At 40.8% G+C, this 576,716-nt stretch overlaps 8 protein-coding genes and 1 long non-coding RNA gene across 12 annotated transcripts in view; 5 read left to right on the top strand and 4 right to left on the bottom strand.

The window, feature by feature from the left end:
- ARHGEF7 (Rho guanine nucleotide exchange factor 7) overlaps nt 1–6,773 on the bottom strand; it is a 113,557-nt gene extending 106,784 nt beyond the window's left edge. For both annotated transcript variants that reach the window (XM_088538510.1, XM_088538517.1), the window contains exon 1: nt 6,592–6,773. In XM_088538510.1, the coding sequence (XP_088394636.1) occupies nt 6,592–6,756 (165 nt within the window). In that variant the 5' untranslated portion in view covers nt 6,757–6,773. The remainder of the gene's footprint in view (nt 1–6,591) is intronic.
- Nucleotides 6,774–42,051: 35,278 nt separating this feature from the next.
- Nucleotides 42,052–75,818, top strand: ANKRD10 (ankyrin repeat domain 10). The gene is made up of 6 exons (XM_088538559.1): nt 42,052–42,284; nt 47,007–47,159; nt 52,405–52,496; nt 67,447–67,682; nt 71,379–71,474; nt 74,140–75,818. The coding sequence occupies exons 1-6, from the start codon at nt 42,084–42,086 to the stop codon at nt 74,598–74,600; spliced, it is 1,239 nt and encodes a 412-aa protein (XP_088394685.1). The 5' UTR covers nt 42,052–42,083; the 3' UTR covers nt 74,601–75,818.
- Nucleotides 54,713–61,137, top strand: LOC148595925 (uncharacterized). The gene is made up of 2 exons (XR_015914250.1): nt 54,713–55,250; nt 61,013–61,137. It is a non-coding gene; the product is annotated as an uncharacterized LOC148595925 (long non-coding RNA).
- A 38,582-nt stretch (nt 75,819–114,400) lies between the features above and the next one.
- ING1 (inhibitor of growth family member 1) lies at nt 114,401–119,577 on the bottom strand. The gene is made up of 2 exons (XM_010227247.2): nt 119,424–119,577; nt 114,401–116,035 (listed from the first exon to the last, which is right to left on the bottom strand). The coding sequence occupies exons 1-2, from the start codon at nt 119,563–119,565 to the stop codon at nt 115,332–115,334; spliced, it is 846 nt and encodes a 281-aa protein (XP_010225549.1). The 5' UTR covers nt 119,566–119,577; the 3' UTR covers nt 114,401–115,331.
- Nucleotides 119,578–120,608: 1,031 nt separating this feature from the next.
- Nucleotides 120,609–164,297, top strand: CARS2 (cysteinyl-tRNA synthetase 2, mitochondrial). Its single transcript, XM_088538594.1, is given in 17 exon segments — nt 120,609–121,005; nt 129,430–129,567; nt 129,570–129,678; nt 129,772–129,822; nt 132,895–133,012; nt 134,721–134,792; nt 135,435–135,540; nt 136,256–136,339; nt 138,826–138,955; nt 141,692–141,825; nt 146,419–146,486; nt 149,367–149,433; nt 153,603–153,741; nt 155,265–155,388; nt 157,406–157,504; nt 161,077–161,337; nt 164,146–164,297. Coding segments are annotated over 17 exon segments (2,172 nt in total). The 3' UTR covers nt 164,221–164,297.
- Nucleotides 164,298–166,783: 2,486 nt separating this feature from the next.
- On the bottom strand, nt 166,784–210,478 carry NAXD (NAD(P)HX dehydratase). 2 transcript variants are annotated; one of them, XM_088538450.1, is made up of 11 exons: nt 209,930–210,478; nt 208,481–208,852; nt 205,414–205,564; nt 204,171–204,216; nt 202,537–202,625; nt 192,793–192,901; nt 179,881–179,931; nt 179,696–179,800; nt 179,215–179,335; nt 170,889–171,009; nt 166,784–167,198 (listed from the first exon to the last, which is right to left on the bottom strand). In XM_088538450.1, the coding sequence occupies exons 1-11, from the start codon at nt 210,444–210,446 to the stop codon at nt 167,048–167,050; spliced, it is 1,833 nt and encodes a 610-aa protein (XP_088394576.1). In that variant the 5' UTR covers nt 210,447–210,478; the 3' UTR covers nt 166,784–167,047. The 2 variants fall into 2 exon arrangements, with proteins under 2 accessions (XP_088394576.1, XP_010225548.1); XM_010227246.2 differs by lacking the exon at nt 209,930–210,478 and having other exon boundaries at nt 208,481–208,870.
- Nucleotides 210,479–242,313: 31,835 nt separating this feature from the next.
- RAB20 (RAB20, member RAS oncogene family) lies at nt 242,314–266,886 on the top strand. The gene is made up of 2 exons (XM_088538568.1): nt 242,314–242,509; nt 266,280–266,886. Exons 1-2 carry the CDS (start codon nt 242,338–242,340, stop codon nt 266,810–266,812), a joined length of 705 nt encoding a protein of 234 aa, XP_088394694.1. The 5' UTR covers nt 242,314–242,337; the 3' UTR covers nt 266,813–266,886.
- Nucleotides 266,887–272,620: 5,734 nt separating this feature from the next.
- On the bottom strand, nt 272,621–402,945 carry COL4A2 (collagen type IV alpha 2 chain). Its single transcript, XM_088538579.1, has 47 exons — nt 402,736–402,945; nt 402,526–402,586; nt 363,275–363,355; nt 318,756–318,890; nt 318,630–318,674; nt 316,345–316,461; nt 315,565–315,636; nt 313,840–313,875; nt 313,693–313,755; nt 311,388–311,423; nt 310,687–310,728; nt 310,085–310,159; nt 308,830–308,874; nt 307,602–307,664; nt 306,781–306,825; nt 305,127–305,180; nt 304,794–304,860; nt 303,392–303,493; nt 302,841–302,996; nt 301,029–301,121; nt 300,547–300,713; nt 299,912–299,984; nt 299,721–299,827; nt 298,372–298,573; nt 297,599–297,658; nt 297,393–297,455; nt 294,520–294,627; nt 293,224–293,445; nt 290,749–290,910; nt 289,892–290,062; nt 288,718–288,861; nt 287,231–287,356; nt 286,684–286,865; nt 285,750–285,813; nt 285,189–285,263; nt 284,459–284,566; nt 283,748–283,855; nt 282,405–282,476; nt 281,877–282,002; nt 280,816–280,932; nt 279,933–280,094; nt 279,709–279,807; nt 278,848–278,994; nt 278,150–278,266; nt 277,137–277,328; nt 276,536–276,822; nt 272,621–273,541 (listed from the first exon to the last, which is right to left on the bottom strand). The coding sequence occupies exons 1-47, from the start codon at nt 402,777–402,779 to the stop codon at nt 273,287–273,289; spliced, it is 5,148 nt and encodes a 1,715-aa protein (XP_088394705.1). The 5' UTR covers nt 402,780–402,945; the 3' UTR covers nt 272,621–273,286.
- A 289-nt stretch (nt 402,946–403,234) lies between these two features.
- On the top strand, nt 403,235–515,948 carry COL4A1 (collagen type IV alpha 1 chain). 2 transcript variants are annotated; one of them, XM_088538494.1, is made up of 52 exons: nt 403,235–403,431; nt 452,175–452,225; nt 468,807–468,896; nt 468,987–469,031; nt 470,586–470,630; nt 470,723–470,785; nt 470,872–470,925; nt 471,068–471,094; nt 472,434–472,517; nt 472,624–472,686; nt 473,629–473,664; nt 474,256–474,297; nt 475,884–475,973; nt 476,527–476,562; nt 476,709–476,768; nt 476,954–476,998; nt 477,232–477,285; nt 477,793–477,834; nt 479,433–479,526; nt 479,949–479,984; nt 481,446–481,610; nt 483,004–483,099; nt 483,490–483,570; nt 484,289–484,359; nt 486,554–486,745; nt 487,819–487,987; nt 488,299–488,391; nt 488,488–488,592; nt 489,908–490,005; nt 490,224–490,374; nt 490,686–490,799; nt 491,226–491,393; nt 491,685–491,774; nt 493,070–493,222; nt 496,053–496,151; nt 496,237–496,326; nt 497,148–497,287; nt 497,941–498,071; nt 498,173–498,249; nt 498,901–498,999; nt 499,548–499,598; nt 501,467–501,652; nt 502,316–502,449; nt 504,211–504,283; nt 504,903–504,974; nt 505,285–505,413; nt 506,417–506,515; nt 507,758–507,970; nt 508,379–508,556; nt 511,429–511,543; nt 512,502–512,674; nt 514,405–515,948. In XM_088538494.1, the coding sequence occupies exons 1-52, from the start codon at nt 403,357–403,359 to the stop codon at nt 514,484–514,486; spliced, it is 5,019 nt and encodes a 1,672-aa protein (XP_088394620.1). In that variant the 5' UTR covers nt 403,235–403,356; the 3' UTR covers nt 514,487–515,948. The 2 variants fall into 2 exon arrangements, with proteins under 2 accessions (XP_088394620.1, XP_088394627.1); XM_088538501.1 differs by lacking the exons at nt 487,819–487,987; nt 488,299–488,391 and having other exon boundaries at nt 403,236–403,431; nt 486,554–486,674.
- Nucleotides 515,949–576,716: the final 60,768 nt, after the last annotated feature.

Raw genomic sequence — 576,716 nt, 5'->3', positions numbered from 1 at the left:
GTCGTTACGGTGGGAATCATATTATGGGCAAGATGCCAAGATCTTGCTATGGAACTCGTTGCAGAGGAGGAAAACGGAGACTTCGTGTATTAGACCTGACTTTGCCTATCAAATATCCAAGGTGTGTGGCGAGGAGCATCACTACGAGAACTCCTCACAGAGGCAGCCAGCTACCTCCCCTCGACGTCTTCATGCCAGTCGGGGCAATCATTGCAAACACTTTATACCAAGCGGCACGGAGGGAATCTCGCACTGCTCCACTGAGCAAACCACGAGGAGCCCCCAAGTGTCACTCTGGCTGAGGATCAGGGAGTAAAGCTCAGCCAGCCAAGCTAAAGTCCAGCCAGCGTGCAAGACTGACGCGGTTTTAATGTTGCCAACTATAATATTTTCGCAAGCCTTGCGGTGTTTGCTATTTTTAAGGCTTCTTCTCTTCAAATCACAGGCACTGGATAACCATAAATTAAAATTGTAACTTAAGAAATACATGTTTTGAATTCCCTTCAGAAATTCGAAGCCAAAATTTAAATACACGTATGCATATATGTGTACAAATGCACACATTTATATACCTATGTAATTTGTAAGCTTCAATTTTAAAGCCATACTTACAGTTTTCCTAAGGGCTTGAATTACAGCCTTAAGCATTTCCAATTGAATAATGTGGTGTGCTCCACCACTGGCATGTTTCGGTAACCAGGAGGAGATGGCTGATGCCAGCCCCACAGCTCCTGCCTTTGCTCACACAGGCAGTGTGCTGAGGGCTCACGGCAGCACTGCTGGGGCTTGAAAAACTGCCCTTTCTGATGGCCCTGCTACACACTGATGGAAAAAGAACATATACAGCAACTGTGGAAAGGGCATTAAAGAGAGTCAGACCAGCAAAATGATTTTTTTTTTCTGAAAACAGATTCATTAACAGTAATAGTACTAACAGTACTGATTCCTTCCCCTGCACTCGGGTCTGGCATACCCTTTTTGATCTCAGCGTAGACCCTTCTGCATTAACAGGGTCTGATGTGCAAGGAAAAAGAGACACCAAACCCAGACCCAAGCAAGCCCTCTGCTTCCTTGGCATACTTCTCTAGGTAAATCAGTCACCCAGACTTATGAAGCAAGTGAATAAATGGGAAAGACAACACTATTTTCCTTCCGTGTTGCCTGCTGCACTCCTGCGCACACAACATGAAAGGATGAACATGCTAAGTAACAACACCTTAACAGCCCCAGTGATCCCCTGAAGTAGCCAATGGCAACACTGATGAGAATAAAATCTAATCTGGGAAAACACCTGCTGAACAACTTTGCTCTGCCTGTTCTTCCAGGAGTGCCAGCCCCTCGAGTGCCTCCATCGCTGAACGACAGCATTCGCGCACAGCGGGGCTCCCTGAGCACGCACAGCTGCCCAGCACGGATTACTCTTCCCAGAAGCACAATGATCTCCTTGGGAGCTTGTACGCAGGGACTGCTGCTGGAGGGAGAGAACACATGGGCATTAAAACGCAGGTTTTGCTTCCTGGCTCCCAGGTCTAGTCCTGCGGTGACCTTTTGCTGCAATGACAGCTTCTGCAAAACCTTCCCTGTGGATCCAAATGGGCGAAAGCAGCAGAGGATCCTCTGATGGAGCCTGGCAGCCTCGCCAGCCGTGCTGCCTGCAGCGCTCCCCAAATTCCCACTGCTCAGGTGCCACCTGCTCCTGGCATCACGACCTGACGAGTGGCTGCTGTACTAGCAGCGGGGCGCTCACCATGGTCTTGATCTCTGCCCGTGCTCCACAGTCAGCCCTCAGCTAACGCTGCCCTCTCTGCACAGGTAGCAGGCGATAGGCTTGTTACTATCGCTAACTCCCAAATACCCTCCCTTCCCTCTTCCTCTGCAAAGCTGGAGGCACCACACTGAGGTCACCCTCTCGCCAACAGAGGCATTTGGCCCCGATATGTCAATGTGGCATCAGGGACACGTGAACATAATTACTCCTCTGTCAGCATGATAAGTGTTCATGCCCATTGCAAGCACAAAGATAGTGGGGCAGCTGCCTTACCTACCAGCCAGAACCTCCCTTCGGAGAAAATGAGCCTTTTTAAGTGTTTGTGCTCATATTCAGCAACACATTTGCCTTGTGAGTTATGAACAGTTAATGTCTCCCTAAATTAAAACTCAGAATGTGTCTTTGGGCCAAAGACTTCAGTCGTTTAAAAGAGAAGGATGATGCTAATATATAAGGTATTATATATTTTATATTTTTATATATATTTATATTTTAAAAACACACTGATCTTCTCTCTCGTCAGTCCTGATGCTGCATCTTTAACCGGCCAAATTAAAGCCAACTTTGCTGCTCAGCCTCCAGTCGAAGACCAGCTTTGTTACAACCACACGTTGCCCCGTAAGTCTCAGCCATCAGGACAGTTTTAGTTGTTTTCCTTAGGCCAGACTCGCTCCATTCCTCTCACGCATTCGCGACGCAGGAACCGCCAGAGGAAACGGCTGTGTTTGGACGAGCCTCCACGCGCAGCAGAGCCGCTCCCGGGTTGTTTCATCTCACGTGTGGCCCCACGGCTGAGGACGGAGCGTCCTGTGGGGACAGCCGGCCACGCTGCACGGTGGAGAGAGGCCCTCAAAGGGCAACGGCAGCTGCTCCCGGCCCCCCTGTCACCTCTTCAGCCGAGGTTCCTCCTCTTCCCCCAGCGCCTTTTCCTTAGCGCGGCTCTCAACTGCATCAAGCCCTCCTCAAAACAGGGCTTTTTTGGCTGAACGACTGGCCAAAGACGAACTTGCAGCAGAACTTAATGGAGCGCGAAGTCTAATATGACAAGGAAAATTCCCGCTCTAGTTTTAATCTCTATTTACAACGTCAAAAGTGGGTCACACTGGATGGAGGCATTTATTTGGGGAACGATCTCTGCCATGGGAAGCATCTAAGATGAGAGCAGCTGCAGTGCGATGCTGGCGCCGCGACCCTCTCCCTGCCGTCAGAGCAAAGGGCTTCAGAGCGCAGGGCTCAAATGCCGCAACGTGAAATCGGAGCCTCTCACTCAAACAATTTTTAGTGCAATCCCCCGGCCCATGGAATGGATCATGTGACCAGCGCGTTTCAGCGCAAATCTCTGTGCTTTAAAAAAATGATACCAAGCTGTCATTTGTTTTGGCTTGCTTTGGGGCTGCCTTTTTAATCTCCTCCTTTCAGTCCCATCCCACACTCAGGGCGACGTTGCCCAGCGCTGCCATCATGCTGCCTAATGCAACTGCGTTGCTTTACTGCGTCATAGTCTCTCTTGAAATGCAAAGGGATCATAATGATACCAAAGGGAACCAAAAACAGAGAGAAAAGCTGTACTAGTATTACTTTCCAAATTATTTTCATTCACCATTCTTGGAATCTGGTGAATTTAACACCTGTCTTTTGATGTTGTTTACAACAGAACTTAATATAAACAAATTCAGTCGAAACTTCCTGACAGGTTGGCTGTTATTCTGCACAAGAGATGCTGTATACACAGCAAACTAAAGGAAGAACATACTAACCAGCTTTGAAATCCACCAGTTTTTCTACTTTAGGAAAATCTGTTCTTTGACCTTCAAGTGCTGTATTCCTTTTATGGGCACTCAACCTTTATTTATTGAAATTCTTCTACTAATTACTCTCATGGTGCCCAGAGGCTTTGGAAGGACAAAATGCCAAACAACAACAACAAAAAAACCTATTGCAATACCATACATATAGAGTCCTTTTTATAAACAGACTTTAAAAGAAATTTATAGTATTTTCTAAAAAGCATATTTTAATAAAAATAAGCTTAATAAACTTCCTTTCTTGTTTATAATTTGCACTATTTATGTTCTATTTGGTTTTATTTGCTACAGTGTATTTACAGGAAAATGAGCTCTGTGAGTCTTCAAAGAGTTAGTCTGCTCATGTCAGATATTTATAGAAAGTTAGGATCTTCAGTGATTTTGAGAACTGAAGCAGACTTAATCTGTGGACCAAATTTTGTATCATTTAGACTTCAAAAATGTCCAAAAATGTCCTGGGAACTATTCCCAGGTGAATAGGGAATAAATGGGTTTATATTTAAAATGCAGCCAGTAAAAAAAAAAAAAAAAAAAAAAAAAAAAAAAAAAACAGAAATGAAGAGCAGCAGCAAAAAGGGCATTGCAAAATAACAGAAAAGCAAGGAGGGATGTAAATGTTGGCTGTTTTATTAGTACAAGAAGAATAGAAAAGGAAGCACAATAGAGAATAGTTCGGTCTTGTGTTTCTTTCAGTCTCTTACCTACGGTTACATGGCACATCTTTATAGAGGAGAAAATGTTCCTTGGAGGTGTCTGAGAATTAGAAAGGGCAGCGAGAAAGGCACACCAGAGCCAACAGGGTTCTCCTCGCAGCCGTGCCCAGACAGCCGTGTAAAAAGCGCCATTTCCCGCCGCGTTTCCCTACGGACAGCTCCTCGCACACCGCGCCGCGAGCAGGGCGGCCTGGGCACAGCCTGTCCCGGCACAAACCCTCCTCATCTGGGCCCGTCGCCAGGGGATCCCTGCATGAACACCACGCATGTTGGTTATCCTGATACATATATAGGAAATCATTTACAGCAACAAAGCCATTCCTAGTCATACTCCTGTCAGGAACATATACTGAGCTGAGAAAACACTATTCCAGCTCTACTCTATTCACTTACTTCCATCAGGTCCTCTTAATCCCGTTGTTGAACGGTACAGCCTGTCTCCCAAGTTGAGTCCAGGGTCCCATTTCTCTAGCTCTGGCATCCACAAGCAGGGAGAGGTTTTTGCTGCCCCAAAGTTTGGAGCCCACACGCGCTGGAGGCTCCCTCAGCAGCTGCGCACACTGAGACGCTGTGCTGGGACTTCTCTGTGTTAAGACTTGGTGCTGGGCAGAGAAGAGCAAGCCAGGGAGAGGAATCCCCGAGGTGCCCTTGCCCTGGGCACCGCTGCTCACGCAGGTAGCTGAGACGGCTCCTGCCCGCAGTCCCATGTCCTCCTGCTGCCAGACGTGTCACCCCGGGCAAACAGAAAGGACATTCACGCACCCCGGAGCCGCGGGTCGCAGGGCGCTGAGTGGAACGGACGGCGGTTTGTGTGAACCCCGCGGCAGCGCCGGCAGCGCGTCCAGCTCCTCCAGCTCCCACACGCGCGGACGCCCTGGGCAGAGCAGCAGCGGCTCTGCGCGTCCCCACTGGCTCCGTGCACAGCCCGAGGCGCCCACGCAGCCCATGCGCAGGGGCCTCTTGCTTGGACCCATCAACAACACCCCGGGCATCCCAGCTCTTGCACATTCCGGCGGACGGGAACGGCCTACTCAGTCCCGGGGAGCGGGATCCCCATCCCGGAGCAGGGTCTCTGGGCTAGAGCACAACTCGAGGCAACAGCTCCGCCAGCACAGCATGAATTCAGGAGCGGGGCCGCAAAGCCAAAGCCAGCACTGCGGCCAGTGCCCTACTTAGCTCCACGCACCCGCTCTGCAACTTTGTGGGTCAGTGGGCTACTGCAAAACGAGACACCGAAGGTAATGAAAACCCACTGTCAGCAGCCTTAAACGTCTGCGGCGGCACGGTCTACAACGCGAAAAAGCTGGAAAATACTGTATTGTTTTCAGGGAAGGAATTTTCCTGTCAGCGTAGCCGATGACCTTCATTCATCTCTTCCTCTCCACTACCTTGTATGGTTCAAAACGAAAGTTTTGCCAGCATATACAGTTCAAGTGTATATATTAAGAGGTTAAAAAAAAAAAAAACACAAGTGCGCTGCATGTTACATTGCTGAGTACTTCTTTCAGCAGGCGGAATGAGAGCTGGTGGGACCCTCTGCCCAGGTGAGGCAATTGCATCACTCCCAGCCTTGAGGGACAGTATCAAAAATCAGAATTCTCTATATGGAAAGTTTATATATATAAATAGATTTTAAAAAAGAATCACCTGGGTATATAACACATGAAAGCTGTCTGAAATACTGTATTTTTTAAAAACACAACACAGAACTGTGTGTGTTTTTTTTTTCAAATATGAAAAAGACAGTTTTCTGTTCCCGCCACAAAGCCCTAACAGACCTGGTCACCCCTGAAGCAGCCGCGCAAAAGCTGAAGCGCAGCCTCACGAAACCAGAGGCACGAAGCCGAACGCGAGCGAGGCCAGACGCTGGCTATCCCAGGCAAGTTTCCCTCCAGCTTTACAGCACCGGCTTAAAAAAAAAAAAGCTCCACTCGCAGAAAACGCGCACTGAAATGCAAGGGCAGGGGGCTTCATATTAAAGAGTGAAGCTTTTTTTCTTTGTTGTTTCCTTCTCTTTCGTTCGTTCGTTCTTTCTCCGCGCGGAACCCTCGCAAGCCGGGGCGGGAAGGGGGGACGCAGGGGAGCCCTTCCCGGCGGGGCTCTCGGCGCCCCGGCTGCCCCCGGCCTCTCCCGCGGCGGCGCGCGGGGGGCACCGGCAGGGCCGAGCCTTCCTCGCCCTCCTCCTCCTCCTGCTCGTGCTGCTGCACTTCGTGCCGAGCGCCGGGGGGCTCCCGGCGGCGGCGCCGCGGGCCGTGGGGACGCAGGCCCGGGCGCGGCGGCACAAAGCGGGGCCCGCGGCACTTACTTTCTCGATGGTGCCGGGCAGCAGGCGCTCCAGCAGCCTGCACAGCACCACGCCGTCCTTCAGGGACGCCTGCAGGAAGCCCTCGGGGTCCGAGATGGTCTTTTTGGGCGACTCCAGCACGCCCAGGGTGATGAGCCACGTAACGGTCTGCTCCGCGGAATTCATGGCCGCGGCCAGGAGGCGCCGCGCTGCGCAGGGCGAGCGGCGGCAGCGCCGCAGAGACCCCCGGATCGCTAATCTTCGCGATGCCGCCGCGCCTCCTCCCAGACCCGCTAGTTGTTGTTTTTTTATTATTATTATTGTTATTATTATCACGGCTGTTATTGTTGTTGTTATCCCCCCTCCTCTGCGGGCCGGCGCTTCACGCGGAGGCCGCGGCGCCCGCCGCTGCCCCCGCCTCCGCCATGTGAATGCAGATGACGACGCCCCGCGCCCGGGCGGCCCGGCCCGGCCCCGCCGCCGCCGCGAGACGCCCGCGCGGCCGCGGTGCCGCCCCCCGCCGCCCCCCGCCGCCGCCCCATGACATCAGCGGCGGTGGCGGGAGCGACGCGGGCGGCGCGGGGCGCCCCGGGGTCCCCCCATTCCGCCGCCGCCGCCGCCTCCCACCGCGCGCGGGCTCTGCCCCGGCCCCGGGGCGGCCGCCGCTGCCCCCTGGCGGGCAGGGAGCGGGGGGCGGCACGGGCAGCCTTGGGGTTCGGGGGGAAAACGGCGGCTACCCGGGCAAGCGGGTTCGAAGCATAAAAAGAATAAATATATATATATATTTTAAAATGCGGTGCATTTTGGTGATATCAACATCCACAGAGACGCAGGCGGCCCATCCTGAGCCCAGCACCCGGGCATCCTCGCGCATCCCTGGCCCGTGAACCAGCGGCGCCGGCCGCCTCGCGTTGTCCTTGGTGGCAGTCGCCATGTCGGCCGCTCGCCGCGTGCTCCAGCGGTTCGTGTGGCGCGTGGCCGCCAGCCTCGCTCAGGGCTGCGCTTGGGAAGCCAGGGCGAGCGCCTAGGCACACTGGGAAGGTCAGTCTGGCAAAGGGCTAACGCTCCGGTGCCCTTTTTGTTCCACCCCTTACAGCCTTGCTCAGGCGAGATCCTATGTGAAATGGGAGTTTCTCTGTGTTAAATCCCTGCCTGGGGCAGGCAGAGCATCGCGGTGGTGGTGCGTGTGCCGTGGGGTGGGATGCGGCACAGGGTGCAGCCACTTCTCGGCCACCCAGGGCACAAAACTGTGCTAGAAACTGCCTTAGAGAATATGTTTTCAGCCCAGAATTATTTCACCAGGCAGCTACTGTGGCAGGTTCTTCCAGCTTGGCTCTTAGGTGCACCAGGATTATGGGGTAGCTGCCCTGGCCTCTGACTGGGTGCCAGCACCAGCTGCTTCTCCAAAAGACGCAGGTGCCTTTGGATTTGAGAGGAGATAATCCGAACTCCAACATTAAATCTCCTAATCCGTAATATTAGCACCTTGCACTAAACTCTGACGTAGAACATGTAACAGCCCTTCCAGAATTTATTCATACTAATCATTTGAAACTTGGGCTTTCCTGTTTGCATCGTCAATGTGAATTTTGAGGGTAAGCTTCCCAGCTTTCCCTCTCTTTTGTCGGTCTACTCTTCAAAGGCCAGCAGCAGCACAGCTATTTATTGAAGTCCCTAAGCAGTATGTATGGCCTCACTGGAGTGCCTCAAAAAAGTTCTTATATCTTCAGGGGAAAAAGTGACCAAAAGATTTCAGAGCATGCCAATGTCTTCTTGGATTCCTTTCTTCTCAAGCTGCCCCTGTATCAAACAGATCTAATGCAGACCATCCAAACTCCGAATTTGGTCCCATTTTTGTTTCAAAATAATCCGTAAACTGATAGTAAGTTTCATTTACACACTCATTGTGATAATATTTAAGTCATATGTTATTTTAATTCCCCTTTTTATAAATCATTTTTTAAATATGTATGAAGTGGAAAAAAAAAACTTTGGTATTGAGCTCATACATATAGGATAGAAATGGACCACATGTAGGTTTAAGAAGAGGCAGGACTTAAATTTCTTTTCACAAGGAAGAGCGTCATATTTTTATTTGGGGAGGGAGTTAATAATGTCAGGGTCTCTTTTTGAACAAGAGAAAGAAATACGGGAACCAGATTTGACAGAGATCTAGTAGATTTTAGAGCACATTGTTTTCTGCAAAAAATATTTTACATTCTCTTAGGACTTTCAAAAGCTTTTGCCATATCCTTACAAGAAGTTACTAAGGAAATCAGGTAGTCATCAGGTAGAAGGTAAATTCTGCTGTGGATTAGGAAGTTTTTGAAAGCAAGACATACAGTAGAAATAAACTGTTGGTTCTCAATATGACAAAAAATAATAGAAGCAATGTTTCCTGTTTTCTGTAGTATAAACTGAGTTGGCAGCAGTATTTATTTGTCACTAACTGAAAGTGATCAAGTGGAAGTTGTACTTCTACATTTTTATTTCGTCTTGTAGCCCATGAGCAACTTTTTTTTAGAGGAGGGAGAAAGAAAGAGAAAGGAAATAGCAGGTGAAGAAAGCTTCTGCCTCAGTTGGGATTCTCATTTCCCGTTTTTCATTTTCAGTTATTAATATCTTTTCTGTCTGCTTTCGGAGCTGCAACAAGGTACTATGGCCACATACACAACCCTCTGTTTTCCTCTTGCCAAAACAAGGTCGGGACTTCAATGGGCAGGAGACTAATTAACTGTCAGTCCAGCTTAAGCAGAAGTTGCCTTGACAGTCAGTAATTAGCCATATAGGGGTCATACTGGATCAATCACTGTTCCGGGATTCCCGACCAAGATGTAGTTATCTCCATAGCTTTAGCTGAGGGACACTTATATCCCTCTAAGAAAAACCTCACCCCAACGGAGCTCTTGTATTAACCTCAGAGAGATATTTCTGCATCTGAGGATGGTGTTTGTGAAGTCAGAAAGCAGCTTCCTGAGCAGCATGGTACCACCAAAGATTTCAAAGCAGAAATATGGAGCAGAGCAACGTTGTACGTGGGTAAAGCAGCACGGCCGCCTTCCCCGTGTTCCCACTGCAATCAGGAGGCTGCTGCCTCTGGCAAAGGGAGGGGAGGCTTTCTGAGACCTGCCCATCCCTGCATCTCCTTCCAAAGTGACCCCCTAGTAACTGCAGGAGTGCACAAGTCTGCAGCAGGCACGACAAGATGCAATCAGCCAACTTGAGCATCTCTTCTCCCGAAACATCCAATTTAGAGTTACATTTTCCATGGGGACCAAGATTACGCTTTCTTCAAGCTTGAGCTATGCCTTGTTTTCTAGTGAGTGCATGGAAGAGGGAGAGGTAGAAGAAGTAATACAAGAAGTGGATCAATCAAATAAAATAAACATGAAAGGAAAAACAGATAGGAGAGATGAGTGGAAAAAAAAAAGGGAGAACAAGGAGCAATTGTTTGATTATCTGTGAAGCGCCAAGGTGTTTTAATAGGCAAATGCAAAAGGCTCTGGTCCTGAGAAGCTTGTCAGCCAAGCATAAATATAAAAAGCATAGAAAGCATAAAAAGTGCAGCTAAAGTACTGGTGCAGCAACACAAATACGGGACTCTCAGAGCAGGTCTGGGAAAACAGGACACAGGCAGTGTGAGGCTCCGGTGCCTGGAAACTGGGTGCTCAGCTCCAGGGCAATGCTACGGGGCACAAGCTGCATGGGGAAGCTCAGGCAGCTGCCATGGAGCCCACACGTGTGCCAAGTGCAGCGATGTCCAAGGCAGCCTCGATAAGAAAACGCAAAGGAGAAAGTGTCTCCGCATGCGTCTCTTCTATGAGGGCTGCAGGTACCTGGCTCAGGGATGGAGGGAAAACAGGGATGCCTGAGCACGGTTAGGCCTTTTCACTGTGAGAAAGAACCCCAGAGCCTGTTTTATCTCCAAGACACATTTTCCAGCTCTCCCCTTACTGCAGGGCAGCCACTAACAGTGAAATCTCATCTCCGGTATCACGAAGAACCCGTGCCTGGCTGGCCATGTGTCCAGCTGCAATAGGAAAAATGCAGCATCTCACCTGGAATACCCAAACCTTCCCCTGGACCATGATTTCAAACTGCCAGGGCATCAGGCTTGCTTGCTCTGATTCCCAGGCATGTGCTCCTACGCTATATGCAAAAGCAGAAACACTTTCCACAGGTCTTTATTTTAAATCAAGGCAGCCCATTAACATCATGTTGTGACTGAACTCGGCATCTGGGATGCTGCCAGATCCTTAGAAATCTTAATCTTAACAGCCAAAAGTCTTACTAATGTCTCCTTAACTCTGCAGAGCAACTTAGACAATTCTGCGTGGTGGAAGCTTTATCACCCTTTACCACACACATAGCTGCTTTTGTGGCTTTTATCCTGGATATCATCTTGAGATGGAAATATCTGCAGGGTCCCTGGCAAGGCTGTGACAGTCCAGACTGTAGCTCTGCATCTGTGCCCCCGAGAGCATCAGTTCCCCAGCTCACATCGCCTTTGTCTTCCACAGGCAATTCAGGATAATGACATTGATTGGTTATAGTCTTTATTCTTTGAGAACCCAATAATAAGCATCTCTGCTTTAGGCAGAGATAAGCACAAAAAGACGGTCCTTGCCATGAAAGGCTTAGTCTAAATCATATGTGATAGAAGATGAAGGATAGACCAGAGAGAGGATGAAATGAGGAGGGACAGTAGTCGCAGCAGTGCAGTCACACATGGGCTCCTTTTATACCTATACAGATCTTGTCTTTCTGCTCGGATAGATTTATTACAGAAAGAGGTCGATTTTAATTGCAATTTTTAAGTTTTTATTCACCGCTAATGAGGACTGAGATGGAAATGAAGGACAAGAATTGAATGGCTAGAAACGGTTGAAAATGTTTTGCATTTAAACCAAAAAAAGGGAGGTAAGTTTTTCAAGTTTTTTTTTTTTTTTAATGTGTACGTACCCAAGGAATGGCAAACGCTGAAGTTTGCACTGTGCTTTGTGAGGAGGAGGGGGAAGACATGTGTTTTCCTAAGGTTGCAGCCTGGGAGGAAGCCGATCAGTGGTTCCCCTGGGGAAGGTCTGGGGGGAGGGGAAGTTGGCAGCGAGGGCCGCGTTTCAGGCCGGTCATGGAAAAAGCTGTGTCCTGCAAACTGAAATGTCAGCGGCAGATCCCCAGCTGGCAGAAGCTGTCACGGCTCCCGTGCGGTTGATGAGCCCGGGACATTTTTTAAACAGCAAGTCTAAAACTTTAGCTCTCTTCTCTGGACATGGACCGTGGACATGACTATCCATAAAAAGAACAAATTGGATCCCAGTATATATCCAATGAAGAATTTAGGGCAGAGTAAGGAAAATCTTTTACAGTCATTAGTAAAATCTCATTTTGGATATAGCAGAGAGTTGGACGCCCATGTTCCAGAAAAATCACACCAAAACAGAATCAATAGGAGACTGAAGGTGATTGTGTGAGAGCTTGGCTTTGTTAGCATAGCAAAACAAAGCCAGAGAAAAGGGATATGATTGCAGTCTATAAATACATGAGTGAATAAATATTGCAGATAGACAAGAGCTATTTAAACATAGGGACAATGCTAATACACAGACAACGATACAAACAGGTCCTGAATAAATTTATAGTGGAAATCTAAAAGACATTTCCTTCTTCTAGCCACTAGATTCCTCAGTGCTGTTCCAAAGGAAGAGTGAGGTGCGTAACCCAGCGGGTTTTCAAGGTGGGTACAGCAAGTCAGTTAAGGTGATTATATGGCCAATCGTAGTAGGGACGGGGCCACTCTCAGATCTTCAGCAGAATTTCCATGATGCGAAGCAGAGGCAAAGGGGGCGAAACATTCATCATAACAGATGATGAGGGAAAAGTCAAGTAAGCAGAACCATGGTCAAAGTTGTTCGTTCGCTCAAAGTGAATGCTAATGGTACTCCCTTCACTGCTGCATAGTAAGTTCACTTAGAGAACCAGGTTAAGGGAAAAAAATTCTCTCTGAGATACAGACCCATGGAGTTGGAAGCTACACATCGTGACCCTGGCATGTATTTTGTAAAGAGTCTTTTTCTGATTTTCATGTAATTTCCACACCTTGCACCTAGTACAGATTGCAGGTCAACAGGGTGAAAGGGGTCATTGGAAGCAGTTGGTAGGTAGGCTTCTGAGGGGATTCTCGTTGACAGTTGGACCCGTGGTCAACATACCAGGTGCCCTAGACAAGACCCCAGCACAGGTACGGTGCCCATGTACCTGGGAAGGCACCGTGCCCTGCGGCACTTCAAGGAAGGCCCCTCCCGGGTGGCTCCTGCCACAGGCCGGGCGCTGGGGCCGCGTTCGCAGGCGCTGACTGAAGGGAGCATGTGGGGAAGCTGCTCCCTTGGTGCCCAAGTCTGGCACCAGCAGGGCTCAGGGCAACTTCCATCTGTTTGATGGAGCTTTTAAGTGCTCTCCGGGCTATTTTTTGCAGTGGGCCACGTGAGTTTGTGGAGTTCTTATTTTTAGCCCTACAGTGGGATTTGTTGACTCTATTTCACATGCGGCAGGTACTGAAGTGCCGCAGTGACAGAAGCCTTTTAATGATCAGTCAATAAATGTTACAGTCAATAAACGCTGCAGTCAATAAATGTCACCGCCTGCCTTACACTTAGCATCTGCACCCATCCAGGCCTCATGATCCCATACATTTCCTTACATCCATTTAGATTATAGATTTTCGGTTCATCGCTGGCTCTCCTCAGACTCACTCCCGACACGGTGAGCAGCAACGCGCGCTCCAGGCGCACCCTGGGAAGGGCCTGAGCGCAGAACAAACAGGACGTGCAGAGGAAAGAGTAGCTGAAGTGTCTGCCTCTCCTCAGGGTCTCTGCGCACCCCTACCTTGTTTCTTTTTTTTTTTTTTTAATGCTCTTTAATGAACGGTTGCAAAAGAAAAGGCTCGCCTTCTTGTTGCTGACTAAAACTACAACCAGCTGAAGGTTTTTTGGTGATGGTTTTTTAGCTCAGACCTCTGCCTTTTTCTCTTCAAACTCTTCTCTTCAAACCTGGAGTTAAAAACCCCACTCTTTTGTATCCTTTCTCTGTTTTTATAGTCCTGCTCACTTGCAATTATCATTTCCATTGCCTTTAATTCCAGCCAGATAAAACTACAAAGTATGAGCTGATAAATTAATAGTCACATGCCAAGCAACTCAATAAACAACAGCGTCAAGCAACATTAAATCTTAAAGATATGAAAGTTTACAAAAGCCAAGGTATATTCACAGGATCACACCATAGCTGATTAGAAAGGAGAAATAGGGCAGTCACTAACATGTTTGATTTCCTAGAATTCCCAAGCTTGGGTAACATTGTCATTCCAAAGAATGACATGCAAAGAAACCATGCCTGAGGTCTGCCCTTATTTCATTTCTGCTGGCATATTTCAGATATGAGGAGATACTCAGGCCTTCATTACACAGTGACCTTATGTTAAACTTCATATTTCCAGCAAAGTAATGGGATATTCTCACCTTTAGACACAGGAACTGCCTTACAAAACATTGTAAGACCCCTGGGCTGAAGATTGTCTGAAGTTTTTGTCTCAATTTTCCTTTGTGAATTGAATATTGTTTCTTAGGCTCCCAGTGGAGAGTTTCTGTATTTATGTAAGGCTTATTTTAAAAGGCAAATCTGCAGTCATGGTATCCACATCTTTTAGCTGGTGTCAGAAGTTATATTCCAGCTTAGTAACAGAAATAGCTACAAAATAGAAAGACACTGAATAGGTAAGATAAAATCTCTTTAATTAAGCAAAGTAGTTTTTTTTTTTTCATGGTTCATCATGGATTTTTTTAGGGCACCCTCAAAGCACTGCAGATCTATATGTATTTTCACAATGTTAGATATGATGACTTGGTGTGATGATAGTTATATGTCTATCTTATATTCTTCAGTAACTGATATAATGAATTAGTTCTACATCTAGGTACTTTTTGCTTTGGAGAGTGTTCAAGTTATCTCTACTAATAATCACTCTGTCCAGTGAACCAGACCATGAGGGAAGCTGTGTAGGAAAGCCTCCTTCTTCACTAATTGGACTAGGCTTGGAAACCAGAGGCTTTCCCAGGAGCATTGCCTATTTTTCTCATAATTACTTGCATATTCAGTTCAACAGCAAAACAAGTCCATAATTGTTCAGTTCTGAAGTGAAAAGTTTCTTAGCATGTATGTTTGTCAGGAAAAAAAAACACGTGCAGTTCCTAGATCAGTACTAAATCAGTACTCTGCACCAATTTTTCATTAGGAAGTGCATAAAACAATAACTAAAGAAGTAAAGGACATTAAGGGAAGGAAACTGGGTAGTGATATTGCTTAATGCATCCTTGTTAGAACACGGGAAGTAGGATTTTTTCCACTGTTCAACATACAAATTACATTTACTTTCTAATCACACCAATTTAGATAATCTGAGGTGGTTTAACATTCAGATATGTTTTGCAACCAATTTTTGTTTGATGTGCAACTCACAACAGCAGTGACATCATCTTTAAATTTAACCACACGGGTGGGGTCAGACCCAAATGAAAGCCTCCCACTTTGCTGCCTGACATAACTAATGCACGCAAAGATCCTTAAACGCGGCTTGGCTCTGCTGCCGTGGATTGAATGTCACTGCTTAATGCCACTGTGAAGAAAGAGCACCACCGAAATAACTCGATCTACTTATTTAACCTTGCAAATATATACAAAGCCTAGTTAAAAAAAAAAAAAAAAAGTAGGGGGCTAAAAAAAAGCTGAAATTGAGAATAGTCCCTGCAAATCTAAACCAGAGTTTTCTCCAGATTTCATCCCATCCAAACTAATAACACTGCCCAGATGTTAAAATATGTTAAAATAATTATTTTAACGTGATTTCATTCCAGCATATACACATTTAGGTTTTTTTGAAAAAAAGGGATTATTTCATTATTTGATATAGAATTCAAACACTAAATTTATGTACAAAGAAAAAGGACTGACTAAAATACAAAGTATGAAATTATATGTTATCTTTTTTTCAAAAGACATCATCATACCAGACCAATTTCATTTGTGGCAACGTCAGGCTGCAGCTTCTATTGACAAGATGAATAATCTATCAGTCTTGAGACAAACCATATGAAATATGCACCCTGTTGGCTTTTATGCAATGACTCAGGTTCAGGAATTGGTCATAGAAATCAGGACACATGCAGGACACAGACTTCATCAGGACTACGCTAGCTGAGATTCCAAGCTCTGGCAACTTCAGCAATATGAAACAGATTACGTCAGCCATGAGAAAGCGGATCTTCCTCCACACTTCCAATTGCAACTTTTTGTTCCTGACATTAAAGCTATTTGAAAGTTTAACGTAAATTTTGTGCTATTTTCTAGATTTTTAAGGGAAAAATGCAATCAGCCACTGTCATGCTGTATGGCTGCACTCCTTGTGCTCAGACTAACAAAGAAATAAGTCTTTTGGGTCTCTTTCATATGTATACGGAATAAAGAGAGAAGGCAAACATTTCAGAAAGTTAGGAAGGTCAGGAAACAGCAACATCAGATGAAAACTCAGATAAACCATCAAAGGTTGCTATTTCCTTAAAAGTGGAGTTCAGCCATTTACCACCTCTCTGAACCTTCACGTAGCCTCTTTGCAGAAAAGATGTTTCGCGCTTGCTCTCCGTGCCCCCTATGTACTGCACTGTCCTGACTACTTCTGTTCGATCCATGTAGAGAAGAGACCCAGGGAGGAAGCTGAGGGTAGAGGAAGAGTCAGAGCAGCTCAGGAAACACTGAAGCAAAAGGACCTTTTGTCTTCCAGGCTCCAGACTTCACTTAATTCCTCCCACATGAAAAATATACAGCAAGAACTCCAAGGGGAACCTTATTAGGGTTTTCCTCCCAAGTTCTCTCCTACTGATTTTCAGAAATGAAGAAATAATTCACATGCAGGGAAAATTGTTCTGAATCTCTCAGGACTTTGAATATTGATGTCAATAAAGATTAGTCTTTAGACAGAAGTTGCAAGGACTTCATTAATTTAGCAAATGCGATATGGTGTTTGGACCAGAGTTAAATATTTTGCATACTTAAAAGTTAACAATTCATTACTAACAAAGTAATGAATTTTGCAATTACTTGAGGTCTTTATTTATGCTCTTTCAGCTAGCATCCAAGTTTCTTCAAAGGCTTAAGCAGGACTCCAGCTGGTGAGAAGTATGGATCCAATAGTCTGTCACCATATATGCTTATTTAAGCATTCCACAGCTCAGCCTGCAGCACATTTGACTTAAACATCAAGCAGCTAGAAAACTGACCTCATATTTTTATCCAATACCTATACATATTCAATGAGAGCTTTGCCTAAACAACAGCAAGAGCAGAACTTTGGCTCTTAATTTTAATAGCATTTTAATATAATTAAATATTCTGTGTCAAAATTGGATAATCTTATTCTCATGGAATAGTATGTCTTAAAAAGGCACAGCAGGACTACTTAGGGAACAACTACTATTCCCTATAATGAGAATGTCAAAATCTGAGCCCAGGGCATTTTTACTTAATACTTTGTACCTTGTAATTTACAAAGTACAAGACGGGATTTGCTTTAATTTGAAGTATACTTTAGGCCTATATTTATTAAACAATATAGTTTTATCTGAAATTCACATAGAATATACAGCAAAACAACCTCATAAAAACACCAAGAGAAATGATGGTAATTCACACCTACAAGAGTACAAAACTACATGTAATTTAGCTTCCTCCCTCAAAAAGAAAAACAATGAAAAAAAAAAACCAACAAAATAACTTAAGAGAATTCAACTTTTTGTAATCAAAGTGTCCTTTTATGAAGTTTATAAACACTGGATCTATCTCTCATAAGCAGATTTAGCTTCAACAAAGATATTTGTTTACCGTAAAATACAGATGTATATAGTTTTGGCATTGTTTAAAGCCAAGAAAGAATTGTTTTAAGTTAGGGACCTAAAAATAAAATGACTGTCAAGAAATGTTCCCTTTTTGACCAGTGCCCTTTGGTCTGAAGTCTAAAAATAAAAAAAAAAGCCTTATGTGCTGCAACTGTATTTCCTGTAACATATGTTCCTGATTGAAGTATTTAACTAGCACAGGATGTGCTCAGATGAAACGGAAACTTCTCCTCTAAAACAGCCAGTTGAGCTCCCAAAATAAAGTATAGACGAGCTTGCCAACCGCAACGCCATTAAGCCTCAGCCCTTCACGCAGGCAGGGATGCATTAATGCACTGACAGGAGGAGCGCTGCACTCCCTTACCTAACCAAATAATCTGGATATTCAGTTAATAATGTTGATGCATACCATAGAATAAAATGGCATCTGCAGACCGTTACTCTTTTAAAGGGTTTAAACTATGCAGTCGGGCAAATGGCTCCATTTCGACATAGGCATTAGTTAACCACAAATTGTTTAAAAGCAGAGGACGTGAATAACACAGGCAGCATGAAGGAGTGACAAAGGCTATCTGGGAGAGGTGCTCACAGGAAGGGGTTATCAGTCTCGCTCTTGCAAGGCTGTTATTCCCATGGGGGAGGCCATTTCTGGAGCACGGCATCTTGCTTGGGGCTCCCAAAATAAGTCTACAAGAGACTTACTAAGGATTACTAATGAGTTTTTCAGGACTGAAAACTTAAATCAGTATTTAGATAAAGTATTTGAATGCCAAGAATTGGGCAAAAATCATGGCCTCAGGTTGCGCCGGGGAGGTTCAGGCTACATGGAAAGCGTAGTCAAGCATTGGAACAGGCTTCCCAGGGAAGCGGTGGAGTCACCATCCCTAGCAATGTTCAAGAAATGTGTAGATGAGACATTTAGGGGCACGGTTTAGTAGGCAAGGTGGTCGAGGGCTTACAGTTGGACTCAATGATCTTGAAGGTCTTTTGCAACTATAATGATTCTATGAAAAATTCTTGGGGTCTTCTGAGAAGTCTTGCACCTTTCCGGTATGAATTAAAATAATCCAGTTGAAATATAAAAATAAGTCTTGATTCACTATCAATAACTTATGCATTGTGACAAATCTAAATTTAAGTATTTGAGTCATTACTGAAAGAATATTAAGAATAACAACTACTGCTAATAGTAAGGGGAAAGTGAGAATACAAGGAAGGAACAAGATCCAGTAAAAAAAAGCATACAACCTATGAAAAAAAATGTTTCAAATCTTCAATTACATAAAAAGTATATAGCAAATATTTTAAAATCGTGGAAATAATGTGTTTTCCATGTCCAGAGCATTGATGAGAAATAACAAGTTTAAACTGTAGCAAGGAAAATTCAGATTAGCCAGTGGGAAAATGTATTTACAGCTTTCCCGAGGAGATAGGTGCAATCTAGCATTATTAGTAGTCTTTAAGAAAACACATGACAAATACCTGTCAGGAGTAATGTATCTAAACATGTTCCTGCTGGGAATAAGAAAATGAACTAGATGAACTTTGATATCCCTTCAAGCTTAATGAATTCATAAAGAAACTTTCACATTTCAAACATAGGAATAAAAATATATCATACAGTCCAAATACAATCTGAAATAGAATTACAGCTATGCAAAGCTGCAAAGTCAGATATCCGTAAGTTTTAGAGGAAAAAATAGCTAATTGCTTTTATTGTTGTGTTGTTATTTGCTAAAGAAAATTCATTGTAATCACCTTGACATTAAAAAACGTATAGGAATAAGCTCAAGGCATTATATTGCACAGTACTGAATAAGCAGATGAAACAGCAGCCAGTTATGAAATGGAGCCTCCATGACTATGCTTTAAGATGTGGCCTGCCTTATGGAGAACGCCAAGCTAAATAATCATCACTCACTCCTGGTCTTAAAATGCAGAAAAGAAACGAAATTTCTCTTTGGCCATCCAAGGTCAGAAAAACCAAGACAACTACAATAATTATATACATTTTTTTTCCAGGATTAAAGGTTACTTTTCAAAAATTGCTCTGAAGAAAACCATATTGCCTTCAATTCTTCAGAAATTTTCAGGTAAAAAAATAGAAACAGAAGAATCCCAGTGTGCTGGCATATATTTCCGGATACAGACTCTAGCAGCCCAGGCTGAATCCCCAAATGTTAGCAAGAGATTCCGTTATTTCTTTAGCAAAATAATTTCAGGCAATCCGCGTCTTCTTTCCTTTCTCTTCCTGTCAGCTATTTGAAGGAATGACCTCACCCATGTAGCTAATAAAATCACAAAAGCTCAAAAGCTTGGTATGCTGAGTTCAGTGATGTTCTTAGCTCCATCCCCCAGTAATCATTTTCACAGTGTCTCCCCTTACCAGTAAGATGAGCTAGATGGAGTTAACTTCATTATATAGCTCAGCCAGAAATGGATTCTGCTTCCTGTCACATTCCCAGCAGTGAAGGATTCTGTCCAACTTCTAACTGCAGAGTTCAGACCAGGGCATACATACGAATTACATATGTCTATATGCAGGCAGAATGATTTTTATCAATCCATATCTGTGTAACAATAGCTAAAACTTTCATTTCTAAAATTCAGTATTTGAAGGCCAACTAAGAGTGTATTAAAAGGAGTAAGTTGAAAACTGCTTATATAAAGGTCTTACAAAATATCCAAAAATAGCCAGCATTCAAACAAAAAGATTTTTTTTAATCATTAAAACAAGTTAAATAAAAATAATTGTTTTTGCCCAAAGTTACTGTCTGTGGTACCAAGTTTTCGGCAACACTTCACATTGACTTTTCCCTAACTTTTAGCTATGCATATAGCCATCTTGTTTGTATACACTAAAGCTGTGGCATAAGTCAAATTTACTCCATGCATCTATTTGCTTATGCACAATCAGAGAAAATCTGTGAAGAAACAAAAGCCTTTCAGTAAGTTGTAGCAAACTCTCTGATGGCCGAATGATCGCTGCCTTTAAGAATATCCCATCTACAAATAGCTATTATTTCACTTATTTTGTTCAAAGGTGAAATTGTATCTACAAACTATTTCTATATTAGGCATTTTACACAGCACAAGTACATGTAGTAGCTAGGCACCAAAGTCAGTCAGTCAGGAGAAACCTCAGAATCAAGCCCAAAGTATGTTCTTTACCTCCTTAATTTCAGCCACACGAAACTTGACTTTTCGTCCTTCTCTCTTTCTTGATGCTCTCTCTCTCCTTCCTCCATATTTATCTTATTTACCCTGTGGCTTTATTTTTTTTTAATCTCCTTTTCACTTCTTCTCTTGTCATTACAGGTAGTTACTGCAAAGTTTTCCTTACCAGAGGATTTTAACTGTACACAGAATTCAGGAATTAGCACTGCCAAAATCAATTATGTACCCAGAACAGAACCTTCCTCATAGGTACGTATCTCATATTTTAAGGGATACAGAATGCTGGCAAAGAGTAAATGCTAATGCACACCTTGGCTTCTTTTGAAAAGAGGTTTAGGAGGAATGGGATGTTTTCTTTTGGCAGGGGAGGAGGGAAAGGCTGTTGGTATTTGGTCTTGTCTTTAAAACTGAACAATAAGACTAGAAAAAAAATCTTCTGTGAAGAAACCATGACATTGAACACGTACAAATTTCCTTTGCTCATACATTTCGGGGAAATCAACACCTGAAGAGATGTATTGTCTAGTTTCATATAGAAATTATATTTAGTTTTTTGGAAAAGAAACCTGAGCTTTTGGTTCTCATTTCTTCTCTAGTTGATGTTTCCATGCCTTTTTTACCTTAATGGTAATCAGAGGTCTTATTTTGATGTAATAGCTGAAACATGTGCTCAGCTATACTTCACATTAAGGGAACTACATTCTTCTGGTTTTGCTCCATATTGATATGCTTATGATACTCTGTTTTATTCAGCAGTGGTGGTTTCTGCGACAGGTAACTTTACAATCATAGCAGTTGACTAATCAGAAAGGTATTTCAGACAGTTTCTAAAATCTAAGGCTCTCATATCACATTAAGGGGGAAGAAAAATGTCCCTATAAATGCTCAGAATACCAAGTGCGGAGACGGGAGCCTGGAAATCCCTTCTGCAGCACGGCCGTACTGACTCAGCACATCCCTGCGCTGCCGGCAGTCCCCGCCGCGTGCAGACCTCCCGCAGCAGTATCTGGAGCTAACGCAGGGCCGTCGCTGGGCTCTGCGGCCACCAAGGGTGCTACAGGCTCGGCAGCTTCCTGCCCTGAAATGCTCAGATGGGCAGCGTGGGAGCCAGGACTGCAGGATCCTGCGCAATAATAAAGCCAAAGAAGTGGGAATAGATACAACAACTGCAGTTTAAAAAAAGAATGGTCTTGTGATTGCTGGACGTTGAGTTCCACACGCCGGCACGAATGCCTTACGTTGATTCATCTTTAAGGCTCTAGAGTGCAAGAATAAAATACGATCAACAGAGTGCAAGCAGGCAACATGGCTGTTTAATACACAGTTGAAAACAATGACAAAAATTTGACATTTGTCATTGATTTATTGTTGATAGAGCAGCTTAGGAAAAAAAAAAAAAAGCATGAATGACTTTACAAATTGCTGTTCAAATACAGCAACAACACTCAGCTGTTTAGGTCACTCAAATAGACATTTAGTCCCACCTCCGTGATCCTTCAGGAGAGTAACATGAACCCATGACAAAACATTATCCTAAAGTGTCAGCATCCAGAAATGATTCGGTCCTTTTGCTACACTGGAAGAGCTTCATATCTCAGTGGAAATACAAGCAATACAATAAAGTTTATTTGTAAAGTGGCAATGGAATGGAGAGACATATGGCCAAAGTCAGAATATTTGAAGCAACATATAAAACAGTTTTTAGCAAGTTTGCACTTCCTCTTTTTCATACGAGTTCCTCAGTCATGTGTTAAGATATAAAATATCGTAGAACATATAGTGCCAGTATACGTCAGCAGCCCTTTCTAAGCAATATATTAATCTCTTCACATAACCTTATGACATCCGCAGATCTGCTTACAATTTTTAAATTTACATAGACTTATGTCTTAGTCTTCCAAATGAATTTATGAATTGCAGCCTTCACCCTTTTTAAAACACACGCCTTCCATAAAACACCCTAAAAATGAAATTTGCAACTTTCCAAAGGCCTCCCACAATAATATCAGCCTTTCTATGCACTGGCAGAGTATCATCCACCTCTGACCTAGATTACAAGATTTTGCAGTCAGGAACAGAGTCCATTCAATGCTTAGTTCCCTTTCAGCACGCAAAGAGACATAAAAGACAGTTCTCCAGAGGAGAGAATAAGGAAATGCATAGTGTTCATAAACACTGCTGTAAATCCTCATCAGCGATGAATCAAGCTTTAAAGAAAACCACGAGGCTGGCTTAAAAATCATGAGATTTGAAATATGAATAAATTTGGAGTAATTTACCTGCCGTTGAGTTTTTGAGCCTCTAGAGTGTGCTCCAGTCATATTTTCAAGCTTTTCTTTACAAATGGCAATGGGTAGGAACTTTATTTCTAAAGAAAGATGAGCTTCAATTACAGTCCTAAAAATTCAGAAGGCGAGGCCTTCAGAAGGACATCAAGTTTTACAAAAAAAAAAATCTAACATTATGTGATTAGCAATTTTGTGTAATATTAGCAATGTAAGAGAGGGAAAAAATAACCAAACTGACAGCAGAAGGTCTGCAAATGCATAAGCATTTTTGCAAAGTCAAATTTCATGTGTTGCCAAACAGCATAAACTCCAAAACATAGGGCACTTTTTTGTGAGCCATTTGGTATACAAGTTCAGTGACTTATCCTCTCAGTAGGCAGACTAATAACCAACCTCAGCAAAAAGAGATTTTTTTTGTTAGGTGTATTTTTGCAATTTTGAACCCTCAGTGCTTTTATAAAATCTGAATTGAGTTCTCAATATAAAGAGGGCTGATTGGTTTTCTAATATTTCATTCTCAGTTCGTTTGCCCTCCAAGGTTCTTCCTACATTTTTGTTAACATTTGCAAATATCTGCAGATAAAGACTTATCCTTATTTAAAGGAAAACAGATTTTTAAACGAGAGCTGAAGTTTTACAGAAAAGCCAAATATTGAAATAGAACCACGCAAGTTATCAACCCCACATCTGTCTAATTTGCACATTAACTCAAGACCAAAGTGACATGAGACGGCAGTGCCTGCTGGCTTCCGCAAACCCACGCTGACTCTCACCTGTTCCACATACAAATAAGGAAACAAAGCTCTGTATTATGCATTAGATGTGGCATATATGCTAATAACCTCCCAATTTATCCATCAGTTCTGCAATAAATATGTAGAATTAAGCATGTTAATATGCCTAAGTATATCCAATTAATATTTGTTCATTAACATGACACATTGACCAAATGAATGACTATAGGGTTATTTGATAAACTGGAGTTTCTAAGCAGACTAGATCTTGTGCATGCTGTTCTTATGAGTTCAACCTCAGAGATGATGATTTTATTCTTTAGGCCAAATCCATGTAAATCTGCACTCACACATGTGAAAACTGTCATTTATCCTCTCATGTGCAACCTGACAGGATAGCGCTTCAGATTCTCCTCACGCTTTCCATACCACACATAGAGTGATGGAAGCTTTCGCTTTCCTCTTGGCCTACAGCCCAAAGGCTAAAACCCTCTCATACGTGTTAGATGCTTGTCTGAATGCTCCTGCGTTGAAGTGCATGTTGAATTTGGGTCTGTGACTGGCCAGGTGGGTGATGTAACGACCAAGCTACTGCAATGAATTCCTTCTGATGACTTTTAAAGTCATTCTTAAAACTATCAGATTAACTTTTCTGTAACTTACCCCCATAAATAGGCCTATTAGTGAGAGCAGTATTTAATTTATGCCAGTAAATGAGGACGAAGGACCCTCCTTTCTTGCACAGCGGCGGGAGAGACTGCTCAGCAAGGGATGCGAAGGCGTCGGGGCAGAGACGGGCAGGGGAGCAGCCCCAGCACAGGCAGCCGCATCGCTTCAGGGTGCAGGACGAAACACCCAGAGCCCAACAGGAGCAAATTAATAGCAACTTGCATTGGCTGCCACTTTTCCATTCACAGCTGGTGCAGGGCTTAATCAGAATAGCAAACACAACGCTCAAATACAGCACACAATAGCCCCACACCAGGCCTGTCTATCGTAGGGAGCCTTTGGCTTCTGTAGTCTCTTGATTAAGTTCCCGATTAAGGCCTTTTTCAGAGCGTTAACACAAAGATGTATTTTTCCACCCAGCAAGGAGGCTATGTCCCCCCTTCCTTACACCCTCTGCAAAGAGTGCTTTCAGCGTTAGGAAGAGAATGAGCTTAAGCACCCTTCAGAAGCAAGCTCTATAATTCAAGACAGTTGTGAATTTCATTATTAAAATAAAATGCTACTAATAAGCAAATCCCAAGTCAAAGCAATTTTTTAGCTGGGCTACACGAGAATAGAAAACAGGCATTTAGAAAGCTGGTATTGCCTTCACAATGCACTTCATACCAGTATGATGTACAGAGAACTGAAAAAAATACACTTTTATGAGCCATCTAAAGGAAGGGTCTTACTTGCTACTGAATACAAACTGCTAATGGCTTACTCAGTGACTGGCCTTTTAATTGTCATCAGCTATTTACATGCATTCTGCTAAACTACCTGTCCATAGAGAAGGAAGTTTTAGAAAAAGGTGTACAATTTTGTCGCTCTGAAAGATGCCAGAATTTGAAATGCTCAGTGGAGGAATCAATACAGGGCAAAATCAAATTGGTTCTGAAAAGTGTAAGTGAATGACAATATGGCATTATTTTTCAGCCATTGATCTTGCTAATGAATGAAAATAATTATTGCCTGAGAGCTGTTAATTGTTACTCATAAGTGAGGCTTCCTAGCAATATTCATCCGAGTTCCTGTGGGAAAGTGCAGACACTATCAAATTATTGTTGCATTCGTCGGTGTGTCTGCCAAATGCAGTGGAAGTCAGAGCATGAACTGCCTAAAGATTAACTTTTCCTTCTGCCACACAACCTGTTCTCTTCAGAGCTTGTTCAAATGCAATGATGACGCACAGCAAAGACTTGCATCTTGTTGCCTCTGTTTTGTATTGCTTCCTTTTCCAGAGCTTGCACTGTCCTTCACGGGGCACTGCAATGAACAAGTCAGTTCCTTTAGCTTCTCATCTCACTACAACATTCTCTTCTTCCCTCAGTTCATAATCCCCACATCTCTTTTTTCCTTCAAAGCTAAAGTCAGCTCCCCCCTTATACACACACACAAATGCATTGTGCATCCTTCTGCCTGGACCCACATATATCTTCATCAACATCTTAATATTACCCAGAAATAACTTACAAGGTTTTGTTGTGGCTTGTTATGTTTTCGTCTAACGCACCAGACAACTGATTTAAGCCTGACTGATTTTTAAGTTCAGATGTCAAAAGATAAAAGGAAAAGTAGGTCACGACTAGACTGCAGACTGTATTACTGAACATTTCCATCTGCAGAAAATTTAGGGCAAAAGTCCTGACCTAGTTATACATTCTTGCTGCAATATATATTTCCTTGCCCAATCATAGCAGCATAAGTCACTGACTTTCTCCTAAAAGCAAACAATAAGCCAGTTTCTTAAACATGATTATAAGTCCACATATAACAAAAGGCTGCATAGCAGATTTTCTTCTGTTTCATCCATGTGATAACTTCTTTATTTTGTGAAGTGCATTTCAGAGAATAAAAAATGCTCTGATTCTTGAAGTTGCTGGGGTGAATACAACAAAACCATAAAAAAAAACTCTTCAACCGTCTACTAGAATACATTTTAGTTGAAATTGAAATTCTGTTCTAGGTCAATTTATACTTATCTGAGCAACTGTACTGCAGATTTCTCTGATTTCCTGATCTATTCTTCTGAAATTCAGCCTGCAAGAACTTTGTTTTGGCCTTTTACCAGATATGCCCAATAGAAAGAAACCAAAAATGAAGCAACTTTTCTAATATGCTGAATACCCCATGATCTCCTTTTTCCCGATCTTCCCATAACTATCAGCATCTCTAAACACCAAAGCAGCCATATGCTGAGGCAGAATGTTCTTTTCTTTCAAAAAGATGTCCTTTCATCTCCACTCACTGTAGACACAGAAGTTCAGCCTAAAAAGCTAGTTCAACATTTGTGTCTAGACATACACGCTTAAGCATATTTCATGTCCATAGATGGGCTCTTGGCTCTCTGCACTTCTGACCATCTGTTTGGGAGGGCACGATGCCCACTTAGAAGTTGGTCAGAATTTCTTTCAGTTGCCAGGGGAAGGGGATATATAGTCCTTCAAGCGACATCTGTTCTAGCAGAAGCCCCTTTCTCTCTGAACAGTGTTTCTGTTTAATCTCAGGCACACTTGTTAAGAATAATGTTTAAAAGAAAAACTAAAAGAATGAAAAAAAGAAAAAGAAAAAAAACAAAAAATATTGGCAGAAAAAAACACACAATTACGGTGAGCTTAAGGGTACATTTCACAGACTCATTGAAAATTTTTTTAGTATTACAATGTTGGGAATACTGAAAGAAAATTGCATGCAGTTGGGCTACATATCCATGGCAGATGAAGATACTGAGGGGTAAAGTGAATTACAAAGCACTCACTATAACAGAACCAAGACAACAGCTGTGCTCTTAAAAAAAGTAAAAAATAAATCAAATGGTTAATAAAATAAATATATAATGCCTTTTCATGTGGAAGAAAGATAGGAGAAAGCACAAGCCACTCCGCAGTCTTAAAAAATCTTACTGATTTTATGAGACGTTTGGCTGGTGGAGAGGGGACGGGGAAGAAGGGACAGTAAATGATGTAGATGGCCTGTCTTCTGCCCATAGCCTCAGAGTACTAAGCCAGAGTGGTTCACCCAGTAGCTGAATCTATAATGCAGAGCCAAAACTGTTAAATCCACTAACACTCCTTCCTCCAAGAATCTACAGAAGTTTCTAACAGATACCTCCCAAACAGACTTCAAAAGAAGTGTCAATGAAACCACAACAGAAGAAGAAAAGAGACAGGGATCATGGAAAGAGGCTTTAGTACCTGTAGAAATAAATAGATGAATATGATTCAATGAGTGTTCTTTCTGACATGGCTAATGAAAGGAGAAGATACATTCCAAAAATATATCAATTTAGTCTCAAGACCCCATTGACTTATGGTTGAATCTTCTGCACACTAACACAAACCTCACATGTAAGGATTTACACTGCAGACATCTAAATTTAGGTCTCTGAATCAGGAACTGATTCCCATTCTTAAAGTTCTGATTCATGATCAGAGATGACTCATCATGGAGGGGTGTCTCACCTCAGCCTGGAGCTGGATTGAAGCTAAGGCGTGCACTCACACCCAAGAGCCTGCAAATGCTCCTGCATTTCTCAACACAGGCACAACCCGTATTCATCCGGCATCCTGACCCTTTGGGGCCATTGATAAAAGTCCTGCCTCCCCTCAGAGATTTTTGATTCTGTTGCAACAAGGGCTCGGTTGGTTGGAGAACAACTGTTGAACTACTACAGCTGGTAGCTCAATTTTAAGGTAAGCCAAAAGTGTTTTGAGGTTACCTTAATATGCTTGGTTGCAAATTGCAGAAATTCAGCAGCTGCTACGTGAGCAGCTGAGCAATCTCTGCCGTGGGGGCAGAAAATTCCATGTCATGGAGGGGGATGCCCACAAGGTGGGCACCACCCTGGAGTCAGGGGGCCTCACTGTTCCTACTCCTAACATGCTGCCATTATAAATACCTAATTCTGAGCAAGAGGGTATCCCATTTCATTTCCTGCAATGTATGTTTAATAATAATTTTGAACTTTAGATATCACTATATCACATGTATAACACAAGAATTACACCAGTGTTGAAAAAAACTAGCGTAAAATACAAGCTCCTGACACTTATGAGTTCTTTCCCACATAAGACACAGGGGAAACTGAATTACTCTCAGTTAAACATATCATGGTAAAGCCATAAAAATCCTGAGTAAGAGTGAGCTAACACATCCAGGAAACTAAAGATGTCCCAAATCTAGACTTGAGAGTGTTGAATTAAACTTGAATAACGACGTAATAGCTGCCCTAGCAGAGCTCTTTACTGCATGCTTTGAATATTGCAGAAAGGTGTCTAGAGGCGAGAAACATAAAGATGGACTCGAATAAACATTAGGATTTTCCCTCTCGATGCCCATTTCCAGAGTGCATCCCATTCATCCCAGACTTGTACTCTCATGCCTAAACTCTCTAGCCAAATCTACTTTCAGCAGCTCTGCTGTTATATTCCTCATGGACATAATTGGACTGGTTCTCTTTCCAATTGCCCAGTGAATTTCTGAATCAATATTCTTAATCATTCAAACTGAAGAGCTTAAATATACCCTCTCTTTAACCCAAGCCCTACATATTTTGGGTAAAAATCATGAAAATTCTAAGATGAGGTTCCAAACACACACAGTACATGCATATTTTTAACTTCTGAGTTCATACACTTCAACACAACTAGTCTAGAGATGTTTAAAAATACCAGCAGTGGCATGCATCCATTTTGTCTCTAGCATTTTAATGGAAACTGAAGGTTGAACAGACATGGAAAATGAACTGCCAAGTCTTTGGTCAAGACTGAGACAGACTGGAAGCACACTGATTACGAACACAGTCTCTCTGCTGCTGTCTTTGCCATTTCTGTTGTTGTAGAAAGAGCAAATTTGATTCTTCAATCTGGTACCATCACAAACCATATGCTAGTTCTAAAAACTGACTGTGATATGAAACACTGCAAAATCTAACCTTTAGATGTTTTAAGCCCCCCAAACTGCCTTGACTCCTAGATAGCACAGCTTGAGGGGGAATTCCAAGTCAGTGCAAGTGGTTTTAAACAGCAGAGTTTTCCCCCACCATCTCCCCAGCAATTACGGATGTGGATCCGCTTGGCCTACGGTCATGGCAGCTACGTATGAGAGAACTAGATCTAGTTTTTCAGATGGGAATTTAAAACACCCAATATGCTGAATTGAGGCTGCCAAACGTACCCAATAGTGATCCTGGAGAAAGGAGGGCACCTTACACCACAGCTGCTTCTGAAACTGGTGGGCCTTGCTCTGAGCTTCCACAAGATGAGTGCTGGCAATTAGTTACCTGTATTGTTCCTTCAAAGGACAGCAGAAACTCTTCCCATAAGGAAGAGAGAGAGTGAGAGTGTTGCTACTCTTTTGAAGAATAGTAGCAGTACTCACCTGGTAAGAAAGTAAGAATTCAAGGTCATACTCCTCATTATATATATATATGTATAAATATATATGGTTTTAAAAATGAAAAATATTCCATCTGATTTATGGGTCAAAAAGTAATCATGTAGGTTATGCTCTATGAAAGCTTCATTATAAATCATAAACTGCATCAACATAAGAAGACTCACTGGAAACAGGTTAGTGAATGTTACATGTTACATTTTATTGCCAAAATTTTACATAATTTTACAGTCATAGAAAGTAAGGAACTATCATTTCCTTTCTTTTTGTTTCCATTCCTTTTGTATAACTGTATCTGTCACAACTCCCTGATTTTTTTTCAATACCAAATTGCTTATAGCACCAAATTTCATAGAATCATAGAATCATAGAATCATAGAATGCTTAGGGTTGGAAGGGACCTCTAGAGATCATCTAGTCCAACCCCCCTGCATACGCAGGGACACCTAAAGCACGTGGCACAGGACTGCATCCAAGCGGGTTTTGAAGATCTCCAGAGAAGGAGACTCCACAACCTCTCTGGGCAGCCTGTTCCAGTGCTCTGTCACCCTCACTGTTAAGAAATTTTTCCTTAAGTTCCTGTGGAATTTTTGATGTTTCAGTTTCCGGCCATTTCCTCTAGTCCTATCAGTGGCCACCACTGAAAAGAGACCATCCCCGTCCTCTGCACTCCCTCCCTTGAGGTATTTATATACACTGATTAGATCCCCTCTCAGCCTTCTCTTCTCCAGGCTGAACAGGCCCAGCTCCCTCAGCCTCTCCTCATAGGGCAGATGTTCCAGGCCCCTGATCATCCTTATAGCCCTGCGCTGGACTCTCTCCAGCAGCTCCACATCCCTCTTGTACTGTGGAGCCCAGAACTGGACACACTACTCCAGATGCGGCCTCACCAGGGCTTTTGGGTTTATTTGGGCTTATTTGAGCAAAATGTCTCTCCTCCATAGGTACAGCTTTATTTTCCTAGCATTTCCTTGAGGAAAACCAAGGTATTTCTCAAACATACAGAGAACTTCTTGTAGCTTTTGGTATTTTGTATCTTCTTTATTTTAACAGCTGTGTTGCTTGCTTCATGATAGGAATAAATGAGTTTTAATATCAAAGAATTATTGAGGTTCATAAATCAGACAAACTGATAAGCTTTTGTTTATATACTCCCGTGTCCCCAGTATGGTAGTAAGCAGTTCATTACAAACCCTGGGAAATCATGGACTCCCAGCAGTTCTCCTAAACTTGGTTTTCCCAGTAGATTTGGAACTAAGGCCGGACTCATAGAAGTTTTTAAACAACTAACTTCTATTTGAAGTGAATTTCAGCTGCTGTCAATAGGAGCAAGAAGCTTTTGTGGATCTGGCCCTAGGTCTTGTCCACCATAACATAAGAAGTCTGTGACAGTGGAGGAACCAAACATGACCTCCAATAACCCAGGCTGGTATCCTATTTACTTGGATACTCACCAGGTTCTCAAACGCTTGAAAGCTGAGGCTGCTTTGCCAGCCTGGTCATCCATCTGCATAACATGCTAGGCAGACAGTTATTCCCCACAAACAGAAAAAAAATATGTGCATTTCAAAAAGGTAGCACATTTTAGACACTTAATGGTACTATCCATCATTTTAAAACCTGGTGTGGCTAAAGATTTCAGCATTAACCTTCACGCCAGCATGTGATGTCAGACGGTCTCTTATGTCCCATCTGACTGCTTAAAATATCCCACTGCCATTCCTTTGGGGTTACACAATTACTTTATGTTGGTATAAATAATGGTTGTGGTTTAAGCTCCCCTGTAAGATGCTCCATAAACCTTGCTAGCTCTAATTGCATAAACATCTTCAGCATGGCCACACAAAAACAAAAGAAAATGCATCTTTTTCCTTCAAAAATGTCAGAATATTTGCCATAAGAAGTCTAGTCAATAAAAAGAATATCTGTATGTTAGAATCCCAATCTTAGATATAAGCATGCCACCACTCCAGCTGGAGCAATAGCATCTGCTAGAACAAATACTGTCATATGGGAGTACTTAACCTAGAGTTTTGCTTAGCCTAAGGCTTTTGCTTTCAGGCCAACTTTTATTCTCTGTATTTTCTGCTCAAAATTGTATTATTTCAGAAAGCAGTCTAATACACCTAGCGGGTACCAGAAAATGTGCTTAAGTTGCAGCAAAGGCAAAGTCTCCATGGTGACAGTGTGTACAGCCGGATTTGTGCCCTAGCCACCCCTTCAGTCCGGCCAACCAGCTGACACAGATTTATCTAGTAAAAATGACCAAACTAACTAATAAAGCTAGCATTTTAGTCTAAAGCTGTTTATTTGGGGAAGATAAGTGAAATTTCAAACTAATTAGATCAGAACTTGAGTACTGCCGAGATGACACTGGTGAAGGACAAGATGTCTACAAAAAGTGCAGCTGTTTAATAGGCTTTAAACAGTTGTTCAGCATTTAAAGTGTTTAGCATCTACTAGAAATTTCAACAAATACACTATGGTTCTCAAGATTAAGTGTAATTTTTTTGTAGTAGGAAGAAGGAACAAATATATGCCCAAATAAATGACAAAAAGAGACAATAATTATGAATACACGTGATCTTCAGATAGCATCCACTAGACTCTCCCACTCAATACTCAGTACCATGAAGATGAGACCCAAAAGCTTTTCAGGGTACAAAGAGAACTTGTATTTCTGCACAGATGTATGATATGTCTCTCTGTATGAAAGGGATTTTATTTTTAGTAAGCCAGTAGTTTACTACTGAAGCAAAAGGTCTTAATCAAGAAAATTAGACATTCATTTAATATGCCAGAGTAGGGGAAAAAAAAGATGTGTAAGACAAAAAGTTACTTGTTTGGATGAATTTCCAAATGACGGCATTACAACATTCTCCTCCTGCTTCTGCCATTTAACTATTTCATAGCTAAATGAACCACTAATATATTTGACTATTTAACATAATTAAATACATTTTAAATAGTTTCCTTACTGTTTTGAATAAAATGATTTCTGACTGTAGACTTAATGTATCCCCATTAACGGTAGCAAAAAAAAAAAAAAAACCTGCATGAAGTACAAGGGTGCCTTTAAGTCTGATCTGCTATCAATATAAACTGATGGGCAATGGACAACAGTGTTTTATACCCAGGGAAAATCTTACCCTACTCCTTCTTTACAGAAGTGATGACTTGCGTAAAAAAATGTATCTGTGTTTGTAAATTCACCTAGCAACAAGGAGTCTCTGGGAGCTGAATTCAGGTTATTCTAATAAACCAGACAGGGAAGAAAATGACTTAACTCTGTTCTAAGTAACTACATATTGGTATTTTTCTACAGTTTAAGAAACTTAAAAAGAATGGAATCTTCTAAAATACACACTCTTCCATGCAGCTCTTTCTCACATTTTGCCTTCTTAAACTTCATTACATTCCATGTTTCTTATAACACATATTTACTCTGCCCAGAATATACTACCATTGCCAAAATTCTTACAGTTTGTAGCTCTTAACATTAAAAAACAAATACACAATTAAAACAGTCTGGGACCTAAGTCTGATTTCATTTTTTTTTCCAAAACAAAGCTACATTTTTGTGGAAGTAAGTATAAAAATAGCTTTTTATTTCAAGTCCCACCCGAATATATGACACATAAGCCAGTCTGTGACTCCCAACAACTAGCGGGATTGTCTTCACAGATGCACAGGAGTTCAATTTATCAAGGGAGACTCTGCATCAGAGATAGGGAAATGAGCCAGGCTGACTATGAAACAATTATTATTTTAATAATTATATTTAATCCTTTATCTTTGAGAACACTGCACGTTTAAAGACTTTCTTTCCTATATAAGCAGCATAATGTCAAAAATAATCCCGTGTGTATTTTGTCTCCATGTTATTCCAGAGTTCAGAAAAAGCCTCACCGTCACACCACGATCACTTGTGGAGCGAAGGTATTTTCATTCACTTGCTTTTAACCGATTTTTCCGCCAAGAATCCTCATGGCAAAGGTGGCAAACGGTGCCCTGGGCAGCATCAGAAGCTGGAAGGACTGTTGCCAGCAGGTCCGGGGGTGCCTGCTCAGCCCTGCTGAGGCCACCCCGGGAAGGCTGTGTCCACCTCGGGGCTGCCCAGCACAAGACATGGACCCTCTAGACCAGGGGGGGACTGGATCAGAGGGTCTCCAAAGGTCCCTTCCACCCTCAGCTATTCCAGGGTCCTCTGTGTAAAAATCTAGCCCAATTCTAGATCAAATGGAATCTGCAAAAATGTCTATACTTTCAGCAAATCCTTGTTGATTTCCATTTAGTTGTAAACAACTGTACTAAATAGACAACTGTCCAAGATGAATCAGACATAACCTTATTCAGTATTAATAAGGATATATAACTCCCCAAAATATGACTACAGATTCTGTTTATGCATGCCGCTCAGTTTAACCAAGCGTTTATTTTAATGTTTTTAATTAAACTCATACAAACATCCATTAGCTACTTCCACGTGAAATAAATTTGCTATTATCCGCTCAGGATTGTGCTAATGACAACTCTAAAAGTGTAAGTGGGAGTATGAATCAGCAAAGAGGCCAGAAAGTAAGAGCGATTTAGCATCTAAAGGTTGGCTCTCCGAGTCAAGATTAAAGTCTAGGAGCAACATATTGGGATGCTTTAGTTTTGTGCACAGTTCCCAAGGATTCTATCTTTATGAAGATTATATATAGATTTTACTTTATATGTTACATATATATATATATATATAAAGAGAGAGAGAGAGACTTAACATTCATTAAAAAAGCAGTTTGAGTAAGATGGTCACATTTCAGAGAATAGTCTGTTCATTACAAAAAGAACTAGAATTTAAAACAGATTAGAGAATCTCAAGAGATCTGAATTTTGGTGTGGATCAGCTAGTAGAGTAGTATATTATGAACAGATTGAGTCTAATTTGGTATGAATAGACTGGAGACTTGGTAAAAGCAGAAATTTGATACAATGAAAAGATATTTTGAGTAATACCATAAACAATGTCCATTTTTATTCAAAAAAACAGAAGTAGAAGAAAAGTTATCAAGAAAAATTATCACGGCAGTAGAGATGCAGCTTTAAGTTCAGCTTTCGAAGGCAATGTTATAGCAGCATGTTATTCACAGAAGAGACAACCACAAGATGGCTCCTTTCATATTATGCTGGCTAGAGCAGAAACGTATCACGATAACGCGGGCTGCTTGGTCTCTTCACCGCCCTTCACGAGCAATTTAGACCCCCAGGCACCACCCTCTGACAAAAGGATGGTGCTACAAGTCCTTGCTTCAACTACCCTTTGCAGAGGAGCTTGTTCTCTCCGAGTTGCAAGAAACCCTCAAATACAAGCAGCGAATCTCACTTTACGTGGTGAAGGTTTTGCGAGCGCTCAGGCTCAAGCACAAAGCTCCTCACACCCTTCACCCTGCTCAAAACGCCTCTTCGTTGTCTCCGTGTGAGGAAATAGCAATTTCCCTCTATTAAACATTTTCCCCACGATTTCTTTCCATTTTTTCTCCATGACTTCTGAGTTATTTAACTGTGAAATTATCGGAGGATACATTAACTCTACATCTGTTTAAATGGAATGGCTACAGATGTGATTGCTATTTAATATCTCAATAAATGCCACAAAATATTTTCCATTTCAAACTTCCATCTAAGCTCAAAACAAAGCAGTGCAAACTATAATCATGGGTAGGGTGATTTTTAATGGATTTTTATGTGTTTTTAATGATTTCTAATGTATTTTGTTTGGCATAAATGCGAGGAACCAGAATGTGCAATGCCTCACGTTTTCCCTCCCCAGAACATGATGGCTAAAAATGTTACGGTATTTAACCTGGTCTTTGATTACTTAAATCCTCAAACACTTCAAGGTACGACACAACACACACCTAAGTCACTTCTGCCATCCTAATATTGCAAAGAACAGGTCAGCTACTTAGCGCTGTGTAAGAGTTTAAGGAGACAGGATCTCCAAGGACTTATCAGGAGAAATTGAAGGAGTCATCATTATTTGAACCCAAATGGCTCCCTACTGGCGCGGGTCTCCACACATACGTACAGGTTTTCAGATAAAAGTTCTTTCATGATTGCAAACAGTCAGGATTTCTGGGTTCTATTCATTTTTAATGTAAAGATAAATGGAGCCATTGTGAGCATCCTTGTAACTATACAGAAAACTCCCAGCTAAAATAAAAAAGGAAGAGGACACAGAGGACCTTTTTCTTGCCGCGGTCTATGCTCAGCATAAATGGAAATGGTTTGATACTGATTTCTCGCAGAACTGTTTTCTAACCACAATGCTGGTATTTCATCTCCAGAAAGGATAATTTTCAGCTAAAAACTGGTAAGGCATGTAGGAAAAAAAAAAAAAAAAAAAAAGGTAGCTTGTCAGAAGGCAAACAAGTAAAATTAACTCGCAGTTTTCAGTACTGGACTGATGCCTTCATTAAGCAGGGCCCGGATGAATCACACAACACACATCCGAAGGGATCAGCTGTGCGGAGACACAATTCACAAAGCCTTACCATGAACACGGTCACTCTCCCCAGCCTCATAAAAGACGGCAGTTTTACAGCTGTCGTGTAACAAATCTAGTTCTATTTATTGCCCACAAAAAATCACATCGTTTAGTACAAAGTGGATTTAAAAAAAAGTTTCTTTATATCCGAGTAAATATTTTTCTGGTGCAATCTTGGTTTGCCTTGCAACCCAACCCTAGTTTGTTTAAGAGTGCGATAGCTTTTCCCTGGGGAAGGCAGTCAGGAATGGGGCATGGCAGAGGGAAAAGTTGGCTCTGGCTGCAACGAGAGGCAGCTGCTCAGTGCGCCTAGGCTGCAACGGAGTCATACATCAGTAATTATTGGAAAGTCAGACAGATTTCTTGCTTTCCTTGCCAGACAAAACTCTGAGAATCGAGGGCTGGAAAGGAGGATAAAGGACCTTCAGTTTACTGTTTTTTCCACTCTTGGCTCTTTTCCCCCATATTAGCAACTACTGTTGCTATTCATTCTCCGGGTTTTGTGCCTTGAGAGGCCTCCGACACTGCACAAATGTAGTTTTAATACATTTGTGTCAAGCAAGCATTAACGCTTTGATGTTAATTAAATTAACTTTTAAAACCTTTCAGCTGTCTCTACCAGTAAGTTCTGTGTGAAAGAATCATCTTTATTTCCCATTCTCTTTTTTTAGGAGCAATCACAACAGAACAGTTGGTCTTCCCTCCAGAAAGGTGAAGACAGCAAAAAATACACGTAAGAAGAACACATTTTAAGTGGTACATCACTCAGTCGTGGTTTCAAGGGTATCCAAAAATAGGAAAGCAATCTAATCTTTGACCTCGTCACTGAAGATGGTGAGTCAGACACCATTTGCACCAGCAGAATGAGGGAAAGTTTGTCATCATTGCTAAAATTCATGCTGTCTAAAGCAATGGCACAATTTTGTCACAGTACACTGGAAGTTTCAAAACAAGATGAATGATGAATATCAGTTGAATTAGTTTGATTATCACTAGCCTTTTCGGGGAATCCTCCTCAAACAGGAGGTTTTGGTCTCCCATGTGCCCTGACAGCTCGGTGCAGGTAGGGCAGAAGCCTGCCGAAGTGGTGTCCGTGCGGCGGCAGCTGGTGACAGGGAAGATGCTCTTGGGCATTTCCAATGGCACTAGGCATATACTAGGCTGTAACTCAATAGAGCCCCAAATGTCAAGGAAGCTAGCGAGGAAGAAAGCATTTGGATTGCTTGTGCATGTGATGAGATTCTGGAGAAGTTATTCGAAAATACTGCATGTTCAGCCAGTCTGAAAAGAAAAATGGAAAAAAGGTAATTTATGTGTGTCAGCGTCATGCAGGAAAGATGCTGAATATGTTACAGAGTTATATAACTCAGCATATTCTTTTTTCACAAAATACCATTTTAAAATAATGTATTTACTTCCTATATTTATGCTTATTTGACTCTGTTGACTATACAAGGGGTCCTCATTTACAGATTTTCTTTCTCACCTTTTAGCCCAAAGATAACATGAAAGCCAACTTAACTAAAATAAAACCAATCTCTTCCTCTGTGCCTGTTTTGCCTATAAGCTCTTCTGCATCTTTTAATGTTTCTTTTTTAAGCTCTTTTAAACTTCTCAGCAAAATAAAAGGTCCACCTTTTTGATCTGAATCAAACAAACTCTCACTTCCCTTAAAGGACCAAGAATAGAATGGAGCGTTACAGGAACACACATAGGTCTGCAGAGAACTATTTCTTACAAAACCACAAAAATAAGGACTTCTTCATTTACTAGATGAACTTTTCTGAATCAAGAGAAATCAGGAACATATTTTAGTGCAAACACCTAATGCTTTCTTTTAAAGAATTTTATTTTATAAAGCATATTGAATGGTAAAATCTGTCTAGCTAATCTGCAAACACTTATACAAACCACAAAATGCAAAGAACCTGACACGTTAGTAAGTTATATATTACTGCTTCCTTTTTTTTTTCTCAAGACGGTGTAAATTACAGTTTAACCAAACACTTTCAGTTTTCTGATTTACACCATATGCACATGGACTACAACAGCAACTGCATTTGTCTAGGAACCAAATATATCATCTAGAAAGGAGCTACAACCATCTATCACAGACGTATAGTCTGTGTATCTGATCTTTAGGAGCGAAAGATTGTAGAAGGTATCTTTTGAGATTAGTGTTTTTTCGGGACAGAGGCTAACATGGGTAATGAGAGAAGGAGGTGCAGTGTAAATCTAATGAATTGTAAAAAAAGAAAAAAAAAAAGATTAAACCAGAATCCCTGTGTCCATGGTTTCAAAACATATAGGAACACATAAAGAAAACATTTTTAATTAAGATTAGATTGCATTTTAATTAAAGTTAATTAACCTGCAGTACCCATTGCCAGAATATATCAAGGGTGCCAACAGAAAAGCAGAATATTAGGAATATATATATAGAGAGAGTATATATTTTTGTTTAACTGGATAGCAGTATCATTCACAGTTAAAAAGAAAGGGGAATGAGAGTCTTCTAAATTATATGCCACCTACAAACTGATTTAGGAACCCACATCACAGGGAGAACAGTGTGATTGTCAGTTTTGGCATACTCAGTGTAGATTACTATAAAGGAAATAAAAATAACTGGACCTCCTATGTAGGAATTCAGTCATGAAACTCCCTTCCCTCACCTGCTACAGCAGTTTGCATAGCCCAGCAAGAGAGGCAAGAGGCACGTTCTGATTCTGAGTAACTCTTTAAATCTTGTTCACCTTCACCACAGCCCACTTTTTAATATTCATTAGGTTTTCTGATAATCACAAACAATATGTGAATGACTGTGCATGTTGGTGCTTACATACAAAGAGTTTGCCTGTTTTTAACCTAACTGCATTCTTTAGTACCAAGCATTCTGGTAATGACAATTTTTATAAAACAGAGTAATTTGCTTTTGCTTTCAACTATTCTGTTATATGGGATCCTAATTATTTAATCCTACACCCAAGTATACTGATTTACAGAGTTAGCATCTGTCTACAAGTCTGAAACGTGCAAAAAAACCCCACTCAACCCAGTTGCAGACATGCACACAGGATGATAAATCCTTAGGGCCTGTGAACCTAATGGCCAGACGCACAAGAATTTCATTGTTTGTGTAAGGCAAAGACCACCAGTGAATAAGGAACTTGACTGAAGCTGCTGCATCTGAACATACTCCCTCCCCTGGCCAAAGCATTTAACTTGTCTCTTCCTCAGTGTCACCATCTATACGAGCGCCTTCCTATAGCCCATTGTTACTTTTAAATCCATAGCTTGCAGAAAGCTGAGCATTATTTTATTTTGATAAATATAAAACAATAACTAGTGGACACAAATATTAGTTGAAGTAACTCCTGTTGTTGAAATCCCTAATCTGTGTATTTACATCGCAATGTTCTATTTTTGTCTCAAAGTACTTTGCAAACTTGATTAACTGAGCTTCACACCGCCGCTCAGGATTTGTTACTCCCATTTTACAGATGAAAAAGCTAAGTAAGCTTATTTCACTTACCTTGCTTGGCTGAAATACAGACAGACATCTTTTATTACTTGACTGCCAAAATCCAACTTTGCAAACAGAAGACTGTAATAAACTATTTCTGTGTCTATTTTTGATTTTTTGGGAGGAGGGGTTTATTACATGAACAGTAGTTGATCACCAAAAAACAAAGGAACCTACCAAAGATAACTGCGCTGTTATTTATTCCTTTCTGTTCAAGAGCTTTCCATGTAGTGCTTTCCCTTGCAGAAACTTGTCAGAAGTCACCTTTCATACAGTATAAAAATTAGGTAGCAAGGTAATCACAGAGTCAATTCTCATGTGTAGGAGTGTGCTCAGCCACAGCAGGAGCATTCCTGTATCACTGCTGAGGCATCAGGCTGGCAGGAGAAAGAATAACCAGGAGGTCTCCATGCCTTTTTAGTTGAATTTTGTCTTTACAGAGTAAAATTTTGGAAAACTAAGATGCCCTTTATAGTTTCTTTCTCCCATAATACAAAACAGACATCTCTCATGGACAAAATCTAATCCAGGAATAGTTAGGAGTGTTTTGTTCTTCCCAGTTCCTCGGTTTTGCTTCCATATGAGATAGAAAACAATATATTGTCTGAGAAATCAGAATTCCTATGTGAACCAAGGGGTATTTCACAGTACCTTAAGTTACACTTGATGCTAAAGGGAAGCCTTTAAATTGCCTGGATCTCTTGGCATTTTTGACAGAAATGGCCCTATGCTTTGGATACCCCAAAATATATAATGCCCAGCTTACATTATTTAAGAGTGTATATTTAAAAAAGCAACATCCCTTCAACTGTTTGGGTTCATTAAAATACTTAATTTATACAAGCACATTACAGAGTACCATTGATTTATGTTTACTACTAGAACTTAGACTTCTCTACATCTTGCTTACGACAGAATAGTAAATATCTTTGACATAATGTGGTGTACTTTTATAGACATATAATCACATTTTTAAGCATCTGTCCATCAAAAGTGGCATGAGAGATTTAAAACAACATTCATTTACACCCTCATCTTCACCTCTTCCATTAAAAAAAAAAAAAGGGTGGCCGTATTGTGTCAAGATCAGGGACAACAAGCAACGGTTTCCAGAAGGTTCCGTGGAGTCATTACTCCAAGACAGATTCATCCAAGCAGCGGGAAGTTTGTTACAGCTGGGGGCGGTGTATTGTGAGAAGTGCCAGGCACCAGGCCAGGGTCTCAGGCCAGGAAGCCAGGGACAGGCCAGGACAGGGACAGTCCCCTCGCTCGGGTGGGTCCGCGCTGGCCGGCGTGTCCTGGCACCAAGAAATCCGGGGCGGGGTTGGCGCCGCTCGCGGAGCTGGACGCAAACATCCCGCCTTATCTAGAGCCCGCTCCCGCTGCCGACCGCGGCTTGTGCGGGAACTTCGATACTGCGGGTGCTTCGAGGCAGCGCTACCTGACCAGGCTCCAATGCTCCAAGGCTGAAAACCCTGGAGACTGAGGCTTGCTTAAGAGCGAATGACCTCTCTACTAGCTTCCTAATAATCTTGGAGTAGTATTTACTTGTTTTTAATTTACTTATTAAGACTAGAAGCACATCCCTCTGGAGACACTGCCTCCCTCGTTGCCGCCGGAGGCTGGGACATCCAGCGACACCTTTCTTGGGCAGCCCTCGCCCACGCACCAAGGGGAACAGAAACACAGAAACATCCACTCCCCTATTCCCGGAGGCAGGAGCACAAAAAAAGGGGGGAGGGCGGATTAAAAAAAAAAAAAAAAAAAAAAAAAAAAAAAAAAGCAGACAGCAGTGCGGCGGCCGCTAGCTCTTTCCCGCCTCGCGGAGCCTCCGGGCGCGGCAGGGAAGGGAAGAGGCGGAGGTTCCCGGCTCCCGCCGCCGCGACCCGCCCGAGGCAACGGAAAACACGGAGCCGCGGGCGGGCGGAGGGAAGGGGCGGCCGCGCCGCGCGCCTGCTCCGCCGCCGCCGCCGGGGAGGAGCGTCCGCGCGGCGCCGCCCCGCTCCCTTTGTGCTCGGGCAGCGGGCGGCAGCCGCAGTCGCCGCTCGCAGCCCGGGCAGCGCGCGCCTCCGCCCGCTCCTCTTCCTCCCCTCCCTCTCCCTGCTCCCCTCCTTCCCCTCCCGCCGCCTCCCCCTTCTCCTCCTCCTTCTCTCTCTCTCTTTCTCTCCCTCTCCCTTCTCGCCGCGCTCCCCCCTGCCCGCCCTGCCGCCCGCCATGTCGCTGGGAGCCGGCCCCGAGGCGGGTTTCTCCAGCGAGGAGCTGCTCACGCTGCGCTTCCCCTTGCACCGCGCCTGCCGCGATGGGGACGTGCCCGCCTTGTGCGCGCTGCTCCAGGGCTCGCCTCGCTCCGACCTGGCGGCCGAGGACTCCTTCTACGGCTGGACGCCCATCCACTGGGCCGCGCACTTCGGCAAGGTGGGGCCCGGCCCGAGGGCGGCCGCGAAGGAGGAAGGAGGGCGCGCGGGGAGGGAAGGAAGGAAGGAGGGCGCGAGACCCGCGCGACGCGCCGCCATCTTTGCCCCCTGCGCGCGCTGCCCGCGGGCGCCGCCGCCCGCGTCCCCCCGGGGCGCCCGGCCCGGCCCGGCCCGGCCCGGCCCGTGAAGCTGCTGCCGCCGCCGCGGGCGCTCCGGAGCCGTGAGGGGGAAACGTGCCCTGCGCCGAGGCGGCCGCGCGAGAAGGCCCGCGCCGCTTTAAAAATAGCGCTGCGGGGGATTAGCGGGCTCGCGAGCGGGAATTAGCAGCTATTGAGGAAGGAGCCAGGCGGAAGGGTTACCCGAGTATTTTTCTAAAATACCTTTCTTCTGTGGCTTGTTCGTGCATCCTAATCTTAAAATGGGCGGTATTCTAACTCATTGATTTTTATCTAGAGCTTTCCCATCTGTTAATTCTATTAATATTATTTTCATTGCAGAATTTTAGCCTAAAAACACATTTTTTTTTCTTTCATTGATTTTACTTTTCATTTTAAGGGCCTGTTTTTGTTGCTGTTGCTCTTCCTCTCTCCCAGTATATTTTTATCTGCGTATTGATCGTGCTGGGGAAGGAAGATGAATGTGCTTTTTCGGTCACGATGATTTACGAACGCAGCAGGAGATGGGCTCTGTGTTAGAGGATGGGCCCTGCGATGCTTGGTGGGGAAGCGCGTCAGGAACGACGCTGAGGTGCCCGTTTACCTGCTCGGTAGCTGCTCCGCTTTTTAAAAAGAAAGCTCGGCATGAAGCTCATAGAAGCTGCTGTGATTTGGCATTATTTGGGCTTCTGCCGATCCTGCTATTTTAGGTTTCCTTTCTCCATCTTGCAAGAATTTCTGTTCTTGTCCGTGCTTGCGGCAGTCGTGCCTTTGCCCCTCGGACGTGGGGCTCGGCTTTGGGGGCATCTCCCCTCCCCAGCCAAGCCTTTCAAGCCTCTTTTTATCTATTATGCTCGGGTATATGAGGCTTTTGTGTACGTTAGCATTCCTGTCAGACACTCTTAGAATCACAGCTGCCAAAGGGAACAGTATAAACACGGTATCTTGCAATATTCGTTTCAGATGCCCACAGCAAAATGTACTTCGGTTTGCACTATGTTTGGAGTGTTTTTTTTTTTTTTTCCTCCCCCCCCTCCATGTGGAGGAGGGCAGCAAATCTGTCAAGAGAAATGAAACTTGCCTAGATGACACAGGTTACACGCGTTCTTACGCTACTCTGCAAAAATGTGCCTTTTAAAAAGTCTAGGGACAGAGGTGACTTCAGTTTGTGGAAGTGATGTGCATCTCTTACGTTTTTTTGTTACATATTATTTCTTTGAGAAAATGTCTAGCATCTCTTGAAAAACGATGCACTAATGTGATTGGATCCTAAATTTGACTTATTTCGTGTTCATTAGGGGCAGCTACAAGCAGGTGAAAGGTTTTCATTCTTGGCTGTTGCTTATCCTTTTACAATAGCTGCTTTCAGCAAACGTTTGCATGTGTGGCTTTTATATTTTTATTTGTATTTACCCCTCCCCCCAAATTTAGACTGCTCATAATTGCAAATGGAAAGTTCTGCTCTTTCTGAAAGTATTGGTGTTTTAAAATGTTTGGTTTTTGAAGTGTTCATTAGTAGTTACTAAGCAAGATTCTCTCTTTTGATACATTTTGTTTCTCTAGATTTTGGGAAAGCTTTCCCCTTTTTTGTTATTCTTTTCCTGAAATAAATTAGCAACAGAAATGCATGGGCTGCTCTTCTAACCTAGGCTAAGTTAGGGGCATGGTCCAGGAGACATGTCTTGGTTCGACTTCATCTCTGCATGAGACTGGAATGACAAAATTGCCCTGGTTCCTTTTTGGAGTGTGTTTGGTGGACTCACTTGCAAGCAGCAGAACCTAAAACATTTCGGACCTGTGCGCGCATAAGCACACGCAGCACCAGCCCAGGGTTGTTGAACTTCAACCATATGCAAACCTTTCACTTCCTTTAGTCGTCGCACAAGCTGAGCATGGGAGAAAGCCTCATGTATTGAAGGGCATTACAAAATTGTTGCGGAATAAAGCTTTGTATAATTACCTCCTTGCTCACAATTGTAGATCCATTGCAAGAAGTCAGCATCCATTATGAATGGGCATGCGAAAGAGGAAATTTTTCTCTTCTAATTTGGAAATACTGTTCTATTTGCAATAAAGATATGTTATCTTAAGAATTGCACTGTTCATGGATTGATAAGCATGGCTTATTTTGTTGAGACATACCTGAAGAGCTTACAAATAATAATTAAATTATGAGAAAAGCAAGCTAAAAATGATAGGTGAGCATTCTTGCTTGTAATATTTGAAATTCTAATGAAAGTATGCCTTTTTTTTTTTTTTTTTGGTCCTTTGTTTGTACAGTGTATTTTCAGGATATTCCATGGCAGCAGAGAACTGCGTATAGCTTGCAATCTAAATGGATTATTGTTAGAGCTGCTGTATTCAAACTGGAGTTAATTATGTAGTGTCTTATATTTTCCTGGCATTACGTAGATTGTAATGAAAAGAAGATGGATCAGAATGTAAAATTGTTAGTAACCTGAAAAGCTACCGTACAGGTTAAAAATGAGGCCAGAGTACAAATCAAAGCAAAAGATAGATAAGAAAGATAAGAAAAGAGATAAGAAAAAGGACAAGGAAAAGAATAAGGCAATCTATGTATGAGGTTATATACTTAATGATGACATGTATCTTCTGTTTTATAAAGCCCATTTAGAGTGTGCTAGGAGGTAGTGGTTCACCAGCTCCCCTAGCTCCTTTTTAAATTGGCAGGCTATAATACCTGCCTCTTTCACCCCAGTTTCTGCGCAGGAAATGCTACTCTTTATAATGAAGTATTCTCAAATGAATTCTATTGAAAATCTGTTTTAGAAACTGGCTGAACTTTGCTTCTTTTTGCAGTTACAGCAAGGGAACCTCTGGGTGTAGCTGCTGCCTTCTCCCATCCTTAATAATTAATTATTAGGAGTTAATGGCCATATTGTGATGGGGAGTATGTAGACAATAAGGAAAATCTTAGAAAATACAGCATTTATTTGGGGAAATTTAACATTAAAATTATGTTTTTGTTGCACCTATCATCGCATTCTTGCAATACAGGTACATGTTTATTCTTTAAAAGATGCTTTCTGTTGGGTTAACGTTAAGGTTTATAGGGATGGGTTCATTAGTTTTGTGATATTTCAGTTACCCTCGTCCCTGGACATGTTCTTCATGGTGAGTTAATGGTACTTTTTCTGTATCTAAAAGTCCACTGCAATGTTTTAAGTGCTTTTATATGCCAGGAAATATATGGTTCACATTTGTTTATTTGAACTATACAGAGAAGGAAAAGCCATTTGCAAATCTAACAGAAAAATACTTTGAGAGTGACTCGTCTTTTTATCTCATTTATGTAACTTGTCAAGCTCAAGAATTTGTAAATTAAAAAAGATAAATGAGCAAGACTTGGCCATAGGGGAGCACAGAATAGCACTGGAATTTGGGTGGTTGTTTTTTCGTCTTAATCACACTGCCAACTGTCTTTCTGATGTTTTCTAATCACTCATTTATGAACAAATTATTTCACAGCTGGGGTATGGCTAGTAAGCATCATCTTTAATTATGAGAGACTGACCAGTAGATTTTGTTTTACATGACCCAATGTCCTGAATCATCATGGTGCGTTATTTTCGTCTTGTTTTGTTTTTGTGTGTGTGTGTGTTTCCTAACCACAATAAACTGAAGCCTAGACTAAATTGTTTGTTTTACAATAGTGCGTTCTTTTTCCTGTCAACAAAAAGGCAAAGTCACAATATGACACAGGAAGAGAGTACTTTTTGACTATTTTTGAAAGTTGAGGTCATCATGACTGTGGTTTCCTGGTGTCTACAAATGTGATGTTATGAGCGTTTAGAAACAGCAGCTGTTCTGATATCTGACACTTTTGGCTAGTATGATAGGAAAATGAAAGCCAAAATACAGAGGGGCAAAATAAATAATATTTTGAAGCAAAGAGCTTTTCTATTAGTATTACTATAGACTTGAATTCTATTTTATTTTAACAACTCTTCATCTGTAATATCAGAAAAATGATGAAAATCATTAATTCCTCATTATTACAGATTAACTTTAAAACTGTTAAGTTCTCCTTAAAAATATGCTTCAGTTCCTTCAAGAAAACAGCAAAGAATTTTTTTTTTCTTGCATTTTACAGTTTACTTTCCTTTAAGCTTTATGAAAAGTATTTCTGTACATCTAATGAGGTTTTGTTATTTTAGCAAACATTAGCTATAATGTCTGCTTATTATCATGTTTTTTGCAGTTTTGATATTTCAGAAACTTTTTCCCCCCTCTCTAACAAGTGAACCACGTATTTGTTGAAGTGACCTCCGAATTATTTGTGTCCCCTTCTGTCCTGTTCCCAAAACTAATGTTGACGTTCAGTTTTGAGGAGGAGAATTAAGTAGTTCTTGGGTATAGTCTCTGGTCAAAGAACGTAGGGAGAAGAGGAGCAATCTTAATGTTTCTGTGCTCACCAATTGTTTTGCATCAACTTCGCTACATGAGTCATGTTAGTTTTCTAGGATTTTTTTTTCTTTGACCTGTGCTGACTGTGTCATAGAACATCTTTATAAAACTTTTATTTTTGTTCCCTCCTATCTTTAAAGCTGGAGTGCCTAATGCAGTTGGTGAGAGCTGGAGCCTCTGTCAATGCCAGCACAACACGTTTTGCTCAAACACCAGCCCACATTGCTGCTTTTGGAGGACATCCTCAGTGCCTGGTTTGGTTGATTCAAGTGGGGGCCAACATAAACAAACAGGTATGGACTGATGCGTGTTTCGTGTTTGCGTGTAATTTTGAAATAGTGGTTTCAGTCCCTTTTTACTGCATGTATCTACATATACATGTAAAGATTATATCCTAGACATCGACAAAGTCAAATGACTTTATAAAGAAGGCCTGTGAGTGACAGTTGGTGTAGAGATAGAATGAGTAAGTGTTCTTTAAGCCTCTAAAGGCTTGGAGATTATGCTTATTTCTATCAAGAATTGATCTCTTGCTGCATCTTGGAACAAAACGGCTTCAGGTTGATCCAGTGCTGACAGCATTAGCAATTATATTGGTATTGTTATGTGTCTATAGGAGAAAAGAAAAAGTAATAAGAAAGGTCTTATTTAAATATATAATTAATTGAATTAATAAAAAGATTAACTTTACCATTATCTACTGAATCACAAGAACTTCATGCTTCTTCATGATGCAGTCATAAATCTAGCTTGTACTAATGAGACCTGCCGTGGTTTATTTTAAGTTATATTTGGTTTCCTACTGTTTCCATTTTTAGATTATTCTGGAAGTTCTGCCAGTAACTTATTATGAGTAGTTACTACCTTGCTGACAAAGTACAAATGAATGATTTTTTTTTTTCCTCTGATAATTTTCCACTGTTACTGCTAATACTGTTACTTGGTAGCAGAAAGTGGAATAATATAGCAAGATACATGGAAAGGACTCCTGTAATTTGTACAGTAACAGAATCAAGTGCTTAGAACTTAGTCTTTTGCAGAATACATTCAGTACTGAGAGAATTTATTTATGTCCTGTACATATATAGTATGTACCTCTATATCAGTACTGAAAAATTATAATGTTCTATAATAGTAAATGCATATATACTGATATTAATACTAAAGCTGTGTACAGCACTGCAGGCATAAAATCTCTGGCCTGAAGCATTTCCTTTTATGTATAATATACAATAGTCAAGTTGTATTTTATATGCAATAAAGTTAAGCTAAGATTGCTGAAGAAGTTTTGCATTTCTAGATTTTTTTTTAATTATGCAAAAATAAGAAATGGGGAAGCTTGTGTTGAGTTTCAGAAAAGAAGGCTGATGATGCATTGAGAACAGCTGTGAGAGACACCAAGAGAGTTGTAGAAACAATGGAGGTGATTGGATGCAGAGGCTATAAACATCCTGATACCTGAAGCAAGTGATTTATGCAATAGCTGTTATTGCATAGCGGTAGAATTTTCCGAAAAGAAAATGCAAGAAGTAGGAATGCATCTGGAGTCTGCGTGAGAATGTAAAGAAATGATGATGAGAAAGCAGACATGGCATGCATGGACTAAAGATCTACTTCTGTCTGCTAAATGAGAAGAAGAAATGCAGAGGAATGATTGAGAAGAATGAAAGCTTCAACTAGGACCAGTGAAGTTGGAATGCAGTTAAAGAAGTTTGCTGTCCTGAAACATGGTGGAAAAAAAACATCCATTCTAGTGGATGAGGATGTGACAAAGAAGAGTGTGGAGAAATCCTGCTTCGGGCTCAGGGCAACAAAGAAATCATCTCAAACGGAAAGCGCAAGCCAGCGTAGTCTGCAGTTAAAAGCAGATTGGAAACTCATGACTTGAAAAACTGATGGTGTGTCGCGAAAGCAAATGCAAATGCGAAAGATCTGTGGTGCTTCACAAGAGGAAGTGATATGGTCTTTTTTTTTTTTTTTTTTTTTTTTGAGATAGTGATGATCATATCCTACAATTTCCAACAACTTATGTTGTGACTTGCAAGGGAACGAACTCCAGTATATTGAATCAAAGACCAAAGTCCTGAGTCAAACACCAAAGTCACTTTATTAAATATCAGATAAAACTTACATACTGTACTATTCCAGATGTAATACCTTATTTGTCTAAAGGAATGCAAAGCACCGTTACCAGATAGTTTCAGTATAAACCTTTAGATTACTGGTCTATCCAACTTTTTGGTCACATAACAGCCAGATAGTTGCTTTTACTCCCCCTCTGCTGATAGAACACCTGCACTGCTGTCCTTGAGGCTGGCTATCTACTAACAAGACATGCTGTGCTACTGTTCTCAAAATGGGCCTCCACAACTTAGACACTGGATCCATTTATCCACTGTTAGCGGAGATACTAACATAAATAACACACATCTTCCACAATGTAACCTACCAATATGTTGTTCATAATGGTAAGCTCAAGTTATAAATTTATACTTGAGTGTAGAAGGCAGCTGCTTTTTTGTTTGTTTTGTTTAAAAATAAATAAAAAACACTTTTTCCATTTGGACTTAACATGCTATTTTTTTCCTTTTGGAAATGGCCTCTGTTGATTTGCAGAGAACGACTTCATGTGGCCTTACAGCAAAGGGATAAGAAGTATTGCTTCTCTAGAGATGATGCTAATTTACTCTTCACCCAGCTAGTTACCAACATGTGGCAGTGGGCATCAAGAAAGAAGACTAAGCAGTGTAGGATTGCCCATACTGGCAAGACCTGTATGTACATTGATATCTCTGCTGGGAGAAAAATAAAAGAAATGACATGATGTGTTAGAGGTTTGTGTTTTCAAACTACCTATTCCTGCTGGATTGAATCTAGGTAAGCAAAAATATTCCATCAGCTTTCATCTGTCCTCAGAATCCAGAAGGAGAAATGGCCATGAATTTGAAGCATTTTTAACAAAGAACTGGAATCACACTGCAGTCATTTCCACCTTCTTTGCTTCCCAGCCTCAGAAAGGAGAGGGTATTAGGTCTAATGAATCTGAACACCTTTGGGAAATGTGATCAGTTCATAGAACTTGGAATTCTATCAGTCGAGTAAGGAATCCAGTTAGTTTGTATTTATTGTCAGAAAAGGTGGTGTTTCCATGTCTCAGTAAGATCTCTATACTGGAAGTATTTTTAAAGTGCTCACATTATTAAAAACCTCTAGTGTTAATGTTTGTGAGGGCATCTTGTATCAAAAGGAATAGTTACAGGTAAGCAACTTTCCTGTTTCTTGATAAAAGGCAGAGCATTAAAGCTAACTAAAGCTAACTAATTAAAAGCTAACTGAATCATGCAGGCATTTAGAGCAGTTTAATGTGTTCTTCTCTGAGTTCAGTTGAAAATGCTAAAAGCTAAGAGAAATTGGTAATCCCCAAAACAGGAATAGGGAAATAGACTGGGCTGAATAAATTACCATCTCTAAAAGAGGAATAGGCAGAGACTTCAACATAGAAACAAAGAGAGAATAAAGAAGGAAGCTAGGTAGCTGTTTAGTAAAATGAGGCACAACTCAAAAGATAAGTCATAAGCCCAAGCTAAACAAACTGCCACTGGCCTTCAGAAAGGACAATGATCCTTCTCCAGGGGAAACTGGAATGCAGTTTGCTCTGTGTAACCAAAAATAGAGTCAGGAAAGAGGTGAGCCTTAGGCCTGAAAATGATGCCAAGTATAGTGCCAAGTAATCCAGCCACTGAACTATTCCTGCGTGTGGCCATCCATTCCAGTAATTGTGTCTAAGCTGAAGTGTTCTGAAGCCCTATTTTCTTTCTGGCCTGTGACCTAGAGAGAATTTCTTTGCAGAGCTAGGAAAATATTTCAGATTAATAGAAGTGAAATAGATATATTCTCACAGGAGAACTTTCAAAGAAGGTAACAAATACTTGGGATAACTGAATTTTATGTGCAGTAACATATCCCCTAATTCTCTAAATATTTCTTTGATTTCGTGGCTTCAGAAGAGGTGTTACTGGCCTTTTTGGGCCAGCAGTTGAACGAAGCCCTCCTTAAGGCAAATATTCTCATCTGAGGTTGTTACCTTTTTTCTTGATATTGGTGGGGTGATTAGTAGTTGCTGCAAGTTAAGGTTAATCCTGTTGGATTAGTGCCTTGGTGAGGAGCTCATTTGCAAAGGAGGAAATGAAGTTGGCAAGTAGCAATTTGAGGCTGTGTAAAACTGTTAAAAAACACGTTCAAATTATATTTATACAGACTAGAAAGTGTGATTGAATTTCTAAGATGCTTAGCAGAGATTTTAAAACACCTGTTACCTTCCAAATCAAAATGGTACTAAGATTATATTTTAAATATGTTTATAATTCAAATAGCACTAAAATGTAACTAGAACTGTAAGGTTAGGTGGGAAGACCCCTTTGCGTTAAGACTGGCAAGTCAGTGAAGATAGTGAGTTTCTTAAATAACTCCTCTTGGCATTATCTTAACAAATGGAATGGGAAAGCAAAAGCGGGACATATGCAGTTAGATTTGGTTTAATGCTAGTGGAACAGACAATTGGTCTCTGTCAAATTGAGAGAGGAAAGAAAGGCTGGAGAAGAAAAACTTGCTAGGCAGTGACACTTTTGAGGACTATGATAATAAATCCATATAACAGAAGAAGAACTGAACTGAATTTGACTTTTTTTCAAGGCCATATCCTCTTAACAGATTCTTCATGATTCCTGATGCTGATCTTTGGTTGCGCATACTGAATTTCATCTACAATCTGTGGATCATGACACTGGAATTCACCTGTTCCTTACGAATTTCACTTACACAATTGTAGATTCTTTCTCTTAAATGAGAAACTAGCCTGCAAAGAGGGACTTTCTTGAAAAGCAACACACTTTGCCCAGTATATTTGCACATGTTGTAAGAAGGCTAAAGGATTAGAATGTAGGTGGATAGTCCCGGAACAGAAAGTCCGTGGCACAAAGGGATTAAACATACATGTCTCATTAGTGATCTGGCCTGTATATTTCTTGTGGATCCTAAGGTCAAATTTGCAGTGGAGACAGGCCTGGGTACTCCTCACCTGGTGAGTATTGATGGTACAGTACAGCAACGTTTCAATGTGTCAGCAAGGCCTGGAAGCTCTAGTCCCCCAGAGACGACCGTACTGCTTCTAACCTCATGATGACTTGCTTGGTACAACTTACTAGGAAACAAACATGCCAGAAAATGAAATACAGTGGTGTTAATATCAATTGTTATTGTAATATGTGCTGATTTTTAACAGATTTGCTCAACATGACTGTACTTACTACCAGGTTACTGTATAATGCTCTTCTCAAGAGTTACTGCCCTGACTATGCCTCCTAATGTACCTCACAGCCAACTGTCGTATTCAAAATGTTACCCCGAAGTACCCGGGGCATTTGCTAGTTAATAAATGCTGCATTTATATATCTGTTTGCTTAATAAAAATGAGTAATGTAAAACAAGATTTTACGTTTTAAAAGATTATACTTGACAAAATGCAGTTTGTCTTTGCAGGATTATGTTGGTGAAACTCCTATTCATAAAGCAGCACGGTCTGGTAGTATGGAATCCATAAGTGCCCTTGTGGCTCATGGTGCGCAAATAGAGTAAGTGAGGTTTTTTGCTTTGTTGCTGTTGTGTGTTTAGCTAACTAACTTAGACGGGTAAACACAGATACTAATGTTAGAAAAAAAAACCCAAAACAGCAGGCACCTGATTAGAAGACAGCTAGACATGTTCAACTGTAATAATGCCCACGATGCGTTGCATGTCTGGTAGTAAAGCATATTGTCCTTAAGTAGTATCAGTGTGCTACATTCCTGTTGCATTTATATCTGATCTATTAAAATGTTTAGCACGCTTTTGTGAAATGCCCCCAAATTGTACATTTTATAAAATGTATAGTTGTTTATTACAACAAATTGACACCTTATGCTGGTGAATAAATTTAGAAAGCAATGCAAAAGCAATGTTATGTGCAAAATAGCATTTCACTCACTCTTAGCTGTTAGTTAATACTGTTTGTTAGTATACTCTGTATTTGCACTGTTAACTTTTTTCTTTAAAGGTTTATGTACTGCAAAAACATTCAGAAAATCTCACAAACTTTTGAAACTTACAGCATGGACAAAATGGATGCAGTATTCACCTAGAAATGTTGAGTATAAGCTCTATGGCTTATAATAACGTAAATACTTTAGCAATTTGTTTTTAAGTAGAACTAGCCTTATTATATTAAATGATAAATAGTTTGTTGTATTTTAACCTGCAATACGAAACTTTTAAGTTGTAAGTGAAATAAGAATCATATAGTTAATTTATTGTTTTACCCTTTGGTTTCCATCTTACTGTTTTTGTAATGATGTCCTTAAAATTTAACTTTTTCAATGGTATCATAGAGTATTCAGGAAATATAGTAATTTTTAGGTTAGCTGTAACGAGCGAATTATTTTCTATGAACAAAATATTTCATGAAAAATGACGCTGAAGTAATTTATTCAGCTGTCAAGGTCAGTTAATGACAAGTTCATTTAAATCAATCTTAATTTTGTAATTCCCATTTTGCATTCACTTTCAAATGTCTTAACTTGGATTTAAATTTACTGTGGAATCGAGCAAACCTTAATTATCATCATCAATTAGTGCCTAATGTAATTTTTGGAAAGCATTCAATTGAAAGAGAAGTTACAGAATTGCATAAACAATTTGAAATTAATGTCTTAAGAGTGAGAAGAGGAAGTGTTTAAATGCCTTAGGATTTTCAAGATAAGTGGCTGAATACTTGAGGTTGAAGATATGGCTGCAACTTTAATTTATCGAGTTTTTTTTTTTAAACATATTTGCAAGACTTGGAGGAAACATTTCTGTAAAATTTTGAAGAAAAGAATGACCAAAGCTATTTTTGATCATTTTCTGATAGAAAATTCAGCAGAAATAGTAATAGGCTTCTAGTAGTTTTAGCGAACAGAAAATAATTTGGATTCTCTGTTTAGTAACTTCAAATTTCATCTGCATTATGGTAGCATACACTCACCATGAGTGTTATAGGTAAACAAAAGCCTGTCCAGTAAATGAAGCCAATGCAATAGGCATTTTAGTCATTTGGAGGTCAGAACTTTTCACCAAGTAGTTTAATATTGGGTGAAATTTTGGACCTTTGACCTGAGTGAGAGAGCACTATTGACTAGACTGAGATCAGGATTTATTCCATTGATTCTGTTTTTTCAGATCCCATTTCTTAAATTTGATCAAATCCATGTGTAACTTTTTGACAGTGATACTTTTTTGTTGTCACTCAGGTTCTGTTCTAGTGATTTAGTTGATTTCTTGATTTTTTGTAACGTCTTTGAAAACGTCAAACCTGAAAATTTTATCTCGTTTATTTTGTAGCTTCTGCTAGGGGAGTAAAAAAGGAGGGTGAGCTTATCCATATTTGAGATCTAGTTAGTATATCTTTACCAAAGTTATGATTAACTGTGGTGTAAGATTAAGACAACAGTTTTATTAAATACACAGAACTGATCAGTAGAACTGATGTGCTGATCTGTAACGATGATGAATTTGGCTTTTTTATGGGAGTTAGGTCTTTATAAATCTTTTATTTCTTTATTTCTCTATACAGCTGTTACAGTGTCCAAAAGTAGTTACATGAAGATGCAGAGAATATTCCCTTTGACTGCAAATAGTCAAGCATACTCCTTACACCTGATGATATAAAGTGTTGAACCATTATCTAGGTTCATATAGAAAGTGAAACAGGAATGTTAAGATTTTATTACTACACTAATAGTAATCAGCAGTGTAATATTACAATAGGTGTATTTTTTAGTAAGCGATATTGAAATATTGCTCTTTACAGTAGTCCAGGGTATTACATTTATCTTTCATGTCAGCATTCACTGTGTCCCTGCACTATTCAGTGATTAGGCTATACTGGAAGCCAAAAGAATATTGCCAATAGTCCAGTAAGGCTAAAAGTAGGAATTTCAGTTTGAATAAATTTGCCTCATTTGAATTGTTCCAATCTGTTGCAGGCTTGTTAGTCTATTGCTTTTGCAGAGAAATACAGTATGTTGCAGTCTCTAAATTTCATTGTGTTGCATTGTTTTCCTAATTGATGAGAGAGAATTTGGGTCTCTATTCCTTTGTAAATTTTTAGCAATATTAAACAATAATAACTGTACCCCAGTGAAAATATTTTGATTTCTTTTGTGGTATTTACCTTCTCATTTTAGCTGAAGCATATTCTGTGCACAGTATGTCCTACAGCCATAAAAATGGTTGCTCCACTAACTATGGTATTCATGGACCCTTGAAGAGGGGGAAGCAGGTGGTCACAATGTCCTCATATGAGTGAAAAGGTTTGCTGTGTAACTGACTTTTTAATGTGGATAGTACCTTTTAAAAGTATCCATAATATTTGCTGGATTTTCACTAAAAAGGCATAATGATGCAGTTTATGTATGATTGATTGTGTATTATTTATAATGGTGACAAACCAAGTGTCCACAGCTCTTTACAGAGGTAAAGCCGTCTTGGTGCCATGTTTTGTTTTGCTCTTTTAGTACATTGTTTTTCAAATAACTGGATATTACACGATTTCAAAGATTGTATCAGAGTTTATATATAAACATAAAATTCAGATATAAGTATAGGATGTTGTGGAATAAATAAAATTAAGCAGTTGCAGCTGTTAATTATACTTACTTGAACTGTTCTCATGCATTTCATACCTGCAGTTTAGTGCAACTCAGTTGCGTATTTTGTCCACTTGTGAGTAAGAATTCTTCTGCAAATGTAGTTTGGACAGTTGTAGATTCCTAAGTGGCTTGGCCTTCAAGTAAGGGAGAGACTTTGAATACTAGTTTTTGTTTCATCTTCTGAGGTAGAGAGACATGTAACTTAAGGCTACAAAGTGGCTTAATATGTCTCCATCCAACTGAACACAGAAAATCTTGATGATGAACTTTTCTGTTTGCACTGATAAAATAGTATCACTGCTGCTTGCTTACTACACAATTAGATTGATAAAGGTGCTCGAATACTGGGATAGAAAACCTTTCATTTTTCCCAAGCAAAAATTGTACTTTTTTGGAAAATCGACTTGTCTACCATGATGAGATGCTGCGAGAACTTGAAGAAGTATTTTCCTTTCTGTTTTCTTAGACTCTGGTCTTCACGTTTGGGAAAATGACTGACATGCTGGAATAAATAGACCAGTACATCTGTTCGTACCAGATTACAGATTCGTATCTTGACATTCATTTGCGTCTTGTTCGGGTAAACGTTTCAGCTCCTTTCTTATTAAAGCATTCACTCATTATAGCATTCACTCATTTCACATTGCCAGAAACATGCATCTCCATGCCCCCCTTTTTTTTTTTTAAAGAACTTTTCTCTAATTCTTTGACACTAGTTTAATTCATCTTTGCAGCTGATGTGCTGTGAACTGCATTGTTTACAAAAAGTGATTTCTTTTTTCTTCTTCACAGCTGCTTCCCTACCCCCCTGTAACACGTAATCTGTCTAGTATAGATTCTCTTTAGCATCTTTGGATCAGCCCTGTCTGAAATTCTTGTACTTGTCTCGCTCAAGTGAAATCTGATTGAAGTTTGAGTTGCGACCTCTGCTGTGATATCTCAGCATTTGTTCTTGCTTGAACCGTTGCGACTTCCTGACTTTCTCAAATTCGGCTATTTTTAGTGAACAGAACAGTAGACAGAGGTTTCATGATGCTAAGCAACAGACGCCTTAAATAATGTGTCATTCCTTTGTTATGCAAACAGTCAGTTCCTCTTAAGTCTGTGAGGGAAATTCTTATGGCCTGTTCTTTTCAAGGGGCTCAGGATTTGCTGTCTCCTTCGTTAGTTGAGGTGTTTCTTACTTGGAAGACAGATGTGGCTGCACCTGTCTGGAATTCTTCTTGCTCTTTAAAAAAAAAACTCTTAGCAGATGGGGCAGGGTCGTATATACACATACACATATATTTATAGCATTTGCTTGTTTTCCTTGCCTAGGTAACTTAAGTACCAAACTTCTAATACCGAATTGCAGGTCCTTTCTGGTGTTGGGTGCTCACGAGTTGACATGCCATTGCTGTGTCATTTCTTTACTTTGGATTCCGTTCTGTTACAGTGATTCACTGTAGAAGAGTCGACTTTTTACTTTATTTTCTTATGGTCATTTACCCCATCATGACAATAGTACTTCCAGTTCCTAAGGATTATTTGCTTACAAATCAGTTGGTCACTTTTTCGATAGAATGGCACTTACAAAAATCTTTATATACTAATATGTAATGTTTAATACTTTTCTACTCTGAAGATCACTTCCTAGATCACTTCCTAAATCGTTCCTTTTGCAAACCTGATTGCCTGCTCTGCATATAGCAGCTAAAGAGCCAGATTAATTCTGTTATGTTGTTAGTGCTCGATAGTTGATGAAAATGTGACTTTTTCTTGTTTGTTTCTTTGTTACAAGTATTTTAAGGCCCTCATAATAGTATATTTGTCGTTAGTCATCCTGCAAAATGGAGGCTGTTGGGATACTGGCTTCCTTTGCCATTGTATGTAAATTCCTACAGAAAGGCAAAGTTGAAGTGGCTTCTGTTTTTCAGTATAAACGTAGTGAAACTCTTAAGTCTTCTTCAAAATAATTACAAGTGTAGCTTGCTAGTTTTCTGCACATTAGGTTTCACTCTTGATATGACTGTGAAGTTAGGCAGTATCATGTTTTGTTTAGATTAATAGAAGTATTTGGGAATACTGAAGCCAGTCATACCTATATGGATAACTGGTGAGTTGAAGAGGGGAAGCGAGAGACTCGGTCTTACAGTAAACCCGGATAAGAAAGGAGAGTTTTTTCCAGCCATAGGTGTTTCCAGTAATTGTAGGAAACTGGGACAAACTCTCAGCACTCAATTCTTGAGTCTGAGAGTGGGAATGAAATAGCAGCAGTGGTTACTGGCATCAGTTCAGAAAAGGGAGAATGTGAGAAGTTTGTACTTATTATGGCAGAAGTTAAATCTCTTGTTAAAGCAGTGATATTCTGTGACCTTCCTTGAGGAAAGGATGCAGGATATGGGTCAGCTTGATAGGGAGGCTTAGTCATTAGCAATGAGGCTTTGTGATTTATAGCACTGGTTTCTCTACTTCTCTTCAATCTCGAAGAGCTGGATAAAGGACGGTGAAATATTATCAACGCTTTTCAAGTATGTTAACTAAAATTTCTGAAGGGAATGCTAGGGTTTGGGCAGGGCGAGTTAGGGAAAATAGGGGAAGAATGATCTGTCTTCTCAGATGATATGTTCACTGTACAGTTTCCTTTAGGATAGCTCGTTTCCCAGAAAAATACATTTTTGCAAGAGGAAGTGCAGTGTGGTGTGCAGTTAAGTTAGGTGGAGAAATGGGGGCATTACAATCCAGGAGTTGGGTTGAGCATGTTCGTACAGCGGCAGCAGCAGGGACGCCACGTATCGATAGATAGACTTGTCTGGCGTGGGGAGATGGTTGTTTCAGATGGGGCGGTGATGGTGCTCCGTGAGCACTCTGTGCTTCATCTGTTCCTACCCTTGGCTGGATACATGAGTGGAGAATTGGGGATTACAACCCATGCTGACCTTTGCGGGTAGATTGGCTGCTTCGGGTGGTAGCGCCTGCCCTAGCTTGTGTGTTTTCAGTGGAGTTGACCCCAGCTCAGCTTGGTATCTTTGAATATGGACAGAAATATTAGGCATATTATGGTCTGTAGCATGTTCAATTTGATCAGAAAAGATCGTGGAATGTGTGACATGCTGCAGGTTGAGAGATGTGTCTCCTTGCCTGGAAGCTTAACAAACCCTGGGGTAGCTTCTGCAGCTGTAGTGTTGGGAGTGTGATCTAGAGGAGAAAGTTCTCTTCTGCTTTGTATGTTCTTGCTAATGCACAGTAGGTAAATTATCTTTTAAAATGAGTGAATCTTAAATTGAGGAAAAACTCTTTTAAGATCATTTAAGGTGCTTTCATATACTTTACCGATTTCTTAATCCAAAAGATCTTCTATCCGCTAAGGAAAAGATAATGACATATAGTAATCTTTGTTGCAAAAAAATACGATTTTCTGTGATTTGAAAGTCTTTCTCTCAGTCCCTGTTAGTCTTAGTCTTTTTTTTTTTTTTTTTTTTTTTTTTTTGCCTTTTTTGCCTTTTTTCATGCTTTTTTCTTCTGTTAGTATAAAATAGATAAATAAACATCAGGATTTTTTTTTAGGTTTTTTTGTTTGTTTTGTTTTTTAGTTTTTCTTCCAAATTTTTTTTTACTATCCTTTTTCTATTAACTCTGAATTTTGTCTTGCTTTCATATTTGGTACATTTGATAGTCTTCTTTCTTAATTTTTCTAATCCTAGGTTGTCACTGTTCTCCAATTGATATGTTGAGGAAAAATACGGTGATTGTGTTTGTTCTTGAAAGCATCTTGGCAAATCCGTGTTGCAAAGCCATTAGCTTCCCAAGTCAGGGTTTGCTCGGTGCTCTTCCTTAATAGTCATCATAACACTTTCTGCATTGTAAGCAACTTGACAATTTCTAATCTGTTTCTAGATGTAGCTTAAATAGCTGCAGCAGTGAGAGTTCTGATTTTCTGAAAGTCAAATAGCTAATTAACTCTTTTCTACTGCTTTTGACCTTTAAATGGTTGTATTACGAAGATGCGTGTTTGAAATTTGTTCTTGCTAGCTACCTAGGGAACCTTCATTCTTGTTTTAGCAGGAAAGGTCTTTTCTGTTACGCTATATTGCAAGCAGAGTGTGATTTTAAAAAGAAAAAAAAAAAGAGTTATCATATCCTTCATAGACTTTTTTTTTGTGAGCTGTATTTAGGAATCATTTTTATGTAATTTTAAGTATAAGTTCAAATACAGTGTTGATTGCTTCTACCAGACAAGGTTTGATAGTGGTATATTGTTGAGGTAAAAGTTTACTTAAATATTAATATTTTTTTTACAAGAGAAGGTAGTTGTCCAAGTCCACTCTTTAAGGCCTTTCTTAAAGCATTAAATTAGAAAACAGATGTAGCAGTAAGTTGCTGTCTAAATCAGAAAAAAAATCCAACTATATAAATTAATCTAGCATCTCCATTCTTAGAGCCTCAACATTTTAGTGATGATTCTAGTATTTTAGTGTTGCATACTATGGTGAAAAGATTCTTTCTTGTGCTCAGATGTAAGTTGAAGGAGTTGGCTATATCTGTGTGATTCTTGGTGAAGCTTGCTATGAACAAAGAAACTTCACAATTTGCCTGTTTATTTTCCCCCAGATTCCTGGTAGCTTTATCATTTTGGAGGGCTTGTTATTACTCTTGACAGTAGTTTTAAAAAGTTCAAAATAATTCCAGCTGCCACTTGTTTTGTTGTAAAATAAAAACTTGGCACCAACTTGTGCTTTTGTAGAGATCCAGAATGTAATCCTGGCATGAATTTTCATAGCTGTCCCCTGCAATGACACCTCTTTAGTTAAGAATATTTCTTCTCTTGGTATCTGAAAAAAAGTATGTTCTAAAAAAACTATTTCACAACTTCTGTATTTGGACACCAAAGGGTTAAAACACTTAAAGATTAGTATTTTTAAAACACTTGACTTTAGAAATTTTAGACTAGTATACTGATGTTTATAGGAAACGTTTTTTTCTCATTGTGGGTGTATTAGTGTTCTGATCTCTTTTTCTTTCTCCTTTTGTTTTGTTTTAATCCTTGTATCTGCTAATTTTTGTATAGGAATAGTTACTAATTCTTTTGAAGTACAGCATACTAAATTTAAAGTAATTGAAGCCATGAGTTGACCAGTAATTTTAATCCATTCTGTATAAATTTCAGTGAAGAGCTGACGAATTGGTTTCAGGCTGAAAGTAATGATGCTTAAAAGGCATAAAAGGCTTAGTGTCTTGTTGTTAAGGTGGTCACATGATAATGGCTTACATAATGAATAATGTGCTACAGCACTTTATGTATGTTAATGTAACTTTGAATCTTAATGTTGCCTGCAAATATGTGATCCCTTATGATATAAGTTTCCTGTTTATGCACCATTGCCCGTTTAAATCAAACAGAAGATTCTGAAACTGTAAAAACTACACATGTCAATGTTTTACAGCTACGTAATTCGAATTGACTTGATTTTTTCAAGTAATCCTAGAAAGGGGGAGCATTCCATATAGAAACTGCTGAAACTGCCACAGGTGCTTCTCCGAAAACCTTACAGTTGTGGCATTGAATGTTCAGTATCGCTTCCTTTCTGCACACAAGGCATACTGTTGAGGTATTTGTTGCGGTGATTGGTTTTAATGCTAATCTAGGAATTCAGATATAGAATCTATAGATTTGCATGCTTTGCTTACCCTAATTTACAGTTTATCTACATTTTTATTTGTAAACTAACAATAGATAAGTTGAGATCAGTATTTTTAACAGATATTACATTGATATACGAAAACTGTGGTTTATTTTCTTAGATTGTCGCATGGCATTAACAAAAACAGAGATATAGGTGATGTAATCACTATTTAAAATTATACATTTAAGGGATTTTATATATATATAGATACATATATACATGCTTTTTTCCCCCAAAGATTTAATGTTGACTTTCCAGAGAAATATTTGTTTTGCTTTTCAAAGTATGTGACATTATAACTGGAAGGTAGTGTATTCACAGTAGTAAATCATAAAGACATGTAGAAATATGCTTACTCTTTCGTCCAGAAAGTATAACAAATATGAGCAAGTGAAATACTTAGAAATCGGATTTTTTACCTAAGTAAAATTCCGTATTATTTAAAAATTACTTTAAAATTACGAGAAGCACATATTTTCTTTCAACAGATCCTTTTAAGAGTAAGTTTTTTTAAGGTTTTTTTTCGTATTTTCTATAATTGAGTTATAATGGAAGTATCTTGCAGATTTCTGCGAGCTTTCTTCAGATTTGTCTTCCTTTAGAGCATTTTTCAAAACAACAAGCTGCAGCTAGATTTAAATAGTAATAAAATATCCTGCTTAACTTAAACTAAATTGAAAATTAACTTCCTGTTTCTACACGCCTATTTAGTGAGATAGTGTATTTTTCTCTTTTTTTGAACAATAATTGATTGACTGAGTGAGTTAGACTCTCCGTCGGCGTTTTAAGCATTTCGGAAGGAATTACCTGTGCATATACTTCATCATCATCCTCTTAGTAGCTGCTTTGATTTGACACCAGGGCTCTCAGATGAACTAGAACTGCTTCGGGTCATTGCGATGATGTCAACTGAAGGGTGAAAATGGAATTAGGAAAAGAAAAAGTCCTCTTCCTACCAGGATTATGCAAAGTTTTGAAGACTGCCTGTGGACATCACTTGATGCGTGAAGAAAATGGATTAAGAGTATTGTTTTAAGCACTGTGGAAGGTACATGGTTTGCAAAAAGTCAGATCTTAAGCTCTTAATAACAGTATGTGTTTTTGAATTAATTTTAAAAACACTTGTCACTAAAGAATAATCCAAGTGTAATATGTAATCTGACAAGGAACTTCAAGATCACCTACTTCTACTTCTTCATATCTAGACATCTCTGAACTTTTTCTGTGTTGTTTATTTTTAATACTATATGTTTTAGAATAACTTCATAATGAGGAAAAAAAAAGTATAATTTCAGTTACATTTGTCTCTTTCATTTGCTCTGGAATTATCTTCTCATACTTCAGGATATCAGGGAGAATAATATGTCTTTATCTTTCCCAGCTCCTGGATTTTAGCCTACATAGAAGGATGGGGGTAAATACACACTTCACACTTCTGATTTCTCTGTAGTAATAATAAGTGCATGGAAATAATGAATAAACTGTAAAACAAAAATATTCTCAAGTAAAAGAATCTTAATAGAACTCCTTCTCTCAAAAATATGAATTGATTTGGAAATGATACAAGGTGTGTGTTTTCTAGGTGCAGAGTGAATTGACTTTCTGATGACTTAACAAAAACTGCATTTCACCTCGGATAAGGTGAAGGCAGGGATTTTTCTCTTGTTTGTCCATTCAGCCATTTGTGTAACCCTGTTTGGAATAGATGCTAAAAAAAAAAAAATTAGAGCTATAGTTTTCAGTGTACTTTCTTCAATTTCTCCACTTAAAGAGGACTGATTAATCTTAAATTTTTAACTTCTCAAGGCTTAGCCTAATTCTCTTTTCTTATAATAAAATATTCCTCCATCCTTTCTCATCTTTATTACTGGCTGCCCTTTCAGATCATTCTTCGAAAAATCTCAGTCTCTGTTGGTTGTTACTGGCTTAGTCCTGTTTCAGGTAGGTAACCTAACTTGGAGAAGAACGCTGAAAGAAAACATAACCTTTTCTCAATTTCAGGATTTTTTTAATGGATTTTCAGGACATTTCTCATTGTAGTTATATATTCTGGGCAATACAGCTGCAGAAATGGAGCTATTGTATTTGCTTATATGATTAGCTTGCCTTAAGGTTTAATATCCAGTAGTGTATTCTTAGCTTCCTTGGACCTTCAGATATCTCAAGGTTACATTTAAAATCGCATGTCAACTGACACGGAAGGGATTTTATCATATAAAAAAAACTATAGTGGTAGATATATTTTTTGATAGCTGTATGAAACTTTTCACACACTCCTTTTCACAGCAAGTCTTGGGGCTGTTTTTTGTTACAGTATTCTTTAGCTAATCAAAAACTTCTTTTAAAAGAAATTGTGAAAAACTAAGAGAAATATCTTTCAAGGGACATCTCTCATAGCTTTAGTAGTTGACAAGTTAGCTTGTACTAATTAACTCCTTGACTTTCCTACTGGTTTAAAAAACGTTACCCTTTGTAGTCCATGGCATATCATATAATCCACCTAACAGCCAGACGAATCTTCCGTTACTGCCGCCTTCTTTTTGCTTGGCACAAGCGCTGGCGTGTGGCCAGATCCCTTATAGGAGCCGGCACTTCCCGCTGGGAGCCGCGCAGGGCAGGGAGCTGCTGCTCCCCTCCGTCCGACAGTGAAGTCCGTTAACGGCCGTGGCCTTTGTGCTCTTAGCTCGGGGACCGAGCCGGGCTGGCTGCTTTACTCTCAGGTACTGGTGGTGTTTGAGGTAGACCACACGCTGCAGATCCTGAAAGGATTTAATCACAGATGTGTTCCCAGTCCCTTGGAACTGCTGCTGTGAAAGGGTAGCCTGAAACTTAGCACTCAGTTCAGATCAGTGCTTTTAAAGAAGGTTGTAATAAACATCCAGCTTTTTATTTCATTCAGCCGCTCCAGTTCAGGGCTTCTAGAAGACAATATCTTAGATCTTAGAAAGATAGAATCTTTCTGTTCACTCAGGGCCCTCAGGGATGGTAGTATGTCTTATTTTGGAAATATTTTTGATGAATTTACATGAAAACATGCACACGCCAACACATGCGTACTGTGTGCCAGAGGTGTTTTTGTTCCTCCCCTTTGTGCATGTGGCTAATCCGAGTTTGTTGTGCTTTTTTTTTGATTACTTGCCGTTTGTTAGGACGAGATAGTATAGTGTGGCTAGTTCTTGCTGCCACTTTCTGTTTTTCTCCTAAAGAAAGGTAGGGAAAAAACAGCTGAAATAACGAACAAACAACTGTCTCAGTTTTTCTAGCAAGCTTTTCTAGGGAAGTCTTGTGAGGTTGTTTCCTTTACCCACCTTTCCTTTTCTCTGCAAGCCAGTTTCGTTGAAATTTGTAAGGATTGAAATCCCAGACCAGCCTAAGTTTCTATTAATTTCATGGAAATCAAGAGCTGGATATTGAAAAGACACTCTGATTAGTATTCACGTCAGAGAAAGCAGCCAGCACTTAACAGTTCTGTTGATCATCTATAGGAGTATGTAGTAGTATATATGGTATAGTAGTTTACCATCTGTATTCATTTGCCTTGTGAACCCCTATTTAACGTTGTGCTTCTCTCTTTCCCTCTCTTTCTAATAACAAGCTTTCTGCCACAGGAAATTTCCTCGGACCTGAGGAGTTAAATTCAGATGTAGATTTTTGAAGAATATCTTTGAGTCTCCCTCTGAATCAGGAATGTTTTCTCTGATAGGCTCAATCCCCTTGAGAATTGAGCATCTCTGCAGTACTACTCTTAAAATGTGTTCTGGAAGGGAGTGTCTGCCTAGTTGTTAAAGAGAAGCTGGTCAGGAAGAGAGGAAAGGGTAGAGGGTGTGTTGGGTTTGGGCTTTTGTTTTTTGCCCCCCCCCCCCTTTTTTGGGGGGGGGATGTTGTTTTAAAGCTTAATTGCATCTTAGTATCTGACAAGCACTGGCTTAAAGCTTTGCTGAGGATAACTTTCCCTTGCACAGAATGTCTCCCTGTAGTATTGCACACTGCATCTTAATATGTACATCTCCAAATGCCTCCAGCAAGTCATTTCTGCCTGGCTTTGGGAGAAATGAGAGCGTCATTGTGGTCTGTCTTGAAGACCACTCTTCAAGGCAGAGAATGTTCCGTAAGATTTGCTGAGTAATAGTATGATTTATTCCTTGTTGATTGCTTAAATTAGGGGGTCAGTCAACACCGTATTACACTTCTTTTAATCTTCGCATAACTTTGATTTGCTCTTACTTAGATTTCCTTCGCCATCTTTTTGAGACTAGCAAATCGAAAACAGATTTGAGAAAACTGAGCTATTCTGTGTTCAGGAAGAAGACACTGAAATTTCTATTAAAGTTGCATTGTTGCTTTGTATTCTAAATATAAACTAGACTAAAAAATAGCATTGAATAGTGGTTAGAGAATTCAACATCGTATCTAGTTCAGCACCAGAAAAGACTGACTACATTTGCAAAAATTGTCAAATTATCATCTGTTCTTAAAAAGTAGAGGAAAGAGGGAAAGCCCTAGAGATTCATCGGTCTTAACTAACCTTATATTCTGAAACATTCTCTTAAGGTCAAGCTTAAAATGTCCTTCGCTTCAGTTAATTTCATTACATGTTGTCTGCACCAGACACAAGAGTTTAGTCTCTTTCCAGATTAAATTTTAAAGTATTTGAAAATAACACCACAATTGTGAGATTTTACTTCTCTTGACTGAATAAATTTAGTTTCTTCAGTAGTGTGAGTATTTGCTCGTATTGTTTTCTTAATTCTTACTTTTTAGACCAATCTTTGTTGCTGTTCTCTGGATTTTCACTAGTAGTCCAAATAGGCCATGATAGTCTTGTATGGAATGAAATTATATTAATCTTCCCCAGTTAATGAATTTTCTAATTCTGTAGCATTTCTACTTCTAAGTTCTACGTAGTCCAGCTGTATCCATTTAGAGAATTAGCCTTCCGGTAAATTTAAAACAGTAAATTTATGAAGCCTTTTTTTAGGGTCTTTTATAGCGATGAAGTTGCGGTGTTCTAGGAAGCAAAAACAGTCTTTGCGCTTTTCCTCCATACGAGTTGCAAGGAGCACCTCTGCACTTCATGTGCATTTCAGCAGTGGAGTCTGGTCTAATAATCTTCTAAACTCTTACTCTGTTAGTAGGTCTGTGCCTGGATTTTAAAGTAATGTGCTCATCTAAACTGCTGAAGCCAAGAAACAGAAATCCAATTTTCTGACTAGCTGGATAAGTCTGGAAAGGGGAAGAAATAAAACACTGAAAACCTGATTTATCTGATTTACTGGTATCTTGTTATTCGTAATCTAGTTTTCCTTTTTTTTTTTTTTTTTTTTTTTTTTGGTCATTTCTAGCCCTCTTGTCTCTTTTATGCTCTTCCTAATGAAATTACAGTGTTTATATTCCTAAGCACAGACTTTGTGTATGGCTGTGTAGATGTTTTTGATATAGTAGAGCTGTAGAGATTTCTTTTGAAAGACTAAATGTCCTACTTGATTCAGTTCTTAATCTCTTTGATACATTAAAATATTAAAAATCCACTGCCATTTGTCTTCTAAATGGCAAATCTTGGGTCAAATAAAGCAGGTCTTAGCATTTATGATGTCACACACTTTGAAATGAGAAACAAAAACACGTATAAGCAAAGCATAATTAATTATGGCATTTTTATCTATCTTTTTCTATATATGTATATATTTTATTGCTGGGAAGAACAGTGATGTTGTTACCTTAGAAATCAGAATGCCATGGACAATTACCAAGTCATGTTAAGTTTGTTTTGAGTATTTAATCTTTTACTCAAGATAAAGAAATAGATTGAAAAATAAACTGCAGAAGATGGTAAAATTAAAGGCTTAAATTAGCCTGAAGGTTGTGTAAAGATCAGATACTTCAGGCTATTTCAGAATAAAGCATTTTGAGAATTTTAAATAGGAAGATGCTTTTTTTTTTTTTTTAAGGCACATAGTTAGTATATTGATTTTATTTGAAAGTGTATTGTCTTCCAAATTTTGCTTAGAAGACAGATGTATGTGCGAAAAGTTAAGTTAGTTATAAAACTAAGATTGATAACTAATTCCTTAATGGAAGTTTGCTAAGTGTATGTTTTTCTCTCATCACCAACAGATAGTTAGTCAGTAAGAGCAGCAGCAGCAGCCAGGCTAGGTTGATGAATGAGTGTAATTCAGTTTCTTTGTATTGTACAGCTTGAGAAATGCCAGTGGCCTGACAGCAGCAGACCTTGCACATACCCAGGGCTTCCAAGAATGTGCCCAGTTTCTCTTGAACCTCCAGAACTGTCACCTGAATCGTTTCTATAGCAATGGCACCTTAAATGGGGTTCATCAGAGTGCGGGTCCCAATCCACTCAGTGGTGGGACAAGTCGAAAGAGATCCTTTGAAGATACGGAGTCTGCTGGAGTAAAGAAGGCTAGAACTGAAGGTGAGACCCCAGAGGTAAAAGGGGAAGGGTGATGCTGTTGCCGAGAAAGGAAAATAAACATTTTAAAGCAGTTCAGAGTGGATGTTGAGTATTATTGACAAACCTACTCACATATCTAAAGTGCATCAAGTAATTACTCCGTCTTTTGAAAAGTGTACGTATACACAAAATCCTGATTCTCCCTGTCATCATCTTGGTGTTTTCCTGGATTTCTAGTTCCAGAGAATGTTGAAGTTGCACGATGCTAAGGATAATGTCCTGAAGATTAGGAGCTGGAATTGGCTTCTAATCCTTCCTCGGTTTTGTGTTATGGTACCCTAATAATGTAACATTAACTCACAAAGATAGCTGGATTTGCTGATGGGAACTTGCCGCATCATGATTAATTTCCATTTCAAAAACTGCTTGGTATAAGAGATAGATGAAAGAAATTTGGCTTGAAAAGCTTTATCAGTCTGGAAGGGTTGGTATGTCTACGATGTTAACAAGCCTCAAATTTCCAGGATCATTAGCACTCTTTAAGAGATTATAGGATGATGTCAGACTAAAATGAACGTTAAGAATTCCTAGTCAGCCTTAATATACTATGGCCTTCATTTCCTGGCAATAATGAGATAGTGCAACACTACAGATACTTTTTGGTGGTGATAGAAAGAAATCCTTTTCAAATCTTGTGAACTACCTTAAGTAATATGAGAGAGAATAATATTCTCTGCGCCCTTTATGGGGCCATCCCAATAAATTTTTATTAAAGGGAATGCCACGATTTGTGCTGAGGCCTCTCAGTCCTGACTCCAGTGTCAGGAAAGGGACTTTCTAGATCTTCATTGAAGATATTTTCTTCAGTCAAAGTTTTTGTTGTAACAGATTACTTCTTATTCAGAAGTGACTTTCAGTGAGCCACGGGAGTTCAGCCAGTGCTTTGCTCCAGATGCAGGAGTGGAACTAGAGTGAAATGCTGTTGGCAAATAGGATGTGGACCATATAAATCACATGGATATTGACAGTCATTCCTATTTCCTTTAGTACTTACTACCAAAATGCCTCAGATTCCAGCCAACATTCCAACTATTCCAGCATCAGAGGTTGGAATATTGAATTAAATGGGATTTGCTAATTTATGAAATTGGTCAAAGTCATGAATAATTTCATGATGGAGAAAAGTTTATTTGCAATGAAATGTAAGACTGTTTTTCAAGAATAAAGCAATTAAGTAGCTGGATAGTAGGAGGATCTGTAGGCTTTAATACATACAATTCATATTCTGTTACTAGGAGGCACAGCTCAAAGTCACAAATAGACATATTGTGTTCTGTGGAGCTATTCCTTCTGAGTTCATGGCCACTAATTGCATAGTTGGAGAAAATGACTTCAAGCTTGTTAACAGGTAGTGTTTCCCCAAAATCTGTAGGTATGATACTGGGCTGTAAATGAGATAGTATAGAGAGTATGTTTAAGTGAATGAGCAATTATGGAGTATGTTAACATACTCTCTCCTTTAATTATGGAGAGAATATGTTAAGTCTCCTAAGAAATTAGAGAGGTGTCAAAGGACAGTATATGTAACCAATTGGAGTAGGTAATTTTTGAGCTATTTACCAGTAGGACTTCTATGACCTTTGTAAACAAAGCAAAAGATGTTGCTTGAAAGTTTTTACGTTTTAGAGATTGTTCCAAACTGTTTTAAGCCAAAGTTTCTGAACTGTGTCCACCCTCAAAGGCATCAGTATCAGTAATATCTCTCATGTCATGTAAAAAGTCTGCTGGAGTGAGAGTAAATCACTCTTCTTGAGACGCTTTGTAAACTACAAAGGTGAGTTCTGAGAAGTCATCAGTCTGTGCTCGTCCTTTCCTAGCCATTTTAGAAAATCCTGCCCTATTTTGTGGTGATGATCTTCTTAAAAGCATGCTAGTGAATTGTCTTCTACTTTAAAGACTAGTTGCACAGTAGATTCGGGAAATGAACATGGGGAGAGTGTACTCTATCAGTGTTCCCTGGGAAGGATAGGATTCTGATGGCCTTGCACCAACTCAGTATAATCACGCCCTTGAAAAAAAGCCCACGTAGTGGGACCAGGCACTGTATGTAAATCTATATATATATAGCTTCTTGGAATGAGACTGAAAGCGATTGAGTTGGAGTAAGAGAAATATTTAAGCTGTGCTTCACCTTTTGTCCTCCTTTTTGGAGTGGCTAAACAGGGGGAAGGGAGTTGCTTATGTGTATGCATATGTATCTGCTCTCAGATAAGTTCTTAGATAATTTTAAAAAGCTTAAGAAATATATAACACCAATACAGGATATGCTGTGATACAAAGTAATTATCATCCAATTCAATAAAAAACTGAGCCCTTGAAGGTGAAGCTGAACCAAAGCACAATTAAAATAAGCAGCGGCCGCTGTTGCAGAGCCGCATTCAAAATGTGTACCAAATATTTTCTACTTTTGACGTGGACGTGCTGGCTGGAATTCCCATCCATTTTTTGTAAAATCGGGTATCCAGGAATTCTTGATTCGTGGACTGGCTGCCAGAGGGTGTTGCCTATGGTCACGTATAACGAGGATGCATACGAGGCATTCTCACCATTAGCCTGCTACAGACCAGGCTGATCGCACAGGGCTACATAGGGCAGTTCTGGTCTTAATATCTACCTCACGGCCCTTGGCACCAGGGGGTTTGCAGTCTCCTGTATATTGTACACGCAATACTCCTCGATGCAACAGGAGACTGTATGAGTAGTCATGGGCTCCATGTGGCCACTTTCAGGTGTTTGTGGGATGGGGGGTGCCTAGCCCAGGTGTACTCTTGCACTTCGTGTTTCTGTAGGCCGACAGGAAAAGTCCTGGTAGAGGGTGTTTGAAGCTGCTTGGTATGAGGGCACATGGCTTAAGCCCTGTGTAATTCCTTTGGTCCGGAAACAGCACTTCAGCAGCTGCTTAAGTTTCTTTAGAAACTCGCAGTTTACTGTGTCCCAGCTGGTGAGAGCCCTGCCGTGCGCCTCGCAGAGCTCCGTCGCGCGCTGCTACGAGTGCGTGTGGCGAGGCGCGAGGCTGTGGCGCGAGGCCGCGCCGGCTCCGCGGGGCTGCCCCTGGAGGAGGCCCTGGGCCGCAGGGTGCAAGAGCCAGCGAAGCCAAATCCATCCCGATCCTGAAAGCAGTTCCCACTGCGGCGTAACCACCCACCCGCTTTTACCAGAGGAGAGGCCTAACTTGAGGTCCCTGGAAGAGCCGAGGGTGAGTGTAGCGCACAGTATTGGGAACAGGAACCTGGAGGGACAGCGCGAGCAGTCAGGACTGACCGAGGGTGTGTTTTCTGAGGTAGAAGCTGCCTTTTTTTTTTTTTTATCAGGTGTGCTAGCTGTAAAGCTTACATCCTGGTAATTTTTTTCATTCTCGTGGTGCATCAGACTTATAGTTGCTTGATAGACAATGTCCGATAGATAAATTGGTCATTTTTTCCACCTAAAATGAATGAAAATCAAAAATGAATAAAAAGTGAGCATGCAACTATTTATTTGCCCATTCAGAATCTCAGGTGCGGGTATATTTGGAACTTTCAAAACTGAAAAATATGTATTTCTTTATAAAAAAGGTTTTGTTATAGTAACAGAACTATTTAACTTTTTTTGTTTGGCTGCGTTTTCAAATATACAGTAGTGACTAAACACAATTTTTGTTGTTTTTGTTTTTACCAGCTTATAGCTTTGATGGCTTAATACCAATGATGAATGGAGGAATTGAGGATGATGCTGACAATATGCACGTTGATAGAGAGTTTGCTGTTGTATCAGGTGGGAGTGGACAGTTTCAAGTTAACTGCAACAACATTCAAATGGTTGAAGACACGAAACAGCAGGAGAGTGGTTCTGTTGGACCAAAAGAAATTGAAATATACACTGTTTCTGCCATGCAAACTCCTTGTTGTTGCAAGAATCAATATGCATTTTATTTTTAATTTGAGCATAAAACTTAATTCTTTATTTTTGCACATCGCTGTCTACAGTCTTGAAAACTATTGTATTGCTGTAACACCCCTTAGTTGGGGTTTTAGTAGTTATCTAAAATTAGCTGTTTTATTCAACATATTGTAACAGTAAAGGATAAGGCTTATTGGTAGTTCTCAGATAAGCAGAAATCCACTATGGCTGTTTCATTTTTAACCTGAGGCTTGTATTGCGTTGTGCCTTGTTTTCAGTTGCTGTTATTTCTGGCTAAAGGAAATTCAGGAATAATTTAAATGAGTGATTTCATTTCCATTAAATAGATTTAATTGCTAGCAAGAAGATCTAATGTGGAAACATCCTAGTGCTTACATAGAGTGGCAAATAATGTATCTTAAAACTAAATATATTCAAATTAGTTCAACTTATGCTATAAAGAGTAATCTAGACATATAGGTGTTCAGAATTTGTTCAGACAACAATATAAGTGCAGTATCCTGCTATGAACAACTTCTGATTTTGATTTATGCAAATAAAAGACTGAATTTTGCAAGTCTTAAAATTGGAATTTCGAACTAAAGTACCTTGTAAAGAAGTGTTTGAATTTTGTACTGATTTTCATGAAACAGTCATAATGTTAGTACTATTAGTGAATATTAATTCTTTTTTTAAGGGCTGCTCAATCAAGCGTGGAGTTACTATGATAGTGCTTTATTACATTTTGAAATGATTCTCTTGTTTTAATTTGTTCTGTGATAAAAAATGTTTATGCTTCAGATTCACCAAAGGGAATGATAATGAATAGATATTTTAATATATTAGGAATAAATATATATACACATATATATGTACACCCAGTGCTTTAAAAGTGGATTATGATGTTTGCCAGTGATAATTGCAAAGTGTTTATGGAAAAATGATTGTCTTTCATAAATATATCCTATTAGTTTAGGTACTATTTTTTAACAAATAATAACACTCTGTAATTATCACTAGAGCTATTCATTACCTACTTTCACCTATTAACTGAGTGCCATTTTTATTAAAATTGGTTTGGCAAAGCCAACCTAAGAAGAATTTATTTTTAAACAGTTAAGTTTTTGCACTTTTCAGTTAATAAAATGAAATACATGAAATTCTTTCTGTTCATTTTCATCACCGAAATAGTCGGGCAGATGTCTTGTTTGTTTGGGTGTTTTTTTTTTTTTTTTTTTTTTTCCACTTTCAGTAAGAATCTGTGGTTAGTGAGTTGATTTGATGTGGTTTCTTTAGAGTAGGGATGAAACAGGAAGGTCCAGCAAGAACTTCGGATTCTTCCTTGTGTGGCATGGTACCAACAGACTTATTCGCCGGCTTGAATTGTAAATAAAACAGTAAATACAATTCTGTTTTGCACATAGGTTTATGCTTTCATGTGTACATAAACATATGTGCATATATGCAGGGATAATAACAGAATGTAAAACCTAAATGTCACCATGTAGGCCCAGAGTTTCTAGGTTTGCCTTACTAATCTTTACCAATATAAATGTAAATTTTAGATGGCCTTTACCACTCAGTAATTTTAAGACAGAATCTATCATCCTTTTTTTGTGCTAGTGCTTTGAGTATCACTGCAGAAACGCACCTTTCAGACATACTGATGAAATCCGTTTATGGAAATAAAAACATTATAATAATTACTAAATTCAAAAGAGAAATTGCTTTAAAACAGTTTTCAGTGTTTTTTGCATGCATCTTTTTTGCATTTTGTATCCTGCTACTAATCTTTTTTAGTCTTCTGTGCATTCTGCTGTTGCTATTGTATATGGCATTTTGCACGTGGATTGTACAGATGTTATTACAATATTATTATCTTATCTAGCTGGCTGCTACGTATCTAGCAGATATTATTATCTAACGGGCTGCTAGGTAAATTGAGATTCTTTCTGAATAAAAGAAACTTGAAACATATTTTATATTAGCACTCGAATATAAACATGTGTTTATTTGACCTGTTTCAGTGTATACTGTGCTCTGTGAGTTACCACAAGAAAGGAAAAAAGAACCACATTTTAGTTATGACTGAAATTTTAAAAATCCTTCATCTTTTCACGGATGCTAAGTTCCTCTCCATGTATAATACTTCATCCCAAGTGGGCATTACTGTTAAGATGGAAAGATGTCTTTTATTCCACTTTTCAAAACACTTAGAATGCTGTCTACTACCCTGCACTTATTTCCTGCAGTTCAATAAAACACTTTCTGAAGAGTTACATTGTCTTTGGAAAGATTAATATGGGCTTATTTACACAGTGAATGTGGATAGATAGTTACATTTGCAAAATGAGAATCTATGCTTGAAGCTTGCTGATCAGATTTCATTACTTTGAATTGTTATGAATAAAGAAAGGGTAGATTTGTTTTCAAGGCTGTATATGGAGGCATTTTTAAAGTAAGTGGAGCTTAGTGGGGACATTTGGATGTATTTTGCTTGATCCTTGATTTTTGGTGACAGGTGTATTTCTTAATGCAGATATGAGTAGCAGTAGCTCCATATTGAATGCACTGACAAATGGATGCGCCGCCAATGGACATTTGGACCTCACCGCTGCACAACAGCTCAGTGGAATGGAGAACAGGCAGGAAGGAAGCTTGACACCCAATGGAATAATTCCTGGCGTAGCTTCTCCCAGCCGGCATCGAGTTCATGCCAGCAGTGGCACCGAGGAACCCGAAAAAGCCCTGAGCGGTTCCACGGAGATGTGTGGCTCTCTGCACCTGAATGGGAGCCCGAGCAGCTGTGTGTCCAACCGGCCCTCGTGGGTGGAAGACCTGGGAGATACTTTGCACTATGGACACTATCATGGCTTTGGGGATACTGCTGAGAGCATCCCAGAGCTCAGTAGTGTTGTGGAGCATTCCAATTCTGTTAAAGTGGAGCAGAAATACGATAATACTGTCTTAGGCACAATGTATTTGTATCATGGTTCCTAGATCAATGACCTTTATGGCAAGCGCATATTGAAATTGCTACCAAAAGAATCCGGGGGGACAGAATCCCCACCTAGCATTAAATTTGAAGATTGCAACTTATTGCTATTTTTACACTTTGTTTATATAAAAAGTAAACCTTTAATTTGACAGCCTTATACGATAGTTGTAGATTGTTGCATGTATGGGGCTTATTTAGTGATAAAATAGGTGCTGTTACGATGGAATGTTTATTATTTTCATTTTTTTATTATGGAATGTTCTGGTTTTGTATTTTTTTATTTCTAAGCTTGTGAACACTATCTTTCCCTTTTTAGAACTGTTTTCCCTTTTACTGAAGTGATTAACCGCGTTTTGTGATGAAAACGAGCTGTATGTTACACATGTGCATCCCTCTGGAGTGAAGATTTTCCTTTCTCATCTCTCTGCTGAAGCTATGGTAGCAATATCAATGCCAGCTGTCACTATGCAAGGTTTGAAAAGTGGCAATCTTACGGAGCTTCTCTGACTTTCTGATTTGTACCTCTGTTCGGTATAATTAGGTGTTCACCGTTTCGGTTTGTTTCGAAGGAGTTGTTTAAAAATGCAAGGACAAAAATCGAAGTTGATGTTTCACTTGCTGTAGCGTAGAAGTGCTTGTTGTTGTTGCTGGGCCCTTTGCGTTATCGAGTGGGAAAGTGGGTGGCCTCGTTCGTTCAGTTACAGTTGGGTGCGTTGAGGTTAGTTCTGGGTTTGTGGCGTTTTTATTTTGCTTCTCTTCTTTATGTGAATGCTTGATATTTTACCATAGCTCACAGACTGGAGGCATGTTCACACTGTTCTGCTCTGTACGCAGTTTTAAATTACTTGTTAGAGAGTTTGCCAGGTCAAGATATTTGAGTTTGACTGTCTTTGATATACATTTATTGTTCCTTTTTTTGTGTTTTTTTTTTTTTTTAAACATATGCTTTGAAAATGTAATGCTGTGTAGTCTTTGCGCTATGCTCACAGGAAATACATTGTATTTAAAGCTTAATACACAAATCAAACTTCATGTACGTGCACTATATGAGCACTAATAATATAAGCTACTGCTTTGTGTTACGATAAATGAAGAGTGGGGAAGAAAACGGTAATTGAGATAAGCCCTCTGAAATGTGTTGATTTTTTCTTGTTTTGTTTACAAAGGGACCTTTACAAATTGGATTTAAAAATAAAGAATCGTATTACGTTGTATCTGGATATTTTGTTTAGACATGGTACTTCCAGCGGCAATTTTGAACAAGTCGTTCATAGTTCTGCAGTCAGCTTTCCCCGTGGTCTTTCTCGGTAATGAGAAGGTGGAGCAGCAGGTTGCCTTGGGCTACCTCACAGGAACACCTAGTGGGGGCTCTGGGTCTAGAGGCCGGATCAGCCTGGGACTCCAAGCTAGGTTTAAAAATTTTGGCTGTTTGATTTCCTCTGAAGCTGAACTATCCTTTGAACATTTTAAGGAAAAATGCTACAGGCTACAGAAAAGTCAGGATTTTAAATAGACTTTACAATGCGTGGCACACACCGTATGACCGGAATTGATGGAAGCTGAGAGTAGCATTGCAGCTTGGCTGCGTGAATCGACCGGTGATTTTGCAAATTGTCGGCTGGGCCAGTGAAGCGGGATCCCAAGTGCCCTCTGCAGACCACGGAGGTGACTGATGGCAATGGGAGCTGCATGTCAGCTGAACCCGCCTGTTCCTGGCGTGCATGGGGCCATTTGCTTGCACTCCAATAACTGCACTCGTGCCCTGTTCTTACAAGTTGTAGTTTCTTGATGTGCCACTGCTATCACACTAACAAAGAAGTAAGTTCTGGGTTTTTTTTAGTTTGATTTGGATTTTTTTTTTGGTAGTAACATCCTTTTTTTTTTTTTTTTTTCCCTTCCCCTTTGCATTCTGCAGAGCTTGCTGCATGTGCTTTTTAAGAGGGCCTGCTAGCTATACTTACAAGCACTCTCCTCTTAAGTACTTGCCTATAAAGCAGTTCCCAAAGGATTTTCTTCTTTGGTAACAACCAAGTTTGCATGTGTTTGTTCAGATGTTCCAATTTTAGGTACGTATTTTTTAGCTTGACAAGATTTGTATTTGTATGTTGTATTTGTATATTGTGAGAGTTTTTTTAATATATACATTCAATTTTCATTCACTTGCTTTTCACATCCCTCCGCCTAAAACTGCTTTAGAAGACACTGTATTTCAAAGAGAAATACACTACTCATTCAAAATCCTGCTGCCCGGTTTTACACATCCCTGCTGCTTGTGAGCTGGTTGGGGTGCGTGTGCAGGCACAGGCTGAGGGGCAGATTTCCGGGTGCGTTTGCTCCGTCAGGCATCGTGGACGCTGCGTATTACAGCCTGGCTGAATATGGGAGAGCAATGAAGCAACAAAGATAACGTGGTTTTGCTAGTTAGCTTGTTTTACTGGTAATGTTGCAGAAGAGAAACTGTCTGACAGCACTTCAGCCGGCAGCTGAGACGTAAGATTTTTATCCGTCAAATCATTATTTTATAAGAATTCTGAGACAAACTATTTTTTATACGGGTGATTTTTGAGACAGTGCCACTGCTTACAGCAGAGCCATAAGCCTTAGGCATTACCTTGCAAGCCACGCGGGGAGTTAATATTAAGCCCTGGTGGGGAAGTTGTCCGGGCCCCCTCCTGTCACGCTGGTGCTGCTCGGGTTCACGTGCGCACCCCGATGCCCCGTTGGCCCCTGCACCTCTGGCAGGTTTTGCTCGGGGTGGTTGCCACGTTGGCAGTTCATCCAGTCCTGCTTTCCAGGCACCTGTGTGACCAACCCCTGTCGCCCACATAATCCACATAAGGGTAGGAAGTCCCTGAGATGCAGCTGAAGCGGGGAAAGGAAGAGCGCCTTGGGCTGAGCAGAGCTGGCTGTTCGGCGGTCAGTGGTTAGATTTGGGTTCAGCCATGTAGCGACTCCGGGTATTTCACACCTCTCTATTCCCTGAGCTTCCTGGCTGCAAACAGGGCCGGGCTGGGCACCAGCAAGAAGCACAGAGCTCCCTTGTAAGTCAGGTGGTTTATTTTAAAAGCATTTCTGTTGGTAATATTAAATATACATACATATACATATATGGTTTAGACATTCAGAGCAGTCCCATACCCTTAAGTGTATGTATCCAAATGGGAAGTTTTGCCACATTCAGAATATATTCTTTTCTCTCGCAAGAGCAGTCTCCCCAAGACCATAATGAATACTACCTGTGGAGAATTTTATTTTGATTGGAATAAAAATTAGCCCATCCCTCTTCCTCAAAAAAAGCACAGGTTTTAATGAATAACTTCTTCTTTTTCCTTCAGCGATTCCCCTGCGCATACAGGATTTTGTTGCCGTTTCCGTGTTAGCGTCAGCTACCTGAAGTGCAAGCAGGAAAGTCGTGGCTTTGACACTAAGGTCACGAAGCCACTTGCTCTATCACTGATCCAAACAGTATTCCACAAGGGAAAAACAGACTATCTACAGCCAAATAGAATACCAAGCTGCACAGTATTAATTGTGTGTCCTCTTGCCAGGCTGGAAGTGTGAGTTAGAAGTGCACTAAACTGAATGTCTCTCTCTGCAAATGCTCGGTCTCATCAAGGACAAAAAGGCTTCCTGGTGACTGCCGCAGGCTTCATGGTGTCTGGTTTTTGCCAGGCGTTAAGTGTGGGAGGAGAGGTTGGGGTTCATTTGTATCTATGTCATTCTCACTGTTCCCACACACTGCTGTGAGTGGGATCAAGTCATCGATAACATTTGATGTGTAGCTTGGAATCCCAGTCTTAGCTATTCGACTATTTCGCATGTTGTGTAATATGGCACACGGTAAAAATAGGTACCAAAGAGACAAGTTATAAAAAACAGGCAGGCCCACCATGTAAGAGTACCAAGCAAAAGATATATGCATGATGCAGAAAAACACTTATTTAAATGGTAGTTCCTGGGATCAAGCAACTCTTCAAACAATAAGATACCCAATCAGAAAATTCTGTAAATTATAGGAAGTATAAAACCTTCAAGATTTTGTTATACATAATGCAGCTGATAAAATGCCTGGAGGTTTGTTTATTGGAATATACCTTTAATTAGTTTTAAATCTGCAATGTTTTAGCTGAAATTCTAGTCCTGATAAATCATGGCACTGTCTCCCACTAGCTGATGGATTGGACACGGACATACTAGAACCTGTCATCAGGTGCTAGATGGATTTTCACTCTTCATCTTGGAGCCTCATCTCATGGGTCCAGATTGGCTTTAGTGACAGTTGCCAAGAACAACATTTGTGTAAAGAATTTATTGTCCCTGGGGTGGAGGGGCTCGTAGCCTTCCTGGATGCCTCGCAGTGCTTCCGCTGGGCACACACATAGTGCTACATCCATCCGTCAGGAATAGTGCTTGTCCTGCGGCATCTGGCCGCTCTCCAAAAGGCCAGCGCATCAGAGCTAAGGAAACACGATATCCAAAAATCCACTAATAATTCAAAGCAGTGGAGATTTCAGGAACCGGTAGAGGCCAAGCAGCACAGTGAGATGGTGCAAATACTCAGCATTTCCTACTAGCCTTAGATCATCGTAGTAGCCTCTTTACCATGAATGGCACCAATGATTTTATAGTTGACGTAAGTTTTAAATTATTATGAATAGAATAACCTGCTCTCACCAACCATATTATGCAAAGCAGTGAAGGATTTCTGTACGGCCATGCTCCCAAGCTGCAAAGTGTCAGATGCTGGGCTCAGATTCATTTGTAGGGAGTCTGAGCCATTTATCCTGGCACAGGCATTTGGTCATGTTATATCATCACCCTGGCTTTGTCAGGAAAACCGCTTAAAATTACTAAGGCTGAAGCGTGCAAAAGGCAAAGCCATTTTTGAATAAATGTTCCCAGAAATGGTATTTAATGGCGTTCCAGGATGATGCCTGATAGCAATTTATGCATATGCTCCTGAGCCTGTAACTTCAGGTACATTTCTTCCTGAAGTACTAGAGGGAATGGCGTGCAGAAAAAGACAAATGCATGGATCCATGCCTACGACCATCAGTGAGACCAAATGTTTCCAGAGTTACAGCTGGGAGGCGATTTCACAGCAGCGCATTTCCCAAGCAGCAGGAGACACCGATGCCATGTCTGATGGGAGATGCTGCGAGGAGAATTATCACCACAGACCTTTCCCACTGTGGCCATGAGGCAAAACCTCATCCTGTCCTGCTCCACGCTCCCATCTAGGGGTGAGAAGAGGAAAGTTGGCGTTGCCCGAGCAGGCGCGAGCGCTGCGGCCGCACACGAGCGCCCTGCGCGCCTCCAGAGCAGCGCTGTGAGGAAGGTGGTCCGCACGGCGCGGGGTTACGTGCACTTACCCGGATCCCCTTTCTTCAAGCATTGCCTTTCTGCATTCTGCTGGAAACCAAAATCTGGTCTGAGGGAAGCATGGTTGTCTATCAGGATCAAACTCCTTCATCTATACATGCTTGCCACGTCTCTCGCCTGCTGCTTTCTCTTTCTTGGTTCCCTGTGTAAATAGGATGCCCAAACACAAGATAGGAGCTGAGTTCTCAAAGGAGAGCAAAGGAGCAGGCAAACAGACATCCTCCGTGTGGATCCGTGCGAGAAGCTCCACGTCCTTCCAGAAAGGACGCAGAGGGATTTTCAGAGACAAGCTGGCCTCCTTCCTTGAAATTTCTTATCAACACAGCAGTAAAGGCCTTCCACAGTAAGGGTCAGCCCCAGTGCAACTTATAAATTAGAAGTCTACTTTTTATGTGCCTGCTAAGGTCCCTGCTGAGCTTGACTAGCTTCTTCAACTCTCCCCTCTCTGTGGGCTCTCCCAATCACATCGCACATTAAATCTTGATAACACTTTCCTGGTAACATCTCTTTTCTGATAATCCACACAACTGCAGTGATGCCCTCATCTTCTAATCTTCTCATAGTTCGGTTGTTTTTCCATACCTTCTGTATTTTTGACTGTGAAAAATGAAACTTAACCTAGCTGAGTCCCAAACTCATGCTGCTGAAAAACCATTGCCTACACAGCTGGTCTGGTCTGATTGCCACCCTCTATCTTATTTCCATCCTTGGGCTCTTTCATTAAATATCCAACTTGAGCAAATTCACTTCCAAGACCTTCGTTTGCTCCCACCCCACCCAGCACTCAGTGCCATCTGCTCATTTGCCAACTCTATGAGGCCATCCTGTCAATTCCATCACCCACTTGCTGCATTTTTAAGCAAACAGTTTTGTGCTTTTCCTGTGCTAGCTGCCAGAGTTGGGGAAACTCCTCTCCAGTCTATTAAGTTGTTCCACTTCGCATGCTCTCTTGAAAAACTACCTTAAAACCAAACCAAAACACCTTTCCCTATTTTGGGGAATTAATACAAAACCCTATCTTGCTGTCCTTTGATTTCTTGTGCTCCATGCCTTTATCTACCAGTCATCTGTTATCCTACCTATATATTTTTAAAATCTATTTTGAGACAAAGACTGATTATTTAAATGCTGTGTTTAGGTGGCATCTAGCACAGCAAAATTCTAGTCTAGCTGTAGGGCTTCCAGGAACTATGGCAATAATGACAACAGCAGCAACAACAGTAATAAATGAGGAATATAACCAGGGACCCATCTACTCCATGGTACAATGGGACCAAATGCCACAGCGCACAGCAGCAATTCCAACATCTGGTGGCAGCAATGCTATAATGTATTCTGTTCTCCTCCTCTTTGATATGTTCTCCATAGAAACATATTTGCAAATACCAATTAGTATGAATGCTGTGCATGGGACACATCCCATTATGATTATTTGCAAGAAAAGGTTGATTTATTATGCATTTAAGGACATCTTTTCTCCACATCTTGCTCTTATAATGTGTCAGACTGAAAATCCCCTTTCTTTACCTTCCCTGAGGTATCATTTGCAGGTTCACTTCTGGCTTTACAGTCACCATGAATGTTTAGGGAATGTTTCCCCAGAGTTCATGGATGGTTACTCTATTTCTTGTCTGCAACCAGGACCCCAGCTCTGCTCTCACCCTCCTTCTGATTCTCACTTGTCTCCCTCCATGAGAGTGTGCAGAGCATGTCCTGTGTCCTAAAAGTAAAGGGGAAGAGGCACTGACAGAGAGTCAAAAAACAGAACTGATTATTCCAAATCTATTGGAGATAAACATGGAAAGTCAACAAACGCAAATTTGACAGCTACAGGGCTACAGGCCTCATAGGAAGCTAATGGATCAACTCTCCAGAAGTCACTTGCAACAGCAGTGAGGGCTGGAAATGCCCTTCTCCGTGGGAGCCGAAAATCCCCAGGGAGATTTTGGATCCAGAAGTAGATTCTGCACCCAGTCCCCCACCCAAAGGGGATTAACCCAATCAAATAGGAATGCAAGTGATGTTAACTTGCTAAGGCTTTGTTGCTGAGGGGCAGCAATCAGCTGCTTTGTCCCAAAGCTGGGACATGGCTCTTCCTAGCAAGGTTGAGCACAGTTTCTTCTTCACAGTTGCCTGTGGTGTCCCAGCTTTTCCTTGGGTAAGCAAGGAGTCTGTTCAGCAGAAAAGCAGGGACTGCAAGAGGAGAATAATAAAGTCTTTTTTTTTTTTTTTTTGTACCAAAATAAACAATCTCCAGTCACTCCCATAACCTCCACTACTTCAGGAGCTGTTACTCTTACAATGAAACCAAAACCCTTCAGTAATATCAGCTTCCTCAAAGTGTGGATGAGGGGAATAAGGAGGAAGAGGGTTGTGGGGAATGCAGAAGAAGCTGAGAAGGGACAAAAGCAAAGTGGAGAAGGCATTTAATAAAGTCCCAGCAAAACATTTTGCTGCAGGAGAAAGATGTGCACACACCCACACAACACCTTGCATGCTTCAAATGTTAAGAGGTAGGTTATGGTGTTTTTAGGAATCTCTGAAGCATTTTAAGCATCGCACATCTTGAGGAATGGACTACTCAGCATGCACCTTGTGTGACATTCACAACGTGGGAGGTTTTCGTCTTGCAGGATGCTGCACGTTGAGTATACTGGTTGAGTTGATCTCTGGTGGCACCTGCTTTCCCATGGTAAATACCAGCCTTGGTGCCCTCTCAAAAACCTTCTCCATGAGACTACTTTTTATTGTAAATTGTGTCATGCCAAGTAGTTCATTCTGGCGTGCACAGAAGACTACAGAATGCTTTTTCTAAATAGTCATTTGCTATGCTTTCCAGTACGTGGAATACGGGAACATATGGGGCCCTCCACAGAATTTGGATTAGCAAAATGGCTCTTTGTAAAGAAGGGAGTAATGCTGTATTGAGAAAGAGAATACTGTGCCAGATTATCAAAGTAGGGTGCTACTGAATGAACTGCAACTACAGTGAAATGAGAAAAAAAAAAAAGAAAAGAAAAGAAAAAAAAGCAGAATCTCATCAAATACAGACTCAATAAATACAAACAGCAGGCGTCAGTTGAGTTGCACATAAAAGCCAAATCCAGAGAGAAATGAACCACAATTAGCTGAAGGGAATGAAGATAGAAATGTCGTTTCTATTTTAATGTCCAAAATGAGAGCAAATGTGAACATTTATTTCCCAGAGCCATCAGGAATCAGTAATTATTCCCCATCTAAAGCGCTGAAGCCAGTCTGGGTAGCACTGTGTGAAGAGAGGCTGCACGTGCTGCATGTCCAGGAGCAGGCAGGAAGGGCAGGCGCACACCAGCAGGCAGGCCCCCAGGTACAAGCTTTTGCAAAGTGGTCAGGTAATGCTGACTTTGGACAGCTCACTGAGGAAGTCTGTCTCTCATAGCACTTACAGAGCTCTCGTGAAAGGCTGGATTATCTTTTCTTACTGCTGCGATTAAATCAACCGAAGGAAAGCTCATTGGGAATCTACCCAATCCTCTGGCAGGTGGCTGTAGTAAAGGATCAGAAAAACATTTTTGCCTCTTCAGCAAGCTATTCACACAACTGGCTTACTTTAAACATGCACCTAAGTTCAACCATGTATTTATTTGTTATGCTAAGTGATGACCACACAACCCTGTTACCTGAACCCTTTATTGGCAGCTTAGTTGACACCTGTGTTTCACTTAATGATTTTTCACTTTTTGTGTTTCACTTTTTGAATATTTAGTACAGCACATGTGAAACAATATAAGGACACTTCAGTTTGAAGGTCCCTTTTTTCTTCACAGGATTTATAGAGTATTCATGTTTGCAGGCTGCTCTGCCCTCAGATCTTTCTGAATAGTTTCAGCCACCACCTGGGTCAGTCCTGGACCTCCAATTCCCTCAGTCCTCCATTATCTCCTCACAGGCATTTACAGCTCCATCCTCTGAACGCTTTCTAATACTTGAATCAGTTTTTTGAAGATGAAAGGGAATTAAATATCTGCCTGAAGCAGCTAATGAAGAAGCTTTTGTAGGGTTTCAATATCATGTCAGCTATTCCTGCAAACTGAAGCAAATATTTTCTTAGCTAAATAATATTGGAGTCCTGACACTCAGAGCTATCATCAGCTGGCTTAGAGCAGCTACTGGAGATGGCCTGAACAGAAGCCCACTTGTGCAGCTCTCATGTTTATTTATGGGGAGGGAGTTTGTTCGTTTGTTTTATTTTATTTTTGGTATATGTCCTTCTTGCAGAATGTGTAAAGAGGTTTTAGTCAATTCTGAGGTAAAGGAGACAAAAAAACTTCAAGATAAGGGTAGAACATAGGATGTATTTCTGTTACCTGTTGCATATATTTGTTGAAGAGAAAGTTGGATGTGAATTGACGACATGAAGGAAATTAAATTACTTGAGAGGGTACTGTAATTGAAAAGCAGAGAAATGTGTATGCTTGAAACAAATTCATTTACTACCATGGGAGACCTGTAATTGAAAAGTAAAGAAACTTGTAGAGCGGAGCATTGGAAATTGGCTTGAGAGAAAGACAAAGTATGGGACTCCAGCTCTCTGAAATGAATTTCTTGCTTGATTTGTGCTGCTAAACTTTGGAAACATCTATACCAATTAACTTGAAAGTGCCTTGTCCTGGGGATTACCAAGTAGGAATAGAAAAACAATATATTTTAAGGTTGTTCCTCAATCTTAGACAAAGTGAAACGAGACATTGACCAATATAGCTGATGGCAACTTTAGGTCTAGATTTCAGATGCAATGTTACCACTATTCTCTTCTCTACAAGTGCTTTCTAAAGGCCAAGCTGTGTTTAAAAGACACTGTGGGAAGGGGAAGGTACAACTGGATTTGCATGGCCTTGGAATGACGTATGAAGACAAAATTACCTCATTAGATGAGCGAATTGCAATGTTTGCTGGTAGCTGGCTAGTCTTCGACAGAGGTTCCTTGTCCTTCTTTTACCAGAAGATAAAAAAGAGAGATGTCGCTGAGCACTGTAGGGACCTCTCCATAATCAGAAAGCTTCTCCACAATCACACCCTTCCTGACACGAAGTCCCAGCAGCGACTGCTTTTAGCTTTTCTTTCAGTACTGTGGCAGTGCTGAGAGCTCCATTGCTGTTCCCACAGCCACCGTGTGCCTTGCTCTGCACTAGAGCATGTGAAAGCTGTGCTACAGTCTGTCTGGGACCTGAGCCATCCCCTGCTCCATGACCAAGTGTCTCTATGAAACCTTACTGCAGGACTTAAAAATGGCCAACAGCTCTTTCTCTTTTCCCTCTCCTCTTCTCTCGCCCTCCTCTCTTCTCTCTCTCGGTTGCTGTTTGGCACCTCTTTCAGGAATACGTTCAGTACTGAAACACGGTTCTAGGCTAAAACAGTTGTAAAATTGTCATTATGAAATTTGTGCCTGTTGTTCTATAGATTCAGTAACTCAGTTCACGATGGAAAAAGTCTTTGCTACAAACTCATCCTAGAAGTGTACACTTGAGCTTATTTTTTTTTCCTACCTCACATCTTACTGAGTGCATTAAAGACTGTGCAGGTACCAAAGGCTTTCATTGACACCTCTGCAGCCTCGAGGCTATAGCTACAGGCAGCTGTGATTCATTGGCCCCGTAATAGGAAGTTGCTGGTCAATCCAGCTGATGATGCACAAAACAGAGCTGATTCCTCGAACTACTCTCTCATCCCCGCAGTAGGTTGGTAAGGTAACCATGGCTCAAAGGTAGCTACAGTTTCATTTTGTCATTAAATTTCAGCTTAAGCTAAGACTTCAGTGCCTCTTCTCATGGTATTGTGCTCTGGCAACCTAGCTCTGAGGTCAGACCAACCTGCTCAGGGCTTGGTCTGGTCTCTCTTGAAAACCTCCAAGAATGGATCCTGCTCAGCCTCTCTGAGCAGCCTGTGCTCTGCCTGGTTGTCCTCCTGGTGAAAAAAAATCTGCTCACATCCACTTCAAACCTCTCTTGTTTCAGCTTACCAGCTTATCCATCATCTCTTGTCCTCTCACGCTGCTTCTGCATGAGGAGCCTGGCACCGTCCTCCTGATGCCCCCATCACAGTGGGGCAGCAGACAACTGCAGCCTTCCTTTGGAGCCGAGCAAGCCCCACTTGGCCTTTCCTTCCACCCTGGTTCCCCTGTGGTGACCTGCTCCAGTCAAGTGACAGCTTTGCTCTACTGGGGCTCAAATGGGACGCAGAATCCATCTGCGGCCTAGTAAGCACTGAGGAATGGGGCAACGGTCACTGCCCTTGATCTCCCGCTTCTCTGAAAATGGTGAATACATTTTCTCGTGCAGCACACAGTTCTAGAGAGTTGTATCATATTTCTCCTCAACCCTATTTTCTAAGCATAGGAATCACATTCTCTTCACTATTTTTAGGAAAGTGCTCTCTGTGGAAGAGTCTACACATGACTTCAGAGTTATTCTCTGCATTTCCTTTTCAGTCCTACTAAAACCTTTTGAGATGGGAGTGACACAACATGAAAAAGGGACGTATCGTAAATTTACAGTATAGTCAAGCACCCCATTTTATCCTCCATTCCATTTCTAGTAATTACCATCAGTCTGTTTACTACTTAACATTGAGGTGAGGTTTTTGCACAGCTATTCACAAGCACTACAAAATTTCTTTCTTATGTGGTAGGAAATGGATAGCCCATCATTATGTATATGTATAAACCTAGGATTGTTTTCTCCATGTGAATAACTCCGAACGTAACAATAACAAATTTCATCTCTGACTTTATTGTGCAGTTAATCAGGACCATGAAAACCTTCTGCAACTCCTTGTGTAGCTAGTTTTTTTTTTTTTTTTTTTTTTTTTTTTTTTTGCTGTGGTTTTCTTTTGGTTTTGGATCATTTTTTTTTTTCCCAAAAAAAATCTTCCCTATTTTTTTTTTCTTCAAAAATCCTTAATAAAGGACCTTATCAGGAAACTTTGGAAAAAATAGTTGTTTCATCAAACAAGCTTACTCCCTCTACAAAATTCACATTGCTTTTCTCATTCATCTACTCCTTCTTTCTTTGGCCTTCCAAACAGATTGTCTTCAAGGAAGTCAGACTGACTATTTTGTCATCTCCACATTCTCTGGTGCAATTTGAAAACCAGATACCACCTTAGCCAAATTCATTGTGTGCATTGAGGCCTCACTTGCATGGCAGGCTACACTCCGCAGTGATATGGCAGATCCACATCTGAATACCTTTACTTTCCCTGCCAGAGCCTCAGCTATTCCTTACTGTTTGTTTCTTTCAGCTTGGTCTATATTTTCTTCCAATGACATGCTAATTTGAGACAGATACATGGGCTTGTCATTTGAAGAGAAAGAGTGTTTTGTATGAATACCCCCAAGGGCCTCTATAATTTTTATGCTCTTAGACTGAGGAATCTTTTTTTAGGCCTGTCATACTGTGGTTTCTGATTTAGTCTGCCAGAGTTTATGCTTTCTCATGTTATCCTCATTGGGAGATGTCTTCCATTTTCTAGAAGGAATTTATTTACATAACTTCCTGTAGTCTCCTTTACTGTCTAAAAAGCATAAAGTCCATCTTTGGGAATTCCTTTTAGATATTTTTTCTCATGTATGTTTTCGCTCATCTTCTGTGTTCATAAGGCATCTCACTTCTACTTGCAAATGGTCTGTCCTTTTGGCTGCACCTTTAAAAATACTTACTCTTTTTTTTTGCATGGTTTATATCCCTGCAGTTAAACATTACAGTAATTAACTTTTTTTTTAACCTCTCTGTTCCTCTAAGGATGTTTAAATTGAATATAAGTCTTGTCCAGTGTACTGTTTGAGACTAAATCAAGAATTGCTTCTTCTGAGTTTTCTGATACCTGGTTCTGACTGACTGGCCTTGCACTAACGTTGTCTAACTTTTGTCTCCACACGGTGCTCTGCTGTGGTGTTTCACATGTGAACTTGAGGCTCACTGAAATATATTTTATATTCTTTCGGCAACTGTAGCCTCCCTTGGCTTTTCAAAGTCCCTGTCACCCTCTTGGCCAGACAGCAAAGCCCTGAAGTTGTTCTCCTCCTATTTAGATAGGAAACTTTTATCCACAGCTACTTGCTGAGACTGTATCACTTGGTTTTCCTCTAGAATATTTTTTGAGGGTTACCCAGCTGGAGTGAGCTCTTGCTTAGTCCACCACTGACCTCCCCTGAATGTGTCGCTTGCATGTCCTCGCTCAAGCATTTGTGGTACTGTGATTCCCATTGACTATAGTCCTTCCTTCCAGTCTCCAAGATGCCTGAAATGTCCTCGCTAAGGACATTTTAATGCCATACTCTCCCTATTTTAGAAAGTGTGGCTCAAATTATTGTAGCTGTTCTTCACCATTTTCTCCGTGGATTTTATCAACTGCTGTCCTTTCTTTTGTTCCCTCAGGGACACAGAATTTTTGATATACTCATTCCTGTAAGTTGCATTACCTTAACCTCTGCACTTTTCCGTGCCTCTCAGCTTTCCGGTGGCCTTTCAATTAAATTGCCCTTGGCCTGTCTCCACTGTGACTTGAGGAGAGCAGTTTTCTGAGCTGTGCTCTCTCTACAGCTAAAATTGAAATGAATACTTCTGGAGCCACTTTACCATAGAATATCAGCAGCTACAACTTTCAGTATTTACATGGGACAGTTCTCTGCAGTGGAAGATACTCTCATCAGAACAAAATCCAGACGCTCTTTGGAAGTGATTTTAAAAGAAGCAGCCTACAATGTTTGTTAAGGGTGATCAGCTGATCTTTCTTCCCAATTTACCCCCTAACGAACTGTACATATGTGTGTTGCACAGCTTGGGACACTGGAGCGTCTGTTCAATGTGAATCTTTCAGGCGGAAAAACTGTTCCATTAAAGTAACAGCTGGGAATGGCACATGGAATGGATATTGGCATGGAGTGTAGTTTATTTTAATGCTTCTTTTCTTTCTTTCTTTTTTTTTTTCTATCTGCTACTGAAATTGTTAATAAAGTAACAAGTGGTCTATCCTAAACTGCTCTGCAACTTCTGCGGAGAGGATGGATTTCTACCCATTAAGGTAAGAAAGATGCTATTTTCTGCAGAGAAAAGCTGCTGTTTTTCAACAAGACTACTCCTGTTTTGCTGCTGCTCTGAAATACATTTTGCATGACTACATTGCTCTTACCACTGCCTTGTGTTTTGTTAGCAAAGTGATAGTTTGACTACACTGGTTAGACCTCTTTCACTGAAATATCAGCACTCCTTAAAATCTTTCCCATAGCTTATTTGAACTACCTAGGGGAAAAACATAATGGCACTACTATGCTGGCTTGCACTGAATGACAGAAGAAGACCAGTCTATGTGATTAGATGCCTACAGCATAAACTTAGGTCACTTACTAGGAAAATACACAGCCTTTTTCAAGTAGAGAAAGCTAGGGAAAAAAGTATTTAGAATTCTTTTGGGCAAATCAGAAGTGGCATTACATCGTGTAAATGCTGTAGGTGGATTGTTGCTGGCCTCCATTCAGCCCTTGCATGTAGAAAGGCATTACAATAGATACAGCAGTTAAAAACAATGACACTAGATAGAACAGTTAAAAACAAAACAATCAAAATTCTTCCTCAGTAGGCTGGAGCGTGTGCTGTTGTACCATGCCTTGACACTGTGAAATGGCTTGCAGTAAAATTGAGGGTTCTTATTCACCAGATCTGCAAGGAAAAATGATCTTAACCTCAGAAAGGAAGGAGGACAGTTCATACTGCTTTGTGGAGACACTAGGCTGTACAATTTTGTTCGGGAAAGCACCGCAGGGAGTCTTATTGCATTCCTCTCAGCAAGCAATTGAAATGTACAGCTTCATTAGGGAAGTGAGAGGGTAACCTCTGTCTGGAACAAGCCCAATATATCTGTAACCTATCTGAAGATGAACCTGGTGTAGATGTGTCACTTGTGTGCCTTTTACTGTAACATTTCAGGATTATTTTCTATACGAGGAGATATATCATTTTAGAAGGGAGAAGTTGCAGGTTTTAATCGAAAGCTATCCAGGTAATTCACCTAGAGGGGCTCTGAAACAAGCAGGAAGAGGCAGTAGTTAGCTCTTCACTGACACAGCCTGGAACCGTTTCTGAAACACGCAGTTATTACACTGGGGGTCATGCTAATAGCCCAGCCCTTCCAGTACGATTCATGCTTCCGTGCCTGGCTTCCTTAAGATTTGTTTCTGTAAGTCGTAGACGCAGAATACCAGCAAATGTTTATTTTTCCAAGGCTTGTAGTCCTTTCAAAGATCGATTCCTGCACTTCACACGTAGGGAGTGTCTCATTTGCTACTGCAGCTTTTCCCCCTTGCCTTAAATTGTTTTTTATGTTTTAGCTAAACATAATCATATCCTGTAGAAGTATTGCTTAGGAAGTTACATGTGGGCTATGGAATCAGCACATCAGGATCTATCACTCCAGCTTCTTCCTCTTGCTTCTGTAAACAAAACCTGTAACTCAAGGACTCTGCAGCCCAAGCCATTTGGGTGTGAATTACCCTGTCAAATAATACTGATCCACACATGCAGCAGAGCAAGGTGCTGAGGATAACACGGGAGTTGGAAGGTCAGAAATACAGGCGCTGAGGCCAGCACGCTGGGTGCTGAAACCGCTCCTCTTTCAGACCTAATAACTCTGTGGTGTAAGTACAGGTTACAGATTTGCGCTTCGTCAGTACTTTGGTGCCTGTTAAGCCATTAAACTAAAAACTACAGATCTAACTATGGAGAGCTTGGCCCGTCTGTGCACATTTTTGCTTTCTTGCTATGTTTTCAAGTCCAAATCCAACAATTCACCACTCAGCTTCTGCTGTGCTCTGCTCCTGTTTGTGCTGACTTGCTCCTGCACATGAGGCTGGGCACTCACACCCTATATAGCAATACATATTGAGTTAATTTCTCCTGCCTTACTCTAAAGGCCTTGCAATCGCAGTGGGTCTCGTGGCCTCGCATGCCAAGCCTCAGCACTGTGAGGGACCACATCCAGTGTGTCTAGCAGGCTGGCAAGCTTTGTTTTCAGTCCCAAGTCATGGTAGGTGTTCAAAAAGAAGCCACCTCACATGCTGGAAGAAATCAAGGTGCTAACCAGTGTGTTCAAGACGGACAGTCCCCAACAGCTGCTTGAGGCCATTGGGAAGAGGGATGGCCCAAGCTAGCTCCCGCTGCACTAGAGGGAGCCTCACCTCTGGTCGGAGGAGGCAGTTTGCAGGATAGGTCCCAATGGCCTGCTAAACACAAGCCATCCCCTCCCCTGATGCTTGGGAGCCTGCAGAAGGTCTGCAAGAGTCACCCTGTCTAAAGAGAGGATGGGACCTGAGAGAGGAAGGACCCCTGAGAAATGTCTGCCACAGCTTACTGGGGCTGTCAGCCCAAGGACAGTCTGTTTTCCAGGAAAGGATCAAGCACGGGGTCTAGAAGCACATCATCCAGCGACACTCTCATGCAAACCCACCTCCCTCAGGTGCCCTGTAGGAAGACAAAAAAAGAAGAGGGAGATTTGCTTCTTCATTGAGAACATGCTGGACACAAAGAACAGCTAAATGAGGACTGGGAAACCAGTCCCATTCCCCCACCCTTTATCTTAGCATGGGATATATAGGCCATCTCTTTATTAGACTCAAAAAAAAAAAAAAAAAAAAAGGAGACCAGAGCATCCCCACGGTTTATACAGCACTCTTTGGATGTGGTGGGACACAGCACCTATCCTGCAAACACAGCCGTGGCCCAGAGGAGCACTTAGAGTGTGGGGAATGTCTCAGGCTACTCTTCACTTCGATCAAGCTACCAAAAGCATAAGGAAACTGCTCCTAAACCCGTGTCTTTTGCAGCAGAAACAGAGCAGCTCATCCCCTCCTTTCTCTCTTTGTAGGCTGCTTTTCTGCAGCCTAATCTAAGGGCTGCAGAACTTGACTGAAATGTTGCCTTCCTCCCAGGCTCCTCGATGTTTATCTGCAGCCACAAGCCAGGGCAGCCGAGTTCCTCTTCATACAGCCCTCCTTTGAAATGCAGGCAATGAAAGCTTAGCAGGCTGACTTTCTATCTACTTTTCCAGTCTCAATACTCAACACAAGTACTTATCTCAGAGAGTAATCTGCAACTCTCTCAGTTTTGATCCTTTTAGCAAGGGCATTTAACATGTAAGAGGGATAGAAATCCCTTTAAATAGAAAACAGGTTTTATTTAACTTTTTTGTTTTGTTTTGTTTACTTGACTCAAATTATGCTAGCATTAAATTTTAAAGGTTTGAGCTGGAGTAATATAACAGATCAGCTATGCCTTTGTTAGCCCACTATTGCCTCAATTTCAGAAGGAGAAATCTGAAAAAGAAATTATTGTTGGAGATCAAGACTGGGTTGCTAACAAAAAAGTTGAAATGAAACAATATGTGGCTAATTACAATGGTCAATTTATTACTTCTCCCACTTCCTCCTAAAGCAAGCTTCTCCCATGAAACTTAATTCTCTCTGCAAGAGAATCTCCTGGCACTCGTTGTGTTGGGTTGGGCATCCATGCCATCAACAGGCACGTGTGGCCTCAGCAGACACTGAGGGCATCACCTGAACTGTGGGAATAGAAATGTGCTGTGAGTTAGGCATTTCAGAAAGCCTGTTGTAAGCTTTTATGTGGTTCACAAAGAATGTTCCTGTGGTGAACTTATCTGTCTAGGAAGTCAACCCAAATTGTGCTCTGTGTAACTTTGGACCTGTGTGTTGAAGGTTGTCAAGACCAAGGGTGCATGATGTTGCCTGGGAAGTTAAGAGCTGGTACCATTCGGTGATAGCCAGCAAAGAAATACTTTATCTAACGCTCTCTTTGGAAAACATAGCTTCTTTTCCACATCTGCGAAGAACATGTTCAATGCTCAATAAAATAATCACCTAAGTGAAGGTCGCAAGAAGCAGAAGTCCTCGCACACATCCTGTGCTTGGCTCCTTGATTATGTGCGTGCATTGCCTTCCTGTCAGCTCTATACTCTGCATGCTGCATGCTCAGACCCTCATCTGGCAAAGAGCTGTGGAGGCCAGTCCTGAGCCCTTGAAGAAGCCCGTGATGGAAATCGTGAAGGTTTTTTGATTTAACAGGATCATTTATAATCTCCTTGGGTCTAAACAGGCTGATTTGTACCACCCAAGGATTTGGAGTTTGTGTATGTCTGAAAATTGCTTATAATACCTTTTGATGGTACTTGATTTTGATTGATTTGATTTTCATTGGTATGATTTGATGATGGTTAATAGTCTGACCTTGATACCCCCACTATTGGATATCTGACTGTGATGCATTCAAAGCACTTTCCTAAACCCTCCCCTCTCCTCCTCCCCCCCTTTTTTTTGGTAGATAATTTGAAGCCTTGAAAGATGACTGAAATATCACAGCTTTACTTTTTCCATTTTTCCCATCTTATGTCAGGTGCCTTTGGCACTCTACTGCTAACAAATTGCTAAATTAAAACATCATAACTTCTGAGCCCCAGCTTTACAAAACATATTAGACAAAATCAGAACTGTGTAGTAATTCCTGATGATGGATTCATGTTGCAATATTAGCTGTATCTAGTTCTTTCTGGATCAACTTTGAATGGAGTTTGTGCATTTGTAATGTGGGAATGGCTGGTTAAAAATGGAGTGCCGGATTTTTAAATGACTTGGCACAGCCTTCTCGGCTTGAATGTCAAGTCTAGCTGAATGTGTCTTCAGGGATTAGATTTGAGTTTTCAGTCTTCAAAAACATGTTCTAGTATCAACATCCCTTACATTTTTGTTTCCGGAAGTATTTTGAATGAGGTTGCCTTGCTAGTATGATATTTTTTCCTCCTAAAAAGTTTCAGAAGAGATAATTTCATGAAAAGCAAAGGTATTATTCCTAGGTTTTTTGAATATTATTCTGTGCAAGTTCACTGTGTAGGGACTACACTGCAAAGTAACACAGAACTCATTCAAGATCTAGTTTGAGTGGTAGCTTTGAACCTCTTTCCAACCCATTCAGGCCAGAAAATCTTGTTAATCTTATTTTCATTGTCAAAATCTGAGTATATTTGGAAATATTGTATATTTGATCACTTAATAGGTGGTATTGGGGTGGAAGAAATTATTTGATTTATGATTTTATTTATTATTTATGATTTATGATTTTATTTTATTATGATTGACTATTTGCGAATAGTGAACATATTGCATCACATTAATTATCCTATGATTTTAGGTGTATTGCATAAGTCTTAATAATTACAGGCTTTATTCAAGTTTAACATATTGTGAAATGTACTATATTAAGATATTATTTGTGGCAAAAGGAGGAATCAAATACAACAACACTTCTCTCTATAACTTTAGAAAGCTAATCATTTTTCTTCCTCCTAGATGACCTACTAAATCATCATCTTCATTGCTTCAGTCTTGATACTTTCTGACTTTGTTGTGAAGTCAGAGGGCAATAGGACTGCATAAAGAAATGCATGGATTGAATGGAATAGTGGGTTGAACAGAATAGTTATCAATGGAATGACCTAATTTGGCTAGAATGATTCTTCACATAAGAAAGGATACACCAGTGCCTGTATAGGTTTAACTTAGATTAAAAATAAAATAGCAGAGTTGATCTCTTTTCAATGGTATCTTTGAACAGAAAGCTATTGTTATTACTTTACTTAGGAGAATTAAAAAGAAAGAACCATATTTCAAAATCTGGGCATAGGATGAGTACTTTTCAAAGTTGCCCAACTCTTCATTCATCCTTGTTGTTTGACAAAGAACTTTTATTTTTGCACGGCTGAGTTTTAATAGTAAATGTAGCAGTCTTTGCAAAAGGGGGAGCCCTCGGTTCTCCCTCAGATTTCTCCGGCGACCTCAGGCACCTGGGTGTGTAACACGGACTGTGTGGAAGTGCAGGCAACCCCAAAGACGGTTTGCCCACTAGCAGCTCTTCAGTTCTGCACAGACAGACGTAGGTGCAGGAGGCAGAAGGCTGAGTGAGGCTCTGGTGAGTGAGGCTCTGGTGAGTGAGTGGAGGGTTCAGGGCAGCTGAGCTCGCATAGCTGCCCGCTGCGGCTTGGAAGGAGCTGGTCCCAAGGCCTTCACGAGGTCTGCACCGTCCCACTGCCCCCTTGCGTGACTGGTGCGGTTCAGAGTCTTTCCTGGGCCCACTTAGTGACCAGAACAGCAAAACCTACCCACTATTTACTATTTTTTTGCTCATAGAAAAGTCCAGTGCATGACTTAACTAGCAAATTTGGCGAGGAAATTTGGCCCAGGGGTGGGAACCATCCTTTTCTGGCAGCAGTGAGCTGCTATGTTGGCTCAGGCCATCTTTTGAAACCTTACCCTAAGACAGCTGCAAAAGGAGGGATAGCATGAAAGGAAACCTGAAAAGGAGAAAGCAAAGCCGCTTCTTTTATTTCAGTGTGATTTCTTTCTTATGGGGAAGTCTGGTTTAAGGAGCTGCTCCAAATGAGGAGAGTAGGAAGAAGAACAGCACTAAATACACGTGTTTGATCAAGGTGTAGAATAAAGATGAGCAGTTTGGAGCCCCACATTGCATCTCTAGTGGCTTCAAAGGGAAGTGATCAGGATACAAAAGAGAAATATGATTTCCTGTGTGGAGAGGGAGGCATGAAGACAAGGCCCCTACATGAACAGGAGGAACTTGGACTGCCCGGGGCAGGATCCCTAGGGGCTGGAGCGCTGCTTGTAGACACGGCTTTGCTGCAAATGCTTGTTTTTCCCCTTCCTGGTTCACGAGCAGAGCCAGGGCACCTGACTCCGGCATGGAAATCCTTGCACTGCTGTCACTGTCGCTACTACATTTCACTACTCAGGAAAACAACCCATGGGACTCCCTTGACTGGAAGGGCAAATGAAGGTGCAGGTTCCAGGCTAGTCCCAAAACTGCTGAACAAAGTTTCACTGTAGTTTATGAGACCTGCATTCTGTAGCAATGGACATTTTAAGGATTGAACCTGTCATCTGAGGACAAATATCAGACTTTTTTTCTTATTCTAGCTATGAAAATATTAGTCTCTGAAATGTTCTTTTTCTTACATTTTTTGAAAAAGAAGTTGTCAAAGGCTACCTTAATATCAAGCTGTTTCATGCCAAAGAAAAGAGAACCACTTTATTGTACCTTTTAAAAGCAAGCTTTTGAAAGTAACTGGAAAAGCTTAGCTTAAGGGTGACAGTTTGGGTTTCGCCTAAAGCATCTGTGCCAAGTGCAACTGCATCAATTCTACCCAGGGTTCAAGGGCTGGTGAGGGACAAGGTTGCAGTGAGGTTAAGGGAAAAGACTTGAGTCAGATTTAGAAATCCTTTAAGATTAGAGATATACTGGTGGTAACTTTACTCTCCTTTGCTACCCTCCTGATATTTCTTCAGTTGATATTGATCTGTTTAGGATGAAAAGAAGTTGATATTGATCTATTTAGGATGATAACAGACCTAGTTGTGAACAATCAAAGAGCTCTTCAAATTCCCAGGATGTGAATCTACAATGTTTACCCGTAGTCAGGGATGCCGTTAGTAATTTAGGCTGTCCATATGCAATTGGATAGTAATGGTAATATGCATCTACAATACACACAGTTGATCTCTATTATGGATCTCTTCTTCTGGATCTCTTTGCACTGCTGAAACAAATTACACTGTTATATTCAATGAGGTCTGAAAAAAAATGTAATTTTTCTCTATGGTTCATTCATAAAGTTTCATACAGTTTTGGGGAAAAAAAGCTCTCATAATGGACTTGCATTTCTGCCACTTGCCTTGCACAGCCAACAGAGTTGCTGTTGGATTGTCCTACACATCTGATGCTTCCCAAATGCCAAAAGCTTCAGGAGCACAAGCTGCTGGCTTCAACCGAGCATGGGATGTGGCTTTGTGAACAGCAGTGCCAGATCCATACAAAGCTGGATCATCTGCTGGGTTGAAACTAGGGTGCAGTTAAATAGCAAACCAAAATATAAGGCTCAAGAGTGCAAGTTCACATGAGGTAACACAAGCTTTCTGCAAGAATCACACGGTCAGGACTTCTTGCCAAGCTTTGGGCATAGATACCCCAAACTGCTGCCCTCCAATCTACCTTTCAGCAGGATGCGTGGCCATTAGCTCTGCTGGGTAGTGGCATCTGAGGGGGCAAACCCATGATGGTCCCACTGTTGGAGTCAGTACCTTTGTAGGAGACATCTCCACTGTATGAGGCTGCCTCCCCACCACGGCTGGCCTTGACCACCACATGCTTCAAGAGTCCCAGCTGGGTAGCAGCAGTGGCATGACGAGGCACCAGTGACCTGCGGACAGTTGTTTTGGCTGGTGACATGCAGGGCAGAGATGGTTCAGCTCTCAAATGCTTTTCACAGTGCCTCTGCTCTACTGGGCACACACAGACTGCAGGTTGCCTGTGCCAGGCAGGTTGCCCCCTTGACACCAAAGTTCGCTCTTATAGCCAGGAAAGTGTCATTTATCTAACTTGGCAGCTGCAATGGGAGGACAGGTACATCCACAGGACCATAGAGAGTAGACTGTGCCAGGAGAGGACCTTGCAACTCTATTTCCCTTGGATTTGTTATTCAGCTGGGAAGCTTATTGCCTGAGGAAGACTCTTTCTGATTTCTTTCTGAAGAAAAAGAAATACGGTGTATGTCTAGGGTTACAGTCTTTTATTACTTCAGAGCTTTTAGTAACTGGTGTGCAAGGGCAGAAAATAATCCTCTACTTGCACTTTTATTTGTTTTGGCCTGATAATTTTTCCTTCTGCTCAGGCTTTCTCAGGCTGCAGCTGCCCTGTGCAGCCTCTGGTCTTCCCCTTCCCACCCTCCCAGGGAGGAACAGGCATGTAGATACAGAAAACATTCAATCATCAGGCTAAAAGAGCAAAGCGTATTTTAAGGAAGGGTAACAATTATGGAATCAAGTAAGGAAAATATGAGTGCAAATAAACTCTACGTGAAAGTAACAGCTGTAAAAACAAACAGTGCAAGCACTGCCCACAGGCCAACCAAAACAGGTAGAACAGACTGTGCCATGGCACGGTGCAAGTGGCACCTGCACTGCTGCCAAGATAAACAGGGCACTGGTTTGTGTGAGAGCTCTAAGGCATCTCTTCTTACTGTCTCCCTGGCAGACAGGCTGGGGGGCTCTTGATTGCCTTAATTTCCCCCTGTAATATAGGCTGTGCTTCTACCTACTGTCCTGCAGGGCTTTGTTTCCCTACTGCCCGCAGCTCTCTTTGGCGTGGGAGGTGAGGATGGGCAGTGAATAAAACCCCTCCAGCCAGCAGAGCATCTCCTGGAGGGGCCCGAAGTCAGAACCGCCGCGTGTGGCGGCGGCTGCAGCGCTGCTGCCCCGTCCGTGCTGCGGCGCGGCCGCCCCGCGCGGCGCTGCGGGAGCTCCTGCACCTCCTCTGAGAGCCTGTGGCGCATTCCCCCACACCTGAGCTCTGGCAGCTCTTCAGGCTCCCAAGGAGATGCCCACTGCCCAGGTTTTATAGGCATGGAAGGATATTAATTAGGGCAAACTCAGGAGTAAAAGGAGAGGAGGTGCCAGAGGCAGCTGGTGCATAGGTTGGCAGAAGCTGTAGCAGAGCCAAGGCACTGATGGATGTTACACCATCGGCTGCAATTTCTGGTGACTCAGAGCTACACCGTCAACATTTGTGGAAGACATTTGAGCCAGCAAGGAGTGTTAGACCTTAGCAGGGATTTTCTCCATTTGTTTGTGACAGGCTTTGATCCTGGTTATGCCATGATTATGGCTTTACCATCCTTTGAATCAACATCTCATCAACCAGCTCATCACTGGTCTTGGGAACAGAGAATCCCAGAAAAAAAAAAAAAAATTCCTACATCAGTCTGCAAACCAAGAAGCACATTAAAAACAGCACCTTGAGCTATCTGCACTGTTTTATCCCCCACTGTTGGTAGGACACTATACAGGCAGAGACATGAAGAGAGAACCAGGCTGTTTGTCATGCCTCTTCAGCAGTAGCAAGGAGCAGGTCTGTAACTAGTACTCATTATTTGCAGTCACAGGCTTACAGGATGTTCAGAGTCAAATACCAAACACCTGCCCAATTGCTGCTACTACAGAAAGCAGAGGATTGAGGGGGAAAAAAAGTCATTCATTAAAGCTAGTGCCAGAAGAAACCCTCAGGCCATGATTTCTGCGCAGCACAAACCAGGGAATTTTACCCAGCAATTGCTGCTGCAAACCACCTCCATACTAAAACTACAGCTTACTTTCAAGCAAGGCATCTAGTTTTGAATAATCTTTTCAGGCAGTGACTTTCTTTCTCCCATGGGCTGGAGGAACAAAATTGTAGTGGAGTATATGAGAAGGTTATTGTTTCGGCAACCGCCCTTCCATAACCAATTAGGAAGGAATGTGCAAAAATATTGTAGTTAGAGATAAGAGTTGCTGATAAAAGCCTTAGGCAGGTGCCACTGAAAGCTGTACATTACCTATGAATTTACCGAACTGATTTTAATTTAGCAGCTTAGCGATATAAACCAGGTAAGTAAAAGGGTTCAGAGAACATGGGGTTTCCGTGTCAGGACTGATGGATTAGTCTTGAGGCAAAGCCATGGATAGCTGAAGGTCAGAGTTAAACAGTTTGCCGAGTGGTTTTCTCAAGGTGCATTGTGCAGCTTCAGGGAGATCTGCAGTGCAGCTGTCACAAGAGCCTGGCCATGTCTCCATGAAGGTGCTTCTTGTCTTCATTGGGCTGTGCTGCCTCCAGTGTACAGGGCTCTTGGGCAGGCTGAGAAGCTCAAGTGCAGAAAAGCTCCAGCAGAGACAGATCTATCAAAGTTACTCTGGAACACAGGCAAAAAAAAAAAATCATCATTTAATACCTTTGCCCACCCTTATGCAGCCCCAGTTGGGACCCTTAGCCTGGAAGCAGCATCACCTAATGTCTTTTCTGCAGGGCAGGACACACATCCTGCTCCCCGGATTATATATATTTACCAAACCTCAAGCTATTGGAAAAAATAAGAGAACCATTTTAAAATACATTGGCTGACAAATCGTAAACCTTCTTTCCCTCTTTCCTCCTCTGGATACACTGAAAGCAGCTCACAGCTTGTTCTGTTCATGGCCTTCCACTGACCTGCTGTGTTGCCTTGAACACATTGATACCATCTCTGTACTTCAGGTTTCTCTTTCAAATAGAGATGGATGATAAATTTATTTTTCCAGACTGCTTGGAAATTCTCAGGTAACAAATTGTTGGTCTTTGAAGACAAATACCAGTATTTTTCTTCTGTTCTAAAAAAAACAGTGGATTTTTTTAAACGTATTTTCCTAGCAAACTGTGGAGGGAGAGAGAGGCGAAGGCATGAGAGAAGCCTCCTGTGCAGAGCTGGGACAAGGACATCAATATTCAGAAGGGAATCTAGCTGTTCAGCCAGACACTGGCTGGGGCATATTTCTGCAGAGCGCTTCCCTGCACACTGCCTGTTTGCTGTACTGTTCATTACTGAGACATGGAGCACCTCTCTAGAACAGAACTCTGACAGAAAGGCTACCCCGAGCATTCATGCCAAGAGAACGGACACCTCGGTAGCTCAGCTCTGCTGTGTTGGGGGTTACAGACTAGCCCATCACATCTCCTGATGCTCATATGGAGTAAAAGCTGTCGTTGAAGGAAAAAGCATCAGTGATCTTTCTTCCTGGAGCCTCTCTGAGGTGTTACAGATGCCCTGTGTTGCCTTCAGGCAAGTGCAAGGAGCAGTGAGGTGGGACAGCGGGGCGAGAGCGGCCCTGCGCCTCCACCAGCCTCCTGCCCTCAACTGCGTGTCCTCAGCTGGGGCTCGGCTTTGGCCTCTGCTGGAACAGCCTGCAATCAGGGCAAAAACAGAATCCAGCCTGGAAATTAAAGATATGCCTCGCAAAAGCATATAGTCATTGTGAGATATCTTATCACTCAGGTCCAAAGTCAGCTCTATCTTCTGTATGGAGGGGCAGGAGCTGGAGAAGCAGGAGCTGCAGGAGGTGTGCTCTATGAATTAAAGTTGTCAGGAGACTTCCCCACGAAATCCTTATGCTGTCTGATGTTTCTATTAGTAGCTCTGGCTCAATGGCAACTTGCTGGTGCTTCAGATTTACTGCATTCCCTTTTCAAAAGAGCATCTTTGATGCCATAGTGAAGTGGCGTGCAATTAGATATCGCCTCTGCAGCACCTCGCTGGGGAGGTTGGCAGTCCCTGGCAGTGCTCAGGAAACGTGTAGATGAGGTGCTTAGGGACGCAGTTTAGAAAGTATGGTGGTGATGGGTTAGTGGTGGGACTTGATGATCTGGGAGGTCTTTTCCAACCATAACGATTCTATGATTCTCTGCGCGCGCCGCAGGACTGCGGCTCAGCCCCCTTGCAGCGGTTGTCCCTGGGTGACACCCTGAAGGTGCTGCTGCTACCAGTTGCCGCTTTGCCTTGGTGTGGTTGCCCATGCTGTGCCTCAAGGGCCGCAGCTTTGGGGAAGGCCAGCAATGCTTTATTTCCTGCTAAACCTTCTCCTCTCAGCTATTTCATCTGTATGAACCTGGAGGGCTGTGGCAAGTGGAAGGCTTGGAACATAACAAGCCCATGCTCAGAAACATGTGCTATCTACTCTGGAGCGCCAATGTGCATTTCTGAAGCAAGACAGACACTCCAGGAAATCCTAGGAAAAAAATATGGAAGGTAATACTAAGTATTATCAACAGGCATTATCAGTAACAATGCTGTGACATTGTTCCATGACTTATGACAAATACAGCCTTTTTTATCTTCATTTCTTCTTCCTTCCTTTCTTTCCTTCTCTTTCTCTGCAGCTGGCTGCTGTTTGTCCCTTTTACTTCATAGGTTTTTTTTTTTTGGGGTGTGAGTGAGATATAACCCTTGCGGATCTGGTTCCTTCACCACGGGGAGGCAAGATAACCTTAGCTACTAGCGCTGCTACCCTAGCCGCTAACTCTATTCCTTCACTCTCGTGCTGAAAGGAACAACTCATCACGTGCATATAGGCTGTAAATGCAAGGTCTATAGGAACAGTGGCAATGTGCAACAGCAGTTCTGCTCTGCATGCTCTGTGCCACTGCGTCTCACCTGCGCTTTCTCATTCAGTTTGAGGGGAGGAGAGTGTGGGTGGCCCCATGGATAGTTCCTGTGGTAGGAAAAGAAACTTCAGGTGCTCCAGATTTTGTCCTAAGTTTGTACATGAATGGGAACTTCCACATAGGCAATATGGATTGCAGCAAGTTCCATTTTAGCATAGGTCTGCCCTAAAACTGCAAACTGCAAAGCAAAACTGCAGCTGCAGGACAGTGTCGTTCCCCGGACAGTGTCAGGGCAGAAGTGCCACCATGGCTTGGAGATCCTTGAGCATAGCAATTTGGTGGATAGGTACATAGTTTTAGTAGCAGGTAATCTAGGTCTTGGATCATAAAGAGGGATAACGGGAAGGATTTTGAAACTGATATTGGATTTTAATCTGACATAAGGTAGGGGTATGTAAAAGAAAAGGGTTTTGATATAAAAGTATCAAGACATTTACCTGCCTTTATGCAATTTGATACACTGTTTTTTAAATTTTTAGATTTTTTAGGAGCTAGCATCCGACAATATTCAGACATTTTAATCAGCAATTCTAACCTTTATCAAATGCAAATTTATTTTTTCTTGTTGCCATATTTAGGAATTGTTTTATGCTTTATACAATCCTTGGTATGGTTAACAAAACTACACAGACCTGTGGGTAAGACATTTTACAGTAAAAGAGGGAATTATATGAAGTAATTTCATGTGTCCAACCCCATAAAAACCTGCTGACATTTGCATCATGAAAACCCTAGGAAAAAATCAATTCCCACCATTACAACAAAATGAATCTCTAGTTGTATTCTATTTATTCTTGAAAATAAGAATCACTGACTTAAAACATCATACAAAACACACTAAAATTCCAACTGACTTTCACAGAAATTGTAGGGATTCATCTGAAAGCAGAACTGGAAACAGAACGATGGGGAGGGTTTTATGGACTGGGTAATAAGATATGGTGCATGCAGATAATCGAAGATGCGAGATCAATAGAAATTGTACTTATGTGTGTAAAAAGCAGTTTAGTCCTAATTCTAAATCTTCCTCAGCAGCACCTATTCCTTTGGTGTATTTATGCTCATCTTCATTCTTGCTTCTTATAGTAGGCTTCCAGTATGCAAAAGAACTTGCTTTGAGTTAAATAAACTTAGAAGTTGCAAAAACAGCTATGAACATAAAAGAGATATAATCTAATAAATCACTAAGTTGTGGTTTTGCAGGAACACTGTCACGTGGAGGGAACACCAGCTGCCCTTGCTCTCCCGCTGGGGCCAGGCAGCTGCTGCGGCTTTCGGGAGCGCTCTGTCCGGAGACCTCTCGGAGCGCACGGGTACAGCGGGATTCTCTCATTTGATCCGTGGCTCATGCCACCCTGCCACACTTCTCATGGCTTCTACTTCTGTGACACCATTAAAATGCCCCTCTCCCACCTGAGAGCTTTGCCAGCTACTTGTACTTCCCATCTGGGGAATGGCCAGCACTTTAGTCTTTCATGTCAGGCTTCAAACAGAGACAGGAAATCTTGCACTTGAGCAAACAACATCACATTTGTCTATTGGGATGCTTCAGGTCTGTAGAAAAGGGGCTTCAGGAAGGGCTTCTGCCCTTCACTTCTCCTTGGTGTCTAGCAGTATATGTGGTGCCATGCAGATGTGGCTGTCCTGCTTCGATGGCCAACTGCAAGGTACCAGGGAGCAATTGCAGTTAGCAGAAAATGCAACTGGGAGCACCAAAACAGTTGACCTGAAGTGGAGGCACAAGCTGAAATGAATGCGATGCTCCTGACATAGGATTTCATTTGGGAGTAGATTTCCCTTGAAAGCGGCACTCGTACACTGGTGGTGGGAACTGTTTTTTGTGTCTTCTGAGAGAAGCTGGTCCTCTTCTTTTGCTTCCTGCATCATGGGAAGAAGCCGACTCAACTCTGCCTCCTTCTTAGAGATCTCTTAGAGACACTCCAGCACTCGGTTTACAGGGGAGTTGCTCCCTCCCTCTCCTTCATCCACTGTTTCGAAATTGAAATTCATCTGCTCCTGAGGGTTTTCCTTCTGTTATTTCAAGTGAGAGATACTCCCTTTCTTCTCTCAATTTCTTTCTGAGAGTGTCCCAGGGCCCTCCATTTACTCTTAGGACAATCCTTTCTATCTTAGTGAGACAAAAACCCTGACCTTGAATATAAGGATACATATATTTCCAGCCCTGTTCTCCAGCTGTTTCCCCACCTCAGTATATAGGAGCCTAAGCCATGGATCTCACTCCTCGGGGATGCGGGAACCTTCTGCTGTCCTCCTGCTGGCACAGGAACTCCTTCCTTCCAGAGAGACCATTTGAGAGAGGTGCCAACTCTTGACTCTCAGAGATGGGCCTATGTGGACAACTTAAGCTCTTTTCTCTCATCCTTTTCATCAAAAGCTTCCTCTTATTTCAGATAAATACAGCATCTTCACTTTGAATCTGGTGTTTCCTGAGTTATGGGACTCCATCACATGAACAGCTAAGTTCAGAAAATCCCATTGCTATGAAAGTCTATTTAAGAAACTCAGTACTGTAGAGTGTTTCAACATCAAACTTACCTTACTGCCGTATTTCAAACAGGAGGGTTCATATTTAAATGCTTAAGCAGAAATAAATAAATAAATAAATACAATTTTAAAAAAGCAACAGCCATAAATAGATATCAGGTTTTGGATTGCCTGAACTCAGCAAGAAATGAGATGTGGGAAGCTGGGTAGTTAGCTGAAGCGCAGCAAAAGCAAAATGTAGATCACCAGATAAATTATGTAATCCAGAAACTTATTTCCCCTGTACCCTACCCTGACTAAGGAAGAGTTTTAGGAAATGAGGTGATATGTTTTCATTCATTTGCAATGGACAGAAATCACCACGGGATACCTTTCACTGAGGAAAAACAAACAAAGCAAAGCAAACCCTGCAGATTCCGGAGCTGCAAGCTTGGGTCAAGATCCTGTGTGAGCCTTCTCATTTTCTTTTGCCTTATAGCACCACTTTTGAGAGGTGAAGCAAGCAGCTTGCCTCCAGCAGATTGCCCATGTAGATTCTTATATCCGCAGAAAGTGTGAGCAGGGATTTCTCCAGGAGTTTCTGGAGCCCACTGTGAGGAGCAGGTTGGGGCACATAGGAGTCCTTGCCAACACTCAGGCCTTCGGCTAGCACTGGTTCATCTCTTCCTTGGGTTACTCTTCCTGTATCACCTGTGCCCCATTTCAATCAGCTCTTACTGCTATCTCAGCTCTTTCTGTTGAATCCAAAGTCTCAGGTCCATCCCTGTTCCACACTCATGTAAACCAACAGCATTTAAAGTCTTTGGAATTGAATAGGGAATGTCTTTCCCCAGAGGCATGCATGAGGAGGTCACAGGGACAGCCACAGAGACAAAGTTCTTGAGGGAGGCCCCCAACTCCTGCAGCCAAGGAAGAAAAAGAGGAGTTTTCATGGGCACAAGCAAGCACTGACATCTAGCCCGCTCTGTGGCAGACTCCTATTCCAAGAAACATCTGCTTGACCTTCTTTGCAAAGTCCATATGGAGCTCTCTGAACTCCTTTCCAAGGAAAAGCGGGTATTGTTACAGGCCTATTGGCATATGCAGCACTGTAGATGTGGCAGTTCAATATCCCAAGCCAAATCTGCCTGCCAAAAATAGCATCTGTTGATAGCTTTGGGTGTAAAATTTTGGATATAGCTTTGATGCAATTCTGCTACATGACTTCCAAAGATTTTGGTATGGCCATATGGAAAAACAACAGTATAGAGTTACTGCCTACTATTGTTTTCTCCTCCTGGACTCCGCATGATTTAATTTGTTCCCTCAATACAACCTTCTACATTCCCATCCTTCTGAGGGAAGAGACCAGGTTTTGTCATATCCCCCTTGTGCTGTTCCCTGAGTGAAAAAGTGAGAAATCTCTGGGCCACCTGATTCGATCTGCTGCAGCAGCTCAGGGCTCCCCTCTCTCATGCAGATGGTGAGTATCGGATCCCATTTCTGTGATGTAGCTCCTCTGAAGGTTACACCTTCCTGCAGCAGCTGGGGCTCCGTGTAGGTGTTGTTGCTCCCTGCCCTGCTCTCCACATAACTCTTATCCATCTTTGCTCGTGTTCCAGCTCACTGGAACTGTGCTGGAGCTCACTGGTCTGGTTTGAGTTACACACGGCAGCCTGGGTCTCAGCTTCTCTCCTGCCTGCTCCCAAGGGAAGACCAAACTAGTAGGGCACATTGGTTAAATCACTGCCCTGGTATCTTTCTCACAACTCCTCTTGTGCTCAAAATCGCAAACACGTTTTCCCATAATTATGGGGAAATATCATAAAGGCGCTTAGTGCCGCCCACCGCGTTTGCTAAGCACTGCAGCAAGCTCCTCTCCTGCTGGGTGGTATTGCCAGCAGTTGCCAGTCACCCCCTCTTCCGTGGCGATCCCAATCCACGTAAGGTACTTCTGATTTTAGTAGCACTCCATTCTGCATATGTTTTCCATTCCACTGTGCTTCTCTTTCCATATGTTTTTTCTTCTGTCTTACCTTCTGATACCAAGAGCAGGAGGAAGTCTCATAGGATTGCCATATGACAGGTCCGTGACATTTCATTTTCATCTCAGCTATCATATTAGAATACGTTCTCTTCCAACACAGTCAAGTCTGTAATTTTTATGGTTTTGAATTCCTGCGGCTTTTCAGCATTTTCTTGTGGCATCAAAATATGAAGGTTTTGAGGTTAGCTGGAGTGCTCTTCTTGCACAGCTAGTCCTGTAAAGGCATGTCAGCTGCACCAAACATTAACAATTTTAGTCTCAGCCCTAGTTTCATTCTGTGGCAGTGAAGCTTTCTCTTAAGGATATTGAATGAAAGTTTTGTGTGTTGAATTCTCACCCTGATCTTGGTATTTTGTTGACTGTGGCTATTATGGAGTTCCCAGATAACAGATTCACAGAATAATTTGGGTCAGAAGGGACCTTTGGAGTTGATCTGGTCCAAATCCCACAGTTGCAAGAAGACATTTTATCCACTGCAAGATTACAACCAATGTAGCTCCAAGGGCTGCTCTTATGACCCCCCAAAGTCTTCTGTGCTCCAGGCTGAATAAGCCCATGGGGGAACGTCCAAGCCCCTGTAATGGAGAATTCCCTGTTGGGAATCCCAATCCTATGCACCTGTAGCAGAAACCCAATCCTGTCCCTGCCAAACCTACTCGAGGTCCAGTGACACTAGACAAGGAAGAGTGGCCCTGTAGCCAGTATAGTCATCTTGTCTTGCAAGCATGTATAGAGTTTCCCAGTTCACTGAATGCATACAGTACAATAGCTCGCCCAGCAGAGACAATTAAGCAAGATGTATGAACTTTCAGATCATTCAGTATATTGCTGCGAATTAAACACAATTCATTCATCACATGCATGAAATCCATTTGAACTACCCCCACCAAAGTCCATAGGAACTACACCAGAAAGTGCCAAAGGCAGGGTGTGTGTACAGATCCTCATCTATCTAGGCCAGTGAGACCCAGCCTAGAGATCTTCCAGAAGACAAAGGACAGAAAGCTCAGAAACAAAAAAATATTGTTCACCAGCACATCATGCACAAGGTTAACATGTATGCTCAGACAGCCTCTATCAGCTGCTTGATAGAGTGGAGGTGCCTTACCGTATTTCCAGTGTACCTCCCATCCGGGGTCCTGAAGTAGCTCAGTGAAGCTGCTCAGAAAGACCGGATGAAGGAATAGCACGTAAATGAACACCCTGTACTGACAGAACACCTCACCCTGGGTCCCTCGTTTTCACTTAAAGCACGAAAATGATCTTTAAAAGGTACATTTTTGCTATTGCTCACGAAGGCTGCTACCCCAAGCCTCCTTCTCCTCTCAGCACATTTTTTCTCTGCTTTGTACAGATATCGGAAGTAATAGTCATTGGCTCTTCAGGTTGCTCTGAGCACGAAGTTACACTAAACCTTCAGAGAAATCATTGTCCATTTTCAGTCATTGACTGCATCAGGAAGAACAGGAAAACAAATGCTTCTTGGTTTAGATACATCTGGGACTGACGCGTTTAAAATAAGATTTACACTAGTTCTACAAATAAAAAAAAAATCCTGAGCTTTGGTCCAAATCTTTTCAACCAGCCTCCAGAAGCTTTCTTGTCTAAACCTTTAGTAAGCTAGTGACATCAGGTAACAGATCTCTCTGCTTAATTCTAGAAGTATTTGCTAAAATATAAGTAGAGTATCAGTTACCTATGCAAAATACTAATGAATTACATATGGAAATTAATATTCAGTCTTTTCTGAGAAACTTGCTCAGCTATAGGTTGACTGTGAGTTGAAATCAAAACCTCTGGTTTGCTCAAACAAGGTCTAATACTTCCCTTATAACCTCTGTAAAACATGGGTGATATCTTCTCGTCAGCACTGCCTCCTATAAATTAATATTTATATATAATATGATTCTTTAGTAACGCACTTCTAATTATTTTGCATTTCTCTTGTATAGCATGACACAGGTCTGGCTTTGTAAAATTTTAGTGCTGGCTCTGCACATAGACTCCTTTTCATCAGTCCTTTTCATCAAAACTAGCAGAAGTGAAGAAGCATCAGCATTCTTTGTATTTAATCTTTTCAGGAAATTCGATGTTCTATATGCCTTGAACTAATTTAGATATAGCTCCTTTAAATTTTTATGGTCCAGAAATGTTTACTTTTATTGAAGAAGTCCAGCTGTTTACCTTGGTATTGTTGTCTTCTGTTCTTCACAAGGCCTAGCTTTCCTTTTGCAAGGGTTTCTTTGTGCTGATTTAAGAACTCAGCAAAAGGGAGGTCATAGTGACATCTTCTATATTCCCAGGCAAAGTATATATTACATATTGAGATTGACAGCAATGTGAATAATTTTAATTTAAAAATACTACTTTTGTCTTCTTGAAACTGCCTCCAATCTAAACAGAAGCAGCCCAGCAAATAACACAGACTAAACATAAAATAAATCAAATCCCGACAAAGCATGGAAATGCAAACCAAGGCATCCAAGCAATTCTGTTTTGCAGTGACATTATGCCAAAATTATATGATTGTAATATAAGTTTTTAAGTAATTGGGATCACAGATGAGAATTGATTAAAGTTTAAGACATTACATCCATTTCCTCCTACTTTTATTGTCCTCAAGGGATACCTACAAACTAAAGCATCCAAACTCAGGGAGTGTTTCTGAAAGAACTGCCCTTAATCTTTTAATTGTAGAATAAAATCACTGTGTGGAACATGCCTCTACCAATTCATGTTTTACTGATATGGCTCTAAGTAAATTGTCTGTTCTCAAAGTTATAAGGCTGGGGAAATTATTATCAGAATAGAGCATTTTCTTTCAGATGAAACCATGCAAATCTCAAGGACAGGGGAGACTAGCAAAAAGTCCCCTGATATATATCTAATAATTAACACAGCAAAATATTCCTTTCTGAATGCAGGTAAGTCATTTATGCACAACTCACTTGGGTTTCTCATCTTTATCACCACATTTTTTTGTTTTGCAACCTTGATTCGTATTTTAAAAATTCAAAATAGTTAAGGGTATTGTATGAGGAGAGCGTTCAGGATGTATTGCACCAAGGGGACGAAAGCCGCATTCATTTAGCTGCATCAGTTCTTCCACAAGGTGAGAGTATAAGACAATCTATCTTTATCAAATTCTACAAGATTCACTAAAAGATCCAAGTTCATGTTAAGCGTACGTATATTTTTTACAGATGCTGGGTTAGCAGCTCTAGATATGTTAAGCTCTTGGGGACCTACTTGACTGTTGAGAAAGCCAAATGCAAGATAACATTCTGTTTTCTTTGTCATTTCCCCATGGTGAGAATCAAAAGCAGCTGTTCAGTTTGGCCAGGGTTGACGGGGAAAGCTGACCAAGCATCAGCATATAGTCAGCAGTGTCTTCTGCTGCTCCTGCATATTCCTTCTGAGCCCTCATGCTGGCTGATGGCTATATGAAAAAGCTGAATTAGAAAATTAAGCTGTTGAAAATAAAAGTAACACACCAGCTTAAACATGAATAGCACTATCAATATTCATAGGCGCACGTTTGATAAGCAATCTGAGAAAATGCTCCAAAACCCTTTTTTTTTTTCTATTTTTCTTTTTTTGATAGATTCAATCCACAGGCAAACATTCTACATCCCAGAGATACAGCAACTCTCTTCTGCCATTTCAGATACGTTTTTTGCTCAGTGCTTCAGTAGGTACTTGAAGTTTAGATGGGAGTTAGATGTTCAGTAGACCAAACCCCAACCCTGGGAGGAATTTTGACTTGTACCCATCTCCAGTGCTCTCCAGGATGATGGCACAGGCTGCCCAGAGAGGTTGTGGAGTCTCCCTGTCTGGAGATCTTTGAAATCCACCTGGATGCCACCCTGTGCCACATGCTCTAGGTGTCCCTGCTGGAGCAGGGGGGTTGGACTAGGTGATCTCTAGAGGTCCCTTCCAACCCCAACCATTCTGAGATTCTGTGATTTTGACTTGTATCTATCTCTCTGATCATAATTCACTTCCGTGGTCTTCATTGTAGCATCTGAGACTTCATCACCTTATACTGGATAGATATTGTAGGGCACCTCTAAAAACAGCTTCATGAATCAGCAAGGTATTTCTTATAAGGAACCAAAGCCAGCAGTCCTTTTCAGGAATTTTAGGACACAACATTTACTTATACTTCTAATGTAAGACTCTGATATTTAAAAAAGGCACCTGCTTTTCCTCCTACTTCCAATAGACCTGCAAGAGCAGTAAGGTGCTAGCCAGGCTCCTGACATGAGGCAGAGATGAACGAAGGCAACTGCCCTTGGCAAAGCTGTTTATATTGTGAACCTGGTCGGAGACTGAGAGATCAAATTAACCCTGTTACACAAGTTTGTGTGCTGATGAACAGCAGCCCAAAACTGAGGAACTGAGAAATTGCCATCTGCCTTGTGTTCTTAACCTGGTCCTTAACGTGCCTTCTCCTGCCCTAACAGCAGCACAGAGGTATGTGCTCTTCCTTACAAAGTCATTCCTAAACTTGTTAGATACAGACTTCAGCAGTATCTGGGAAAAGAAGAGGTATTTTCTCTATTTTTTTTATATTACTTTGAATGCTTGTACTAGTTTTGATATTAAAAAGAGAAATCATTAGTTCTTTCGGACTATGACAGGGTGTTATTTTACATATATAGATTAAATGGGCTATGAGGACAATCCTAATTTTAACTAAAGTAACAGAATGCATCCCAGTGACAATCAAATTCAGTTTTAGACATGTCTGTTACTGAGAAGCTGGTAGGGTTTTTTTCATTTCGTTTTTTTTTTGTTTGTTTGTTTGTTTAGTTATTTTTTTCATTATATTTTGTAAAATACTGCTTACTGTATCTTTATTACAATTTTGAAGAGTTACCTCAAAATATTCTACCAAAAAATGAAACCAGTGGAGCAGTCCAGTTCAGTTGTATTTCTACCCACTCTATGAAGTTAGGACACATTTAATCAGCAACTGCACTTAATTAGTAAGAAACCTACTCAAACCTAACACTACACGTGGCCAGGGTTGCTGCGGCTTAATGGAGGCAGTAGCTTGGCTTAACCAGGCAGCTTTCAGGTGATATAATGGTTGAAACTGATATTTTGTTCTGCTATTTCTGTCTCATGGTGGCTCCACCTGTGCGTCCCTCTAGGACCACTTTGCACTTACAACTGAAGCAACACACCAAGGGCTCCCTCGCTGCCTTCTCTTACCTTCGGACTCGCATCTCCAGGGCCAGCTCTCGCCGCCCTGCGGCCGGGCAGCTCCGTCACCGGCAGACGGCACCGCTCGAGGGCAAGGCTCGCTTGACACGGGTGTTGAAACGGTCGCAAGGGTTCGACCGTGAGGGAAAGGGTCCAGCAGCACGATGCAGACTCGCTGATACCACTGCCGCAGATCAGCGGTGGTAACAGCTGCCTGAACACCTCCAGTGAGAAGCTGAAGCAGCTCGTGGTTTGTGCTGCTGAGGCCTCCTCCCTCGCCGGCATGCGCTGGCTTTTACACATTATTTCCTTGGCCCGAGGGAAAGCAGCCAGAAGGCAGGAGCAGAGAGCCCACCTGGCCGTCTCTTGTGGGCGATGAGCCCCCAAGTCCGCTCGAGGCTGTGAGGGTCTCCTCGAGTCGGAGCGCGGGCACCACGCCGGGCAGCGCTGCGGCGCTCACAAACCGGCTGCGTCGGTCACGAGCAGAAACACAGAAAGTCGGCTCGAAGATTTGGTGTCTTGTGGTTCACCCAAAATAACCAAAGGAGAGGTACTACATTTGTAAGGACAGGTTTTTTAAACAGTATATGGAAGCCAGAACTAAGTTGTCAGGATGCGAAACATTCAGCAGTGTGTCAGTATAACATGAGATGCCCTAATTTCCACCAACCACAAGTTTCCCAGCGCGGTACCTTGAACGGGAGCCAAGCAAACACCTGTGCTCACTGGCTGCAACGGGCCCCGCTAACGGTGCAGCGCCAATCCAGCCATCAACAGGGACCACAGCTAAGTTGTAGCCTACATATAAATATACATATATATATATATGGTGAGCAGGGAAGATAACATAAATCATGTCAAAATGTGGAGCAGGACGGCATTTCAGGCCACTTAGCGGATCTGCATCTGCTTTTCATCAAAGCCTGAGATAAGGGAGGGCTCAGCAAGCCACCAGGAGCGGGAAGTGTGTTCATTTAAGGGCAAGGTAAATACTGTTCTACTGATCTACCTCCAGCTGAACTTTCTGACCATGTTCCTTCACATCCTTTTTTTTCCTCTCTGGCTATTCACATGTAGGAAGCGCCACAGAACCAGTGCAGACACTTACTGAGACACACAGGGTCCAAAGCCTCGTATAAAATTGCATTGTTCAGTTTTACTGAGCGTCTCTGCCCTCTCCCTCAGCTGGTGGGAGGACAAGCGAAGAGTTGAGATGGAAGAGGCCACAATCCCTGGGATTAGCCGTGACAGCAGGAAGCGGAGAGAGGAGCAGGAAAGATGGGCAAGTTTGTAGGAAGAATGGAAAAAAGAGACATTAGGGGAAAAGGGGAAAGAGAAGAAGAAAAGAAAGAAAGAAACACAGAAAGGCTACGTTAACCTTAGCCACCCGGGGAGCAGGAGACTTGACTCTGAGCGGACATTTACCTAATGCAAATGTGACTCAGGGTTAATTTGCCTGTCTGCAGCGACTGCGAACATAGACAGGTAAGCACACACGCTAGGGTGCCTCTTTAAAGCTAAAACCTCACTTTTACTTGTCTCGTATATATACACATGTACACAGCGCGGTATGTATATGTGTGTGTACATATATATACACACACTTACATGTACATCTGGCGGGAGCTATCCGTACCAGTTGGGGCATCTTGGGGCTTACTCTTGAAGCAATACCTAGTCCCTTCAATTGGCCTGTGTTCAGCTGGCTCCAAAACCCTCGTCTTCCCTATTTCCAACAGCAAGACTGGCTAGGATACACTGGGAAAGAGGGGGGGAAAAAAAAAACAAACATCACTTTAGTTTTTATTGTCCTAGAAACAGTGCAGTTATGGACAACATCATGTCCCAAAAAATCCCCACCTCTAATCTTGTTCTCACGACTCTCTTTCCTGACCCATTGGTTTTCCCAACCTACTTGCATTTTCCTGCCGTTACCGTTCTTCCATTCCCGGCTCCCACTCCGTGCTCGCCTACAGCCAAGGCCCCTGGAGCGACGCCTGCAAGAGAAGGCGAGGAGCCAGAATCCCCACAGCCGCAGGGGCTGCTCCTCCAGCTACACAGGGGAAGAAAATAACCAGCCAAGGGCCACTGTGAAACAGGACGGGGAGTCCCAGGATAAAGCACAGCACTTTCACCAGAGCTAAAATACTTCATACGTGGCGGCCACAAAAAAATAAAAAAGCCTCCCCTGGAATAGCGGCAATAATGCTTTAAAAATAGTGTAATGCAAGAGCATTTTCTGCAGATAATGAACGTGGAATAATTTATATCCATACTGTAAAAGCATGAAAACAACTGAACAGGACCACTTTCATACTATTGATTTTTAGATAAATGGCAGATCTGGGAGTGACTGCACACACAAGGAGGGTAGAGTTGCATGGCAGGTTAAAAGCTGTTTTAACTCCCTTACACTCGTGCTGGTCACACACTCCATGAAGATTTATTATCAGAACTATAATTTGGCTACCACTACAGCAGGCTCAGGCTTCTTAGGGGCAGCTTGCTGGAGCTGCGAAGGTTAAAGAGATTTTAATTTTTTTTTTAAAGGAATGATCATTAAGCATGATTGCTAAAGGAGCAAACTGTCAAAGCTGTTTCATTTATTTCTTGATATCACAGCTGTACAATTTTCATACATACAGCAGGAAATGCACATTGGTTACACAATGGCATTTGGCTGCATTTCCAAATATAATACAGTAAGTGCAACTCCACTTAAAAATGTACATTTATACAACTTATACAAATTAAGGATTGCTACTCTACTATCTGTGACAGTATAAAGCTTGATTTATGTTAAGTTTCATTACTAAACCACTTCCTGGTTAAATATAAAACATATTCAATCATCTTAAAATGGCCTTTGTGGTACTTGGCCAGCATATAAAATATTTGTTGTGTAAAATTTAACCATTTACCTTTTTTTAAAAAATAATCTTCTAAGCCTATTTAAACATTTGCTATTGAACTGTTATACTGACACACTTTGTAGCAGAACCCAAATCTTACTTTCCTTTTGTTCGATCTTGCGCTGGTTATCACTGAAGGAAGTTATATTTTTAATGTACTGTAGCTTTATTGAAATACTGCCAGATGGAGAAACTATTTGACAATTTTGCTCAAGAGGCAAATAAAATTATTCATTAAAGAAAAAGAAATTACATTGCAGAAATATTTGTCATCAAAATTTTAATGGGTTGAGTGCTACCAGCACCAAAAAAAAAAAAAAAAGTCTTTTAAGACCCAGATGAATATTCAACTTAAACTCTTATTACTTCACTTTTTGGAATACATTGGTCCACAGACCACATTCTTGTTACAGCTTACCAAATGAAAAACAAAATTGCTTTTATTGCCGTCCCTAGAACAGGAATGGTTCAGTTTTAAACCTCCTTTAAAAATATACATTTTACAATCCTTTCACCTCAACAAAGGTGACACTGACAATAAATACACTGGTTTGGTGGTTTTCTTCTTCACTACGAAAAGTCTACAAACTACCTGTTGTAGGCCCTTTCTTTTTTAGACTTCTCCAACGCCTTGTCCATAGTCTTCTCATTTTCTCCTCTACATTTGGGGCAGTACCATTTGCCCTTTGGTTTATGATTGAGTCCCACGCAGGAGAAGTGAAACCACTCAATGGGGCACTCGTCGTTATCGCATCCGATCATTTCTCCATAGGAGACCTGGTTGCACAAGCAGTATGTTGGCTCGTTTGGATCGATAGGCAGATCCGGGGGAGAAGCTTCCCGCTCTGCTTTAGCCTTGGATCGCTTCTTCTTCTTAGATGTTTTTGCTTTCTTCTCCTTTGGAGTTCCTGAGGTGATGTCATCGTGATCGTGGTTATTCGAAGCGTTTTCTCGGTTTTCATTATTTCTTTGCCGCCTCGATCTCTTGTTGTTGGGCTTCTCGGCCTGAGCGATTGACTCAGTCTTTGATTTATCTTGGCCGGCCTTCCCGCTACTTCCCGTGGTGTCGTTAGTCTCTTGGCACGTCTCAAACTGCTCCACGTGACTGTCCACTTGCCGCGTCCTGTTCTCCACCAGCTCCACCATCTGACTGACGATTTGGATCTTCTCGTCTCCCAGTTCCTGGCTCCGAATTAGCGCTCTCTGGATGCAGTGCAACATCCTTCTTTTCTGCACCGCATCTGTCTCTCGCTTAAATTTCTCATAATAGTCATCCAGGTCCTTCAGGATCTCTGCAAAGGAGAAATAAAAACTATAAATATTCGGGGCAAAGAGAACGGCCAGGGCCCTCACTTATTTTCCCTTCTTTACGCAGCAAGACCGTTCCATAATGCACAAAGCTGGTCAAAGGCAGATACCCCAAAGCCAAAATCTGACACCCAGTTTGTAGCTCCAGGGGAGAGTCCCTCAGAAACAGACTGCAACTACTATTGGTTTAGATTTAGAAAATAAAGTTCATTTAAATCCGTTAAAATCTGTATTTGCACGTCAGTGAGAGAAGCAGGATTTATGAAACTGTTTGTCACAAAGAACGAGCAGCTTCAGACTGACAGGTAAACACTCAGAATGCTGAAAACATCTTCCCTTTAAAACTTACGGTAAATTTTGCCTGATACAACTAAGTTTCCTTTTCCTGCGTATGTGAGCATATTAAGTCCTCCCAAAGGAGAATGTTATTCTTTATAAATGATCTGCACTTTGTTCTCTGATTTTTCCCTTTGCGTGCAGCTTATATTCGCGCAGCAATATTCGACCCCAGATGATTTTAGATGTTGATATAAAACTAATCAGAGATGACCTAATAAAACTCAGAACCTCACAGACATGCAAACATGATCCAAAACTGTCTCTGATATTCACAAATATGAACACTTGTTTTCTATGCTAACAGACTGCTAATATACGCAACTGAGAGCAACAACAATCCTGTGATTCAGGCTTTGCCTCACCTAAGTAGGTTTTTTTAGAGCACACATATTCCGAACGTCTTGTGAAGACATGCAAAGTTTTGCAAGTTTTGCTTTAGCTGCTGGAGATGCAGCGTGTGCTTCTCATGATAGTCAAACATGCCCTGTGTTATAACCTATCTGGTCAACATAAACATTTTAAGATGTCTTGAGTGGCACCCCCTCCCGGAGCTGCTGTGTCGCACATGAGCAACACCCGACCGCAGCGCCCCGGGGTTCTGCAGCGCCCTGGGCACTTCCCAAGACACACGTCCAGCCACGCCAGATGGGGAGCAAGAGGCGCCTGCCCCAAGCCTCCACGACGGGAAGGGCTGCTGAGTTTCAGAGAGCCCCTGGGTAACGGAAGGGAGTGCTTAGTTTCATCGGGGCTTTGGCACAAATCGGCAGCTGGTACCTGAGCGGGGTGTCAGGGGAAAGGCGCAGCCGCGCGCCTGCTCAAGGTGCACCTGTTCAGCACAACCTGCTCGCATCGATGAGGATAATTGCCGGAAAGCCAGGAAAATAATAATAATAATAAAGCCTTCTGCCAGCGCTTTTAAACACATCTTAGTCCTGTGCGACTTGCACGATGTGCAAGAGCCACCCAGCTGCGAACGCTCGCTGCTCGACATCGCATGCGCCGTAGAAGTGACAAAAAAGCGCTGCATAATGTTTAAGCTTTAACCCAGAAGAGGACCCCAGCTCTCCCCGCGGCAGCCCGCGCGGGGCGGGCGGCGCCTCCCCGGCCCGCCCCTCGGCGCGGCCGTTACTAACGGCACTAACGTGCGGCGGCGGCGCGCGCCAACCCGGAAGCGACCTCCCCGCGCCCCGCCAGGGCCACCGCGCGCCTCCTAGCAACCAGCGCAGCGGCGGCCCCGCCCCGGATGTGACGCCCCAGCCATTGTTCTCCGGCAGGAAACCGGCGGCGATACCGCCGGCTCTGCGTGTAGCCGACAGGCCAAGAGGAAGCGGGGGGGGAGCGGGGCGGAGACCGGCCAGGCCCCGCCCCTGCCCGCTGGGCCAATGGGAGCTGGCAATGGGGAAAGCCCGCCTCTGCCGGCCCCGTGTTACCAATGAGGGCCGGAAAGAACCAGAAGAGTAATAATAATAAAACCGGGGGGGCCAATCAGCATGGGCGGTGCTGGCGGGAGCCCCGCCCCCAGCGCTATCGTCCCAACCAGAAGCAGGCGGGGGCGGGCAGAGCGGCTCTCGCATCCTGGAAACACGTCAGTCACGCTCGGGAAGCCCGCGGTTGGCCCGCCCCCGCCGCCGCCGCAGCCAATCAGCGCCCGGAGGCCAGGGCAGGCCGAGATATTCAAATCAACCCCACAGAAAAGTTGTTGCTCGAAACGTCACGAGGGGGCGGGCCGCGAGGCAGACTTGCCCGGCTACGGAGCCAATCAGCGCGGGGGGGCGGGCCTTGGCCGCTCCGTGGGGGAGGCTTTTATCCTATGAAGGCGGCCGGGGGCGGGGTGAGCCGCGCTATGCTAATGAGGGGTGTTTATAAAAGGCGCAGCGAAGGCGATTCCTCAGCAGAGCGCGGAGGCGCCGCAGGCTGGGGCGGCGCGTGCCCGGTACGCGCGGGAGAGGCGCCCGCCCGCCCTGCCCTCAAACCGCCTCCTCGCTTCTTCCGCCGCGCAGCCCCGGGCCCCCTGCGGCTGCGGGGACCCCCCCTCCCCCCGCGCCCGGCACCGCCGACTCCCCGCGGGGCTCCCTGTCGGGCCGCGCCGCGGAGCGCAGGGCTCCCTGCCCCGCAGCCGCGCGCGCCCCAGTGAAAAGGGGCCCTCCCGGCGCGGCACCCCAATGTCAGCGCTGCCCGCGGCGGCGGATAAAGCCCTGTCTCCCCTTCCCCCGCGCCGTGCCCCCCTGCTCCCTAAGCGGACGTGGCCAGCGACAGAGCTGCGCGGAGCCCCGCTCTCCCCAGCCCCGGTGCCCGGCCTCCCCGCGGGGCACGGGGACGGCGTGCCCGGAGCGCGGCGCCGCCGGGGACACCTCGCCATTCAGCACATCCGCGAGCCCGGCCGTGCCCCCCCTCCACACACATATATACACACACACATACACACAGAGAGCTGCCCCCCCGCCCCACGGAGCCTGGCTGCGCTACGGGGCGAAACGAAACCCGCCGAAGAGGGAACGAGGAGCGCGTACCCTGCCCCCCACCCCCACCTACCCCCTCTCCTCCCCCCTCCCCGCCTGCCTCGCCGCCTCGCTCCCCTACTACAGCCATAATGAATACTGTACATTCCTAAATGTTGTGCTGTAATCTCTCCCCTCGGTGGCCACCCAGCACTTTCTCCCGCACCCTCCGCACCACAAGCACCCCCGGAGCCCTCGGCCGGAGCCCCGCGGCCGCAGCAGCCCCCCTTTGTGCAGCGCGCACCCCGCGCCCCGGCCCCCGCCTCCCCGGCCGGCGATTTACACAGAAAAAGCCGCGTCCTGGCTCCGTAGGAGCAGCCGGAGACCTTTTGTTCCGCCCCATGACAAGAGCTAACGCTGCGGATCGGCCCCTCTCTGCTCGGATCCCGGCTCTCCCCCTCCCGGGAATGCAGCCGCCACCCCCGCGGGGCGCAGGGGCACGGGGGGCGAGCGGGGAGCCGGGGCTGAGCCGCGGCGGGCGGGAAGGGGAGGGCAGCCCCGCACCACGCACGCACCGCGCGGAAAACACTCTTACCTTGGTATTTGGCGTCGATTTCCCTCATCAAGGAGACATTTCGCTGCAGATCGAAGGGCATAGACTCGATGGAGTCCAGATAATCCTCCACATAGTTCACTAGGTGAAGCTGGTCTCCGTTTGCAGGACTCAACATTTTCATCCGGCGAAAAAAAAAAAAGGCGGGGGGGGGGGGGGGAGAGGAAGGGAGGGAAAGGAGAAAAAAAAAGAAGAAAAAAAGCGCCTTCCCCACACCTCTCTCCGCCCGTGCCCGGGCGAGAGCAAGTGCTGCTCCCTCCAAACACGGCAGCCCCGATGCACGGCTCGCTCCTCTCGCTGTGGCTCCCCCCCAAAAAAAAACACACCGAGAGGAGCTACATCTGACTCCTCTTGTGTGAAACAGCCACACGCACACCCTCCGCCAGTCCCCTACACCCGGCAGCAGCTGATTGAATGGCTGTCGTTGTGGGTAATTCACCGAGGAGGTGGTAGGAACAATCAGAGGGATTTGTGTGTGTGCGGGGGGGGGAGGAGGAAGGCGGAGGAAGGAGGGGGGCTCAAGGCAGCTCCTCCGAAACAATCTGGAAACAAAATGTGCTCCGCGAAGAGTCTGTCAGAGGCAGCGGCCGCCGCTCTGCCTGCGCCAGCGCCCTCCTCCTCCTGCTCCTGCTCCCCGCCTCGCCTCTCCTCACCGCCGCCGCGGCGCGATGAGCGCGGCCGCCCCGCTCCTCCGCGCCGTGCCGCGCTCGATCCAACGTGGAAAACCCAAATACCAGTTTCAAACACTTGGGAAACATTCAGCGCCGCCGCGCACGGCGCATGCGCACCCCTCCCAGCGCCGTGTATACACACACACGCACACACACGGACACACCGCGCACACACGCGAGCACGGAGCGCGCACACGCGCCCTCCCCTCGCTCCCGCAACAGCGCCCGGCCGCCCATTCCCCGCTCCCCCCGCCCGAGCCGGGCAGCGGCCGCGGAGCGAGCGTGGTGCTTGAGAACGGCCGGGGCGCGAACTTTGTGTGGAGTCCCTCGCGATCTTATGTATTTATTTATTTATTTATCTATTTTATTTTATTTACGCTATTCTTTCCGCGCGCCGGCGGGGAGGCGGCCGCGCGCTCACGCGGGCGGGCGGCCGCGCCGGGGGCGGGGGGGAAGCGCGGCCCCCGCCCTCCCGGCGCGGCCAGCCGCAGCCATCATGCCCGCGGCGAGCGGCAGCCGCCGCAGCCAATCGCCTCTGTGCTCGTGGCCCGCCCCGCCGCTCTCGCGGCCAATCGCGGCCCTGCGCGAGGGCGGGCGCAGCGGCGACTACGCTGCCTGGGAGACCGGCCCCAGCGCGCCGGAGGCGAGGAGGCGGCGCATGCGCGATGGAGGCAGCACCAGCAGAAAATGGCGCCTTAGCGTCGGGGCCGGAGCTTGGACTACACTTCCCAGCAAGCCACGGGGCGCGGCGCATGCGCGCTGGCGGCGCCGGCTGCCCGCGACACCCCCCCCGCTTGCAGAGCGCCCTGGGTGGCGGGAGGGCATGGCCGGGGCGGGGGAGGCCGCGCGTGAGCGTGGGGGAGAGGTCCGGGGAGGGGGCAGTGGCTCGTGGGGTGGGATATGGGCCGCAGGGTTGGTCCGTGGAGCTCCTCCATGAGTGAGGCGGAGCGCACCCCCTCACGACCCGTAAGGTCCTGGGCTCGACTTAAAAAAGGGAGGTCTCGTTTTCGCGGGTGTTACCCGCGCTCTCGCCTACAGACTCGCCCGGAGACTGTGGGAAGCCCTCAGTTAAAAAGGCACGAGAATGGCGTAGTCTTTTTTTTTAAGACACTGTCGGGTTCACTTTCGCCCTTCCCCCACGTCCGTTAGCACTGGCTTTTAAAGCAAGAGGAGGGGGCAGCGTTTCGCGCTGAAGACCAATCGTGTAGCGGTGCCTTCCCCTGCAAATTGCAGCTCGACTCCCTCGGCGGCGGCAGTGCCGTGAACCCGCCGCTGCTCCGGGCTCTTTCAGAGGGGCGGAGAGAATAATAAATAAAGACACGAAAGAAGCGAGGCACGCTTTAGCTCCTGCGCGGCCGGCAGGGCACGGGGAGGAGGCTTCTCTCCGCAGGGCGCTTTTAACTTGGGCTTAACTCGGGCGGAATGTGCCCGTGTTCGCCCCCGCTGCCTCCCTGCGAGGCTCCCGCACCGCGCTACGCCCGTGCCTGCCATGGCGGCCGCCTCCCTCCCTGCGCCAGGCGGGCGCGCTGAGGAGGAGCCCCGGCCCGGGGACACGCCGCGGTCCCCCCGGCTCCCGAGCCGGCGCCTTGCGGAAGAGCCGCGGAAGCTTCGTTTTAACTCCAGCCCTTTCAAATAACGTGGCGTGTGGCAAATACATGTTTTATTTATATATTTAAGGGGTGGTTTTCCCCCGTTCCTCCCGGGGCTTGCCAGCGGGAGCGAGAAGTGTTAAACTCTTCCTGCCGTTTAAAAAGCTTTTTTTTTTTTTTCTTTTTTTTTTTTTTAAATCGGTAAACCCAGTTGTCACGACAACAGCGCCGTTGGCAGCCGAGGCGCCGCCTCCCGCCGCTCACCCCTGAGGCGCCGGCTCGGCGCCGACGCCCGCCCGAGGCGGGGGGAAGCGGCCAAGGCCGCCGGCCGCTGTTTCTGCCGTTTGCCCTCGCGCTACGGGAGGCAGACGATGGAGAAACGGCAGCAACGTTGCCGCCGTTGTTCCCCCCGTCCCTGCCGCGGCGGCGAGGGCGGCCGCGGGGCGGGGCGCGCGGAGGGGGCGGGGCGCGCGGAGGGGGCGGGGCGCGGCGGCACTAACGGCTCCTTGGGGCGCGTCAGCCGGGGGGACTCATTTTTTATACTTTTTTACTTTTTTGAGGTGTGGGGTTTTTTTTGTCTTTTTTCCTTCTTTCTGCCCCCCCCCCTTTTTTTTTTTTCTTTACTTGCTAATGCAAGAGCCTCGCGCTTCGTTTTGGATAGAAGCAGAGGAAGCCTGGAAAGGGTAGCCTGAGTCAGGAGAAGCAAAACAACAGGGGCGCTCTACCTCTCGTCAGCAATCCCCTAATTTAGGCTTCCCTGACTCATGGTGTCTAAATGCTCGGACTTGCTGGTACAGTTGTTTGTTAGGCGATAATGTGCTGCTTACTACAGTACAGAACAGAGGAAGTGACGGGCTCTGACTAAGGACCTTAACATCCAACTATTTCAGTTATTCCTGCTGCTGTCATCCATTTAGTCCCTGAACACCGAGGGTGGGATTTTCAAAAGAGCACAGGCAGCTATTTCCTGTGCTCCGACCTGTGGGGAGTTAAGCACCTCAGCACTCCTGGTGGAGTAGATCCTTCATAGCATAGACTAAGGCCATGTTCGACCAACTCTATCCTGTTTCTGTGGACCAGCTTCCCCAAGGCTTACCTTCCAAAGAAACATAAATATTCTCTGTGCTCCTTTTCCCCTCAGTTTTGTGTTTGTGTGAGTTGCACTGCTTCCCAGTGTAAGCCTTGAAAGGCTGAGATATGCAGTATGTAAAATGCTGTGAGTACTGCAGCCTCTAGGTAACGCTCCAAGCATTTCTGTGCCTGTGTACTCCAATTGGGAGGGAACTGCATAATGGTGGCACTAGCCTGGAAACACCTATCCTAAATGACTGGCAGCACACCTTGGTAGTTACAAACTGTTTTACTATTAGCTATATGTATTACTATTACAGAAGCCGAGCCGCTGCCAGCAATGACAGGGAGTTAATAGTACTCCTGATACTGTAAGATTCAAAGCCAGTAATTATGGCTTGGTGGAGGAAGGGCATCTAAAACGAATTTAAATGAGTCCAAAAAGAAAGTTGTTCTTGCAAAGAAGTTAAGCCACCATTCTAGACACAGAATAGTAATTATACATATAAGAAATTGGTTCACAAAAGGATCTGCTAAGTTATTGAAGAATTCCTGTCCCTTCTTCTAGACAACACCATTTAGGAAAGTGCAATTTTCAAGAGCAGTTGTGGCCTGCCAAGCTTGAGTAATTTACTCAAAAGTACTAAGAGGCTCAGATGCAATGAGCAGAGAGGACTTGGTATCATCTGCCTCTTAGTAGCAGTGACTACTAGATTTGCCTCTATTATTCTCTCATGTTTTGGCCAAAAGACTGACAGAAGAAACTGCAACATAACATTACCCGTGTCCTGCAGTGAAGAACTGCCCTGAGGAGTCTTGCACAAAGGATGGGAACGGGGTCATCTTAAAATGTATTTGGTATATGCTTTGAAAATCCCTTTTCACAGTTCCCAAATACAATTCTTACTGCTTTACATAGTGCTGATTAAACACACCTGTACCCAGCAATACTTTTTTTTTTTTTTTTTTAAATCACATCCTGGGCTTAGTTGTATGTTTGTCATCTTTTAAAGAAGAGGAGAAAACAGGTAGATATGTTCATCTCCAGGTAGGAAAGTTTCAGAACACATGGAGCTGAAAGGCATTGCCTACCTCTGCTTCCTTTCCTCCTTTTCTGCATTCTTTGTCATTTTAGCCTCCTCTTTCCTCTGACCTGCGAAAGGTGAAAGATGGGAGATCTCGAGTGAAGTTTTAGTTCATTCTTAGTAGAGCCCCATTCCTTGTTCTGGCAGAGGAGTTGCAAGTAGAAACATAGGGAATGATACTCGTGTCAGAGGAGGCTGGTAGATAAAATTTTCTTATTTTCTAAACTTCACTGGAGTGCAAGGTATCTAATTCCCCTCCTTTGTGTTCTGCTCCCAGCTGCCAAGCCCTTTTGCTTTAAGAAATCTATTTAGAAGCCCAAAGCTGAGTCACATATTTTCAACACTTTCTTGCAGCTGTTACCTGCTAAAGGTTCCCAGCAATGGGAATCAAGGGAATCAGTTGCTACATCGACAGAATCATGGTATAGATGAGGTTGGAAGGCACCTCTGGAGACTGTCTGTTCCAAGCACCCCTGCTCAAGCAGGGCCAGCTACAGCACCTTGCCCACGTGTGTGTCCCTTATGGTTTTGAGTGTCTCTCAGGATGGAGGCTCCTAACTTCTCTGGGCAACCTGTTCCACTATTCAACATTCCTCCAGTGAGGAGGTCTTTTCTTCAGCTCAAATAGAGCTGTGTTTCAGTTCATGCCCATTGCCTCTCATCTTGTCATTGGGCACCACTGACACCCCATCCTTGGCCCCTTCCTCTTGCCACCCTCCCAGCAGATATTTATACATATAGGTAAGGTTGCCCCCAGCCTACTCTTCTCTAGGCTGAACAGTCCCAACTCTGTTAACAGCTCCTGTAGTTGCATGTTCCACTGTTCCAGTAATATCCAGCTCCTCCACATAAAGTTCAGAATTCCTAGTATGCGCAGAATGAAGTCCAAAACTTCCCTATATGTTCCATAAATGCAGATGCTGAGTATGTGAGGATAGATTGGATAAGGAATCCAGGCTGCCTTTTTTCTTTTTTTTCCCCTCGTGCTTAATTGAATATTGTTTTATGAAATAACACTGTAACAGGTGTATCTCTGTTATTAGACATATTAGAAAATACATCTTCTGATCATTAGTCATTATATTTTATCCGAACAGACAATTCAGATATGAATTGGACCTTTTAATGAATGGCTGTTTCTTGACCACTGAGTAGCGGAATCATTCCCTTCTCTGGTTCCATATGTCTTTTATTGTTGTTGTTTTTGTCTTTTTGCTTATCACACTATAATAATCTATGCTTACCTGGGAGATGGTAATTTTACAACTTTAATTATTTCCCTTATGGCTAAAGGTTTTGAAGCAAAACTGCAAAAGGTTAACACAGAAGCCACGCAGAGCTGAAGTTTGCAAGTATTAAGACTAGCAGACAAAAAGTCATAGTTCACACTTTACTGCAGTTTGCACTGGACAGTGTGTAACATTTATGGACGTTTGGGCCAGAAACGCCTGTTCAAGTCAGGAAATGAGATGGGACTGATAGATTAACTAATTCGGCATCCTTTTTTTTTTTTTTTTGAAGAAAGTAAGTGCAACCCACTGGACAATACAAGAAAACTGTTAAGCATTATAACGAATGTATCTCCCAAAAACGAAGAGGAAAAAGTCATTGTCCAGAAAGCTAGGAAATGTTATCACCGTTCTTTCTCCTAGTCGATCCTAAAATTTCTTCTGCAGTTTTGTGCATTTCTCCAGAATTAGTCTTTTTAAATAGGTCCCTGAATATGATTTGGGTTTTGTAAATCATGCTATTTACTTCTTGAATATTTTGGAGATTGGCCAAAGAAAATTTACAATGGAGTTAAAAAACAGATTTCTGAGTCAGACATCTGTATTAAGCACAGAGATAAGTTGTATTCTCCCTTTTAAAAATTAAATGAGGTTCCTAGAAATTGATGTACATTCAGGTTTTGAAAAATAGAAAGAATATAAAGGATAATTCACAAAAACATGTCTGTAATTACAGGCTATTAGAGATTGCTACAAGAGAAATGCAGTTCTGTGGTATGGATTTAGCTCATTTTTACTTTTGGTTTGTAGTTTGTCTTTTAAGTTTTTTGTTTTTTTTCCCCCTTATTTCTTCAAGGTCAGTTTCCTTGCAGGTTTCTGAATAACTGCAAGGGCCAGGGATGCTAGAATCATGGTCTTGATAACACAACAGATACTGCTTTTCTCTTTTGTCAGCAATTCTGAGATAGGATCTTTTAATTTTTAAAAAGAGCAGCCAGCAATTAGGGGAAAACTGCCAAACCTCATAAAAATGGGTCTTCAAATAATGAATAAAAAAAAAGGGAAATTTTAACTTAGTTTTTATGTGCTTATTTTTCTTATGCTACAAAACACACTTTGGCATTAGCCCAGTGATGATACTTAACAGATTGGGAACAAATCGCCCTGCTGGTCTGCACACCTGGGACTAGAAATTTAAAAATATATGGTGGGCCAGGACACCCTGAGATGCTCCCGCAGAGGTGTGTAGAGTTGCTGTGCATGGAGCTGTACTTCAGCCCTAGTCCTTCATCACAGAGCAGCCTGGGCCTGCTACTCACCCTACCAAACCCCTGCTCTGTGGTTCATGGGTCTTGGCCCTTCCATGACTTGCCTTAGGCAGATCACAAAGAGCATCAACCTGGGCAGCATTCCCTCTTTTGCAATTAACAGCTTTTGTTGATACCGGCTTGAACGTGCACTTCTAGAGCACCGTGGACCACATGCATGTTGTTCAGTTTCTCCTCATTTGATTCCTTTTTGCTAGTCAGACAGATGGCATGGAAGAAAAGCGATTGCTTTGAATATGCTGGTAGTTTCCATTCCTATGCACTAAACTGATCTGTGCAGAAATGGGTATCTTCTCAATGCCGTGACATTTCTGTTTATTAAAGTGCCTCTTCAAAGGAATGGTTCTGCAAGTATTTCCTTCCGAAAATGACATGTGAAATTATTCTGTTTTCCCTTCTCTCAAAATACTACCTGAAAGGGAATATTGTCTTTGGGCTTATGCAGATAAACAGTGAAATGATATATAAACTCATTCTAAGGAGTTCTGCAGTCATGTCCTTACCTTAAGAGTTTCAGCTTTTTATTTAAGAAAAAGAAAAGGAAACCTTGATGGCTCCTAGGGAACACTTAAAAATGTGACCCAACAGTTTGAACTAAAGATGTGTCCCTAGTGGTCTACCTGAAACATAAACACTTCAATGGGGTTTTGAGGAGAGATTTACCTCTCTGCATCCTGCATCCCTGGAGCGCAGAAGGAGGTGACGGGAGGACAACAGCCCCAGCGCTGGCTCTGGTCAGGCGACCCCAGCTCCAGCTGCGGGGAACCTCTTGGGACGCCTTCTCCTGCTCCACATGTAGCCATAGCCCAGCTGTTCCTGGCGAGGCCTACCAGTGCTTTAAATACCCTACCAGTATTTTAAGATGCATAATAATGGTTCTAATCCACCAGGATTTTTATTGCTTTTCCTGTGAAATTAGATTTAACACTTTTTTTTTCCATTTTTAGAGTTTGTAAAATACTTTTTACTGTTCCACTGAATTTATTTTGCTGCATTAAAACTAATCTGAAGCGTGAAGGATGTTAATTGGTTGTTTCAAGCATTTAATGATAACTAGCCTTTCCTGCCATTAGAAAATAGCATTTTATTGCAGGACACGGAGGTTTCTAGCCTAAATGCTAAATTACAGCCTGCCTAGATACCACAAGACACTAAGCTTTCCAAAGCTCAGGGGAAAGAAGAGCTGCATTCCTCTGATCAGTTGGCACTTTCATCCATGACAGCTAAACCTGGAAATAAAGCTAAAAAAATTCCATTGTTATTTAGTATTGATTTGAACTCTGTCAAAGTGCTTGGCGCTATACAGAACAAAAAAGACAACAAAGCTAATGACAGCCCTTAACAAGATGTGTGTTGAACGGTAAAGACATCAAAAACAGCTCACTATGGAAACTGAAATAATTGGCTGGTGAAGCTTCCCGAGAAACATATCAAGCAAACTTTACAAAGGTTATTGGATGGTATCTTCAATCCCATCCTAGCTAGCCTCAAAATAGCAAGCATGTAAAATAGTTTTCATTTGATCAAAAAGCTAAGATTTTCCATTGGTATATTACGTTCTCTAAAACAAAGTTGTAAACAGCCTATATTGATGAAGACAGATTTCTGTCTTCAGAAATCATCAGACACAGATGCTTGTATCAAATTTGAGGGAAATCCACCAAACCTGTCTCCTTTGCAGATTCAAGAGGAAAAATCCTGCAGGACTTGTAGCAGTCAGCTCGCCGCGGCCAGGCCTGCCCTCCGCATGTCCGGCTGAGGCTCCCGCCTCAGAGGCCAGCGAGGTGCGTTAGCAGGCACCAACTGCAGCGCTGCAGAGAGCCGAGGAGGCTCCGCGCTGACCAGTCTCCTTAGGGGTCTGTGCGGGAAAACTCAGCAGGGAGCAGCAGAGGGAGCCCCCGTGGGAACTGACTGCTCACTCTCTTCCAAGGCAAAAGCAGCAAAGGAGCTAATAAACCCCAGCTTCAAAACACGCCGAGAGGGGAGATCCTGAAAACAGCAGCAGACCTGGGGTACGTGCCCCTGCCAGAGGATGTTGTAGATGATGAAAGTTGATGGGTGTTTGTGGAGGCTGGAGGAAGTAATGGAAGCGCAACCCACAGAGCGTTCCTACACTGTAAAAACTGCATCCAATTCCCTGGTCAGAAGCTGGGGGAGTAGTAAGGAAAAAATTATATTTGCTTGTACTGTTCTCACTCTTTCCTAGGTCTCCGCTCACAGCGACTCGCGCACACAAGCGCTAGTTTAGAGACTCCGGGCAGCCCGTACGCCCGCCTCGTTGCGCTGTACTCACCGCGGCTGCAGCTCACAGTTTCCAGCGTGGGTCCAGGCGCTCCAGCCAGTCCCGGCACCGCCGCGTTCCCGCTGCAGCTCTGAGGGAGATGCACAAGGAGAGGAGGGAAGCGTTACCCACAGGAAGACAAACACACACAGACACAAAGCAGTCTTTGCTTAAGGAAGGCAAACTGGAAAGGAACTTCAGCATCAGCTGATTAAGTACAAGTTACTGAGTGCAGTTATTAATTGGGGTCCCAGTAAAACATGTAAGTGGAGCGCGGCTTTCACAAAGACCCCTGGAACTAAGTGAGGGTGGGAGGGCGTGTTTTTTTTTTTTCCTTCTTTTGATAGACTTTTGATGGATTAAACCCGGTTTGGGAAAAGTGCACGTGTTTCCCCTGGGCATGACAAGGTCCCATTCCTCTGGCATTCAAGGCGCAGCAAACGCACCCACCACAGTTTAACCAAGCCAGCTTTAACACAGAGGAAAAACAACAATGACACTAACAACAAGGACAACAATAATAATAAACATTACAAAGCCTCACTAAAAGCCACCTGCGGAAGGGGCGGCCTCGCACCCGCAGCGGCAGCACCTCCCTCCCGGGCCGGGTCCTGCGGCGCCCCGGGACGGGACGGGACGGGGCGGAGCGGGCGGGGGCGGCTCCCGCGCCGGCCCCGCCTCTTCCTGCCGCTCCGGCTGTAGCTACCCCGCTCGCGGGCTGTTTCCCGGCACAGGCGGCGCGGCTGTTGCAGCAACAGCCGCCGGGGTTGGCCCGCGCCCTCCCCTTGCCCGCCCGCGCGGGAGGCGGGGCGGGCGGCCATGCTGCGCCCCGCGGCGCTGCCGCTGCTGCTGTTGCGGCGGTGCCGCTGCGCGGGGCGGGAGTGGCGGCCCCCGGCCGGGCGGCCCAGCGGCCTGGTCGCCTACAACAGCCGGAGCCGGCGGAAGGAGCCGCTGCTGCTGCGCGAGCCGCGAGTGGCGACATGGTAGCGGCGGGGCGGGCGGCTCGGGGCGGCCCGGCCCGGCCCGGCTCGGCTCGGCTCAGCTCAGCTCAGCTCAGCGTGTCGTTCTCTCGGCAGGTACAGCTGCGGGCCCACCGTGTACGACCACGCGCACCTGGGCCACGCGTGGTGAGTCGCGGGGTTGACCTGCCCTCCGCGCCGCGTTTCGGAGGGGCGGGGCTCGGGGCTGGGGGAAGCCGCGCGTGGGCGCCCTGGCGCGAGCGTTGCGCGTGGGGCCGCGGCCGCCGCGGGGGCCTCCACGCGTGCCCCGTGCAAGGAGCAAAGTCCCACGGCTTATTTCATTTTCTTTTTCTTGACCTCGGGGAACCGTGATGTAGGTAGTTGCTCCCAGAAAGTGGCAAAACAACCCGGAGAAAACTCTTAAGAGTGCTTTTATTTGTGAAGATAGGCAAATCGTACACGCAGCGCTTCATCGCTGTGTGTGCAGCCTCCAAGGGTAAGACGTGCATCGCTTCTCTTGCATTTAGTTTGGATACAAGATGTTCTTAAGGTTAAGTTTAAAAATAAGATGTTCTTTTCAGTTCACCTGCATTAAAAGAGTTCTCATGTGGTAACAGCTTAGTAAGTCTTACCAGGTGGAAATGACCAGTAGGTCATTAGAATAACTGCAGTGACCAACGTACGGCTTTGTGAGTTGTTTTGCAAACACCCCTTACCCGGCTCAGCGAAGGCCGAGGCTGCCGGTTGTTCAGACCTGCCTGGTGTGCAGAGGCTCCTTGTGCAGCAGCCCAGCCACTCTGCAGCTCCTGTCCTGTAGTCCTTGAAAGAACAAGGTTCGCAGGAACCGTGTAAAAATAGTGTTGGCAACCTGTCCTTAAATGCCACCGGACCATTGCACACATGTATTGTTGTCTTCATTTTCCTTTCTTTTGTCTGGTCTTATCAGAGAACTCTCCTGGCTTTATAGTAGTGATCTAAGAATCAAGAAAATCATGTCTTGGAAACAACATCCCTATTTCATTTATACTTTATACAGGGGAACTTTAATAAAACAACAACAACAAAAAAAAATCTTAGCAGTACGTGCATTTCACAGAACAGCAGAGTTTGGAGGGGATTTCTGGAGATCATCTAGTCTGATGCCACTGCTCAAGCAGGAATGTCATGGAGTATTTACAGCTAGTATTACAGTACTCTTCATCTTGAAATAACTGCACTTTAAAATCGTAGCTTGAGAGCAATTATATCAAGGCGACTAAGTACCGTTCTTTGTTTAAATTCTCCTAGAACCACAGACCCCGTCTTCTCTGTTACCTCATAGCACTGCAGGGGGAAGACCTGTGGAAGCGCTTCTATCGCCAGGAGTTTGTTCCTCAGTGCTCTAAACTTGCTTTGAATTTACCAATCCTGTGATTTTGATCTTGAGAGCAAGTGTGGAGGAGAATGCTACATGAGACTGCCCTGTAAACAGAAGTATTTAATACCAGAAGGGGCAAAGTGGAAGTGAGCAGGACGAAGGATACTGATGTTTCCAGAAGCTGGGTGCTTCCCTTCTGTTTATTGCTGTTCTTCAGTGTTTTATGTTAAGAATGAATCAGTGGTTATGGTCCAGTGGAAGCTACTTTCCAGTACTCTTTTCTTTTTATATTGCTATTTTACATAGTTTCAGCACAGTGAATCACACTTAAATATTTATATTACAGCTATTATTTCTCTCTCTCTCTCTTTTTTTTTTCTCTCCTTACTCATATTTTTCTTTCTCCTGTTGGTATCTCTGCTCTTTGTACATGTTCTTGATGCTCTTTTAACATAAAGTCTCATTAGTCTGACTTTGTGCCCAAGCGAGGGAGCTATGGACAACACAAGCTGTGCAGGGCAGTAGCTTATATGACTTTTATGTGTTCTGCTCATTTTTCTGTTAGCTATAACAGATATTAAACAGTATAGTGGATCTAGAATGTAATTTCTTTTAAGTCTGAGGTTTCTACCTTTTGGCCTTGCTTTTTCTTTGTCTCTTGAATATGTCTTTGTTGGTGGTTCTTCTTGCTTTTTCATGTTCAGATTCTTTTAATTAAAAGACCTAGCTCTGCCTGTTCTTTTATCCATTGCTTTTTATCCTGGGTCTGAATTAACAATTTTAGGCTTTCCTCATCTGGAAGCTTCCCACAGGCCCGTGGCACCTGTTTTTGTCATCTTCGTGTACTGCTCTGAGTAAGAGTAGCTAGGACTGAGTGCTGCATGGCAAGCAGTGTGCCACACAGATAAGTAGGTGTGTTATCATCTCTGCTGCTTCTTTAGTGTTTTCTCATACTGTGTTCTTAACCGCTGTTCAGCGATACGCCTGCAATAAAGATATTCTTCCTGCTTTACCTAAGCAGTTAAACCCTCCAGTGCCTGAGGAATTAAGAGCACCTTTCCTGTGTGCGTGGTGTGGCCTGTATCAGTTGCTGTTGCTCAGTTTCTCTCTCAGGCCTAACTCGCTCGGGACGCTGGAGCGCCTTGATCCCCCCACCGTGGGCCGAGCTCAGAGCACTGTTTGAGTTGGGGCAGCTGAAATGAGTGCTCCTGGCGGGGGCCTGCAGACCAGGGAAGATGCCGTGCAGATCATGCATTGGGAAAGAGCCTGGAATTGAATGGAGTGATTAGCGTGGCAATGATTGCTGCGTTATCTCCTGTTTGTTTGTTTGAGAACAGAATCCCACTTTATCGCTAAACTTTCTGTTTTTTCTTCTTTTTTTTTTTAAAAAAAAATTGAATCATGACAAACACCACAAATGTAGAAGATAACAATGCAGAAATGAATAATGGAGATGAGCTGGATATCCTTATAAGAATTTAAGAGCTGAATTATCTCTTCCTTAGTTCTGTATTTCTGTCCATAAACCTGCTTTCCTTAGCATGCTTCTTTCAGAATTTGAAACAGAGTGTCAGTGTGCTTTGATCCACATTTCTTCAAGTTCTCTTTGAAGTTTTGCTCAAGAGATGCAACAGAAGGAAAATCAGAAAATGTGATGTAATGTGTTGCTAATGCCAGAAGAGGGTAGACCAGTTCAACTGAAATTGGCTTGACTTTTGTGCAGCTTGTAACTAGCTTTGGCAAAATATTTTATCTACTCAAGCCCTTGTTATTACAAGAATTGGCTCACTTTATGTCTGTGGGTGTTAGTGGTGTTGGTAACCTTTATTTGAATTTATTCTCAATGATGCATGTCTAAAAGCTCTTTTTTTCTTCTTTTTCAGTTCCTATGTTAAGTTTGACATCATCCGAAGAATAATGACTAGATTTTTTGAAACTGAAGTAATCATGGTGATGGGGATTACAGATATAGATGACAAAATAATTAAAAGGGCCAGTGAGGTAGGTATTGCTTATCATCTCTCGCCCAAGCTTTTGGTGTTTTCTGTAGCTATTTGTGTAGTACTATATAGTTCAAGAGACCTAAGCTTTGTTCTGCTTTAATTAATTAAGGTTAAATTTTGAAAGTTCCAGTCAGTTTTGGCTTCGGAGGGGCTGGCGGTTTGGCACAGACAGCCGGGCAGAGGGACAGTGTGCAGAGCCGCAGGGCTCCGGGCAGGTGTCCCTGCACCCTCGTGGTGTATCGGGAAGGCCAGCGGGAAGCAAGCAGCCACTTTAAACCTTCAGCAGAGCTGGAGAGCGTCTTGTCTTATCCCCGAAGCACACCAAAATGTATTGAGCAAGGTGTTTTGGATTTTTTTTCTGAATAAAAGTTTTGTCGTTGCTGCTGTTCGTTCAGCGTTGGTCCCTGAAGAGGTGCTGCTGATGTGAGACGTTAGGATGTGCGGAGTGACACCCATGTGCTGTGTGTGAGGGCACCTCCTGGCCGCTGCTCAGCGCCAGCTGAGTGTAGCACCAGCTTCTTGGGGAGTTTGTTCCATCCTGTGCAAGTTCATGGCTTGCTTCAAAGTTGACATTGAGTGTATGGGTCAGTCTTGGCAAGAGTGTGCCCTTAATGGGGTTGAATTAATTTGCAAGTGGTAAGGTTTAGTAAAAGGATCAACTCGAGCCTTCTAGTGAGGTCAGCAACCCTGACAATTCGGTAAGTTTTACATTTATAAGCAGCTCCCAGCTCTGTTTGTTATTCCCTGGTGCTCATCTAGAAAGTCTAAAAGTTGGGTGCCTTGTCTGTGATGATCATAGTGTGTTCTCTCTGTAGTCATCCGAGAGGGAGATGAATCTGCTCACAATTCGAACATCTAAGGATGGGAGAAATCCCCCTGTCTCCCGCTAGGTTCCTTTCTCTTCCCATTAATCAAAGCAGCAGCTTAAATGGGTAGCGAGATGGCCCTGGGTGCTGGTGCTGGAGGAACACTGTGGTGGGCAGGCAGAAGCAGGTCTCAGTTCTCAGCATCTGCCTCGTTGCAGGATGAGCATCTCGTTTGTCTGCACCACAACACCTGGCTGCTGCCCCAGTGGCTTGTTCAAACTGGGGGTGAGGGGCACCTGCAGTCTGAAAAACAGACTCCGTGGCTATGCCCCCGTAGGGAATGGGGAAACTGAATTTATTTTGTTAACGATTCAGTTACCTGAATGTGGAAAAGGCAGATGAGAACTACTGTACTTGGAAAAACATGAAACTACTTTTCAGTTAGTTTTCTTTGGTCATATTGATATATACGAGTGACACTGACTAGCTGAAGTATCTTAATCACCTAAAATGAAGGTGCTGCCCGGTCCTCCAAGCTGATGTCTTTCTGACGTGCAGGTTGTATCAGTATCCCCTGCCAGGAAGTGGAGTGCATCTCGCACCCTGTACTGTAGTGGAGGACCATCTCAAGAGAAACACAGTAGGGAAGGGGTTTATTGCTTCAGTCTTTAGTTGCTTTCTCTTTAGAAGATTGATAACAAACTTGTTAACTCAAATGCTGCCTGTATAATCTTCTCCCAGAATGTTTGATTAATAAGACTTTCTAGCCTTTTACTGTGAGTCTTTGTAAGTCTTCCAATTAGTTATTAACTGCCTGATTAAAAGATTGCAGTGTTTTGTATCATTGCTTTGATTTGCAGTTTATTAATCTTCTCCTTTTTTTTCCTCCTCTTCTCTCAGATGAATATATCGCCAATAGCTCTTGCTCGTATTTATGAAGAAGAGTTTAAACAAGATATGGCTGCCTTGAAGGTATGGATAAATGAACTTCTAAATTTGAGAGTATTTTAAAGCTTTTATTTTGAAAAGGAATCTGACTTTGACAGTTCGAGCTGAAGAAATAAATAGATTGTCTGTGTGATACTGTTTTATTCTTTTCACTCTTTCGGGGGGTGGGAGCAGGGAAAGGAAATGGCTTTTGAGTAAGGGAAGAGGAAAAAGAAATCAAACCCTGACTATCATGGGAGGCAAGTGGGTTACACAAGACTCTTTTTGCCTTATGCAGGGAAGCTGTGGTTCAGTAATAATATGTATTTACTCAAACACAGAAATAGCCTGGTGTTGAGCATGTAAGACAAAATATGGTGCTGCTGACTCCAGATGGCTTTGCTTCTAGTTCAGGGTATTGCCGGAAACTGCTGGAAAAATGTGTGGATTTGTGTCAGTGCATGTGTTTTGTTTTTTCCTCCTCCTCAAACTTTTATTTATTATTCTTTTTATTACCTATATCTTAAATGCTGTCTATGACTTTTTCTGTTTGCAACATTTTTTTTTTTTTGAAAGATGAAATTGAGCAGAAAATAAAGAAGCATCAAATCTCTTAAGAGCCAAGTGGCTTATCAGCAGCATATTTCACACGCAGGCTAATAAGCTGTTACGGTTTCTTTGCCTAAGGTCCTTCCTCCTACAGTATATATGCGAGTGACTGAAAACATTCCTCAGATAATTTCCTTTATAGAGAGAATAATTGCTAATGGACAAGCTTACGCAACCGCGAAAGGTAAGACTTGCATCAGGGCAGCCCCATGTTAGCACAGGGGCAGGGTATCGGTGCCCTTGGTAATCCTGTCCTGTGATCACATGAGGTGCCTGCCCCAGTGTTTCCCCCTGTTGATTAACAGACCAGGTGTGAGCGACTCATCTGCAGTGATGTGACTGCCCAGAGTGGCTGTTGCCCAATTGCCAAGTTAACTATGTTAGCGACCAGTTACATTTGTTTACTGTAAATCCTGTGGGGAAGTCCTGGCCGGGGTGCTACAGGAGAGCTGGGGAAACCTGTTAACCCTAAACAGGGGATGGACATCTCCTGTGTAGCTCCTGCCTGCAAGTCATGACATGTGGAAGCTCTTAAGCAGAGCTGGTGGCTGCAGGAGGACTCAGTTGCACTTAACTGGAATAATAAGAGACTACTCTTCATCTGTGGAGGGGATTGCTGGTTGTGTGTGGATGGGAATCTCAGGACTCACATCTCTAGGAAAAGGTGTATCTTCATGTGCAAAATGAGCAAATGTAATGAAGTTACCGGAGAGCAGATAATGTGGGAATGTGTGCTGCTGTTGGGGCAGTAATTCTGAATTTCTAGAGCAGAATTTCAAATGAAAGTTCAGTGGCATTTTGTTTTGGTTTGCTTTCAGGGAAGTGTTATCGCTTCATCATATCAGCAGAGTGAATGTACCCCATTTTTGATATAAAACTAAACATTTATTTTCTATTAGGCAATGTTTATTTTGATGTTAAGTCTTGGGGAAAGAGATATGGAGTGTTAACTACTATTTATCCCGGTGCAGAAGATGAATCAGGTAAGTTCATGTCAATGATTTGTGTTTTGTATTTTGAACTCTTTATTTGTGTAAAGCTTCCTAGAACAATATGGAAAAAAAATTTCAACCTGCTGTGTGTAGCCATCTTTTTGGTTAATTAAGATCACACTGTTCTAATATATATTTGTTATTGAAATGTTCACTGTTTGCCAGTGTAAGAGAAATTTCTACCTCTCTGGTCAGGTGCTTGAGAAAACAATTCTGCTGCTTAATAAACTGGATATGAGTGCTGCATGCACGTTTACCAGGGAGGTTAGCTGGCTAGCTTCCCAGCCTCCGTGCCAGCCAGCAAAGGGGCAGTCAGGAGCAAATGCAAGAAACGGCATCTTACCGTGCTGCTGTTTGGGCAGCTGCACCCTTCTGATGTACAGCAGCACGATGACTTTACTGCTTTCCTTACAAAATTGCTGCTGAGTGTGAGGGATGCTAGGGTGCTCGGTAGGCTGTGGTGAAGGCAGGCGTGTAGCCCTGGCTCTGAGCTCTCTGCTGCTGAGCCCCTTTGCTGAGGCTTCCTGCAGCCGCCTCCAGCCGTGCGGGATCAGCTCCCCGCGCAGCAGAGCTGGGGGCAGCTCTGCATCCTTTGTGCTCTGAAGCTCAGCTCTTCTCCAGTGGAAAGTCTGTTTTGGAATTGCTGGATGAACTTGATGGGATGCTTGGGAATTGCAGACAAAAAATTTTCACAGCTCTGTTCTGGAGTTATTTCAACACAGGCATTTGCAGAGGGTAGGTATTTTTGTTGATAATTCTTTAGGGAAAGCTTATTGATAGGCTGTAATGGCCCTCTTGATGAGTCCTTAGAGTGGTCCCTGACGGAGTGTAGCTAGAGATGTGCTGTGACTTACTGTGCTGTGTCTTGTTGTATAAGCACAGAAGTTGTTTTAAGCTATTATGCCATTTTTATTTGTCCTTAACTGTTGTTAGTAAAGGTTATGGAATAACTACTGGAGCATGGTATTTTTTGTCTGTGTCTCTTTTTGTAAATGACTATTGTCATTCAAGTGGAACATTAGAATAAGATTTTTTTTTTCACCCTTCCTTTCTGTGCAGAAATTAAAAATAGGTATTTATAGGTCAGTCTCCTTCTCTGTGCATCCAGAATGCTTCCATTCCAAAACCCAACCGGCCAAGGTCCTGAACAGCCTTTTCTAGGTGACCCTGCTTTGAGTCAGGGAGTGAGGGTGGACTAAATGACCTCCCTGGTACTGTTACTATTAGAGATTTTGTGACTGCTTAGTCTGTAACCCCCCAAAATGAAATGCATCTTTTAAAATAATACTCAGGAAAGGCAAGGATGAGAGGGAGTCACCAGATCCTAGTCAGTCAGAGTGTCAAGGTGAAGGTTCAGTTCATACGACTTAAAGGGATAGGAAGGTAATCCTAGTTTTTTATCAAGTTTAACTGATGAAGGCGTAATAGATATTTTTGTAGGGTGCTTTATTTAATACTGCATGACATTCTGAATAGAAATTAACTCTATCAATAATGAACAAGCTGAGGGGATCAAGAAAAATTATCACTTACCAAGTCTCAAAAAAATCCCCCAACTTGTCAGCGAAGAATCATCATTAAAATGTGCCTTTATCGGAATTCTACAGGAATTGGTTTAGACCCAGTAATACAAAGTAGTTTCACTTGTGGTCTGAAGGAGAAAAAAAAATGAAACAAGTCTAACATCACTGCAAATTAAACAGATCAGCAATGTTAAATAATTAAGAACAGGGAGCTTAGAGCAATGTGAGTCAAGGCTGTGTTGGATCCCTCCAAACCAAGTCAGTACTTTGTTGTATCAAATACAAGATCACGTGTTTATCCCCACAGCGGTCGGGAGCAGAGGAGCCCATTCCGGGGCTCCTCGGCAGCCCTGTCCTGGCTCCGTGCTCTGCAGCGCTGCGGCCAAAACGGCTGGTGTCGTGCGAGGCCGTGGGGCGAAGGGAGCAACAAACGTGACCAGGGAGGAGAGTTCTGCCTTCATCCAAAACGTGGGTGAAAATAATCCTGGAACATTGCTGCTACCTGGGAACAATTCTGGTGTTCTCTGCATTGCCCTTGATTTCACAGAATTAAAATGAGAAATGTTTTGTGCCGCAGAGGAAAACTTTTTTCCCCTCACTGTAGTGTAACCTGTTTATTGTGTTAATCTGACTGATAAGTAACTAAAGGAAAGATGTAAAATGGGCAAAGGGACTCAAAGGATCAGAAATAATAAAGAATCTTGACCTCCTTTTTTTTTTTTTTCAGCTTGCAGTAGTCTAATTCCAAGTATTCCGCCCCCCCCCCCCCCCCCCCCCAATCCTCCTGGATTTGTTCAACAAACTGGAAGTCTTGGGTTAGGGGAAAGGGATGAAAGATACAGGCAAACAGCAGCTGGGCAAATGAGAATAAATCTGCATGTGCATTTTCTTTTGCTTTCATTTGTCTGTCCTTTCTGAGACATACCCCAATAACAAATCACTTGTTCTTGGCAGCTGGTGCTGATAAACGGCATGGTAAAGATTTTGCCCTGTGGAAGGCTGCCAAGCCTCAAGAGCTGTCTTGGACTTCTCCCTGGGGAAGAGGAAGACCTGGATGGCACATTGAGTGCTCCACAATAGCAAGGTCAGATGTCTTGGGTTTTAAATCCAGTGCTGATTTTTGATTTACGTTGCAAAGAGTAGCAGCGATGCTCAAAGTATTTTGCCTGGTCAGTAGAAAGCATCAATTTTAATCTGAATACTCTCTGCAATGCTGGATGTCATGTGTGGCTCAAACCAGCTGAGCTCTACCTTAGCAGAGCAGCTGTCTTGTTACATTTTAGTTCTTTCTTTTAAGAAAGACCTGGGCACTTAGCCATGCCTTGCAGGATGATGCCTTTTGACTTGAACTGAGTAATGAATGCTTTAGCAGAAGCTGTAGTACTACTGTCATCTCCTTCCTTCCCACTTGCTTCAGTCCTAGCACGTGTTGTCAAGGGTGCAGTGCTGCATTAAGAGGACAGAGTATGGGCTTCCATCCCAACTCCAGAGAATATGTGGGATTTGGTTGTCCTTATCACAACAACTTTTATATGGATATATATGCTAGTGATCAAAATGTTACTTAGCTTTCTTCACAATTCAGCCCTAGTCTTAGACGCTGTGATTTCTCTGTGGCACAGTGTATTGTGTGGGCAGAGCATGAATCGTGCCTAGTAGCATTTTGCTCACGGTTGCTTTAAAGTAATTTGCTTTTAATTTAAAGTTCTATTTTGTTTTCTTTGCAGAATTATAATACTTTGCCTTCTGCAGTAGCCTTATGCATTTATGTATTTTGGAAAAAGATACTTTAGCTCTTCTGTCCTGGAAGATCTGTAGCAGTACGTTGTTTTGCATTAGTCTCAGACCTTTCATATATTAAGAACAAATGGCTGAGGTCTGATCCTTTTTTATCTCGAGAGTTGAGCCCAGGCTCAGTCAGTAGAACTATTGCTTTAGGTTTCTCTTTCATGTGCTATACTGAGGCACCTGAGGTTGTTAGTCATTAGTTCCTGGTTGTGAAAAGCATTTGTAAAGATGATATTTATGTCACTAAATAGTTTCAGTACTGTGAAAGAATAGTTAAAGCAACTGAAGTGCATAAAAACATGCTGTTTGAAGTGTGACCTGAGACAGACATGCACGTTAGGCCATTTCACAGTGAGTTGTCATTTCTTACCTATCTGCTAATGTGATGCTGTTTATATTCTGTATTTCTGTAAAAATTCATTTTACAGTGACTGAAGGAGGCTCCTGTCATGCAGATAGGACTTGATCTGTGACCTGTGAGAGCACAAATGTAGTAATTTTGGACTGTGTAAAAAGGAAAACTTATTTTTGTAAGTCATCTAAAATGTCTTACTGTCAGTCAGCTGTCTCATACTCGCTTTAAACAATAACAGCTTGCCTGTCTGTTTTACTAAGGGTCTGAAAACATTGAGGTCATTTAGGTGAATTAATTTTAGAGTATGTTCGAGGTGTGTGGCAGGAGGGATCTGCAAGTAGCAAAGCTCCTCTCTGGCAGGGGAGTCAAGAGGAGGGGGTTGCTCTTGAGAAGAGCTGTGCTGAATCTGGCTTTGGAGCACATGGGAAGAAGCAGGTGGGGAAAAGACCACCAGCCAGTTCATGTTTGTTTCCTCCCTTCCACCACCCTGAGCAGTTCTGTCACAAGCCTGGGTGTCAAAGCGTGGTTGTTCCCCAAAAGCACCAAAAAGTGCCCGTGTCCAGCCAGCTACCACAAGAAGAGGAGCAACATGTTGATAGGACACTTGGAAAGGTGATGTGTGCCTGTGTGCACGCATGTGTCCTGTGTTTTATTTTCTACTTGTATAGACAATATTTTTTCCTTTCTTTTCCAACTCATGTGTCTGCAGTTACTGGACATAGCACTTGGTGTAGACTAGCTCTCCTGTGAGAATGTAAATATTATCTTTGCTTAACAGAAGGGCAAAACCAAGTTATCAACTTGTCCCAGGTGAGGTAGTAGAGACTTGGTGGGGTGCTGAATAGTACACGGCTCCTGGGCTTTAACCAGGAAGCCTCTAGGTCTCTTATGTTACCACATGAGCCCCTTACATAGCCCAGGGTTCCCTGTAAATACTGGTGGCTAAAGGTAAGTACTGGGCTAACCTGTACAGATGCAGCAGTGTTACTGGGATGAGAGGAGTGAGTTTGGGACGTCACAGGCAAGGGAGTCGGATTTCCTTGTCGTTGACCCCCACACATGTATAAGTCAGAGGCGCCTGAATTTGAGGTTTATCAACAGATCACTCGGGGAAAATTCAACTGCACATGGCAATCTGGTTTCTCCTTCCATTTGAGGATTTATGCTCTTGCAACTTGGTAGACTTGATTCTTCAGTCTCAGTAGCATAAACTCTGAATTAAACTCTTTCTTTTGCTATTGTAACAGTATAGGGCTAAGCATTTTCTCTTGAGACTGTGTAGAGCATTGCCTGTTTTCTTTTAGAAATGGTACAAGGTAGAGTAGTGATGCCAAGTTTAAAGAAATGTATGCCACTTTGAGGCTGCTTGGTTTGCAGGTGAAGACTGCTGTCTGATACTGATTCAATCACTCAACAAGAAAGGGAATGTCCTGCTTGCAGTCTTTGAATCTAAGTTACAAAAATAATTGTTCCTAGTCAAATAATAATTGTAGGCAGATATGGCCTCGTAGGGAGGCTTTGCTGCCATTTTCTTGTCTGAGATCTGTTTAAAGTCCTGTTCTGATATTGCAGTAATTATATATTTGTATTTATGATGTTCCATTTTGTTTTGTACATTTCTCTTACAAAAAAAAAGTCTGTTGTGTTCTACTATTCATCAGGAAAATGTTGTTACAGCGCAGTGTTTGGAAAGCATCTGGACATCCATACTGGTGGAATAGATCTTGCATTTCCTCATCATGAAAATGAAATTGCACAGTGTGAGGTGTATCATCAGTGTGAGCAATGGGGGAACTATTTTTTGCATTCTGGTAAGTAAAATATTAGTCACCTGAGAGCTGTGTACAAATTCAAGGGGCTTTTTTTTAGGCACAGTATTTGTATTGTTGGAAATCTAGGGGAAAGCGGGGAACACTTACAAATAGATTCTCTCTTACAATGACCAAGTTCCTGTTGTCCCAAAGTAGGTAGTAGGTCGAGTAACATAAATGAGAATGAATTCTGAAAAAGTAGAATGGTTATCTTGTAAATTAGTAAAGCAATTACAGTGGAATACTCCTAAATTTCATTTGGGAGAATCTCTAATTAGTAATGCTATGTGCATCTCCGTATGTAATGTTTAATCCTAACTAAAAAAATAAGGAAATAAGATTTCTTCACATAGAATCTTATTTGCCCTTTCATGTGTGTGTGTGTGTGTTTTTTTTTTTTTTTTTTTTTCCCATGTGTGTGGTAGTTTTTAATTTTATTTTGCCTGCAATAGTCTTGCAGGAAGAGGGTAAAAATAATTGACCTTTTCTATGCGTGCTTATGTCCTCTTCCTAAAAGTAGAAACTCTTACTGTCTTGGAAGTTGAGCCTACAAAATCTGAAGGCAAATAAGTGAAAGGGGCAAGTAGACAGGTAGTTGATGGTAGTATTTTAAAACATCAAAAATAAACTATTCTTGTACTTGTTTAAGCAATAGTTTTTGTTAGATTGCTGGGTAAAATGGCCTTTGTTTGTAAACACAGTGAGAGGCTTTTAATCATGAGAATAAGACATTTACATTATTGGAAAATGAGAGCAAGGAGAATGCTATGGTGTGTGAGCTTATGAACCACCAAAGTTCTCGTCCTCAGAATAACATCTGAGCTGAGGATCTCTTATCCTTGCTCATGCTTAGACCAGTTGCTTTGCTAGCCAAACATTGGTGATGCTAGTATGGTTACCATTGATAGGAAGTTACCATTGAAATTTTGTCCTTCCTATTGCAGTCCTCACTGTTCTGGATGATCTTGAGGAAATGAAGTTGATTAAATTTTGCTTCAATTCTGCAGTCTCTCTTCCTGCTGAACACTTTGTGCAAGATGCCTTAGTGAACTCACTGAGCTGCTTGTCTGAGTAACGACTGCAGAATTGAGCCTGTGTCCACTTGGGGAATTGCTCAGGCTTTCCTTTTAAAACAGTTTGCAGTGTATGAAAGGAATACTGAACCCTAGCCATGGCTCCAGTTCTCAGTGTAGAGCCTGTCATAAATCAACAGAGATTATCCAGAGGCTGATGCATCCTCTAGGGTGTCCCAGCATTCCTCAAGTGCTGGGAAATTCTGTGCCCTCCTCACTGAGATTAACTGTTTTTTAGTGAAAAGCTCTAGCTGGCAGTATCCAGTGCGTTTCATTTTGCTTTTTTAATGTTTGGCATGAAAACTAGAGGGAGAATGTTATTTGAAAATAAATAAAGAGGATTCATGCGTTTTTCTCAAAACGGAAGGAACTTTATCTCAAGGGTAACTTAAAACTTGGAGATCCCTAGAAGCTGATGGATTACATTCATTAAGTCAAGAAATTTTGCTGGAGGACAATGTGAATTATTCAGGGCAAATGATTCAGCTTGAGAAACAATTTATTCTGGTAACGGACTCAGAAATTTTAGCACACTCAGAATTGGAGGAGTGATCCCCATTAAAGGAAGAAAATCCCTGCATTGAGGATAAATCTTTTTATAAGGACTTTATTTTTAGACTACTTGTACTCTGGGAAGAGTGCCAAGCCCAAGTTATGAAAATCCTTATATTTTGTGATTCTTCAATGAAACCATTCACTCCAAGCGATGAAACTGAGAGAAATGCTTCAAATTCAGATGTTGCTGATAATCTTAGGAGGAAAAGATGTGGTCATATTATTTGAAATTTAGTTGTCTAAAGTTAATCAATACCAAGGCATGTTTATAAAAGAAAAGAAAAAAAGATCAAACCCAAGTATTCCCCTTTTTTTTAGAAAAGTTTGTATGGATTTCACTCAAGTCAAATAACCTGCCAGTGTCCAATCATTCTGACAGCCTGAGCGACAGGGCCTTGTACTCCATTGCACAGTGGTGAAAATGGCCTCATCTGTTAGGACAAACATGATGACAAGAGGTTTTGCTTCAGTGCTTGACTTCTGTGATAGCTGTTTCTGGATCCACAGATCTGTGTATTGCATAAACCAAAATTTACACGTGGTCAAGGATGGGAGTGAAGATAGCTTTCTCATGCTGATTCAGATCACTGTCAGAAGGAGTAAGAAGTGAAACTATATACTTTTCACATGCATTCGCCAGGTTTGAGTATGTTGCTTTCGCGTCCAGAAGAGGATGGGAGTTTCATCTGCTCCTGAAAGTTAAGAGACTTCCAGACGGAGCTTTGGAGAATGCATAGCATCCAGGCAGCTGGTTGAACTGTTCATCAAGAAATTAAACCTTTGATACTCTCTATGAAAACAAAAACATAATTGTGTGTTAGGGGCTGGCCCTTTTCAAGCACAAGGAAGCATCACTCGTGGGTTGTAAAGTCTGAGTAAATGCAGAGTGCTGATACGGTATTAAACATACCAACATTGCGGATTTCCATGCTGAAGTGATGGATTCTGCAAGTAACTGAACATCTGAAAACTGTTTAACTTACAAGGTTACTCTTCTAATAGAAGAAGCCGTTTAAGGCTTTAGTCTGCATTCCTGAAGGGGTACCGAGTCCTCTCCGGGGCTGCGTCTTCTGCAAGGCTCCCGTTCTGAGCTCAACTGGTGTTTCCTCTCGGCAGTGGTGCCGTGGCTGGCGCAGAGGGCGCAGGCCCGTCCGCGCTCTGAGGGCCTCGCCAGGCCTGTCCGTGCTCCGCGGGCTCCTCCCTGCTGTAGCTCCGAGCACTTTCAGGCCACGCTGGCTCTGCAGCCTCCCAAACCTGATGGAGGTGGCTGCTTCCCTTTCCAGTACGCAGCCCTGCATGTTCCGGGTGTGCAGCTACTGTGGAAGCTCTAGCAATACATATAAACTAATTCAAATTAGGCATCTGAGTCATCTCCCTCCCTCTCCCTTCCTTGTCTCAGCCTCCCAACGTCTGCCCAAATGAGTGGCCTTTAGTAGGCAGTTAGGTCAGGCACAGCAGCCTGAGGTAAGGAAGAGACTTTCCTAAATATTGTACCTCCTCACTAACTCTTTAAACACCATCACAGCAGTGAGGAGTCCAGAAATAAGTTCTTTTCTTCAAGCAGAGCTTGTTCATAATTGAGCGTGATCTAACTTGAAAATCAGCCTTGCTAGGAGCAGTGGGGTTGGTCGGATGACCTAAAATTCCACCCAAGTCTCCCTGTGATTTCTCTGTTTACCTGGTGAACCCACCAAGATGGCAGGAAAGAAGCCAGTCCTGATACAGGACCAGGACAGCCCTGATCACAGCAATGCCTGTGTCACGGGGCTGTGTTGCGAGCACTGATTGTGCACAGCTCCTTGTTGTGGGAAGGAGCAGCACAGCAGTTCTTAAAATGCTCTAAAGAGAGAATTAATAGCCATGTGCTTTCAGCATGGCACAGGGTATATTGCTTAAGCTGTGCAAGCAGACGTGGTGTAGGAGGTCTGCAGGGTGCACTTTTGCTGCCTGGACACTCCCCGTTGTTGTTACTTGCTCCACTTTGGGTGGAGAAACCCCTGGAGAGCACATATGACTATTTCCCAAGTGCAGTCCTCTGTTTTTCTCAGTTCTCCTCACTGACTTTTCTGTGGGACTATAAGCTCCTGCCAGGTCTTTTCATCATGAATGAAATGGAGAAGTGAATGAAGAAATCATGAAAATGAATCAAGAAATTCAGCATTCTTTTTCAGAAAGTTCCTTCTGACAAGCTACTTGCAAGATATACCAGTTGTCTTCCAACAACTTTGACTTGCTTTGCAGTAACTTTTCAAGAAGATCTTCAGAAAACCTCACCTCTTCCTTATCCTCTCTAATTCCTTCTGGCAATCTTCTAGTTCTGAATTTTTAGTTGATTGAGTTTCAGGATAGGGAATGCACAAAAAAGTCAAGGTGGTGTTCAACACAGGTGGTGTCTTGAAGCCATCCAAAATGTATCTTTGGAATAAAAAAAACAGGGCAGGACCTGCCAACAAGTAATTCAACTTTTTTTTTTTTTTTTTTAAATTGTTTAGTTGCAAGAGTATTGTTCTGTAAGATCACTGAAAGATCTTTAAAGGCATTAAAATGTTTATGGAGAGTCAAGAGAGACAAATAAGAATTTTATGTGGGGATTGAAAAGTGTTTGCTTGTTTGTAGTTTATTTTATCACCCCGCTTATGATCACGGATACTATTTTTTTTTTTCCTGAATTAATGGCTGCTGTTTCTTTCTTTTTCCTTTTTTTTTTCTTTTTTTTTTTTTTAATAAAGTTTTCTTATGTTTTAAAATGCCTCCAGCCAAAGTTGAGGATGAAGGAGTGTGTAAAATTGTAGGCAAAGTTGTGGAAAAATGGGTGTTTCATTGATACAGTTGGCAGATAGCTGTCTCAAGGTATGCTGCTTCCAGTGACTCCAGTGTCTCAATGTAGGGTATTTTTTTTCTCCTTCACTTCCAGTTCAAAAGCATGTTTATTTATCCTAGTATGTATATTTTTTTTTAATTCTAGGTCATTTGCATGTTAAAGGAAGTCAAGAAAAAATGTCCAAGTCATTGAAAAACTACATAACAATTAAGGTAATTTATTGTTGTGAATTGAACAAATGTTTTTAATTGGTGGATTTTAATCATAGCCCTCCTCTGAGAAAAGACTTGAGTATGTGCTTACACTGCAATGACAGAACTAATGACTAAGTGAAATAAGAGTGTTTTTCTGGCACAGGTGTATGTGTTATTCTGTTATTTTGAGTATAGGAGCCTTGCTTTGACTCAGCAGTTGTTTGTAACTTCGGAGTTGAGGAGCAAAGGATGCAGTTTGATTCCCTTCATAAAAACTAAGGAATTTAATGAGCTGCCTCTGGCACTCGGTTCTAACTGAAGTGAGAGCATTTATAGAAGCAGCATTTGTGCCCAGTACTGGACTCTAGCATTACAGAAATGGCTTCTCTTCCGTGTGCTCTTGCTGTTGGTATGTGCTTTTGTGACTTGTAAAAGAGAGGGCGTTTCTCCTTGTCCTGGAGCAGTCTTAGTGTTTTGTCTGGGTCTTACTGGCTATCCTGCAGCGGTACCATGGCAGCAGTCCCTCGTATTCCCCTTTATTCTTTACTGTCACCTTCTTGCTGATGCACACAGAGCTTTGTCCTTTAGTATCAGCAAGTGGCACGAGTATGTCTTGTTTTACTATATCAGAGAGGGGAAGCTTTTAGCAGAAGCAAGGTGTCTTAAGTTCACTGAAACGGTGACTTATGATATTTCCTTTTTTTTCCTCCTGAAAGAAGGTTCATGAAGAGGTGGAACCAAAGGTTTTGTAGCGCAAAGCAGGGTTTCTCTGTCACAGCGGTACTTAGCGCTAACTCGGTCCTAGCCATGACTGACACCTATTGTTAGAAGAGGGTGATTTTCTCCTTCCTCTAGACCAAGCTGAAGAGGCTGTTGGAGCACATATGTTCCCCTTTGCCCTCTTGGAAGACTAATTAAAAATCCCTTTAAAAACAGAATGCACTTTGAGCTGCTTTGCCCTTAATTCTCCTGATGCTGTTTGTGTGCAGTTAAGCCTCGTCTCCCCAAGGAAAGTTGTCTGTCACTCCAATTTTGAAAGAAATTTCCTGAATCTAAACAGATCTTGTAGACAGGGTGAAAAATGACCATTAATGTCATACATGCAGTAGTAAAGTATGGAAATGTTCTCTGATTTTTCTAATGGGATTTCTTTGTGTTGAGAAAAAAAAACCTTCGAGGTAAACGAATTTCTTGATAGCAAATAGTGATACGCTCAAGAATAACAAAAAATCGGGGTCTGCGTTCTGTTGCAGCTCTGTCCTTTTTTTGATTTCTGAAGTTAGATGCAGTTAATGGAGATTAATCCTTTCCTATAAGTAATTTTCAGTCCGCTGAACCTAATTTCTTCCCGTATAGTTTGTCTGCATCTCTAACTTTTACACGCGCTCTGAAAAAGCGCGAGGCCTGGCTGGTACGTGGGGCCTTTCCTCTGTCCCCGCGGGCACTGGGTGCCTCCCAGGCGGCCAGCAGGCCGTGGATTTGCTTTCCTGCAGCCGTGCTCCATGTTCCTAACCCAGCTGTGCTATTTTCCTTCCCCCTTGTTCCCTTCTCTGATTTTTTAAAATAGCTGTGAAGTCCGACCCCCAGAATGGAGTGCGGAGGCATCATGCGCTGCCACCCAGCTGGCTTTGAAAGAGTTGGGAGACTTTCCTTCTCTAGACTCCTTTATTCCCTAAATAAAAATGTGATTTTTCTGATTTTAGATCATCTCTTCCCAAATTCAAAGTTTGCCTCAATAGAGTGTATTTCCTTGCTTTGTTCATATTGTATTCATTGCTCTGTATACCAATAAAAAGCCTCCAGGCAGGTTGAGTATATTGACAGAGTTTATTGAAAAATCTATTTAGTTTCTCAGTCTGTGTCTTGATTTAGCTTGTCTTGATTGCCTCAATAACTTTTATTTTTGTTGGAGACACTGCACATTGCTGACATTGTAGAACTTTCAGTGTTCAGCCCATTTAAGTTTGTAGTTGAAGCTAAATTTAAGATGTGTATCCATAAATTCACAAAGTTTTCGGTATTTGCTTAAATGTACTGACTTTTTATGCCTTTCTGTTTCAGTGGCAGTTTTTAAAATCAGCAAATTAGTGATGGCAAATTTGTAGCACTTAATATCACCAATTTTCTAATTAAAAGAAAAAAAAGGAATAAAGTGGTCACAGTTAATTTGCGCGTTGTCCAACCTTCTGGCTGCAAGTGGAGTTGTCAAGTGACTGAATGTTATAAATGTGCATCCCAAGCTTTTAAAAAGTTCTTTTGAGTAAATGAAATTGTTTATAACAATAACAAAGTGTTGTAAAGCTGGCCAAGTATTAAGCTGAAATTACTTAAGCGTTCATAACTTACACAGCTAAATTAAAGGAATAGAGAAAATACTTCTTTTTCACCATTTACTCCATGATTTTGTTCATGTCCTATTCTTACAGGAAAAATGTCAGGCTTAACTGTTTCAAGAAGTTTAATCCTCCTCCCCCCCACCCCCCCCGCTAAAATTTGCAAAACTTGGGAGTTTTCCTCTGCCAAATTATACCAATAATTTAATAATTAGTCCAATAATAATAATTAGTCCAATAATTTAGGTCTGCTTTTTCCAATAGTCTTAAGTCAGTTTACATTGATCGTAATTGCAGAGTATTTTTCTGCATCATGCATTTGTGGATGACATTGTTTATATCTCGGGTATATGTGTGTTTGTATATTTATATACTACATTTGTATGGAATTAGATTCCGTTCAATTCAGAGTTTAAAGTTTTAATCTTAAACTGCAGATGTTGGTTATCTGTAATGTTAGTTGATCTGAAATAGTCCGTGAAACTAATAAGAGAGGGGAGAACAACTCAATAAACCATTATTTAATATAATGATAAAGTTGTATTTTTTTGCCATTGGATTTTAGGATTTTCTGAAGAAGTTTTCATCTGATCAATTCAGGATGTTCTGTTTGCGCAGCAGATACAGCTCAGGTAAGAGTTAAAAAGATTTCTTACGATACGTGTGCCTTTCCACACAAACTTCCCTAAGCACAGGGGATCCTGTGGTGCAGTGAAGTGGGTTTCTTCCTTGCGGTGCCTTCAAGTTTCCATTTGTAAGAGGAAAGGTTCCCCGTGCCCTGTAGGGTGGCTCTCAGGCTCTCCTTTACAAAAACGTCTCTACCAAGCACAGTGCTTAAGCATGTGTCTGATTTCCTTCCTGAATTTCAGTTAATTGCAGCTCTCAATTAATTGCACTTTCAGTTAATGAATTACCTCCATGTCTGATTTGCATCTGTTGCAGTTGGTTGTGTTTCAGTCACGATCAGCTGTATCTGGAGAGATACCTGGGTAGAGCTTTACCTTTTCTTCCTGTGGGCCATTACAAGGGCTTCCTATATATATATGTGTGTGTGTATATATATATTTATTTCTGTGCTGTTTTGTGGCTTGCCCTGTGGAGTTGCTCGGCGTTCGGGGAGTTCTGGGGTGCAGGGAAGCTTGCTTAGGTGAATCCTTGATGAGCTAATGGTCATCTTAAGTTGGCAAGAACTGCAAGGAGGCAGAGGTAAGAGAATTTTGTTAGCTTCTCTGTCCGCACCAGAGTGCTTCCAACAGGCAACTGCTGCTTTTAACCGTAAGACTCTTTTTGTACAGATTGCATTTTTGCTGGCTTATTGGTACTTGGCAAGAGAGGATGGCAGTTCCATAACTCTTTGGATCATCTGTTTGTTGACACCCTTAGTATTGTACTGAGCTTTAAACAGGTGTCTGCTATTTAACAGGCCTCAAAGAAAGCCCCTCACAGTAAGACGGGGAGAGCTGCTGTGGTCAGAGTTCTGTTGCTTTGCTAATACCTCCTGGTACGTGGCATGCTGTGCATCTTCATGGACATGCAGTCACTCATCAGCACCTCGAGCTGCTGCAGGAACTACCCAGTGCGGTGATCTTGTGGATCCTCACTCTTACAAGCCACATGGGGACATTGGGAAGGCTGTGCACTTCTCAGATACCTCAAATAACGAAATAGGGAGAAGCTGCTGATTCCTGACTGCCAACCTGCACCATCATGGAAAGGGAAGGGGAAATCTGAGTGGGAGGTTTATGGCTGTGCAGGTCCCTGTTTCGGGTGGCAGAGGGGCCAAGTGGTGCAGAGGTCCTGCGGGGAGAGGCCTGGCTCTCCTCAGGGTCTTTCAGAGGACAAAATAAATTGAGAGCGCATAAGCAGAGCTCTGACTGCAGCTGGAGGCACTTGGGAGACTTGAGCAAATGTCTTTTTAAAACAAAAAGAGAAAAGGGTCAGACCTACAACACTATCATATATGTTTGTTCTGTAAACAAAAGTTGAAGGGTTGGAGATGTCTAAGATTGTCCCCAGGGCAAGGAACAGAATTGAGAGCTGTGAAACTGAAGAGCTGTCTGCACACTCTTTGCTGCTGCTTGTGAACTATCTGCATTTGAGCCTAAGGAGGACATGGTAATTTTCTGCTTATTTACAGGTTAACCATCTTCCTGCGATTAAAAACAGAGCACTAGCTGTGCAAATGCAGGTGACTCCAGTGCTCTGGCAGAACACGCTGCCAGTAATAAGCCACCGAGGGGATAGAAACTGCTTGAATCTGCTGCTTGCTGAGGCAGGATGTGCTGGTGAATACAGGGCTCCTGTCAGGAAAACAGCTGGGGCCGGTCCCCTGCCCCGAGCCAGGCCTTTGCTGTGCAGTGTGTGCTCCTGCTGTCTGCTAGTGTGCGTGAAGGGTAAAGGCTCGCTCCTCTTCGTCTTGCCTTTTGCTGCCTAAATGCATTTATTCAAAGCAAATACCTGAGCACCTTCTGTTGCCCCTAATTATGGGATAACTTCAATCACAGGTGGAGCACCTAATTGTGCGATCTGTTGGCTCAGCAGGTAACATGAGGATTTGCTGAGGAGCCTTTCCACGTGGATGGGGCTGGGATGCCTGAGGAGCAAGGCTGGGGGCAAAGCTCTGCGCCCCGTCCGCGCGGAGCCAAGGCCGGTCGGAGGCATCGATGCCGATGGCAGAGCTCCATGCAACCCCCTTGTAGGTCCCTGCCTTCCTACTCCTGCCCCATCAAAGGGGGCTTTGCCTTTGCAGTTACATGGAGGGGCTGTAGACTTGCTGTGGAGAGTGGGTTTCTGTCCTGAAACACTCTGCTCGTCTCTGGAGATAGGCTCAGTGAATTGGGGATTTTCAAGTGAACCGTAAGATTTTGGTTGTTTTGGTCTTTAATTGCCTGTAGATCCTAAGAAACATTCTGTTATTTTATTTGCTGATGTCATGTTTATGCATTTGGTAGTGAAACATTAGTGGGTACAATGAGAATTTCTAGATGTGTTTGTGCTGGGCTGTGCATTTGCAGAGACTGTAAAAGGTAGCTTAGAAAATGCCATAAATGATTGAAGAAGAATAGCTTTAACCATAGTGGCCTTCATCAGAGCAGACTTCCGTTTGGGTATTCCTGTTGGAGCATCCATTCTTCCTCTGCTCCTTAGAGTGATCAGTTCTGTAATCTTAGCGGATATAAACTCTTTAGAGTGGATATTCATCTCTTTCACTATCTTACCATTTTTAAAAATCGGTGCATGAATCTTTTAAAAACCTTAGTGAAACTTTAATTTTAAAACTGATGTTAATGAAACAGTGATGCACATTTTTAGTGGTGCACAAGTGGGAAACCTGACAAACACAATTTCCCGTTGGTGGCTTAGTTACGCAGGGTAAATCTCACGGCAGCTCCGTTTAAGTAGTTATGCTCTGGGATTTGCCGGTGGCGCTGAGACGAGGCGGTTGTGCCAGCAGCTCTCACGCGAGCAGGACGGAGGGGGCTGTGGACGCCAGCGGTGCTGCTCGGTGCTGCTGGCGTGGGGAGCACGGGGTGAGCTGCGAGCTGCGCCAGCGCGAGGGCGTGCGAAGGGGCCCGTGTAAACCTGGGCCTGGGGGCCGCCCCCACAAAGGCCGGGTGAGTTGTCCTGTGTGAGCTCTGGCGCGTGCTCTGCTGAGGGTCTCTTGCAGTAAGGTGTGCGTTGCCAATAGCAAAATTGTGTGTTTGTGATGACAGCTCTCAGGAAAAGTGGCAGTGGGCTAATCCAGTGCGTGCACTCCTAAGGGCATGGGCAAAATGAGGAGTCCTGCTTGAATCTGAGTCGGCAGAAGAAAATGTTGGTAGTCCCTTAAGCTTAATGGGGTAGTAAAGCTGGAATCCCTTTGAAAGCAGTAACAGCATCCACAGCAAGGGGCACGGATCAGCGCTGTGTTAGCAAAGGGAGCCCGTGTGGTCTTTATAGTTACGGGGAAAGAGGACCCTAGTGTTAGGGTCGGCAGGTCTCGGTGCAGTGTCGTGCTCTACATAGGTTCAGGGCAGCGTTTTGCGTTTGGTTTTCTGTCTTACCCCTGGCTGTAAAGAGAGTCGAGATCAGCTGGGCTGGTCTAAGCTGTGCAGTGAGCCCCATTCCCGCTATGTGCTTGAGCATCTTCTGTTTTCTTTAGAAACTGCCTTAAAAAGCTGCTGTGGCAGCTCAGCCGTGGTGCTGAGCACGGGTTGTACAGCTGGTGCTGGATCTCGGCTGTGGAGTTCAGGGGTATCGTGCACTTTGGATGCTGGTAGAGCAGTCCTGTAGGAACAGGTGACTGCATTCCTTTTGGAGTCACTGTCAAGGGTTAGATGTCTTTACAGGTTTCCAAAGACACATCATGTCCTCCTAAATTAGGATAGCAATGAAGTTAAGGGGGAGATGAAAAGTATATCTTCCATGCTTAAATCTGAGGAGATGATTAGAAATATATCTGATCCAAGGTACATTGGCATAATGACTAGGTAGAAAGATGCAGTACTGAAAAAGTAAAAAACAAAAAGCCTTGAAATAGCTTTCCTGTTGCTTCAGTAAGCTTCCAAGCACTCTTTGAATTAATCTAATTGCTTTTCACTAGGTTGTACTTTGTCATATTTAATGATTGTCCTTTTATATTCATTATGTTTACCTAGTGTGCCTGAAAAAGTTAAATACACAAGTAACTTTTCTCAAAGTTTGCTGTGACAAATAACAAAGAACTCATCCTGGGGTTATTATTTCTTAGAATATTGTTCCTAAATGTGACAGACAACATGCTCTGTGTCATAATGCCTGAGTACAGTTTTTATCTTCCTAGCTGTTGAATTCAGTGACGACACCATGGATGATGCAAAGCACCTTCTTCAGGCGGTTTCCTCCTTTATTAAAGATGCAAATGCTTATATAAAAGGCCAGCTGGTATGTGACCCTGTTAGGGAAGATGTGCTGTGGGAAAGGTAAGTGCATTTCCTGTGCCTTAAAGACTGTGATTATGTGAGTGGTAATTTGCAAATTGCCGCCTGGCTCCGAGGGCTGAACTTTGCGCTGATCTGGCTGCTGTTAAGAGGCAGAACAAGAGGAGGGACTGAGCAGCAGTGCTCCTTGCCACCCAGCACCAGCAGTTACCTCTTGTTTTTTCTATTCAGCTGCTTTTCTTTAGTCACAACTTGCTGTCAGTATCTTTAAATTACATGTGTGCCTGCCTTAACTTACATGTTTTTGCTCCTCTTGTCTGACTGACGGGGAGGGAAAAGCTATGACTGATGTTGTAAAGTGACTCACGATGTAAATAAAATTGTATATGAGTAATTGGAGAAAAAATAGGGCACTTGTAAAGTAATATGCATCAGATGTGTAATCAGACTGACTGGCATTCTGGCGTGGAGCAGAGGATGGGGGTTACCAAGAAGCTGGCCAAGGAGGCACAGGAAAGATGAAGTTACAGTTGGTGGGACCCTTGCAGTGACGAGGAGCATCTTTTTTTTGAGGGGGGTCCTTTCCTCAAATCAGATGTTTTTTCAAAGCAGGTGTGGATTGTATGGGTGCACGGCTGAGAGGCTGAGGGTAGCGCTCTGGAGTTGAGGTAGGAGAGGGCTTGGATCCTCTGCAGTGACGCACAAGCAGCTCTGTGCGTGCTGTTAAATTCCCAGGCAGAGGGTGTCGTTGCAGACAGAAACACTCAGTGTCGAAACAGGGTTAGGAAGAGTCACGGAGCTCCTAGGCTGGTTTCAGGTTCCCCAGGTAACTGCACCCCGTGGGTTTTACTGTGGGCCTGTGTTCTCGAGCCAGCGCCTCCGGCCCTTGATTCATCCTGCTGTGTGCAAGAGTCTCCAGCAGCTCTTTGCTCCTTGCCATTTATTCCCTCTGCTCCCGCTTTCCAAGCCCACGGCAGAGGTAATAAGTGGTTCCCTGATGATGAACTTGAGCTGCCGCCGGCTCTCTTGCGCCAACGTTTCCGCTGGAGTTTTGGCCTCGGCTGCTCCGCTGGGATCGGGCCAGGCTGGGAAGCGCGAGGGCAGCAGCTGTGAGCTGGCCCTTCCCGGCGTTCCTGCGGTGCCGGCTCCGCTCTCCGGCCAGGCAGCCCGCGCAGCCGCAACGGCCCTGGCAGGGAGCAGGGCTGCTCTGCTGGGGAAACTGGAGGGGCTCGGTGAAATTGTTAGTGTGCTCAGCGGCAGCCCCATTTTCCATCTGTTTTTAACCGACCAAGGCAATGTGGCTCTTGCATTGCTGGTTTCTGTGATGAAGGATGTAGTTATTGGACAGACGCAGCACTTCGCATCTGGGCAGGTGTAAGTTTTTCCCCGTGCAGCTGGAAAGCGTGTTCTGTTGTGCTCAGCACAGTGCCTCCTGCCACGGAGCAGCTACGAGTGAAATGGCAGTGTCCTTCAGATGACTCCCTTTGGCTGAGCAGCGGATGAATCCAGCTTCCTGCTGGCATCTGGTTTGTCTTATCCTGGCCGTTATCTTTTCCTCCCCGAAGGCTCGCCAGCACCGAAGTGACCGTGAAGGCGGCATTTGCAGATGACTTTGACACCTCCAGGGCTGTTGCAGCAATTATGGACCTCATTCACCATGGCAACAGACAGCTTAAGGCTGTTACTAAGGTAACCCATTAGGATACAGAGATCAGAAAATGGCAGCTGTCCACGGGCCTACTGCTTAATGCAGGCAGATTAGGTTATTGTTCGCACAGGAAGCTGGCGGGAACGAAGCTCCGTGGAGCGGTGACCTCAGCGGTGCCCATTTGTCCCAACTGTGTCACAGGAGCAGCCTCCTGCTCTCGTCTTGTGCTCCGTTGTGTCCGAAGTCGGTGTCTTCCCTGCTGCCCTACATTGGGCAGCTCTTTGAAAGGCCCGAAGCCGTTGCAACGTGTTCTCAATTTTAATGCTGGCTTTACCTTCTTACTGCGCTCGTATGCTTAATACCCAGGCGGAGAAATCGGCTTAAGCAGGGAAATGGATGGCGGCCGCTTGTGGCGGGGAGGAGAGGGGTCGGTGGGTGGTCACAGCCGCAGGTGCGTGGGGCAGTCCCGGCGACGCCGCTCCAAGTGACCCGTGCTGGGGCCGAGGCCTCAGCGGGCTGGCGCGGGCGCCCGTCCGCAGGTGCCCTGTGGTAAATCGAGACCTGTCAGCATCTCCTGGTGCTGGCGCTGAAGAAGCATCTGCTCGGGACAGGGTCCGAGCAATAAACGGTGTCGAGAACTTCTAGTTCTGCTTTTGCCCTTTTAGCCCAGGGTAAATTGCTTGGCCTTGTTGCTGTGCTCCTCAATTGCTGGTTCTGTGATGGTCCACCATTTTTGTATATAGTACATATTCTATATAGTAATAAGTGATTTAAAGATAGAATTTGCTCACTGGCTTAAAATGGTCTTCTGCTGGTTATGTTTGGCACTGGTTTGAAATTCTGTCTCAAGCCTAAGGAGCAGCTTTCCCTTTCCTTTAAAAAAAAAAAATTTCCCTGAGCAAATCCCTGACTCACACCAGTTGCAGTAGGGGACTGTAATACCATCACCACTCTTTAAATAAAAACATCATCATTTTGCTGATCATTTTTGCATGTTTTCTTTGAGTTCATTTTGTCAGTCTCCTTACTAAGAACTGGAGGGAGTATTTGAAGTGCAGTTAACTCGGAGTTGGATCTTGCCTGGCTGTGATGGAGCTTGCTTTTTTTTTTTTTTTTTTTTAATGAAGTCCAGCTTTCCATGTTTTACTTCTTACTGAACACAAATGTGCTTTTTCTCCTTAAGAGCTGTTTGAGTAAATTTGTGTAAATACAACACACTCCTACTTTTAATTTTCTTACAGTTCTTGTCTTAATAGTATTATCCATTTCTATTTCTTTTCCTTAACAGTTCAGTTTCTTCCGGATCAGGTCCTTTGCAAATGCTAGTCTTGGTGGCTGCTCTCAGACACTAACAGCAGTATCAAATAAAATGCAGCTCCTAGCTTGGTTGTGACAGTGTCATTATTTGCCTCCCCATCAGTGCCTTAAATCTCTTCATAGAGATTTTTCCTTTTTTTTGGGGGGAGTAACTACGGATGAAGCAGATAAGCACATATGGTCTTGAAAATGCTGTTCAGCTGCTGGCAATGAAAATGCTGTTCATGGCTGGTGCTGCCAAGACATGGCCATACACCATAAGCTATCTCAGTGCAGAGTTTACAGTGTTTAAATAAAACACTCAAAAGTGGCTTTTCTTTTTTCCTTCTCCTTATTATGCAGATGCCCTTAAAGCTGTGATTTTTCTTCCCTTATTTTGTTTGCATCCACACAGCCCTTTCCTATGCGGGAGCGTTATTTTTAGGTCTCACTTACTGTGGCCATGTAATGCCTTGTGGTTTCACACATCTCTCCACCTTGATGTGCTTGCTGGTAATAAGCCCCTCCCCTCCTCCATTTACTTAAATCTTTTTCCTGAGTGCTGTGAGAGGAATCATTGAAAGGTGCTTTTTAATACCTGTGTAAAAGTTCCCACCTGGACCAATTTTACTGGTTGAAGCAGGTAGTAAGGTAATAGGTAGTAAGTTTTCCCTTGTGAACTAGTCTATAGATAGCTGCTCAGTTCTGCAGTGTTTTAACTGGGCATCTCTTCTGATTTTTTTTAAAATTGTGTTTTAACAGGAAACTGGATCTCCTAGAAGTTCTGTTGTATATGGAAGCATCATTTCCTATATAGAGGGCTTTTTTAATGCCCTTGGAATGTCTCTTGGGGAAAAACAGGTATGAAACATCTCTGTACTGTGGAGCAGTAACAGCACCAGCATTATATTTTATAGAACACTTTGCAAAAGTGTCAGGTCTAACAGTTGTATATGAATTTAGTACATCTTTCTGCATCACTTGCAGCTTCTGCTACAGTATCTTAGAGTGTTTGAGCAGGTAGAACAGGAGAAGGCAAAACATGGGCTTATTTCTTGTAGATGCTCCCCTGCAACTTGCTACTGCAATGGTGTTGTGCAGATGAAAGCGGGAGGAATGAAGCAAGAAAACGCTAGTGGTGGAGGCCTCCTATGCTGCTGCTGCCACATGTCTGTTGTGGGAGCAAAGGGTAGTGCGGGGAGTGCTCTGGGATCCTCTGGGGTTTGGGCTTATGGGCCTGGAGCAAGAAGTCTTGGAGGTCTGTGGGATGCGTGGGGAGGTCCGCACTGTGCACTGGGCTTCAGGGAATGCTTCTTGAAAAGGCAGGACAAAATGAGAGAAACGTCCACAGCCAAATTCTGGATGGTCTGAGTGATAAATACAAAGGAAATATCCCAACAATATATGGAAGAGAGGCAGTTTAAATGAGGAAAGGTGTTGGAGACCAGCAAGCAGTGCATTCTGTGCTAGTCTTCCGTGGATTCGTGACTTTGGAATTGGATGAAGGTTGAAAACTTTCTTTAGAAAAACTGTTCTACAATAATTTCTTGGTGGGGTAAGGAAGGTAGAAGGGAATGAGATAATAAGTAACTTTATTTATCCTTTGGAAATCAGGCACTGTATAATAATGAATGCATTTATTCCCTTTGCCTTTGTGGATTTTTAAAAATTTCTTTCAAAACAACTGCTGCATATGATTTTTCCTACTTTTTACTTCTTACCACCCATGCATTTGTCATGTTCAGTTTTCTGTGGCATACTAAACACTGCATGTAAATTGAATGTAGAAGTCACTCTTCCAAGTTATGGGCTGCCTGAATGTGGAAATAAGAAATCTTTTCTGTACAACTGTGATAGTTTTTCCAGGGTGTCAGGGTCAGTGGAAGATACTGGTGTGAGAAGAGTTAGACATCAGAAGGTCCATGGGCTTCCATGAGCTAATTAATAAAATGGTTCTGCATCCTTAAAACCTGCTAGAGCAGCTACACTCACAACCAGACAGCTTTTTGACCTTCAATACAAGGTTGTTGTGGATGATTCAGTTCTGGGCTCTCCAGTGCTAGAGGGACATGGAACTTCTAGAGAGGGTCCAGCGTACAGCAACAAAGATGAGTAAGGGACTGGAGCGTCTATTGTATGAGGAAGGATTAAGTGAGCTGGGCCTGTCTAGCCTGGAGAAGAGAAGTCGGAGAGGAGATCTCATCAATATGTATAAGTACCTGAGGGGTTAATGTAAAGAGGATGGAGCCAAACTCCTCTCCGTGGTGGTCTGTGGTAAGGGGTAACGGGTACAAATTAAAACACAGGAAAATCCATCTCTGCATGAGGAAGAACTTCTTGACTGTGACAGAGCCCTGGAACAGGCTGGCTGGAGAGGTTGTCAAATCTCCTTCTCTGGAGATCTTCCAAACCTGCCTGGATATGACCCTGTGCCATGTGCTCTAGGCATCCCTGCTTGAGCAGGGTGTTGAACTAGGAGATCTGTAGAGATGTCTTCCAACCTCGACCAATCTGGGGTTCTGAGATATGAGCCCTGAATCCCTGAACTGCCAGACATGTCGGTCACCTGGAAGAGTGCTAGCTGTCCTGCCCACTGTTGTGCTTGCAGTGTAACGTAGGGGCTTCAGGGACACAGTATTTGGGCCCTCTCTAATTGGGTATGTAGATATAACCTATGGTCTGTTCTATTTTAGGATGGGATTCATGTCAACTAATAAGCCTTATGCTCTAGTGTAGCTTTCTGTGCTTCTGCAGTGGTTTGTGGAGAGAGAAAGGTGCCTCTGGAGGACAGTTCATCTCAGCCTGATGACTCTGTAAAGCGAGATCACCCTTCTCTTTCTCCTTTGGTTAGAAAGGGAGCCCAGGCAATAGGTAGGTGAGACGAATCTGTCTTAAATTTCTGAAGGAGACCCTAGCAGCGTGTAAGGCAGTAGGATGTAAGGCTGGGTGAACAGCAGGGGCTTTTGAGGCAGTCTCAGTGGTAGCCGCTGGGCAGGGTGGCTGACGAGCGGAGGCCGTTGGAGCTGGTGGGCACAAGCAGGGGCTTTAGCTCTGCTGAGCAGCTATTCCAGGGCAGCAGGGAGCAGGCGGGCTCTTACCTTGGGGATAGGCAAGGACCGTATTTCCGTACAGAGTGTGTTATGCTCGTTCCTGCTCATCGTTGATCTTTGCTCTCCCTTCTGCAATGATGTAGTTAGCGAGCCCATTCCCCCATCCCAGCTTACAGCGGAGCACTTGGGCGCATGTGTTTATTACCTTCAATCTCGTAAACTTCTTCAGCAAGTTTGTGGCCCTTTATGATTGTCCAGACCATTGGGACCTCAACCCGCAGCCCTTGGCTGCTCCCCGGTGCCTTCCCCTCGGCTGCGTGTCCCCCTCAGCGCGCGGCCCGCTCGGCGCCGTCCTGCTGCTCTGTGAGCACCTGCGCGAGCGGCGCCCCCAGCTGAGCCGCCCCTCCGGCACTGCTGGGCTTGGCACCTCGCTGCTGTGTTGTCTGCTCCCCTGCTCGCGTCGCAGTGATAAAATGCTGCGACCCCCTTTTCTTGAATGCTGTAGGCTTGTCCTTTTCCTCCCCTTTGGGAGTTTGGCTCTAGTGAACCTGGCTGTGGGCAAGCCAAGTGTTTCTGCTCTGGTAGCGCCTGAGCTTTGCATCCCGGCAGCGCCAGGAATGGAGAGGCAATTTGCTTCCTGTGGTGATGGCACTCCAGGCTTCTGTCAAGATGTGGTAGGGCAGAGGACACTGAGGCTGCCCGGGGGAGGAGAGGCCTCTCTTGGCCTGAGGAGAGCACCGAGCGAGAAGCCTGCGCATTGGCCGCTTCTTGGTGCAGTTTTGCTCTGTGGCTGAAACTTAAGGAGGATCAGAGGAAGTTCTACACGTTTGGAGTGGTTTTGCACAGCCTTCTGAGGTGTGAAGAGAAGGGTTAATCTGGGAAGTTAAACTAAATGGTCTTCCTGGCTTGTGTTTCATGAGGAGGATCTGGAGTTCCGGATACCAGGCTGGTGTGCTCCCTAGCTCTTCAGAAGGCTGCAGCCTCAGGCCTGTCTGAGCCAAAGGCTGCATTTTCTTTCTTGTCTGACAGCTCTTGCCAGGCCTTCCCTCCATTAATTTGTCTAATCCCTTTTAGCATCCAGGGGTTTCCTGTGGCAATGACTTCCACAGCTGAATTATGCAGCACGCTATATTGGCATGAGTTTGCTTCAAGATAGACATTCCTGTATAAGAACATGTTGTTGAACTACTTTGCATGTGCATACGGTCATACTGTACCATAACTTCTCAGTGTTAGCAGGGCCTGCCATGTTTTAATCATATCGATTCAGTATAAAGGTGTATAAAGGAATATGAGGTGAGAAGATCTTAGCATGCACTAGTGAGTTGTGATTGATTTTTAAATCTTTGTCAGATGGTTTTTAAAACAACATTTGATTTATAGGTTGCTCTGGAAGGAGGAAATTCAGCTCTTCTCTCTAACGTGATGGATGAGCTGGTAAACTTCCGTACGAAGGTGCGTAATTACGCTCTTGCTCTGCCTGAAGCAACAGACATTGCGCAAATGGAAGGTACCGCGGGATCAAAAGAAACAAAACAAGAACAGAAAGAAAAGAGACGGCAATTAATGCAGGAGAGAAGAACCCTCCTGGAGGCTTGTGACCATCTGCGTCAAGATCTTGCTGCCTTTGGGATCCATATAAAGGTACAAGACAGTTACTGTCTTTGTTGTGTGACTTTTAGAAGTGTGTGTGGTGGGTTTTTTTTATTTTGCTCATTTGTTTAAGATAGGATTTGATTTTGCCCTTTGTCAGCAGCTTTCAGTGTTCTGGTCTGCTCCCTGTGTGACCGCAGTAATTCAGCTCTTGCCTGATGGTACCGCGAGGCTTCTCTTCTACGACCCCTCAGCCACGTGTCTCCATGCAAACCAAACCTACTTTTGTAATCACTAAGGGAGCATTATGTAGCCACTGAAAATCCCATCGTGTTCAGAAATCCTTAAGTAGTAGCCTGGATTTAATCCAGAAGAAAAGCTAGCAGTAATGTGTGAAGTTTTGAAAGGATTGCAGTGGAACTGCAAAATAAATGAGGTTATGAAAATGTCATTTCTTCCTCATATTTCCCCTCCAAAAAGCAAAGTTCACCCAGTGAAACCTCTCTTTTCTTTGATAGGTTCATTCTGAATTGATTCTAATCCATAATTACTTTGCTTGATTCCCGTTCGAATCCTCTTTCCACTCTGCTCTCTACTTGTAGTCTGTTGCTGACACAGCTGTTCCCTTTGCTCTTGCATTGCCCCCACCGTGTCTCTCTCACAAGAGCCCTTCATCGGTCACCATCTCCCCCTGGTCCCTGGATGCTCCGTTACCTCCTCTCATGGGGGCTGCTTCTTCCTGTGGCCCCGCTCACCTTCAGCCTGTGGGGGCTCAGTGTTGCCCCCATGTGCAGGATCATCCTCCGCTTTCTGCCAAGCGTCTTCCTCCCTCTCTCCAACTTGTGCTGCTCGTTTTTGCCTTGCTCTTGACCCATGCTGTGCATAGTCACTTTGCATCATTTTACCGAGGGGAGTATAAAAAGCACAGTTACATCAAGGAGTAGCAGTGCCCATCTCCTGTAATTGCTGGATGTGAGAGCTGTCATTTCCCAACACATCTATTAAAAGCATGTGTGAAATGTGGTCGGATGTGTCACGATTTCACATAATGCTGATATTAGAGTGGGTTAAGGGCCAGAACACGTTGGCAGCAAGCCGCAGCTGGGAAGGCCAAGCAAGGCCGTGGGACGTTACAGCAACTGCTTCCTTAACGTGTTTGTGCGTCGCTAGATCCTCAGCTCCACTTAGCTGTCAGGAAAATTCCCAAATCCAAGCAGAACTTTACTGAAATAAAGTATTGCAGAAAAGGAATCTCTTTTGATCTATTTGGCAGAGAAGCTGCAGTCCCCTACCCTCCTGAGGATTTCTTTGCCTCGTTTAGTTCTGAGAGGATTTACAGCTATTTAATAACCTCCTAGAAATTGGCCTTAGCTAGGAATCAGCATCTGTAGGTTATTCCAGCTTTTATTTAATAGTCTGGGGCACAACGTAATCTCTCCTGCTTGTCCAGCACAGCGTAGGGCCAAGCTCTGCTGGCCTTGCTGCTGCCACCCAACAAATCCAAACCCCCGAAGCTCTGCTGTGAAGGCGGCCCAGATCTTGACTTCCCTGGTCCCTCAAGAGCTCTGTGGGCTGAGGGCACAGCTTGGGTGGCACCTTCAGTTCCCTGCTCTGTCCTAGAGCTTCCCAACCCCTCTCTGGCCTCCTGTGTCCCCCGCCTGCTCGTCCTGGCTGCACTGGCACTGCCAGGGCTGTGGTGGCCACAGCTGGCTCCTGTTTGCCTCGTAAACAGCAAAGGAAGCGATTCCAGTTGCCCTTTTTCGGCTCAGCCGCTGATTTTCATGGCACTCTCAGGAACGCCAGGGCGCACGTGCTCCAAGGCACCTGACACCCGCCGTGTCCCACAGCTCACGGAGGGCGACCCGCAGAGGAGAGGAACGAGCCTCGTTTCTACAGGAGCCCCATGGATCCGGGCTGGTGGGAAAGGGCTGGCTCCTCCAAGGTGCTGGTGTCAGTTAAGAACGGGAGAGAGGCCGCTTGCTCCTTCAGCTGACGGCTTCCTAATTTCCTTTTACACTGATCTCCTGTCCTGCCCTGGATGTAGGTGCTGATGGGTTTGTCTGAAGCTACCAGACTTAACGAGATGATTAAACTACCCTTCGGTCTCTTCATGTGGTTATAGCTCTGCATTTAAATGCAAGCTTATGTAAGGTGATGTGTACTGATAAGAAAAATGGAGTAAGGTATTAATGTATCAAAAGTTTTCCCTTTTTATATATATATATATATATATAAATTCCCTGCATTCTACCCCCATCACTTTTGTAAGTCAGAGCTCATTTAACATTTCAACACATTAAACATCTAATATTCAGAGTAACTTTTTCATTTTTGGCAACTGAAGTCAAAGGGCTAGATTTTAATAGTGAAAAATGACCGGTTTGGCTGTGTATGCAGTCATGCAGGTGACAGCAGTCCCTTAGAGATATTCACAGCCACGGAGTATTCTGTCATTCTGAAAGTCAGTGAGACCAAGTATGTTGGTCAATTTATTCTCATGTACTGGCCTAGAAGAGAGATTTTTCCATATACAGTGGAAGATTTAACATGAAAATTCACTGACTTCTATGGGAGTTTAGCAGAAGTTACTCATTTGAGGGAGCATATACACCTGATGCAGCATTGTGGTACTAAAGAATTGACTTTTTAATATTTTTTTTTTCTAAATTGAATAGTAACTTTGCTGTATGAAACTTGCTTGAAAACCAATCTTCCACATATATTTAAATACAAAAAAAATGTTTTATACTCATTTAGATCTATTTGGTATGTTGCAGGGCCCATGAACAGGATTGAGCCAGACACAGGTACCTGCACAATCTTGACTGCTGAGACTGACCCACTTACTTATTCTTACAGGACAGAACTGCTGCATCAACCTGGGAAATTGTGGAAGGGGGACAGGCAGAGCAGAAGAATGAGAAAAAAAACTGATCCTGCATCACTGGACTTTTTGGTTGCAATTACATTCAGAACAGTTGTAAATATTACCAATAGACAAATAAAATCTCTGTGGCAGAATGGCCAACAACTGTAATATAACCTGAACAAACTCCTGTGAAGCATCACGACTGAAAGCAAAAGGGCTGCTACACACTGTATGTTAAAAATCTATACAGCCAAAAGCATGCCTTAATTAAGGCACACCGAGAACAGCAGAGCATCCTTTTTTTGATTCTCCCTCCTTGTTCTGTTTCCTATATAAGATGAACAGGATGATGTGGATGCCAGGAGATGCAGAGCATCCTGCCTTCCGTGCCAGGAGAGCGAGGTGCTGGAGGCCGAGTGGAGCAGGGGGCTGCGTGGTAAATACTGCCTTATGGGAGCAAGTACTTTGGTCTAATCTGTGTGAAAACATGGGGAACACGAGAACAAAGGCTCATAAATAAGCAATCTCTACTGAAAACATATTTTTTATATGGTTGAGAATAAAAAGCTGTAGTTAGTTGTGTTTCTGCTGTCTTTGTGTTTATCAGGGGAACTCTGTTAGGAACACAGAGGTAGGTGCTTATTCAATACTATCTGAAATTAGTTAGTGACTGTGTTGCTTACACCAGTAGTAAACTAGAATGAATGGAAAACATTTTCCTTCCAGAAGTTGGGTCAGCTTCTGCGGGAACTAGAAATTCTGTGAAATACACCACCACCCCCAGGCTGGTTAAATATAATCACACCAATAACACACCACACTATTCACCATCGTTTATTTGCTAGATTTTTATTTCCTATGGAAAGAAACTGCTACATTTCCAGAATGTTGTAAAATTAAATTTTAACAATTTCTATACATTAGTGAATAACAAAGTTACAACTTTTGTGTGGATTTAAAACCAACATGGCAGATTGAAATCTGTACTGATTTCAGTTAATTGATTTGGCTTTGCCTACAAATGCAATTTTGAAATAATACCATTGATGTTCCACATACAAAAATGCTCATTTTTAAAGGAAGTCAGTAGCTGTTTTAAAATCAGTTTTAACCTTGATTTTATATAGAAGGACTCAGGCTTCTCAAATAGTTTCAATGGGAGAAACAATAGGAGCGTGTTTTCCCTAAGGATGTAGCCAGTTTACAAAACTGTTTATAAATTAAACACTGAAAATCCAGCTTTTTAGAGTAGACAGTTGCGCTAATCTAAAAAGTCTATGACTCCTCCTAGATCAAAATGAGCACATATTTAAAAACCTATTTTAAAAATAGGCAACTGGTTTTAAAAGAAAAAAAATGCATTGGGGTGAGGTAGTAGTCACAGTGCATCCAGAAGTATTAATTGTAAGGGCAGGAGGGAAATATTAGGAGCAGCCTTCATGGTTTCACAGGTTTCTTGTGGGAAGCTAGTGCAAGGTGTGAAAATGCAACCTGAGGAGCATGCACAGCACCCTGCTGCAATCTAGAGCTAGATCACGGGAAGAGTGGGTGAAATGAGTAACACCTACTGTACTAACCAGACACTTCATATGCTTGCTCTGTACTCAGAGCCAGACGGGGGCTTTAAGGGGTAGTATCCACTTCCAGCCCTTCCTTGAAGTTTCTGTAAATGTACTTTGAGTGAATGAGTGAGTGAACTCTCTCCGCCTTGGTTGAATCTCTCTTGCCTTATACTGAATTTCCAAAAACACAAGGAAGGGGAGTGTGCAAGAAGCCCCGGCCGTTCCCTGCGGGCACGGAGCCGGCAGCGGCGCTGGCCCTGGAGCGGCGGGAGCGAAGCGGCCGGGCAGGAGGCGCTGCCTGTTCCCAGCCGGTTGTGCTGCCGGGACCGCACGCACTGGGCTGTGCAACAGGCGCAGCCACCTGCCTGTGCTCGCTGAGCGGGTGTCCCCTGCGGGCTGACACGTTTACACACAGGGCTCTGGTTCAGCCGGCGACTGACGCTGCAACAGCGCTCGGCGCTTCCAGCATCAACCCGGCCCAGGTGGGAGCACCAAGCTGCTCCTCATACCCGGTACCCACCTCTCCAGAGGGTAATGTCACAGTTTATCATACTCAGTTCCAGATGAGTTGAGAGCAGCTGAAGAAATATCAAGTAAAACTTGCCCAGGTAAGAACCATTATCAGTTAATACTAGTACACCTACAGCAGATCCTTATTCTGCAATTTTTTTTTGTTTGTTTTGGTTTCAAACAAACAAGACAGTCCATATTGCAAGGAAGGGATGTACTGTCAAAATGAATGCTGCCTCCAGGGCTGGGAATGGCCAGAGGCAACTAAATACATTCAAAAACCTAAAGCAACTCTCATGCATTCCCTTTCCAAGGAGGCTTTTCTTTTCTCTTTTTTTTTTCCTTTTTTTGAAGTGAATATATTAGCATGATGAAAAATGAAGTGCAATAGCTAATTCTAGACACAGAGTCTAAAAATGAAATCCTGACAACCTTGGTGCGAGCCAAGAAATTCAACTGAGCTGGTGGAAGTTTTACTTTCATCTAAATATCAAGTGCATTTTTCTGCAGTTCACAATTTTAGTTATTGCTCAATAACTATGAAAAAACAGAGGAATACTTTAAGTTTAGTTTTATTATATTATAACAGATCTGCAACTACAGCTTATTTCAGCCAAAACATTTTTGTATTCCAAACTCTTAAAAAATATCTACATTAATCATATTTTCTATTCTTAAAAATAAGAAAAAAAAAATCTACCTAGCATACCAATGCTGCTACAGCACTTGGAAGGGTGCATTACTTATGTCAATTCTACTGTAAATATAATCATTCTTGCAGTCATGGTTCTTGCTTTTCTTCCTGTTGGCTGCTTTGGCTTCAGGTTTCAAAAAGTTTGCTAAAAGCTGTTCCAACTTCTGAGACCATGTCAGAGGCAGTCATTGAGCGTCCGAGTTTTTGGAAGGCTTGGTTGTTACATTGCCTCGTAAGGGAGCAAGCTCCAAACGCAGCCACTAGAAACGGATTTAGACTAAAAGAAAAAATAATAATAATAATGACAAACAAAACCTAAACATTTTTGTTTCGAGCTGAGTTTTGTGTAATTCGTAAGGATAGTAATGTAACAGAGCTGCAGGGGAACTCGGTTCAGCTGAAACATGCGCTGTGTTTCAGCCTGTCAGTCAGCACTGGCCCCTCCTGCATACACAAAGTTGGCCACTCCGCTACTCTCCGGCCCTCTGCTTTTGGTGCCGTGGGGGAAGTGATCTTTGGACCCAAACGTGCTTGTCAGCATCAGAGAGAAGGTCTTTGAGGCAGAAGTCCTTCTTACTGCAGAGTATCTTTGACTGATCTTTTTTTTTTTTTTTTTTCCCCCTAAAGCATAAGCCACGAGTAAGAAGCAATACCACAGCTGAAGGGTGCAAACAGAAAAACAGACTTGTTTGTTAGAAATGGGTACACAGACTCCCAGGCCTGGTTTTACCTCCTCTTCCTTCTCAGCAAAACCCCTTCCTTCCCTTCAGAGGACACTGAAGAATCACCTCACAGTCTTTAACTCTCTCTCCTTCCCTCTCACCGAGCACCTCAGTGCAGTTTCGTAGGGCACCAACGTGGACATGAGGTAACGCGTCCCACACGGGGCTGCGTCACCGCGCGGAGGCAGGGCAGGGCGGCCAGTGCGGAGCCTCGAGGTGTCTCCTGCCTCAGGCCACACCGAGTCCCTGCCCCTGTGCTCTGAACCCAGCACTTGTCCTGCTTCCCCACAGGGAGCTGCTGCGGTGGCTCCGAATCCCTCACGCACCTGCACTGGGGTGAGGGCGCTCAGAAGTGGGGTGGCCCAGGCCTGTTAGACTTCTCTGTTGCCTTCGGCCTTCACTGCTTCAATCCCTGTCACCAGAGGCAGCAGAAGCGGCCTGGTCTCAGAGGAGGTGCTGGGCCCAGGGAGCAACCGGCTGCTCCCATACGTGGTCAACAGCAAGATGCACAAAGAGTCTAGTGCCCGCACTGAGGTACTTCATCTGATCAGCTTTGCAGAGTGCAGACAACAACGGACATCCTTGGAAATTAAGGAAAACTACGGAAAAGGGCGGCCCGTTCTCCCTGCCACCCTGCAGTGGGGAAACGGGGCCGAGCCGCCTGTGCTGCCCTTGTGGCACCGCAGCAGAGTCAAAGAAGGGCAGAAGGAGCCGGAGGGCAGCCAAGGGCGTCAGCCCCACTGCTCCGGGCTGCACAAGAGCTCGGCCCGGCTGGCTGCAGTCGGCTGCTGGGGACCCACTGATGAGGGCAGGTTTGTGAGGGCTCCCTGTGCAAAGCACAGGCAAAGCAGCACGTGGGGTTAGGCTGAGGTGGTAGCAGGGCAGCAGCTTTTCCCCTGCAGGTAGCACCTGCACACCCTCGCCCATGTGCGGGAGTGAATATTTCAGACCCCTTAGGATCACCATCCTGCATGCCCAAAACCTGCCCTGGAACAAGAATTACACACCGACTTCTGGGCTCAAGACAGCTTCGGGCTTTGCATCTAAGGCTATGAGATACCAGTTCATTACATACCGTAGCCTATCACCTTAGCATCCTGCCTACTTACTAAGGTGAATCCTTCAGGCTAACGCAATCTTAACCTATTTTAAGACCCTACTCCATTCAAATCCATTTTGAAGCAGCCCAGTGGCTGCAAGTGGGGAAGGCCGAGCTGGACTGCCCGCAGTGCAACCCGGCAGCCGCGGCCACGAGTCGCCCCAGTCCAGCAGCTCCTCCTTTGCTGGAGCAGGCGGGTAAGAACGGGGTTTGAGAACGGCCACCTGAACACCAGCACAGCACAGCGCGGGTGCCAACAGATTCTCCCACCTTCCTTCACCTACAAAGTAAAGGGAGTTCGGAGGGGACAGTTGTTTGGAAAAGCCACAGGAGCCCAAATCCAGCTAGCGGCACCAAAACACCCTGGAGAACACGAGCTTCGTTCGGTAACCCTCCGACAATCTCAGGCACACGAACAAGCCGGGCTTCATTCTGGGCATGTCAAACTCCTCGGCACGGCTAAGTCTGGATCCAGGGTCCCTCAGGCCTACGGGGAGAGCGAATCCCATGCTCCAAGGGTAGCACGAACACTGACTAGGCAATTCCTAGGGACGCACGGACATATCTGCATGGAGCATCTCAGAGATCACAACACATTTCCTCGTTCCTCTAACAGCAGCTAGAAATCGTTCAGGTAAAAAGAACCATCACAGAAAGAACAAATTATGGTGAGCAAAATGCAAATTTAGAATCAGAAGAAAGTGCAAAAGTTCAGGAATACAGACAGAATTAATTGGAAAGCCTATGAGAGAATTGAATTAGAAGGAGAAAGGGAGCAACTGTAGAATGTAAAGATGTTACATAATTCTCAGTTTATCTTCTGGGAGCAAGGAGATGATCCTTACATTTGGAACAAACCAACCAAAGAACGATGAAAAGAAGGGCAAGGATCGAGACAGCTGCACAGAGCCACGCTCAGCCGCAGGCCAGCACACAAAACTCAGGTGCACAAAGAATTAAAAACTTGTGATAAACAACGGCCCCAACGAACCCAGCAAGCCGGCCATACGCCTTAGCCTGAAGGCTGTGTTCAGCCCTGGGTATCTCCTCACGAAACAAATATCCCTGAAAGGACTGAAAGGAAGGAAAAGCTACCTAGAAAAAAGAGAGAAGCTGCCATATAAGCAAGTAACAAAAAGAAAGCCTCAGGAAGAAACAAAAAAATGGTAGTAACAAAGACAATGTTTTCAGAAAAGAAACAAAGCACTCCAAACTGACTTCTCATATAATCTATGATCTCATATAGTTTAAAAAAACAAAACCAAGAACCCCACAACAACCTAGAGAAACATGCGATCTTACTAAGAGTTGTCATATTTTAAAGTTACACGAGAAAATATTTTTACTTGGTGAAGACTTCTGAATTGACAGATGTAATAAGTGAAAGACAGCAAGAGTGAAGCAACAGGTTTTTTGTTTGTTTTGTTGTTTTTTAAACAGGAATATTTAGGCCAAGGAGAACACCTACAGCTCATTACTTACTTGGACAGAGACCGTTATTCCCTGGTTGCCTGTGCCAGGCTCCTTGATGATTTCCTTTAAAGCAGCTGCTTTCACAGAAAAGCTACAGGACTGTATGGACCAACTGTTCCAACAGGGCTGGATGTCACTTAACACGGGCTGACAGGCAGCTGCAAGTGCAAGGCTGCTTTATACATGAGCAAACTGGGGTGACACTTGTTCCTTTAAATAGTCACCCTCTTTGAAATTACATTTTATCTGCAAGTCTCATCTTACATGACTTAGGGTATTCCTTGGCTACAAGGCAAGATAATTAATCAAATTACAGATATAAAAGTAAATTACAACTTTTTTTTCTGTAATATATGAATATTACTACCAGTGGCTGCCATTAATTTTTCTTTGTGTTTTCTGCCTAGATCTAATTGTTTTGAAAATATACACCCCACACCTTGAAATTGAGCCACATTCATATTCTTCTTCTGCCTTAAACTTGGGAGACATTAGTGAAAAAAATTGTCTTATTACAACTGGAACTGTTACACCGAGTCCTCTAGAACCCACATTTGAAGCAGTACCTGTTTACCACCATCCCAACTACTCCCATTTCATTTACGTTTATAGCAGTTGCCATAGGGGGACACAGACTGACAAGAATTAAGAAGTTATGTATTGATATCCATACCCATTCGTTTTTTCTGCTCCGGCAAGAAATGCCCAGTGTGCTAAGACTCCAAGGGAACCCGAGAGGAGGTCCCCCTGTCCGCCGCATCTCCGGCTGCTTCCTTCGTGACTGCACACAAGAACTACGAGCAAACACACCAAAAAGAGTCACGTTCGTTTCCATCTCTGGGCACAGTGACAGCACCGGAGCTGCGAGGTCTGACGTCCGGAGAAACCCGCAGAAAGCGGCACATGCTGAAAATCCACTGTTCTTAAAAAACAAAAACATGTCAGCATTTTAAAAATACTTCACCAACCATGTGTCAAGCCTTTATGAATAACTTCACAAGGTATACACGTTACTTTTTCCGCTTTACTTACGTACACTCCACAGAAGACTCGGCCACTAAGCAATTTAGTGATTTATCTTTACAGATATTATTGATACTGCCACAGTAAACATCAGCTTCACACTCGACCCCATACCTCTACTAGGCCCTTGTACAAACATGGCTCTTTAGAGTCTCTGACCTTCAGAGCTTACAAACATGAGAAAAGGTGTTTTACAAAGAGCAAATGCAGAAGAATACAACTAAAAACGCATCAGAATCAAACCTCACTGAAAGCTGTCTGTTTTCTTTGGGCCTTATAAAAGCAGTAAGTAATTTTAATTGCTTATGAGCAATGTCATCATTACACATGTGTTTTCATCAGCAATATCACCATGGACAGGCTAGACTACAGCATCAGATGTTGCATTTCTGCTTTGACTACACAAAGGTTCTTGCTCAAACTGACCTCTTCGCGGAGCTTAAACTATGAAGCACATGGAAACGGTTTCACTAAACTTAATTCTCTTGTCCTTCACTCTCAACAGGCCCGAGAGGAAGTCACAGGGAGGAATGAAGCGTACAAAAAGAAAGCAGCATCAATTCTGCTACCCTTCTCCAAACTCTCTTGTGAGCACATTGTATTCATCTTTAGCTTTCCCTCTTGCTGGCTTTGAAGAAAAGCTTATTTTTCTCTCCTACCAGAAAGGAAGATGTGGTAGTAGTGAACCTCCACATCTCAGCTGCTCGGGTCCCTCATGTTTGCAAGCACACGAACAATCCTTTCAAATAGGAGAGCAGTGTCTTGGGACCAGGGCTTCTACTCCAATTTTGTCAAGGGGCTTAGATGAGGCTGCTCCAAGGCACATGAACAGGGGAGCCCAGGTGTTATGGAGGGAATAGGATTCTTACTTTTTATTCAAAGACATTTGGGTAGGCATGAAAAAATGAAGGGCCTGCAGGTAAGCCTTCTTAAAAAGCAAGACGCAAAGCAGGACTGATGACAGTCAATCCGCTCCCAGCCCATCTGCATAGTTCAGTGCTGCTTTTTCGTTACCGAGCGCGGCAGAGAGCCTGCCTGTCCTTCGCCCCTGTCTCCTACCAAGCCCCCAGCAGTAGCTGCTGCCTCATGGGCCCAGGCACTCGAGCGTTCCTGCTGCCCCTGGGAGGGTGAAGATTCACCGGCACCGCGAGCGCAGCAGGCGCCACGGCGGGATCCCAGCAGCTCCTTTTCCCCATTGCTCTGCCACCCTCCCCACCCCCACCTCCAAATTAAGATTCTAGACGTGTCTCTCCGTGAATGGTAGTTAATGCCAAATTTCACAAGTGCACTGCTCTTCCCAGTTAGCTATTTGAAAAAAGGTATGTCTGTTTTTTTTTTTTTTTTTTTTTTTTTTTTTTAATAGAATGCATTGGAGAAATTACCTCTAATTCTGCTACTTTGAAGATGGTATCTCACAGGATTTTCACTTTGAGGTCTTGAACTCCTGGCAGGAGGCAGGATGGAAATTCTCTGTTCAAAGCTTTGAGGCCTCCTGAGTGACGGCTGAGCACAGGCCCCTGCTTATTAGCTGCATGGCACCATCTGCCTCTATTCTGCAGCCCCACAACCTTCCCGTCAGTTTTGAACCATCTAAGGAAAGCAACAGCTCCTCAAACTAGGCCAACCACAAAACCCTGCCACAAAAAAGTGCTCTTTTGTTTGTGTGCGTGTGTGTATTGTGTGTGTGTGTCTCAAATGTGTGCAAGGCTACCTCACCAGCAGCAACAAAGGCAGATCTTTGTACTGCGCGCAGAGGCCAGGAAACTCCCCGGAAGGAGGGGAAAGGTAAAACGCACAGAGGCTCAGTTCCTCAAAGAGCATCTCCAAAGAAAAGGATGATGGACACTGCAACAGGCAGCGTGAAGAGCAGTGAAACCTCCTCTGAACAACAGACACTGTTAAGGCCTTTTAAAATAAAAGAGCAATTCCATACAGCCACCAAGACAAAGTGGCACGCTGCCAAATCCCTGAAGGACAAAGACTCCGTGATGCTTTTCCCAGCGTTTTCCCAGGACAATGAAACCCAGCTGCTCTCCCACCCCTGCATCCCCTACGGGACGCCCGGGACCTGCTGGCTGCACCAGGTGGCTCCGCAGGGGCTGGGCAGCCCATCTCCTCCCTTGCTGCTCTGAGGCACCTTTTCAGGACCGTTACTAGACAGGGAGGACTCAGTAGTCAGTGATGATGCCAAATAGACAGAGTTCTTTCCTCTGGGAAGAAGAATGATGTATTTACATGAGGATGAAATACTTCTCAGTCCATTGCTCAGCAAGGTAATACCACATTAAAGTAATGATTTAAATCAAAACGCCTTGAAAATTTGACTTTTCAAATTCCAGGAGAGCTGAGGAGATGGAGGCGGCTGAATCCAGAGCAACAGGGCAAGAGCTAAGACAGAAAAGGCCACAAGGAGAGAGCAACCAGAGCCACCCTGGGTTAGGCAGGCTGACACCAATCCCCACCAAAAGCAAGGAGAGGTTCAACCCAGTTCACCAGAGAGACCTCAAGAGCCTGCGGCACAGCCAGTGCCCACTCGCATGGCCTGGGCAGCGCTCGGAGGCGGCTCCTTTTGCTTTGGTTTTGATAGGTCTTGGCAAGCAAATCTGATGTCATTATTTCACAAGGTGATGAGTTGAAAAAGTAACCGAGTACTGTTAACAGTCAGGCTTTTCATGGAAAAAAAAAAGCCAAACAAAAACTCAAAACACAACTCCCGAGCAGCTGTCCCCAAAGCCTACATAAACTGTAAGAAACGGCCCGCTCAGGTACAAACACGGTCACGCAGGAAACGACAGATGAAGAACAGCAAGTGTCACCTGGGCTTCTTGGTCACCTACGTTCATTAAACCAACTTACACTTAAGTATGAGTGACACAGAAACAAAATGAAACAGAAACAAACAAAGAGCCTAATCATAGTGCCAGAATTCTGGAAAGCAGAAACTCAAGAAATCTCAGTTATAATGTACTAAACAGTCCAAATGCTGCCCCAGACTTCTTGAGGAATTATGAACAAGTCATTTAGTTGCTCTATACCCAGTATATTTCAGGTCATAAAAGAGAAGATCATCACTCCCTTCTCAGCATGCCTTGGAGATAACATGAGTGTTAGCATTCAGGGAAGCATTCAGACCACAACATCCTGCTTTGCTGCCACTACCAGCAAGTTTTAAAACAAAGGAGATCCCAATGTAAACTGTGCTGGCAGATCAAAACCCAAAAGAAGGACACATGGCTATTTTACGCTTAAAAAAATACATAACTGAAATTGCTGGCTTCTCTTTAAATTGGCTTCTAAACATGTATTACAGTCAGAAAACCAAATGCCTATGTACTGTAAAAGGGAACAGATGTCCACATGTTCTTGATTAGCAATGTGCATAATAGTAAACAAAACAGATTAATTTTGAATGTTTCTATTTAGATCATAAAATGTGAAATATGGGTAAGACTAAACACTTAATACTGCTGATGCTAAAGAGGGAAAAGCCTCCTGAACAAAATAATACTTTTATTGAGGCTGCAAACTAATAAAGTTCTGCGAGAAGATTAAGCTTTGATACCTAAACCTTGGATGTCCTGCACAGGTTCTCTGTACTTGTTTCCTTCCATCCACAAAGCAGGACTAATGACTCATCCATCTCCCAAGCGCTCAAGGATCCATCCATGAAAGATGCAACCATTCTGTGACCCAGCTAGAGTACATGGCTAACGTCAGCTATGCCTCAGCACCCCAAATTATCTCTTTTTAATTAAAAGGCTTAGGACTACAACTTTTATGCAAAGTAGCACTGCAGTCAAGGACCATTTTGCTTCATCAAATGGAAGATCCAGGTTTAGACCATTATCAGATCTTGACTAATATTTTGTATGGATATACATCCCTAACCTAGGAGCTGCTCATACTGGTAGAAATTTATCTTTTTCCTTTTGCAAGTTAGTTCAGAAAACTAGACAGCTGGAGACTATGGACTCCCAGACAGAAACATGAACCTGAGTGCAATGAGACAACAAAGCCAATATGAGGGTTGGAAAAAATCACTCAACTGATATGGAAAATATAAGTTGGCTTTCATATACTGTTATATTATACTCCCTCACCACACTTTTAAAACTTAGCTAGGTCCTTGAGTGTGAGCCATTAGGCAACTAAAGCAGAAAGAGAATAACCCAAACCTCATTTTCTTTTCTTGGATAGGTACGAGAGCCTATCCAAGGGGATGAGAAAGGATGCAGAAGACACAAAAGGCCGGGCAGTGCCGGGAACGGGGCGACGCCGTGGATGGGGCGCGCGACCTGCCCGCCCCGCTCCGTCCGCACAACGGAGCCGACGGTGCCGGCGGCACGTCCGGAAAGAGGCAGGATGCACCGGGCACCACGACAGCTTCCCTCCGGGAAGGGCGATGGCAAGCACTGAATAGCTTCCTCCCCATTTGCAGAGGGAATGAAAGGTTGAAATTATAAGCACTGCCTAGGGATTTATGGCAGCGGGCAGCTTTTTACCCCCTATTCAGCAGCAGACGCTCCCTCGGCCGCTTCTTTGCTTCTCTTGACCACAGCTGCAGCTGGGCAAGGGAAGAGAAGCTCCGTTTGGCTCCTGGCTCCAGGTAAAAGCAGTTGAAGGTGGCTGCTGGCTGGTTACCCCTAAAAACTGCCTTTTGGAAGGGAGAGGAGAGGATAAACACAGCCGCTAGGGGGAAAATAAAAAAAAAAAAAAAACTCACTTTAATAAAAACAAGCTAAAAGACACATAAAAACTAGCCTATTCCAAGGACCTAACCAAATTTTAAAAATGTTAGGAACTGAGATTTGTATAACCACACTTCATTATTGACCAGTTCTCCAAGGAATGATATAAAGAAAACCTGAGAGAGCTGAGTCATAGCGAATAAAAGCTGACTTACCTTTTACTCATAGGCTGAGTACTCATTTCTACCCTGGTCAGTGATGGCACTGATATCACCTACCAAGAACATGGTGAAGCTCATCTTTGTAGAACAGGGAATCAACAACTGTAGACCAAGCTATAATGTGAAATTGCAAAAGGAAAGAGAAAAACAGTATATAAAACTTTTTAAAATCTTTCTGATTATGTTTACAGGGCAGTTGGCAGGTCATATCTGAAACTGAGACAGATTTTAGAAAAGCCTCCTTTGTATTAGACCATTATTACTGATTTCACAGAGGCCACACAGGTCATCCTATACTGATGGTAGAGCCATCAGGAACTATTTCATTCATCTAATCTGCTCTTCTACAAAAACAAACCTCATAAGTGTTCAGAGAGTTTACAGTTTGGGAATCTGTTCCCAGTCTGAGCCATGCTGTTCTCGTAGCTGATCTCTTTGACTGTAAACAAAATCTGTCTTATTTTTAATTTGAATTAAGCTTCAGTTTTCAAAAAGAATTTGTTGTGCCATTTTGCTCAGATTACAGAGCTCCCTGCTGATGGGAATCATCCACCAACACCTGTACTTTTAACCCACTATCGCATTGCTTTATAGCCTTCCTGGTCCTAAACTAATTCCACTGAATTCCCTACAGCCATGTGAATGTAAGTACTTGAAAATAACCACTACAACCACTATAAACTATAAAGAAACCAAGTCCCAGCTTTCCTTGCTACAAAATCCTGTATCCTCAAAAAAGCCTCCCTTCTACAACAGCCAAGCACACAGCCTTAAAGTTACATAGTCCAACTTGCAATTGCTCCTTCTTCTGTAGAGCACTCAGACTTTCTCTTTCCAAAACTATGCATGCCTTATATTCCTTAGGGAGACAGTTTAAAAGTGCAGTTAACTGCAGTATTAGTGCAAAAAGTACATGAGGTCAAGCAGGAAATGCCTGAAAAAAGGTAAGGCTTAAGCTACAGATGGATGATGACATTAAAAAAAAAAAAGTAATAAGCAGACACAGATCATTTCATAGTTATGTGTCAGAGGACATTGGCCTGATCCAATGATCTGGGCTTCCCCTCATACAGGAATCATCATGAATGTTGTCTCAGCTGAAAAACAAATGACATTAGATTGGAAGAACAAACAGATGGAAAGAAGCAGAAGTTAATAGTGAAAACCCCCTGAGACACTTCAAGGTCAGTGGCATGAAAGATGTTGCAGCACAAAGCAGAAAGCAGGATCCCTTTCTCAGGGTAATTCTGTATTTGAGGAACATTTCAAAAATTGAGCAACAGGACAGGCTCTGCTGTGGGACTCAAAGTACATCTTTGTCAAAGCAGGCTGAAGTCTTTAACTTCTACAAATTTCTCAGGAATTAACTTTCTTACAAGCACCACAAACCCCAAAACCAGTATTTATAACAGACATTATAACCTGTATGAAACCCAACAACTGCTCCTTTATGACTCAAGAATGTTGCCTTTAATATCTGTAATCCAGGACAGAAAAAAAACGCTAATGACAGAACCAATGTAAGAGACAGGAAAGTAACCTTAGTTGGACATCGCGCAAGTGCCTGAAGGTGCAGAATTGTTTATATTTCAAATCAAACACCTACTTAACTAAACTAGAACAAAATGAGAACGGAACAGAGGCAGGGCAAAAATTGAGAGGAAAAAAAAAAAAACCAATGAAAAGCTGAAAAAGCACACATAAAACCTGTATCAAACTTGTGCCACACCTGAGCTTCCAGTTTCAGAACAGAAAGAGCTGGAGTTGCTCCCTGTTTTTGGGTCCTGCATGCCAAGAGACAATGAGGAGGAGTATCAGCTCTCTCCAGTCTCCAGCCAGTGCTGGCACTACGTTCACCTCAAGAACAACAACAACACTCAAAAGAGGAGCGGAGATACGCTGAATCTCGTGCTCAATCTAAAGCTCTCCAATTTTCCCGAATTTCCTTCAGGAAAGCAGGAGCCCCACAGGCCAAGAGCAGGGGCCGAAGACCCGAACCGCAGGCGCCGGCAGGGCGCTCCGCAGGCGGCACAGCCCACGGGGCGGCTGTCGCACTGTCCCCCCGCACGCGTGGGCCGACTGTGCCAGGGCACAATGCGACCCTGTGGTGTTGTTCCCTGGCACAGTCGGCCCAGGCGTGCGGGGGGACAGCACTGCCCGTGTCTGACTGACCCTGGCGGCGCCGGTGTCGTCGGTGCTGCTGACAAACTCTGCACAAACTCCCTGCCGTATTACAGGTATTTTTCTAGTTTATATAAAAATCTCCCATGGCTCCAGAGAGTGTAAAATTGACACAGACACAAAACAATTTTGAAGTAGCACAAATGTTTGTCAGATGTTAGTGTTCTAAGTAGTTATGGGCAGAGCTGCTGCTTATGGGAAACAAGACCATGTATCAAAATGGGAGGAGGGCACTCAAGAATTCCTGTTACACTGATCAGAGTGAGTGATGTTGGCCTCTGACAGACGGCCAGTTTTTTCAAGTGTGCTTTCACCATACTTACAAGAAAACATTTTAAGAAATGGCAATCTATAGCTAAATTAAAAAGAAAAGTTGCCAGGACTAATGTACAAGACACATGCTAATCTGCAACCCAATGGTGATGGACAATACTCAAGGAACTGAGTAGTCCATGAACCTTTAGACATCTTCCATTTTCAGACCAGCAACATATGGTGAAACAACAGTGCTATCCTCCATTAATTTAGCAATACTATGTGCACTTGCATAGACCCTCTCAACTAAGGATTTTCAAGACGTTCACACACACACACACACACACAAAAACCCTCAATACTTGTGTAATGTAAAAAACATTATAGCCATTTAAAAGAAAAATAACCACATTTTTTCATCAAATAAAACAAGTTACACTTAATGCCCTTTTAAAATATCACCTTACACAGAGCACCTGAAGGTTATCCGCAAAGAGAACCCTCCCTTCCATTTCCAGGGGAATACAGTCAACCAATTACTACTACACAGTGCACTTACAGTCCAACCATTGAACAAGAGAAGGCAAACAAACAAAACCAGCACACTGCTGAAAGCAAAGGCTTCACTTACCCTTCTCTCCATCTGAAATTAGATCTCGTTCTCCCTTTTGAACCACTGTCAAATTCCCCATGGCTTGGCTCAGTCTTAACACACATCCATGATGATCACTACTGTCTACAGGGTCTCTAAGCTACAACACAAGAATTCCAGACACAGAACATATTTTACTACTAGAACAAAATAATCCAACACATGTGACTTCTGTGAGCAAAAAACAGAAAGTATTGCCATCTCTCTGTCCTGCTATTTTTATACTATACTCATTCTGAAATGCCAAAAAAGCTTAAGAAAGGGTCTTTTTAAAAAGAGCTCAATTTAAGAATGTGCACTGCTGTGGTGGCAATTATCTCATGGAATCAAAACCTATGCAATGTTTCTCTCAGATATAAGAAACAGCATATAATATTTAACCTAGCAAAAAGACGTTTACTTTTAAAGACTACAAGATTAATTTTGCATGTTTTAACCATCAAAAAGGAAAATAGCTCACCATGGCTTCATATAGTCTGCTAAACTCCATGTAGTTTGGAGTCAGAATAGCTCTCTGGTAGCCTTGAATAAGAGAAGGCTGCTGGGAAATGAGCCACAGTCCATCCTGCAAAAACCAGTAAGACAAACATTTACTAAATAGATTCTTAAATGACAAATTACTGAATTAACCAAAAAAGTACTTACAGCATCAATAATGATTGGAATTCCTTTGATCTTCGCTTTTTCTATAATACCCTGCAAGAAATAAAGATAACTAAGTTGTTTGCTAATTTAACTCTCAGAAGGTCCAGGAGAAATCTAGCCTTTTCTTCTTATCAAAAGGGATCTCTACAACAAATCTAGTCTTTTTTTTTTTTTTTCAAAATAAAATAAACAGATCTTTTGCATACTGCAGAGTAACAGAAGATATTTCCATATCATCTGGTAATTTTACAGTTACATTGCTCTCTTCCTGGTTTAATGTGAATAGTGTTTCTACACCTGACACCTTGTTGATTCACATCATGAAAATAATCTAACTCACTCTTCCTGCTATGGGAGTCATGCGATGTGAGTGCAAGCAATATACAGCAAACACACATACCTCCAATTAAAAAAGAGAAAATCCAAATAAATATCATGGTAGAAATCTACCAATAACAACAGTACAAGTTTCAGTTGCTTTTCTATGATAGCCCCAATACTACATTTGCATTCCTGTGCATGCATCCTGAGACCAGGAGAACACGACACGTCATTTCAGTGTGATGCTGGAGGTTTTACACCTACAAAACAAACCCCAAAAAATCCAGAGTACAGACTTTTGCAAAGTTTGCTTTTAGTGAGCAGTATCTGTCAGCAGACTCTTTGCTTTTGTTTTCTCCTAACTGAACAGCAACAATGACTAATGCACTTTTTTTTTTCTTTTTTTTTTTTTAAATGAGCTGTAACTGATATTCAAGCTTTTTCAATGTTTACAAATTTCTATATTTTAAGATGGAGAGTATCATTCTTTTTTCTCTGTCTATGATAACAGAATATGTGTTCCATCTAAAAGCTGAATTATTTTTCAAAGCTATTAAGCTCTTCGGATTAGCTATCACATGGCTTTAATTAATTTTCAGAGTACTGAATATATCTCTGTTCTTGCACTGTGGACAAGAGTAACGCTCTCCGCCTTGCCTCCTTCAAATCATTCATCATGGAATGTACACATCCTCACTAACTCATTCCCACACGATTCTGATTTTTCCCACTGCAGTAGGAACCCTGCCCTTCCATTCTGACCGCGCCGCACGCTTCAACTCCAGCTCGTTGTGTTTGTGTGGGCACCGAGTGCACACGGTACACGCGAGACTGCAGTGCTGCCCACAGCAACAAGCAGAGGGCTTCTCCTCCCAGTACTCAGCTGGAGCTAGATGAGAGGTCCCTCAGGACTGCAAACCTTTCTGTTGTGCACAGGCATTTGGGCTCCTGTCAGCCTGGGCTACACGTCACACGGTGCCCGGTGCCTCCCGCTCTGGGCATTCCCACGGAGCAGCACAAGTTACCTTTTATATTCAGCAGCTTAAGTAATTCTGAACAACAGCAAGTTTTACACAACTCACACCATTCAGTCACTACTACATTATTCAGATTTATGAATAAGAACATTTAACTGCAGTGCAAGGATGGAATCTTAAAATAAATGTAGACTTAGTTTTGCCATATTAAAAATAAACAGCTTTCCTTTCGAAGATTTTAAGAAATCTATGAGACAGTCATTTCCTTATTCATTATTTATCTGCACAGACCTGTCATCTTAGTTTCCCTTCAGAGAAATATTACTGATTTATCTCCATTGCACTAAATTCATTAGCAATTATGTTTAATTTGAGCCACCTGGTAACTAAGAATCAAGGCAGTGGGCCTATCACACAGGTTCACATCTCCTTCCCCTGTGCAGATGAAAGTTATCCATCCAGAGGTCCAAGCATTTTGAAATCTACTCAGCTTTTCGGATATGGTATCATCTGGCTTTGAGGTCCAGAGGACGTCAAAGATAGCACGTGAAGGAGGCATTCAGATCACGCCCCACAATTTCTGAGAGCACAAAATATCACTTTCTGCAACCAAGTCTTATAACCAGATTTTATCAAACAGAACTTTTTTGTACATTAGCAGCAAACTCCTCCAGTATGCTTAAAATGATTACTGCCCGACTTCTCATTAGTTTGAATCTTCAGTTTATTCTCTTAACGTCATCTTTCATAATAGTTCATTTTTAAATGAAAAAAAATCCTCTTCTTATTCCATAATAAAGGTTGATGGCAAACAACGTATCTCAAATGTTCGTAACCCTTCCAAACTATTCTCTTAACTTCCTTATATTAATCCAGTGAATTATTTTGCTTCAGTGTGCTGTTTCTGAAGCAGTTACATTTGGGCTGTTGCTACCCATCTATTTATCTTCTCATTTTAACTCATAATTGTCATCCTGATTATTGGTTAGAATTTCAGTATTTTTCTACACATACACATATACATATACATGCACACACACAGACATATACATAAGTATATACCCAGCAAACGGCTTTATCAATAAATTCTGAAAAACCATTAGCCACAAAATAACGTATGCATTAAAAAATGCGAAAACAAGGCAGAAGTTACAAAGCCTAAAAGTACAAATAAAGGTAAAAAGCCTCTGAAAAGCTATATCTCTGCCACACTCTAGAGAAATAAGGCCCTTCTTCCCAGCAATGCTTTGAGTCCCCTCTTCTCTACTATGGTCTCCGCAACTCTCAGAGAAACATTTGACCTCTGCTTTGAAGAAAAATTTCATCTTGCTAAGCAAGACTTACTGGCAAACTTGTATTGTGCAGCGAGTCTCTGAGGTACCAAATTCTAATCTAAACTACTGAAGTGATCTTTGCTTCTCTTTCCTCTTATAAAACAAACAATGAGAGGATACAAAGTCCTTTATCGTATTTAGAAACCTCCCTTTTGAGCCAAAGCAAAACAAAAAAAACAAGCATTTTCCTTTCCTCCTCATTCCCTGACCCAGGAGAGAAATTACCTGGAGACAGACAAGGCTCCTAAGAGAGGAAGTACCAGGGTTGTGCATGTGTATGTGTGTACTACACCTGTGTAGTAATCTAGTAAGCAAAATAAAGCAACAACAGGGGTAAGAAAGTCCCCTTACGATAAGACCCAGTGGAAAAGAGCCTTGGCCTCCTATTGCTTGAGTGAGGATTCATCTCACCTGCTGCCATTTAAGGGCCAAATGTCTCACGCTGGGAGGGTGAAACCTCCCCACGGGGCTGGGCACCTCTCCTAGGAGGGGCTGAGTCTCTGTGCAGTAACCACAGAGGATCTGAGACAACTTACGGCTTCGTTCTTGGAGACCCAGAGCTGGGCAAGGCAACTTCCACTTTTAAACTCGCTGTTATTCCAAGAATTTCCTTGAAAAAAAAAATATTGGAATAGTAGGATATTCTAACAGCAATACTGGATTGAATGTCTTTGCAGGGTATTTTGTTTCTGGAAAGCACAAAAATTAACTTTTAGTTGAATCTATATGTCCACACTTTCCTCTGCTATTACTTGTAGTCACTACATGCAAGAACCTTTGTTGTTAATTATACCATCAATGCAGTTGAGATGAGCTCTGCTTTCACACCAAAGTGTGTTCAGTTCTACCCCCTGCAAAACTTACTTATATGGGAAAAGGCTTAGAAGAGAACATTGACAATTAAAGATACTTTAAAGCTTTATTAAAGAAAAAGCCTGAAATCCAAAGTTAAGGTGGGTTTTCAAACACCAAAACACCAAGCCAAATAGCAACATATATGAACTCTATCCACAACAAAACCAAGACACAGTCCCTTCCCTTCAAACACCGCTCAACTATTAACACTTTGGATGCTCCCAGCTCCAGCATATTCCTACGCACCGCCCTCTTCTGCCCAGAACACATCACACTGTGACAGGAAAAGCTCTGCTTGGCTCACGGAGGCAGGAATTCTTCCACTTGCTTCACTCAGCTCAGGAGCACTCAAGGACATCCAGAAAGGAAGGACCAGACTCTCCAGGCAACCTTGGCGGCAGCCACACAGCAGGGAATGAGTGAGGAGGAGCCCCTGTGCTCCAGCCTCAGGACCTACAGCCACATGGGTTAGACACGTTATCCCAGACGGAAATTCAGACCCTTCCTCTGGCAAATTCTCCTCCGCTAACACACTGGAGACCCAAGTTCAAGGTCCTACGGCAATTAAGATGAAAAGGAAATTACCTGTGATTTGCACATGCTGTGAATGCACCGTAACTACTGGGCAACATGGGAAAACTTCCTACAGGGTGAATGCTTGTTAGGGACATCAAATAAATACTCAACATTTACGAATGTCCAAAATTATGTGTTGAGAATTGCAACTTTTGTTGGGGCAACTGAAGAGAAAGAGTCAGAAGGGATAAAATTAGCCTGAACCTACATTTGTACTGCTCATGAAACAGAAAATTCCCTGAAATTCTTTGCTCTGTGACTGCACATCCTGGAATACAATGCAAGGAATCTACTCGGTAAGAACTAAGAAAGAAGTTGTGTCACAAAAGAATGTAGAGTTGCATCTGAGCAAAGATAGCCAATTTTATTGTAACTATAATAGAGAAAAATTATAGTGTAAGGGTAAATAATTTGGTTTTTAATTAATTATTTATCATTGAAGCGATTCCTCGAAATGCAATGTGTTAATTTTAATAGAAATCTGTGTTTGCTGTCCCAACTTTCACACAGGAATTATAAAAGAGACAAAGAGACTAGCCAAACTTCTTTTTTTAAGTAAAAGAAAGAAAAAACCCAAGAGCACACGCACATGAAATCAGAATCATTCAGGTTAGAAATGAACTCAGGAGCAAAACGCTTGAAGGAATGAAGACACAAGTTAGTGCTGAAAGGTGGCACAGCAGCGCAGAAAAGCACGACAGCTTCTGCAGCAGACAGACCACAGTCTCGCTGTGAAACACAACGTTCCCGTGTGCCGCCCTAACACCGACATCCAGGGCTCTCGCAGAGTTTCCCTGGCAGGGTGCAGAGGAACGGAAGGGGCGGGGATGACCTGATGCAAGAAACTGCCTGCTGGAACAGGAGTGGGAGAGAGGAACATCTTCTTGGGGCACTGTACATGGTATTACACTAGGAACTGCTATCCAAGGACATCTGATCAGCAATGAAGCCTTCATAGAGTGGCCACCCTAAGGTCGCAAGGAGCAGAAATTGGTTAATGCCCCATGTGAGCATCCCCAGACTCCTGCATAAGCCAAGCTCTGCGCTCAAGCTGGGCTTGTCCACCCAGCCCCGCCAGCTGCAGGCGGCCTATGTGTAACGACCACCTTAAGAGCACTTTTTTTAGCTTTTAATTAGGCATGGATTGGCAGCAGGAGGATTCAGTGATTTTCAGTATGTTCCTAGTTGTATCACAGTTTGTGTTTTGAACAATAAATGGGCCCTGCTACACAACAGTCTTAGCATTCAGTATTTACAAAAAGAACCACCGGGAAATTATAGCCGGTGCTTTTAATAAAAGAGAGAATTTTAATGAAATAGATAGAAAACCACAATAGCAGAATATAAAGCAACATCTGTCCCAGAACACTAATTCATTTTCACATTTTCAATTATGTAGTTCAATCTTCTGCTAAATGTTCTCAAGTTAAGATACAGTGTCTTAGGAGGACTGTTAAGGGGAGGCGCTTTATAGAACAGTTCAAACACAGACAGCTTATTTATAACCATATTTCTAGGAGAGTAGTATCCTTGTCTTTCCAGAGGCAACTGCCAGGCCTCCCTGGGCACTATCTGCCCTGCCAGTGACACCCCATGCCTTTATTCACACAGTGTCAGGGAAGCACCACTTGCAAACCAGGAGTGACCGAGAGGCCCCCTCCCTGAAAGCTCCATTACTATTTCTGTCACACTGGCTATATTAAGGTGATTGCTACTGTAGTTCAGCTTCAGTGCTTCAGCATCTGCTCCTGATCTGGGCTGCCCCATGGTCCTGAGCCAACTAAGGTGGACACTGGGGGCAGCAACAGCCACTCAGCCCTGGGCTGGTGCAGACACCCAGAGGTGTGTAGCCTTGCACGGGTTATACACAGACCCCCTTAAATGATCAGAAAGGAGTGGAAGCCCCTCCTGGAAGCTGCTGCTGCTGCTGACCCTCAGAGGGTGAGAAACTGCTGCTGAAAACAATCTATAATTGCTACTATCTCCCATACGGCTCCTGCTTTCATCCAGAAATCCTGAATCCATAGTTAAATCCATAGGTAAATGCAGAGTTAGCACAGACACAGCTGCATGTAGGTCAGGATGCAGCTCTGGGCTGGGAAGATGTGCTAGGCAAGCAGAAATCTGTAATCTTGCACAGCTAGAGGTAGGCAAATATATTAAGTCCAGGCTGTACTTAAGGCTACAGTTGGGTAGGGTGGGAATAGAGATATGTTCCCCAAACAGACTACATCTGGTGCAGAAGGCTGTTCAGCGCATTAAAATGCAGCTCCGCTGTTTGAGATTCTTCTAATTTGAATCATCTTTGTAATAACTGTTTTCCACCTAATGATGGAAAAATACAGTCTACCGGGAGAGGTACTGCCTTTGCTTTCATTAATTCTCACAAACTGACCCAAGAAACCATCATTCTTTCAAAACCCAGCAACGACAGGCAAATTCTCACTTTGTGGACAAGATTTACCTAAGTCACCTGTTAACTAACCTAAAATTGCCTCAGTTTTACTTCATATATTCCTGTATGCATAACTATCACTGGCTCATTAATCGCTCCACTCCCCTCTCAAACCTCACATAAGAAATGATTAACAGCAGTTAATCACCACTGATCTCCGATCACTAATCACCACTGATCAGCACTCTGAAATTTTGATTGAAAGTCACATAACAGCAGAATATCCTTTATTTCAAACAAATGCTTCTGTACCTCATAGTCTGCACAGTATCCAATGTAACTAGAGCTTTTGTACTTTAAATTTAGCACCGTGAACTACACCTTGTTTTACAAAAACAGTTTGCAGGTGCACATGAAAATACTTCACCTAAGCCAGGCAAGAAGAGAATCTGACTGAAGAGCCCCTCTACGCTCCCAGGTTCATCAGGTGCTTTAGGAAATATTAAAAGCTGCTGTTACAACCAGTGAAGCTGAAAGCACTACAGTGCAGCTACTCAGAACAGTTCTGTTCCACATAAAAAAAAAAAGTGAGCATGATCCTCTTGCAGATCCCCTCTTTGAACTCAGAGCAGATCATCTCCTGACAAATTTGCAGGAAAAGGGCAGATAACAGTTTCTTAGCATTAGCCTCAACCATATTCTTAAAGAGGAAGTGACATAATGCAGACGAATGCCCGAACTCAAAGAATCACAAGAGTAGTAGAGCAGAAGCCTCAGAAATACTTCCCTGGTTATGCATTAAAAAAAAAGCCATTCTTTTTGGTTATCCTCCCAAATCCATGTACAAATCTACATCATCCGGAAAGATACACTTAGACACTTGCATTCTAAACCCATCCAAATCCAGTTAGAGCAATAACTCTGTTTATTACCATTCACAGTGAGAACCCTAAATCTGAACAGGTGCACAGAGCAAGCTTAAAACCTTTCCAACTTATAGTCAATTATGTTAATGACAGATTTGGCTTATGATAAGATGTAGGCATTTTATCTTAAGTTGAAGTAAACATAAATTTAATACTAACCTCATAAATTATGCTCACCGATTTATTTTTATGATTTCTAGCTGAATGATGCTCACGAGAGCTGAAAAGGTACCCAGTTCCAGCATTTTGCTCACAAATGCCTTCAAATATCAAAACAAATTTAAACAACATAAACCTGCACTCCAATAGCATATAAACATCCAGCTTCATCAAGAATGATTTTCATCCAGACCCATTACCTATGATTAAAAAAAAAAAAATCTGCTTGCAAGCTGCATAAACCTCTACTGAAGATCCTGTTGGCATATTTTCAAACACTACTTTTCTAATCAGGACGTTTGTGAGAGCACCCCAGAACACCAACAGTTCTTAGCATGTTCACAACTAGTCTTGTGAGGCGGTGCGAGAGCAAGGAGGCCTGGCTAGCGAGAGGGCTTTTTCCTTAGATCCCACCTGTGCTGCATGCCCTGACCTTGGCGGTACAGAACCACGCAGCCCACGTGTGCATGTGCCCGACGGATGCACATCCATGCCCCCCGTTCCTGCCTCTGCAGGGTCACTCACAGATCCCTCCTCCCACCTCCCAGGGCTGAGAGCAGCAAGTGGGGCTACTTCAGCTGCAGAACACCCATAATGGGGATCTCCAGGGGACTCCTTGGAGGGGGGGCAGCAAGGCAGAAAGCAAAGTACATGTGACCTATAGACCTCAAAAAAAAACATGGTTTTGGGGTAAACAGCTTCATGCTGTCCTGAGTGCACGTGATCGCTTACGACTGAGTGATCCCGAACAGTAACCCTGTTGTTCATATCCATCCCGCTGGTCACAGGTGTCAAAAACAGAAATAGGATTTCTGTGATTACCCTGGGAAGCCTCTTGGACATCCTGCATCACCTCACGTTTGGTACAAATGCAACCAAGGGTGGCTGCTCACATGGCAAGAAGAAAATGCTCCTCCAAGCCCTGAGAGGCAGATTTAATATTAACAGCACATGCTCTGACGACAAAAGGTAGCTCTGCAATCTGTAGGCTGTACAAGCTGATGCAGATGGTGTACTGGGCTTCTGGAACTTACTTTTTTTTTTTTTTTTTTTTTTTTAAGCTGTGAAGCGTTGCCTATATCCTGAATGCAGGAGGTCTGAAGGATGGGGGGTGCAAATTTCCAAAGCAAGCTCAAAGGCTGATACCTCAAGGAGAGATGAAACAGAGAGCTCATCTGAAACAAAAACAGGCTGCTCATGCTCTCTCCTCAGGCACATTATATGGTTATATAGAGGTGATCTGTGTCAATGGCCCAAGCACTTCCCATCCTTTCCAAGTAACCACTGCCAGGGATTTTCCTTGCAAGCCTACCACAACATCAAATACTTAATGCTTCAACAGGGGTGGAAGATAAGGTTTCTGAAATTGTCCTCCACAAGGGATCTCTATGGGAAAAACACAACCTGACTGAGTGCCTCAGAAGTTCCAGGACAGTTGGGTTTGGAGGAGCAGGAAAAGAAACAGACCTTTTTTTTCTACTAAAGGCAACGAGCAGAAAGAAGGGTCAAGCAGGGCCTCAATCACAAGAGCAGCCCAGGCTGGAATTCAGGTCATCTTGGAGCGAAGACAAGGACTAATAATTGAGAGAAACAAGTGTGCGGCTTGAGAAAACAGTCAACTTTACTGCGTAATCCGAGCTGCAAAGAGCCCTTCTTGCTATTAATTACCTCATTACCTCTGCTTTAGGAGAGGACGTGAGCACGCCAGACAGCCATCCAGCACTGCTCCTGCAAGACGAAGCAGCGAGGCTGGAGGGGCAGAGCCCTGGGCTCGGAGAGTCCAAGAACCTGGGGGGCTTGCGAAGGAGGTGCCACTCTCAACATCTTGCTTCATTAAGGATAGGAATTTTCAGAAAGATGAATGATTTTTTCTTCTTTCTGACCCCAATGATCATGCTACTGTCTGACCATAAATTCTGTATCTGTCCATCGAGCCAGTTACGTACTCAACAAAGATTCACCAAATTCAGCAGCAGAAAAAGGGGCAAGACCCCCCTGCCCCTTGTAGCCTCCAAACCAGGACAATGGAAAGTTTCCAGCAAGAGGTTGGAAACCAACATGGGATGTAGCTAAGTCTGTAATTCCGTAAGGGAGGAGAAGGGCCACAGCAGGCAGAATGGGCACATCCCAGGCCTTAGGCTGCATTCTGCCTGCTCTTCCAAAGGGCTATGCAAGGAGTAACATATCCCTTTCCAAAGAGCTTGCAGGAGAGCATTCATCCATCACGCTGCAGGACAGGAATTTGGCTCTCATAAAACCGAGGAATGGCTCTTGACAGTGCAGGTGAGAATTCTTCTAGTTCCAAATCTCAGGTTACAGGAAAAATCAGATTAGAATAAGATCTGAAGCATGAATAGCCCTGGAATGGTTGAGCGAAGCGAGATATAGTAGCGAGATATAGTAGGAACCTAGTATTGCTGTTTAAAACAAACAAACGAACAAATAAGAGTAAGAAAGTGAGAAAGGGAAAATAGCTGAATAGATTCAGGAAGAAAATAGCTTGAGCTGCCTTGCCTCAGCGCGGCAGCTAAACTCTTTACTGGATGAGTCTAGATCACCACTGGCCGGATACAAACTCTGAGGTGAACTTAGTTAATGTGGCTTTTATCTTGTGGGCAAAATCAACCACGGACACTCAAAGCAAAAATCGGATGACTCGGTGGTGCCTACAAGGAAATGGTTACGGGAGCCAAGTTCCGCACCAGCTATGGTGACCACATTTTGGCAGACTGCAGCAGACCAGCGAGCAGACACCTCAGTACGTACAGTCCGGAGCCAATAAGTACAGCAGAAATATGTTTTGTTCCTTTCCATTCTGTGGGAGTAGTTTGGGCTGCTTATTCGCTCCCAGGCTGGAGGGTCTAATCAGAGCCAAGCCCAGAGCTGCCCTATCTGCACAGGATCCAGCTGCACAGCTCCAACAAGCCGCATCTCCTGCTCCTGTGATATATTTCACAGCTGCGAAGCCCCGACAGAGCGACTGACCTCACGCGGGTGACAGGGCTTGTGTGTGGAGTGCGACTTGCACACGTGGCACAGGACAGGGGGATGCGGCTTTCAGAGTGGCTTCTTGTAACACGGCTTGGAATTACATGCAAAAACAAACATTCACAGGAAGCCAGAAAGTTTGTAGTTAGGAGTATCACTACCCTCTCAGGGAAATCACCAAACCACCCCCTGATCACACAGTGCTGCTTTTCCATCAGGCTGCTGGACAAGCACCTTCCCTAGCGATGTCCTGGCAGAGTAACGACGAGACCCAACTCAGAACAGGATCAGGGCTACAGCAGAGCACGAAGCAGCAGGGGCAGAGGGGCAGCTCTCGCCCATCGTCCCACCAGGTTCATGCAGAGCTCTAGCCGGAAAGCAGACACCAATCCACACCAGCCCTGCACTCACGTGACAGCCTGCTGAGGCTAACTTAAAGGGAAAACAAAATTACATAAATATAGGCATAGATAATTATATAATTACATAAACTAGATATACAGAACAAGTCATTCCCCTATACAAGTTTGAAATAGCAATGCTATCACCACTTGCTTTCCTTCCTGAAGTTTTACAATGTTTAAAAATCACCACAGAAGCAAGAGAGAGATGCAGCCTTTCCTCAGTACAGAGAAATACCAGCCCTCCTTGGGCAGACAACCAGGGTTCACCTGTCCCCAGCTATCTGCGCTTGTCAAAGCTTCTGGATGGGGAGTTTAAATGAGCCCAAGCGAGAAAGACAAACCAAAAAGAAATCAGAGAAAGAGGAAGATTCTCACAGAATAATCAAGAAAAAGTGATGAAAAAAACATGTAATGCCTTTTTTAATGTGCTCCTGTACCCAAGTTAGCACAGTACAGCTTGTACTCTGTTAGGTATAGTATTCACTACATTAACTTTTTATAAGATTATATCTGTTGGATTTCTAAAAAGTACTGTGTAACTAATGAACATCTAAATAAAAATATCTACGACGAGAGCAAAACACTTTAATATGACAAAAATTAACAAGGTCAGACCTACAGTTCTTATAAGTTGGCCTTAAGTTTTAGCATGAAGTGACTTCCAAATGCCTTGTCTTCACTGGGTGGGTTAGTTCTTGAATTTCAGAAAAGCTTGTATAGGCTAGCCAGGCTGAAGTAAAAATATTTTCTATTACTCATTCAAAAAGCAGGATTATTTTTAGTAATGCAGGGGAGAAGGAGGAAATCAAGGACTCTTCTAGGTATTTCTTAAACATGAGTAAGTATACAGACAGATCTTTTGAAAACCAAGATTCACATTAGGCAATATTTTAAATATTAAAAAAAAAAGGGGAAAGAAAAAAATCACTCCCTCCACTAGCAACTTTCTCTAACTAAAGCCTAGCCAAAAAACCATCCATAGCTCCTAAAGCATTCTGAACTTCTTGGATAATGTCACCTCTTACCTCTTCTACTTTGTAATTTTCCTATGTGACTGTCAACATTGCTGTAAATTCTATTAATTACATTTATTACCACACCACTATTAACTCAAAAATTCATCTAGGAAAAAAAAACACAGAAAAAAAAATGTACCATGAGTAAACGAGTAAAACCTGATCTTAAATTGAAGCATGTATTTTGACTGTACAAAGATGTCAGTAGCAACACAAGATGTTACTAGGAAGACTTTATAAGTGCATATTATTCAGAGTACAGAGCTATCTAAGGTCCTGTTTTCAGTTGTCTATTGAGGCTTGAGAAAAAAACAGAATTACTTCTTTATGCAGAGCTGAAACCGCTAACACTTAATAACCAACAGTATTACTTACTATTGCAAGGGGACAGAGTCTTTGTTCTTTAGCACCTCTCCTGACTGGATTTACCAAATAGACTTCCTAAAATTAGCAACTCAAATTCATCTCTATGTTTTTACATAACAGGTGCTCATCACCTAAGAAAACACAGAGCTCCTTATCTAGAGATGCCAACATCTCTTTCTTCATTAGCAACTTTCACAATCAGAACAGAAGCAAATCCAAACAACCACATGGCTGCCAGAACTTCAAGTCTTATTCTGAATTTTAATAGTGAAGACCATGGCTGAAATCATCAATTTCAGTCAACAACATCCAATTAAAAATATCCCTTTAAATTACAGTTTCTCCAATTAATGCTAATCACACATAATAACAACAACAACAAAAATCGGAAAGTAGGTGCCAATCATTTATAAAACAACTATTTTACTGTAGAGATTCCTTTCAATCAAGCAAATATACTGCAATGATTTTATTAAATCTATTATTCATCAACAGAAATAAAAAACATTAGCTTAATCCCATAAAAGATGTGAAATTGGTGGATAACATTCAAAATAAAGGCACAGAATAAAATATTAGTATGTACATACATTACCTTAGCATTCTCAAGCAGAGTATCATCTCTACCTAAGCCAGGTCCTATGACAACTGAGTGCAGTCGTGGCAACCATTTTTCCACCTCGTGGACAGCGTTGGGACTATCACTAAATGGAATTGGAAAAATAAATAAATAAGTAAAGACAAGTTCAAAACCCCAAGTTCCAGATCAAAAACAGAAGGAGATATCAGATTTTCAGTGTCAAGCAATTTTATCTTCCAAATTACCAAAAATTTGCAGCCTTGGAAATATGAAACGGTTGTCCAAAAAGTTAAATTGCAACATTCTTTAGCAGCAATCACATGAAAGTGAGGAAATATTTACAAGTATCTACTATAGCTATTATTAAATGAACACACACAAACAAGCAGACACGAAACCAGCAATTGTTACAATCTGACACAGTTCTCTGTTTCTCTGTAGAGATGACAGGTTTTCTTGAAAAAGATCCACCACCTCCCAGGCATAAACTGCAATTTGCTGAAATGATGCAACTATTTATTGCTCCGCATGGTGAAATGATGAATCTCCTCATAGGCGTTTTTTGTCAGTTGCTTCATAAGCTTTCGTTCCAACTGAATTACAGACAAATTGTCCCCATTCCCCAAAAGGCAACGGAAGAATCAAGCTATTCAGCAAGGATATTATCTGGCTGTAATGCTTAAGCTTTCTGTAGCATTTACGTTTTGTCCACGTCGAGATAAATGACCGGAATATTCGCTGCCAAACACAACTGCTCCAATAGGCTATTCAGCAATTGATTGGAGCAGCTTGTTTAGTTCTGATCGGTGCTGTTGTGTCAGTAAGTCAGAATATTTGTCGAGTGCTGCACCCCAATGTTAATATATCCTTACCGGCAGCATGGACGGCAGGATTAGTTGTGTGTCTCCCCTGACACAGTGGTTGGTAATAGATGAACATTTAACTGAAGTCTGGGGGGGGAAAGATCCCTAATCCTTGAGCAAAGCAACACTGTACGACAGTATTACTAGGAGTATTTTGAGCCCACGATCCTTCAACAAAGCTTTGTTATTCTGGGTAAAAGCCTTTGGGGGTTTTTCATAAGCAGCAGCTGTAAAGATGGGACACGGCAGCGGGGAACAAGTGCCTAGCTCGGCTCTGGCAGGATCAGCAAATTCCACAAGGATTTCTGCGAGCGCGAGGCCGGCGCCTGGAGCGTTTGCAGCTGCACCACGCGGGGCTGCGGCAGCACCTGCAGCTTAGAGCAGGTTCAGCCTTACCCGAGCAGCGCGAATCCCTCCCGCCTTCTGAGCCGTGAGGAAGCAGCAGCAACGGGATGCAGCGGGAACCGCCGCACGGCTCGCTGCCTTCTCCGCCACGGCCGCCTACTGCTTGTTTGGGATGCAGATATGGGCTGGCCGTAAAAATATTTCAAGAAATATTGAAAGCATCATTAATGTTTTTCCTTTTTTTTTTTTTTTCCTCCTTTACGTATAGTAGGTCAAGCATGTGAAAAATCTCCTGAAATATCCCATTTCTGAATGCTGGTGACGTTCTTTTCTTATTCCCATATTGAAACAGATTCTAGCTGGAGAACAAGAAAGGTATCTATGGCAAAATCCTGCTCTTTGACTTTCAGTAGTAGAAGCCTAACATATTAAATACATTAGTGCTACTTTAAACACAAGCTAAGAGCAGAGCCAAGCAAGTACCATAATTTTCTCCGCTGTTTTTCAAACAGCTCAAGAAAACAATCTCAGAGCCGGAAGCTTGTTAATTTATTTATATTCAAACCTGAGATAAGGTAATTTTGTCTCCAGCCCATCGATAATAGACACTCTTCAGAACAGAGCCACCTCTTGGGAAATGAAGGGCCCAACATTGAGTCGCTGCGGCTCACTTTGCCTCCGGTGACAATAAAAGCCTACAGGAGAGCTTTTCATCTTCAAAGCGTTTCTCAAACATGACGTTTCACATAACTCCTTCGCAGTTTCACATCAGGAAGCGACCCAAGGCACACGAAGGGCCAAGAGATTTAAAAACATGATTACACTGCAAAATCAACGCCAAAAACAAGCTGAAAAGTAACCGATGGAGTTTGATCTTTCGTAAGGCAGAAAAGAGTACTAGCTCAGAGCAGCATCACGACAGCTTCCCTCTGAGATGCCTGATGCGCAGAACAGCTGTGATGATGCAGGGTAGGGCCCTCCCCTATCTCTGCAGCTGTCCCAAATACAGAAGGGGTATCACGGTCTTATGCACAAACATTAATGAGCAATATTTCTAAGCTGATAAAGTAAAAATGACCAATGAAAAACCTTCAGGAAAATAAACGGATATGACCTTGAAGGGCTCTGACCATGAGAGGGAGTGAAAGGCAGGACCTTTACTGGCTCTTCATATTCATAGCTACAAAAACAACCTAAACACATTCAGAATAGTCTCTGCCCAATTACCAAACTGCTACATTTTAATATCACTTCCACTGCTGAATGCGTGCATGCAACTGAACCTATCACTGTATTTTTTAAGAAAGTGTTTAGAGAGGTATGAGATATGAAGCCAACACTCCCTTAATCAGAAGAGATGCAGCATTCAGCTTGTGATGGAAAGAAAGATCAAGTAAAGCAAGAATCTCTACAGATGCAGAGCCAGGAGATAAGCAACTTGGCTTCTTTTCCAAAATGGAAATCTCCAATGCAAGAGCCCTACTCCCAAGAGTAAAGCTAATATTAACATAAAGAGGAGTCACAGACTTCTTGCAAGGTCAAGAGAAAAAAAAAATCCACTTCTGAAAAGAGACAAAATTCTTTAAGGAAGGTCTGTTTTCTTTCCTCATGGAGAAATTGATTAAATAAAGATCAGGAAATTCCCAAAGTAAAAGCAAGATTTTTTTGAAGGAGGTGGGGCTGGAGATGGAACAACAGCCTGGCTTTCCCCTACCACGAAAAGAGAAACTCTGCACCATGAACACATACAATGGGAATAATTCGGGACGCTGAATCCAAGCAGCAATATTTTGTAAACTGGAGAACAAGCTACAATACCATTGTGCAAATGTGTACAATAAAAGATGCTGGTGACAAACCACAGTTGCAGATTTGCAGGGAATAAACAGATGAGGAAAGATCTACTTAGCTTCCAGTTAACCACTAAGATCTACCACGGGAAAAAAAACACGCAGATAAAAGATTGCAAGAAAGCAGAATCATTAATAAAGAAGTATGAAGGAGTTTGCATAACCCTTCTCATTCCTGTGAAGTCTACTGCATAAGGAGGAGTCTACAGATAACATCAAATATCAGAGAGATGATCTCCATAAAACAGATGAACAACCGTGATCCAACTACCTAAGCCAGCAGGCAGAGCAGCTCACAGGGGGGCACATCCTCACATCGGACCCCACAGACGTCCATCCATCTTCATCAGCCACTGGACAGAGGAAGGGGAGAGCTACAAAGCTCTATTCAGTAGCGTCCAAGAAGACTGAAAGAACTTCTCGGGAAGCCAGACACAACGGCTTTATCATTCACCTTCCCCAAGTCTCCTGCACACAAGGTGTACAGTGTGCTACATGCTTATCTTTCTGCTCTTTTCTCTGCCTCCTCATGTATGTTAAGACATATTTTTCAATCCTAACTTAAATCCTAAAAGGAAATAGCCTTCTTGCAAACTGAACAGCACCTGTTCTCTGAAACAGGACAAACTTTCTGCCCGAATTCTTGATGACTTTAATGAGCATGAACACTCAGAAAAAGGAAAGTATCGCACAGTCATCAAGGAAATAGGTTTATACTGGGAAATTTTGCATGGAAACAAAGAACTGCAGAGCAGAATTAGCAAGGGAAGAACTAGGAGCTGTATAAAGGGCAGATAACCAGCCAGGGATGGCAGCAAAGACAGCAGGCAGCAGCATGGCAGATTTTCATGTTTGTTTTAGGCTGACTCTTAACCAAGTTAAGAGATTTGATACGGACTTCAGAAAAGGATCATCAGTGGGATCTCCTGCCGCGAAAGGAAACTGGTAACACAAACAAGGCTGCTCCCCAATTGACTGTAATTCCCAAAACTAGAGAACATGTTTTTCAAATTCTGCTCATTATCAGTGCACACTAGGAATGACTGAGGCAACTCCTCATGCATTTAAATGCATCGTTGCACAGGTTTGTTATGTAAACTGAGACAAAGCAATTTCAAGTGGGCAGTTTCAGAACTCGACCTAGAGTCTTATCTTCAAAGTTAGGGAAAAGCCTCTGATCTGAGAATGAAAGAGTTTTAGTTTTGTTTGTCCAAGTAAGTGCCGCAGGAATTATATTCCTGTGAATCAAACGTTAAGACCTGCTGACATTTAGATCCTGTCACGTCACACAGTACATCAAAAGAGCGAAAGAGAGCACATACTGTGTAGTTCTAGAATTTAAGTAGCTATCTTAGAAAGCTAATTATTAACTATTATGGTAAAGCTCGGGTGAGGTCACTATAGGAAACTCAGTAAATAAGATAGGGAGAGAGATTATTATGGACAGGTTAGGCCAAAGGAATTAAAGGCAAAACTAAATAATGCAAAAAAAAAGTCTAAACATTAGGTTACAATACAAACAACATATATGCACGCACACACACACAGATATATATGGGGGAAAAGCTATATTCATCAAATGTGTAAATCATCGTTCTTGTAAATTAACTCCAAATTTCTGAAAGCTCGAAGTCTTCAGAAAGCAGCACCTTTCAATCCCACGAACAGAATTATAAATCATTAGACTTATTCTAGAAGTCTCCTTGATCTCATTATCAACTCAGAGGTCTCTGACCAAGCATGTCAGCCAGATCAAATCGCAATGACCACACTGACATGCAATTTCCTGGATACTATTAGTGACCTAAAAGAGACACTTGGTGAATTAAGATCGGTGTATTAAAAATAACAAAAAGAAAGTAGGGAAGGAAATGGGTATTTTCATCTATGGGGTTGTTGAATGATCCTTATGCAGAGCTTAGTTCCCAAATGCTAGGTATGATGATTGTCATTTTTTCTGCTGTAATCAGGAGCAGCGCTGCAGCAGGCAGGAGGGATGCGCAGGTGCTGCATGGTCATGGGAGGAGCGCGCTCTCAACGCGCAGACACCGCAGTCTTGACTTGCTCCACGTTCTAACTTCAAGATGTTGAGAACACAGAAGCTGTGTTCCCACAGCTACCCAGGCGTGAGTTTGGGAAAAAAAACATACTAAACACCGATAATAATGGCAACAAGGCCTGAAATGTGTTGCACAGCCACTACTTGGACACCACTCTTATTCAGGTATCTAAATTGCTTCACTAGGCACCAGGCAAGGATATTACTAAGATGCTACAGGCACCTGGGCCAACAAGAGCTCCCTCAGGAATGAAGCCACACGCATGACAGAAATGCAGTCACCTCTTCTGCAGGGCAGAGCCTCGCACTGCCTGCAAGAGCTCTGAAGGAGAAGTTCCCACCGCAACCTGCTTCCCGAGCCTTCTCAGATGGACATGACAACAGCACTCAAGCACAACTCTATCCAGCCTTGTAGAAATTTCACAACTATCAACAGAACCATTTTATAGCCTTCACTTACAGACATCCAGCTCTTTGAAGCAGTTACAGTGCGTTTTGATCTCAATCACATTTCCAGCGTGTATTATGATAATCTCCTCCAAAAGAAAAGTGATAATCAAATGTCTTGTTGTTTTCATATGTTGGAGATCATGGAAGAGGTCTGGATCTACTAATATTTCCTACAAACTGGCTTGATAACTAGAACCTCTCAAATGTCCTTCCAAATGAACAGCCATTAGACAAAACCTATGATTTTAAAAGCGATAAAATAAGGCTGAAATGACAATGGAACTGAGAATGTAAACAATAAGAATGTAAGTAAATGACTTGAAATGTCCCTGAAAAACTACTACAGATTATTATGTTTTAACATTAAATCTAATAAAGTGATTATTTTTTTTTATTTTATTGGTATTGCCCTCTAGATTACATTTGACTTTTAAGGAACAGATGATGGTTAAATCAGTACACACAAGATAGTATTTCAAGCAGCTTTGGACATAGGAGAAGACAGAACAAGTCTCAGTCCAAGTATCTGTTTTGCTGGTTGTCAGCTGCGAGAAGGAATGAGACCCTAATCACTTCAGGGGAGAAAAAAAAAAAGGCAAAACCAAGTTTCAGCTATGTCTTCCCTTTGCTCAAACTCTAAGATTAAATATCATATAAACCTAATGCTAATGTCAAGTCACAGCAGTTTGGCCAGTGCTCAGAGGATGAATTTGGCCAGGATTTAACGCGAGTGCAGAGTTTCTGCACCTTTACACTTGTCTGCCCGACACACCAGAAAGCAGCAAGAACAGAATCATTCTCCACAGTGAGGCCAAAATGTCTTGCTGCAACTTCCACTTTGAGGAGGTGGTAAAACCACCTGCTGGTGTCACCTGGGTAAAGATCCCTGCAACAAGAGGAAGGAAGGCGCTACAATACAGGCCGCATGTACCTCCCTCCTTCGTTTTGGCCAGCAGCATAACACAAAGCAGCAGCACCTCTTTCCAAGGAAGCTAGATCCAGAAAACGGGTCCACAACCAACTGTTGTCCAAGATACTGAATGACACGAATAGAAACCACTTAAGTCTAATCCTCTGAGTCAACACATACAAACCGATCTTTATCTCTCCTGGAGTACTAAGTAAGAAAAAAATCTCTGTGTGATTCTGAACTGCACTGCTGACCACAAGAGGTCTGGGAGAAAGGTCACAAAATTCTGGCTTGCTTCTTCATTGCAGGTGCAGTAAGGTCACAGCAACCAGGTCACCTGGGCAGCATCATTTTGGTTATCAGAAGAACCTCATTCTTTACTCCTTCATTTTACTTGGTGACAAGAGTTTTTGCACCAGAAAAAAATTGTCACAGCTGATCCAGAAGGGGAAAATTAGTTCCAGGTTGTGCAGAAGTGTTTAACAGCTACCCTTAGCCAACACAACTGAAAGGTATAAGCTTCATCCCCCAACAGACTCATGTTTTTGAATCTCCTCTCCACACATCAAATTAGAAAGTGCCAAAAGCAAAAATTGTTTCTAGGCTTTTGCACTGTTTAGAAGTATTCAAATAATTTATCAGAAGCTCGATATTCATGCTTCACTTTTATGATATTCTCAAATTATCAAAAAGGAGACAAAATCAGATACGAGTGGGTAAATATGTTTCAGCAACCCTGATCTAAGCAGAGCTTCTTCATTAGCAGTAGCTAACCTCAACTTATCTAGAAGAGTGAAAAGAAACAATCTCAATTTAAATCCAAAGTAACATCTGAATTTAGGATTAACTAAAATACTTCCAGGAACACCGGCAATCTTTCCCAGGCTACAAAGACCCATTACTGTGATCAGCTGGGAGAAAGGTATCCGTGTCTAGGTCAAGGATAGGGCTTTTCTTTGAGACACAATGGACAAATAAGAGCACTTTCAGACTACAGAAGATTCACCACCTGACATCTCTGTCTGCTTCTCTAATAAATCTTAGAAAATCAGGGAATATACAGACTAGTGATAGTACAAATAAATTATCTGCCAATCAGGTTGAAGTGAGATACTCAGTAGTACTTCCCTCTCTCTATGCCTACAGAGAAAGACAAACACAGTAAGATTATGAAGAAGTCTTCATAAGAGGAGATCTAACAGAAGTGATTATTCTCTCTTCATTGAAAATGGAGCCAGCTGGGTTCAGATAGCTCATTTAATTTTGTAATCAAGGACCCATCAAGGTAGGATAAGCTAATCCAAGACACCTATTCAAGCCTATTCAACCTGACCTGAGCCACTGCATAGAAATGTCAAATATAAAAATGTTCCTGAAAACTGTTTTGCAGATAATTTTAACCACTAATGCAAAAAAGTGGGTACAGATCTACAGCAGAAAACACAGACAATGCCTACTAAAAAATTTAGTACCTGCACTTCTATATGTTTATCTTCTCAGTATTTGTGTAGAGTTTACAGTAAGAACACATTAATAGAGAAAACAGAGAAAAAAAAATGTAGCAAAAATGGGTATACTGCTGATGAAAGCAAGACAGCTATGATCAAGACTTTGTATACTGCTCTATTCAGAAGACCCCAACTTCTGCACTACAAACTTTTAAGCTGTTCACAAGAAACCCTCAATCAGCAAAAATATTGAATAGTTTAGTTAATAGATGGTTAACTTTTAATTAATATTTTCTTAATAGCAAGTCAGCATTGAAAGTGAAATTATGTATTTAATAGCATCCTTGGATAAAAAGAAAAAGCCACTATTGATAACATTGGCTATTTATGGTCCCTAAAGATAAAACTCAGATGGTGAGTGCACAGAGTCAGGTGTGACACCACGATCTTTCCAGATCCCAGACTGCAATTTGCAGTTCTGGCTCCCCTATCTTTACTCACATGAATGGAGAATAAAGTTACAAGATAAAAAGTAGAGAACTTGTGTTTCGGGCATCTCTAGTACAGGATGTTATGCTAAAAATTAATCCCAGATTGACCTGCAGGCTGGGACACACAGAATTGCCCTTCGCACTTGTAACTTCACAAGATGGATGCCAGGTTTCGTAACTCCCTCTGCAACCCTAAGGAATTCCTCTCACATAACATACTTCACATCCTTGAAGTGACAGAGGTTTGCCAAGGAGCTGAGACTCAACAGCCCAAGCTCTCGCTCTCACACACCTCCTTTAATCACGCCGCCGCAGCCAGCCTGAAGCAGCTCTAATGAGCCAGAAAAGCCCCTGCATTCAGGAAAAAGAAAAAATTGTTCTTTCCCTAAGGTGATCCCCCTTGAGGTGAACACCGTGCTGAAAAGGGGCTGCAGCCAAGCGGCAGAGAAGAAGACAAAATGTCAGGCCCCTGGCTGCACAAAATGGCAGCTGGAGCCTGGCATGGCGCCCAGCCGCTCCAGCAGCGAATCGCGACGCGCACACGAGGCCGGTAACTGCCACTAGCCCAAGGACACGTATGGAAGGCCCACAGCTCCGTCTGCACCTACAGCGCTCATGCTGAAGCACCCTCACACCCAACGGAAACAAGTTATCCTGTAACAGTTCACCAATCAGTGCCACATTGCAGGACAAACCAGTCAGCTCAGCATACACAGATTTTCGCAGTTAAGACTGTGGCTTATTAAACTTCTCATCTTTTCAACAAACCTTATGTTTTAGATAAGAACATGTATTTACTCCGCTGCTGTGTATCCAGTGCAATTCTTACACACACTTACAAAGGAAAATGAGAATGTATATGTCTCCTGGTAACTTCACATTGATGACTATATACAAAGCAGTGAGAGGAAAAAGATACACTACTATTATTACGAGCATTAAAGACATGCAAGAATTGGAACGTATTCTACATGTCTTTTCAAATGCAGAATCTAAAATGCTGACTTGTAGTGAAGCTTAGTTCTGGATTTTGCTACTGTTCTCATCTAAATGTATTACAATCAAAAAAAAATGTCAGCAGGTAGTGGGAACCAATCTCTTGGCTTTTTTATTATTATTTAAAAAAATGTGATCTGCTGGTAATGAAAAAAAATGCCTCTCACAACTGTCTGTTCTCCATCAAAATCTCTGTCTTTAAGGACAAACCATTCATTTTTGTAATTTCTGTCTCACCGGTCTTGTAACTCCAGAAAAGCAGTAATGCAAACTAATCAGTTATCAGACTGAAATGTTCAAACTAGCCACCCTGACTTGCTCATTTAAACAAAAGACAAGTCACTTACAGAACTGGATGAACAATCAGCTCTGGACTATATGATTTAATTACAGTTGCTGCATCTTTGGTACAAAACACGTGGGATAAATCTGCACCCTAAAAAAGAAAATTTGCAAACAGAATTATGAAGCTTATACTTAATAATGACATAATCATTCCAAAGCTTACTCACCGAACAACTGAATTCCTATCTGCTAGCAGTTAAAGCAAACTTTACTACTTTTTCCATTTTGGCTTAACCTATCAGACAATGTTTTGCAAAAAAAAATAAAAGCATTTTCTCCATCTTTTAACATAAACTTAAAAAAAGATAGGATGTCTAAAAATGAAGATCTTCAACGTTTTACTTATTAGATAAATATTTCAGATGGGCAGAAGAAAAAAGACTAAAGTGTCACACAATAAGAAAAAATACAAAAGAACAGCTGAGCAAGAGAGAAACTACATTAGAGAAGAAAAATAATACTGTAATAGATCTGTATAATGTAGATATGACAACCTGTGACAACTTTCCAGTCCCACTATTTTTTTCAATGGGCCAAATTAGTACCAGCTGAAGGCCTGCACAATTTTGCCAACTTCCCTTCAGTTAAAAAAGCATTAAAGCTGGGGAATTGAGCTACAAAGGTTCCTTATCAACTGAGGAAATCAAAAGTACACACAAGGTTATACAAGCAGAGATTAGGGAAGTGGATTTCATTTTGCTAAAATGCAGATTTTTCTGCCAAAATTTCCAAAGGTAAGAAAAGTGCCTCCTCTGCTTTATTACTTTATACAAATTTAACATTTCAAACAGCCATGCAATTCAGAGATATGATCCTGTGGCTCTTTATGTGAAGATGTAATGACCAATGAAAAAGAAACTTCAATAAGGGTCTGCTTAGTGCACTACTGTTTTGGCAACTGGTGAACAAAAAAATGGAGCAGCCTTAGTATCTTGTAAGATTATTAAATTGTCATGTTCCCATTTGAAATCCCTGAGGGACTGCATCTAGAGGTGCAAAACTTCTGAAGGGCAGAAAAAGAAACTGGGAGTAGGGGAAAGAGAGGAGGAGATACCTGGATTGGCTAGCTACCTATTGAAACAAATCTTCAAAAAGGAAATAATTCATAATGAACAAAATGTACTGATAGACATACAGAGCAGATATATGTAAGTATATACATTATTATAGCAAGTATAAGTATTAGGTAAGCAGGATTCACTTACATTTGAATAATCATAACTGTATTTAGTTCTACTGTTAGAGATGGGGCTGTAGTATGCTCTAACTATAATTTTAGCCACTTAATACGTTACTAACATAAGGAAGTTCACACTTATGCTATTAAATAATTATGTTAATTTCAACATATAACTTTTAGATTTATGGTGTGCAATAACTTTATCAGCCTATAACTGATTGAGGAAGGATACTTCAGTTGATGTACTTATCAGGTGCAGAACAAAATCTGGAAGGATTGCAGCAGTGAAGAACGTAACTTTAACTATTAATCTAAAGATATTTTATTATTTACTTTCTAAGAAAATATGTCATCAAGTTTTAAAATATCCCACTCAAGTCTCTGAAATTTTCATTTTTTTGAAATAATATCTCTACCTTATACTGGGAGAATATGTACAAAAAGCAGAACACGTACCACTTTCAGAGCTGTAATTGCAGCAAAATACGGTGCTCCGGTGTATCTAGAATGAAACACAATTTAGGTTAGGAAACGTTCATAAGGTTGCCTAGTTTGAAAAGCAGTCTGCCATAATGACGCCTCAAATTCAAAAGCAGATTAAAAAAAGGCAGGATAAAATTCTGTGATGCTGAAACCTTGGTTTGATTTCAGAGGAGCCAGAATTTCACCTTATCCACCTGATCCCTTGACAGAAATATTTACAAAGATCATGCCATTAAAAAAAAATGTAAGCTCTTCTCAGGAAAACAGCTTATTAGTCTGGAAACAAACAAAACACAACAAAAATGTTTTGCTTGCAAGCTGTTTGCAAGCCAAGTCTGGGATCCAGATCAGTCCCATCTGGTTTTAGATACTTAACTGAAGAGACTAAACCGTAAAGAGAATTTGGGACAACTGGAATGACTGAAGAGGAAGACACAGGCAGAACGCCCTCTGCTCTACAGATATCTACCTCTGGCAAGACATAAGAGCCCCGGCCCAGCACACCAGGAAAAAACTGATTCTGGCCAACCAACCCAGAATGCCCCAGCTGTAATAAAGCACATTTTTTTCTCTTTATAGATTTTTTAATAATCATGGATCTCTCTTACGGGGAAAAAAATCACCTCTATTTTGAAAGCAAAATTTTTAAAAAAGGGAAGATTTAGATGATTACTAAACATGGCTAAGAAACAGAATCCAGGCTGTTTTATTTCTAAGTGAGCACTGAAGTTATTTATTTCTATTATTCCAGAACATGAAGCAAGATACTTTTATAGTCTAATAAACACTGCAATTCATCAGCATAAAAAAAACACGAAGAAAAACTGGCTTAAGAGACACAGCTCTCGTGATATCAAAATAAAGCAAAGATTATCCTAGAGCAGATGTGCCATTCTATTCACCTACTTCTGCAAGCTTATCACATTATGGGAAAAGACCTTAATATCAAAAGGAGAGAGAGCGAGGCTGCCAGACAAGACAGCAGACACAAGCATTGATATTCAACGGTTTCAGCTATGCCCACTAACAATATTTGGCATCACTATCTTGGGACAACATGCTCTTTTACAAGCATGCATGATCACCATGATGCACTAGCAAAGCTCCCTGGAAAATATCCATTATTTTAAGTGTGGAGTGAACTTAAATGGTTTCCACACGTAGTAATGACATACTCAAGTTCTCTCAGCAGCACTCAGATTTCTTTTTAACTTACTCTTGACATCCTCCAACGATGCCTATGCGCCCATCTTGACCTTTATGCCTTTTTCCTGTTAGAGGAGGGATAACGTTGCGCACCAGTTGAAAAATATTCTCCATATCCTTTAGAGTGTGTGTTTTGTGCAGTGAAAAAGACCTCTCTATAACTGAAAAAAGAAGAAAGTATTGCATTAAAATGCGTTCTTTCTTAAACAAGCATTTATTTAAGCATTCAAAAGTCAATAAAAACACTTCAGGGTGCACGAAGTGATATATTTCTAAAAACAGATACTTTATCACTTAAAAGCTTTAAAAACACCGAAATATTAGGAAAGGCCATTATTAACTTAAGGTCCAAGGCAAAAATATTCGCACTGACTGATCGCAGTCCTAATTTAGGGCTTAGGTACAGAGATAAACAACCCAAAGCAGCTATATTGACATTTTGGAACTAGAAACACCTTCTCAGCTCAGTTTGAAATCATTTCCACAATTCAGCTCAACTGAAACAGACACACTTGGTAAAGACTAAACGCATCCGGACTGGGAGTGAGCACGGAACAGCTAAAAGCACATTTTAAATTTATACCCTACCTTATTTTTGCTTTCCCTTAAAACTTCCACATCTAAGCAGAGTCAGGGCCTATCTCACTGCTTTTTGTTTTGGCAAGTGCTTAAATAGAAAATGAAAGCCTTTCCATAAAACTGCAATCACATACTAGGTGCAAACATTACAACAACCACACAAAGAATTTTTACCTGTAATTCAACTACAGATCTCTGATGTGAAATTACACTTCAAACTATGTATTAAAACAACTTCAGATTCAAATTACTGTTTCAAATGACTGAGAATGTAAAGGAAAGTATTTCAGTGGATACAACTACAGAGAGGTAAACAGTTACCTAAGATCAGCACCTCACACCAACGATGTATTAATTAGAAATTACGGTAAATGTACTGAAAGAATAATTTCTTATCCTTGTATTTCAACAAAACTCATTTACTGTACAAGTCCACTCAGCACAGTGGTTTCCATGAATGCTAATATTCAACTCCTAAACCACAGTCACGCTCTCTTTCAAACAGTCCTTCCAAACAGACTTGCTAAAAATCCTTCCATGAGCTGCTACACATTAACACAGAATTATGTAAACAGTAAACCCCACAATACCAAGACCCCACAGACCCCAAGTCTGTGTAGGACTTGGTAGTCTCCCCCCGCCGCCAAATCCCAACAGGATAAATAAGATGAGGAAAAACAATTCCAAAAAATTCGGACATAACAAAGAAAAGATAACCAACAAGAAAACTCATCTGTGCCCTGCCAGCAAAAAGCATCTTTTTCTCCATCCTCCACAGAAACTAACCTTACACCAGGCACACTAATCTTCAGTTATAAAATGTCTTATTAATGACAAATGCTCCTCGTTGGTCTTTTGCTTTCAAAAACCCTTCTATAGTATAGGCATTCCGTTCCTACTGAGAATAAAGGAAAAAAAAAAAAGGCTTTGGAATATGGCCAAAAGAGCGTTGCAGTCACCCAGAGTAGAACAAAATACTCATCTGCTCTGGAAATAGGGCAGATGATTTTCCTTAAATAACACTTCACACATACGCTGGTTTTCAACCACACACAGAAACCCCATACATTTCATACACCTTGCAAGCCTTAAAGTGCCACAGCTGTTAAGGAAGACCTCTGTTTCTTTGCTGCTGGTTTTTGTTCATTTGTAAATACAAAGCAATCATATGAAAACAAGCAAACAAACAAAAAGAGAAAATGGAGAATTATGCAGAACACAAATCTAAACAGAATCCCCCTTAGCTATGGAAATACTAAGGCAGCTTTAACTATGAACAACTGACACCCTAATTCCTTAACAGAAAGTATCTGGCCTGCAATGTCATTTTTTACACTTAGCTATAGACTGTTTGTTAGTCCTCCACCAGATAAAAGACCAGACTCCTGAGTTTTTCTTACTGCATTTGAATGTATGTAACACACTTTTGCACAGTGTGTTAACTGTGCACCTGCGTGACAAAGCACAACAAGAGAAACTGGAGCCTAGTCTCAAGTCCTTACAGATAATAATTCTTCCAACTCCTAGCACGAAACATTTTAGAATTAACAGCAAAGTACCATCGCCCCAATCGCAAACAATTTGCTAATGGATTTTCCAAAGCACTTCATGGTTCAGCACTGACAGAGGACCCCAGTTCTCCTCTTGCCCCTTGAGTCTGCCTTCATACGTACAAATAAAGATAAATGACACGGGACCAACCAGAGATCTGTTTAGAAGTCAGTTAGGGAAGACTAACACCTAATTATCAGCTTCAGGCCCACGCATAACATACAGAAGGAAAAGCCTGTGCATAATTACCAACTCTAGAACTCTTTTTTTTGTTCCTTTCCCTTCAGAATAAATTCAGAACCACCCACCCCCACAAAATGTATATATGAACTGATACAGAATAGCAATATACTCAAATACTTTCCTTTTATACTCTGCCTACTAAAGTAATATGATAATTAAAAGATAAGATTCAGAATTTTCATGTAAAGAAATTTATTTTGAAGAAGCTGATTTTTAAACACGTGACTTACTTCAGAGTAGGCAAAATTCCACTCTTTTCCCAACCCTGAAAAAACATATGCACATCCTTAACTTCACATGCTGAGTTAGGCCCATTAACTTATACAGCAGCAGAATCTCTGCTACAACATATCTAATGTTTCCAGGTCGCATTTTCAGGAAATTCTCTACTTGCCTTTTATATATAAAACTTCTGCTACCTTCCATTAACGGAGACATGAACGTGCAGAGAACTCCCAGTGTTTGCAGGGTATTTTCAAAAGTGTTATTTCATTCATTAAAATTTGTTATAACCAATATATCTATATTTAATAATGAGTACAATGCACGAATGACATTTTACTTTAATTTTACATCAGAGAGACACCTTCAGCACAATATTAAGTAATTTCAACTGCCTTTTATTTTCAAAAGCCGCTTACTACGAGAGCTTCCACATAAAACTTTTAAAAAAGAGCTTTTATTTATGCTATAGAAGGAAATACCTATCGGTGGAGAAAGTGCAGCTGCCATAGCATTATAATTAAAGTTATCCCCATATGAACGATGGTTTGCTCTCTGAGGTGGACTTGCTGGTATAGACTGCGACCTTTGTGACACTGTAGAAGAAATTCCTGCCAACATCTGTCCCAACATTTGTAACATCTGGAGCTCTCGAGCGTGCTCAGCTTCTCGACGCTTGTCCTCAATTTTGAGCCTCTGCTCTTCATATTTGTAAAACTTCTCTTCTGTATCCACACTTTGCTGCAGGAATTTTTCCATCATTTTATCCAGTGTTAAATTTGTATGGCGCTTTTTTGATCTTTTGGGCTGGCTGAGAGGTGGGGTAATAGTCGGAGCACCGATTTCTTTAAAGCCTAAAACAAGAGGAGATAGGATTATTTTCCTGAAGCGCCAAGAGGACAGCAGCAAAAAAAATCTGCCTATGAGATGCGGACCTAACACATCACGAAGCTCTTCTTTTTCAATGAGAAGTGAAATTACTTCAGATATTTTTATTTCAAGCGCCACAGTACAGACCCAAGCTTCGAAAAAGTTGCAAAGGTAACACAGAAGCCACAGAGGCCTCTTTTAATTGTTGTAGTACTAAATTTTAACAATAGGTGTCCTTTTGATCTTCTAAAAAGGTTTAAGTGAAGGCTATTAAACAGTACAGCCTCGTTTGTGCACTGCAGGTAATTACACTAATCTAAATTGAGTTTCAGTCTGTTGGCACCCAGGATTTGCATTTCAAAGGGCACCAGTGTAAACAACTCTTTGACGGGGTTTATGCGTAAAGAGAAGGCTGGACAGGTTGGACTTGGACGGAGGTCAACCCAGTGGCCGAGCCCTCAGTGATGCCACCTTCCGAGCACGGGTTCCCCATCGAATGGGAAAACCTGGCATTAACCTAGGCTTGAAAGTAGCAAATAACGGTGGCCCCCATGCCCACGGTGCGTCGGGCCAGGAGCAAGGGACGGGCTTTACAAAGGGTCCACGAGCGGGCTGAGGCGAGGAGCAGCGTTTTGGAACCGACAAGCGGTTTAGAGCAACTAATTACACAAACACTACTCCCTCGCTTTGCGGCCCCTCCGCACGAACGAGCGGATTTGTTATTATCATTATTGTTATTATTGTTGTTGCTGTTGTTTAAGGTATGCCCATCAGCAGCACGCTGATTGGCAAATGAGCGCGTAACCTGAAGGGAGCCGAGAATAAGATATAAATAATAAAAAATATAGTAACAACATTAAAAATAGCAATAGCATTAAAATAGCATGAATAGTAATAGCAATAATAAACAGGATAATAAGAAAAATAGCAGTAGTAATAGCAGTAATAACAAAGCCCTCGTCGGGAAGGGGCCGGGCTCTCGGGGCGGCACCTCCCGCCTCTCCCTGTGGCCAGGGTCACCCCGAGGAGGCCGCGGGACGCGGCCGGGGCCGGGCACTCACCGTGGGCGCTCGGCACGGGGATGGCGAACGCGGGGCTCTCCACCTTGACGCCGATCTCGCCGTACGAGGAGCCCTCGCCGCACTCGTCGGCGCGCGGCGAGCGGCGCGCGGGGGGCTCGGCCGCGCGTCGCGGAGCCTCGGGCGGCGGCGGCGGCGCCTCCTCGCGCGGCGGCGGCGCCTCCTCGGGCGGCGGCGGCGGCTCCGCGCCGGCCGCGCGGCCGCTCAGCACGCGGTCCATCTCGTCGTAGTACTTGCAGATCTTGCGCGCGTGGCCGTTCTTGCGCAGGCCGTCGCGCGCCTGGTAGTACTGGCGCTTGAGGCCCTTGATGCGGATGCGGCACTGCTCGGGCGTGCGCTCGAAGCCGAGCGCGCCCAGGCGGCTCGCCACGTCGCGGTACACATGGCTGTTGCGGAAGTTGCCGTCCAGCGCCGACTGCACGTCCGCCTCGCCCCAGATCTCCAGCAGCGCCCGCGTCTCCAGCTCCGACCACAGGAAGCCGCGCGTGTTCGTGATCATCCTCGCCCGGCCGGGGTCACTGCAATGGCCGCGCCGCGCCGGCAGGGAGGGAGGGACGGAGCGGGGCGGAGGGAGGGAGACAGGGAAGGGAGGGGGAGGAGGGGGGTTTAATGCCCGCGCTCCGCTCTGCCCGGCGGCCCCCGCCCCGGCCCCGGCCCCGGCGCGGCGGCCGCCGCCGGGAAAGCGGCTCCCGGGCCCCGCATCCCGGGAAAACTTTCCAGGCGCCGCTTTGCGGTGCGGTCACCTGCGCCGGGAAAAAAAAAAAAAAAAAGGAAATATAAAAAGGGGGAAAAATCGCTTCGGGGAGAGGAGGAAAAAAAGATACAGACGGACAAATAAAGAGGCTCCCAGCTCGGGAAGGGCGGCCGCTCGGGCTGGACGCGCAAGCCCCGCTCGCCGCCGTGCGCCCCCCGCCGCGGAGGAGCGCGGTGCCCGCGCGGACGCCGCACACGCAGCGGGCACGCGCTGCACCGCACCGCTTACACGCACACACCGTGCACACCGCATACGCGCACACACCGTGCACACCGCTTACACGCACACACCGTGCACACCGCATGCGCGCACACACCGCACCGCACACACCGCATACGCGCACACACACCCTGCGCGCACCCTGCGCGCCCCGCGGCCCTACCTCGCGCAGCGCCGCGCCGCTCGCGCGGGCAGGAACATCGCGGCCGCCGTGTGACGGGCCGGGCAGCGCCGGCTCCCGCGCACACGCGTGGCGGGGACGGGGGCGGCCGCAACAAAAGCCCCGCGCTGCGGCGCGGCCCCCCCCGCTTCTCTCCTCCCCTCCTCCCCCGCGCTGTTTCGCCGCGGTCGCCGCTGTTTTGTGCCTGACCCCCCGGCAGGCGGCCCCCGCCTGCACCGTGCGCGGATCCGCTCACGTTTTGTTTTATTTTCCCTTTTTTATGTATATATATATTGTTTCTGTACGTGTGCACGCGTTTCGCCGTGCAGACGCTCCTCAAACCGAAACGGCGCAGCGCCCCCTTCCTCCTCCTCCGCCCCCTCTTCCTCCTCCTCCTCCTCCTCCGGGAGCAGCCGGGCCCTGCCCGCCCCCGCTGCCCCCCCGGGCTCCCCCGCCCGCCCGCCCCGCGCAGGGGGCCGCTCGGTACCTGCGTCACAGCGCGGCCACCAGGCCAGCGCCGCGGCCAGCGCCAGCAGCGCGGCGGCGGTGGCGGCGCCGCGGCCCCGCATGCTCCCGCCGCCGCCGCTTACCTCGCCACAGCGCGGGGCCCAGCGCGGCGCGCATCGGGGCGGCTTCCGGCGGCCTCCGCGCCTCCCGCCGCGCCGCCCAGCGGCGCCGCCGCGCGGCCTCCGCGCAGCCTCCGCGCAGCCTCCGCGCAGCCGCGGGAGCCGGCCCCGCCGCGCGGCCCGGAGGCCCGGACGGTGCCCGGCGGCCGGGGCGCCTGGAGGGAGCCCGTGGAGGCTCCTCAGCCCGCGCCAGCCAAAGGCTCGCGGGAATTAGAGATTTTCCAATTTACTTTTAATTATTTTATTTCCTTATTTATTTATTTTTAATATTTTATTTACAGTTTTTTATTTGATGTTTTTATTTATTTTTATTTATTTTTTATTTATTATTATTATTTATTTTACTTTTTAACTATTATTTTACTTCTTCACTGCCCTGACACACCGCTCTCCTCCATCCCACCAGGCGTTTGTGAGCGCGCCTCGTTGCTTTATGAGTGCAGTTCGTTTCCTGAGCTGCTGTTTATACTTCTCAGATACACGTCGTTTCGCAGCAGTATTCCCCTACTGTTTGCTGTTGCTCGTGCCGCAGTCGGTGGGAATACCAGCTCATGGTCACCACCCGGTACTAAAGCAGCTATTTAATCGGCACAATAAATCAAAATGGAAGGCTGCCCAAGAAAAACTAATGAGGTTGGATGCGCAAGAGATCAGTAACATTAAGGCTGAAACTGTTTTCCTTTCTGTCCTAGACTCATAGGTAATTCAAGCAAAGATTATTAATCACCATTCTTGACAACTTCCAGTGTGATTACAGAAGTAACACATTGATGATTTAGTCAGTTGATATTTTGATAGGGTGAAAAAAAACCCACATTTTTCCTTTACTATTCCTCTTTAAATAAAGGTGGACACTGTCAAAAAGACCTGCCGGGTTCACCTGGACCCATTGGATTTTTTGCTTCTGGAGGTGTCACTTTGAAGAGCCATGCTACCTGCGAGCTTGAGGCCAGGCAGCCCGAGCTGTTGGCAATCCAGCTTGAACAGTGACCCAGCTACCCGACTTGGGTGCCTGGCGAGTTTACTGTCAGGTATTAACTTGACTTTTGGAAAGCTGGGTATGATTTTAAAGGCAATACCAGGTCAGTGACGTTCGTCTTGTGTTCATGCAGGCCCGTCTGGCTTTTTTTGTTTTTACCTTTGCTCCTGATGGTGCAGCAGCCCAAATGCAAGATCTGACCACTGATCTCATGTAGCTTGTACAGGAGTTTTAGCCCAAGGAAAAGAGTTACCAGTTTTTTAACTATTGAATGTCTTGCGGACATGTTTTGATTCCAACTGAAAGGTTGAAGACTGTGGATTTCTGTCACTCTAGCACTGATTTAATGTCTGGAAGAGACACAGAAAGAAGAATGCTTTTTTTTTTTTTTTTTTTTTTTTGGAGAGATAGTATTAATAGATGGCAGCATTCAGATGGTGAAAGTAGATGCTTCCTGGGTATAGGCAGGGTGAGGTCTGGACCTGAATGCCTTTAGGTGAAGACCTAGAAATAGTGACCACTGTGGTCTCTTGCTCTCTTCTGCAACTTCCTGCAACTCTTTGTTTGCAATACACTGGGTTTTGATTACTTTGTACCTGGTGAGTGCTAAAGTTTGAGATGTTGCCATTCAGTAGATAACTCTGGTGCACTCATGGCTACCCAAGCCACTCCAAGAGACAGAAGATTAAAACTTTAGATCGGACTTAACATCCACATAGAGTGAATGAATGAAAGATATCAAAAGTAATTACTAGCCTTGATTAAACTGCCCATAGAGTATGTCTTAAGATTTATTTTGTTGTTGTTGTTATTAGAATGGGAATGTTAAAACACTTTTCCCCAATGCAAAAGAAGAAGAAGTGGACAGTCTTGACGTAATTGCACGCTTACCTAGACAGATGGTAGGAGATGGGTTTGAGGGAGGTAATAGGGAGGGCCGTAGTAGTGTAGATGTTAAGATAAAAAAAAAGGGGGGGTCAGAAGTTATTGTCATTAAACTGGAAAGAGCATGTTCTATACGAAATATTATGCCTTCTTAAGAACACACACAAAAGGGTTTTTACATACTATAAATTTTAGTCTGATAATTTTAATGTTTCAATAGGCTGTAGAGGACCTGAAAAGAGAATTAGATGACCCGAAGCTGTGTCGCTACTCATGTCACTGCACTTCTGTGCATTATGGCATTCAAGAGAGAGCACAGAGACAAGCAATTACGACAAGCGACTACCAAATGATCAACACACTTGGGCTTGCTTTAGCTTATGGTGCTACTCTGCTTATCATGAATGTCACGGTGGCGAAGGAGGGACCTGTAGGCGGGAACAAGCACACCCAGACCAGATTAACTGCTCCGTCGTGGCGCAGTTCCTACAGCTCCTTATAATTGTTCGTTTTTATATAAAAGGGGTAAAGATACTATGAGTCCTAGATATTTTTAGTGTAATAACATTTGCTGAACCCCATGATAGATAAATTTTGTTCTGAAAAGATGGTAATTTTGTTGTTGTGGTTGTTGTCGTTAATAATGAAAAAAAAAAGCAGAAACCAAGGAAACATAAAACATATTATAAAATAAAGAGAATGTTTCTGTTTGCTATTGTTCCTAATTGCTACTTGTTTCTAATTGTTATTTTGTCCTCTTCGTACAGCAGGCGTTAAGAATGATATTTATACTGCAATAAAAGTGAAGTTTTTTGAGAGGGGGATTCATCCAGCTCCTGACAAATTCCTTATGCCTACTGTGAATACACACAAACTTGCACACTTCTTAAGCAACCTCCCAAAAATTAAAACAAATGCTCTTTTTTTTTCCCCATCAATGTTCTTTTTTTCCCCATGCCTTGTTTGCACTCAGCCCCACCTTCCATTTGCACCTTGCGTTTGCAGTTAGGTCACAGGATGCCGTGGGTAATATCTTTACCTCTAGTTGCTTCTAGTTTCCTCCATAATCCTGTTGGCCAACGGAAAACATTTAATTTTCTTTTCTCGCTATGAGAGCTGTTCATATGTCCGAAGGTCTCATATGTGAAAAATCTACTCTAGTCCTTAATATACCTGCTTTTTTGATATAAAAGTGTTAAAATTTAATACATACACCTGAGTTTGATTATAGCATCCTCCCCTTAAAAGTCAGCATTTATGCATGTAGATTATTTCTTTCTGTTGTTGCCACAGCTGTATCCATGCATGGGTAGCAACGATTCATTTTCTTAATGCCAAGGCCAGCTCTGCAGGTTTTACTGGTCTAATTAATCCCACTGGGGGAAGGGAAGGTCATGTAAAAATAAAAGGCAAAATAGGATAGGAGTTCTAGGGTGGATGTAACTATGCTGTTATAAAGATGATCCAGCAGGATGACAATTTTTTCTTGCTGTATGGGAATAGCTGCCCCAGTATAAAGCACCTTTATAGATATAGAACTGTAGACATAATAAGAAATAGAGTTAGCAGGGGAATTGTATTGCTTTAGTTCTGTCATGATAATTAAAACAGCACATAGTTCTGACAGACAAGACCCAAATAACCTGTAGCAGTTTTAAATTACTTCATTTGCCCCATGGTATTTTGCAGAGAAGCACATCTCCCATGTGAGGAAAATAAACTTCTCAAAAGTGCCACCAAACTGGTGGGCAGACCACAACTTACCCTTTTAGCAGTGCCTCCTGCGCTCCTGTCACACTAACCTGCCTCACACTAACTCCATGCTCCCTTTTTACCTTCCTTTCCCTCCTCTACTCAGCTCTGGTGAGGCTGCACCTGGAGTGTTGGGTGCAGTTCTGAGCTCCCCAGTACAAGAAGGACATTGAACTTCTAGAGAGGGTCCAACGGAGAGCCACGAAGATGATTAAGGGACAGGAGCATCTATCGTATGAGGAAAGATTAAGTAAGTGAGCTGGGCCTGTGTAGTCTGGAGAAGACAGAGAGGAGATTTGGTCATTATGTTCAAGTACCTGAGGTGTGACTGTAGGGAGGATGGTGCCAGGCTCTTCTTGGTGGTGGCCGGTGACAGGATGAGCGGTAACGCGTGTAAGTTGAAACACAGGAAGCTTAATCTCAATATGAGGAAGAACTTCTTTACTGTGGGGGTGACAGAGCCCTGGAACAGGCTGCCAAGAGAGGTTGTGGAGTCTCTTTCTCTAGAGATCTTCCAAAACCGCCTGGATGCCACCCTGTGCCACGAGCTCTAGGTGTCCCTGCTAGAGCGTGGAGGTTGGACTAGATAATCTCTAGAGGTCCTTCCAACCTCAACCATGCTGTGATTCTGTGATTCCTTTTAACCCTTCTCACTTACTACCACTCCCCAAGTTAGGACACAGAGTTGTTGAACTTACCTTACCCCTTCTTTAAATTTACATCCTATTACCTTGAAGAGAACCTCTGAGCACATCCCCACTCTCCTTTTCTCCTGAACACTTCCTTGCCCCACTGCAGGCCCTACTTCATTCCTCACGCTGCGTTTTCTCTGGAAAAGTGTTTCCGCGTGTGGTATGTTGAACGTGAGGGGGCCCCTTGCAGTGGAGCAGGCACCGCACAGCCGGGAGCCAAGCCCCAAACACTCCTTGAGGTTTACAGTGCGTTACCACACATACACCCGCAGGTCTGCAGGTCTCCTCAGAGTGCCAGCGAAACAGCGTGCTAGCTGCCTGCTGCTCTGCTGCCTGCTGGTGAGTTACCTGCTGTAAAAACGTCTTTGAAGGCACCACCTTCCAAGTGGCTGCAAAGGCTTCCCCCCATTACACGGAAGCCAGATTATTGCTGAACTTATCTGATCCACTCCTAGGGAGAAATAAAATACACATTTTGCTCACTAAAAATTCCATCTGGTCTCTGAGATATATTGGCGTGGCAGGTTTCCACCTTCGCAGTCCCCATCCAGCCGCTTATCAGTTCATCTGTCACAAGAAGCAGAAAGATTTCCTTTGCGTAGACAAGAAGTCACCTCCCGATGGCCTCTCGTAACTGGTTTCGCACCTATTCTGGCAACTGAAATGGCACAATTTTTTAAGGCTTTAGCAGCCTAAAAAGTATTTAACAGACTTCCTCACCTATTCAGGCATTCAGGACTTCTCTCTACAGAGAAACTGTGTGATGGGAAGGGGAAGCATGAGTTTGCAGGTTAGGAAAAGCAGTGGAATGACATTTTTTCAAGATAAAACCTGATGCTTTTTTATTTGCAGCTGTGCACACAGAGTCTTAATCCACCCTGCATTTATCAGGTTCAAAAGCAGTATTATCAAATTTGCTGAGGAGACAAAAAGTGTCTGGGCTTAACTATCCTTCTGACACCTCTGGGTCAAGTTTGAGACCTTAGTTTCTTCTTCTTCTTTTTTTTTTTTTTTTTCCTAAAAGCAGGCACCTACTCCTCTCCCTCTTGGCTGAATTTCTTAAAGCTGCTGCCCTGTTGCAAATCATTGTGGTTACGCAAGTGGCTCAATCACCTTTCGAAAGCACCAAGTTACTTCAAGACAAAAGCATTACAGAGTAATATCATTGCAATAAATGTTAGAGGGAAAAATAATGTCTGTCTGGTTTAACAGTGTTTGAGGTTATTAGTTCTTCAGTCAAGTCTGTGTTTCCTCATGTGTTTCCCTGACTCTGTTCAGAGCTGCCACTTCTTCTTTTCTGTTTTTGGTTTCTACCTTAACTACTCTCCAGTGATTCTAGGATCTCAAAGATGGTAAGGAGGACTATTGGTACATCAGTCTATGCACATCTCATGTGTGTAGTGCTGGCCGTATATCACTTGGGGTCATTCTGGGCTTCCAAAATCTCACATCTCTCACACACATATTTTTTTTCTTCATGTGATTTTGCTCTCACAAAAAGGCACTGAGACTATTCAGTATGAGTAAAAGGACTCAGAACTGGAGGTCGAAGTGACAAAGCACAAAGATGACCTAATTGTGGAGGTGTGTAAGGGCTGTTTCAGACCAGCAGAAAAAAAATGAAATTAAAGGAGGTCAAAGAGTTTGAGAAGATGCTTCTGGCTGAGTATTTTTTTGCCAGGTCATGAGCTGTGAAGGGAGATATGGAAAGTAATTCAGCTCCAGATTGTACGTATCTAAATTTAGCTGTTAAATGTAGGTAACTACCTGTGAACTACATACCTAAACTTCCATTTTAAGCAATGGAGATCAAATCCTTAGAATTAATAGAGCCTGATGCTCCTTCTTTAACTTCAGTAAGTCCCTTTGGCATGTACCCAGAGGGATACTTAAGGTGCTGGAGGATCTGCTGGATTCCCTGAAGCCAGGCTAGGCATGCATATCCCTCTGGTAACTGTGTCGGCAAGAGAAAACTTGCCAACCTGTTTGCTCGCCCAGAAACATGCCAGATGGCTAGGACAGCCTAGTGTAATGCATCCCTCTGTGCAAGCCTCCTTGAAGGTCCCAGAAGGGCATGAACATAGAGGGCACAGGGAGCTGCTCACAAGCTTGCTTGTCTCACATGGTTGACAAAGAAATGCATAAACATGATGCCGTCATCAGCTGCTCCCGGGAAGCTCAAGAACTTGATTTGTTCAGAGCCTCTCTGCCAGGCTTACTAATATGGGCACAGTCTTGCAAGCATGACTCTGCGCCTTTGGACTGGAGCTGTTGGGCTCAGGACTGTCTGGTAAGACAGTCGAGATATGTTTGCGATAAACACTGATCATCAAAACGAGTTGTGTGACAACCTTGGTCCTTTGTAGGTATGGAGTATATGTGGAACAGACAGACATAGTGTAGTATAGAAACAAATTCTGTGGCTCCAACACCAGCACCTATAGCTCAGTTGTTTACAGCAGTAAGGGCACTTTCCCCACGTGTTTCTGTCTTATCCTACCTTCTACACAACCTAAGAGGTTAAAAAAAAGAAAAGCCTAAACAATTCAAAAATGACATTGTCACAGTTTCTTTTAATGTCATTCTTGTCAGACTTCACTAACAAGGTTACAAATCTTGGTTATTGCACAGCGTTCAATTATCAATGCATTTTCACAGTAGAACATAAGTTGAGCAGAAAACATTTCTGGAAATACAGTATGTTCACGCGGTTCAACATAGTATGTGTGAACACATGAAACTTTACAGTGGATATTAAGAAAAGACACGGTCAGCTAGCGTAGGAGGATGTGTGTGTAGATGATTGACTCACGCTTCATGAGAAAGTTCTTGATCCCTTGCTGGTTATTCCACATTCCCATCACGAGGAATTCCTGTTTTGCCTTGAAAGCATCATCAGCTTTATCTGTGCCACTGTTTCTACACGGTCATGTCCTCTATTGCTGTTAGGCTTCTGTTTGCAACCGAAGGCTGTTGCTTCCATCTGCTCTGGGCAAAAAATCTGCCTCTGAAAGATGCTCTTTCTCCTTTGGCATTATGCTACAGAAATGCTTCTCCACAAAAGTGATAGCAGACAGTCCTGGATTTTAGGGGCTGCAGGGTTACCTTTAGTACTTAACAGCACACTTTAAATTAGTTTTTTTAGGACTCTCCAATAGACAGATTTGCTGGGGCAGGACTTCTGGGCCTCTTACATTCCCCAGACAGGCAGAACAGTTGATATACAATGTTAAGCAAACATAAAGCAATTTACTGAGTTACAGTTCTATGAATCTTCTCTCTTTTTCTTAATCATCGAGCTCAAAAGGAAAGATTCCTGCCCCCTGCCCCATATGTATCACTGTGCTGTACTGCCCACCCAAGAAAAGATTTCCTCTCTCCCTTGTCCTTTGTAATCATTCCTGACAGCGCTACTTTCTGGCTGTTGATCAGGCTTATAACTTGTGCATCCTCTTCAGACTGGAACTTGTCTTGACTTCCTTGTATTTAAAACATGCTTAAATCTTGTGGGTGATTTTTGTTTACTGTCCTGAGGAACAGATCCTCCCTATCTACTCATGCAGCAAAAAGGTTGTCTATCACGGTCACTACAGTATCCAAAGAACAATAAGAAGTGCTGCTTTATGTCCTATTACTGTAATGCTCAGGATCCCAACTCCCTGAGCAGAAGCCCATTTCACTAGGCATTCTATAAAACCTGTAAAAAGGAAGAAAAAAGCCCATTTTTCCCCAGAAAAAAAATCCAATTAAAGAAGAAGAGGGAACAATCAGGTAGATGCAAACAAGCTGGTGGGAGAATGCCAAGAATTGAGAAGTCATTATTGGTCAAGTCGGGGTGACAGTAGTCTCAGCACACCTTTAGCACAGGAGTTTCAGGATTTTTTTCTGAAAAGCTTTGAAAGGCACATTTATGGAGTTCTGCAGCATGTCATGTAAAGCATTACATGAGCATACATGCTGGGCAGGAGTACCAAAGGTAGGCGCCAGGAAATACGACAACTTGGTGGCTGGAGTCAACATCTTTATTCAGAATGAGGGATAACAGCAGTGCTGATATGAGAGAAAGTTGCTTGAAAATGGAGAGAATGACGTATTTGATGTGAGAGAGAAAAGGCCAGAGAATGGGCCTGGGTTAAAAGACAAATTGATGAGAGAATTAAGAATAACTAATGGAGGGCAGGAGCCCCGTGAGGGTTACCTGAGAGGGTACAGATGCAACCTTTAACTCAGCACCTCCCTAAGTTGCTGACTGTGAGCGGAGAGAAAGGGGCCCTCATTTTGGGCTTTCTGCCTGTGCCCTGAACGTGACGGGGACTCCACAACTGATTTCAACAGGTCTGAGAAAAGGTAACTAAGAAAGATAAGTCTTCTAAGTAGAGTTAGGCAATTAAATTTGTGTTGAAAAATGTTTTGAAAACTTCAAACTGGGAAGTAATGGTCTATCCATTCCTTATTCTTTTCCCTAAAGACTACCTAAAGACCAAAAGTAGGGCATGGATACAGGTGGTATGATTTGGTTACCAGGACAGACCGAAGAATATTGCACATATGCAGCATTCAGCTCGCCAGACAGTTATTTGTATTACCTTCATAAAATTCTCAGCTGTATGCAGAGGATTAGAGATAACTGCGATGCCTGAGTAAGATGCTAATATCCAAGTGAATTTGGTCAGTGCCCAGTTCACATCAGAAGATTTGGGTGGTACAAGAACCTCTTAAATTTGTTGAGTTCTCTCTCAAGCTGCTCGGCACATCTTACAGTAAAATTCTTCATCCCTGGAACATTTCTCTGCCTTCACAGCCTCTCACCTTGTCTCAGTCTTTGTCATCCCTTTCCTCTGCTGATCTGAGAATCATTTGTTTCATTCTGAGTGCAGACTGGAACTGGAATTGCTGAGAAGTGGCAATTTTTACAAGTTTGAAGGTTTCCCTATTTTGGAATAGAAAAAAAATGAGAGCTTGGAATCTTTCTATCAAAGGAAATTCTGAAAAAAAAAAGGTGACATTTCATACCTCTGTGTTTTGAAGTGCAACCTTTAATTTCCCCTATTGTAAAATAAAAGAAGCTTTGAAACCAAACGTGACTTTCCCTAACTTTTGTCATTTAAAAGTTAGCTTATTCTTGGAGTATATATCTACTTGGAATGAGCAAATCCAGGGAGTGGTTCATTTCATCTGAATGTCAGGGAAATAAATCACTTCTTCAAGGTGATTGTCTGCCTGCATTACCTGAAGAGGGAGTCCAGGACATCGAGAGTAAGCAGCAAGCCTAATTTCCAGATGACTCTGACTTCCACAGGCAATGATACCCAGCTGTAGAATGGGATGTTTGTGCATGTGTTTTTCCTTCCCATTAAATGGAGCTTCATTGAAATCAACCATTTTCTTCAAAAAGCCTATATCTTTTGCCAGGATTTTCTAAAGCGAGGTGTTGCAGCAGAAAATCTGGCCTGTTTATTCCTTCACTGATATTGTCACTGTTTCCCATGTAGTCATTTACAACTTTAGATAACCTGCCTGGACATGATCTACATGCTGCAGGTGTCCCTGCTTGTGCTGGAGGTTTGAACTAGATGATCTCCAAAGGTCCCTTCTAACTTTAATCATTCTGTGGTTCTGCAATCTCTTCTTTTTCACACAGGAGCTTACAAAACCAACACATGACTTGATGAACTCTTGGTAAGTCAAATGTCTCCAGTGAAACTGCTTCACTGTAAAAATAAGCATATTGTCTATGTATGCACATATATACTTATGTTTACAAAGATCAGACTCGAAGTTCTTTAAGGTATGGCTCCAGCTTTTTCTTGACTTTGCTGTCAAGTGTTAGGTGCACTCCAAGGTACATCCTGTCTTTCTAGCCACTGTTTGTGCTGACTAAGAGACCTGCTGGAATCCATCACTGTTCTCTCTTGCTCCTCTAGGTCTTCTTCCAGTGGAAACCAGTTTCAGGGAATGAACATTTGGCTTTTCTCCCAGGATGTAATCCAAGTAGATTCAGGGTGAGTGTCTGGACCCACCTATGACATGATATATATAATATTTATTCTGTGACATATAACAAATAATCTCTCTTGATATTTCAGAGTGACTGGATCTTTAGAGCTGTCAGACATGGTATCTGAATCTATAAATATCTTACAAAGCAGGTCACAAAATCCAGGAAAGGAAGTTAATAGTGCTATATTCAAAGGCTTTTAGCAGCCACTCCTGAATTTTATGATGATCACTTGAAATTTTGTGATGTTCTTTCCTTATGTGTTTTTCAATTTTTTTATCCTTTATTTATATGAGACATGAAAATAATTATATGTTATTGTTCACATGCCCTTGGTGATTAGTACTAATTATTCTCATTTTAAAAATGCCCATTAATAAAAGAAGCACGCACAATAATGCATAGACATGGCAAATTTCAGAAAGATTGCTCATTGCCCCTTTAATGTTAGCTGAACACTTAATACTGATGAGAGGACAGCTGGTTGTTCAACATGGATGTACCACATCTGCTAGCTGCTGTATAAGCATGAGCCTTGGAACAGCTTCCACTTGCTGTGCACCTGACTTTTTTGAAAATGGTCCAGTTCTTGTGTTTATGAACTGATTTGGTGTCTTTGTTCATGGTAGAGTGTCTCCTCATCCCTCCTTTATGTATTCTTGAATGTGTGCCATGCTAACTGAAAGAAAAGATTGAATTTGAAGGAAAACACTTGTTTCTTTTGCAAGGATCTTCCAATATGTCTTTCTGTTAAAACAAAGAGAAATGATTTTTTGGAGTGTCTGCATGTCTGTGTGACTCTTTGTCTCCCTTGTCACAGGTGACCCAGGTGAGAAAGTAAAATTACTAAATGCTTGCAAGCATGCAAATGTCATCCTGTGCTGCTGCATCTGCCCTCATACTGTTTGCTGTTGCATCTTTTACATTTATGGGGCAAAAGGGGAAAGGGGAAGGGAAAACTTTACTTGCTGTCAACACAAAAGCTAAAGGGGATGTATTCAATTGTTTCTTTCCTCTTCACCTTAGTTGTGTTCTCAGAGCACGACCTGCAGACACGCTTACCTGTATAACTTCCAGTGTACAGCTGGGTTTCTGGAGGGTGTTGATGTGCCCCAGGTTAAGCACGTGCTTAAGAATTTGCAGACACAGAGTGGGGAACCTCAATTCTCTAGAGGGAGAGAAACATCTTCCTAGGTAGGTAAATATACACATGGTCTACAGCATGCTGCAATCCAAAAGCCTTGTGACAGCATTTTGTGGCATGACATTTGAAACTCTCAGCACTGCTTATTAACCAGGGCTAGTACCTTATGAATTCAGACTGGGTGAAATTAGCTCCCTGGGCTGAGGGTGGGGTGAACATGTATCTGCCCAAGCCCTGGTCTTGCCAGAACCTGTGGGTGCTTATTGCTAGATAAATACTTTTTGACAACTCTTTCAGTATATGAAAAGATTTTATGCTTATTAAGGAAGGAGGGAATTTGTTATTTAGGACTTTAAAGATATGTAAGGGATAAAATTATATTCTTCTTGGTTTTAGGTTCTGTATTTCAACTCTGAGCAAAAGTATGTTCACTGCATCATTTCCTCCTTTCTTTCCAAGCATTTCTGTGATTTTTGGCAAGAGATGTTGGTCTTTTTAAGTCTGACTCACCTACAAAGAACCACATAGCTGTGTGATTTAAGCTATTATCATTTAACAACTGTATGCTCTTTACCTCTACTAAACAGAACAGAATATCTTCTTTTGTCTTGATACTGTAATCCGTAGATTGGGGGAACAAACCCATCTCATGTTTTTTAGCTACCATGAACACCAAACTGGAGCAGTATAAAAGCATGTATTTGATTATACTATTACTGTTATATATATTGAGTGTGGATGGACTAGAAAATTTCTTGGTGGTTCCTTGTCAGGACTCTTCTACACAAATGTCTTCTGGGCTGAATATGGACACACCAATCTCAAATTTGGATTGTAGATAGAACAGTTTTGAATTTACACTTCTAGGTCTGAAAAGGCTACTGTGTGTTTGCATATGCACCTGCCTAAAATCTCTTGGTAGCTGCTGAGAAGATTAAAAGACAAGGGTAAAATTCATTTGCAATAATTCACGTAACTGAAAGACGAGTATTTAGCCTTACATTTTTGTCAATGGCCACATAAATGCACCATCAAAGATGACATATCATCCTTAAATGAGTACTTACAAAAAGCATCTACAGAAGACATTCCTCTGCTTCCTTCCACTATATTCAAAAAGAAACAGAGCATGAGCTTAGACTTCCCAGGACACCTGCAGACTTTTAAATATTGGTGGCAATAACTCAATTAATTCAGCAATTCAGTTCAATACTGTACTTAGACATCTCCCTTTACAAGTTACAAAAACAGAGCACAAATTATGAAGGCATTAAAATAAGTGACGAAAGAACTGGAGATACACATTTATAGTACCCATCAGGGCAGCATGGCACTCATCCAGGACTGCTAAAGAATAGAACAGCTGATTTGCTAATAAATATCTACAACTGATCATCTCACATATATTATGCCACGCAGAGATGAAACTCTAGCCCTGATCCTAACTCTATCCCTAGAAATAGCAGTTAAGTTATACGTGCTTTATTTTTGTATTATCCTGAAGAACAAACATATTGCTAACACTGAACTCATGCTAAAAACATTTCCAAAGAAATACGAACCAGTAATCTGAGTCTCATTACTTAGAGTAATAATTAGTAAAATCATTATGAACCACAAAGTTCCAAGATGTTCATAATTTAATGGCAAATTGACAGCATTCATGAAGATAAATTCTGACTGGTTTTATATGTACATATACACACACACACACACACATACATATATATATATATATATATATATTTTGTAATGAGTTAATAAAGAAGTGCAGACAAATAATATACCGGCTGCAGCTTTACACAACAACTTGGAAAAGAAACTTTAAAACCACAGGATCGGAGGTATTGTTCTATCATTAACTGAAACCTGCAGGAGAAGAAAAGCGAAGGGTTATAATATCAGCCTGGAATTAAATTAAATCTGAATTGTTCCAGTAATCAGTACAGAAAAAGTTCCTAGTTTACTATCAAACACATAATTAGTGAGAGAGTTAGACAATTATGCTGAAGTGTCTGTATAATTAGTTAGCAAAATGCTACAAATCTGATTTTTTTTGCTCCTAAATTTCATTTCATCTGCCTGTGCTGCAAAATCACCCTGCAGTATTATTTTGTCCAAGCACCTCATAGAGTGAAGAAGGATCCAGTTTCTTCGTTCAGATCCCTGGAATACATCCATTTGCTAAGTTTCAAGCTCTGCATGTTTTTGTGTCCATGGCATGGGGTGGGAGCGCAGCTGGCCACAGTTGCTCATGCTCTTGACATATAAGAGCCTGGAAAAAGCTGTGAGCGTGTCATCATGAGCATGTTGGCTTGGACATTTGGCCAATGATGTAGAAAATATAAACTCTAATGCCCATCCCCAGAAGCAAAACGTAGACTCAGAGTACTGCAATGGTTCAGCTGCTGAAAAAGAAAGGTAGCAATAATGTAGTATTATGTCATAATATGGTTAAATGTCTTGTTTGAGATTTATAACATTTCCTGGGCTTTCACAGAAGTTCACCACCAAGGTATTTTGTGTGCCCTGGTGGTAATAGGAGCCTTGTAGAACTGCGCAGAGGATCTTATTCACACAACATTTGCACTAGCCAGGTGGCACTGAGGTTGGCTGGGGACACAGATGCCTCTCTTTTCACTTTCTAGGAAATGTCCAGATGCAATTAAATGAGCCATGGGAAAAAAAATCTGAAAAATTCTGTTCTTCATTCCTTGGAAAGCTGAAGCATATGGAATAGATACTTAGGCTTTTCCAGAACGGACTGCTAAAATGGTTTGGTGAAGAAGGCTGTGTCACCAAACTCAGACAACGCAGTACTACCTTTTTGGAGTGTCAGGGTTTGTGGGGGGAACGCTTGCAGTATGGACACAGCTTGGAGTTGCTTATTGTTGCCTTCTGCACCTTTTGACACTATGAAGGTGTCACACAGTGGGACCACAGTGCTTGTCACCCCTCTCTGTCACCAAACTGGTGAGAGAACTCAAGTGTTGCCTGGAGAGGGTCCAGGCGGTGGGAACAAACTTATGGTAGAAATATTTAGCTGTCTACAGAGGTCAGCCAAACATGACAGCAATCAGTTCAACTCAGTTTTTGAAAATCTCTTAGCTTCTTTTGAGTCCCACCTTATCCGTTCTTCTTGCATGAATCTATCTTTAACACTTGGAACCACAGTGGTTTTCTGGACAATATATTTTTCTGTAGGTGAGGAAGAGATGACTAAGCAAATAAGCTTTATGAGAACTTCTGTATTTAAATATATTACAGAACAATATTTAGCTTCATTAATACATTTGTAAAAGTATGTTAAATGTGCACAAGTTTGGCTTATGGAATATGATTGTCATTTTCATGTTTCTAGCACCTCCTAGGTTGTCAAATAAATTTTAGAAGATTGGGGCTTTGTTATTCTCTTTACTGGAGATATGAACTGAAGCATGAAATAGTGAAAGAATATGAATAATAATAGAGTAGAAAGTCAGTTCTAAGAGTTTGTCCAAAATGACAGATATTCCCAAAGACTCAATAAAGACTTTTCAACAACCCTTTTGTTTTGCCTTTAGCTCAAAATGCCAACCGAATGAATCAAAATTAGGAGTGTTCAGCAAAGCAAGAAAGAATGCATAGGACTGCTCCCACTTAATTTAATAGAGACATTTGGGAAGTCTGGCTCAGATGCATGAATGAGTCTGTAACCCGAACTATCGTGAATTCGTTATATGTGTAACTTTGGAGGATTTAACAAGCTGTTGGAGAGATAGGAGACTGAAGGTGAAATGACAAACAAATGAAATATGCTAGTTACAGGACCATTACTTCGTTTTGCCCTCAGAAATTGGTGTGTGGGATTTGGCTGAACTGACGTAGAGCAGTGTTTCTGATCAGGATGAACTGCAATGCATTTTGCACTGCTGCATAGTCGCTTGCTTCTTTAGCGGCTCAGATCACACACCGTTTGAGTAATGTGCATGCTTTACACAAGGTCATTTTTATTCCTTACCGTCACACTTATAATTATGGAAGAAGACAGCATCTATCCTACAACTGAATTTCCTTGTTAGAGGAAATAGTCCTTCTTTTCTGCTGCTTTTTTGCTTTACAATTTTCAAGCAAAATGACTTTGAAGTTCATCATTTCAGCTCTCTAATGAACACAGAAACCTCCATCAGTCCAGGAAGCAGACACATTAAAATTAAAAACTCAATAATCAGCGGGAGTTGCTTGCAGAATACTGTTGGCTACAAATTTGGCCTGATGGAAAATGTTTTTAACAGAGCCACAATAAATACTCCAACCACCTCATTGGTCCTATCAAGAACTCAGTGGGCACCTATCATCCCTAAAACTGAAGCCATTTTATTTAGGCATCTAATTTGGGGTGTTCAAGTAAAAGCAGTTATGTCTATCTTTCTTTTGGTGTTTGTGCATTTTAAAAGTAAACAAAATTTAGACCAATGGAAAATTATTGTCTGTCTGACTTTGCAAAATGGCAACTTGAAACAATAACCCTTAGATATTTCTGTGATTCAGGAATCTTATGGTAATACAAAATGTTATAGTGTCAAGTGTTACCTCCTTTGTTTCTCGTTTTTTAATGGAAATAACCATTAGAAACTCTGCCACAAAGCCCCATGACAGCTGTGGAGAATTTTGTAATTACCACAGATCATGGAAATACATTTGTCATATACCATCATAAAGCTTAAATGAAATGAATATAAAAGCCCCTGAAACTTTCAGCATCACAGGTTGTATGTTTGGCCTGTGTTAGCAAAATAAGAATATCCAGATATGATTTAAAACACAAGAGTGAAGATCACAGCTAATTTGTGATTATTTATTTTCTTAACATGCGAATGCTGTTATTTTTTCAGCTGCCAAAGTACTTAGTCCAGACAGAAGGTAAGATCTGATGTAGGTAAGGAAACAAAACATACAGGCAATTTGTTACTATAGGTAAGGTGACTTTGTGTAAGAATCAGGAGTAAAGAGGTGATCACCTTTTTTAGCTGTTGGTAGAGTATTTTTAAGCCCACTCTATGACTTTTGCTCACAGGAGTCTTATTCAGTACTGTATGCCTGCTCAGTCCTTAGCTGTACACCTGGGTAAGGTGGAGCTTGGTAAGTCTCTGTGAGGCAAACCTGAAGAAATTGGCCCACTCTATGGCCCATGTCTGTCACATTTTGCTCTAAACAGGCCTCAGCAAGGTACCTGCTTGAATAGGAGGGGGCAGATGGATGTGCGTTGTTGACACATCCATGACAGTGCAAGCAAGGAATATAAAGTATGCTTTAAAGGAAGTTATTTATTTTCATGTCTCTAAGGGATTCTGTCAGCCTTTATGCTCATCGGAAACAAATAACAAACAAGTTTTCCAGGGAAGTAAGTGTGATCTTACTCACATCTGACTGCACAAGCAAATATTTTCTGAATGCAATTTATATTGCATTTTATGTAAAGTATCCTCAGGAAAAGTACTCCATGACAAGGAGAACTTTCTGTAAAAGCAGGGCAAAAAATGACTGAAGAATGAAAATCTTCTCATTTCAGTGTCATAAACGCTTAGGGAGACGTTTGCCTCTAGGCTGAATCCCCAGAGACCTCCTGTGATACCCATTGCGAGTAGGAGTGAGGAGGGCTCTCCTGTCAGTCTGCAAACCCCCGAACACACCAGCAGGCTCCTCGTGCTGTCATGACAACCATGAGGCTACGGTCACGGGCTTTGGGTGTTCGGACACACGTTTGGGCTGCTGCGGTTGGATCTGTGACTAATCCTTTACTATCAGCTGACTATTGCCTCCTGCCAATACTTCTTCCAGTTTGGAGATCATGAGAAGTCATTTCCACTAGGCTGTTAATTTATATGGCTGACTTAATGGTAATTTTTCTGACTAATGATACCAGATTATTCTGGGAAATCATAATGTATCAAATAGTCATTTTATCAATGATCTAAAAAAATGGTATATCATCTTTTCTCTCTTTCAGTTCAGCACTAGCCCCTAAACATTTTCTCTCCTAGGTTCATGGTCATTCTTAATTATAACAGCAGTGGTCTATGGCGTGTGACAGAGAACATGAACAGCAATATCCTGAGCCCGTCAGCATCTCACTTTAGTGTGACTGCAATACAGATGATTCTGGGACTCATGCTGTGGCTCTTCAAGGGAAGAGACTCTCCCTCTCCCCCACAGCACCTTCAAAGCTCTTATCAGCAGACGTTTTCCAGAAGGTGAATAATCTGGGTAATCTCTGCTGTTTGAGTCATTAGTTATCGTCAAGTATTTCTTGCTGTGATAAGCTTTCAGTTTAATTTTCGAATAGGATCGTTCATATTCAAGCTGAGCAGTGGTAGCAGATTTGTATCCAAATAGGATAAATGTTAGTCCTTAATTATCATGGTTCTACTGCGGTTTTACAAAAGTGGAAGGTGTTGCTCACTGAATTAGAAAGGGGGCAGAGGGTCAAGAGTGCCATAGTGTCTCCATTGGAGCACTCCAATTAGATGCTATAGGAAAGCCATATAGTCATGCTGCAACCCCTGCACGTCTCCTTGTGGCCTGGCCAGCACGGAATTGCATCAGTGCCGGGATGCATTAGGCTCACTCAGCACAACCATATGAAGGTGGTGTTATTTGGGCTTTCTGGCTAAGTAGTCAGAGAGCAAACAGCAAAGATATATGTAAAGACAGCCAGATTGCTGAGCCCTTAAAGTCCAGGGGGTTCCCTTGACTCTTTGGAGCTAAATCCTCAGCAGCTGCTGGGCAATAGCAATAACCACAGACTTTCTGTGGGGGCTCTGTGCAATTACAGGTGTGGCCTGAGTCATCCCAAGGACAGTTTGTATTTGGGACCTGGTATTGTGCTGGAATGCAATGTGGGGGAAGCAATAGAAAACCACAGACAGCTTGGCTGTCTCCATTTTATACTGCTGTGAGCTGTCAGGATTTAAAAGGTTGTTTATTGACACACTCAAACAGACATGTGATCAATAAAAAAATACTCTTTCTAGACTCTCCACAAAAACACTTATGTATCTGGCTGCTGAGGACACTGACCAGATTTTCAGTGCGCGCACTGATATTCCTCCACCTCCTCTGCAGTAACTCTGATTCTTGATAGCGCAGCTCTTTGAAGGGGTTAATTTGCTCCAAGCGCAAGGGGGAAATTCACTTGATTTCGCTGGTACAGGAAAGTCAGTGGGCTTGCTCTCATGCAAACAAAAGCAAAACTGGAAGGAGCAAAGAGTGCAGCAGAGTCGAGCCCCACAGTAACTCACAGACCACAGCAGCTCCCATCACCAGGAGCCCTAGCAGAGGGGTGAGCGCTCGCTTTTAATTAACGATTTCCCATTAGCAAGCAGGTCACCTGCTCACTGACGGCTCTTTTTAGAGGCTGCTCGGGAATCCATAGGAGAATACTTGCTGCCACCATGTGGAGGCTCAGCTGAGGCAAAACACGATCTATATGCAGAAATTGACAGTGAGCTGGAAACTCAAGCAGGAGAAGCCCAGCAAGGGTGGCTGCCAGCTCAGGGCATTTCTCCTTGGATCTCATTTGCCTTACCTGGTGAATAAATGATTTCTCACTTTCCAACCTGTTGATCTTCTGGAATGCCCCAAAACAAAACTCAGCCCCTGCAGAGAGCCGTCACCTAGAGGATCTTCCGTATATTGCAGGACATTCTTTTTTTCCCCTTAATAGCTCATACAAAAAATCCATTTTCCTAAGCTCTCCTCTGCTGCTGCCTCACAGCATGGAATTTCACTGGTTAGAAGGAGTAAATACTCTTCTGCTCCCTGGCTTTCTGCTCACCACATGCTTAGGCTACACATTAGCACTGCAAATGTCTGAAGTTATCCTCCATTTGTCAAGCTTTTTTGGGACCATGCATATGCCTGGCATTCATAGAACATCTACAGTTTTTTATCCTATTTTGCAAAGTAAATAATAGTAATGCATACAGCTTGTCTGTCAGGTGTGCTTAAAAAAAAAAAAACCTAAGAGAAATGCTAATCACTTTTTTTTTTTTTTTTTACAGTTTAGGCTGTGGAAAAGCTACGAGGCCACAGGTGCCCCACAGACTGCCCTCAGCTGCCTTCAGCCTTGGTTTCCCTAACTGCCCAGGCCAAGGCACCTGCCAAGTCTGCTGTGACTCCTTCTTGCCTGAATATGGGATTTCCTTTACTTGGAAACCTGGACTATGTAGGAACAGGTATGGTGTTTCAAGCATGAAATAACCGCTCAAGATTTTAAGCACCCAGGCTGCACAATACCACCATAATCTGAATGTATGCTGGATGTTTTTTTTTTTTTTTTTAAGACATGGCAATAAATTTACACAAGTCCCCATGCACTGCTGTGGATTAACACACAGCGTATCTTCTCAGGATGATCACTACAAAGCCCTTAAAAGTGCCAAATTTTAACTTCTGAGCTTTACTTCTTCATAGTTTTGAGGATATGATTTGGCATCATCACAGAGGAAGCAAGGATCCTGGCTTTCACAGTCACTGGTCTCCCATGATTTTAGGTAAAAACCTGAAAATTGTAAAGTGTCTGCTAGGCGTGGTACATTTGACTGGAGAGCTTCTGCTTTCATCCTCTCACGCAAAATTTTCTTAGTCAGGGAGAGGAAGTTGATGCAACTTGTTAAAATTCTCACTTTCTCAGTCAAAATAGCAACGCCTCTCTGGGTATGCCTACACTGCAGCCAAATCTGTAACTATAGCTCCAAGTAGTTCAGATTCTCATAATTCCCACCCACAGACTTCTGCTGTGCTAGTAAAGATAAGGAGTAAAGATGTATTGACTCAGCTCGACTCAGCTCTCCTCTCTCTGACACAATTTGGGTCAAATGGAAAGGATTTTTCCTTCATCTTACTGGAAAATATGTCAAGGACCATTCAACCATGAAACTATAGTATTATGAGCTGCTTTTAATTCATTCCAAATTAATATCTTACTGTACATTTTTAAACAAAAATCCCTGGAATTTACAAAAAGAAAGCTATGGATATGGAGATGCACAACTGAGATTAGCAAAAACCCTATTCTGTTAGTTAGATTTTTGGCCCCTAACTTCAGAATTTTTAATAACCTCATATAAACAGTCTCGTCAAGTCTTTTGAAAGTCTGGGTAAACCATGCTAGTTTGTTCTTTCCCTGCTTAGGAACACATTTAAAGAAAGATAATAGAAGAGGGAGAGATCATTTTCCAGGGTGAACACTGCTTAATTAGGCACTAGATTGGGACAACAAAGTATTTTTATCGATCAAAAATGTGGCTAACAAGCAGAAAACACATTAGAAATGAATGCCACATTTCTTCATAATAAAAAGCTAGAAGGGGGTTGTTTGAAGCTTCCATATTAGGGCATGATGTGGTATCATATGAAAAATAAAAGAAGATGAAAGGTCAGTTAAAGAAAAGAAATGAAAGAAGTAACAAATCTCATAAATGATACAAAATGGGGGATTTTTTTTTCTTTAACATTGGTCATCTGCAAGTTGTGTCACCTAAACTGGTTGTTTTATCCTACTCCTTTGGGAAGATGGAGTAAATGGCTGTGGTGAAGTTCCTGCCTCTCTCCACTCACCATCTCTGATATCCTGGCTCTCTAGTTACTCAGCTTTCGATGTGGCAAGTTAGCACTCCCCCTTGAAGTTCTTTAGGTTAGCCATGTCCAGAAAAAAACAAAGCAGAAATTCAGAGAATCTTAGCCCAATTTAACTGAAAGGGCAACACAATAGTAGATGAGCTTAGTTGTCAATAAATGCAAAATAATTCACCCTGGAGAAAACTATGATTGGCAGACAAAATCTCTTACAGAAGGCCTTCAAAAATACCTTCCTTCACTTAGTCTGCAAATGAAGATGCAAACTGGGAAAAGGAAGAATCCTGACTCACAGGCTGAAAGAAAGCCACAGGCCACTCCAGTCAAGTGGCCTCAGTTTTGGAATAAGCTGTGCCACATATCCCGTGATTGGTTTAGATGCAGTGACAGGAACAGGAGTGATGAATTTAGCAGCTAGTGGCATGGTACCTGCACTTTGCACCTATGATACAGGTAGATCACGTCCTTTGCATGCTAGAGAGGACAGTGTCAATGCCAGGTTCCCCCAGGATGCTCTCATAGAAGATGGAGCATCCCTGGGTGCCACCCATGATCTTGGGAGGGCTGCACTATAGTCTACCAGGAGGGTGATGATACAGCATCCCCCACAAGGAAGATGATACCTGCCTGGCTCGTGGCCCTACCCATCCCTCCATCAGTAGTCTTGGATCGCATAGCAAAAGAGCACTGCTCCTTGCCACACAGAAAATGCAGAAGGCATGAGCCCTCAAACATCTCATAGGGAAACAGGGCTAGGTTTGTGTTAGGATTATTGCCAACTGCTAGTACTTCCAGGGGTAGTAGTTCCCCAGCTTTAACATTATTCTACTCAAAGAATCCCTCCTATGTTGGTTCACCAGCACTGTAAAGCTACCCTTTACTTGTCAAAATGGTTTTAGCTCTGAGCTGTGACCAGTTTGAGGGAAACAAAGGACAGGGTTAAATTAACATGTTTGAGAGTGGTATTTAAAAGATGCTACTGAGAAAGTGTATTGCTGTCAGAATGCTTTTTCCTGGGCATTGGTTTCTGCAAAAAAAGGACTGCAAAGGGCACTAGAATGCATTTCTGCCAACTCAGATAAACTTTGTCAAAACTGAAGGCTGGATTGCTAGTCCCTGAGTATGCACTGGGGAACAACTGTTTCTATTGGTATATCTGTTACCAGATTATATTAACTTAATTGATATACACAGATGATGGAAATATAATGAAGAAGCTAATTTCTAGCTGCAATAGGAAACCCAGTTTGTCAAGGTCATGAATCATTTTTCCCTAGGAAAAATCTCTAAATGTGACCATAAGCGGCCTCCATTTACTCGTTAATAGTTAACAGTTTATTTCAAGTGCCTGATAAGTTCTGGGTCAGTTCTCTTGAAAACATTTGAGGATTCAGGGTTAATATTTATTTTAGCTGAGTGAAAATATGAACCACTTATTCCTGTGGCCTCTTGTGGTTTGATTTTATTTCCAGCATGAAGCAAGTGGGGCACACACTGCCTTATCAGGGAGACCTAATAAAAAAGCAGAATAGAAAAATCTCTCAGAAAGAGAAGACTAAACGCGAGGAAGCTATGAAAACCAGAAAAATAAGTTACAGTCACTGTGAACTGAATGTTCCATCTGAGAACGAACATCACTTCCAATCTCAGGATTGCCTAACTCCTTCCAGTTTGAAAAGGTCTTCAGTTTCAAGTTGTTAGGGTGCTGTGCCTTCCTACAAAGGCTTGTTATAAATCTTTCACCATCACAAACTGTACTTGGAATACACAGAAATATGTGTGAACTTATATGCTTTATCCATCAGAAAACAGACGTTGATTTAAAATTCACTAAAATTGATTTTTTTCCTACTTTTGGCTCAAGACCAAAATTTGAAGCAGACAAGTGCTCTTTGTGGTTTCTCCGTTTGACCTGTATTATCTTCTATTTCCTTCTCTCGCTCTCCATTTTCTGTGTGACCAGAAGTTAGCTAATGATGAAACCCTGAAGAAAAACTTGTTACAGAATGTGGAATCATGGAACTCCCTCTTTGCAGAAGATTTTTTTTTTGCATATACTTCATTTAAATAAACACTTAGGTATTAATAGAATTCCTAATAGGTAAGAAAATACTAAACCCTGCAGTACTCAGTTGACCAGCAGCAGGCTATGAAACCAGATTGGTAATCTCCTGTATTGACATTTCACTGAGAAATGATGACTTCTATAGTCATTGATGTCTTCTAGCCATAGTGGGTATTCTTAGTTATTTTCCTTTTACACATTTCCATTCTGATTTTCTATGTATGTATTCTACAACTAAGCTTTCATTTTATACTTTGTATTCTCTCCCTTCTCTTTTGTACAAAATCCCTTTTGTTTCACTTTTTAATACCTCCCCCAACCCCAAGAAAGACAGAAAACTGCAATTACATTTAACCTCCATTGAGCATTTCAAATTAAAAAAAAAAAAGCAAAATTTGAAATAGTATTTTCAGAGCAGATGCTGGAATAGGAGACACTAAAGTAGTTACTTCAGCAATTTGTTTTTATACAGGGAATCACCAACAACATGTTTCATTTCTAGATAACTTCCCAGGCTCCCAAGAAACTCAGCAGCATCTACAGCCTGGAAAGATGTCAAAACAGTAGCACTTCATAGCAACTCAGAAACAAGGTGCCAAAAAATACACTGTATGAGCAATCACTGTGTGTATCAGAATTTCCCATAACAGAGCTACATAGAGGATGATTCTATTATAGCAGAGGAAAAAGTTTCAGTTTCAGCTGCAAACACTGGACACTGTTGGTGGAAATTCTTAAAAGTATTTGTGTTCTTAAATTTAGAGCAGAACTATGTAGATATAATTAGATGGAATAATAATTTTTGAAGTGGTCGAAGTTCAAATCTCGTCGTGCTTATTTATATCTTTGCTATGAATAGCTCCATTGATCTCAATAAGACTTCTGGTGGCATACTCAAGGTGAGTAATGATGGAAAATCGGCTGTTAAAAAAGGAAGGACAAAAGCAAAACAGTACAGTTTTATAAAATTCATCAACAGCAAGTTTTTAGATACCGCAATTAAAAATGCTCTCTATAGAATAACACAAAAATGAATTCTCAGATACATTATTACATGAAGCAGTGCACTGAGGAGTGATGCACTCTATTTTAGCCTTAAATATATGGTTAAAGGCACAGAAAAATAGGACATTCTGAATGCAGCGTCATTATATGACCTCCCTACAGGATATTACATACTATGAAATTTCAAATGTAATGATGCTACCCTGATGCTGCATTTGAAATTAGTTTAATAAAACTTGAAGTTATTTTAGTATTGTCTTGAATGCATATATATAAAAATACATTTTTCTTTGTCTAATATACCTATGTGATTAGTGAAAATCTGACTGATTATCTATTAATCCAAATCTGAAATAGTGGCATATCTCTTTATACAACCTGGAAAGCAGCTAGAAATTTTCTTTTAAATTCTATGAGGGAAAGATTTTCTGTTGCAGAAATAATTGTTAAAACAGTCATAACATTTTTGACTTGAAAAATTTTGACAATAAGTTTCTAATTTGAAATCTAACATCTACAGCAAGCTTCAAGTACTACTGCCCCCAAAAATACACTAGGGCAAAAAAAATATACTGAAGTCCCACTTTGATCATTCTGTCTTCCCCTATCAGTAGGTCCCACCCTCACATATGTAACTATATGACTACTCCCTTTGTACCCTTCATTACATTAACATTTCCTTTTCCTCTCTGAATAAATGCTATTACTCACTAACATCTGGTGCATCCATAGCCCAAGCACCAGACCTAGGCAGAAGAACCAAAACCCAAGAGTAAGTTCCGTACTTTTAGGAGGAATCATTTGCTTTCACAGAGATCACTTTGCACTTTGAAGGTTACGGTGCTGTCTTTGTATATATAACGAGGACACCTCGTTCTGTCAAATTCAATCAAATGCTTTTGACCTTTGTGCAGTCCCACAGCTGTGATGATGCCTATCTCTGATACATAAAGTGTGGATGGGGGTGAAGTCCAGAGGATGCGGGGAAAAGGGATCACAGCAGCACTTACAGTCAAGAGAGAGAGGAAAAAATGTGTAGCAAGATGACTACAGGCGGGACAAAGTATAACTCGTGACTAGATTTGGTTTTGATATAGTAGTTGGTTTGTGACATTTGGCAGTGGCCTTTTCCGCATAATCAGGAACAATATTGACAACTTGGCATCACGTGGATTTCTACACAGAGAAGTAGAGTGGCTGTAGCTCAGAGCCCACAGAAACGACTTAAAATTGGGATATAAAATGCAGAAGATACTTGATATGCATGGATTTAAAAAGTGGCAGGTGGACTCACTTGAAAATACCTACTTATTTTGGAAAAAGGGTTACTGTTGCTTCTGCTTCACATGATCAGTGCCAGATCAATACTGTATTGAACTTGCAAACAAAGACTGTCTAACTGTCACAACCCTGTGTTGTGAAAATAACTTCATATTTAAAGGTCACAAGTGGTCTTCATTTGGGCTTATGTGCCATTATCATTACTAGGATTGAAGTATCAGATTCGACCAAGTCCAATTCACCTGAGCGTGCTGCTGCAGGCAGCCAGCCTGCAAGTAGGCTTCATGTAGGTACACAGATCTATTCACGATGAGCAAGCTGAAAGAATCTTGATGATTTTCGATGAACAAGACCAGATTCTAATTTACTACCAGCTTGCTTACTTGATCTCCTTCATAATTCTGCAAATCTTATAGGCATACAAATTTCACATTCATGCACAGGACCCTATTAAATTCAAGGAGCATAGGAGAATAAGAAGGTAGGCTTAGAAAGTCCTGCTTTGGTGGAAAGTGATTAGGCCTTAAAATGCTGTAGTTAGAAAATACAAATCTTTGTAAAACTCACTTTTTCCAGGCTTAACTAGAGCTGCCTACTTTGTGATTATTTTAAAACATTATTTCTTATTTTGTGATTAAGGCCCCAATCCTACCTTTTCCTATTATCTGGGAAGCAAAACCCAAAGAAAATCCCACTGAAATTTAGGAAGAAGTTCTTTTGTTCTCTCCTTTACAAACTAAAGCCAAGGCGGTTCACATATTTTTATAGTAGATACAGAAGAAAGTCTAAAGAAATTGCAAAGTGCTGATCCCTTCATATTGTAAAACATATTGATCTATCTAACATAAATAGTGCAAGAGTTGAATTATTTTGGAGAAGTTGTAGTATCGGTAAGGAGCGAACTGAGCTGGTTAGTTGAGTGGACCCAGCACACTTGGTCCCTCTGCTCCATGCTAGCTGCAGCTGGTACAGAAACAGATTCCTCACTGAAGAAAACTTGTTTGAGACCTCTGTTCACAGTTTTGCACCTAAAGCTAAGCTTACTTTCTGCTGAAGACTTGGATGTGGGGTACCTCACCAGCCCCTGTGTTCCTCTGCTTCTCTAGTGTCTGTGCATCCGTGACAGCTCAAGTCTTGACGGCTGTGTCTGTAAAGTTGTCTAATAATTTCTATCTAAGACTTTGTTTTCAATTACCTACAAAAGAGGCAAATTCTGTTCATTCAGGTCAGACTTTTCCGTGATAAGGATGTCTCAAGCAGGTTGATTTTACCTGTTTCATTCTCAGTGTACTGTTGCTTCAGGCATCTGCCAGGCCCAGTTAATAGAGCGACACCCTTCAGCAATCCCTGTGAAAGAAAGCAGCCCTGCAGCTGTTTCTCTAAGCAGCTCTGAAAGCTCTGTGATCTGGGGAGGGAGCAGAGCAGGGACACTGGCCAAGGGGAAATGCAGGTCCAAGTACCTTGCTGCTGTTAGCCTGGCTGAAGCTCCAGGGAGCTGGAGCTAAGCGACTCCAACCGTGGGCTGCTCAATCCGCTCTTTTGCACTGGCTCTACACTGATCTCTTCCAATCCATAAAACTATTAACTTTCACTGTTGAGTTAGTTTTTCCATTAACTCATCAGACTAAGTTGGCTTGGGGAAGGGTCAAACAAAAGTCAGCCCAAGAAATGGCGTGGGAAAATATTTCCAGAGCTCAGGGAGAAAGGGGAGGAATTGCAGTCTGAGGAAAAAAAGGACTAGCTCTTGATTTGAAGTGCAGTATAATTTCCCTCCATTAAGGAACCCAGGCTATGAACTAATCCATGGGGTGGAGTGGAATAATCTAGGGATAAATATGTAGCCAGGACAGTGGCAATACGATTAGCATTTCTTTCAGACTTTGCAGCTGTTTGAAGTGTCTTGAGAGAGAGCTGTAGTTAGGGTTACCTAGATGCTGAGGAGTGAGAACGTTCCTGTTTAATGAGCATACTCACTCACTTGCTCATTTAGATAAAAGGTGTAATAAAGGAAGGCATTAAGCAGAAACAAAACCAGATATTGCCACGAGGCGTTCGTTCCTTTTGCAGTGACCTCATACCTTATTAAGGAATGCAACAAATAAGTCATTCGAGCGCCAGGATGCTTTCAGGACAAGTAATAAAACTTCCTAGTGCCCTTCCGTTTTATTATGAGGCCTGACCTGGCCATCATTGCATAACTACCTCTATTTTACAGAGGTACACACCCCTATTTTATGGATTTGTCTGTGTTTAAAAAGCACTGTGCCTATGGTTTGTACCTCCTTTGCTATTACAAACAGACCCAGTCAGATCCCTGTGATATTTCCTTGAAGCCCTAGTCTGGCTCTGGAGATTTAATATCTCTGAAGACAGAGACAGCATCAGATGACAAAAAAAAGACAGTTCTTAACAGCAAGGCCTCAGCAAACTTGTAACATATAGTGGTAGAAGTTAGGTTAAGGTACGAGGCTTAAGATACAAGGCTGACATTCCTGTTCCTGGGAGAATTTTGCACAGAAATTTCACCAAAAATCCTAGGAAATTTTGTTGTTCCTCTTTCATAAATTACAAAATCCTTGTATAGTTTCTTCCAAATCCTTGTATAATTTATGGAAGATAGACAACACAATGCTGTCTGAATTCCAGACATCTGGAACCAGTGTGGTGACCATGTAGCCACACTGTCAAGAAGGCAAATGAACACCCTCACAGTAATTAAACTGTGTCCTCACATGCTCTGAAACTAAAAACAAAACAAAACAAAAACAAAAAACAACCCAAGGAATGTGTACACCCTGCATACAAGTACTATTCAAACAGTAAATTATTCCATATCCCTTCCACTTTTAGGTCAACAGATTTCTCACATTCTTCATGCTTGTACTTGCTCCCAAAGAGATGTCTCTCTATGGATAGATAGACCTCAGTGATTTTGGGAAACTCTCTCTTGTAAAAAGTCTATACATTTGAGGGCTTGGGAGTAAATTGCAGGTTCTCAATGTTTCCCCCCCTTCTTTTTCACATAAGTTATTTTCTGTATTGCATTACAGTATATCATGAGCTATTCGACTTCACCAACATACAACTTTAATTGTACACTAAAGATGGGGAGCACTTCTACACAAAGATGCAGGCAGTAATAACCAAGGGCACAGTACTGTGCCTGGTGAACTTGTGCCCTTGCAGTCAACAGCAACATACACTGCTAAGGATTTCACGACCTTGAGTCTTCGGCTAATCCTAGGAAGATGTAACTGTTCTCATGAGGTTGACATTCTACCACTTTGCCAACTATCTGCCTGAATTTCAGGATTCCGTTCTATCTCCAGGCCTATACTATTTTATTCTTAGGGGTAAGTTACTATGAACTAAGTAAGTGGTGACGGGAAGGGCCTGGCTGAACCAAAATCCTTACGTTCTGTGGTACCCGACCAAAGAGAGCAGATGGATTTGTGGTCTAATCTAGCTAGGCTGTGTTTAGTACACTGCAGTAAAACATTGCCTTCACTTAATGGTGGCTGGTGACACTTTCAGGAGACTCCCCAGCCGGACTGACTGCTGTTAGCCTGAAGCGCGCCTGCTCGAAAGTGTCTGTGGAGGAGCTGACACCAGCTTCAAGCAACTGCACAAAATGTCTATCAAGGGAGCAGCGGTCTCCTTTTATAGCATATGTAATTTACTGGCAAAGCCTAAAATCCCAGTTGCGTTTTCACCATGTTATTGCAGCTATTTTCTGTTTTAGATTTTCTGCACCACTCCTAAATTTCCTGAATCACTGTTGGAGATTATTGATATTCATGTTTTGGATGCCCCAAATGGCTACTTTTCAGTAGAAAATGAAAACAAATCAAACAGAGCAGAATCTTAGTAACGTAGGAAATAATTGTTTTAACTGCCAGGATTCCATAGCAGAAGCACTGCTGTAAATCAGTACTCTGATTTTTAGCTTTTAGGCGTTTTTTTTATTACGTATGTATGTTTTTTATTATGTAATCAGTGCATGAGTAAGGGTGTACACTGTATATATTCTTATTGGTTTAGATCTTCAGGGTATAAACTCTGTTATACAGGATTCTTGTTTTCTCACCTTTCTGTAAAGGTGTCTGTCATTTAAGAGTAATTTTGCATGTGGGAACTTGGAAGTGTATCCATGCAAAGAGAACCTCTACCAGTTTTATACTTCCATGTTAGGCCTTCGGGGGAAGCCTACTTGCACTGCACTAGCAAACCGAAGCATTTTGATTCAGCAAGTTTCTCTTTCCCAACTCTGGGATTGATGGAATCCAGGCAGGAAGCAGGAGACAGGGAAAAACTACATACTCCAGAGCCAAATAGTGCCATATAATTATTAAAGTGAAACAAAAATCCACCACATAGTACTTTGTGCAGCCCTGAATCATATTCACTATTATCTTGGAGTTTATTGTAAAAGAAAAAAACCAACAACTCTCTTCAAGTATGTTCAAAACTTTGTTCTTCAGAGCCTATCTAATTCCTAGGTGAAATTATCCATCTGTGGGGAGCACTGTAGCACCTCAGCCTTTGGGCAGTAAAAGCAGAATAAGCAAAATTAACTGCACGGGGCTTGAAAAACAATTATTGTTAGAGAACTGTATCTTTTTCTAGCAGGTAAGCAAAATCAAAACATCTCATAATACTTTATATGCTGTTAAAAAAATGTTTTCCCAAAACTCTTTTGGCACGGATAAGATTCATGGGGAAAGAAAAAAAAAAAAAGGCTCTATCTCGGGGCAATTTAAACGGATGCAACTTTGATGCTGGCGGAGCTGGAATTAAGTTGAGCTCGAGCAGCTGGTCCGGGGACTCGCGGGAGGGCAGCCCCGCCGCGCGCACGGGGCCGCGCTCGCTCCGGGGCAGCTTCTCCCGGGGGCGGCCACGTCGCCCGGTCCCTCCGCGCCGCCCCCGGCCCCTTCCCCGCGCTCCCGCCCCGGTGCCGCGGGGGCCGCGGCGCCGCCGCTCCCGCCCCGGTGCCGCGGGGGGGCCGGGCCGGTGGGAGGAGCGGGGCCGGGGCCGGGGCCGGGGCGCGCGGCGGGGCCGGCGGCGGCGCCGCTTCCCCGTCGGAGCGGCCCCAAGTCGCCGCTGCCCGCGGCACCGGGGCCGCCGCCGCTTCCGGGGCTCCGCCGGGCGGAGGGGGCGGGAGGTTCCGCGCCGAGCGGCGGCAGGACGGGCCGGGCCGGGCCGGAGCGGCGCGATGAAGAAGCCGGACGGGAAGGTGGTGCTGCTGGGGGACATGAACGTGGGCAAGACCTCCCTGCTGCACCGCTACATGGAGCGGCGCTTCCAGGACACGGTCAGCACCGTCGGCGGCGCCTTCTACCTCAAGCAGTGGGGGCCCTACAACATCTCCATCTGGGACACGGCAGGTGAGACCCCCCCCGGGCCGGACCGGCTCCCCTGCGCCGTGTCCCGCCCCGCGAAGGGCGGCGGGTCCCGTCCGAGGCTCCCCGGGGGGCTCCGCTGTGGCACCGCCACAGGCGGCCCCAGCGCGGCAGCCTCGTCCGTCCTTGTTTCTTTTGCCCGGTTCTGGCTTGGCCCTCACGTAGAAGCCGCTGGCTGAGAAGAGCGAGGGAGCAGTCACTTCGCTGCGGGCGGCCCCGCGTTTGGGCACGGGGGGCCGCGGGCGCTGCCCGGTGCGGCCGGCAGCAGCGCCCTCCCCGCGCGGCCGCCGCTCGGCGCGTTGCTTCAGCCTCGCTGTGAAATAAGTTGCCTGAGGCGAGTGGCCTGGCAGCAGTCTAAAGAGAAACCTAGTTTGGATGGGTCAGAAGGGACCTTGAACTTGCTCGTCTCGTATTTTGGGCTGGCTTCGCAAAGCCTGGTCTTACGCGGAAGGCTCTGGTGCCCGATTGTTTTCCTTTGCCTGGGGAGACTTCGGGAAGCACTTAGACAAATTGCACCTTCTCTAGTTGCTCCTGCTCACCGCAGCTTGTCACTCCTTGCTGCCTGTTTTCAAATGTCCGATATGTAACCAGTGCTGTCAGACCACAACTTCTGAGTGCCTGCAGCTTTCCAACAGCTTGGATGTGGCTGTTTGCTCCACCGTGGCAATTAAGAGCTTGCACGTAGGGATTTAATGTGCGCAGGAGCAAGGCCTGTAGACTGTTTCCACGCGGGACTGCTGCTTGTGTCCCAAAGCACGGGAGCGATTCCCAGCTCCGCTGAGCCGCCGTCGGCAGCGCCTCCCGGGTCCGGGAGGGAGTGCGGCTTGTGGCTCGGAGTCGTGGGCTGGAGGTGTTGGAGGGGCATGGGCTGGGAATGTGGCTTGTGGTTTTGATCATATGAACATCCAGCTCTTGGTGTTTAGGTCAGGAAGTTTTGCTCTGCTTTGGCAAAGACCAGATGACCCCGAAAAATGTCTGAGCACTGCAAGTGTTCTTGCTTATTTAGCTGGTCTTGGGGGAAATGCCTGTCTCGGTGTTTTTCTTGTTTTTATGCTCTGCAGAATTTTGGCCGCTGCAGACATGGCCATTGCCTTAGTGGCAACATAAAGAATGCATATTATATATTTTTGCGAGATCTGGGGAGCTGCACTTTCATGTAATATCCCGTTTTCCTTTCGGTGACGTTTGGGAGGGAAGTTCACTCGCTGTGTCACTTTGTGTCACAATTTAGCCCAAAGTGGCTTTTTTGAACCAAGAACTGAGAAGGAGGAAGAGGGGGAATAAAACTGCTGAAAAGTCATGCAAGGGGTGGGGGAAGGAAGCAAGGTAGGAAGGGGGATGGGGAAAAAAGTTTGACTATTTTGTTACTGCTTTTTGTACTACTTGTTCTGTTACTGTGGTAAATATTCCCTAGCAGTCCCCCCACCAATGTCCTTGGGGTACTTCTTTAAAAGTAAACTTTCTATAATGGACATTTTTGAATGTGGGGATTTTTTTGGTGGTCGTTGCTGTTTGTTTCTAGAACACCAGGCTCATGTAGGTGACTAGTGGCAGGCTCTGTTTCAGTAGAGGAACCTTGGTGAGGTTGGTCTTCAGTTGTTTCCTCCACAGCCTTCTGCCTTTTTACCATTTTGTGTAAAATAACTCCTTCACAGGATTTCTCTGCAATATTTAAACTTAAAAAAAAAATCAAAATTTTAATAGTCTTACAGTGCTAGTTCATCCACTGTTAATCGAGGACTCAAGTTCCAGCTTTATGTGGCTTTCTAGATGCCTCCTAGGTTCTCTTGTGATGCCAAGTCTTGTTCTCCATACGCCAGGTGACACACGTACCAGGTAACCTTCATCAGGACGTTCCTTTCATGTGTGTTCAGAGCTCGTTGCCTCTGTAGCACGTGGAGTTCCCTCTGGCACCTGGAGATCAGGTCAGTTTAGAAGGTGCTGCCTTCATAGCCCCATAGCGCCTAGCTGGGGCCTCTCGTACTGCTGGTTAACCATGGGCAGGCTTTGTGCAGCGGCCTTTCCAAAGTGGTGTTTGCAGCAAGCCAGTGGCATAGAGAGAGGTGTCCCCCCGCTCGCCTTTCAGAGGCAGAGCCCCTCTAGAGTGGTCTCAACCTGCCCTCCTGCAGAGCGAAGGCGAATCCTTGGTCTGGGGGTGTTATCTCTCCGTGGTGTCATATCCCTACCAGGAGGGTGCCAAGTAAGCTTTGGAAGTTTGTAGTAAAAAGGAGTTTAAAGTTTAGCTCATCTGTCTGTTTATTAACCTGGCATGGCTTATTGCCGAATTCTCATGAAGCAATTCTAGGATAACCGAAGGGAGAGAGAATGTTTTTATAGCTGTGTGCACAGAGATGTGAGAGAAAAACAGAAAGAAATGGCCATCCAGGAGGCTAAAAATTCTCAAGCACACTCATATGGCAAAAACAGTTCATGCATCACATTTTACTACACAAATATGTAGTGTCCCTAATAGCACCTTACACTAGTAAAATGCAGAAATTCGAACGTTTTGGACTAAAAATGAGGAGAAGCTTGAATGTAGCTAGTACACTAGTTCCAGAAACAAGAGCAGTTACTCACGTTTAATTTCAATACATGTCCTTTTGGGATTTTTTTCTGTTCATGCTGTGTTGAACATGTAAATGTATACTTATTTTTGTTTCTCTTTGCCTTTTTTTTTTTTTTTTGGTTTTAGCGCTGTAATCTCTATAGAAGCCTATAGTGTCAGTATCCCCTGTTCAATGGGTGGTTAGTCGTTAGTCTGACACGAGTTAGACAGTTTGCTGTAACAATGTAAGCCAATGAAACTTCATTTCTTTAATAGGGTTTGTTTTTACAGGATTAGACTTCAAAGACTGATGAGCGTGGCTGCAGTAGTAGTGATGGATCAAAAGTAATTGTGTAAGGATGTTACTGCTATATCGAATTCATTCCTGATGCCCTGAATCACTTAAAATATGCATCACTCTTTCTCATCAGTCTGTAAATCTTGCATCACTTCTCACTCTGTTACTGAAAATATCTCTTCCAGAGATATTTTCTTCCAGAATTAAATTTGCCAGAATACTTAGAATGTGTGTTGCTATGTTGTTGCCATTTGCTAAATCACAGAAATGCACACATTAAATATTCAACTGAGGTCTGCAGAACAAATGAATTGCTCTGGGTAGGGCTTCTCTCTCTCGCCTGTACTTTCATGCTTATCTTTATCTAGGAAAGATCAGTTGCCTGATCTACTCTAAACCTTACCTGCAAGTCTTGTAAAAGAGGAGTACAGAAGTGTCAGATGTAACTTTTTTTTTTTTTGGAAATGCTCAAATAACTTAGCATTTATAGTTTTCCCATCTGAAGATAGTGGAAGAAGTCATTTGGTAACTGTGTTCAACTCAAGGAAACAGATGAGCTACAGATGGAAGAATACTTGGGGAAATATCGTATATGCTTGCCATGCTTTTAGCTTTTTTCCTTCCTGACCATATCTGCTTTTGACTGTTTTCTCCATTGTCAGAGACCTGGCTACATGATGGTCTTGTGTCTGGTCCAGTGTGGCTGCTCCTCTGTTCTTAATGCGAAGAATTCTTTATTTGTCCCTTGGATTCTGATTCCACAAATGATGTTTGTTTGTCTTCTATTTGGCTCAGCTATTTCAAAGGAACTAAAAAACTCCATGTGCTTAAACTGTACAAAACAGAGAGGAAGTGTGAACTTTTAGAATATTCAAAAGAACTAGTCTGCTGGATAGACAGCCTGTTTTCTAAAGTGCACATTCAAATGCTTATAGACTCTCTTACTACTATGTTTAAAGTAGTATTTTTCAGAACTGAGGAACACAAGCAACAGCATCATCAACAAAAGGAACCTTCTCACTCCAAAGAACCGAAGCTTGGAGACTCAAGGACGTCCAAGCCACGTATAGATATACCCTGGGCAATGCTGAGAGCAGCTATGGAACAAACTCCAGCTTCCCGCAGGGTGTTGGTTGCCTCCAGCACGGAGCTCACACACAGCCTTTAATCTCTGGCAGCACAAACGTGCCCTCTAGTTTGGAGGCCCCTAGGCCTCCTTTTGAACGTGGGATACCATTGCACACTGCCAGCAATTACGGAGGCACTGGCAGTGTTTTGGGCTCCTCCTTTTATATTTCAGGAGGAAGAACTTGCAAGTGTGTTAGATTCCAGTCTTTTATTGGGCATTTGTTCACCTACAAATGAGCTGTGCCACCAGCACCAGGGTTTTTTGGCTACTAGCAGTCGGTGTCCCCTCTGTTGTGGGCTTAGTGTCAAAGCAGCAGACCGTTACATTAATGAAAAGTCTTCTGTAAAGTTTGCTGTGTGATGCTGAAATAGTACCCTAAGGTTTGGCTATTGAATTTGCCACCATGCAGTGTGGTAATGAGGAGACATAAAGGTTAATCAAGAAAGCAGACTTCTCAGCTGCTTTCACTTCCTCCCAACTTCAGATAGCTGACCTTGGAAGAACAGGCTTGATTTTTTTTTTCCTTTCTATAGATATTCAGTTGTGAATTCATAATTTTAGCCCATTTCCCACCTTTATTCTGCATCTTCTGACTTCTTTCCTTTTTCCTGTGACTTTTGACTTTGAGGTGCTAGTAGGCGTGAGGATGATAAGCATGTCCTGGAGAATCCTTACGCTACTGACCCAAGTCACAGGGATGGGTGCAGTGAACACTTACATTTTTAGCCTGTTTTGTCACTTCTTGTGGTGGATGGTCTGATGGGTCGGTGCTCGTGGGCACGTGCAAATTGTTCACAGTTTGTGACCTCTGGCATCCCCTGGTTCACTGGCAATCATGCAGGCAGCTACCCGCACTGGTGCTCTGAGTGTTAATTGCTATTAATTGTACTGGCCCATAGTGATATTAGAGTTCTTCCTGAGGTAGGTTTTAATTACTTCACCTTTTGAGTTTTCTTCAGTAATCTTCCGTGTGATTTTGCACTTCCTTCTGCACGTGTTTTCTGCTGGAAAGCACCTTCTTGGGGGGGAAAAGGGGGATGGGGAGGGACCCAGTCTTTCCCAGCCCTGGAAGATGAGTGGGAAGGCTGGTCTCCTTGCTGCCCTGGAGTCACTAGTTACCCTTTGTATAATCTCCAATCTGGCTGCAGGCAAGAAGGAACTCGCATCCTCCATCATGTTGAAACAAAGTAGAAGATGAAAAATGGACTAAATGGTGTGTCTTCCTCCAAACTGAGTCACAGCTCGTAGGCTATTTGCCCGCAAGGTCCTCCGATTTTTTTGCCTTTAGCCTTGGGGAAAGTTATGATGCAGGCTATGATGCTGACCTCTGTGAATTGGTGGTTCGTGCTTGCTGCCTGCAAAACGGTGGCAGCTGGGGACCAGTGCCTCGTACACAAACAGTGCAGCTTCCCCGGGACTGCTGTGTGCAGCCATGGTCCCCATATCTTGAAAGGGAAATGCAAGAGGGGAGGCTTAAGGAAACAGAATGGTTGAGTGCCTAGGAAGATCTCTTGGATGTGGGTACTGACCCCTTGAAGTGCATTTGCTATCAGTGAGCATTGTGTCTACAGCCTGCAAAGGGGATTCAGAGGCAGGAATAAAGATAAAGCTTTCCAATGTCCTCATAATCATAGTGTTGTGTGCTAGGTGATCTTCCTGCAACAGACATTTTCTGAAAAGGGCAAGATGGGAGGGGTGATTTTAAAGCATGACTAAATAATGAATTGTCTAGAGAAATTTCTGGTTTTAGTGCCTCACAACTCGAGAATAAAAACATATATAGTTAAAGTCAAAGATGGCAAATACAGTGCTCTTGTGCATACAGGTAGTTAAAATATGGAGATCCCTTTTCACAGGAAATGGTGGAAAAACTAGAACCGTCAGAAAGGAACAGGAGACAAAATTTGTGCATTTTATTTGCTCAACTCTGGGTAACTAACTTTCTTAAGAAGGAATTTTGCTTCTCACGTGTAATCTTGGTACCAGACGTTTCGGGAGAGACTGGAATGTGGAGGGCGAGCGATGTCGTTGTGAGTATTTGCTACATGGCAGGTGTGTATGAACCTCCGTGGTAGCTTCTGTATTTCAACTCCCACGCTAAATCCATGCTTTGTGCGGTATTTAATAATAGCCTGCAAAGGGAAGGCGCAGCTCTAGCCAAAGTGGGGAATTTCTTGACAATTCAAAGGGAGGCTCTGTCTCGGCTGTAGCAGCCGGCCGAAGCTGCTCAGGGCTGTGCTTGTGTTCCTCAAGGCATGGCTGAAATTCGCAGCTTCAGGTGCTCTGTAGCCCTTCAGTCACCAAAGGTTACCAATTACTTCCTAATTTTGGCTTGGGGCGAGGTCTGGAGTCTGAGAGTACGACGCCAAAGGCTGTGAGAGGGGGTTAATTTTGACAAATTTCAAGTATATATCAGTGGACAGAGGAAAAGCAGAGCAACAGTATATGTTAGTTGGGCTTGTAGTGTGTGTTTCCGTTTTACTGCGAAAATTTTTCTTTTTCGCTTGGCTGGTATGAATGAGTTCATAAAAATCCTTGAACTGGGTGAATGTGTCAAATTTAAAGCCCTGAGATAAAGCCCCAGATCCCAGGCTGAAGAGATAACTGAGAAACTTTGTAATGAAGAATTTGTGCCTTCGGCATCGTATCTTCTCTTCTGGGCTTACTGAAGGAAGAAGTGTGTTCTCCAGATGCCTCTGCCAAATTTAATTAACAGATAGCAGAAAGGTTAGCTTAAGTGCTGACTGCTTTATGGCCACGTTGAAAATGGAGCAAGAGAGGGGGGCACGGTAAAGAGATCAAGTTAATCAAACAGTGGGCAGCAAAATGCTTTGTTTTGATGTTGCTGATAAAATTTGCAAACATAGGGAAGTTCAGCTGCTTTGTGGATCAGGAGCCAGGTGAGGGAGGGAAATGTTGATGCAGAAAACTGCAGAATGGTCAAACACCGGATTATTTACCTCAGTAAAATTAGTCTCCTGGTAGGGTACTTGCAAAGGCTTAAATAGGTGTCTGCGCACACAAGCAGTCACTAATGCCTTGCTGATCGCTTCAGAATGAGTATAATATTTGCAAAAAGCAGACTTGAGCTGTCTGAGGAATGGCCACCCTTTCAACATCAGCTTGTGTGCAAGTGTGGCCGGTTATTTCCCCACATCATTCTCTTTCTAGCTGGATAATTAATGCTATGGAAGACAACAAAAAGCTTTGTTATCTGTAGCACAAAGATGAATGTGTACAGAGTAACTCTTGTTGACACTGGTTCTGGTTGTTCATGGGACACCAGGCACATTCTAGAACAGAAAACAAATAGCTGCCTAAAATAAGTACTGTGTGTTTAGGTGCCTAGGCTTGAGCAAGCTGGATCTTGGTGTATTTTTCCATTGACTGTGTACTGAACTTTCACGCTTTCCTTCAAAAGATGCAGGGTAGGTAAGTAGCTCTGAGTCGTGCAGTTCTCCAGTGACTGCTTTGTTGGCTCGTGCATGCTGAGTACTCCTCTTGTTTCATCTTCAGCTGTGGTGCAGAAGTGACATAGCTGGACTCAGCCTGCCCCGCTTCGGCAAAACTGCGCCTGATGCTCAGGCCAGTTAGGGTATCTTCTCGTTGCAATTGCTGCTTATCACATAAATAAGTTGCCTGCTTCACAAGAAGAGTTTTTTTTTTTTTTTCTCCCTCTAACTTGCAACTGCAACTTTCTCAAACTTCACTACTTCAAGAGACCCAAGTATTTTCTGCCATCTCATGTTGAAGCCATTAGCCATGTGAGCGCCCAAGCAGTTTTTCCCATGGCAATGTTTTCTGAGTAATCTGAAGGTGAACTTAGTAATTTCCTGCCTGAATCACATTGTGGTATTGCAAAGCATTAAAATAAGTAACCATTTTTGGGGGATCCATAAAGAAAGACATTGAAACTGTGATGGACAGTGATATGTTTGGAGCTCTTAAATTTTAGAATAGAAAGAATCTGTTTTTTCTCCCAAGCCTGAGTGATTATCTTGCTTTATAAGGAATATGGGATAGAACATCCTTGGATTTGATCAAAATTATGATAAACTCATTTTCCTGCTACTGCCTTCTTGACTATAAATTAATATGGAGTAATTAAAGATGTGCAGGCCTAGGAAATGAGATTTGAACTTGGTGACTTGCATAAGCTCCATTTATGGAAGTGGAACTGCTGAGAGCAGAGCGGGGAAAAAGGAAATGAACATTTTTTTTTTCCCCTTTTAATTTGAATGAACTCTATCAATACAGGTAACTTGGCAGCCTTCACCACAGGAGGTTCAGACTAACATCCTTCAGGACATCCAATTTGTTAAGCGTGCAAGGTTAATCCAGTGCTGTTAATCCATTTGAAGAAGCAAATCTAGATGAGTTCTTTTTAACTCTTTCTCTCTCTAATCTTCCCCCTTCCCTCTCTAATCTTCCCCCTTCCCTCTTAAAACAATGTTATCAAATGTGTTTGTGAATCTTTCAGGGTATATTTATCGCTCTCTTGGGCAGCAGAGCTTCACATGGGCTGTCAAAGAACTGGAAGAATGGAAGATCTGTGGTTGCTGCCAGTCTAGGGTCCTATGTAAACTTTAATTTATGCTTTAATTTATGTAATGCTTTACATACAAACTAAAAAGAAAATTGTTTTTGAACTTCCCCCCCTTTTTTTTCCTCTATCTAGTACACTAGATCTATCTTGGTCTTTCTCATAGCAGTAGTATTTTTGTGCCCTGGTTGAGATGACCTTATTTTGAGTTCTTGCTACCCACCCTTTCGCCAAAGGTTCAGCGTGACCCATTTCCCTCTCCCATTGTGTGAGTTGCTTCGCTGTTGGGACTAAGCTGGGGGCAGTTTAATGGTTTATGCTGTGAAAGTGAGTTTAGTTTCTGTCCTTCATCTGGGATCTGCACGTACAGATGTGTTGCTTCTCCTATTAATTGTCCAGGTTAGAAATACGGCTCTTGATTTACAAAACTGCACATTTAGTTTAGAGGGTTTTTGTTTGTTTGTTGATTATTTATTGTTTCTGCTGTCCTACTGTCCTTGTCTCTTTTTGGGTACAGACAGAAACTGAAGAAATGTTTCAAGAAACAACCAACCCTCCCACCCTGCAATGAAGCTGAGTCACCTTCCAGGCTTCACAGCAGGGCTCATCACATCAAATGACTTCCCTTAGGTCACTGCAAGTGAGACTTACTAAAAATATCTTGTATAATGATATGGAAGTTTTCTGAGACCCCATTATAGCCTGTTGCTTATTTTTAAGAAGTAAATCTCTAGTTTTTTTGAACCTGCAAACATCTCAAGCTGCTCTTTCCCCCGCTTTCCCGGCCCAGCCTACTCCACCCCAGCCAGGGTGCTTGCTGCTTTGTTTTGCCAGGAGGAACAAACACACCAAAGACTCACTTGAAGATATCAGCACTCTTCTTCCCACAGGAGACAGCTATATGTATCATATTCTTACTGTTTTCTCCTTATCTTCTTTCCTGTTCTGGCATTGCATGCCCTTTCCACATTAGCCTGTTAATGTTATTTTTGTGTGTGTATATATATTTATTACTTAAACCCTGGAAATATAGCGGAAGTGAGATTAGTTTCTGTCCCCTTTCTGAGTGGTGGGGCACTCTGACCTAGAGCTGCTGCCTCACTCTGACCTAGAGCTGTTGCCTCATCTCCTGTTTAATTATGAAAGACAAGGATTTAATGCATGGGGATCCGTAGCTGGTTCCCCTTCCAGTAAGCAGCTTCTGCTTGCGGTGTATGAGCTGAATGGAGATACATGCTGCAGTGATAAGAGATTGCTCCTCTTAGTTTATTCAGCATACAAAGTTCAAAACGGAATTTTTCATGATTTTCTGTGATAGTCCCATTGTGTCAGGTTAAGGAACATTCATGAAACAGGATCATTTTTTAACCATGCCTGTTTTGTGGCTTGCATTTCTTTAAACCTCAAATTAAGGCCTCCAAATGGTGAATCCTAATATGCTCTTAGGACTGCACGTAAAGAAGCCAAAAGTAGAATTAAAAGGGAGAGCGAGTGCTAGAAACGTAAAAGCCGTGTGTTCCTCTTGGTACAAGTTCTGAACCCTGAGCCGCGCATCCCATGATTAAATGATCTGAATGACGGAGTGTCCCCCACGGAAACCAGCAAGCTGAGGTACGTTTGGCTCCATCTTCCCTTTTTGGAACTCGCTAAAGGCAACTCGCACATCACTAGGAATTTGTCCTGCTTTTGCAAAGAGCTAACTGTCCAGGGGCAACGAGTGGGCATCACTAGGAATTTGTCCTGCTTTTGCAAAGAGCTAACTGTCCAGGGGCAACGAGTGGGGAAGACTGTAATTGACTGGAAACTTGTGGCGAGTGGTAAGATGTCGTAATTTCCTTAAGGGTAAATTATGGATGAATGAATTGTGTGTGTTATTCTTAGTTGAGGATCTGCCCATTAAAAAAAAATGGTATTAAAACAAGTCGTTAAAGATATCTGTCTAGTAAGTGATCCCAGATTTATGTCCCTTGTTATTAATGTGTGTTTGCCTTCAAAAATTAAAAAGATTTTTTTTTTCTTATAATTGAGTCTGTTACATCTATAACCTTCACTTCTACTCAATTGGCAAGGTTTTAATCTTCTTAAAATTCCTTATGATGACTGGCTTAAAAACCAGTTTAAGGGTTCCAACCTGGAACTAGCATATATTATCTATTACAGCAGAGCTGTATTTCACCACCTGATAGTTTAACCTAAAATAAGAGGCATTTAACGAGTGTCTGCAGTAGCAGGCCATCTATGAGTGCCTTCTATTGATCTCATAGCATGTAACTTCCTAATGCTTTTCAGATGTCTCTGTATTATTCATTATGCTTGCAAGGGCCACTTCTCATTTTTAAAACGTGCAGTACAGCAAGTCACTTGCTACACCAAGACTTGCCAGAATTTTGGTGAAGCCTGGTCTGGGGTTTCCCAGAATGTGCATGCTGTGTTTTGTAAGGCATGTTTTTTCTTCAGTGGTGAAGAGTGGTGCATTCAGTTGCTGTGTTGGGCTAACTTCTTTCTTTCTGATTTTTGCAAGATTAGATAATTTTGAAATCTTTTCATTCCTCTTCCTGTCTTTCACTCCCAACGAACTTTGAAATGTATTGGTAGGTTGAAAGATTTTTGGAAGTGTTGCTCCATCAGGAACCATGGCCGGTACCTCCAGGGCAGAGCTGGCACTTTCTATATGTTACAGGACTGCAGTCCCTGTGCTAGATAAAGCCCCAGTGCTGTTGTGGAGGAGCATGAAGGTCTCTGGCCGTGGTGAAGGACAGGAAGATGTGTTCTCATCCCTGATTGCACTGCCCTAAAATTCTTCCCAGCTTATTCCCGAAGGCTGAAGAAACTGTGGCCTCTGGTATAATGACTGCAGGGATCCCTGAAAGAGCCTGTGGGTTGAGCGGTGCCTTGAGCAAGGTCTGGGTGCATCTTGGGTTGCGGTCAAGCAGTGTCACTGCAGCTGGAAATAGGCACTGGCAGCTCACTGGTGTTGGTGGCTGGGTTATACTGGTGCTTGCCATAGCTGTTCTTGAGAGTTCAATGCAGATATTTGTGCTCTTTGGTGCGTAGCTGAACTTTGCTAGGCCCCTGGGAGTCAGCTGCGGGACAGCACTCGCCCACGGGCTTGACTGCAGAGGACCATGTTGGTGGGTTAGTTTTCTGTGCTCAGATAGGGATTTGAAGAGGGAGAACTAGGAGGCAGAAATATCTTATTTGTGGTTGCAGTGGTGATACAGAAATGAAAATAAAGGTCATGAATTAGACTGTTTAATCTTGTTTACAGTTAGATACAAAACTCTCCACCTGAAAATATAATTCACAGAGGGTATTCTTTCAGTAACTGTAAAAACTTTTTTTTTCTTTAAAATGCTTCAGTCACTTAAGATGTTATTATTTTATGGTGTTCTTGCTCAAAAAATGTTATAATGTTGGTATGATGTATTGCACTGAGTGTGTGTAGTTACCCTTCTGCAAAAAAAAAAAAAAAAAAAAATTATAGGAAGCTTTGGTTTAAAAAGTTCTGAACAGATATCTCACATGCGAGCAAAACATCTAATGAGGAAGTCAAAAACCCTAAGTAAGCTTAAAATAGGAATAAAAATGGATAAAAGCAACAGGAAATGTTCTCATCTGTGAGGGAATGGACAGACGTGGACTTGCTGCCTCTCTCCACAGAGAGCAGGAAGGGTAAGCGGGGCCTTAGTGTTTCAGAAGGGTTGTACCCATACTGGTTCAGGAGGGCACCATCAACTAGCAGGGCCCTATCCTTCCCTCTTTTTAATCGCTCCCCTGTATCAATGTTTGCTTAGAAGCCAGATTAACTTGCTGGTTCCTCATTGAGCAATATGACACATCCAATAGGTGCTGTGTGATCTACCAGGCCCCTCACAGCTCCTCAAAAGGCATTAAATTAAACCAGGCTGTAGGTTTCGTTCAAAGCCGAAGACCAAATTCTGAGTTTGAAGAGCAAACTTCATGAGGGAAGGCAAACGGGCTTTGACAATCTGGTGTCGGAGTGATTCTAAAGGCTGTAGATGAGGGCCTGGTACAACCTCTGCTTAGCAGTTGCCCATGTAGATGTGGGGTCATCATCATCCCTGCCAATTCTCTTGTGGGAAAGAGCTGTATATTTAAGGGAAAAGTATTAGTTTTCGACTAGTGGAAAGAGAAATAAGTTTCCTTTAAAGCTCTGTGTGTGTAAAAGATGAATTCCCTTCCTGTTAAGTGACTTTCTCCAAAGAAATGGGTTGGTGTTCAGAGGGCTGTTTGCTCCACCTAGGATTGAGTGCCCTGCATAGACATAAACACAGCTCTGTAACTAGTCGTCTAACTCTTCCAAAGTAAATTCTAAGTTTTCGCTTTTTTTTTTCTTTTTTAAATTCCACAAAGATTTTGTTCCAATAATTCCTTTCCTTAAAAGGACAGCCATTTGCCACATGACAGTTTCCTTTTAAGTGGCCATTTAAAATTGTCAAACATAAAGCTGCAGAAGAATTTCATGTTGCTGCTTACATTCTGATTACAAAAAAAAAAAAGTTTTCTAAATCTTAAATTTCTAAATCCTTGCACCTCTGCTCCTATTTTAGTTACAGGTATAACTTAATTTAATTCTCAAGTTCTGGGCCACATCCAGTTTTTGGCAGGGATGGTGCTTATGCCAGATTTCAGCTAAAGTTCTGGTAGAGAAAACCCTCTTAGACAAGATGATAACATCTTGCAGATCTGACGTCCCCTTCCTTCTTTTGTGAGACTTTGATGCTTAGATAAAACCTCTTCCTCTGAAACCTCACTGCTGTACAGAGGAACAGGTAAATACCAGTGGTTAGTGTTGCAGAAACACTCGGTGTGTTTGCGGGGCTACAGGACTAAGGTCAATGCTGTTTTTCTTACGCAAGGGCTTTGCTGCTTTCAGACAGCTTAAAATGCCGTGAACTGCTTGAAGCTTCTGGGCCTGTTTCCTTCTCTTAAAAACAAACAAAGCAGCTCAAGAGAGCTAAACAAAACGGGTGGTTTGGATCAAAGCAAGTCTTGCCTCACTAAATGAAAAAGGCATTCAGCATGGTGGGAGTGGTCAGTGGGATCTTTAACTGTAAGTATATATATTTTTTGTAGGTCTACTCAAAGTTTTTGTTGGCAAAACGCATGCCGGATAATGTGGTTAGGTACATTCATCCATGTAATGCCTTGTGTCATTGGGCATAATATCATAGAATCATAGAATGCTTAAGGTTGGAAGGGACCTCCAGAGATCATCTGGTCCAACCCCCCTGCTCACGCAGGGTCACCTAGAGCACGTGGCACAGGACTGCGTCCAAGGGGGTTTTGAAGATCTCCAGAGAAGGAGACTCCATAACCTCTCTGGGCAGCTTGTTCCAGTGGGTTGGAAGGTTATGATATGGTTGGAAGGTTAGGAGTATCTGCCAAAGAATTTGAGTATAGAAAAACATATTTCTTTGGCCTAACAAAAAGGAAGTTAAGTGACACAATCTCCTTTCCATGAGTGTCCAACAGGACTGTCCTTGAATGGGTAGGTGGAAGTCTCCATTGCCAGTTATGGAATGAAAATTGAGTAACTGTTTGTAGGAGCTGAATGAAAGATGTCTCTGCGACTATTTGAACTAGTTTGCAATTCAGTAGTGCAGAATTGGAAAAGATAAGTGCTCTATTTGATGTTTGCTCTATTTGAAGCCTGGGTGAGAGAATTTGTCTGCAACGATCAGCTTGTTTGATCCTGCTCTGACTCTGCATACTCTAAGGGCTGCGGCAATGGGGATGGATCTGCACCAATACAAGATGAGCTGCCAGGCATGTGCTGCTTTTAAAAAGTGAAAACTCTGCTTAAAAATCACATTTCTCTGTGAACTATCACACACTGTTGACTGTTGAACAAGCACAGCAAATTTTTAGCTGAACCTTGGTTCAGTTCCTGCTTTTTTAAAGAAGTGATTTACGTCTGCCTGTCTTGAGTGATATCTTTAGCACAAAAGAAAAATTTGATGACCAAAAATTTATTTTGGAGTTTCTATCAATTTGTGTCTATAAAGAAATCCTTTTTTTTTTTTTTTTTTTTTTTTTTTTTTTTTTTTTTGCATCTGAGTTAAGAAAAAATCCCCCTTAACTTAAAAAATCCCATTCCCTCAAGCCCCTCAAGCAATCATGTTATAATCTATTTTGATATTTTTATTAAGCTGACTTGGGTGGGTACCCTTTTGCTGAAGAAAAAGCATCCCAGCTTCAGATAAAGCTCAGAGGATCTTGCAGATCATTAACCGTGTCCTATGGAGTTTGGTGCGTGGTTGTGCTGCTCTGGGCCCCCGCTGCCCCGGCACAAGTTGAAACACAGGAATTTCCATCTCCACGTGAGGAAGAACTTCTTTACTGTAAGGGTGACAGAGCCCTGGAACAGGCTGCCCAGAGAGGCTGTGGAGTCTCCTTCTCTGGAGATCTTCAAAACCCACCTGGATGCCACCCTGTGCCACGTGCTCTAGATGTCCCTGCTGGAGCAGGGGATTGGACTAGATGATCTCTAGAGGTCCCTTCCAACCTCAACCATTCTGTGATTTTTTTCAAACAAGTGTTCAGTTGGCTGCTGCTCCTGCCTGACAGGCAGTAGAAGTACCATTGCAGTGAACTTCTTTGGATGAATTGTTTCATAGGAATCTTGCTTTTTCTGAATGTTAATTGAATTGGTGTCTGTATATCTAGCATTAAAAAGTCAGTTACCAAGCGGCAGAGTCGCAATTTGGCAAGGGAAAGCTGTATGGTGACACACATGATTATTTTCCCAGTCTCTTTGGGCTGTCTTGGAAGGGCTGTTCAATAATTGCTCTGGATGTATTTAGCAAAAAAAAAACAAAAAACAGAGCCAAAATATAATTGTGAACACTTTTTTTAATTATTATTGATGAAAAACATAAAAGGAGAAACAAATCTAATGACAGTTACTACTATCATTCATTTCAATTTGCAGCTTATATTACTTTTTTTGGGGGGAAAGCTGTAACTAGAAATAAACTTGAATCTAGAAACTATTATTTTTAGAAAAAATATTAATCCCCTTTTTAAGGGAAGGCTCTTCTTTTAAAAGATAGATGAAGTGGCTTGGATTTTAGGACAAAATGCTTTACCTACTTCTAATTTGATGGTCCCTGCTGAAACATGTCCTGCAAACCTTATTTATGAAGTGCCAGTTATTTATAGCTTAGCTATTTTATTTTAAGAGGAAGAGGTAGAAGTAGGATAAGATTTATTTTGTTAAATGTATTAATATTCTTAGGTATACAGAGTACTGTTGTTTTTTTTTTTTTTTTTTTTTTTTAATTTCCACCAATAATGGCTCTTTTGTTTATTTCAGACACTTTCCAACCTAACGTATCTTCCAGTGGTTCCTTTTTGTAAAGATTCTGAATGGACTCGCAGCCAGGATTGGTGGTATTGCAACTCAATCGTATGCTGTCTTTGTATTAGAATAAGTGGAATGAACAAAACTTCTTAGATTATGTGTGTGTGTTTTTTTTTCCTATAGCTCGTCTTTCTTTTAATAATTTGTTCTTTTCAAACCTTACTCTTGCTTCCTATATTTGTTTCCATATTTTTCTGAAACATAGTAGAGGACAGAAGTATGTGACTCGGGCTCTTAGAGCCCTAACTAGAGCAAGGGAAGTAAAAATGACCCATTTTTTAATGAAAGATTGTAGTTCCTGGTGTGGGGTAGCCTTCCAGGCACTGTTGGCAGAATGTGAATTGCTTGTAGAGATGCTTGAAGGGGTTTTGCTTTTGTTATTTAAAGGACTGGGAATAAAAGGCAAGTTTTATTTTTTCCCTTCACGTATTACATTAAAGATAAAGCCCCAATAATAGCCCTTGGTGTTTGGTTAAGCTAATTGTTCCATCCATCCATCTTTTTCCGTATCCTATTATAGCTTCTCGTCTTTTTCCATAGAGCATATATTAATATCTGTTAAATATGTGGGCACAACTTGCAAGGGAAAAAGTTATATAAATAGTAGATAAGATTTATGATTTACTTTTTAAAATTTGCTTTTGAGAATTAATCTTTTGAAGAGGGCATTCAGTTAGACTTCACTGTATTTTTCTTCTTTTTGATTTCTCCCAAGATTTACATTTCTTAATAGCAAAGTTTGCCTATGTTACGTACCCCAGACAGTGCTGGATCACGGATTCTAGTTTAGCAGACATCTCAAAAGTGTCTCTTCTAATACCTTTGTTTACACAGAAGGTACAACCAGCATAAATTTGGGATTATGATCCCAAAGCATTTCATGATTTATCAAAACCATTCTTTTCCCCATTTATGTAACTAGTTGGGTTTTCATGAATAAAATTATCAGATTTTTCATATTCAATTTAACAGACCTGATTTTGGTTATGGTATTTGGTGGGATGCTATTTTGTATGTACTAGTCTGTTGTATAGGATTTCTTCATGTCTATGGAGCCTAGGTTTTATCAATATGACCTAATGCCATTTAGAGATCAGGAAAATAACATTTCAATCCTCCATTATAATAATGCACTTAACTTACTGTGAGAGACCTGCAATTAATTCAAATGTGCTTGAATTGCATCTGTTAGAAAGTATCTCCTGTTTAAGTATGTATGGTTAGTAAGGCTTTCTTGTGGGTGATGGATTGTTTCAATATATCGCTTGTTTGGTGGAATTTGGGACTTGTCTCCATTTGACTATTGTGTTCTCTTTTTATGTGATGTTATTCATATGCTTGCAACACATGTCCTGAGTATGGGACCTTCCTCAATGCTGGCCTCTAGCGAAGGAGGAGGACTGATGAGTGTAGCTCCTTAACGTAAATAAAAGCAGTGGTGTAAACCTCTAAAAGCCGTCAGGCTTGAAGCTTGGTAACTTTGGACACGAGCTAGAAGCATCCTCTATGATAGACAGCGCACCTGTGTGTGTGTGTAAGGAGGAACATAGCTACACCTTGGTGGTGCTTTTGAGTGATGTCAGTGGTTTAAATTAGGTGCTTTACAGGCTAAAGTTGTGTGTTAATTTTTGTTTTATTAAAAGGGTGTTTTGAAGTGTTTTTCCTACCCTCAGATCTGACTGTAGGGAATTTAAGTAATTTGTAAAGAAATGTTATGCTAAGTTCTAGCCTTTCTAGTCTTGGTGTGGTGGGGGGTGTGTGTGTGTGTTTTGTGTGCGTTCAAATAAAGTATTGGTTAAAGGGAGGTGACAGGAAGCTGTGCCATTGTGTGTGTGATAATTTCAGCACACTGAAGGATGGTGCTCAGTTTGGTCATGGTTTCCTGTCTTAGCTAAGTGAGAGGTCGCTCCCTCTGAACTGAAGGAAATTTATAAGCCTAAAATAATTCATGTTTGTGGAGTGGGGAAGTTTAGGGGGTCTGGGGAGTCTCTGACTCCTTCAGAACTCAAAGTATTTGCTCTTTAAGTCAAAAATGCGTAGATTTCAGGGAGAGACGATCTCTTTTTCCATGTAAATCTTCTGAGGTGAGGTGGAGATTCTTGGCTTGGAGACTGAGCGCGAGTTGCTTTTGGAAGTAGACTAGGCTTGTCTGAATTGCATCTTGCCTTGAGGCTGCTCTCACGACGGGTTTTGAAGGTTTTTCTTCAGAGAGGCGTGCTCCAGAGCGCTCCTTTGTTCTCCCATGGCTTGGCCCATGAGGCGGTGGTGGTTTTCTTCTTCCATGCGCTACTCTTTCTACTTCGAGTTGAAAGGGAAGCCCTTTGGGTAATAAGATCAGTGCTCTCCGATGTTTGTGTTGCAGCTTTTGCCAAGGCGTCCCCGCTTCAATAACTGCCTCACAAACTCCTGAAGAGCAGCACGGTGTGGCACAGTCAGGCACCTCCAGTGGTGATTCATCTCTGAGTAATGAGCATAAATAAAATAAGCTTCTCGATTATTATTTTATTTTTTCAGTTGAGCCGGAGGTCTGTTGCATGCTGAAACATCAAAATACACAAGTGTATTTTATACTGTAACATTGTGTGTGTCCAATATTAAAGAAAGGCTAGGATGGAGTTTAAAAATATTTTCTAGTTATTCAGTGTTTTCTTGGCATGCCTTTTTTTTTTTTTCCCCACTCTCTCCTTCCAAGCACTTTTATTCTATAGGAAGTTTTGCCTTGGAGCAAAAACAAATGTTGGCGTTTCTTATGGATCAGGAAATCATTAAATTCAAACAGCTTCTGGGTGTATATAAAAAAAAATTGAGTGGTCTAGTGTTTTCATTCTTTCCACTAATTCCTTCTTATGCTCTCTGTTTTAATCCTTTGGGGTGGGGAGCTTTATTTTTATCCCCAAGTAACCGCAGGCCTAGGCCAGCCCTCCTTAATTTAGTGCCCGACTTCAAGGGAAGTGGGATAAAGCCTTCAGGAAGGAGTAAGTACCAGCCTTGAATAAGCAATGAAGAAGCCTGTTGACCTTGTCAGGGCAGGGCTTTAAAGCCCCTACTCACCTGTGGGGAGGGGAATTTTCCTGAAACCTTCAAGGACTTTTATTGCTTGTTCTCTGATAGGCAGCCGGGTGGCTTAGTCTGCTTGCACAAATAGAAATCTCCCCCTCCAAGTTGCGTGGTTTCCCCCTATGTCTTTTAAAGGATTATGGTTTTACTGTTTTACCTGTAATCGGAGGGAAATGCTGCCTCTTAACAGGGAGCTGCTTTCGAGACTGCTCGTGTGCTCCCCTGGGTGTTCCCACTGGAGTAACCCGCATCCGCCTCGTGTGGTGAATGCTCATTACAGGCAGCCACGCCACCCTGACCTGCAAAACGTCCCCTTTCTTCTCCTTCACCCCGACAGGAACTGCAGCGCGAGCTCACAGTGAGGTGACGGAGTGACTAGAGCGGTGCTGGTACCTGCTTGTCCGGGCAAGGCGCGCCAGCGGGAGTTCCCTCTTCAGCCTTCATCTCACTGCAGGACAGCTCTGTTTTAATGCTGTTCTCAGTGCTGTGTCACGGGTGTCTATTTTGGTTTCATTTCCCCCCTCCCTGTTTTGGCTATCTTCCGAGGGCACAATTCCCATCTTGCTCTGCAAGCGCTCGGGCTCCAACTCTGGAAGATAAGATTAGAATATGGAAGGGAAAACCTTGCTGATAGCTCCCCTTCCAGTTAATTCTTCTCTAATCCTGTTCAAATTACAATCCTGTTGAAACCACAGTGAAAAGCCCTGGAAGAGACCTTGTTATGTAGGGACTATCTCTAGGGCTTTCTAGGCAATTTTGGTGTTCTCTTGCCTACTTTAGTACAATACTTGGTTCTTTCTCTCTACTTTACATACTTTTCCTTACTATGACTTTAGAATCCGAGGTCCCCTTTCAAACTTTAGATCCTCTTTCAAACAACGTTTCTCCTCCAGTGTTTTCTGGAAGAGGTTTTTTATCGCTTTAGCATCTGCAACATTTTATTCCCTCAAGGCGTAAAGAGTCTGTTCTGCATTTTTGTCTATTCTCGGTATTGAGACGCTTCAAACCTGTTCTTCCTGTAGAGGATTTCTTGAAAGTGTGTATGTGTGGGAAGCAGTGCTACTACTTCAGATGCAGGGAAAGCCTTTGAAGAGTTGGGGGAGAGGGAAGAGATTCAAATCTGAACATTTCTTGTTCTCCTAAGCATTGAGCAGCCTTATTTGGGCAACTGAGTAGGTTTCTTTGAGTACCTTCTTCTGGGGATGGAGGGCAGGAATTGCTCCAAGAAGCAGGTTGGGAGGGATGTTTGGCATCGTGGCTACGTAGCAGGTCCCACAGCCTGTGCTGTAGGAGCGGAGAAGGGCCGGGGGAGCCTGCGTGGGGCTCTACTCCCATTGCTGTTAAAACGTTCACGAGCTCCACGGCCTCGCAGCAGAGAGCTGTGGCTGAGGTCAGAAGGGACCTCTAGAGATTATCTAGTCCAACCCCCCTGCTCAAGCAGGGACACCTTGCTCATTTATCAGATGTGCTTCTTACAGGGCTGACTACTTGGTTCACCTTTGGATTTCTTAAAAACTTTATAGTGCTGAGGTCCATATGGCTCCATATTTGTTTCGCCTGGCAGGCCATGAAAGGATTTTGAGAAGGCCTGTTGGCTGCCCTGTCCAGGATGGGTGACATCTCTCTCAAGAATTCATATTCCTGCTGGAGGAGCCTTTGAGGAGCTAATGGGAGCCCTTGGGAATGGTGAATGTTGCAGGCAGTGGCAGGGCTGGAGGGGTGTGGAGTTGTTTCAAATAGAGCATAATACAGAGATGAAAAGGGAATGGAAACTGGGCTTGATAGTTTGGCTTTGAGAATTTCCTTTATCTTATGTCTCTGTAGTTGATTCAGGTCTTGCATTTTTTGCCTCTATTGCATGTTCCCTTTCTTTTTGAAAGGGTGGAATTGTTTAATTCTTTGGATTTAGGGCTTACTATATAATTTAGCCAACAGTGGAAAAAGGCATGTGATTGGCCTAGGACCAGAGAAGAAGGAATAACTGGTCGTAAGAAGGGGATGGCAGTCATCTTGTAATATTTTTTTTCACAGTAATACCTGATATGTTTTTGCCTGTCACCCTAGCAAACAGGCAAGATATTAACTTAGATTATTTGCATGGTTTTGATTTTATTTTTCCCTACAACCAGGATTGTTCCAGCTCTTAATTGCTATAAGTGGTCTGTATAAGAAGACTGTGCAGCCAACAATAAATAATGCTTTTTTTGCATGTTTTGAAGTAAGGATGAGAGACTATTCATAATTCCTCTGATATAATTAATTCTTTATTCAAATTCCTCCCCAGTGTTTTTTTCTTTTTTTCTTCTTTCCAACAATGTATAAATTGTAGAGTAGACAGTTTGTAGGTAGGATGTGAGTGTCCTGGTTTGTATTATGCTGTGCAAGGGAACTGATTAAATTAGCATCCAAATTCCATTAAACAAGTACTAGTATTGTTCTAACATTTGGTTTCTGCAGTAAATTATTTTGGGGGCTGGATTTTATGGCTTCGGCATCTGAAGCGGGAGAATTGTGCAGAATATATGTTCCATTGTGGCTTCCAGACCACAATATACTAAAGAATTCTGATGAAAACAAACTGGGTCATGACAGAAAATGCCTTTCAGACTGTAGGGACTTTCAGTGCAGCTGAAAGCACAACTTTGAACATTAGATTTAAGCAAAAGTGTAAAAACAGCACTCTTCCCCCTCCCCTTTCTCCCAATCTGCCCTGACTCTGAGTCAGGGGATACCTTGTTTTCGTTAGCTTTGTTCTTTTCCCCTTTTTCCTGCCTTCCACATCCCTGCTTAAAGAATTTGTTTTGCTGGAGGAAAATGAATCAGAGTACATATAAAATAGCACAGATGCAGTTTTCCATAACGTTGCTTTTCTGAACTCCATTCCGTGAACTTTTGACCGACTTAACATCTTGTAACGCTGATTGCCATACTACAAGTATTCATGGTGTACAGAAAATAAAAATTAACCCCATGCATGATTTTTGATATATTATCCTCATTTTCTGTGTTACAAGAAAGAGTAAATAACTGTTTTTTGGTTACTTTCTCTGTACTAGGTATGAATTTTTAGGCTTCTGTCTTGTACCCTTTTTTTCCAATCAGCTTCTCACTAGCCCTAGAGGTACTAGAATCTTTCCTTGTGCAAAAGTCTTTCATATTTCTGAGCATCCTCTTCACCTTACTTTATACCTCTTTATATTGTACTCTGTGCTATGTTCCTTTTCAAATGTATTTCTTTGTCAGAATTTCACACAGTTCTCAAGAAGCAGCAAGCTGTGGCTTAATGTTTTCCATTTTGTTTTTACTAACAACTATGAATACTTCTGGTCTCTTCTGACTGACACTGAGAAGTGTGCTGATGGTTTTCAAAAGACTGTCTACAGTGAGTCAATACCTATATTTTTATATATAAATATTTTATATTTATATATATATTTTCTCACAGATTGGAGATAAGTCTCTAAGTTAGCTGTCATTGTGTGTTTGCTCATGTGTGCTGATGTGTTGCTCCCATAATACAGAAACCTGTATTTTTTCAGCATGAATTTATTCCATCTTTATTATTCCACATGTCCACATGTGGAGTAACATTGCACATATTCCAAATAGTCATTTACAAGGATTTCATGGTACTGTAACTTTTGGTAGTTTGTGCACCTGTGCAAAAAAATAATGTAACCAGATCACTTCTATAGTTTCCAGAAATAGAGGCCATGTGTGTGGAGATTGTATGAAAGATCTGATAAATGATGATGAAATGTTTGAGAGTATGGTTGGGGTCACATCATTCTTTCTTCTTCGGAAGTCATGTTCTTAGGAAAGTATTTTCCTCTCAGCAGGAAGCTTGCCCTTTCTTCTGTCTTATTTCCTGTGCTCTCTTGGAAGATGGTTTCCATCACAGAACTTTAAGAAGGGTAAATTTTGTATTCTAAGAAGCAAAATTTAAAGATCATCAGGGCTTTGGTGGAAGTGCTGCTGTTAGAGATTCATTGAATGATGAGCAGGAGGAAATGTTTTATAATTAGTTGGTGGTTGTGTGATAGGCAGAGCAGTTTCATGAAAAGATAAATTACTGTTAAAATGAAGTTAGGTTTCTCCATTGTGTGTTTAATATTTTTCAGTGTTATTTATGGTGAGGCAGACACCTAGCAGTACAGGATTTATATGGCATTATTAAAGGAAAAGATATCCTTTCCTGTAAAGCCAATGTACCCTGAGAACTGCGAACATGTACTAAAAGTATAAATTGCTCACTAAATCCTTCAAAATCTAGAAAGAAGTGGGTTGCTGACTTTGAGCCAGGGTTTCTCAACTGGATTTACTTAGAAATTGTGTACTGCTTTTATGCAACTATAAATTTTAGTGAAGTTTGAAACAATGGAACTTAGTTTTTGTTTGTGAATGGTTAGACAGGTGGAAAGGGCTATCTGTTGATGCAAGCAGGGTAGTAGTTCATATGGCATAAATGAAATATAACATGCTTTCCCTCACCCTAGCTGTGAATGTTGCCACACTTGCTCAGTCATTCATCTCTGCCGACTCCCTGCTCTAAAACTCAGCATGCAGTGAGCTTGGCTGTTCTGGGGCCCTGTTGCATTCTTAAAGAAAACCAGAAACAAGATCTGAACGTGGTATAAATCCCACATTATAAATCCCGAATTTTCACCTCGAGCGCTGCATCCAAATCATAAAACTCGCCTAAAAGTTCTTTAGCTCCTTTACTCCATTAACAATGTGACTTCTGGTGCACTAACTTTTATTTTTGGTTTGTTTTGCTTTTAAACCTTTGCCAGGACGGGAGCAGTTCCACGGCCTTGGCTCTATGTACTGCCGCGGAGCAGCTGCTGTGATCCTCACGTACGATGTAAACAGCCTCCAGACCCTGACGGAGCTGGAAGACAGATTCTTGGCACTGACGGACACTGCAAGTGCTGACTGCATTTTTGCTATTGTTGGAAATAAAGTTGACCTCACTGATGACTGTGCTTTATCACCCGAAACGGAGGAGGAAAACAGACCTGAAAAGCCCCTTGCCAGTGGTGGCTCTACCAAGGTGCGAAAACAAGTCCGTGCAGAGGATGCAATTGCGCTCTATAAAAAGATACTGAAATACAAGATGCTGGATGAGAAGGATGTTCCAGCAGCTGAGAAAATGTGCTTTGAGACCAGTGCAAAAACGGGATATAAGGTGGACTACCTCTTTGAAACTGTCTTTGAGATGGTAGTACCAATAATTGTACGGCAGAAGGCTGAGGGGCCACAGCAAACTGTAGACATCACTGATTACAAACCAGCAAAAAGGACAAAATCTGGTTGCTGTGCCTGAACGACCTATGTGGTGTAGGGAAAGGGAGGGACTGTTCTCTGTAGCGATCTGAAGAGTAAGAAGCGCTTAGATTTGCTAGAGAAGTTTAAAAAAATAAATGGACTAAAATGGTATATGAAAATAATAAATCTGCTGAACATTAAAGGTTTCTGGGAAACTCTAATTAGGAAAACGAGAATGAGTGGAAATTATGGAACAAGATTTGCCTGTTTCAAAGGGCTCTGAAGACACAGTGCGTGTTGGTGCCATTGGTAGTGACAATCATTCGATCAGTCTTGCAGGAGTCGTCCTTTTAATGACGCGCCGTTTAACGTTGCATGTAAACTATCTGTTTATGTACCGTATACTGCTTTCACATGACTATCGCCTATCTCCTTGTGATCCTGACTTTGGAAAATTGAATACATGGTACTTTTTTATTCTCAAATGAAAAAAAGAAAATCCAGGTATAATTTATATTTGTAGCAAATAAAGGAATTACAGTCTTTTAATGTCAGCTATGACAGTGTAAGATTCAGAAGCTGTACTATTAAAATCACTGTGAACATGGACTATTCACATGGAGACTTTATTAACATGAGTTCAGCTTCTTTTGGGGGCTTTCATGTGTTACCAGGTACCATAAGGTATCTTGCTGCTTTAGGTTAAGTTGCAGGAGAAAGTTGTGTTTTTTTTGTGTGTGTTTTTTTTTTTTTTCTCCTCCTCTTTATATCATTTCATTTGTAGTTATTTTTTAATGTGGTTTGCAAAGTTTGTGGTTACACTTTGTTGCCTTTTTTTTTCTTTTTTTTTTCAATTTTTTTCTTTTTTTTTCCAGATAACCTTGACACCTCAATGATACCGAGATGTTTAGTACCCGTGTTCCTTCTCCCTGATAACCCGGCGGTTGCGCCCTGGCAAGGCCGCAGCTTGCACTTGGGTAGCTCTGTGTGACACTGCGTAAGGGAAGTGAGCACTAGCATTTTCTGATGGGAGACAGGTTACTGCTGCAGGCAAGGGAAGAGGAACTGCCTTTTGTGCGCTAGGAAGGCGCACAGAGACACACTCATGAGGTGTGCAGTGTCTCTCCCTGCTGTAGGGAAGAGGATGGGTTAATACTGCTCCCACTGCTTCGTAGCCCTCTCAGCTACAAAGCAAACATATGCCGTGACCCAGGATCTGACAAAGACACATCATAACCACAGAGAAGCACTGTTGGTGAAGTGCAAGGAGGGGCAAATAAGAGAAAAAGGCCACTCATGTGTTTCCAGTTCTGCAAGTTTTTGAGGAGCAACTTGTGTGTCTTCCTCTGAATTCTTCTGGGATCCATTCCTAGAACTGAAGGGTTGGTTGCTTTTATGTTTGGTCATTCCCTTTCTCTGTCCCACTCAACTTGTTCAGTGTGTTCAGAGACAATTTCCACTCAAACAGTGAATTAAATTATTACTGAGTGCACTTTAAACTTTTTTTTTTTTTTTTTTTTTTTTTTGCCTACAATATATCCTATTGAGCAACTGGCTAAAGGTCAAAGCAGCTTTATTTTCCCCTTTCAACATTGTGTACAGCACCTGTTAAGCATGGTGAGGAGTAATGGCTCTTGAGAAAAAACTGCTGCCTGGAGGAGCGGTTCTTTTGTCGTCTTTTGGATTTGCTAGGGGCCTATAGTTCAGTGCCTCCCACTGTCAGATACACAAATGTACCTGCTTTATGGTGTTCAAAACCCAGCTGACTATAAACAAAACCCTCCTAGCTAGTAACAAAATCCCAAGGCCACGATCTAGCCTTTCATCAGGATTGGATAAAGGAAGAGAGGCTCCAAACCTCAGTCTTACTCATGACTAAAGCATTAGGCCAACATGTTTGTCACAAGTCCAGCACTGTGGCAACTGCCTGTGCAGGGCTCAGACGCTGCTGCTGTTCCTTGAGAAAGGTCTACACGTGGGGTAAGAGGGTTGTACAGCTCAGCCTGGGAAATTAAATAATACTTGGAAGTTATTAGTGAATGATGAGGAAATATGGTCTGTTAAAGGTGCATGTTGGCTCCATTTCTTTACTGTTATTCCAAGTCAGATTGTGCCTTCAAGTAAAACCTGAAGATTTCTGGAGTTCAATATAGGAAAGGTAAATATATTTTTAAGTAATTTAAGCTCTGCTTCAGCGGAGCTCCATTTTACAACACTGAGGTGATGCCGTATCTGCTGTAGTCATGCCTATGCTATCTGCAAACATGCTTAGTCCAGTTCACTTGGAGGTGCACAATTATTATTACTTTTTTTCCTGTCTTGTGGTAAGTGGTGCTGTTTTTTTTTTTTTTTTTTTTTAGGAAATATTGCTTTTTTTTTTTTTTTAGGTAGTATTAAAATCTGGTCTAGTCCTGTTTATGGAATCAAACCGTTTAGGTTATTTAGCTCTTTTAGCACTACTTCATTCATTCCCCTGCTGCTTATGCAGCTGTATCCTGATATTGCAGGACTGCTAAAGACAATTTTTCCTCAATACTACACAATTCTATCAGAAAAATTCTTCTTTGTTTACTGAAGTTGCAGCACAGGAACTTGGAGCTGAGAAAATGGCACTAAGACATACTTCTTGGAGAGAGCCTTAATCACACAAAATCACACAGAAGGGTTAAGGTTGGAAGGGAATTCTAGAGATCACCTAGTCCAATCCCCCTGTTTAAGCAGGGACACCTAGAGCATGTGGCACAGGGTGGCATCCAGGTGAGTTTTGAAGATCTCCAGAGAAGGAGGCTCTCTGGGCAGCCTGTTCCAGGGCTCTGTCACCCTCACAGTAAAGAAGTTCTTTCTCACATGGAGGTGGAACTTCCTGTGCTCCAACTTGTACCTGTTACCTTGTCTTGTCTCTGGCTACTACCGAGAAGAGTTTGGCCCCATCCTCTTTACACTTTCCCCTCAGGGGATTAGATTCCCTCTCAATCTTCCCTTCTGCAGACTAAACAGGCCCCGCTCGCTTACTCTTCCCTCATACGATAGATGCTCCAGTCCCTTAATCATCTTCGTGGCTCGATGCTGGACCCTCTCTAGAAGCTCAATGTCCTTCTTGTACTGGGGAGCCCAGAACTGCACACAATACTCCAGGTGCGGCCTCACCAGCGCTGAGTAGAGGGGCAGGATCACCTCCCTCAACCTGCTAGCAAGACTAAATCTTAAGCGAACAGTTAATATACTTGCTTTTGACTAGCAATGTGCCATCCAATAGGATACCCTAGGCTTGGCCTGTAGTAAGCTGGGCCAGAACTACACTCATTTTAAATGCTAGAACCTGAGCTAACAGTCTTTTTGCCAAGTGTTTTGGGGGAACAACAAATTCCTTGCTTAAGTGAATTATGTTTGTGAAGATTGTTTATAAAAGTTACTGTTTCAAAGGATGAGCTGGAGAAAAGTCAAGCGATACTGGAGAACTACTGCTCTTCTATGGTGTGTGGGGGTGTGTGTGTGTGGCTTATCGTTATTAGTGCAAAGAACTTGGGGATGCTACTGGCACAGGGACCGCTGCACATGTAAAATCCATCGTGGGATCAGTAAGGGCTGAATTTTGGGTGTTCCTGGGAGGCTGAGAGAGGAGCCAGACTCTGAGCGTGGCAGAGTTGTTGGGTCATTTGTTTTGGTGTCATTGCGCCCTCACGTCTTGCGCTCGCGTTTGGTGGAAAACCCCATTGTCTGCACTACTTCCCCTGTGGTGCTACCCTCCCTGCCTGCGGGTGTTGGGCTCTGTGATGTATTTGCTCCTTTGGGGGCTGTCCTTGCAAGGAGACAGGCACCTCAGCCCGCAGCCTCCAGCAACGCCCTGCACCGCTGCTGCTGACGCTGGCGCCGCCTGAGGCGGCATCGGCTGGGCCGCAGTGTGGCTTGCGCTCCGCATCCCTGGCGCCTAAGGCTTCCGCCGCTGCTTCAAGTTTTGGGAGATTGCGTTTCCCACTGGGAAAGAGCCACCTGCCTGGCACTGCTACTGCGTGGGGGCAGTTGGACCAGAGGGCGTCCATAGGCCTTCTCTAACCACTGATATCCAGTGATTTTAAGATGGTTTCCTGCCCAATGCAGGGGACCCATCAGTACTCAAGCAACGATCCCCTCTGGCCATTTAACTTCCCAAGAGGAGGTGCTTTGGAGATGTGAAGCTGTGGCTACAAAGTGATTTGAATTAGTGCTCCTCAGTGCTTTGCAGGGTGCTCAAGGTTAGCTCCCAGGGTGAAATCCTCTGGCTGTTTGAGGTAGTCTGTGGGTTTTTGCGGTAGCTCCCTCCCTTTAAAAAAAAAATTAAAAGTGATTATACGTGCCTTGGAGAGAAGGACACAGAACTGAAGTACATGACGTGCAAAAATGAAGTACAAAAGTTCAAGTCGGCATGACACCATTACTATTTTTTTTCCCCATTCCCTGGGCTATGTGCCTGACTGCTTAACTCCTATGCTGCACTGACCCTGTGCTGAACAAACTTGTTAGGAACAGATTATGTGAGGGCAGAGAAAAATAAGATGTAAAGCAACTCTCAGATCCCTTACATGCAGAAAAATTAACTGCGTGGAAAGTTTAGGCAACATATTAGCAAATGAAATCCACTTAACTAGCTCTAGTCTGCATGAATTTCCTTAAAGTATTTACTGGGCTGAGTTGCCTAGTAGAAGGGAATGTTGTAAGTCTTAAGTGATGAATGTTTGATCATCCCACAATCATCAATGTCCAGCAAGACCTGGAAGAGGTAGATTGATGACTCTAGGGCACTTGTTACTAGCACGTGTAATTTAAAGTGATGGGCAAATATGGGACAGCTTTGGCTAATACTGCTTCTAATATGTTTCCAATTCTGAGCATAATTCACCTTAAAGTGCCGCATGCCAGTTTTTCCTAACAACAGATGAAATACTATCTTAGTAGTTCAGTTTAAACATGCAATTCTAGAAACATAACTTCCCTTTTAGATCTTTTGTTAATGTCATGGGGAAAGCAAATGTATAGCTGCTTCAGTTGGACATGGGTTTTGGAGTTTGTTTTTTCTGCCTTAGGGGCAAGTAAAATAATTCAAAAAAGTAATTGTTATGTATTTGATAGGAAAGAAAAGAAGGCACTGTTTACAAAATAGAAATCATCAACAAATAGAGGTGTAGAAAAAAACAAATTTTTATTTATGATACAGGGAAGATGGAATGTAATTACAAAAGCCAATAGACACCAGAAGCAGGAGAGAGGTAACTGCTGAAAAAAATACCACCATTTTTAAAGTCTCTTCAAGTTTGGTTTTAAGTGTTCAGGTATATATAACCAGACTACCTGAATAAGGAAGCAAACGAGTGGTTTGAAGTTGATTATTTTCCCTCTCTGGCATCAGTGACAGGCAACTTTCCTTCTTTTCATAGAAGGAAAGAGCAGCTTTTCTGGTGATTTAGTGTGGTGTGCAGTAGCATGGTTCTCTATAGGAAAAGATGGTATCGAGCAGATACCTGCTTCCTTCGCCCTGGGTGTACGCTGATCGTACTGCCACTGTCCTCAGCCACCAGGACTACATGCCTACTACAGGCAGCTGGCAGGCCGGAAAGGTCTGGGTTTGAAGATAATTTAGCATTGAGCAACTTACCCTATGTGCGATAGGTGTTTCAGTAGCACACAGTTAACAGCTGTCTGAGTGGCTTCGTTTCAGAGGAGAAAAGCTGCGCTGCGAAAAATACTCAGTGTTGATGCTGTGTGCGTAGTGTGACAAGAACAAACGTTCACAACAGAACAGGAGTGCAGGAGAGCATTTTAGTGACCCTTTGGCCTGGGATATATCTAGAAAAATCCATATCAGGCTTGTAAAATAACATGCTGATTTTCATCATAAAGTCTATCAAAGGAGGAGAATCACTGCATTTAGTGGTTGCTATTTTTGGAACACCTGTGAGCTTTTCTGCTATTACCAATGCTAAGAAGATAACAGGGGGTGAGGCTTGAAAAAACAAATACAGTAAAAAGGTTATTGCTTTGAGTTTGTTTGAGATGGCCACATATAAAATACTGACATCAAAGTTAGATTTTAATGCTGGACACAAGCCTTGTCCTGGGTTTACGTTCAGTGTTTTGCAAGGATTTAACACTTGTTTTGATCACCATACGTTAACTGAGCGAAATACAGCTGTTAGTGTTTACTGTTGTGACGAATACAATTAATAGAATAGATACATATATTCTCTTAAAGTAAATGCAGTGGGTAGCTGACCAAGGTAACCATTTATTACTGAAAGTTTTTTGGTGTTTCAAAGCTGGGAGTATTTTTATCAGTTGGCAAATGACATCATGTTAGAGAAGCAAAAAATATATATATCATAGTAGTAGAATAACACAGCACTACGTATGTGTGTTATACTCAATTTGTGTTGCACCTAGGGATGAGGTAATAAGTTAAAAAAGCACCACATGATTTATTCAAATGTCTAAACATCATAGAAGGGTTCACCGTATAAGAACCGCGGTATAAGCAGGTTCCTCATACTATGAAGGACTTCTATAAATTTTTCATACAGACTTGACATCTGCTGATATGGCTTCGGATGAGTCCTGCCTTGAGTGTATCTGCTGAGGGCTTGCTTTGGAACGGCTGGTCAATCGTAGTGAGCCAGAAGCTGTATTTATTTGCAAAGTAGTGACATGTCCCACGTGCGCCATTGCATTCGATGAAAGGAGTAGCCCTGAAGTCTTCCAGGCAGCTCCCGGGAGACACCAGCGACTGTCCTCCGCCTTCATCGCCAGCCGCCGTGTGCTGAGGGAGACAAGGAGGGCGGCAGTCAGAGCGTAGCCTTGGGCACTGTTGTCAAAAACTTGCCCGTGGGGAAAGGGAAAAAAGGAGTAGAACTGCTCCTGCTTCTCATCTCCAAAAGCTCAGGAGCAGAGAGAGGGCCAATCAGCTGCCAAGGTAAAAATTTAAGGGTTTGGCTGTACCTTAACTATGCAAAGGACCGATTTCATATGGTGATGTCTCTTTGAACTCTTCTGACAAACATCTTAAGATTGTCACTGTTAGAAGTAGTTGGAATCAGAGACTAATTTAGGTTAGAAGGGCCCTCTGGAGGTCATTTCAGCCAATCCCCTGCTCCAGGAGGAGTTAACCTTAAAATTGCACTAAGTTGCTCCAAGGGTCTGTCAAGTTGTAAAGAGTTGCAAGGATGGAGATCCCGCAACCTCTCAGAGCCAATTGTGCTTGTGTTTGATTACCCTCACTGAGAAGAATACTTTTCCCCATATACTTAACTGGAATGGACTATCTTTATACTATCTTTAATACTCTGCATCACAGATGAACAGCACAGTGGGGAAAAATAGCCTCTATTCTAATAAACAATCCTCTCTATGGCACATTCATTACCAGCAAGTTAAACTCAAATTACGCTTCTTTAAACCACTCAACTCTTACCTTTAACGTGCACTGGGTTAATAAGCTGAATTTTAATTAATTTGTTTTATCCAAGGCATTTCTAAATGCCGTACAAGAACCATATAGCTGCATTTTTGAATGAAACCATTTAATGTCCGATTAAAAACTGAGGGAATTGGAGATATATATATAAAGAAACCTGACAATAAAGTTGATCAATAGTTTTTGCAAACGTAGGGACAAATCTCCTGGGCACATTCAGTATGTTTTGCTGCCTCTGTTTTAACAAACACCATATAATTGCTTGTGTATGAACAAAGATGTACACCTTAACTGCTTGGCTTAGCTGCACAGGCCTACTATGCTCATAAAAATGTGTGACAGAGGTGTCCACGTTTTAATAGCAGAATGGACTTTAATCTTTGGCTGGTGTGACGTGTGCCTGAGGTCTAAGGTGTTTCCTGTTCTGTTTGTTTTTGTTTGTTGTTTTTTTTTTCCCTTTTTAGCCCAGTGACGAACATCAGCTGTCTTGCAAAATCTCAAGATGATGCCAAACTGAAAGGCTGCCGTGCTAAGCTGTGAAGTTCAGAAGCCAGCCTATTCTCTTGTCTCTCTGGAAGAGCAAAGCTTGTAAGAACAAGGGATAAACTATTAGTAGCTTTGACACTTCTGCAGTGGGAGCTGGAGAGTCCTGTGCTGCTTGAGCACAGGCTTGGGAGCAGGTCTGCTCGACTACTCCTATGCTCACTGTACAGTTTCCTACTGTCATTTCTGCAGTACCTATTCTTCTAATGGCCAGGGCTTTTTTTTTTTTCTGCAAGTCCTATGCCACCCCTACCTTTTAAGGACACATTATAATGAAATGCCCTCCCTACATGAAAATTTTCGGGTCTAGCAGGGCTGCTTGGGCAAGGACCCATGACTCCTCCCATCATGACTGGGCCTTACCCCAGGGAAGGAGGTGACAAATTTCAGCCAAGGAAGCAAAACAATATGTATTCTGAGATAACCAGGAGTGGGTGTAATTTTCCTTTGGTGGTTGCACAAGATGGAAAAATTTCGCAAAGTGTGTACAGCAAACACTCCACTTGCTTTGAGCACTAGCTGAGAAAAATGGGGAAATTTATCTTCTGAACTTCTTCCCAGTGTTATGTTCCTTGGTACTGGCAGACTTTGTCCTAGCAAGCAATTCTTGTCAAGGTGACAACTTTGCCCTTAACAATGCCTGCTATTTACACAGGGCTTCACAAATGTTTGGTTACTCCACAAGCATTCCAAGCATTAATTCTGAGATTGGTATCAGATGTGTTTTACAGGAGCTAAAGAAATGTCAAGTGTAGGGCTGGTCAAAAATTTTATCTGCCTTTCCTCTAAAGTTGTTTTCTGTAACTAGCTGAAAAATATCAGCTTGCTTTTTACTTTTATTTCTGAAAAATTAAAACTTTTGCAAAATAAATGATTCATGGGAGAGGCTGACTGAAGTTTTTCTGCGATGTTTTCTGCCAGAGAAATCCTTTTCTTTCCTCTGTTTACTTGGGCATTCAGTCCAATGTTTATTGAGTTTCTAGGACAGGTCTACAGCAAGTCAGCCAAGTGAGTGTCTGTCAGATCATTCACGTGAACATATTCTAGCTGCTATTATTTACTATGTTACTTCTTTTGGGTGCCTATGTGATCCTTCTGTACAGTCTAGATCCCACAGGTAACAGTTTGGAGTTTAAATGGGCAAGAAAAGCAGGAGGGGGCCCTTGATTGGGTCTCCTAGGGCACATCTACTGCAAAGCTATCCCATAAGATGCCATTTCCTGGTTAAAAAATTGCAAGATTATATGAGATTATCTGAACAATAGGGTGTATGCAGCTCCTGCCTACAAAAACAAGGAAACTCTCTAGACTAGGTGAAACATTTTAGCTTCTAACTCCTCTACCAAACATCACTGATTTTGAGTTGCCAAAAGAAAGGGGAAGGGTTTGTGTGTTTGTTTTGTTTTGTTTTTCTAGGTCAGTGTCTTCCTGGTGATACCTATCAGTAACTCCCACTTTTTCTCTAGATGAGAAAAGTCTTTGGAGGCTAATATTGCACCTCAGTGCACATTTATTTGCTTGTCCGTGGCTGTCCCCTGTGTTCTGCCCTCATACACCATTCTGTCTATGAAGTGAGGACTCCAGAGGCTGTTCTAATATAGGCAACCAAGTTTGTGAAACTCCGATTCACAAAATTTTGTTTCTCATCTGCTTCCTAGAAACTAGCTTTGTGGTCCTGCTTCCTCAGGACACTGCACAGTTTTGGTGTTACTGCACCTAAAACAGAACAGATTTTTTAGTATCTAAGGCCCAAACATAAAGGTCAGTGCTGCACGACGTTAGTTGGAGGACAAGTACCATAAGGAAGGAGTATCCAATCCACAGGCTGCGCCAGCCTTCAGGGCAGCGGGGTATGGAAGCTTCTTGGCTGTGGACAGCAATGGCCACGGCAGGGGCCTCACAAACGGAGCAGCGACTGATATATGGTTTAATTTCTTCTTCTGCCACAGGCATCATTGGAAGAGGCGCTGTAGTTGAGAGCCAGTAGGATTTATCATTTCGATTCGCATAATAACAAACATCTCCGGGGTTACAGTAGAGGAAGGGCATAGTACTAAAACGAGCCAAACATGAGCCAGCCAGCCCTGTTTAAAGAAGAAAAAAATAAAGAAGATATAGGTATCCATTCTCACAGAGGATGATGCACGTTTTCTGTTTCTTACACCTTCATAAACATGTGTTAGTAAAACCCCATGTGCGGTAATGTTTCCCTATTTTTATCGTTCCCCTCAAACAGCCCCAATGACTTGCAGGATCTCTCCCAGGGGCACTATATGCAAGCATACACTTTTTATCTTATTTTGGGGCTTCCTAAGCCTATCTTTTTTTTTTTTTTAATCCACTCAAAGGATATGGAACAGAGACATCAGCTGATGCCAGCAGGGAAACGTCGACATACCTAGGTCCTGGTTGTGTGCTTTCTCTTGTCCCTCGAAGTACAGCAGGCTGTAGCCACTCCAGAGCTTGTTCATCCCGATGGGGCACATGGGCTCCTGCTCAGACTGGCTGTGCTTCACCAGCAGGTAGCCAATGCTCACACTGCGCCCTGGCATGCCCGGCAGCCCGGGGCTCCCGGGGCGGCCTGGCTGGCCTGAGGGGAGCAGAAGAAATAAGGCACCTCACTTCAGGATCCCACAAATGCCCTGATGTTTCAGCTAAGCTGCCTATAAACAGAGCTCACTTGCAAGACAAGATCTTCTTACAGCAAATTACTATTAAAACAGCCGCAGCTGTAGGATCAAAGACATTGATCATGAAGCTGATGGGTGCTGGATCAGGCTCTCTGGTTTCTGAATGACATACCTCACTGTCAGAGACAGGGAAAGTCACAGATAAGGTTCTGATGAATTTTATCATTCCTCGTACAATACAGAGGAAGATATTTTTTCCTTAAAAGCATTTTACTCATTCAGGATTAACTGATGGCTTTGAGTTTCTTGTATTTGTTTCATAGAGTTAAAACTGCTTTGCAAATACCCTTTTTTCCTCTGTGTGCTTTAGCTAGTTAAGATGGTAATGTTCCTGCTCTTTGACTGAATAAGCACACAGATATTTCTTTTATATGTTCCCTTAAACATTACCTATTACCTATTGAGGCATTTATTTACATGAGAGTAACTGCTAGTGAAACTCGAGGCTGAAGTAATTAGAGGCAACAAACACAAATATAGATCAGAACAAACTTATTCAATGTGAATGCACTGAGCTCTACTTTAAACAAAACTTACTCTGAACACTTTGGTTTAAACTACCTCCCTAAAACCTTGGCCAGCGGTACCTTGTGGGAGAGCTGTGAAGACATGAACTTCCTGGTTCTTTCTGTCCCTCCTGGCCAGTGACACGGTAGCTACAGGACCATTCATGGCAGTGAAAAGGGAAAGGGAGAAGAAGTGCTTGGGAGACATGACTCACCTTCGAATCCCACGGGGCCTTGTTCCCCTGTGGCTCCTTGTTCCCCTCGGAAGCCGGGAGGAGCAGGGACGCCGCCGCGGCCCTGGGGTCCTGGGTTCCCTGGGGTGCCCCTGAAACCTGCCATCGAACAGGGGCAGTGAGCACAGTGCCTGCAGCGCCAGACACACGCCAGCCACCTCACACTGCTCTGCTCACGCGGGCCCAGCCCTCCCTGCCAGGTTCACTAGTTTACACTGAAAGAAACATCCTATGGTTCTTGCTCAAGCAAAGAGCACCGACTTCACTGGAAAATGCCACGGTGATCAAGAGCCACAGCTCTGGGCTTGCACAGCTCTCGGCAGCACCCATCCCTGATGAGGCCGGGAGGCCTGGTGCGGTGCCTCAGCTGGGCGCATCCCTGACCACGTTACCGCTGAAGCAGCCTCTTGGGGATGCACCCACTTCCATCAGAGACTTTTGGTCCAGAATTAAATGAGACCCTTGTTTGATGTTGCTTGGGTTATGTGAGTGTTGCCTGAGCTTTCTCCTGTCTTGGTTACAGTCTGAATGACAGGACAAAGAGAAGGAAAACCAATCCCCTAACTTTGAAAGACAAAAATTTGACTCTTTCTGGCTTGCATTAGAGAGAACCAAAGGTGCTCTGATGGCCTCATTGTTCTAAGGGGAACAGAGCTTTCCTAGGAGTGTGTGACTCCTACCTGGGTCGCCTGGTGGGCCCTGAGGTCCCATGTCTCCTGGGCTTCCTTGGGGCCCTATATTTCCACGGGGGCCTGGTGAACCATGCTCAGCAACCAACCTTGGAGGAAGTGGAGGCAGGCCAGGAGAGCCTGGGGGCCCCTGAAAGCCTGTGATAGGAGGCAAGAGGAGACAGTTTGAAAAAAAAAAAAAAAAAAAAAAAACCTTGGTGTGCTTTCATCCACAGACTTGCAAATATGAAAAAAGGATGATTGTCTGTAATACACCATCTTGGGTAGAGCAGCTATATTTACTGCACTGGAGGAATGTGTGTGAAGATGGGGTGTGTCTTTCCTTAGACAGCATAAAGATAAGCAAAAAAAAAATCAGTGATACTACTGCTCACTTGGATAAGGCATAGGAAGTTGTGACATTCCCCCAAAACAACCAACAGCACCTGGAGGTGCAGCGTCACCTTTCAGTGAGCTTCTGGAGACATATAAGTAAATGACAGTTGCTATAAAGGGAGAGAGAGGGATTTTTTAATATTTCTAAATATGCAGTAGGCTTAGTCTGCAGGTATAGCATGGGTGTTAATTTAAATCACAAGTGTTTCCTTTCCACCTTCCCCCTCCAAAAATGGCTCTGAATTTGAAGCTGGCACCTTGCACAAAATGAATTTAATTGAGGCAAAGAGTAAATTACACGTTAAATTCAGGTACTTGTTGAAGGAATTTCCCAGGGCTCACAGATAATCTTGTAGGTTAGAAGAGACTCCGGAGGACATCTAGCCCAACCTCCTGCTGAAAGCAGGGCTAATCATATCAGCTCTGTGTAGCTGCAAAAGTTTGGAAAGAGCCAAGCATCTGACTGTCTTTACTCACCAGTTAGTCCTCTATCCCCTTTGGGCCCGATGGGTCCCAAATCGCCTGGAAATCCTACCGTGCCCATAAAGCCGATGACACCTTGCTCACCCTTACGACCTGTAATGCAAAATGACACATGGCATTATTGCATTTCAGTGCAGATCATGTGAATTCAAGACTTGTGCTATTAAATCTGTGGTAGCACAGAATGACTGCAGATGACCAGCCTTCCCCATCCTCACCTTTTGGTCCTGGGTAGCCTGGAGCTCCTGGTCTCCCTGCTGGTCCAGGATCACCTCTGCTTCCTTTTGGGCCACTTTGTCCACTCACACCTTCTTGTCCACTTTCTCCTTTGCTTCCAGGTGGAGCTGGTATCCCGGGCTGCCCCTGTAGTCCTGGGTAGCCTGTTTAGAGCACATTGGGTTTGTAATCTGATTATACTGTCTTAAGACCTGGACAAGGGAGAACTAACAATGCTATTGAATTATACCCTATTAGATTTTATTTCCTTAATTTAAGCAGAGAGCTAATGCCTAGTGACCCAGTAGACTCATTCAGCATTCCTATTCCTCCTGCTATTAACCTCGCATGCCCATCTGCTGCCGTGGCAGAGGAATGAGGCCTAAATCCTCTGGCTCATGGTGTCTTCTACAGCCAGACTCGAGCAGAACTGAGGTGCTCGCTGAGATACGGCCTCTCGTGAACTCCCCTTCTTCAGCAAATGCCCTGATTCTCTAAGTAAGTGCCCCGCTACAGGGTCCTAAATTTTCCAAGGAACTGGAGAGAAACTGGACAGCACCATCTGAGATTTTTAAAGTATTAAGTTACCATAACACTTCTGAAAGTTGTTAGAACAAAATGGATCATTAAATCTGTTATTTGAATGTAAATCAACCCCTTTCAAGACATCTTGGACGAACTGCCTTTTGCATCGGATAGTTTTATTCCTATTTTATATGCCGAGAGTTTTCTCTAAAGCTTATTCATGGAGTATTGAGACAGGTACTTCCGTGTTGCTTTTAAGAGAGGTGCTTTACTGAACCAAGGCCCCAATCACAATGACTGCTGTTGCTAGCACTGTGCTTAACCTTCTGTTGTTGTCTGAGGGTGCAAGGCATGAATTACCTGGCACTCCGTTGAGACCTGGAGAACCTTTATCACCAGGATATCCTGATATGTTTGAAATCCCAGGAAGCCCTGGAAATCCAACGTCCCCTGAAATGCCAAAGGATCCTTGGATTCCTGAAAAGAAAAGAATAAACACTCAACATTGAAGAGAAAATGCACAACTGCAATTATATCGACTCACTTTGTGCTAAATATGTTGAATAGGATTTTCAAAATGGAAAATACCTGCAGCTCCCACTGATTTTTATTTTTTTTTCAGACTATGTTGTACAGGATTTTTATTAAAAAAAAAAAAAAAAGTCTTGCTCCAAAGCTCTATGAATAGTTAATTACATCTCACTGCGGTAATAATCTTGTGCCTCCAGGTAAAATATTTTTTCAAGATAAAAAATATTCTCAAAATACACTAGCTGTATGAAGCAGAAGTCAAAGCAGCTTTGTACTTCTCTGTCCTACGGTGTCAGGGATCAGAGACCCTTAGGCGTTTTTTTAGTTCAACTAAAAAAAAAATCTGAAACCATGGAAATTGTCCCTAAATGGAAATTGTTAATCAGGCCACCAATGACAAATTATCCTTTTGAATGTAAGATAGATGCAAGTTGTCGGGAAACCACAAAATCCCTTTTGGATAGTCAATATTTCAATAAAAATTTATAAATATTTAATCCTGACAAACAAACATGAGTGAAATAAGCTAAACAGTTTCTTTTTCTAAGACTTGGCAGTAAATTTGGAGTGGTGTTTGAGAAGAGACAGCATGTTGGTAGTAACAAAGCATTACACAAATAAACAGGAATAAGCCACAGAGGAAAGCACGCAGGGGCAGTACATTTTCATGCATTTGCCAATCCTTATTCCTTTCAGAGACAAATGTTGGAAATCTGTTTTTCCTTTAAAAAATCCCATCAGTTGATTCATCCACAATGTCACCCTGCTGACTCTCTCCCTGATGGGAGAAGAGGCTATAGAGCTGTCTGTACCACGGTGCGTTTCCTGATGCTTTGCACACCTGCAACTGAAACGAGACATCAGTAAACCCCAATCTCCAGTGCACGAACCTGGGACACCTCTGTCTCCCTTTTGGCCTGGAGGTCCCTGGCCGCCTTCCACTCTGCTTGGTTCTCCTGCTTCCCCCTTGTCGCCAATGATACCCGGGAAGCCCGCAGTGCCGTAGTCATCCGGACCTGTTGTGGAGTGGTTTACAATTAAGCAAAAAGCTGAAGTGTTCTGGGTGTGATAATATCTCAGCTTGCCAAAGCACATGTACAGAGCATGCTGTTTTACAAAAGACATATGTCTGTAATGGAAAAAAAAGAGGTAATAGTCTTAATGCTTTCACTTTATAAGAGCATGAGAAATCCGATTTGAAGTTGTAGTCTAAGTCATCTGTGCTGCAGCATGTAAAACATACTTAGTTGTTTGACAGGTCCCACAAATACGAGGCAAGTTCCACCAGGTCTGACAGTTACACTGCGTTTTGCACTGGCACAGTGGAGAATGCCACGTTGCAAAGATATCACACATCAAACTTGCAGATTAACAGTCAACAAGTGCCTGTAAACAGGCCGAAAAAAATTCTCACTCACCTGGTGATCCGGGTAAGCCCTTAGTACCTGGCAAACCATGTAATCCACTGATTCCTCTTAAGCCAGGTAAACCTGTTCAAACATTACACACAAGATTAGTTTAATAGTTTGTATTCTTTGTATAGTGTACTTTGGCAAAGAAAAAAAAAAGTGCAAATGAATTCATTACAAGAAGCTCTACTAAGCAAATACACTCGCTCCGTATTTTTCGACTGGCAAATTTTAGTGCTATCTAATAAACCATGATTTTTTTGTTTTTTAAATCTCTGATCTATCTGGTAACAATCCATTACTATCCCTAAAAATCCCTGGAGTTTTAGGGTACTCATCAGTCTTACTCTTGCTACCACAATTTTGTTAATATCATAGTTTTTCAAAATCCTCAAAACAAGACAGTTATGGCATAACTGTACACTCTTAAATGTGATTATAATGAACCTCTCTTCAGAAGAAATTCACTGTGTCAGTTTAAAAAAAAAAGACTAACAAAATGTCACTAACAGTGGCAGCTGTTGCTGCTATTACAAATACAATTTGTACATGTCTCAGAGTTAAGCAAGATGTTTAAACTAGATGTTTAAACTATCTGTCTAATAACTGGACAGAGCTACATAGCTCTGGGGGACAATTCAGTCTTCACAAACACAGGTGTCTGTCCAGCTTTCGTGACCACATTAGTTTAGATTTTGTGATGATTCAGACAGCTGAAACTCACTAAAAACAGGGCAATTTCTGGTTATCTTGCAGACAAAGATCTGCTTAATTTCAGGTATTAAGCGATCGAACCAAAGAGATTTTGTAATCTGTGATATAAGTAGTTTCATTTTCAAATATTGCCTATATTTTGACAGCAGAATTCTGTCTGAGTTACAAGTCACTTATCTTTCCAACTATACATGTTGGAAAAAGAGCTACTCCTTTTGGTGATGATGAGGATGATTACACTGTTTGCTACCTAATGCCACAGTCTAATATTCTAATATTGTATATCACTACTCTTACTGCATTTAAAATAATTTTCTGTTATCTTTGTGTTTTTTTTCTTTGTTTCAACTGCTACAAAAAAATGAAAATATTTACTAGAAATTACTTTCTTGGTGAGAAGTCACAATCACTTAATGTGAACCCCCAGCTTGGATGTTAACACTCCAGCCCTTTGGAGCACATAAATGTCAGTGGGGCAGGTCTTTAGTGCACCTGAACTTCTCGTGTGGTGAGTGCTCATTACAGGCAGCCACGCCACCCTGACCTGCAAAACGTCCCCTTTCTTCTCCTTCACCCCAACAGGAACTGCAGCACGAGCTCGCAGTGAGGTGACCGAGTGACTAGAGCGGTGCTGGTACCTGCTTGTCCAGGCAAGCCGGGCCAGCCAGGAGTTCCCTTGACGCCTTGCGAGCCGGGAGTCCCAGGGCTTCCTTGCTGTCCTGGTGGGCCCACCAGTCCTGGGAAACCTGCACAGCAATTATAAAACATCGCTCATGAGTATCCCTGACAGCCCAAAGTGCTGACATGTGCTGCCGTTCTCACAGGTAGTGAAATGTAGGCTTTTGACCCCGAAGGTTTTGAATGAAATGACACCATTCATCCAAATGCAACAAAACTCAGGAAAGAAAAGATAGGAGGGCCAAGGTAAGGTTAAAAACAGTTGATTGCAAATTTGTTTCTCTGACAACCTGAGAAATATAGTGAGCTTCTGTTATTAAAATGGTATTTTTTACGTCATTCATATTATAAAAGAGCACTGAAATGCCCACTTCCCGTTGTACTGAGATAACCCTAGAGTAGTTGAGTATGCCAGCAATACGGCGTTTGGACTAGACACATGATCACCCTGAAAAAGGAAAAAACAGACTGATCAGGGGTCATCTTTTCAAATTTCCTGCTAGTAAGTTCTCTTGGGAGCTCCGCAACATTTTTACTACTCCTTACCCATTTACAAAATGACCAATATTTTAAAAACTTAATGACCTTCTTTGGAGGGAAGACAGTTTTTTCTTTCTTTTTCGTCTTAAACAGTTTTATTCTTAGGAGTGTTAAAAGGAAGAATATTTTACCTTCTGGTCCCACGGAGCCAGGGATACCCTGAATGCCCTTGAGGCCTTCAATTCCAGGGAAACCAGGATCGCCCCCTTCACCTTTTTGTCCTATGCCTCCTCTTAAGCCTGCAACAAAATATAAACCATATATCCTCTCAATAATTTCTGTATGCCCCTAAACTAACAAGCATAACATCAGTTCTCTGCTAAATGGGTCCTGGTCTTGCTAGGCAAAGACATTCTTCTCAGTCAGTGCAATTCTATAGCCTGGGAGAACAAATAACCTTCCACAGCATGTTAGCCAATTTGTCATATATCTATATTTTTTTAAGATCCTCCTCATGTCATGTGGAAAATGGCAATGTTGTTTAAGTGTCCTGACTGTGCAGGAGTAGCTCCAATTTTAATACACTACCTAACCAATCCAATCTGAAAGCAACCTGACCTGACCATCCTTTCTTACATAATTATGGCTTGATATTGCTCCTTTTGTCATCAATGGCAAAACATATATAAACGTTTTCCTAGAGTTGCCTGTGATTGATGGTTACTGCCATACCTACATTTTCCATTTAAGAGGTAAACATAGCATATATTAATTTCACTAAAGAAAAGATACACCTCTTCAGGAGCTGTCATGAGGACATAGCTTCTGCAGCCATGAAAAGCAAATGCTAAACCCTCTGTCTTTGCCTTTGTGTACTACTATATTTGAAAATAATATATCCAGAGTAACTGCAATTAATACCTGTTAAACCTGGCACACCAACTTCCCCTTTAAGTCCTGGCATTCCTGGTAAATTTATGGTTTCTCCTGGCTCACCTATTTCAAGGAAAAATAATGAATCAGTGGTAAAGCTTTCATTCAGTTAAATAGTTCCTATGATTTTGAATAAGTTGCAGAATTCAAGACAAAGTTCACAAACCACTATCTTTCTAGAAAAATCTAGAATAAAATCAAAAAAGAGGGAGAAATTAAGAGAGGAAAACATATGGTCTCTTAGAACAGATCCTTCCCACCACCCACCCCAGGATGGACAATCCATGTCGCATGAAATCACAATATTAACCTTTTCACAAATGCCCATTTACTATATTATGCTGTAAGACTGTTAAAACAGTCTTACAATGTAGTATACTCACGTACTAAGGTTTCAGAGTATTATATACTTGGAGTTTTAGGATACTCATTTACTATATCATACTCTAAGACTCCTCTAAGACTTTAAGACTCCTAAGAACTTACTTAATGTTGTGCGTTTAATGGTTAAAAAATACAAAGAATGCCTAGACAAGAGAACAAACTTACCTATTTCACCATGTGAGCCAGGAGTACCAAAATGGCCTGAAATTCCGGGAATACCCTTTTCTCCCTATTGTATGATGAAAGACAGGCAAAATTAATGAACATTTGTTCAGCTTTCCAAGCAGCACAGTTTGAAAAATTCTTTTAAAATCATTATATTTAGCATTTTGGAGTTTTTGTAGTACTTAATTGCAATCATTTGGCTGAAATCAGTTAAACCAAACCAAGGCAAAACAGATCACAAGTTATGTTGGAAAAATGTTAAATTTGAAATTTGGGCACATTATGCATATACAGTAGTGCCAGTTTTGAATCCTGCAGTTAGGAAAAAGTCCCATTGCAATCTAGAGGCAAACATGCCTGAGAAAGGAATGCTGCTTTTAAGTCTATTAGATAAAAGATATGTGTGAGTCTGCTGCTGGGCCTTTTGCAAGGCTTGTTTTTTCCTTTTTTTTAATGATGTGACTTATTTTATTGTCACAGTAAATAATGGTGAATTGCTCAGGTCCTTAGACTTGGTATTCTTAGGGTGAGTAATAGCAAATGAGGAGTTCGTAACAGTGGCAGTCAATCCTGAGCGGAAGGGAATAGTAAGGCTAGTGCTGAGGGTGACTTTTACCAGCCGCTGTAGTAACAGGGCCAAGGACTGAAAAGAAGGATCTAGGGCTTCATCAGCTAAAAGCTGGACTCAAATTTTGGATAATGTCTTCCAATGAGAAAAGCAGGATTCTCATTAAGCAGCGGTAGGGCTGCTTAATGAACAGTGCAAAGATGAAAGGAAAACATTTTATCCAGAGGATTCCTTACAGTTTTGGCCCTTTTACTCAATTTTTATTGTGTTTGCTTGAACTTCAGCAGTCCAGCAGTTTTAAAGGTGGGAGAGACGCTCACTGGGGAAGCTGGATGCCAGCGAAGGGGCCCTTGGGCATTAACTCACCCTGCCTCCTGTGTTCCCAGGGAAGCCTCGGATGCCGGGAGAGCCAGCCTGACCGGGATACCCCTTCAGACCTGTGAGGCCTTTAGCACCGATGTCCCCTTTCACCCCGGCCACGTAACTGGGATGCCCAGGGGAGCCGGGAATTCCTGTCTTCCCAGGCAGGCCAGGCATTCCTTTACTACCTGCAAGGGCGGAGGAAGAAAAATGACTTAAAATATAAAAGTGGGAAAGGCAGATACGCTGCTCTCTTGTGTGCAACAGCAATGCCTGTTGAGGCATTTCTAGAGGAGGAGGTGGCCTCCTCTAAGCACAGAGAGAAGGCACCGCAGTGCCTGAGTATGAGAAGGCAGCACACACACAGGCAGCGTGTATGCACAACAGATTTCACTTGGGGAAAGCTCCGCCAGGGGCTCAGCTTTAATTATCGGGGAGTTTGCTGGGTGGGTGGCAGCCCAGTGAAAAATATTTAAAATGATAACAGAGAGGTATTTAGACACTGATCAACAGCCCTGTTGTATGCACTTGCTTTATTTTGCTCTCCACTGACCTTTCAAGCCAAAGAATCCTTTTGTGCCAATTTCTCCAACTTCTCCTTTTTCACCTTTAACTTCCATCAGCATGCCAGGCTTAAGCTCCGGGGGTTCTCCTGGGGGGCCCTGGTCCCCACGGTCACCTCAAGAGAAAAAGAAAACCATATTTAAAATAAAACTAGCCAGGTGTGTTGTGCTGGAAAAAAGAGAGAACAGAAGTGCAAACTTAGCAAAAACTCTTGGCGTTAACGGAAAAACCTGCTTATTCAAAAAGGGACCTGTATCCATACAACACAGCAGCAGAACAGTTAAGCATAAAAAAAAGAAAAATGAAAAAAAAAGTTAAAAGAAAAGGAAAATTGAGTTAAACTGTTGTACATACAATTCTGGGGAGCTGGACCCAGGCTCCTCTCTGATAGATAATTTACCTCTCAGCAGATCAGTTAGGAATCATGTGATTATAAAAGCCAAAAAGTACACTGGAGAAAGCACAGAAAAGTAGGTTAGTTCCTGTGAAAGAGCATTCTCAAGTCAAAGAGGGCTTTAGCAGACAGGCTGGGGCAAAGGAGTGTTGGGACTTGTAAGAAGTTATTCATTTTGTTCTCTTCTTTCCTTGGAGATTACCAGTGACGCCAGTAAGTATCCTGAAGAAAGAACCCAAATAGACTACGTGTCTGTCTTTTTGTGGAAGGGACAGGCCACCCACCTAGGCTTGTCTCCTATGATCTTCTACAATATACATCATACATTGTCTTCTACGATATACATAAATTATTTGCTAAGACCTTTATTTCAAGACACTCGAAGTGCCTAAAAGTGATATAAGTTAACCTGCATTTAACTAGCAGCATGCTGTTTTCTGAGTTGCATTTTGCCGAGGTCTCCAATGAGTTACCAGGAGTACTTCTCTGCATCCTTTGAATTTCAGGCCAGTTTTTCTTAAGTGTCTCTCTAAGTCTCTCAAATGATCATTTTGGCCTTGTGGCAAAAAAAAATCACTTTAAAGAGATTTCTATGCAAGGAGAAGAAGGAGGACCTAGTCACAGAGTTAATTTCATTTTAATGACTTTGTTTCCAGCTTTGTTTCCAACTCACTTGCATGTTTTTCTGAATATTTTAATGCCATGCCTTTGATCTTTGTTACACATTATTAAGTGCCTTCACAGTGCAACTGATGCAGAATCTGAGTAATTCCCCCCAAATTGCATCACATTTTCTCGCAAACAGCTTCATTTAAGTACTGAACGTGCCTAGTGGTATCACTATCAATCTAACAGCGAAGTGTCCGGCCCCAAAATAAGCATGTTACAGACTTACAGACAACTAACCTCTCCTCGAGCCTAAAATCCAGGCCTCTCAGACAGGGGCCCATGTGTGAAACAGACGGAGGAATTTCTGAGCTAAATTTACCGTGTCAAATACGTGTCTTCTTTCTCTTTGTATCCTTGTAAAATAGTTCTGCATGTGTGAAAAGCAAACACCGGTAACACCCGCAAGCAAATACCTTTAAAGCCTTGTGCGCCCTGGGTGCCTTTATCCCCCTGAGCGCCAAAAGAGCCAAATTCGCCTTTGATTCCTTTGATTCCTGGTCTGCCTCTCAGGCCTGTCATGCCTTTGAAACCATCGACACCGGGCGAACCCCTCAGGCCTTCGAAGAAGAAAAGGGAAGAGAATTGTTGCATGATTCAAATGGATTTCTCAAACGGACAAGTAACTGTGAGCTAGGAACGCAGGACTAAAACCACAAGGAAAGGTTGGCACTGGAGTGCTTGGCTTTGGTGCCTTGCTGCATTGGGGAATCTGCAGCTCCACACTAGGCACCTGAGCTCGCTGCTTCCCCAGAGGGAAGTTTGTGGAGCTGGCAAGTACTAAAGCTACCTATCTCCACACAAAGTTTTCAGTCATCCCCTTCTTTGACTAGAAATACAAATGATGGGTCTGGGCCTGGCCAGCCTTTTTTAACCAAAAATGACTGGGGTGCTATTTTACCTGGGACATACTAACAACACATCTTTATTCCTCTCAAATGAGAACTGAGCAAAACTCCAGGGTAATCCTGGGTAGCTCCTAGCTAAGCCTGACCTCCCCAAGGGATGACATGGCTGCAAGGGCATGTGACTCCCCTTTCTGTTTCCACGTGGAGCTGGATTCTGCTGAAACACTCAGTGTGGCGCAGACCCCTTGCATTATACTTAACACTTTTTTAGCTGGCAAGGGAGAATCTCACCCTCTTTGTATAAAGCATTAGTATTCTGGTAAAGTTCAACAGTAAGGTCCTGCATCTGGAGATGGTGTTGCTCAGTATCTGATTTGCTAACCTTCAAAACCTTCAAAGAAAGGGTTTGGGGAAACAACTGTCTTAATTCCATAGAGAGTTGGTTGGCCTCAGACAAGAGAAAGATTTTCTGAGACAGCAAATAGTAAATATAGTTATTTTTTCCAAAGGAGAAATAAAACTTCCATTACTCTTCTAGACAGTGCCATGTGTCACAATCTATCTTTTTGGCAAGCACAATACAGGGGGAAACAGTTACCATGATTTTGAAATGCGTTTGGCCTGTGACCATAATTCTACTGTTTCAACAGGGTTACCTCAGTAGCGAATGTGTCCTATTAATCTCAGAATAGTTTCAAGCAATATTATTATTATTATTTTATTATAATTTTTAAGAACTTACCTTTTTCACCTGGGAAGCCATCCATCCCACTTATGCCAGGGGGACCAGTCACGCCACGTATTCCTTGCAATCCCGGGTAACCTGTTTCCCCCTTGTCCCCAGACAGACCTTTCAGGCCCACAGGACCAGGGAAGCCTCTTTCACCATCTTCCCCCCTCGCACCAGGTGGACCTGCAGCATGGAAGGGGAAATGAAAAGCCTTCAGAAACGTATGGCAGCTTCACACAAGGCAGCTAGACAGGCTGAAAACTGCTCCAATAATACATTCAATGTGAGGCGGAGGGATTAGGATTTTTTTTTTTTCAGTAAAGAACTGCAGCAATGATTATTTTGCTTATCAATTATAAATTTAGCTATCAATTTATAAATTTAGCTTAGAAAATTAGCTTATCAATTAAAAATGTTTTTCTTATATAAAACACAATCTTGGTGTTACAAGTGCAGATCAATTCTTCTCATGGCAATTGCAAACCAGTCTTCTTTGCTATTGCTCTGCCACCCTGGTTCTACACCTGCTTCTACCCTTTCCCTCTCCGTCCTTTTTAATTTTACTCCTTTTTCCCTGATGCAACTCCCATTTTGGCAGCTATGTTCTTCCACTCTGTCATCAGAAAGCTCTGACCTGGCCTGGCAGGTGGCTATAAAAACAAAAGCAGAAGCCCTAGCAGTGAGGACCACCATTACTCCCACTAGTATCTGCAACATCAGCATAATTCACAAACAGTGCCCATGAGTTGCTGGGTTATTGCTGTCGTTTTCCTTCCCGGGAGTTAAAGCATGGCATGTGCCACAATCCCAAGACCATGGCTGCCCTGACATAGAAGGAGGAGTGACACGGGACAGCAGCAAATGCTCACCAACTGGCCCTTGTGGACCAGGCCCGCCCTCGGGCCCAGGATTTCCTGGTGCCCCTGGGAATCCATGTGTTCCTGGTCTTCCTGGCAAACCAATCAAACCAGGGGGACCTTGGGGCCCTGGATCACCTTTGGCTCCTGGCAAGCCTGGATTGCCATCCGCTCCTAAAATACCAGAATCATTCATTAGAAAGTATAAATATGTAGCGAGCTGATCATTAGATATTACTTCATTAAGTGTGTGTGAATACAGTGTTCTTTCAAAATACATTTTTCCTCCAAAAAATCAGTGAGTACAGGAAGTTAAAATTAATAGGCTGTTTATCTGTTTTAAAATAATTGACATTATCAATACTAATTTCAATGCTTGCTTTGGAAATACTAAGTCATCTCAAATTAATGGAAGCAATTTTAGCACCAAATTGACATGGACAGAGCAGGTTTCTTCCATTTTTGACACCAGTATCTCCTTAATTCTTGTACTCTGTCTCTTTATATGTCTTTGTGCGAGTTGAATAAACAGCTGACAAAACAACAGAAATAATGCTCTATATGTTTTCTGAAAGTGGTAGGCTGGAATGAGAAAATTTAAGGCAAACAATGTGTTCTGTTTTTGTGTTATTGCTCAGAACTTTTCAAACAAGGTGTTACTACAAGATTCATAAATATTCCTAGGCAAAATGGCCCTACGCTATTTAGTGCACTGAAAATTAATGCCTTTACCAAATAAAGGCACCATGAGTGTCAGGTCCTTCAAGATTAAAAAATAATAATAATAATAATGCCTGCTTTGCATTCAGAATGGAGAAGCAGTAGCGTATAGGAATTCAAAAGTACATAGCACGTAAAATGCAGATCAAATAACTTTATTCAGCTCTTATATCAAGGTATTCTCATTTATTTGAATGTAGAGGCATGTGCTGAGAGGAAAACTGGGTCATATAGAGTTAATTGCCTCAATGACAGAATAAGGATTAGAGCTCTATTCTGAAAGGCTAATTGAGTGGATAATATTCAGCTTGTATTTACGTGAAGCACATTAGCTGCTTCATATATAACTATATACATATATATAGTTATACATACACACACACACACATATATATACACCACTCATACAGAAAATTCATGTGCTTTTGGGGTTGTTTGTCTAGGACACATCAAGAACAGACATGCTAATAATGCTTTTTTTCTTTGCTGCAACTATTTCTTGTTGTTAGTTCTACAAAAATGTTTAGAAAGGAAATACAAAGTGATAGACTTTTATTTCTTTTCAGGCTATGTTTTATCTTAAATTTCTTTCCCTTTTCAGAAAACTGGTCTAGAAGTTCTGGTGATGTTTTCTGCTTTTTTTTTTTTTTCCCCAAATGTAGCACAGCTTACTTCAATGTCACAAAGCTTCCCTCATTTCTTTTGTCCACTCTGTGGTTTTGTGAAGGTGAAATCAGCTGTACGTATGTGCTTCAAAACATGCATGAAAAATGACATGGTTTTCCTATTTTATTGAAAATCACAAGAAGACTTTCTGAAATGTGTCCCTGTGAGACACCTCCTTGCTTTGAGCTGCTGACACATTTCCTTCTTCCTTCACCTCTCACTTGCATTGCAACAGAACAAGGGGGGACAGCCACATTTTTAGTGTCCAATTGCTGCTGAAACTCTGTGGCAGAGGGTGCTTAACTCCAAAGAGTTCTATAGAAAATGTCTCATAAAACTCAGACAGCTACAAAGACAGATTTTGTAGAGAAACTATGATATTCTTGTCTCTACAGGGACTTTACCATGGTTTTTAAGCTCTGTAAAATAATGAAATAAAGTGAATTCTGAAGCCCTGAATGAATGCAGAAGGTTATCTTTCACTTGGTCTTAAGTGCCCGAAGACTGATCAGGAAGGAAAGAATCATTAACATTTTGCTATAGGCTTTACGTATAATATCCTATCATGATAACTGGACCTAAAAGGATCTCTGTTAAAACATACAAATTCTGCATTGGAGCAACCTGTTATTCTGCAAGGCCATATATTACCTGAACATTCTGGGGAGTGTGAAGTAAGAAGTATTTTATGCAGTATGTAAGTAAAATGTCAGAATAATGACCACACTGGTCTAGTAGTGTTGCTTGTGTTGTTACAAACCATTTCCCTAACTACAAAGAGAAAAACAAACACAACATAGATGATCAAAACATTGTTCCTGAGATCACTTTGTAGCTGATTTCACTCGATGCTTTGTGAAGTGCAATGTTGGTCATAACCAATAGATCTCTGGAAGCTGTTTGGAGGAACCAGGCATTTTGATATCTATGCAAGATACATCAGGAAGAGATGGGAAACTGTCTGACACTGGGATTTGATGCTCAGATCATGAGTTGGTCGCATGCATCCTAACACAGACACCTGAAACTCCACTTCACTAGTTTGACTACATTTATACTCAACTCTTACTCAAGTATTTCTTTACTGGTATTAGCAGGTACCTCTAATTCCCGGTACTCCTTGATCTCCTGGAAGGCCTTTCAACCCAGGAAAGCCAGGGAATCCAGCATCCCCTCTGGGACCTGCTGCTGCTCCTAAAACTTCCCCAGGAATGCCTTTCAATCCTGCTGGTCCAGGAACTCCAGATTTTCCTGTAAGGCCTGGGTGGCCCTGCAGTCCAGGTAAACCAGTTGGGCCCCTGTCTCCTCTGGGCCCTGTAAATCCTATAAATAAAACAGTGATAAGGGTCACAGTGTTCACTAGAAATGCTGTTGTTCAAATCCCAGAAATGCCATCATAATACCAGTTATTGTACATAATGATTTCCATTTGTTTAATATCACAGATTTTGGATAAAAGCAACCAATGAACTGTATACAAATATTTTAAGAAAAGTGTTTGATATTTGACCAAATGTGAAAACTGGCAAAACTTAAAAGACATGCCTCAGGATGTCCATGTACCCTGTGCCCTAGTGATGACACGCACAGCACCATGGACAGTCACTTCCAGGCAGCTATTTCAAACTGGCTACTGCCAATTGGCTATTGCATTTTATGAACACCTTATTCTGCTCAAACATTCCCATAGACAAAAAGTCATTTTGATATGCAGTAGGGGTAAGATGTTCCTATGCTCCTGGAGTACGCCCGAACAGCTTCTGCAGACTATGTGTGTGTGCAGCAGGCCTGTTTTAGGCTCATACAATTTACTATGCATGAACAGAACACTGATACATTCAGTTAATTGATGTGTCTTGGACATGCTGGAATCCCTGGGAAGATGCAGAAGGCCTCAATTTAATGTGTGCCTATTCCAAACTTCCATAAAATCTGACAGTCACTAAACACTTGAAAAAAAATTTGTATCTCTGTTTGGAAGCACAGTCATGTAGTCTCATGTTCAGTACACTTTATATTAATGCTGGAAAGAATTAAATAGAAACATTAATAGTAGCATTTTCTTCCTCTCCATCATTGCACTGACTATATTTCTTGTGGAATCTGAAGCCTCTTATTATCTTGATTTTTTTTATTTCTATGCCCACTTTAGGATATTTTACTGTCATATTTATAATTCTGCACTATAAAGTGCATTCAAAAGGTTGGAATCTATGTTATTTTTCATCACTACAGAAGCAGCATGAAATCCTTGTGGCTTCAAAAAACAAGCAGATTTTTGTAACAGATTATATTGTTTGAATAGGGAAAGGAAGATAAATGAAGATGAATCTTGGGTTCCTGTGAATGTAGAAAAGAGAAAATGTCAATATAGAATGACTAATTATTTCAAGATACCTGGAGGACCTGGGGCTCCTTCCCGACCTGGATCACCCCGTGTACCATTTAGCCCTGGATAACCCACTGGACCTGGATCACCTGGGAATCCTCTTGCACCTTTTGCACCTAAGTTATGTTAAAGAAAGTAAAGAAAGTGAGACCCAAACAAGCAAAACAGACATGTGCATGTAGCGTAGGCAAAGATTGTGGTGGATATCATAATGATGTATTTCAGGATGCAAATATTAATTTTCAAAAATTTAATTGGACATTGTACACTGTAGATCTTTAACAGTACCCAAGATCCAAAGACATGGATGAAATACTAGGCTGTGTGTTCTACATGCATGCTACAAGCATTTATTAAAAAGACTCTTCCAGATTTCTGTACTAATGATGGGGAGGCTACTAGAGTGAATATGAGAAGTCTAATAGACTTTAGGGACTTTTTCTTGAAGAATGTTTTGTAAATTAAGATTTTTAGCTTAAAATAAAAAGGTTCAGACTGAAGATCGGCTTCCAGGAAAAATGAACCTCCCACTTCCTTATGATGTAATACTTGGTATTTCAGTAAAGACAACTGCATGTTACTGTTTCTTAACATCTGAGAGGTTACAAGCATTTAGTAGGATTCTTTTTTCTTACTGTTAAGTTTATAAGATTATACTATTTATGCATTTTTAGGCAAGAAGTCTATTACACTATTCAGATTATGATATTGTATGCCAAGATCAGGATATTTGGTAATGTTTTTAAAAAATAATTCCTATGGAATGTTTTGCTTTTTCTTCTCCAGAACTAGTTCCTTGAACTTCAAGCTCCCTGCTCCTGCCTGAAGGTCAACAACATGCTTTAACATTTATAGTGTTGTTGCTTGGCATCACCATGAATTACAACAACTCATTTATTTGTTACACTGAAAGTAAGTTTCTCTCTATTCATTTCTAACTATGACAAAATAATCAAAATCTCACTTGAATTTTGATGTTTTTTCCATTTCAGTTTTCTGATTTTCTATTATTTAGGGGGTTTTTTTGCAGTTTTAGTTAATGTTTGTGAAGGGGAGAAGAATTTTTTTTAAAAAGGTTAGAATTAAGGAGCGCATAAACAATCTACACAGTGTGAATAACATTTTTCCATTGCAATACAAGACCATTGTTCTCTCCCCTATATGAACAATAACTTCCCAGAAAGCAATTAAAAAGAAAACTCCTAGGCTTCCAGGTCTCAGTGAAAAATTCTCATGTGTCTTTTATCCAAATAGCAGTTTGCCATCTGCAATAACTGACTTTCACTAATTCTGCTCAGAATTGCACTAATTAAAGCCATGTTAGAGAAAGCAGGCAGCAGATGGAGAATGCCACCAGTGTTTACCACAAATTTCAGTAACTTACTATGTATGTGATGTAAGCCCATGTTAACATGTTGTGTCAAACAGTAGGAAAAAGAAGTAGTAGAAAAAAGGTTTTATTTTAGACCAATGTTCAGCTTGCAAACTTTTAAGTGGTATGGTTATAAAAGAAAACTGCTTAAATATCTTATTCAACAGCAGTCTTGAGGAGAAAAATACAATGTCCTAAGAGGACACTGGTGATTGATAGCATAAATTAGACATTGGTACTTTTGTTCCATTATTGTGAATATGGGCAAACATTATGCTCCAAGAAACTATGGATGGAGCTACAGTAACAAGAAGCTGAGAAAAGTTGTATAAAGCATCCTGTTCTTCCCAGTTTTCTATCTCCAGAGCTTTCTCAGGTTGAAAGGAGACACAGAATTCTGCCCTGAGTGCAGCAATGGCACTTTTTTGCGTTGTTGGAGGACAGGTAGACAATAAGTCTTGAAGTTACTAAGAGAACGATGAAAATAGAGAAAGAGTAGCAAAAAGGTTAACCAAAACTCTAAAATATAAAACACAAGAATCTGTGGTGCAGCACCAATCTACAGGAGCCCTAAATTAGAATTTAAATCTGTCTGCACTTGCCGAAAGAAAAAACTTAAGCCTAAACCTGAAAAGTCTGCTTTCACATAAATGACAGCAGACACAAATCATCCTACTCAGGAAAAGCTACAAAGATTGCAAAGGAAAAAATCTTCAGCAGCACTGATCCTAGTGCCAAAGTCAGGCATTGAAAATAAGACAACATAAATCAGAACTATACATCATCTCTCAACAGAGAGAAAATTTCTCCTTTTAAGAGACATGAATTTGTGATAAATCAATTCATGCCATAATAAAACTTGTGCTGAAAAAAAAAAAAAGAAAGGTGGCTAAGGCACAGAGATTGCAGTTCTGGAACAAGCGCACCAAGAATTTTACATGTCCCAAACTCTGATGGACCAATTTATGTTATTTGTTGGTATTCCTATCAGCTGGATATGATAATTATTTACTGAAAATCAGCTTTATTGCTCAGACTGGGAGGAAGCATGCTTATAGGAACTATCAGTAGTGCTTATTTTAAAGCCCATGACTGAATAGTTTCTATAGAAAGACCACTTTGAGGTCTAATGTTTGACCTCAAAGTGTTTGACCACAAACACACACCTTGTTCGTGTTTCTCGCATTCCTCATCTCACATGGTCCTTCATACTCGGTCCCTACCTCCTCTTCTTTTACAAGAGAGGCCAGAACCTCTTGTTTCTGGGATTGCCAGGTGATCCCTCTGGGCCTGTGTAGCAGAGCTCTGTGAGGAAGCTGTGTGTGGGTTCAGACAGTGCAACTGCATTTCTGCCTCTGTTTTATGGCCTGCTTCAAATGAATGCTTTCCTCTGTTGCCACCTCGTAGGCCTAAAATATACTCAGTCCTAAGACACAACTTTAATAGGTTTAGCAAGATCTTCATCAAAATATTGTGCATATGGGAACAAAAGTGAAGACAAAATGTTACCTGTGGCTCCTGGCAGTCCTGGGTTGCCTTGGGATCCCTTTGGTGGTCTCACGCAGCCCGCACCTGCAAACAAACCTGATTAGGTGCTAATCATGATTTACATGAAAATCTCGGTTTACAACCAAGATGCCATAATAAGATGCTGCCATAAAAGCGGCATAAGACTAAATATTAAGGTATTTTCAAGCCACTTTTATGTACAGTACCTGACCAAATAGGCTCACTTCCATCTCCTCTGGAAAAGTCTTCAATGACTTGTCCGCAATCTATGAGTGCAGAATGGGGAAAGATAGTTAACACTTAGAAGTGAAGAATTACAAAATCTTTCAGTTCTAACCAGTGTCTATTAGAACACTTTATAATATATTCTCTTAACTATTGTACATTTAAGAAACCACACGGAAAAAAATATATATTGGAACTCTTCTACCTGTTAGGCCTGAAACCTAATTTTCCCACTGCTGGAAACCTACTTTTCCCCTGCAATGTGTTGAGTGTGCAGGTGCCTTCTTTGTCTTGCAAATTCTGTCAGACATATTGAAGCTGAACAACACAACTCTATGGAAAGTCTTGTCCATATAGCCCCAGCGTTCTCATGCTGCAGAAAAGCTGCAGAGATACTGTGACACCCAGAAGAACAGATACACAATTTTCTCTGGCCAGTTAAGAGGCTGAGTTGGAATAGGAAAGACTAGAGAGAAACGTCTGTGAGAACTTTAAGGGGAAGGGCCCAACACTTGGGCTCTGTTGCCAAAGGGTAGATTTAACTCACTGATAAGCATTTATGCTATTTCCCAACTTGAAATGAAAATAAATAATGGGAAATCAGGCTTCTGAACAACCAACGCAGTCAATTCTCTTTACCCATATGATTTCCCCGCAAATGCTGTCTTTTCAACAGTGATGCTGTACAGACACCGTACACTATTTAGTAGCGGTCTCCCACAGCTTTGACATCAAACAGAGAGTTCAGTCTTACCTAGCTGGCCAGGATCTCCGGGCAGACCAGGCAAACCTGGAGGTCCATGGCTTCCATCTGATCCACGGTCTCCTGGAGGACCACGGTACCCTTTTGGGCCAACGAATCCTTCACCTGGCAGACCAGTTTCTCCTGGAAAGCCCTTTGGGCCCAATTCTCCTGGATAACCAGGATCACCAGGGAAACCTCTGATGCCATCACCCTGAGGGAAGTGGATAGATGTGGTCACTCTTGGCTTTGCCAAGAAACAAACTCAAACTACTCTTATGAGTAATATTTTATAGGCAGCTACTCCTTGTATATCACATCTCAAGTATTTAAATCATAATTGCATACGATATATTTGAAATAAGAGGTCTTCAATTTAAACCCCACAACAGAAAAGCTACTCCAGAAGCACTCCCAAAGGGAGCATTCCTGTAGAAAGGCTGGCCAATGAACAACACTGGGCAACATAAGTTACTAGCGAGAACAGCTCTACTCCCTTTTCTGTGAAGCTGCAGTGGATTTTGGTGAAAAAAACACACATCAGAGGAGAGGTCCTTGCTCTATTGATTACATGTGTGGCTCTTGGGAGGTCTGACTGGAATGTGACCAATATATTCTCATATCCCCCATCTCCTCTGCTCTCAGTCAACAGAGGAGAAAGGGAAAAATAGAAACATAATATCCTCTTTATCTCAAATTTTGACAGTAGATAGGATCTTAAATGGTAGCAAAAACCAATGCAGGCCAGATTTATTGTTATGGCTCTGGCCATCTTCAAATTTAATGCAAGAGCACCATAATGGTCCAAACCAACATTTATCATATGGAAAAATCAACTGCACTTGCTGCATGGTCTTTTGCCTACAGTAGGCCTACTAAAAGACCAACAGAGACCATATATCTAACTTTTAGTTGACTATAGTTTGACGAGATGCTATCAAGCATACATAAATGAAGATATAACTTACACTTTGAAGATGTAAAATTAAAATAATTTTTACTTTTCTGCAACTCAATCACAGCAAAGATGTAGAAGTTCTGTCACAGTGAGTATCTCTCAGAAAAAAAAAAGTTAGAGAAGTCACTAATAAATGACTAATAATAACTAAAAATGTGCCAATAGCAAATTGGCCTGACTGGGTTATATAGTATTATTTATTTGTTTAAATAAATTGGGAATAAAAGGAAGAAGTTGTTTTAAAAACTCAAAAGCAAAAGTGATTGATATTAACAAGCAAAGCTAGTTTATTTGTGTATCATTACCTGTGTGTGAAGGATAGCCAGATGATAATAATTTCTCAGAATTAAATTCATTAGCAGCTGAGTGTAGCTGAAATGATTTGGCTATATTTACTACTTACCGGAAGGCCAGGCTGTCCTGGTAAACCATCTAAGCCATCCCTTCCTGGGAAGCCGTCTTCACCTCTGATACCAGGAAATCCAGGATCTCCTCGAATTCCTTTGGTGCCTAAAGAAGAGCTCTCATTGTCAGAGTAGTCCTTCAGGAAAAGTATGAGTAGTTGCAAAACACATGCAGCATTTTTTACTCTACCTTTAGTAGTTATGTATAAAGAATCTCCCTTTTCTCCTTTTGGTCCAGGAAATCCATGCAAACCAGACAATCCCTGGAGTTATCCATACCGTATTGAAAAACAAACAAACAAACCAAGAACCACTTAAGTATAAAGATTTGCATTTCCAGTGTCCTATCTGCTCTAGGTTTCCTTCTTTTCTGTTACTTCCTATGAATAAATCCCTCTTTAGTATTTTTATTTTTGTGCCTATATTAATATTAATATTTATTAAAAGCCAAATCAGTTTTGGATCAATTCTACAAAAACTTTGCTCTAACATCTTGGGAGAAGATGTGACTTACTGAAGTCCGTTCTGACTGTGAGAAAACATGAAGCAGTTGGCACACCATAGCGCCTTTAACCGTAAATAATAATCAAGCAATTATTAGCAAAGCAGTCTTTGCAGAGATATTCATTGGTGGCTTTTAAGAAGACAGTGTATTATAAACAAGTTCATCAGCTTCACATATGTATCTTCTTAGAAGCAGTTGTTTTGGAATTGCTGAAATTGTTCTCCCACTAGATGGCCAGATCATGACCAGTACTAGAGCGGGTCATCAGGTCATTTCTCGTAGGCATATAATACTGCTCATTAAAGAAACAAGTATGTTACCTTTGCCCCAGGATAACCAGGAATACCATGTGGACCTTGATCACCAGTTTCTCCTTTTCTCCCAGGCTGGCCGGGAGATCCTGGAAAACCACGTGGGCCAGGGGGACCAGTAAAGCCCCTTCTGACTTCTTCACCCAGTTGACAAGTACCACAGTCCCCTACTTCGCCTAAGAAAGTGGTTTGGAAGGAGAAGAAAGAATAAAAATATATTTGTCAGAACAAATTTACCTGTATCCATTATATACATATCTGAGAATATGTATTCTCAGTGTTGAGTGTTGAGAACTTTCTCAAACACTCTATAAAAGTACTCTTCCTTCTCTTTATATAAGAAACTTGTTTTTCTCACTGTGTGAGCACCTGACCAAATTAATTGGTCTCTGTGTATGTCATTTTTAGACAAAAATGAAACCGAATGCAAAGGGAGTTTTACACAGTTGCATAACAGCAAATAATTTGTACATATGTTTGTTATAACCTGCCTTTAGGTCCTTTTGGTCCTCGTTGTCCAGGAAAGCCTTGTGTGCCAGTTCTACCTGGAGTCCCCTGCTGTCCTTTTAATCCAAAGAGATAACCTAGAAGGTTAAATAAATAAAAATATGAAATTTTGTACTGTATTTTTATTTTTCTTCTCTCTCTATCCTTTTCCTTTGAGCTGCACTGCTTCTACATTTTTCTCTTTCACTCAGAATCACAGAATGGTTGAGGTTGGAAGGGACCTTTGGAGATCATCTAGTCCAACCCCTCCTGCACAAGTGGGGTTACTTGTTGTACAGGATCATGTCCAGGTGGGTTTTCAGTATCTCCAGAGAAGGAGACTCCACAGCCTCTCTGGTCAGCCTGTTCGAGTGCTCTGTTACCCTCACAGTAAAGAAGTTCTTCCTCAAATTCAGACAGAACTTCCTGGGTTTCAGTTTGAGGCTGTTGCCTCTTATCCTTTGCTCTTCACCACTGAAAACAGTCTGGCCCCATCCTCTTGACACTCTCCCATCCATTTGCCTTCCTACCACTCTGTACTGATGCAAGCACCTAAACAGACCATTTTCTTGCCTCTGCTTTGTTTTCCATTTATTTCATCTATTTACAAATAGATGGTATTCTTTGATATTTCTCAATATCAAAGAATGATCCAATACCGGCTTGCCTGGATTTTTCCTCCTTTTAGATTGTATTGCAGGACACAGGCATGCCGAAGTGTTCAGACCAGGAACTGACTGGAGCACTTGGCCCTGGTACAGGATTTCCTGGCCTGGAAACCACTATGAGGCATACAGGTAGAATATATCCTCAGGTCTCATCTCAATGTGGTTATAGGACAGGGCCTGAGCACATATATGGCCCCAGGAAGTGGTTTCTAACACAAACACAACCTTTGTAGCTTCTGGTACCCCTGGCCCTGCTCTCCCTCAGGACAACATATTTTACAGTACCACAGACCATCAGCTGCCTTATTTCCTGCAATCCTTTTATCCATACCTGCTCTTGCACTACCTGACCCTTTCCATAGTGGCATACATTAACCTAAGTTGGAAGGGGCCTCCAGAAACCATCCTGTGCAACCTTCTGCTCCAAGCAGGATCAAACCTAAAATTAGAGCAAGTTGCTGAGGCCTTGTCCAGTTGTTGCAATTTGTGACCACTGTCTCTTGTCCTTTTGCTGTGCACCTGAGTGAAAACTCTGGTCCCATTTTTCCTATAACCTCCCAAGAGACAGAGGAAGATAGCACTAAGCTTCCCTTTAGCCTTATCTTCTCCAGACTATGGAGGAAGATGAGCTCTTTCAGCCATTCCTTGCGCATCATATGCTCCAGCCCTCTAACCATCTTGCTGGCCTCCCACAGGTTAGTGTCTTTCTTTTACTGGATAGACAAAAACTGGACTTTTCGGCAATTTCTCATTTTAATCTCTATGTTTGTGGAACATAATCTGTTTGAGATCTTGTTCAATCTCTCTCACACTTACTAGGACCCTTTACCAGAGCACTGGTTCAATTTTATCGGAAATTTCAGTCGTAAAAGATCTCTTTTATACCATGAAAAAAATGCAAGTTTGAGCATGAAATCCCCATATTCCTCCCACAGGCCAAAACAGGTCTCTGTATTTCAAATTTGCAGGAAGTATCTAAAAATCATGTGAATGTTTAATCCCTGAGCATACTACTATACTCCTCTGAGTCCCCCCTGCCAGCCATCCATTTTATTTCATTCCCTCAATCTACTTTTTCACTTTGTCTTGCCAATAGGTATCTATAAAGACACTCCTGTGAGTTTTTATCATTTTATTTCAAGCACTTACCAGGAGATCCACGGGGACCAGGTGGACCACGGAGTCCCGGTGTGCCGTGCTTGCCCGGAAACCCAGGTGGGCCTGCTTGATAAGCAGGAGAACCATCTTCACCTTTTTCACCCTTTGGTCCTATTTCTCCAGGTAAGCCTGGCTTATCCCCGTCAGCTGAAACAGAAGCATACGCAGGGAAGAAACTCAGAAGAATTTCTTAGCAAAGCTGCACAAAGAAGTAAAAATTCATGCAACTACAGGTAACACACAAAGAAAAATTGAGACATTTCTTGTAGAACAAAAACAGCAACATTTTTTACCCAAGAAAATCAGCAACAGCTCCTGAAGCAAGTAACTGTCACTACCTCTACTTCAGTTGCTTTGCCAGAGCCCTGTAGTAGCCAGGGCAGAAATGCAAATTGCACTCTGATTTTCAGTCCCAGCAGCTAGTTAGCTATGACACTGTATTAAATATTACACACTGAACCACAGTTCCCCACGCCAAACCCCTTCCATTTAAAACTTGTTATAAAATTAAGTTACTAGAACATGTGATGCTGACATATTACCATCAGAGAATCCAGGAAGACCAGGTGCACCAGGATCTCCTTCCTCTCCTTGGTCTCCCTCTGGTCCAGAAACGCCTGGAAAGCCTGGATCACCTCTTGCGCCTGAAAGACATCCCCAATACCACAAAATACACATTAAAGTGGTAGTGTTTGTGACTTCTGATACGCTGCAGATTGCTCAACCCACTGTAATTTTTAAAAAGTAACAATTAAGAACTTAACTGCTTTAGATATGATAAATTATTTCTTAAAGATGGCTCTAGAAATGTCAAAACATGTCACCTCTTGCCACATCAGAATGAATGAAGCCTATTGGAGAGACTCTGTACAGCCCTAATATCTGGGCCTGAGCACAACTTGCGAGAGCAATGGTGCGGATCTTGCAGGTCAAAGAAAGGGAGAACATCTCCCTGCACTTCCTCATATTCCCCTGGAGCCTTGTTGCTCCCAGCAGGTACAGGAGGCCAGCCTTTGAGGAAAGCCCCTTATTTTCCTTACGTGAAAGAGTCATGAGAGCAGGTGTGAATGGGACCTTCATCCTGCTCCCCAGTATCAAAAGCACCCACTGGGCCTAGATGTTGCATGCAGAAAGCATCATGCTTTTTGTCAAAGCTCTGTGCTGCCAGAGGACATGTGGTATGTCCAACACACTGCTTCCTCCTCTCCTGCTCCTATTACCTTGTGGATGGTTCAAACAATGTCTTGAGGGCCTGTTACCCACTTTCTCAGGGAGGAAGGGACCCACATGTGGTAGCCTCTGACTTTAACAAGAGTGGCAAACTCAACAGGATGAGGTCTCAGGCTGGAGCAATGGCACATGATCATCCTTTCTGCTTGTACTTCCCCTCCCACAGTTTTGGCTTTGGCAAACTGACATTCTTCCTCAGTATGTTTGTGTTCTGGTCGGCCAGAGCCACCACAGCTCTGCAAAACAGCTGACAGTGAACTGTACAAGCCCACTGAAAAGACCACAATGTAAATTTTTCAGTTTAAAAAAGGAAGAAAGAAATCCCCTTCTATTCCTCAGGACTCCTTTTTTTTATTTTTTTCCTCTCTTTATATGTATTAGATTAGACGAATGCTCTCTGCTCTGCCACACTTGTGGCATCTAATTCAAACACTCTGAAAGAGGAATAGGAACATATCTCCCATTCTTCCTTTCACAGGACAACTACATCATACACTTTTTTGTTTATTTTTCTCTGTGGTTTCAGGAAGCCATGGATGCCTTTTGTATAGTAGCCCAGGTTCAGTAGGACTTGCAAAATGGTGATTAGGGCACTGTCTGGGAAGGCAATTTCTGTTACAGCTTAAGGAGTTGAATTCTCAGGATTTCATGCTTTTGATCTATGTGTAAGTTAGTCCATGGCTAAGATAAGTAACTTAAGCAAAGCAGACATACCTTTTCTTGGAATGGGATAAGGAAGATAAGAAGTAGGTCCTGGAACACCTCTCTCACCCTGTTCTCCCTGTGTTAATAGAAATTGAAGTACTGCATTTAAGCATGTTATTCCAGAGGATTTTTTTTTAAAAAAAATGAAATACATGCCCATGAAATACAAACCTTCCAAAGCAATCAAGTGAATTTTAAGAAATCTGACAGACTACAAGTCAACAACCCAACTCGTTATTCTACAGTGACTACAAATACTTCAATTGTTATTATATTACAAAGAAGAAAGGAAAACAGTTACATCTGGTTTATTGCTTCTAGCAAATGGAAGTAAAACAGTACCTTGCTTCCTCTAGGACCATAAGCACCTGGTTCACCATCAAGTCCTGAAAAACCCTGTAATACATATCAAAATGGTTCACTTTTTCCCTTATTTCAAAAAGGATAAAATTATTTGTTCTGTATTAGCTGGTTTCCACTGATGTTAGTGTGAGAACTGTACAACAAAGCTGAATAGTTTGTTTCCCCAGGTGTGATAATTAAGGCAACACCATTAAGTGTCTTAAGTGTCCTCATTTGTTGGAACAAACCCAACTCCAGTCAAAGGCCATGGGACCTGCTGTGGTGTAGGCTGTGCAGCTCCTGGTAGTGCGCGGTGGGATGGGGCACCTGCTCCTACACCGTTCTCTTGGCCCTCCCTCTCACACTCTGTGTCATATCCATGCTGGGCACACTGTATCCTGCAGGAGTTTTCCACCCCCACCAGAGCAAGTCACAGGATCAAGGAATCACAGAAACGATTGGGGTTTTGAAGAGGCCTCCAGGTACCATCTGGTCCAACCTCCTTGGCCAAGCAGGCTTAGCTAAAGCAGGTGACCAAGTTCCATGCACAGTCAATGTTTCAATATTTAAGGTTCTGCCCCCCTCCCTCACTTGAAGTGTTTAAAATCTACTCTGGAAAAAGAGTGATGTTAAAAAGTTGAACTTGTAGGAGAAAATTGGGGCTGCATCTTTAACTGATATCAATCCACCCAACTTAACTGAAACCAGCCAAGCTGTATAATTTACACTAGCTTCATTATTAGCTAGCATTTTAAAGTAACTCCCAAGTAACACAATGGGGTGAACACCTGCACACAGCAGGAATTTTGATAACTAGCTCTGTAAAATATTTACAGAACCTTTATAGCACTACAAATTCCACAGCACTCAGCAAGATACCACAAACAGAACCATATGCTTCAAAGACTTTTCTATAATGGCAACTATACAACAAACAAGAGACTGTTAAATAGTAGGTGTAAAATCTCTTTACACTAGATGGAGCTGGTGGTCTAAAAGTGAAGCTGGGGGATCAAGTCATTCAGTAAAATACAACAAAAATGTGCTTTCTGGCAAACAGCACCTTACGTAGTCCATTCTTTAGCATGTATATATTACAGAGTGACAGTCATCCAAACCAATGTATACTCCACTAAAACTGTTGCCAAGGTTTGCCTTCGATGAAATGAAGCCACTCAAGGCTTCTGACTGAAACATCAATATCAATTAAAGACAATCATTTGGCTTTCATCATTCTTTCAGTGGACATATTACTTATTGATAGCATTTTTGCTTCCCCACCACCAAGTTTTGTGATCAGACTGAAGTAGCTGTGAAAATTTCATGATTTCAAGCAGATCTGCAAAAAGCTAATCAAAACACTAAGTGTCTGCATGGCAGGAAGAAAGTTTGGAAATTCCCAGCAATAATGGGAATAATGAATATTACATTTTATGACAGTGCTCTGAAAACACGCTCACACTGAATGGCAAAACACACTTATAGGGAGCTTTTTCTATTTCCACTTATGAGGAAACTACCTGACCCCAAACTCCAATGATAGATGAATCTAGGTGATATGTACTACACTGCAGGTGGTATCATTTCAGGCAGGATTTGTCCTCTGCAGCTTGTCTAAATAATGTTAGAAACAAGTCTTGTGTGAAATACTCACTCTGTCTCCACTGAGTCCTGGAAAGCCATTGACACCAGGTAGTCCCTGTGAAGAAATATTAAAATAAGCAAAATAGAGTGGCATCCTAACAAATCTCTTCAGAGTCATTATTTTTTCTTAGCTAAAGTAAGTTTCACAGTAAGTTTGAAGTTCTAAAACTAACAATTCTACTTCAGATACACTTTAAATGAGATACATACATGGTGCAAACAGAACAGATTTGAAGTCTGATATTTGATCTTTTCTACTTTCTATTTCTTCATGAGTACGTTGAAAGTGATCATGAAAATTTTAAAGATATCTGATATATATAAAAAAACATACACTGAATACTATTTTAAGCTGTTTATGAAGCCTAGAAATGGTGCAACTAAAAGCATACATAGACGCCAGAAAGTAACAACATTTAGATATGCTTTTTTTTTGGGTTCATAGAATAGCTGTAGACAAACCCATGTGTTTTTAATCATTGTGACAAGAGAGCTAAGATGCTCACAGTGACAGGAAGCTTGGGAGCAGCTGAGGAGCCCTCGAGAAGAAGGGTGACTTTCTGCACCCGCCATCCTGTGAGCGTCATGCATGGCTTTCCAGGGAGGACATACGCACACCTACGAGTTGCCCTCTCGCCCTTACCATTTGAAAACAGCCTTTTCCCTTTCCCATGCCAATGAATTCAGAGATGGCCATTCTTTGGCATCCACTGGCTGAAAAAGTATTCTTTCTATGGTTTCTTAATCTGTTCTGCTGTTTCTAAAGGAAAACACTCAGCTTGGTCTTGCCCTATTTAGTTGAATGAATAATGCCTTTAATGAGTGACTCACCCGCTGTCCTGGGAAGCCCATTACTCCTTCTTCACCTTTTTCGGGAGCATAGATAAGTGGACCCTAGAAACATAACAAGTCAGTCAGCACATTCAGATATTATATGCAAACCAACTTTCACACTGCTTTTACAGAAGCTAAACAGAAGGAAAACATCATTACAACACATGGAGTGACTAATAAAAGCTAAATGTGAAAGAATTCATGTCCTTAAAATTAAGTGTAACATGCTTGCTGCATTAGAGAAACAGGATCAAGCCACTAGACAGAAGACAGGGTTTCTCTCCTGTCATCTCCCACATCTTTATTTCTTCTGAAGAAGAGCCAAAGCAACTGTTTAGCTATACAACCAATTAGGCAACTCGGTCCATGTGCAAACTGTGGCTTCAGAGAGCTATTTGGCAAACAGAGGCACTTTACCATTAATAAAAATGAGAGACACGGACATCCCTGTTTGTTATGCCAGCGGAAAATCTACTGTAATTCTTTTGCACTCAGTAAAATGCTATATGTATAAAATCTGAGGAATTGCTGAAGAACCATCTGGCAACTGCATACTGAAGACATGAGGGCTCACATCAGAACCACCTCCTATAGCCTCATGGGGAAGCTGAACAGACCATCTAAGAATATAAAGCTCTGCAGGATGCTCAGGGAGGCATCCCAAATTGGTAAAGGTTATCTTTTAAACCATCCTGGAAAGCAAAAAGGCACCATTCAATAGCAAAATTATTTGGTCCTACAGATTGCCTGTGAGCCAACTAAACTGCATTCAGCATGGCTGATACAACAAAGCAGAACATTACTCTCCACACAGTCAACAGGTTTAATGACTAGTGAGACAAAAAACTATGTATGCTGGACTGAAAGTGTTTGATAACACTTCCAGGCATACTTATTTAGAGGAATTTTTAAATGTAGTAGACCAGTGGAAACACAGATATTCATCACTAGCTCACAGAATTAAAAAATATGTGAGGGAAAGTCTTGTTTTGGCAAGCCAATAAGAGAAGGACTGATTGCATTGCGGAGTTCTTATGCATTATGCTTATGCTGTTCAGTCTTTCAAAAGCATTGGCTCCCCAGATTATGCTGTTTCATATGCACATAACGTAATTTAAATAATAGTAAATAATAAATAATTTAAATTTAAGTAATTTAAATAAAGATTGCACCAGTATTAACTCCAATACTGTTATCTGTCCTTGATGTTCTTCACTTGACTTACTGGGATTCCAGCTTCTCCTTTTTGTCCAGGTTCGCCTCTTTCACCCTAATGAAGAAACAGCATTCAGATATGTTAGCCATTCCCATATATATTTTAACAACTTTTTTTACAACTCACAGTCATAAATATTTGTCAAGAGAAAAAGCACCACTCTAGCACAGTTCTTCAGGAATACCGCCATCATACGACATTTAATAATTTTTTTTCTGAAAACCTTTCTAGGAATATGAACACTGTGGGATGTCTGCAGCTTATTGCTCCAGTTTTAGGAGGATGAATGCCAGAGAAATGAGGATAAGTAAACGCATGTTATCCCAGTTCTACCTACCCATTTTATGTGAATGGCCTGATCAGGTGCCATTCAGAAGTGTCTGCTAGGGTCAGATAAAATGTAGACTGAAGTTCACTCACTATATTGACTCCAATCCCACTACAAAGTCTGCCCAGACAAGTAGCTTAGACATTTCTGTTTAGTGTTTATTCATGGAAATTTCAACTTGTGTGTTACTTAATGCAGATTGCAGACAAGGAGTAAGAAAAGTTAAACTAGCTGATGATGAAACTGGACCAAAGAATGATTTTTAAATTTGGAAGAAGGAATTTCTGCTTTAAGAATGACCAAGATCAATTAGTGACTAAAATTGATCACACTTTTTTTTTTTTTTTTACCTTTTGATGAAAAGATTAATATAGTGACTAAAGTCTACTGAAAGGATAACTGAAAAAAGCATCAACTGTGAAGATAAGAAATACCCACAAATGCTACCTTTGGCAGGTGCCAGAACTATTGGTACAAGGCAAGGGCATATTTGGATCTTTCAGTGTCATACCAATTTACATCTTATTTTTCTGCTCAAAGGCTATGTGCCATGTGAATTTAAAAAGAACTGGTATGCAGGCTGGTGACTGATATTGAATATGTATACAGGAAGGAGCACTGTATGAGAACAAATTGCATCTTGCTATAGAGGATTTTGCTGAAATTTCTGCCTGTAGAATGAGAAATACCAGTGATCGTCAGTAGTTGTGTACTGGAGGTTACTTAAAAACAACAAGTGCTTTCTTAACTAATTTATCTACCATAGTCTCAATAAATATTTCACAAACCAAGCTATGAGAATGTAGCATATTTCTCTTTTCACATACTAATGTCGTCTAAGCACTGCCTCTAAAAGCACATTTGTACAATAATCTAGTTTTGATAATGCAGAGCTCTTAAATCCCCCTGTATTTTGGCAAGCTATTCCATAGTTACCTTATGCTTGTCGGAGGGGACACCCATCAGTTCCCTTGTAGGAAGCCCAGGTGGACCTGGAGGACCTGGTGGGCCCTGCATGGAAAGCATAAAGGTACATTTACTAACTGTTACAATACTTTGTGAAGTGGTAGATCTGCACAGGGTCTAAGGAACTGGAGCAAAATAAGCAGTGCATATTTGCCTTTGGTAGTAATACTGTTCTAAACCTCTAAATATATTGATGGCAAGAAACAGATTTAGTTTTTGCCGTGATTAACATCTAACAATACTTCCTCCTGCACTGTAGACTTTCAGAATGACTGTAAAGATTGTTGCTTTATTTAAAGTAGCCTTGTTCCATAAATTTCAGAAGTGTTACTGTGATTTATGTTGGTATATACAAGGACAGCTAGACACAGACATGTAAAATTGTAATTCAGTTATGACATTCAGTATAGAAATTGCCATTACTTTCAAAGCAAATGTATGTTTATTTTTCAATATACTTTTGCAACATAATTACAAACTAAAGAAGTATTTAAAATGGAACCAATTATAAATAACCAAGTACATCAACTTTGTCTATTAGTAGTCATATTAATTCATTAGTTTTCCTTCACCTGCTCTCCTTTTTCTCCATAATAACCAAGGCCTCTGTTGCCCTGCAAAGACAATAGGTCAAGATTTGTTAAATGTACATCTCAATACATGTAAAATTTCAATTTAAACAAGCTTAAAAGATGCTTCAGATTTAGAATTCTTTAGAATATCATTGGAGAAGTGTAATCACATAATAGTCTAGTTATACTTCAAAGTGTTTTTATAGATTTGAAAATATTTTTACAAACACTCAGAAAGAAGGCTCTGATTACAATCTCATGCTAGCAGTGTTTCATATAGCAAGCTTTGAGTCATTCTCTGAGTAGTACAGTAAAAAGATCAAACATTTCTTTTCCAAGTTTTTTAATAGAACTAAACGTTAAATAAAATACTTAAGTAGGTTGGAACAATGAACTCATGTATTTCTTCCGCTGAGATACAATGGAATATTGTGCAGACTGCGAGGATTCTCTGTTCAGAGGAAGCTACTGTGACTACAGTAGCAAATTAAATCTGGCTCCAGAACTGTTTAATCATTTCAGGGTAGGTGATCCCTGTGTGAGATTAACTTCTTGTGGTATGTGGCCAACACAGAAGTTCTTGTGCTCCACAGTCTATGGTGCAGCCTGTGGACCTTTCTTTTGCTGACTTCAGCTGGATCTTGGATCAGACCTCAGGGGCTTAAAATCAACACAAACATAACTTTCACACAAAGACTTACTTGTGGTCCTTGTAGTCCTGGGGGCCCTGGGGGTCCCTAGGGAAACACAATAGGGGACAGAAAGTTACCTGTTACTTAGCAATGAATACATGTAGGAGCTCAGTTACTTTAAGTCTGAAATTTAAATACACTTTTAGAAGGTAGTGCATTCCTTAGCATTCAATATGCTAGGCCTACTAGCTATGTTGTTGTGCTGAAAAATACTATCTTAATACAATAACCTTTTCTAACAGCATAAAAGTCCCCAAATAAGACCTAACACAATCCTATTTTCATTTTTTTCCATGTCAAGTAATATAAATTTGTGATTTTGGATAGTGCTATAGCAAAATTTTAAGTTTATGCTTAAGACTAAATCATTCTGTAATGAATGAAGGATCAGAAAATTTATTTTTTTTTGGTGAAGATGACAAGATTACCACCTGCTTCTCAGACTACCTATTTGGTATTTAGCAGTATGAAATCAAAGGAAGTTGTTAGGAAATAAAATGGTAACAGAGAAAAAATACTACCAGACAGTCTTACAGGAAGATCAGTAGGAAAGCTATTGTGGAGTGTCATCTGCCTGAGTCAGTCAGCTAAGGTGGATGATGGGGTCCAAAGAGCTCTAAACACTAAAAATGCTGCCAAATATGAGAAGGGTGGGGTGACTAAGAAGCAGCAGCTGTTCAGAGAGGAAGATGATGAATAACAACAGTAAGAAAGGAGAGAAAACGGCAGATGGAACCACTCATTTATGGAGCCCAAAAGGGGATGCAACTTGGTAAAGCAAATCAACCACAACTTGCAAGGAAAAGATAATGTTAAGGTTAAACCAGGCCACTACTGTTTTAAACCTTCTCTACCTGTCTATGTATTTGTGTGCACAAACAACTGACTTTTTTTTTTTTTTTTAATTCTTTTGAGTCAGGCTTGACCAGTGAAGAAGTCTTTGACACTGCCTGACCTGCAGGGCCAATGCACTCTGTAGATCCAGTAGGGACCTGGTGGAGCCAAGTTTGACTTTGCATCATTCCTCTTCTCTGTGTCCTAGATTGCGCACAAACTCAGACATGGGAAATGCTCCCAGGTCTCACAGGTGAGTCACAGCTTTAGAGCTGTTAAATACAGATGGATTTATTTTGTTAACAGCTGAGAGATCCATCCACTTTGGAAGAGTATTCAAAAAGGATGTTGCAAGAATTGTATCCAGAGAGGTTTAGAAAATGTCATGGCTCATAGTGCTCCATGTATACATCCATGACAGTACATACTTGGAATAAGAGTCACCGCAGACTGGAGGTGCTGTGTGAAGCTCGTGAACGTCATAGCTTCACTTCAGAGAGAGTACAGGTAAAGGGCAAAGAAGATTTTCCATCAGACCAGCCCAGAGGAGGAAGAAAAGCTGCAACTTACCCCAGATGAGAAAGGAGGCACAACAGAAAATGAATGTTGGAAAGACTTAGGATGCTGTGGATCTAGTACTAGAAAATCTGTGCATGAAGGGAAGTTCCCTGCAAATGCCTGTGTAGGCTGTGTGTAAGAAGTCCTGGATTAAAAAAAAATAGATTATGTTTCCAAGAACAGTGACTTGGAGCAGGTCCGAGGTGAGTATTGACAAGACAAAGAGAAAACACCCAATTAAGCTAATGCTGTCTTGGGGCGGCGGGGGGAAGCAAACCTAAAGGAAAATGAAATACCCTGAACTTGAACATTCCCTTTTCACCCATAAAAACATTAACCATGTTAATGGGAAGTGTAGGAAATTATATCTGAAGAGAATATAATTTTCCCAAAGAACAATCCAGCAACAGCAGTTAACTCCAACGCTGTAACTGTTGATTTTTGAAAAAAGAAAAGTTACTGAAAGAAAGTTTAAATATTAAATTGTATTCTAAATACTAATGAAAAAGATATCTATTTAATCTTCTGTAGGAAGTATAGAGAGCTAGTATGAATACCCTTTAAGAGCAGAAAACATGCCATGTTTAGCTTATTGTAGAGGAATGTAGATACTTGAATGGACCACCTTCAGTTATCTGTAGAAACTAGACACTTTTCAGGATGCTGAAGAAATAAAGTATAAATGAAGACCCTCAGGCATTACAGGATGAAAGTAAGTATACTTCTTTTTCAATATTCATCTTGTAGAATAAGTGTCCCACACTACTTTTCTCTTTCAAAGTTTTAGTTCCAAGGATACCTACTTGCTATTTCTACTTTTTTCCTAGACATTTGCTAGGTTACAACCCAATATAATGGATCTTGCTAAGATGAGTCTTCTGTCAGGCTAAATTCCTACACAACATATTTCAAACATACTTACTGGTCTTCCTGGCGCTCCTCTTGGACCAACAGGTCCTTGAATACCCAGTGCACCCTGAGGTCCCTTTAAATAGAAAACCATCAATTAATATTGTTCTGACATCAGATATTAGCGGTACTTTCTCGCATTAGCTGTAATACTACTTACTTGAAAACCAATGAACCCTGGGTCTCCAGGTTCTCCCTAAAAATAAGAGAAGTGAAAGAACACAGTAAATACTGTAAATAACACCGAGTATTCTTGTTTCTTGAACATTTATTGTTCACTGATTAAATTTTGTTCTCTTTACATCTTACAAACTATTTAAGACAATCATAGCTTATAATGCTATATAAGTTCTTACCTTCAAACTCATCAAATGCCAATTTTGATACAATCTAATGTCTTTTTTATATATACAATTATTGCATGTAACATATTTGGAGAGTAAAAAATTGGCTACGGATCCAATTTACGGATCCAAATTACAAGGATAAAATGGACATCTGGCTCTGTTTAACTGTCTTTTGAAAACCCCATCTAACCAGTAGCTTAATTAGGGATATAATATTAGCTGAAATGCACAAGTTGACTGAGGACATTTTTCATGAGTTGCATGGGAATTACCAAATCATTTTGATTCTCTTCTGAGTCACTGAAAAGCATTTGGAACATACCGTTTTCAGTGACCACATATTTTAACTGCAGGACATGTTGAAATGTTTTTGGAAGTTGGATCCAAAAATGTTCTAGTGCAAAGACCATCCAATACCCATAAATAATGTAGCATTCAGTCCAGACACCTTTAATCATTTTGAATAATAACTAAACTTTTTAAATATCTAGCTAGTTTGAATATATTTAATGAAATAATTGAACCAAGTGGTACTTGGTGCCATAATTTAGTACCAATATTTTTTGGAATTAATACAGATGTTAGTATCTACGCCATGATCATCATATATTTGTGCAATTTCATAATCCTTACAAATTATTAGCAAGTTATCACAATTTAAAGGGCTGTGGAAAGGAAAAAAAAGCATTACAAATACAGACTATCTATAAATATGTCAAATATAAACTGATTCTGGCATTTATCACTGGCATCAAATATTCAAAAAAGATGTCAGCGGATCTGTGCTGAAAACAGCTCTGAGGCAGTTTAAAATGCAGGCTGCACTTTATATAAGTTTATATAAGTTTACATAAGTTTATATAATTCACAAAGATGATATATACTCTACTAATATATGTAACCCACTATCACCTGGTACTTTCACAATACACAAAATCATACAAATGGCAAAAAGTTACAATACAAGTTTTAAATGATTGGATACAGCAAAAGCATCCATACTTGGGGGTTAGATAACTAAATTATGTATTGAAGCATACTTGATCATAACTCAAAAAAAATGTAAGAAAATTATACAGAAAGGACAGTAATGTTAAATAAAATCATTCAATGAACAAAACTATGAATGTCTCTGCCATAAATGATGCAAAGATCACCACTGAACAAAAAGAGCAATATTTGAACTACAACATTTGCATCTCTTTTTTAAAAATACAAAACTATAATCTTATAAAAAATCAGTTTTTGGATTTCTCCACTGTTTCTGCAATTTGTAAGGAATTTGGAATTCCTTACAAATATGTGAGTGGGCATCTTTTCTCTGGAAATCAGATAGACTTTACTGACATGAGAGAAGGTAGCAGTTGCCATAAAAAAACCTGCAAAAAATCCAGGTGAGCCTCTTGGTGCAGGGCTTTATGAATGTAAAAAAAATTAACTTGATACCATCTATTTTTAAAACAGCAGTGGTATGGATTTAGAATATATCAGTGCACAAGAAATGTACAAGCATATGTATATATGAGGTACATACGTACCCTGTATTGGCTGGCTATGTCCGGTGGCAGTATATAGGGCTCCCCCTTTTGGCCCTTTGGTCCTTGAATTCCCTAAATTGACACAACCGAAGAAAAAAAAGAAAGGTAAGCAGTTATCTCATCTGTGAGCACATACACAGGGAGAATAATGAAAAACATTCATTGGCTTTTTCATGATTATATACAGAGCACTGTTTAAGTGCAGAGACTATGGCATAAACACAAAGCACTAATTCTCATGGCTACATAAAAGAACAAATTCCCGGTAAGGGGCAGGAGCTTCTCATTACATGGGGGAGATATGGGATAGTCCAGTCTTACAGCGGAACAGTAGCTGAGGTTACTCAGGATTGGATATGTGACCTGGAAGATGCAGGAGCTGGACCCACACTTCATCTCAACATGACCCTCCACAACTGCTCCAGAGAAAGGCAGCAATTTTTCTGGCAGAGCTAACTCAACAACAACAAATACATCTGAGTAATAAAAGGTTATGAGCTTGTCATTCTTTTATCATTGCTGGACAGAGATGTACAGGTTTCCCTGAAGGAATCTTCTTGCAGAACCTGTAGGATAGGTATAGCTTCTTGCCCTGACTTCAATTTAATAACTAATCATTATGCTTTACTTCTATGGTAGGGTCACAAGGATGCTATGCTATGCTGAAAGGCATGTCCACTTAAGAGCTCTCCCAATTAATTTCTAACATGTACCTGAAAAAAAAATGTTACCAAAATAATGATCTTAGCTGCAGGTGTTCATATACTGCCAGCTACTTACAATGGTGCCAGGGAAACCAGCAAGTCCTGGAATTCCTGAGTCACCAGGGTCACCTGTTGTCCCGTTACAGCCATCATGACCTGGTTTCCCCCTTGATCCTGGCTGCCCTGGATGACCCTGCAGAGAAAAAATAAAAGTGTTTATCTATCCATCTGTTTCTAGTTTTCCTTTTCCTGCAGTCACACAGTATTTAGACATTCTCACATTAAGCCCAAGGCTTGGATCCATGGGAAACGATTTTCAAAGAAAGAAACAGACAGTGTCTTTTTTTAATATAGCTGCAGCTTGAACCAGATGCCCCAGACAGTATGAAAAAAATGAGCAGTGAAGGACCTTTCAGAAAGGGTAAGAAAGCTATGTTCAATGAAGTCTCTGTTAAGCAGAGAACTAAACCAGATGAGGCTCTTGAACAGCGAGTTACCAAGAACAGGGATTGTCAAGAATTATATCACGTTCAGCACATTATACTGGAAAAGTATGAAGAAAAGCTCCTTATTGGCTATGTGCAAGCTAGGAAAAATGTTAGTGATGCTGCTGGAGCATTTGACTGAGTGTCAGGATGAGGCTGTACATGCAGACACAGGCAGAAAGCAGTGGAGCTTAAACCAAGGGAATAGGGGACACTGCTCAAGTTCCCCACTCCGCAGCTGAGGTATAGGAAGGGAAAGGAAAGCTACTCCTATCTTAAACTGGATTTCCATTGCTTCAACTACATTCATCTTACTGCAGTTACTTCTGGCTGCCCTAGGGCCTATATCAGAAGAAAATCTGACTTCAAGTAGCTCTTTCTTCCAGAGAACTCAGTCAGAAAAAAAACCTAACATAAATAGAATATGTCTCCTTTCTTCATTCATGTTTTTATTTTGTTTCTTCTCCTTCACTTAGAAGAAAAAGAGTATTTCCATGCTTCTACCTAGGTCCATCTACTACTGCCATTCTTCACTCCAGAACAGGTTCAAGCTTGCCTACATCCTATTTTGGCCTCCAGTCCCAGTACTTTGCCATTATGGATCCTACTTGCTTGTGCCTATTTGCCTTCAGATTTACTTCTTGGCCTGATAAAACTGGTTGGGGAACATAACTGAGTGGGAAGGCCAGGGGAACACGAAGGCAGACCACAACAAACATGTAGGTTGGAGCAATATCTTAAGGTAATCTATTCCTCCCAATGCAATGTGCAGAGATCCTGAAGGCTGTGCTGAAAAACTTTTTCAGGTGAGACAGGCAGGTAGTAAATCGCTGCCCTCCTTTACAAGGGAGTGATTTACTATCCTCCTCAGGAAGTTACAGCTCTTAAAAAAAAAAAACCCTCAATATGATATGTTGAGATGAACAAGATCCTTGGCTACAGGATATTTAATAAGATTGGCAAAGGGTCTTCTACTTTTCCTTTAAGAGAGACAGAGAGAGAGAGAGAGAGAGAGAGAGAGAGAGAGAGAGAGAGAGAGAGAGAGAGGGAAAGGAGGAAGAGTATGAGAGAAGCCCTGAAACTTGATATCGAGCTTTTCTGGAAACAAAAAAAGGGTGAAAGGAGAGTGGATGTGGATGTGTGGGTTGCAGAGTGAGGCCCCTGTGTCAGAGAGCACAACAAAGGAAACCCAAGCCTGGGAAATCTGTGCAGGGATTCCAGTGACTCAGATTTCTTTGTTATTTTATGACACAAGAAGTAAAGAAGTGTAAGCTGGGAAAATACCGCACTGTGAACTTAACCCAGTTTTCCTCTTTGAATACTTCAGTTTAATGGACTTGGACAATTAGTTCAAAGTTTGACACTACTCAGTGCTTAGTAAGTTTTTTAAGACTATCATCTCATTCATGCCGTATGAGCTATAAAACAAATTACAATGGTTTGTAGTCTTACAATTGTTGATTTTTTTCTCAGTGCTTTACAAATCTCAAATAATTAATAATTAATGACCCATGGGTGTCCTTTGCTCACATGTCTAAGTGATGTGAAGTACTTATCTCACATTTCTCTCTTGCGAAAGAACACACTTAGCTGGATAACATCCGGGGACATTGGAAACTTACTTCCTCTTTTGTTCCTTTTCATAGATTTCTCACTGGATCAAAGCAAATGGACCTTAAATATCTGAGGAATATTCTATTCCTTTGCTATATGTCTGCAGCTGCACTTACTTTAAGAAATGGCATTAGCTTAGAAGTGTATATATGGCAGAGGTAGAAGTTAGCTTAAAGTATTTCATTAAAGTACAAAAGCATTAAACCAGTCTAAAATATTTGCAGATGGTGATTTCTAAAACATGAAGTAATTGGCTACTTACAGGAACGCCATCTGCCCCAGGGAATCCGGTCACTCCTCTTTGCCCCTAGAGTAAAGCAGCACAATTAAAATGAAGTTCCTCCCAGTATTTATTAATTAGCTGAAACATCTGATAATCAGAACTTACCACTTCGCCTTTGGGTCCACTTATTCCTGGAGGTCCTCTTTCACCTTTGTGACCTTTGGGACCTTGCACTCCTGGGATCCCCATCAATCCTGGTGGTCCAGTGAACCCCTGCGATCCAAGGAGTCCTGGCTGGCCCTGATAAAAGTAATAAAAAAGCATTTATCTAGGAACAGTTGTAGTGCATGAAGCTGGATTAGTTATCACCACTGCAGCGGAGTCAATCTCTTGAAGAGAAAATAAACAAAGAATTTCGCTCTTGCAGGCCAGGCTCTTTGATGACCATCATCTGGAAACACCATGCAGAGAAGCTCTCACAGAGAAGTGACTGCATTGTGCCTGACAAAATCAATACATGGAAAATAAGACACAAATCAACAAAAAAAACCTTCTTACTTGTATATTCCCTGTTACTCTATAGAAGAAAGTCATTACCTGTATTAAGGAGAATTGGCTGCTCAAGAGTGACACATTAATCTACAACATAACCAAATACAGTATCTTGCAAACAATTAACAGCATATTTAATTGTGAAATCTGCTTAGTGGATATGTTTCTTACAAATGGAGACATATATTTAGTAGGAAGACTTTCTGCTTCTGTGAGATGATATTTCTGTTTAATCATGGAACTTGTTGAGTAGACATGCAGGCTATGAGCGTATGGCTTCCATATATGTTGAGGAGTTGCACTCCGGGCTCCCCCATCAATAAAGTTCCCTCGCAGTGTTGGTTCAGTAAAACAGCACTAACTGACTCTCTTTAGGCCACTTCAAACATTGCTTAAAAATAATCCTCTATTAACTGGCAAAATCACAAGGCTCAACAGGGAAAAACATTTTGAAATGACACAGTGGTGGTTTTAAGTAACAGGGTTGTGACAGTATGTCTGAGAGTGGTGAACCAAAGCATTTGAAAACCATTCCAAATGGAGTGTCACCAATGGCACATATGTTTTAAATGATCTAAAATACTCAGTGCACTAATGCCACTTTAATAATATATTGTGGCAATGTTCTCTTGAGAAATATGCTTGAGCAGTGTAATACACCATTCACCAAGACACACTAATTGCAGATTCTAATGAAGATATTTTAAAAATGTAATTAGATTTTTCAAAGACCATCCTACGATCATATCAATATCTTACAAAGAATTACAGCAAAACATGTACAATGTTTGTACATTAAATATACAAACAAGCTAATAAAATAATAACATTTTATTTTAGCATAAAATACATACCCTATTCCACCTACAACAGCTTATTTCCTTTTCCATGCTCTTTCATGCCTGGAAAAGAGCTTGTAAACCCTGCCCAAGTAGGATACTCTTTTAACTTCATTTAATGTCACTGAAACGGGGAGAATGAAGGAGGGCAGAGTGGGAACACAAAGTCTCAAAATATCCTAGTTCCCTTGAATTCAGAAAGTAGTAGTTAAGATACAGAATAATATCTTATTGAATTTTAGACAAACTTTGCTTTATTCTTGTATTAAGGGATAAGTCCACTTGTGACACACTTCCAATATATCATTGTCAACCAGCTATTTACAATGAAAAGCCATCTGTTGCAGCTCTGTACAAAAATACTCTAGCTGTTTGTGTGACAACCCCCCAAATAAACACTGTAACTGAAACATATCATAATTCTGTTTTTTTTAAAAAAATCCATATACCTTTTCTGAGAAATTGACAGTAATGTGTGTGAATAGGTGTTTATATTTTAAAAAACTATTACTTCAAACGAAGCCATATATTGAGAAGCTGACATAAAACTCAGCGCAATTTTTACTTTGGAATGAGCTGCAATGAATGTAGACTGAATTGCATTTAATTCCTAAGGGAGTAGCAGCCAGTATTGACACTTTATTTGCTATACTCTTAGGATTAATCTGACAGAACTGAATACTTAGGAGCATGGCTAAGGGACACAATGAATTCAACTACTTGAGCTGTCAGAGTGAAACAGAATCTGCCCTATGCTTACAATCAATCCCAATTTTATATTACTTCTATAGTAAGCCTGTAAGGGTCATGGAAAATATTAGGTTTTAGAAAGGCAAATTCTTTTCATTTTCTATGTTATCAAATTGATAACAAACAAAGGTCATTTGAAAAGATATAAAATACAATATGATTCCTGTTGGCAAGGAGGCATACATATCTGAATGAGTGAACTTTCAATCCCATTTTCCAATCTGGTATGGAAGAAGGAGTAAACAAGGAAAGGAAAAACATGAAGAGAGCCACTGGCCCTTCCCCATGCTTTCCTGGTAGCTGTCAGAATATTTGTTTACTGAAAAATAAGGGTATCCTTGGATGAAGTATTCTATGTTATATTTGCAATAAAGACAATATAGTTGGTCCTTCTGGGACCGGTTGATCAGAAGGCTCGTGTTAAAGAAGTATTTAATAACATGACAATATCTGTGTGATTCTTTAGCCAGTAAGCAACTCAGCTTGTTAGCTGCATTAACTTTGTTAACCTCACACGTGTCAGCTTTTTATCTACTGTCTGTATGTTAGATCATCTTTTGAACAAGTTGACCCTTGTTCATTAGCAGATGACCTAAGAACATTGGCTCTTTTACAAGGGTCACTAAATTCCCCTTTGTGATACATGTGCATGGTACTGCTCTGATTATGCTCCTGGAGGTTCTGAGATCCTAGAGAAGTCTCCAAAGTGCTGATGTCCTCTCCAGATAAAATTTTCAGGCCAAAAAACTCAGCAAACCCAAGGAAATATACTACCCCTATGTACCATATTTTAAACTACTCACAATGTACTTTCTCTGATGCTTGTTTTTTCTTAAATAAAAAACAGAGTAAGGCAAAAATGTGTCATTGCCAATCCTGTTCGCTAGTAGAAAGTTTGAAATTTCACTTGAGTGACTTGGGACTTTTTCAGAACCCAGACTATGCAGTCCTCATCAAGAGTACTTTTACAGGGCAATGTGAAGAGCCTTAGAGAAGAGTACGTGGTGTACTATTTGCCAATCATCTTGTGAGGAGCATGTGGAAAGAAAAGGAAGAAGTGGGTCAACGGAATATGTTGGAGACTGTCAAGGAGTTACCTTCCTCTTCACCCTTATATCAATCTTCTATTAAGACGTAATTTATTTATGGTGTAATGTTCAGATGAATTACAAAGCTATCAAGGTCAGTATACACTCCATAATAGATGGTCCCTATTACGCTCTTCCAATGACCAACTGGAAAAGGTCACTGGCCAGCACAGCCATGTGCAAGAATCTATTTACAGAAAAGCAAAGCTCAGAAACTTAGGAAGCTTGGAGGAAATCTTACCAGAAAATGTTTGCAAACTTGTATATACATCGGTGCTTGTCCAATGAGGAACATGAAAGAAAATGCTATTATGGTTGTGAATTAATTTAATAACTCTATTTTGTGATTAAGTCCTAGTAGATGTATGAAGCTCCTGAACAGGCTTCTAAATCTACACTGAATATTCTGGAATTATAAATTCCAGCTCTTTTAGGACCAGTCAAATAACAGATATCATGCTGTAATCATTTCTTCTTTCTAAATCACTTATCAAGTTTGACCTTGGAAGCATAACTGGTAGAGAAAGTTGGGCTAATGTGGAGAACAATCATTCAATTTGTTACATAAATATAGCGTAAACGAAAGCTCCTGCTACAAAGAGGTTCAAAACCAAAGACATCCTTATGAATTGCCAAGAAATGCTGATGTGTATGTATGGAGAAGGGAGAAAATCAATGATTTGGAATAATGCGGAGGTAGAATCAGACTTACTGATTCACTTTAGCAGAACCCATTTTACCATATCCCATTATAGACTTTTATTTTGCAACTACTTCTGGTACACGGAATGTGATGATTCAGTATTCCCCAACTGGAAATGACCCTTGTAGGTCATAATTTATTTAGTGGTGGACATGTAGAAAAGAGGTCAGCTCCCTGACATTTTAAAAAAGGTCATTTCTGAAAGAATCAGTTCACTTCCTGTGGCAATGGTGATCTGTGTGATAGACAAGTGGGAGTGAAATTTTTTGTAAGAGAAATGGATCTGGAACGGTTATTGCAAGAATAGATGGGAAAAGGAAGTGATTGCAAGAACATAGATCTAATCCCACAAGTGGAATACAGAAAGCAAGCAGAACAGAAAACAACTCTCCAGGGATGGGAATAAAATGGCTTCTAAGGAAAACAGGCAACTTCTGAGCTGATTAAAGGGCTAATCCAGGAAAAGGAATCCCAGAAGATGCATAGGAAAGAAACTGAGAACTTTTAAAGGTAGTGTCTGATAAAACGAGGAGAAACTTGCTAACCTGACCTGATGCCAGTAGGTGAACTAGCTCACTGTAGGTGACCTAATTTATTGAAAGTCAGAGTGCTAGCCCTCTGTGCTACCTTATGGTGTGCAGTACAAGACAGACCTCAAGAGAGGGCATCGGACAACACTAGGGGCCATCTACAGAACCAGTTCCAAGACAGGTTTAAGATCCATACGGTCTGTAACATCTATAGAGTTGTTTTTGCATAATACCTCCATGGCATGTATATATGGGCAGCCTTCCTTTCCTGACAGCCTAAAACTACATTTTTCATTTACACACCCTTTTCTGTGTTTACTGCAATAAACCAAGTTCACAAGCACCTTGCTTTCAAGGCAGTGCTCCTCTGGGCACAACATCAGCCTCCCATGAGTACAATATTTACCTTGATGCAGAAGAAGTTGGTAAATTTCTACTCCACAGAGTCATAAATGGATTTACACTTCACGTTGGTAATTTAGTCAGAATGGTTCCATATGTTTCAAGCTGTGTTTCCACAAGACATAGATAATATTGTGCAATTCTAATGGGGGAAAACTAGGTCAAAAACAAACCACAATAAGCTCACGAAATTCAGCTGAATAGCAGAAAATGTAAATACACAAGGCAAAATATACTGAGCACCAATGCTATCTACTGAAAAGAAAGTTTATTAGGGAGGAAAAAAAGCTTGAAGTTGGTGCTGATTTGTTTTTTAAACATCTTAGTGCTTCTTTTTTATTTCTCTGTCTTCAGGGCAGCAGCAATGATTATTTTCTAAAAGACCGACCCTGATCTGAAGTATGTTAGCACAGGAGAGTGGATTCAGAAGCTCCTCACTAGAGGGCACTAACCTGTGCGACTTGAAGCGATGCCAAACAGCACAGGTGCATTAACAGGCGGCATCAAACTGCAGGAGATCCAATAAGCAGTCCAGGTAGGGTCCCAATGCCTTTGTGTTATGTCTAAGGCAACAAAAGCAGACTGCTTCTGCAGAATGTCTGGCCAGGAATTGGCTGGGAAACTTAGAATTAAATCATAGAATCAGTATGGTTGGAAAAGACCTTTAAGATCGTCAAGTGCAACCATAAACCCGTCGCCACCATGGGAATGAAAGGTATCATGGAGGAATACAGCACGGCTTCCTTGGATGCCCTATGTTTAGTTGTTCTATCTTTTTATCCTGTATTTTTCTATACACAAGATAAAAATATCTTGTATACAAGATATCTCGTGTATAGAAGAACATAGTGTTCTAAGAGGAATGGGCAAAAAAATTTATTGCCTTTTTTCTCTCCAGCGGGTTACTGCATTTAAATTTAATGCCACATGTTTCCATCTTAAATTTATGCTCTGAATCTATATTTTATTCTAAGGCTGCGGCTTGTTACTATGTGTTACCAGCATTAGGTACTGATGGACTTATATGATCTAATTTCATGATAGAAGTAAGACTTTCTCATATGACTTAAACCACATGATATTACATTCTAAAAGACAGAGCAGCACTGAGAAATTAAATAGGCATAAAAAAGTACATAGTTTATGGTTATTTCTATTTTTAATTTATCTTTCAGTACTTTACAGAAGCTTAAAAGTAAAAAAAAAAAAAAGAAACTTTAAGTTAAAAATAACTAAAAATGAATTTAGTTCCTTCTAGTGGCATGGTAATAATTTGCTGTTCTTTCAACTGCATTGTCTGGACATGCAACATTTTCTCTCAGGACAGCAGTGACCAAATGACATTAATGCTAATTCCAGAGCAGTGATTCAGCTTGCAGAAGCTCTTTTTTTTTTTTTTTAATTAAGGAAGGAATAAACATTAAATCTTCATAAAAAACAGCTATGAAAGGATTCTCTTTCTTTACCAGAAGCTACAGCTCTTTCCTGCAGTCAATAACTGAAGTAATTTTGTACTGTTCTCTGTTCCCACGGTTGGATCTAATTTGTGATTGTCCAGAAAGTTGCTATGTCACCCAAGAAGATAAAACATGCATAAAAGAAAATACTGGAATGTAGGTCAAACACTCAAAAGAACCAGTTAAAAGTTTCTTCATGTCACAAAACACATACAAGTATATATTAGAAATGTTTTCTGTGTTTTGCAAAGTTGCTTTAGAAAGAATGATACTGGGGCCATGGCAGTGTTCCCTCACAGATAAACATCAGAAAGGGCAAGTCTAGACAAAACCACAGTAGGATTTCCATGCTCAGTCTTCAAAAGGTCATTACATGGAACAAAGGAGAGGGAGGAGGGGGAGATTTGGGAAGGAACTGGTGGGCAGAAGGGAAGGGTGCTTCTGTTTGCAGAAGAGATAGGTGATAGCTCTGCAAACACCCAAGCAGTATTCCTGCTAGAGTGTAACTGTGTTAACCCACTGTAAGGTGGCAAGCTAGGGTCTATTTGCAACACAACAGTTTTCTGTGTAGCCTGCCTACATTTGTGTTTCTACTGTGTAGTAAATATGTAGGTACTCCTTTTTCTTGTGAGAAGTTAGCTGTAAGAGTGTCAAATGCACACACAGATAATGGCAGTGTACGGGCTGACAGGTTATGCAATCACAGCCTGGTTTATTTCATGATAATTCACTGGCACAAAAATTTAGGAGGACAGATAAAACATAATTACCAGTTATACCTACCTGGAGGGCTTGTTCTACTTTATTATGTGATAGAGCTGAAGGATGGTATATAATAACAAATGCAACATTTATGTGTCTGCATTCAGTGAGGTCATCCAAAGCTCCCTTCAAGGGAGATGATCTTATGGCATGTCCCTGGCAGTGCTCAAGAAACATGTAGATGAGGCACTTAGGGACATGGTTTAGTTGGCATGCTGGTGATGAGTTTATGGTTGGACTTGATGACCTTGATGACTCTATGATTCTACGATTTACCCTAATGCAGACATTTAGACTTGGTCAAATGAATGCACCTTGAATAAGAGTTCTAAGAGAACACAAAGTGTCACATAAATACCAGCACTTCTTTATAGCTTCCTAGCTCAGTTTTTATTATCTTAATTTAAAGCACAGTAAAATTTCTGCCTTTTACTTTGGACCCTACTAAAGTATGGTGCTATAGCAGTGAGTAAAGGATATAAAAGTATCATGGGAAAATGTGAAGGGATATGGAATTAGCATTGATTTCAGAAATCTCTGGATTCCAGAGGCCTGCAGAGCTAGCTTAGCTGGGGCTGGCCTGACCCTGTGTACTCCAGGCAGATGCTTTGGGTAAGCATGAGAATAGAAGTGCAATGAACGGAGTTACTCCTGTTTACATTGGTTAAACTGAGGGCAATAATCTAACATAGTTACAAAACTCCAATAACACAATCAGGACACCATGTCTATGATGGGAAATAATTTACTTCAATAGAAGTAAATTATCTATTAAATATTGTCCATCTGGAGTCTATCTTTATTAAAGAGTTAACTAAAATAACTAAGTTAATTCAAAGTAACATTTCTAAAACATGAACTTGAGATCATGAGCTAGTGATATTTTACAGAACACTACCATAATATGTAGAGTTGGGAAATATCCATTATCATTTAATTAGAGAAGGTTAGTTTGATATTCAACCAAGAAATTCACCAGAGAGGAAAGATATCTTGCCAAAGTTGCTCTTCCAAACAGACAAATATTAAGATAATGGGTGTGGAGTACAAGGAAGCAGCGAACTCCCAGTTACTTTCAGACAGTTATGGTATCATTCTTTCATAAAAGGGTAGAATTTGGTCATGGCACCCATTAAATATTTGGCCGAATATTTTGAGGGACTATGAATGCCTCAGGACTTTTTTAGCACAATGAATATGCTTTCAAAACAGGAGAAAATTCTCTTCATTCAAGATGTGTTTTGACAGGATAAAAAAAGACCAGATGCTTCCCAGGGCAATGTACATGTACAATACAGAGTAATTCTTCTAATCACCTAAAATTCATTCTTTGCATTTATTTCATTAACCATTGATTTTACAGGGTCAATCATCTTTTATTCCTTTTATTAAATCTTGATCCACACAAAATAGCAAAAATTTGCATAACGAAGTGAGACAGAGGTTCTATTTCAGATAATTGTAAAGTTGTTGCTTGGCAATCTGGGCTCTTAAAAGACAAGACAACAACCAGCACCTGCTTGTATTAGAACATTCAGTAATAAACTCAAAAACTGAACTGCCAGCCCAATTGTTTTCAAATGGCTTTCATTGGTGTGTGGGAGTGTTCTCAAGATCTTAAAATTCAGGAAGTTCAACGCAGATGTTTTCTGTCAGTAGGCGTTGGAAGCACCAATAGTAACATCTGTTCACTTTCCGTATTTGTGAGAACATCTCTTTTCTGTCCAAAAGCCATTCACTGTTGAAATTTCTAAATTGTGCAACTGGCCAAAATGTTAAGCTCATTAGACTCCATGAGTTTAAGAGTATGTGAAACTCAAAACCCTAGCAGGAATTCAGTCTATCATATGCCAATTTTTCCATTCTCTGCTCCTCTTCTGTTTAAACAAATCTGTAACTATTTTTGTGATGGGAACAGCTATCAAAACTGACTTGGTCATTCAAATGCACATTACTACAGGCTGTTTTAGTTCTGAAAGAAATTTAATTCACTTACAGAGGCTGTGACATTAGGATGTTCTGTGTATTGGCCCCCCTTATATATCCTCTTTACATGGGAGTTCAGGATATACTAGAATATTCTAGCAACATCTGCAAAAGACTGTGTGCAGTCCTTAGACATCCTCACGCTCCAGTCCTGGGAAATTAAAGCTTGGGACAGTCTCCAAGCTCTCTGGAAGCCCAGATGGGTGGGCTTTGAACTGTGAGGAAGGACTCTGGGTTACAAGACATGTGCACGGCCTTGTGAAGAATCATTGTTGGTGCAGAACAAGTGAAATTATTTCCTTGTTAATGTTTCTGGACAGATGGGCCTCATGAACTGTAGGGTGCTGTGAGATCATCTGCATGAAAACTGCACAGTTGTTTTCCCTACAGGAGCTGCTCATCTTACATCTTATGATCTTGTAACTGATGTTAGCATCAGTGTGGATGCTCCACAGATCTCAGCTATTGGGAAAGCCTGTTCCTGAGTCAGCTGAAGCTAAACAAATCCTGATGGGGCCCTGTGGATGTGGCTTGTTAACACTTCCAATATTCTAATGCAAGCACTTTGAGGGGCTTTAAACTTAGGCTGGCTTCACATTGGGTTTGCTTCCACAAACAAAAAATAGTGCAAGTGATCTTGCCATCTTTAGTTAATAACTGGTAGTGCTGAAGATAGATTGACAACAGTTGCCTTCGATAAAACAAAAACAAGCTTTTGCATACAGTTTCATGGAAGATTTATGTAAGTTTCCATTACTAGATAAAGCTAAAAGATTCAAGAAAGCTAAAGTGCTATAGCCACCAGTTACTTTGAGAAGTCTTTGTGGTCCCATGCAGGTTTGTCTCTCTCTCTTTTTTTGGTTTTCTTTCTTCTTAAATGAGAAAGAAAGATTAAACAATATTTAATATTAAAAAGGGTATTAAGTATTAAAAATACTTTGCTTTGAATGCTAGAGAACTATTTCTATATCATCTAGCCAAATAAAATGCTCCCTTTGTTGAATGTAACTTGTGGCAGCAGTCCAGAAGATAGACAAGAACAGAGCATGTATTTGAATATTACAGTACTCCAGATCCATACGAAAACCCTAATCTTTCTATGATTCTTCCTTTGAGGCAGGAAAAAGGAAATCGGGAGTGTCTGAAAGTCTTATGCAAATTCTAAAATCTTCTCATTCATAACAAAGAGAACATGTTCTTGAGAACATCAGAGGGGGATATTTCTATGACTGTTCAAGGAGGAAATGCATCTATTGTTTCAAACTTTTATTTCAAAAGCTAGTGGAAAGCTTTAAGCCATTGATGATAGACAGACTGGGTTCCATGGCTGGTTTACCAGAATGAGAAGCAGAACAAACCATTTGCTTTGACCCTTTGTTCATTTCATTCAGCAGACATTGAGGGAGTTTTTTTTTTTTTTCTTTCCTTGAAGGAGTTCGTATTTGACAGTCATGGATAAAATGAAGATGCTTCTCCAACTGATAGGAAATATAGGAAATGTAGCTTATTTAGAGGAAAAGAAAAGCCTCCCAGACAAGAAGCAGTAACAGAAAGAGCCTTCACATTCCAAGCAAATAACAGAGATTGATAGAGAATTCATCATGACTACTAATCTTGTCCCATCACTGGGGAATAGTTTGAGGTTTCAGGTACAGGGCTGATTTTTCCGTATTTTAGATTCTGATTCTGGAATGCCCCCAAACTTTGTTATATTAATGCCCCTTCAGAAAACCATAGACTGCTTGCAGTATTAGTTGTGTCAAAAAAGCCAGTACTGTGCTGTTTCAGTCGATCTATAACAATGTAATTGTGGTGATGGTTCCAGCAGTCCAGTGGGAGAGACTGCATTTATTGATAAGGAGATTTAATTCACCATTGCTGAATGCCCAGCACGTTGCAGGTGATGGGTTAACAATGACAGACTGCCTTAACATAGATGCCCAGGTGAGTCCCTAGACCAAGCTGCATGTCTGTGTCACAGACCCTCCTCTGCTCTACAGTCACTCTCCACACCAGTGACCACCATGACCACTTCAGGCAGCCAGTTGAAATATCCCATAAAATCAAATCTCAAGGCATTTTATGGGCATCTGGGCATTTCTGAAATTCTAATTAATATCGCTGAACTGATTATTCAAGCTCTTCACCAGAGGATGGCTAGGGTAAAATAAATGGCACGCACGGGCTTGGAGAGAGTGTGTACTGTCCCCAGTAGGCCTGAGAAAGTGAAAATACTGTTAGTCTGTGTAGATAACAGCATATATGAGAGAATCTGCATGGGTAGGAGATAAACACAGAGAAACTTAAAGACGAATGTAAGCATACAGCAATAAATGAAGCTGTTCCCTTTATAAGAATATCTTGTGAAGAGGAGCAAAAATATAAGGACATTCCTCTTACAGAAATTCCCTAGCATGACTTAGTTCATGAAAGAAGAAACAAGGAGTCTTCAAGTATATTCACATGGAGAGAATGCGCAGTTTGAGATCTTTGAAATTATTCACAAGACAAATCCAGGACATGCAGTGCATAGAATTTAATTACCTACAGTCACAATAAGCTTACGGATAGCCTATAGACTTCTAACATCAAAGTTATATCAGTAGTAATCGTAATTAACCAAATAGGTCAAAACATTTGACTCTGAGTTCCCTTTCAGAATCTGAAAATTAACTGTTTACCTGGCTTACATGTCTTAGACTTTTGTCTGTGATACACAGAGACATACACATATTTTGTGAGTATTTATTCTCTTTTTTTTGTATTCAGATGTCTATAGATATAACATAAGCTAAAAAGCATAATAGTTTCTTTAAAACAGATAAGGGGGGAAGGCGTTCCTTGCAATGCAGTGCTATACTTTCACTGAAAATTTTATCTATCTCATTATATCAGTTGATTAATGCAACATTAGTCCATAATATTCACCCAATTGCAATGAAGAAAACCACAAAATATTGTGGCTTCTATTTTTGGGTTTCTATTTGCATATTCATTTTGCTCTTGATGATTCTTGATGGTTTTATATAGTTTTTAAACATGGTCACATTAAACCCAATGAGAAGACACAACTAATTCTCAAAATTTCAGAATACAATACATTCACTGGGATTCCACAAGCCAGTAAGAACTTTAATGAAGCATCATACAGAAAGCATTTGTGTAGCTATCAGAAAGTATACCGAAAGCATTAACTCTGATAGACTGTAGACTCAAAAATTAAAAGCCCATCAAAACAATATCCTCTCAGGAGCTAGTAATGCTATTTTACTTGAAGAGAATCAAGGCTTATTGTAATTCTCCAGTTAATTTTTAGGTATTTATAAAAGTCTGTCTAGACACTGAGACGTGGTTGCCTAGGATTTCAAATTATCAGAGAAATTCAAAGTACTGTATTTATTTAATACAAAATAGACTTGCAAAATATCTGTAGAAGTCCTTCCTAAGCCCAAGTTTTTTCCAACAAATGAAGATACATGTTCAGAAAATCACAAAAAATTGCGAAATGTGTTTTGAAATTATAGGAAAAGTGTTGAGTTAAATAGCTACAAATATATTTCAAATACAAGTATATTTCAGATATAGCAAAGTTTTAGACTCTAAGACACTGTTTTTCAGTTATTTGCTATTTGCTTATGTCTTAGAGAGCAGATGGCCTCTTTACCCAATCAAATATGTAATCCTTGATAGTAGAAACTAGTGATGATTTGAGAAAATTACTAAGTGAGAGAGGCACTAAGAATGTTGTGCCTACTTCGTAACTATATGACCAGGAATTCATTATCTAAGGGAGTATTTTTACCTTTTGCCTAGTTCATTTTTGTATTATCTTAGTGGGAAACATTCACCATTCAAATTCTCAGTGCGTACAGACTCAGCAAATGGTGCATATGGACTCCAGCAGATCTGAAGCAAAGAATTTACAGGCAAAACAAGGGTACCTGAAAGTTTCTAATTTCCACAAGTTACTATAGTCATTCCCTCCTGCACACTTTATTACTCTGAAGTTCTTTGGTGAATTGTTTCCTTCCAGTCTTTGTAAGACCTATTAATAAACCATATGCATTACTTGATATATGTGTATAAAGATATCACTAATAATTGGCATGTTTTTAAGAAATATAGCTTTCAACTTAGTTTGAGATATGGACATTAAATCCAACCCTGACAGTCTGCAAGGAGCTTTTTGTTCATTATGTATGAACAAATTATTAATATTAAACAATGACAAAAAGATTGATAAAACAAAACAAAAACCTCAAAATAAATAAAGGCAAGAGCTGAAGCTGTGCCAAGAGACAGCAGCATTTCTAAAGCCGTGGCAACCATATGTTAGCTATTAATCCTTTCTGGAAAAGTTGGAAAATGATATCTTGATTAAGCTGCAACGAGGAAGAGATGTGAATCGACATGGAAACTGCTTGGAGGAAAACTGATATTTATGCCTGACACTATGTTATTCAAGCACACACCTCCGTCTACCACAATGAGATGTTGTTGCCTTTGAACCATAGTTCATCTCTGAAGAACAGGGCAGACTCCCAATAGAGTGTTCACAGGACAAAATGGACAACCCATTGCAAATGAAATAAAGCACAGATAGTGGTTTTGCTCATTTCTATACTGCTTTATTTCTTTACTCTCTCTGAGAACACTATTTCATTAAAGAACAAACGTTCTGTAAGATTTACTTTTACCTTGATGTTTGCCTAATATTAAAAGGGTGACTGCAGTTTGAATGGGTGGAACTAGAGGCTTCTCAGTCCCAAGAGAGTGGGAATGGACAACAAGCATGTGCTGATACTGCCCTGCGCTCAGAGCTCACAAGCTCTTAGCTCACAGACTTGCTACTTCAGAAACAGCCACTTGAGAAGTAGCAGCACCCAACAAGAGAGCAAGTCTGTCTGTCAGTTTTGAGAGGCATTTTTTCCGTAGCAATAAGATGGCCAAGGTAACCTTGACATTTATCATGTGCCTTGAGACTGAGCAGTATCACCCCTTTGCAATGAGCTAGAGCATGGGAAGCAAAAACCTTGGAAGACATTTCCCTCCAGTCTGTGTCTAGCAGCCCTTGACCTCACTGGAGTCAAAGTCCTGTTTCACTTGTTGCAGAGATCTGTGCAGAGGTCATGATCACTATCCCACCTCAGTAGCGTAGCAAGTCTCAGACAAGCCCTTCTGCACTGAATTGATTTTTTGTTAGTTTGCTATTTGTTTTTACCGGACTGTTCCATAAACTTCACTGTCAGCAGCAATATTTGAACACAGAGATAAACAAATATTCTTAAAATTCATGAAAAACACTAAGGAGGAAGATCCTCAGAAGAGAATGTTTCAGAGTATGGTTTCTGTTCAGAAGTTAATCACTTTATAGAAGAAATGCAAAAGATGTGTGTCAGGATAATAATATGCAGTATAAAAATGTAAATATGAAAAGTCAGATCATCACTTAATTTCAGCCTTGTTCAGCAATATGCTAGCAAAAACACTTTTATACTATTATAATTCAAAACCCTCAGAAATTTAGAACAACTGCAGACACAAAAATTTGTCTATTTTGACTGTTTCAGCTGTGTTCTGAAAAAAAAAATCTTTAATAAAATCCATCAGTTTCAAATTTATGAATTTTCCAGGATCTTATAGCAAAGATGACCAAGAGCAATTTGTGCTTCCAGGGTACTCAAGAAATGGATGAATGGACTAAGTGAGGTTTCCAAAACAAGCCCAAATATTTTTTGTTCTATCCCTTCAGACAGCTTGAGTAGTGTTACAATGAGTGTATTATAAGATTTTGAGAGACTTGTTCAAGGCCATGTGTCCTGCAGCCATATGTATTTTTTATTTGTATTTGTTCCTGTTATTTTTACAATTGTAGGAGGGAAATTAAATAAATAAATAAATAACTGTTAAGCACTTAAAACTTCCTCTTTTTGAACACTCCTATATATCCTTGAGGAGATTTAAATGATACAACACTGAAGTATACAGCACTTTATTTCTAATAAAGTAGTGGTCCAAATATTTCTAAAAGCATCACATATCAGTTTCTTCCGTAGAAGACGTTTTCCAGTGAAGATTATTGTGCCATTGATCTACCAGTGGACTGGCCCTGATACACAACAGCATCTGGAAGAAGAGCCACCAACCAGCACATCTGCATATGTTGCTTCCTTACAAGCCAGAAGGCCCTTGGCTACATTTCACTGTCCTGGCACTTCAGCCAGTATTGAGTTTCCTTCACAAAGTAATAGAAAACTCCTAACAAGTGGGGCGACTCATGTCAACCACTGTGCGAAGACATCACTAAAACTGTGCATGAATGCTATTAAAAATTCATGTTCCCAAACCACTTACTTTCATAAGTATGAAATACAGAGCTCGTTGTTTTAAGTTCTCCTACACCATTCCAAACTACTCCCTGCTCATTATCTCCACAGAAAGACTATTCATTCATGATAAGTCAGTTTGATTAGTTCAGACCATTTTCCGTCATAGCTCACATGCTCCATTCTGCATCCTACCAAACTACTTACAAGCTGTAGTCACAGCAAAGTTACCAACTAACTGCCATTTCCTTACTCAAAAATGTTTGCACTACCCTGTTCCTAAACCCGCTAAAACAATCACAATTATATCACGTTTTCATGGAGTGCTGCTAATTATGCCTTCAATGCTACAATTGGAGACGTAAGACACAGAAATATTATTAGTAATTATAATCACATCCCTGCAACAGTCCTTTTCAAGAGCCAGAACTTTCAATTCTTGCTTGGACAGACTTTACATGATATGGGAAATATCATGGAAATATCTGTGGGAAAGAATCATGGAAATGAGGTCCAAACGATGCAATTTTAAACTGATAAAGATACTCTTTTGTCAACTTATTTTGCATCTTTTGATCCAGATTATGCAATAGCCAGCATAAAAAGATATCCCATTAAGTGACAAACATTTTATCATTGAAACAGTCATTTTTTACATTGTTACATGTTTTTACATTAAAAAAACTGCATATAAGAACATTTACAGGCAACTGATACAAACCCTCTAAATGGTTTTGATTAAAATTTTATTGGTAAACAATATACTGTAAAGAGGCAGAAGTCTTTTCTGACGCATTTGCAAGTAAATAGACTGCAAAACATATCTTTAGACAAATATCAACGTGGATAGATAAACAGTCTGAGAGAGGAGGTTTCCAAAAAATCTCAAGCTGTCATGTAATATTAACAGGAATACAGTGTGCTCTTGGCAGCACTACTCTGAGCAAAATGCTATGACCATGGATGGTAAAGCAATGAATAAACTGCAGTTAGCCCTGTTCACGAAGCACTTGTTTGAAGGCTGTACACTAATGCCAAGAACTCTGCAGAACTAAGTGCTACTAGTCCTACAGATCCCAAGTAGGCCATATAAGAGCTTATCACTCTGACTGTTGTGAAAAAACAAACCATAACAAAAACTAAACCACTGCATACTTTACAACATTTCTAGAACTACAGTGCTAAACAAAGCTGGAAATAAAAAGAAAATAATGGTAGCTTTTGTTGCACATGAGTCACAAATTTATGAGGACAATCCGAAGAGAATTTAGCACTGCAGTGACTTAGAGAACCTTACCAACAAAGCCGTTTAGGCTGATTTCACTGAGCGTTTCCTTATTAGAAGACACCAATTTGTCAGAAGGAAAAAAAAAAAATTCTATGAATGCACCAGTTTAGATGACATTGGCAGGGGGGGCGGGGAAGAAAGAAAAAGGGAAATAATTCCATTCCAATAGAATTTTTGGTCAAACCCAGAGCTGGTTCCATCTCTCCTACTAGGGTATTGTGCAATGGCTGCAGCGTTTACTTGCACTGTGGGAAGCTCAGGTTCAAGTCTAGAGCACGGCTGTATTGCCATGCCTGCAGTTCTGTTTCTAACTGGGGTTTCATATCTCAGCCCATAAGTCTCAGTTTTGCCATATTTAGGAATTAAATATCCCAAGTCCTGGCAAAGTTCAAGGTCAGCAAAACCAGCTCTATCTACATTTGTTCTGCCACGCACTAGCCAAGAACAGTTTTCTGGCTTTTTTGCATGTTCAAATCTTGCTGTCTTCTGCCCTTTCGCACCTGCTATGCTGTGAATGAAATTAATGTCATCAGGCTGGCTTTCCTGGCTTTACTCCAGCCTAAGATTTCCTCATCTTGGAGGAAGCCTCTTCAGCTGCTCCTATGGAGCAAATTTAATTCAGCTTTTTCCTGCAGGGGTCTTGAAAAGATTCTTAGCAGAAATCTAGTCTTCTTTGTTTTTTTGTCTAATTCACAATAGTTTGTTAGCTTCCAACTAGCATGTTTTTGATAATTAAAGTGAAGGACATAACAGCTGGCAACTATGTTCTTAATTTATATATGATCTTACCACCATTCAACATTTATTCTCCCAAATTGTCCTGTGCAATGAAGCACATTTGTATTCTGCAAATCAAAATTCAAGTTTGGATTGTTTTTTTTTTTCTGAAGAATCAGTAAAAAAAAAAAAAAACGAAAGGATATCCAAAGGGTAGTAACGAATGAATACAATGCTGGAATAGGGCATGGATCAACATGCAGCAGTGGCTTGAGTAAAGGTCTCACTGGGAGAATAGAAATCTACTAGAAGAGGTTTCTTGGATCACCTCCTGCCATTTAGAGTATTTTTTTTTAAAGATAAAAAGGTATTATTGATTTCTATGCCTTGACTTCTGTGCCTTTCTCTCTAAGATTGTCTTGATTTGGGATTAGTCTAGCTTCCAATACACAGACATAACCACTATTTAAGCAATCAGGATGTCGCAACAAACTATTGCCTTGTCATCCCTCATTAACTTCACTGAGTTCAATTAAATCACTCCAGTACTAAACCAGTGCAGCTGAACTGGGAACAAATTTGGGTCTAACTTCTAGCAGATGTGCAGTGGGATAATTTCCAATGCCTTCTTTTTTTTTCTTAGAAAGCAGTTTATAGTAAAAGCTACTTTAATTCCAGGTCCTCATAGCTCAGAATCTCTCATAATAGCAAGCTTTAGGAATAACTTGAGAATGAAAGAAATCACCTTTATAAAATGGAAAAACAGCTTTACTTAAAATACGAACTGTTTCACATGCTGATTCATATCCATATTATATAGAATCCTTCCGCTGAAAGCATTCCAAGAATGTGCCATTTACCACTAAATCAATGAAGTCAAAGAGCATGGGAATGTACTGTTAGATCCCAGAACAATCCATCCAGATTCCACTACCACAAACCTGCAATACTGTGCAAGGTTGTGATCATGCCTGATACTTTGTCGAGATGATACAAATCGCACGTTGATTATTTATGAAGGCTTGAATGCATGCATTTAAACAGTACCATTTGTCTCAGAAAAACTAAACACTGGAATTATGAAAACAGCGCTTTCTCAGCAAACACGTTCTATTTTCTCTCAGTGTACATATGAATGTGTAGTTGCATAAATTTTGTATGTGAAGTTTTCTGAAAACAAACCTCTAAAAATAAGCAATTGAAGCTTACTCAAATGAATAGCAGAAGTAGGAATTTTGCTGAGTTATTACATGTTCAGCCTTTTCACTCCATATCTTGTCTTATATTTGGACCCTGGCTTCTGAGATAAATATGATTCTTATATAAACACATTCTTTCCAACAATATTCATCCGGCTCTTTGCGTCTAAAAGAGTATGAAACATTACAGAGCTCTCAGCACTTTCTCTCTCTCATTCAGCAAGCAAAAATAAATCTTTTCTTTTTCTGCTGGTATACAATATGCAGTGCCAGGAGCTGCAAAATCCTTCCCTTTTCTAGTAGTGTCTAGAGCACTTCAGGACTCTTTGTTAGCCCCAGAAGTGAAGAAATGTTAAACAAAGTTGCTACTACATAATCATCTCCTCCCACATAAACACTGGCAATAGGTTTAATATTCAGTTGCACTTGAAGAACATACTTGTTGAGATTAATGCGGCATCATGGCTGAGCTGCGTGCGTAATTTTATTTAGAGTTGCGTCAGCATCCCTGCTAACAGATCCAGCTAGACCGTTTAAAAAGGGTTTGAGGAAGGTGAGGAATCAGATTTTTCACAAATAATGCCCCAGAGTTTTCACAAGGAAGTGGGGAAGGCCTCAATTTCCATCTGTCTTCAAGGAAAGAAGTCTTTACATATGCAGGACAGAATTTGGCTCCTCTTTTTTAGTTTTGGCAAGATACCTAGGCTACATTCAGATGGAGGGACTCGGCACAGCTTCCCTACTCATGGACGCGGATACTCATCCCACCCATTTCCTCATTGCTCATAGGTGCAGATCACCTCCCTTTTCCCTTTCCTCTGCCCTGCGCTCTACTGGGAAAGCATCAAGCTCAGGAAGGAGAGAGCTGATTGGGACACCTGTACTTCAGGACTAAATGCAAGATCATCTACAGCACACTTAGATTTAGACAGTACTCTAATGAATTGGTACCAAACAGCTGCATAGAGACAACAATCAGATATTCAGAATAATAGAACAATTTTATAGCTAAGACACTTCAATTGCAACCTCTGGACCTGAATCATTTAATTCTCAGAGCCATGACGGATCCCCTGCTTACAACTGGGCAAAGATCTCCCAATTGCACCAGCAGATAACATTTCCTTATGTAAAATCTTTGTCTCTTTTGCTTAAATAGGCAGCACATTCTGCAGTGGTGAAATGATATCTTATTATTATTTACTTTTATATCTGAAGTGCTCTCTTGAGATTAGGACCAAACTGCTGTGAGGATAATAATAGTAGCAGTACAGAACTCAGTCTGCCATACTAATTTGGAATTGTGCATTAAAGTAGTCCATATTTGTGTTATTGCTATTTTATATTATACGGAAAATGTATTATAAATATTTGCATGAATTTTCCTCACAGTAAAGCCACAGTGATTGCAAGCACGTTCTGTTGTGCCGAGCACGAGTAAGCAGCCCCTCACACAGGCACCCAAAGGTGCCCGCAGGGCACAGAAAGCCCTGGGTGTCCAGCACACAGGTGTCCATTTTTGTGGATGAGGGGAATTGTAGTTCTTCCCCATTTGCTCATCACCCTCACTACGCGCCAGGCGAGCTCCCTGTGCTGGAGATCCACCTCCAGGGAGAGAAACGTGATATGGGAACTTTTCTATATTTAGATCTGAGAACAAGTGAAAAGCCCGGTGTCGGCAGCACTGAACAGCTTTTCTGGCTATTGCAACGTCTACAGCAGCCTTGAGAATTTATGCTCTGCATTGCAAGGGGCCATGTGTCTTTATCAGCTAAGAGTTGGCTTATACTCCATTTTCATTCAGAGAGCAGTAATGCTGAGACAAAAAAGCTCATAGCAGAAAAGCAGAACTTGATCCACCAAACATTATTTTTAGTTACATCGCTCCAACTGCAATATATCACTACCCATAAATTCCAGACTATATTTTTCTCTGTGTTAAGAATAATGTATTTTTGTAGTTGAGTTCTCTATAAGCATTTGCTTCTGACACAGAGAACAAAAAAAAAAAAAAAAAAAAAGAAGAAGAAGAATCTTTTCCTGTTTCTGTATATAGCTACATGTGCCAAAAGGAAATATGTTTGGACATTATTGTGCAGCTTGCTGAGAAACTATCTTAAATGTGGAGTTTCTTCTTTCCTACTGGCCATTTTAATTCCTTATCTTAAGCATTCAAACTATTTGCTAGTTAGTCTGTCTCTCTTGTTGCTTTTTTTGAACTTTTAAATTTTTTTACAAAGTAGTTGCTATGAAAGATAATAACTAGTTGCAGGCACGAAGATTTCTGTCCTTTTTCTATGTTTAATTGAAAGTTCCTCTTCTTACTGCGTGGGAATGCTAACATCCTTCTAGGAATAGTCCTGTAGAAAGTGGGTTTGTAGTATTTTGTTGTGAGGTTGTCTGAGCTGGGGAATTGAAGTAAAAAGACCAATCAAGTCTTTTTTGTGAGGAGCTGTAGCAGGAGTTGTTATTAAGGACTGATCCATCCCACTAAAATGAGTAGAAAAGAGACCCAATCAATCTCATATTACATAAGATATACTGAGTTCCAATGTTTCAGTTATTTTTCATTGCAAAATCTATTTTTTATGTCCCTGTTACCTTACTTTAGCCCTAAAGGGAAAAAAAAAAACTAAAAAACCCACAAACTAAAAAAAAAAAACCCGAACATATTCAAAGATGCTTGTCCACATGTTAACATATTTAACGGGTGTTCAGACATATGCTCACAAAGTTGCTAATATGACAAAAAAAAAAGGAGGATAAAAAACCGTAGGCTCTGTGTGGGAACAAGAACTTTTGATAAGAATTGTGTCGTGCAGCATTTTGTTCTAGTTGGCATTTGCAGTACTCTGACATTGCACAACTGCACAACTAAAACACAGAGATGGAGTGGCTGTTTCTTTTTAAAAAGGTAACTCTCCTAAAATCTTCCAACAGAAACATCTTTCCATCTGCTGCTATAGTTTCTTTATCCTGAAATTGTTCTGAGGAATTTCCTGTTTACTCTCAATCTCCGAATTTATAGATCACGTCCTCCAACACTAATGGAAGAGTTTATGTAATTCCCATTTCACCAAATTCCTTCATTATGCTTAGAACAAATTTGATTATTATTAACTTAATGTGCATAAGTTCAAAAGGTTTAGCAGTTCTTTGTAATGAACATTTCTAGAAATTGCAATTTAATTCCAAGTTACTTACTGACAATTATCTGATTAAAAAACAAAATTAAATTCAAATTACTGAAGTAAAATCTAGAGTGTGTCTTGCAGCTTAACCTTATTGTGAATTTGCTCATTTTGTTGGTGCTTCCAAAATGTGTTAGTTGTATCTGAAAAAAAATAAAAAAAGACTCCTAGTCAGCTCACTTCTTAAATCTTCCTTCTCATCTGTCTTCCTCAGTGTTTTATGTGTGTTCTTCAAGTACTGGATCAGCCTGCATCAGACCCTCCAGTGTAACAGTTGGGAGAACTAAGGAAACTGACTTATAGGGAAAGATTGGTGAACAGTTGCTTATGGAGTTCCTCCTTTATCATTTCACAGAGTTGGTAAGAGGGTCACCATCCCCTGTGGTCTCATCCCTAGCTATCCAGATCCTTCTGGGATCAGTAGAGACTGAGACCCACTTATACAGAGCCCCTCCCTTTTTCTTTTCCTCCAGCAATATCTCTTTACAAGAAGGTCTCCACAGCAAAAGACAAATGCAGAAATCCAATCTGTGATGTCTCTGTGAAGCAATATTTAAGGAGGAGAATGGATGAGTCACTTTTTCCATCTAACAGAAACACGCACTTCCATCTTCAGGCTATCCAAGTGCAGGGAGCTTTCCTGAGCCCTGGGAAAATGGTAGAGGAGGGATCCACAGAATGACATTGCCCCAGACACCAAGCAGAGTATCTCTCACTGCTACTCTTTGCATCACCCAGAAAGCATTGCAAATTCCATAGCTAAATGGTTTTAGAAAATTGTGATTCAATTTATTTACTAAAATAAGATTTATAAGGCTAAGTCCAAACAGCATTTTTAAGTGATTTGTTGAAAGTCTTCCAAAGGATGACTTGGGAACCGATTCATTTTAGCTTAGCAGAAACTTTTAAAATCAAGTCAGCAACAAGGAGAGGCTATTTGCTGCTGACCAGCCAAACTCGACATGTAGCCAAATAATACAGGGAGCCTTTTGCTCCTCTGTTTTCTTCTCTGAAGCAATGTGGCAGGAAAGGTCCCTCCAAAGCCATCAAGAAAGATCTAGGAGCTCAGTGCCCACAGCATAAGAGACTGAAATTCAACGGAATGGTCTGTTTAATTAGCATGCTGTATGGTGGGTGAATCAGGCATTGTTATACCTCCTAGGCTAAACTGGCCCTCAGACAAACAAAACATTGCACTGACAATACCCCAATTCCGACTTTCCAGCAACTCTATTCAAATGTAGGGAGGAACACAAACACTTCAACTTCTGTTCCATGACAGTTTATCACGGATCATGTCCACCACATAAAAATTTACTAAGAATGGGCTTCAGTTTTCTTCCCCTTGTGCAACGCTGAGTCCTGCTCCTTTCTGACTGCTTTCCACTGCCAACCCAGGTCACTCTCCTCTCCTGTTCCCTGCTGCATCTCTCCCTCTAGCTTTAGTCCCACCCATCTACTGCTGGTTTCCAGGCAAATCACATGTGTAATCATACTCTTTCTGCCTCCTTTACATTCCACTTCCACACCCTCCTTAAATCTTTGCTTGAAATAGCCAGTTGGCAGGAAGATGATGGTCATCAGGTGCACATTCCTGCAGAGAGAAGCACCAGCTAAAAGCAAAGGGTGGGGCTGGTATGGAGATAACCAGGGAGAAAAGGAAAAAGAAGCAGGCAGTGAAAACGAGGTAGGAAAACACTATCTAAATAAAGGAAATCCCATGTCTAGTTGCCTGGATGGCCAGCAAGGCTTCAGTGAGCCTTGGACTGAATAAAACACCTTGCCTTACTTTTACTCTGTAACCTGGTCTTAAAAGAGAGAAAGCTACTTTATTTCCTCTGATATACACAAGTATGCAAGGAAGGTGACTAGAGCATTTTAATAAAATTTTTAAGAGAAAGGACTTTTCAGCAGAAGAAAGTGCATATGAAAGCACAGCTACTTTTCAGAAGACATTGGAAGGTAATAAGCAGTTGTGTTTTGTAAGCGTAAGTCATCAAGAAGAAGAATGCATTCTTGCTTTTGTTTTTTTCTAAATATGGATTTGAGTTTGATAAAGGCAAATGAGCTCACCTCCCAGTAGAGATAAAATTCCACTCATACAACTGAACAGCTAAAAGACAGTCTAATCACACTAAAGCTATGCCAATCAAGAAAAGCCCCCAAAACTTCCCACAACTCTCCTATCCCTCACCCACAAAACACAGTTCTCACTGCATTCAAAAAATAACTGCTGACAAATGTGAGAGCTGTCCATCTATTGAGTTTTCTAAATGCTTTTGCTATTTATTGGCATAGTCACACTACAAATGAACTTCTTAGTCACTGATACGTTCTAGTAAAATTTTGACCTAAGCAAAGCAGTCATTTTGGCCAATTGGCTGTGGCTGATTAGATTCCTGTTATTTTTACTTTGTTTTGACTGGCTTTGAAACAGCAGTCCTAAATAGGCTCCTCTCACTTTCTGGAATCTTAGTGGGAGTGGAAGAGGTATCACAGTGTATGTGTATACAGTATCATGGTTCCATGCAGAGCTATGCAATTACAGGCTGCCCCTTATACATTAATACCTCCTTATTCTGACTTCCTACTCAGCTATCAAAATAACATGGACTGTTGTGCCAGCATTCCTTCCACATTTTGATAAAGGAAATGATATTAAAACCCAAAGGGGGATACAATTTCCACAACTCCTGGTGAATGTCACATTCTTCTGGTGCTCCTCATCTTTCTCTGACTAGATACCACGGTTTCTGGCACCTTTCTAGAAATATTAAGAGCCTCCTTGGTGGTGTGAGGCTTTGACCGGGGACAGAAGAAACCTCCTAACAACAGGAGAAGGGAATTGTCATACAAATTGACCACTCTTGCCATATTCGTGGCATGCAGTTTTTCAGTCTTAGGGAATGACTCCACTTCCTATGATTTAAATCCTCTAGTTGCAGCTTCCACCAACAGGAGTTACTTTGCAATGAATAGGCTTACACTACATATTTAACAGCAGTATTTATTTGTTCAATGCCAAATTAACATCTGAAGAGATGTCAGAGGAACAAAACAATCAACGATTGAAATGATAATCATCTCATCTGGTGACCTTTCTTGCCTCTGAATTTTTGTCAGACAACATATCAGGACCTCTAAGTAAGGCTATATTCCATAAAACAGATGAACCAATCTCTCTGATGTTCTCTGTATTGATAAGAGCCTGGTCAGAATGGTTTAAGTCTATTTGTGAATTTCAAGAGCGAAGAGGAAAATAAACAATGATCAATGATACAAGAAACTTTACCTACAAGTAACAAATGGGTGAATCAGGATTGTTTAGTCTGCAATAGCAAAGATTAAGTGGGAACATTATTACTATTGCAGAGAGACATGGGTAGATACACTTTAGATATACGGACATATATTCCGCTGGCAGGAATTGTAATTATGCAGGCCAGCTTGCTGGGGAATATCATGGAAGCTCTGACACTGGTGGTCTAGCAGAAAGATACACATCTACTGCAAAGAGTAGCAGGGGGGCATACCTTAGAGTTTACTAGGACATTATAAGAACTTACGAATTTTCAAAGAGATCAAGGTCCCTTTGCGCAAGAGGATAGGTCCTCCATATGCACACTGACTAACAGTCTAGATAGCACTTGCTGTAAACAAACAGGAGAGCTGAAGGTAGAAGGAGCAAGCTATGGATGTTTCCTTTGCCAAGGATAAGAACCTCAACCTAGGGACACAGGTCAAGGGATGAGGACTAAGCTTTCAAAAATACCCCATATCAAACCCTCACACAAAGTTCTCCAAAAAGCCCTCCACTCCCAGTTAGTCACGTCACTAAATAAGCGTGATTATCAGCATGATGGATAGAACTAGCTGTCAAATGCTTAAAAAAAAAAAAAAGGCTTTACTTAGGTAAGTAAAGGAATACTGAGCTCCTGAAAGGTTCATCCTACATGACTTCCCATCCAATAGACAATCTGCAGCTAAGCCAAGAACAGAAGCTACATTTCATGAGAGCCTTAGGTTATAAGCAGAACAGCTTACCTGAGAATCACTGCACTAACTCCTGCTCCTCATCTCTTTCCATGCTCTGGCTGCAGGTGCTTATGTAGCAATTACTCATCTCTCAGAAGTACAGTTGGGCTAAACTCAGTCCTGGTTCACTTTAGTGGGGCAGGCAGCTGTAGTGGGTTAGTTGCTACTTCAGGAGCTAGCTGCCAATCAATCTCAGGAGCAGGACCAACTTAATATAGTATACAGAAGATGGAAAAGCTTTCTGCTTTTATATTTTGGTAAGAACTTCTCATACACTTGCACATTATACAAAGCTGATAACTAAGATTCTGACAAAAATGCTACATATATCAAAGTGCCATGCTTCCCACTAAGGCTGAGAGTCACAGAATAGTAATAACCTTGACAAGACTGCGCTAAGCAGAGGTGATTATGTGTTCATGTGTGGCTCTTTAATGTAATGACACAATCTGTAAGTACAATAGCCTATGTTTAAATAATGCTTCCTTACAAAGTTTCAGGCATATAACTAAGGAGTTAAGTAGTTTCCATGTTTGTTTTTCCTGGATCCTGTTCTGAGACTATCTTCCATAGCTGGAAAAGGTCAACATCCTACCATTAATACAACATTATTCCCACAAGTTTCAACAACAAAAAAAGCTTTCATAAACAAAAGCCATTTTTTAATGTGGTGCATCATGAGCCGTGTTTACTTGTGCTGCTATTTTGCCAGTACCTTATGGTTTAAAAAAGATAAGGCTATTAGCGGAATTTAAATACATATTTTTTGATCTTATTCCACATTGCGAATGAAAGAAAATGTTACTAAACTGTCCTCCCAACTTCCTCTCTTGAGAGGTCAGGCAACTTGGCAACATATCACTTTTGAAAAAAAAAGTGTATGTGTAGAAATATATATATACATACACACATATTTGAAGGAGACATAACATATAACATGCAGAAAAAAAGATTATACACTATTATTCAAAATCATCTGACCTTTGCTCTGAAAGAAAATAATGACATTTAGAAACTAGTTTGAAGTACTTTTAATAGTTATTACAGTAAAGGCTTGCAGATTTTGCCATAATCAAAATGCTCAGAGGAATACACCTACTTTGACTTTTAACTCACTTTTTTTTCCCCTATACACTGGTTGGCAAACACATTTTATCTGGGAAATGAATATACATTTATAGTCTTTTTGTTTCTCAACTTTATATAACACTTGGACAGGGTGTGCACAAAAGCAGCATTGACGTACTCACATGACAACTGGCTAAAAATGTAAAAGTACAAAATATTCAGAAAACAGATTTTTCTCTTCCTATACAGTTTTCAACTGCAGCACCTGTTTGGATTACTCATTTGTTCGTAATCCACATGATTTACACTCATTTTTCTCCAGAGAATGAATATGAAAAACTGGTATGCACTATCCAAAACATGGATCCTTTGAAAAGAAACTTTGGGAAACTTTTGAAAGGATCTTTGTTTCTTTCCTTTAATCTTTCAGATTCAATGTGGAAAGAATATATTGCAACAGTGGTATACAAAAAAAAGCAGATGGGGTACATAAATCTGTGATAACCCTGAACACTAAAAAATACAAAACACACCCACTACCATCTGACAGTCTAATAGATTCTGTCTCTATAATATACTTTCCAAAAACAACCACTGGGCTGACTAATGCAGTCAGTTAGCAGTTTCTGATGAGAAATGGTTATGTAAATTTTCTAACATGACCATAAAACCTCTTCTGCGGTCAAAGCAGTCTTCACCCCTTCTGCACCGACCGCGCTGTCTGTGGACACCGGATCACGGTATAGGTCAGACCTTGCTTTCTGAGCGTTATCTCCTTGGTGAGCTTTTTCTTTGAAGGACTCTTTTCCCTCCCCAGTGTTTCATTAAGGAAATGCATTTGGGGTGATGGAAGTGATTTTTGACATCTGTATGAAAGCTGGACAATTTACAAACTTTTTAAGAATTGCATCTGCCCAGCAAAGCTCTTTGCTTTCGGCAATCAAAACATGGGACAATCCCATTGCTATTTAGTGTGTTCAAACCCTCACACCACCTAGGTAGGATCAGGCTCTGCAGAGATGGAGCATCTCATATAGGTATGACAGTTGCACACCTGCATGATCAGCTATGTGGCGAAGTATCAACCTGACAGAGGCTTAGGTATGTTCCCACTCCAAAGCTGCAGAGCTTCAGGAATTTTTTTACTATAGTTAATCTTCCAAACCAACACAGAATGGATATGCAGACTGAGATCGCGTTTCCTGTCTCTCATGAGTCTACATTCAGACAGGGTGGAGCATACAGAATGTATAGGGGAGAAGACATGTCGGATTAAGATCTCCTGTTTGGAGGTATAAGAGAATGTACAGTAAGCTTGCAAGAGTGACTGGTAATGGGTTGGACTAGATGACCTCTAGAGGTCCCTTCCAACCTTAAGCATTCTATGAAATCAGTGAGGAAAGATGAGTTCCCAGTGCAAGAAGACTGGGACTGAGAATATCCAAGGAAAAGGGGACTGATTTTTATTTTCTAAAGGATGGGAAACCGGTGAAAGATAGACTTTATGTTAAATGAGGCCATAAATGACTTCTGCAGAGATAGAGAATAATGCATGAAGTTAAGTACTTCAATTTTCAACCTGAACAGATAGAATTTTAAACATTTTTTTATATAATACTGCTACACAACACTAATACCAGACAAGCCAGCAAGAATTTTGCATCTGAGTTTATGTTCCCTCCTAAGTTAGTGTTCTTGCAGACTATTCCCTGCTCTGAGAAGAATAAATGGAGAGTATCTGAGGAATAGGTGGAGCTGTGACTCTACGTCCTACAGTGTGACTGCTAGAAGGGATGCCTAGACATGGCAGGAAGGCATTTTTTTCCTCCAAAGCAGTGTTTCAGTTACTCCACTCCTTTCAGTGAAGCAAGAAAGCTGCAGGTATAGTGCGACTCTGCTGAAGCACAAGGCTTCCTGTGGCTTCCCTGCAACCTGTGCACAGCCACCACGGCGAGCACAAACACCGCGCTGAAAATTCCAGCCAGGAGGGCACAATCACCCTAATGGAGTGATGAGCAATCAGCCCGTACATTTTGGTTTGGCTTAAAGATGCTCTGTAAATCCAATCAGAGGAGTCAGATAATGTAACCTACCCCTGAGAAGCTTTCGTGAAGGCTCTGCTCAGATTTCAAATTTACGTTTGGATAGTTCTCACCCAACCAAGAAGTTTTGCTCAGAGCTCTTCACTAAAAGCATCCTAACCAACTCAGGCAACCCCAAAGATGAATTACCTTGAATACTAAAAACAGACACTTATTTTGCAACATAAAAATTCAGTTTTAGGATACAGAAAGAAAAAAAGTCATGCAAGGGGCAACTGCAGATCATCTAGCAGAGACATAATACCACCAAAAAAAAAAAGACCCAAATCCACAAACTGACCGTGTAACATAGTAATTAAATAAATTCCTGCAGCAAATAACAGAAAGCAAATGAATCTTCAGTGCCCACCAGTCACAAAGCAGTAAAAATTATATCTCAGAGTAAGAGCAACAGAAGAGATTACATCATTTTAGGGATACAGCTGACTGTAGCCATAATCCGGAGCTGTAATCTTGAAGAGTAGAAATGTCTGGCTAAAAGCTGGTGCGAGCCAAGGTAGCATTAGAAGCAGGCACAGCATCACACACAGGCACATGCACTAACCATAGACTAAACTGCATTAAGCCTTGGGATCATAAACAAAGTAGGGACTGTTTCACAGCCCCCATCAGAATTTATTTCCAGCATAGTGGTTTGCCCATGTGCTCAGAAAGCAGATATGGAATAAATGAAATCCATCAGTCTTCAGCTGGCTAGATATGGCTCCTCAATCCTGGAATGTTTTAAGGGTTGTGAAATACTTTCATTCCAAGGGAAAAAAAAACCCACTTTTTACTAGACAAAGTGTGTTTTCCAATTATTGACTCTTAATATCAATTTAATTTTGAGATTTTCTTTTACTCCCCTTATGACACTCTAGTGGATTATTTAACACTATTGGATTATTTAAACAACATCGCTTTTTATTGGGTATACGTATCACCATGTGCGTTTCTACCATTTTTCTTGCTAACTAACTGCCTTCACTTCAGCCTATTCTAGCCAATTTAGCTAAACTAATTACAAAAAAAAGCCTTCTAATTACATTAAAAGCTTTGTACCCATGGAAATAAACACTGCTAAGAAAGAAGTCTTGCTGCTAATTTGCTTTGAAGTGAGAAGTAGATTAATATCTTTAAATGGCTTCATGTCAATTCTCTCCCAAAAGCCAAATTTAAACAGAGATGGATGTTTCCTATTATTTCCATTACAAGAAGCTGAAAGGTTCTCACAGAAGGGTAAGCTAGAAGCTTAAGCATTTCCTTCTTGGACCCGTTGAAGTGTTAATGTTGTAGATTTGATTTAAAACACCTGTGTCTTCCCTGGTCAAAGTAAAATCTGTGATATTTCTGCCTTCCCATGAAACACACTTTGAATCCCGGATGATTTCTTAGGTGCTTGCTTGCCCTTAAAAAAATCAAACTGTATTTCTTGCCATATTTAAATTCTGAAAACTAATCAGACTAGCAACTATGATCATGATTGAAGGAGAAATGTTCCTCTTGCAGTATTGCAAGTTACCTGTGTCTTTGTGGATATTGTTGCTTCAGCAACAATTCAGCAAACACATTTATGGTCGGATTCCTCCTTGAACCTTTTATATATGCCTTCAGATAATGCGATTCATTTGTACCAGATGCTTAAAGGATATAATGCATTCACTCAAAGCTGGTTTATTCATCTGTATTGTAAGAGATTAGGTCTTATTTGTTTTGCTAGGGAGTGAATTCTGAGGAAGACCATTTAAGGGGTAGCCTTAAGCTGGACTTATATTTCAATTCACTGTAAGAAACGATGATAATACTTGAGAAAACAAAAGCCAATCAGTCTTCCTTCTGAAGCCTATAACAGATCCTCAGATAAACAAACTGTGAGAAGAACAAATATAATCTAATATGCTAGTAATGAATTTCATTATGGGGATGCTTTTAAATGAGCACAAAAAGAAATTGTGCACCATCAGAGATGGATTACATCATGCAGCTTCTAACTACTTGTGCTTTTGGAGATCTTTAACAGAATTTAATTAAAGAAAATTAGGAGTATGAAAAAGATTTTACAGTACAAAAGACCTCTATATCAAAGATCCCCTCTTGAAACAAAGGATTCAAAAGTGGCTTTAAGAGTGTTTCATCAAGGGCAAAGCCTGGCAGAGAAGTATGTTTGCCCCATACCTTTCCATATCTCAAAAATGAAAGGGAAACCTGTTGGTTTAGTATGCATATTCATGAACACATTTAGCTTTTCAATGCTGTCTTACTTCGCGAGGGCTTAGCCAGCCAGCTAATGTTCTGACTTACACATCATCTGTGAAGTCATTTAAGTTATACAAGGTATAAATCAACATAGGTTTTTGCCTAGGCCTAAGAATAGACAGAGAAGGAAAACCCTTACAGGGAAAACACAGGCCATGATGCCTGTGAGAGGAAGAGAAAACAGCAACCAATACTGCAGCTGTGTAAATGAACTGATACTACAGATATTTGCAGACAGTACGACATGTGTACTTAGATAAATTGGGTCCTTTTAAGCAGATAAAAACAGTACTTTTTGAAGTGTACTTACTGAGAGTGGTATTTAGTTACTTTTGATAAACAAGAAGGAACAAACGTTAGACTTAGAGAGGACACAATGAAATTATACAGAGAAGTTTTGAAGAATAAACGTATATATAATAGATCTATGAAAACTAGCCAGCAAAATGTATTACCTTATGCAATAAAACCATGAATGGGATATTAACCTGTAACCTTGATGGTTATATATGCACTTTAACTGAGAATAAAAATATTCCTATGGCCTACGGGATCAGAGGCATGTCTTTCCAACAGTGAGTACTGGAAACACTGAGGAAGAATATGCAGCAGAAGGAGGAAGTGTCATTTTCAAAAGTGAATGTAATCTCTGTGTGTTCCTTGCTCTGCAGGCCATGTACCACCAAGGGGTGAAGGTCTGGGTGTCTCGCTGAGCTGTCAGTGTTTGCCTCTTTGGGTAGCACTGGGCTTGCAGTGCACTTCCATTGCAGCTCCAGGACATCTGGACACTCTCCATGAGTTCCTCAAGGCAAAGGGACTCCCTTCTCTTGGTCTAGGTGGCAACTGCAGATCAGAACTAACGCTACCAGACCAGCTCTCTTTCACATACCAGTGCACAGCTGGAATAACTCGAACAGCTTCAGAGGCTTGGCATGGGATGAAAGTGACTCAGGCAACAGGAGAATTAAGCCTATTCTTCAATGCACTTGACTGAGATTACTGCTGCAGATCAAACCCTGGCACTCACAACGGGGCCCTGCGTCTTTAAAAACATCACTCCAAAACATACCATTTGTCTCCTGAACTGATGCTCAAGGGGTTGTGCCAGGTAGAAAATATGCCACTACATTTCTGCCAGGCCCTGGAGACATATCTTCCCAGGCATAGGGGTGATTATTTCCCCACTCAGAACTTGCTTTATAGACACCATCGCAGACACCATCAACTTTTGTTTTTGCTTCCCTTTTCCACCAGGAGAAAATCTTGACCTTTTCTACCCTGGATGAGCTGTATTGGGCCTGATGGAAAAGGGAAAGAGAAAGAGGGAGCTGCTGGTCCATACACCCCCGCCAGGTACCTGCTTGGGACCGGAGGGAACAAGGGGCCAGCAACCTCCTGCTCCTGGTACCAGGGCACGGATCCACTTCCTGGGTGCAGAGACTTCCCTGCACATTTTTGCTTGAAAGCACAGCAAGAGCCCAGATTTTAGGCACTACTTTCCTATGGTGCCCAAAGGTTTGTTGTCAGTAGCAGTTATATTTTGTGATGGCATTTTTCAAGTAGCTTTACAACTCTGCTTTCCCTAGGCATGTGTTTTTCTCCTCAGGCCATTCTGCTGTTTCCTGAGGGCTTTAATGTTTTTCCTCATCTCCTTTGATGGCAAAACCCCGTAATACACTGAGAAAGCTTTCTGGTCCTTCCCCCTTCTCCTTTCTGCTGAGCTTTGATTCTCCACATCAGCTTCTTGAATTTTGACCCCATTATTTAACTGCATAAAGTGACTTCTTTCATTTTGTATTTTACTTCATATTTCATAGTACATCTGCTGCGATCTAGAGTTCACTGCATGTATTTTTCAAGCCTCGCCATAGGATCTTGGCAGTTACACATGACTGCAGAGATTTTATACACATACATTTAAAGTACAGAGGAAGCAATTAAACCATACAGCCCTCTCCCATACAGTAGGGAGCACAGTACAAATCTTCTCACTTGATTTATTATAACCTTATGTTGCTCAGCAAAACCAACTCTGCAACTGTTTGAAGGAAATGAGCCAGCTGAGGAAGAGAGAAGATCCATGGAGCTGTGTGTGTCTCTATGTGTGAAGCCTGAATATTTTCACTTGGACTCAGTGACTCACTTAGTCAAGATTGGGTGGGCAGAATCAGTTATGAGGGAGCGGGGTACAAATTCTGCAGTTTGAGTTGTGGGGTTTCATTGATGCTATGACAAGAAGACCTGGTGGCCCTGTCCAGTCTGTGTGCTTAGGTCGGGCTCTGCCCTGTGGTGCAGCAGGAGACGTGCAGTCCCCGGGGCCTCAAGTTGCACAGCAAAAGCTGCCCCTTTGAGGAGGTGATGAAGGACAAGGCTGTGCTGCCTTCTCCTGCTGGGTGCCTCAGGAGGCAGCAGCTGAACGGGCACGGTGGGGCATGTGCAACTTTGCAGCCCACGCAGAACTGCCCCTCACATCACATCTGTGTCTGAGCACGTGGAGAAGACCCTGGGCTGGGAACTCTGTGGTGGAAAGGGAGCTCATCTCACAGCTGCAAGGGACACTCTGCTACCAGCACAGCCGTGCTTCCCGGGAGGACACTGCGACTTTTGGAATATGTGTTCTAACCATAAACTGTCCTGCCAAACTCAGGCCCTCATTAAACACCAAAATAATAAATATATACAGGTCCCATGGCCACAGAGTGATGCCTCAGGGCCCCTTGCTGTTTGGGTTCTGGTGCTTTCGAAAGAAATTGTCATTCTGCTCCCAAAAGTGTGTGAGACTTGTTATTCCTGTGCAAGTGCTGGCAATGCTCTTGGCACCACGTAAAGAATGCAAATGCAAATAGTTCCTGCCCCAAATAGCTTACATCCTAAAGAAGACAAACACAGCATGCAATGAAGAGCACAGACCTCTACATTGTAGCAGAGAGGCGTTTAGCTCATGCAATTAGCTTATCTTATTCCTGTTCTGAGCAACAAAGAAGTCAAGTCTCTCATGGGAAGCCTTTGATAGAAAAAGGGTGGTGAAACTGCACAGGAAAAAATGTGCTACATGTAGTTTATAATAAAAGTGACAGAAACGTCATTAAAATAAGACAGGAGGATCTAGAAACAGTCAAAAGCAAAATGTAGTTTGCAGGGGTAAAAAAAAACATGTTTGCGTCCAAAGAGAAGAATAAGGACACGTCCCTGTCCTTAGTAGAGTAGGCAGAAAAACTGTGCTTGGAATGGCCTGAAGCATCATGAGCACAAGAATTTCTCCTCTCCTCTCCTCTCCTCTCCTCTCCTCTCCTCTCCTCTCCTCTCCTCTCCTCTCCTCTCCTCTCCTCTCCTCTCCTCTCCTCTCCTCTCCTCTCCTCTCCTCTGCTCTGCTCTCTCCTTCCCTTTGGCTGCTATTATACTCTGCCAAGAGCCTTGGCTCCAAATATACAGGCTTTATACAAGGCTTGATATTATCTCTCTAACCAGTGATACTGTAGTTGCAAAAATGACTTTTGTTAACTACCAAAATATGCTGTAGACACAGTTAAAAATAGATGTTCATTGAACAACCATGACCCATAGAAAAAAGGAAAAAACAAACAAAAATCCAAAGAACTTCACTTTGATGGGCACCTATGACAGTACTAGACAATAGGAAATCTGCCACATTAACAACATCTTTTCACAGAAAAATAATTATAGCCTGTGGGAGAAAAAAATGCTGCACATTTTCAAAACGGATGTTTTACTTGTTTGGACTTTCAGATTATTCACTGTCTAGAGCCACCCTTCATCTCTAAAACAGGGAAGTTTCCTTCATGATCTTTTTTATACTCCCATCATGAATATGTGATTGTAGGATATTTGGATGCTCACTATCCTTGTCTCAGATCTGTGTAACAGAGGCATTTATATGCCCTCTTCATTATGCAAAGACACTGGAAAATTGTATTTAGAATACTTACATACATTTAAATTGAAGCAAATATGGAACATATTTTCTCTTCAGTGTCAATGAGAAAATACCAAGAGTAGGATTAGACTGCCTAGACAGATACTGTGCATTATAACAGTCTGCCCATTCCCACATTCCGGATCTATCAAGGTCAGACTCAAAGGATTCCATTAATATTTTAAAACTTACCAAATTAGACAAAAGGAAAATGGGTCAATGTTACTTGGTCCCATGTGACCAAAAATACAGAAAATAGAAACAAGCACCATTTGAGAAACTTGTAAAGTGCTGGACACATGTCATGAGAAATCATTTACACTCTCTTGAGTGTAATTTAAGGGCTAAAAGATGACCTGGATTATCCCCCTTAGATGCCTGTGTGTACTACCTCATTGCATAGAAAGGCTATCATCCACAGGCAGATTGGTCTTTATAAACTACCATTCACAGTAAGCAGAAATTGCAAAACTTGGCCAAAACTAAAAAAAATATATATTTTGTGCAGTAGTTGCATCAGCTGAGTGATACTTGAATGTGAGAAGTCGAAACCGGATGATCTAACCAAACAGAAAATACATGTGTCCTAAAACAATCCAGAGAGCACGTTTCACATCCATGAGGAAGTGTAATTCATATGTGAAAAACATATGAAAAGATACATGAAAATGTATGTGTACACAGAGAGAATGAGTTGGAAACAGATATGTACAGAGCCATAAAATTCTTTAATTCCATGTAATTATTTTTTTAAGGTAAAATATATGTTCAGTATTTTATAGGAATATGGTAAGAAAAAAAATACTGTTTCATATTCGTTATTTGCTGTTTCATTATAGTAATATTTTTAAACCAGTGTGAATAATATCCAGAGGTTTCCTATTCTAGTTTGAAAGACTGAATCTTATTCAACTTTGCGGTCAAGACAGCTTTCCATTGCTCATTTCTTGACAAGACAGCTGGCTTTTAAAAAATTTCATTTCTGTTATTTTTTCACTACAGCTAAATAAGTCTTATTTTAACTTCTGGACAGAAGAGTTCTTCATTTCTTCTCCTACACCAACAAAATGAGTTTCATCTTGCTTTTTTTTTTCTCTCTCATTCACATGTATAATAAGCAGATGGCCAAATATGCTTTTAAAAATTCTGTCCTTAAAATGAACTCTTAAAATATCAGTGAAATATCTTCTCAACTTATCAACAAACTACTCTGAGTATTGTTTTCTTCTCCGTAGCAAGCCCACAGATCAATGGAATATTTTGCTAATGCAAAATGCATCAAATGGTGTCATTTCAAGTACAACGAGAGCTGAATCCACGCTGCAAACAGAATGAATCCAAGACATTTATTTCCATGTGAATTTTGATTAAGGCACACCCTCGGTATGAATTTGATTGATTACTACTCATTCTTGAGCTTTGACCAACACTCTTGCCTTGTTCTCTCATCACACTCGTGGAAATTGCAGAGGTCTTTGAGACAAGCTCATGGGAGAAGTGTCTGTGTAGTTCTGACCCAGGTCAACTGGTTTTGGAGAAAAAGTACATCTGTGTGAATGCTGTGCTTTGATAACTATTTTGCTGGAGATAATGTAAGTGAATATCTGAAAGTTTTAAAAGATAAAAGTTGAAAATAAAAAGGAATAAAAAGATGGATGAATATTTTTCATCGCTTTTCAGTCTAGTACCATTCTTTTTCTCCTCTACCCTTGATTTGAAGGTGTTTTAGAAGAATTTTTCTACCAGGGCTGAAATGTGGCATATTTCTGCATATGTCAAAACAACCCCCTGTTTGTTGTATACATTTCGCATTTTTTTTTGTTTGAAACAGATTTCCAAGGAAACCTTCTGCAGACTGTTGCCAAATCTCAGATTTTGTGCAGAATGTACTTAAGCAAAGAGGATTCACTGTTTCTCTTTCATGGGAAAGTTATCTAACCTCCATCCACCAGTTCAAAAAGATCTCTGATGTTGATTAAACATGTATAAACAGAGTTAAAGAAGAAAAGGAAACATGCATATTTCACTTAAAAAAAATGTCAGGGCTAAAGTACTAAAGAACAGCAATTAGCAACTAACATGAACGACTTGCTATGTGGTTGAGTAATAGCCACTCTAGCCCAGCTAAGCAATTTTGAGTAAATACAATATTAGGTCAAAAAACAGACATTAATTTTCAGACTGACTCAAGCAAACCTGAATCCTGCCTGACTTTGGTACCTAATTCTAGAGATTAAGAGCCTACTTGCTGCTAACAGTTCATGTAATTAATCTTTAAACCCAAGGTTTAGAAGCCTATGGAACAATATCAGGAGCCTGGGGACTTATGGATGCTAGTAAGGCCTTATATGGCAGTGTTTTGAAAGGATAAATATAAATAAAAGCATATACTTAAAACCGTATCTTCAAATATGTGTATTTAAAAGGGAACTGAACCTTTGTAGCTGAGAACAGAATTTAGTTCACACTATTAAACACATTTTTGTGGTTATATACTCTTTTCCCCCTAGTCCCCTGTCTTTTACGGTCATCAGTAAGCTGCTTTCCAGTATTATCTGGAGTAGCCTGGGAAAAAAAAATAAAAAGAAATCTCAGCATACTGTACCACACTTGGTTGCTTGAGTAGTGATCCTGAGGTACAGTACTGAGATACTGAAAGCTACCTTCTTGTTAATGCATATAAAGCTTATTGGCACCTTAGGTATGCTGCATATAAATCGGCTACCTGTACAAATACTTCCCTTCTGAGGGCAGCAGCTCCCTCTCAAAGTTTTCAGGAACAGAACATACTCAATCTCAAAGTATGAAGTAATATGAAAGTTTGAAATACCTTTTTTTTTGGTACTTCATATCCATTGCAGTTTAGAATCTGACAATACTTTTGAAGGTACATGACCAAATGCATTCCCAAAGCCACCATACCTTTGCATAGCAAACAGTGGTAGACAAACAAGTCTTTTCTGTTTGTGGAAAGAGAGACCAAAAAGCGAAAGGCGGGCAAGGGCAGCAGGCTGCTGCAAGGCACATATGCTTGGTGAATTCACCGGGCTCAGTGGGGTTTCTCATAGGGATCGGTGCGTGTTTGAGTGCCTGCTGAGTGGTTTCTTGAGGATGTCTGAAGGGTGCGTGAACTGGCAAGATTGTCCCATGACCCTTACAACAGCGTGGCGCTTGTACATGCCTTGAAGTAGACATCAGCCTGTATACAGAGGCTTTGATCAGCTTGCTCTCTCCTCACAACTCCTAGGGATATCTCAGGGAGGCCAAATCTTTCCTGTTGCTACTTAGCCTAATAAGGATAGAGGAGGGAAAGAGAAAAGTAATCCTACTCACTCAGCCAAAGGAGAAGTCATAGTAATATAGGTTTCCAAGAGCTAACACATTTTAAGCTCAAGAAGCAGGTGGAAGCTGAGTGACACAGTGGGGACCGCTCTGTTTCTTGCACAGAGAGGACAAGATGTATTGCCGCTCACCCTAGATGTAGACTTTGTATGTGGAGCTGCAGGTCTTGAGAGAATGGGTTTGAGCTCCATGGGCAAGAGTGGCTGAGCTGAAGCAGCTAAGGGAAACAGGACAAGGCCTATAATGATGTTGTGGAGCAGTCGCACCTCTGTGTTACCACCGTAAGTAGCCACCAACAAGATCACTAATGTTGATTAAACAAGTATGCAGAGGCTGTTAAACTCAGGAAGGAGGATAATCAGCTTAGAAGGAGGATGGAATCTCATATTAACTCTATTTCTTCTGAGGATGCTCCTGGAGCAGAGACAGTCTTCCAGGAGTGGAAAAAAAAAAAGCAAATGATGGCAACGAGAGGTTTCATTAATTGCACACAGCCATGTTTTAACAGCTGGTAGGACTGTACAGCCTGCAGAGAGCAAAGGTTGCAGAACCCAGGAAATGTCCAGATAAGTATTTGATGGGGGTAGAATCACTTTGCAAAGTGACAAATTTCAGCTATCTACAAAAAGATAGGCAGAAAGCCTCATTAGCTGAGGCATAGACATATATATACATTTGCCACAAAAAAAAAAAAAAAAAGACTGCTGGTTAGAACTATTAGTCTTCAAACTTACAAGAAAAGGTGTCCCTCTGGATATAGTCTTGCATGCTGTACAGGATCTTGTTCCAGAGATATTAATGGGAGAACTACTCTGTAAGAGCTTCACAATACAGTTGAGCTTAATATTGTAATGGGATGATGCAGGCCAAACAAATACATCACACAAATATTTAATTTCAAGAAGGGGAACTACACAAAAATGAGACAAATAGTAAAACTTAAGAAAAGCAGTCCAAAAGGCAAGAAGCCTAAAGGAACCTGGAGGCTTTTCAAAAATACTGTATTAAAAGTCTTGGTAAACTGTGTGTTGTGTCTCAAAAAAAGAAATAAAAAAGTCCCATAAAAACCCTGCATACCTCCTTAAAAAAGCTAAAGACAACTATTGGACAGAAAAAGACCAACATTTACAAAATTGCCTAAATGAACAGGCAAGTCCATAAAACACAACAGATCATGTGCAAATGAAATCCAGAATGACTAAAAAAGAATGTGAACATCTTGCAAAAGTTCTTCAGGTTGATAGTAAAAAATTCTTTAAAAGTACACAAGAAGCTATCTAGGGAAGCAGGAGTATCACATGATAACATAGATTTAAAAGGAGCACTCAGAGTTGATAAAAGCATAGCAGAGAACAGGTCTTTAATGCTGAAACTGTTTGAATCTCAAATCAAAGCTATTCTTTGAGTCAGATTAATTTCAAGTAAATATACAGGAAGTATTAGATAAAATAGATAAGGCAGATGTTAACAAGTAATCAGGAGTGGGTGACCATCACTTGAGACTCCTGCATGAGCTCAAGTGTGAATTTGCAGAACTGCTGGTCAAGGACCGAGTAGCAATAATAAATGTGAATCTTCAGCATGCCTTTGACAAAATTTGGCATCGAAAGTTGATAAATTTCCTTCGGGGTTGCAAAGGTTTTATTTTTTTAAAAGGATTGAAGGACTGGGGAAAGGATAAGAAGAAGAAAATAAAGCTTGATGGTCACTTTTCACAATGGAGACACAACACCAGTGGACCAATGGAGCATCTCAGATATGGGTGCTGGAAATGACTTCAATGAAGATTTCCATCAGTGACCTAAAGAAAGAACTGAACAGTCAAATCTCCATGTCTGTAGATAATACTAACTTCTCTCATATCAAAATAGAGAAACTATAGAAAAAAACCTCTGCAAGATGCAGTCCATGCATTAAGACCTATATTTGTACACAAAGCATTTATAAGTTCAGACACTAGATTTCATTATAGCATAGCAAAGCAGAAGCAAAGGGAAATGATTGTAGGTGAACTGCTAATAACTTACTCCTGGCTATTGCACTAGTGAAGGCAATATAAATTTTCTGTAACTAAGTTTTAGTGAAGAAAATAGTTCATATCCCCCCTTTATGAGGACATGAAACTATCTTTTCATTTCAGTTTCTATTATTCCAGACCCTTACAAAAACAATAGCTAAATGGTTCAAGGACTGTTGGATGCTTGACTCAGACAGAAACTACAAAGTGAGATTTCAACAGAATGCATTTTCTCACTCCACAGAGATCAAAAAGATTTCTATTCACTTTCATTTTCCACAACACCTTCTAGGTTCATTATGAATTGAGGTAAAACTTCAATAGACCAAACAGTTGGTTATTGTACTGAAAGGGTTTATCATATGATTTCCTACATAAGGGCATTAATGTTTTAACAAACCATAGAGGTATATATAATCTACTCTGCCCAACATATGGTTCCCAAAGAGCTTTAAATTTTAAATTCTAAGAATTGTGATAAAAATCAATGGGAAAAAAATGGAAGTTTTTCCTTATTTTTCCCTTAGTTGCAAGCCTCAATTTTATTCAAAATATGATATTAATACAATGTCAGCGCTTCGCTCATTTCCTTTCCCTGTTTTTCAGGCACCTTAGTGCTTCTTAGGATGAGTTTTTGGCCAGCGGTGAACATGGTCAGATAATCATGAAGCTGTTCCCTGAGTCTGGCACAGGTAGCTCCAGGGGGAAGCACCTGATTAGTCACAAGGAATGTTTAGGCCTTTAAAGACTGGTTGTTAGTATCCAGCTAACAGTAAATATGCATACAGGTTTTAAGTTAGATAGCTTCCCTGCAGTTGAAAGGAACAGAGACTACAGTGTCAGGCAAAATTTGAAAGGACATGGCTCATGGAAAGAGGTTCCCTTTATTCTTTGCTCCAAAGTATAAACTTAAAATCAGCAGAGGAGGTGGTAACTTCGAGAGGATGGTGTGTGGCCTTCGAAAGACATTCCTGTGGAGAAACTCCTCCAAGCACTGGCTGGACAGTTGTTGTGAATTACCAAATGTATTTATTAACAATTTCCTGTGATTTACTGAATGTTAGAATCAGACCTAATTTCTCCATGGAAATGAGGCAGATGATGCTGTTGCCAGGTGCCTTCAGAGCTTAGGAGCAGCCCCGATGTGATGGAGCAGCTAAGAGGTTGGCTGCTGGATCCTACTTGCTGCAGCTGCACACAAAGCTGCTCCTCTCCGTGTCCCCACTGGCTTCCATCTAGCTCTGCTGAAGCCCTGGGCAGCTTCCTGAGCAAGTCCAGCCAAAAAAGGGGAGGAAAAAACGAAAGAACCATCAAGTGACACCACAATCCTTTGTGGCAGGCCTGATGGGTGCACGCACTAATTTGTGCGAGGTGCTCTTCTGTCCCTAAAAACCATTTATACGAAAAACAATTCAACCTTTCTGTGCGTACGTGCCTCACTTTATCCGTCTCAAACCAAAAGAACCACAGGATTTGCAGCTGTCGTACAGCTGGAGACCTGGCACAAATGACCAAAGTCTAGCTGAATTCTCATGGATGTAGACCGGCAGTGCCCCTAGCATGGAGTCCCCAGATGATGTCAAAGGGAAATTTTTGTAAAGAACACTTTATTTAAACAAATGCCATTGGATGAAGAAAGTAAATAAAGCAACTTTATCTAAGTGCCGTATCTTAAGAACGGAACTGAGGCAATAGCAGAAAATGAAGTAGAAATACATATAAGTAGCAAACAGCATTTTTTTTCAGATGTTTGCTACTATAATAATTTTCAGTATGGTTTAATACTCCACTGCACTTAGATCAGTCAACAGTTTCAGATACGCATTCATTTGCAGCAACCCAAAAAAGGGCTTTTGTTTGTCTGGTTTTGAGAGATCTGTTATAAGAAGAATGTAAATTTTCATAGAGCGGTAGGGCTGCTAAGTGGCTGCAGACTTCCACAGAACTACTACCTGAATTCCAGATGTCCCGTAAGTGACAGGTCTGCTCTATCTGTCACGTAGAGCCACCGAGCACGTCGGCTCTCACAACCTTCTTCAGGCATTCTTACAGGCGTAAACATGCAGTATGTCTTTTGTTCGCGTAATGAGTCACCTCAACACAGCAAATATGTGTCGTGCCAGATTATACTGAGGTTTTGTGAAAATAAATATTCCCATTGAGCATTAGCATGAGATCAGAAGCTAGGCCAAATTTAACTAGTCCCTAAAGGCCAATCTTGTTCCTAAAACCAGCTGTTTAACCGAGGTTGTGACATCTGAAGAGACCAGCAGACACAAAATATAGGCAGTGTATGCTGAGTCAGAGTGAGGTATGTAACTTCATAGAATTAAAATGTGATTTTTGAAGTGTTATACTTCAAATCACTTTCTCCAGTGCTCCTTTGAATTCTGCATAAGTAAACCACAAATAGCAAAATATAAATTCTATTTTGTATATATTTTGTAACATCCTCCTTTTCTCTTTTTTGGTGCATACTTAATGGGAACCCAGTGAGATTAGTTACTGAAGTTACTTTGCTTCTCTGACGTCAGTGAAATGGAGAGTGAGCACATAAAACCTGCCATTTCCTCCTAATCCAGATTCTAAGCAAATCAAAGGGTGTTTCTGTACACTGACACCAGACTGATTCTCTACTTAGATAATTTAACATTTTCAGCTTTTCTAACCTACGCCTTTACTTTTGTTTGGCTGCCTCCTCTCTTGCACACTTAGCAACTTGTTAAATAAAGCTCATTCAGCCATTAAGGAAAATGAAAAATACTTTAGTTACGAAATTGGTAGTGTTTCAACAGACCTCCTTTCACCAACTGTAGAGTAGAACAAGTATATCCACGCCTTGCTCTTAGAAAAACATCAACAAAAAAGACTCCGAAAAAAGACATTACCAATACCAGACTTCAACTCATTTCATATAGCAACATTTTTTTTTGTCTTTCAGTGCCCTTGGAGAGATGTGGCAGGAGACACTTGCTAATCTTAATGTGTTAAATGGCTATGGTAAGGCAATAGCAGCAGGAGAGAGACCAACTGGAAACTGAGTCTCAGCGGAGGGTTTGTTTGTCTTATTTTCAGTGGTTTGCCATTAAGCTATCGTAATGAAAACCAGACTACGAGCAGATCGTGGTCAGGGGATGGGAGTATATAACCATTACAGTGCTCATGGCATGGCAGCCCAGGGATCATCTGACTTCCACAGAGACCTCAAGATTTATGCTGTAAACAAGAGTGTTCCCTGCCTCCCACCTACACTGTGCCTGTCCTTCCACCTCTTCTTCCACTCAGACGTGGAGTCAAGCTTGAGGAATGTGAGGGGAACCGGACCTGGCAGTGCACAGTGTGCAAGGAAGGCAGAGAACTAAACAAGCTTACAAGGGCTGTGATAGCAGAAAGAGCATATGACCTGCTGCATCTCTCTCCTGACCTATTCTTAGATGGGTGGATGGGAAAGGCTGAATCATCGTCTCAGCTGCAGAAGCCCAAATGGTACAGAAGGAGCCTGCCAGCTTTAAACCATATAGCATAGGGACTGGCCTACTGCTGGGAGCTCTTCATGGCAGGTGGCTATTCCCTTCCACTCCACCTCCCTTCCTCTGCCTCATCTCCCACTATTCCCCAAAACTGAAAAAAAAAGAGTAACAGCAACAGCAAGAACCTAACACCACAAAGTCACAAGTGTTTCCCTGCCAGTGGGGATTTCAAGGTTTGTAGGCCTGGTTCCCGCTTGCTTTAATGCATATCACAAGTATCAGATATCTTTTATTGGATACTATTTCTTTAGAAATATTTCAGGAAGGTTACTGAGCGATTCTGTTTGTATTTATTTATCATTGTCACACATCCAGGCACGCTCTAGCATATAATATGGCAGGATGCTTGTTGCTAGAATTCTGGTCTAATCTGCTCGTTATGGCTGAGCTTCCTTGGCTGGAAACTTCGAAAGAAAAATTTTCTACACTTTGCAACAAAGTATTTATTCAAATCAAAAAGTGCTTTAATCGTCAATCTGCTTCTGCAAATACACAAGAGTAAGATGAAATAGCAGAACTTTTTTCCTAAAAGAGAATAATTATTTTAATATTCCCTATCTCTGACACAAGCCGCAAATGGTACTGAACTGGTACTATGAAGATCATTTGAAAAGGAAAAAATGTTACTTACACGGCCTCCCTTTTCAGGGAAACACTGACATCCTCCACTGCAGTCTCTTCCTCCACATGGTCCTGTGTAAGTCTTTCCACCCTGCAAACCAGAAGATACATAAAAAGAAAGTTAAATGATATCAATTACAATATCTGGCACAACTCAGTAAGCGCTGATTCCCAAACTCCCTGGGAATTTTCTCAAGCAAAGATTTGGATCAGGTCAAAGACTTCCAGGTGAAACATCTTTAAGTCATGCTTGGAAGCAGCACTGAGTGTCTTTCCAGTTTTTGGAGATCATTATCAAGAAATATAATGTTACTATATTAATTTCCCTCCACAGTTTCAAAATTTTGCACCTTCATGTTGAGCTATGTGTCTCACACATCATTTTGACACATGCAACAGATATCCCTATCACAGACGCTCAGCTGCTTGGATTCTTCAGGGACACAGTCTAAGTCCTGTGTCACCATGCAGTGCATCCTTCTATGCATGCTCTACATTGTTGCTATATTTTAAAGTATGGGAGAACATAAAGGAAGTCTTGTGTATCAAGTTCAAAATCATGAGCCAAACTCCTCCCCTTTCTTAGCTGAATATCCTGTAGGCATCTACAACTTGCTACCAAATACTCTGACCTAGATTTCAGACCTAGATTACATAGGCGACTGCCATTTCCAGAACTACCTTGGCCTGGACTGCAGGAGTATGAATACAAAATATGCCACATTCTGTATAAAATCTCAGATGGTCTTGAACAGGCAAACTCAAGATATGTCTAACACACACCAACAGCACAATATATAGCAGCCACTGTCACTTTTGTTCAGAAACCTGACCAGAAAAGAAGATGCTGTGCATGCTATGGTATAGCTTTTGTAACTCAACTGCTGTGATGCTATGGTATAGCTTTTGTAACTCAGTTGAGTAACAAGGAACACAGTGAAGGCCGGGCTGTGGTCCAACTAAACTCAGGGGGTTTGAAAAGAGTACTCTTAATAAATAAACTGAAAAAAGGAGGAAGAAAGAAGGGGAGATTCCTCACCATTATTTCTGAACCTGTTTTGCAAATAATTAACAGATGCACAGGAAAAGGAAAGAAAGGACTGACATCCAGTGGAAGTGAAGCCTGCAGGAAGGATGTCTTGGAGCTCCTCACTCAGGACTGCTGCTGATTTTCATGTGTACCACCCCTGATGTAAAACCAAAACTACTGCTACAAGCAAGAATCAGAAGAAAGGTGCCCTAACACAAGGGTACAGAGTCATGCTCCATTCAGCTTGCTCCACTCCTAGCCTGGGGAACCGTTTGTTGCACCATGGCAGGGACCAGTGACTCCTTCCCTCTCCCTGCTTGAGCATGTTACCTCTTGAAAGGTGAGGGACTTGGGTTTAAAAAAAGCCTTTAAATCAAAGTGTGTATGAGCAGAGCAGCAGGCTCTGAACTGCTTTGCTGTTGTCTGAACAGGCAGTCGTGCCATCACCTCCCCTTACTGCATTAGCCCTCTAACAATGAGCGCTTGACCTCTGCCTCACCTCCAACTCAGGGACCTAAAATGCAGCGAGGACCCTGCACTGCCCTGTTCAGCACTCTTCATGGGCTAGCTCTCAGCAATCACATCTGAGGTATCCAGGTCTCCCTTTACACTGTTGGGAACCTGAAAACACTGATCCAGACTTTGCAGTTGATTTTTTTTCAGTGATTTTTTTGAGATTTTTGGAGTGAAACTTTTTCATTGGGTGAGCTGAAGGAACAAAAGGTATGAATCAGGTAACTAACATACATTGCCCAAGTCCTCCTTTGGATTCATTATGTTTGCACAATGGGTTTTTGATATATTATGGCAGGACCACAGAACTGAACCTATGCCCCAGCTATTTAGAAGTTAGATGTTTGATTCTGAAAATTATCTCATGGACATAATAGCAGTCTGTATCTTTCTATGAACTCTACTTCAAGTATTTTTTAAGCTAGTATTTATACAAAATACTCAGGCAAGACCATTCTGTGAAATCTATCAACTTGATCAGGTCTGTCATTTTCCTCTGCAGGACTAAGGTCTTTGCTAAGGAGTAAGGTACTACAGAACGCAGCCATTAATAGAAATTCCTTATAAACTTTTAAAGAGTTGTTCTGGATGGAGCTGTAAATAACAATATGTCCTGTCCTAACAGTAACAGACCACAGATGAAATAATTTAATCGTGTGGGTTTTCAATTATGCCTAAAGCGAAACTAATAAAGAGAACAATAAGAAGTTTGTTTCTTTCTTAATTAGCCGAGTGACTCTAAATTTGGTAAACTGTTGCTACAGAGAAAATAGAGTATGAATCAGAGCTATGGCAAGATATTTGTGCACTTGTAAAAAAAAAAAAAGAGAGGCTGCTGATACTAATTTAGCCTGGAAGAAGTTCAAGGTCTGTTGTTTGTGTACTAGCCATCATCCAACATTTTAATTTGCATATTGTAACAACACCAGCAGCTAATGTGGGGACACAATTGGTTTTCTTTCCACAAATTTAGGATGCTTTTCCTTTTCTCATTGTATGTCCTTTTATGCACATAGATTCCTCAGTTAAGGAAAAGGAGAATTAGCAAGACTTCTCCAAAGGTAGGTACCAAGAAAACATTTGAGATGAGTGTTAATAAGCCTGGTCTGGATTATACTTGGGCTCCCCTTCTAGCGCCTTCTGATTTTGTCTTCTTCACTTTTTGACTCCTCTGTGAGAGGACTCTGGAAGCCTTTAGTCACATGTAACATTTTCTATTTAATCATCTATGCATGTTTACAATTTCTTGACAGCAGATAATTGCACCATCATTTAATTTGACATTATGGGGAAGTTACAGTATAAAACATTATAGTTTAGAACTTTTGAAAGGTTAATAAACAATTTTGTTAAAGATTCTTGTAAAATTGATAAAAAAATGATGTGTGTGCACACACAATTCACATGAAATCTAATGAGAACAAAATTAGCAATAATTAGAATTCAAAAAGTCCAGTTAAAGATACAGAGATGGACAATGTAGTGTTAAAATACCACTAAAGTATTTATTTCTTGAGGAAAAAAACATTTCTGGGAATATAACACCAATGGTGACATCCAGATGTTGACGTCTTGATCTGAAACAGGTGCCTGGACTACCCTTCTAGTCTGTGGGAAAAACAGGCAATTCTAGGACAAAATTGACCCATCCTGATTTTGGCATCTACACTGACCACTGTGTTAGTCCCAGGAAATACTTAATGCTCTCTGTTAAGCTTAATAGTGTGCAAAGGTGACTAACTTAAACAGAGATGCCTACACTGTAGAAACCTAAAGACAGGGAGATGGATCTCCTAATGTGGCCAGCACAGAGTTAGATTTTGAAAATGGTGTTTGCAACAAAATGGCATTCTAGACTAGACTGGAAGGATGACAGCTTTCTCAGATCCGAGGTTATCTATTGACTAAATACTCAAATCCAGATCTTGCTAATTTTTGTGTGATCCAAAATTCTGGTAATCATTAACAAGTCCAGAGTCTAGGCAGACTCTAGAAATGGGATTTAGATGATCTAATTTAAGGTATCTCTGATATAGAAATCTACAGCACAGCATCTGCCCTGCTGTTACGAACAGCACAGGGAATTTAATCAGAACTATTTTGGACATTTGAGATAAACCATATCCAAGAAGGGTCAGTTTTCCTGGCACAGATTATAAAGTAGCCTGGAATAGGTAGTTTAGCTGTATGTGTCTATACTGCAGATGTCTATTTCAGGTGAGATGAAGCCCACACTAAGGGTCTTAATCTGAATGCCCCTGAGTAAGAAGAAGCTGGGAACATCTTCCTTCTGATGGGAACAAGGAGTTTGATGAAAACCATTGAAACGTGGAGATAAAATGTGGGCATAAAACAGGTTATATTGTTGCACTGGTATGCAATTACATGAGAATCTGCCCAATTAAAACTAGGTAGGAGAATTAAGGCTAAAGCATGATAATTCTGTTCAAAAATCCATCTAATGTAGATGAAATACAACCAGCATGGTCAGAAAGCCATATTGGGATACAAGACTGTCTCACCTAGACAGCTATCAGTAGTATAATGCTGGTCCAAAATTCCCTAAGTAACAGCATCAGAAACACCAACTTTGAGTATGATTGTAACAAAATTGGGACCAATAAGGAAGAAGTAGGCTTATTTGTTCTGAATGGAGTAAAACAAACACACAGATGGCATAATGGTGGGCTCAGGAAAAGAAAAAATGGGGAAAAGTTAAAAATTATTATTAAACAAGAAAAAAAGGTTAAGAAAAAAAGAAAGCGGAATTTTCAGATTTTAGGAGTGTGGATGCCTACAAGCAGCAGTGGCACTGACCTTCAGGTCCAAGAGCCCAGGGCACCCCTTGGATGCCCATGGGATTCTCCATCACACCTGTGCCTGAAAGACTTAGCATAAGAGGGCGAGCTAAGAAGGGATAAACTTGTCAGAAAGGACATACACTTGTATCCAAACACTTATTGCAAGAAGACAGACAATAGAAGTACAACTTAACAGTGTTCATGTGTTGTAAGATTTCCTTAAAGTAATGTAATAGTACAATAATACTAATATTAATAACAAGCTCTTCCAGTACCCTGGCAGGGTTTTTATTTTTATTTTTTCTTTTCTGTCCATGCACACATGTCTGTGCCATCCTGGCCACCTGGGTTCCTGCTGAATTACTGTGGGATCTAAAAACAAGGCAGAGTAACTTCCCAGCGTCTGGGGACAATTGCTAAATAGAAAGTACTAAATATAAAGGCTTGGAAATAGATCCCTGGCCATGGGGTCAAGCAGCACAGACTATCTTTATGGGCACACTCTTTGGAATTGGCCTTCTCTAAAGCAGATTTATCTTGCAGAGACCAAGGTAGAGCACTCCAAAACAGATGAAGAACAGGAATTCACTGTCTTCCCTCTTACAGTTAGCAATTCAGACAGATCCACAGGGGCCTGTACTACCATGTCTAGCTTACAGACACTCACCTACCGCCAAATGTGCTCTCCCCTATTTTTAAAACACAACTGGGAAGATGATGGGGTGGAGGAGTTTGTAGAGCAGCTTTCCTCTGCACCATTCATTGCCCATAACAGTTCTGTAGCTAGTGGGAGACTGAATTTCAGTTCTGACTGAGGAAATCAAACTAGCACCTACCCGTGGGAGTACTCAAACTAGCAAGCCATGAACTAAGCTGCAATGGATGGTAAAGAGGGAATAAGGAAAGAAATAAATGGAAGGGAGAAGAGAGAATTTTCCAACTCTCCCTTTAATAATGGTGGGTCACTGTGCTGAAATGAATATAAGATTCATGGTTCAAGCGACCTGAACACAAGCAAGAGAAAACATACAGGTGCTAGCTATGTATGTAAAGCTTGCATATTTGCTTGGTAAAAAAACACATTCTATGTTTTTTTTAATGCATGTGAAATAGTAAGCATAAATGGTAGGTGTCCCAATACTAAACGGTAGGTGTACCAATACAAGAAACCTTTTTCACTCTCTCGACTTCTCACAAAATTTTTGTCCCAAAACAATAGCACTTATGCTAGTACATCCTCAGCCAACAAAAGACACTTTCTCTTTAGAGAATCACAAAGGATTCTAGTTTTGACTTAAATATAATTTCTTTCAGTCAAACTCTTAAAAAAATACCAAAACATTTCCTCAGGTCTCTTTGCACTTAGCTACATATTAATGATTTATTTACTACTAATCTTAATCACATTTATGTAATTGCTGTCCTTCAAGTACTTCTACTCTTGTGGCTGGTATTCTGACAAAGAGCAAAAGTGACCAGGGGACAGACCTCAAAGGAAAGTTCTATGAGTGCATAAAATCCAGGAAATATACCATTTCCTGACACATTGATCAAAAAGAAAGGGAAAGAAAAAGGAAATTGTAATATTGCAAAATATTGCAACCTGGAATCACACATTTGCTTTGGTACAGTTTTCTACATCACGATTGCGTGTTAACTTCCATTTTGAACACAGCCTGATTCTACTCTTTTCCCCAGTCTCTGCGGCTCCTCCAAGGTTTCCTACCTGAGCCTGCAGGAGGGCTGGGATGGCAGTGGGAAGCTGCTCGGGGTGCCGGCACGTTGCACGCCTCCGCAGCAGGTGGCATGTGCAGATGCTTCATACGGGCTCCTAGTGGAAACCCAAGCAGGGATTCCACAGGTGCCCTTGAGGCCGCGCGCACTCCGGCTCCCGGAAGACGCCTGTACTGCCACCGGGAATCCATTTTTCCATGTTTGACATTCAGTTGTCAGACCTCACATTAATTTCGAATTTGATCTATAAAAGCTCGATTTATAAGCATTTAATTTTCCGCTTGCTTTCAAACAGAGGAGCAAAACTAAAATACGATGATGTTTGGTTATTCCTGTTGTGGAGATATCAGACAGATAGGAACCTCGTTGGTTGCAACAGTAAAAGCACAGTTGGATTTGCTCAAACCCAGCCTTTTAGTGCTTAAAGAGAGGAAAACATTTGTTGCCTGGATGCCAAACTTATTTCTCTAGAAACATCTATAAACAATCATTCAAAACAAGTACAGAGAATGCTGTCTGTGGCCAGGATTAACCAGCATTAAACCTAGTCTGGAAAACGCTCTGAACTCATAGAATTACAGTGCCAAAGAAGTAACAAGTCATCTGATGCTGACTGCTTGTAATCCAGTAGCTCCCCGTATACCGGACAGTAAGACCACTGTGAAGGCCCTAATTGGCGGGGGAAAGGGAGATATAAATTGGCACATTCAGAGACGAAGGAAAAGATGTGGGTGTGGAAGCTCCCTCCAACTGTTCTGAGAATTATTTAACTAAGAAATAATTCTTTCTTTCATAGTTGAGTGGAAGCCAGAATCTCTTCTAGACTGGATGCATGGCAATTGGAATAATTTACTGCATTACTTCAGTATCATATGAATGTTTACACTTCCCACCAGAAGTAGGGGGAGCAAAGTATTTACATGTCCTTCAATGAGAAAAGGCTTGTAGGAGGAGGCCAGTCCCAGGATAAAGACACCAAGACAGTGCCACCAGCCATGCTCACAACTGCCCAATTCAGTCTTCACAGTGTAATGGAAATAGCAGGATTTGTGGCAAATACTACGCTTTATGGATTTGTGCAGAGCTGCAGATGCTATTTCTCCCTTACTGTGGAGCATGGTGAGAAAGCTGGAGAGCAAGAAAACATGAAGTCTGTAATGCTGAAAAGTCCTGAAAAGCAGCAAAGTTGCCTTTTCAAATACGTCTCAGGAACAATGTCAAGGGCAGCAATGGGAAACATGAACCTGTTCCTCCTACAAATGAAGCTATGAAAGACTTTCCTCTTATGGACCAGCTTGTGGCTCTTGATTATATGAACCTTCTGGCAAGTGGCCTTGATTTGGAGACTGGGTAGTTTCATTTCGAAGTGAAACTTAACAGCTCCACAAGTTCACTCTATTTGGGGCACTATTTACCATCCCCTTTCCAAATTATAACTCTCTCTTGTCCTAGTTTTCAGGCTGTGCTCAGTAACAACTGCAGATGCCAGACATACAACAGTGTGAAGTTACCCTTCACATTTTCATAAAAGCATTTTTATTTTCATGGCTTTCCTCCCAAACACATATTTACCCAGGAAACCAGATGGAATCCAGAAGGAGCTGCTGCAATATAGTAGACATTAAAAAGCAAGCAAGGTGTTTAAGAGGCTCAATCACAGAGTAAAACTTAAAAGCTGCCTAAATATACGGCACAGATACTGGAATAACTGTCCAGGGGTCTTGCCCACGTGGCCAGCATGGGGTGGTTTGCAAACTGTGCACTTCCCAGCAGGTGGCATGTGCCATGAGGCAGTTTTCTGCCAAGAAGGAAGTGAACTGGGGTCTGGGATTTTACAGTACAGACACACTAGATTCAGCTGCATTTTCATGGATTATTCTTCACAGAGATAATTACATGTTACCCTATGAAAGGCATATGAGACACAAAAAAACAGTTAAAGCACTGTAAAATGTCAAACAATAAAAACGGTAACCATTATATAAATATTCATAACTGCTCTTTATTTCAGAATAATCTGCAATGCTATGTAAAACTGCAATCTCAAGATCTATTTGAGGAGAGTTAAGCTACAGAAAGCTTTTCCTAGAATAAAATTGCAGCCAGAGAAGGAAGAATAAAGTACTTTGTGACTCCTGTATTTAAGATGTTGGTGATTTTGTTGCCTAAAGGAATGACAATACCTGCCTGAACGATCAGCTAAGGCTTGAGCATGTGTTAGCAAGAGGGAGATGATGTTGCTGCTAACTAAACTCTGGAGAAGTGTGCTGCCATAGCTGAAGATATCTGCAATACTTCTGACAAAGGGGTTTCAATTGGCATTCAAGGCCTAGGGCTTTTACAGAAGAGCAATAGAAGTGTTACTCCTATGAGCACTCCGTTTTCTATTTCACCAGCTTAGGAATCCTATCTAGTCACAGGAAAAGAAAAAAAAAAAAAAAAGAGAGGTATCAGTCTAGTAAGAATTTGAAGCTGGAAATATATTGATAAGGTAAGCAAAATAAGGTATGCAAATTATTAGTTATTATTAATAACTGTTATTAATTAAGGTAAGCTAATACCCTATGGCTTCCTTGATTCTAATGAGAGCTCAGACACTTTGTGAACATGTAGATGCCTAAATTTAGGTGACTTAATTCTCCCTCTGCACAACGAGTCAGCTGATATTTACAGTCAAATCTCAGAAAAAAAAAAAAAAAAAACACTGAAGCAGCTGAAGGAAAATCTGGACTGCTAAATTGTGATTTGTTTTGATACCTTTTTGAACTTGATTCCAAGTTGGAAAATGCATACTTTTGGAGATGCATAGTATTTTAGTGTTTTATCTTTTCTTATAAGACAACTGATTCTCATCTGCCGTACAGCATGGCATTCCTCATCTGTCAGTGTGGTGATTTTTAGAGTAAGAGCACTGGGATTCTTAATAAGAAACCTGTTTCCCAGCTTATCATTCCTAGCTGAATCTGGTTAGGATTTTTTCTTACAAACAGCGCTACAGGAGTGTAGTATAGTCAACAACAGATGTGTTTCTTAATTGTGATGACCAAGAAAGCTCTCTAGCATGGCAAAGCCACACTATTTACTTGTGTCTTGAGGGAATCTGTGAATACAAGCTGTACTAGAAGGGACAGTTTGTTTTCTCCTTTGATTTTTATTCTACTAGAAAGCTTAAAAAATAAGCAAGCCACTACGCAATTTGTATTTGATTTGCACAAGTGTAAATGCCTATGTAAGGCACAAACTGGTGGACAGAATAACCACCTGGTATGTTCAATTATATTGCACACTGGATCAAAAGTATTTTCCTAATAGCAATGAAAGTAAAGAAACTGTCAGACATTAATAGGAATTTGGCCTTTGTCCAATATTTTGTATTACTGAAATGAAATCTTTCTCATCCCCAAGTACAGAAAGTCATTTGTTCACATATTAGTAGCACAATAATGAAATACAGAATCCACTTATTAAAGTAGCAATTTCTATATTTAACTACTTTTAGTTTCCGAAGTCTAGTCATTTTCAAGTTCTGGCAAGACATCCAAATAATGATATCATTTGCTTCAAACAATAGAAAGTCTGGATCCTAGTCTATATATGGAGATTTTTTTTTAGTCTATTTATAAACCACACCAGTTATTTGACCTGTCTAGTTTATTCACCTACGTAAATTGGCAAACTCAGGAAACTTACTTAAAAACATACAAGTCTTAGTGATTGGGAAGTTGTTAAATTGTATTTCACATGTGTATCCAATAATTTTAAAACTCATTTGTACCTATTACAAACCTAGAACAAACAAACCTGCCAATGTCGAAAGATTTTCGCTTTTGAACAAGCAGCAATGCAATTGCATTAGGTCTGCTCAAGAGTTAGAAACTGATATAAAACAGCTGTACAGCTGTTTTCATGGCTGTATCTTCTGTATTTGTTCAGCACAGTGAAATGGTGCCAGGTTTTCCCAAAATGTAAGCATAGCCACTGAGGTTTTATTCCAGTTTCCTGGTTTCTGTAATTACTTAAAAATGCCTGTTTGTGTGTGAACTGTGTTTATGTATTTAGTTAGTTAGCTTGTTTTCCTCTGAAGAATAGTTGTGTAGAGCCACAACCTGCTGACCTGCTTCTTACGTACTTGGAGATCCTGGGAGGTTTTTTTTCTCTTGAGAGGGGGAAGTCAGTGACAATTTTTTTTTTTTAAAACCGGCTGTGCCTGCAAAATCAGACAGCTGAAAGACAGAGCGTTGGGGTTGGAGTCCTTCTTGCAGAATTATTTACTAAATTGCAATTAGATATATACAACAAGAACTGGAACTACGAACCATCCCGGAGAGCATATTTTGAAAGGAATGGGGTTGCACAGGTTTATCACTGACGGCTCAGACTGATTCACTTATTGCCATATATTGATAAAAGCAGTGATTTATCTGTGATTTATTAATACATAACAATGGGGAAGTGTCTAGCCCAATATAACCCTTACAGTTCTGACTAAGTTTTCAGAGTTGGCTGTTAGACAAATCACAGTACTCAAAATACTAAACGTGGAAATTTGCTACGCAACGCAACTTGTCATAACTGCTTCACAGAACAGGATTGGTATTTCCTTAAAAGTAAGAAGAATGGATAAGATATTTGCAAACTGCCAAAATAACTGCATTTGAGGGTGGGTTTATTGCTACATGCTTGGTCAGATGCAACACCCACCATTTCCTTTCTATTTGAAAAAATAAAAAGACCATGAGAACTGGCTTTCTTACTGACCTATTTCATTTTCAGTTCAGATTCCAAAACATAATCTCCTCCCTGAATCTTTTACTTTCTGCTCTGAGTGGATCAGATAACCTATTCAGGTCATTGAATATCAGGAATTTAGTCACTTGTGTTCTCCATATCTATTTCATCATTTTGAACTGGAAAAAGTCAGCAGGATGTGGTTGCAAAATAGCAAAACATATAGCTGTAAATAAATATTTTTGGAATGTATCCAAAATCCAAATATCTGTTGGAGTGGTTACTGTGAATTTCTACTGTTGAGACATTTCTTTTCGGTAAAGGTTTGGGTGGACCAGTGTATATATGCTACAGGATTTAACATACCAGAACATGCAGAACCCACAGCAAATTTTGCTTTTTGTGATGGGCTCAAACCAAATGATTTTTTTTCTTAAAATACAGGAAAAGGCCCCAATAAAAATATCTCATCCTTTTAATATAAAAATTGGTAGTCAGATATAAATATAATTCTCACCCATTTACTTCTAATTTGCAATATGTCCTAATGAATTTTTGCAAAGTGAAAAGAATTGATCTGGAATGCATGCCTGAATTTTTTTTTAAAATTTTCAAATGAGATATCTCAATATGTACCCAAACACCTGAAAAAAACTAACAGTGGAAGTAGCACTACTCCTATTCATAGAAAATGCCTGTTATTTATCAATTTCCACTTCTACCAAAATGCTGTTTTAGTTACTTCCCTATTCTGAAGACAATATTGACAGTTCAATGTAATGCTCATTTTATTTTGTGTATTTGTGATCAGCTGATGCCAAAATCTGAAATCTGGAATGGATAAATTAAGTTCTCCTTGATATTGAAATAAATAGCAGAGAACTTTTCTTCAGATTTCGAACCTGCTTCAGTCGAGCAGCTGACCTGATTTCTGCAATACTGCAGAACTGATTTCCTTGCACTTTCCCAGAGTCACACGATGACTCACTGTTTCAGCCTGGTCTAGGACCCAAGACCTTTCTGCCTTCCACTCCATCACTCTAACCAACAGACAAACACTGTCTGCATTGCTGCAGGCAACTCTTGTGGCTCAGTCTCCACACCAAAAAAGCTCTTACCGCAGTACAAACAACTAACATACTGGGATTATAAACAACCAAATATTGAACTCCTTTAAACTGACTGAAGTGGTGTCATCTGGCCTATCTTTCATATCTTTTTTCATTATATGCTTGTCTTTGCAAACATATCTACAAAATCCAGGAACGTTCATGTCTTGGCCTGGAATCAGACAAGAATAAGCCAAGAAATACACCTGTACTTCATTAAAACATAAATGAGATTGGCTTGACTTTTAAAACAGATAGGAGGGACCCTTCAGCACTCACAAAGTTCAGAAGTCTTAGTGACATGTAAGCAATGCTTTACTTAGAACACATTTCCTGTGCAAACTGTAAGCCCCACATAATTCAGACGGAATAATTTTGAATTAAAAATCCAGAGGAGGGAACCAGCAGACAGGATTTCTGTTTTCAGATTTGCCATGGGCATTTTTTACAAAACTTTTCATAAGTGATGTTGATTCTAAATATTGAGCTGGGATGTCCAAAGCTCAAGGATGAAGCTGAGAAATAATGAACAGTAATGATGTGGACATAACCTGGAACTGCAGCTTTCATATTAAAGCGTCACAATGCCACTCCAAAAAACCTTCAGACTCCTTCTTCTTGCCTGCCTCCATGAAACCTCGCAGACTGTATCTCATGCATCTGTTTGTTTGAAATCAAACTTCACGATAGAGACCAATAACAAGGCAGCCACTTTCTTGTGCAGATATCACCCTATTAAGTCAGGGCACTCAAATCCCCCAAACAACATGAAAACCCAGTAGCCTTTCCTGGCATAAGATACACGACTCCATCAAACTCCAAAGCCTGATAGAGAACAACAGCTCTCCCCATGGGTTAACAGAGGAATGAAGACTCCAGTGAATCATTACTATAGAAATATCTCAGCTACCGTCAGACCTTCTGCAGTGGCGCCTTCCTTTTCCACCTGGGGTCAAAGTCCTGTTTTCAGTCATTGGAAGGCAATACAGAAAATAATCTATTCGTCTCACTTTTCCTTTCTGTGATCATGAAGAAGTCGGTAGCAAAGCAAAATATCTTTCTGATGAAAGAAGTCTGCTTTTTTCTTTCTGACCGAATTGTCTCTTACAATTTACTTTCATAAATGAGACTTAATGGTTTAACTTCTGAAAGAATAATAAAATAGCTCCATAAGCTGCTTCTTAACTATATCCTTCCTGCTCTGTTCTTTTAATCTAAACAGCCTCTAATAAATTACTCCAGCTGACTTTTGAAGCACAAGTCTTTTTCATGAATAGGTAACAGTATTGACACACGCCTGAACAGTAATGAGGTCCCAAGTCCTTTGTCAATAACAGCTATTGTTCACTACTGGATGTCACTAAGCAGCATTCCTTGAGGTGCTGCTCACTCACTGTTTAGTGCCCACAATCTGCATGCCTGGAACCTAATTCCTCCTTCAAAAGAGATAAGCATCAGTCCCCAGAAAACCCCCTCTATTTATATAATTTTGTTTGTAAACTCTCCCTTTTTCTATTCTGCAAGGTGGGCAGGTAGTCATTTGATTCTGGAAGCTGTTTAGCTGAAGTGGAAGGATGCTAAAACAAGTCTTGGAGGCATCTACTCCAAATCTTATCCTTTTTATTTCCTTAGTGTGTACTTACATACACACAGAAGTGTAATTGGTTTTCCAGCTGCGAAATAGAATAGATTTTTTTTTTTTCTGGCTCTTTTTCCTTACTTTTCTCCTTCTGCTGAACAAACTCTTGGGTTTTCCCTCAGGCAACTTTTTCAGCAACAGGAGTTCCTAGATGAGCTACTACCTTCACTTCAATCTCAATTTTGTTGCTGAAGAACAATATTTTAGTTTAGTTGCATCATTTCTCTACAGGTCCCAGGTTTCGTGACCCTAACTTTAAACACTGTCCATTTCTGAATATTTATACTGCAATTCTACTTCTGATAATCTAAGAATAATATTTTAATTTCCCCAGGCATGTTTTTATTCTTTCCCATTACCTTCCACATGCTCTTTCTTTCTCTTCATCAAGCATGTGGGTCACCAGAGCATATGCAGAGCTCCCTAAAGTAGATTGTAATAACACTCACATTAACCCTTATTTCACGGTTGTGATTTCTGCTGTCCACTCTTAGGGAGAACATTTGATTTAGTGGCTTCAGAGAGCACTTCCTCCTATTAATGTTCATATGCTTGCCAAATTTTAGAGTCCAGATGATTACTTAATGCAGGCCTAAGAATACAGGCATGAGAAAGAAAAAATCTTGAAGACCTTGGAATAAGAATAATAAAGGCCCTGCATGGATTTTCCCCAAAAACATTTACCTAGTAGGAGAAAGGATCTTTATAACTGCAAACCTGCTAGAATTTCTTGTGACTTCCCTATGCCCTATCTCTTCTCAATCTTCAATCTCCCCAGTCTAGCTCTTAAAACAAGTAGCCAGCATGTCTGAACAAAGCTGCCCTTCTAAAACTAGTGTGTTCCCTTGATCAGGCAAACTGAGCCCTTGTTGCATACTAGAGAACTTCATCACTGCCATAGAGCATGACATTCACTGTTGTGAATTCCTGCTATGCATTCTAGATCCTATAGCAGAAGAAAATATTTTTTTCTGCTTGTTCTCCTTTTTCATATCTTTAGATAGCTAAGAAAACATTAGTTCTTACATATATTCTCTGTAAGCCATATAAATAATACAAAAATCATGTAAAGAACTGCTCTTAAAATCTTACTGTAACAGATCCCCATTTTACTTATTTAACCCTTCTAAGTCAAAAGCATAACACAAATTACCCCAAAGTAGTAACAATTTAACTCGCTATTGTTCTCCTCATTAACTACAGAGGTTCTAGACATGAGACATGACTTATATCACAAAACTCTAGTTTATGCTAGATGCTAAAAGAGCAATAGCATACACTGGAAAAACAAACTGGGGACAGAAGATGGTAGTTATTAGCCATCCTTGTTTCTTCTCTTTTCCTTCTTAAAATATTTTCTCCTGTTTTCTATTCAGTTTATTTTCTTTAGGCCTGATACCGATCCAACCTAAGGCAGCTGTGAGCTGACCATTTTTATCCCCTGTCACACTGTATTCAGCTCTAACTATCACAGTGGAGCCTTTGGGGCTGAGACCACCTTTCCACCATTAACCAGCCCTGGGGAAGGTGGAAAGTAATACAGTATTGCCACACTTTGTTGTGTCTATTTTGCTAGAAATAGTTGGCACAGATGGCAAAAGGGAGGTTAATTTATTTCTCACTTCCCTCCGCTACCCCCATCCCAGGAAGGCAGTAGGAAAAAAGAAATTGTTCTTCTGAATTGCACATCCGTCGAATGTCTCCTCCTGGGAAGGGACAGCTATTTCTTATCTTGGCTGTTTTACATCACTGAAATGTAAAGGGAGAGTTTGGAGGAAGGAAATGAGAGAAAAGACAGAGAGACGTCTATGTTTTAGAGAACTGCCGTGTACGTACCACATGGTGGGAGGCGGGAGCGGGAAGAGGAGCGCTGTAGGTACTATGAGCTAGAGAAACTCCCTTGATATAAAAATAATTATTTTCAGTGAAAAAGAGATCAGCTATGTCTTTTTTTAAATTGCAAACAAATATCTTTACAGTATTTCAACCTGTAAACTTCTCCTTGTCAATAGTGATTGTCCTCTGAAATCCTAAAGAAAAGATGTAGCTGTCTGTTAGCTGTGCCTCAAAAATACAAAGCAAAGAAAAACATCCCCTTATTCTGTTTTCTAGGACACAATGCCCCAGAAAATATGGACTTATGGCTAAATCTAGTGTAAATAATGTCATTTGGCAATACTTCAACAAATGATAGTAGGGTTAATTTAGTCTTCCTGAGGGGATCGTAAAAGAGCACATGGGTACTCTGAGGAGACACAAAGGAACTTTAATTATCTCATTTAGAAGCAGCTCTTGTTAAAGTACAGAGACTCAAAATACGTGAGGAGTAAACTTCAAAAGATTTGGAGTTAAAGATAAAACTGCAAAACTCAGAGCCCTTATCATCAGCTTATCTGACCTATTTGATGATCCTAAGCCTGCAAAATAGTGCCAGGAATCTTGTATGAGCCTTTTTTTGTGTGTGTGATGATTTCGGAACTTCTAGAAATTTTATCTGTCTGGCTGCAATTCTTCAACTCTGGACTTTGCTGTAATGCTGAGAAAGTGGTAAGGGAAAACGAAAGCCAGCAGCTCATGAAAATCCCATCACCAAAGTCCTAACCATACATTTCAGAACTATGACTGCATTTAGATGCTCCAAATTCCTCATTCAAGTATGTTGTTACTGCACTGATGGGAACTTAGACAAATTTGGTCACTTTTGCTTTGAAAGCATGTGGCCTGAAGTGAAGAGGAGCAGACTTTTCCCAAGATCCCCAGCAGACAACCAGTCTAGAGCAAAGAGTAGGAACAACATCTTTTGGCATCTGCTTGAGAGGAAAGGGAAATGAATGAGCTGGAACCACAGATCAGGGCTAATCAGGCTTATCTGAACACTTTTTTTCTGGTGTTGGGGGCTTTTCTATTAAAAACAGATAAGTTAGCGTGTGGAAGATTGTATGTACATATGTGTTGGCAAAAACATAGGTAACTTCCCTGTGCCAAATATATCTGGGGTAAATGGCAGCCCTAATAAACTGTTTGTGGGGCAGAAAGATTCCAAGGAGATTATTCTTTTCTTCTCTTTTCCTTTAGAAAATAATAACAAAAAAGGCTGAATTCAGCCGGGCTGTTCTGCGTGGCTGGGACTCTGCGTGGATGCCTGCATCGCTGCACTTTTTGTAAAGGCGCAGAAGGGCGGCAGGGCCTGCGGGGAGGTCGGCGCGGCAGCCGGGAGGAGGGAGCTGTCAGGAAGCCGGCTGGAGCACCGCCTGGCAGAGCCAGCATGGAGACCAGCACAGCGTTCATGCAACCCTTAGGGCAGAGGCAAGTTTGGGGAGAAAGGCCCAACCTGTGGGACAGGAGGATCCGAGCAAGCCACCTCGAAGTCATCCATGGTAGTTGGAGGCAGTGTGATGCTGCAAACACATTCGGCAAAGGCATTTTCCCCTCCTTACTTATTACTTATGTTTTCCAAACTGACATATGATTAACTGGGAGGTAGAAAGAACAGGGAAGTGTAAAGATTTATTTGTTTAAGCCCTTCTGTTTAATTTGCTGTTCCTGAGGAGGGAAGCACTGCTCAATAAGTGAGTGTAACTTAGATTGCCAGATTTCTGGGTGGAGACTCAAACTGGTGCTATTTGACTCTATGTTTTTTTGGGGTTTATTGTTTGCTTTTTTTATTTTTGGTAGAGATTGATTCTGGCCTCCACTACTTCTTGCCAGAGAGATTTCTCTAACGTTGAATGAGTTGCTGTGTTGAACATCACTCTACGTGAATGATGCTAGCAGATATGGACCTCAGAAGATTCCGTGCACCCAGGCAGGTTGATGCCTGATATCAATCCAGTGTAGGAGCTATGTCATCCACACACGTGGCAGCGTGTGATTCATGACTTGCACAGCTCAGCCAAGAAAAGCTTCACAATCACATTGTCAAATTACACTTCTGCAAATGGAGCGCCGCCATGCTAAAAATACAGGTCAGAAAAAGCTCAGGCTTTGCCTTTCTGGCTTTATTTGTAATAGAAACTCTGTGAACAAAGCATACACATATAAGCCAAAAATGATTGCAATGCAGACCTGGCTAAAGACTGCCAAAATAGACCCTTACACTTAACTGGAATGACTGAAAGAATGCAACTGAGATGGCACAATGCAACATTTTCCATTACTTCATGATAATAAGGTTACTTTTAAATATTAAATGCCATAATAAGATTATTCAAGTACATGCTCAAATCCTACATGTTTTAATTGAGTTTTGGGGTTCATATTGACTGCATATTTATTCGCAAACGTTACTTTTTAAAAACATCATTTCTCTATTTTTATATTTGGAAAGAAATTCCAATTAAAATTGAATTTTCAAAGAAATCTATTTTTTTCAGAGAGTTAGCTGTGCGATCACACAGAATTTTCCATTTTCTACCCATAATGAAACCTGTTTGACCTCTAACGCTTTCCTCCAAATGCAGAACACCCCAATAAAGCATTTATCATCTATTAAGGGTGTTAGTAGTGTTTTTCATGCCATCTGCATTCTGGTTCCCACCTTTCTCAAGAGCTGACCAAGAGTGCTCTTTGAAAGCTTCCAAAACCGGGGCAATGAACACCTAGCACGCTGGAGTGTCAGCGAGGTGATTAAAAGGCTGGCGGGAGCAGTTCACTGGGGAAATGCTGCAGCCTCATGGAGCTTAACCATGCAGCTTTGAGGCCACCAGCAGAACTGGTGGGATGCAAACACACCGTCCTCAGCATCTAAACAGATTTGCTGTCCCCTGGAGCAGTAGCAACATGAGTTACTAAGCTCCAGTATCTAGTTTGTGGGATAAAAACCCAGCCCCAAAGAAGTAGAGAGAAAATTTACATTGATTTGTACACACTGCTATATTTTATTTCTTCAACATGATGTATAAATGACGCAGAGCACTCTTATATGCAAGCGCAACTTGTGGACAAATACTCAATGCTCAGTATTTAATGACTATCCTAATCTCTACTGTTCTAGAGAACAGACCAGTGTTACAAAAACAAAAGTTGCAATTACAGGTAAAGCTATAGGTGCTTTGGAGCAAATGCATACTGCCAGAAATTTTCAAAAAATATTACACTGCAAACATGGGAGTGGTATTACCCCTTACATGAGTGGTTAGAGGTGGAGGAGCTCCAAGGGATTGAGAAAAGCAGCTTCGACATCACGTTGTGATCTACTCTCGTTGTGATGTGTTAGGAAGAAATTTGATTTCATTTCTGTTACTGAGCTTTTTCCTTTTGTTAGCTTCCATGAAGGAACCTTGCCCTGGGACCCTGTTCCAACAGAATTATGGATTCTAAATAGCAAACGCAGAAGCCCTGTAAGGAACAGGGCGTTTTGGCCATGCTCCTGGTCCGCCTCACTGCAGCAAGGACGTAATGAGCCAGGCGCTAACAGCTCTCGTGGGGATAGTCCCACCGCTTCCAGGGCTGCAGGGACAGCAGAGGCTCCGGCTGCAGCCAAGCACAAATTCCAGATGCTGGGACAGGGATGTAATGGGAGCAGCCAAAGAGGCAGGCTGGGCAGCCATCCCTTTCATGGAGAGAAGCTGTGTTTCGCTGAAAGCCATTCCTGCAGGGAAAACTCTTCTCCTGACGTTACGCTCCTGCCTTTCTTAGGGCATCAACTGCATGAGGAAATCAGAAGGTACCTCAGGTTATGTGTTTGGAACAGGTTACTAATTAGCAATGAAGAAAAAAAAAATCATTTTTGCTTTTGCCAGCTCATTTGCAGCCAGAGCTCTGAGGCCTCTGTTGTCTGTTTGACTGGTTCTTGGTGAACTGCCGGCAGCGAAATGAACTTTCCAGAACAGCTGAACATCAAATAAACGTGGTTTGTCTGTACTAAAGAACAATACCATTATAACTTATCTTGTTATGGCACAAGTTATCATAATTCTTTGTTCCTCACTTAATAAATATAAGCAGACACAAGGGGTATGTAAGGGCATAACATCATTTTCTTATATTCCTTAGAAAAGGCAAAGCTAAAAGATCTTATCTGTAAGCACTATATTCTAAACGTATAAATAGAAAGACAGGAAAGGTTTCAGGGACTCTGTTTTCCAATTAAATAAGGGGAAGGATGGTTTCTTCCATCCTTCCTGTTTTCTTACATGTCCAACTGTCAGGGAGTGGATGGAAATGAGGGTTGCAGTAAAGAAACAATGAACTGAGTTAAATCAAAGTTTTAAAAAAAGCAAATGGCACTACTGAATTGAAAGAAACTGCATGTCAGCTTTAAAGTAATATTATGTACGGGGGAGTCCCACACTTGTTTGGATTAATAACTGTTGATTTCACAAGGAGGTGCCTGTACTTTTTGAATTCACAAACCAGTGACTCAAGCTTGTGCAGCCTCTTCTTTCAGCCTCCTGTTATGCAAATTCACATGTATCATTTCAGCTCCAGCATCCTCATATTCCATGGGCTTCTTTATAATGTGCCAATGCTAACACTAGAAATGGGTACTTCTGATTTTGCTGGCATGCAGATGACAACTCAAGCAGGCCTGGGAGCAACCATCTCTGGTCAGCACACACATACCACTTTCAAATAGTGTACACAGATTGCTGTTGTGAAATAAATAATCTGGGAACTGTACTTGAGACTGCAGTACAAAAAAAAAAAAAAAAAAAAAAAAGGAGGAAGTTCTGTTCATTTGGACTGAAAAACAAGTCATGAACATCTGGTTCCTTAGTGCAGCCCAAATCATGAAGCAGACATAAAACCAGCTGTTGTCTGTAGGCTGAGCTTTGGTATCCAAGTGCAGATCTGCAATACTGGCCTTTGTGTTGGCCCATGAGGGAGAATGTTCTCAAGCGCTAGTCCTATGGGCAGACCGCAATAGTAAAGCAGAAATTTTAAAATATTAATGGTATATGACCACCATAAATAAGTAGTAGTGGTAATGGGAAGACTGGGTTGGAGACAAAAATGAGACACTGAAAACCTCGAGTAACACATCCAGAGAAACAAATATCACTTGACTGCTACTCTGAATGTTCTGAATGCAAGAAAAAAAAGTCACATAAATGAACTTCTGTGTCGCTGCTTTTCTTAAGCAAAAGTATGCAAAGTAGCTCTAAACTTATCTCTTATCTCTCTGCTTGTTGTATACGGAATTTTCCAAAGGAATCCGTCTAGCAGATGTTTTTAACTAGAGCTGGTCAAAAGCATGATGAAGTCCCATTAGGAAAATAAATAACAGTGTTGTGACACTTGGACCCCAGTTGTTGTTATTAGTGATGAAGGAAGATAACTGCCTGCCCTGAGCAGGAGTCTTCTGATGGTCTCAATAAATTCTAAGACAGAGGAAAACAAGCAGGTCTGAGTGGTCAATGAAGCACGGGTATTTCCTCACATTCCCTCAATATACAATTAAGCTTGATCAGCTACTCATCAACGTGCAGTATCAGATGTTAGGAGTGCTTACTGTATGTCTTACAATGAAAATATTTGGGAACAGAAATTTCTTTTCGCCCAGCTGGAAACTGAGAATGCAAGGCTGGGGTACTTGGACCTTCAATATGGCAAGCATTTATCTTACAGAGGAGTGCTTTGCCTTAATTTGTCTACTGATGATGGTCACAGGGGACACACAGGGCAGGGAGGGAGAAGGAACTGTACTGTCTGCAGATTTCATGCTAGGCAGGCAGCCCATTTTTTCCAGGCTGCGGAAGGAAAATGCCTGGAGGAAAAAAAATGGAAGGGAACTCCATGGGGAATTTTGCAAAGATTTGCTTCCCTCAGTTTTCTCATGAAAAGTGATCTGAACTCTTAACAATAAAATAAATGCCTTACGCAGCCTCATATAGATCAATCTCTAGTCTACCAGGACTGCTCTTCTAACTGCTGCACTTTTCAGAAAATTCCTATGGAACAATTTAATACAATTAGTTCCACGCTATCGGCAGAAATCCACTGCTGATGTGCTGCTTTTGCAATACCAGGAGCAAAATTGAGCATGACCGAACTCTTCCCCTGCAATGCTGTGTTGCTATACAAGCAGCAACTGGTTTCAGGCCAGAACATTAGCCTGCCCCTTGAGTCCAGGTTAGCCTGTGCAGGGTGACTGCACTCTCAGGCTGCTTTGGAGAGGCAGTGAATGGACACGGTGGGTGGTAGGATTCTGCAATGCTAATGGCCACATCAAAGAATAAAACTAGTCAGAGAGAGACAGGGGAGGAGAAAAGAGAAAGCAGGACCAAGAGGTAGTAAATCTACTATATTTTTACAAAGCTTAAAGAGAAAAATATTCAAGTTCTATTATATCTCCTGATGCTTCTTTTATATATATATAAATGTTTCTATATAAATTCATATATATGTATGAAAAAATATTTTTCTTTTTTTATTATATATCTTTCATCTTCCTGTCTCCAGATCTTTATTTGGCAAAAAATGTGCTCAAAAGAGGTGTGCTAAGGCATAGAAATGATTAAAAGAACCACATTGTACTTTTCTCAAAACTTTCGCTCTGTGAGCGAACACTTCCCTGCTTTCCAGCTGATTGCAGACTACAGTATTTAGCCACATTGCAAGTGCTGGGAGCATTTTACTTCAGCATATACACTCTCTTGTCCACTTGACCATACATCACTGGAGAGCATGGAGCAGAGGTATAGTATGTTCTTCCAGGAATTTGCCAAGTGCTGCATCCTCTGGCACCATGCGCTCACATGAGGGCTGAGCCAAAGCAGCCTCAAGACAGGCTGTGTCAAATGTCAATAGCTGCTGGCAGCTGTCAGCACCTTCTGCTAGTGGGTGGCCAACCCCCAGGATTCATTGTAAAAAGCAGAAGAAGTTTCTCATTAGAGGAATGTGATTACAACACAGAATAGCTAAGCAGTGCTCGGGATGATCATTACAAATTAAATTCTCAAAGCGATATATAAAAGTGGCCAAGGATTTTATGCACTTGGAAGTGAGGATGTTAGTCAATACTAACATACACAAGCCAGTGAGCAGTGGCTATGCATACCTGGAATATCAGGTGCTCTGTTGTGACACCTTAAAAGGGCCTGTCTGGCGATCATTGCTCTCTGAACAACCAGCAAAGGGGCATGGACATCTCCAGAGGATAATCTGGTCCAGCTGCTGTGCCTCTCTAGACACCCATCATGCTCACCTCTCCCTTGGAGATACCTCTTCCTGGAAGCTAGCTTGGACCAACTGCCTGGCTCCAGCTGGGAGAGAGGAAGTCAGTCCTTTTGCAAACATCTCATGTATCTCAGGTTGGACACTTACTCTTGGTGGCGCCTTTGCTGTTGTGATGGGGAGAACAATGTATTAACAAGCTCATGTTAGGCAGATTGACAGCCTATATCATACAAGCAGGCAACAAGATTTGGGACTGGAGAGCTTCTTTCGTTCGTTTTCCCAAGCAATATAGAGACTTCCTTGGATTATTAGCAAGTCTTGAAGTCTGAAGCAGGCATTCTATGTATGAATAGAAGTATAAGCAGTTATATGCATGCCATGTTTCAGTTTGTTTGAGAAGGTACATTTTATTGCCATTAGTAGAATTAGTTTCTAAAACAGAGCTTCCAGGAAATCCTACTACTATATTAAATTTATAGGACTTGAGGGAAGGTTTCCATTCTATTTCTTGGGATACTTCCCAGAAGAACCTTGCACTAGTACGTTTGACTCAATAAATATTTATTTTTGGTAGCATAAACTGATTTCCAGCAAACATGTGATCTAAGGTTATTTTTGTAGAAGAAGAAATTTGGAATTGTCTAACTGTGTGGTATACTTTAAAGCCTGAAAAAAAAATTATTTTTCCTAAATGAGGACTTTGAAAGACACTAGGTTTTGTGAATTATTAGAGTACAATTACAGAAATACATAGAAGGGAACACTTTCCACACAGAATAATGATGTATTAGACAAGTATGTACAGATGGGGAAAACTTACAGGTTGACTAATACATTAGCTCCATCCCAAGCTAAATAACCTTTTAGAAAATACACTGCCTAATACAGACTGTAGGACTGTAGGAATCCCAAAGGGTTTAAAATAGGTAAACCTCTTATAAGTAAGTTTTAAATAGCCACTAAAGATAAAACTGTTCTTACTGTTTGCTTCTATGTTAAGTTATGATGAAGATATATGTGTCTCAATATGTGCTAGAAATAACTGTTTCCAAAGAAGCAAAAACTTAGTTGCATATGATATATTTGAAGGCTGAGACCAGCAACCTATCTCTTAATTTTAAAAATTATGAACTCGTAAGAGGAAACAGCCACCAAACTTCTTCCATCCAGAAGTATGGATTTTAAAACATAATTCTTTTCAAACTATCACAGTCACTTCACCTCTGCTGTCTTAAGAACTATTATGTTTCCTGCATGAATAAACTGTGATTGTTTCTTTGTATTATTTTACAACAGCATACAAGTTTAAGGAAAATACAGTATCTTTTCCTATTCCCAGTGTCATCTTTCATAAACCTATTTTAAAACTGTAAATCAAGGGAGCTGTTTGTAAACAATTCCCTTTCTGAGTGAGCTACCCTCTTGCTCTAGGTAACAAGCATCACAGCTTGAGCTTCTCTCTTCATGCTGTGAAGTTCATATTAGGAAACAACAAAGTAAATAATGCGATGATAAAAGAAACACAAAACAAAACATCAAGCTCTAGACCAACTTAACTTAAAGAATTTGATCATAAAGAAGTGATTTGAAAGAGTTTCTAAGAGCAGATTTTTGCAGACTTTTATGACTATAATGGACCCTGGAGCATACAGTCCAAAGCATGTAAAATTGCACATGAATGTACATCCATGCTGCACAGATGCTGCACTATGGTCTAATCCTTTGTTCATATTAGTAGCCATTAACAGACCAATAATCAACCAATAAATCAATTCTGCCTCTTCCTAGGAGCTGCTGAGCTGTAGCCTGCCTTGGCGGTGGTAGTCCTATTGCTGTGCTGTGATGTGCAAAAAAATATCTGTTTCTGTTAGTACACTGTTGGTACAGAGGAACCACAGCATTTCTCCCAAAAGAACAAAAAAAGAAAAGATAGAAAAAAAGAAGAAAAGAAGAAAAAATAAAAAGAAAATTTTGTTATGTGAACAGGAGTTAAGTTCATACTCCCCATCACTGTGACAATAATCATCATGGCTAGCTTAACTAGATTTAGATTTAGGATTTGCCACTGTGTACAGTGAAAGTACATTGACTGGCGACATTTTCACCTCACAAATGTCAGGTTATATTACCCACAGTAACTGTGTTTTGGCCCTACTTCAGAGGCAAAGTAGGAGGATAAAGTTAACAACATTAGGGCAATGTTACATTTATGGAAAAAGGCCAACTGATGAGTGATATATGTTTTGATTCTCAGATTACACTGCACAGATAATCTCAGTTTGAACCACACGCTCAGGTTAGTTACAAGAATTCGTGAATAAATGTAAAACAAAAAAAAATAGCATTATAAAAAAAGGCCTAAGTGAAAATAAGTAGGAATGTTGCTTAAATCATTTTAAAACACCACAACTATCTTAAGGGGGAAAAGAATGAAAAGAAAAAACATGTGAATTAACTGGAATCCATCACACTGCAAAGAGTGGGCACACCAATCTCAAGTTACTATTTTCATCCTAGTACACATAATAAGACAAGAGGGCAAAGGTAGAAATTAAAGAAAAACAAATTCCAGACGTCAGGAGTATTTTTCACATGAGAATTATAAATGTTAGAACGCTCTATCAAGTAAGGTTAATGAGGCTAACAGCTAGCAGCCAAGGAACATAAAATTAAATGGCATCATGGTGGATGACAAAAAAGAAGGAAGCAATTTTGTAATTATCCTGAAGGCAAGAATGCTTCTAATGCTCTTTGCATACCAGCATACATACAGAGCCACATTTGCCTTTCACATTTACTATCCGTAGAGGAATTTTGCAGCATCAGTGACAGGATAACCTGGCCCACGGATTTTATGAAGGGTAAGCATAAATGAGGAAAAGAAGTGTTATTTTTCCTTCATTTACTGTGGTAAATTTACTAGCTTTATTTTTCAGATTTTTATATTTTGCAAGTTGCTTATATTCAGCTACAGTGATATACAATTAAATATTTTTTAAGAATTATATGAAAATCTATTTTTGAAACTGTTCTCATATTAGTTTGCCCTTGTTACTGCAACTTGATATTGAATAATATTACAAGACAAAAAATCAACATAATAAATAAAATAATAAATGAAATAATAAACAAACCCAGACATTTTGGTAAGTGTCAGGATGAAATTTCAGCTAAATAGATGGGCTTTTTTTTGGTAACACCCCATAATCATTGATTCTTCCCCCAAAACTACTAAGCAGTTTTGTAAGAGACATGGAAAAAAGCATAAAACCTTACTGAATGATGGAGCTGTGTAAAATAAAGAAATTGAATATTTGGATTAAATGCTGAGATGGAAGTAATTAAAATTTACTTTAACCCTGTCCATTGAAAAGTCTTATCTATAAACAGAGAAAAATGTAGGCACACAAAGTTAGTGGTGCTCCTTTCTGGAAATCTGTTTACCTCAAAAGAAAGGTCTTGATAAACAGTTGGTTGCACATGAGGTCCCAGTACAATACTTTGATGAAAAGAGATAAGACAACATTGCCTGAATAAAATGAGTAGTACCAAATAGAAACAAGGAGTTTATGCTCTTTTCTTAGTTGAGAATAATGAAATACTTGATGCAGTTGTAACTGCCAATTTAAAAAGTGAATGGAAAAGAGCTTAGAGAAGAGCCACAGGGCTCTTGACAAAAAGTTCCTGTTTAGTGATGGTTTACAGGAGGACAATCTATGTAGCTTCTCAAAAAAAAAAAAAAAAGTGGTAATAGGAGTTTACAACAATTTTACCAGATGCCACTGTCAGCAGTGGCACAGGACATCATAATGGACATAGCATTCTCCTAGCTCCATGTCCATGTAAAACTCCAATGTTGGTTAAATGCTATGTCTATTAAGTATTTGCATAAGGAAGAGAAATTAGGAACACTGAGCCCTTTAATCTATCTTGCAAAGGTAAAATAGAGTCTCAATGATAGAATTTAAAGCTAGAAAAAAATCAATCATTATATTTATTTATTTTTAAGACTAATAAACTTTTGGAACAACTCAGCATGGGTTGTAATAGGTTGCCCATCATTGGAAAATGAAGATGAGACATTTCTCAGAAACTTACACTTCAATTCAAACATGCATTAAATTCAGGAAATTCTTTAAGTCTGCATTCTAAAAGACTAGTCTATTTCTGTATATTCATTTTTACACTAATACGTCACATAAATCAAGTATACTCCATCAAACTGTGTCTTTCTTTTCCACTGAACATAAGAAAGGATTGTAGATGAGAGAAAAAAGACCAAAGGCTTACATGAAAAGAATAATGTGGTAAAGTGTCACAAGACTAAAATGAATAAAATTCCTGGCTGGTTGCTCACATGGTCATTAAAGTCAAACCTCAGACATTACTTTATCATTTGGGAACAAATGCAGGTGAGAAATGTGGGGAAAAACTGACTGAAAATATTAGGCTATAGGGTAACACTAACTTAAATAAAATTTTCTGTTGAAGAAAACTTGTTCTACTTCAAAACTGGTGGTATGAAAAGACTCTCACATAATACTGCAGTTAATCATTAAAAAACAGTTAAGCCCAGCAGTGTATGTATTTCTTCAGCATCAATTATTTAGACTCAAAGCAACTGTTCACGTGTCCTTCCCATGAAGCCATGTGATAATATCCAAGATCTCACACTGCTAATTCTTTACAGAACATGCTGAATTTACTGTTTGGAAACATGTGAAATTCTGGAGTATGTCTAATGAAATGCAGCACACGGCAATACAGCACGGCGGTTTGAAAAGCTAGATTCAAATGAGACAGCTTGAGTACTCTCTCTCGCTCCTGAACAGCATAGGCTGGAGGGTATTTATAAAGGAATTCATTAGGAAAGTTAACCTCCAGCAAAGTGTCTGGCTCACCAGCATCATGTCTGCAGGAAGACAAATTCCACAGGGATGGATAGTCAGGAAGTCCTATCTTGCCCAGTCTCCCTAGCTAGTCAAATACGGCTCTCATACTGGGGTTATGTTCTCAGGCGCTCTGTCTGTGCTGTCACAGAGGCTGATGTAAAGTCTGAAAGTCATGCCTGAAGGAAGGGAGCTTCCTGGAGCCCCTTCTGGAGCTCCTCATGGAGCTACAGCCACCAGCACTTGCAGGTCCCCCCTCCCCCAGCCCCAGGCTCAGCTGTGAGTCCTTCAGCAGAGCCACATTTGGGCCCCGTATTTTTTCTGCTATTTGTGATATTCTGCAGCTCCCCCTGCCCTCAGGTCTCGAAGTTTTCTGGTGTTTGGCTGGCTGCTTTTTGACATGCTGAGATTTTGGGAACAGCTCCTCAGATCAAAGGCTCAAAAGTCTTTCCTGCCTGTGCCCTGGGGAAAGGCTCTGTGCACACTGCACATTCGCGATACAGGGAACAGCTGATGTTACTAACCAGCCTGTCTGAAAAGGTTAACTGGAGTAGCCGAAATCACACACAGTTCTGAAGTGTCAGAAAAAAAAAAAAAAAAAGGAAATTTCTTCAAGCTACAACAAAACTCAGTTGGTCCTTTATGGATAAAAAAAGAAAGAAGCAAACAAGCCTCTTTAATTTGAATTCACCATTCTCTCATCCTCTTTTATAAGAAAACAATATTCCCCTTTGACAGTAGGCAATTTTGGAAGTAGGAAGACACAGTAGCAGTTCTGATATTGAACAGCAAGATTTCTGTGGCTGAAATAACTTCAGGGCAATCAGACTGAACCACAAAGACAACAAAATGGTCCTTGGCCTGGCCTCTCAACTGCTTTGGAGGAAGAGGACTACTTTCCATGAAGAAGGAAAATAAGCTTTTGTTTACAGAAAGCTGTAGACAGTGAGGAAACACAAGATTAGAATTGAGGAGTCTTATGAAGGTCTGTCCTTTAAAATGTGTTTTACTTGAATAAGCACAAATCCTACAGGTGTATACATTTTAATGGGCTTGGGAAGATGATGTTTCTGCACAGAATCATATCATAGCACGGTCTGTGCATTTCCATACCCCTTGATCTCTTTAGAAGAACTTCAAATCTCTTTAGTTAGATTTAATCTCCCACTATTAATCGGGAGAAGTTATATGTGTGCTCATCTTAGTGAAACACTTATTTAAAAGCCTAATGAAAGATTGGTAGCCTCTGGGCTAATAGGAAATGGCAGGGCATGATTTCAGTCTACCTCTCATTCATAACAAATGATGCCTCTACTTCAGTTCCTTTCTCAGTTCCTTGGCTACAAATGTTGCTAACTTCAAGGGAGATGGTGAATGACACATGAATAATACGAAAATCACATCAATCAAAATGAAATACCTTTGAGTATTAGTAAAAATTACATCATTCCTAATTTAAGAGGGTATACCTTCAACGAAATAGCTCACAAGCTTAGAGTACATTTCATGGCAACTGGATTCAATACACAAAGAGCTACCAAAATATCAATAAAATGTTTCCTACTGGTTCATGATCATAATACAACATATATTCTCTCCTGGGAAAAACAACAGATTGGTTGATTCGAAGTGTGAACCTGCACATCCACTAAGTAGCACAAGATGATGTAAGCATACTGCTGTAGGGCTTACATAGATTCCTTAGGCAAATTCAAGACGACAGTCTCAGTCTAGAAAGTGTTTTATGATCCAGCCTCAAGCTACCTTGCTAATCACCCCTCTAACTCAATGGTGACCATATGTAACACTCTGACCCTAAGGGACAATACCAACCTCAAGCAAAGATTAGAGTTGTGAAAGCAGAAGTGAAATCTTCCTGAAGCTAACATCTTAAACTACTGAACATACCTTATCAACAACAGCTACAATCTTATCCCCTTGAGGAAAAAGCTGGATTACTATGAACTGGTAACACCAAAAAGAATGCAAAGTTTCTCCTCTTTCTTACATACAAAAATAATCAAAAGATCAGTACCGGTCAGAGCATGCATGGGATCAGCTGTGTAAGATCTTTGGCTCTGAGTTTGATGGCATAGCCTCATAAAAGAAAATCAATGTTAAAGAGACATATAATTTTTTCCATATTGTTCTACAGTTCATAGGCCATCTGGCTTGGGCAATTCCTTGGAAGGGATTCCGGTATAGATAGTCTGATGTGTGAGGATATTACCCCCATTTTATTCTGTTTGGGTCTAATTAATTCAGAGGAAAAGAGGACTGATTCTTTCAGTTCCAGGGTCCCAGAAAGTAAAGGGGTTCCAAGAACACCTCTCCTTATCCCTGTGACTGGGGAAGCTCTAAAAATAGTATCTCATGAAAGACTTTTTTTAATGGCAATATTAATAGTTCCATAGTTCAGGCAGAAAGACTGTGATTTTAGTTGAGTCTAGTTTAGTATGAGATCTGCAATAGAAAAATAAGAAACGATTCTAGTCTGGAAGCTGACACAGTACAAATGTTGACCAATAAGCCCCAGTTCACAATAAACGAGTAGAACGAAAACTCCTGTGTGCTATTACTCAGCCATCCTTGACTTTCTTCTAAAATCAGAAGGCAAAACGCACTTTTTCACATGGCCCTTAGCTGATTACTCCATGCAGGCAAAAAATCTCTAGGGAGACAGAGGCAGCTAAAGGAGATGAACTGTAGCCTTACTTTTCAGTGGCAGATCAAAACACAGGTGGGGAGCACAGTATAACTACTGAACAGTAAGCACATAGTCAAGCACTAAATTCTCTAGTCCTTGTCCTTTGCCTGTATAGAACTATCTTTCCTAACACAACGATTACCAAAATACTATCTTTTTTGATGCCTCCACTTCAGCAAATTTCTTTGTGATCTTTTCCTATTTACATATATTTTTGTGCTTAGCTTTGTCCTTTATTTTACTTGCATGATGTAGAAGTGAAAAAATGGGACATCCTAGTGCTGTGAAATATCTCCTAAAGCTTAAAACAAAACTGTGGTGAGGTCTTTTTTTTTCTCCCTTTAGGCACAGATTTCCTATTCAATGGATAACATAGCAGTACTGTTGCAAAACAAACCACAAGTATTCAGAACATCAACTGCTGTCTGCATTTTCTGCATCTCACAGTAAAACAGCGTAGTTCCTTCATTTCATTCCTTCTCAGGTAAAACTCCCACCGGGTTCACTGATGCTTGTGGAAAATGACAGCATGCCCTCATTTCTGGACAGCTGACCTGAGGTACACATGCTCTATGTCTATGTTAATAAACAGTACAGTTTGTTAACACACCATTTATTAACAGTACGACAGTTGTACGGTGTCCGTTTCCAAACTAGAACGGCTTCTTACTTTTCTATTACCATCCTGGTATAGTTTTGATTCAACTTCTAAATCACAGAGCCAGCAAGCCTTAGCACTCTCCTAGCAGAATCTGGACATGGAGCTGGAGCTGGCATAACCCGAGGAACCCAGGCAGTCTGTAACAGGCTATTCTGTTTTGGCGGCCAGGGAGACTAATTATTGAGGCTGATTACTATTGTGGACATGGAGAGATGGTGTCAGATGGCCACAGGAGCAGAGAATACACCTGGGACTGGGTAGTTTTACTGCAATGGGCATAGCCAGAGAGGAAGCAGCCTGCGGGTTTCAGTGAGCTAAGGGACAGCAGATGTGCTAGCCGCCTCAGCGGCAGGTACAGAAGATGTGGGCACTTCATACCCTGCCATGCACCTGCAAAGCACCTGGGGACCATCTGGCTTCAGTCCCGTAGAGCAAGGGAAGCGCCTGAACTTCCTTACTCATTTCCTTCTCCCAGCGAGTGTCAGCTAACATTTTCCAAGTTTTGTACCGAGTGGTTTGGGTTGTTTCCAGCAGACTGTGTCTTTGGCTCCCCGTCTGAGGGAGATATGGAGGCTTCCCATGCTCCGCAGCCCCAGCGGCTATTCCCAGCTCTGCGCCGGGACAGGCATTCCTTTCTGCCCACTCCCTTCCCCGTGACTCAGCCCGGGACCTACGACAGCCCCGGGAAGCAGCGCTGTCCTCATTCCTGAGGAACTCCCTGGTGTCTCGACATGCGCATGCCGAGGGTGCCTTGAGACTTCAACCAGGTGCCTGGTAACAGCAATTCCCTGGGCTCGGCGCAGCTGCTGCTCAGATGGAACAGGCCTTTCTTCATCTGCTCGCAGCACGCCGGAAAAGCCAGCAGGGAATGCTGGCCAAGCCGTCCCAGCTCCCAGCCTTTGCCTTGAGGGACAACTCCCTTAGCTGCGAGGCCGCAGAGATCCCAGACGGCACGGCAGGAGCCGAGCATTGAGGTTCCCATAGCACAGCCAACAAAACACTAGTTGGTCCACTTGCTTCCCCCTGCCCAAGGCAAGATCTGTGCAAATCCCAGATGAGGAGCAGGTTTGTTTTCGGCGCTGTCCTTCCGCAGGGGGTCAGGCCATGCGGCCAACGCTCGGCTTCCTGCAGCGCCGGGAACTCTGGCCTTCCGAGGGCAGCCCAGGACGACACCCATTAAGCTCGGTCTGCCACATCGGATGCTAGCAGCTGATATGCAAATTCCGGGAACTGCTTTGGACATAAACTTTTGGGAGCGCTGCGCTGCACTGTGGGATGGAATTCAAATCTGAAGCTGTTGCAGTTGTTTGTTTTCTAATGACACAAACTCAGGAAAAAAAAAACAAAACTCTTTGCAGAACAGGTCAAATGGAAGGGTTTGTATTGCGTCCAAAATATTTTTGCTTTGCTGAAATATCTTTTTTTAAAACAGCTTGATTATAAACTAATTATGACCAACAAGTAACCTTTAGAAGTCTTAGGAAATGTATGGGAAAAGTATAGCTGGAGGACAGCATTTATTCCTGGCTTCATGGACCTATGTTGGGTGGAGGTGCAGTTTTGGTCTGCAATTAAGGACTGCCAAAAACAAGCCAAGCCCTATTTATCTGAATGATCTCCACTCACTGACTTCAACAAGTCAGTGCAAAGTAAAGACTGGGATCATTTATGAGCAAATAGCACTTCTGAAATATCCCAGTAAGCATATGTCATTAGTACCAGATACAATCTAAGGCTTCTCCTGCTCTCTCAAGTGTAAATGAAAAAAAAAATACAAAAAGATAATGGAATATGCAAAATTTTGCAAAATACAGCACACACTTTAGAGGAAAGAGAAATTTTGCTCTTTATGCACAAGCGGGAAAAAAGCCCATGTTCTGGAATACAAACTACCTACAGGGATTTTAAAGAAAATTTGCACACACCAAAAAAAAAGGATTGAAAATGTCTATCTCTTCTCTATAGGCAAGCTATTAGCAGTGCTTTCCAGGCTAGGCAGAAAACCTTATTTTATGAGATGGACTGAAAGTTCACAAGGAGAAAAATTGTTAAGGGACAAATAAATCAGTTTCATGGTTTTATTGTTTTCTGAGATGATAATTCTCAGATACCAGAAGATGAATCTGATTTTTTTCTCTTGATATTTATTGAGGTCTTCCTCAGCTTCCTTTTTTCATACGGAAAGCTCCAGTCAATTTTGAAAACTCTCTTTTGACTCTCTGCCATACCTTCCAGTTTTACTTTTGCTTTTTCAGCTTGAATGGGGGTCAACCTTTTGCCAAACTCCCAAGTTTTCCACCACCTACAGTTAACCTCTAGCTTCCTCATGGCCATATGACCTAGTTCCAGCTGTGCTGAGAACTGACACGCTCACGACGTAGACATCAGGGTCATCTTCTCCCAGCCCCTGGGGTCTGGCTGCCCAGGCTCAGGGCCAGCCCTTGGTGCAGCTGTGCGGCCTTGAATTTGAGCACTGGGAGGAAAGAGCTGCGTGAGAAAAATGCAGGGGGAAGAGGGGTTTCCCCTCGGTCCTTGCTGTGGTGCAGCCATGCCTGTCCCACCCCACAGGATGGCTTTCCAGCTGGCATGAGGCACAAAGAAACGCTCTGAAGATTCAGTGTTTGGTGAAATGCTGAAATTGTGCGGAGGAAAAAAAAAAAAAAAAAAAAAAGTGCAGTTGATGTGTAAAATGCCCTAGCCGAGATGTGTATTTATTCATGCCAATACCGGCTTGCTCGTTAGCTTCTCTACGCCCGCTTTTCCCCTACTACACAGGTCTGAAAATTACGAGCTTTCTCTTGCATGGTCCAAAAAGGTGGAAAAAAAGACCAAGCAACCAAAAAGGCGTGTGAAAATTAAGAGTATCAGCTCTTAACCACTCGGCAAGGTTGCGTGATAAAAAACACACTCTTTCACTGAAACCTGAGCCAACTGTTGCTGTCAACTAGTGGTTGTAATTAATGAGAGAGTAACTGTTGACAAACATCAGGAAACACTGCAAATTTCACTGTGCCTTTTGCTCCTCAGGAACAAACAAAGTGCCCCAAATAGTGTGACCCATTACTTTCTAAAAAGACAATGGGCTAGAGAAGGTAAATTACCTTCTTTGGCAAGCAAAGACATCAGGACTGTAAAGTCTTAAATCAGTTTTGAATTCTCCAAGTTCCTGAATTAGCGTAACGCAATATGAAGAATGCTCCAATCCTTGACCAATATTTGGCCTGGAAAAATAAAAACAAATAACTAATAAAGAGCATTTGAACAAGAAATTCCCAGATGCAAAAGGGGAAAAATAAAAGAGCCAATAATATCACACCTGTGCTCTAAACTATGTCACTCAGTATCACAGTTTTAACCTCTGTTAAAACCTCTGTTTTAACCTCTCTGTTCTCTCCTTCAAATAAAGTATTCACTGTGTAACACAGGAAGCAGACAGAACTCTCTTCCACTAAATGCAGCAAGGCTACATTAAATGTCACTTAAGAGCTCTAATAAAACAGAATATATTACTGTACACTTCTTGACCATGCTTCTTATCTACTCTCACACACACAAGAAGAGTAAAGAATCCATCTGTGTGCTTTCCCCTGGGAGACTAAAGAGCACAGAAATGCATGAGAACCACTTTCTCATAGCTAAGCCACACAGTCTGGTCTTTAGTTTTCGGATGAATAACTTGAAATAGTGTTAGGATATGACTCCATATCCTAACAAAGAATAGTCTCCCTCATTTAACACACACAGACTTAGCAGAAATGACTCTTGAAGAAATCTATCTAGGAGGATGGCTTAAAGCATTTGAAATTAGGATGAGTATTGGTTTCATAAGCGTGGCAGTAAAGAGATTATTTCAAGCAATAACCTGAAGAACAACAAAGGTAGGAGACATCGATGGAAACTGTATTACTGATGTGTGGAGCAGATAGCAGGGGCAATAAAACAAGACCAGAAGTGTGGAATTTGTAGCTATGGACGATGACTCCATGTACGTAATATCTGCATCAAGTGCACTAGCCTGCATGACATCATACCAATGCCATCAGGTGAAATCCTGGTGCTCCTAAAAGCAAAAATAAAAATCCCATTTGTGCAGCTGTCCTTCCCCCCCATCTACAGCATGGTGCACACCACACTGTGGGACACTCACCATGTAAATAAACATCACACCAAGGCTTGACTGTTGATGTTAGTGAAAGTGAGGGGTTTTCCTTTATGTAGGCAGCTGAATGCTGCTTCCTGCATCCGGAAGATCCTATGGGCCTTTAACGGAGCTACTCTTTCACATATTTGTGTCTGAATTTGGCGAGTGGGGAAAAAAAGGTCCTCTCCAAAGTCCCCACTAATTCTTTCAGAGCTAATAGAGGCAGTGAACAAAGTGATCAAATACTTTCAATACAATCAAGGCTTCTCAAAATGCTGTTTTGTGTTTTTGGGGCAGGTAATCCAATTTTCTTATAAAATGCAACAGACAAATATCTGCAAGTCAGTGAAACGACCACATCTAATTCATCGTAATGGTGAGATGAAGTTGTTCTAAAACAAGATTGCCATGTTTCCGTTGGGAGCTATTTCTGAAGTAGTGCACAGGTAGGGGGTCCGATTTTTCCAGGAAATGATGGATTCGTTTTGCTTGCAAAAAGGAGCAGAGTAGGAGCCCACACAGGAGAGTGACTGCTCATTCCTAGCTCCCGTGCACAGTACGTAGGCAGTGCTGCATTCTGCACACTGTCCGTGATCCTAGCGCATGCATCATGCACAGTGGATGTGCCCAGCAGGGTGGGCTGAGCGATTACCCCATCCTGACTTCTTCTAGCCTGGAAATCCTAGGTTAACATAAAAAGTCCTCCTGTTTCAACTGGACAAAAGTTTCCAGATGGAAAAAACAAACAAGCAAAACAACAACAGCAGCAAAAAAAAAAAAAAAAAACAGGATACATCTGGGAAAATCTGCATATACAATAGCCATAGAGCATTGACACATTCTAACTAGAGAGCATTAATTTTGACATTTCTGGCAGCCATCTAATTTCGCTACAAAATCGAAAAACAAAAGCAAATAGTACTGTTAGTTTTATCACCTCTTTTTAAGGATTGTTGCTTTCCCCTCTTTGATGTCATTCTCCCTAACTCCTCCTTTTAAAATGTCACAGAAGTCAACAGAATTATACCTAATTCATTACTTTGACTTTATGTCTGTTTTTCTAGCTTATTTCTGTGTATACATATATTCACCCTTTTAAATAACTGTCACTTGTGATCTGCTACTTATTTTTGCAGTTCGTATACTAACTTATTCTCCTTCAGTTTTCTTTATTTTATCTGAAATTCATTCCCCTCTTTTCTGTGATTCTAATGTTCCCATGATAATATAGCTTAAGAAATATATCATCAGGGACAGTTTAAAAATATACTAAGGGGGCACTAATAGAGTCATAAAATGTTCCAAAACCACTTATGAAGAAGGGGAAAGACAAAAGAAAATAATCAATATTAGCAGAAGATTGGTTTTCTCTGAAAAGACTGCTGTAATCCAAGAACTATATTTTTCATCCAGTACATTTGGGATGAAACAGAAGGAGAAGAAATTTGTAAACTTGGCTATATTTTGGGTGGTTGACACAACTTAATTCTATTTAAGCCAGATGAATATTTAAATCTGCATTTTGGATATAGATCCAAAGCTATTTGGGGTCTTTAACACAGCCAGCCTATGCCAAAGAACGCTAAAGATAACTGGAGCCTGATCCACTTCATTTGGCTGTCTCTCTGAGTATTTCCATCCAGGGATCTCTCTCCTTAGCCTGAAAGCATCATCCTATCCTGTCATCAAAGACACCATTTCTTCTTCCCCAACACAGATATATTCTAAACATCCTCTTTCTTTTTCTTCCTCTCATTTTTTTCTTTTCTCAGAAACACCCATCTCCTAAACAGCTAGCAGCAGTCTGCCAGACAACACATCCAGTCAAACTTTTCAGAGTTCCTTTCTCTCCCCTTGCCCAATTTCTCCTTAATCTCATTCCAGTTTCTCCTATGCATGATTTGCTCACTCAACATCACTTATCTTCAACAACTGTAAATCATTCACATATTTGGCTGCCAAACGCAGCCGTTCTGCTTGTCTCATTATAGGCAGAACAATGATTTTTAAGATCTGATCCCACAACTTTAATAATACCACTCACATAGCATTTTATAGGAGCTAATAAAACACTTTGTAACATTAAGACGTTAATCTGTCTAACAAATAGTAAAAGATTTAGTATTGCAAATATGGTTACAATATAAAGGGAAAAAAAAAAAAGGAGACTTGTACAGAAAATTTGGAATTCAGGCATTCTTCCATATCTTAACACTTATGCACAAAATCGATCCTCCATATCACTGCCAGTTACCCACCTGCAATTATTCAGGTGCTGCTGCTTCCCAACACGCGCCGTAACTTTGCGAGCACATTCAAGCGGAGCTGCCCCTGGAAAGAGCAAGGCCACCTTCCTTCCCACCCCCAGCTGCTCATCTGAGCACTGTGCCAGCCCGAGCGCTTACGAATAACAGAGGTGATCTAATTCAGCCTCAGATTAGCTCTCTCTTCTCTTTTTGGGGGGTGGGTAGTTTAAGCCAATAATTTTCCCATTCAGCTCAGCATGTGATTACAGGAAAACCTGCTCTGGATGAGGGAAGGGAGTGGCACAAGGCAGGAAATGGGTAAGAGTTTTGGTGACCCCACTCCTCACCCACGCTCGCTTTGCCATCCCCGGGGAATGGAGTGTTTCATCTGCACAGCCACCTTGGGAACCAGGGAGGTGAGACCTCTGTGCATGATAATTTATTCCGACTGGAAATTCTGGGACAAACAGCACATGAGGATTCAAACAGCCACCGTCAGAACACATCCATTAGCTGAGGTAGCCGAATATCTCCACAGTATATACCTATACTACATAGCAGCCTGCGGTAGAGATGCAAGAATACGCAGGAGAAAAATTAGCCTATGCTATAGCTCCAGCTCATGTATCATACCATGCAGTCTGCAGCACCGCTTCATAAAAGGAAGACGCATGCTGCAAATGCCACGGTTTTATGTCAGCTGATCCCAGTGATTTCATTACTGGGCTTAAATATCATCAACCTGCTCCAGTTTCGCTACTGTGTGGCAAATATTCATTTTGCATGATTCAGTAGAATGATGACTTCATCACAAACACATGACGAAGACAAGGAACACGTGACACTCAAGGTCCTTGCTCGCTTCTCACTTGGCCACAGTGGAGCACGACCTCAATGCATCACCAAGCACAATCACGCGTGTCCATGCAGTCCGAAGGGCACACACTCAGCTGGGGTGCAAACCCACCATAATGTGCTGCAGTATCTGCTGCAAAAGCAGATCTTTGTCACTTCTTAATGCATTATACCATCTCACTACAAATACATAACTACACCAGACTTCTATGAGGAGTGTAAAATAGTAAATGTTGCAGAGAGCAGGAATAAAATATAAGTAGGCTTTAAAACTTTAAAAACAAAACTAACCGAGCTCCTATTTGCCCTTGGCTCAGGACCACAAAGTCTCACTCTCACCCAGTGACTGACAAAAGCAGTCACGGGCTAAGTCTTAGCAACCTTTTAGCCTGCAGTATTCAGGCCTGACCTAAAGCCTACTGGCACTCACAAAAATATCCCAATTAAATTCACCAGGCATTGCAACAAGTGTACACAGCTCTCCCTCTTATTTCAATGATCCAAGAGTTTTAATAATTTCTGTTTGCATCACCATCGCAATCACCTTTATGGCATTTAATTTACTATTTCTTTTTTTTTTTGATGTAACAATTTAATTTAAACAATAGTATATGTACTCTGATCTGTAAAATTAAGCCATAGTTTCAATATAAGTTCTCAGATGAGATCTGTACTTAAGTAAAGCTATTTCTTCTCCAAAGTTACCTTCTCCAACCTACTCTCTAGCAACTGTAACACTTCATTTTCGTCCCACTCATCTGTCGCTGTGCTTTCCTTGTGAAAATGAAGCAGTCTAGGGCTTGCTTCTAAATGCTCATTATCGCTTTAACAAGTTGTCTGGCATGAGCAAAAGTAACTGCAGGATATTTCAAAGCACCTGACACCAAAGTCTTACAATTGTCTGGTACACATCATTTCTTGAAGGCCAGAATTCATAAGGCTCGCAGAGACGATTTGCTTGTTGTTTCTTTTAATAAAATGGTAGAAAAGCCATGGCAAAGCAAAATGCAGTTCCCTGCTCTCTGGTACCAAGGAAACTGTTTCTCCCTTCTCTCCCCTCAGTAAAAGTCACAAGGTGTTTTACTTACAGCATCTACTTTGACGGCTGACAGCACTATTTCCATTAGGATCAGCAGAAGCCCCACATGCCTGTGAGAAAGGGCGAAAAAGCACAACACTTTCAACCTAATAGACTACAAGGAAATTAAAAAAAAATCAAAAAGAAAACTTTACAGTGAAGGATTTATAGACTTTTAAAAACAGCCGGTTCCCCAGCCCTCCGGAGCGCTCTTACTTACTGACAAACAGAAACACGCGCCCTGGGGAGCCGCGGGATGTCCATCTTCGCTCCTTCCCGGGCCGGGGGGCTGCGCTCCGCGTTTCCTTACGCGGCGCCTGGAAAGCAGAGGGAAAAGCGCACGTTACGCGAGCCGCCTGCGCGAAGGTGGCCGCGGAGCAGGGACGGGACGGCGGGCGGATCGCGGATCCCCAGCGGGCAGGGGCAGACCCCGCAGCCCCCCGGCCGGCCCCGCGCAGCGCTCGCGGCCCCCGCACCGTTCCGCGCCGCTCCGCACCGTCCCGCGCCGCTCCCGCCCGGGGTCGGGGGGCAGAGGAGAGCGCGGCTCCCTCACCCCGCCCCCGGCGCACGGCAGCGCGCAGCGGCAGCAGGAACTGCGCCGGCGGGAGCGGGCGCTGCCGAGGTTTCTTCCTCCCAGGGTCTCCGCCCGGAGGAGGAGGAGGAGGGGGGGGTAGAGGAGGGGGGGCTGCTGCCGCCCATAAGTTACGGCGAGTCCCTCGCCTCGAAAGCATTGCGGGCGCCGCGCAGAGCCGCGCAGAGCCGCGCATGTGGGGCCGGCCCCGCGGAGCCGCACGCTGAGCCGGCGGCGCCCCCGGGGGCTGCGCGGGCGCTGCGCGGCACCATGCGCCTCGGGCTCGGCTTCGCGCCGCCGCTGCTGCTGCTGCTGGGCGCCCAGCTCGGCGCCGTGGCCGCCGCGGTGAGTACGCGGGGCGGGCGGGCGGGTGGCGGCCCCCCCAACCCCGGCCCTCCCTGCGAGGTGCCCCCCGCGCCCCCTCCCCTCCCCCTGCCCTCCGCGGGAAGGACGCGCGTGGGGGGATGAGGTGCCCCCTCCCCCACCCGGCCAGGTGGCGCTAACCGCCCCCCTCCCCCCCCGGGGACGCCCCCACGACCCCCGTCCCGGGCCAGGCAGCGGCGCCGGGGCCGTGGGGCAGCCCCACGCCGCGGCTACGGGGCGCCCGTCGCGTCGCGTGGGAGCCGCCGCGCATCCCCGCGCTCACCTCCGCCTGCGGGAGGCGGCCCGGGGACAGAGCCCCCCGCGACCCCGCAGGAGCCCGAAGGCTCCGGCTGTTGATGACTGGAGCGCGGCTCTCCCCGCGCGGCGAGATTCCGCCACGGACCACGAAAACCGAAAGTGCGCGAGTCGCCTGCGCGCCGTGCCCGGGCAGCGCGTTTCACCCCCGCGGTGCGCGCTGCCCCCCGCGCCAAGGGACGCCCGTTTCCCGGGGCTCCGGAGGTGTTTGCCCCGTCCCTCAGGTACTCTAAAAGCAGGGGACGTTGTCACTTGAAATAGGGCATCGTTTCATGCCTCCTTGTTTCGTGCACTTGGTTAGTCTGATATTCTTATAACACTGAAATTCAGTGATGCTGAAAACTCTTAAGTAGGCACAGACAGGAAGCCTTTTGCAATGTCGTCTTTTTAATCAGTAAAGGAAGTATCAGAAAGGGATATTTTAAACTTTTTTGTCCCCTACAGTTTCAGCAGAAATTAAATTCTGTATTGAATTACGTTTTCCCTACGTGAAGATGGAGATGATATGCCTTGAATCAGCTACATGAGAAATGCACTGAACTTCTCATATCTTATCTGCTGCTCCTAGGGTGATACTATCGTTTACTGTGATTGCCATAAATCACCTGGTGATACACCTTTTAGATGTTTCACCCATCGTTTGCCATTCAGCTGTCATCTTCTTTTCAAGATATATTAATTTTAATCAACGAGAATCCTTTGAGACAAGTGATTCACATTTGAATTGTTAGATTTGGTATTCCTGGAGGTACAAATACCTGTCTGTGGACTATGTTGCCATCTTGCACTCTTTGCATGAAGTCATTGGCTAAGTATGACCGTAAATCAGAGAAATCGAGCAGCATGGAGGGAAGATGTGCCTGTTACAAGAATATGAAAGCTTTAATATCTGATATACATTTTCAGGGCTTTTGTGGCAACTGTGAGGATACTCTCTTTTACAATCTCCTCTGTGCTGGATACATTGTTCTACTAAAATCAAAAGTCTTCATAATGGAATTTGGAGCTGTTGGCTATCTCTTAATGTTACTGCATAGTTAACCTTTATCTCTGTGTTATGCTGCCTCCCTGAGCTTTCCAAATCCTGTATGCGATGGAAGTCAAACTTCCGGCAGTTCTGGGGGCTTAGATAAACTTTAAGCCATCCACGGGTGGCCTTTGAATCGCTGTCGGCCTTGCCCGCAGCTCCGCCTTGTCCAGCAGGCGATGGAGACTGCCACAGGCCTGCAGCATGCCAGGATGTGGGGTGGGTGGTAGATGAGGGTCCTCCCTTTGGGGATCCATGAGCCAGACTGATGCACTTCACTGGGGATGACTGAATGGTGCTGACGTTACCTGCTGCACCCTGGGCAGGGCCTCTTACTTCTGCCTTTGAGAGCTGGCAGACTTGGCCCAGTGTGCATGATGTCCTCAGATGAACAAGTTGCTGCTGTTCAGTTGCTCTATTTACATTTAAAGAGTAACTTGTGTTTCTAGAATATGACTGTGGAATAGGCGAGGTTGGATCTGGTATTGATCACATTAGACTGAATCCACATGCAACTATTTTTCTCCCGAAGATAAAAAAAAGGCCCTTTGCTGCCCCAAAATAGCTTACATTAGCTTGACTTTCAAAAAAAAATTGTATTCATGCTACCATACTCTTGTCAAGTTATGTTCTTAATTTTCCTTTTGCTTTCATCATAGTTATACAAGGTTGACTGCATGAAACCTGAGATCATGTCTGTGCATGAAAATGCAACAGAAGCAGCTCATGCTGTGTTGTTTGCATTAATCCTGCAGCATAACGGGGTTGATGAAGCAAAAAAATCTATCATTAATATATTCATGATTAAATACATACAAGGGAATTTGGAAGGGTTGTTCTTATGTAAGTGTTTGACATAGCAAAGCCAGGCTTGAGGCAACTGTTGTTAGAAAAAGCATGAATCCTTTGCAGCCCCTATAGGGATCTTCTCAGGTTGTAATATGTAATATTGCATGTAATACAATGCATCCAGGCACTAGATGCTCTGTGTGTTCTACATTAAAATATTAGAGCCAGTTTTGACTTTTGTTCAGCTTTATGCTTTTTCTTGCGAAATTCAACATCCATTCTGAAACCGAGAGCAGAATGTGGCATTAGATTGAGATGTTTTCAGGTCAGACAGAGATTATTCCCACGAGACTGTTACAGGAGAAACTTGTTTTGGTGGAACTCTGCAGGGGTTCTCATTTCTGACACTCTTCTGGCTGACATTTCCTTTGAAGAAAGTCTGTTTCTTAACATTAGTACCATTTATTTGAGAGATGACAATACCGTGGAAATCCTAGTTTAATGCTTGGTGTGTTGTCAGTACTACAGGAGGTGCATTCTGTGTGTTTTCTGAAGTGCAGCAAGAGCTTCTGGCTTTGCTTAAGCAGTGGTACTTTTGATATAAATAGTCTGTATGTCGTTCCAATTCAGAAAAGCGGAGGAGATGCCCGTATCTGCAGCAGCTCAACAGTGGGTTCATTTTTCTCTTTGAATTCCCACTGCATCTCCCTTTGAACTTTTTTTCTGTTGGCAAAATGGAAGCTGGGCCAGGACAGAGAGAAAGTGCTCTCCAGTGACTAGGAGAGGGTAGGCCAAAACACCGGTTAAAAGCATGCCTAATTTTTCCATAAGGACAATGCCTTTTCTACCAATGCAGTGTAAGCTGAATGTGAGCCAGCTGTTAGGAGCGTCCTGATGTGAGGCCAAAAGGTCACTGTCCCCGGTAAGGCCTGTCTGGGGTGCAGTCGATGGCTGGGCAGAGGCTGCCCTGCCGCGTCGCCCTCACGCCTTCCTCACGTCACCCCTTCTATTTTTAATCATACTTGGAGCTGCTGCTGGACACACACACACAAATTTGAAGCTGAACGCAAATATGAAGTCAATCCCAACTGGTTTGAAAGACTTTTCTGTTCTGCTTTTGTTATAAACTCGTTCTTTGGGATGCAAAAGAATAGCCCAGGGTTAGATAGAATAAATGACTTCAACTTTTTTGCATGTAACTTGAAGGAAATCATGTGACTATCTGAATTTCTGGCAACAGTGCCCTTTGGTGTGTTTTTATGAGTGAAATAAGGCAAATTTGAGCACCTGTGTTCTGCAGTCTCTCATGTGAAGGACCACAGTTGCCTTAGACGCTGAGCCACTCACCTCGCTTAAAGCTGTTTGACATCCATGTCCCTAGATCTCCTGAAAGACATCTAAGAGCATGTTTAACAAACCCTGATAAGTCTCAATTCAGAATGGAGATACGATCACTTTAAGTCAAAAAGATGTCCGGATGGAGACATCCAGCTGCTATTCAGTAAACTGGCTGTGAAGTGGGAGACATGGTCCCCCCGTCTCAGACTGAAGGGGACTGTAGCGGGGTACGAGAGGGGTGTGAGGAAGGGAAGCACAGCACTTCCTCTTCCTCCTGGGAGAACTAGATCACGCTCTAGGAAGGGATGTGAGATCTGGGGCAACCACTGGGAGCACTGAGAGCCCAGGAAGCGAGGTGGCCTTCCAGTCCACAAGAAGAAGCCTTCTCCAGGGAAGTGTGAGTCTTGCGACCTGCCTCTGGCAGTGGGGAGTCATTCAGTGAAAACATAAAAAAACAGATTTTATAAGTGCTTCTAGGAGAAAGGGGGCAGATCTTGTGAGTCTCTGCTCCATGGGAAGCTGCTGTCCTTCCTGTCCACTTCCCCTTGCCCTATGGCCAAGGAGGTGCATATACCTTTTATACCATGGTATAGCTCCAACAAGAGGCAGATGTCTTCTCCCCATCTCATGCCATTGCCTGTGTAGTCCATTGTCTTGTGGTTAAAGAAGCTGCACTTGCCTAGCAGGTGGAAGAAGAAGATTTAAATCTTGTTGGGCAGAAGGGAGCTTTGCCCAGTTGCCCAGCCAGTACTGCAGCACCTGCTCTGTGCGAAGGATGCTGCTGGAGATGCTCCTCCAGCTTCATGCCAAGGCGAAAGCAACCTGTTTCTCTCTCCTTAGGCATTTCATAGTGGATGCTTTCATTTAAAGAAGTGACTCCAGCTAAAAAACTAAGTCACTACCTAATTTTCAGCGGCAGCCTTAGGAGGAGAGAAAGAGAGCCAGAGAGGAATGGTTGTTTGGGAAATATGCACTTTTTTGCTACCTGCTGTGTTTGAGCACCACCAGCTGAGCGTGCTGGCTGCAGAGACCTCTTGTCCCAGCTCCCTGAGTGCTCCTGATTCATCTTTGGGAACGTCATTCCCAGAGCCAGCTGTTCAGCATCAGCATGTGCAAGTGCATTTGTGGGCCGTGATCTCAAGCATAGCAGTTTTCACTTCTGAACATTTATGTCTATTGGATGCTTTTAGAACTACTGCACTGTTCCATTGAAGCTCCTCTGCTTAGAGTATATAACCTGGAAAAAAACCTCAGACATTATATAACCTAGTTATGCTGGATGTTCATCCTACTTGCATATGTACTGATACTTGCCTTGACTGGGTGGAGAAATGTAGGATAGCTAATGCAAGCAGCTCAGGCAATTGTTTAAAAATGTCAGAGCCATCTCTTGGGATAGGCTTATGAATTTTGTTCTTTTTATAGAACTAGACTAAACAAAGGAAGATTCAACAACCTCAACATGAAAATAAATTGCCTTAACTTCATCAGTGTTTAAAAGTTGCATACTGCTCCCTTCCCAGAATTTCCGTTGACTTTCCCATTAGAAAGGCAATTGACACCTTGCAAAGTTTGGTCCTGGGGCAAAATTTGGGCATGGGTTATAATCTTTCTGACTAAAATTGCAGTCAGTGTATTTAATGAGTAATTGAACCTATGAAGTATTGCTACAATTTTGTGTTAGTTGTGGGAAGATAAATTTAGGCTTCTCTGGGTTATGACTGATTGGAATTATTCTTGGTAATTTAATACACCAGAAAAGTGTGTGGCATTAGCCCTCCAAGATACTCTCTCTTGGATTCTGTGGAACCATAAATTTAGAACAAATTATAACAGTGTCAATAAGTCAGTTATTGTCATTACGTCATTCTAATCTGAAGGCACTTGTAGTAAAGGAAAAGGATAAATGGTTTCTATATGTAGAAAATAAGAAAAATCCTTTTTTTTTTTTTGTTGCTCCCTGACATATAAAATCAGCTAAAGGACAAAGTTTAGTCAGAATATTGTTTACCTTAGTTTAGCTTTGAGATATCCTCTTACTTATGGGAGAGCCTGACTAAGCATTCTTTAAATATAGAGTATTGTATATTAAAAACACCTTTACTTGTATCTCTGCTAAATCCTTTTCTGCGCTAAATTTACTTATTACTGACTTGATTGATCTAATGTCTCAAATGTGCTTTCATTAGGAAATCTCTTAAAATTTCTTCTCCTTTGTACCAACTTTTGTCACATTTCCAATAAGGGCAAAATATGGCAAACCTTAAGTTAGTATTAACTTCTCATAGTTTCAGTGAATGTGTTGTAGTGGTAGGAATACTCCCTTTCACCTCCAATTTACCAAGTAATCAAACACACAAAAACTTCAACAGGAGCCTCAACAGTTGCCTTCAACAACTCGCAGAATGACTGAGGCTGGAAAGGACCTTTGGAGATCGTCTAGTCCAACATATTCCCGAAGTCTGTTGGCTTGCTGCGTGCTGATAGATTCAAAAGAAAATTGTAGTCCCATTTTTTTGCTTGTGACACCGTTCTTTTTGCTTGTGACACTGTTCTTTTTGCTGAAGTTGTTCAGCTTGTTTAATGAAAGTTATGCATAGATTCAAGGGTTTTTTGGGCGGATGCAAGAGCAGAACTACCAAACATCCTCTGTTCCCCTCCTTTCCTCTCCCATTTCTCCCTGTGCGTGCGCCTGCTGGCTTCACCTTCATTACTGCTGTTACTGGCAAGCAGCCCCTTGCAGGGTCTGAGGAAGGGTGTGCATCATCGCCAGAACAATGCAATGGACAAAACACAAAGCGCCGTCGAGTGCACAGAGTAAACATATCGCGCAGAAAAAGAAATACATTTGTCTTCTTTCATCTTTTAGTGGCTTTCATCCTCTAGTAACAATGACAGATGGAGCATTTTGAGATGAAGGCTCAAGATTGTTGAGACGGAACTGAAGGAAGAAATTGCTTGGGCTATAAAATAAACAAATAAAGAATTGGCTTAATACACAAGGATTAATACAGATGAATAATTTAATTAAAGGCCTGGTGAGTTGGGTGCATTTAGAAGAGAAATACTATTTCATAGGTTAGGCATGAGACAAATTACTGATTTTCCTATCTGTAAAAAGCAGAAAATAATGTGCATCTGGTTTCTAGAATATCTCAAACTCTACAGCTGAGAAGCAGAAATATATTTTTTAAGTAAAACATTGTCATCTCAACTGAGAATTCTCTCCGCCTTTTAAAATGGTAGCAGAAGAGATGTGCTGAGAAGCTCAAGTTATGTGACTCCATACTTTATTCATGATGAAAGTTGCAAATTAATTCTAGATGCTAAACTTCTTAAGAAGCTGCCAGAAGGCTAGTGGTGTTCCCTGCTACTTTTTAGAAGGAAGAGACTTGAGGTAACTACTTTTGCATCTCCTCCATTACCTTTCTTTTTTTTTCTTTCTTCCACTGCCTTGGAATTTATAATCTTCTCTAGCTACATGGGAGGTTTATTGGTTCACCAACACAACCAACCTATTCCTTCTAGCCAAGGTGCTATTATGTCTTCTGTACAGGAGGGTATTGCCTGGTAATGGAGCACCACCCCGTTAGAGCACTTCTAAAGAGCTTAGTGAATGCAGTTGTTCTGATTTATCAGCACAGTTGGTGCTATTCTTATGCAAGGATTAGTTTTATAGATACTATTTTGGAAATTTACTGTGAAATAGGTAATCTCTCATGCAAATAATCTCTAGCCAAGGGGAAAATATATTGTATTTTTTGTTATTTGTTTCTATTTTGATAGATAATTCATGGGGTCCTTTGTGTTGTATAGAGAGGTTAGAATGATTTTGAATGGTTTGGTCTTTTTCAGTTTGTTTTCCATAGTGGTTTTTTTGGGAGGGGGGGTCATGTTCTTCTTCAGGCACTTTGTTTCAGTTGTAGCTAAGGAATAAAACAAATTAGACAGCCGATTTTCACTGGATAGCTATGTGCTGACTGGCTATTGTAAATCTTTTGGTCTTATTTGTCCAGTTGTTTGTGTGGTGGAAGAAAACTTGTTTTGTAGTCTGCTAAAAACTTCTGGTTTTGAGGAACACAAATATTTGATAGTCTACAATCTTAGGAAGCAAATGCTTTTAATAAAACCAAATAAGGCTGAAAAATACACTCGTATAGACCTATTGGGACTCTCAAGAATTAGAGCAAAAGTATGAAGAAAAATTAGTATATTAATGGCTTGTATTCACAGTGCATGTATTAAGAGAAAAAATAAGCCAAAGGAGGGTTGACTCAAACATCCCAGGAATTTTTATATTGTGCTTGAACCTCTGTCCCTTTTATGGTAATGGCAAGTCAGTTATCTGCTAGTAGAGTGAAAATGGATAAATTCTGGCTGCCATAAAGCCAGGATACGTATGCAAGCATGTGTTCATGGCCAAAACTCAAAGATTTTAGTTGTAAGTACTCAAACACATGTGTTTTTAACAGTTTTCAAGAACATGCAGGGAAGGCTAAAACTAAATAAATGCTTGAGCAAATTAAATTTGGTTTAATGAATAGTCTTGTTTAGTCTTATAGTCTTGTTTCGTCAGAAGTCATTAATAACTGGGACCATATATTCGTTCAGAACAGCTGCATTTTAGGAATCAACATGGAAATGCTTAGAGAAAACTCGGGAATAATAAGTTTAAGAAGAGATTGCCAAAAACTAGAATGGAGAAAAAAGTCAGGGAGGAGGAAAAGGACCAAGTGCTACTGCCACGGATTAGTTTTGATTAGCTGGAAGACTACTGTGGGAGCTTACTTTGGGCTCGCAGCCCCTGCCACCAATTGCAGGGACACTCCAGCTGGCAGCCCCCGGCTGGAAAAGGTTGTTCCTCTGCTTGATACTGATAAGTCCCAGCTGGGGAAAGAATAAGCCATGAGTTCTAATGCTGTTAGTTCTTATGCAACATAATCTGTCTGTGACTTTTAAAATGCTATTTTAAAATTTACTTCCCATTTTGGATGTCGGTGATCCAGCAAATGTTGTACCAGTGCCTAAAATCTTTGGGTTAAATCATGTCTCAGCTCTTGCACTTGGGAATGCCAAATCAAGCAGCAAAACAAATCCATCACGTTGGGGACATGCCTTTGAAAATGATTCACACTGGTCAAGCAAAGAGTGGATGCTGTTTTTTTTTGATGCATTTTCCAGGAATGGGGTGCCTGGATAGGACAGAGAATGTGATCTTGAATAAACTGGATGTGTCATAAGCATATAAAACCTGTGAATGGTAACCCAGGACATGTGCTTGCTGGTAATTGCCAACAGTGCAGTGATTCAAACTCAGTGGTCTTAATCCTGTCAGACGCAGAGTGTTTTCCAGTAAGCTGATAATGACTTTGGCTTCCATGTAGAGTAGCTGAAGGTGCAAAGGACACAGAAATGTGTGGGTTTGTTTTGTTTTGTTTCGTTTTTAAGAGTATCCAGGAGGCCAAAGAAACTGAAGGTGATGAAGGTGGCAGGGCAAAAGCAGAAAACTGTGTAAGGTCATATTGAGTAATATTGTTTTCTGAGAGATGTCTCCAAGTACTGACTTGGTAAGAATCACGTTTTCCTCCAGATATTTTCAAAAAGAAGAAGCCAAGCTGATGATTGCCTTATACTCATTTGTGTCACAACTGTCACTGCAAAGGTGACAAAAACACCTGTTAAAATATCTTTGTTCTGAACATCTTCCCTAGGTTCAGAAATACTTTCTCACTCAAAACACAAGAGTTCCTGATGCTGGAACAGATGTAATGTGAGAATAAGAGGAGATCTGTGTGATCCTATAGATTTGCTATTTCTGGGTGCCACCAAGCCCAGAAAAAGTATATGACAACTGGACAATACCTGGGATTTTATTAAGACTAACTGTACCTAAGTTAAGACCTGAGCAGGTGTCTACAGTGTCCCTGTGCAGCCTGGAATGAAAGCCAATATAGCATAGGTTTAGCTCAGGGTTTGCAAATTATAATTTCTGTGCATGACTTCGAGCCCCTAATGCAATATGAGATGGATCTGTCCACTGATAGACATATTCAGTAAAGTGCTTTCATTATATTTGTTTAATGTCAGTATATCCATAAAAACTTCTTAGTTTTTACTAAATTCTAATTAGTAGTCACTTGTTTGTAAAATTTAATGAATCATATTAGTTTATAAAAGAGAACAGCATGCAGAACTTATGCAGCACCAAAATGGGTCGTATGCTGTGTGTCTTCTGTTGAGTTCAGGTTAATTTTAGATGACCCAACGGTTACCCTGCACCATAAGCAATTCTTTGTTTTCATAAATCTGTGTTCATTGTAGTAGATTAAAGTCCGAACACTTCATGAGCAGTATGTGAAAACTTCTAGATTTCTCTCTCTGTGCTTGGTCAAATGCCTTCCATGATTACAGTGATAATGTGAAATTACATGGAACGGGTTTGCACATGGTACAGTGTGTATGTATATTGTCTAAAAGAAATGTATGAAATTGATTGATATGGGATTATGTCACGTCTTGCACTGTTTTTGGTAACACCCCTGAATTTCTGATAAATGTGGTTCAGCTGTTTACGAAATTATTTCACAGTTTTAAATCTGTAGATATAGAAATCATATTAAAGTAATCATGAAGACAGAGAATGAGTTCTCTGTAAAGGTTCATATATTGGGTATTCTTAAAAAGAGCTAAATGTTGTGTTGCACTTGTACATACACTTAATATGAGCATATTATGAGTTTAGCTGTACCTAAACGTAACTAACAAATTTCAAGAATGCCAACTGAAATGTAAATGTTAGAAACAATAACAATGTATTAAAATAAAATATTACATATCGAGTGATCTGTTTTTATCATTATTTGCTGTGTTACAAACTATAAACTGCAGAATATTAAGTAGATTTATAGTATTGCACGTGAACTGCCAAGAAAGATTTTTTCTTTTTTCTTTTTTTTTTTAATCTGAGTCACACTGTGCTAAAGGCAGAATTATCAGTCTCGCAGTTGTTGCTGATGTGGGCAGCATACTTCTCTTAATACAAATGATTAACTTCACAGTCTGTTATCAAGTGAGGTAACTGATGGGACAGTTGTTTGAACTTGGATGTTTGCACTTAGAAATTTAAATGTCTGTTGGAATTATTTAGCAACTCTTTTCCTTGTCTGTTGGAATTATTTAGCAACTCTTTTCCTTTAGCAACTCTTTAGCAACTCTTTCTAGAAATTGGGTCTGTCATGGAAAAGCTTGACCTTTTGCAGTTGCCCATTTCTTTGGGCTGGTTATTTGCATGCTTGTATGTGGAAGGCACAAAAGGGATGGGGCCCTAAAAGAGTTAAGCCACTTTCCATATTGTGATAAATTACTGAGGTATCCTCTCAGACAGAAATATTCTCCCAAGTATTGGCTGGATAAGAGTAATAGCCACACTTAGATGCCATGTCCTGTGCTAGGCAACCCCAATCAAGCTGTGATGCCTGTGGGATAGGTGCTGTTTCAGTCTTCACTGTAAACTTCTTAATGGGAGCATATTGTGGACTATGCTGGAATGCCACAAACTTTCTCTTGCCTAAACATTTCCTCATATATAAAGAATTAAAGATAAATTATCACTATTTGCCTTTTGTTTTTTGCCACCACATACAGTATTTTTAGCTCCTCTACATCTCAATTTCCCAAAAGTAGAGTAGAGGTAACAAAACTTCTAATTCTCTGAATAGGTTTGTGTGGCATTCTGTGGAAGGATTACATGAAGATGAAAGTGTGTAATAAACACTAATGAATACAATAAATAATGAATTTTGAACCCTGTTGGTTTTTGGGGTTTTTTTTTTTTTTTTTTTTTTTTTTTTTTTTGTATCAGCAGTTTCAGGAATAAAACAAATGTGCATGTCCCACAAGTTGGCAGATAGCAACAGTCATTTAATGTGTAACTTTGGCTTGCCAGGCTTTCTGCTGCATTGGCCCTTGCTGTTCTCATTTTTAGGTGTTTCTACAGCAACCACAAAGAGGCCAAACATAAGAATGGGGAAAAAAGACAGATGATTCAGGGGAGTTTTGTCAGAGAGTCCAGGATAGTGCACCAGATTAACAGGGGTTTTCCATCTGATGCTTTTATTATGGCTACTTCTTTGTGACCCTACTTGAGAATGGAATCATTCCTAAACTTCATTAAACCTTATTTAAAAGCATATCTGCTAAATTGCTTCTACTTAGAACCCTAAAACTGAAACTTTTTTTTTTTTTTTTTTTTTTTACAAAACAAGGCAAGTATTCACATAATTATATGAACAAGTAAACATGATGGATTTGAATTTTGATATCCAATGTAGAAGAAACAAATAAAAGTAGTTGGACAAAATAGCTTTTAAGTCCACATGCCAATTTGTCTGAGGAAAAAACAGGCAAAGTTTATTAATTATACTGTTAGTTTAAGTAAGTGATTAAAAAAAAGAAACTTCTGGAAGTTGATTTTTTTCATTTTCTTTGTCATAAGATTCTTTTCCACTGAAAGAAGGGGAAATGGAGTAAATGAATAAAGGAAAAGCTTACTAATAAATAGAAAGCTTTGGTTTATCGTAGATAAGTATAAAAGTTTTAGTGTCATAATACGAAAGCTTGTTACCATCTCTCATTTTCCCTGTGCTAATTAAAAGTAATGGGAGTGATTTAGGAAAAACAAAACAATTTTTCAGTAAGTTCTTTACAATTAATTTTGCAGCCTTGGACAAGATAGGGAATCTAGGATGTTTTCATCTGGAGACCAAACAGTAGGGCTATTCTTTTGGTCCTGACCTCTTTGGGAAAAGTGATCCAAGTGCTTCCAAAATAACCACATCTGTATTCTCTAAATACTGTGTCTCTCAGTGATGGTTGATATATGCTCCACCAAGGGAATTATGGGTGAATGACAGTTACTTTTTCTTCTGTAGTGCTACATAGTAAAAATTTGGATCTCAACGCCCAAATATTTAGGCATCTCCACGTACTTTTTGTTTAGAAAAGTTGTTTTAATCTATTTGAGGAATAGGAAGTATGGCAGACAGGTGCTGTTCTGTAGTGTCTTCACTACTTGCAGTCTCTGGTGGGCGCTTAAATATTTTACCTGTGTTAAGTATATTTATAAAGCCTAGATCACTCTAGCATCTTTACAAAAGTAAAAGTTGTGAAGAAGCGCAGAAATTTCCATGGTTGTAGTGAGAAATTTATGTGATTTTTTTTTTTTTGGCCAAGTTTAGAATAATAGTGCTACCAGCTGCTGTCAGCTCCTTCCCGCAATAATATCATGTATCAGGGAAGGACATGTTGCAAACCTGATTGATGGAGAAAGGCCTGCTGGTTTTTCAAAAGCTTCAGAGCTGTGTTCGGCTCTAATAGTAGGACTAAGGGAATACACTGACTGCATGTATAAACTTGGTTTCTGTTGGTAAATTCGTCGTGATTGATTTGTATAGCTGGACAAAACAGAGAATCCAGTCTGCATTGGCTGAGTGACTTGCTACTTGATATTAGCTGTATCCTGATGTACTATTAAAAGAGGTACTTCCATTCCTTTTCCTTATGTATGTTAGCATGAATTTTCATTTTGCTGAAAGCTCAAGTCTTTTTGAGCCAGGCTAGTTCTAAGAGTTGTCTCTTCGTACAACTGTGAAAGTCAGTGTTAGTGCAAGAGAAGGAGTGGGAGAGAGGCCAGACCACAGCTATTAGCAGGAGCAGGGATTTAGGCCATGCTACAGGAACTGCACTAACCACAGCTACAAGGTGGGGTTTCACATTAGAGCTGAACTGACCCAAAGTGGGGGAGGAAGATGAGTGGGGATGATCATTTTGGTAGCAGTGGGCAACTAGCTGGGTTTACCCAACTTCCTGAGACTTCAGCCTTTCTCCCTGTCTCGTCTGTCTAAATGTGAGCAGGGCTGGACTTCGGATATGCTTGCATGATATATAGCCAAACATACTTCCCTGTTACTGGCAGTCTGCATGCTAAATATAATGCTAATGCTTCTTACAGAAAAAATGTTAAAAGAATATTTTGTTTTCATAGCGCAGCTCAAAAAGCGAGGCAAGTTCTGTACAACTTAAATATGGGCCTCCATACATAATACCAGCCTTCAATTGCTTGGTGTACTTCATAGGGTCTTATCTCGTTTAATACAGAGACCAGTTTATGAACACTGAATGAGTAACAATTTTTTTTTCCCTCATTATTCATCACTTTTTAGACTTGTTTCTTAAATAAGAGCTGATGACCAACTCATGCTTTGAAGACATAATAACTGTCTTCAGCTTCCTATGAGCTTCATGTGGCACCTTCCACAGTAATATCTGAATGCTTCAAAAAGCATGCAGTCATTTTTGGAAACTTATCCACCCAGATTCAAGCAGGCATTTTGTTGATATTTCATTATTTTATCATTTATCAATTATTTTGTCTTATTCTGTGTGAGTCAGAGTGATACTTGAAACTCTTTACTGAAGACTTCATAGTTATTTGCTTACAGTTTGGGAGGTAAAGCATAAATATATGGAAATGTCAATTAGTGTTTTGAAGCATTTCATAGCCCAGTTGCTTATGCTTTTAATACAGTAACTTCAGCTGAAGCCGGAGTCTTTGTGATCTCTGGTCTGCGATCCTACCCCAAAAATGTGGAAAATGATGAGTGTGTATTTAGTGATTGTCTATGAAAAACATGGAAATGATTTCTACAGTGCCTTTGAGGGTGTCCCAATCTCCGGAGCAGTATTCAGGTGTCTTAGCCAGAAAATATCTTTTCCTGCAATTCTGCCTCAATTTGCCATGCATCTTCTTGTATGTGCAAGAAGGAGAGGTGCTGTGATGCAGACAGCTTCCCTTGAGATATTTTACTGATACTGAGATTTTATATTCTCTTTAAATTGATCAGAGTAGAAATGCCACTGAAAGGGATGGTCGTGCTCTCCTTCAGCTCAGACCTGTCTTCAGAAAGGAAATGTATTTTTGACCAGAAAATGCTGCTCTGGCTTGCTAGACAACAAAGCAAAGGAAGAGTATGGTGGTTCTGGTAAGACCAGACGTGACTGGCCCACAGCATTGGGTTGGCTCAAAGTGATAGTAATTCAACAATTGGGCAAGTTCAGCCTGTGCAAGGAAAGCAAAAGAGCTTCCTTGGAAGAGAGCAGTTCCCAGGTCAGGAAAGCTGAAGAGCTCTCACAGAAGAGCTACTTCATTTTCTGATTCATTTGATCTTGGGATGAGAAGTTTTAAATCAACAGGTTGTAAGGTTGTAATCATGTTTCCATGATGAAAAGCGAGGTTGTGAGATGTAGATCCACCACAGAGGTCTGTTTGAAGTGCCTTGTATAGAGGAAACCTCATATGTTTGCAGGGAACCTGCTCACTGCTGCTCTCAGTTATCCTATTACATTCTGTGTGTGGTAGCAGCTGTAGTATTAAAAATCTTCTTCATGGTTGCTTGCTAAAGGCTTTGGTGAAGTGGGAATTCATTCTGCCATATCTCTACCAGACTGATGTTTTCTCCACCGGGAAGTCTTCAACTCTTTTCTTTCACCTCAGTCCCCCAGTTTCTCAGTCCAGTGTTGGTTGTTTTCCTTTTACCTTACCTATTTATCTTAGCTGTCTTCCTCTTCCTTTCTCCTGTTTCTTGACAGTTCAGTCCAACTATGTTTGGCTAGTATCCTCGCCCATTCATCTGAAGCCAGTTGACCTTGCATATATTGTCAGTACTTGCAGTAGGCCACAACTTTTGATGGTAAAAATGTCCGTACTTGGATATTTTGCCTGTAAACTGTCGATGCTCAAGAAGTTCCCAGTTTACAAACTGCTTGATCTCTTTCATATATCCATTACAGCATCAATGCTTTAACTGTGTTTCTTTTGGTGTTCTGGTCTTTCTAGCGAAGTGTTGCCAGTTTAACTCTTACATTTGAAAACATGGAAAGAATTGATGGAGCAATTGGGCTTTTTTTCTGAAAAATTTTCAGTCAGTCTTTATTTCAGCAGGGTTCTGTTTTTTTTTTTTGTTTAGTTCTGTCCTGTGTGATGCTTAAAATTAATCGAATGGAAAGGTCAAATGTTGTAGGACTTCCATGCAAGCTCCTTTCGCATCTCATGAATATGAAAGTTTTAAAAATAGCTAAAAGCTATGTAGAAGCAACTGAAGAATGATAAGAACATTCTTGATGAACATTTCAGTGAATGTCCGTGAAGTAATGATAAATTTTAATACAGTTATTTTTAGACCTTATGTAGTCAGATGCAGGTTTTTGCAACCCATTTTGAATTATCCATGGTAATAGAAAATTATATATTACTACTAAAGGTGTAAAGCTTACAGTTCTCCTAAGTATGTTTCTAATTAGAAAATATGTTTTAGAAGATCAGCATTGGCATTGTGACAAGTCATGTCCTTCTGAACATGATGCCTTTTATGTGCTGTTGGTAGTATATAGCCCTTGCTGTCTACTACATGGCAATAAGCACCTTAAAAATTAATCATGATGTGGGCATGCATTACCAATGTATTAAACATGTACAGTGTATTGTCATTTTTTTTTACTATTTATCTGTTTAAAGTAGTATTTAAAAAGTCTTAGTTCAAAAAGACTTTCTCCAATAACATAGCTTGACAACTGTGTCAAAAGCCAAAGAGAAATAGTTATTTTTTTAGTCTCTTAATAGGCTAAATGAAAGTTCTATAGAATGGCAAAATGTATAGGGTTGACTGTAATACAGCAGGTGTGTTAATGCTTATACTAGCAATAATTTTAAAGCTTATAAAGCTCCCCCTTGTTGGAGTAAGCTTTACCTTAGATATTGTATGATGGACTTAAGCCTGTGTTATGAGTAAGAAATGAAGAAACCAAAATAAACCGCACAGTCCAAAGTTCATTCTGTCCTGGAGACCTATATTCTGTTTTTTTCTAACATCATCAGTATAAAGTAATAAATGTTTACATGTGGGTGTCATAGTATAAACATTGCAGTGCTCTTTTAAAATTAAGTAAGAATGAGTACATAAAACTTTGAGATGTGTCTGTCTTCTTTAGCTACCATTGGTGTTTGAAGAACCACGCTCTTTGAATTAGAAGTGAACAAGTTAGAATTATAGCACGCCTTCTAAATGTTTATGGTTTTCATGATTTCTATAATACATAAAACTGTAAAGAAAAAATAATAGTGCTTTCTGAATGGAAAGATTTAAAAGTCTTGCTATCAGTATTTCATTTATTTATTAGGAGCTTTTATTTTAAAGAATTTTGCTTTTAATATAAGTGAGTAATTGTTTTATGTTTTCAAAGGAATAATAATGACTTTGTGTTGTATTCTAGATAGTTCGGAATTTAGGAATGCGACTTTTATTTTAAGGTTGCATGGGATCTCCCAAAGGCATTTCACTTTTGACCTTTAGATGAAATAAATGGATGTTCGTTTTTTGTAGAATGGACAGAGTCTGCTGGTCCAGTGTAAAGGCATTTTTATTTAGCACACAGTCAAGCTTTATGTGAAGAATTAGATATACAGATTAAGCTACAGTACTAAAATGAAGTAATGTCAGTATAATGCCAATCTTGTTCTCCTCTAAGTAAGTTTATTTCCTTAGATTCAAACTACTAATGATGATCTGCACTTTTAGCTTTGCCTGTAGATTCTTTGCTTCTAATTTTCCATTCATAATTTTGTAGCATGGGAAATGCTTACATGAGATACTTGTGTGTGTACGTGTATGCTAAGGATCAAAATTTTCATCTACAGACGTCTGAGGTTACTAGTATATAAATTTAAAAAGTCTGGGGTGTAATTAATAGGAAATTGGCAGATGCCAAGATTAAAAAATCTATTGTATCTCTGTATTAAACCACGTTTTCCTGTTCTTATTTTTTGTCACATTTTAATTTTTTTGTCCTTACCCCAAGGATAACATGTTCAATGTTTTTGTGTGGCCTTGAATCTTGAAATAATGTATATAGACTGTAGTTGAATTTTAGCTAGAGAGAGCAAAATCAAAAAAGTTCTGTATATCAGAAGCAAAACATGGAGAGCTGTATCATGATGCACCACAATTTCTGCAGAAATTCATTCCATAGAGCTGTTTTTATTTTTACTTTTATTTATTTTGTGCATGTTGCAGAAGATGTGTGAGAATGATTAAGGCCTCTTGCCTTATGGTTTTTCCAACCTCCCGGTGATGAGATAAGTCACCAAGAGGTGGCTAAGAGCTAGTCAGCACCTACAGCTGCTGCTTATGGAACACCTGTTCAGTACCACTGATAGTACCATTGCCAAAGAACGGCAAATAAAGATTAACACTCCCCAGCTGACTGGTATAAGGCAGTCAGCCAGGAGAATAAGGGTTAAGTTAATTTTTGAAGAGTGGGAAGTGCTTATTTTCTTAATAGTATGTGAGAAAGAAAGAAAGGGGCTCTTCCACAGGAGAGACTAACCCTTGGGTTTACCCTCATAAATATGGGGGTAATACAGTATACAGAGAAAGTATTAATCACTGCCCTAGATCTTTTGAAAACCTGTTTCCAAAAATATTTGGGACTACTGAGCTCTGAATAGTCCGAGTTAAGTGCAAATGGTTTGCACTTTGCTTCTCTGAACCTCCTCACCTTTGTAGTTTGAGCCTCTCTTGGTATTTAGATGAAAGAATTGCAGCGAAAGCTAAAACTTATAGGCTGCAATAGTGCCTGCAGAGCTGCTTTTGTAGGCAAGAGATGGCTCCAGCAGATGAGGGGAGAAAAGAGCATGCCTTTGTGCAGGGTCCTTGGGGCTCTCCTCTGCCTATTTGTTTTGTAGATGGGCTCCTTAGCTTTAATGAGCTTTCTATACTGTGCTCCCAGTCAGTCAACTCCACCGTTGTGGAGGGAATGGATTCTCAGCTATCTTGCTGTCTTTGATTTTTATCAAGTGTAGAAACAAGGGCAAAAGAGGCATTTCCTTTCCCAGTGTCAGCAATGAAAGTGATAAATGGAGAGAGCACCCAGAGTGCTAGCTGCTTATGCTAAGCAAGTTTCACTAGGCACTGGTTCCACTCCTCACTGGTAAGGATGCAAAAAGAGATATGTTTGTCCTGTCTTTTATTTGTTTTATGGGCTTGAATTAACCTGCATGTTTTTGTCAGATGATCGATGATAATATTTGGGGTCTGAAAAACTCTGCTAATACATCTGTTCAATTTTTTAAAATCTATTCTGGGCTCATGAGCAAGTGTGTGGGGAAATAATACTTATAAGAAATAAAATTATCACCAATTTCTTTGAACTAGCCATATGAGTTTGGGGAAGCTTCTCATTTTACTCTGTTCTAACTAGCAAGAATCTGTGGGAAAACAGCATTTGCAGAGCTTCCTCTTCCCTACATGGCACGAGGCAGGAGGGAAACGGGGAAAACAAAACAAAGGCTTCATATAGGTGAGGGTCTGAACAAGTGTGAATCATAGGCACCCAAAATACAATTTCCTGTTTTATGGAAGCAGTGAGTTCAGCAATCCCCTCTGTGTCTTGGCTGCAGAAAAAACATTCTTGCGAGCTTCCAAGTATTTAACCCATCATCCAGTTACAGTTGTGAAAAATACAGAAAGCTTAGAGCCCATAAAAGGAGATAATTTGAAGTTAATAGATGCAGTGCTATGTAGCACATAAATGGAATGCAGGCAGTCGTGTGTTTTAGTCTTGTATTCTACTTTATTAAATTATCCTAATCTGCCAATTTAACTCATGTCTGTACTAAAAAAAAAAGAGCTCTGCATGACATAACAGAAGACTGCTTGTGTGCCTGCCTTGTTGTCTCGGTTCTTTCACAATGCTGTAACTTTCTATAAGCCTGAGGACTCCAAGCTGAACCTCAGTGTGGGTGAAAAGCAGTAGACTGAACAGTTGAAGCTCAAGGGCTCATTAAAAGGTTGTCCAAAAACTGGGACAACTGGCTGATACATATTAACCTAAGTGGGTTAAATATACAACTTGATTTATGGAGCACAAAATTGCTTTAGCAAATGAAAGCACCTAAGCCTGTACATGCAATCAATTTCAATTCCCTGCTTTTATTTTTTTAGTTAATAAGTAATGTGTTAGTTACTGGGTGCTTAATGGAGAATGCGATGAATAAAATTCAGTGCATTTGGGTATGTCAGACTGAGGCAGGAGTTGTTACCAGCACATCAAAATCAAGCCAGTCATGATGGCCACTAATGCTTTAGGCTGATTGATTTGACAGCAGAGAACTTCAGATATAAAGTTTTGTATCTTAGAGTTTTTAAATGGAACAGAAGCAAGTTTTTAAATGGAACAAGAAGCAGCAATGTCCAGGTGGCTGAAAGGCCATGATGTTGGGGCTTACTTTGGAGTCTGGATGTTCTTGGTATGGGGTGCTGTGTTATCCTCCCTCCCCTATGCTACTTAGCAGTAAACAAGTAGAAGGCATGGGGGCCCTTGTCTACCTAGAGATAAACTCATTTTTATTTTCAAGGCTATTGTATTTCTGACATTAAGAATAAAGCAGTAGCGGACAGTGGTAAGCCTCTGTTGTGTGCTGATGTACTTGGAGAGAATCCTGTTGCTGGAGCATGGAGGAGCATGGCAGCAGGGACACAGAAGAGGGAGAGCAAGTAATTCTGATTGCAGTGGTCACAATATCCTGTGTGTAGCCATTCTGCTCCAGAATCTAGAATCTTCCATCATCATTCTGTCCACATCTGGGTTCTCCAGGACCTGAAAGACACAGACCTACTGGAGCAAATCTAGTAAAGAGCCATGAAGATGAAGGAAAGCAGCATACCAGAAGAGACTAAGAGAGCTGTGGTTGTCTTGCTTAGAGAAGAGAAGACTCAGGGGGGCATCTTATTAATGTGTGTAAATAGCTGGTTGCAGGGTATAAAAACTATTCTCAATGGCAACCAGTGACAGGATGTGTGAGGCAATGAACGTATATGGAAACAAAGGAAATCCAAAGGAAACTTGAACATAAGAAAACACTTTTGCACTACAAGGGGGACTGGACACTGGAACAGATTGAACAGAGAACTTAAGGAGTCTCCATCCTTGGAGACAGTCAAAACCCAACTAGATATTGTCCTGGGCAACCTCTTCTAGATGACCCTACTTGAGCAGCGGGGCTGGACCAACCTCAATTTTTCTGTGACTGTGATTCCTTCTTTTGCTCACCCAGGGACACAATTTGTGTATGTCTCTGCGACCCAGAGTTGTCCTCAAACTTTCTTGCCTCAAAACCCTTCCACTAAACAATCCTCTTCTTCATTACCAGCTCTTCCTCAGTGCTATAGCCAAAGGGTTCTTCCCAGTTCCACCTTTCGCACATGAACTCAAATCTCTCACACCATGTGATTCCCTAATTCTGAATCAACCCACGACTTTCAGCCCACAAGAGCAAGGGCTGCAACTGCTCAGTTTCTTCACTTCTACTTGGCTTTAAAATTGCTTTGTTTCTCAGTCTCTTCTGTGCTTCTCCCATTAGTTGCTATGCTGGCTGAGCCTTTTGCACCTCCTTGTGTTCCCTTCTCCCTTATGTCCATGTCTTTCCTTTCTAGAGATCTGTGATTGTCAGATATCCACCAGGGCATTAATATATAGAAACCTTAAAGTTTGCAACTTTATGGTGGCCCAGTGTAGCCGCAGCTTGGGAGACTAATCTATAGATGCACCGATCTGTTAGTTGATTTGTTTTACTCTCTTGTACTACAGCATGTTTGAGATGTGCGTCATTAAATGTCATTAAAAGTTTACTGCTGAAGATTACTGATGTTCTTCCAGACTGTCCTGCGTATAGTCAGTTTTGAAGACTTAGGCACAATTGTTCCACTGTGAATTTTAGAAACATATGTTCAAGAATGTATGTATTCCCTATCCGATTTGTGCAGCTGCTAGCAAACACTTGGTACTATCTCTTGCTTTCGGGAAAAAAGTAAAGAACGTGCTGTACCCGTGTATGAGTCATGGTTCATTTATTTTCTATGAGAAATTCTAAGTGCTGTATTGCATGACATTTGTCATCTTTGTGTACAGTGGAAAAATTATACCAAGCCAGGAATATCAATGAAAGTCTTCTCAACCAAAAACAGGCAAGCAAGTTCCCATTGGATCTTTTCCGTTCCCCCCCCACACCCACTGAAGTGATCTTTACTGTGCACCAAATGTTGATGATTGCCTGAGGATTTAAAGCTAAGTACATTCTGAGGTCACACTGCTTCCTTGACTAACCAGCATTCGCAGATCTCACATCAAAGGAATGGGATTTTTGGGGGTTGAAAACGAAGTCTGTTTTTATATTGTGAATTGAAAGCATTTGTTTTGTACATCAATTATTTGTGAGATTTGCAGCTTCCTCATGTTCGCTGGATGAAATTGTGTCGGATAAAAGACGGTAAAGAGGAAAATGAAGACATTCTATGCTCATACCTGAGGGACAGCTAGGACATCTGTCACGAGGTGTATCTCCCAGTTTCTTCCCTGGCATATTTGAAGTGCTGCTATTACTCTGGGAATTGTGTAATGCAGCAAGCATTTCCCCGCCGCCCCTTTTGCCCCTCAGCATCATGGATTCCCTTTCATTGAGAGTTAATGTTTGGCTTAGTGCTGCCCTAACAGCTTACTACAGCTTGCTCTCTGGAACCTACTATATCTTATAATAGATTTGATACACATTCTTAGAATAAGAGAGATAATGTGATATTTGTGGGGGTGTTGGAGAAAAACGAATGGAGAGACACTAAACTGCTGTTAACATTCAACCCAAAATCATGAGTTCTCATAAGGCTGTATTTGTGAGTGCAGATTTCCCTAGTCTTTGTTCTTATGTTGCACTTAATAGATTGTTTATAAACACTCATCCTGAACAATAAGCCCAACATAAAGACATGGTAATTGCTTAGTGTAGTGTTTGTTGTAGGAAAATGAGAAATTCAGAGCAACTTTTTAATACAAGAAAAGGGAATAAAAAATATAAGGAAGTATTTTAGGGGTGTTCTTCTATATTTTATTTTTACCTGCAGGGAGGAAGTAGCTGGGATTATGAAGTTGGTGATAATGATTGTTGAACTATAGTTTTCATAATTTGTAAGAAGTGAAGAAGAATAAAAGCAAATGAGAGAATAAAGTTAAAAAGAAAAAAGCCTATTTGGTAGACTTCGAAGGACTTGGAGATATTTGGGTAGGATCCTATTGGAAGCAAGCCTAAACAATTAAAGAAAACTTGTGGTCCCTTTAAGTAATGGAAAAAGCATAAAGTGTATAGTTTACAAAAAGAAACCCAAAAACAAACAAACAAACCCAAAAAAACACACACAGATAAAGTGTAAGAGGAAACTAGTTAACAGTGCACACACACCAAAAAAAAAAAAAAAAGAAAGAAAAAAAAAGAAAGACAAGAAAAGAAGGCATTGCAGCCAAATGGCTAAGAATCAGCTGAAGTAACATGCACATGTGGGCACAAATTCAGAAAGGTCAGATTGAGATCATGAGCAAGGAGCACAATAGAGAACATTCAATATGTTTGTAAACAGTAAGAGAAAACCAAAAGCTAGAAGTTGCTTGTTAGTAAATGGAGGGGAAAACTTCATGATGACAAAGACTCTGAGGAAAGACACAAGTCCTAAAGTATATAAAAATGTTAATAAGAAATGGAGAATAAATTCTCAGTGCTGCAAATAAGAAATCATATTAAACTGCTGGGATTCAGGGTAGCACTTAGAAAATTGTCCAAATTATAAAGAAACTGAGCACTGAAGTAGGTTACCTTGACAGGTTTTAAAGAAAGAACAGACTGTGTTCTCTCTATGAAGAACAGGGATCATTGATCCTGCCTTGAGCCAGCAGGTTTAATGCCTTCCTGAGTTCTTTTTTCAGGCACCGTTTCCTACATAATGTTTCTACGTAACTTAAGAAGAAACCTGTGCTTACTGTCTGATGTGTACAGTATCAGAAGTTCAGATGTGTAGACACTGAGCTACATGCAGTCTTCAGAGAAACTTGTTTTGCTTCAGAGGATCTTAGGACTGCTAAGCACATTAAAGTATGCACTCTTATAGTTGCTTTAAACACTGGCAATTATGTTCAGTTTCCATGTGCATCGGTGAACACTTGTAAAAGTAATGAAACCTTTTTATATATTTTATTCATAGAATCATAGAATCATAGAATGCTTAGGGTTGGAAGGGACCTCTAGAGATCATCTAGTCCAACCCCCCAACAAATACATATTCATATGTATTTGTTCCGCATCTCTAACCTTATAAGATGCAGGAGGATCCTTTACAAATGCTCTCTCTCGAAGCACAGTTCTGGGAAATTGTCTTAAGTGATTTTGGGAAAGACTTCCATGATGATTTTACATTTGAGTAACATTTTTTCTGTCCTCTCGGATCTTTCTTGATAATATTGAGTCTCATTTAACTTTGCTCTGGGAGTAATGTCCAGGGAATGCTGGCAAGGTGCCTTGTTTGAGTGCACCTCAAACTGATTGAAAAATAAATGTGCAAAAAGTTTAGAGGATTTTTAAGCCCTCCTTTGAGGGCTTTGTGCCAGATGGAGAGCCCAGCTGCCTGTCTCTCATGACTCTTCATTTACATTTTCTTTTTAAATCGCACCAAGAAAAAGAGCAAAAAAAATTAATTAAGAAAAAAAGGTTAGCTAAGATTTTCTTCCACCAAAGAACAGTATTTTTTTAAAAAAAAGCATTTCACAAAAAGGCCTTGCCTCTATTTGATCCTATTTTTTGAAGCATTTACTTATTTACTCTTCTCTCAAATTCTTCACACTGCATGTACTTGTGAATAATTAATTATTTCTTAGACTGAATTTTCATGGGAGGTATTGGGAGGTTCTTAAAAATTGCAGTGAAAGCAGCTGAACTGATTGAAAACCTCTTTTGGAATAGAAGGCGCCTGATGACATTTGAGACCTCTTTTGAGTTGGAAAGTTTCTTAGAAAAAAAGGGTGCATGTTGTTAACATTCCAGTCAATTTTGAGAGAAAACTCCAAAACTTTCTTTTAGAAGGCTGTTTCCTCATCCCTCTTGCTTGCCCTCCCACATACAAAGCTCAACACTTCTTACATTTTACACAAAACATATGTAATGGAGCAGTTTATCACAAAGACAGAACTAATATATAGTTCTCTCAATTTATTTAACATATGGCCCTACACGTATCTGTGATTTGCATTGAGTAACAAAAGTCATGGATTTAGTATTTCTGGGCATTTTTCAAAGCAATGCATAGTGGCAAAAGAAACTTATTGTTACATGGCTTTGCAATTTGAGATGACATTTCTATTCAGAGCTTAGACTTTGTGTGTTCAATTTATAATAGTAAAAAATCCCAGATCCTTGATACTCTTAAACTCCAGGCAAACACAGTCTGCATTGCCCTGCACTTACTTACTTATTCCAGACTAGAAGAATCAGGGACGGAGAAGGGAGGCTTCTCTATGGTAACTTCATTTCATTTGATCTACACTCCTGACCCAAATCTTAATTTTCTGCTCATCACTGTCCTAAGCTAGGAATCTCGTTTTCTCCCAACTCTTTTTTTCTTCCTGACATCACCCTTCTCCTGCTCACCTTTCCTGTCTCAAGTACTGTTCTGTTTCATATTCTCTACTCCCAGACCTCCACTGTGTCAACACCCAGAAGGTCTTCTGATTTCCCCTGCTGAGGCCACCCTGGCTCCATCTGCCCTGACTATGGCTGATAATGTCTTCTTCACCTCCACCCTGGGTCCCATAGGCCCATACCACCATCCCACTAGCCTCTCCAGTCCATCCTCTTGTATAGCCTCCCTCTTTTTTTTAACAGAAACAAAACTGGACCCATTTGATTTTCTGTAGTTTCCTTCCTCCCAGTCTCCCAGCACAGATCCTCCAATCCATCAAAAATTGCTTGCTATGAGCTTCCTGGACACCAAAAGAGAGCATTAGCCAGTGTTTCTGGTGGAATTAAAACACAAAAGCACAATGAGAATCACAAGCTGCAACGCGCAAGTCCTCTCAATATAACCACTGATGAATTGTGCTCTCAAGGGACATAGAGTTTATCATCTGTGTCATTAGCCACCTTTCTTCCTTGTCCAGTCTGCCCTTTGCCATGTGAAGCACCAGACCTGGGGCTCATTTGGCATTTTGCACTATATATGCTGCTCAAGGGCAGGGGCTTAATTTCATCTACTACTCCACTTCATCATAGTTAAAGGATTGATTTTTTTTTCTCCTGATTTGTCAGTTGCTGAATTATCACAGTGTTTACAATATGTGTAATTAAAATATATTTAATGATCTGTTTTTTAATAGTTAGGATCTGATTAAGATCCAAATATATATGTGCTAGCGTGAGAGCAAAACTCATCCAACTTCTGAAGCAGCTCGTGCCAAACCTGCCTTTGGAAGCTACTGTTCTAGAGAGCCTTAATGAGAGCCATGTTGCATCTTTCCCAGATATATTTTATCTCATATCTTATTAAGCCACATAAAAGAATCTTTAAGAGGACTGATTAGCTCTGAATACTGTTTCAGTAAATTGGTGACCCTACAGCTGCATTATCCATTTGTCTAGTGAAGGCTGATAGTGGAAGCTGATAGTGGATTTCTGTCTTTGTGAGAATTCATAAAACATTAAATGGGTGTTTTATGAAGATTAGCACAATGAGCAAAAAAATTTTGCCTAAAATGAAATCTTCCATTGACATGAATATGTAGCTGGACTGCTGAAATTCCAGCGTTCTCAAAAAGAAGAGTATGTTAAATAATGTTTTTTTTCTAATTTTGTTTTCTAAATTTGTTACTTCAATAATTAGTAATTAATCATAATAATAATGGCCTCAGTAATGAAATGCTCTGTTTTTGAAGTGTGCTAAATATCTCTAGCTGATGAATGTGCGCTGCTGAATGACTTCAGTCTCAAAAGTGTTTCTCACACAGCTCTCCTAGAGGTTAAGGGTCGAATGTAGACAAATGGTGATTGACCGTGTTTAAGAAAATTTCACAGTGTCATTTGAACCAACATAGTTAATACCATGTCAGAGTTTACAACATTTCCTGTTTTCAGTGCTTTGTAATTGTAATCTAATCTCTTTTGGTTTGGAAGGGAGATTAAATCATAGTCAGGGACTAATTTTCAAAAAACGAAAGTACATAAAAAGTCAGCTGGTTTTGCTCGAAAGTGAAAATATAAAATGAGTTAAAATAGGCTTCTAATTGGAAATGAAAAGGCATTGGCAAATTTTACATTTTTTAGTGTAGTCCCTGAAAAGCGGCTGTTCAACCTATGCCTCTAAAATGTGGTTATTTCAAAAATTTTGTAGAACATCTATTTCTGTAATCCAATTTTCTAAATCTTGAAAGTATTTTTAAGAGTTCTTAAAACTAGTGCATATAATTTAAATGTATTATTTTAAAGCAATTTTACTATGGAATCTGCATTTCTAGCCATTAGTATAAATAAAATCAGATATGCAATGCCCAAATGGCTAATATACTGCTACCTCTTATTTGGAATAAAAAAGATAATACTCACACTTGAATCTGATGATCCGTCAATAGAGCTATGAGTCTCCCTAAATGTGCAAGAGGGTGCTATTCTAACTTATCCTGGCTCTGCTTTTCATCATGCTGCTGTTCAAATGCTGCATCATGTAAAAAGTAATTTTCTTCTCTAGATAGTCATTGTAAATTGATTTATTGCATCTTGCAATGTAAAGATAACTTCGAAGACTCAAATAGATTTTACCTGAGATGGAGGTGTGATTTGCAACGTTGCCCCTACAAAAGTTTGCCCTGCAGAATAACTTTGTAGTCTCAGTGACCCCTTGTGTTCTTCCCTGTCAAGATGAATCTCAAACCTTTGAGGAGTTTATTGATGTTAAGTCACACAGTCAGGTAGATATGAAATGAAGTATATATGCAGCGCATAAAATATGAACTATGAACATATGTGGCCAATGGCATCCTGGCTTGTATCAGGAACAGTAGGCCAACAGGACCAGGGAAGTGATCATCCCCCTGTACTCAGCACTCGTGAGGCTGCACCTGTGTTCAGTTTTGCCTACAAGAAGGACATTAGGATGCTGGAGCATGTCCAAAGAAGGGCATTGAAGCTGGTGAAGGGGCTGGAGCACAGACCTGATGAGAAGTGGCTGAGGGAGCTGGCATTATTTAGTCTGGAGAAGGGGAGACTCAGGGGAGACCTTATCGCTCTCTACAACTACCTGAAAGGAGGTTGTAGTGAGGCAGGGATCAATCTCTTCTGCAGAATAACTACAGATAGAACAAGAGGAAATGGCCTCAAGTTGTGCCAGGAGCAGCTCAGGTTAGACATTAGGAAGAATTTCTACACAGAAAGAGTAGTCAAGCATTGGAACAGGCTGTCCAGGGATGTGATGGGGTCACCATCCCTGGCAGTGTTCAAAAACATGTAGATGAGGCACTTAGGGACATGGTTTAACAGCCATTGTGGTGATGGTTGGACTTGGTGATCTTGAAGGTCTTTTCCAACCATGACGATCCTATAATTCTATGATTCTAGGAACTACCTGCTTATCATGGCTCCATGAGGCAGGCCTCTACATCCTGCAATAGCTGAAGCTTTTAAGGTCAAGTTGCCCAAATTCATTGGGAGATGGCTTATATTGTAAGGATAGCAAGCCCTCCAGCATTAGCACAGGCTCATGGGGTGTCAAACCCACCACATAAAAGCTTGTGAACATGTATGCATGTAATTTAGGAGCATGCTGTCACTCAAGCATACATGTATTTATTTTTCACTCCAGAGTCAATTTAGCCACCTCCCATGGGCAGGAAGGTGTCTGTACCCCTGTGAGGAGGATGGCAATTCCTTAGTTCTCCACCAGTTTATTCATCTCTAGCACTGATGAGACCTCCTGTCCTCCTCTGCCGTAGGATCCTGTTTCAGCTCTCCATCTCTTTTCTGCTCAACCCACTTTTTTTTTTCTTTCCTTGTCTCAAGCACTAGTTGCTTCTCTTTTGGATTTTTTTTTCGGTGTTACTATTTGATTTATTCCTTCACCCCTGCTTGCAAATATTATGTGTACTTTTGCTAGGTTAGAGCGTTCACATACAAGCAATTGTTACGTCTTACGGAGCTTGTATTCAAGAAGTCATTAAGCCTTATGGCATTCCTATTCAAGTATTTATAACCTAGCAGTTTCTACTTATAACTTGAATAACTTGAAGCAAAGTAATTTGCCATAGCTTAGTATGGATTTATTGATTCGATTTAAAACTATAAAAGAGCCTACAAACTGCCTCTTCCCCAAAATCATCAGGTAGTTAATATAAAATCCTTTAATGTCTAGGAACGCTGTCTAGCTCTGTCTCAGTATCTCCATGAGGACAAATACAAAAAGAAACTCTTAAATGAGGAATTTTTCTGGGAAGCAGAATTAAATAGTATTAGTAAGTCTATGAATTTATCAGTGTTTTTACAGTCTGCTGTTTGCAACAACCACCAAAAAAGGCCATAAAAAAGAATTTCAGCACCTACTCTCTTTTAGAATCAGAGTTTTATTGAGCAAATTTGCTTTACATACACACAGTTTTTCTTTGTAGCCTTGTTTTTGAAAGACACAACATTAATCTATCCATCAGTTTTTCCACATTTCCTTATGAAGCCAGCTCCCCCAGTCCTAAAACTTAGTATTTGCATTGGTACACTGCAACCAAAGTTGACAGAAGGATAAAAAGCCTATTCTGTGGTCTCATGTTTTTTTAAACCATGGAAATCCTTTTGATGTTAATCTCCTGAAAATGTACATGTTTAGTCTGTAAAGGATGATTTTTTGCAGTATTGATTCTGTACACTGTGTTTAGGAGGCAGGAAATCTGAATTCAGAATGTAGAACTACAAACTTTGAAATGAAACAGTTGGTAAAATGCTGGCTGAATTTTTACCAGTCTGTTTTGATCTTTTTAAGCAACTGGCCTATCATCACTCTAAATTTTATACACTGATGGCTTATAGGGATAATATTACTTGTAGAAGCTCTTCCAGCTAGCTTTCCCAACCTCACTGCTTTTCAGGATTAAGCATCCTCTCGATGGATCTCACCCATGTCCTAATCTCAGTGAGATTTGTATCACTCAATGCAGATAAGATTTTGTCTTCTCTCTGAGCATCGTCTGCATATCGAGCAGTCATGAATTTCACAGTATCATTTTCAGGCACAAAGAAAAGTTGTTAATAACTCATTGGAGAGAATAGATGAACAGTCATTAATAGGAGGAAATGATCACACCTAATGTGCGTTTCCGACATTTAGGAGTGAGGTCCCGTGGTCACAGTTTGTCCTTCAGGCGAGTTTGCATAGTGAAATAAGACGATATCTGCTCTAGCTAAACAAAGTCCCAAAGTTAATGAGGGCCAAGTGGTAGATTCCAGTTATAGTTCATTTACTTAAATGAAGGGTCAGCAAACCCTTATTTCATTTTCTTACAGTTCCTGCTGTAGGAAATAAGGATTCTCATTCCAGGAATGTGTTATATATATTGTATGAATTTCTGTTCTATGAAATTCTGAGTGATCATCATTTCAGGCAGTAATTTCAGAAGTTTTGCAATTGTTGCTGTTTTTGTTTGTTTGTTTCTGAAGCAAAGCTCTTTTTCTTCAAAAAAATTTTTTTTGATAAGGCTATTTTTGAGAATGGGGTCCGTGATACAGCAGTTCACTCCAAGACCTTTGTTTGAAATCCTGGAGTGGTAACTTACAGATCACATCTATGAATCAGAGGCATTTATAAGTTATTGCTAATACTGCAGATCAGTTTGATTTGGCCCACAGTCAAACACTGTGGATTGACAGAGTAGATTGATATCCAGTTATTGATGCTGCTGCACATGTAACCATCTATGGTGTTACTGGATGGTAGGCTACAAAATAGTGTCCACAGGGGCTTGTGTCCGCAGTGCCAGCCGTCCCACAGGAAATGCTTGCTCGGAACACGCAAGGAAATGCTGTGGGCAGGGTTAGCGTGTGAGCTGGCAGCGTGTCTGCTGCTGCGCAGGGCCGGGAGCAACTTTGCACGGCCTGCGGTTGCGTGAGCAATGCTGCAGAGATGCGAACAAGCTACCCACGCAGATCATCCTGAGGAGGAGAGGTTAAAGGAAAGGAAAATAACTCTCTGCCCCAAGAAAGAGATTTGAACTATCATAGATCACTTCAGTTGGTCCTTCAATTTTTCTCAATACCTCTTGGTGAGCGTAACACAGCTAGCAGTCTCTTGGTCAAAGATAATCAAAAGTCTTCTCTGTTTTTATGCTGCTTCTTTTTCTTTGAGCCTACTTAAAGTTTGAATATGATTCAAGTACATAAGAAGTTTCATGTGTTTTAGGCTTTAGAAGTATATGTTAGAAGTGGCACTTTCTTCTCCATAGGAATCAAATTATGTAATATCTGTAGTTAATAACATTTCATTACTCCTTCAAAATAGTTTCAAAATAGTCAAATAATGCAGAAAATCATTTAGAGGCTTTGTGAAGATAAAATTCTGTTTCTTCTTGCTTTTGCACAAAATGATAATGCATAGGCATCTAATGGGAAGGAAGGATGTGAAAAACCAAATGAAGAAGGCTGCTCCGCTAATGAGTATAGCAGGTCTTTATGTGGTACAAATTCCCTAATGTTCCCATCTTCCCACAGATTCTATTTTCGCATGGAGTTTTTCCAGGGGGTTAAATGGTGATTCCATGATCTAAAAAGTGATACAAGTTACTGTTACATCAGACCTTCATTAGACAAGTTTAAACATGTTCCTATTTTTAATATATGGACATTTCAAGAAGACTACTTAAGTGTCTTCTATAATGTCATGCTGTTGAGCTAAAAACAGAAAATAAAATTTGTTCCTACTTGAAATAAGAGTTGCTTGGGTAAGGAAAGTTGACCCTGATTGTGATCTTTTCTTGATTTTGATTCTTCCAGTTTTGTGTGTGTGTGACTGGGGGCGGCTATACATTCTTCCTTTCTTTTTGATGGCTTTGAGAACTACTGCAGGTTTCATATTCTAATTGTTAAATTCCATCCAAATACCTTCTCTGTGTCTTTCTAACAGTGACTTTGATTACATGTTTTGTCTTTATCTTTATCTTTACTTGGGGATGAAATAAACCGTTTAAGACAGGGAACAATAAATATTGTAAAACCTTGGTAAATATAAATACCTCCTTTCAAACAAGAACCAGTGAAATTAAGGGACTAATTCTCTTGAATAACTTTTGCTTTTGTCAACTTTGGTTAAAATGTGTTTGTGATAACTTTATCAAGCACACAACTCTGCCTTAAAAGCATAAGTTATTTCATATTTGACTTTTGTTTCAAATTCTTGATTATATTAGAGAAAAGAATACTCCATTAGCAACTCCAAATGGAGTTATCACTAACCCTCTCAAGAAATGTGAGCTGGGTCCTAAACAATTGTGGTACTGTCTTAAAAAGAAAGTTTTTTTAAAAAAATAGGCTCAAGTTTCTTTGAAATTTATTTAGTTTTGATCTTTAGGTTGCAGAATTCCAATCTGTCAGACAATCAAGGGAATAGTACTTTTTAAATGAAAAGCATAGAAGATTTTCATACAACTCCAGTTTAAAGGACCATGCAAAAGATCACAGGGCCATAAGGAAGGTGGTCATAAGTTTAAGGTTAGTTATGTGTATGCAGAATTAATACCCTCTTCAATAATGAGCCATTTTTAATAAGGAAATATGGAGCACTTTGATTTTCTTTAACTCTTTACACAGTGCAATATGAATCTTTAAAAAAAAATGATATTTAGATATGTGGTTAAAAGTGTTGTCTGTTCTAGGGAGTAATTTGGGAATACATCTGGCGTAGTAAAAACGTTGCCATGAGAATGACATGTTCTGAACTTTGCATTTTAATATGACTTTTGCAGATGTGCTGGCATTGAAAAAAGGTCTCGTGATGCGACTTTGGGTGGTTTTGCTTACATTTTTCATTTTTATTCCTGTTTTTGAGGACATTTATTACTCAAATTTGTCAATATTTGCATTTCTTCTTGTAGCAAAATTATTAAGCTGAGCATTTTTTAATTGGTGAATCTATTCAGGATGTTCTGAAACTGCTAGACTAAATTATAGTTTGTAAACAGCTTTACTTCTGGCACTGAAATGTAAGAAAATTAATTCTCACTTAGTTATGCAGGTGTTTTCATTTTTAGTGTGCATTATTTGAGGTAATTTTTCATTACTTGAGGATAGTTTCTCGAATTTATGCTTATATGTGAGTGTGAGGAACACACCACAGACCACAAGGATGTGGACTTACGGATATAAGGTAAGGTTTTCACAATCAGAAATTTTTAAATTTCTTCAGTGAAATTACTGCTTTGCATACTGCTTTGCATACTGTTGCATATGACTCTTACCTTCTAGATAAGGGCAATTGTTCATTGCCTGGGAAGTATCTAAGGAAAGAGCACTAAGTAATTATTTCCAACATCTTTTTGAGTTCCTTGAAGTTGTCTGTGGTTTAAAAAATATGGCATAAAGCCATGTTGATAGTGCCACAATGTATTTTTGACAAAGAAGAAGCCCATCTAAGTTTGCAGTCACATTATAACAGGTTGTTTTAATCTGTTCAGCTCCATGGGAGAGATATGAGGTTGATGAATATGTTTTGACAAAAATGAGGATACCATATCTTATAAAACAATTATGAAAGAGATACTTAAATGGACATAATGGACATACATGTACAGAGAATAGAAAATAACTATGAAGTTTATTGAGGAAAAATTTAGTCCTTTTTACCTCTAGTGCTTTTAACCTCGTTTCACTAATGCCAATAGAAGCAGAAGTATCTATGAATAAATTTAAGTTACACTGCTGTAGAAGAGAGTATGCTCAAGAGAATTTTCCTAAGGACTTCTGTCTTTTTCTGACACAGTAGCATGCAGGAGTTCATAAATATATTAGCTTGACAGTGCTTTTCAGTGCACAGTGAAATGACAGGTGCCTTATGTAACTGAGGCATTTGTGAAACTTGTATCAATCTTAAACCATGGATCTGGCTTAAAGCGTAGTTCCCAACAGTGGTCCCCATGCCTGCTTGCACCATGTTGCTGCTCCATTGTGCCAACATTTTTGGGACTGACCCCATGAAACTAGTTCAAGAAGCTAAAATGAGCTGTTAAAAAAAAAAAAATGGTACTACATCATGTAGTTTAGCCCAGCAGGGAAAGGGAAAACCTGTGGCAGGTCCCTCCTTGTGCACTGTGGCTTTAGGTGTTGTGGACCACACACCTTAGGCATCATGCAGGGAAGAGCTTTCCATGGATCCTGCTTGGATCCTTTGGGTGCCTTTAGCCTCTTAATGGCAGGATGTTTTTTTCAAAGGGCTCTCAGTTTGACACTGCCCATTTCTGTAATAATCCATGGCTAATGATTTTGGAGAACTGTTTCATTTTTTGCCAGTGAATGAAGTCTTGAGTGCTTAGTTTTCAGCTGTTACATGACAGATGATCTTGCTGTGCTGAATTTGTTTTTTTAACTGTAAATAGCAAGCAAGACTCTCAAAGCCTATGGATATCTGCTGCTTGTTATTTACCAGTGAAAGAAATCACATGGTTCATCTGGATCATAGAATCATAGAATGCTTAAGGTTGGAAGGGACCTCTAGAGGTCATCTAGTCCAACCCCCCTGCACACGCAGGGTCACCTAGAGCACGTGGCACAGGACTGCATCCAAGCAGGTTTTGAAGATCTCCAGAGAAGGAGACTCCACAACCTCTCTGCGCAGCTTGTTCTAGCGCTTCTTACTGTTTTTAAATAAACTACGTACAAAATATTTACAGCTATATCTCTATGTTCATCAGCATTTGCACTCCTGTTGACTTCTACATGTGGGATGCAGGTCAGGTATATGTTTAATTTTACTCAGCTTTAGCTTTTCCATCATTCAGGAAGTTGCCATAGAAAAAAAATGAATTTTCAGCTTCTCTTCTAAATAACGTTATTTCCGTTTCTGCCAAATCTATTTACTTTTATTTTTGTACTTAATTAGTACAACATTGCTGTAAACTATCAGATATTAAACACTTCCTTGGAAGCCTGTGAAATATGCTTTTATTTACTGAATGCATTCAACAACCAAAGTAGTACAATCAAAATTACATTGTATGTTTTACAAGAGGAAAAATTCATTTTTTGTCAACTTCCTGTCTAGTCAACAAAGAAACATAAAAGAAAGAGAGGATTAGCAAGTTTGTTTCCTTTTGCGTCGGGCAAATGTTACACACTAAAATAATATTTCCTGTTGCTATTTTGCTCTACTGTGGTCATGTTCTGACTTTTAATTTTTTTATTATTAAAACTGGATTTTCAAGTGTAAATCTTGAAAAGTGCGGTTTTGAGAAAATTCTGTCTGTTTTTCATTTGGTCCAGACAAGTGAATTAAAGTATTCATGGCCAGTGCTGATGATACTTTCTTGTGGCTAAGTTTCAAAAATGCCAAAAGAATCCAACTCACTAGCCACATTACTAAAAGTGTGTTTAAGAGCACAAGAAGAAAAACATAAGCTGTTTGAAATTAAATCTAAAATTGTCGGAGTGACTGATATGATGAAAATCCTCTTTAGTGAATAGTTTATTTATAGTAGATCATGCATATAGATTTCACAATCCAAATTCAACCCAAAATGTATCCCTAGACTTAAATCTCCCTTCCTTGCCACGCAAGTTTGCAGATGAATGAGACCCCTGCAGCTCTTCTTGCAAGTTACAGAAGTCATTTCCAACTTTGACATGTAAGCGATAGTGATAGTACTGCCTGTTAAGATGCACAAATTGTTGGTTCCTATCTCTGAATTCTCCGAGGCGTGTTGTAATCTGTGGGTTAGGCCGTGATAAAGCTGATCTTGATTCTCTCTGTTGAAGCCAAGTACAAGGGAATCAGAGGTTGGGAATGGATGCTCAGATGTGGATGTAAAAGAGAGAGGCTGTTGCTCCTGGAGGAGGATATTATCCTGTTCTGGCGTTATCCATGTAAGATAATAATGTCATCCCAAATGTTAGATTTTGTCTTAACCCTAGGGGTGTCTTAACGTTCTTGCACACAGTGATTTGTTTCGTTGCTTCTCAAATCTGTCCTGGTGCCAAACTATGCGGGTGGTTTGGGATGTTTTTGCATTTTTTTGTCCTCTCTCTGCTTGTTTTCTTATCTCTAAACCTTTTCTAAAGGGCAGCAGACACTTGGACAAGCCACTGAGTACTGCAATTTAGCTGGTGTTTCTTGGAGAAGAAAAAAAAGGTCTTTGGGGTCACTTGTTGCAACAACAAGTTTGCTCTTTTTTTCTTCCATGTCTTATCTGTGCTTATGAGCAGAATTGGGCCTCCACATCTTTACTGAGCTCTTGTAAAAAAAAAAAAAAGAAAAAAGAGAGCTTTGCATTTAAATATGTATCTTGCAAGTTAGGGCTCTGCAACAGCCATGCGGGGTCCTTAAATATGATAATGTGTCTTTTGAAATGTAGCTACAACTGGATGAAGTGTCTTTGGAGCATGCAAAGTTGAAAGGAGAAAAGATACTGATGTGTCCTGAAGAGAAAGTAGTTCATAGTTAATATAGCATCCTTGTTGGGAGGAAGAGAGAGAATTTACTGGCCTGTTAAAGAGTAAAGAAGGCAATTACAGCTTTTTGAGAAGTTCAGAGCAGAAATTTGGCTTTTGTCAAGTAAATGACAGACAATTTACTGCAAAAGTGATTACTTAACATTGTTACGGAGTGTTATTTTAACAGAACTTAAATTACAATGCTGAGCTTAAAGGAAAATGTCCAGGTAGATTGCTGATCGATGATTTGTTACAAGCACAGAGAATTTTCTTTTCTATTTCTTATGTTTGAGAAAAATGCATATAGTAAACTTTTGCTAATTCTCCCAGTCCAAAATTTGTGGTAATATTAAGTTGCAAATAAACCTGAACTTCACTTTAGGAAATATTTTAGGTCTGCCCTGTGATGTGGCAGGTGTGAGATGTGGCAGTCTGAAACACCTGGCTGAAGTCTTTCACTATACAATTCAGTGTAGCTTTTCTGTGTAGCAGTGACATTGCTGTAGGATGAACCTGTTTGGAAGGGCTTTGAGATCCATGTAGAAGAAAAGTGGGTTTATAAAGTGATGCTTTTTGTGTGTGTATATATTTTGGCTGCCTGCTAAGTAGACTAAACATGCCGCATGCTTTTTAAATCCCGGGTTTGACAAGGATGTAGAATTGCTGTGGTTATTACTGCTGTTTCCAGAATACCTAGTTTTCTCAGGATGTATTAATTGCTCGTTAACTTATGACTCATTGAGTCAGCTGGCCAAAGTGAGGACAGTGGTCACTGTCTTGACCAGTCTCGTGACCAGTCTTCTCTTCCCCAGATAACTGAGGAGATCAGAGAGCTAACCTAGTGTTGTGAAGTATGAACAGTGTGTTTTAAATTGTTTATAATGTGGTTATTGATCTATTATTTCCTTATCAGATTTTTTAGAGGTTCAGCTTTCTTTTAGAAGAAAAAAAGGCTTTTATGAAGTGTTGTCAAGCTTAGATAATTCAGAAATATGTTGACCAGTTCTGATAAATTCTGATAAATAAAAATTGCATCTAGTCTAGTAGAATTTGACAGTCTATTATTTCTAGCTGGCAGAATCCTTCTGGAAAGATTTTAATGACAAGTCTTATACCCCTGCCATATGCTGTGGAGGTCAATTCAATTTCCTTTAGGGTTTTTTTTGCAGAAATTGCAGAATCTGGCAGGTAAATGCAAGTCTTGTAAAACAGAGTGCTGCACATCTTGTGAAACTGAACATGGTGTTGGAGATGTTCACAACATGAAGATATAGCCACAGCATCAGGGATCTCCTGGAGGAGTAATCTACTCCTCTAGGCTCTGTGTGTCCTGAAGAATTGTTGTCAATGTGTGTGTAGTGTCCTTACTGCAGATCCTGCATGTCCTTTTGTAGAGAGAGGTATCTGAAAGTTAATAATGTAAACTCAGAGACAGGGCAGGTTGAGGGCAAAGAGCTGACAATGGGAAGCAGTGGGATAGAAAGGAGCAGATGGACATCTTTCATACCCTGTATGGGGCATAGGAGGCAGGAAGCCTATTGGTTAAAATCAGGCCTAGGGCGGGCAAAGTTCCCTAGCAATTTTTGCACGTGTGTATGGTCTCCTCCACTGGTGAGGGCTCACTGAGCAGGAGAGAGTTGAATGGAAATTTGGTGCTGCATAAATGAAAACGTACCACTCAGATTCCAGCCAAAAGGAAACTGTGCTCAGGGAGTGTGACTTTTAAAACACATCTGGCTTTCTGTGGTGGCTTTTACATTACCTGTGTTCATTCTTTGGGCACAAGCATGGGAACTTTTCTCACATTCTTTAGCATGCATCTCAGCCAACAAGATTTTGTCTCTGAATTTATTTAGTCTAGCCAACTGGTGTCTGGGGAACTGCACTTCAGCCTTGCACTTCGGAACAGGGTACTCATTTGAAGTTGTTGCTTTCAAATATATCTGTTGGCTGGTTGCTCCTGTTTATCAGCTAAGGGAAGGGAAACCACCACTCATGAGCTTGCTGTAAACATCTGCAAAACTGCTTCATTAACTTGCTGATATCACTTCTAAGAAATCTCCTGGGCCCTGAAGTTTACAAAACAGAACTTGGTAAGAGTTAGGGTGCTGGTGGGCTCCATTGCTTACCTGTGTTGCAGATCAGTGAATGCTGCACTATGCTCTGCCTGCGTGGGATCTCCGGGCTTACTCTAGCAGAGGCAGACAAGGCACATGCTGTAATTTTGCTCCATTTATGCGAGGTCTTACAAAATGAAAAACTTGACAGTCATGTGAGGACCAGTTATAAAAACAAAAATCTAGTGATGGTCTTGGGCAAAATGAAAAATACAGTCCTGAGGAAAGGAGTTCTTCCCTTCAGCATAAAGGCCATGAAAGCACTGAGTGAGGGAAATACCCCTGTGGAAGAGGGAGCAGCATCCATGTGGCGTGGTCACTGATTCATAGAAAGGGTTTGTGACTCAGCAGCCACAGAGGTTGTCTTATCACGGTACAGAGCCTTCAATCTTCATGTTCATATGTAAAAACAGGCTCTGTGGATTATCTCTGTGGCTAGGTTGTGGTACTGCCTGTAGTGCTTAGTGCCTGAAACAGTAGCCTTGTGTTCACATCCTGCAAACCACCATGATAAATGAAATCATAAACTAGAAAGCAGGGTGGTTTTGTGGCTATTAAAGGGATTTTTCAGCATTTAAGAAATGGTGCTATAGGAAGAGAGTTTGGCCTGCAGCCATGCAACTACAGTTCATTTGTCTTATGCCTCCTTTCTGGTGTTCCTCCTTCCATCAAGGGCAATGGGCTGGAGCTGCGCTCTTGGTGAGTTGCTCTGGTGATGGGAGCAGCCTGCTCCCAAATCCCGTGAAGCTTCTCAGCTCTGTTGCATCACCTCATAAGCCCTGTGATGTATGAGAGGAAGGAAGGAAGGGAGAGTTCCCCGGGGATCATGGCTTGCTTTCGCTAGAACAATTTAATCTCGCCTTTGTCTCTTTTCCAGCTGGGATTGGAGAAACTCTGGGAGAAGGAAGGTGGCTGCATGTGGGTTTTGTGACCTGCCCCCAGCCTCTCCCTCCCCAGCAGGAGGTTGGGAGCAGGCAATGGGCCTTCACAATGTTCAGGTCTGCTTGTGTGCTCAGGAGGGGACACACCTGGTGCAGTGAGAGGACTCTTGGCTGGGGCCCAGTCCTAAAGGTCCAGCACTGCCCTCTGGCTCATGAGTTGTGGTTGCTTTGCATTTCATCTGCCTGCCAGAGGGATTTAGGGGTAGGCTCCTTATCACTCTGAGTGCCCATTTGGAGCATGCTGTGCTTGTAAGTTGGGGGTGAGCATGCTGGAGGCTGAGCATCAAAAACTGTAAAAAGCAGTTAAGCCCTGCAGGTGCGGATTTACTGGAAAGCAGCAGGGAGAGTGCAACCTGTCTCCCTTACTGCAATGTTTGTGCTCTGCCTTTGCAGGACAGTGTCATGGTTTCCATCATTCTGCATTACGGCTACAGCCAGCCTTGTAAGTTAAGCAAATGCTTGTGTTTGTTGTGTGGATGCATCATCTCAGAGAAGAGCAAGAAAAATAAACTCTAATGATTTGCTTCAGAGAGTTTCATTACTTTTTTTTTCTTTTTTTTTTTTTATGAAGAAGAATGGGGTTTGACAATTTGTTTCCCTTCAATTTAAATGCTTAGTAACTATCAATGCTAGCTACACTGGGAAGATGAATTAGAGGGCAGGGCATTTGGATCTGTGTCATGTAGGATAAGGAACAGTGTGCTTTGTGCTTTCCAGAGTAATCACATACAACATGGGTGGTGAGCTCTGCAACAGAGTTGGTAACTTTGCAACATAACTTTCTGTTCTCAATTTTTTTTTTAAATTCGAGTTAGTAAAATGAGGTATTGAAACTCCTTCCCTATATCACATAGATCAAGTTTTTATCTTCAAAAAGCAGAAGAGTGGGATAGGGATTATAGGCAACGGTTGCCATAAACTCATTTAGAAAGGATCATGCCCTTTGAAATGTGTTCCTGAAAGTGCTTTTCATTGAATGTAAGATAGTCCTCGAGTGTGTTATAATTTTCAGCTGTTGATGAAGAATAATGACTGCAATGCCGGAGTATCCACATGCTCTTGTATTCTACTGGCACCTGGATTTTTTTCATTGCTTTGAAAACCTAACTGGAAGAGGAGTTCCTAAATAGGAAAAGAGTGCAAAAACAACTAGATAAACAGTAACTTGGTAATACAGTATATTGTACTTGCAGGGAGCTAAAATAGCATCTGGCAATCTGGGGAAACAGACCTGCTTGTAGATGTGCTGACGAGAGTTGTTTTTAATGACAATGTCAGATATTTCTTTAATTCATTACTATTCACAAGCCTGTTAAGTACTTTGAACTGTGCAGAACAGAGTGATATTCCTATGTGATATTCTGAAAGTTCCATACATAAGCTAATACCTTAGTTCTTGCTAGAGTTTCCTGCAAATAATTTTACTTTGAGAAAACTGTTGCTTTAAATGTCATTTTTGTCCAAATATGGAAGCACAGGAATAACTTACTTCCTGTCAACTAACTGGAAGCCCCCTGGATCTGCATTGCTTTGTAATATTTATGTTCACATAATCAACAGGAAAGTCATGTTCACAGAACAGCTTTCAGGGGACTCCCATGACCCTGCCTCCAGGACAGACCCTGGGGGAATTTGGAAAGGAATGTAAAAAATGAGGTTCCTGGAATCAAATATTCCAGCTTCAACAATCTGGAATTTCTTGACTAAGATGTTACTTTTTTTTTTTTAGTTGCAACTTTTTACTAAAACTTTCTCTTGATATTAATTTACACAATAGAATATTTTGAAATAAGCAGTATTAAGCATTTAAAAATGAAGTAATATTACTTTGAATGGTCAAAATACCTTGGAGATCTCTGATAAGAATCTGTATTCTGTCTGTAGTCTTAGTGTCAACATCCTAGCATTCCAGTAACTTTAGGAAAAAAACCCAAACAACAAAAGTACAAACAAAAAAACCTGCCACCCAGAAAAAACTCTGAAAAACCAACAAACATTCTTCCACTCAGCCTGAGAGTTATAAAGTTGTTTCCAGTTATATTGCTTTTCTATAGGAAAACCAGAGAATCTTCTGAGAAAAAAAAGTCAGGGTTTTAAAGAAAAACAAGGCTGAATCTATATAATTGTTTCTAATTTCATCATGCATGCACAATAATATCCCAGATAGTGATTTACTATCCTTTTCAAATATTAACTTTATGTTGGTTTTTGTGAGGCTTGGATACACATTCCCTCATACTATCAGAGATACTAAATTGATGCATTGGCGCACTAATAATTGAAGTGCCAACTTTTTCCACTATGTAGGTTTCTTACAGGAGATTGTCCTTCTCTAGAATATGATGTGCCATGAACGTGGTTCTACACTAACAAAGAGATGAGTGATGACTACTTTTCATTCTGTCATAATCATATATGTCAACTTAGATCCAAATGAGGTCTTCAGGAGAAAGAGTATTTTATTTCTTAAAGAACCTACTGAGACTATCAGACTGAATTCAATTGTGTAAGCAAATGCATCTTTGAGATATTTCTGATGAGAGATATTTGGCCTGTGGGACATTTATATATACATGACAGATAGGACCAAGGACCGAGAGGAGAGTTCTTCCCACCTGGCCTAACAGCTGAAGGCAAGTGGAATACCAAAGGACATTTTGAATTACACTGTAATTAGGCCAACCAAATTGATTCTTAATGTCTGTCACCAAAACGATATATTTTTTTCTGTGTTCTACTGGTAACAGATCCCTAGAAAATGAAAATGATAAAAACAAGGGCTTTACATGACTTCTGTGTCACAGAAACATCCAGTTATTGCTGACTGTATTAGCTTAGTTTAGTGACCTAGGGGTTGAAACCTGTAAAACCCATAAGCCATCTCTTGATTGAAGGGATTCCCCGAACAACCCTAACTGTAGTCTACCCATGATTTCTTGGGAAAAAAAAAGACAGATAATATGTTGCCATTTTTTTTTTTAGGATGGAGAGGGGAGAGGAGAAAAGAGCCAGAACTTGTTGACGTTAAGGAAAAAAAAAAAGAATATTCTCTTTTGTTTGTTATTGTTTCGTCTATTATTATTTATCTATCTATCCATAGACCTCTGAACTTAGATTTGCAAATGAAGTGAGAACTGTGCTCAGCTTATGTTCTCAACTGTTAGTCTTGAAAATGAAGACATGGCAGATGCTGCTCTTCGCAAACCATACTGAGGACTGAAGGGGGACTGCATGCTGTCTGAAAGCAGGGAAAATGCCTTCATACTGTAGTGCTTTGGACTCTCATTAAGGAAAGAAGTTGCTCCCATCTGTGATCTAATAAAATTTCAGTGCACTATGTGAAATGTAATTATTTCAACAGGAAAAAAGTGGCTCTGCCTTGTCTTAGAACTGGCCCGTAACATAGCACGTTTCCTATTCTAAGGGAACTGAATTCAAGTTTTCTGATGCAGAAAAAATTTAAATTCTTTGTCAAGCACTTAATGCAAAGCTGTGTTTTGAAGGAATGTGACTTTTTTTACAGCATAGCAAGCAAGAATATGTATTTATACTGAGCAATAGTTTTGCTCTGCTGACATTTCTGCAAATATGTTTTAAAATCCTTGAGTAGGTAGGACAAATTTTCTTCCTCAGAGCTCATGTCAACCACTACATCATAATATAATTCACCCTTCCAAAAATAAACTTTCAAAATGTATTTGTCAAGCCCTTGTAGATAATATGGATTTTAATATTAATTCATACCTTGTTATCATAGTCTTAAACACACCTAGAAATTCTATCATTTGGATCTTCTTAAATGAGTTCTTGTTCTTTCAAATCACAATTTATATCTTTTTGAATAAATACATCATAGAGAGATATATAAACAATGAGGCTTTTTATCCTGGAAAAAAAAAAGATAGCTACTTTTTTTGCAAAATATAAAATAAATAAGCTTACAAAGGCAAATACCATTTTTTTTTAAAGTATGAAGTCATTCTAGTTACACTCTGTCCTCTTTTTCTGCATCTTTCTAGTTAAGGATAAAACAGAAATTTTAGGAACACCTTCTTTTTGCACAACTTTACTGGACTGGAAAGAATGAGCAGTTCAACTTACCCTGTATAATACAGCGTACAAATTACAACTGTACAAATAGAGTCGTATCTAAGGAAAGAATAGTAATACAGCTCAGGAGTTTTAGACATTCCTAGGAGGGAAGGAAGGATGTCAGGAATTCGAGATAAGCGTCCTGCAGTTGGTGTCACCTCCCCATTCCCCTCTTTGGTGGGGTGTAAAACTGAAGACGTGTATTGATGCAGCTCTTCAGTCAGCCACATATGAGTTGTACCTATGTGCAAGAGCTGCAGTCTCTGCTGTGTAAACATAAAGCTCCTTTGGCCCTCCCCGTTACGGTTAGGGTAGCGTAGGGGTGGAAAGAAGGCAACAGTGTGAAAACAGGAGATTCACGCTTAAAGCTCTTGTGGTCATAGTCAATAGTGGTGCGAATTTGAACTAAAACAATGAGGAGAGAGAAGAAAATCTCCACTGTTCTCATCAGAAAACAGTTTAAGCATAATGTCTAAATATAAAATGTTATTTTATAATGAATGAAGTAGGAGATGAAATCATTACAATGATTGTTACTTGTTGAAGGATTTTAGCTATTAATCAGAAACAGTGAAGAGTCAAAGGAATGTAGTATTTGTACTGTTCTCATCAGCTACTTGTTTACAGGGTTTTCAGTCATTTGATAGAATGTGTTTTGGGTAGGAGAAGTGATTATATTCCTTGTGAATGAGATTTTCCACAGGAATAGAGTTAAGTAAACAGTTTGCATTTTATTAAATTTCTACCTTATATACATATACTTAACACTTAGAGCTAGATTTAAAACTGTGCTGTTAGCCCAAGTTAATAGGCAGTTTTAGTTCAGTTGTAACATATTTAATTGGGAAAAAAAAATGCTATCTCTGGCAAGACTTAAGAACATTCCAAAAATTCAAGTATATAATGAGGCAAAAAGCATGCTTCATTTGATGCTGAACTTTCTTGTGAAAGCTTGGCGTAGTCCTATCATCTCATCCACACCCTTTCTGATTACTCAAGAAAACGGATGGGCAATGTGGCACTTCATTACTTCTTTTTACTGGTAACATTATTTTTAAAACAACAAGGTAAGTGTGAAACAAGCAAATAGAGTGCATGTTTAGTCAGTGTAGTTACATATTCTTTTTCCTGTTTTATCTGTATTTAGTATTTGTGTGTCATGTTCTCTCTTAGTTTCTGAGTGAGAACCTACCTAGTGTTTTACACATCTTCCATAGAAGAACACTGAAACTCTACCAGCAGATTCCCAGCATATGTTGTGGGAAAGAAAACTACATGTTGGCTTTAAAAACTCACTTATGTACGAGAGATGAGCATCCAAAAACTGACTCTGCCTTTGTATTTTGTTTGGTGATATCTGCAGTCTCCAGAAACGGTACATGTCCAAATACGGCAGTTGTCTCCTCGCAGACAGTTAAGCTGGCTGCTTGTGCTGTTCCTGTATGCGTTCCAAGCAACAGGCCTCTAAATGCCAGGGAAGTAGCTGGACCAGGAAAAATAGAGCAAAACGTAGCTTGGACCTCACAGATTTGTTAGAGTGGATTGCAGAGCACAGCTTCTCCTATCGGCTGCAGGAGCTTTGGAAGCCTTCTTAGCTACGACACTCTAAGACTCAGTACTGCAGAGGTTTTGCATTGCATTCATCAAAGACAGATTTCTTTGTTAGCAATACTTTTTTGGGACTTTATGCTACTATGATACTAAATTAATTACTTTTTTTAAGCAAATATTTATTCTACATGCAGCAATTCCATGTCTGAAATGTCAAAGGGACATGGTCTTTTTTGTAGTTTTGTACTGATTTGCAAGCATGATTCGCTAAACTTATTATCAGTTGCAGACAGTCTGGGAGAATGAAACAACGGAAATGCTTGTCAAAAAATGAAGCAATTTATAGTGCTAAAGTGAACTCTGCTTCTGCACTAGTATTTTGTGGGAGGAGTGAGATAAAATGAATGCTATCAAATGTTATATAATGGGCTGCTCTGAAGCTGAAGGAGGCTATGTATATTTGAAAACTGCCAGTCCATCATGTAAAGTGTGTAAGGTATCACAGTGCATTGAGCAAAAATCTTTGGATTAGTCTATAATTGGCTCCTACAAAAGGGATAAAGCTTTTTCCTTTTCATTCCCCACACCTAAATTGAACTTCCTGCACAGCACCATTCCTTTTTTTTTTTTTTTTTTTTTTTTTCCTGTACTTGGAGGACATCAATAATTACTCCAAACTCTGTGCAGTTCCTGAGGAACATATCATTCTAAAGAGGATGAGCAGGAGATAAGGAGATAGGATGAAATTATTTCTTTGATTTCTGTCATTACTTTTAGCCATATGTGGTGGGAAATCATGGACTGGATTCTTGTTATTCTAGACTGATTGAAAATTGTAAAAGTAAGCAATAATTGGCACACTTTCTACTCATTTATTTTGCAAAAATTATCTTTGTACCTTTGTGGGAAATTTTCCACTTACTACTTGATTTTGTCAAGGTTCAAAAATTATGCCTAAATGAGTCAGAAATCAGAAATGTAGATCTTGTTGATCACTGAAAGATACTCAACTAAATTTCTAACTCTTTCTGAGGAACAAAGACTTATTATTATTCTGTATCCCCCTCTGTCTAGATCCCCTTGTGTTTGACCTTAAGTATCACTTTTCCCTTCATTTTCCCCCTTGTTCTCCTGCATAATCCTTGCTCCTCTTCTGCCCTTTTCACCTCTTCCTGCTTAGCCCTCCAAAACCTGATTCATCTCAAATCAAAGCAGACTTCAAAAAGAGGTGGGATGTATTTTGCACAATAAATGTCTGTTTCTTGCCACTGAATAAGGGCGACTGCAGTAACTAGTATATATGTTTATATCTAGACTTGATGAGGTGAACCCAGACCCTGATTCCTGTGCCTACTGTAACCATTCCTTAGTTTCCCACCTCATTACATATTCCTTTGACCTTCTTAAACTGATCCTTGACCTGAAAGCTGTTTTTAGTCCGGCCCTCCCATCCTCCCAGAGGACTAAGAGGAAAAAAAAAATCCTATTTCCTCCCAGCCTATGCAAGATGTTTGCAGCTGTATCATCACACCCCTCAGAGTCAAAAAAATGCTTTAGCAGTTCCCAGCAATGGAAGACTGTAGTGGCTGTCGTTGTTGGTAAACCTTCCTTCCACTTGCAGAAGTTACAGTGAGTTATAGGAGGTGCTGCTACAGTAAAATAACAGCATGATTTTGTAGAGCAAGCAACCTGTGTTGGAGTAGTGGGCTGCAGACTTGGCCAGTAGGACCTTATGCAGCTGTGCCCTGTTGGACCTGCTCAGAAAAAGTTGTGCTCTCTAAACTTTGGTATCTCCGTATCTTCCTTGTATTTGACTAGAATAATCTGATATTTAAGAAACAGGAAAACTTGAGTATGATGGCATCATTTTAGGATCACAAAAGGAGAGCCCAAAGCACGCATCTATTCTGCTGACCATTCTAAATTTAAGAACAAAACCAATTAAAAATCAACAACAACATGCCTTTTTTTTCTTTTTTTTTTAAACTGTGCATGTTAAATAACAGACTGAAGGAAATATACAGGGATTAACTTGAAAACAGATGTTTATAATGACTCAATGACGTATTTTAATTACATTCCCAGATGCAATTAAAACAGACTTTTTCTGAATTTAAGGGACATGTTGATAAAACTGATAACATTCTACATGATGCTAGAGAAGGAAGTATGATCTATAGGCAAGCGTCTTCCAGCTGTGATCTCATCAGGTCTGAAAAACTCAGAGAGGTCATGTTGGGTCAGTTTTTGAATGGGCGATCCAGTGTTTTTCTAGGCGAAACCATGTACTGCAAGAAGCAATGTTGACAGTTCAGTGGGTGGCACTTTCCCCCTTTCATAAGTATTGAACTGGAGTTGTGGCATGTGCTGATATTGTTTTTGGATTTAATTCTCTTTATATAGTATAGGATTTATGCTCATTCAATTCCATGCTGCTTTTCATTATTATTTGTGTTTATAATATATTATTACGGTATACCATTGTAATTATGTAAAATAAATAATTTGGCTTTATACAGATATGGAGAAAGTTTGACTTTACACAGCAGTGTAATGGATCTGCCTATGAAAGACTACGTTCTCAACAAAAGGAACAAATACTTCAGGAGTTAGTGTTCTGGTTTTATTTCACAGCCTTTGATAATCTTATTTTCAGAAAATCAAATTCTCTTTGATACTTTACTTTAAAAGAGTATCTATATATCTATTTTTAATCTCAAAATGTATTAGATGCATTTGTTTTTATTTTCCGAAAACACTGAGGCCTCTGTAGACCTTGCAATCCATACATGTTAAGGTCTGGGCTCTTGGCACTTGCTGATATTTCGCTTTGGGATGATGCTTTTTGTGACTTCTGGGATAACTGCTCTATGAGGCTGCTGCAAGACCTCAATTGCTGCTGTGGATATTCACTGATGTTAATTTTTTTGCTTGTTCTACCTCTAGTTTGTTTCTATGAGGCATAACAACTAAAAAAGTTATAAAGATTGTTGAGTTACTGTTTGTTTCATGATGATGAGGAGAAAAAAGGAGGAGCACTGGATGCACCTCAGTGCCCTGAAATGCTTTGGTAACACAAAGCAACTGTAAGAGTCCCTTGGCTGATCTGATTCACCCTTTCTCTTGAATGTTATCACCCTTCTTGTTTTGCAAAATGTTACTGGTTCTTTATGGCTGTCATAGAAATCTTTTGGTTACTTGTTGACTCAGCACAACCAAACCCCCAAATCTCTCTCAAATCTCCATCTTATGGCTTACATAAACAAAGGTTTTTAGCGACACTTGTTCTTTGCTCCTGAAGTACTGACATTTTCTGGAGGTATAAGTTGGCTGCGTGTTGGCTTTAGCTTGTCTCGTGCAGAAACCTTGCGAAGTGGATCTGTCCTAAGAAAAGTCTATTCAAAAAAGAGGATCTGTGCAGTAAAAAAATGGTTTGACTTGCTTATTTTACTCATTATTTTCATGCATTCTACTGCTGTAAGGAATCTGCTTTTACTACAGGGAAACAGTTGCATCATTTAGATAATTAGAGTTAGACACTGTAAAATGGAGGAGAAAAATGTTATTTGAAATGTAGCAGAGGCAACTCTTTGCTTTATTGGGGGCTGTGGTTTGACTTGATTTCATATAGTATGTCCAGATGTCCTTGTCACATGTACTGTTTACTGTGATAATGAAATCAGTATTTTAATTTCCTTCTGAAACTGTTGTTACTGACCTATTTTATGACAGCGTATTTTATTGTACTGTGCCTGGAAATATGCATTTGTATAAAGATAATAAAACATTGAGATGGACTATTTAATAGTGTGAACTATTTGACACTCCCCATGTTTACTGCCCTTGTAATCTGCATGGTACCAGTGACATCCCTGACTCTTTATGGTTTCATACGGCACCCTTAGTTCAAAGCTTAGATTTGGCACCGCTCAGTTCAAAAAACTAATCCTTAATTTCTCTTTTATTTTCAGGGTTGTTCTGGTTGTGGAAAATGTGACTGCAGTGGAGTGAAAGGGCAAAAAGTGAGTATGTCAGCTCTCTCCACCTAGTTTTCACACTTATTTAAGTGACATGGTGTCTTGGCTGTTCCACCCTGTGCCCTCCTCTGCTTCTCCAGCTCTTGCTCCCTTGCAGTTTTACTTTGCCCATGACTCCAAACTGGACTCTCAGCCAAGGAACCTTCTGCCTTCTAGCCCTTCATCCCTTCTAGTCTCCTATGGCAGACAGCTAGCATCCTTCTGCTCTGCTCCACATGGAGAAGCAACCCCAGCCCATCTCCCACCTGACGTTTATTCTGCCTCATCAGCTTTACTATATCTTACACCTCACCTCTAGCCTTTGTGGTGGGAGGTGCAGGCTCTGACATGATGTTCTGCATAATGGTGATCTGCTGCTGAGAGGGAACACCTGCGAGGGATGTGAATATGTTGGTGCAGAGATGTTCTCCACAATACTGATCGCTCCTCGGGAAGGGTATGGTGCATTATAAGTAACCTACCCTGACCAAGGTAAGCCCCAGGAGGCTATGCCTTACATTAGGAAAAATACAAGTTAATAATAAACTTAAAGCGACCTGAAACACCTTGCTATATGTAACAGAGAGAAATGTTAAAATTCATTCTGTGCCCACCCAAAATATTCATATTCTGTACTTCCCATTAATAACAGTAAGAGAAAACATAGTTACAATTCTCTTTTAAATTTTTTTCAGAAACTTGTGCATCGATTTTAGGATTCCCATTCAGCTACTCAAACTATTTATTTGTTAAAATATATATATATATATATAAGGCCTATTTTGAAGCAGTAACAGTGAAGAAAACAGAGTTTTCTTAAACATTCTGCAAATTCACCTTTTAAATTACCTGTAGACATTCAATCACTCCCCTTATCTCTTTAAATTCTGTTGTAGAGATTTAAATCTATGCTGTGTTCAGCTGTGCATGCCCATGTGCTCTATCTCTACTAATGTAAATAAGGGTAAAACAAAGGTTTTATCATCCAACGCAAACATTCTTCAAGGTAAGCTGCTTAGGTCATCCAGAGAAGTACTTAGGAGTTTTTATTGTTTTGATAAATATACAGCTCATGTTCTACATTATGTCTCACGTGATAGCTCAATATTCACAATAGAGCGTTTTGGAAATGTCGATGGTTTTTCTTTGGTGTTTTCTAGAAAGTAACATTCTAGAAAGTAACGTTCTAGAAAGTTTTCTAGAATGTAAATGGCTTGCTTGGAGAGTAAAACATCTTTTAAGGTGGAGTCTCCTTTTTCAATGACTAATAGCTATTTAATGAAAGTCAGCCATTCATTAGAACTTGGCAAAGCAGAGGAGATCTGTGAGTGTCTTGGAAATTTGAATTTATTCCTTGAAATGTACATCTTATTTTTCAGTTGCAACTACAAATAAATTACTGTAGAGAAAGACAGGTATTGTTATAATTCTGTTGTTCAAAGCTATTGGTTTTCAGTTGATAGAGTATGCCAACTTGAAAATAGATCATTTTAAAAATCGTGCAGTTTTGGAAGGAGAGTGTGTCAATACTTAAGCTTAATTTACTTCAGATGACAGTCTGAAGCAGACAACTCCTCTCTGCTAGAGTCAGAAGACATTCTCTTGCTGGCATACTTAATTTACATTATTTGGAGTCTCAAGAAATTTATTTATAAAAAAAGTGCTCGTCTATTATGGTAGTGGCTAAAACTACCTCAAATTAACATATGTTAATGAAAAACGTAGAAGAACAGATAGAGTTCAAAGTAAATTCTAGATCTCTTGCATTTAGCTGTTGCACAAATCTGTTGTGTGGCACAGTTCACAAAGTTCTTTGTTCTTTAAAGCATACATAGTGCATGGAATTTGGTTTAGCTACTGACATCTCAAGAAGTGAATAAATAGCTGTGCCTAGAAAATCATACGTAAGGAAAGAATCTGAAAGTATTTTGAAATATTGTTTAAAATAATTTAATTCAGATCAGTATACACCAAAGTCTGATGTTTATGATAATAGTCTGAGGCTTTCAAATGTATACTTTGTTTGAACAATTGTTTGAACATTTTTTTTTATTACTACTTTTTAAACACTCCCATTCCTGCTTTAGCCCAGTGTAACTTTTAGCCACGCTAAAAGTCAATGCTTACCAAGTATAAGAACCTGAACAGATAAGAAGTTGGTCAAGGAAAAGGAGGGAATTATCTTTCCTGTTTGTCAATATTACTTTTAGAAACTGTCATTCTGACCTTTTGGCTTTGGATTTGAAACACACCTCTGTTGCACAGAGTTCCCACTAACACCTGTAGCAGTACCCTTTATTTCAGACATCCACATGAATGTCATTTAAACAGAGAAGGACCTCTGTTCTGTATATATGTGTAGCCAGGAGCAACACCTAAGACTATTGCCATCCCTCACTCTAGTGACACCCACGGAGACCAAGGCTGAGAACATCTGTTCTCCACATCTCATGCAGCCTCCTGTGTGGGAAGTACATACCCACTGTGCCCAGTGAAGTCCAGGGCCAAAATGTTGCCTACACTGGAAGTTCTTTAGATCTGGCTTCCATGTTGTGGAGAAGTGCAGAAACCCTAAAGGGCCCTTTCCAATACACCCACACTCTTAAACGATATAACCACACCACTTAACTGTTGTGAGAACATCTGCAGCTGCGGAAGTGGGTGCTGGTTTTGCCCTTTAATGCCTTAATTATTAGCATCTGGAGATACACTTCTTACCATAGTGTGGGAAGAAGTTCCCGACCCTATAGTTCACGTTTTTTTTAATTAACTTTTTTTCCTGCCAAATAATCACATTAAGGATCTCACAGAAAAGTGCTGAAAAATGCATTTGAGTTAGAATCTGTGAAATACCTACAAGTTACTACTCAGCAGAATTTCAGAGCTGGAAGAGTGAATTATAATGCCATATCTTCATATTCTATTTGAGAATCTTTTCATTATTATGACCATTTGGATGGCCATATTTAGAATACATTCAATCTGTTCTCTCATTAGACCGTTTCCATGAAAATTGCATCTCTGTGCCAAACTCCTTTAAGATGAATCATGCTTTGTCAAGAGCACATAACTGACAAAGTCTAAGGGGTTTTGGTCCAGATTTCAGAAGATGAGCGTAATTGCAACAGATGGTTTTAAGCCTATAAAGCCATTCTTATTATACTGAACATGAGGCTGTTATTTTAAGCTATATAATGTCAAGTATCATGTATTGGCAGAACAGAAGGGGCAGAAATATTAGAATAACTTAATATTGTTAAAGTAATACAACAATAAACAATATGTTACTATTTTCCACTAGATTAGCCTAACATCTTCATTTGTTTTCTTTTTTTTTTTCCTTTTTTTTTTTGTTTGGCTATCTATATAATAACTTACTGTTCTTTCTAACCTTGCTAAAGTGTGTGAGATCTGTTTAAACTGATTAGGATTTTGAATGCTTGCCTACATTTTATTTGGTTACTTAGAAGCAGACAGAAGCTATGTTTTCCTTTTCATGCCTACCTAGATTCTGAGAACCATTTCAAGCAGCTGCAGAGATAAGAACTGCTAGGCATTTATGTGGATAGAAAAATCATGCTAAGCATTTAATTACTATTTAGAACAAAGACTGTATAGAGCTGAGTAAAATTCTTTGCTCACTGGCTTTTTTTTTCCAAGAATCTCTCATTCATGGGCATTTCTGGTCAATTAACTCTGTATCAGAAACTTGTATAATGAGAAATAATACTGGAACTTTGGTATAACTAATGTAGAAAGATTAACCTTCTAATACTTATTGGTTTAGAATGCATTAAAATAGAAGTTGTCATTATTTTGTATCATATGATTCCCCTACCTCAGCCTTACACATTAAAAGTTAAAGTTGCAAGAATCTCAATATATGATTTTTGTAACTGTTCACAAAGTATTTTACTTTCTAAAAAAATCTGCTAGAAAGTTTTGAAAAAGTAGAAAATAAGAAAGGAATTTACTACTACATAACTGTTGCTTTTGATTTTTGAAATGTAGATAAGCATTTAATTGCAGAATGTGTCCCTGTTGTTATGCCTACATGAAAATGACTTCTTTATTTCCCTTGATGAGCACATTGTCTCAGTATATGTTAACCATGATGCAGAAATACCTGACCTGACTTTGCTTGAGCCTGGTCTAGAAGCCAGGTAGCTCTGTTCCTCGCTTACACTTTCCATTAGCATTATCTATTTCATGGAAGTATGTAATGCTTGAATTTGATCCGTTCTTCCATGGTTTTCTTTAGTGTTTGCATTTGAAGTAGGTGCTATAGAAATTAAGTGGTTCACAGCACCTCTTCACATCTGAATTGAAGGACCATGAATTGAGAACACCAAGGAAAATACAGCTAAGCCGCACATCTCAGAGAGGGCCATACAGCTGGCAAGAGGGAGGACAGGCGATGTGGCAGGAAAGATTATTTTTGCAGTCTGGAAAGGACTAGCTTGTCAACATGAAGTCCTCTAACCATTCCTAAAGGGGAAATCAGAAAACTGTGACCAAATAAACAAAGATATTGATCTGCTGCAGATTTAGTGTTCTTCAAGGAGATCTGATTTGTCAATATTTTTGAAAAGCAGACCGTGGAAATAATTGCCACAATGTTTGTGTCTATTCCACAGTCACAGTAATGCATTTGTATTGATTTACCCATTATTTATGTCACTCAGATAATCTTTATTTTACAAAGAAAATGCCCAGACAAAGCTGATATTTTTGAAAGCAGAATAATAGTGTAGAGTAATACATGATAAGTATTGAAAGCTTTCACACCTTTCCAACTTGCAGTTCAAACTTTTTAAAGTGATATCTGGAGCCCTCAAATTTTCTTACTCTGAAATAGTTGTTGTAACCCATGTCTGCTTTGAGCAAATGGGACCAAATGTTTCTGGCAAAGCTTTCAATAGTAAGGTATATTTATGAGCTCAATATAGTGTTTATCTTTGATTAACACAAACTAGTGGTGAATTTATCTTTGTGGAAAGAGTGCTATAAAAGCAAATATCCCAGTAAGCCTATGTAATGCAATATGCTTGCATTTAGTTTTTCAGAACCTGCTTCTAAAGGGTGTCACACAATAGTATTTCAGTTGGCATTATGTAAGCTTTTAAACAGCTGTCACCAGATGTGCATCTTTGCTTGCAAAGATGTTGGTATAATAATCTGAGGCATTTCATCATGGAATAAACATGCTGTATAGCCTCACAAGTTTGATTTTTACATTTGTATAATTGCTGTTAGTATCTGCCTTCATTATGGTTTCTTAAAGGATTACAGGGCCTTATTTTGACCAGAGTCATGTGGGCCTCCAGTGAAGTCAGTAAAGTTTCCCAAATGTGAGATCAAAGCAAGATCAGAAAAGGCCTATGAAGTCTCCACTTCTTTAACTTTTATATACATTGGAAGAAGAGCCATTTGTTGCCTCTAGAATCCCCATGGGTAGCTTAGGACCATTTCAAATTAAAAATTTCCATACTGTGATCAGACCCACACTTCCAGCATCTACTGACTATGTAGTGATTCTTATAGATTTGCGTGGTAGTGCCCTTTTTTTTTGTGTGTCTTATGTGTGACAAAAACTGTGGTCTGTTACTGCTTCCTGGATGTTCATCTTATTGCCCATAATACTAATACTGTGTCATGCTGACAGGATTGAGTGCCTATAGATTAAGGGTCTGGGACAGCAAATGTCTGGGGAACAGCAAAAGCTACACTTCGCAGTTTATCCCTCAGGCTTTTTTAAAATCGTTCTTCCATTCAATTTATTTTGTGTTGCTGGTGATCTCAGACCTAGCCAGCTATTATAATTGATGGTTTTGTGATATGTCAGTTCCCATACAAGGATTTAATCGTACTTGATACATTTAATAATCTCTTCCTACATTTTCCCTGCAGCAATGTCCACAAGGAAGACTCTTAGTATATATTAACTAATACTAAGAAACCACACTAGTGTGGTAATCTCTTTTCATCTTATGTCATGTTCTAGCCCCTCTAGCCAAGAGCAAAGAGAAGTACTAGTGATAGTTTTATTATTTGACTCTGCTCAGCTACATGCTATTTCAGATTTTTAAATGAATGTCTTCAGTCAAGGGTCAAATTTGAGATTCATAATTTATATTAGTTATTCAGAACATGAGGCCATATGGTGTTGGCTCTCAGGAAGGCAGATGTAAGTTCTCTTAAAATTTGGATTTTATTAAGGAAGGGTAAAAAGCCAAATTTCATATTAATTTGTCAAAAACATTTCCTGCAGAAGCAAAAGCAAAACCTTTAACCTTAAATGCCTTGAAAGAGACAGAGCAGTAAAAAGCAGGATGAAAGCGGGATTGCCAGAGAGAAAACCTGAAGTAGCTGCTAAAAAAGTGATAGTAAAGTACTTCATCATTCAAACAAGTTCTAGCCAGCTGGAGAACCTCTTTATTTTAACCAAGGACCTTAAAATCACAACAGTAGCAAGAAAACTAAGAGAACATTTCCAAAAAAATGCTAAAAACCATTTGCATTTTCTTTTAGTTAAGTAGTTAAGTAGAACACCTAATTTTATATTATCTAAATTTATAAAACAATGAATAAATTGAATTAAGAGGAAAATAGCAAAGAATGTTAGCCTGGATGATGAAAATAGTAATAGGTAACATCTTGCACATCATCTTTAACAGCAGAAGATAATGAAATGTAAGGTAAAGGCAAGGTAAAAGCAACTTAGATTCCTATGCTATTAACAAGAATAACTAAAATGGCAAAAAATACCCATAAGTTTTGTAGTTCTTAAAAAAGCATGCAGCAGCCTCCACCAAAGTTCAGCAGGAACATTTTTAAATGTTTTGAAATGCCAACAAAAATAATTCTCACCAAGGTCTGTGTCAAAGATCACTGTTCAGAGTTAAAGAAAATACTGAGCTGAGTGAGAGGCTGAACACAGCTACTGGCATCAAATAGGATGTCTTCTCACTTCTCTCATTTGACCCTGTTACTGACTTTATTTTGAGGAAATGTAAATTGATTGAACAAAAGTCTTAATTGCTAGTTAGCATTTTAGGGAAAGGTTTTGGATTTCTGATAAACCTTTGTTTTGCTAGAGCAATCTGGCAAGCAAACCCTGAAGGATGGTGAAGAACTGCAAAACAAATGGGGAAAGAGATAGTACAGAGGGAGCATGCAAAATGCACTCCAACACTAAACTCAGGAGTTACGTGAAAAAAAATGAAGAATACCAAAGACTTGCACTGTAAAAAGTATATTGTTCCTTTACTGAGATTTAGGCATTGAGAAATCTACAATTTAAGAATGCAGTTACTAATCTTCAACTCAAATTTCTGTCTGAAAATGTGGAGATGAAAGTTGGAAGACTTATTAAAGACGCAAAGTAACATTTTGTTTGTAACCCCAAGGCACAGGAGTTGAGTGACACTTTACGTGTCAGTGCCAGTGCTTCCAGTGACTGAGTCAAGGGACTTTACAGTTTAAATTGAAGAAACACGGACTTACATTTTCGAGACAGATTGTTATCTGCCTATGGCATTCTCATGATTAAAAAGTTAGAAGCCAGAGTATTTGTTCTAGCTGTTGTGGAAAGATATTTTACTTCTACACAAAGAAAAAACTTAAAACTTTTCAAATGCCATTTCAAACCTAACCAAAAAAAGCATCTAGAATAGCACTGTCTAGAATAGCAGTGACTGCCATGTACTCCTTAGGATATGAGCTACTTTGTTATGAGAACTTACTGCAGTCTGCACTGTCTAGGACCAGCTGCCCGTTTTTACTATTTATGGAAGAGATTATTTTCTGTAAATATGTCCATGACAAACTTTTGGCAAGAGAATAAAACTTTGCATCTAACGTCACTTTTCATTCCAGGTCTAGGATCTGAACAAAAATAAATTAAAAATCCGGCAAAGTTCAAAACCTTTTTTTTTCTGCTGTTTCATCTTTAAATGAGAGCCTTTAAACGATGCCAAATGCAAACAAATGCTAAAAAATTTTCACTAATGAAGAAGGAAGGGTGTGGTGCCTTTTTACCCCATATTTTCTTAGACCTTCAATATTGTGAGGTGGCTTAACACAATGTGCAATAAAACAAAGGAAGAGTTACTCACAGCTGATGAATTAAACAGATGATCAGAATGGGTAGGAAATATAGCACCCTTTTGCCTTTTGAGTCAACCTGTCTCCAGGTGCTAGAATTTCCTTTTTTTTTTTACGCTGCAAATACATTTGTCCTTCAAACTCCCCTTTCCCTAGTGGTTCTTTAATTTTGTTCTATTCCCTGGGGTGTCTCTAGTTTATGGGAAGAGGCTCCTTGATGCCGATTTGAAATAGACCCTGGATACCTTTGAGGAAAGGTTTGTGTGATTTCATCCTGACACCAGCAGCATTGTGTTTTTTTAAGAAAAAAAAAACAAAAAAAGTTTAAAGATAAGACAATGGATCACATACTTTGGTGTTAAACTCGCAAGAATGGAGCAGGCAAGTTTGACAAGCAGAAAATAAAACTCATCTGCTCTCTATTGGTTCCCACAATATGTTAGACTCACTTTTATATTACTGTCGTACCATGCCCTGGATCGTGCCTTGAGGTAGACAGCTCACTGCTTATAAAGTGTTCAAAGTAGGGATCATGAATGTTTTCTTCTATGAATGAATGAAGGATGCATGTACGCCATTGAACTTCAGGGACTTTCTTCTTTTCTTTCCTTATTTTTTTAATGGAAGTAAACCAATCAAATCTTCTAAGTAGGATTCTACCATAGGTACAAATACATTCCTCTTCAGCATCTCATCTACTTCTGGATCTACAGCTTTGCTTTATCTACACTGGAGTTATCATACAAAATATATATAGCGCTGTCAAAGACAAAAAAAAAAAAAAAACTGAAGAAAGAATCATTTTAAGCTAAAATTAAGAGTGTTTGTGGATCAGCAAGTCCTACAAAGGGAAATGTGGACAACTCTGAAAAAAAAAAAAAAGTGAGTATAGTAGTTGCAAAATGCGGAATAACTGTGAAGGGAGCAAGAGGAGAAATTACATGAAGAAGCTTTAGCAAATTAAGTTGGGAGGCATCATTGCTTATAGCTGGCTTAGTTAGAATTCTGTGATGCTGATAGGCAATAAGTTGCTTGACACTAATTAAGAAGAGGAAGAAGAGGTTGAGGTTGCAACTATGACTGGCTTGAATTTTAGTTTTAGTTCACATACCTTATTTTATGTAAGGTCCTATTCAGCTACTTCATTAACACTGCATATCCACCCACTTTCTTGCCCACAAACCAAACATGTAAGTACTGATATGCAGAGAAAAGGATACACAAAGATTGCTATTTCTATTTTTATAGTCTTGGGAAGCACTTAGCTGCTTCCTGAGGAATGCTCTTTGCAGCCATGACACAATACTGAAATGCTTTTTGAGTCTAAGCATTCTGTCGTGTTTAGAAGACAGAGGAACAGATTCAGTCCATGAACAGTAAACCTGAACAGCTCTCTAATTAAATGTTTATACAGATTGATTCAGTCCTGGAGAATCCGGCTCATTTTGCGTCACTCAGTGCAGGTTCCCCAGTGCTGTAGATTTGCTGGACTCAAGAACAGATACTTTCATAATAGGAGAAAAAAATCCTTTTGAGGAGTGAAAAACAGCTGTGTGAGATACTGTTGTTCACAAAGCACCACCTAAACCTTTATATCTCTGGCTGTGTATAGCCACGACTTTTTCACCATGAGTGGGTAGGTGCTCTTTGGTGTTCTCATGCTCGAGTGCAGTCTCTGAGCTGCTTCAGCTGGGGACCAAAGGAATTGCGTGGGTGAAGGGCAATGGGGAGGGGGCAAAGGGAAATGAGATGGCAGAAGCAGCACCCCTGCAGAGAAACATGACAAGAGAGTGCTGTTCTCCGGCAGCTTTTGAAATGGCTCTTCCTCTATATTTATGTCTGCAAGTAGCGTAGAGCAGCCCTGATGATGCTTATGTTGTCCAGGGACTAATCTAGCCTGCAGTCACCCTGATTTTGGAGCTGAGCGAGTGATCTACAATGCTCATGGCTGCTCCTCCTGCTAGTCATGCCAAAAATGTATTTCTGCTTTACTGAATTTTCTTCCTGGCAGTGTATGAGATTCTAGATTTTGCTGACTCTTTCCTCTGCCCTTTCCATTCTGTATCTGTCAGGGGCTCAGCCCCCAAAAGTTCTGGCTGAGCCAAGATTTTTACAGAGATCCTACACAGATTCTTTGCATGTCTTTACAGTTATGCTTGTATAATTAATTGTTATTCACACAGTCTCAGGGTTTTATAGCTATAGAGTAGATATATTTTAGCTCTGACGAATGAGCTGTTGGAGTTTTGCAATGCTAAGCATCCTTAGTGCACTTAAGGACACTTGCCATATGAGCATATAGCAGTAACTCTGACTGATATCCACTTCACACTTTCAATGAAATACTGAAAATGGCAAGTGCAGCTAAGGACAAACAGATGATTTCTTATTGTACATGTTTATTTTAATTCTGAAAGATATTCAGGACCAGTGCTCCCTCTGGTGGTTAAAATTACTCTTAATAAATAAATAAATAAAGATTTTCCCCACCACCATTTCTTCAGTAATGTGACACTTGGCCAATTCCAATTCTGTAGAACATATTTCAAAGTGCACAATGGCTCAGGAAGGCTACTGAGATCACACAGTAGTGGTTCCCAACAAGTCGTGTAATTGCTTGTCCAACACCCCCAAAGCAAATTACTTGAGTGCTTGCACTTATATCAGCTGGAGAAGCAGCTACTTTGCCCGCATTCACCTCTCATGATTGGGGTAGTTTGTGCAGGAACTGTCAATGCCTGTTCAAGGCTCTTATATGTTACTGTAAATTTGACAAGGTCACATAGGAGCAACAAGGTGTGATGAATACTTCAGGATACATATCTATGATTTTTGTGTGAATAATTGCACCTGGACCCTAGACTAATCTTGGTCAAAAAAAAGCATACTAGACTATTCCTACATTCAGAGTGAGAAAAAGAGAAAATAATGCTGAGTTTTCTGGTACTATTTCTCTCTTTTGGAAACTGCTGCCTAAATTTTCACCTTGTAGCAGCCAGTAATCTACAACCAAAACTTTTATTTGTCATAGGTACCCATGCCAGAGTTTCAGTTCAACAAAATGTTAGCTTTTAGGAAGAGGGGTTTGTGAGAAAGTTCTTTCTTTGTGAGAAAGTTTAAGCTTAGAGTGGATGTCAGATCTTTTCAGCATGAATAGCGGTCCAAAGTTAGCTTTCCCTAAAGTTAAGCACTTGCTGCCTGTGGTCTTGGTTTCTTTTGCTACAAAGGCGTAGCTGAAGAGCTCTGGTAGATGAAACACCCATGACTCTTGCCACACTGTCATGAGAAGCTGCTATAGCTACCTTTTTGGCTCCCTTTCCATGTGAGGGTTGGCTAAATGAGGCGCAGCAGCCAACTTTTTGGGGTAGATCAGCTCAACTGCCTTTTGAGTGAGGTTTTTAAATATATTTTCAGGTGAAAGACCTGCATGTGTTCTGTTCTGCCATGGAGTAGTCTCTGCTACCCCCATCTCTGCTATGGGGTAATCTCTAGCAGAAGCAAACCAAGCAGGTGGAGTTGGATGAGGGCTAAATGATAATGTTTTAAATGACTCCAGAAAAAATGGCATGTCCTTATATATCATGTGCTTGAGTTTCTGAAGATAATGAGTACCCTATATTCATGTGGGCCCAGACACTGTGTAAGCCTGCAGCTTTAGAAACATGTGATTAATTCCCATGTCACCAATCTCTCAAGTCTAAAATCTCTTGGTCCAACAGTCCCTAGGTGAAATAATAGGGGAAATAATTTATAATGGAGTGCTGACTATTTTCTCCTCCCTGATACTTAATTTATTACAGTTAAACCATTTGAAAATACTTGCTTCGTGTAACAGTCCTGCATAGAAATCTGTACTTGTTCCATGCGTGAAACACTACTTCATGGCTAATTTGGGAGTGTTGGTGCCAGCAAGATGATCAGACCATGTAGCTATGCTCTTAACAGGTTTACCTTTTTTTGAAGTCCATTTATGTACTTTCAATTTGTATATCTAATTCAAAGGCATTTGGATGCATTTCACAAAGGCTGGACTAAGAAAGGCGATCTTGATAACCAAATACGTGTAACTGAATAAGCACTTGTTGGCTTTTTCTGTAGCATCTTTGCATTTTTCAGCAACGGCAGAGTGGCAGAATATTTTTTTTGTGAAGTGAATAATGAGTTTTCCATTTTTTCTTCCTGACAGTTTGCCTTGAATCAGTGGAGATACAGATGATTTGGTTACATCTGTCTTAATTCCTGAGGCTCATAAATTGATTTGTAAGAAACAGAAGCTCTCTTGTTATTACTTGCCAGTACTTTGCAGCTGTGTGTGTTGGGACATGGCCCTTACGGTCAGAGTCTTGTGCTCTTTATGCATCACAGCTAGAAATCTCCGACCAAAAGAATAAGCAGGATTGCAGCAGTGATATGATGCTTGCCAGTTTACGTAGTGTTGATGCTTGATGAGTTCCAGCTTAAACGTAGTACAAACATTAGCTGTTTGGCTGCTTCACTGGAACACTGGGTGAACCAAAGAACTGGACAGACAAGTGGGAAAGGATGCTGTTCAAGTGTTTCCTTGCAATGCAAGGACATGCTTACGTTTATTCTGGACAGTGTGATATTTCTGAACTTGAAGTTCTAATTAAGCCACATGGATAAGAAAATTAGAAGTCCAACTACTGCTATGCCAGCTATCTGTGCAGACTAATCTACCTTGTCAAGTTAGGAGGCCTGAAGCTCTGCTTTGGTATGACTTTACTACTTCTAGATGGTACAGTTTCTATACTGCATTGTTCCTTATAGACCTTTGGAGACTTTACTGTAATTTAATACAGTTTCACTGATGCCGAGAAAACTTCTCATGATGTATATTTGTACTATCTGGAGCAGGAACAGTAGTTTGTACTACCCTGAAGCACTGAGGTAGTTCATTAACACTAACTCTTTCCTCAAGAGTCCTCAGTGTGCTGGTTTCTTAAAGCGCTTGTAGAAAGAGTGTGATGGACAGACCAAACATAAGGGACTGCTGTGCAGAACTTATCTCTAGACCTGTCACTGATCTTTGGGGAACAGATTGTCCTGAGTTTCCACGGGTGGCGTGGAGGAGTAGGGTCCCCTTAATGGCATAGTCTGAAACTGCACAAATTTGGGCTACATACCCAGTACTTACTTTGCACTAAAATTAATTAGGAGGGCAGAGTAAAGAAAGTGTTAGCACTGCTACCCACCTATAAGAATATATATCCAAAAGGACAGGTTGTCTGCAGACAGCTCCGGAGCTTCGGGTAACTTTGCTGGCAAATCATAGGCCAAATTCCTGTGTGCAAAAATTTGTGGTGTGTTGGAGACATGGCAGCCCTGTGCATGCTCAGAATTGTGCTCCGGACATCCAGTAGCTTGAATAAGTCTTGGGCAAACAGCCATTTCATTTTTCTTCCAGCTGACATAAAAGTCAGTAAAAAAAAATGCATGGGGAAACTTAGATATCTTTTAGCCCTAAGTGGCTCAGTAGTTGCCAGTCCAATCTGCTCCTGCAACAGATGTTTCACCCTCAGCCTGGAAGGCTTCAGGTAGCCTTGGGAGAGTTAGCTGTAGTAACTATGGGTCAGTTTATATTTATGTCAAACCTTGGGTTAACCTCTTCAGCAAGTCATAACTTTAGTGATTTACAGGCACTTCAATACCCTTTTTACAGTGCCAGAACAGTCTTAAGAGAGACTTAAAGTAAATGAAAATCAGATCTATGAAATTCAGTTTTAATTTTCCATGAAAGTGGTTGGAAGAATGTTTTTCCCTTCTGCAAGGTGCAGTGTTTTCAAAGTATGTTGAAATCCTCAGGCAGAATAAACTGCTGAGTGCAAAATATATTAGCTATGTTACATGGGACTCATGTTTCATAGGTGACTCATAGGTGTCAAAATAATCTTTTTTTTTCTCACTTGCACATGTTTGGCCTTCCTTGGGCAATGGAAAACTCTGTTGAGGTTTCTCAACCCAACTTGAATGTCTTCTTTCCCTTTAATCTATCTCTCAGAAGGGCACAAGAGTGAGTGCCCAGGATTCAGTGTAAAATCCTGTTCTCAAATGTCAAAACATCTGTTTCTGTAGAAATACTTGTTACTGCAGTGCCAATTAGTTGTATTAGTTGTATTTTGCAGTAGATTGCACTGCCTGGGATTTTAGTAGCTAATAAATTTTATTATCAAACATAGCAATGAATAACAAGGACTTAATAAAGGAGATCGTGCTATTTTGGCACTTCAAGGAAGAACTATTTGTCTCAAAAAGTCATTTCTTATTAAAGAACTGTTTTTTTGGGGGGGAGGGGGCAGTGGGGAGAAAGGGGAGGAGGCGGAGGAGCTGCAATGTGAAAATTTTTCCTGGCAGGAAATCTTAATAAATAAGGTGGAGAAAAAAAAAAGATTTTTTTTCACCTTATTGAGTGTTATTTTGATTTTAGAAAAGTCACATCCCCAGATTTCCATAGTCAGGGGCTGCCGTTGCAATCAGTTCAGAAAAGACACCACAAAGAGCTGAATGGGCACCTAGCCCATTCCAGTGGCAACCTATGTAGCAGCATCACCAAATCAAAATATTTTATTATTTCACTAAAAAAAAAAAACAAAACAAAAAAACTTCTCACAGTCAGGTTTATGTCAGAACTTTGTCATGGATCCTGTTTTGTACCAGGATCCCCACATGTATGGGGAAGAGTAAGGAAGAGGCTGGGAGGTATGCAGTGAGGCAGCCTCACATGTTTCTCCTCTAACCCTTTCTTCTGTTTGTTCTCCTTCCTCTTCTCATGAGGGTGCAGGAGGAGCTGCACCCTTCATGCAAGCATGGCTGGGGTCCCTGTAACACCCAACCCATGCTGACATGCCGCAGGACTAGAACTGTGCAGCTAGTGGATGCCTCTCTGCATCCTTTTCTTAGATACTTGAGATATAAAGGAAACAACAAGACAACAATCCACAAAAAATCAGGCTGACAGGAGCAACATCAATAGGGTCACTGAACACAGCTGATACCATTAGATTTCCTTTATTTCCACCAAAGTCACTCCCTTCTCTGTACTGATTATTTTTCTTTAATAATTTCATCTTCATATTCTCATGCTTCTGTCATCTCAATCACAGGTTTCTTCTCCTCATCTCTTTTCTCTTATCTGGTCCTATCAGAGTTGCCTTTCTTCTCTGTCCCTTCATCCTGCTAGCATCTTGTTAACAAAATCCTTCCCAAAGATCTGAAAAAAGTCAACTTGGTGACCACACAAAGATCCCACAAATCCTTCAACTCCTGTCATCTTCAGAAAATGTATCTAGTCCCTCATCTGAGGGTTATCATTCAGTTTCCTCTGCAAGCATGTCATAACCTTTTCTTTCCTCATTACCTGTTGGACCAACTTGTGCAGTGGATTTTCTATGTGCCCTATCCTCAGCTGACTCTTAGAAGTTACTAGAATAGGCAGCAATCTTTGGCCTGAGCAAGCAGTAGAAACATTTCTGGTTCCTCACTAAACTATTCACTTTTCTAAAACTCCAGTACTTTTTTTTTTTTTTTTTGCTTGTTCATTACTAAGAGCAATCCTATCTCTTGTTCCACTGTTTTTCCGGAAATACTGAAGTCTGAATAGCTACCTTTTGTGTGTTCCAAACTCTGTTGGTTTTATGTCTGTGTCTCCATCCCATAGCAATTTGCCTTTTTTTTCTTTTTTTTTTCCTTTCTAGAATAAATGGCAGGGTTTTCAGCTGTTGTTTGAAGCTGTACACCTTGTACATTTGACCATCAGCATTTTATTTTTCATGTATTAGCACACTTTTGGATAACAAAGTGTTCTTCCTTATTTCACACCATACCTTGAAAGGGAGGATCCTAGTTGCTTCCTGCATGGATGGGACTTTTGATTTGCTTTTGTTATCAAGCTTTGACATATGATTACATTTTTTCCCTCTTCCTTAGCTGAAGATTTTGCAAGCCTCGTGCAGAATTTACTTTGTGTTCATTGGTAATCCAAATACAGTGAAAGTGTAGTAGTTGCAGTATGGATCTGTAGTATGAATGCATTTCTTATCTGTCTCTGGTTTATCTTTGTAAATACATCCAGGATTGTAGGGAGAGAGCACAGCTGAAGTATAATGTTTTGAGAAACACACATTGGCTCCTGTCTGCCCCAGCAAAGAAGGGCATTTGACACATGAACATTGACACATGCAGGGTGCATATTGCACTCCTTGATAAGACACTATATCTTGAATCACCCAGGCTCTGAACCACTCTGAAACTCAAGACTAAGTGACAAAAGTCTCCAAATCTGCTATTATGAATAATGTGTAGGAAGAGGAGTGGTGTTGTGCATTCCTATAGCAGCAAAGGCAACATTGAATTTGCAGCTTCCAGGAATTGGCAGCTTTTTCTAGCACAAAAACAGGGGTTATAGTGGTAGCTGGCAAAAGCACTTTCAGGTGTTTTGTTGCTAATGGGTTTTCTTCTTCCCAGGGTGAAAGAGGCTTGCCAGGATTACAGGGTGTGATTGGGTTTCCTGGAATGCAAGGACCTGAAGGTCCCCCTGGGCCACCAGGGCTTAAGGTAAGAACTAAAGCTTTAATATTTTAAACACTCAGATTTCCCTAAGCTGTTGTTACTAGAAAAGACAAACCTATCTCTTTTCCTTTATAGGGTGATACTGGAGAACCAGGACTGCCAGGAACAAAAGGAACAAGAGTGAGTTCTAACCTACTCACATTTTTGCAATCTGAAAGTTAACATATCTTTATGTCTTTGTTGTTACCTTCAAGTGCAAGATGGGGTTAGTCTTTTCTATTTCAGTTAATTAATGGCCACCTCTTGTGCTGTTCAAGGATTTCAAAACTCTTGCTCTTACCTTTGAAGTTCTGCCTTGTGCACCCAGTGCCTTTGCTCATTGACACTTTCACCCGGTCCTTACCACTGCAGTAAAAGCACTGGTTCTAATATTCCTTTGATATCTCTCTGCCATACCAAGAAGACTGGTTTTTTTTCCAATTTGAATATGAACCACCCTTATTACCTCATGCAAAATTCTTCTTTATGCTTGTTCGCTAACCTTCTTTAAGTACACCAGCAGAGAAGCTGGTACATGAATACATACACATTAAAAATAATGTTCGTGGGGTGGGGTTGAATCATTAAAGTCAGTAACAAAGATCTCCTGATGTTTTTAATGCCAGGAGAGTCTCTGAATATATTTGTAACCTTCCCATTGTTATTTCTGTTTAACATGTTTCTTGCATAACATTTATTTTAGCAGATTATACTAGCCAACAGGCTATGTCTTTTTGTGCTTGGTGAGGTGCAAAGCTCACTTTGAGCATTTTCACATTTTGTAATGAAACAGCAAAAGGGGATTCAAATGATTTGACTAGCAATGATACACACATATTTTTACCTATGCCCTCTTGTCCAAAGATCCTCAAAATGCTATCTCAGTTTTGTTCCCAAATTTGACTGCAGTTGCTGCAGGACACAGAATTTACTGAATCATTTACAGCTCTGAGTTACTCTAGAGGATGTATTTTGTTAGCTCAAGAAATCCCTATTTCAATTGATGCTGTTCATGAAAACTGGAGGTATCCTGACTTCTGTTGTAAATTAGTGTCTCCTGGTAAATGCGCTCAGCTTTTTCAGTGCAGGTAGGCTGTGTATTAATGGTGCTAAAGTCTGGGGAGATGCAAATATACTATCTGAGCTCAAGGATTCACATCTTCACATTTTCTGCTTCACAACACTCATAATAGAAAGTGTTCCATGAATAAATAAGCTGGTAGCATGAAAATGATGTGCCAAGGCAAACACCCGATGCATTACATTGTCAAGCTGCTCAGGAAAAAAAATAATACATTTCAATCCAGTACTTTCTTAATGCAGAAGATGAAATTGCCAAACTCATATGGATTCTGAAATTATAAATATGCCTGCAGAGGTGCCTACAGTAAATTTCATGCTAGAAATTATGGCTGTGAAAAAGCCTGAAAGCCTGTGCAGTTCATGAAAACTAAAAACTAAAAACTAAAAAAAAAAAAAAAAAGCTTTCCAGTGTTAAAAGGCCATGATTGAAAGTTTTTAAGATTAGAGATATTTTGCAAATAAATTTTAAAAGAAACTGGCAAAGACATTTTAAAAGAAACTGTTACTCAATTTTGACTGTCCTTACTGGAGATGAGACTAGGGCTGTAGTTTTTCATTGCAATTTTGTCAGTTAGGTTTTCCAAGCTCAAGATTTTTTTTTGTCAATTACAGGGCCCACCAGGATCATCAGGATATCCAGGAAACCCAGGACTTCCTGTATGTGAGATGAATATGTATTTTTACAAAGAACTTTAATTATATCTGTGTTACTGCTATATTGCTGATTTCTTTACTTCCTTTTCATCTAGGGTATTCCTGGACAAGATGGCCCTCCAGGTCCACCTGGCATTCCAGGATGTAATGGCACAAAGGTGACATTTACATGTTTATAGCATCTCTCCCACTCCCCTTCAAGAGTATGTTCAATAAACAAAACCAATTTCCCTGTTTACCTTAGGGTGAAAGAGGTCCAGTTGGCCCTCCAGGTTTACCAGGATTGACTGGAAGCATAGTAAGTAGATTATTTCATGCTTAATTCACTTGTTTCAACTCTGATTCTTGAAATGTAAATAAAATTATGTAAAACTGTAGAGTATAAAATGTAATTTTTACACTACAGTGGAAAATGACATCAACTATTTATTTTTTCACAGGGACCCCCAGGACCTCCTGGAATGAAGGTACATTGTGCTCTGAATGTGTTCACCGCCTGCTTCCAACCCTAGTAGTTAAAATGAACTCTACACCCTCCAAGACTATCAGTCCTTACTTAAGGACTGAAGAATTGTATTGGCACTTTGTATTCTACCCTGCAGTCCCACTAAATAAAGATGGTGGGACAGCTTTCAGTTCATAGCAATTGAACATATGCATGGTTCTGTGCAGATCTTAAAAGTGTAAGTATTACAGATGGCTTACAACAGCATAAAAATAGTAGATGACCTTAATGATGTGTAAGTAGCAGGGTAGCCACACAATTATGAATAAAAATGTAGATTTATTTTGTAATCCAAATATTTGTTTTGATATTATTGACATTTCAGTCATCTGAGTAGTTTCATAATCTTTAAAAAGGAAGGGCATGTAGTCCACAACCTAAACATAGTCTGACACATACTAAACAATTTTCATAAACAAAAAGTTACACTCAGTATTTAGTAACTAGTTTATCTAATGAACTAAAGTATGAAATACTGAATGACATCAGAGGCCTTTGACTCTATGAATTAGTAGATATAACTTGAAATTACAAGTTAAGTACAAGTCATAAATATAGTCTCAGATCTGTAATGACAAGAGCACCTGAAGCCATAAAATGGCCTCTTTCCCTTTCTGTCTCATAGGAAGATATAACTCAGTCTAAAAAAATGGAGGTACTTGAATGTTTCTTCCTAGACATGTATGCATAGGTGCAAAACTTTTGAAATAAAACTACTTAATCAAAAATACAACAATTTTGTTCAGAAAAGTAGGAAAAAGGGGTTCTTTTGTTATCAAAAAAAAGAGAAGTAATGAAGTGAATACCGGTAGTTTCTGCATCATTTCCTAATTTAAATGATGTGGATTCTTTTTGGGTGGTTTCCTACTTGATTTTGGAGTTATGATTACAAATGCACAAATAACAAATTTTGATTTCAGAATTAGGCATAAGGCTAATTAGCTTGGCTGAAAAAGAAATTGTGAAGTTATCCACTTCTGTCAGCAGCCAGACCAGATCCTCCAGTTGTGTGCTAACTGTAGGTGTGTTTGATTTGGTGGGAAAATCTTTGCCATTACTCATTACAATATAGAAAGTAAGGGTAAGAATTTAAAATTTCCTGGAATTTCTTCTGATAGCTTTAAAGAAAATTTGACTATTAAGGTCTTCAGGTGAATTAAAAGAAGGAAGGTGATTTTTAAGTGATCATACCAAGTGATTCCGAATTTTGTATAGCTCAGACTTTTCTCTCATCTTAATATCAGGATTTTTGAATGCATTTGAATGGATGTTTAAGTACTATTGTTTTTCTTCTCTTATAGGGAGATCCAGGTGAAGTTATTGGTCTTTTACCTCCTAGTGTGCTAAAAGGCGATAAAGGCTTCCCTGGTCAACCTGGGCTACCTGTAAGTCTAAATAATATTTGAATAGCAGTGAGCTACAGTTATATCAGTAACAATTATGAGCCAAACAAATATCACCTTTTAAAGATGTTTTTTTATCTCCTTGCAGGGTCCACCTGGAGCCCCAGGATTTCAAGGGCCAATGGGGCCGCCAGGGCTTCCAGGAGAGCCAGTAAGTTTCTTTTCATGGTGATTTGATTTGCACTTCACTTACAAAGCTTTACAGAAAAGCTCTGTGAAGCAGCCAAGAATTATGGCTAGTGATATAGTTTGGGAAAGATAACCTCTGAGATTCCGGACTTCATATTCAGTATCCTGGACTGTGCCATGCCAGGAGTGGGCTTCTGCCCACTAGAGTACATGGGCTTCTACCCCTAGAGTCATCTTCTCTTGTGGAGTTTTTTTTTTTTTTTTTTTTTTTGTAGTTAACTTCACCCTTCCCTTCTGCCCCATTTAATTAATAGAAAATAAATCAATAACCCATCTGCCACATCTAAATCAAAATGTTTGCTGAGATGGTTCAGCTTGCTGAGATGGTGGCCTCAGTAAAATGTGCTGTGGACAGCAGGTCAACATCAGCTGTCTGTGATAGTTATCAAACATCAAAGGCATTTTAACTACCTTAAATTTTGGTCTTATAGATACCTAATATCTTCTCTTCATTTGTTAGATGCAGTTTACATCTAGTAGGGATGCATTACTTCCGTCTATTAAAAATCTACCTCATTTGTCTCCTTGTTAAAGTGAGCTGTGTTAGAATTCTACTTATGCTAAAGAAAACTGAAAAAAGGTACAGAAGAATGCAATGAGAAGTTACTAATCATTTGAAAGGTAGTAGAGTTGAGTCACAACTGGCACTTGTACCAGGGCAGTGTGCTAGGCTTTCCTGGATTGTCCCTTGTCTAGGTGCTGGCTAGATCATGCATTTATACCTACCTAACAGGATCTGATGGAAGATCTTAGGTTCTGTTCATTTTTATTATTTATGACAATAGCAGAGCAATGCCCTGAGTCTTAGTCCAATGGAAGTGTTTGCATTTTTGCTATATAAAACAGAGAAATTACTTATAATATTCTAGGTGGACTATCTCTGCTAAAATGTCCTATCTTGCAGGGTCCTCCAGGGCCACCAGGACCCCCAGGTGAGAAGGTAAGGACTTTTATTATGAAGACTAGGTCTATTTATTTATTTATTTTTCCTTTTATTTATTTACTCTTTATTTATTACTTTATTATACTCATTCCCCCCAGAGCCGGAAACTGATGGCACTAAAGTAATCATTTTTTAATGCTTTGGGATCTAGTTTTATATCTTAATGGGATATCATAGAAAGTGTCTTTTAAGCTAATTTTTAGACTTCTTAGGATTTGTTTAGATCAGTTATCTGGCTTTACTAAGTCAGTACTAACTACAGCATTTTGAGATTATTTGGATCCATCTAAAATGACAAAATGTAATCATGTTCCCATTTGTCAGTAAAATGTTGAAAAAAGGGAGCATGCTGACACTAAAAGTGTACTGTAAATTTCACTTTATATATATTCTTTCACTAATTATGGGGAGGTGGGATATAAGAAAACAGCTGGGGACTTGGGCCATGAATTATTTGTTTGTTTCATCTTTGCATTAAAAAGACTTTCTTATATCCTCTCTTAGCTTTTGCCGTTTCCAAAAAACTTTTATATATGTGTATGCACTGCTGATAAAATTAATTAATCTATGTGTAATTTTTATTTTCAGGGCTACATGGGCTTGGGATTTCAGGGTCCCAAAGGTGAAAAGGTACGCTTCTCTTGAAACTTTTTAGATAGCAACTATCAATAATATTCTTGAAAATATTTGCTTTAGGTAAATAAATTCCTCGTGTTAATCTACAGAGAAAATCAGTTCAATAATTTCGTGATTTTTTGGAAGACTGAAAAATTGAATCTGTAAATCAAACTAAAAGAACTTAATTCATGGATGGTTACAAAATTTTGAAATGATGCTGTTATAAATGGCATTAATTTAGGCCATTATCCCCTTTTCCAGCAGTGACTAGTATCAACTACTTCAGGAAAAAAAAATATTTAGATTGCAGCTGATGGATCGGGAATCATTTATTCTTCATACTAGGGCTCATTATGAGATTTATTTGAAATTGGTTTAGATCTAAGGGATGAGATTTAATGTCCAAATTCACCAGAATTAATTGTGATAGGAGTCTTGAGAGCCTGTCTGCATCACTATTTTAGTTTGGATTGGGACTATGGTTTTGAGGCAGATCTTTCAGTTGTCCTCTTTTCTGTGTTTTGGCTGAACAGAGCAGTTTCAGAGCACATAGACTATTTCTTTTTGAAATTTTAAATCAAAAGATGTGCTTCTTGCAGACAATAGCAATATTTACAGGATATCTTGTTTCTTGGCAAGACTGCCAGGTTGTTCATAAAAATAGTAAACATCCTAGAAGCCAGTGTGGGATTTTGTGCTGTTCTGCTTCTACTTTTTTGTTCTAGGAGCCTACTTTGTTTTTCCCTATTGCTAAATTTTGATCAGTGATGCTACTTTTTCTGTTTATGCCTTAACTAAATGAACTGTGATGCGCTACTGAATTGCTATGTATTAGTTGAGCTATGATAACTCATCCCATTTATTGCCTTAACCAGCATCAATTGGAAAGTAAAACATATTAATGTACGACTTCTGCCACAGAGATCTCAGCTAGTGAGTTTTATGTTGCATTTTCAGGAGCCAAAAAATACTTGGTGTCATGAGTTATATTTCAGTAAATTGATTGTTTGAGTGCTTGACTTTGACTTATCCAGAAACTCCTCAATGATTATCACTGGTGGAGGCCTTTTTGAGTATAAGTTAATCATGTTACCTTAGTGTTTTTACTTTTTCTTTCTTTTTCTTTTCCTCCTTTGTTTTGTTTTGTTTGTTTTTGTTTATGGAACCTTTTATGTTTGGAGACACTCCATTCCTAATAGATACTTTTTTTTCAATATGATGCACTGTTGAGATTAGCATATCATAAAATTGCTTGGAAACTGTTGATATTAGAAGTGCTTGAACTGCTCAGGGTTTGTCTTTAGCGAAGAAGGAACGGTATTACTAGGTAGTGCTGCTTGGCAGGTATGTATCAGCCCTTTTGGACATGTTTTACTGTTAAAAGATATTCCTTTTACCATCTAAAAAGAGACAAGATTCCCATGCTGTGTCTGCTGTAACTGTGTATGCAAACCTTATCTGGCTGATTTTGCTGAAAAAAAAATTAAAACCTGTATTTTTAAAAGTGAATGTGCTCTTTTATTTTATGGATCTTAATAAGGATTGTTCTCAGTGTCAGGACTGTTTCTAATGAAGAGTGCTGGATTTGGTGTTAACAGGGAGAACAAGGAGTTAGGGGCCCCCCTGGACCTCCAGGCCCAGCTCCACATATGAAAGAGAAAGGAAGTGAAATCATCAGAGGAGAAAAGGTGAGACTTTAAATGATTACACCTGTTTCATTCTTGTTTAAGGGATAACCAGGTAGCTAACTAGAGAAAAAGGTAACATTAAGTTACTTGCAGCCAATTTTTAAAAATGTTCTCGCTATTTTATGTAATCAATTTTGATGGTCTTTCTAGAAGTTTCTCTGAAAATCTGATGACAACTTCATAAATAGGAAGGATGATTGATAAGTGCAGTCTGGTAAACTCCCAATATTCTAAAAATTTGAATTTAATAACTTATACTGGGCTTTTCATTTATGGAATCACATTGATGGAACCTGAGTACTAATGAGTTCTACAAATACTGAATCAGACACTACAAGCAACTTATATTAGTATAATAAATTAACTGAATGGATTCCCTTTTCTTAATGTGTTTAGTCTGCATATCATACTATTAAGCGCATATTTTTAAGGGGGGAACATGGTTAAATGTTCTGTATCTCTAAGGTAAAGAAAAAGTAAATGACTTGCAGCCTAAATGAACTATGGATATATATTTGCTTATTAATCTACTTTTCTTTTTCTATTTTCTTAGGGTGATCCTGGTGAAAAGGGTGAACAGGGTATCCCAGTAAGTATTAGGGAGAAGATTTCTTACTATGTATAGTGAGAATTGTAAATAATCTAATGGTGACCCTGACGATAGCTGATAGATAAAAGCAGAATTATGTCAGAGTATGTCAGTATTCTGAATGTAGTGGGTTTTTTGTTTTCCAGGGATTGCCAGGCTCGGGTTTCAAAGGGGACAAGGGTGAACCTGGGAAACCTGGTCCACGTGTAAGTATGCTCACCTTTATCAATGACATAGTTGGCAGTCATTGTGTTGTTTCCGTAAATTAATTAAACTTAGTAATCATTAATGAAATAGCAAATGATTGTGATTGTTTTAGTGCTTCACCCACTGGATATAGCAATTGTATATTCGTGTCAGTCTGCTAAGACTGAAACTTGGTGTTTTACAGGGAAAGCCTGGAAAAGATGGTGAACCAGGACCAAAAGGAGAACCCGTATGTGTTTTTTTTTTTTTTTTCTAAATTTCCTATACTCTATCTTATATTTTAAACAAAACTTGATTATCTATTGCAGATGTTTGAAATTTCCTTGTCTTCTGAATTGTTTACATCATATTGTTGCTATTAGTGAATTAGTGTCTGGTTTGTGAATTTTACAACTTTAATGGTGCCAGAATTAAGTTACAGCTATATCTGTGTTATCTGGTTTTGCTGTCTTCCACACGTAGGGCTTGCCAGGCGGGTTTGGGATTCCTGGACGACCCGGTGAACCTGGTCTTAAGGTGTGTGGACTCTTAATTTCCATTACCCAGAGTAAATTCATGCGCCCTATTCACAAGATTTTGTTAAAACAACGAATGAGCACAAAGCAATAGTAAATTAATATTAAATGAATGTTGTGCAGACATCATGCAGAGATTAGGAAATGTCAAAATTAAAGTTGTTTAGGCATCCTTAATTTATGTATAGTATAGGAATAGATTAGTGCAGTCTTTAATTACATAAGCTCTTTGCTTAGCCAGCAAATATAACAATGTACTTCCCCAAAATCACAGATTCTCTTTATATATATAGTGTAAAGCAGTACAGTTCCATGAACTATAACTGATTACTACTTGTTGTAAATTCACGGGTATTTTGCATTTGAAATTTGTGAATATGTAGCAAAGTGTTCATTTGCTATGGAAATTTTATTCTGTGATGAAGAAAATCTCATGTATTATACAGAAAATAACTGAAAGACACTGTGCAAAAGTTCAATGTAAAATATGAAATGTGTTTAAATTTAGGGTGAAAAAGGTGATCAAGGTCTGCCAGGGCCTCCAGGAAGAGTAAGTAAAATAAATTCCTGTTTTATTTGAGCTTAAAGGAAAACACACACGTTGTGAAAGTCAAAGCACACTCAAGCAATCAGGAAAAAAAAAAAAGGCATATTCTGATCTCACTGAAATCAGAAATGCTATTATTGTTTTTCCTTAATGGAAGGAAAAGTTGAAAACCCATGTTTGAAATTTGGAAAGGGAATTCCTAAGGAATATGAATTTTGAATGTTTTTGACTATGAGAATGATGGACAATTGTTATCAGTACAAACTATTCATAAGAGAGCTCAAATGCGTATGTCTGTCAGCTTGGCACTATGTAATTTTTTAACACTTCAAGGGAAAAAAATAAATTGCTATTAGTCAAGAACAGATAAATCATTGATCACACATCTTCTCCAACATCTAAATTTGGTTGAAAAGTGGTACATACTCCTTACTGTAAATACAGTATCCTGTATGTCATGTTTAGATTGAGGCTGGCAAAAATTACCCGAGTAGAGTCTTTAAAAATGAATGGTAATACAAACCTCAATGCTTAGACCATGTTGTGGCTTCTTTACATCATTCTTGTTGAGAGAAATATTATAAAGCTCTGCAGTTAGTCCTACTGCTGATACGAATGAATTCCAGTAGAAAAGGAAATCTTTCTTTTTTTCCTTTCTTTCTTTTTTTCCTTTCTTTCTTTTTTTCCTTTCTTTCTTTTTTTCCTTTCTTTCTTTTTTTCCTTTCTTTCTTTTTTTCCTTTCTTTCTTTTTTTCCTTTCTTTCTTTTTTTCCTTTCTTTCTTTTTTTCCTTTCTTTCTTTTTTTCCTTTCTTTCTTTTTTTCCTTTCTTTCTTTTTTTCCTTTCTTTCTTTTTTTCCTTTCTTTCTTTTTTTCCTTTCTTTCTTTTTTTCCTTTCTTTCTTTTTTTCCTTTCTTTCTTTTTTTCCTTTCTTTCTTTTTTTCCTTTCTTTCTTTTTTTCCTTTCTTTCTTTTTTTCCTTTCTTTCTTTTTTTCCTTTCTTTCTTTTTTTCCTTTCTTTCTTTTTTTTCTTTCTTTCTTTTTTTTCCTTTCTTTCTTTTTTTTCCTTTCTTTCTTTTTTTTCCTTTCTTTCTTTTTTTTCCTTTCTTTCTTTTTTTCCTTTCTTTCTTTTTTTTCCTTTCTTTCTTTTTTTTCCTTTCTTTCTTTTTTTTCCTTTCTTTCTTTTTTTTCCTTTCTTTCTTTTTTTTCCTTTCTTTCTTTTTTTTCCTTTCTTTCTTTTTTTTCCTTTCTTTCTTTTTTTCCTTTCTTTCTTTTTTTTCCTTTCTTTCTTTTTTTTCCTTTCTTTCTTTTTTTTCCTTTCTTTCTTTTTTTTCCTTTCTTTCTTTTTTCCTTTCTTTCTTTCTTTTTTCCTTTCTTTCTTTCTTTTTTTCCTTTCTTTCTTTTTTTCCTTTCTTTCTTTTTTCCGCAACTACCAGTGTCTTGCAACAGTAATTACATGAGTGAAATTGCCAGCATGACTGTAGCTGCTGAAAGTTGTTATCACAAAGTAAAATGGTCACTGTACCATCTGCTCAGGATAGGTGACAGGCAAACTTGAGCACAGTTGCATATTCCTGGGATTCTAGTCTTTGTCCTGTGATTCAGATTATAGATACTGGAACAGTCGATTCTTTTGGTGAAAAAGGAGACCCTGGAGCTTCAGGCTTGCCAGGACTGAAAGGTCAAAAAGGTGAAAAAGGTACGTATTTTGTTTTGTCTTTTTGCCTGAGCTATGTTTTTATTTATATTTTTTTTACAATAAATTATAATTGCACTTTTTTTGTGCCTTTGAGGCCCAAACATTTAATAACAATTGAATGTTCCAGTCATTAATTTAATTGATACTACATTGTTGCAGTTTTGTTATGTACTGCTGAAAACGTACTTTTTCTCATTGTAAATAAGACTACATTCCAATAATGGATTAAAAAAGTGAGGGAAATGATAAAACGTTCCCCATTTTCCCCATCCTAGACCTTACCCTGGCAATGAAAGATGGCGGAAAAGATACCGTTCAGTGCTTGTAGGATACTTACTTAAATAATAAAGGGTGCCTGATGTTGGCATTGCCTGTTTCACTGAACAATTGAAAACCTCTCTTTTTTAACTTCTCTTTTTAAGGTTTCCCTGGAATACAAGGAATCCCAGGTCCTCCAGGTATGAATCTGGGGCCACTGATTTTGTTCACTTTTTTCATTTGTTCTTCCTGGGTGAAGACACCTGAGGGATGTTTTCATTCACTACTTCCAGTCATTCCATTACTTGCAGATGCCTGGGCAGGGACCACTCTGAGACTCTGCTCCTCGTCTTATAACTTTCCTGTGGATTGGCTTTCTCATGTCTCTGTTGTGATCAAACCTTGTTCTCTGTGTAGAGTCCTGATAACTTTTTGTGAGGAATAGTCTTTCTGTTTAAAGTGAAAAACAGGTAGTGTGCTCAGGTTGTCAGAGATAGCCCAGAAGTTTTAGATTCCCTGCTCATATTGTAAAATATGAATATGTACATTTGTACCTACATATGGATACTCATGCACAAATATGTGTATGAATGCATGTAATCTTCCAAATAATTTGGTTTGCTCTTACTTCAGCTATATGGGTACTTTCAGAAATATAGTAAAACAAGGCTTGTAGGGAGAAATAATATCATTTATTATATCAAGGTAATTTCTGAAGTCTCGCTGACTTTTTTCAACTATAATAACCAATAAAAGATATTTCTTCTCCCTGAAAGGATTGTTTTTCTCATACTCCAGAATATTTACATCCATGATAACAGTACTATTATCTGTTGTGCACATGTTCATGGATTTGGACACAATGTTTGTTTTTCATAAATGAAGCAAATCATCTGCAGATACTTGACTACAGCACATCCACCATGATATTAATATTACCTTGTTCTTTGCCTGCATTTTCCATCTTGACAGTAAGCTGAAAATGAAATTAGTGTGGGCCTGTGTCAGAGAGTTGCCAGATAATTTTTCATTGTTTAGGGAGGAGATGCTGTGATATTCTATGAAGAATTCTGCATAACAAGACAAGAATAATTGTGGCTCTTATTCTGTCATTACTCTGCAGAAATTGAGATTAGTGTAACTTTTCACACCTTCTTGCAATGCTTCTCAAAGATCAAAATGTTTTCACAATCAAGTCTTATGATTATTGTTTATCTAAAATAATTCACTGAAGTGTAACTGCATGAACGACTTAAAGGAGCTCTTAAGTAGCTTTCTTCTGGCTATTTAATGGATTCTCTTATTATTTACTCCTCATTCTTGCAAACAGTTTGATTTTAGCATTCCAGAAATCTGTTAGCATTGTTGAATGCATTCACTGAGGTTCTTAGAGATACTGTCTATTTCTAAATACCTTTAAGATGTATTTGCCTTATTATGAGATAAGGAAAAGTGTAATAGCTTCTAAGTATAATAAATACTCAGTTAACTCCTCTATGGTTACTCTTTTCTACCTAGCAAAAATTGATCGTTCCCTTTTGGTCTTACTGTACCATGTTTCCTTTGAGCTCTGAAAAGTAAGGGAAGCTAACTTAATTGATAATAATATTGTTATCGTCTTAGTGGCAACTTTCTTCATGTGTATTTTACTCTGTCCAAAGGTCGACCTGTTCCAGACCGGGTAGGAGCACCTGGTGTCCCTGGAGAGAGAGGTGAAAAAGGTGAAAAGGGTTCTCCAGGATTCCCTTTACCTGGACCTCCTGGCAGAGATGGTTTCCCAGGTCCTCCTGGGTTGCCTGGTCCACCAGGTCCTCCAGGTGTAACAGGTAGGTAAAGCACTCAGCTGCTTTTTAGTATGAAGTCCCAAAAATTGTTAACATTTGCATGCCCATAAGAAGAAAAAGGAGATGAGATTATAAAAGCTATGAGCAGAATACATGTGTGAAAATATGTAGCTATAATGTGAAAGAAATGTATCTGAGCTGAGGTCAAGTAAAAGTTGTTCCATGATGCAACAAGCCGCTCATTTCCAGACTAGGACAAGGATTCCGTGCTAAATAAGTACTTTTAAAATGTATTCAGAAATATGTTGTGGGCTCTTACGTTACATGCAAACAAATGCTTTATATCTATAGAAATTATCATGGTATACATTGGTTTCTTCTGTGTTCTAATGTGTTATCTCAGAGATATTATACGTTCATAATAAAAAGAATTTTAAAATATTAATAATATTCTTACTACAAAAGACAGCTGTGAAGTATCATGGTTTACAAGTGTATAGTTCTAATATTTGTAATAATCATTGAAAAAATATAAGAACTATAGACTAAGGCACTAAGTTTTTCCATTTGCTAGAAGTTTTTATTGTAAAATGAAATCATCTTACGAGAGAATGGGGTCAACATTTGCTTTACAGTTGTTGCTACGTTTGCCATTGAGTCACTACAGAATCCAACACCTAGAATTAAATAGCTAAATCATACCTTCCCCCCTAGTAATAAGAATTTCCATTTTCTGTCAGTGCTTAGTTCTGCTTCTTCCCCAGACATTTCTTTAATGGAAAACACTTTTTTTCTTATTTGTATTTAACTTTATTTGCCCAATTTTGACCACTGACTTTGTCCAAAATGGTGTGTGATTGTATTGAATCAGAACCTGTGTCATAACATCTAATAGAAAAAGCATACATTTTATTCTAATATCAACTCTGCCAAGAATTTTGTTTTGTTACCCATTCCAGTTCCAACATATGTAGTCTTCAGGAAACAGTAGTAATGTGGAAAAGTTAGGTGCTGACAAGCCACTCTTGAACAGGAAATCTTCCCAAACACTGAAAACAAAGGTCTATATGCAAAAAGATCTACTAAAATTTTCTTTGGGTTTTCAAGAAATATTCTCCATTATCTTCAGGGTCAAAAATACATTTTTTCATTTAAAGCACTTTTCTTAGCTGAAAATTGTGATTAAAGGATAGGATTTTATGTGGAAGTTGTTACTTTGGCAGAGCCTGTATTTAATTTTAGACATTTCCAAAGTAGCATGTATGGAGTCGGAATATAAAGTCCCAGAATTTTTTTTCAGAGCAAAACAAACAGGAAAATAAAATGGTACCCTGACTCATCACCATTCATGAAGACATATTCAGCTATGACACTCACAGAAACCGCTTTACAATGGAAAATTTCAATATTCTTTATTATTACACTTTAATTGCAGATGGGGTTGATCAATGCCAGCCAGGTGAACCTGGTGCGCCAGGTAGACCTGGAGCTCCAGGACAGCATGGATTTCCAGGAGAGATGGGAGAGAAAGGTAATTTCATAGTTAATGTGTGATTTTTATTATTATTATTATTATTATTTTTTACTACTTTGTACCCTGGGGCTTGGAATTGTCAAGATACTGAGAAGATTGGGTTGGATCCAGAGAAACGGTGTGTAATGTTAGTTACACAAATAACCCATGGATGCTAAAGATGTTGCTTGAGTTTTGCGTAAGTAAAAGGTGTGGTGTGTGCCTGTATTGAGTTGTGTGACCCAAACTTTGCTTAGTTTGAGAAGAGAAGCTAGGAAGACAGGGTTGAGTATTATCTTCTTAACTGTACATAAAGCTGTTCATGGCAATTGAAGATGTGAATTCTGAGATGAAGTTAATGGGAAGTGAAGAGACGTAGAGATTTACTATTATTATTGTTATTTTTAGGTGACAAAGGTGAATCCTGTGCCACATGTGAAGTAGGACCTCCTGGATTGCCAGGACCACAAGGGCCACCAGGTCCAGCAGGTAAAAATCCATGGCAAAATTAGCTACCAAATCAAAACCATTATATAATTATTTTCTGTCCCATTTAATCAAATTGTGTGTGAAACTAATGAAAGAAGGATGGAATGTTCTTATTGGCCTGGTTCCAAATTCACACTCAAATCAATGAGAATTACTAAGGGTGCAGAACTGGTCACAGTGAAGTGTCTTTGAAAACTGTGGACCAAATGTTTTCAGAGAAACTGTGAAAGCAAAAGAATAATGTGGAAATCATTTACCACTATGTGCCCAGGCACAGCAATTGATGCATTCCCAGTTCTAGCATCAAATTCTATGGTCAAAAGAAGCAATTTGTCTGCTGCTATATCAGAAAAGTGCCATTCACAAACAGTGATATTATACTTAATATTTGTTTTAGTGGTGTTTAAAAAAATGAATATGTTTTAGGAAGATTCAACATTTATTGCAATGTTTTAAATAATAGTTTTAAATAATGATGTGAATTCAGAACATGGTGTCCAGCTCATAAAACGTGTTGAATTATGTATTTTCATTGTAAGTCAAATACATTATCAAGTTTGAACTCTAATACACGCAGACAACTTCACTGACAATTATTAGTGCTATAACTAAGGATGGAAGTAGACATTTTGAGAAGGATCATAAAGACTCCACAGGAAGTGACCTACTTAGAAAAGCATATAATAAATAGAATACTATTTTTCATTTCTCTGATAAGGTTTTCCGGGACAAGCGGGCTTCAAAGGTGAAAGAGGCTTACCTGGACTTGATGGACTTCCAGGCGTACCTGTAAGTAATACCTTTCCAAATACTTTGTATATACTTCCTGTTAGGCATGTCATGAAAAAACATTCAGTGTGGTGGTTTAAAAATAGACCAGAACAGTGATATAATTAAAATAAGGAAGTGAATATGCCTAGCAAAATAAACTAAGAAGCAGTGGGATCTAGCTGTGAGGGAAACAAGAGCTGTCAGAAACAGGTTATATTTCTCTATTTATCCATCATATGAACTTGGCAGGACACTTGACCTTGCAGCTAAGCAAGCTAAGCAGCAGAGCTGGGCAAGAAACGAGATTTTGTGTGAAACATGCTGATCTGCCCTCCTCAGGTTACGGTGGGTCTTTCCCATGTCCCTGCTGCCGTGCGTGCATGTATTAAAGGGGCGCGAGAAAGCAGTGCCATCTAGCGCAGCCTGGACAGTTAAAGTCATAGCAGAGTGCAACACTTCTTAGCTGCAACACTCTCTGAATCTTGGGAGTCTTCGTGCAGCATAGTCGGATCGTAAAACCTAATTTGCAGATAGCTAGCAGGAAAGTTAGGTGGTTTTCAAGAAATAAAGGAAGGCTGTGAAAGTGGATAATGTCCCAATAGTGTAAATTATGCTGCCACAGCTTAACACAGCTCCCAGTGGGTGAAGATGGATACCAGGAATAGCCACATAAGCGTAGCACTTGCCAAAAATGCAGCACAAATTGCCCCTAACACTGTACAAGCACTAACATGGCTGATTTTGTTGGGCTTAGCTTAAGTGCCCATGCATTCCCTGTAGTCTCCTGTAAAGACTGACATTAGTGAACACATTCTTGTATCATTATGTGGATTTTAATACCTTTCCTGATATAAGGAGATTGAAGGTTTGTCAGAGTCTTTCCAGCCTGGTTTATTCGGGGCTGTTTTCTCCTTCCACATGAGCATTTTTTGCAACGTAGTTTCTCATAGCTTCCAAACAACATTCACATTTGGTAGGTTTGCTAACTTCAAAATACTTCGGAGTTTTGCAAGCTGCTCTATCACCAGTGGTGATAAGCATCTTCAGAAATTAAACTATCTTACCTATACAAATTACTTACTTGAGGAACATGTTCCTCTTTTTTGAGTATAAATAAAGCCTGGATACCTGAATTTTAGTCTAGTGTTAGCTGAGATGAATTACCCCTTTGAATTTCCAGCCTGGTGGTGTTAATGGTGTTACTTAGTGACTTCATTTACGGTAACATAAATTGGATTCCTGAAAGAAACCATGGAGAAAAATAAAGGAGGGTGTCTTAACACATTTTTGCTTTTAAATGACTGGGATATTTTACTCACACATATTTTGCCACACATTTACCCTTTATCATCTATTAAATTCTATTCATGTGTTTTATCAGACAAGGGCTGTGTAGTATTCCAAATGCTTTTAAGCTTGTTTTGCCTCACAGAATTCAGTCAAGTAGAGACTGAGCACATGCTTTAGCTTGGAAAAACTACTTAGACTCACATCGTTTAAGACCAGACCATCACAGTCTGATCTAGTATCTGCCAAAGCCGACGGAAAGATTGCCTTTGACTGTGTTGTGCTTCAGGCTTAAATGGAGGGAACACATAAGCCATAAGCTTATGTTGTCTAGGAATTTTGTGCTTTACTACCCTGGTGAGCAGAGCAGAGCAGATATCCTTGGAATTACAGATACGGTTTGTATGGGAGAAGTACATACAAATTCTGGACAGTATGTAGGCAAAAAGTGGAATTCTCAAAGTACTGAATATCCTGTTATTATGTAGGGGATTCCTGTCCTGGAGATCTTGCAAAACCTTTTTTGAACATGTGAACAGGGAGAGATGTAAGCTCTGAAAAGACAGTTTTAAGAAACCTAGATTACCCTTATGCTGATACCTATCCAGCTGGTCAAGCTGAAATCCAGCAGGCAGTCTATTGAAAATTCAGAGCACTTTTTCAGCGTCTTTGCCTCCAGTTCTTGTGTAAATGATAGAAATTTTGGTGCACCGTGTAAGATGATAAACCTGTGGAGTGATAGGAGGATAAGATGATCAAGACAGTGAATTTTGCAATAGCTCCTTTTTCCTTCCTTTCCCTCCTAGAAAATATTTTCATTTGACCAACCTCCATGTTTGAAGACTTAATGGTCTGTTTAATTTGGGTCTACTCTTTAATTTTGTTTGACAGGCCCCTGGTGACATATGAATTTATCACATTTCAGGGGCCCCCAGGAACTCCAGGACTTACAGGCAGCCCTGGGGCAAAAGGAGAACCAGGAGATTTTTCTTATGACTCTATTCTGAAAGGCGAAAAGGGAGATCCTGGTTTCCCGGGTCAACCAGGTATTCCCGGAAGAGAAGGGACACCAGGAAAGGACGGCCTACCAGGTCCACAGGGGCCGAAAGGAGCATCGGTATGTGTATTTCTTTATTTTTATAAGCTGTTTTGTATATGTTGTCTTTCAGCTTAGAAGTCACATGTTCCTATATCCCACATATGGTTTATATTTATTGGCCTCATTCACTGAATCGCGTTTTGTACATACCTGGAATGTACCTAGCCCCCTCAAAAGAGGACTCCATTTTCCCTAGAACCAGTAAAGAATAGCATCCTTAAACAGCAAAGTTTTTCTGAGTTAGATTTTGGCGTATTATACGTACCACGCAGATAAGTGAGCTGACTTGTTACTTCAAGGACTGCAGAGCTTCTTGCCCCACAAAGTGGTGAACATGGATATTATTTTTGTTCCCTTCTCTCTTTTTTCTATCTTAATAGTAAAAACTAGTGGACCTGATTTTTTTTTCTATAGATAACTGAAGGAGTGCAAAAAGACATGATTACGATAAGATATAACTCTCTTCTAGCATACTTTCTTCTTTTTGAAACTAATTCTTGCCCCACTAGGGATTTTAATTTGTGTGAATGTGGAGCTCAAATTTGTCCCCAGATTCCTCACTGACAATAAAGCCCTGTCCTGTGGTGTAGGGGAAATGGGGCTTTTTTCATTTTCTGTAAATATTACATCAGAGAAATACTGTGTTCTATCATCAATGTGTTCTCCAACAGAAGTACCCTGAAAGCCCTGGACCTTGGCTGTCCAGGCAGGTCAGACAGTACATTGCAAGGTCTCTTGAACAGTTCTTGCTACAAAAGAAAGGCGGGGGGGCGGAAAAAGGCATCATTTTAAATAATTCTTAGATACTTAAACGTTTTTCCTGCATACAACAGATGTACAGACTTCAACTGCTATTTGAAGGTATTGAGTTGAACTGCATTACACAATAGGTAGAGTTTTCTTGTGCTCTTCTACACGGGACCCAGTCCTGTTTGTTTTCATTGAATTCAGTGGTAAAGAATCCACTTTCTTCAGTGTTCAAAATAAGTACCCTGTACTAAATCCAAGCTACAGAATGTTTGTACAAAGAGAAAAACACGTCCTGTCTTGCCAATCAGGCAAGAAATACAATTATACTTTCTAAAAATTAGGGTACAGCTGGCTTGAAAGGAGAACGTGGTCCCCCCGGCCAGCCTGGATTCCCTGGAGTCCGTGGTGAAAGAGGCTTTCCTGGTCCTCCCGGGATAGGCTCAGCAGGGTTACCTGGTGACAAAGGAGACAGAGGCTTTGCTGGAACCCCAGGTTTACCCGGCCTTCCAGGTAATACTATGTTATGCTTAAAAAAATACTTTAAGTGATACAGCTTAGAGAATTACTGGGATTTAAGGTGAAAAGAAAAAGAATTAATAATTTAGTTCTGTGTTTGATCTCAACAGTACATTTCCAACTACGTAAGGGCAGTTTTCTTGGAGAGTTTCTTAGGCCAAAGCAGAATGGTTTGGTTTTTCTTACAAGTTCTGTTTTTTTTTTTTTTTTCATAAAAAATATTTCAGAGTAATGCTGTTCACTATGTGAAAATTCCTCATTTGATTTCATCAGTTTACATACTTGGTACATCTTTACATTCACAGGGGCAAAAGGGGAAGCAGGACGAACAGTTCCTCTCCCTGGTCCTCCTGGGGCGGATGGCCTTCCTGGGCCACCTGGTTTCCCTGGACCCCAAGGTACAGTATCCTCTTAATCTTTGTTTTGATCTTGATAATGGTTCTGTTCCTCAGAAGCTCGCCTTTAACATAACTTTTTTTTTTTTTTTCCCAAAGGTGACAAAGGAAATCCTGGACTACCAGGAAGACCCGGCCTGCCAGGAGAAAAAGGTGCTGTTGGGCAGCCAGGTATAGGATTCCCTGGACCTCCAGGACCTAAAGGTAAGATACAGGTATCGGTGTAACTAACGGAAGTGATATATCTGGAGAAGGGGTATACTGCCATGCAGCCCTGGCTGCAGCAGGAAATTTGGGAAGATCCAGTAGCCTCTCATGTGAAAGGTATGCAAGCACCATCACTGCCATAACTCTGAAGGCACATCTGATTTGTGCAGACGTGGACAGTGTCAAGGCTAGTGCCAGAACTGGAAGAGTTACAGTATCCTAAACAGATCTTATATAGTATCTTAGCACAGCATCTGAGGTTGGTGAGAGATGAAGTGACCTTGCTGAGAGTTGAGGCATTGTCTTAGATTTGTCAAAGAATCATAACATAACTATGGTACCTTTGGGCTAGGGTTAGCAGTTGTGTTGTTTCCCAAGGTGCTGGGAGTGATTTGGTCAGAATACCAGTCTTTTCAGCATAAGCTTAGACTTATCTGCATGGCCACTGGCCTGTCAGGATATACACATCAGCTCGATGGGGTATCTAAAATGTTCACATTCTGGTTTGACTTTTTGGGGGAGATGTTTTTTATAATGCTGCTGCTAATCATTCAGGATTTTCAGCCTTTGTCAGCCCCCTTCCTAAGCCTCTTCTGTCTCTGCCTTGCTTATTTCATATACTGTGATTACACACACCAGCAAACAGTGAGGATCAGAAACATTTAAAGAGAAACATCAAACTTTTGCCTATGACTACCTCCACTTCCTTCTAGAGTAGGACTGGGATGAACAGATAAGGTCAACTTTTTTGTATGCTCTTTGATGCTATCAGGAAAGGAATGGCATATCAAAGACACTTTTTTCAAGGGCCCTCCTGGAGGAATGCAGCTCTGCCCAATGACTTGCCTGGGGCTTATCCAGAGCAGTTCTGGGGTCCCCAGCAGAAGGGAAATAATGCAGCAAAGAGCCACAAGGATGATTAAGGGATTGGAGATTCTGGCATATGAGGATAGGCTGAGAACTGAGACTGTTCAGCCTTGAGAAGAGATCATATCAGTTTGGGTAAATGCCTGAAGAATTAAGAGAGAATCAGACTCTTCACAGTGATGCTTAGTGAAAGGACAAAAAGCAATAGGCACAGACTGAAATATAGGAAGTTCTTTTAAATATTAGAAAAATGAAGGTTGTCAAACAGTGGAACATATTGTCCAGATTGGGCATGGAGTTTCTGTCTTGGGATATATTCAAAACTGACCAAACGAGATCTTGAATGTGCCTGTGAGGGGGTTAATCTTTTATTGGCTTGAAGAAATGACAGAGGGCACTTATAGACAGAGTCACCAATGATGCATGTTTTGTTTTTTTTCCGTAGGTTTCCAAGGTCAGCCTGGCTCTCCTGGTCAGCCAGGTACTCCAGGAACTCCTGGCCTGGATGGTTTGCCAGGTGCCCCAGGTTTACAAGGTCAAAAAGTACGTGTCTGCTGTTTTTGGTACATTTTTTTTTTCTGTGAACATCCATTATATGTTATGTTTTCCCTCACGCATGCAAAGAAACAAAGTTGTTGGCCTGAATTCTCAGTTGCTTATGTGTCTGCCCTGAAGTTGTATGTTGCATGGTTTAAAAACAGCCAGTCAACATTCTTGGGTTTGATATATAGGCTCCTAATCTACTCTGTTTCTGTGGTTAGGGTGAACCCGGAGTAGGTCTCCCGGGCCCTAAGGGATTACCAGGCCCACCAGGTCCAGCTGGTATCCCTGGAGAAAAGGGAAATCCAGGAATGCCTGGCTTACGTGGCGAGCAAGGATTTCCAGGGATTCCTGGTCAGCAAGGATTCCGAGGTAATGTAGTAAGAAACAATAAGACATATTTCTGTATTCCTATTACATTTCAAAGTCATTCTCCCTCAGATGCAGAAAACCTCTATTTGAAATTTAGATACCACTTGTGTCTCAGGATATTGCCCTTTTCCTTCCTGTTGCCTACCAGTCACTAGCTGCAAACGGTCTAGGCCCAGGCAGGCGGCATTTCAGCCCCAAATGACTTTTTATTGCCCAAATGCTTCCAAAGCACCTGTGTAGTGTCTTCCTTGAACCAGATTTCCAGTAACATTGGAGGACACTTACTGCATGTCTCTTTTCTTTCCGCATAGGTGACCCTGGCCTGCCCGGCATACAAGGTTTACAGGGCTCTCCAGGTGCACCAGGACTAGGACCACAGGGATCACCAGGGCCTGCTGGGCAACCAGGACCCCAGGGACCACCAGGTGAAAGAAAAATGCTCTCACTCTGCTGCTTGAATGCATTTTTTTGGCTTAGATGGATGACAATTGATGAAAAGGTGCTTCTCATAAACTGTTGTGGGGGTTGAGCTCTGTGGGAGGGCACGAGGATGATGTCAGCAGCCTTGTCCCTCTGGGCCAAAGCTTGGGACACATGCAAATCTTGACAAAATGCCTGCCCTTTTTTCTTAGTATCTCCCTGTGATCATAGGTAATATGTCCAGCACTTGGGGAATGAGGAGTTTTTTGCTGTCTTGTTACCATTACTAGATAAATTTGCTTTGTGCTATGTAATTACATGCCATGTACATTATGAATCACAGGAATAGTTTATAAGTAGAGTACCCCCTATTAATGATATTCTGTGTCCTGTATTAAGTACTAATCTTTTTTTTCTTCTATTTTTCATAGGATTTCCTGGAATAAAAGGAGAAAGGGGCTTTCCTGGTATCCCAGGTCTAGACATGCCAGGACCAAAAGGGGATAAAGGTAGCCAGGGCCAACCTGGAGTACCAGGCTCTGTGGGGTTACCTGGCCTGCCTGGACCACAAGGGACAGTTGGACCGAAAGGATCGTCAGGTAAAGCATCCTTACCCTCAGAAAAGTAATCCTTGGCCTTGGAAACTTGCATCTTTGACAACTGTTTTATTAAGTCCCAGTAGCATGCCTTTTCGCTCCTTTTTTCATGATGCTATATTTACTAATATTTTCTCTGCCAGGATATTTTAAATGACACCATCTTCTTTATGCCATTTTTCCTTAAATAGTTCAATTCCTGATGTAACAGGGTGTAAGTCATTCAATATCTCTTACTTCTTTTTATGCTACTCTGTCGTCTTCTTGTTAATCGTTTTTTCACTTTCCTTTCAGGAGCCAAAGGAGAAATGGGAGTTATGGGAACTCCTGGATTGCCAGGGTCTCCTGGACCAGTTGGAGAACGAGGGTTTCCTGGTGAAAAAGGTAAGACCTATTGGGAAAAAAAATTCTTCATTTGGAAATGAGTAGGATAAAGTTTATGCCTCTTTAAAGAGATCTGAACATCAGAGTCACTAGGTGAATGGAGTGGCAGGAGGAGAGGAAAAGACTGTACACCTCCAGGGAGGGTGAACAGTATTCAACTCACAGGTTGACCTGTGAGAGACAAAAGCTAGAGCTCCACAATGTGGAGGGACAGTTAAAGACTAGTCCCCAGTGGGTGGTTGATGGAGACTCCCATGGTGGGGAAGGCTTGGGAGACAGTGACTCCTGCTAGCAGCCCAAAGGCTCATTCTCTGCACGAATATCTGAAGCTTCAAAACAACTCCCTTGGGAACCAGTGAGGAGGAAGAAAAAGAACCATCTAGCGAGGCATAGCAGGCAGATGAGCTTGAACCAATTGTCTGCATGAAAAGAAACATGATAGTCGTAATTTTTGGAGACTACCTCTCACAGACTTGCATCTGCCAACTTGATTTGGGAGTTTCCTGCATATTCTAGGCCCAAATCTGGGATGCCACAGAGTAACTACCAAGGCTTATCCAGCCTTCAGGGAAAAAAAAAATGCTATGGGGGATGATCAGACACTGGAAGTGGTTCCCAGAGAAAATCCATCCCTAAAAATATTCAAACCTTGGCAGGTACCCAAGCAATCTGCCTTAATCCTACATTAAGCAGGGTCTTGATCTAAATGGTCTCTGGAGCTACCTTCTAACCTTAATTATTCTGTTCTATGATAACACATTAGCCTGAGCATCTATCTGTATGAGAGATACCTAGGTAGAGACACATTTGTTGTGTCTTGAGAATACTGTCTAATAGACATCAAATGCGTAATTCTCTGTGGGTTTCTCTTGCTCTCCCTTCTTGCTGACTGTAGGAAGGCAGAGACAAGACATCAAACCTCTAAGCAACTAAGATGCCAGGAGACCAAACTGGATGGGAATTGCTATCTCAATAGTCTGTTAATTCTACCTCAGATGAAAGGCATGTAGAAACCAGAGTCTTGGATTAGAATGTCAGTTTGAATATTAAAGGTGCATTTAAACTAGGAAAATTAGTATGAGTAAGCAAAGAAGTAAGCCATAAGGGGTACCCTTAGTAAGTTTTATTGGCTAGCTAGTACATTAAAATGATAACCAATCATTTGGTTGGAAAAAAAAGTATTTACTTTTATTTTGATAGAGCTATTGTGAAGTCCTAATTAAAATAAATAAATATATATATATTTTTTGCAGAATTTTATATGCCACTGTAATGTTCTGTGCTATTCTTTACAGGTAGTCCGGGTTTCAAAGGAGTAATTGGACCACAAGGTGATCCTGGTGTCAAGGGGGATAAAGGTGAAGTAGGTCTCCCGGGAAAACCTGGAAGCATGGATGGCATGGACATGGTTAGTCTCAAAGGCCAAAAGGGAGATCAAGGAGAAAAAGGTAATTTAATCTCTAAATATGGATGAGTGTAATTAGTGGTCATATAACAAGATAAAAGTACATCACACTACAAATCCAGGTATTTTCCCAGCTCCTTCAGCTCTATAAACACAAAGAATTTGATTTGAATGAAAAAGTTCAAGTTCCCATTTTAAAAGCCATTTTTTTGCTCTTGCATCAGAAGACTGTCTCAAAAGAAAATAAATTTTGAAAGTAGTAATTAGAATTTTCTGGCAGCAGAAAGCTGTCTTTCATGTATGACGGAAATACTGTTGTTGCTCTGAAGACCAACAGATCTCATCTTAAGAACAAGTAGACAGTCTTTTTGGCACCCAGATGATTCTTCAGGACCTGAAGAAATTTCAGAAGAGAAACACATGTATGACACTCATACCTCACATCTTAAAAAATGTATTTATCTTGAAATGTACAGGAGAATGAGAGTCGGTTGCTATTTAGAAACCTAATGGTGTCTAGGATATTAATTTTTTTCAGACAGTGCATTCTTAGGTATTTGTACTGTTGCACAAAAATTTAGCTAAGAGCTTTGTCTGCCTTCTTTTTCTTTTGAAAGAAGAAAAACAATTTATATACTTTTATTATTTGTCCCTTTATACTACAATTTGCTTTTTCATTAAAAAGTGGAATTTTACATTTTGACAGTTTTACATTTTCACAGAACAGTGGCTGAGTTTTTGAATAAATAGTAACTGATTTTTCATAAAGATAGAAGTGTAGAGGTGAAAGGAACTCAGTGAAGTCATTTCCCTAATCCAAATCCATCAGTCATTTATTGTGTATTTTATTTTCTACAACCGTTATTATTCTTGTTACCTTTTCTGAATTCTCCCAAATTCAGCTGCATCCTCATTAGAGTGCACTACGGTAACTGAAGTACTCCAACCCAGGCCCTGCTAGAATGAGATTTACCTTTTCTGAAACAATATGATTTTCAGTTTATGCTTAGCTATAATTCTTGGTCCTTTTCTTGTGGACTGTTGCCTGTGCAGTTGCTGCTCATTTTGTATTCATGCTTTTGACTTCTCTTTCCCAAATATGTAGTGTATATGCAGTTTTGAATTTTAGGGTGTAGATTTCTGACCTTCTCACCAATTCATCAAAATCTTTCTGCTGTCTAATCCTTTTCACCTTTCAATACTTCCCAGTTTAGTGCTATTCATAGATTTTTTTCAGTTTATTCTCTGTTGGACATGGCACAGAGCCCATGGGATTCCTTTCTCATTTGGCAGAGAATCACAAGTAATGGCTATGGGAGAGTTTTCTGGTCTAGGTATCCATTCTGACCAGGTCCTGGACTACTGGTCAGAATAAAGCATAGACTGTGTGTCCTGGTGTGGTCTCAAGGAAACCTAGGCCCATGGGTAGGAACTATCTCCTAGTTTGGAAAACGCGGGGCCAGGGAATATGAGAGGTCAGGAGCATGCGGGCAGGAGAGATACTGAGGACTGCATCCATCCCTAAGCTGAGATAGCATTTCTGAGAACGCTTTTGTGGTTGGTGAGGCTCCTTGCCTGTAATGATTTAATCCAGATTGTATTTTTCTCATTTATTTATGATTTTGATACATGTGGTTTTGTGAAAAGCTTTAAGAAAAATGCATGTAGGCTGTTTTTCATCAATTACCTAGTGGCCTGTAGACTGACTGATTGATAACTAGATTTGTTTCCTTTCTAGAAATCAAAATTAGCCGCACTGGTCACACGTACAAAAAACAACAAACAAAAACCAAAAGAACTGTGATGATAAATTCAACTGGTTAATTGGTTAATTTATTTGATATCCTTTGATTATTTCTCCAGCACTAATGACATGTGCTTGCAAACATGTGTGACCCCTCTGTCCTCTCCTGAGCACATGCAACCTGCAGGTTAGCCTGGCTCATGCTGTCCTGAAGGCTAGGTTCCAAACAGACCCCAGCCTGCAAACATCTGCTCATGTTCTCTCCTTTTCATCCTCTTTACCCCAAGGATATTTATCAGCTATAGAGAAAAATTAATCTAGTTATATTCCAGAACTTTCTTGTTCTACTAGCTTCCTCCATCTCTCTAGTCATGACTATCATAATGTTTTTAAAAGCTTCTAAAGCTTTGTAAAAGCTGTGGAAAACACACTTTTTTTGTTTGTTTCTTTTGGTCAGTGATGCTTAATGAAAAATTTTGGTTCTTAAGATTTGGAGATTTTGTGGAATAAATCCTCTTAAAAACTTTCAGGTAATTATCTTCAGTAACCTATTGTTCATCAACTAGATGCAACAAAAAGGGTTATGACTGAAAAGCTGGGATATTTCAGCTGAACAACAGGTCTGCCACAGATGGAGCCTTCTGAAGTGATGAAGATGCTTTAAAATTAGATGGAACTGAGGATTCACCAAATTTCTGCCTGTGACCTGGCTCCTCACACACATATCCCTGGTAGCTGCTTAGACAGCAGAACAACCAAATCAATATTTTCTATTAACACCTGATATTGTCTGGCATTTCCAAAGCAGCTCATTAATCCAACACATGCATCATTTTCAATGCACTGAGTTCCTTTTAAAGATAAAACTTGCCTTGTAATGTGCACAGACAACTTCAAAATTGTAATAGTTTGCAGTCTTACCTCAACACTGGTTTTAGTGACGAGAAAACTGGTGTTCTGCTCGAGTCCTTGCAATGCTTTGTTACAATTTATGAAGCTTGGGTTCATCCATTGTTCAGTAAAGAGAAGCAATGGATAAAAAAGTAGCTAGAAGGAGCCTTGTATTACACTGCATTGCAATAGCATTTAATAAGATTCATCTCACTGCTTTTGTGTTCTTGGTTTCTAGGGGACCATGGAGCAACAGGAGAAAAAGGGTTACGTGGGGAGTATGGAGAACCAGGAATTCCAGGGAAGGATGGTGAACCTGGTACTCCAGGACATCCAGGTAAGCCTGACGCTATCAATGGAAGGATTTTTTGTGAGGTTATTTTCAACCACGGTAACTAACAGGACTTTTAATTTCTCCACAGGACCAAAAGGTGATCAAGGGCCTCCAGGGTACCCAGGAGATCCAGGAATTCCAGGACAAAAAGGATCAGTTGGTGAAATGGGTTTGCCAGGTACTGAGAGCTGGGGTTATTTTATTCTAGCTTTCCTTGAGTGAATGTGGAGCATTATGAGAGACTTAATGGAGTATTTATTGGTGTAGTGCTTCAGTTGCTTTTTCAATCCTACTACAATATCCAAATAAATCACTTAAAATGTTTTCCTAAATTTCTACACGTGGATTCTGTAGTCAAGTGTAAAATAGTGCTTTGGTAGAAGAAGGCCCATATACAGAATTTGTGTATACAGTGCAAGCCATTTATTCAGGTGATATCTGCCTGTCTCTCTCTGTGCCAATATGGGAATTGCATTAAGCGTCTTATGTACTTCCTCTCTTTTGAATAGTCCAGCGAGTTCCTGTATTTCACATTAACTCTAATGCTCCTGGAAGAGTGCTGTTGAGGAAAGAGTAAATAAAGAATAGAATGAGAAGAACCTCCATTTCAATATGGAGAACCTCTATTTCAATATTTGTCTTCGTTCAGGTGGCCTTGTGCCCAGCGTATTTAGGAAATGAAAGACAGGCACTAAAGGGGAACAGATCTCCACCAAAATACTATTGTCACTGTATCCATCTTAGAAATTGTTCAAATTAGCACATACTTTCATTCAATGAGTATTTTAGCAGCACCTCTATTTTCTATGAATCCAAAATTACCAACTTCTTTTATCTGTAAAGCTCTGGTGAATCTCAAAAGTTAAATCACTTCCTGTTTTAGTGAGTTATGTTGCTTTTTCTTGCTTTGAGGAGCTAACACAGCACAAAAAATGCATTTTCAACACTGTCAAGGTACCACTAGATCTGATACACCCATTTTTCTTTTTTTCTTACAAGGAACACCCGGAGAAAAGGGTCTGCCGGGAATTCCAGGTTCACCAGGAACACCAGGTTTCCCTGGACAAAAAGGTGAAAAAGGAGACAAAGGAGCAGCAGGTTTTCCTGGAATTGGTTTTCCAGGATCTCCTGGTGAGAAGGTATTTATACCCCTAAGGATAAAATTATAACAAAATAGCTTAATGTCCAAAGACGTCTTCTATAATCAGGCACTCGCTAGAGATATTTTCTATTATGCTGAAGAGAAACTTGAACTGTATGCGTACTGTCTCATTTGGTGGGACCATTTTCTCCAGAGCTCTGTTTTATCATGTCTTTTCAGAATAGACTAATTTACATAGATGAAATATGAAGATGGAAAAGAACTCTTAAAAATGCTAAGTAAATACAGTGAAGAAAGTTTTTGACAAACACAGCAAATTATCACATTGGAATTTTTTTTATGTGTTTTTACAGAGATATTGGGAGGACAAAAAAGACTACAAAATGCTCAGATATTTCAGAAGAGAACTTTATTAATACTGTCTATAAGTTCATTCCATCTCTGATTGATAGTATTCTAATAAGATTCTCATTTGTTTCACATTTCTTTTCCTAGTCATAAGGAAAAAGCCAATATTTCTGATAATGGATTTTAATGCTAAATTTCATCCTTAATTACTTTGATTCTAAATGAAAAAGAAATTATTTATGAGTCTAATTAATAAAGGGATGTGACACCTACTCTTGCAAACAAAAAATACTGTTTCAGCATTAATATGTGGATTTTTGTTACGTGTGCTGCAACTTCTAGGGAGAACCAGGAAGAACGGGTAGTCCAGGCTTATCTGGAGAGAAGGGTGAAAAAGGTAGTGCAGGACTTCCAGGAATGCCGGGTGTGCCAGGTCCCAAAGGATCCCCTGGCATGGCAGGCTTTCCAGGCAAGTGTTTGTGCTTCATTAAATAAATTGCAATGAAAAAATAACAACAAACTCCTATTGACTATTCAGGATGTAAACCCATGTCTTTCTGCTTTCTTTAGGAAGCCCAGGTCGTCATGGAGAAAAGGGTGAAAAAGGACTTCCTGGCTTAAGTGGCATTCCAGGCTTAAAAGGAGAACCAGGTAGAAAAGAAATGTAAAACACCAAATGCTCCTTAAAGCACTCTTCACTACTGAGTAGCGGCTAAAAAAATACTTAGGCCCGAGATTCATTTTGGCTTGAATAAATCATGTGATGTTTGTTCGTTGTTCAGGTGTTTGTGAAAAAGCACTCTACTATTTTTCTGATAAATCTGAATCGTAGTGTACTAACCTAGCCCCAGTACTAGTTGTATGGGACTGGTACTTCTTTTGCCCTATTAGAAGAGATTATACCCTCTTCAAAAAGACTGATTATTGATGTTGCCATTAGTTGTGTTGGTTTTGATTGCATTTAAAACCAGTAATGTTGATTCATGAGACCCAAACCCGAGTCAGCACCTTTAGCATCGTTATATGGATGTTAAAGAGCAAACAGGATAGAAAAGAAAATAGCTCTGTTGCTGTATGAGTATTTTGGAACCTGAACCATGTTAGTTTACTGGCTATAGGATACATCATCTCGTTGGATGTGGGATGTGCTGTTCATGGGGCTTTGCTGGTTTGTCTGTTTGATATCTGGGGAGCAAAAGCCTAAGTTAAACTTTTATTTAGGGAAAAAAATAAATGTGTAGAAGAAAAAAAAATGTAGTCTGGTGATTCATAGCTGAAATGAAAATGGCAATGATTTTGCAGGAGAACCGGGTCTTCCGGGTCCTGCTGGTTCCGCTGGACAGAAAGGTGAACCAGGTTATGATGGGATTCCTGGTGCAGCTGGTGCAAAGGGTGAACAAGGTACTGTGACTGTCATATTATATTTATTTGGTATGAAAATGCACAGAGAGGGTTTTGCTGGAGGAGGGATTTGCTGAGTTTGAGATACTTTGGACTAGAACATCACATTGCAAAATTACTTTTTTTGTGTACATTACAAAATGAAATTAGTAGACAAAATGAAATTAGTAGACTGTCATCCATCATTATAAAGTTGAGCATTCTGATGGGCAAAAACTGTGCTTAATCAGTATAATCTTGAAAGAATTTCTTTTGCAAAAGCTGGCAATGCTTTAAAGAAGTGGCATGTCTTGGCATTTGTTTGACTTTGCAAGTTGACTGTGAAATAATGGAGCAGGCTTGTTTTTTCTTAGGGTAGGGTTTTCAGTCATACAGGACCCATTGTGCTAGATACAATGCCTGTACGTAATGAAGACAGTCCCTGCCCTAAAGAGCTTTTGCATAAGCCATTTATTTAAATTTTATATTTGCCTAGTAGAGTTTTGCTCATTACAGCTTAAATGTAACTACTGGCCTATCTTCTGATTTTTGCTACCTGTATATTATAGGTCTTCCTGGTAGAGGACTTCCAGGATTTCCAGGTGCAAAGGGAGATAAAGGTAAAACATCTTCTTAAACAAGCAGCTAACCTCCCTCCCAACATGCTTAAACATAATTCTTTAACTCAGACATACTTTCTACATCGTTCTTTTACATGCTGTACTTTTCATAGCAGGCAGAAACTTTGAGAGGCTCAAATACTAATTTCTGTTACAGTGGCAGCATCTTGGACATGAGTTAGATATGCCCTAAAATAGGTAACTATTCTTAGTGTGGAATTTACTGCAAGCTCTGCTGTGATGAGGTAATATAAATAACTCCCCTATTTGTGTGCTGTGCTTTTGAATTTCAGATATTTCTATTTCCCTACTAATTTTGCAAAAATCAGTCTAGTGAGGCTCCATGCACTCAATGTCTAAAGATAGTGACTTTGTGGCTAAGATACTGCAGTAATTTTTCTGACTCTGTTGTGCAGTGAAAATGGAAATCATATTCACTGCTAAAACTGTTACTCTTTATAGCTCAGTAGAGCATGTCTAAAGTGCAAAGGAGCATGGTGCAGAGATGCCAAAGGTAGCAGAGATCAAAGGAGGTCTTATCAAAAACATTTATTTCCCGGACTCAGAATTTAGTAGCTTGGGTACAAGCACAGTTTTGTGCTTCACAAAGTGTGTCGCTACACTATGCAGTGAAAGTGTCTTGATTGGCTCAAGCCAGAGCTTGCTCAAGGTGTCTGTATGCATCATGCTCCATTTTATGATGTAGATATGTAGAGAGTAGAGGACAATAGAGACTTTCTACATGCATGAAGATACATCAAACTGCTACTGGTAAAGAACATTATATTCAGTTGAAGGAGTTTCAATTTGAAGCATCCAGAAAGCAAAAATGATTCAACTAACCCACTTATATAATTATTACAATATGACAGAATTTGGGGCATATATAGCTTGAAATATCAGTGTCCTCACTGTGTTCATTTATTCTTTAAATCCAGAAGACTTGTGCAGATAATCAAAAGTGATGAAGCAGAATTTTAGAATATCTTTTGTTTATCCTCTTAGAATAATTGAAAGTCATGAAATGATGGAGAAAGTTGTACCGTTACATAATTATTTTAATAAACAATTAATTTAATTTAATATTAATTATTAGTTCAATAAACAACTGTCTAAACTTAGCTCAATAATGCATGTAAAACACTAAATTATGAGAACATTTTTCCCACTCTATCCATCTGACAGCACAGCTTTTTTAAAAATACTTGGTTTTAGAGTAAACAAGCATTTAACTGACATCATTTGTTTTCCAGAAGTATTGTAGTTCCGAAAAGAGAGTCTGGAATTTAAAGACCTGATTTTGATTAAGAAAGAAGCAGGGAAATGCGCTTCTTACATTCTACTTCTTATTTATACTAGTTAATCTGTATTCCTTTTTTGCTCAGTAATGGGCTAAAGTTCAACTAAATTGTAAAAAGTTTTCTATTTGTTAAAGCTTAAAAATAAGTACTAAGTGTTTAATCTAGATCTTAGTAAATATCCTGCCTTTTTCTCCAGGAACAAGCCCTGTTGTGCTTACTCAGGTAAAACATCCATTATTTGGATGTGACAATGAGAGCTGTAATGGATCAAGGATCTAGAGGCTTTGTTCTTTGGGAATGATCTGATAGAAAGATACTGAATGTTCACCCATTTTTGCAGTGAACAAAAACATCCATTTGATGAGTTTAGCTTTATCTGTTGGATATTCTTTTACTGTTGCTTCATGCCAGAGAGAGGAAAATAATAATTTTCCAAAATAATTGCATTTATTTCAGAATATATAGGCAAGATGGGTATATTTGTATTTTCTGCCTAATAAGGCAGAAGGTTTTGGTGATGGTGATCCTTCCTCTAATCATGTTTTGGGGTGCTGTTTTACATTTTAGGTGCAAAAGGTGACGTGGGTTTTCCAGGATCTCCAGGGAGTCCAGGGATCCCAGGTCTGAAAGGAGAACCAGGATTTGCAGGGCCACCAGGCCCTAAAGGCAGCCAAGGTCTTCCTGGACTACCGGGAAGTGCAATGGAGGGACCTAAAGGAGACAGAGGACCCCAAGGCCAACCTGGGCTTCCAGGTAATTCTTTATCTTTAGAATTAAGATACTGCTGTTAATCAAAGCTTATCCAAACTGATCAATAATATAACCAATATTGCACATTCTTGCTTATCCTCTCTTCTCAGAGATGAGAGAAAACTTTTCTTTCATGGATTGTTTGGCATTATGTTCTTGAGTATACCAATTTCATCTCTTCTGGCAGCTGATTTTGTACCAAGTTTCCCTGACATTGACAAATTTGCTTCCTGTTTCAGTGTGTGTCTGGGCTTTATTTACTGGTTTTGGACAGCCATGGCTATATGTTGCTATTTTTGGAGTATTTTTGTATAGAAAAATGGCCCAATGACACTGCTCTAAGGGTGAAGAAAATAGAGCAGAGAGGCAGTAGTATGTTCATATGCTACATACAATGCACTTACTACATGCATGCAGAAATCCCTGCATCATTTTCCATCAAACAAGTAGTAATAAAGAGTAAAAGTCCAGTCAGAAAGGCATTCCTATGCACCTCCCTGCAACAGATCGTGCTACGTATATTTTTGTTATTGTAAACACTGTTATGGAAATGATGTTGGTGCTACTCAACTTTAGTTTGAGCCAGCTGGTTCTCCAGACACCAGGTACTGCTCTTCCACAGAAGAAAAAAAATCCCACTGACTTTTGTCTTATCATTGTTTGTAGGCATACCAGGTCCAACAGGGCCACCAGGACCTCCAGGACTAAAAGGGGCCAAAGGAGAACAGGGGAGCAATGGCTGGCCTGGGACTCCTGGAGGTCCAGGAGTCAAAGGTGACCCAGGATTCCAGGGCTTGCCTGTAAGTTACTTGCATGCACTCTCCAGAGTCACTCAAACACTGGTTCTTCTAGTTATGGGATATATTAATTATAGATATTTGTCTTTCAAAATAATGATACTTAATGCTCAAAGTGCCTTTGGACTCACTACTGACGATGTATTGTCAAGTTCAAAATATTTAATTTTTCTCTTTTTAAAGGCTACCTACCAATAAGCCCCAGACAGCTAATGAATTTCTTAGAAATTTATAGATAGTGAATGGTAACACAAAACACCAAGAATATAATTTACAGTGTATTAGCAGTGCAGGATGGCTACAGCACCCATCCATAAATTCTTCAAGTGCATTAGTAGTTAATTTTAAAGGTTGCATATTTCATGATAAATTGAGTTCTGAAAATACTTCAACTGTTTGGGTATGGTATGAAACCTTTCAAATAAAGTGCACTTTCAGAACTCCCAAAGATGAAATATAGCTGTTGTTTTAGAAATGCAAACAGGTAATGCTGTTAATACATTGTCATAAATTATTTATTTTCCCGATCGAAAATGGTTTCTTTTTCTGTGTACTGGGGAGAATGAGGTAAAGCAAGACAGTGATCTAGAGTAGTTGATCTGCTATACGATGGCATCTCACAGGATATCTGCCTTCTTTTTCCACACTGAAAAGTACACTCTACACTTCACCTTTTCATTTCTTCTCTCCTACAAAAGTGATAATAAATGGAAGAAAGGAGGTAGGTTCATCTACACAATTCTTAGTCTACAGGAAAAAGGGAGACTCGGGGAAAAGGTCCTGATATGAGAAGCTGCATACTGATAGTAAGCTTAGAAGGCCGGGTTCTTCGTAATATAAAGAACAACTGCATCCTTTCCTGCATGCAAGAGTCGTTTCCGAGAGACTAAGGATTTTCTTCAGTGTTTTGATCATATCTATCTCTTGTGATCATTAATAGCACCATATAATAACAATTTTGTTATTCCAGTATAATTTTAAAATGATTTCAGAATTGGAGGTTTTTCTGCATATTTTTTTAAAGAATGGGAAAAGCCAAAGGACTTTGTAAATTAGTTAGTTAAAGGAATTTTCTTTCTTTCCTCCCCTTGTGTTCCACATAGGGAACATATTGCCATATTGCTTCAGACTTGTGTTACCATTTAGCAGGAAAACTTAACTACACTTAATAGCTTTTAGCAATCGAGCTGCAACAGATGAAATGAGGATGTTGGCAGTCAATTAAGTGACTTCTTTGGAAATATGGGCTTGGCTTTCCTTTAAGTGAGGCACCATGAACTTGTTATAATCTGTTTCAGTGGAATAGTTCTTTTATAATAGGAAAGGCAGAAAAAATATCATGTGCTGGATATGGAGCATCTAAATCTCAGAGTATTTTAGCCCTTTGGCAAAGTAAGAAACTTCAGTGGTCTGTGAATCACTGAGTACATTTAAATTCACATTTACCTCATTTTATCTTCTACCAACCATCCATCTACTGGGCGTACACTGAAATTAGTGTTTCATTTGGTGATATATTTGCTTACTGATGGTTTTCATCACACTGTGTTTTATTGTTGAAGACTATTTTATTAATTGCATTGTTAGTGAGATACCTTTTTTGGTCTAGTATTTTTGTAGAATAAAAAGTAGTTTCATGCAAGGAAAGTCCAAAAGTTATTTCTGTTACAAAACCTTCTTACCTAATCCTGGTAGAGAAGGACCATTCTTAAACTATCATAGTAGTATAGGATAACTTGTACTTCACTTTTTTCTTTCATACAGGGTAGTCCAGGTTTACCAGGCGATATTGGTCAAAAGGGTGATTTGGGACCTCCAGGAGTCCCAGGTGTTCCAGGTGAGGAAAAAAAATAAATAAAAGTTACAGTCATGCAAGTAGGAAAAGACAGGGTTTTTTTCTGCTTCCTCTCTTAAGAAGCTGCTCAAAGGTTGTTAGCTCCATGTTCCAGTGTAAATGAAAGAGAACCTTGAAAGCTGTATCAAAAAGTGAGAGATTTTCTGCCTCTTTCCTGTTCTCTTGCTTTACCAAGTGTAAGGGTGCATTTGGTTTAGAAGATGGGTGTAAATGGTGGACATTCCCAGTTAAGAATCTCCAGATTTTCTTGAAATATGGAGAGGCAAGTGCTACAGCTATATTTGAGGACACACAGCTTCCATTCTTGACCAAATAGTTGTTATCATGAGCATCACATACATGAAAATACTAGGGTATAAAACAATGAAGTTGTTAACAGAAGAAAAAATCTGATTTAGATATCTAAGAGAAATTTGTCTTCAGTCATCATATTTTGGCAATTTATGCATTTGTTCACATCTTGTCCATGCAAACAGTGGAAATCTTTTGAATCAAGTGATGGCCCTTATATGATCACAGGAACATACATGATTGTTCTGTACACGTCATTCCAAAACAAGAAATTATTGAATTTTCATGCAGAGATTTCCTTTGACTTCAGGTCCAAAAGGATCTCCTGGGTTCCCGGGTCTTAAGGGAGAGCGAGGTGACCAAGGTCTTCCTGGATCTAAAGGTATAATATAAGCGTGTTTTATTCTTTCCAACTGTTGTTGTTGTCAAAATTGTTATTGGTGACTAATCAATGACTATGTCCTTCCCCCTTGTATACAGTGTAAAAAGGTAGAATATGAAAACACTTAACATGATGCCAGCATATGAATGTTCAGATAAAAGTATTGTATTTTTCTTTTCCTCTGAAAAGTCAATATTAATGCTTTGCCATTACTGGAACCTTTAAATGGAAATAGAACATAGCCTTCTTCTCTAATTCTTTTGTTGTCCAATACTAAATATATCCCTGTTTTCTTTGTTAATTTTGGCAGGTTTACAAGGCCCGCCAGGTCCACCAGGTGCTTTTCAGCTTGTTAAAGGGGATCCTGGTTTGCCTGGCCCTGTAGGACCGGTTGGTCTCAAAGGATTCCCGGGACTTCCAGGTCCCAAAGGACAGCAAGGTGAGAGAGTCCAACCATTTACCCAACCATTGCATTTTTTATAAATAAAAGCTGAAAAAAATAAAAACATTAGAAAACAAGGGAACGGAACAGGGGTTAAAGCAAATGAAATGCTGATAGAAGGTCACAACCTTCCAAATAATAGAGCGTGGAGAATGAAAGCTTAGCCTGCATTCTTAAGTTACTAAGATTTTAAGGGAAAATTTTGTTCCTTGATTGTTTTATGGCAAGATGAAGGGCAAGCATTATGAAGTGTTTCTTTCTATTGAATGTAATGGGTATGTTTGTTCTTGAAGGTGGAGTTCCCACTCTGCAACTGTAATACATTAGTAAATGGCTATGAAATAATCCCAGTGGCAGGGCAGAGCATGGGTTTGCTCATATAGGATCTATATTTGTTTTTGTAGTTGGTTGAGTACATGAATGCAATATTGCTTTTTGAGTGATCTGGGAAAGGATGGGTATATTTGTCTAAAGATACTTGTATGCCACAGAAATGTTGGTATGACACTGGTGGTGTTAACTTCGTTTTCTCAAACTCAGAATTACTGCCAAAGCACCCACAGAAATATAATAATAATAATAATAAAAGAAATAACATGTCAAAAACACATTTGGAAATCAGCTAAGAGAATACTGATTTTTCCACTTTTCATCATCTTATTTTTATAATTTAGTATCTGTAGTTCCTGCAGGTTTGAATGAATTATATGACAAGCAGGGGGTAAAGATTGCTGCCCTTCATTCTCATATTCTAGGCGACTATTAATTGTTTTAGAAGGACACCTGCTGTTTGTTACTCTATTCCTCTCTACCATAACCATGTTGTCTGCATTAGCCCACATACTGCTCTACTGCTCTGCAGTATGCTCACTGAATCTGAATGATGTCAGTTAATCTCAGTGTGCTGAGTTGTGTCAGTGCTATCATAAGTCAAAAAGTTATAACTAATGTGAGGTGGCATTGAGTGATCCGGTAATAACTATTTCTTGTTTATCAACAGGAGTTACAGGACCTTCAGGTATACCTGGGCCACCTGGTAGCCCAGGATTTGATGGCAAACCTGGGCAGAAAGGAGATATTGGTCCTTATGGTCCTCCAGGTAAGCCCATGAGTTCTGCAAAGACCTGATTCCTCCGTAGAAAAATAACATAGGACATTAGATATGAATGTGCTTAATCTCACTTTTTTAGTAAGTTACTTATTGTTACTTTTTTGGTAAACAGCAAAGGCAATTGGCCAGGTCTGGAATTCTCTGCAGAAACAGCAGAAGGAGCAGCTGTAACTAGCTTCCAGTAAATAGTCAGATTTGACTTTTACTGGAATGAAAAGAGAAGCTTACAAAGTATGATTGCAAAAGAAAGAAACCTATCTATGCATGTTCTTTCATATAAAACATGCTTTAATTTCTATGAAGCTTGTGTTTTTTGGATTTCATTAGAAATAATGCTTACTTTGAATACAAGAAATAGCAATTCTGCAGATTATTTTCCCTCAGCAATGAAAACTGTAACTTGTAAAATAAGAGAAGAAATTCCTTAGCTATATATGATATATATCTTCTGATATGTAGAAGTTACATGTGACAGGTCTGGAAATAGACCAAAGGACATTTGAGACTTCACTAAAGCTAAAAATGCTGATAGGTGCTGATAGGAAAGCCTGGAAATCTTGTGATGCTAGTAGGAGCCCTACTTTGTGTATATACAACTACATTCCTCTTCTGCAACTAAAAAGGAAGGGAAATCTTTGTTTCCTTCAATATAAAGGCAGCACGTTTCCCATAGCATTCATTTCAATAGAGGGAAGACTGTTACATTGCATTCAGAATCTTTTGTCCATAATCCTGCCCTTTCTTACAAAATTTACACTGTCATGTATCATTTAAACACAAACTATATTTAGACACAAAGTATATATACTGGGATAGTGTATATTTATGTATATAGTCTGGTCAGTATGTATTTATATATAGTCATACACAAAATATTAATAATGTGGTCACTATACCACTGCAAATACCATATTCTGAGGAGTTTCCTGATATTTGAGTGTTTAAATATCACAATGGCAAATGCTAAAATTTTAGAAATGTTCATTATTATTTTATTTTTTTCTGAGTAGTTCAATTTCTTTCTAATGGCTAACCAGGAAGTTCTAATTCTTGAGTTTTCATTGCTTGCTATAATTTCAGCACCATTAGAAATTGAGGGTTTCTTTTTTGTAGATGCTCTGAAAGGTATTTTAGTAACCACACAAATGACAAATGAATACTCGGTGCTGCATGAGTGCCAGCAGTGCCAGCAGTGTCTGTAGAGATAACATGAGACTTTCTTTCTTTTAGGGCCCAGAGGACTCCCTGGTCCACCCGGTCCTGAAGGTTTGCCTGGGGCTATGGGTCCTCCAGGTGCAGCGTCTGTTGCTCATGGCTTCCTTGTTACCAGACACAGTCAGACAACTGAAGAACCACAATGTCCATTTGGAACTAGGCTGATTTACCACGGTTACTCCTTGCTTTATGTACAAGGAAATGAAAGAGCACACGGCCAGGATTTGGGTAAGAATTGGTAGACAGAGATAGATGGTAGAGGCCAAATCAGAATTCCGTTATACCTTCTAGGCTGGTACAAATAATGAATAGATAGTGTATAGAGGAAGCACTACCCGTTTGCAGTTTGTAAAGGATTTACTAAAGTAAAATCGTACCCTTATAGCCTTACATCCCATAGCCTCTTCCAACCTAAATTATTATATAATTCTGCAGGCAAGACTGGGTTACTTCTTGGCCTACAAGGTTCCTTCTTGGTAGAGCTGAGAGAAGGCAACTCCTTCAGGAGAACTCAGCCCTCCAGGACAAGCGCCTTCTGCTTTTAACCTGCTACTGGAAATTTTTGCATGGCAAAATTGTTTTTGTAGGCTGTGGATTAACAAAAATGGATTAACAACTTTTCATTTAACCTTTCAGGCACAGCAGGGAGCTGTCTTCGTAAATTTAGTACTATGCCATTTTTATTCTGCAATATCAACAATGTATGTAACTTTGCATCAAGGAATGATTATTCTTACTGGCTGTCCACTCCTGAACCCATGCCAATGAGTATGGCTCCTATCACTGGTGATAATATCAGACCATTCATCAGCAGGTATGGTCTCAATTCTGTTGCATTTGTAAAATAGCAAAGGCTATTGAAAGCATATATGTTTTTTTTTTTCCTTTTTTTCTTTTTTTTAGCTTTGCTTTTAATCTATATAGGTATTTCTGTCCTTGCTTTCAATTGAAATTTTAAATCCCTTTGATGAAATGGTTCAAAGCATACCTATTTTCAGTTTAGACTTGGATCAAAAACAAATCCATCTTGGGGGAAACCCAAACAAAAAAAAAAGACTATTTTGAGTCTAATTGAGATAAAAAGATTTATTTTGAAATTATATTCTGTGAAAGCTGTAATGTACCTTGAAAGAGAAAAGTTTTGAATTTATTCACAATTCCTGCACAAAACAATTCTCTCTCCCTCTTTTTTTCTTTTTTTAACTAGCCATAGCTAGAAGCTTTTTAGTTCTCAACTCCCTTTTGTTTATAACTGTTAGCATCATTTATCATTCAGTACTCTGCCAGGCTTCTTGCATTGTTTTGACATGGTGCTAGAATACAACCGTTATTGTCTGACCTAAAGAAAATAGTTGCAAAATCAGTCATCTGCTTTTTAATAAATCCTCATCTAGTGCAAGTCGTGGCACTGGAACATAACTGTTCTGTGCAATCCACAGTATTGGAGACATGGTCCATTTTAAATATTAAGGCCAGCACCAAAAAACTGTCCTGGTATAATATGCCTAGTGCCAAAGGCCAAGGTGTGGGCAAATGTGGCAACCTTTACCCCTGTTATTAGCTAAGAATCTGACAAAGGAGCTCCAGCTTCTGAATGAAATGATAATCAGTGGATGTAGGCATTACTAGGAGCCTAACATTGCTCCTAATCTGTATCAGCTCTTGTTGGCACCTCTTCCTCCCACATAAAGTGGTAGGGATTGGAGACTGCTGGTAGTCATTTCTGTGTAAACCATACAAGAAAATGGGCAATTCAGATCATGTGTGCTTTGCTGACTTTCAGCACTTTGGCATGCTCACATAGCCATTTGACCCTACCACAAGACGTTTTGCATCTGTAGGAACATATTGTTCCTACAGTTCTTACTTCAGCACTGTATTTTTGGTTTTGTAGCACATAAAAAAATGATATGCCTTGAAACTTTGGTGAGCAGACTGAGACCAAGCTTCTCAAGAGTGACTATAGACTTTGCTGGTCATACTTTCTCATTGTTTTTTTGTATGTGGATGAAGGGTGCTTGACTTTCAGAAATATTGAAATGACGAGCACCTGAAATTAATGTTCCTTTAATGCTATCTTGATCAGACAAGATCAAGCCTATATAAAAATAACCTTTGACAAACATTTTTGAAAATCTTGCTCAGTGAGGCACCCACCAACATTTTGCCTTAAGATACAGTCTTGTGCATGCAAAGTAGCTTTTGTACCATATAAATATGTGTCTATACACATATATCTGTGTGTATATATCTATGCATATATGCGCACATATTTACATATATGTATATACACATATATATTTTCCTCATTTAGCCAAGTCAGAAAGTGAAATAATTTTAACATACATTTTAACATCAGCACATTCAGCAAGGAATCTGAGAAGGCTCTTCTTTCAATTTATTTTACTAGCTGAGGCCTTTAAATCAACAATTTTCTCTGTCCAACAGTTGAAAAGGTGTAGAAGTGTCATTTGCTGCCTTGGGTCATGAGACTTCTTTTCATCTAAGGTCTTCCACTGAAATACCAGAAATCTCTTGAAGCAAAGCAGAGATCCAAGAATACAGGCAGCTTTAACATTGCTCTTTTAACTTAGTCTTTCATTGATGTGTTTCTTAAAATAATGGTCTTGCTTCTGCAGTGAAGTTGAAGGTGGTATGTATGACAGCAGTCTTCACAAATCAGAAATAGAAGGCTTTCATTCTGAATTCATTTGTTCTTTTGGGTTTACCAGAATCTAACTTAATCCATTTTGCATTTGATTTTTTTCACATCTCTGATAATAGGATTCAGACTGTTTACTTCTAGGTGTCTCTTTTGAATCACTTTCATCATTGCTAACTACCCAAGCCAATTAGAAATTGTATAAGAAATGAATTGCCTCTATCAAACATCATATTAACCAGCTTCCACATTTTAATTGCCAGCCCAACTGACATTTTTTACGATTCTTTTATGAAGGCATAATTGTTCTTTGCATAATTTAGTGGTCCAGCAGTTCTGAAATGTAATGTATTGATTTAAAATAAAAGAACAGGTACTGCATAGCTTTTCAGGTTCATTGGTCCAGTTACTTTGCTAGAAATCTCTTACTGGAAATAAAGACCATAAACGTTAAAAAAAAAAAAAAAGCCACCATCAAGAAAAATGCATAGGGAAGAGCCTGCATTAGATTATATTAGCAGTGATTGCTGTGGTAAGACATTTTCCAGAGAGATGGCTTGCTTTCTCTCTGGAAGTCACTCAGGGCTCTGTTTAGGATGATGAATTGCTGCTATTCGTCTCTGATCACAGTAGATCATTTTCTAAGCCATACCCACTGGGCTAAATAGTTTGGCTTTTTGCTGTTCATATTCATGACACTTGCCACTTTTAGAAAATAAAATACAAATGAGACTAGAAAAAGAGAAAGATATATATGATTTTAAATATTCAGACAACACATTTCATGCCTCTTCTCTAGGAAGGCTAATAGGAATAATAAATTTACAGTTAAGCTATCTCTAACCAAAGGAGAACAGAAAAAGAATTGGATGTCTGATTTTCTAAATGAAACATACTGATTTTGTTTCACTTTTGGAGGTGACAGCATTTTTTAATTCCAATTCCTTAATGAAAGAAACTTCTGAAAAGGGAAAAGTATTAGCCCTCAAATACCTGTAGCTCATTCATGTCTTGGTCTATCTAGATGTGCTGTGTGTGAGGCTCCTGCTATGGTGATAGCTGTTCACAGTCAAACAATTCAAATACCCCAATGTCCTGAAGGCTGGAGTTCACTCTGGATTGGTTACTCCTTTGTCATGGTAAGTGCACTACTTTGCCATGAGAAAAGCATTTGTTTTTGGCTTTGATCTATGCCTCTGCCTTGGGGAGGATGATAACTGACAATACCATTTCAGGTCTCAGGAGAGTTTTGGGCTTCTACCCTGTGTGCTGACTTTTACAAAGATTCTGCCTAAATGGAGGTTAATGCACTAGAATTCACTGTCCACTTTTGGGGAGATTCACAGAGCCTGTTCTCTTGTTTGCAGCTCCAGCACAGGTTCCAAGCGCAGAATATATGAGGAAGTGAGCATAATTTTTCATTGCCTCTTAACGTCTTCATTGCAGATAAGGAGGGTAGAGAAGTAGAGCAGTGGAAAATCAGAGCCTGTCCTCTTTTACTTTTGATGAATAAGCCTTCAGTTTTCAAATGACATTTTTTTTGGATCTTTTGTCTTTTTTGTTTTTTTTTGCTATATCTGTACTAGTAAAATAAGAAGGGCCAGGGAGCAGTCCGAAGAGCCACTCTGTCATCATCCATACTGTCATTAGCTTGCTTGCCGTTGTGCTCACAATGTCCACAGCCACTCTTCCAGGCCATGTGTGGGCATGGTCTTGGGAAAAGCATGGCTCTGGACTTGTTAGTGCTAGGCAGTATGAGAGAGACCATACCCTGCTGGCTCAGAAAGAGGATTTAGCTATTAGGACATAACTTTTTGCCCCTACAGCCAGAACAGGTGTCCAATGTAGGCAGAGCCTCAGTCCTGGAATATTTCCATAGATCCAGATGCCCTCAGGGAGGTGTTGCTGATGGGTTGTGTTAAGAGTTAAGCACATCAGCTCAATACTACCCTTTAGCTCCATCGCCTTGCTGAACAGGACTGAACAGCGTATGAGGAGGCACGTGGAGACGTGCTTGTGCAGGAGAGTCACTAGGTGCTAGGAGCTAAGGAAAGAGGTCGTGTCGCTCTCTGACTTCTGTTTTTTGCATTTTCCTAGCACACCAGTGCTGGTGCCGAGGGCTCTGGCCAGGCCCTGGCCTCTCCGGGTTCCTGCCTAGAGGAGTTTCGCAGCGCTCCCTTCATCGAATGCCACGGCCGGGGCACCTGCAATTACTATGCAAATGCTTACAGCTTCTGGCTTGCCACTATAGAGAGGCATGAGATGTTCAAGTAAGTCCCTGTTTTATTTATTGGTATTTCAAACTCCGTTACACCTTTTCACTGAATAACAGAAGTATCGTTTGAGTGTAAAACACGATTGAAGTATTGACTGTGTCCCAGACTGGTTAATATATACAATTAATGACTTTTTAGTAATAGCTTTGGGAGGAATTAATGAGTGTGTCTTCCATCAGTGTCTACAATGTGTCATTTGCACTTAGGATTTTACTTTTTAAAATGCTCCAAGAATTTTTCCATTTCCCGTATGTTTGATTGCATTTATTGAGTCATAACCGGGATAGGCTGATATGCTGACTGAAACTATGTTTAAATATAAAATTCCCTCTAGTGGATGTTAGTACATAATAGAAACACTTGCAATTAGTGCAGGTGTTGAACAGGGAGAGGATGGAAACAGAGTAAGCTGAACAATTATTTACTGCTCTCCAGTCTGGCAAAAATCTCTCTAAATGAACTTCAGCAGAAGACAGAGGCCTTAAGCATTTCTTCAGTCCCCCTGGGACTCTAATTGCAGCAATTCAATGGAGTAGTCCCTGTTTTGGTCCGCTACATATAACTGTGTTTCTCAACACAGTACTGTTCGATCCATCTGAATGTTGTTAAAGTTAATATGTTAACATACAGTCCAGGTCTCATGTGGGCATAGCTTGCCAGATTTACAAGCAATTCTCTTGAGAACAGATGTATTTCCTCATCTCTGCTTCTTCTGCTCCTACCTTACAGATCTGTAAGGGTTCCTTAGCTTGTTGCAGTCAAAATCAGGCAGCTCTCGTGGCCAGGTTTGAGTTCTTGTCAATAGGACAGCTGTAAACTGAGTAGGTGCCAAAGTTGGGTGCTGGGACTGATCGTCCCTGGGACTGTGATATCAGGAGACTTTAATCAGAGAAACTGCTGCTAAAAGAGCTCATGTGCCAACCTTGGGGTAAGCACTGGCTCCCTAGGAAGTACCTGGGCAGTTCGGAGGAAAATATAGAAGAGCCAACGCTACAGTTTTTTTGTACTCAGAGTCCTGCATGGAAGGAACTGTCAAAATTTTATCCTTTTCTGGCTACAAACTGTTTTTCAAGCCACTGAAATAATCCCAGTTTATACTTGATCGGGGACCTGGCTTGCTATCATAATTCACAAGGGTACTCCAGTTTCCTACAAACTCATAATACTTTTAAATGAAAAAAAGTTATATGCAATCACAGTTTTGTCTGAAAATGCTTCAGTTGCCCTTGTTAAGAATAACACTATGACACCTTAGGGACATGGAAGATTTTGGTTTGTCTATTTGACACCACTTTGCAGACATAATTTCTAGTGTTGGCTATTTTTTATTCTGTAAAAGCTCAAGAGTTAGAAAAAAACAGTAGTCAAATGCCTCTGTTTCCTTGCCTAGTTTTTATTACTACCTAAATTTCAGCATGTTTTCAAAATGCTGATTATTAAAATAGATATTGCCTTCTGTTTAAGGAAACCATCAGCCTAGTAGCAGAACTGAATTTTAAAGTAATGGAAAATCACTGATACTTATAACTGATCTTATGACTGTTACATGCACTCAAAAGTGTATTTAAATTGGAGATCTTAGGGAAATCCTGCTTCAGCACAGCTCGGAGAGGCACTTGGCTGAATGTTTGCCTTGTCAGTGATAATCCTGAAATAATCCTGAAAACCGACCATTTTGCATTAACGACTGTTAACGATTCTTTCCATGTATCTGTTTTCAATAGGAAACCTACGCCCTCAACATTGAAAGCAGGCGATCTGCGGTCAAACGTTAGCCGATGTCAAGTCTGTATGAGAAAAACATAATGACTTTTGAATTTCAACTAATTTCACACAATATGGTGCTATTCGTTTAACAGCAATGAAGCCTAGACATATATCATATGTACCTCATTGTTGTCGAATATGAAAACAGTAAAGTGCCTTTTAGGAACTTGCATAACTAACACACACTGCTTTACTGGCCCTGTCCTTGCTGAAGAAGAAAAAAGAGACAACAAAGATAAGCTTCAAATGTTGACATGCCAAATGGCACTTTTGATCAAAGTATATATATTTTTTATATAAATGCAATGCACTGATAGAAAAAAAAAATTCAGAGTTCATCCAGAAAAAAATGCAAAGGTGCTAGGAGGTATGCAGTTCTGCCTTATACTGTTTGACTCCCCTTTCTCATTCTTGTATTATATATTTAGATTCATTCTTCTTCCCCAGATAAGCTTGTTGTTACCATTATCTAGCTGTCTCAAAATCCAAAACTCTTGGGTATGTACTTATTGTTCCTGTACAAAGCAATACTAATGTAAAAAAAAAAAAAAGAGAAAAAGAGTTTTGGGATTACGGATTGTGGTTAAGCAACAAGTAACCATCTTTCCAAAACACAGAGTGCCATCCTGCAAAACTTTCCTTCTGTTTGTAGTTCCTAGTGCTATTGGTTTTAATGGGACTACATTTGGAAGCGATTGCCTAACTGAGTTCCGAGTAGGCAAGTAAATGTTTCTGCTATGTTGGTACTATGCAGCTTCTTTATGCAGTAGAACAAACTTTCCTGTGGAATAAGGAATGATCCAGCAATGGTCAAGAAAAAAAAATATATAAATATTTTAGTAATTTATATAGATATCAACCATTAGGCAAATCAAGCTTTGAGTTTATCATTAAAAAAAAAAAAAAAGCTTACAAAATTTTTATTTTTTTTTCAGTGTCATAAATTAGAAATGCCAAAATATGATGTGAAATGTTCATTTTGCATAGCTCATCAATACTGAAGTCTGTAAATTGCAGATACTGAACCCAGGTTAATAGCTATTTGTCTTTATTATAGTAAATCCTGCTTTAAGCTTATAGTGTTTATTCTGTATTTAATATTTTTCAGGGTTTTAAACACTACTCACACACTGAATGACTTGATTTTGAAAAATGTAAGGCCTTAATTTTGTTAATACTGTGCCAAAAAAAAGTCTTCAAAGTGGTCTAAGAGATATTTCTAAAGACTTTCTATGCAATTATACCAATGTTTGAGCACACCTGTGTCTGAAAGTGTTTTATAGAATACAACCTTGCAAATACCAAAAGATTCTTACAAATGCCAAGGCCTTTATGTAATTTCTTAAATGTGTATTTCTCAAGAATTCAAGTTTGTAATAAAACTATTTGTGTAAAAAAACAGAAGAAAAGAAAAAGTTTTTACTAATTTGTTATTAGCATTCATTTACAGCAATGAGTTAATTATTAATAAGCCACCAATAAATGCACAAGCTTGATGCAATCTTAGATTATTTTTGTTTTGCACATCTTGTAGATGTACAAAGCATCTTAAGAGGGGAAAAGAGGACACTGTACTGACACCTTAATTGTTACCTTAATAGAACTGGTACTGATAGACAAAACAGGTTATGAATTTATATATTTTTGATGTTAACATGTTACAAAAATGATCTTACTTCACTCATGAGAAGCAATCCAGTTGCATATTTTTCACTTTTGAATTTTTCATGCACAAATCAGGACTGAATTATGCAGGATAAAAATCAAAGACATCGGATAGATTTTTTTCCTTGTGAACAAGCCAGTTGTATTTTGGCTCTGGTTACCTGAAGAGGAAATGGGCAATGATATCTTTATTTTTCCATGGAAAAAGCACATAATTTGTTCATGTTTCATGTTGTTTTCCGAAAATTTTGAAGAAATTCCTACTGCTCCGAACTCCCTTTCACTTAACTCCTTGAGAACTTTGTTTGAATGGGAATAGACTCTTTTTGTTAGTGTTGATCCTTCCTCTCAAGGATGTTTGGACAAATGATCATTTCATTGCTAAGTTCCCAGTCCACAAACAAGTCCCTTAATATCCAATAGCATATGGGAGTGTGTTTATAGCTGGTCAGCCTAGCATGTGCTTTTCCAAAGTCTCGTGTTTGAAGGAAGAAGAGAACACAGGGTGGTTTCTCCCAGCAGCTAGGGAGAGTTAAGCAGATGTTCGGCCTTCTTTATCTCAGTATCTAAGCTACTGGTCAGACTTTCGAATTACACTCTACAGATTTTTCTCCTGGTCATCTAGGGTTTTAATTTTGTTTGATCTGAGTTTTTCCAAAACTGCTTAACAATTGGATTTATTAAGTCCTGCAAGCACATTTATATCAAATCTAGGCATTAGCAAACCTTCCCAATTGCCCATGAGGGGACTGTTCACTGCAGTGAGGTGGGTACTCACCTGCATTTTCTTAGCAGAGGGCATTTTGAAAACATGGTCTTCTGAACATTTTCAGAAAGAGATTAAACTATAGTTTGATGTCTTACTTATCTAGTGGTAATTATTTACTCTGTAATGTTCAGCTCTTAATGACCTTTGTCGTGATGTTTGTGCTAAAGTCATTAAGTAAATTTGTTCAGAGGTGATTGATGGAAATCAGATCTGCAAATGTTCTGGTCTCTAGATTTCGATGCCCTGTGTAAGAGCAGCTTCCCATGCACTAAAGCACAGTTGTGAAACCTTCCCTTTCTGTAAAAAATCAGCAAGAATCCCATCGAAAGCTATTTATGGTGAGCACTGTTCCTACGGTACAGTTCATTGTATGAACAGGAAACTGCAAACGCATCACTTGCTAAAATTGTTTTGGAGAAGCTTAAACTTCGGGGAAAAGCTTTACTAAAGCAGCATGGCTTGCTTAGTGGGCCTGACTGTTCCTGAAGGTAGCACTTGAGGAATAATTTTGATGATTGAAATAACTGCATTTCTAAAACGGCAGGTGGTGCCCTTGCTCTCTCTACAGTGAGGCCTGCACTGACGGCTTCAGGCTGGCAGATGCCCTGTGTCCTAATCCAGTGCAATGTAAAGCAGGTTTGCACTTCTCTCTCTTCCAAATTCTCTATGCTGATATGTGCCAGTCACCGGGAATTTTGCTTTTGAAACAGGAATGGAGTAGAGGTCAGAAAACATTCCATGCATAAACAAAACATATACAATATACTGAAATACAATATATTGAAACAAATGATCTCACTTTCCTAAAGGCTTTTTTAGCCTGTGTTATGTTCTCTGCCAGATGTACAGTCAATTTATAATTATATATTATTATTCTTACGGTGATAACTTCCTTGATTAAAAACATTTTTTCCCCTATGAAACAGGTCTCCTGAGAGCCATATTCCCTTACTAGGTTCACTGAAAGGTGGTTGTATTAAAGTCGTACCTTTTTATGACTGAAATCATAGAGTTGCATGACTTTTTGAGAACAATTTTACCAACTTCCGTATTGAATAATCTGTACTAATTGCACGATATACAATCGGTCCTATGTTTTACAGATTTATAGGTCCCCAAAGACCCAATAAACCTGACAAAATAGGGCATATGGCAGCCAGCACAATAAAAAAGCCAAACCCTTGACAACTATAAATCACAAGTGTCTTGGAATCTACCTAGATCTCCATTCCTTGGTCTAATAATGGTCTAGTAACAGCTGCACTTTGACCTTTGGAAGGAATTTAGCAGCTTTTTTCTTCAGGCTGAGGTGGAGTTACCGCCCTCCTTTCTGTGGAGATAATGATGCTGTCTTCCACTGTATTCCCCACTGTATTCCCCCACTGTATTCCAACCAATTCATAGAGAAATGAAGGGTCTCCTCCAAGGACTGCATATTCTGAATTAGATAATGTAGTGATAAAATGAGATCAATGCAGATCCTTTAATGCACTCTTCAGCTTCAGACTAAGACTCGGGCCAGGAATGCATCTGAAGTCAAATTAATTATTATGAAAAGAGGTATCCAGTGGCCGCATGGAAGCATTTGGCCTCTGTCTTTTCAGACAGAGGGTAGAGTGTGCAAAGAAATCATTCCACCCGTCTATTAGTTATAGTTATAGTTTATTTAATATGAATTTGATATTATTTATGTATTGGTAATATTGGGCAATTCTGTGCAGTTTAATTCAAAAATAATACACAAGCTTGTTTTTAGCACTAACAGCTTAGCACAAAGTATCGGTTGTTCTTTGTGGAAGATGTATTACCAGACCAAACAACTTCAAAACATAATGTGGAAGTACACATTTTTAATAATTCTCTTCCTTCAAAGTGTCAGCAGTATCTTTGGTTGTTTCTTTTCAGCAACCAGTAGCCCTGTTGTGTTGCTTGAGGTGTTAATACCAATGGGAGAGTAAATCAATATTACTTCTCATGAACCCAGAAATGCTCTCCAGGGCAAAGTTATTTATTTCACCTGACCAGCCTTACTGATATCACTGTCTGTGGGTCCTACCATAAGAGGATGTTGCTCTGAGCAGTGCAGTATTGACTTCTAAAGATATATTCCTTCCAACTTCTCAATGTCTTCAAACCAAAGAGAACAGAGGATTGCTTTTATGTAAACACTCAAAAGATTTACAAATGTCTGAATCTTTTGGTTTTACATGTGTTATAAAACTGCCTTCGTTTTCCTCTGGCTATATGCAGTCAGCTGTATTTATTATAATTGGTGTGCAGGAGACAGAAGACTTGACAGAGTGAAAGTTATAGATGGAACATGAGCATTTGATGCTCTGTCAACTTCTGTCTCACATAAGAAAATATGTTACATTTCATGCAGAATTGTAGCAGGCTTCACCTGTCATCTCAGCTCTATGAAGTATGATTTACACTGTAGTAAATAAGCATGTAAAATGGCATGGGCAGCAGGGAGAGCCCTTGTAAAACAATTTAAAGAGATCAAACTTTTGATCAAACTTTTTTATTATCCTTGGTGCTGGCATAATTCACTATATTATTTCTCTAGCATATACCTCACAGGCTTTCACCAAAGTGGTAATTTCTCACCATTGGTTTTTGGAAAAGTGGAGAGTGCTAGTCCATGCCCAGTACTGTCCTCTGCCAAAGCTTTTGTTATCTTTGTGGACATGTGACTGGTGGTGGAAGATGTTCTCCTCTTCCTTTTTCCTCTAACTAATTATAGCAGCCTTTTTTCCAGCGTAATTTTAGATGTGAATGACAAACCTGTCTGTGGGGTGAGATCAAAGTGGCAACCAAGCCACAGGAACTTGAAATACAATCATATGTCAAGAGCTGGCGCTGTGTAACACTTTTAAAAATGTATGTTGGAATTCCCGCTGTTTCTGTGATGCTCACACATTGCTTCCTAGGGAGGTCTAAGTAAGTATCATTTTTTATTTATATTGAGATCTACTTCCTGTTGTCATAGCATGGAAAAAACGTTCCCTTTTGGAACTGAGAATACTGGCAGGTAAGAAGGTGAGTAGAAGGCAACAGGGAAGACCCTTGACAGCACTACAGCCAACCAAGGGACTGAAAGGGCTGTTCGCTGGCCTTTCCAAGTAGATTGGCCTGGCTACGGTTCTTTCACTGTTTTTCTGAATGCTCTTGATCAGTAGTTAGGAACTGGCAACTGCCTCTGTTAGAAAGCTGTTTCTAATAGCAGCCAGACCTTCTAGCTTTGTCCCTGTACAAGGGAGTTCTTGCCCAAAGCGGTGAAAGATACACTCTGTTTTATTCTCAGCCCCTGCAATTTGCCAAAAAAAAAAAAAAGAAAAAAAGAAAAAAAGAAAAAAGAAAAAGACTGGCATTCCAATAAAAATAACCTGAGAGGTTAAAAGACTAATCTTGCTTCTATTCGGGGAAAGACGGTGAATACTCTGAAATGAGAGGAATAAAATGTGTAATGGAAATTTGAGGAAGAATATTTTTTAGATGTTATCTTCCTTCACATACAGTTACTCAGAACAAGAAAGGTAATATCTGAAATGCTGTAACTACCTACAGCTATGAGGGGCAGAAAAAAGAATTTCTTTACAGGATAGCTACTGAAGTTATGCAGGTCAAATTGAAAAAAAAATACACCGATTCCAAAAATCCCCGTGATTGCTAGTTATGCAAACTAGAGGAACAACATTTCCTGTTGTCCACTGTGACTTGGGGATTGCAGGTACTAATAGCTCTGCAGGGAGAGGACTTGAGATTCTGCTTATAGAAAGTGCTTGAGCGCATCTGTGAGGGGTCAGTGGTACCCACTTGTTTTGCCAGAGAACTGACTTAAAAAATGGAGGAGTTGGTGCTCCTAGTCAAAGGATCAGATTCTCTGGAATGACGTCTGTGAAAAGAATCTTGGAGGTATGACCAAGTTCCTGAATCACTGATAGGAGAAATCTGAGCTCTTTGAAAAAAACCTCAGTAACAACACATTTTGGGCATATTTTGCCCTAATCTATTATATTCATAAAAATGTAGTCTTAATAACTGTTCAAAAGAAATTTCTTTTCAGAAACAAAAACAGAACAGTGGATTAAAAAAACATCCCTTTCTGTTTCCAGGCAAATAGCAGAGGATCACAGAGAGAAAGAGAAAAATGTTGTAGTTGTTTGTTTACTTTTGCAAGGCACCAACCATGACCTCTAAGGAATGTGTAGGAGAGGAAATGAAAAGCAGACGTGGGAAGCTGAAAGAGCAGCATTACTCCTCTATCATTAAGTATATAATAAGGTAGATTACATCAGCTGTTGGCCTATTCTCCCTGGTGAACAGGTGTCATAGATACAGTACTGTCTAATCAAATATTAACTCAGCATGTGGCATATGATTATGTTTATGTACTCAGCTCTAAAATAAATCCATAAGATTTTAGAAGTAACTCTTTTCAATCATTACTTATTACAAACTATAATACAAGATTTTTGATTCTTCTATTTCTACATTGTTTACAATAGCAAATAAATAGCATTTCTGCCATTTTACAGGTATGGAAAATGGAAATAAAATAACCTGCACTAAGTTATAAAAGAAGTCAGTCTTCTGAGTCATGGATAGGGTTTGTTCTTGCTGGATTACGTTCTGACCAAAACTGTCCAGACTTTCAGGACAATGGTTAGGAAAAAAAAAAAATCTTTTTTACACATTCCATTACATTTGCTAGACTTTTTATTGTATTTAACCTCATATAATTTCCAAAAAGTTGCAGTATATAATATAAATGTGTGTGTCTCTATGTATAAATTAAATGGTTATTTTATATATTTTTATATCTGAGAACTAGTATCCCATCATCTACTACTTGTCTAAAACATCAAAATTTACCATAATGATGGGTAAACATTATCAGAAGTGAATGCATGAAGGTTAAGAAATGCTGCTCAGTAATTTAATTATTCAGTGAAGGTGGGAGATGTGCCAAGTGGTGAAGAGATCCCCGTGCAAACATTAGCTATGACTCAACTCCACCTTGGAGTGAGATACAGGTACAGACTGTTCCTCGTCCATCCTAGTTGCTTTTGGAAAGAAACTGGGAGGCGTTGGAAAAGAGCAATAATCTAGTAGTGTGCTTCAATAAATTTGTAATCTGGACTGTCAGTGAGTTAGGACTGTACCAACTGTACCATGGCTTAAATAAGACCTGGGGTTGGAACACGACCTGTCCCAGCCTGCAAGCTTAGCACTTGCCTCACCATGCAAATATGGCCAGTGTCATCCCAGTCTGCTTTTGCTCAAGTCAATGTTAGTCCAAGGGAACAGAGCTGGGTGAGGCGTGAGCACCTTAAAAAATTCTTCTTAATGTATTTAAAAAGAGGAGTTTGGAGTAACAAGAATAACATGACTAAGCCACCTGTTGATGGTAAAGCCTGGTCAATTTATTTTAGATTTATTGAAACTATTTCCTTCAGTGCTGTACTGTATCAGCTTCGATTTCTTTTAGATGCTTAGATGTGACAGTGGCAGTGAAAGGAGGTAGTCTTCTTGATCTCTCACTTCTGGAGAGCAGACCAGTAAGAGCTTGACATTGTTTTTTTACTAACACTAAATATTTTAGTAATATCTTGCCGTTTTAAGTATTGTGGAGAAAACAAAGCATTCATCTGCCTCCTCTAGCAATTTTCATAGCTCACGAGACTAATCATTCCTGTCAGGTAGCTGGGTAGCTTCTCCATTCTTTACAGCTGACAGCCTTTTGCGTGTCGTATTGAAAGCACATGCTTCAGCCTTACGCTACTGAGAATACCTTGCATATTTTAATCACTTCCTAGAGCTTCACCTTTTGAAAGATGTGGAATATTGCACTCAAAAGCACAGGAAGGACAGTGTTGAGTCAACTAGATCATTGTTCTCTTGAGGATTTATTGACAGAAATTTAATGCTCCCAGTGAGTGGAAAAGTCTGAAACAGAGAACCCTCTAGTGTAATCTTGGTAAGTGTGGGATCGTTACTCTTATTGAACACTTTGGGTATTTTGTGAGATGATCTAGACTTTTATTTTTTCAATAATTATATTGTTGGTGGTTATTTGATGTTTGGTCACAAAAAAAAATAGAGCAGAGGAATATTCTCGTTTTTTTGTATAGGAGGCGCAAAGGCTCGTTACTGCAGAGAGATTCTGCTGCAGTAAACTTGCACTGATGCGACAGGTTTAAGCACTTAATCCTTTTGCTGCTCCTGTTATAACAGTTCCTAGAATATGGCAACAGTAACAGGATGTTTTTCATAGAAATTTAAAAAAGGATTATTCATTTTGGTGACTCATCTCCAGCCAGCCCATTGTTGAAAGCTGGGGCTGGTTGTAGGAACAGTGTGTTTTTCTGGCGAAAGGAAAGCAAACACTGAAGAGACCAGTCCCTTTTCTGCCATCACTTATCTTGACCTTCGGTCTCCATTATCGATAGAACTGTTAAAAATTCCAGCAAAGTCTAGTTCTTTTTAGAAAAAAACCTGTGTTGACTCAGTCCGTCTATGTCTCTCTGTCCTTTCCCCTACAGAGCGTTCCAAGACAAGGCTTGCAATGTCAGGCCGTGTCTGCTCTGCTCTTTTTGTCTCAGAGTGGTGTTAAGTCTGTTTGTCAATGTTAAGGCCATATCCTACTCTGGTCCTGCTTAGAAGGTAACTGTGGGAACAATCCACTCAAAAACATTTTCTGCAAGTAGGTGGAGGACTGAGAATCCTGTAGCTTCCTCTTTCAACAAGATGACCAGAGGAGCTGAGTGAAAGCATGGGAGTAAGTAAGTTTCTACCCGAACTGATGTGAAGATATCTTTTTTCCTTACAGTAAGGCAGAAATTATGATGCTAAGTATGACTCTGCACTCTAGTGCTTTTCTGCTACATATACAGAAACACTGCCACTTTGTAGGGAGAAATTATACATTTATGATTGAATTAATTCATTTTTTATTGTCTTAGTCTGCTTGGGATATGGCTAAGCAATGAGGACAAACAACGAAAGCCCCTGTTTTAAAAATACAGTCTAACTTAGAGTGTCCATATTGACATTAACTTTTCTGGTACAATTAAACAGCTTCTCACATTTGCTTATCACCAATTTCTATGTGGAAAACTCACCATTTTTTTTTCCTAGCCAGGACAGTCAGCTGGCTTTTTGAGAACCACCCTGTGACTTTCAGAAGTTTTGTAAGGCTTGTTCTACCTTGTTGCCTACTACTTTTTGTACATATATTGCCAGAGTCTTTTGAAGTATAGTAAATAGCTCCATTTGAAATAACCTTTTTGGATAGGTTCTAAAAATAACTAACAACCCGATAATAAAAGTATTTTCCTTACATTATGAACAAAACACACTTCAGTTAAATGTTACAGAGCAAAAATTGCTTGCAGGAATGATTTTTCTTGTGAAGCTGGAAATATATGTTCTGTTAACATCCTTGACGTGATCCGTACTGACATCCGGGGGGCGCAAGAAAGCACCTTAAGATGCTTCATTACCTGCTACTCTTGCCCTTTCTCAGTGGCCACAGCAAAGTAAACTGCAAATACAAAAATGCCATCAAATGTCAAGAATTCAAACTTCCTTAATGCTGCGAGCTTTTGAAATTCTATTGATCATCCTTGCTTTGCAGGTGACGATTGGATGAAGTTATTCCTTCTATCAGCTGGATAAAGATATTACTTCTAAGATGCTGAAACATCAAACTACGTTTATGTAATAATTCAGGTTGCAGTATTAACTTGAAATCAATCTTAGCTAATGTTAAAGGCACTATTTCTCCTCCACTTGCTTCTCCAGCTTTAAGCGACCTAGACAAAAAGGAAGTGGCTGATTTTAGACACATTATGTGATACGTGTCAATATATAGGTCACTGAGAAAACATTAGGAATGCATTGACATTTGTCACTCAAACTGTCGCATTGACCAAGGAACCACTAAGGCTAATTATTTCACAACTGATGGTAGTCAGTTATATGCCCCAAGCTGAGGTACTACTAAAGAAGGATGACCTTTTATGAGCCAAAATTTCCTTTTCACACTAGAACTAGTTTAGATCGGATTGATGTTCTTATACACTCTGTGCAATGTGATGTCACCTTCAAAGAAACAAACAAGAAAGTTACAATTGCAATGGTAGTTTTTGTGTTTTCTTTCTTTGCAGCAGTTTTCTGATTTTGCTTCTACATCTTAATATTTGAAGAACCAAAAGGCAACCAGCTATTTCAGTGCTCACTGACGTTGTATTATAGTGAAGTAGTAAGAATCTGTTTCAATTGGGGCAGTTGCCAGGAAGCTCACAGCATAGTTTATATTTTTGTCATAAAGCAATGAATTTCTTTTCTAGCATAGAGCAAAGCAAAAGGCATAAACCGTACTGAAAACAGTCTTATTTGTGAACATGTTACAATGAACACAAACAGGATTATTCCAGAAAGAGGAACATTTAGAAGCAAAATATATGTAACCCACTACCGCTAGCTTAATCTCCATTTCATTCAGTGGACAATAGGACATATGACCAGCCTAGGTTTACTAGATACTTCCAAAGCATGGCTATTTTCAGTTAGAAATGCTATCCGCTGTGAAGTAAAATCATCCATTGAAGGTTGCTGAGTCTTTGCACTCTGCCAGAGGAAAGGAGCTACCCCTGATCATATGTAGTCCAACTGGAGCCACATCTATGAGAGGAAGTGCAACAGAGACAGGGCAGTCTGGAAATTCTGTCCCTGGTCATTACATTCATTGCCACTATAAAAAGACTTCAGTCAATTACAAATTTTGTCAGAACATTCTAATACTGATGGAAGGAGAAGGTCACTTCTTTGAAAATAGCTCCTACTTATTTGTCTGTTAGTGCTCATAAGAAATTACACACATATACCAGATGCTAGATTGGCTGCGCCCTTTGTTCATAACACAGGCAATTAAAACAAAAACAAGAATGTCCAAGTGGTATAGTATTAATAATGCCAAAGATTAGCAACTAATCCCAAACCATAATGAATTTTCCATCAGCATGACTTTTAGGTCACTGTCACTATAAATCTAGCCCAGTGAAGTCCATTACCCAAAGGAATGTCCGTGGACTGCAGAAAAACAAGACAGAAGCCAGGATCAGGGATGAAGAAAATCTGCCTGCTAGGTGCTGTAGCCACAGCCTGTAGATGGCAGTGCACACAACCCAACTATTATGCACACACTCTGCAAGGAAAATACCTTTGAGGAGATAAATATCCATCATCATTTCCAGTCACTTCCAGTCTAATAATGTTCCATTCTAGTCTAATAATACCCAGACTTACTGCCACATGGCTGCTAGAGTCCTTGTCTTTAATCACTAATATTCTTTGAATTATTTTTCAGTATGTTGGGTAAAAAGACTTGCAATTTTGCCTGAGCACCTGATTTCTGGACAAAGTGGTTCCAGCCCTGTGACCCTACAGAGGAATAGGTGTTTGGGGGGAGAAATGTCCTTGAGAAAATGGGAGAAGAAATCTTCTCGTCAGAGCACATCTCTGCTGAGTATGTTATATAAGCACTGCCACTGTAGCATGAAGTACCTAAGAGAGAGTCCCAGTTTGCTGCTGGTAACTCATAGGTGCCTGAGGACCCTCTCTGTAAGAGACTTAGGTATCAGTACAGATGAAGTATCTTAAGACCGAAATTGTGAACTAGAAGCCACCTATCTGGGAGGGAATGGGAGTAGGTGGGATTGCTTTAAAATGGTGTTGCATCTAAACACGGTCATGGAACTGAGGCCTGAGAGAATGTCTGAGGTGGTATTAAAATATAGCAGTGTAAACAAATGAACATTCGACACTGTCACCTCCAGTCTAAGTTAGGATGTTACGGTCTGTATGGGGGAAAAAATGGGTGCGTAACAAACCGTTTGGATGGTGAGTCTCACAGGGTGGTAGTTAATAGGTTGTACTATAACTGGAGGCCAGTAGTAAGCTGGGTACCATGATGGTTTATGCTGGGACCTGTGCTATTTAACAACATTATCAACGACTTGGGAAATATGAGGGAGCACGCTTTTAACTGATCTGCGAGAAGAGGCCAAACTGGAGGCTGAAGCACTTGATGACAGAGCTTGACCTTTAGAGAGGTGTGGATAGTCTGTAGTCTGTAAAGATGGGCCAACAGGAGCCTCATGAAACTCAAAAAAAAAAAAAAAAAAAAAGGGCAAAGTCCTGCAAGGAATAATCCCTTGCCATGGTGCAAGCTGAAGATAGATTGGCTGGGGAGCAGCTCTGAGGGAAAGGCCCTGAGGGCAGTGAGCAGGGCAAGAGCCAGCAGTATTGAAAGCTGCATTGAAAAAATAGCTATTTCAAACTTGATAAAAATACAATACTGGTTAATACTAGTATTTTTTTAGTCAGATAAACTTAACCAGCTCATGATCATTAATATAGGGGCAGCCATAAATTTTCTAAATTAGCAGTGATTTTTTCTCGTACATCAAAATGAGCTCTAATATGGCTATTCTCTTATTACTACCTTCTGTGAGAGTTTTAAGATAGTTATCCTACCTAACTTTTGACCCAGATGTAACTACTCACACATTGTCAAAGTCCCATGAAAAATTTCTAGTACTATCCATTTGTTGCCTTCACTTGAAAAAATAGGTCCTTTTTTCCTAAGATAGTTCCTACAATACACCAAACAAATATTGCTCTATGGTGTCATTCATTCCTCACCCTGATTTTCTGACAAGTCTTTTGTCCTTTCATTACAGAACTACACTCCAGGTTGTAAAACTTGGTCTCCTTGACTTGTTAGTTTTCCAGAAAAGAAAAAAACATTCAAATAAAGTGACCATCATTTCTATATGGAGACATATCATGTTTTGAGAGTCCTTGATGTCCATGCCATACAGAAACATTGTCTGTAGCTTTTCCAGTGATGCTTCTGCAACAGAGTGACTACTGCAGCTCATGGCTGAGGCTGCAATTCATCTGGCACTGCTCCTACTAAGCTGTTTTGTGTTGCCTCTGTCACTTTTGCCTGCCCCTTCCCATCAACTGCTTCAACTTACAAATAGAGAAATTGCATTGTCAGCATTTTTAAATGCTCCAGTAAGTAAAATCTATCATATATAGTCAGTCACTGTCTTATTTTTATTTACTCCTCGCTAGAACAAGGCTCAGAACAAGGGAGTGCAGGCTCTTCTGGGAAAGGAAGAGGCCAGATGAAGGTGTGTTTGCCCCACTGGTGCTTACATGACACATGTGCAGCCATGACCCACAGCAGTCATAGGAGCTGCTATCATTTAAGGCAGTTTCTCAGGGATTTTCTGCTGCCTTCAGCATGGTCCAGATTCTCCAGACTTATGTGCTCTTCTCTGGCTCCCCACTCTACTCTGAGAACTTTTGTGCCAGGCTTGTGAAAACAAACACATATTTTGGCCCTGATCTTCCTTTCTCTGGTAGAGTCAGACATCTAAGTCTCATGTAAATTCCCCAGCCTTGTTGATACATGGGAAAGAAGAGGAATTGATCCCCTCCAGTTTCTTGCTTGTATAGGCATGAGTTGTGCATGGACGTGTGTATATGACTCCATCTGATCTCAGATGCAGGATGCGACAGTACCTCAGGGAGATAAGGAAGCTCTCTTTGGGAAGCTGAACTCTACCCTGTCTATAGAAACAGTCAGTGGAGTGGAGTGAACAGAAAATGAGCTCTCTGCTGTGAGGCAGCTGACTGTCTGCCAGACAGAGGCTTCAAATTTTGTTGAGGTGATAATCGAGATCGTGGAGATATCTGTGGTTTTGAGGAACTGGATGATGTATGGTGAGCAAGGATATGGTAGGTGGGAAAAGCATAAAGATGTAAAATTTCAAAGAAGTGCAGTGACAGTAAATTAGGATGGCAGTGCTTGTGGTAAAGTGTATGGGTATCCAAGAAAACCGTTGAGAGTCACAGAGAAGTGGTTAACATCCAACCACATGCTGTCATGTTTTGAATCAGTATTTGAAGTCAGATCAGACAGGAAAGAGAAAGTTACCCTTGTAATACAAAGATGCATGAATAAGAAATGTTTGTGCATGAATGCAGTATCCACTGCAAAGGAAATACATATGCACTAAAGACAAACAAGAAAGCAAACAAAATGAATACTTAGAATGCCACCTGCATCATTTCACTAAGTAACATATGGCGAACCTTACCTGAAGGATGCATTTGTAATGAATGGATGCATTTTTAATGCGCTTGTACTTCCGCTCGTTCAGAAAGTGCATTCCTCTCTTCTGTAGTCTGAGAAAGGAGATAACTCTCTGTGCAGGCTCACGTTCCCACATGAGTCATGTATCTCTCTTTGGTGCAATCCTGCACACTTGTACTGCATCTCATAGTCATTAAAAAGAGATGAACTGGTAGTTTCTGAGAGATGCCTGGCAATGAAGTTTTACCATGTGTCAGAGCTGTAGGCTGCAGCAGAGCTATGGAGAGGCTCCAACCCCTGAATCCAACAAGCTACCATATGTCCAAGAACTTTGTTGGCATTTACCTGTAATACCTGTATATTTCCAAGACTTCTGATATTTTCCATTTGTCTGAATTTGCACAGACTTCTGAAGACTTCTCTTTTGTGTTGCCTCTGAAGACTTCTCTTGTACTGATGCAATGTGAAGGGAAACTGCTGCCATCCCTTTGGACCTCACTTGCATGTCCTAAATATGTGACAGTTTCTTAGGGAAAGGAATATAGATTGATTTGTATGTCTTACAGCAGCCAAGTAAAAAAGCATAAAGAGTGAGAAAAACTCCATCCATTTAGTCTTACTAGTGTCCCTTGCCACTCTGACATAGAGGAAACCTACTCAAAGTTAAGCTACCTGACTTAACTGTTTTGGATACTTAGGACAGCACAGCCACGTACTAAAGAAAGATGCTCTCCACACATTTATTCTGATATATAAACTTTGAGGTTATCTTTACATAGTGCTAGGAAAAAGTAACAATTTTATACTTGATTTGTTTTTTTCTGCTAAATCAAAAGCAACAAAAGCTATTTTTCTAGCAGACTTGGCAGCCTAATGACTAACAACTTCAGTGACTTTATATCTAAAATTTCAGGGTTCCTCTTGTTTGTGTCAGTCCTGTTAAAGCAGGGCTCTTGTCGAATGACTCTTGCTATACCTTTAAGAATCCCTAGCATATAGCACAGGAACTGGCTGTTCTGCATTATGCAGAGGCTCCTGTTACACAATGCTGATCGTTTCACACTCAGGCACCAGACAAAGCAGACCTCTGTCAGAGCCTTTGGCTCTGATTGGTTTCCGAAAAAAACACATGTTAGCTGGGAACGAAATATCACCTGCATGAACCATTCTGAGTGACAGAATGAAGTAACTAAAATAAAACCAATAAAGCTGAAATTTTCTGGAAATTTGGAAGGCAAATGTAGAAGGCTCAAACAGTGCTTCATTCTGTATCTGTATTTTGCGCTGACAAATCTGTTAAGGCTTGTCATATATGCCAAAAATAAAAGCCAAGTGAAGTGAAGGAGCCCATGCTGATGTCACAGGAAAAATTGGCATCCTCGAGCAAAGAAGGCATAGATCTGTTTATAAAGGAGCATAGGACTGGGAAAGGTCTCTGGATCTTCATCATGGCGGATGAAAAAGAAGCCGTATCTTTGTAAAGTCTTATTTTCACTGCAATGTATCATTTTGCTAAAAGAAACTACAGCTACACAGGTAACTGTATTAATGAAATCTACTTTTGTTTGACATGTTATTTCACAAGTTCTAAGGGTAAATTTGACCTGGACCTTGAATCTCTTTTTTTTTTTTTTTCCCTCGTACTGACCAGCCAGTGCATGTAGGCAGCTGCATGGTGGGGCACAGTTTAGTCTGGGCAAATTCAGACAAATGGAAAATATCACAAGTTTAGGCCATATAAATCCAACTTGGTAGAGAATGGTTCTAAATAATAAACTGATGAATAAAAAAGCCAGTATCATCAGGTTCTGATTCATACATAACTGCTCTAAAGTTATACCAATGAAGACTGAACGGTTCCCTTCTGCTACTTCACTGAAACAGACATGCATCCAGCATGAAAAGCAGATGTCCGAGTCATGGTGAACTTAAAGTGATATAAAGAAAGAGCTGATTTGAGACCGAAGTTCAGTAGGTATTCCCACACTGCTGTTTGAACCTGGTCCAACCACTTAGCCAGCCCACATTCACTTCACATCCACACTGTGGTTTAAGATCAGCTGCGGGAGGAAGTTTGAGTCTGGAATAACTCTGAGCTTAGGCAAGTTTGCTCTTACCTGCACAGGACTTGCTGTCTAGTCTTTAGGTCTAGTATCTAGATGGTCAAGATTCTTTTCCCAAGACTGAATTTGGTGTCCTGGTCCATGGCGTGTTACTCACTAATCCAGTTTAGCTAATGTAGCTGCTCAATTCTCCTCTTCCCAGTGCTGGACCATCAGTGGCCATAAACACGTGTCACAGGGAAAAGGTCCATAGCAGACCTGGAAAGCTGTCAGCCTGGATAGAGAAACTGTATAAGAGACAGTGATGGACTCACCAAACCCCAGAAGGGAGAGAAACAGAGCCAAGTCACCTCTTTTGCTGAAAAGGTATCGGGGTGCCCTCAGGCAAGCTAAGACATCTGAACACAGAACAGAACAGAAATAACTGAATTATCCATGTTTGACAAAGTTGGTGCCTATATGTTTAAGGAAACCTGAAACATCCTGCTGGAAAGATTGATGTTGCCTGCACAGGCAAATCTTCCATGTGGTACAAATACACCTTGGGAAAAGTGAGCTCTAGAAGTAATTCAGGAACAGGGGGTAACATGGCCCCCTGGATCCCAGCACTGCTTGCCCAGGGTGGGACTGGGTGTCCCTGCTGGAGCAGGAGGTTGGACTAGATGATGTCTAGAGGTCCCTTCCAACCTCAACCATTCTCTGAGTCTGTGACTGGGCTGTACGCAGCCCCATCAGCATCTGCCTGTTTCCTTCCCTTGACTCCAGGAGGAGTCAAGTCATTCTCAGTCCCTGCACCAGCCCCGTCCTACATCAATCCAGCTCTGCAGCCCCAGCCTGGGAAACACACAGGAGTCTGCAAGAACCGCATGCATGATACTGCTATTTAGATTAGTTAATAGACTGGTTATAAATATCACATTAACATCATGTAACCATTGTCACTTCTGTTATCCTTCCCTGGGAAAAGAAAGCACTGGGAATGATATTTCCAAGGGACTTTTCTGCAAGCCAGCTGAAAGCAGTTATGTTACACACAGGCTCGTGTAATGTGGTGCTGTCGGCTGGAGCCCAGACGTTCCGTCAAAAAGACTTTGTCAAAGCCTTGGCTCTGACTGATTTGTGAGGAGCGAGCAGGTTATTTCTAAACTTTAGCAGCAAGCCTGAGTTGGTTAGCTCACTTCTACGTGCAGCTTGGACACTTCTGAAATGTCTGTCACAGGACATAAACATTTGGGATTTCTTTGAGGCCAGACTCTCAGGCTTGGAACCACGCAAGGTTAAATGAATACCTGCCATTATTTTTAGCTATTTCAGCTTATGGTAAACTCGGTACAGTGAGTTATTTAGCAATCAGCTGCTTCGTGTTTTCAGTGAGTGTGAGGATAGTCACGGCTGCTTAGCTGCAGCACCTTGCAGATTGTCCTGATTTTTTTTGGAAAACTGCACACAGGGCCACCCATGCTGGCAGATGTGTTGCTGCTGCTGGAACAGAAGAAATAGTAATAATTAAAAAAAAGCAGTTCACAGAGAAAAAGTAAAAAAAAGCAGAGGAGGGCCAGAGAGAGCCTCATGCAGCACGTTCCCCGGCTTTAAGATCTGATTCTTAAACTTTGGGTGTAGCCCCCTGCTCCACAGCGGTGTCTTTCTCTCTAGCTCGTTTGCTCTGGCTCCATGCCCGTCTCGGTTCTTGCTTCCATAACGTACAGTCATATGGTACACAGACCCAAAGCAGTACAAGTTAGCTTTATAGAGTTATAAAAATGATGAAATCCTTAAGAGGACTCCCTTCTTTTTTTGAATAAGGATTATAGGTTTCATTCTAATGATGTTTGAGAATTGGCTAAGGAAGTAGCTCTGTTTCCCAAAAGTCTTAGCAGTCAGTTTTAAACCACAGGACAAGACTCAAGGTATCTGTAACATCCTCACAACCTTGTCTTCCTTTCCATTCGTACTGGCACATGCATGCACACAGAATTGTCTGAAAGAGTGTTTTTTGTTTTGTTTTTGTTTTTTTCTTCATGCCAAGAGTCCTTCTTTCATGACTGACTTGACACCGAGGCCATTTCAGTGGTATAACATCAGTGATTTTACTAGGAGTAAATACCATTTATTTTTTCTTTCTGGAGAGACTTTAGACTGTAACCCCACCCTGTAGGGCTGAATTATGATCCCACCCCTCTCTCAGAAGAGTACAAGTTAGGTTACAGTGCTCACTAAACTAATCAAATATAAAATGTGAATGCAACAGTTCACAATCACAATGAGTAAATGCTCCCGAGAAACAAGAGCTCCAGTTTAGCAGAACAACAAATTACCCTGTTATGAATAACATTCACAATAACTTCACAAGCAAAGCTGCCATTCTGTCCTGCTGACTTTATGAGACATGAAGTCACAAGGTGCAACTGCCAAACTGTTAGAAAAGAGAAAGAAATTCATTCCTTCATGTCAGGTCTGATCAGAAATAGCAGCTAGCACACCTCAGCTTGTGTTCTTTTTAACCTGCTGCTGCTCAGATAAAAGTTTCTTCCACTGACCACAGTTGTGTAAGGCAAATCTTACAAGTGCTGAGTTGCATTTAATTTGAACTCTGCAGACAAATAAGTAGATGGATCTGTCCAAGAAGCATAAAAATATAATCTTTCAAACACATGTGAATTATATTTTTGACTTCAAATGACAGCTATGATGTGATTAAAGCTTCTCATGCGCATGCATGTTTGCAAGATTAGGCTTGAAGCGTGAAATTTAAAAGGAAATCACACAATTGAAGAGGAAAAAGGGAAAATACCCTCACATTCTTTGGAAAGTGCACAGGAAATAATGCCTTTTAGGCTTTCCTTCTTTATGTATCTTTCTACTTAGACTGCTTACATCAGTTAGGAGATGTTAATTTATATGTAAGACAAAATGGAGGTCAGAGATGCAAAAAACAGGTGATGGATAAGCAAGAACCCTTCTTCTTAGGAGAGAGAGAGTGGAGAGGTACAGAGTTCCATGTTGAGAAGCAGTCAGAAGACAAGTCACTATCAAGTTAAAACCCTGTATCTGCTGATTTTAAGGTTGGCAGGTGAAGGGGACGACTTTGAAAGCAAGATAATAAATATGTAACAGTTGCAATGTAAAATCCAAAGCAGAGACATGTGCAAGGCAGTGGTCAGCAAAATATTCAGCCCACTTTCCCACATTGTGGTTTACTATGGCTCAGAAAAAATGAAATGTTTGTGTCTATCATGCTTTTGCATGGGATGATCTTGCCATGAAAGCCACACTTTTGTGTCAACAGCAGGTCTGTTCAGAGGCCAAACTTCATTACATTTCTTGTATCTGTGGGCATTGACCCCAGCCTAAGTTAAGAGGCTGAATTGGTGCCCTGATGCCACTTCCTGCCTATGCAGATGTCATTTTATTCTGCAAAAGTCTGTAACATACCTGAAGGATGTATGTGGAGATACAATTTAGCGGGGCATAGGACAAAAGCATAAACACAGAAAGCCAAGATTTTCTGAGATACCTCTTAGAAGGAGGATAAGGCAAAAATCATTTTAACAGCAGCACGTTGTGGTCAATGTAGGAAAAGTATGGAGACTAGAGAGAAAGCAGCTAGACCTACAGGCAGATGGTTGATATGAGCTTACCATTGAAGATCAACCTGAATGACAAAATGAATTTCACCCTAAACTTTGCTTACAAAGCGTGGGGTGGGACTAAGCTACAGTGTAAGATGCCTAACTTGTGGTGTCAGTATGTAGGTGTATCATATGAGCCAAATGTCTAAGCTCCCACTACTGTCAACAGAGGTCTAGTCAACGGACTCTAGGGAGGGATTCAGCTGACAAGTTGCTGGTGGCACAATTCAGCTGTCTAAACATAGACCTCTAATGTCAATTGAGATACCCCAGGCTCTGCCATCTGGCCTCCAGCCGCCCCTTCTGAAACAAATAAGACAGGTCTGTGCCGTATCTGCCAGCCCCCACAGATTTCTCACATACCTGCATGCATCTGAAATAAATGCTAGACACGGAACGAGTTGATTCGAGTCCTAGGTTTCATCCTTTTAAGATGAGCTGCTAGCATGCTCTCCAGAGGCTTCTTAATTTAGTCATTTGAAACTTGATGTGATTCTCATACAGATGCTACCTCCAAGTTAGCCATCATCACCTCCCTTGCAAGTGTACGTATAAACATGCTTCTGCTGAAGGTGAGCTATACCATCTGAAAATGGTACCCTCTGATGTACATTCTTCATTGACTACAAAGTCTGTTATTATCTACTAAGACTGATTAACTCACCCTTCAATATCTGGCTTCTAACCATTTATAAGCAGGTGAAATGAAACTGATTCCAGGGAACTAGTTCCATAAGAAAAATTGAAAAAATTGGATCTGTTTTATACAGGAAGAAAATATTTTCCATAGAACTAGTAGTGCAAATTTATATGAATAATGTCATGCTGGTGTGAGCACTTTTATTCTGGGACTTTCTTCCCTTTTATTTATATTGCTTGTGAGGAGGCTGAGGTAAATCTGTTCCAGGACAAGTGTGCCTGTGTGGTAACTACTAATAACTCCCTTTAGAAACAAAGCCTTGGGGATAGGAGAAGAGAAAGGAGAGAAGGGCTGGAAAAAACATTGGAGAGGTTAGTCAAACCATGGACAATGGTAGTAAAAGGAAGCAATTAAAAGTTCCTTCTGATTGTCAAATAGTGATGATAAAAAATTGGCTCTATTTTTGTGGTTTTTAAATGGATTGTGTTTTTATACTTACTGGCTGTTCCTTTTATTGTGAGCCTTTTGTTTGATACAAATTGTTTCAGTATGTCTTTGAACAGCCTGTTTGAACACACTGCTTAATTCACTTCCATTTTCAAGAACAAAATATCTCAAGCACTCAAAAATGTTTAGAAATAACTCCATACTCATAAAACATTAAAATCTTTGCAATTGCCTGGAGTAGGAAATGCTACTCATTTTTGAGATGTGCAGTCTACTCGAAAACCAATTGTGTATTTCATTTAAAATGAAAGTATATAAAATGTCTGTTGGTTTAAAGCAAACTTAATTTAAGCTATCCTTTAAAATGACTTCCATGCTCAAAGCCTGTTCTTTTTGCTGCTGGTATCAGCAGTCTCCAGCCCTGCAAATACTTGTGCATGACATTGCACTAATCTGACTTCAGTAGGACAACATCTAAAAGTGATGTCATGTGTGTGTCAGTTTTTGCAGGATCAGGATCACTGTAAAGTATTCATGCTTCTCAACTGAGAGACATAAGTTTAGTTGCTTGCACTGTGTGTGCTTTTATCAGAATGTTTCTCATATATAGTATATAAGAGGTAAATGAATCTTTGTCCGGGAAATGACTTGGAGCAAAAGTCTGCTGTGAGATGTATACCTGTGATGATGCTCGAAAGAAGCAATATTTTATGTTATCAAGGGCTTATGTCACAGTTTTATAAAAGGATCTAGTAATAGGTATTCTAAAGAAAGCAGAGAAGATATTCTTTAAATATTTAGTTTGCTATGTCTCTATTTCATGAGCGCTTTAACTTTCCAACTTTAGAGTTCTCTTTGTACAGATTTTTTTTCTTTTTTAATTTCCTAGATGCAAACCAATCCAATCAGTCCCTCTTAGGAAATGTTTGAATCATGTCCTTCATTAGGCAAATATGGGAAGCCTATGTCACCTTTACCAAGGGATCTCTTTTAAGGAACGTCTGGAAACTTCACAGTATTATTTGCTTTACTGGCTGAGGTATTTTCATTCCATTAAAAACAGATGCTGGTCCTTAGTATTAAGAAAGATTAATTTCACAGATACAATGGGATCCTATTATAGCAATCTGGTTTTGTTTTTAAACAGACCAATTTCATCGTATGCATGACGCCTGACTACAATATAACCGTTTTGATGTGCAAATGGAAATCTGGGAATCTGACTTTCTTACACCATATGCAAAAGGTGACTATATTTGTAGACTCTAAAAGTAGATTTAACTGTACAAGTTTTTGAATACATACCATCTGTGTTAAACATGTGTTCTTCTTAGGCCATAATTTGCCACTGCCATTTTTTCTTTGAAATGACTGTAATACACTTCAAACTGACCAGGCATTTTAGCATTCAAGATTAATTGACAGCCATCTTGTAAAAACTTGACACATATTAACAGAAACTTGTACCAAATTTAATGAAACAAAATGAGCCAGAGTAGTTGTGAAATGAGTCACTTCCCAACACTGTAGGAAGAACTTAGTGCAGCCCTGGATGAAATCAGCCATGCACATATTTAAGCTTCAAAAGTGGTGAGAGAGGTTCTCGGGAGTGCAAGAACAAAACACAGAGAACAGTGAGCAGCATATAATATTGTTGTAACATCTGGTCACAGAGAACGCGAATAAATGGAAGTTTGCTTATAAACAGCTGAGCCATGGCACAATTCTTCTAAAGCCCTTTCAACAGAGGTATGTTTTCAGTGAGTAGAGGCTTAGCTATGGAATTTAGTCCCCTTTCAAGACCATCTGTAGCTTGTTTTTCTAATTAGGGGGCAGTCGACAAACAAACTGCTTTTTATGCTGGGAAAAGAAACAGTGCCTCAGAAAGAAGCTCAGGATTTTAGAGAGATGCAACAATTTGCAAGGGGAAAAAATAAACAACCAACCAAAATTTTCAAAACACGCGCATCAATTTTGATTGTGTTGTGTCACTGAGCCCTGACAATTACATGTGTGATATTAAATTAAATGTCACTGGGTCTTGCATTTATAATACTGCATCATAATTGATAGCCTGTGTCTTTTCAGCACTGACTTTGATCTGGCTGTTTGATTCATGTGAGCTGACTCTGGTGCCCTAGAAAACCCCAGCTGAGGGGTGGATATTCTTGCCCTGAAGCTCAAGCTGTGGGGTAAGACAATAATTTTATAAGATTGAAATCACTTTTTAGATTTGTTACTGTGAATTGCCAGACTAATGTAGCAAAAATTTTCTTTCTTTTAAATGTGCCTATTGGTTCATGACTGAAAGCTTAATTTCTGAAATGCCAGGTTGAATGCTGAGCACTTCCCAGCCAGCCCTTTGTTCCCTAACTCACAAGGCATGGGGACTGCTGAGTGAATAAAGAGATCAGAAAGTAGTCCATGAAAATAAATGAAGGCAAGAAAAACTGATTCAAACAATAGTGACTTTTTTTTTTAATTTCTGTCAAAAGATCTGTTCTTCCATTTTCCCAATGAAGCATCACTCAGGTCTTTCACAGCCTAGCCATCTTTTTTACTGCCTCATACGGACTGAGGGAATTCCTATTTCTGGTCTTTGCTCCCAACACTCATATTTAATGCACACTTTCCTAGACAATACCAAATGTGAATCATGTCACTAAGCCTCACAGAAGTAAGAGATTGAAGCTCCCCTCCCTGTCTGTTACTTCGAGTTTGTGGCAACTCTTGGTGATTTCTTGCTCTACGCAATGGTTTACCCACTTCAAGTATTGGAGGCTGCTTACAAGTCCAAGGGGAAGGATAGACACTTTACTTGGACACTCTGCATAACTTGCGAGGGTTAAACATGGCATTTCCTAAATAGGTGAAAGTGGTTTGTCTGATTCAGAATTAAATACCTATGCAACGTTAAGAATCTAGCAAACTTTGGGACTTACAGTACTTCTTGATGATGTAGTTTTACATACAGCAAGAAGAACCAATGTATACTTACAGTGAAGCCTACAGCATAGAATACTACAGGACTTTACAGTTAAGATTACTTGAACAGAGAGAGATAAATTACATGATAACATTTTAAAATATAATACAGTTGAGTTACTGCCATGTTTGATATAAAAATATCTCTATGGAATTTCCTGGTATCACAGTAGCTGCACGTGAGAATAATCATTCAAAGCAAAAGCTCTTTTACTCCTAATTGCCTCAAAACTTACAGTAACTTCCTAGACCACAAAGGGTGACTTGACTCTCTCATCAGGAATAGTCCACAAGTTCTTGCTGTTCTACTTTTGCCGTTCTCAAATATGATACAAAGGAACTCATCAGCAAAACAGAAGGCTTAACTATTTGGTACGCTACTTGAAATAAGTTCAAATGATATCTCTGTTTGCAAAGAATTGAACAAAGACTAGACCAAAAACAGAAGTAGAGACTACAGCTATCATATTGGATTTCTGCTCTTCTTCTTAGTATGCAGTTATGCTGGGATTTCTGTCATAAGGGTGACATGTTACGTCAATTCTATAGAATATTCTTCCTTTTATGGTTATACTTTGTTGCTCATCTAGCTGCCTATATGAACACTGCCCTGGCTGCTTGGCAATGCAGTGTAATTAATATTATACACGTTTAAAGCAGGATTTTGCAAATGTTGTTATTCTTAGTAGGGTAGAAATAGAATTTCACATTTCACAGATGAATAATTAAAGTAGTGGAATGATGCTTTCTTGATGCTACATCCTCTTCTGTTTATTAAGAAAATTAGTCTTCAAAGGCCAAAAAGTTTTTAGTATACCAGATATCGTATATGAAGACAATTAGTTCACTGTTGTTACATAAACTCTCTCTTCTCTCAACAACGCTGACTTAAAAGTTGTTTGTCTTTTGTTCTTTTAAAATGCACATTTGTCTGTGCTGTCCTCTGTTGGTTACTGCAGAGGAGAAGCAACTACTGCCATATAGCTGAAAACCCAAAGATATGAATGTTTCTTTTGGAAGGAATCAAGTTTACTGTGTTTTGTCAAGTTTGTTATGTCCCAGAAGTATTGGATCGTATGTCATAGGCACAAACATTCATGTTTGGGAAATCCCAGGAATAAATAGATCATTGTATGGGCGTGTGTCCTAGAAGCCCCCAGAGCAGACCTCCCTTCTCCATAACAAACCACCTCACACTTCCAATGCTGTCACACCTCCTCAGTTTCCCCAGAGCAGCCTTCCATGCTCATCTTTCCATCCTTTCCAATCTGTGGGCTGCCATTCTCATCACAGACCCTCAGTCCTCTGCTTCTCTCCAAACCATCTGTTAATAACTACCTTTATTCGCCTTGAATATTCCCCAGCTCACCACTCCACCTACTCCCATGTCATCAACCCAAATGTGTCTCCCAGATATTGTACCTAGAATAGAAGCAGCTGCTTTGGGCAATCACTGCAAACACCAGGGTAGAGCATCAGAAAAGCAACAACGTGTGCTGCTCTAAGTCATTGCACCATCCAGCAGTAACAGCCCTAGTTCTCCTTTCTCAGTCTCTGCCAAAGACCTGTAGCACATTAAAGGGCTCTTTGGTTGGCTGCAGATTTCTTTTATAACTTGGTCTACCTCTCATTTAATACAGGATAGGTAGGACTCTATAAAGAAATGCTGAAGGACATGCATAGAGTTGAATTAGCCACAAGCTATGTATGCATGTGTCCAGAGCAGACAGCAACTCCTCTCTAATGTATGACTGAACATGTGATAATTTTCCAATACTAGCAAAGACAATGCCAGTGGAGGGAGACAGTGAAGTTGCATCTCAGAGCCACTGGGTAAAGAGCTCCATAGGAAGCAAAAGTGATGGTACAAAGCCTCTGCAGGCAGATAACTTCTCATAGAAGTGAGGGCATTAGGACCATGCATTACTGGAGGGACATTTCCTACCCTGAGATAACAGGGAGCTCCTGACAAAATAAGTGAGGTAAACTCAGAAGATACTTGAAACATCTTGCCATTTAAATCTAGAAATTCACTTACTGTTGTGTTTCTGACTGGAAAATGTGGCTGAAGTTTGCTGGGAAAGGGTAGCCTGGCCTCTTCATAAGGCTATTCAGTCTTCAGGCTTCCCATCCTTTACTCTTCACTTGACTGCTCATATTTCTTTCTCTTTCTCCTGAACTGCTCTCCAAACATCTACCACTTCCACCTTCTCTCCTCTTACTTCAGCCTTCAGCCGTGCCTCTATCTCCATTCCCAGGCTGGTCTCCTGAGGCCCCTCCTTCCTTTGCTTCTCCTCCCTGCCCGCAGCTCCCTTCACAAGGCCACCAGAGGCTCCTTTCCTGCCCTGCTCACTCCAGCTACAGTTCTTGGTTTCCTTCTCTGCTTTGTCCTCTTAACACTGAAGTCTATGGAGCCTTCACTTGAAACATACGCAGGAGAGGTGCAGTTTCTAGGCAATAAGCTGTGTGTTTCTCACCAATAGGTGAAACTGATGGTTTGCAAAGACTTAGAATTACACTTTATTGGGTGTTTTTTCACCGGATGGAAAAAAAAAAAAAGCAGAAGTTTCTTGTATGTTATCAAACCTTAAATTTCAAGTACCTTCTCTGAAACTGTAGGTATAAGCAGAGTAAGTTTCTGAAGTTCAAAAACTGTACCCTACCCCGAACTTTTTCCCCGACTCACTCTCATGGACGGCTGGATCATGCTGTGTGAAGTTTTCCATAAAAATTCTGTGCCCAGCATCCAACCTCAGTCTTAATTCTTCAGTTTGTACAGTTAGAGGTTGACAAATCCTATAATTGGAAGTCTTGTGCAGGTCTTCTAATGGAAAATGCCAGACTGGCTTACTGATAGGAGTTGCTACCAACCCCACCTAGCATTTAAATGAAAAAGTAGTGTTGAAATGCCATCTGCTAAAAATTCTAGTAAAATATGTTACACTGACACTATCTTGGGACTTCACTTAACACTTAATGAAATTAGCTCAAAAATCATATTGAATTCAATTAGCTTTGTATCAGGTTCTGACTGACCAAAGAAATGAAGATGAGAGAGAGAATATGCATGGGCATATATATTTTTTTTCCTGTGAATTTAGGGGAGGGGAAAATAATGTCAGAGAAATGTTTCATTTGTTTTTATCAAGTTGAGAGAAACAAACAAAAAAAAAAGATGTTTCTTAGAAAGAACCATTGAAATGGGGCCACTGTAAAAGGAGGTAGTTAATCTTTTTTATCATAAAAGCTTGACAGCCTCTTTTTAGGGCTGAAATGCGGAAACAAAATGAAACTTTTGTAGGATGGATTGAGTTAATGTGCAGCAGCTTTAAGACTGAGAAACCCGTAGAAGTGATTAGGCCGTTTTTATTACTTTAGCTGGAAAGCCCAGATACTGCTGTAACAACCAGTGGCTGCGATGCAATTAGTAGACCGTTTGCTAATAGAATATGTAGCTTTAAAGGCAGATGCTGATGGAATCCCAGCTCTCTCGCTGTGCCCCAGAGGGCTGCAAGGAGCCCTGTGGCACTGCGAGTGCCGTCCTGCTGGACCCTGAACAGTTAATGAGGAGACCTTTGCCGCGCTGAGATGCAGACAGCCGCGGGGCCGGGCTGGCTGCGGCTGGGCTGGGCTGTGAGCCCTCTGGCAGCCCTAGGCGAGGGTGTGTGTGCTGCACCACCAGTCGTGCCAGGAAATGTCCCAGCTTGGGCCCCCGGCTGGCAGGGGTGCAACTGTCTTGTGACTGGGATGGAGAAGCCACACGTTCACCACGCGATGCCTGGTGATGGAGCTGGGGCAGCTCTGGGTGCTGGCTGGACAAGTGGAGCGCTCCTTCCTGCTATTCCCCATGCGGCAGCAGTGGGGAAAGCCACCAGGGAAAGCCAATGCAAGCTTAGCTCACAGAAAATTAGCTATTCAGTACTACTGATTACTGCAGGTCTTTGCAAATAAAGAGGAGTGAGGGAGGAGCTTGGTCTCACTCCAGCAGCTTTGCATAGATTTGCAGGTCCAAAGGGAATGAAAATCAAAGTCAGCCAGGAACTTGAAATATCCTGTGTGAGGGAATCCCCAACACAAGTGGGACGAGGCGTGAGTGCTATAACCAATCCCTGTTGTTTTAGGATATATCATCTCAGCCATGGGGTGTTAAGTGCATGTTACTATGACCTTCGAGCTACTGCAGCCTGTGCTGGAGGTGAAGGTCAGTCTGCTGTTGGGTTGGAGCACAGGGACCAGAGTTGTATCTCAGTGGTGCTGCTTCCGCTGCTTCCAATGTTGCACTTATACTGGATTATAAACCTAAGTGTTTATTTACATGATCTCGATTAAAATGTTGTTTACCATTGGAGGAGAGAGAATTTAAGAGTGTGTGTGTGGGAGACATTAAGAAAATAAGTGTAATGGAGGCTGTGAACATTTGTGTTTTGCAGACAGGATGCTGAGAGCAAGAAAAACTAATTTGTCTTAGAAATAGTATAATCTCTGAAGACACGCAGGCTGTTTCTCTGAATTCTCTGATGCATTCTACAGAATCTCAGAAATATGAAATTCAATTGCCTACAACCTTTTTTTCTGAGGAGAGCTATTTTATTGTGAATTATTTCTAGTGCTCCAGATGTCCCTATACTGCTTGTATACCTGTTTACAGCTTTTCTCTCTGAATTCCTAAGTCTGCAATTAAATGGGAAAAGAACATATGCCTGCCTTCCTTCCCTAGTCTCATGTTGCTCCTCTGCTGTCCCCTTAGGTTTTGTTTCACAATTTCCATTTGCTTTTCGAGCCACAAAGACTGAGTACATTGTGGGTTTCCTACCTTTCCAAATGTGCTTGGCTTCACAAATGTTTTAAGGCAGTTTAGGACCCTTTAGCTGACAAGGAATAGTATGCTAATTTTATTCCATAATAAGTAAAGATTTTGGGTTTGGGACCATCTTCTACATGGAAGCTTTTGACACAAAAGTATATTTAAAGAGAAAGTGTCTTGAGTTGTGTGTATGCTATTCTCCTTATTTAAAAAGGTGTCCCAGCCCCCTCAGTCATGCATCAAAGAGGTATTAGAAGTCCTCTCCTCCTGCCTCTTCTTCCAAGGAAAATTCCCCTTTCAAGGTGACTGTGTGCTTAGTGTTTTTGGCATACGAGGTATAGGAGAATGTGGGAGGTGCTGCAGGACTCTCCCAGGCAGATGGCTGACCAACTTCAGTGCAGGGTGGCAGTGCTGCCTGGGAGCCCATGGTTGAGCAAGAGTTGGGCAAGAGTAACTGTGTCTGAGCCTCCTCGTGGGCTTCCCTCCAGACCCTAGAGACGATTTTTAAACTCAGGCCCTGGCCCAAATGTGCCCCTTGCCTTGCTGACGTAACTGCCCATCCCATGTCCTCTTGGTCCAATCGGGCCACTGCAGTCTGTGTTGGACCCAGTGGTGGTAATCCTACCTGTGAACCTATCTTTTGACAAGTATCTAAGTAGACTCAGTCTGAGCCTAGTCTGAATATTTCTTACTTCTTCTAAGGGTAACTTATAACAGTTTGTGCACCTCTTACGACCTTTCAAAGTCGCCCTTTAGTACAGGAGTTGGCACTAGACTAAACTGATGACAGTGGAGAGCAAAGGACCAAGCTTCACTACAAATGGAAAGTCTTAACCTCAGGCTTAAATGGTACTAGCATTGAAAGCTTAGGGAAGACTCCATGGGTATCTCAAGCTCTGCACAGTTATCCAGAACTTTTTAGGGATGTTTCTAGAGATTAAGTTACACAGTATTTTTGTATTGCTATGTGCCATATTTCAATGGCAGAGAAATCAAATTCCAAATCTCCCCAATATATTTACGTTAAGTTTTGGAGAAGTTTGCTACTTAGCAGGTACACAAGATCAACAATGTAATCAGAAGAGATGAAAAAAATTGTCGGTATGTACAGAAAAGGAGCCACCTAGCAGAAGTTGCTGAAGATGGAATAGCGATACAGGGAAACTCTGGGGAGATAACAGACTTTCTGTGAAAATTAGGGCCAAAAATATAAGGACTATCTTAATATGGCATGCATTCTGAAGCGCTGATATCTAAGGTATTTATAGAAAAAAAATGCACACATGTGATGCTCCGCCATCTGAAGCTTAGTGACTCCCATAAATCTGCTACTTAGGCAGTCCATTATTCACATGATAGAAGCATATGACATTGATTATGAAATAAAGTGAATGTTTTTGGGTTATAAAACATACTGTGGTCTGGGAGACAAAGTGAACGCAGGTTACCTTTTCACATAATATTAGTAGCCAACTCAGGTTAGTTAGTAATAGCTTTTAATGCTCCTAAAAAAAAAGGTCTTTATCTATTTCCTTTAAGCTTATGTTATGTATTTTGCTGAGTTAATTTTGTGCCAGAATGATCTTGAGTGCCATATTGTTAGTGCTCCAGAGAAGTATTCCAGTATTTCAACACCTGCTCTCACACAAAATTAGTTCTACTTATACCCATAAAATAAGACCAAATGAATTACACTATTTCCTGTTGATATTTTTATACCCCTCTCCTAAGTGTGGTGAAGCTGTAAATATTCAAGAGTTTCTATTTGTACAGTATTTGGGGGATGTAACACATTGTATTATTGTAGCTTCAACCTTATTTGAAGAAGAGGCCCAAATGTTTGATCTATACATAACGTAAAATGTTTTTAAAATGTTCAGCCCTATGATTTTGGTTGCTAGTCAATGATAAAAACTGGAAAAGAATGAAATATGCCCATGCCAATTTGTACGTAAACCACCGGCTATGAACACTGAGATGGTTGACTATGAGTCAAGTGGCTTGCTTTTTATGTTCAGTGAACAGTTTGTCCTGTTTGCAACAGGGATTTCAATAAGGATATTTCAAAAAGAGAATTCCAGAACAGGGATTTTACTTGGCCAAAGCCAGTAAGGTAAGCCTTGAAAGCATCTGCTATTTATAAATCCCTGTGTACAAGTACACATCGTACAATGGAATCTGACCTTAGCAGAAATAAAATCTAAAGGGGTCTGAAACTCACACAATCATTATACCACTTCTCACATAGTGTTGTACTTAAAACAAGTTACTAGAAGCTTCTCCAGTGAATATGGTTCACATGTCAAAACATTCAGCTCAATTTATCATAGCCTTAACTACACAACTTGTTTAAGGTTGCGTTGCTTTAAAACAGAGAATGGTGCAGGAACTTGTTAATCTAGTTCATGTATTTTCCACAGTAAGCTCTAAAGCAGTTTGAGAAGCACAATTCTGGTGTCCAATTCAGTAGTCTTCCCTCCTCCTGAGTGGTAACATCAGTACACAATCTGGGGAATATTACAATTTAAATTTGATGCTATCAGTACTGAAATAAAGATGGGAGTGATTTTTACTGTTCATATTTACTTGTCAAGATTGCCTAATATAAATTTTTCCAGGCTGAATTATAAAAGCATCAGATTTACCGGACCTGCTTACAGTGATTGTAGATATGCACTGAATCTGACTCACTCATTAACTGTGAATACAAAATAAGAGTCACCATGAGCACTGGTGATTTTAGCTGTCCGAAACTGTAAAAGATATTCAAAAGGTGCCGCTGTCCCCAGTCATTGAATTTCCCAAGCCAGCCCTGATAAGCGAAGTGTGAGAAGAGCCCCCTTCTGCTGACAGGGCTGTGGTAGTGAAACAGCTGGGAGGGAATGGGCGATGATATTATCTTCATCTGACCTAGATGGATTTGGAAGAGGACATATGTCTACAGCTTCAGCCAGGGGTCATAAATATGGGATTAAGTTCCCATTCCTTTATGCTACGCTTCCATCTAGGAAAGCTGAATTACTTCAGTGTTTCCATAGTTGTGAAGTACTGATCTTTGCCATAATGACTGAATAATAGTCACATTTTCATTCCAGAGTTGTCTGTCTATCATTTATAGGTCAGCCATTAAAGTGACCACTTTAGAGAGTTTTTATTATATATATATATAGCAATTATATTCAAGAATAAAATCTTTTTGGTGGCATGAAATCATTCCTATGATTGGCATTCAGTAAATGAAAGATATGTTTCAGAGTTTGGAGACAGAGAGATGAAAGTCTCTATGATCCTCTTAACAATCTATTCAAAAAATGGATTGTATATTTAGATAAAGGAAAATGATACAGCCATGAGAAAGATCTATTAAGCTGTCTGAAAGGAAAGGAAATTATGGAAACGAAAGAAAAGGAACAGAAAGTTATATTCTTTATTGGAGTATTTCCAATCCACTTGCAAAGTCCTCTGCTCTGTTCATGCACTATTTGAAGGCCAGGCAGTGTGGATGTGAGTCCTACTCCACATCTGAACTGTGTGAGCCTTTGTCAAGCTGGATCTCTGCTGCCATGCTCTGTATGCAGTCCTGCATGAAAGGAGAAAGGAGAGAGCCGAGAGCCAAGAGCCGAGAGCCAAGAGCCGAGAGCCAAGACCCGAGACCTGAGAAGAGGGGAGAGGAGAGGAGAGGAGAGGAGGGGAGAGGAGAGGAGAGGAGAGGAGAGGAGAGGAGAGAAAAGAGACTTTCCTATCTGAAGAGGAGGATTTATCACTCATGGTGAACATGGAAAACTAGTCACATTTGATAGCAGTGGCCAATCAGACCTCCTGTGTTTGTCTGAGCTGACACCTTCATTTGATGGCTGAAGCGTTTTCTCAATTCAGGAGCAATAACCGAGTGACAGAAATCACAGATACTGCAGTGGCAGGTTAATATGGTAAACTCGGTCTATTAATCTTCCTATAGCATATTTAAAAATCTTCATAGTATTAATTTGCTCCATCCCTGCCAGTCAAGTTTCTGTCTGGTATCAAGCAGTAGTTAGAAAAATGCGGGCTTTGATATAGAGTTCAGACAGGAACAAACCAATTAGGGGCTGCTGTTCTAGGTTGCCTTGTAGGAGGCAGGCTGTGAGAGACTGAAATCTGAAAAAAAAAAAAAAAAAAAAAAAAAGCTAGTTTGTAAAGTGCCAAAATGTATCTTTGCTTCACAGCTTGGCCATTTTGTCAAATATTGACAGAGACACTCCAGATGCTAGTTGTTTTTTCTTTTTAGTTTTTTCTTTTTCTTTTTTCTTTTTTTTTTTTTTTTCACAGCCTGGAAGGACAGAACAACCTTCTAACATAAAGCCATTTGTACTGGGCTTGATAAACTTATGGGGCCAAGAGGAATGACTTTCTGTGTAGAAGTCTGCAACCAAAAATCAGATGAACAATTTATTAATGACATCCCAGGGTAAAGAGTTCTCAAATAATCTTTTTTAACATCACATTATGCTGTGAGCAGTTGTGCTGAGATTCAGGGCAAGACAAAGTGATGGCTTTAATAGATAGAGAGTGGGGTTTAATTTGGAGGTGAAATAAATCGTCTTTCCGTTAATAATTTATGAGGATAAAATTTACATTGACTTCGCTAGGAGTTTTGCCCCAGGTTAACACTATTTAAAGCAGTTTGAGGCTTGAGCTCTGGACATGTGGAAGCAGTGAGTTAATAGGAAAAAAAATCTGCTGTTCTCTCTCCTTCCCTGGATTTAGCTTTATTTCTAGAGGACTACTATCCCTGCCCCTCCTTTAAAGTTTTCCAAGATGATTATGACTTTCACAAGGTCTCTAAGGGGTCTTTCTGCCTGAAACACAAAGATATTTTTATGCTGGCAGGAGCAGCTTGTGGTCTTCAATATCTCTAATTGTGAGATGACCTATGGCTACCTGCAGACATGCGAATGTATTTATTTTTCATTCAGCACAAGCACCAAGTGCTAAATACAGCATACAAAGACATTAGGTAAATGAGTAATATTTTTGAGAAGAATCTGATTCCATAAGCCTATTCAAGGGAATTTGCTCCTTTCCCATGGTAGGAATGGATTTGTTATGATCCATTCTGTGCTGTGAAGTGGACACAAAGTTTCCGAATGTTTCAGAGCTCCAGCTTCAGGGAAATAAAACCTGGGCTTGCGTTTCCATGAATGGATTTTAGTCCGGCAAACCTTTAGGAAGGTAGTCACAGAGGGGAAGGTCAGGCTGGGTCTCTGCTGCCGAGAAACCCCAAGGCTAAGTGCCACAGGCTGGGCTGTGTCCACCCTAACCAGGCTCTCTGCTTCTGGAAATTACTTGCCCTGGAGTGAATTGGAATGGTTCAAAACATAACAAAGAAGATACACAACAGTAAAGCTGGCCTTCATTTTAGTCCTGTGTCTTCTTCTGAGCTGCAGGGCTCTCTTTTGGCTCCCAAGGCCCTAGAAAGGCTGAGAGAAAGAACGGCTGCGTCTCTGTCCTTCTGCACAACATGCTTATGAAGAGATATAAAGAGCAGAAGTGGTTCTTTTGGAGATGCTAGCCTTTCAGGAACTCCCTGCATTGTGCTTCCTCACGCTGCTGAGTTTCAGGGAAGGGTTTATCTAGCATGATCCACCCAAACGGAAATAAATATGAATTACGTTATTATACTTGCTTTATAACACTGCACTCAGAAGCACTCCTAGTGCATTCAGCTGCTTCTCTCCTTTCCCTGTGCAGCAGCAGAGATTGATCTTAATATCGCAAATATGTGTGTGGGGATACCCAGCACATCTTTAGGCCCCTTGCTTTGGATGTACCGATTTGGAATTTGCTCTGTATTGCAGAGAAGGTTAATTTGCTGCCTTTCTCCTGGGCGATTTTCTATTTTTGGATTGCAACACAAAATGTTTTGTTTCAGATTTGCTTTCTTCTACCACCACAGAGCGGTGATGTTCTTTTGTTGTTGTTGATGATGATGATCTATATCAGCTGAAGAAATTAAGCGAATATGTTTATTTTTGTCAACCTGGCAAACGGAAAGAAAGAGAAAAGAACAAACCCGACATCACAGGATGCTAAGAAAATTACTTCTATTTTTAGCCTGGTACATTTTCAGACATGTAAACACCTCTGTTAATCGCAGACCCTGCAGCAGTGCTCTAGGGATTATTGAGTTGCTTGGAAAGCTGGCAGCCATGTGTGGCATACCAGTGAAGGACTTGACAAGGCTAATTGTGTTCCAAGTTGTTTTCAGCACCAGTGGGAAAGGCGCTCTGTGTCCTGGATGTACTGTACAAACTGAGTAGTAGTGACGGAGGAAAGGGAGGTGGGGACATAGAGGTGCTGAATAAAGGTAACAGGATCCGTAAACAGATGACACTTCACTCGTGTTTGGCCTCAGGAATTTGAAAAGCGGTTGCATGTTTAATGGGAATGAGATGTACTATGGATAGTGCCTATATGTACTTTGGAAAGTTTAAATGCCTGCTAGGTCTTCAGTACTTCTTCCTACCTTTCTTCCCTATAACACTGAGAATATGAAATGTTGATGATATTTTCTTTCCAGACATATGATTTTTCAAATCCAGAGAAGTGATATTTTCCTTCCATGCACTTATCAAGACTAAAATTTCAATGATACTTCAAGCTTTAGCAGTAACATTTCAAGTCTGTCCTCTTTTGAAAATTCCTGGTAGGAGCAAATGATTTGCAAGTATGTTTTTGCTTGTCTTCCTTTCTTTAATACAGGTTTCCACTGAATCTATTGCTTGTGTGACTTATCTGCTGTCCTGTGAAGTGTTCCTTAAAGAGTACTTAATTCAAAATCTGTATGAGCAGGTGAAATTTCTGTGGTGTTTGCAGCTGTTCATCTCACATTTAAAATTGGTCTGTTCATCAAATTCAATATATTTAACCAAATGACTTTCTCAACATTTGGAATATATTCATCATCCATTTATGTGCCTTTTTGGGTTCTGGTGAAAGGAGGCAGATAACCTTTTATGGCTTACAGCTCCAGGAAAATCAGCTTGTTTTCTCTGCTGCAGGAACAAACATGTCATAAAAACACCTCATTGAAACAGATTTAACAACATCTCTTCCTTTTTTATGAGCACAGCAGTAGATTTGCAATAGGTCTGCTCTGGTGTATTCTTGTTTTCCTCTGTCATATATTAAGTATGCATCTCCTGCAAAATGTGATCTGTTTCTGCTTTCGTAGGATATATCTTCAGTTCTTACAGTGACAATTCAGTGTAAATTTGTGGCTGCACTCAGGCATGCTAACCCTTAAGACATAGTGTCATAAGCTCAGCTCTGATTGAGGGCTTAATAACAGGAAATTTTGGGGGGTGCAATCTTGAAGGGAAATCATTGGCATCATGGGGCTCAGGAATAATCTGTCTACCGGAATAATATCGGGGAAGCCAGATAAAAAGATGAAAAGATGTGAGAGGAGGTACAGGGGAATAGAGACTTGGGGAAAATAGCCAGGAAATGAGAGAAGGTCTGGAAGGATATCAGGGGTGTGATGGAAAGAGATTGTGAGAAATATTTCCAGAAGAGAGAAGACTGGCAGAGCAGTATGAAGTGGTATTAAAGGGAACTGATATATGCTCTGACTTGGAGGCAGGAGCAGAAAGAGGCTTGCAATGATAGCACTCTCCTTCTAAGGTCTTGTGACCAAAAAAAAAAAAAAAAAAAAAAAAAGATTTTTATGCTGCTTATGCTTGGGAGCAGGCTACCAGACATAACCACGCACAACCCAGTCCTTCTAGAGGTTTTATGTGTCCTTTTATTGGTGTACCTAGAACAAACTGATGAGGATGTTCCTTTCCATCAAACTTGCTCAGCTATATTTGGAAGGGGCTACAGATGTATTTAAGATATCCTTAAAATATACATATAAGTTAGAATTTATTCTCTGGCCCAGGGAACAAGTGGCATTGCAACGATGGCGCTAACATCTGTCTTTTCTCAACCAACTAAGCTGTTCCCACCAGTATTCTCTGCTGGAAGCATTCCTTGGTCCATGCTCTCCCCTGTTTCATGCCTGAATACTGTCTGTGGGAAGTCAAACCGTGCCAGAGACCCTGCCAGCAATGTGGCCGGTAGGATGCCACTGCTGCACAGCTTGTGCTACAGGTCCATTTAGTTTCCTAATAAAGCCATACATAACCTCTGAAAGTGCAGTGGGATTCAGCAACCAATAGGACAAAGATGTCTTGGTAAAGAAAAAATGTTAAGCCATTCTTTAGCTCTGAAGCTGAATGTGAAGTCCTCATGGGGCATTTATAAGTATAGGCTTTTCTGTTTTCTGCTGCGCCTGGAGGAACAAGAGCCACAGTGATCTAGAATGTGCATAAGAGCTAATAAAGTCCTGACCGCATTTTCCCTAATCTTAAAAATGACAATCATCTGGCAGTGGTGCCAAGTCACCAAAGAGCCGGTATTGTGATAATTTTTAAGATAGACTTGAAATATATCAAAAGAAGGTTGATATAAGGATGAGAGGTTCAGCAGAAATGTAATCCCCTTCAGACTAGTAACTCTGAATATCTGAAGATGGATTAATTGACTGTGCAGAGAGATTAGAGAGATTGGTCCTAAAAGGCTAAAATAAGCGTTTATGATCATTCTGCTATACTACCAAGAAATTAATAGGTAAGGTGTACCACAATGTACCCTGCTGTGTGGTTTCCTGATCTCGTGTCGTGGTTGTAGGTGTATCTAGCCTACATGTGCTGCCCTTTGCTTAGTCTTTGGATAAAGGGAGAAGGAGAGTAAACTGAGCATCTCTTGGTAAAATGGAGCTGGTATGTAGACCTATGCAGAACCATAAATCTAACCATAAATCTTCCCATTACCATAGTTAATCTTAAAATAATGTATTTTTGTTAACATAAAGCTAAAATTTAAAGATAGTAATAACAAATAAACTCATAAGTATCTATTCTGAGAGATTCTGTAACTATCCAGATAAGATGTGCTATGATTACTGCACAGATATCAGCACAAAAATGGCAAAGTATTCTGCCAACAAGCAGTGTGCTGTCCCATTGCCGTAGGATGACTATCAGCCCCAAATTACCATCTGTGTCCTTCAGTGTTCAATGTCCCATTTGGCTAATTAGCTGGTATATGCCATCATGTGAAAGAAGGAATTGTTCTATCCTGTTGACCTTTTTCTTTGTTCAGAATTTAAAATATTTACAGTTGTTCATCTAAGAGTAAAGTAATTACCACAAAGGAATCATAAACGTTTTGAGTATTACATAGAACAGAAAAGAGATATAATTCTTAGTGCAAAGAATTTATCTGATTCAGACAGAGTAAAGGGGTAGGCAGGTAACTAGTCGCACATTTTCAAAATTGATTTAAGATGGAATATTGGTTTTTCAAGAAGAAAAAGCTCACAAGAAATTCTTGCTTTGAGCTAACTTGTTCGCTTGAAACCAGCCACAAGCTTTATTTCAGATATTCTGCTGCAGAGTATTGCAAGAGTTCTAGTTAGATTGTCTTGGGTTTACTTTCTCCTTTGTGAGGTGGACGTAATTTCCCCCTGTGAACTGAGCTGCCGTTCTAGTGTCACAGATGCAATCTCTTCTTTTGCTAGGAGACCATGCAGCGTGTCGCTGAATATATAGGCCACACAGTAAACCTTGTTTACAGAGAAGAATGTTCAGCAAATAGTCTGCAACTCCCAGAAGAGTAGAAACAGTTCACCAAAAAAATCAAAACAAATTTCCACAAGGCAATTCCATCTCATCATTTTTTCTGTCTTTCCCTTGCAGAAGAGCAGTGTCTCCCATGCCAAATAGACATCGAGGAGCCAGAAGGGGATTTGTAGTTAAAAAAAAGAAGAGAGGAGACTATTTTCTGAAATACATACAGCTGACAATGTTTGTAGTAATTGGAGGCTGTTTTTTAAAGAATTATAACCTGACAAACTTGTCCAGCTGATTCTAGAAGGCTATTGAGATAAATTTGCTGCTTAGTAGTACAAGTTTGCCTAAATACTTTTTCAAAGCATAGAGAAAGAAAAATTTGGCTTGAGACAGATATTCTGAACTGGAGAAGCAATGAAATCCTAAGTATAACTATCCAATATTCATAATTAATACATCTTATAATTATTATGACTAAGCTCATATTTAGCTATGTCTAAAATGCTTCTGCTGCAAGTACTCTGGCATATAGATATGGAATCTTTTTCCTTCCAGAACCTATGGACAGAATTGCTAGATTGCTGTTTCGTACACAGAAGTTCAGTTGAAAATAAAATGCTTAATCAAGCCCTAAGGAGGGTAGGATGTGGCAACCACATTACTTCTTCTTTAGTGGGAATTTTATTTCTTATTGCTTCACAGAGTTGAAGACTTGGTGTGGCAGGGCTCTGCATCTTCTCAGATGAATCCCATACATATAATAATATGCTGTAGTATTCTATTGGTTTAAAACTTAATTATCAGACCATGCTTGGAGAAAATTTAGAGTAATTCTGAAAATTCTTAGTCAGGTTAAAAATAGTTTTGGATATCCTCCTAGATAAGCCCCAGTGATGTTCTGCTGGGCTGTAAATGCCTTTTGCATCTTCAGAACTACAATAAAACTGCAATAATTTACTTCAGCAGCTTTTCTCAGAGGAGCTTTTATCCCAATTAGTTTACCAGCTTTTTTAAACATGTTTTACTGTATGCCGACACTTCAGCTTTTTGGGTATTTTCTGTTCCTTTGCCCATATGAACCACTCCTTAAAATGGCCTGTTTCCCTGGCACTGGGAATGAAACTGGAACAGCTTGTCCTGGCAACTGTTGCTAGTCTACAGTAATTGGAGGTATTAAAAATAAAAACAACAATAAAACAATTGTTTTTCCTCATTCCTTCTCAGTAGAAATCAATTAGTCACAGTCTTTATTTAGCACATGTGACATTTACCTAAGCAAAGGCAAATGATGAGCTGGTTATTTGTAGGAGTCCTAGTGAGGTCTTACTCATGCTTCAGGCTTTGCACCATCACCCCGCTTGTCAGCAAGGGTTAGTCATTATGCAGGACAGTGCAGGAAGTTTCTCCTAATATGACAAACTGTTATGAGACCCATTTGCTTTGAATTCAAAAGGAATCAGACAGACAAACGGGTTTCTCTACTTGCAGATGGAAGTACCCTCTAGCAGCACCATGCAAATGGCTTCCTCTGTGTTAGGGTTTCTGACTGAGCCACGTTCTCAGTGTGTACTAAATTGTTATCTTTGGTGCTTTCTTGCTGCTCTCCATCAGGTCTTGTATGCCTGATGTTCACACATCTCACTAGATCATGATCCATGTCTCCATCACACAGTATCTGTCCCTTTCCCTCCACACCCAGGTCCTACCAGAAGTGCGTGGTGCACTTATCTTCAGGCTCTAAGGTGCTTAAGGATCCAAGGGAACATTGCATTTTCTTGTCAGATAACTGATCCATCAAGTGTGATGGCAATTGCCTTCGAAAAGTTAAGTCAGGCCAAAACTCAGCTGTGAAAAAAAGAAGGTAATCAGAAAAGCTTTGGTTTAGCTGTCTGCTTTCATTTTGGTTGAGCCAAATCCAGCGGAAGCTGAAGCCCCAGGGTCCCTTGGTGATTTGATTCATTTCCCTTCTTGGACTGAGGTCATTTGAAGCTACATCATCCATGTGTGAAACAAATGTCTTTCTTTGCCACCTGTCATGAGGCAAATGCCCTCCTGATGTTATCTCTGAACAAAATGTGCAGCTTTGACTCTAATCTTCTGATACTGGTGCACATTTGCAGTGTGCCAATAGTAGTGATAGTGGTAGAGTTGGGGTCCAAACTCTGTTCTCCCTCATGATGAATGCCCTAGGAGCGACTGATTTACCTATCCTGCAGCCTCCTGCCAGTATTATGACGCCAGTCAAATAATGTGACTCATCATTTCCTTTTCATTTATTAACAGAATCTAAAGCAGAACTGAGTTAAAATCCACATAACCTGTGAAAAGTTTTCAATGTTTTCCTTGCCTTCAACAAGCTCATTTCTTCTTTCATTTTTTTTCTCCCATCATTGCCATGTCAGTCAATATCACTGCCTCCGTTCTGACCAGCCTGTGTTTTGAGGGGTCATTTCTGTGAGCTCTCTTACTCTGAAAAAAGAGCTTTCCTGTCTCTGACAGACACTACCTTGTATGAAAAACAATGTTCTCACCTCTCAGTTTCGAGGAGGTATCACCCCCACTTCACCAATGAAAGCTTTTGTGATTGGTACATTCACATAAGGGCATTCTTTGACTCTATCAGTTGGCGATTAATCACAGCTTAGATTCAGAATATATGTGTATTTTTATTATTTTTAAAAGATAGAGTGTTATACATAAAAGCCTCCAAGGGTGACTTTGAACTTTGAAGATAATTTTTTGGCAAGCAATGTGGGGTCTGCTGACATAGTTAAAGAACATATTGTGCTAATTTGCAGTTATACTAACAGAGATAAGAAGCTTGAACTACAGAATTCAGAATAATCAGGAGCATGTAAATGCAACCTATGTTATGTCTGCAGAATCTCCTGAGGTTCTGGCTCTAGTTTAGAGCATTTCTGCATTTCTTTATTCAAAAGTCCCCTGTTGGAAAGAGAAATGTGTTGGTCGTTCCAGGGGAATGTGAAAGCTGGAGGACACTCCTCCAGAAAGTGAAATTTCCCTTTAAAGCATGATACATGATTTATCTGTTCTTACCTGCTTTTCCTCTACTGCTTAATTACAGAAACTATGAATTTTATTCCCCCTTTTAATGCATATACTAGTGTTAAGGATTTTATTGAATGAATTGATAGGTTTTGAACTTAGCCATAGACTCCACATGCAAGAGGGTAGGACAGCAGAAAAAAAAAAAAAAAAAAAAAAGGTATAAGGACATTCATATTCTAGTTTGGCCTTACTGAGAGCACCTCGAGATGAACTTTGGCTATTCATGCAGGAGTGATTTAAAATGCCTGTCCCATTTTTCTGCCAGACACTATTACCCCAGTAGCAGAGGCAGCAGAAAGGGTGATATACCCTTCTCTCAACTGCAGAGGTCACAGCCTGGTGGCATTCACCGAAACTACAATAAGTCTTAGCTTTTTGGGCAGTAATTCCTGGCTGTGTGGGCAGGCAGCTGAGAATAATCACCTCTTAAATTATCTCAGCATACCCTGCAAGAAACTCATTTGGAGGCACTCTGCATAATTTTGGGCCCCCGTTTTCAGAGGTGTATTTTCTTTCATGAGCTTATGTACGGGCTGTATGTTTACATGTGCTTGTGGGCACGTAGACCTCTCATCACTGCATGAACACTTCAGAACTGCACATGTGAAATCTGGCTTGTGCTCCATGTGGGGTGCACGCTCATAGTAGTACTGAGCAGTGCAATAAGGCCTTTAGAAATCCTACCTATGTGCCTCTGTCAAGGGAACCCCTGAGATGACAAGTCCAAAGTTAGACACTTCTCCTCCAAACCAGAGGTCATCAATGCAGCAGTTCCTGCACACATCTTGCTCGCTGGGACACAGAAAACAAGGTGTTTTACTCCTCTTCCCGGGAGCTGGGAACTGATGTGTCTAAGGATGTCACATCCACAGCAATTTGTCCTTGCTCTGCTGCAAATTGTGCAGCAGCTTACCTGTGTGCCAGGCTTGGCAGCTGTGCTGCTAATTCCTGCTCATGGGTTGCATGTTTCAGTAATCAGTTCAATTATCTATAACACCACAACCACATCTTTGAGAATACATCACGGCATAAAAGCTTTGTGGAATAATGGCTATAAAACTGTGTTGTTTGTGTTAAAATTTCTTGGTTAGAGGGTTAAATGTGTGTTATAATCTTACACAAGAACTATATTTTTTAATGGACTCCAATAAAAAGGTTAGTAGAATTATTCTGGGATAATTACTTCAGTGTTGTTTACAGAAGGAAACCAGCAGCTACAAGCACAGTCTTACAGAAGGCAAGCTAGGGTTATGACGATCCACATGTAGATCTCCTCTGAATGGGCATTGCTCGGGATTCTTAGGAATTTCTGATTTTAGTAATGTCTCAATGTCTTTTTCAAGACTAAATTAAATTGTTTTATTTCCCTACCTTTCATTTGTTTTAAAAATATTATTTTGTTAACAGCTGCACCAGATGTTTCGTTTGGGGTGGAGAAGAAGCTGGCTAGTGATTCTCTGTGGTGGATATATCTCTTCGGGAAATGGTGCTGGAAGCGGGACCTCAGGACTCATCTTGGCATATCCAGACTTGAGTCCGTCATTTATGACTCTAACATTCTGTTGTTACTAAGTTTTTTATGCTTACTACAGTATACCCACATGTGTGTCAAGATAAAAATACTATGTTAATGGAGTTGCATATGAATTTCTGCAGATAGCCGTCAGAGTTAACAGCCTTGTTGATGGGGACATAAAGAAGCCTTCGTTCATTCATATGGTTCACAGCTCATAGGAAATATGATTAATATCAATTTCCTAAATTAAACCTTAGTGCTCATCCACATTATCAAACCAATAAAACTGCTCACTTGGGGATGGGAGCTTGGAAATGAGCATAACAAGAGAGTGGGAAACCTGGATTGTGCTGGTCATGCCACCATGCAACTATATGCATTTCAAGCATCCCCTGCTTGAAAAAAGAAGAAGAAGAAAAAAAAAAGAGCATTAACATGACTTGAATACCATCATCCTCGGGTTGGCACATGAAACTGGAGTCCCCTTATAACATCTGACAATTGTTAGGCCAGTAATGCCAGAATATTACTTTACTTCTGAGTGACAGTCTCCTCACTTCTGAGAGGATGATTTTTATTAAATTAATTTTCTGGTTTTGATTCTTTTTTCTTTCAAAATAAAGACTATTAAGAGTGCAAAGTCACATTCAATCTTGAGAGAGTAGATGTTTCCTTTCTTCCATTTGGCTGTTTGTACCTTGAGAAACAGGCTTTCCTCTCCTTCTATTGGGAAATCTTCTGATAACGGTTTTGGCTTAAGCCACAAAAAAAAAAAAAAAAAAAAAAAAAAGTGAAGTAAATGAAAAGTCAGAAGGGCATCTCTTCTTTCAAGTAAGAATCACAGAATCAGAGAATCATAGAATCCTTAAGATTGGTCTTAAAGTCTTAAGGTAATTCTAAGGTCTAAGTAATTTAAGAAAACAGGATCTTTTCTCCTCCTCCTCCTCCTCCTCCTCCTCCTCCTCCTCCTCCTCCTCCTCCTTCTTCTTCTTCTTCTTCTTCTTCTTCTTCTTCTTCTTCTTCTTCTTCTTCTTCCATTAGGGGAGGGTAACTTAAGGATGAGTTTATTTCAGTGGGTTATGCCATGTTATTGCTATGTTCTCTGTATTTAGAATTTTCCAGATATTGTAAAAGGAGCTTATGAATAGAAAAAAGACAATTCTTTCAAATATATCCCTCTTTATTCTCTTCTCGTCACCACAGTATCCGAGTGCCTAACAAAAATTTAAAATTAACAAGGGCGTAATTCTGATCAGAAACATTGGATTATACTGTTCAAATTTGCAGCTCTATTTAAATGTTTTCCTCCTTTACTTCCTTCGGACACTATCTTCTGCAGAAGACTGCTAATATTCCAACAAATGAAGAAACCAGATCTGCATTTCTTCTCAAAAACAGTGATCTTCGTAAGTACTGTTAATTTCCCTCTAAGAAAAAGAGTTTATAGCAGAAGTTATGGTACGGAAGACCTTTCCTCCCAAGACCCTATTCACAGAAACCTCACGCATCTGGGTTCCACCGCTGAAAATACAAGCAGAGTTTGATCCTATTCTCTGTGAACCTTGACTTCCTTTTGTAGTGAAGTTCATACCACAGTTTCAGATGTGGGAGGATTTTGGAAGTGACCATGGATGTAGAGGCAGATATCTGATGCCTGAGAGAATCTCAAGGATTGCTGTCAGGCATTATCCTGCTTTGATTTCCAGGGTATACCTTAGGGAGGATGTCTACGCTTCACAAAGGCACAGCGCACTGTTCAGAAAGCAAGCTCACCTGGACGGAGCTTCTCCTGTTGGTGATGGTTCAGGTATCTCAAGTGGCACTGTATTGCGGAGAACAGCTAGAGCCTTCAGAGCTTATAAAAGGCTCCATGAATGGAACAAACTGTTTCTGCCTGATGTAATTCCAGTTATTTTGTAATCAAGAATTTCTATCCACTACCTGTGAAAGGAAAAGTACACAGAGTTCTGCGCACACATTACGTGCTTACGCCTTCCTGATAGCAACAAATATGTTAGCTGTTGAAATGGTGTGTTTGGGTCCTTTTCGCTATTCTTTGACCATGCACAAAGGTGTCATTGCTAGTAAAAATAAGGAAGTGGAAAATCCGTGCTTTGATAATTGATACCATCTCTAATAGGAAGAAACAAACTCATAGTCAAAATAAAATCAGCTATTTCATTTTTTTCCCCTCAGCAAGACAAAATAAGCTTATTGATGGAGAAATAAATTATGGTTAACTGTTGATTCCTTTCAGATAGCAGTAATGGAAACGGTCCTTTTAAATATAATTGCATATGTGAACAATCATTGAGATCTGCCAAAGTTTTCATTGCTGTAAAATTAATCTTTCATCTTTTAAAACATTTCTCTATGGATCCAGATCAGTCACAGTCAGAAAAAAAGCAGTTATGGCCCCAATTAAAAATATTTGTAATAATTGGTGGAAGAGTGTATACATATATACACACACAGATAAATATCAGTATTCCAGACATACACCAGAAACTTCTGCCTTACTAAAAGTAAACTCAAACTCATATTTTTAATTTTCACTTTTGAAGTTACCTTTCTTTTATATGTTAAATTTTACTGATTTATTAGGTTCAGACATTCCTTATCATTACAACTTAGGTTATTTATACAATCCAAGCCTGAACATCAGATATTGGAAGGGCAGTTTTTGGCACTGCACTTCTGGAAAAGATGTGAAGTAGTTGGAAGGAATCTGGAGGAAAACAACAGGAATGACTAGAGGTCTAGAAAACATAACCTATGAAAAAAAGATGAAGGAACCGAGGTTGTTTAGTCTGCAGAAGAGCAGACTGAGGGGAAAAATGTTATTAGTTTTCAAATATCTACAAAGCAGCTGTGAGGAGGGAACAGCTTATCACTTTTTCAAGCTGATGGCTGATAAAGCAAGAAGGAATGGTCTTAAGCTGTGACAATGTGGAGACAGATGATACACTAGAAAATACATTGCAATGGTGTGTCCAAATTGCATTGGAAGAGTTATGGGAGGTTTTAGAATCTCTGTCCCCTGGCAGTTTGAATGAACAGGTTGGAAAAATGATTGCCCAGAGTAAACTTGGGGAAGTAGAAGAGGAAGCCTGAGCAGTCTTTTAAAAGCCCTCCCAATTCTTGTTTCTGAATTCCATTATTTCTATATGAAAAGTGATTATTTGCATCAAACCTGCAATCCAGGTGACTAAAGACTTGATTTTTTTTCTCACTTTCAGTAATGTGAAGGAGATGGGAATCTGACATTCATTTCCTGATGGACAAACTAGTTCTGTTTTTACACAGAACTAGTGTAGAAACAGACTAGTTTTTACTAGTTTCTGTTTTATACCCTGGGTTATGTGGTATAATAGGTCAGCATTCTCCCTGAAGCACCATTTCAGATGCTCATGATAGCTTGGGGCAGATTTCCTTACAGATCAGGATGTACCAGTGGAAAAGATGACTACCCCACATCAATGTCTGTAGCTGGACCATCCTGTCTCCGTGTTTTGTCTTCACAAACAACTACTAAAATGGCTTATGTGGATGGTCAAAAACCATTTCAGTCAAAATAAATAGATTAGCAAGGATCTATTTGAAGCATATATGCTAACTTGGATATCTCACTTGACTGAGAAACTTCTACCAGGTCTTCAGTGAAGTCAGTGTTAAGGAAGGAGCAAGGCTGAGCTACTGGGTCATGTAGATTTTCTTCTTCCTCTCTGAAAACTGTGTATATATTGCTCTAACCATAGCTGTCCCCACTAATCTTGATGCTTTCCTACCTGTCACCATTTCTTCAAGAAACAAATCTCTTTCTTTAACATTTCCTCCCATCTGACTCATTTTTAGGTAATTTTTGCTCTTTTGGGCAAAACTCATGTATCATGGATTGTAGCTCTGACATTTTTTATTTGACATGAAGCTAATATATGCTGGGATAAGTTATGGCCAGTGCAAGACAGAGGTGGGTTGGAGGCTGCAGTAGTCCTCAGGAAGAGTGAACAAGATAGATAATGTAGACCATTGCTTTAAATATCATGTTCATTTTGATATAGATTGCCTTTCTGGCAAAAAAAAATGGTCCTTTCCTCGAGTACTGCCAGCATGAAGTTGGTGATGCAGTACATAGTGCAAAATCAGTCTAAGAAGTTGTAATAGTAACTGGCAAATCCTTCTTTCATTAACAGACTGTTAAGACTTGTAGGATAACTCAGATATTTCACTTCTCTGCTAGATGAAACTCGGGATATAACTGGGAATGAAAGCACAGCTATCAAGAAATCAATTAAATATTATTTTTTCAGACTCTCTTTTTTTTTTAGACACCCAAAAATGAATCAGAGATTGTGTGTTTTATCCTTAAGTGCCTGGATTCCTAACTGGATCCGCAATCCCAAGCCAGGTATGGTCTCCTGCACAATACAAGGCAGTAGGAAAGCTCCTCAAAGTGGAGCTGCAAACACCCACCAGCTGCTCAGAGAACCTCTTCAGTCACCCTCTGAAAAATGCAACAGGTACAGCAAAGTGCACTGAATAACACTGTCCTTCTCCAAAGTCTGTGCACTCTCCTCAGTCCTTCCTGTCAAAGGTGCATCCCTACCTAGATATTCACAGCCTGGTGTCCTCCGCAGTCACTAAGTGCCTCTCTGAAGTGGAGCAGGATGTGGGACAATCTCTCCCTCAGCTTTAGTTGGGGCCAGCCAACCCCTGCTAGATCTCCTAACTGATGGGTTAGGTTTGGGGCTTCTTCTTGCAAGGGAATCCTTGAGTGACCAGGCTACAGAAAGCAGATAGAAGTGACAGGATGGACTAACCTCAGTGTGCAAGGTCATCTTGGAGCTGGCCTATAGGTGCGATATGCACACATGAGAGACCAGCACCCACACTTAAAGGTGAAAATGTAAATTATACTGCTTTGTGCCCTGAGATTCTGAATGAATTTTTAATCATCTCTGTACTGATTTCAGTCATGGCTGGGCAGTGCCCCCAGATGAGCATCTCCCAAATTCCAGAGCAATCCTCTTCCTGTGGAGTCCCAGAGAGGAGACTGTTGCCCTGAATCACCCTATCTTCCTTCAACTAATTCTACTAAAGCAGAATCCTCATCTACTGCAGTTTTGAAAGAAAGGTAAGAAAAATGTTCAGGGCAGTGAATGTTGAGGGAAGAAATTGAATAGGGCACATAAAAGCCTCCATAGCCTTCCCCAAATAACTCTTGGTTGTCCTAGCTGGGTTTACGGTCAGCATGCTAGCTGTTCTAGGTCCTGTCCTGGGACATTCACCCTTTCCTATGAGGGGGTCTGTGTTCAACTTAAAGCTGCAAATTCTATTGATGGCCAAAACATGAAAAAAATCATCATTGTGGTGTGCTCAAGGTTGCAGAATCTCTATCATGGACTTCTCTGGAGAGAGGAACATTTTGCAGGGCTGCAGGGAAAATAAAGAGGAAAGATTTTGAAGACATTATATCAGAATTAAATTGATATGGCTTTCTGAGACTGCATAAAGCAGAGAAAGCAGAACTGTGTTCCTTACAGGGACATTCTTTGCATTATACGTTCTTTGCAATATATGTTATGTTAAGGACCTTATAAAAGTGGACGTGATTAGCAATATATTGTGCAAGACTTGAGTTCAAGATTGCTAAAAGCTAAAAAGCTAAAATAACTCCCTTACTCTCCTCCTTTTTTTTTTTTTTTTTTTTTTTTTTTTGGACCTTGCATCCATCTGCCACATCTCTTGTCCTACTTTGCATTTCTGGACCCTCTGAAAATCCCAGGTGTGTATAGGAATGACTCACACAACCTCCATCTGCTCTTTGATCCATGTTGGACACAAGAGCCTTATCTCTCTGCCATGAAGCCAAAGGGCTTCCTTCAAAATGGACATGCTTTTTGAGGTGGTTATAATGTTACCTTAAAGGGATACCCCTATCTGAAGATTGCATTGATCTTAAATGTAACTTTTTAGAATATGTAGAGTTACACATGTTTGCAGCATTATAAAAAATTCAACAATAAATAGAATTGTCTTAGAAAGTAGCATGATCCAGATAATTCTTAAATTAAAAGTTTAACATTACTTTTGCCCTCCATTATATTTACAACAGTCTTTATATATATATATATATACATATATGTATCTATATATATACACTGTGCAAATTCTGCAAGATACATTGTGCCTGGGTCTATCTTTCTGCACTGGCTATCCACCTGCAAAGACAAACACAAGTATTTCATTCAGATGATAGACTGAAATCTTTGTTAGGGCCTTAAATCAGTGATGATGAGTAACATTCATTTGAAAAGTGTGCAATAGTTATTAAAATGGAAGCTGCTTATATTCTGTAAAATCTCAGTGTACAGATTCACTCATATTTTGTAGATATCCTCACAGTAATCTTATGAAAATTAACAAACTAGTTAAAAGTATGTTCATAGTTTCCTTTAAGTAGTTTCTTCTATCTGTAAAGCAGGCCTGGAAACACTTTGTGACAGGATAAGACTTAGAAATTAATGGCAAAAGGTGTGTGGCAGGAGAACTCAGTAACACTGTTATTAAGTAGGTCATTATTTTGCTTGGATGCTGGTCTGAATAGAAAGACATTTACCAGAGCAAAATGCACTGTCTACAAATATGACTTGTCTAAAACATTTCAGCAACACAACCAAGGAGTAAGTGACTTCAGGAAATGAAAAATAGCTCCTGTTTTACTCAGGCAAGCAAGCTCTCTTTCTTGAAATGATTTCATAACCCTTCACTTGCATATAAATTGAAAGTAGCAAGAGGCTTATAAGAGTTGTGCAGGCATGTTTTGTGTGATGAGAAGCCTCCTCCCAGCTGCAGTTTTCAGAGGGGGGTAGAGAGCAGCATTCTTCATAGGGTCACCATTCACACTTCAAACGGGACATATATGGGAACTAGAATAACACTGGTGCTGTTCTGAATGTATATTAGAAAGCACCAAAGTGGATATAATTTATCCCTATGGTATCCAGATGCCATGGAAACCCACCTCATGTAAGCCAGGATGTTTCTTTTATGATTTAAATTCCATTGCTTCTGGCCCACATGAAGCATATGAATACCACCAAGGGAGAATTCACATATAAACTATTGAACGCTGCCTAGCAATTTCAAATCTTTTGCAAAGTGACAGTAAGATCATTTATATGGTCCTTGTGTACATTTTCAATACTTTGATTGCTTCAAGAAGAAACAGAAAACTCTATAATGTAAAACTTTATATAAAGCTCTCTGTAACTTTTCAGTATGAACACTTATACAAAAACAAATTGCATTATACTCTCACTGTATCAGGACAGATTTTTCTTAGAGCATACAGGCCTAATGAACATATTACTTCCTTAAAGAGTGACTTAATAGAAAGCCCTAAAGTTCTTAAAAGGTTGTTTAGTGATTTAAACCATCTTTGTTTAATGATTTAAAATCCTTTTTGCTGCATTTAATTCTCAGTCTCTGAAAGTTCCTATTTGTTGTGAGAAAGGAAAATAGATAATTCATATGCTAAAGAGGAGTAAGGCAGTTGTACTGTTGGAAATCTAACTTTGGCAGCAAAGTTTGATCTTAATTTTGTAGGAAATGAAGCAGCTGCGTGGCAAGTTGTTTCAGCTGTTTGCAAAATCCTTAAAGTTCAGCAAGGACTAGATTATGACTTGATCATTTTTCTTGTATTTTTTTTTCCAGAGGTAAAAATAAAGTCACTAAAACTGTCTGAGCTGTCCTGTGAAGTTTGTGTGGCCCAGTCTGCTGATTTTCTTTGAACAGCAAAGACAGTCACTCACATCTTCCAGCTATATCCTTTATAGCCTTCATAAATCTGTGTTGAAGTTGAAAAAAAATCATTTTCCATAGAGCTGTTTTGTGTTTGCAGTCAGATAATCCTTGCAATATCTGCCTTCTTGTGCTATTAGCAACTTGCCCTTTTGTGCCATGCTTAAGACTCTGGAGAACTTTGATATTTATTTTCTTTGAGGCTGGTCAATAGTTATTGGCAAGGTATAGATGAGCAGGCTTCTGTCAGCCTGCTTGGGGCCATATATATGTGTTCTTCACAAGAATTTATTCATTAATACACTCAAATAAAGCAGAGTTTATTCATTAATCTAGTATTGTTAGAATATTTACACTGACATTTTCTCAAAATTTTGTCCCAACACTGAGTATTGCCTACAGTACATGCTCCAAAGGCTGTTTTGGTTTGAGTGTTTGGGCTGCTCCTCCTTGCTTTACAACTTCCTTCTGCTGTTGTTAATGGCCTCCATCTGAGGAGCCTGCTGGGCTAGCTTAGGATGTGGCCACCACTAGTCATCTGGGTAACCTTGAACAGGGCTAGCAGAACAGATCATGTGCCCACATCTCTGCTGTTTCAGTTCACACTTAAGCTGCTAATGGTGGTGGATTTGAAACCCCCAGACTGCAAACTGCATGGCTTGCTGCTCCGTTTCTTCTGTGCCAGTGGTGACGACCTCTTGTGTGGGGCTCATTGGAAAGCAACTATAGAAGAGAGTAGACCTATAACATCTTCACTCACTTCTATCGCCCGCCGGCTGTGCTTGCCCATCACATTAACTGCAGTCAGAGATTTCATGGCAAGTCATACAGAGATACCTGAACATGCTTGGAAGCAGCTAGCTTGCATACTGCCCACTAAATAGCTGTGGCAGCCCAGAGCCCAGTGTAGGCTGCATTTCCAGTTATTTACTCAGCTTCTCAGGTGGGTTGCACAACCCAAACTGAAAGTTGTGCTGCCATAGCTACACAGCAACAGTACTCCCACTAGTTTAAAGCTATACTGGGTTTGTGTGCGTAAGCTCCAGTCATGGCTCCATGTAAACACAACAACTCTGAGAGTCTTTGTTTGTGCACTGGGACTTCAATTCCCCACTGGGGTCTTCAGACATGACTGCAAGAGAAGTAATAATGAATCATTAATACCTTCAGCTGAATCATTTTAAAACTATTCATCATGCAGTGGATGTTTATTTATTAGTACAGAATAGGTGATGCAACAAAAGATGGCAAACAAAATGAGCGGTGGGCTGTTTTGCTTCAATTCATTGTACATTTTCTTCTAGGGATAATTATGTCTTAAAATAAGAGCAGATTATGTGCATTTGTGGTAGGAAAGATTTCCCTTGCCTCCAAATCTCTTCTTAAAATGGCTTTGTTTATTAGTCCTTGTATTGCTTTAGTATTAATGCAGTACCGATAAAGTGTCTGCAGAGGGGTGTTTTTTCTTCCAAATGAGAGTTATGAGATGTCAGAACTGGGTATGTTCTGTACCTCTGTTAGTGTGTCTCTGTTCTTCTGGCACAAATTTGTGCCAGCCTCTACCTTTGGACCCAGAACAGCTAGATGGAGCTCTTTCCTCTCTAATTAACAGGAAACTAGCTTGAAGAACTAATTTAAAAAGCTTGGGTTAAATCTTGCCAGTGAAAATATTTTCGTCTCTTAGGTAAGATAGCTCTGAGTAAGGACTATGTAGGAAGGTTTTACAAGATTAAACCCAAAGGCTTAACCTGGGAAGATGCTAATAATGTGCGTGTGAGCAGAAGTACCCTAGCTAGTTCTGCAGTGCATAGGCTATTGGCAGAAAAGAAAAAATGAGAAAGAATGAGATACAACTTGAAAGTTTCCTCTGAGGCAGGATCTCTGTAATTTATATAGGCATTTACACAGAAGATTAGCTTAGATGATATACTGGTCCCTCTTTGCCTCCAGCTCAGCGAATCTAGGCAGATGTAAAGTGTCTGTGCTGATCAGTGAAGTTAGCTGAGATGCAGCTTGTAAGAAGCTGAGTTGAAGCAAGCCAGGTAGTGGTCCTGTGATCTTAACAGCAAGACCAAGACAAGACTAAACATTGTCTTGAAAGAGTGCAAAGCAGGGCAGCAGTCCCAGATATTCATGCTAGTTACTCTTGTTTAGTTAGGAAATTCTATCCAAGTATGGAAGTTTAGGGTAACTGTTATTTCCTGTCCTGTCTGATATACATAAATGCTCTTCTGTCAGCCCTTGGGAAATGAAAATAAACGAAAATGGAGAACCATGTGTCTTGAAAGTATGCACAGTAAAGATATGCATCATTTACATAAATGTAATTAGATAATACTTTGGGGTCGAGTAAAGGTAATTGTAATAAACAAAGATCTGAGGATGTTTACTCTTTGTTTTTCTTTGTAATGCATAGACTTATGCTGGGATTGTACTAATCGGTGGAAGACTTCCCTGTTGATTTGGGGCCGTAGAGCTGGAAATAAACACATCACGTAGTTGCCTTCACAAACAACTCATCAAACTCTACCCATGAAACTGTGCTTCTGTCAACCATTAGGTATTTTTGCTTATAGAAAGAAGCATAATTGATTTGTTTGCTTCTTCTTTGGTCTCCCTTACATAGTCTAAAATTACCATGAACTAGCAGTGGGGACGAAGCAAGTGAGGACACTTGCTGGCACCTAAGCATGAGATCTATATCATATCTCAGGCTTTTTTCCCCAGAGGCCACCATAGCCTTCTACCTATATTCCAACTGAAGACCTATTGCATTCTCCTTGGGCAACTGAAGGGAGGCAGGTATATTTACTTCCACATGATTTTCTCATATATGCACAGCACCGTGGACCTGAAGGAGGCTTCCTGAGTGGCAGGACTCAGCCTCGTGCTGTTACAGACAGTCACTGCTTCCAGTCCCCTCAGCATGTTTCAATTCCAACTAACTACCATTTGCTGCCACTAGTCCTGCTGGAAAGCTATTCAAGGATCTGACTGCAGTAAAGATTAGAAACTCCCTTCTAACTTTCAGACAGGATTTATTAACAGCCAGTTTATCCCTACTTGTTCTTGTAGCAGCATACCTGTAATCTTAAACAGAAGTTTTCCCTCCATGCTGCAGGTGGGGTATAGTCAAGCATTTTTTGTGTCAGCAGTAGGAATAATAGGAAGGAAACTGTAGACAGAAGCAGCTCATGCTCACTCTTCCATTATATTAATTGCAGGCATTTGGCTGGGAACTATATGAAAACGTAGGGATGAAAACCCCACTGAAAATGTGGTTCAAAGCTTTCTGAAGGAAAACTATACTATACAAAACATATACTATGCTTCCTCAACCTCAGGTCCCCCTAGGAAGAGTCGCACGGCTCCCCTCATGTAGGCACATGGCTCTGAACATAGCACTAGTATTATCCATGTAAGGTCTGATATGCAAAAGTTTTGGTTTTGCTCTGCATAAAACCACCTAGAGCTTCATCCACCTCCCGTCTTGTAGCCTGGATTGTGTCCACTGCAGTGTGCTGCAGGGAAGGAGTGAATCCTGTGGCTCCAATAGCTGTTCTGGCAGGAAAATCAGAGTGAATTGACAGGTGGACTTGTGAATTTCTTTATCCCCAAGGAACAAAATCCATAGAGTGAGTAACTGGGAGTCTTTACTGGTGTGACTGTTTTGCACAGAATTGATTGGATATTTTAGCCATGAGGGAGTGAGTTGAGACTACTGGGACTGCATCATCCTTAGGATAACCAGTACTGGGTGTGAAAATTCTCACTGCAGAGGAACACCAAAAAAGGTTCTCTCCTGTGAGATGACACCGGTACTTTACCATGCTTAAATGAAACTTTAGAAGCTGATACCTGTATTCTAAAGAGCAGCTGTGGCCCTGTACAATCTTACAATCTATAAAGTCTGGTCTATGGCTAACCAATGTGGAATGGAAGTGAGAGTGACAGTGAAGCTCTCTAAAATCATTCTTTACAGCTGCTTTCTTTAAATAGTGCAAATGGGCTTTGCACTGCAGGGGTTGCAGAACTGTGTGTGTGTTGGGGATATAGGGCCCTACACTCTAATCCAGTTCCCAGTGCACAGCAGCTGCAGCCACATCCTCTACAAGGGCTGCCACCAGTTGTTTTTCAGACCAAAGGTAGGCCAAGACGCCTTGATAGATTTCACTCAAAGGACTTCTTAGGATACTCATGTTTTCTGCAAGCTTTGTCAGGGACTCAGTGGAGTGCTGGCACCATTTTTTTCAATCTGGAACAGGACCATTCAGTACTTCAGGCCTTGTAGAGATGCTGGATATGCGCACATCACTGGATCATGAATCTGTGATGAAGAACACATTGGCAAGGATGGAAATGCTCCCTTCATGGAGGGAGTGTGCAAGTCAAGCATGTATTTGGCTAGTTTTTGCAAGGTAGTTGGCCATGCAGAACAGCCATGATGCCAATGCCCTCCAAAGTAAAAGTTCCTGCTGTGTCTGTCAGTGTTGCAGAACATATTTTGGACAGTGCAGCATTTCTCAAAGGTTTTTTTTTTTTTCAATAAATCCATGCATAAACTGTTGTGTCCTCTGTACAAAAGCATTCAGGATGACATGCTTGGGATGCTCCTTCATTACTTTCACGCTGATGGTGGCTACAAATATGGGGAATATTTAAAAGTGGAAAAGGTGTTTGAATACCCCCATCGTTTCCAGAAATGAAACTCTTTGTTGGAAATGTGGTGGTTATAAAAGAAATAACTACATCTGCTTAAGTCTGCTTTATCTTCCCTTGCTTCCAAGAAAAGCTGTGGGGGATATCTTTATGCCTTTCTGCAGCCCTAAATATTTCCTGCTTCAAGTGCCCACTGGCATCACTCAATCCACTATCCCTTTTTGGCAAGCACAATAACTCTAGCTATATCTTTCCCAACTCTCTCTGCCCTTTGGGACTTTTCCTGCGTATGAATATGTGGCTTTGACTCAGTCGCTCTCAGGAAACCACCCCCACCCTTCCCCTGAGGTGAGTCTCCCACCCTCGCAGTCTTGCCTAGAGTGATTGCCTGGGGGGATGTAGCAGCCAGAATATACATCCAGCTCAGGAGAAAGGGGTGGTGAGTGGGTGCTTTTTTTTTTTTTTTTTTTTTTTTTTCTGCTCAGAAAGTATCTGACAGGAGAAGAGGGCCTTGAGGGTGGTTTGCTTGCAAGTTGTACTGCAGGGAGCTGGCAGGAGATACGGTGGTGGGAGGGAAGCTTGTTGAAGGCTCTGTTTGCAGAAGCTGCTTGAGGGATGGGAAAATTGGTAAGGGTTGGGGTAGTAGGGCTGTCTGGCCCTGGGTGTGAAGGGACCTCCTCAGCAAGGAAGGTTCTCTTCTCCCTTGTGTCAGACAAAACTTTATTTCTCACTTCTTTCTCCTTTATATATTTTAGGAAAAAAAAATCTCCCATCTGCTCTCTGACTAGGCTTTTCACAGAGATACTAAGCCCACCTAAGCTTGTAAATTGCTCTGTTCCTTGCCCAAGATGATCTGCATGGCTGGACCTCTTCAATCTCAGAAACTGCTCTTGCCTTTCCACACACAAGGCACTTAGGGACCAAGCATTCTACAGTGCAGTGCAGTGACACAGCAATTCAAAGAAAGACACCCCTCCAAGACTACAATAGGCTATCAGGATCTGCAGCCCACACTCCCTTCTTCAGCTCCCCCCTCATTTCCCACATTTCCTGCCAAAAGCATTGCCAATGCTTGGAGGACCCAGAGCAGGATCCAGAGGACCTGGTCTGCCAAGGTCAAATACCTGTCGTTAAGCAGAAAGGGCTTACCATAGGTGAGTTCATCTCCTGAGAAGGTAGACAGGCTCCATCATTTGCAAGGAGATGAATAGAGTAGGGAGTGGGAGGCCCAATATGGCCAAGAATTGCTAAAAGCAAGGATAAGTGCAAGAGGTCCCTCTTCGGGATCCCTTTGTCCTCTACTCCCCAGAAGCCCGGAGGAGCTGCTCTGAGCTATTGTCAGCTACTGTTGGTCTTCCTAAGCACCCTGAATAAAGCTCAGATTGTCTCCCTTCTTTTGACTCAGAAACACTGCAACAAACTCCAGGATGGCCTCTTGAACCTTTTGCCTACAGCATTGTCATGATGAGCTGACAGGGGAAGAACAATACAACCTCTAAGTCCCATCTTCCTGAGGTGCATCTTAGAGGAGAGGTAAGCAAGTTTGTCAGGGCACTGTGAGAGTACAGTGCACCATTCTGTTACCTAGGGTTATCCTCTCTGCGGATCCCATGTTGTCATGGGTGCAACTGTCTGTAAGATTGTGGGAGAATAGGAATAGATCCATTTATACCCTGACACAACTCCTCCTGAGAGGCAGGTGAAGTCAAGTTTTGAATATCCCAACAGTTGCTGGTTAATTACCTGTATGCTGTTTCCAGCATTTTAATGCTGGAGACCAAGTCTCTGGTAGCTCAGGGAACTCTGCAGCAAAATAAGGCAGAGAATCAAGAAACTTCAAGCTTCCATGTGTAGAGAGAGAAAGCACAGAGAATTTCTATTAGGCAGTTACAGTGGCAAAGCGCCTCCCCAACCACAGTGATTCCTTACTTTGTTTTCATACAAAAACCTGGACTGTGTATAGATGGGACCAAACCACGCCTGTTCCCAGAGGTAGTGGAAGCTGTTGATCGGAGTGAAGCATCCCCTTGGGATTTGCCACGATGCCTCTCTAGTGCCCATGAGACTGAGAAACAGTTTGGGACTGTGTGTTATAGGGACTATACAAAATCCCACTGATACTCCCTCCAGTAATCAAACACCTGGAAAAGTAGCTGATGCCAACATTTGTCTGCTTTCTCATCTTTCTGGGTTATGAGGTGCCATGCTGTGGACTTCTCAACAGGTATGATGGAGTATCATTTTATTTCTGCACTTTTCTCCCAGGAGTACTAGACCCACAGACTATGTGGGTCCTCTGTCCACAGGTTTCCTGCTCAAACAGGGAACAAAATTGTTTCCCTACCATGTATGCTCTGTTCCTGTGAAACTGCATTTTCTCCAAAGCACTATTGACTCTTTCATGTGAGAATCCCCACAAAATGACAGAAATGACCATAGGAAATCCTGGGGCAGGTGTGCATCCAGTGAGGTTGGGTGATCATGTGGCTTTTTCATTGGTCTCAGAATGTGGAAGGAAGATAGGCAGAAGTACTCAGCTGCTATCCCAGTAGCAGACTTGTACTGTAAATGCATGTAAATGCAATATAAACCCACCGGTCCATACTCTTCAGTCTCATGGCTGAGAACAGGCATAGGAGCAGTAGTGCTATTGTGCATGGTGTCACCACTTTGTCTAATGCTGATAATACAGTGTATGCAGAGAAAGGAAGGCACCGTGTAGTGGTGTCTATGCAGGGAGGCTTAGAGGCACATGCCGCATTTGCAGCTTACCTGAGTGCTTAGGCTGAGCTAGATGCTTGTAACTCTGAATGAATGGCTTTGGGTGTAGATAGTAGTTACATGGAATAATTCTCTGGCAGTGTATAACTCTCACAGAACAGATTGCAAAAGTGGTCAGACTGGCAATAGTCACAACTCTAAATCTACTGCTGTAATTCAGCTAAAGCTTCACTCCTACCCTAGAGACCTGACTAGAGACAGTATATTCGAATTAGCAGCACTTGCATACAAGGTCATGGTGGGGAGAGGCCAAAGGAGAAGCCCTTCAGAATACCCTGATGGGGTCTCTAGAGCAGAATTTGCTTGGTACCCCTGTGACTCAGGAGGTTCACATCGTGGTGAGCTACCACCCAAAGATCTCAAGCTGTCTATAATGGGCAGAGATCTTTTGCTGTCTCCACGGGGTGATTATTGCCTTCAGAAAAAAACTTCATGCCAAATTTCATGCAACATGGTTGGCAACCTGCTGATATTGCTACCCAGCTTCCCCAGAAATTTTCAGCCCATTAATGTCACAGTTTTATGAGTAGTATAAATGAACTCCTTGGAGTTTATTTCCACAGATCTCTGCAGATCCTCTCAGTGAATGGAGAGCTGGCTGGTACTTTGGCAGACAAGACAAAGGGGGCAAGTTGGAAACAGGATAATTAAATAAGGGTGAAAAAGAAAATGAGAAGTTCAATTAGGTAGAAACAGTAACAGAATATTAGTCAAGCAACCAAGGGAAAGGGTAATTAACAGAGAAGTCTCTTATGAAGAGGAAGGGGCATTTACAAGCACAGTTGTTGATAAATAGGAAGGTACAGTTGGCTCTTAGACTTTTCCAAGGTAGTAGAGCCACTTTAGGGTGTTATGGGATAAGTGGAAAAGCCAAGATCAAAATAGTAGCATGGATATTTTGTATAACACCTAGTGATAATGTCGCTTATATATTGGTTTGAAACCTACTGGCTCTGTGGAGCATTGTAACATTTGTTAAGTGGAGATTTCATTTTAGTTTCCTCTAAAGGGAATCTAGGTTCTGCACGCCAAAATCACTCTTCTGACTGAACCAAGACAAGAAAGGAGGCAATTAGGCAAGTTTTTTCAAAACTGCATGAGTGCCCTAGGCCATAGTGTCAATGTAGACATTAGCTCACACTCTATTCTTCTCAGCATTCAGAGGGTAAGGAGAAACAAGCTAGGCTGCTTATATTTTTGTACTGACTGAGTACTTGAGATGTGATGCTGGAGATTGAAGTTATATCTACAGGATCTCTAGTCTCATCTGCATGCCCAGCTTTCTCTTCTGAGGAATTTGAGTAGAAGGGTGTTTTTCTGCAGCTGACCCACTTCACTGGCATCTTCCATATGGAAGCATTCTTCAGTCAGTAAGATGGACATGAGTCCACGGGCCCTACGGTTTTGTACTACAGATGGATGCCTCCTACTTTGTCCAAAAACATACAGGTTTTGGGGAAGCATCTCCTTACTTGTATATTAAAGAAGGCCTTCTTATTTTCATTATGTGGTCCAATAAGCTGTCCCCTGAAAGTCCTACAGTATCATTATGGTTACATAAAGTTTGTTTAAGTAATTTAGGAGAGTGAGCTTTCCCCACTGTATTCATATGCCAAGCAGGAACATTTTTTACTTCTCTCTTTGAAAGATACTTTGGAGATTTAACAAAGTGAAAAAAAAAGATCATAGTGTAACAGAGTGCTATCATTCAAAACAAATCTGTTTCCTCTTTTTAGGAAACAAAGTGCAAAACCTTTGCACATAATTATACCTATTTTAAAAACAAATCTTTGACATAGAATTATCATTATTAAATAATGAAATGAAAGCTTCCTAATTCGGTGTCTGGCATTTCCCCTCTACTACTTTGGATATTCCATTTGGATAAGAGTCAATGAAACATCACAAAGCATTTGCCTGACGTTTAGCTGAGTGATAAAATCTAACTTCCTTTCTCACAATCTGGGATGAGCATAAATTAGGGGTTTTATCTACTTCAGCCATTAGGAACAAATAATTACATTTTATATATCTTTCACAAATATTCTGGTGTGATAACAGAATTTTTTGTTTTCTTTTGCTCTTTTGATGCACTTATTTGGAAATAAGATACTTCAGTATTTCAAGATGAGTAATTGCTGAGACTCTGTAGACCAAATATATCCTGAAATAGCTGAAAAAAGTATTTGCAGTCAGATGTGCTTAATTCTAAATCAATCATTGGGTCCCATTTCTATATAGGTTAGTAGGTTCTCTGGTGTAACAAAAAGAGTGACAGGAAGGTAGATAGCTAGATAATTTAATAAAGGAATTGAGGATTACCAGGTTTGAGTGATGTTCTGCAAAATAAGGAAGAGTAAATGCTAGCTGAGAGTTCAGAAGGGCAGATGAGAAATAATATTGCACATTGTCTTCTTTTTCCATTATTATCTATAGTAGGACCTATCAACAGTAGGACCCTATCAATAGCAGAACATAAATTGTAGTCCCTCTATAGTCATGGGCCTTGCAGGAAGTTGCTGTTGGAGTCCGGTTACATACATGCTGCAACAAGCAAGACTCATGAACTACTCCTGAAACACAAGGAAGTCCTCTTTGATATGTTGGTAATCCTGGTTGAATGGCAGAGCCTTTGGAGGGAGAAATCAGAATAAGAGCAGTTTTAAAACCCTCCATTTTCAGTGCCCTACTGTGCTGCTTAGATTAATCTTTGGTATTTTTATTTTTTTTCTCCCATTTTTAACATCATTAGGAAAAAATACACCCAGTGTAGCTTATGAAGTTGCCTGCTCCTCCTTGAACCTCTTTGTTAAGACCTTCTGTCATAACCCTGGAGGAAGCCACTATCTCATAATAGTAGTGAGGATTCCTGCTGTTAATTAGTCTATATTAGGAACCAGACTTCATTTGGATGCTTTAAGTTCATCTACATTGAGTCATGCTCTTATAAAAATGATCTTTGTTGTCCTCTTCTTTCTCCTATTGTTTGTAATTCTCACTTATGTTATTTCCTATGATAAAACGTAGGATGTTATCAGATGCCTGTGGAATGGCAATAAATGTGTTTATAAAGAGATATTCTACATAACTAGATGCTTCTCTGAGCTGTGGGAATATGCTGACATAACCATTTGTGTGTCTGAGCCTCCTCTGATTCCTTTCAGACCCCTTATCATACCAAACATTCCTGTGCTGCTAGTTGCCAGTGTACTATTGAATTTGTAAATGAATATTAGCTGTTTCCTTTTTACTGTCTCAGATAACCTGGCTGGGGATGGGGTGGGCAAAACAAATACTAAAGATATTATGCCACAGGGAAAATAGAAACATTAGAAAGTTGACACACTAAAATTCTTCTGCAGACAGCAGCCATGTCAGGAAAGGTCTTGCCTAACATCCACTGAGTCAGCTTCTAACACTGCAGGTGGAATTCGCTCTTTATACCTAGTGTATATATCTGAAAAATGAGTCTTAGAATGGATCGGAATATTCTAAAACAGAAAATCAGGAAGATGTCACTCCAAGTGAAAATATTAAGATCAACCTTTGTGATGGCACTAATAAAGGACAGCTGTTAAAAGTTACTTGTGCAAATTTGCACA

The sequence above is a fragment of the Tinamus guttatus genome, unplaced genomic scaffold (genome assembly GCF_059628265.1).
Source record: "Tinamus guttatus ecotype Peru unplaced genomic scaffold, ASM5962826v1 Tinamus_guttatus_pri_ptg000047l, whole genome shotgun sequence".
Classification (NCBI taxonomy): Eukaryota; Metazoa; Chordata; class Aves; order Tinamiformes; family Tinamidae; genus Tinamus; species Tinamus guttatus.
Note: the sequence above shows the minus strand (reverse complement) of the source record. Positions and strands in the feature narration are given on the sequence as shown.

What these genes read in the sequence shown, in the direction of transcription:
- ANKRD10 (XM_088538559.1), top strand. Translation starts at nt 42,084, where the DNA reads ATGTCGCTGGGAGCCGGCCCCGAGGCGGGTTTCTCCAGCGAGGAGCTG. An exon ending in GCTCATGGTGCGCAAATAGA is followed by an intron (nt 52,497 to 67,446) that starts GTAAGTGAGGTT and finishes TGTATTGTACAG; the next exon opens with CTTGAGAAATGCCAGTGGCC. An exon ending in AAAGAAGGCTAGAACTGAAG is followed by an intron (nt 67,683 to 71,378) that starts GTGAGACCCCAG and finishes TGTTTTTACCAG; the next exon opens with CTTATAGCTTTGATGGCTTA.
- ING1 (XM_010227247.2), bottom strand. Translation starts at nt 119,565, where the DNA reads ATGAAAATGTTGAGTCCTGCAAACGGAGACCAGCTTCACCTAGTGAAC. An exon ending in AATCGACGCCAAATACCAAG is followed by an intron (nt 116,036 to 119,423) that starts GTAAGAGTGTTT and finishes TCTCCTTTGCAG; the next exon opens with AGATCCTGAAGGACCTGGAT.
- NAXD (XM_088538450.1), bottom strand. Translation starts at nt 210,446, where the DNA reads ATGATCACGAACACGCGCGGCTTCCTGTGGTCGGAGCTGGAGACGCGG. An exon ending in TGCACTTTCTCCACCGATAG is followed by an intron (nt 205,565 to 208,480) that starts GTATTTCCTTCT and finishes TTCTTTTTTCAG; the next exon opens with TTATAGAGAGGTCTTTTTCA. An exon ending in GCAGACTATATGAAGCCATG is followed by an intron (nt 179,336 to 179,695) that starts GTGAGCTATTTT and finishes CTTGTGTTGTAG; the next exon opens with CTTAGAGACCCTGTAGACAG.
- RAB20 (XM_088538568.1), top strand. Translation starts at nt 242,338, where the DNA reads ATGAAGAAGCCGGACGGGAAGGTGGTGCTGCTGGGGGACATGAACGTG. An exon ending in CTCCATCTGGGACACGGCAG is followed by an intron (nt 242,510 to 266,279) that starts GTGAGACCCCCC and finishes AACCTTTGCCAG; the next exon opens with GACGGGAGCAGTTCCACGGC.
- COL4A2 (XM_088538579.1), bottom strand. Translation starts at nt 402,779, where the DNA reads ATGGACATCCCGCGGCTCCCCAGGGCGCGTGTTTCTGTTTGTCA. An exon ending in TGGTCCCCGTGGATCTCCTG is followed by an intron (nt 301,122 to 302,840) that starts GTAAGTGCTTGA and finishes TTAACCTTCTAG; the next exon opens with GTTATCTCTTTGGATTAAAA. An exon ending in AAGTGAGCCTATTTGGTCAG is followed by an intron (nt 297,456 to 297,598) that starts GTACTGTACATA and finishes GTTTGTTTGCAG; the next exon opens with GTGCGGGCTGCGTGAGACCA.
- COL4A1 (XM_088538494.1), top strand. Translation starts at nt 403,357, where the DNA reads ATGCGCCTCGGGCTCGGCTTCGCGCCGCCGCTGCTGCTGCTGCTGGGC. An exon ending in CAGGAACAAAAGGAACAAGA is followed by an intron (nt 469,032 to 470,585) that starts GTGAGTTCTAAC and finishes TGTCAATTACAG; the next exon opens with GGCCCACCAGGATCATCAGG. An exon ending in AGGAATCCCAGGTCCTCCAG is followed by an intron (nt 479,985 to 481,445) that starts GTATGAATCTGG and finishes CTCTGTCCAAAG; the next exon opens with GTCGACCTGTTCCAGACCGG.